Here is a 570022-nt window from a genome sequence, read left to right as displayed (position 1 = left end):
CTCCGATCCCTAGCATCATACTTGTGGTTTCTTTTTAATTAGCAGCTCTCAGGTCCCACTGACCGCTTGCGTCCCGCTTGCGTCCCGCTTGTGTTCTGCTTGTGTTCTGCCCGTGTCATGCTGAGAGAGCAGTGACACAAGGCAGATGCAAAAGGAGTTCAATCACAGGCCCCGGGCACTTTAGGAATACATCCACTCTCTTGGACTGGCGTGGTGTTCGCAGGAATTCAGTTGCATGGTCTGGGTTTGATTAGTTACAAGGTGACTGTGATTATCGCTCCTTAAGCCCCACAAAATGCTAAGTCACATTATCCCACCCACAGAGACTCAGGAAGTGCACTGTCATTTTGTGCTATAATGTGCACTGGGTATTGTAAGAGTCAGTGTGGCATGGAAGATGGGGGATGGCTTTGGAGTCAGGGAGGCCTAGGCTAAAGTCCCACCTTTGACATATGCTAGCTAGCTGACCGTAAGTAAGTCACAACTCAGCACCCTATGTGACTCTCTAAGACCATAGATTACAAGTCTTTAGATCACAAATTGCCAATCTGTGGGGGGGAGGTATTTTCCACACTGGAAGTTCCCTATTCTAATGAAATAACAAGTCTGGCAACTTCACTCCCCCCTCCAAAAAAGCTGTATCCACATATGCACCCACAGAGAGCTCTGTATAGTGGATAAACTGATGGATCTGGAGTCATAAAGACATGGGTTCCAGTCCTATCCTGGCTAGCCAGGTGACAGTGGACAAGTCATTTCACTTCTCAATACCCCTGGACGAACCTCTAAGACTATAAGTTACTGGTGAGCACAGGCAGATTTTGCACCAGGAATTCCCTATATCAATGAGATTACAAGCTTGCTCTGCCCTCCCCCAAAAAGTATATACACATTCATCGTTCTGTTTAAATACTCCTTCAGCCATATAAAGTTGACAACCATCTGGTCAAGTTTCAAGAACAAACCATTTGAAAGAGTGGCTGAAGCCCACCTTACTTAGGCACGTCCTCTGTGAAACAGAGCGGAGAGGGGGTTTTCTAGGCTTTTGCTGTTTTTCTTCTTTTTCCCATTTTTAATCCTTAGTCTGGTGTTTCGTTTTGTTTTCAGGGTGGGAGGAGAGGGCATGCAGAGAGAAAAGCAGGGAACCAGGAAAAATGATGAGAAGAAAAGATGAAGGTTGGCGCAGAAAAAGTGGGGAACCCAGGAGACAGAGCAGAGGATGAAGGGATGAGAGTTTGGGACAAAATGCTGGGTTGGAGAGAGAATGAAAGGGAAGAGGGGCAGAGGAAGAGTAAGGTGGGAACTGACAAGGGAACTGAAGCAGTGGTTGTCTCACTATCATCTTTGTGTCCCTAGCACCAAGCAGAGTGCCTAGCACATAGCAGGGCTTCCTAAAAGCTTGTTGGATTGGATTGGACTCAGTTCCAAAAATGTTTCAATTGAAAATGAATTGAATTGAAAAAGAAAAGTTTTATTTGTGTTTAATTGGGAATCATTTCCCTGAACCTGGTCTTGATTTTCAAAATGAGACCAAAGGCTGCCCCTATGCCCCTCTGGTGCCACCAATGCCTCTCCCCTGCCACCCCTCCCCTGCACCAGTATGCAGTGAGCCCTCTTCCTCCTCCCAATGGCTCCCTGCACAATGCACAGAGTGTGCAGCCCGGCTAGCAGGTGAGGCAAGAGTCCTCAGGTAAACACAGCTGCCTGTGCTTTAGAAACCCTTCCTTGGCGGCCCAGCTGACATACATTGCTTCCGACTGGCCAGTGCAGCCAGCAGCTGGAGGAGCCCCACGCCGGACAATCTCCCTAACAGAGAGCCATTCCTCATAAGTTAGAGGAAAGCTAATCTTTTTGTTTCCACCTCCCCCACCCCCCAGGGCCAAGATGTGCTGAACTGAGGTTAGGGGTGGGGAGGGAAGGGTGGGGCAGGGGAAACGTGGCACTTCTAAATACAGGATCATGGGATATGCCTCAATGCAGGGGGCTTTGTCATTTGAATCATAGCAGCACAGCTAGCCGTTGCTGTTCAAAACGGATTTTGGTCCTTTTTAAAAACTTACTGAGTTATCCACCACAATGAGGTTCTGTAAGACTAGGTGGGGACCTCACTTTTACCTTCACAACTGCATGGGGAGTGGCTGCTGCCCCCCCATAGCCCCAACTCCAGTTGCAACCCCTGAAAGACCCAATGCCCAAGAGCTAACAAATTCCAGCTGTGTTCCCAAATGTTCCTTTCTGCTGCTGTAGTCCCTTAAGAAGGCCACTTTTTGTTAATGACAATTGTGGCCAAAAGGGGGTGGGGAAGGGAGCAAGAAAGAAAAGCTGGGCTACCAACAATTCATCCATCTGCTCACAGGAGCACACAAAGCCTGGTAGAATGTGCCATGCTGCAGAAGGCCCAAAGGGCATCATTGAGACCTGACTGCAGCTTTAATGAGACCCATCAGTCAGCCCAGACTCCTGCCTGTCCCTGGTGGCTCCTAGAATGCTTTTCTTTAGATCACTGAACAGGCCTTGGTAAACCAAAACCAGAGGGTAGCTCAGAGCACACACAAATGTGGCAGTCCTATGTGAGTGCAGGAAAAGTTGAGAGTTGATCAAGAATCCAGTTCCAAGGATTCTCTGTCCCAGGGATGTGGCTCTGTGAAAAATGCTGCTCGAAGCTCACCTAGTGAGCTTTGTGAACAGGTGAAAGGGACACCGAGTCCTCCTCCCGCCAGTTCCTAAGGAACGGGGTACCTTATGCAGCCACGACTAAGGGCCATTGGCTCTCCATCTCTCTCCCTTTTCTAGAAACTAGATAATGAAGGCCCGTGCCTCCCATGCCACAAGGCACCCTCTCGTGTCCCTAGGGAATTTGGATGGAGCACTGAGAGCCAGGGTCTCATACATGTAGTCCAACCCTGCAGAAGCAGCCAGTGAAATCCAATTGCTGGGGTTCGTCCCATTCTATCGCCTTAATAAGCAGTGAAACTCATGAAGCCTCCTCTCTGGAGGCTGGGTAGGGAGACAGGAGTCCATGACAGATAGGACTGGACACCTGGGGCTTGGGGAAGGGGGCGTGATGCTGGGGGTGGGGGGTGGCACGAGAGCTTCCCCGTTATTACAGCAGCTACAGGCAGCTTGGAACTTGACGTGCCAGGCGCACAGATGGCTAGCTTGGTCTCCAGTGCCTAAGGTCACCCATGAGCTTTCCTTTCACACTGCCCTCATTGAGGTGTTTCCAGAGTTTACTCTGTCTTGGGGTGGCACATCTCTCGGATCAGATTCTGAGGAGGATTTCGGTAGGAAAAGTGGGTGGGGCTGAGGATAAAGGTGCAGGTAGCATGGCCAAATGAAGGAGAAGGTGCCCTTCAAATGCATGGCTTGTGGAAAATTCCAGTTCTGAGGGCAAAGCCAAGTTCTCCTGGCTGCCTTTAGAGCCTGTGGGGCTGCTGGCTAGAGAAAGCTGATGGTGCTGGGCCACTTATTGACAGAATGGACATTTCTGCTGTCCTAGGACCGCCTCCCAGTATTGGTGTTTGCTCCTTGTCCCCCCCAACACACACACACACACACACACACACACACACACACACACACACACCCCACCCCCACCTTATTTTGTTTTCATACATCTGTTTAAAATGAGCTGTATTTATTTAAAATCCCACATCTGGTGTTGACATTTTCATTCCAATAAGTCCTCTTCCTCCTAGCTGCTCCCCCCCACCTCCCACCTTGAATGGACAAAAGATTCAGATTTCATCTCCTAAAGGGAGTTCGAGGCCCACTTGAATCTCTTCCCTTTGACACTTTAAAACACACACACACACACACACACACACACACACACCACAAAGTTCGAGGAAATGGGGAGGACTGAACCCAGGGGAATACAGCTTGATAGGGCCTTGCTGATCCCTTTCACCTCTCAAGCACAGTGGTGTCTGGCCTTGTGCCTCTGGGGGCTGGCTGCACCTAATGGAGCACAGACCTGGGGTTCCCAGAAGTTACCCAGAGTCTTGGAGGACTCTCCCTAAAACTTCATAAGTAAGTTCTGGTGTTCCTTGGGCAATGCATTTTGAGCATTTTGCCCACCCAGAAGAAAGGAAAAGAGAAGTGAGCAGAGGAGCTCTCAGGGGCCAGGTAAAGAAACCTTTAGAGTAGACAAGAATAGAATTTTCTGTGGCAAGGTTGGGCATGTGTGTGTCTGTGATGAATTCTGTGCAGGTGAATCAGGAGGGCTGGGAGGCTTGGACCAGAGGGCCATATCAAGTTTCCCCTGACTGCAGTAACTAGAAGTTTAAGGTGGTCAGTAGACATTCCTCCAGGGCACACAAAAGTGTTACCTACAAAAGCTGGTAGCCACTGGTCCTTAGGTGCCCTAACAGCAAGTCACAAATTCCTAGAGGTAACTTCTCAGCTCCTCCTCCACACAATCCAGGAAGAAACTGCCATCCATTCAAACCTCCCCCAATCCTACCTGAGGAATCACCAGAGAAACCAAGGTCCCTGAAAGTTATGAGAGAACACAAGGAACAGAAGGAGGACCTGGGACCGCCAGTAAGGAGATCAGGGTGAGCCAACAGGGCTCTGCCTCAGTGCACCAAACCTGATAGGGTACAGTCACGAATCCTTCAGACCCTAGAAACACCTGAGCTTAGCACCTAGTTAGCAAGAATGTTTAATGAAAATAGGAAGCTATCAAACTGCAACCAGACCCCCAGGTGAGCTCCTCCCTAGTGTACCTGCCTTCCCCCACAAGCATGCTGCATGTCACTTGCTCCAGGTGCTGCACTGAACTGAGTCAGGAGGCCTGGGTTTGAATCCCACTCCATCAGTGACTCTGTGTGACCATGGACAAGTCTTCTTTCCCCTCTCCAAGCCATCAGCTTCTCCCTTTGTCTGGAAGAGGAGAGGGCTGGATTAGCTGATCTTGAAGGTCGCTTGCATCTTTAACATTCTATAAAACAAATATTCTAAGGTCGAAAGTCAGGCCCTTGGAGCAAGGGGTATTTGTGCTCCCCACCAGTGCATTGTAGCTGTTCTTTCAAACATGACCCACTTGCCTAGTCTGGGTGTGGTTTTTCTCTGTTTCATCTGGCTTAGCCAGAGACCTCTTTTCTTCACTCTTCTTCAGGGTACATAAGAGATATAGATTTCTTCCCCAAGCTCCCATTGGTCCCCCTCCCCTCCTTACTGCCCCAGCAACTGGGTGGGTGAAACTGATATCTGGAGAAGCATTTGCATTCACATCCTTAGCTGGAGAAATGGGCTTCATTTTCTTTTGCTGCCACGTCGACCCCATCAGCTCAATTAGAGTTCCCTCTTCCTCCTCCTGCATTCCAAGAATCAAATTCACACTTGGATAGCAACTCCCACTGGACCATCTCCTGCTTGAGCTACTCATGGGCAGTTCACACTGATTAAGTAGAAAGCAAGCATCAGAATGCTGCAAACATAGATGGGTTGTTGGCTGGCTCCTCCTAAGGGAGCATTTGGTTGTCAGCTTCTATGACACCAGTGACAAAGGAATAAGCCTTCAAAGCGAACTGCCCATGAGCGACTGGCAGTGGAATTGGGCCCATGGCGGAGAGTAGCTCAGGCGCCAGAGCAGCCACTTTGGACACCTTATTAGGCTCAGCAAAATGGTTGTTTCCAGTCATGTTGCGCTAGCCCATGTATGTGACAGCATTTTGAGATGCTGATGGACTAACAGAATCCTTGGGTGCCATAACTCACTGACTTGAAATCATCCTCAGGTCATCTCCCCAGTCCTGCCCCAGGGACCAAACCGGTCTCCCCAGTCAAATAACGCCATCCCCGAACCAAGCTTGCCCCAGTCCTAAGAGGGGGCACTATCCAGCCAACCAATGGTCTGACAGTAAAAGCAAAGAACTAGCCACGGAAACACAGCTGACCCAAAGGACAAAGAAGGGAAGGCAAAAGGGGGAAAGCTTCTCAAGCTCTGGATCTGCAGATGCAAAGAGCAGCTCCTCAGACCAACCTTGTTGAAAAGGAGGAATGTCTGCACTCCTTAGGCCAGATTTTTTCCATACTTTGAAAGGGGTAATTGAAGATCCAGGAGGCCAGGCTCCTCTAGGAAAAAAGTCTACTTCCACAGGTAACTCAGTACCCGGAGGCCTTTTCATAGCCATTGGGTCCCTCAGGTATGAAACAGCCTGACTGCACCCCCTCAAATGCCCCTACCCCCCACATATTAACACCTGCCAGCCGCTATTCTGAGCACAGATTTCAGCTTCGGGAACTGTACCCCATAAGGAGATACTGAAGGATGAGGGCTGGGAAAATGAGCAACTAAGATTAATCACAGATTTCAACAACAACAAAACCCCAAGCACCCTCAGACCAAACGGCCTAAACCCACTCACCCCAAAACAGCTTTATCACACCAAGGTCTGCAGTTTTACTTCCAAATCTCAGAGACTATCGCAAACAAAGGAGACAGAAAAAAATGAAACCCATGAAAAACGGATGATGAGGCTCATTTACCGCCTGAGTAGAAGGATTAAAAGAGATTGGGGAAGGAATTTCTGGGCAGGAGAAAGAGGAATGTGTCTGCATCGGAGCCATTTGTTGTTGTTGTTGTTTTCAATGTGGTCTTCTTATACTTTGTAATTCCTGTGACCTAACTGCTGGATTATCTCATTGCACTTGGAATGCAGGTCCTGCTGCTCTTAATTGGGTTTGCTGTCCCCTGATTAGCTCAAGCAGAGTAGGAAGGGAGCCAGAAAGCAAACGGGGCAGGGGTGGGGGACATCAAAGACAAATCCCCCCTTCACAATTTTGCCACTAGCTGGTCCTGGATCTGGGGCCAAAGTTGAATGCCTACTCTTATTTATGTCAGTGTAGGTAGCTTGATTCTTCCTTATTTGATATTGGGCAGGACAAAGCTAATCTAGTCCCCTACTCTTCAGAAAGCCCCTACCTGGACCACTTAGCACAGCAGATTAGAGTGTGATGCCAATGAGGCCAAGGTTATGAGCCTGGTCCTTAGAAAAGGCAGCCTGGAGATCTTCCAGATGCACCCATTTGCAGAGGCTACTAAATAACACCCATAAGCACTCAGAAAAGTTTAGTACAACTATCCACACAGGAAAAGCCAAGTGGGCGAAGAATACCTATTCTTCAACTATGAAATGCAGTAGGCGGGAGAACATAGAAACCAGGCTGTCAGTACATCCATCTTGGATAGACACTGCAAATGAATGATAAGCTGGGCCCAGAAAGGAGCAAAAGAGGAGAGTAGGCTGGCTGGCCTTGGAGAAACTGCACAGAGCTTACGATGATCCCAAGCTTCTACCGGAAACAAAGGCTCATCTTTTTAACACCTATATTCTTCCAGTGATAATGCACAGATGTACACCATGAATTAAAATTCCCAGTCGCCCAAAGGAGAGATATATAGTGAGCATACACAGATTGAGTGATATTACCAATTGTGAGTGATAAGGCACAAAGTGGTGTAAGACATGTCAAAGAGGTGCGTTCTGGGAAAAGGATATGTCTGATCATGTCCTGATTGCCAAGGATAATTGATGGACAGCCCAAGTGCTACACACATAACACACAAAGACCTAGCAGAAGGTCCCCACACACTGGAGATACTCCCTGTAGAGAACTTTGGGGAGTACATGGGTGACGGTTTCTTGGGAAGAGAAGGTATGGGTGGCTTGCAAACTGTGCCACTTGAGAGAGTTCCCCACTTGGGTAAGATCACAGATCCCCAGAAGCATATGAGCCAGACAGCCTAAGACGTTCTGCAGGTATGGATTGTGCTCCCCAAAGCTGGTCAGACATTTCCCAAAAGTGGGTGTGCTCCATGGGAAACCAGACAAGAGATGGAGCCCCTCAAACCCATCCTCACCCATTTCAAAGCACTGGAGGATGGCAGGTCGGGGGCACCATCCCAGACCCTGACCTTCAAAAGCACTACTTGTGCTTATGGAGTGCGGGCTACGTAGCTCGACAGAGGCCCTTCCCTTCAAGGATCGTAATAGTATTGAAAATAAGCTAGCTCTGGGGCAAATGGGGCCCTCTGTAGTTAGGACCATGGGAATCCAAATTTGAACGGGCCTTAGAAGTCACCTAGTCCTAGTCTCTCATTTTACAGAGGAGAAAACTAAAGCCAAGAAAGACATAGTGACTTTCCCAAGGTCACACAGATGGGTAGTAAGAAGCAGAGCTGGGAATTGAATCCAAGTCCTCAACCTCTAAATCAATCAGGTGGTTCACTGGATGCCCACACTGGACTTAGAGTAAGGAAGTCCTGGGTTCAACTCCTGCCTCAGACACTTACTAGCTGTGTGTCCTTGAAAGTCACTTCATGGGACTTTTCCTCTCAGCCTCAGTTTCCCCATCTGGAAAGTTAGAGGAATAAACTCGATGGCCTCTAAGATCTCTTTCAGCTCTAAATCTATGATCCTCCAAAACCCCAATCGCAGAGTCAGCAACTACCAGCACAGTAACAGAGTGACGGAGGGAGACAGTCACAAAGGTAGCTCCAACAAAGAATATTCCCCGAGAAACTTGGAAAATCATTGCGATCTGCTAAGCTTAGCACCGTTGCCACTTTCCAATAATATTTATCTGCAAGGTGTCCAAGCAGGGTACATTGCCAAACATGCAGGAAAACTCATTCTCCAGGAGAACGAAATTCGAAACGTCTCCAATCCAATTTCAGAGTCTTCCTCCGATGATTGAAAATGCAGCCTGTGCTTTCCTGGGGCCCAGGTAGGCAGCACTCCAACATCCATCCCCTGGTCTCTAACCTCATTTTTCCATGCACCAATCCATCAACAGTGGTACTGATGAAACCCCACTACAGCCAGTGGCAGGGAAGTTTATCTCAGGGACCGAGAGTATTCCTAACACAAATTCCGCCCTGTCGGGAGACCTGACAAGGCGGAATCTGAGCTGGATGCTTCTCCCACCTCCTCCCCCCAACCCCCCCATAGGTCCAGCTGACAGAGAGCTCGATTTGTTACTCTGGGTAGAGGTTTCTCTTTTCTCAAGCTGGCTGCGGAGCTGAAACCAAGGACATATTTATAGCTAGGAGCAAATACCAAGCCTAATGGAATCTGCTACCTGTCACCAACCAGCTCAGGCTTCTTTAGTTAACTCCATGCCTGCCATAGATCTTGTGGGTGCCTTTTCTCTTCCCTTTCTGCCTCCTAGTTGACCTTGCCCATTTGCTTGAAAAAAAAATCTCTTTCTGGCAAGACCAATCTCATCCCCCCCAAAAAGGAGTCATTCCATGAATGTTTGTGGGGCACCTACTGTGTGCACAGGAAAGCCCCCCGCTAGCATCAGAGGGAGGGGAGGGGGGAAGGAGAAAGCAAGCTGTTTCAGCCCCAGTCTCTTGTTTTTCAACTTTGTCAGCCTCTTTCCGGGCTCCAAATAATCCTTGTTACTGCAAACTCTTCCAACTTGTTTCTCTGCTTGAGTTGAGGACAAACTGACCGGGTTAAACCAATAGTATAATGCAGACATCTGCAGACACCAAAAATGCAAGCCAGATCTGGCTGTCACTGAGGAAGACGTTGTCCCTCCTGAGGCCATGCTTTCACAGGCTTGCAGCTTACCAAGGTGTCTTTCAGAAAAGAAAAGACGTTTGCTGAAACCGATGGCCAGAGGACTCCCAGCAGCATGGTTAAAATAGGCTTCAGGGTGTGCAGTCAGGCTGTATTAATATTCCTTAACTAGCTTATTCTCTGGGATTGGTCATTCCATTCCTGGGGACTGGAGGAGTTTAGGTGTCCCCCTATCAAAATACTCCAAGACTTGAAGGAGTAAACCATGCAGAAAACTATCAGGCAGACCTTTGTAGACATGTAGTAGAATAGTTGGTTCTGCATGGACTCAGTGTAGTAGACGAAGCATGGGATCTGGAGTCAGGGAACCTGCCACTTATTCGCTGTGAGACAGTAGAGAAGACCCTTTCCCACTCTAGAGCTCACTTTTCTAAACCATAAAAAGAGGGAGTTGGATAGGATGAGTTCTCAAGTTCCATGATCTGTGATCCTGTGAATGTGAGGGACTTGAGGAAGGCTCCCAGGACAAGAACCAAAATAAGGAATATCAAGCCCAGAAAAGAATTAGGATTATTCGGCCAGAAGAAAAGAAGGCCGAACAGGAATAATCAATGGTTTTCAGGGATTCAAATGGTACAGTAGGAATGGGGTGCCATTTGCTCTCCTTTCCCCCTGCTGGAGCCAAATGAGAGGAAACAAACTTAGTCTGTGACAAATAGGAAGTTCATTTATCTCTAAGGAAATTCTTTCAGGCACCAAAGGCTGAAATAAATTACCAAGGGACACTGTGAAATCTCCTTTTGCTGGAGAGTCTTAAGAGACTGCAGCGCCCCCTTCAGAAAGCTTTAGGTGATGCCTACCTGGAGAGAGTGATTAACTAAATGAACTTTGTGGGTCCACCGATCAAGAGAACGATAAATATTCCCTGCACTTAACACAAGGGGGCAACATTTTACAGCCTCATTGGTCTATTTCAAGGTGGTTTCATATTTAGTCAAGGTCTACAAACGGAGCTGCTAGAACTCAGCCCGCAATTTCTCAGTGGCAAGCTCCAGAGGCCCTGCTTCTAGAGAGCCTGCCATTCAGCTTTATGATCTCAAAGCCCCTCCCTTGGCTTTCAGAGCCACAGAATTAGCAGGAGTGAGCTACCCAGCTAACTCATCATCACCTGGGCCTTGGAGGAAGCCATGGAGAAAAGGTAAATGCGCCTTAGATGGTACCCAAAAAGAAACAAACAAACAAACAAACAAACAAACAAATAAATAGATAAGAGAATATTCTGAGTATCTCAGAGCTGGTTTTCCTCCTTGTTCCCCCAGATCTATGATGTAGAGCATACATTCTTCAGCAATGGGGAGAAGAAAAAGATCTTGATGGAAATTGACCCTATAACCAAAACAGAGATTTTTCGAAGTGGAAATGGCAGTGACGAGACATTGGAAATCCATGACTTTAAAAACGTAAGTTGAATATTTCCCTGCTCTGCTTTGTCTATCAGAAGTCAGAATGTTTGAGCTGAAGTCGAAGAGCTTTTGTGCTACTATTTAATTTTTAAGCCACAACTTTAGATTTAAACTGTTCTAACTAGAACCATAAGGGAAAAAGGTCACTTGGGTTGCCAAGTTCTGCCATTTCAGGGAGTGTGGTTTTGCTTCTTTTTAGGGCTACACCGGTATCTTCTTTGCTGAGCTCCAAAAATGCTTCCTGAAAACTCAGATTAAAGTAATCCCTGATTTTGATGAAACTGAGATGGAAGACGCTGAGGTAGGTGTGCCATTGTTTCTAAGCTTTGAGCCCTACATTCCAGATCTTGACACATGCTGCCATTCACATATATAGCCCTACGATTTCGGCTGAGCTTCTAGGAAGAAAGGGACAGGGCATCGCTGCTTCAGAACCTTGAAGATGTGTCACTTTCATCTATGGAGGTTCTCTCTCTGCTGACGTGGAGAGCAAGCCTGCCATTACATAGAGTGTGGCGCAGCAAATGGCACTGGTTCGGGAGTCAGAGAGATTCAATTTGAATCTCAACTCTTTTATGTGACCATGGGCAAGTCACAACTTCTCTGAGCCTCAGTTTCCACATCTGTAAAATAAGGGGCTTGGACTAGATGTTAGTAATACTTTCTCCATCACTTTCTTAGGTCTTGACAATCAACAACACAATAAATCAGGCACTTATTTGTAGCATTTGCTAAGGTGTAAGTGCTCACAGGGAAAATTTCACAATTGGCTCTTCCTTGGGAGCCGGTTCAACCCGGCTCCAACACACTCTTGTTTTACTGTCCTTATCAGCACTAGGTCTAGGGACCTGTGATCTTGGGTGGTCTGGGAGAACTGGTGTGGCCAAAAACACCATCCTGCTTATAGCCAAGCTAGTGATGACCCCCTCTTTGTGGGGCTGGCAAAGCAAATCCACACAGTCAAGCCATCCCCAGATCCATACTGAAAGTCTTTCAAGCTTGGCAGGCCCTGCCCAAGCTTGTGTTCTGCTGGAAGAGCACAGGATCCCCTCTATACCACCACGAAGTGTCAGAAGAAAATAAGAAATGACTTCAAGGAAAACCAAGTCAGCTCTGCCCAAAACAAGGTCGTAGAAAAGTTCACAAGGTCAAGGGCAATAATTCATTGGCCAGTGCCAACCTCTTGCCACATATTGCCACTCTGACCTTTATTTTATGCTCTCCGCTCATCTGTGACTTCCTTTCGATGGCATTTCTAATGTCATAGTCAGTCCTGCCTGGGCTTCACTGGAGAAGAAAAGGTCAAGACAAAGGAAGGGGAAGTCAGCTCTGCTGCAATAAGAGCCTTCAAAGGGCTGTTTGTTCCCTCCAGCTCCTTTGCTTGCAGCCAGGCCAGCACACCTAAGCAGAAATCAACAGCCTGTGATGCGAAAACCAGCAGATTGGAAAGGAAATGGGCACAGGGTCCCCCTCCCTCCACTGCCACCCCAACTCTGCCTTTCACTCCTCTCCTTCCCCAGCATCCCAGTCTTTTTCCTGACCATTTTTCCTCACCTCCTGCTTGACCTAAGGCCTACCAAGGGCCCCACTGGCCCCACTGGTCATGCTGGTAGCACACTCTGAGCTAAAGGTGACTGACCCCTGTTGTTAGAGGGTTTTTAAAAAGGACAATTACAGATAGATTTTAAAAATGTTACTATGACTTCAAGGTCTGTGGTCAGAACATTCTAGGAGTATTTTTAAAGACACAAATTAGTGCAATCAAAAAACAGGGTGGTAATTACTAGAGGAGGGACAACTATAACCCAAAGGGGGACAATGGAGAGAACTGAATCGGCAGGCACCAGTTTTAGCAGAAAAAGGACATGGTCATTTTGGAAGAGCTAGACAGCCAGGCTTGAGAGGTTTCTATTAATCCAGAAGCATTTCCAGGATTTATTTATGCATTCCACTAATGCACGGGCCCTCATGGGGCTCTCACCCTGATTTATTCTTCAGCTCATTTTGCCAAATCTTTATAAGGAACCAAAACCTGGGGTTTCATAGGTAGAGAGAACTCCTGGCATGGACAATTCTTTCACCCATGCAGATCTATGAGCTCTACAACTTCTAGTCTTAGAAAGGTAGCTATCTGTGGGCACTGAGAGGAAGTGACTTCTCAAGCTTACACAGCCAGTAGGTGGCAGAGAGGGGACTGGAACCCAGGTCCACCTGCCTCTGAGTCTGCTCCCTATCTACTAAGCTTTCCCATCTGTAAGAAATGATACCGTGCCCATATATATAGGCACAGGCAGGTTCCAAGTTATTTTCCTGGTAAATCAATGAGTCAAAAGGACACAAACCCTCTTGCTGTGATACTGCCTGCACAGAACCTGCAGGTGAAACGTACCAAGCATCAATGTGGAAACAGGCCTGGCCTTGCTAATGACTCTGCTCAGTGTGACAACTTCATCTTGTGCAGGCAGCTCCTTTCATGGCATCCCAAGGTCCTTACAGACTTTAAAGCACGAGACAGCATAGGGTTTAGTATTCTAAATTACTTGAAAAAAATATGCAAAGGCATTCTACAGAAAATAAATTAGAGCACTGAAATCATAAAGCTTGGAACAGAGAAAGAATGAAATTGAGAATCTCATCATTGCGGGGGTGAGGATTAGGGAATGTCTTAAGGTAAGAAGACAAGTCAATAAGGAGGCCTGGATGCAGGAATAACATCCTCACAGAGCCCAAGAAATAGCAATGGTGATCAGATGTCTCCAAAGGCCGCCACAGTGTGGCTATGGCCCTGGATGTAAGACAATTATTTCAAGACCATCCTTACAAATAATCACTGCCTCCATGACCTGGGAGTGATTGAGAGCAGAGGAGCCCCACCCATCAGGCGGTGACAGTGACCGCCAACATGGGGAAGGAGAGCCCTAGCCTCCACTCACCTGGGAGCCACACTGGGTGCAGAGTGAGCATGGTCAACAATGGCCTAAGGACAGCGGAGGCAAAGGACACTATTCTAAGATGTACAGTTGCCTCTAGGTCCCAGGGTAAGAAATGGAGGCATCAAAAGCTTGTTACTGACTTTGACATGGTATAAAAACCTCTCTCTTACCCTGTCTCAGTTTCCTTCTCTATAAAACGAAGGAGTTGAAAGAGAAAGGTTCCTTCCAGTTCTAAATCCGTGCCCCTACAACCTTACTTCCTTGGACAGAGCTTTAATATTCTTGTACCTCCCTAAGCACCTAGGTGACCCACTGCATAGAGAGGGCTAGTGGTGGAGGCAGGAAGACATGAGTTCAAATTAGATACTATGTGACCCCAGGCAAGTCATTTAATCTCATTCAGTCTGAATTCTCTCATATCTAAAAATATAATAATAATATGTAATAAAAATATAATAATGGCACTGATGAGGCTGAAATGAGATAACATATGAAGTGCTTTGCAAACTTTAAAATACATCTAGATGCATTATTGCTATTATTATTATTACTATTGTTGTTGTTGTCATTGTTGTTGGCTCAGCCCAGATCTTGCTTATACATCAAAGGTTATTGGGTTTTGGTTCCCCTCCCCACCCCCGACTCACCCCAACTACATTCCTCTTCCAGAACGATGAAATCACAACAACCTACTTTGAGCAATCTATGGTTTGGATTCCGGGAGAAAAGCCTATTGAAAACAAAGACTTCCTGAAAGGCTCCAAAATCTTTGAAGTCTGCCAGAATGTGAGCATACATTGGATCCATCCCACGCTACTAACAGGTATGAAGTTGTCCTCCCTCCAAAGACAACGCGGGTAATGACCTCAGAATCTGGAGGCAATCTTTCTTGTAAAGTGAATTCTATCTTCCTAGATGAGACAGCACACGCTAACTGCCAGCAAAGAGGGGATTTTCACAGCCAAGTTATAAATCAGACAAATTTATGCTGACAGGCTCTTAAACATACCAGCAAGGGTAACACCACCCTAATGTGGCTAGTGATAGCAAAGAGGCAATCTGTCTTTCATTACACATCTGTATTCATTCTACCCGACGTACCAGCTCATTGCTCAAACCTCTGCAGGTCCAATGCTAGAGCAAAGATCGGTCCAAAAATGGGCCTCCACAGTGAGGCATGAGCCCATGGCACTCTCCCTGGAGGATGGGACAAATGCTGTGTGTCTGCTTCTCCAGTAGAAGGCCAACGAGTTAGCTTGGCAAAGCTAAGGGCCCTGGGCACCTCCTATCACCTATGGTTAGCCCAGGTGAAGAGACCTTGGTGGCCCCATTTCTAGACACCCCAGAATACAGCTGTAACTAGGAATGTTTTTTCCTAGGGCAAAAATAATTTGGGGAAGAATATTTTCTAGTGACCATAAAGCTAACAACATCTATGCTCGGGTAGTTGGTAGACTATTAGCTTTGAAAATATCCCTTTTTAGTACATCAGCTAAAAGATGTGAGTAACTTACCCCTACCAAAGCTACTAGAGAGAAACTCTCCAAGCAGAAACCCTTCCACTGCTTAGGCCCACTGAGCCTGCATAGAGATGTTGGGAATGTAACTTTGACACAATACTAATATTTGTCGTCTTAGCTTCTGAATTTCAGGACTTTGAGGGAGGCAATGAAAATGTCCACTTTCTCACAAACCGAAAAAGTGGGATAGACCTCAATGAGCAGTGGATGGACCCAGAAGTAAAGCCTGGAAAGAAACGCCAGAGCCGACAGCTAGCTGAAGAGGAACTCCCAGTGAACGACTATGTAAATTTGGGGGTTAGGTAACGACCAGCTCTTTCATGATGTGCTCGGACCTTTAGATCAGGCGTTTCTAAAATGGTTCCAACAGCCCATGTGCTTTAGTTCATCCCACAGCTTTTCCACCACAGTTCTGATATGTGGTTCTTAACCACTTGACAGTTTGGGGTAACCTATTTATAGACCTCCCCCATTTAATCTGCTGTTAGAAGGAAAGAGAAGGGGATCATTACAAAGTGGTAGGAAACCTCCAAAAGCATCCTGATTTTTAACACCATTTCAAGTCACATTCATTAGAATAGCAATGACAACAAAATCGGTTGTTTTATAAACTTGGATGGTACCATAGGGGGAGGGAAACTAATTTTATAATAAGTTTATAGATCACCATTGGCTTACTTAAGAAATTTTGAAGGGCGACTGACATTGACCAGGAAACTTAATTACCTATCTGGTCTTCCTTCCAAGTAATGGCAGCTCTCTCATTTTGGGTGGGACTTCTGTGTAGTAGGCCTAACCTCTTCAAGTCAACTTCTTCATTTTTCTTACAGACCGAAAATGGAGTCGAATTTGACCCCATGCTGGATGAAAGAGGTTATTGTTGTATTTACTGTCGTCGGGGTAACCGCTATTGCCGCCGGGTGTGTGAGCCTTTACTGGGCTTCTACCCCTACCCGTACTGCTACCAAGGAGGGAGGGTCATCTGTCGGGTTATCATGCCTTGTAACTGGTGGGTGGCGCGCATGTTGGGGAGGGTCTAGTGCCAAACTTAGGCACCATGCAAGCAAGCCAATCCATGATATCCCTGTGTAACCCAGTGAATGTATGCCTGGGAGGCACTTGGCTACTTGCCCTCAATGGCTATTATGTAGTTGCCTTATTACTATGATAGAAATGCATGTGTCATCAATGGCCTGATTCTTGCCAAACATTCTCCACGCATCAGGGCAGAAAGTCCTCCCTGACCGCCTTCTCACCCCAAAATGGTGCAGATTTGTCTCAACATGGGCAAATTCAGCAGAACGTCTGCAGATATGTTAGAGTCTGCAACCAGCTGGGGAGAGGAGAGATGGCAGGCAGGATTCCCAAATATTGCCTTTTATGATGCTGTATAGAGAATGCGGAAATGAAAGGCTGATAATAAAATATTACCATAGCTGACTCATAAAAAAAAATTCCTTCTTCTTCATATTTAATTATCTGAAAGATAGATAGTCAATTTACTTGAGCATCTAATAAAGCCTAAGTCCGGCAATGAGAGTCTCAACCACTTTCCACTACCAGATTACCACTGCTCAGACTCAGCAAAGGAGAAAGCCAGACCAGCATAGAGAGGCCAAGTGTCATCCTGGCCCTGTAAGTGGGAATATGTCTCCTCTTGGCCAGATTTGTCTTTTCATAACTTTTAGGGCTGACCTTTGTTTAGCTGAGCTCCTAGTTAGGGATTGTTCCAAGGCTACTATCTGGGGAACTAGGATTCATAAGCATCTTCAGCCTGAACACAGGGGCTTTTATAAGTTCCAAAGCAGGGCAAGGAAAGGGAGTATCTTCCCCAAACTGCAGAGGACTAGCATTCTTCTTTACCTTCTGAAAGGGAGGCCCAAGCTAAGTTTCTAGTTACCTGGTACTTTGGCCAAGAATGACATGGAGAGGGAAAGTCTGCTTCTACGTCCACTTCTGATTTCAGTAATTAAGGTATACTGATCTAAATGACCCCTCTACTTCTCCCTCTGCTCCATAACCTCAAGGTTATTGTGCCATGAAAATAACTGGCATTTTCCATCTACAAAGCACTTACAAATACTAAACAGCTACCAAGATGTCTGGCGGACAGGAATCATTTTCTCTTTTTCATAAATGAAAATGAGGAAGCAAAGATAAGAGGATTTACAAAAAGCTGAATTGAAATCAACCAGCTAGTCCCTGTTTCTTGAGCACTGAGAGATAAAATAAGTGCAAAGATGCCCACCCCACCACCCATCCATCCACCCATCCATTCATTCATTCAAGCATGTTTCTAAAGCCCTTCCTCTGGGCCAGGAGTTCTACTAGGAGCTTTCGTTCTTATTGAGTTGTTTCAGTTGTGTCAGACTCTTCATGTCCCCATTTGGGGGTTTTCTTGGCAGAGATACTGGAATGGTTTGCCATTTCCTTCTCCAAACCATTTTGCCGATGAAGAAAGTGAAGCAAACAAGGTGAAGTGACTTGCCCAGGGTCACACAGTTAGTAAGTGTCTGAGATCAGATTTGAATTCATGAAGATGAGTCTTTCTAATTCCAAGCCCTGTGCTCTATCCACCATACCACCTAGCTGCCCCTACTAGGGGTGGGGAATACAGAAATAAACAGTCTCTGCCCTCAAGGAGCTTACATTTTAGTGGGGAAACAACATGTATGCATGTATGAAAATATAAAAAAAGGTGGGGCTGAGGAGATATCAAGAAAGGCCTCAAGTAAACAGTGGTACTGAAAGGAGCTTTGGAGGAAGTTAGGGGCAGGAATCTTATTAGCCTAAGTGAGGAATAAGACATAAGTACACATGTGACAAACCTCTGTTGTACAGCTGTGCTACATATACAGACATACACACCAACATACATGTACACACACATATAAACCTATATGCATGTGCATGTATGCTTGGCCATACATATGCATACATACATGTACATATACACATACATGAATGGTGATAAAGGTCATAAATGCCCAGGTGCTATTCAAGGTGGATTTTCTGCCCACATTTTTCCCATTCACAGCGCCCTCTTGGCTCTAATGAAATACTCCTGATTAATTCTTCAAATGGCTTTTACATTGGAAGACCGTGAATCCCTTCAATCCCTCTGAACTCAGAAGAAAAGACAAGTGCTTGTCCAGCAACCTCTGGTGCCTCTTGAAAAAAGAATTGTGATGCTCTTGGACATAGCAAAAACCCTAATGAAACCTTTCAGGACAGACACATCATTCATTGGCTCGCCTAAGATGAAATAAATCTAGACCAAGGGGAGAAAGTGAAAAGATGGCAGCTCCCACCATGTTTCTGCCCATTTAAGGAAGGAGAAAATTTGTCCCTCTGGCTTTTCCTGTACTGAGTCTTTACAAGATATCTATACCCGGATGTCCCTAGAAGCCAACCGGACCCAACCACATTGATGACCCATCATCCTTCCCCAGGTTGGCTGCCCCATCACAATAGAATTTCTGGTATACCATGCAAGAGAGTTCAAAGTGCCTCTAGCCCATCCCCATCCTGCATTCTAAACTATTGCCAAATACCACCACTTTTACAGTCACAAAAAACTCCCAAGGTTGTCATTAATTAATTCAACATTCATTAAGTGCCTACTGCCTGTAGAAGTCTTGGGGGAGATACAAAGCTTAACTATCCAGTTCCTACCTTCATATCTACTAGGAGGAAAAGACACAAACACAATCAATCTGTTATATATATGCCAGGCACTGTTGCATACACAGACAAAAATGAAGCAATGCCTGCCCTCAAGGAACATACCTTCTATAGAGGAAGACAGCCTGTACATATATGAGGATATATTTTTTAAACCACAAGGCAATTGGGGGAGGGAATGGTAGCTATTGATTGATTGATTGATTAATGGATTGGAAAAAGGCTTTATGTAGAATTGGTACTTGAACTAAGCTTTGGAGGAAACTAAGTATTCTAAAAGATAGAGGGGAGGAAGACATTCATTCTAGGCATGTGCCAAAGCCTCTGCAGAGGTATGGAGATAGAAAATGGAATATCATGTGTGAGGAATTAGCAAGAAGCCCAGTCTGACTGAACCAAAGAGTGCACGAAATAAGGTCAGAAAGGTAGGTTGGGGCCACGTTGTGAAAAGCTCTAAATGTCAAACAGAAGAATTTGTGTTTGGTCACAGAGGTAATAGGGAGCCATCAGAGTTTATTGAGCAGGGGAATGACATGATCAGACCTATGCTTTAGGAATATCACTTGGCAGCTGTGTGGAGAATAGGCTAGAGCCTTGAGACAGGAAGACAAATTAGGAGGCTATTGTTCAGGCAAGGAATGATAAGGCCCTGAACTATGTTGGTAACAATTTGAGTAAAGAGAGCAGGATTGCTGTGGAGGCAGAATCTACAAAACTTGGCAACTGCTAAATATGTGAAGTGAAGGAGTCAGGAGTTGAGAATGGAAAGATGATGCCTTCAACAGAAACAGGGAAGATAAGAAGGGAGGTGGATTTGGAGTGAAGAATTAATTCTGTTGGAGACATGTATTTGCGATGCATATGGGACATCTACTTGAACTGATACAACAGGCAGCTGGGGATGCATGACTGGCACTTAGGAGAAAGTCATCGACATCAAGAGTAGAGAATTTAACTCATGGCACTTGATGAGGTCACTGAGCGAGTATCAAGAGAGAAGAGAGCCCAGGACAGAATCTTGGGGTATGCTCACACTTAGAGGGCAGGATATGCATGAAGATCCAGCAAAGAAGCCTGACAAGGTATGGTCAGAATGGAAGGAAGAGAACCAAAAGAGAGCAATGTCATGAAGGCAAAGGGAAAAGCATTTATATAGCACCTACTATGCACCAGGCACTGTGCTATGCACTTTTTCACAAATATGCTCTCATTTGATCACAAAAACCCAGAGAGGAGAGTATCAAAGAAGGGGTGGTCAGCAGTTGCAAAAGCCGCAGATCGGACAAGAAGGATGAGGACTGAGGAAAGGCCCTCAGGTTTAGCAAATGAGAGCTCATTAGTAACTTTGGAGGAAGCAGTCGGCATTGAGTGAAGAGATCAGAAACCACATTGTAAAGGGTGGAGAAAAGAATGAGAAGAAAAGGCCTGGGGTTACCGAGTTTAGACCCGAGTTTAGCAGTGAAAGGAAAAGAGTTCTAGGATGATAGCTTGAGGGGATCTCCGGGTCAAGTGAGGGGTTTGGTTTTTTTTTTAAGGATTGAAGAGACCTGAATGTGTTTGCAGGCCTCAGGGAAGGGGGTAATAGGAAGAGATTAGAGAGAAAGGAGGTGATCAGAGAAGATAGATGACCAGAGAAGATGAGATCAAGGGTACGGTGCCAACAAGTATGACTTTTATATCAGAAGTGACAGAATGAAAATGTCTAACAGGCAGTTGGTGCCCAATTGATGCCCAGGAAATAGGAAGAGATACGTGAACTGCCCCCGATGGATTCCAGTCACTTGGCCCAAATGAACTACATCCTTGGGTCCTGCAGAACCAGGAGATGCAAAAGCTGAGCCACTGTCAGTGAGTGATATCTGAAAGATTGTGGAAAATGGGAGAGGCGTCACGAGATCAGAGAAGGATAAATGTCCCAATTTTCAAAAAAAAAAAAAGGGAAGAGAAAAAAGTAAATAATTGTCTTCTTCCTTGCCCTAAGTATGCAGCATCACTGAGTCCCCTCCTTAAAATAACAAGAGCTCAAATTTATATTCCCCTTTAAAGTTTCCAAAGGACTTTGCATGTTTTACTGCATTTGCTTGTCCCAACAACCTTGTGAGGTTGATGCTATTGCTAGCCCCATTTTACAGGTGAAGACATTAAAGGTTAGAGAAGTTCCATGACCTGCAGAATTTGGGCCTTTGCTTGCTGCCCCCAGATCCAAAACTTCCACCATGCTGTGTTGCCTCTTGCCCCTAATGTAAATATACTTCTTTGCTTCTACATAACATTAATACCTGACTTAATTCAGGTGTCTGTCCCTTGTCTGTGTGTCCTTCATATTCACTCATCAGTGCTATCCTAGCTTGGCAGGGATGACATCATTTGAACCCACTTTGTCCAGCCTCTGAAAAGAGCAGGGAAGGAAAAGGAAGAAGAGATTACAGCTAAGAAAGAGAAAATTCAAGACCTTTGACAGAACGGCCAGCAGAAGGCTGGGCTTGTGCTTTCTTTGAATCTGGGATAAAAAGTTTCTATTTTACCCAAGTCATTTAAGCTGCTGCCATCATATTTCTCCAGTCAATTTCTGAATATGTGTGCAGTTCTTCTGATCCCAGAAGGATCAAAAGCATTGATGATTGCCTGTAGGCTGATTTTCTATTTCCATTATACAAATGCAACCTTTTGACATTTTTTCATCTCAATCTCCAATAACTCTGGTTGGAGGAGTAGGGAAAGACCAACAATACATCTGCCATGAAATCGCAAGAAATATCCTATTACCTTTCAAAACTCATTTGTGACATGCCCATGTCACTTCCAGGCAAGAAAACCCAGGTGGGGCTGAGCCATCCCTTGTTCTCACTCTGCATTAGCCAGTTCAGCCCCTTCTGGCCACACCCCCCAAATGGCTCTTTGGCATTACCAGGGGCAAAGGAAATCTATTTTTGAATCTTTAGATAAAAGACACAGTGTCTGGCTACATCTGAAACTGTCACTTTGGCTCCTCCAGTCTCATGCTGAAAGCTTACCCAGATAAATATGGATCACTCATTGTCAGGGAAAAAATGGAAAGCTTATACCCTGAAAAATCATTTCATTTGGCCTTTCTTTAAAAAAAAAAATAGAATCACTGTGGGGCTCAGTTTTGCTACCAATAGCACCATCCCCTAGCAAGCAAGCAAGGTAGATCTGGATATACAAAAATCTGTCTCATGGTATCTTCCAAAGGCCAACTCCTACATCAGGGATGCGAGGGTCTGAAACCAGTTTGCCTGAAAGCTACTTCCCCACTGGTTGCATTGATCACTTATTTATATTGCTATTCAATTGTGGCACTCCCAGGAGACTTCACAGAGGGCCAGCAGGGTGACTGCCTGCCTGCCCCGTCCATTCAAGCTCACTGCATCAGGAGCCAGACTTTCTTTTCATGCCTCCCTCTAGTTCTCTTGACTCTTGGGAGTTCTTGTCCTTGCTAAGACAGCCCAGGAAGAGACAGACAGAACCAAGGGAAACAAACCCAAGCCACAACAAAACCCGAAATGGCAACAAGACGGTAACAGCCCCAGGATGTCGACATGAAGACTGTCAGACAGACAGGGATATTAATATATTCAGTATATATTTATCCTTCCTTGCTGATGTTATCATTTCCCATTTGGCACTTTCCACTGACAACAGCACTTATGTTTGCCATGTTTCCAGAAGTGAAGGCTTGTGTGACACCATTCACACTCATATCTACATCTCCCATAGGCAAGTTAACAGCAAGATGCCTGCCACAGAGTGGGGCGCATTCTCCAGAAACAGATCAGTTCTCAAAGCAGAGAGAAAACAGAAGCAGTGTGGTGCCTGGTATCGGGGTGATGATGAGGACAATTAAGGCGGTGTTGCTTTTTACAGGTGTCAAACCCATTCTCTCATTTGACCCTCACACCAAACCTGGGAAGGAAGAAGGTAGGCACAATACCCCCATTAAAGCCTCTGGCCAGGACTGTTCAATATTTAATTTCACATCTCCAGCACCTAACACAGTGCCTAGCACAGAGCAGGTGCGGAGTAAATGCATGTTGAAGCAAGAGGGGGATCTCGGGCTCACACACAGATTCAAATCTGCCTCTGGCACAGGCTACCTGGGAGACCTGGGGCAAGTCATTTCTGTCCCCTGGGCCTCCGTATTGTCCTCTGTAAAGAAGAGGGCTTGGACCAGGTAGTCTCTACCACGCTTCCAGCTCTAGAGCTCGGATCCCAATGATCTGGCATTCTGATGCTCTGGAATTGGACCCCTGCATTTACAAATGTTAGTTATGCTAAGCAATATGCTCTTGTCACTCTGGTCTATATATTAAGGGCACCATCACTACTGCCCTGCCAATCAGCCATATTCTCAGCTCTTCCCTCTCCGTTCATATTTGTTTCCTAGTTTTGTCACTTCTAGTCCCATAACAGCTCCCAGCTCTAGCCCTTTCTCTCTGTTTACATGGCCACCACCCTGGGACAGGGCCTTCTTACCTCTCACCTGAACTACTGCAATAGCCTCCTCATTTGCCTCCCTGCCTCCAGTCTTTCCCCTCTCTAATCCCACCTCCACACTGCTGCCAAAACAATCTTCCCAAAGCACAGATTTGACCATTTCACTCCCCTGCTCAGGAATCTTCAGTGGCTCCCTATGGCCACTAAAAGGGCATTTAGAGCCCTTCCCAGTCTAATTCCAAATCGCCTTTTCAGGCTTATTTTATGCCATTGGACTTTAGAGATTGTCTCAGCCCAGGCTAGATTCCAAGCCTTCTCCTCTCCACCTCTCAGAATCCTTAGCTTCCTTCAAGGCTCACACCTTTCCTAACCTCTGCCCCCTTCACATTATCATGTATTTCCCTATCTGTGTACTTCTCATTTGCCCTCAGGGAAAAAGCCACTCTTTCATTTTGCCTTTGCATCCTCAGACACCTAGCCCTGGGCCCTGCACAGTGGGCTCATTCTGCCCGGGGATTCAATGCTTGGTGTGAAGGGTTCCCTTCTACCAGAAGATGCTAATCTCTACATTTCGATAGTGCCAATTATACTATTACTGTCAAATCAACAAGTATTTGACTCCCTAAAAGCCTGAGGCACCCCAAAGTGAAATGGGCTACCACAGGATGTGGTTGGCTCGCCCTCAGTGGAGGTCTTCGAGCAGAGGCCGTTGACCATTTGTCAAGTGTGTTGTACTAGGGATTGTCTTCTTCAGCATGGATTGGACTAGATTTGAACTCTGTGATTCTGTGGCATCCCAAATAACAGCTTTTGGACTGATTGTTGCTTTTTCTTTCCCCTGCAAAGAATGAAATGGCAAGAAGCAATTTACAACTGGAAAAAACACTGGCAATCCCCCTTCCCCTAGACCAAGAGTGGCAGTAAAAGCAACCATTCCTGGGTGTTACCCCATTTCGATACCCTAACCTTGGAATAAAAACATCATGCACAGCAGACTAGCTACAGAGACCTAAGGCCAAAAAGGGGTTATTTATATCTTACTGTCATCCAGGGAAATTACCCTTTTCTTTCAAATAGCAAATAACACACATTCATTTTTCTAAATCTCCATTTTTGTAACAACAGTGGATACCATGAATCACATCAATGAATATAGCTTTAGAGACATATAGGTTGTAACCAATTTAAAACCAAATCCCAAGAGCATAAATCTTTACACTCAGAGAAACCAAGATGACGACTTAGACTATCAGAGGACAAATAAGGAAGAAATCTATTAGTTCCCAACTTGTTCACAGTCTTCAGGCCAACACAAATTTATTCCCTCCAGCACACTCATTGTGGGTACTCAATAAATATTAAATAACATTCCCCAGTGTTTTGGCCCAGGATTAGATTCAAGCATTTTAGGAATGAAGTCCACTGTGTGTTAGGCAACTATTGCACAGAAATCACACTTGTCCTGGAATCCTGTCCAATTTTTCATCCAAAATCTTATTTCCCAATATCAAGGCCACATGGTGTCATTGAAAGACCATGGAAACGGGAGTCAGAGGCTCTAAAAACACTGGATTTGGGGTCAGAGGGCAGAGACAGGAATCCTAGCCCTGCCACTTATTCCCTATGCTACCATGGCAAATCCTTCCCCAATATGGACCTGGTTTCCTCCTCCATAATGTGAGGGGGATAAACTACATGATGCTTAAGGTCTCTTATAGCATTAACTCTATGATTACATGAACCTGAGTTTAATTCCTGACTTGCTTAAGTACCTGCTATAGGCTTTATCACAAGGCTGGGTACACAGCGCTTAATTAATTAAGTGCTTAATAAAAATGCTTATTGATTGACAGATTGAACTTTGGTTTCCTCCTCTATAAAACGAACTATCAATATTTGCCCATCTCTCACAAAAAGGACCTATATGTACCTAAATATTTATGGCAGCTCTTTTCATAGCAGCCAAAGACTGGAAACCAAGAGAGAATGGCTGAACAAATTACAATAGAAAAATGGAATGGAATAGTATTAGGCTATAAGAAATGATTAAAAAGGATGCTTTCTGAGAAATCTGGGAAGACTTGTATGAACCGATGCAGAGTAATAGAAGCAGAACCAGGAGAACAATTTATACAACAACAACAACAACATTATAAAAGGAAACAACTTTGAAAGACTTAAGAATTTTAGTGAATCAAATAACCGACCAGGACTCCAGGGGCCCAGTGATGAAGCATGCTACCCATTTTCTGACAGGAAAGTGATAGACTTAAGATACAGAAATAGACATATTTTCAGACATGGCTAATGTAGGAATTTATTTTGCTTGAATGGCTGGAACTCTATTCACAGCTCCCCCAACATTGAATTAGTGTGACTGCTTTCTTGCAATCTCTCCAACATCTGACATTTTCTAATCTGCTGGGTGTGAGGTAGAACCTCACAAATGCTTATTTGTTAAAAAGGATTTTTTTTCTTTTTTCTTTTTCTTTTTTTGTGAGGGAGAGCAGGGCTAAGAATAGAGTAGCCAAAAGAAAGAAAAGAGGGTCACGAAAGTATTTTTTCTAAACAAATAGAAGGCCAGAAAGGATCACAGACAAGCAAGTCAGCTTTGAAAGTGACATGCTGACCTTATATATTTTAAAAGAAAAGTAAGCTGTACCTAATAGATTCACAGTTTCATATACAGCCCTCTTTTTCTGTTATGTTATATATATGGAAATGTCCGTTTTATTTTGTGTTTAAATTCAAAATAAAACAATTGATAACAAATAAAATAAAATGTTGGCCTTCGGCCTGGCCTGACAGAAACACAGCAAAGTCATTCGCTCCCCAACTTGGGAAGTCCTTAAAAGATGAGTATTTTAGGGCACTGCTATTGTGGTCTCCCTTAAACCAGCACTTGCTGAAAACACCCTCCTTTTCCTGTTCAAGAAAGGGCATGTAGGAGGAGCTAAGGTAAGAGGGAGGTAGTGGCATATAGATGAAAGATGACCAGCTCTGGAGTCTGACAAATCTCACCTGTGATGCTCACCACCTGTGTGACCATGGGCGGGTCACTTCTCACCTCTCTGAGCCTCAGTTTCCTCATCTGTAAAGAGAAGGGATTGAACTAGAGGATTTCTGAGGCTCCCTCCAGCTCTAAGACAATGACCTTTGAAAACTGTCTGTCAGAATTCAAACCCAGTTCTTCAGATTCTAAATCAAGATTCTTGTCCCACTACCTCATCCTTCCTTCCTCACAGAAAAGATCACACTATGAAGCATTTGATCGGTGCAGAGATGCCCTTCTCAAAGTGGCTTCATATTTACTTCCCAACCAGCCAAAGAGAAATGCTAGAGAAAATGAAAACTGCAATGAGCCACCCCATTGCTCTCCAGACGTCCCATCTCCCATAGCACAGCACAGTATTTCAGAAAGAATATGATCCAACCTTTCACAAGCTGTTTCCTCGTTTTCTCCCTACCACTTTTCTCTCCATTTCATGCTCAGCTTTTTTCAGATATCAAGGTTTCATTGTGCGTCGTCTTTGAAAAATGGCTATCTTACCCATGGGTTACATCCCCATCTCACACATGAGTGGCCCCTGTCTTTTATGATCAAGCCCCCAGGACGAGATTTCCATATTCAAAGACAGAAAGAACAGCCTGACAGTTTCTAGTGCTACAAGGTCTGGAATCCATAGGCTGTCTGCGCCCCCTGCTGGCAAGAAGTAGAACAGCAGCTGCTTCCCAAAAGAGGGACGTAGAGGCTGAAGCTGGGTGGGACTAGGCATCCAGATTGGGAAGTGGGGGCTGGAGGAGGGGGCAGGGCACCAGATACAGAAAAAAAAGAGCATTCTTAGCATACTGACTAGGACCAAGTGAAATTTGAGGGGCTGCCATCCCCAAATTGAGCAGGGATTCATGAGAGTAATAGTAACAATAATAATAATTTATTGACCACTTAAAGGTTTGTAAACTTTATGCATATTATCTTATTTGGTTCTCCCAACAGTCCCATGGGAAAGGTGACTTTATTACAGCCATTTAAAGATGATGATGATGAAAGCTAGCAGTTATACAGTGCTAAAAGTTTTACAAATACTATCTCATCTCACCCTCACAACAACACAGGGAGGTAGGTGCTGTTATTATTTCCATTTTATAGTCAAGGAAACTGAGGCACACAAAGACAAAGTGACTTGTCCAGGGTCATATAGCTAATAAGTCTCTGAGCATAATTTGAACCCAGCCTCTCAGGTCCAACCCAATGCCTCAGTAATCTGACATCATCACTAGTTCTTAACCAATGCCTTAGGATGACAAGATCTTAGATCTAGAGGTGAAAGGGCCCTAGGGCCCACAGAAGCCAGCTAACCCAACCCCCTCAGAAGCTGAGTCCAGGGCCGGTGCTCTATCCACTGCGCCACCTAGCTGCCCCGTAGACAGAATCAATCACAATAATTCACATTTATATATGGCTTCATTCTTGATTGGAGTTGGCCACTTACGGACTTCCCAAGTGTTTCGTGCCTGCCTTCCTTCATTTGGTCCACGTTTCTCAATCACTCCTCTTTATGCTTCTGATTGGAGGAGCACAATGCTCTCCATGGGCCTGGAAAGGACATTGCATTGAGCAAGCTGCCAGGGCTTAGAAAGAGCCCAAAGGACAAGCCAAAGAATGAAGTGCATCAGCTCAGTCAGGGGAGACACAATAAATCTCCCCCCAACCGTCACCTGGCATTTCTAACCAGTCAATAGCTGCCTTTGATTCCGGCAAAGTCTTTCTTAATCCCACTCTTCACATAACCACACATGTTGCAAGCAGACTGGACACTGTTGCATTCTTCTCCTGCACTTTGTAACCTGTCTGTGATCTCCAAAGCAAACGCAATTTATTTCTGGTCTGCAATGGTGCAAGAGAAAGGTCAGTGCCAGCTCACAGCTATTATACTTCATGCAGCCTCAGAGCACTTTCGGAGAAAGCGGATGCCCGTTCCTGAGGTGTCAAAACAAATCCAAAAAGGGCAGAAATCCATTCTCCCAACAATGCCACCCCCTCGCATACCACGATCCATGGGGATGTGGAACAATCAAGTTCATGAAACTGTGAGAAGTGCGAGGCACTCCACCTCACCCGCCTTTTGCAAGCATGTGAAGCTTCCAGCTTTTTGCAATTTTCTTTTTTTTAAATACAAATTTATTTATTTTTAGTTTTCAACATTCATTTCCACAAGTTTTTGAGTTCCAAATTTCTCACCCTCCCCCCACCCCAAGATGGCATGCATTCTGAATATCCCTTCCCCTAGTCTCCTCTCTTCTATCTCCCCTCCCTTCTCTTATCCCCTTCCCCTTCTATTTTCCTGTAGGGCAGGATAGACTTCTGTACCCCATTTCCTGTATTTCTTATTTCCCAGTAGCATGTGAAAACTTTTTTTTAAACATGTGTTTTTAAAACTTTAGGTTTCAAATTTTCTCCTTCCTCCCTCCCCACCCACCCTCATTGAAAAGGCAAGCAACTCAATATAGGTTGTACATGTGCAGTTATGCAAAACACTTCCATAGTAGACATGTTGTGAAAAACTAACTCTATTTCCCTTAATCCTATTCTGCCCTCCCATTTATTCTATTCTTTCTTTTGACCCTGTCCTCCTCAGAAGTATTTACTTCTGATTACACCCTTTTCCAATCTGCCCTCCTCTCTATCATCCCCTGCTCTCTTGTCCCCTTCTCCCCTATTTTCCTGTAGGGTAAGACAAATTTCCATACCCAATTGAATGTGTATGTTATTCCCTCCTTAAGCCAAATCCTATGAGAATAAGATTTACTCATTCCCTCTCACCTTCCCCTGCTTCCCCTCCACTGTAAGAGACTTTTTTTCTGTTTTTTCTTTGTGAGATAATTTACCCCATTCTACCTCTCCCTTTCTTCTTCTCCAGTATAATCCTCTCTCTCATCCCTTAATTTTATTCTCCAGATATGACCCCTTAATCTTCAACTCACCCTGTGCCTCTATCTATCTATCTATCTATCTATCTATCTATCTATATATATATATATATATATATATATATATATATTATATACATACAATAATTTTTTCCTCAACTACCCTAATACTGACAAAGGTCTCATGAGTTATAAATATCATCTTTCCATGCAGGAATGTAAACAGTTCAATCTTAATAAGTCTCTTATGATTTCTCTTTCCTGTTTACCTCTTCATGTTCCACTTGAGTCCTGTATTTGAAAGTCAAATTTTCTATTCAGCTCTGGTCTTTTCATCAGAATGCTTGAAAGTCCTCTATTTCACTGAATGACCATTTTTTCCCCTGAAGGATTATACTCAGTTTTGCTGGGTAGGTGATTCTTGGTTGTAATCCTATCTCCTTTGCCCTCTGGAATATTATATTCCATGCCCTGCGGTCCTTTAATGTAGAAGCTGCTAAATCTTGTGTTATCCTGATTGTGTTTCCACAGTACTTGAATTGTTTCCTTCTGGCAGCTTGTAATATTTTCTCCTTGACCTGGGAACTCTGGAATTTGGCTAATATTCCTAGGAGTTTTCCTTTGGGGATCTCTTTCAGGAGGAGATCTGTGGATTCTTTCAATTTCTATTTTGCCCTCTGGTTCTAAATATCAGGGCAGTTTTCCTTGATAATTTCTTGAAAGATGATGTCTAGGCTCTTTTTTGATCATGGCTTTCAGATAGTCCAATAATTTTTAAATTCTCTCTCCTGGATCTATTTTCCAGGTCAGTTGTTTTTCCAATGAGATATTTCACATTGTTTTCTAATTTTTCATTCTTTTGGATTTGTTTTACAGTGTCTTGATTTCTCATAAAGTCACTAGCTTCCAATTGCTCTATTCTAATTTTTAAGGAAGTATTTTCTTCAGTAATCTTTTGGACTTCCTTTTCCATTTGGCCAATTTTTCTTTTTAGGGCATTTTCTCCTCATTGGCTTTTTGGACCTCTTTTGCCATTTGGGTTAGGCTTTTTTAAGGTGTTATTTTCTTCAGTATTTTTTTGGGTCTCCTTTAGCAAGCTGTTGACTTGTTTTTCATGATTTTCTTGCATCACTCTCATTTCTCTTTCCAGTTTTTCCTCTACTTCCCTTACTTGCTTCTCAAAATCCCTTTTGAGCTCTTCCAAGGCCTGGGACTGATTCATATTTTTCTTGGAGGCTTTGGATGTAGGAGCTTTGACTTTGTTGTCTTCTTCTGGTTGTATATTTTGATCTTCTTTGTCACCAAAGTAAGATAATATAGTCTGACTCTTTTTGCGCTGCTTGCTCATGATCCCGGCCAATTACTTGAGTTTTAAACTCTTTGTTAAGGTAAGAGTCTGCTTCCAATGTGGAGAATGTACTGTCCCAAGCTTCAGGGGTTTGTACAGCTGTTTTCAGAGATACTTGTAGGGACCTGTAAATTTTCAGTTCTTCCAAGGTGGTATGATAAGGGGCGAGGTGTTTACTCCTTTCCTGGCCTGTGACCACAAGTATTCCTTTCTGTCCTGTAACTGTGAGGAGGGTTCCTTCCACAGCCACTACAAGCTCCACCCGCCAGCGTTCCTCCTCACCCCAGCACCACCACCCAGAACTGTGACCCAGATCCAAACAAGGGCAAAGCAAGAGATTCCTGCCTCAGCACTGGCAAAGAGATCCCTGCAATCCCTCTCTGATCAGCCACTGGATTCCCCCTCAGTCTGTAGGGAATGAAGCTGAGACCCTGCCTTCCTTTCTCAGCATCGACAGAAACAGACTTTTCCCACTGACCTTCTAAGTTGTCTTTGGCATGAGGAGTCTGGAAACCTCCACAGCTGCCCACAATTCAGTCCTCTGAGGCCTGCTCCAGGTTCGCTGTGGCCTGCACTCCTACGCTGCACTGCGCTCCCAGCCCGGTGCGATACACCTTTCTGATCAATCATCCAGGTTGTCTTGGGCTGGAAATTTATTTCACTCTGTCTTTTTGTGGGTTCTGCTGCTTCAGAATTTGTTTAGAGCCATTTTTTATGAGTATTTGGAGGGGTTTGGGGGAGAGCTCAGGCAAGTCACTGCTTTCACTCCACCATCTTGGCTCCGCCCTCCATGTCTTTGCAATTTTCAGTTAGCTCTTTATTTAACAAAGCTCCAGGCCAGTGGGTTTCCAGCAGTGTGCAAGGGGGCTAAATGCAGTCTGGTGATGGATGTACCATCATCCAATATTTTACCCAGATGTTTAGTTATAGCTAGATAATTCAAACTATTTTAAAAGCATCAATAAGACTTTAAGTTGTGATATATATGTAGCTAGCTAGCTAGCTACATATATATTTATAACATTCATTATGGCACTATTCATTATGGTAAAACAGGATATACCCTTTCATTAAAATTTCATCTTTAAAAGCATGGCAATGACTTAAGTGGACTGCTGCATATTTCCAAATAAAGTGGCTAAAATGTCCCCACCCTTTGACCTAGAGATTCCACTGCTAAGCATATACTTCAAGGAGGTCACTGAAATGCATGTGATCGGTTTCATTCTATAGACTGGCACACCCAGGGGAACACGTGCTATAATGACAAAAAGAAATAAGAATAGCTAACATTTATATAGCACTTTAAACCCTGCAGAGCACTTACCAAATATCTCATTTTATCCTTCCAATCCTGGGAGGCAGGTGCTATTATAATCCCCATTTTACAGATAAGGAAACTGAGGCAGAGAGAGAAGTGACTTGTCCAGGATCACATACCTAATGAGACTAGCTTTGTATTCAGGTATTCCTGACTCCAGGCCAAGTGCTCTAGCCACTGTACCACCTAGCTGCCCTTAAAATGGGCTACATATACACCAAAATATTTACAGCAGCACTTTTTGTGGTAGGGAAACAAAGTAGGATGGCCATGGACTAGAGAAGAGCCAAACAAACCACTCTGGTACATAAATGTCGTGTTGTAAGAAATGATGATTATGAAGAATCCAGAGAAGAACCCAGGCAAGACTAACATGAACTGATGCAGAGTTAAAGAAGCAGGTCTGGGGAAAACAAGATACATTAAAAGAATGGTATAAACAGACAGAACTACCACTACAAAACCACTGAAACTGAATGTTGCAAAATGGCTTAAAAAAGCAAGCTTGGCATCAACAAAGAGCTATGAGGAAATCTGCCCCTCCCATGCCCCACCTCCATTCCTTTGCAGAGGTCCACGGGAGTGGAACATTGCATATATTATTATGTGTGTGTTGGGGGGGGGGGGCGGAGACGGGGCTGGATGGACCAAATGGTGCCCAGGTTCTGTGTTAACTGGTTTACTTGTTAACTTGTTCCTGTTTGTAAAAAATTCCTTTGTTATAAAGAACAGCTCTCTGGAAGTGGGGAAAGGGAGCGATATAGGGAGGCATCTAGGTGATGTAAAAACAAAAGATACCAATCAAAATCTATTCCAAAAAAATCTCATGGATGCCAGTGAGGGCAGCATCTGAGCTGCCCATGGGATCTACCTCGCTCTCACCCCAGGTTTAGTCCACCTCTTTTTCCAATCATACATTTCCTGGACTATATCTTTTAGGCCTCTCATTGCATACAATAACATGTTGCAACTAGCTTCTACAACTCTCCACTGGCTGTTGAGTCACCTGCAATTCTGAGTCCTCAGAGATTGTGATGTTCTATGAGTCACAGCCAAATAGCATCGCCAGAATACTGATGTTAAAAAAAAGTTTTTATTTCAAGGAGCAAGTTGGGATCTTTGAAAATGTCGTGCAGTTTTCAAGCTGCAGACCAGCCCATTCCCTCCAACCAATTCAATTCCAAACCCAGCTTGTTCCCCATTGGCAGGGCCCGTCCAGGATACCTGTCTTGTGGGCTAACTCCAACTGCTTGGCCTAATGTGAGCAATATCTGTTCTTCAGTCAGTCCTTCCCCTGCATAAATATCAAATGCTCCCAATTTTAATTCTACATGTAATTTAGTCAAATAGTCTGTTTGTCAACTGGTCATGCAAACCAACATTAACCTCTTTGGATGTCAAACAGCAGGAAGACAAGGACCATGTCTGTTTAATGGGCTTTGTCCGGTACCATCTTTCCTGAGCATCATTTGCTAATGATAGCTACCAGCCTTGCAGCTTTTTAGAACAGGTGGTAAGAGATGTTAATGGGAAGAAAAAATACCCCCATTTCAGTAGCTCTTTAAAAGTAAAGACTTTCCAAAAGGCAGTTATGGGAACACTGCCATAGTGAGAGTCCACACATGTGAAAGAGCTCCTGCTCACCTAATAAATGTCCATAATGGCCAACAGCTTTCTAGAACTCTCCGAGGCCAACCGCTCTGCCCCAGGCTAGATGACCTCCCTTCCAAGGGAGACAGCCAACCAGGTATCTAGTCAACAATATTGACTGTTGATTCTGGACAGCACTGCACCAAGTGGCCTAGCATGGTGGATTGGATGCTACACTTGAAATCTGGAAGACCTGTGTTCAAACCCAACCTCTGATGCCTACTAACTATGACCCTGGGCAAGTCACTTCACCTCTGAGCCTCAGTTTCCTCCTCTGCAAAATGGGGATAATAAGACCTACAGCCTCTACTCAGAGTGTTGTTATGAAGCTCAAATGAAAGTAGAGACATAAGTGCTTCGCAAACTTAAAGATGCCATGGAAATGTCATTACTGTTATTAGAGGAATACAAAAGAACTTAGTGGTCCAGGTGTTCAGATGTTGTAAGACCATTCAAATACAGAAGTCCTTTCACAACTAGAGGTAATGATGACATCAATAACAAAAGTAGCCCAGCATTTCCGCAACTTTCCACACTATCACACTGGATCTTCACAACAACCCTGTGAAGTAGGTACTATGAGCATGCTTATCCCTATTTGATAAGTGAGGAAACTGAGACTCAGAGACAATGTGGATCCTGAGTCAAATCCAGTCTCTGTCACTACTTGCATGACCATGGAGAAGTTACTGAACCTCTGTGAGCCTCCACTGCCTCATCTGTAAAATGGGAGTTATTGTACAGATCAAATGAGATTACGCGTGTAAGGTACTTTCTAAACCTTAAAATGTTACCTAAAAGCTAGCTGCTACTGTTATCATTACCGCCTGGGTAGCCATGGCCCTCAAGCTCCACTCCTGTAAAATGGGGGGGGGGGTGGACCAGATGGCCTCTGAAGGTCCCTCCCAGATCCCAATTTTGGATCCTATATAGACAGAGCTGGTAGGGTTAGAACCCAGGTTTTCCTTGATTCCCAATCTGCTACACCAAAGCTTACCTCAAGGTCCACAGGCTTCTCCTGAATGGGCCCAAACCACATTGAAATGCAATGGGGAAATGTTGGAAAAAAAAAGAAAGAAAAATCCATCATAGCTGACGTGGGTCAATGAGGCCAGCACGCTGTTTCTATTTGATGTTGACACCACTGCAGATACTCCATCGTCAGGAGGAGTCAGGGTTCAGGCTAAGAGGAGATTTGGGAGTTGTCATTGTGATTGCTGTCCCCATCTGGATAGCAGATGAGCTCCCAGACGGTGAGAACAGGAGGCAGCTAAAACGACGGCAGAGCCAGCAGAAGAAGCAGCAGCACATGAGTCGGGTGCCACAAAGACAAGGTCAAGGGAGAAGATTCGGCACCAACAGGATAACACCGATACGACAGAGATCAAGGAGAAGATGCCAAGGAGATGGCACCAGGGGCACCACAGCTGAGGTGACTCCAGTAGGGCCGGAACAAAGGAGAGATATTTGGTCAGGAGGAGCCCTTTGGAGAAATTGCAGTATAGCCACGAGGACAAAAGTACGGGGGAAGGGGAGGTATATAAATGCTAGCTTCTGGGGCCAGAGAACTTTAGGCCCACGTCATTAAAGAGTCATAAAATTAGCCACTTGCTCACTCATTCATTCATTTCACTAGCATGTACTGAGCTCTCATGAGCCTCTTCAGCCATACTAAACCAAAGGGCCCCCGGGGGGCCCCCCTCTCTGAGAGTCTACAAGGGTAAAACGATTCTCATAACCATACTAAGGCATTCTAATGCCTAACGCAGTAAATATGAATAGATATAATCCACATAAACAAAAGCTCTTTGGGAGGCAGGTGTACCTCAATAATTTTTAAGAGTGTAAAGATGTGAGCAGCTAGGTGGCGCAGTAGGTAGAGCACTAGCCCTGGAATCAGGGGGACCTAAATTCAAATCCAGCCTCAGTCTAGCTGTATCACCCTGGGCAAGTCACTTAACCTGTCTGCCTCAAAAAAAAAAAGTGTAAAGGGAAACTGAGACCAAAAAGTTCAAGGACTGATGCCCTGAAGAATAGGAGTAACTAGGCGGCACGTTGAATAGAGCACCAAACCTGGAGTCAGGAAGTCCTGAGCTCAAATCTAGCCTTACATCCTTAATAGCGGTGTGACCCTGGTTGAGTCACTTAACCTCTGTCTGTCTGAGTTCCCTCATCTATAAAATGAGGATGGTAATAGCACCTACCTCCCAGGATTATGAGGATAAAATGAGATATTTGCAAATGCTATTGCTATTATCATAAGGGTAGATAGATAATAATGGCTTCCCCCCTCACTAACAATCAGGGCTGAGTTAAAACAGATGATAAAAGTGGTCCTCTTATTTGCCTACTGTGCATTATATATTATCTTCTGATACCTTAGCTACTTTATGTTTTCTAATTTCCAAAGCTAGGTGGAGAAGGCAAAGGATGTGTAACTTTGGTGCCCCATCTTGGCCACAGAGAAAGAGATGAGGCACCATACTGCCCTTCTTCTTTTGGAAATGAAGGCAAATATGGGCACAGAACTTATCAGCTGGTTTTGTTTAACTAACTGAAAGGCCTACTGATTTTATGGGATCTATCCAGAGATGACTGTGTTGTAAAAGCAAGAAGGCATGAGTAAAACAAATTTTAAAAATCATTATTTTGCCACGTCACCCAGAAAACTGAGATTTGAGATGGCCATAGGCAAAAAGATCAGCTCTCAGAGTTTTAGGTATGCTACTGGCAGGGACAGTGGAACATCCTGGTATTTGTAACACTGCTGAAAAGGACTTTCTTGTTTCAGGAAGATCGTTCAGCCTCTACAGAAAACCACAGAGACTGGAGATTGAGGTCTTCAAAAGCTCCACCTGCTCCAGCATCCTGGGCAAACTGGTTGTATTTAATGGACATGCACATTATCCCATCACTTTCTAATGAGGTCTTTTAGTTATAAATCGCAGAGAGAAACGAATAGCTTTTTCCTCCTTCCACTTTATAACTCTGTCTTATCCAACTAGGCCACTCTCTCCTTTGCAAACTGGCAAGGTTTCTGAATCAGCTTATATACAAATACGTTAACCTGTGCCTCCCAAGCAAAGGGCAAACCAGTGACTGGTTCCCAAAGGGCCTTCCACTGGAATGAACCAGGAAATGAAGGCACTGTAATCAGAGACTCCAAACACGAAGTAACGCAAGAATTCCAAGTGCAGCGAAGTTGTCTCGGCCTGCCCTGTGGTTGTCTTAGCCAAGAACAACACTCTATAGACCTTTCTGCAGTTACTTAGAAATCAGAGCTTAGCATGGAAATCATAGAAGGTCAGAGCTGACAGAAACACTAGAGATCGCCCAGTGCAACCCCTTTTCACAAAGGAGGAAACTGAGGCCCAGAGAGGGGAAGAATCTTTCCCAAGAGTCCAGATCTAGTGAGTAGCCAAGCTGAGCCTAGTACCCTGCTCTCTTGACTTCTAGCCAAGCCTAAAATCTGACCCTTATCTACAATTCAAAGGTAATACTAAAAAATCAGTAGTTCTCCACTCACTACATGAATGACTGGTTGCCTCAGCTTACACACATACAAAAAAAGGATGGCACTGAATCATTCCAAGGGTAGCCTGTCTCCCTAAGACTGGGTAGTATCTCCAACAGTGATGTACAAAGAAATCCCAGAATAAGAAATGAAGAAGCCCTCCCCTGTGCCCATTTCAGTTTGAAAACTACTGAATAATGGATTTCCATTTACTTCTAAGTTTATAAATTACTCCCTGAAGACATTCAGGCAGCTTGGGAGCATCGCAGATAGAGCACTGGGCCTGGAGTCAGGAAGACTAAAGTTCAAAGCCAGCCTCAGACACTTAGGAGCTGTGAGATCCTGGGCAAGGCACTTCACCTGTTTCTGCCTCAGTTTCCTCAATTGTAAAATGGGGATAATAAAAGCACCTACCTCCTTGGATTGTTGTGAGGATCAAATGAGGTCATATTTGTAGAGTGCTTAGCACAGTGCCTGGCACATAGTAGGGGCTTAATAAAGAATAATAGGTAGCATTCATATAGATTCACCCACCCAGGGGGTAAAGTGCTGGATCAGCTGACAGAAAACCATCTAAGGGGAGATCTTAACTTCTCTAAAAGAATTGTAATAAAAGTCACTATTTCACACTATTAAATCTGGTTACATTAAAAGGAAAGGTTGGGGGGGTTTTTGAAGATAATGAGTTATGAAGAGATGAAAAAATTTCTCTTCCTCCTCCTGGTCAAGAGATAGAGGACCATGGGTATGAAACAGCCCAAACACTGCCGAGCAGAACAGATAAGGGGATGAGGTGCTGCTCCAAACTTTCTTCTTTGTTACAAAGGAAGGATCATTATAGGACTGGAGGTGGGGGGGAGAAGATGTAGAAATCCTGAAATGACTGATATATAAACAAAAGGTAGAGACAGAGAGACAGAATCAGAGAGGAAGAGAGAGACAAAAGCGGAGAGAGAGGGAGAGACAGAGACAGAAAGGGAGAGGGAGAGACACAGAGACAGAGAGGGAAGAAGAGACAAACAGAGGGAGAGGAGGGGGGAGACAGAGGAGGGACAGAGACAGATAGGGAGGGACAGACAGAGAGAGGGAGAGACAGAGACAGACAGAGACAGAGGGGGAAGGAAGGAGAGACAGAGACAGAAGGGAGAGACAGGAGAGGGAAACACAGAGAGGGAGACAGAGACAAAGACAGAGAGGGAAAGAGAGACAGAGGGAGAGGGAGAAACAGGGAGGGAGAGGGTGAGACAGAGAGGGAGGGAGAGAGACAGAGAGAGAGAAAGGGAGGGATCAGAGACAGAGAGGAAGGGAGAGACAGAGGGAGAGGGAGAGACAGAGAGAGGGAGGGAGACAGAGATAAAGAGGTAGGGAGACAGAGACAGAGAGGGAGACACAGACAGAGAGAGAGAGGGAGAGACAGAGAGAGAAACACATATGGAGAGGAAGAGACAGAGACAAGAGAGGGAGAGAGAAACAGAGAAGGAGGAAGAGAGACAGAGAAAGAGAGAAAGGGAGGGATCAGAGACAGAGAGGAAGGGAGAGACAGAGGGAGAGGGAGAGACAGAGGTAGGGACAAAGACAAAGAGAGGGAGAGACACAGATAGAGAGGGTGGGACACAGAGAGGGAGACACAGACAGAGAGAGAGAGACAGAGACAGAGAGAAGGAGAGACAGAGACAAAGAGAGAAACAGAGAGAGGGGGAGGGAGCGAGAGACAGAGGGAGAAGGAGAGGAAGGGAAAAACAGAAACAGAAAGGGAGGGACAGAGAGAGAGGGAAAGAAGGAGAGAGGCAGAGAGAGGGAGGGAAAGGGAGAGACAGACAGAGACAGAGAAAGAGATAGAGACAAAAAGCACATGAGTGAAAAGCAACCAGCTCCCCTGGCAGATTTCCTAAAAGTTTCAATAAAAAACATATCCAACCACAGCTAATATTTTTGCGGACAAGAGTCAACCATTTATTGGATATTAAGACAGGAGAATTCCTATTTATTGGTCCAAAACACAAATCAACACACATATGAATACAAGGCAAAGGAGCACATAATACTGACAATTAAGTCATGCCAACCTGGTTGGGAAATACTAGCAGCTAAGGCTACTGGGAACAACCACTATCCCACAAGTCCCTCAGGGAAAAACAAATCACTAAAGCATAATTCAGAACGAAGAAAGGCCTTTCTAAGAACAAAAAGGGAGAGAAAACCTACAAAACAGATATAACCCCTGGATTTAGGAGAGAAAGCAAAGAGGATGGGCAGCCCGCCGTGCCCTGGTCAAGCACAGAACATGAGTGTCTTTAGTGTGAGTCAGCTGGGTCAGAGATCCGGAAGCACCACTTGGCAGCTAAGAGAAGGAGGTGTCCACGTGCAGACAGCCCTGGGCCATGCCCCGGGCTGCGCCCAGGAGCTCTGTGCCCAGCCAGCTGCCTGCTGCAAATCGCACAATCAAGAGAAGCTCTGCTGGGGACAGGGCTCACCTTCCCAAGCTACAGAAGACCATATGGCACCAAAGAGGAGGCTTATATATTCAGATGATCTTGAGGTCAGTCGCACCAAAGGACTACAGGACCGCAGAGCCCGGCCTATGGGAAAGAGACACACAGAAAGGCAGGCAACAGGCCCGAAGGCACACAGCCGCCACCCACAATACCCACTGTGTTAGCTTAACATGACTTTTAATGTTCCCCCAGCCTGGAAAAACTGAGTTAGGGGAGGCAAATGATGAAGAACTCATAACTGCCAGGTCTTGACCGGATCAGTCTGTTCATATAACTTTCAGCACTTTGCATATTGAAGGTCGTGAAGGATTTTCCAAGGAAGGGAGCTGAGAGTAATGTCCTAAAGCTAATGAAAAGAAAAGAACAAGAAATCAATGTTACTCACCTCCCACCTCCAGGTTTGCACATCACCACCCTTTATACCCTCTCCATTCCAGTCCAACTGGCCTCCCAGAGGGTCTCCAGGCTTGGTATTGCATCTCCAGCCTCTGTGCCTTTGAACACAATACATTCTCTCCCCATCTCTGACTTTTAGCCTCCTTGGCTTCCCCCCAGGCTCAGTCCTATGGGAAGCTTTTCCTGATCTCCTTCATTAGTTGTCAGTGGTCTCTCCCTCCTCCTGCTCCAATTAGCATATGTATCACCTATCTGTTTGCAGGCAGTATTCCCCTATGCCCCCTCACCCACCAAGTGTCTAGCACACAGTAGGAGCTTAATAAGTGCTGGATAGAATGAATTTGAAAGTGGTGGCTTTCTATACCTGGTCTGATTATCAAAAAGTTTTCTTAAGCACCTAATGAGTCATGCCACACCCAATGGGCTGCCCATCCACAGTCCCTGCCTCCTGGAGGCTTGCAATCTAAGACCACACTGGCGGATTTAACACATAAAGGACAAAGAAACAAAAATACAAGTAGTGAACCAATGCAAATCTAAACAGGAAAGTTCAGTAAAGGTCCATTACACACAGCCATTGGGGACAGCAGCAACATAAGCCATGATGGGTAGGAATAAAAGATACCCTTGGTGAGCAGAAAATGGAAAGAGCAAAATCAAACACCTCCCCAGCCCCCACCTCTTGTGCTCCCAACCACCAAGGCCGGCAGCAAGTGACTTACAATGGCTCCAAAGGCTGACAGACAACCAAAAAAGTCTTAGGGGATTTGGGGAAGTTCAAACCCTGCTGAGGCTTCTGGGACCCAGGCTTGCCCCGAAAGACCACTTAACAGCTAGGCTGGGGGGGGGGGGGGTGCCAGGATTCAGGAGGTATCTCTGACTATAGCAGCCAATAGCAACCATGCTTATTACTGGGCCTCTTTTCTCAGCCGTGGCGGTGACCCAGCTCCTCTGCTGCCCTCAGAGGCATCTTTGGGGGAAAGGCTGAGGGTGAGGAGCCTCACAAGTGCTTGTGAAGACTGTGACATGCCCCCCCCCCCCCGGCTCTACTGGCTTGGCAGTTTACCTTCCATATATTTGGGCACAAGGGGCTGCAGCAGGCATTTTTCTGGGCCCACACACCCAAGTGCTTGTAAGAAGAGAAATACAGACCCCAGTGGGTCCTCATAGGGGAAACCATCTTGGGCCATACCTAGAGAAAAATGAAGCTCGGACCAGTTACTACAAGGACGCTTTTGTTGGTACTCTGGAGCAGGCAGAGAGAAGGTTCTGGTTGGAAGGAAGAATCTCTGCCTTCCAAGCTCAGGAGGGCCAAGAGGTAGCATTTTCAGAGCTGGGATTGTAACCTCCATCAACCGCTTACAGAACCTCAGGCAGGACCAGTAGCCTCTCTGTGCCTAGGATTCCTCCTCTGGAAATGAGGAGCTTGGACAAGATGCCCTTGGACAAGACAGCCTTTTCAGTTCCAAAAATCTTACAGTGGAGGCAGTGGCTCTCCTCCTGGTCCAGAAAAAAGCCCCTCAATCATTTCCCCACCTAATTATCCAGTTTAGTACAATGGGCCTGGCTGTCTTCTAGAGAAGCCGATCAACAGAAAAAATGCACAGCACTGACTAGTATCCCAGCAAAGCCGCAGAGCTAGGCTGGGGTCAATGGGAATTAGCATAAGGCTTGGGGAGGACCAGTGCACTCAGAGCCCCCAGAGTCGGTTCCCTTCAGCCATGGATGTAACAGCAGAACCATTTTCTTCATTTAGTTAAAGGCTTTGTTTCTTTCAGTTCTCTACACCAAGACCATCAGGTATAAACAAAAGGCCGACTACATGAGTGCATGCATACATGGACGGATCTAACCATGCACAGCATGCACCCATAAGGCAAGACTCTAAAGAGGTAAGACTGTCTTTACAAACCACCCAGGAAATTCAAGTCACAACTTAGCTGGGCAGAGCTTCAACAAGCTCCACTGGCATGTTGGCTGGCAGGCCAACCCAAAGGCCCTATAATAGCCCAGGGGTGGGCCGGGCTTCCTGGCATAACACTTATGGCGATGAGTGCACACAAAGACACTAGAACAGCTACCAGGAATGAAGAGACATACCTTGGTCAGAGAGATACGGAACTGTCAGCCGCCAGTTTACACGATCTCATATTGGTTATTCGTGATGGAACGAGAGAGACAGCAGGCCAAAAATATACCAATCAACTGGAAAGAGAGCATGAAGGGAATCAGACAAAGGAAAACAAGGAGTTCCAGGAGTCCAAGAGGCATCTGAGGTGGCCACACATTCTTTTTACAATTCCTTGTTTCCTGTGGGTGGTTCTGACTTGTGGGTATTTAGTTCTGTTGAATAATCTGGGTACGGCCTCACTAATCTGTGAGAGATGAGACTGAATCACTAAAACCCAATCCTGCAGGGGGAAGTTTCTCAATTTCCCTGTCTCTGGCAACAATCAGTCAAAGAGAAACCCTCCCAAGTCAGAGAAAGTTCCAGAAAAGAGAGGTCAGTGGTGCCTCTTTTCTCACTCTGAGAAGTCAGAAAGACCCAGGACCCAAAGTCAAGAACTCAGAACAAATACACATCTCTAGAGACTGTGTTCCAGACCAAAGGACCAAAGACAAGAAAAGTCTAGATGACTTTCTGTGGAATCAAAGAACTGGAAACAAAGTGGGTACCCATTGATTAGGGAATGGCAGAATGTATCCGGGAATGTTATTGTGTGGTAAGAAATGATGAAGGTGGGGGCAGCTAGGTGGTACAGTGGATAGAGCACTGGCCCTGAAGTCAGGAGGACCTGAGCTCAAATCCAGTCTCAGACCAAACACTTGACACTTACTAGCTGTGTGACCCTGGGCAAGTCACTTAACCCCAACTACCTTAAAAAAAAAAAGAAAAAAAAGAAATGATGAAGGTGAGGAATTCAGAAAAACATGAGAAGATCTAAACAAATGAATGAAATAAGCATAATCAGGAGAACAATTTATGGAATAACAAAAAAGGTCAAATGAAAAATTAGTAAGAAGAGGCTGAATTCTGAGCAAATGTAACCATCAGTACAGGTCCTGGAGAAAAGAGAATGTCATTTATTTCCATCCTCTCAGCAGAATGTTGGGCCGGTTATTATAAACAGAGACAGATGAGGGCACTCACTCTATAGGGGGTGGGGGGGGGAGCTGCTTAACTGTTTTTCTTGTTGATAAAGCAAAGTTCAATTCCATGGGAGCTTTCCAGAAAAGATTTTGAGGTCAAAATACAAATCTGCTCAATACAACTGATTTTTCAGAAGGAAGAAGAGCTGAGAACAATTGTGTCAATGCAAGAGAAGGCATTAAAAATTTAAGTGGGGACAGAACCTAGACAGAGCCACACTATTGGGGATCTGTGAGGACAGTCAGGCACAGGAAGTCACAAGGAAACTTTGGATGACTTGAGAAGGGAGGACAGAGCAAAATGCAAAGCCGAGGAGTGGTGGCCGGCTGGCATACAGCTACCTTGGCTTTTATACTGTGGAAAAGAACACCTGTTATATTAAAAGAAAACTCTCTGAACCAACTATAGTATACAATACTAATGTATTATTATTAATACTGATTATGATGATAAGAGGTAGCATGTATCTAGTGCTTTAGGTTTACAAAGCACTTCACAAATATGATCTCATTTGATCCTCACAACAACCCTAGGAGATAGGTGCTACTATTATGCCTATTTTACAGATAAGGAAACTGAGCCAGTCAAAGGATAAGTGACTTGTCAACGGTCACATAGCTAATACACGTCTGAGGCTAGATTTGAACTCAGGTCTTTCTGTCTCCTGGCCCAGCCCTCTACCCACCACAGCACACCTGTATATGACTGCAATAGAATATTATTGCACTGCAAGAAATCATGGCTTAAAGAATCCAGAAGACCCTGGAAAGACTTGTAGGAACCGATGCCAAATAGACTATGCAGTGCCAGGAGCACAACGTGCACAATGATGTAAAAAACATCGGCATTCTGCTCAATGCAGGAGCTTGCATGACTCTAACTACCCGGAAAGCTGATTTCTGCAGACCTCCTATCTCTTGGTAGCGAGGTGGTGGACTCTGGGTGAGGAACAAACCTTATGTTGGCAGACGGGGCCAATGTGTAGGTTTGTTGTTCTTGAATTTCCTTCTTGATCACAAGGAAGTTGGCAGAGGCATGGGCAGGGAGGGGGAAGCATTGGCAAGGAAGAGCAATGGTTTGAGGAAAAAAAGAAAACAAGAAAGTGCTTTTATTTAGGAAAAAAGCAAAAGCAAAATCCTTAGATCAAAAACTTAAGAACCTAGCCCTGAGCAAACAATGAGAAAAGGGTAACACCACTTGAGTACTGGTTAGTGTAGACCAAAGATAACATATGCCCATGCACAACTCCCTGGGGAAGTTAGTGTCAAGGAACAAGGACAAGAGCCACATTCCATGTCCTCTTCACACGTCACCCCCCCAGGGCCATGACGGGAGCTGCAAGATGATCAACAGAGAGCAGTAGCACGAGCCAAAGAAGCCACAAGCCTTAGCTTCCAATCCTAGCTCGGAAACTTACTAGTTTGTAACCCTAGTACAAGTCACCCTACCAACAGGCACTTCTAGTGATTTGTATCAGTCGCTGAGACCTGAAAAGCTCTATCTACGTTGCCTGAAGGAGTTCCCACTCCAAGAATACCCTGGGCTGAGAAAATCATTCCTTCTTCATATCTCTATATAATCAAGTCCCTAGTGGGGTAACTGAGATAGCTCCGCCAACGAAGGAAGGCGTTTTAAGCATGTTTTGGGATAATTAGGATCTTAAGTCCTGGATTTGGACTTGTGGACGCACTGGTTCACGAAAGAGAATCCTAATTATGTTCAGGAATTGTGTCTGATTACAGGTAGAGACTAAAGCCAAGGTTCTCAGGCAACCCATGTTTTGTGTGATGCTGGAAGGCTGCCCCAAACAAGAGGCACCAGCTCTTTCCACCACAAACTGCTCTCAAAAGACGTGTGCAGGTAAAGGTGGCTCCGATCTAGGGGGGAGAAGAAAGGGCTGGTCTGTTGCTTTTTAAAGAATAACCATGGGAAAAGAATGAGTAAAAATGGAAGAGGAATTCAGAGAACAGCCAGCTATTTCCTCTAGGCTTTCAGCATGACACATATGCCGCCCAGATGAGAAAACAGAAAGATAAGACTCAAAGACATCTAAAGGCTGCAATGGGGGGAGGAGAGGAAATCTAGATTTGCTTTTTTTTTCTTTTCAAAACTCAGAAATCAGAACCCCAGACCAAATGGCTCCAGCTGCATTAAGCACTTAATCCACAAAACAAACCTGACCTGAAAAGCCGTGTCTGATCATCATGTGTGTCAAGAAGAGGGAAAGGAAGGCCTCCTTCTGCTCGTACCTTGAATCATAAACTATAGGCTTACCAGTGGAAGTATTCCAGCTTACTACAAATGCTATTAAGGCCTCAAGGAGGTCAAATCAAGAAGGGAAGATCCCAAATACACAACCAATCTTCATGGAGCAATCTAGAAATGGAAGGAAAGAGAGTGCCCATCGATCGGAGGATGGCTGAACAACTGTGGTATATAAGAAAGACAATTGTGAAGAATTACAAGAAACTTGGGAAGATATGCAACAGAATGAAGTCAGAAGAACCAGAAAGATAATTTATACAATAAAGGAAAACAACGTAAAAGACTTCAGAACTCGAATCAAAGTCATGACCAAACATTACTCCAAAAGACTGAGAGGAAGGGATTATGGGTAAGCACTATATGTGTGAGGCACTGTGCTAAGCTCTTTACAATTCTTATCCTATTTGATCCTCACAAACTCTGCGAGTCAGGTGCTATTATTACTCCCATTTTGACAAATGAGGAAACTGAGGCAAATCGAAGTGAAAGGACTTTCCCAGGGGCAACATGGCTAGTTAAGTGTCTGAGGCCAGATTTGAACTCAAGTCTTCCTGACTGCAGCCAGCACTCTGTGCACTGTGGCGCCCCCTAGCGCCTCTCAGCACTCCAAGCTCAAAATAAGGCATACATTATGGTGATGTGTTAATGTTTTTTTCTTTTTACATTACTGTACTTGTTATAAAAAAGAGTAGGGGAGGAGGAGGAGTCATAGAGAGGCGATAGCGACAAAAAAGAGCATGAATAAAACATCATTTTAAAAACTAAACTCCATTGTGGACACGAAGAAAAAAAGTAGGCAAAAGCCCCTTCAATCTAAGGACTCACCTGGAAACAAGCAACCCCAAAGGAAATGCCTGCTACAACACCCATTTCCGACTGAATAACAGTTGTCACTTTTACAAAACAGCCCTAGAAGGAAAAAAAGAAAACAGGTCTGGCACAGGCCTACAGGGAGATCAGATGCAAGGTTTTCTTTGCGGTAGAGAAATAAGGGGACTAGCCCACCTCCCACCTAGACAAGGGCACTCTGGCCCTTCAGTGCTGGTCATCTTCCCAGATGAGGGCCTCTCAAGGAAAAACCCCGTTGCCCACTTAGAGCATAGTTACCACTCCCCAGAAGTAAAACATGACACGTTATAACCACCCCCTATACTTCTTTCCCCATCCTCAACTTCCTAGATGGCCACCCACCTCCTGACTCTGCTTCTTCAGATCCTTCCTATCAGCCCAAGTACAGCTGTGAAACCTGCAGCAGCTCCGGGGAAAGCCTTTCTCCGCATAGTAGGCAGTGGTTTCCCAGTCTGTGGCGCTCTGGACACCACAGCAGTGCAACTGAAAAAGTCAATCAAGGGAGTTAGGGTTAACCCTATATGCATTTCAGGGCATGTCACATAATGCCTGGCATGAAAATGGACAATAATACTTGGCAAATGGGACCAAGAGACGCGTGGACTTCCAACACAGGCTCTAACTTATACTAGACCACACAATCACTGATGCCTTCAAAGTGGCCCTACCCCTTCCAAAGTACTCTCAGGACTATGTGGGCAGCACCTAGGCCTCAATGTGAGGCAGGTACCCAGGTGAGCTTGGCCTCAACCCCCAAGGATGAGAGGAAAATAAGCTCTAGGGAAATGAAACCTCAGTTTTACAAAACAGCTCCCAACACTTCTGCTAACAGTGTTTCCACATTCTTTGTTCTATGAATGTTCTGTGGTTCTAAATGGCTTGGAGTGTAAATGCAGGAGTATTGAACAGGAGTGGGCTAGATGGCCTCTGGGAAGCTGTACAATTCTTCTGATGACGCCCAAGCCCAAGCTTCTCTCTGAAAACAACTCATCTTTTTAACACCAATATCTTCCTGGTGATATTGTATGGCTGTGAGTCACAGGCTCTGAGTCTCTGAAGATTTCAAAATAAGGATGATTCACAGGGCAATGGAAAAATGTATGGTGGGCTGGAGAAGGCTGTGATACATCCCAAACAAGGAATTATAAAGGAGAAGTGGTATCTAGAATAATCTCTAAAGAAATGTACAAGTAAAAAAGATGTGCCAGTACAAAAAAACAACTGGCAAGAGCCCCACCAGAGGGTCCCTGGGCTCCACCAGTATCCTGGCAATGCTGAGGAAAGGGAGGAAAGCAGGAAGGTGAGGCCCATGTGCCTGACTCATGGCATATGGAGGAATCTGAATCACTGTGGCGGGGGTGCCCCCATCAAGGAGCTCATCAATCCCCTGAAGCATCTGAGGAGGAGTGGGCACTTGAGGAGCAAGGCTGGTTGAAGAAGAAAAGATAGACCTGCTGCTGGGAGGGTGTGCATGCATGGGAGAGGAGACTGCTAAGACAATTCTGGGCACAGCATTTCGATCCCCCTTGACTTGACTTGACAACTTCTTGAGGGTTTTTACAAACTTTGTCAGTGGTTCCTGCCCTCTCCCCTCCCCCCAAGATCGCAGCTTATTGTTATTTGTCCCTCATTCTCGAGGAGGACCAATGACATCACAGGGTGATGTCTTGACTGCGCCTCATTACCAGCTGCATATTTGACAGTGGTTGCCTCAGCACTCTGACTGCCTTGGCTAGAGAAATGGCAGCCCACTTCAACTCTTCCACTCCTCAGCTCCCCAAAGCCTTAACCCACCCCTTAGTGGCCAACTACAATCGAACCCCCCACACCAGAGGCCCGATTACAAAGAAGCCAGTTTGGCTCATGCTTCTAGCCTGCGGTATACTAGGCCCCCCTCCAACCCTCTGCTCCGAGAAGGAAGCCAGGACCTTCTTCCCAGTCACCACATCATGAAGGCCCTCTCATGGCAGAAAGGAAGAACACATCCTCCTGTCAGGGACATTTAAGATAAAGCACCAAGCATACACACTTACAGTTTTCTGGATGGTATCCACTGCCTCGCTTCTTTGAATGCCTGTATCATTGTACTGCTTCAAGGAAGCCTCATAATTCATTTTAAAGCTGTTCTTAATCTACAGGAAGGGAAAAGGAAAGCCAGTGAACAAAACCTCAGAGAAATTGTTTTCAACTGAGAGAGGAAGTGTCCACCTGGACACAACCAATAAATAGTTCAGTATTCTCTCTTTGACAGGGGCACCAAGAAGTGGCTTCTCAGACAGGAAGAGTCACCTTCCTCAGATCAACCTCCAAAGTTTAGGGATGCACCCCAACTTTCCCTAACCTACCCTTAATATTGTTTGTGATACCAAAGAGAAGGTAATACCCCATTAAAATAAACCTTATACCATGCATTGAGTCATGCTATAGATCAAAACACATGTCTGCCCTGTGAGTAAGCTAGAGAGGGCTCGTTTCTGATAGCAACATGGAAAGCCGATAAACGGACTAAATATAAGAAATATTTTCAAGAGAATCCTGTTTCAATGCTCCGGGCATGAACATTCGAACCAGGTTCTACTGTGTAAGAAAAGAACATGAGATCATAGATTGAGAGCTGGCAGAGAGCCCAGAAATTATACCTAATAATCATAGGACCATAAAGTTAGAACTGGAAGGGAGGCCAGAGGTCACCCGGCTCACAGGATCATAGTCTTAACTCATCTCCTTAGTGGCAGACTACAATCTAACCACCCACTCAGAAAACAAACCTCAAACCTTAGGCCAGATAACAATGGAGAGAGGTCCAGTTCCTTTTCTGTCTCATGGGGTGTGCTAGCTCCCCCCTTGACCCTCTGCTACGAGAAGGAATCAGGGACTTTCTGTCCCAAACACCACATCAAGAAGGCCCTCTCAGGGCAAAAAGGAAAAACCCTCCTTTCAGAGGCTTTCTATTCCCTGAGCATTAGGGCCAGAGGTTTGGAGCCAGAAAGGAGCTCAGAGATTATCTAGCTCATAGGAACTGATTTGGAGCTGGAATGGAGTCTTGTGGGCATCTTTCCACCAGGTTATCCCATTAGTGGATAGCCAATGTACTTCCAAAAAAACCTTTTATCATGTGACGTTAGCTCCCAGACCTGATGGATAGAAACTAACATCTTGCTTGAATTACCCAACCCACTAAAGACCTAGCATGAGCTCACCAGGGAGCTGGGAGCCAAAGCATACAAAAATATCTAAGTAGAAACATGCTGGGGCAGCTAGGTGGCACAGTGGATAGAGCACTGGCCCTGAAGTCAGGAGGACCTGAGTTCAAATCCAGCCTCAGACCAAACAGTTGACACTTACTAGCTGTGTGACCCTGGGCAAGTCACTTAACCCCAACTGACAAAAAAAAAAAAGGAGAATGTTTGAAAGTTATTTCAACAAGGTTCTAAAAAAAGAAAAAGAAAAAGAAAAAGAAACATGCCCTTGAGAAGCCTCCAATCTAGGCAGAAGAGATGAAAAAGAGCACTGACTCTGGAGTCCAATCCCACCTCCAAGGCTCACCATTTGTGTTACTTCACTTTCCTGGGCCTCAGCTTTCCCCTCTGTAAAATCAGGGGATTGAATTACATGGCCGCTGAAGTCCCTTCCAGCTCAAGATCTCAGATCTTATGCCCCTAGACAATTCCATGCCTGAGCAGCTCTTTCAAATTAAAAGCTCCCTTTTGGGACCCATGTTCTAATATTTCATGAGGAGAGTCATGACAACCAGGCCTATCCAGAAACTGAACATGTTTATGACTGGCCCTCATCTGAACACTACAGGGAACGGAAGGGAATAAGCATTTATATAATACCTACTATGTCCAATGCACTGTGCTAAGCACTTTTTACAAATATTAACTCATTATTATCCCCATTTTACAGTGGAGGAAACTGAGGCAGTTAAAAGTGAAGTGACTTGCCTATGGTCCCCTAGCTAGTAAGTGTCTCAGGCCCCATTTGAACTCAGGTCTTCTTGACTTCAAGCCCCAACCTCTGTGTACTGTGGCAACACTTAGCTGCTCCCTGGGATGGGACTCACAAGGCAAACACATTTGATTCAAGTCCTCAAGCGCTTATTAGGCACCTACTATGCTAGATGCTGGGGGTACAAAGACAAAAATGACAGTCCCTTCCCTCAGGAGCTTCCATTCTACTAGATTAAGCATCTATCACTCAAATGGATTCCCATTAAAAAGAAAAAAAAATCAATCTAAAATCTACCTACAGAAAAATCCAAAAAAGTATCACCCAGTAGAGAAGTGGCATACTTCATTTTTAAGCCTTCTTACATCAGCACACTTATAAACTGAGCTGTCCTCATTCAAAAATAAGGTCTATTAAACTCTCACCCAAGTGATGAAAAGCCAAGATTATCAGCTATTAAAATAAGTGGGAACTCTTTTATAAAATAAGGATCAGTTTAGCAGTATGGTACAGTGAAAAAGAAAGAAAAAAAGCTGGATTCCAAGGCAGAGGACCTAGGTTCAAATCAGGGCTGTGCTGAGGGCTATATCACTGTGAAGGGCAGTCAGGGAGCACCATGGTAGAAAGAGATCCAGGCCTAGAGTCGGGAAGACCTGAGTTCAAATCTGGCCTCATATACTTACTAGCTGTGCAACCGTGGGCAAGTCACTTAACCCTGTTCACTCAGTTTCCTCATCTATAAAATGAGCTGGAGAAGGAAATGGGAAACCATTCCAAGTATCTTTGCCAAGAAAATCCCAAATGGGATCCTAAAGAGTGGGACATGGCTGAAAAATGAGTGAACAACAATATATCACTTTAAGAACCTGAGCAAGTCTACTCTGGGCCTCAATTTCCTATTCTGTAAAGTGAGAGAGTTGGACCAGATGATCTTTAAAGTTATTCCTTCTGATTCTTGGTTTATACTTCTAGGATCCCTTAGCCATTTAAACTCTTAAGTTAAGACACAGTGACAGGGCCAATTATGTGCTTAGCCATTCTACCAACTGGGGTCTGACCCTCAATGTTGCCATTTAAAAGTCATCCTTCTCAAGGACAAACTAGCTCATCCCAGAGCCTAAAGTCAGCCTTACCTCATGCCTAAAAACAAATCCTACAATAGCAGCCACCAACTCCACCAAGAAAATAAGGGTCAGGAACATGGCATACTAGAGAAAGGAAAAAACAAAAAGTCAAGTCAATACAAACTGGGAACATCTTGTAGTCAACAGCCTGTCAAGGAAACAAAGCTATATCGATCCGTTTTCATCTTTGACAAACAAGGACAACAGGGGAAGGCAACAGGGAACATTGTGTTCATCTTGGAAGGTGAACTGGCTTCAGCTCATGAATTTGGAAGGTTGGCACACTGATAGGGTGAAGACATAAGGAACAGAAACTCATACTTGAATAGGAGATTAGAAAAGTTGTGACAAGATGCAAGGAAATTATCCTCCCCCACCCTCCAATACAGGAAAAGGGAAAATGGTGGCTCAGTCCTCTAGCCAGGAAGAATAAATCCCCTTGACTACAAAAAACAAGTACTCACCAGTTTCAGCATCCATGCTGAAGCCCGGCAGGTAGCAAAACAGCCAAAGGTGCCCAAGAGGATAATAACGGTTCCAGTACCAATAAGCACAAAAGGGACATTGGTGGCCTTCTCATTTAACAGGGAGAAATACACCTCCAGGCTTACCTTGCCCCATATGCCAACTGTAAGGAGGATCACACCTGTGAACTGATGAGAAATCAGAAAATTGAGAAACAGTTACCAGGGGGCTCTCCCAAAATTCATTTTTCCCAAAGATGAAGAAAAATCCGGGGCTCTGATGTGCCCCAGGCTAAGGAGGCAGCCAGGCTAGGCCAGCGACAGGCTGAGCTGTTCCTCATTAGGCTAGGGAAGACAAGGAGGGCTGGAGGGAGGTGGTGTAGAGAAGGTATCTTCCTTGCCCCTCCTTCCCCCAAAAGAAGCTTCCAACCTAGCAACTGCAAGGAAGGCCTGACGTCTCTACACCCGCTTACCCTGGCTGCGCAGGCGGGCCCAGGTAGGCAGGGCACGCACGGCCCAGGAAACACCTGGGCAAGAAGGCACCTCATCAGACCCTCCATCCTCAGGTTTTCCAGAAACCAGAGCCCGGATGATACGGCTGGCTGCCCCTCCCCCAAGAGATCCTCTCTCTGGGCAAGGGGGCCCTCCGTGGTCCGGCCCCCCAAAGGAGTTCAAAGCCTCGGGGGGCAGGCAGAGACGGCGGGGAGAAGAGAAGAGGCCTGCAGGGGTAAGGGAGGCATAGTGCCCTCCTTGCCTCCCCCCCCCCCAGTGTCTGACTTACCTGCGGGAGCCGCTCCCCGCTTAGGAAGCACAGAAAAAAGAAAAGGTGAGATTACCTGGGCCAGCCAGGCAGCCCCCCGCCCCCTTGGGGGAGGGGACGGCTCCGTGCTCGGGAAGCCCGCGCCCATGCCCCCCACCCCGGGCCCTCTCCCCCCTCACCCAAAAGATGAAGGTGTAGGTGAGCAACACGCTCTTCAGGCATGTGATGACCGGCTTGGTCTGCAACCTCCTGGACGGGGACGCCATGGCCCGAGGGATTGTCGCCGGCGCCGCCGCCGCAGTCGTCGTCACCGCTGTCGCCGCTGCCGCTGCCGCCGCCGCCGCCGCCCCGGCTCCGGCTCCGGCTCCGGCTCCGGCTGCGGCTCCGGGCGGCCCCCGAGCTCTCCGGAAAGGAGCCGGGAAATGACAGGAGAGGGCCCGCTGCAAGCAGCTCGGGCCAGCCCAGCCAGACCGGAAAGTCCCGCCTAGCCTCTGTACGCCCTCTACCGGTCACCATGGAAATCATAGGTCCCGCCCCCTGACGCGAGGCCCCGCCCCTCATTCAGCCGTATCCAGGAGAAGCAATGGGGACCTGGCCCACCAGAGGCAGGGGGCTGGGACTGAACCTGAACTTTCATTGGTGGAGGGAACTCTCCAAGGCAACTTGTCCAGAGTAACCCAGCCAGTATACCTAGAGTGTCCCAAAAGTTTTAGTGCGGTTTTAAACTAGTTAAAAAAAAAACCTGTCACGTTATTGATTGGAAATCTACTCAGAGTTAATACTGAGATTGACTAGCCCATCTTTCACTAGAATATTGGTGCTGATTTTATTCTCAGTATGAAAAGAGTTTTTGATCCAAACCTCAGTCATTTAATTTTGGTCAATAGGAATTAGTCTTTCACCTGCTTCTTTCAAATGGTTTGGACACACCAGAACACCCCCTCTGTTTCCCACCCTACCGGGGGCTCTCATCATTCTCTTTCTAAGCCACAACTTTTTTCACTAACATTACTACTTTTGAAATATTTTGGGGCAGCTAGGTGCCACAGTAGATAGAGCTCTGGCCTTGGAGTCAGGAGGACCTGAGTTCAAATTGAGCCTCAGACACTTGACACCGAGTAACTGTGTGACCCTGGGCAAGTCACCTATCCCCAATTGCCTCACCAAATATATATGTATGTATGTATGTATGTATGTATATAAACAAAATAATATGGTTATTTACCAAGTATTCCCATAACCCCTTGATAAACCTCTTGTACCCCCCAGAGATATCAGGATAATTCACACCCCAAGTTGGGGACCCCTAGCCTAGTCTAATGGAAATAGCTCAGAGTTGCCACTGGACATCCCAGATTCCCTTGTGACTCAAATGTCAGAGCTACATTTGACCTTAGAGATCATCCAGTCCAATCTACTTGACAAATAAGAAAACCAAGGTCCAAAGACACAAAGGGATAGCTTAAGGTCACACAGCTAGTGAGCAACAGAGCTGGACTTCACACTCAGGCCCTGTGCCAGGCCTTTGCTACTTATTCTAGTGCTTATGGCTTTGATGTAAGCATTTCATATAGCATCTCACTTAAGACTCATACCAAAGACTACAAGTATTTTGTACAAGTCACTATTTTACAGGTGAGGAAATTGAGGCTCAGAAATATCATATTCCCCTTATAGAATGTAAACTTTATTTTGTATTCCCTTTATATCGAACAGTAAGTGGCACAGCTAGGCATTTAACAAATGTTTATTTATTGATTAATTCATTAATTGTTCTCTTTGTCACTGATTTACCTGGGATATTTACTGGATTCCCTGGAGCTTGGCTTCTCTCTGAGCGAAGTGAGGGTAGCAAAGCCTTCCAGCCTCCACTTGCACTAGCAGGTAGGCTGCCCAGATGACAGCATATCTCCCCTCAGGGTTCTAAGAGCAGCTCTGAGTGGTCTGGCCTTGTCTTTCTAAGCCCTGACTAATGTGTTTCTCCCTATGCTTATCGATTGATGTTGATGAGCCAGCCAGACTTAATTAGCTTTTGGAAATGAGCATTTGCTATAGTAGAAAAGTTGGTACAAGATGTTTTCCGAAAAAGTCTGTGACACACTCTGCTATGAAGAAGTACAAAGTGCAAGGGAAAGTGGGCTCAAACTTAGGGCACATGTGGAAGAGGGCTTAACTCTCACATCCTGGAAGTCCTTTTGTTGGGGACCTCAAGACATTTCCCTTAAGTATAATGGAACTTTTCTGCTGTACTCTTTGTAGTGCCTTAAATCTCCATTTCCTTATCAATTCTAGTCTGTTCTTGACTCCCAGTGCGGACAATGAGGCTAGCTGCTAGGATGCCAATGGGAAGTCCCAAATCCTCCAAACCCTTTGAAACTCACAACGTCCTCTTCCACACAAGAGAGGCACTGGAGTGCAGCAGAAGAGGGGAGAAGACCAAGACTCAGGCCCAGGCAATTCCTTCTCAGGGGCTTAGCTAAAAGGCTTCTACTCAAATCTCCTGGGGTCCCAGTGGGTCTGTTACTTTGTACAAAACCCACAAGGCATGACCAGCCTCTTCAGTCCATCAGAACACACTTCCTCCATAGCAGCATTTCACCTCATCTAATGGCTTTCAAAGACTTCTCAATTGATCAAGGACTTTTCATACTTAGTCTAAAGCCCATAATTGATTTATTGATCATGATTCACAACTAGTTCATACCACTGATTGATTATTTTTCATCTGACAAAGGTATTAGGCTCAGCATTTTGTCACTTACTTTAAGTGGAGTGGGGTGATTGTTTGATTGACTAAATCAACCCCCATCTTTACACAAAGATAATGACCCATGGGATTACTGTGAGATGCAGGTTCATATGGGGTCTTAGGCTGCTACATAAAAGGTTCCTAAATGGCCTTGGTACAAATCATTTGGTGAAGAACAAGATACCTTTCCATGGGAGAGGGACCTCTTGAAGGACTGGTTTAATTTCTCATGGTTAGCTTTGAAAGCCTTTCCCTCAAATACAGAGAGTTAGGCTGAAGTGAGTTTGAAGGAAATGTCTCTGACCACATATGACCCTGGCTGCCCCTGCTTTCACTGGGGAGTCGTTAGTAGTTGTTGAAATAGTCCCAAGTTGGATTTAGAAGATAAGATTTTCTATTATTACAAGAACAGTGTGGCATAGTAGATATAGTATTGTTGAAAGAGCTGGGTTCAAATTCTGGGGTTGCTATTCAGTCATTTCAGTCGTGTCTGACTCTTTGTGACCCCAGCTGGGGTTTTCTTGGCAGAGATCCTGGAATGGTTTGCCATTTCCTTCTCCAGATCATTTCACAGATGAGAAACTGAGGCAAACAGGGTGAAGTGACTTGTCCAGGGTCACACAGCTAGGAAGTACCTGAGGCCAGATATGAACTCATGAAGATGAGTCTTCCTGATTCCAAGCCCAGTGTTCTATCTAGTGTACCCCTTAGCTATCTCTGACATTTACCAGCCATGGGTCCATGAGTCTCTGACTCTCAGTTTCCTCATCTGTAAAATAGGGATAATAATACCTACAGGACCTATCTTACAAAACGATTATGAGCCTCAAATTCCACAGTGTCTGAAAGGTTCTTTGCAAATTCCAGGTTTACCAGCTGCCCATCTGACCACTCCTCGATCTCCTTTTCGGAATAGGCACCTATCTCCCACATCCTAGGCTGTCTTCTTACCTTTCCCTATAACTTTTCCTTGCTGGTCTCCTCCACCCATGCAAGTTCAGTGACTCCCAAATCAATATCTCACCTGCCAATGTCTCTCCCAGATTCCAGTTCTGATTCTCTGACTACCCATTGAGCAGACATCTCCTCCTGGATGGTCCATTTGCATGTCAGACTCAGTGGGCACAGCAGAAAGAGCGTTAGGAGTAGGAGTTGGAGGATCGAAGTTCAAATCCTGCTTACTACTCCCACTTACTACTTAGGAGACCATTTGGGCAAGTCACTTAACCCTCCTTGGTCTGTGTCCATAACGGTGAAATGAGAGTCGGGCCTCGATGGCCTCCGAGGTCCCTTCCAGCCCTAAATCTATGACTCTATGTCCAGAATAGGACCTGCCGTCTGTCATCCCTGGCAACACCTTACCTCCTCCATATTTCCCTATTTCTGCAGGTCACCTAGGTTGGTAAGCTCTGAGTCATTTTTGACTTCTTCCTCTTCCCCACTTCCCCTATCAGTTGCCAACTCCTATCCATTCTACTTCCACGATATCTCTGAAATCCAACCCCTTCTCTCCGCTCACATGACCACAATTATAGTTCCAACCCTCAGCCTCTCCTCTCTGGACAATATTACATCTGTCTCCTGATAGGTACGTAATAAAGGTTTGTTGAATTAATATGAAAAAATGACATTTCTTTGTGTTGTTCTTATGTCATCCTGCATTTGTGACTTGCTTCCCTAGCTAAAACTACTGAAATGTAAACTCTTTGATGGCCAGGACCTGCCCTCAAGGAGTTTTCATTCTAGTGGAGTCAGAGAGAATCTCACTCCTGGATGGGCCTGCAACCCAGGGAGGTCCCATAAAAATATTCACTAATACTGCCACTTTTGACAATACTCTCTGTGATAGCAAAACCAAGAAACAAAACAGGAATATTAGTGCATTGTTAGTGACAATGAATATGAAAAATTCAGGGAAACTCAGGAAGATTGATATGAACTGATGTAGAGTGAAGCAAGCAGAACATAAGGACAACATACACAAAAGCAACAATAATGTAAAGGAAAACAATCCTAAAAACCACTAGAACTCAAATCATCAATACAAGGACCAAATCTGACTCTAGAAGACTGATGAGGAAACACATTTCACTCCACTGGCAGAGAGGTGGTAGGATACCGGGGCAGAATGAGGCATATGCTGTCAGACATGGTCAATGGTTCAGTTTGTTTTGTTTAACTATAATAGTAATAGTAGTAGTAGTAGTAGTAGTAGTAGTAGTAGTAGTAGTAGTAGTAGTAGTAGTAGTAGTAGTAGCAGCTAACATTTAAATAGCACCTTCTATGTGCCAGGCTCTGTACTAAGTGCTTTACAATTCTTATCTCCCTTGATCCTCGTAATAAGCCTTATTATCCCCATTTTACAGTTGAGGAAACTGAGACAGACAGAGATTAAATGACTTGCTCAGGATCCTACAGCTAGGAAGTGTCTGAGGCTAGACTGGAACTCAGATTTACCTGACTTCAGGGCCCAATCTTTATCCAAAGCAGCACCACCTAGCTGCCTATTTACATCTGGGTCCCAATTAATACAAATAATGAATCCCCTAAAATGGCTTCATTGTTTGAATTCACACGGCACATTTCCAGTAGGCTGGAACCAATTATCATGTTTTACATAATTATATGTGCAAATTTGAATACATGTGACCACTTCAGAGGATTTATTATTCACACTAATGGAGACCTGGCTGTACTTCTTTGTTCAAGGGAGAGTTCTACTGGGAACTGTATTGGAAAATAGCAGACATTTTTTAAAAAGACTTCAATAAAGCATTATTTAAAAAGAAAGCTCCCAGGTTCAGAAGTCTCATCTAGGTTGGCCATTTGTTTCAGGGGATGGGGCCAGGGGTCTCAAAGCTTCTTTCTCATTGGGATGTGAGAAACTTCTTGGAGGGGTCCTATAATAGAGGGCTCCCCAAAAAATGTACTGCCATTTGATGAAAAGATCTTCTCTAAAGCTTAGGTTTATTTTGGGAGTTTTGGAAGGCATTCTTGGGGTGTGCCCTAGAGCAAAGAAATATTTCATTGGTTCAAGAGAAAAAAATGTAATGAAATAGCTAAGGCAAACCCAAACTCTCATGCCCAAGAAGGCTTGTAATTTTCCTGTGCCCCTCACAGCCCTGCTCTGTTTGAACAGCTCTTCAGGCCAAATCCAACTCATTTCACATGGAAATGAATATTCTTCTAGGACACATCACCTCACACCACCACAAGCCCTCAGTCCCCTCCCCAACCCTGGGAGGCCTGTCTGGTTCACACCTAGACAGGGCTCTGGGTCCAGACAGAAGACTGACCTGGCAATGGGGTACCGAAGGAGCCTTTTGCTATCCAGGACAATGTCAGGAAGGCTTCCACAAGGAAATACGATCTTCAGAGTCCTGTACCAGGACAGATGAGAAGTTTGGCCCAAGGATGGCCCTGGGGACATGTGTCCAAGGAATCAGTCACCCACATCTATTCTCCTCCATAACAAACTTCCCAATCAAACCAAAAAAGTGTAACATCAGTCCATTAGACTGCGAACTACTTGATAACAGGGATTTTTTTCTCTTTCTTTGTATCCTCAATGCTTCTTCTAGTCACTGGTCTCCAGGTACACTTGGCTTACTCTCGACCAAAGCCATCATTAGGGTAGGACAGCTGAGGCTTTGTCCCAGAGCAGGAAATTTCCAGAGTGCTGACAGCACTGTTCCAGGGTGTACCTCCTAAGCCTTCAGCAGCCTTGGAAGCTTGTGGTATCCCAGAAGTGCCTTCTCAACCCCCAGTGAGCTTCCCTTCTTTCCCTACCCCCACCCCACCCATTGCCACTTGCCCCAGATGTAAAAGTTGCTCACTGTGACTCTGCTCTCAGTCCATTTGTATGTGACAGCTCCCAGCTGGGAGACTTTAGCAAATGGGCAGCTAGATGGCAGACTGGATACAGAGCTGGGCTTGGAGCCAGGATGGCCTAATTCACTTCTCACAGTCTCAGTATCCTCATCTGTAAAATGAGGATAATAATAGCACCTACTTCCCCTCAAATGTTTTCAGAATCATATGCAAAGTGCTTTGCAAACCACTGAAGGTTTCTGAGTCAGGACAGTGGTATGACAGATCTGTGTTTTTAGAGGATTAATATGGCATGCTAATATAGCAGCTGTGCGGAGGCTGGACTGGAGATGGGAGAGATTGAAAGCAGGAAGATCAGTTAGGCAATTTCAATAGTCTAGAGACAGGGGTGGGGAACCTGCAGCCTCAAGGCCACATGTGGCCTGCAGCTTTTTGACTGAGTCCAACTTTTACAGAACAAATGAAGGGGATTTGTTGTGTGAAGTTTGGATTCAGTCAAAGGGCCACACTTGAGGACCTAGAGGGCCACATGGGGCCTCGAGGCCACATGTTCCCCACCCCTGAGGGGGTGAAGGCCTGAATTAGGGTGGCGGCTAAGTGGACAGGTGTAGAATTGATAAGACTCAGCCATTGGATACAAGGTCAGTGAGGGACAGAGAACAATCACAGACGACTTTGAAGTGGTAAAGATGGTGGTACCCTTAACAGAAAGAGGAATGCTTTGAGGAGAGGTGTGTATAGGGAGAAAGACAATCCATTCCGTTTGGGGCACATTCAGGGGTGTGCTGGTAAATGTTTAACAACCAGCTCTCCCTCCCCTGAAAGGAAAAAGTACCCAGGATACCACATTTTTTTTTCAGTTGAATCTGTATTCTTAACATTTTTTCCATCACTTTCTTAAGTCTAGACAATAAGTGAAACAATAAATCAAGCCCTGGTTTGTGACATCTCCAGTCTCAGAGGCAAAAACGCTCTTCCGGAAATCACATCACTGGGCACATTGCATCTGAGGTGCCTCTAGGGCACCCGGGGAAGGTGACCAGCCACGTGGCGCTGGAGGCCTAGGAGGACTAGCTAACCTGCCAGTATGAAGCAAACGTTGGAATGTGATCTCTGTCTCCAAAGGTCTTTCAAAACAAGCTCCAGGCTTATCTTTCTGTGATAGCTTACCACTGTAGGTCTCTTTCCATCCCTTTCCTCCTATATTAGAGTGGCTATAGCCCCATGAGCCCCATATTTCTGTCCTGCCCTGGCCAGAAAATCACAGAGGCCTTTTTATAGATCTATCACCCTGCTATTCTACTCTGAAACCTATGGAACAATTTAAACTAGGGAAATTTGGCATGGTAAGACAGTAACCACTTTCTAAAGAGAGTTTAATTCTGTATAGATAATACGATTGCATTAAACAAAAGGAAAAAGTTATAACCCCTTTCCTCTCTCTGAATGTGCATATAGGAGCCTGACAGGATTTCACCAGTATGGGGGAGCTCCCACCACCCATGCAGATCCTCCGGAGTTCCCGGGAGCATTGAGAAATGAAATGATTTGCATATTGTCACTCAGCCAGTAAGGGTCAAAGGCAACACTTGAACTCAGGTCTTCCTGACTTCAAAGCTAACACTCCATGGAATACACTATGCTGCCACTTATGTATTCTTGAAGCCCTGCAGTGAGTGGGCAGTCCATTTCAGTGCTTCATTTTAACAAGGCTTTCAAGCCTAAGTCTGCCTTTCTGTGACTTCTACCCACTGCTCTTAATTTTGCCCTTGGGGCCAAACCAATAAAGAATGAAGAGGAAAAGGAGCAGGAGGAGGAGAAAGGATGCTATCCAGGAGCATGCTCCTATACAGGAACACATTGTCCAATTTGCAACCTGAGTATTTACACCACCGAAATCAAAGCAGGGCTTGATTTATGGTCTTGTCATTGGCAAGACTTAAGAAAGTGACAGAAAATGTTAACGCAGATGAAACCTAAAAAAGGGTCATGCTTAAACATTCCCCAGCATTCCCCCCCACCCCATGCTCCCATCCTGGTTCTAGGAAGTCACATGACAAAGCACAGCCCCTTCCCTTCACCAGATAAGGGGGAAGCTGCAGGTGCCAAAAGTTGCATACACTGATCTATGTGGCCTTTGTAGAAATTGGTTTTACTTTTTAAAAAAAGTCATTCACATACACAGAAGAACATAAAGAGAATTCTATATGAAACCATGAATCCCCATTTCATGCCACTTGCTTTTTAAAAACTACATAATAAAGTCTACAAATTGTGTTCAAAATTGTCCTGCTTACCTATGTTGCCTTCTGAACATTTTGTAAAATGTTGCAATGGCCCTATTTTTTAATGTTCATTACAGTGAGCATTTATACGGAGCTTTGAGGTTTGCAATGCAATGTACAATTATTTCATTTGACCCTCCCAGTAACCCTGGGAGGTAGGTGCTATTTCTAACCCCTAGTTTACAGACCAGAAACTGAGTATGACAGAGAGAAAGTGGTGAAGTGGAGTCATAAAGTTGCTGTTCAGTTGTTCAGCCGTGTGGACACCAATGCTATTCATGGGATTTTCTTGGCAAAGCCACTGGAGTAGTTTGCCATTCCCTTCTCCAGTAGATTAAGGCACACAGAGGTTAAGTGACTTGCCCAGGGTCACACAGCTAATAAGCATCTGAGACTAGATTTGAGCTCAGATCTTCCTGACTCCAGGCCCAGTTCTCTGCCCACCAAGCCACCTAGCTGCCTCTAGGAAGAGCTGAATCCAAATCTGACCTCAGACGCCTGCTAGCTAAGTGACCCTGGGCAAGTCACTGAGCCTCTGTTTGCTTCAGTTTCCTCAACTGTAAAATTGGGATAATAGCTGCACGTACTTCCCAGGGTTGTTGTGAGGATCAAATGAGGTGGTACTTGTAAAGCACTTAGCACAATGCATGGAGCATAGTAGGCTTCATATATAAGTACTTATTCCCTTCTCCCTTTCTCAGGGTTACCCAACTAGTCACTGTCTGAGGCTGGATTCGAATCCAAGTCGTCCCGACTTCAGACCCAGTACTCTCTCCACTGCAGCACCATATGGTAAATGATTGGAAGCAGGGTTTTTTTTCAAATTACTGTAATGGGATACCTCCTTTTGGGAGGGACACCCCTCTTCTTCCAGCTCTACTCCGCTACCCTACCCCCCAGCCAATTAAAAACCAAGGGAAAGAGAAAGAAAAAAACCAACCCTTGTTACAAGTAATCATAGTGAGGGAAAAATCACATCCCGGGCATATCTATACATTTTTTTCTTTCTGCATCATGTGTCCATGACCTCTGTGTCAGGAGCTGGGTAACATGCTTCATTGTAAATCCTCTGGAGACATTCATCAGGGTTCTTAAGTCTCTGAGAGTTGCTTTCTTCCAATGTTGCTGTCCTTACACAAATTGTTTTCCTGGTTCTGCTCACTTCACTCTGCATCAGTTCATGCTACCCAGAATTCTCAGAAATCTCCTATTTCTTATGGTGCAATAATATTCTCTGACATGCATACAGCACAATCTGTTTGACCAGTCCTCAGCTGTTGAAAAGGCAGTCTAAGGAGCCCCCTCAAATTCCAGTTTCCTGCTCTTCTTTTTTCCCTCATTTTAATCCACCCCTTCAGGGTCAGGAAGTTTGTTTAGTCTGTGACTGTTCTCTCCCCTGTATTAGCCCCCCTCTTTATTTTCCCACTCCTGATCCTCCCTTGAATTTGGAGTATTTCTATACCAAACTATTTGAAACTCTGTGTGTGTGTGTGTATGTGTGTGTGTGTGTGTGTGTGTGTGTGTGTGTGTGTGAGTGTGTGTGTGTATATGTTCAACACTGGCCCCTTGTGCAGTTCTGTGGTGGAAGAAATCATTCACTCTACTCTCTCCTTGGGTCTCCAGATCATTTTTCAGTCTGATGTGAATGTCAGGGTTTTGCCGAAGGAGAAAGGAGGGAGCTGGGTGGTCTACCTCTCCTTCAGGCAGCCATCTTGGCAGGAAGTCTGTTTTTCATTATCACAAAAGAGGGGATAGCAGTCAACGACTGGTATAAAAATCCTCTTTTTGAAAGTGGAATCTGCTTATGCCACAGCTGGCCCAGCAGCTGAGCCTGCCCCTGTGGCTTGTGGTTAGTTTGGAGGAAGGAAGCCCAGAATCTCAGAGCTGGAAGGGACCTCCGAGGCCTTCTAATCCTACTTGAACCTAAAAAAGCCACACGATAAGGGGTAATTCAGCCTTTGTCTGAAGGCTCCCAAGGAGAGGAGGGGTTCTGTCAGCTCTGCTCAAGAAATTCCAGTGGCCCCTACTGCTTCCAGGATAAAGCTGTCTGTCACTCAAAGCCCTTCACAACGTGACCCCTTTCTCTCTTCCCAGAAACAAGACATTCCACCTTTTGGCTTTTGGCATTCTCTCAAGCTCTCCTCCATGCCTGGAACACTCTCCCTCCTCCACTCTTACTACTGACCTCCCTGTCTTTCTTTAAATTCCAAGTGAAATCCTACCTTTTTTTTTTAAACATAAATTTATTTATTTTTAGTTTTCAACATTCACTTCCACAAGTTTTTGAGTTCCAAATTTCTCAACCCTCCCCCCACCCCAAGATGGCATGCATTCTGAATACCCCTTCCCCTGGTCTGCCTTCTCTTCTATCTCTCCCCCCTCCCTTCTCTTATCCCCTTCCCCTTCTATTTTCCTGTAGAGCAGGATAAACTTCTGTACCCCATTTCCTGTATTTCTTATTTCCCAGTTGCATGTGAAAACTTTTTTTTTAAACATGTGTTTTTAAAACTTTGAGTTCCAAATTTTCTCCCTTCCTCCCTCCCCACCCACCCTCATTGAAAAGGCAAGCAACTCAATATAGGTTGTACATGTGCAGTTATGCAAAACACTTCCATAGTAGACATGTTGTGAAAAACTAACTCTATTTCCCTTAATCCTATTGTGCCCTCCCATTTATTCTATTCTTTCTTTTGACCCTGTTCCTCCTCAGAAGTATTTACTTCTGATTACACCCTTTTCCAATCTGCCCTCCTCTCTATCATCCCCCTACTCTCTTGTCCCCTTCTCCTCCTATTTTCCTGTAGGGTAAGACAAACTTCCATACCCAATTGAATGTGTATGTTATTCCCTCCTCAAGCCTAATCCTATGAGAATAAGATTTACTCATTCCCTCTCACCTTCCCCTGCTTCCCCTCCACTGTAAGAGACTTTTCTTTTCTGTTTTTTCTTTGTGAGATAATTTACCCCATTCTACCTTTCCCTTTCTTCTTCTCCAAGTATCATCCTCTCTCATCCCTTAATTTTTTTCTCCAGATATGACCCCTTAATCTTCAACTCACCCTGTGCCCTCTCTCTCTCTCTCTCTCTCTCTCTCTCTCTCTCTCTCTCTCTATATATATATATATATATATATATATATATATATATATATATATATATATATATATATATATATATATACATATATATATATGTATATATATATATATATACATACACATAATTTTTTTCCTTCAAGTACCCTAATACTGACAAAGGTCTCATAAGTTACAAATATCATCTTTCCATGCAGGAATGTAAACAGGATTGCTCTTTCCTGTTTATCTCTTCATGTTCCGCTTGAGTCCTGTATTTGAAAGTCAAATTTTCTATTTAGCTCTGGTCTTTTCATCAGGAATGCTTGAAGGTCCTCTGTTTCACTGAATGACCATTTTTTCCCCTGAAGGATTATACTCAGTTTTGCTGGGTAAGTGATTCTTGGTTGTAATCCTATCTCTTTTGACCTCTGAAATATTATATTCCATGCCCTGCAGTCCTTTAATGTAGAAGCTGCTAAATCTTGTGTTATCCTGATTGTTTCCACAATACTTGAATTGTTTCCTTCTGGCAGCTTGTAATATTTTCTCCTTGACCTGGGAACTCTGGAATTTGGCTATTATATTCCTAGGAGTTTTCCTTTGGGGATCTCTTTCAGGAGGAGATCTGTGGATTCTTTCCATTTCTATTTTGCCCTCTGGTTCTAACATATCAGGGCAGTTTTCCTTGATAATTTCTTGAAAGATGATGTCTAGGCTCTTGTTTTGATCATGGCTTGCAGATAGTCCAATAATTTTTAAATTCTCTCTCCTGGATCTGTTTTCCAGGTCAGTTGTTTTTCCAATGAGATATTTCACATTGTTTTCTAATGTTTCATTCTTTTGGATTTGTTTTACAGGGTCTTGATTTCTCATAAAGTCACTAGCTTCCAATTGCTCTATTCTAATTTTTAAGGAAGTATTTTCTTCAGTAATCTTTTGGACTTCCTTTTCCATTTGGCCAATTTTTCTTTTTAGGGCGTTTTTCTCTTCATTGGCTTTTTGGGCCTCTTTTGCCATTTGGGTTAGGCTGGTTTTTAAGGTGTTATTTTCTTCAGTATTTTTTTGGGTCTCCTTTAGCAAGCTGTTGACTTGTTTTTCATGATTTTCTTGCATCACTCTCATTTCTCTTTCCAGTTTTTCCTCTACTTCCCTTACTTGCTTCTCAAAATCCCTTTTGAGCTGTTCCAAGGCCTGGGATGGATTCATATTTTTCTTGGAGGCTTTGGATGTAGGAGCTTTGATTTTGTTGTCTTCTTCTGGTTGTATATTTTGATCTTCTTTGTCACCAAAGTAAGATAATATAGTCTGACTCTTTTTGCGCTGCTTGCTCAAGATCCCGGCCGATTACTTGAGTTTTAAACTCTTTGTTAAGGCAAGAGTCTGCTTCCAATGTGGAGAATGTACTGTCCCAAGCTTCAGGGGTTTGTACAGCTGTTTTCAGAGATACTTGTAGGGACCTGTAAATTTTCAGTTCTTCCAAGGTGGTATGATAAGGGGCGAGGTGTTTACTCCTTTCCTGGCCTGTGACCACAAGTATTCCTTTCTGTCCTGTAACTGTGAGGAGGGGTTCCTGTCCACAGCCACTACAAGCTCCACCACGCCAGCGTTCCTCCTCACCCCAGCACCACCACCCAGAACTATGACCCAGATCCAAACAAGGGCAAAGCAAGAGATTCCTGCCTCAGCACTGCCAAAGAGATCCCTGCAATCCCTCTCTGATCAGCCACTGGATTCCCCCTCAGTCTGTAGGGAATGAAGCTGAGACCCTGCCTTCCTTTCTCAGCATCGACAGAAACAGACTTTTCCCACTGACCTTCTAAGTTGTCTTTGGCATGAGGAGTCTGGAAACCTCCACAGCTGCCCACAATTCAGTCCTCTGAGGCCTGCTCCAGGTTCGCTGTGGCCTGCACTCCTACGCTGCACTGCGCTCCCAGCCCGGTGCGATACACCTTTCTGATCAATCATCCAGGTTGTCTTGGGCTGGAAATTTATTTCACTCTGTCTTTTTGTGGGTTCTGCTGCTTCAGAATTTGTTTAGAGCCATTTTTTATGAGTATTTGGAGGGGTTTGGGGGAGAGTTCAGGCAAGTCACTGCTTTCACTCCACCATCTTGGCTCTGCCCCCGAAATCCTACCTTCTACATGAAACCTTCCTCAACCTCTCTTAATTCCAGTGCCTTCCCTCTATTAGCTATTTCGTATCCATCCTATCTATACCTTGCTTTGGATCTATTTGTTTACATGTTTTCTCCCCCATTAGATTGTAAGCTCTTTGAGGACAGGTATTATTTTTTTTTTGGCAAGGCAATTGGGGTTAAGTGACTTGCCCAGGGTCACACAGCTAGTAAGTGTCAAGTGTCTGGTCTGAGACCAATTTTGAACTCAGGTCCTCCTGACTCCAGGGCCAGTGCTCTATCCACTGCATCACCTAGCTGCCCCTATCTTGTACTTCTTTTGGTATCCACACCAATCACTACTATTTCAGGAACACTGATAGGCCTCTGATGAAAAAGTCCAAATCCTCTTGCCCTGAAAGTTCACAAGATTCTCCTCTGGTCAAGGGAGGGAAGTGAGTGGTAGATAAAAAGTCTCTACTCTTCCACAACTCCCCTCACCCAAGAAGTTCCACTCAGGAGATTGGCTGGACCCTCCCTCTCTTAGATCACCACTGGGATATCCCAGCTATTTCATATAAACCCACAAGCCATGATTGAGTTTCCTCAACCCATCTTAACACACTTCCTATGTAGTATCCTTTCACTTCATCCAATGGCCATTCCATCCATTCCATCCAAAATGATAAAGGACTTTTTTTGAACCTAGTTAAAAATGCCTTTGGTTGAGGAGGTGGAGCCAAGATGGTGGAGAAAAGCCAGGGAGTTGCTTGACCTCTCCCCAGGTTTCCTCAGAAACAACATTAAATCAAGCCTCTAAATGGATTCTGGAATGACAGAACCTGTGAAAAGACAGAGTGAAACACATTTTCCAGCTTAAGATAACTTAGGAGGATTTCAGGAAAGGTCTGTTTCACTTGTGTAAAAGGGGAGCACAGCCTATTGCAGAAGGTGGAGGCTTTTAGCCACAGCCCAAATTAGTAACTGAGACTCCTCAGTCCTAGTTCAGCAGGACAGTGGCACATCAGGCCAGCTGTGAAGTCTCCAACCCCAGCATAGAAGGCAAATTGCCAGCCCCAGAATCCAGGGCACAACACTGTGCACAGTAACAGCCACGTTGTTTGATGACTAATGTTGATAGACTTAGCCCTTCTCAGCAATGCAAGGATCTAAGACATCTCCAAAGGTCTCATGATGGAAAATGCTATCCACATTCAAAGAAAGAACTAAAGAGTTTGAATGCATATCGAAGCATACTATTTGCTATTTTTTTTCTTCTGGTTTGTTTTGTTTTCTCTTTCTTGTGGTTCCTCCTATTGGTTCTAATTCTTCCTTGCAACATGACTACTGTGAATATATGTTTGTTTAATAGGAATGTATATGTATAACCTATATCAGATTGCATGCTGTCTTGGGGAAGGGGGAGGAGAGGAAGGGGAAGAAAATTCAAAACTCAAAAGCTTATGGAAGTGATTGTTGATAAATTAAAATAAATTTTTAAAAAAGGAAAAAAAGATCCTGGACAGCATCTTTCAAGAAATTATCAAGGAAAACTGTCCTGATATTCTAGAACCAGAGGGTAAAAGAGTCATTGAAAGAATCTACCAATCACCTCCTAAAAGAGATCCCAAAATGAAAACTCCAAGGAATATTGTAGCCAAATTCCAGAATTATCAGATCAAGGAGAAAATACTGCAAGTGTCCAGAAAGAAGCAATTCAAATATCAAGGAGCCACAGTCAGGATTACACAGGACTTAGAAGCTTCTATATTAAAGGATTGGAGGGATTGGAATACAATATTCCAGAAGGTGAAGGAGCTTGGATTACAACCAAGAATCAACTACCCAGGAAAATTGAGCATAATCTCTCAGGGGAAAATATGGAAATTCAATGAAATAGGGGGCTTTAAAACTTTCCTGATGAAAAGACCAAAGCTGAACAGAAAATTCCATTTTCAGATACAAGACTCAAGAGAAACATAACAAGGTAAGCAGGAAAGAAAAAAAAAACATGTTATTCAATAAGGTTAAAAACTGTTTACATCTCTAAATGGGAAGATCATACTCATAACTCTTGAGAACTGTATCTCTATTAAGGCAGTTAGAAGGGGTATACATAGACAGAGGGTGTGAGTATGAGTTGACTTTGATGTGATGATATAAAAAAATTAAGGGGTGAAAAAAGGATTGTACTGGGAAAAGAAGAAAGTGGGAGGCAGAATGGGGTAAATTACATCACATGAAGAGGTGCAAAAGATCTATTAAAGTCAAGGGAAAGAAGGGAGGGGAGTGAGCATCGTTTGAACCTTACTCTCATCGGATTTGGCTCAAAGAGGGAACATACACACTCAGTTGGGTATAGAAATTTATCTTACCCTATAGGGAAGTAGGAGGGAAAAGGGGAAAGAAAAGGGGGGTTGCTGATAGCAGAGAGGGCAGATTAAGGTAGATGGTGGTCACAAGCAAAACACTGGTGAGGAGGGACAGAGTGAAAAGAGAGAAAAGTATAAACGGGAGGAAAATAGGATGGAGGGAAATACACAGTTAGTAATCATAACTGTGAATGTGAATGGGATGAACTCTCCCATAAAATGGAAGTGGATAGCAGAGTGGATTAAAAACCAGAATCCTACAATATGTTGTTTACAAGAAACACATTTGAAACAGAGAGATACACACAGAGTAAATGTAAAAGGCTGGAGCAGAATATATTATTCTTCATCTGAAGTAAAAAAAAAAAAGCAGGGGTAGCAATTCTGATCTCAGACAAAGCAAAAGCAAAAATAGATCTAATTAAAAGAGATAAGGAAGGAAACTACATCTTGCTAAAAGGTGCTATAGACAGTGGAGTAATATTGATACTAAATATATATGCACCAGGTGGTATAGTATCCAAATTCTTAGAGGAGAAGTTAAGTGAGTTACAGGAAGAAACAGACAACAAAACTATACTAGTAGCAGACCTCAACCAACCCCTCTCAGAACTAGATAGATCTAACCACAAAATAAACAAGAAAAAAGTTAAAGAGGTGAATAGAATTTTAGAAAAGTTAGATATAATATTAAGACCTCTGGAGAAAATCAAATGGGGATAAAAAGGAATATATCTATTTCTCAGCAGTATATGGCACCTACACAAAAACTGACCACGTATTAGGGCATAAAAACCTCACAATCCAAAGCAGAAAGGCAGACATATTAAATGCATCCTTTTCAGATCACAGATCAGAGATTAAAAATTAAATTAAAAAAAAACTAAATAATCTAATCCTAAAGAATGAGTGGGTCAAACAATAAATCATATAATCAATAATTTCATCAAAGAGAATGACAATAATGAGACAACATACCAAAATTTATAGGATACAGCCAAAGCAGTAATTTAGGGGATATTTTATGTCTCTAAATGCTTATATGAATAAAATAGAGAAAGAACAGATCACTGAACTGGGCATGCAACTAAAAAAAAACTAGAAAAAGAACAAATTAAAAATCCCCAATTAAATACCAAATCAGAAATTCTGAAAATCAAAGGGGAGATTAATAAAATTGAAAGTAAGAAAACTGTTGAACTAATAAATGAAACTAAGAGCTAGTTTTATGAAAAAAAAACAATAAAATAAATAAACCTTTGGTTAATTTGATTTAAAAAAAAAAGGAAGAAGAAAACCAAATTACCAGTATCAAAAATGAAAACGGTGGATTCACCACCAATGAAGAGGAAGTTAAAGCAATAATTTGGCTGTATGGCAATAAATCTTACAACCTAAGAGAAATGGATGAATATTTACAAAAATATAAATTGTCCAGATTAACATAAGAGGAAATAAAATACTTAAGTAACACCATTTTAGAAAAAGAAATTGAACAAACCACCAATGAACTCCTTAAGAAAAAATCTCCAGGGCCAGATGGATTTACAAGTGAATGCTACCAAACATTTAAAGAACAATTAATTCCAACACTATATAAACTATTTGGAAAAATAGGCCAAGAAGGAGTCTATCATATTCTTTTCATGACACAAATATGGTGCTGATACCTAAACCAGGAAGAGCCATAACAGAGAAAGAAAATTATAGACCAATTTCCCTAATGAGTATTGATGCAAAAATTTTAAATAAAATATTAGCAAAGAGATTACAGCAATTTATCATGAGGATAATACACTACAATAGGGTGGAATTTATGCCAGGAATGCAGAGCTTGTTCAATATTAGGAAAATCATCAGCATAATTGATCATATCAATAACAAAACTAACTGAAATCATATGATTATCTCAATAGATGTAGAAAAAAAGATTTTCAAAATACAGCACCCATTCTTATTCAAAACACTAGAGATTATAGGAATAAATGGAGTGTACCCTAAAATGACAAGTAATACATATCTAAAACCATCAGCAAGCATTATATGTAATGGGGATAAGCTAGAAGCTTTCCCAATGAGATCAGGGGCGAAACAAGGATGCCCATTATCACCACTGTTATTCAATATTGTACTAGATATGTTAATTCTAGCAATAATAGAAGAAAAAGAAATTGAAAGAATTAGAATAGACAATGAGAAAACAAAACTATCACTCCTTGCAGATGATATGATGGTACACTTAAAGAATCCTAGAGAATCAGAGATAGAAAAAGCAACTCCATTTAAAATAACTGTAGACAATATAAAATGTTTGGGAGTCTGCCTGCCAAGATGATCCCGGGAACTATATGAACACAATTACAAAATACTTTTCATGCAAATAAAGTCAGATCTAAACAATTGGAAAAATATCAATTGCTCATGGGTAGGCCAAGCTAATATAAATGACTACAGTAATCCATTGTTTGATAAACCCAAAGACCCCAGCTTCTGGGATAAGAAGTCACTATTTGACAAACACTGCTGGGAAAACTGGAAAATAGTATGGCAGAAACTAGGAATAGACCAACATCTCACACTGTATACTAAAATAAGGTCAAAATGGGTACATGATTTAGACATAAAAGGTGATATTATAAGCAAATTAGGAGAGCAAGGAATAATTTCCCTGTCAGATCTATGGAGAAGGGAAGAATATATGATGAAACAAGACATAGAGAACATTATGAAATGTAAAATGAATAATTTTGATTACATCAAATTTAAAAGTTTTTGTGCAAAGCCAATGCAATGAAATCAATGCAACCAAGATTAGAAGGAAAGCAGAAAGCTGGGAAACAAATTTTACAGCCAATGTTTCTGATAAAGGCCTCATTTTCAAATTATATGGAGAACTGAGTCAAATTTATAAGAATATAAGCCATTCCCCAATTGATAAATGGTCAAAGGATATGAATAGGCAGTTTTCAGATGAAGAAATTCAAGCTACCTATAATCATATGAAAACAATGCTCTAAATCACTATTGATTAGAGAAATGCAAATTAAGACAACTCTGAGGTATCACCTCACACCTATCAGATTGGCTAACATGACAAAACAGGAAAATGATAAATATTGGAGAAGATGTAGGAAAATTGGAACACTAATGCATTGTTGGTAGAGTTGTGAACTGATCCACCATTCTGGAGAGCAATTTGGAACTATGACCAAAGGGCTATAAAATTGTGCATGCTCTTTGATGCGATACCACTACTATAGAATCCCAAAGAGATCATAAAAAAGGGAAGAGGACCCACATGTATAAAAATATTTATAGCAGCTCTTTTTGTGGTGACAAAAAATTGGAAATCGAGAGGATGCCCATCAATTGGGGAATGGTTGAATAAGTTGTATGTAATGGAATACTATTGTTCCGTAAGAAATGACGAGCAGGTGAATTTCAGAAAAACCTGGAGAGACTTAAATGAACTGATGCTGAGTGAAGTGAGCAGAACCAGGAGAACATTGTGCAATGATCCAAGACAATTCCAAAAGAGTCATGATGGAAAATGCTATCTACATCCACACAAAAGAACCGTGGAACCTGAATGCAGGTCGAAGCATACTATTTCCACTTATTTTTTGTTTTTTATTTCTCATGGTTTTTCCCTTTTGTTCTTATTCTTCTTTCATAACATGACTAATGTGGAAATATGTTTAATATGATTGTACATGTATAACCTATGTCAGAATGCTTGCTGTCTTGGGGAGGGGGGAGGGAGGGAGAAAAATTTGGAACTCAAAATCTTATAAAAGTGAATGTTGAAAACTATCTTTACATGTAATTCGAAAAAATAAAATACTTTTAAGTGGAGAAAAAATGTCTTTGATTGATTCCATACAGGTGTTTGGGCCTTGTTCACACCCAGTTTTTACATCTGTCAGACAGACTAAATCAAGAAGTCTGGGGTCTCTATAATTATTGAAGTAGGGGTATGACACACCCCTCAAACACTGGTATTTACTCATCCAAATACACACTATTTCCCTCTTAGTAGTAAAGAGTCTCAGATTAGACACTTAGTAGCTGTGTGGCCCTGGGCAAGCCTCTTAATCTTGTTTGCCTCAGTTTCCTCATCTGTAAAATGAGCTGAACAGTATCTTTGCCAAGAAAACCCCAAAAGGGGTCACAAAGAGTCAAACACAACTGAAACAACTGAACAGTGTGGCATGGGCCAAGCACTTCACACCCTCCTTTGGTTGCTGAGGTCCCAACCTCTCAAGGATTTCTTCTCTCTTTTAAAAAGTGAAGTCTGGGGTTTTTTTTTATATTTTGACCACTCTATTTCACTATAATTGGTTTCTTCTGTAATCTGATGCATTTTACTTCATGTACTGAATAACTTCATTCTGAGAAGACTTCAGCACACTGCCCAAGGGGATGAGGGTCCTCTCTGGGCCTATTTCCTAATTTGCAGGATAGTGTTAATAATCCCTGAGGCACCTTCTTCCCAGCTCAAGCAAACTAATGGGTGTAAAGGGCTTTGCAAACTTAAAACCCCAAGGCAAATGTCAGGGGCAGCAGCTACTTCCTGTGTCTTAGGACTCCTGGCCTAGTGCATGGCATGGAGGAGGTACTTAATAAATACCATTGAATCAAATTGACTGATGAATGGGAATTACAATGAGCTAGGTTTCAGGTTAATATATAGAGAAATTTCTTTACAATTAGGGCCTTGTAAATGTTTAATAGGCTGAGTTACAAGATTGGGCCTGGCGTCTTGAGCCCACCATGACAGTCTTCCCCTAAGGGAGGCTATAGCATACAGAATCTATGCACAGAAACCACTGCTGTAAGAGTAGGTCTGACAGTCTCCCTGTAAGGGGGACTGTAAGCTTATAGAACATACTTATGGAAAAATATTGACAATAATATTTTTCAAAGTACAGCTGTGTCCCTCAAATGATATTTTGTCTACCACAAGCTTGTTTTTCTCCCTGACAACAAACCCCTAAAATAACATTTTGCTCTGACCCCTGATATGCAAATTGTCCAGCCCCAGGGAGACCATCCAAAATCAGAGTTTAAGAACCCCATTCTCAGAAGAGTACACTGGAGCACCCCCTCCCAACCAGCAAGAGCATTTCTTTCTTCTGGAGCACTCCCTCCAATGGGAACACATCTTCAAGCTGTAGCACCCCCTTCCTGCTGAATGGAACCAGGTCTCTGTGCTCCTCTAATGCAGTGCCCACCTTTCTCCAGTTATACTCTGACTTTGTGTGTCTACCTGAATTTCCTCTCTCCCCTTTCCCCTCTTCCCCATTGCTTGCAATAAAGCTTTGCATTGCACTGATTCTCATTGTTTTATAAGTTATTCTCAGCACCCCAAACCACTAAGAGGTTGCTTTCCCCAACATCTCTGCTGGCCCCCGGGCCTCTCCACATACATAAACTGGATACTGGGACAAGGACTTAATCTATTGACAGCAGCACATACACCGGGGAATAGGGCACTTTGAGTTCAGCTGTAGAAAGCAAAGGTCAACAGGGGAAGCCTGTGGCCTCCCAGGAAAGACTGTCTCAAACCAGAGGACTGTCACAAAACAGTCTGCCTCAGGAGATGCTGAGTTCCCTCTCCCTGGAGGCTGAATGGTCATTTGGGGACCCAAGCCCCTTTCTACTCCAGAATTCTCTTAGCTTGAGCACAACTGTCTATGCCCAAGGTTCCTGTCCTTGGTCCTGAGAAGAATACAAAGAAGAAAATGGCTTATTGCCCTTGAGGAATTACTATCTAGAACAGGGGGTCTTAATTTGGGGTCTGTGAACTTGTTTTGATAAGGATATTTCAGTAAATGCATTTCATTATAATTGCCTTCCGTTTTAATCCTATATGTTTTATTTTATGCATTTAAAAACATTATTCTACATTATTAAAAATATGAGAAAAGGTCCATAATTATCACCAGACTGCCAGGGGAGGTGAGCAGCAAATGTACACATGACCAGAAAACAAAACAAAACAAAACAAAACAGGTTAGGAAGCTCTGCATTCAAAGCTAAATATGTTCCCTGGATTCTCAGAATTGGAACATAAAGCACCATATGAGTTCAGGAAATAATAAGAGCCCTGGGCAATGCTTCCTGGGAACGAGCATTAAAAGGGCTGCTTCCTGATCATTAATTTGAGCCCATTACCCTAGCCATGTAGAGGCTATGTACCTGTGTCATAAAGGTAATTGGGACCTGCTTAAAAGGCAGGCAGTGGCTTTTTGAAACCAGCAAAGCAGTGAAAAGGTTGTTATGACAGTGATTTGGTAACAAGACAAACAGCAAACAGCCACCGACAGTTCCAGGATAAAAGCTTTTGTAAAAGCTGGCAGGAGACGGCAAAAAGGACAGAGCAGAGCAAACAACCACCCGTCGGAAATGGTCTAATTACTTCTGCATCTTGAGGTGGGAATGGGCTCAAACACTGCTTTGACTACCTAGGACTTGGGGAACAGTGGCAAGAAAGAGTGCTGGGGTGGGAAACAGAGCACCCAACTTCATATCGTAGCTCTTGACCTTGGGCGCGTTACTGATTTCCCTTCCCTCCCTTGTAAAGTCAGGGTAATGGACTTGATGACCTGGGTTGTCCCTTCCGGTTCTGACACCCCCAGCTGCACCTCATGCTCCCAGGTGACAACTAGTCATCTTATAAACTATCCAATTTCAGGTGATATCAGTTTAAATGTGTCACCTCTTCCTGGGACAGTTGTATTTAAAAGAGACCCAAAGAGTCAATGCCTTCAAGGACTGTCTAATGGTAAGCTTTTGTAGCCATGTAGAAAGCTGGTGGGAGAGAGGGACAGTCTTTTGAAATTCTGTAAATCTGGGGCCTTAAACTCAACTTTCCTGCTTGTCCTGCCCTTAGAGCACTGATTGCACTCCCACTCTTGCTATCATCTTTGTTTCTCTTTGAACAGCCCCGTTGACAAGATTAGATATTCATTTGTGCACAACGCATGCTTCAGGAAACCAGAAGCATGTCATGGGTCAATGCTCACATCATGATGGCCATCTATAAATGCTTATGGCAAAAACTTACTCAGGTTGGACCTTAACATGATGTCTCTTCAATACTCCTGACCCCCTCCACAGGCTACTGAGAAGTGCAACTCAACTTTCTTGTTTGACAAGTTTTCAGCCAAGTACTTGAAAGAAGTGAGTGTGGTTAGCCTATAAGAAAAAACTTTACAGCTGCCTTCAAGAAGGCAGCCTTCTTCAGGAAGAAACTCCAAGTCAAAGATGGGCTGGGCTTATTTTGCTTGGACCCAGAGGGGCAGATTTAGGCTGTGTGAGGAAAACCCTCCTAAGCAGGAGGTCTATCCCAAAGTGAAATGGGTTACCTCAGGACACAGGCTTCCCTCTCTTCTTGGAGATCACCAAGCACAGGCTGGACAACCCTTTGTTGGGTGTGTTAGAGCAGATATTCCTTTGGGGTATGGGCTAGATGAGATGACTACTGGCCAAGATCCGTTTCAGCTCTCAAACTCTATGATTCTGTAGGTATAGGGCGGGGAGAGGGAGAGGGAGAGGGAGAGAGAGGGAGAGGGAGAGATTAGTTAGATGGCTAAAGAAATGTATCTGAACTTTGTATACAAGAGCATTTTCTAGATTTGCTTTCTCCTCAGCAGCCAGATTTTTTTTGGTGGGGGAAAGAGAGAAGAACAAGAGGGGATAAAGGCCTTGGGAGATTGTGTGTTGATTTTGCCTCTTCTAATCTTCATGGAAAGTTTGGGGGGAAAGAAACTGAAAAGGCATCTCCCAAGTCATCTAAGGGAAGGCATCAACATAAGACACTAGCCATTCTTCCTAAAACTAAAATCAGGGCAGGTATCAAAACAATCTTCAAGCATAATCAACAAGCCATCCCAGATTCAGATATAAGAAAAGTGAACTGAGCAGGGTTTTGGTATATTTCTGAATGGTGTGTGTAGAACTTGTTTCCTCTCGCTCTCACTATATGAAGACAGCCTTGTATATTTTTGATGACTTCATAAATCTCACCACTTTAGTACTTTAAAAGGATCTTAGGAAGAAGCAAAGAAGAAGAAAGGTCTAAGCCTCAGCTACACCTTCTTCAAATATGAAGTCATTTGGGCTCTGTCTACATGAGTCATATCAAAAACAGCTCACACTTATAGAGAGCTTTAAGATTTGCAAAGCTATTTGCATACACTGGCTTACTTTATCCTCTCTACAACTCTGTGAGGTTGGTGTAATTATTATCCCCATTTGACAAATGTGAAAACAGGTTTAGCAAAGCAGTACAAATCTAGAGTTTAGAAATCGTCGGGAATTTCCCACCATCAAAAAGTCATTTCTCTGAATGAAGGCATCGGATATCCAAGGAACTCACCAGAACACAAAAAGCTCAAAGAGAGGTAACCCATTAAGCAGATATCACCCACCAAGCCTGATAGCCGGCTAGCGCCTAGATGAGCTGAAGGAAGAACCCGAACAAATAACAGGGAGCAGGGCAAACATTTTTTCCCCCAGAAGAGGGCAGCAAGCAAACACGGGAGCTTACAGGGCAACTTTCACCAAAGAAACTCTCCCATACTCAGATTGTAGGTGACTGGGGACGTATATATGAATGAATGAATGAATGAATGAGCACTTATTAAGCACTTACTGTATGCCAGGCACCATACTAAACTTTGAAGCTACAAAAGCAAGTAAGCAAGATAGTCCACACCATCAAGGAGCAACATTCTAATGGGAGAAGGCAACACAAAGGTGGAAAAGGTGCATTCAATCAATTAATAAATAAATGTTTATTGAGCACCTATGTGCAGAGCAGTGCACCAGTGGCAGCATGATCTAGAAATGGCTGGAAAGTGAAATGGAGCTCTGGTTCTGGTCAAGATAAGCCAAAATCTCACCTTTCCAAACCTAGGCTCCAGAAGTGGAGTACAGCTTCTGGTAAGAAGGGGATGAGAACAGCAGATCTGCAGACCGCATGGCTGAGAAATAGCCAGGAAATGATACGGCAGCCTGTTTAGGGACTAATGGCAGCTCATTTATAATTTCCTGCTTCATTTTAATCTTGTCAAAAATAAAAATCTTGTAACATTGTAAGCTATGACTTTCCAAATGCCCTAGAGGCTCTTACACCCATGTGCTTTCCTAAATTACCTGGGAGAAGCCTCCTCCAGTGCATACTTGAGCAGAATACAATATGTATATAAGCCGAGAGGTCTCTTTCAGAATTCTCCTCTCTATGTGATGACTGTGACAGACTTAGCTCTTCTCAGCAATGCAAGGATCTAAGACAACTCCAAAAAGCTCATGATGGAAAATGCTGTCCACAGCCAGAGAAAGAACTATGGAGTTAGAATGCAGAGCGAAGCATACTATTTGCTCTCTCTCTCTCTCTCTCTCTCTCTCTCTCTCTTTCTCTCTCTTTGCTCTCTCTCTTTGCTTCTTCTTTCTCATGGTTCCTCTCATTGGTTCTAATTCTTCTTTAGAACATGACTAATTGAAAAATTAAAAATAAAAAGAAGACTAAGGTCAAGTAAAAAAGAACTCTCCTCTCTGTCAGCACAGCTGGTCCCTTCCCTCTCCTCTCCACATTGCCCATTTCTTTCAGGGGCTGGGGTCACTGGCACCAAGAACAGCTAAGGAGGAGAATTCTCTTCAAAGAGTATGACTCTTTTTTAGATTTAGAGGAGTTCTAAAAAGAGATAACAAAAGCAACAACAAAATCGTGAAATAGGGAAGGAAGCTTATCTTGGGACAGAGAGGCTGGACCAACAATGGGAGACTCTCTTCTTCCTTGTCATACCCTAAGCAGATTCCTAAGGGAAGGTAGGGAAAGGAAATAATCCTAGACCTGAGCCAGTGGGTGGCCTGAAAGTAGAGGGGGAGGGGAGAAGGAGGACTGGAAAGTCACCTGGCCCAACCAACCTCAGCCTCCTCTGCATCTCAGTCCTGGTCTTGTGGGTGCCAAGGCTGTGTATCATACCTGCAGTTGAAGGACAGAAATTGGGCACCAAAGGAAATAGTTGGGAAGCATGTCACAGGAAATAATTAATTGGAAGCAGGTTTTATAAAAATCACTGCAACAGGAAGTGAATGGAATGTATATAGCAGTAAAATCCCTAGAAGTAGGTGTGCAAAGAATTACAGTAACACTGTAAGAAGGGGTGAGGCTATCACCAAAACATAACAAGTAGCTGAGACTTATGTAACAGTAAAAATCTCTACAAATTGGCATAAAAAAAAAGTAAGAGGAAGTAGGTGGGGAAAATATCACAGTAAAATCTCTGAAAATTGGTATAAAAACATCATAATAAAAGGAAGTAGATTGGAAATATATAGTATAGTATAATATAGTACAGTATAGTATAGGGTAGTGTTGTGTAGTATAGTATAGTATAGTATAGTATAGAATAGTATAGAATAGTATAGTATAGTATAGTATAGTATAGTATAGTATAGAATAGTATAGTATAGTATAGGGTAGTGTTGTGTAGTATAGTATAGTATAGTATAGAATAGTATAGTATAGTATAGTATAGTATAGTATAGTATAGTATAGAATAGTATAGTATAGTATAGTATAGTATAGAATAAAGCATACAAATTGAAGTAAAAAAAAAACCCAGCACTGAGACAATAAGTGGGAAGCTATCTGTAGTGGCACAGGAAGTAGGTAGGAATGACCACAGTACAGTGTCTAGAAGGAGATAAAGGAAAAAAAAATCATAGGAACAGGAAGTAGGTTGGAAATATTTTGCAGAATAAAGCCTGGAAGTGGGTGTGAAAAAAAAATCACAGCACTGAGAACAGAAGTGAGAAGACTATCATGTACCACTACAGGAAAAAAAGGTGGGAAATATCTCAAAGGACAGACTTTGAAAGGAGGTATAAAAAAAATCACAAGAACAGGAAGTAATTTGGAAATATTTCATGGTATAAAGTCTGTAGCTGGTGTGAAAAAATGAAAGCACAAGGAGAAGAAATGGGAAGATTATTATTGTAGCACTATAGGAAGTAGGTGAGAATGACATCAGAATACAGTCTCTTGAAGGAAGTGTGGGGGGAAAAAATCACAGGAATAGAAAATAGGTTGGAAACATTTAAGAATAAAAAGTTTAGAAATTGGTGTGAGAAAAAAATCACTGCACTCAGGAAGTGTGAACATAATCACAGTAGCACCAAAAGTAGTAGATGGGAATTGCATCACTATATAGTTTCTGGAAGAAGATGTGGGAGGACCTAGTGTTTGATAAACACAAAGATCTCAGCTTTTGGGACAGGAACTCACTATTTGCTGGGAAAACTGGAAAGCAGTTTGGCAGAAACTAGGTATAGACCAACATCTCAAACCATATAACAAGATAAGGTCAAAATGGATACATGATTTAGACATAAAAGGTGATACCATAAGCAAATTAAGGGAGCATGGAATAGTTTACCTGTCAGATCTATTGATAAGGGAAGAAATTATAACCAAACAAGAGATATAAAGCATTATGGAATGTAAAATGGATAATTTTGAGTCCATTAAATTAAAAGTTTTTGCACAAACAAAATCAATGCAGCCAAGATTAGAAGGAAAGCAGAAAATTAGGGAGAAATTTTTACAGCAAAGTTTCTCTGATAAAGGACTCATTTCTCAAATATATATATATATGTCTTTGCTGAGAAGGCCCTGGTTTCCTGGTAGATGGCTGAACTGGATGTAGAGAACAGTCTGGAACCAAAAAGATAGAGCAGGTTAGTCAGGTTAGTTAGTCATCACTTACTATGTGCCAGGCGCTGTGCTAAGAGGAAAAAAAAGAGGCAAAAACAATCTCTGCCCTCAAGGAGCTCACACTCTAGTTGAAGAGACAATATACAAAGAGCTATGTAGAAACAAGTTATATACAGGGTAGATAGAAAGCAGAAAGCAATCTCAGAGGGAAGGCAACAGCATTAAGGGAAATAGGGAAAGACTTCTTGTACAAGGCAGAATTTCATCTGAGACTTGAAGGAAGCCAGGAGGCCTAGGTAAGGAGGGAGAACATCTCAGTCACAGAGAACACCTAGTGGAAATGCCCCAGTTGGGAGATGAAGTGCCATCAGAGGCAGCTGTATCACAGTAAATAGAGTACTGGGGCTAAAATCAAGATGACCTGAGTTCAAATTTGGACTCAGACAGTTGTTGTCAATCAAGATCAAATGAGATAATAATTATAAAGTGTCTGGCACCTAGTAGGTGCTATGTAAAAGCCTATTCTTTTAACACAGTGCCTGGCACACAGTAAGTGTTACATAAATGCTAATTATGTTCCCCTCCCTTCCCCTTTTGTGAGAAGAACAGCAATGAGGCTAGTGGCATGAGATCACAGAGCTCGTGGAAGAGTGTACAAAGAAGACTGAAAATGTAGGAAAAGGCCAGGTTGTGAAACGCTTTAAAAGCCAACAGAAAATTTTATATTTGATCCTGGAGGGAGCCACTGAAGTTTATTGAATGGAGGGAGGTGACATGGTCAGGCCTATGCTTTAGGGAAATCACCTTGGCAGCTGAGTGGAAGATGGACGAGAGTGGGGAGAGTCTTGAGGCAGGCTGCCCCGCCCCAGCAGCTACTGCAATAATCTAGCTATAAGGTGATGAGGGCCTGCACCAGAGGAGAGAAGGGGACATATATGAGAGATGTTGTAAAGGCAGAATTGACAGGATTTGACAACTGACTGGATATAGGGGGTAATAGAGAGTGATGAGCAGAGGATGGCATCTAGTTTGAAAGCCTAAGTGACTGAGAGGATGGAGGTACACGTAACAGTAATAAGGGTAGCTGGTGGCACGCTGGATAGAGCACTTGACCCAGAATCAAGAAGGCAAGTTCAAAACCAGTCTCAGATATGTACTAGCTGTATGACCTTGGGCAAGTTACTTCATCTCTGTTTGACTCGGTTTCCTCAACTGTAAAATGGAGATAATAATAGCACCTACTTCCCCTTGTGAGGATCAAATGAGATAATAAAGCCCAGATCTAATCATGTCACTCTGTGTTCGAGAAGCTTCATTGGATCTCTTCTTGACTCTAGGAAAAAATACAAATTCTCCTCCTCCACATTTAAAACCTTCCACAACTTGACCCCAGCGTAGCTGTTCAGACTTACTCCACGTGGCCTTCTATATGCCAGCCAAGCTGGCCTGTTGCTGCTCCACACAAACCATCTACTGTCCCTTGCCTTCCCCCAATTCCATACATTTGCACCTGCTGGCCCCTGGGCCTGTAATCATCTCCATTCTCACCTCAACTTCTTGGAAGCCCCCAGTTCCCTTCAAGGTGCTCCCCACCCAAGAAGCCTCTTCTGCAGTTGTGACAAAGCTCCATGACTCTTCATTTTTGCCTTTGTATCCCCCATGCCTAGGACAGAGCCAGGCACATAGTAAGCACTGGATTGAATTAAATATATGCAAATTGAATTGAAAAGTGATTACATTTTGTGACTCATGTGATTAATATGAACTAAATCTGGAAATTCCAGGTCTTCATGCTAGACAAGTACTTCTTAGCTATGGTGAGACAGTGTGGGAAATGAATTCCTGTTCATGTAAGGATTAGACCAGATCAACAAGAGGCTCCTCCCAACAATGAGATTCCACGACTAACAGTACCTCTTAAGTGTATGCCATTGAGCATTTAAAAATGCACAGGCGACAGAAGCTGTGAGTGGTTAAAAATGGAATAAAAACAGCTCTAAAATATGCACCCACTAGAATGGGTCACCAGCCTCAAGGTCTGACCAAGTAATCTGCTTTCAACAGCAGGAAAGGGGACACCAGCAAGATGTGCCTAAAGCCTGCTAGACTTCTCCACCCGGACGTGCTATAGGTATCTCAAACTTAACGTGTCCAAAACAGAACTTTTCAACTTCCCCCCCACACACACACAACCTGCTCTTCCTCCTAACCTCTCTATTTCTCTTCAGGGTACCACCATCCTTTCAGTCTCCCCACTCACATCACAACCACCTTAGTTAAGGCCCTTACGACCTCTCACCCGGACTTTATACTGCCTAGATCAATGGAACATTAATGGGAATGAGTGATTAGCTATGATATAGAAGCACTCTCTGACTGAGAACTATAATAGTAAAAGGTATTGCTATAACGGTGCGTTAATTTGACCATTTTCATCAAATCTCCTCCCATCTGATGACTTGGCCATCTCCTTGCCATCTGTATTTCAGCTGCTCCCTCTGGATCACTGAACCTCCTAAAACTTGCCCTGTGGGACGTAATTCACTCAGCTTTGGAACAATCGCCCTGGGACCATACTGTCCTAAACCAGTACCACTACACATGGGCCACCATATCTAGCCTGCCCTAGACATCCTGTCTGACCATCCACCCACCCTGGCCCTATCAGTTGACTCTATCTGTCAGTTGACTGTCCTATGGTTCTATTCACCATCCCTGTGACTTCCCAGGCCAGAACAAGCTTCCCTGGTCACCATTACTTTATGTGTGTTGTCTTCCCCTATCAGAATGTAAGCTCCTTGAAGGCAAGGACTGCCTTGCTTTTATAACACAGTGCTTGGCACATAGTAAGTATGAATTTCGTTCATTCATCCATTTATTCATTCCTTGGGTAAACTCTTCCATCTCACTTCTTTCAAGATGGTTTTTCTAGGACATTATCCACCACACTTTAGCACTGAAAACTTCCAGCTTGTGGTGAGATGAAGCAACTGCATCATTTAAGGCGATGCCACTGACCAGATCAGCCAGAGCCAAATTGCCAACATCTCTGTTTACCTCATTACTGCAATGAGGTCTCTGCCCTGCTGAGTGGCCGCCCTTCACCAATCTCAGGACAGCTCAGAGCAAAAGGTAGGAAAGATTTCGGTGCCTACAGGAAAGGCAGCATGCATGACCAAACTGTTTTCCATGCCAGCTTGGCTACAGCCATCACCAACCCAAGATCCTCCCTTAAGAAATCTTTGTGAAAAGCTCGCTTTGGGTGGGGGTGGGGGGAATGTTATGTGTTCATGCTGACCTAGTGTGATATTTTTCAGAAAAGGAGATTTCCAAGTAAATCCATTTGGATATGCAAGCAGCAAACAGAAATCAGAGACATTACAGATTCAAAAATAGCAAAAAAAAAAAACCCACATAAGAGTGAATGAACTCTCCAGCTGGGAACAATATAGTTCAGTTCAAACCAAGAGACAAGCTCTGATCTCACTCAAGGGGAAAGTTCCCAAAGACTAGAGAGGCAGTTTGGAGCTCAGTGGCCATGGTGAGAAGCTCCATTCCCCTCCATGACTTAAGTGTGTCTTTCTGCAAACCTGAGTGTTCTCTTTCCCAAGAAGCTCTTGAACCAAGTCCAGGCCTCATGTAGGTGCTCAGGGCCATGTCACACCCAGCATTCCACCCATTAATTCAGTCACATCTCCTGCATACACAACAGTACTTGAGTGAAGATGTCTCCTGGGGGAAAATGCCAGTTCCTTTCTATGATACTGAAGAGGACTAGGACTTTTGGGGTGCTGGGACCCCAAGATCGCGGTACCGGGCCCTGCTGAATGAATTCAACTCAAATCTTCTTCAGCCAGAGGAAAAGTTTATTAGTGATAAATCACATTGACCAGGTGACACCCGTAAGGATGAGTGGGCATGAGAGGTTCTCAGCCTTGTGGGCCTGAGATTCTCAGCATCTGAATGAGGGCCAAGGTGGATCCTAAATACTAAAGCAACCCTGGGTAGCCAGAGAAGGGGGTTGGGAAATGGGTCTAGGTAAGAATTCTAATTGAGGAGGTCAGAGAGATTGAATAGACAATGGGAATAGATAATGGAGGGAACAGGAAGGCAGAAGTTTGAAAGGCATCTGCACAAAATCAAGGTGGGGCTAGGACTTTCAAAAGGAGATAAAGGAAGGCCTTTCTGGGGCCTATAGACAAGAGGGAGTCTAAGGCTTTCAAAGGGATATGAGGGGAGTCCATTAGGAAATTTGAAGGTTTAAGGGTTTTCTGGGTCCTGTAGACAAACAGGAGCCAGATTCTATTCAGGGCAAGGGTTGAAGGTGCATCTGAATAAGATCTAAAGGTAAGCTAGGGCTTTCAAAGGAGATGAGGGTCTGGGGCCGGTGAGTCAGATTCCCTTTGGGGCAAATGGCGAAGATCTTGGCTTGGGCCCTGCCCCCATCAATACTAGTCCAAAACTTCGATCCTTATCTTCTCTCTCTTTGCCCCTCCCCTCCTCAAACCCTGTAAGTACTTCCCTCAGTGTCTTTTCTTCTTCCTTCACCCTGCCTCCACCCTGGTAGAGGGTGCCTGGAATGCTACCATAGTCTGTGAGATGCTTTGCCTGTCCAGTCTCTCTCCTCCAATGGGTGCATTGGTCCTTTTCACTTGTGGTATCTCTCCCACTTCTTCCTCATTCTACCACTCCATTGAAATCCCAAATGAGAACCTATTTGTAAAGGGTTCATTCCAGTGCCTGGCACATAGTAGGTGCTTAACAAATGCTTGTTTCACTCCCTCTTCTTTGTCTCATTTTCCACTCTCCTCCACCTCTGTGATATCCTCAGTCTTCTTAATTTGTTCCCCTTTCCTGCCCCCACATTTCTCATCACTGCTTTGCTTTTTTTCATTTTTCTTCTTTCTGTGGCTTCCTCTCCATCAAAAAATGATGCTAGGTTAGGCCTCACCACCACACTGTCTGATGCAGCCGTCATTTCCTAGACCACAGACTGCACTAAATGGGAATGGAATGATTCATATGATTCCCAAAAAATAGACATTCCATTTGAATGTTGTGTCAATGAGAACATCTCTCCTCTTAGCACTCTAATTCAAATGGGATTGAGGTAGCAGAAAATGTTGGAGAAAACAGTGGTTTGGATGCCTGGGTCTGCCACCACTTGGCTCTCTTGGCACCTTCAAGCTCAGAGCCATTTTCAGCCTCAAGGTCCTTAACATTAAACCTCTCTGTGGTGACTAAGATGTTGGTGTTTGAAGGAATGTCAGAAAACATTCAAAAAATGGAAAATGATCTCCAAGAAGCTGAAAATGGCTAGATTGGAAATGTCTTAACTTAGAAAATAGACAAACAAAAATTGGCTCTGAATGGGGAGTTTCAACAGCACTGTGAAAAGAAAACTCTTCCGGTTCCAACATGTCCAATAGTGAGCTCATTTTCTCACATAAAGCAGTCCTCCCTTTTAAAGGCCTTGTCTCTGATGATGGCACCACCATTCGACCAATCACATTGAACCAACTTTAATTCATCTCTCTCCCTTCCCCCCAAGCCCAGCAGCCATTCAACAAGACCCATTCATTTTTCACCAGAAGTGTCACTTGTATAGCTCAGGCCTTCCTTACACCATTCCTATATTATTGCAACCATCTCTTAACTAGCCTCTCAAGACTCCAATCTCTCCTCACTCTGATCCTTGTGAATAATGCTACCAGATGATTCTTCCTGAAGCCCCAATTTTATCATGTCACTCCTTTGCTCATAAACTTGCAATGGCTCCCTATTCCTTTTCAAATACTCAAAGTGATCTATGTCACACTACTGGGGGCATTTTCTCCAATGATGCAAATTGGAACCCATCTGTAGCTGCCCATCCTGTGCAACTCTTCCCTACGGTCTCCCCTAAGTTCATCACAGGGGGTCCATTCATATGCAAGAGCCATTACTTCCCTTCTCTTGAAGTCACAAAGATGCATACAATGGAGCAATGGACTTTTGATGGGTTACCTGTCACTCTGGCCACAAGGCCAGTTCATCTTCTGGTAACATCCTTTTCTCTAACTCTGCCATACAAGTCCTCATTTTCTCCAGGTTGCAGCCCACTCACACTGGCCATTCACCCTTCCACTGGCTCACTACCATATGCCATCATTAGCAGGATGCCCCTACCACATTTCCTACCACATAAAATCTTACCTCCTTGGTCCAGTTTCCAAGGCCTTTTCTAGCACAGCCTCTCAGTACCTATCCTCAACTTGTATGTTCCACTTTAGTCAGGTCCATTTCCTCAATTGAAGAGGTCTAGGGGTTTTGGGGTGCTGGGACCCCAAGATCGCGGTAACAGGCCCTGCTGAATGAATTCAACTCAAATCTTCTTCAGCCAGAGGAAAAGTTTGTTAGTGGTAAAACATATAGGCCGGGTGACACCCGTAAGGACTAGCGGGCATGAGAGGTTCTCAGCCTTGTGGGCCTGAGATTCTCAGCATCTGAATGAGGGCCAAGGTGGATCTTAAATACTAAAGTAACTTTGGGTGGTCAGAGAAGGGGGTTGGGAAAAGGGTCTAGGTAAGAATTCTAATTGGGAAGGTCAGAGAGATTGAATAGACAGTGGAAATAGATAATGGAGGGAACAGGAAGGCAGAAGTTTGAAAGGCATCTGCACAAAATCAAGGTGGGGCTAGGACTTTCAAAAGGAGATAAAGGAAGGCCTTTCTGGGGCCCATACACAGAAGGGAGCCAGATTCTTTAAGGGGCATCTGAAGAAGATTAAAAGATAAGGCTAAGGCTTTCAAAGGGAGATGAGGGTCTGGGGCCTGTGAGTCAGATTCCCTTTGGGGCAAAGGGCAAGATCTTGGTTTGGGCCCTGCCCCCATCACAATGACCTACAAGTACTTTATGCTTTTTCTTGCCTCTGTGATTTCAGTCATAATATTACCCTCCCTTCTCTGCTCCAAATAGTATGTCCAAATAGTACCAACCATTCGAGGTCTATCTCAAATCTCACCTCCTCCGTGAAAACTTTCCTGTCTATGATAGTGGCCATCAATATCACTCTCTTCTGACTTCCTCTAGTACTTCTAATCTGTACCGTATGATTTGGCTCTGCATTGCAGAATGCCTAGTATTGTTATCGTTTCCTAGATCTGGCTTGTCTCTCCAACTAAACTAAAAGTTCCTTGAGGGCAGAAACCTTGCCTTAGTCACTTCCGCATCCCCCCCAAGTGCCTAGAACAGAGTCTTCTTCATAGTAAGGACTCCATAAATATTTGTTGAGCAACCTAAATATTAAAAGACACACAATGAAAAAAATTAGAAGAGAATAGGAAGAGGAATCTTTCAGATCTGTGGTAAGAGGGGAAATTATTTTTTAAGTATATTGATTTTTTTTTAAATATCACCTTTATTTCTGAAGGTACTTCTCCTTTCTGTCCACCCACCCAGGGTGTCATCTCTTGTAACAAAGAATAAAAATGAAAGAGGAAAAAAACAGTTCAGAAACACTAACCTCCACGTCATCATTATCTGACTCCCAATTTTTGCCTGCATGTCTGCCTAGAAACAGAGGGGCTGCTAGGCCATCAGCATAGCAACTGAGAAATGCGTGTAACAGCCTCATTTTTGAGGGCTTAGGTGGGAGGAGAGGGAAAGGGTTATGTGAGCAGCCAGTAAGCATTCAGCTAGTCAGTCTGACTCAGTATCCCAATTCCCTAATGCCCAAAAGCAGAAAGGCTGTTTCTCAGCTTGTCTCAGCCCAAATGAACATGTCAGTTGTAAACTCTTTCAAGCTGGCCATGAGCTTGCAGCAGAGAAGGTGCTAACTTGCTTTGGTAAAAGGAGCTCCCAGGTGAGCTAACTATGTGGTGCAATGGATAGAGTGCTAGGCCTGAAGTCAGGAAGACGTGAGTTCAAACCCAGCCTCAGACACTATGGAACCCTGGCTAAGTCACTTAACCTTGGTTTTCCTCAGTTTCCTCAACCATAAAATGGGGATAATAATAGCACCTACCTCTCACAGGGTTGTTGTAAGGAACAAATGAGATGCACTTAGTCCAGGGTCTAGAATATAGTAGGTTCTATAAATATGCTTATTCCCTTTCCCTTCCCATATACCAATGAAATCACAAGCCTAGTCCCCATCCCTATGTATGAAGAATGCAGAGAAATCTGGAAGATCTTTATAAGATAATGCAAAAGTGGAGAAAGTCAAAAAGCGGGGAGACATTTTAATTGTAACCGTAGAAGAGGAAAGTAAATGAGACAAAGAATTTCCATCAGGACCTATACAGAGTGACTAAAAAATCTTTGGGATACTCTATGCAATGAAATTAATTTAACTGTAAATTGCACTGTGCATATTTAGTTGATTGTATTGATGCTCAATGTTATATTTCTAATTAAACATTTAATTTTTAAAATTGAGCATGGTTTCATCCAGAACAAGTCATGCCCAACTAAATTAATTTCTTCTTCTTTATCTTCTTCTTCTTCTTCTTCTTCTTCTTCTTCTTCTTCTTCTTCTTCTCTTCTTCTTCTTCTTTATCTTCTTCATCTTCTTCTTCTTTGGACAGGAAGAAATCAGGGAAAGGTGTCCTTTTGGTTTTAGCAAATCTAGATTCTGACAACCTTCTTGACAAAATCTCATGCTATTCTGATAGAAGAAATGGAGTGAGGTGGGCTAGAATACATTTGGAGTCTCCAGACTGCGGTGCTACAGCTAAACCGTAAATAAGAGAATAATAAAAAAAATAATAATAATAAGGTGTGGATGCATCTGGCCCAATTGATTCATTTACAACTCATGTACCTGAGCTCTACTCTTGGATTTAACCTTTTAAAGGGAGAGCAAAGTGACAGAGGGAGCCAGAGAAGAAGAGTGTGAATTGTTTGTGGGCTCTGGTATGAGTTAGGACCTCAATGGAGGTCTTCAAGCCAAGGCCAGATGATCTATCATTTGCTGAGTATATTGTTGAAGGGACTCTTATTCAACTACCGGCTGGACCAGAGGCTTCTGGGGTCCCTTCCAAACCAGAGAAGCTATGAGTTTTATTATTCTCATTTTACAGGGTTCAGAGAAGCTGACTGACTGGCCAAGGTCATATAACTAGTAAACATTAGAATTATGATTTGAACCCAGGTCTCTCCATTTTCCCAAGTCTGGTGCACTTCCCACTATGCCACAATGCCTGGCATTGCTACTCTGCCTCACTTTACTTCCCTTCATGAGCCCTGTGCTACAACTCAATTCAATTCAACATTTGTTCAACACCTACCAAGAGCAAGACACCCTTTTAGGCAAAAGGAATGCAAGGATCACTTGCTATCCCCCTCCCATGTCCTAGGCTTTTTTCCCCAAGCCTGGGATACACTAACTTTTTCCCCTGCCCCCAGTCTCTGCTAATTGAAATCAGTCCCTATTCTTCTAGAACTCATTCAAATGCCACCTCTTCCATGAGCCTTCCTCTATTCCCCCAGGCTGAAGTGATGCCTCCCCACTGCCCCTGACTTTGTGCCTTCCTTTCGCCCTTCTCCCATTCTACCTTGGATTACAACAAGCCATCTCCTCATTAGTATGTGACTTTCTCATTCCTCCTGGTTTATTATGCCTAGCATGGTGCCTTGCTAATAGTAGAAGGGAAACAAAACTAGGAACCAGTTTAGAGATTACTACTAAATTGTCATGCATAGGTAAAGAGGACAGTGGTCTAGCTAGATAGAACCGGAAGAATGCATGAAAATGAATTAAAAAGTATTTACTAAGTGCTTCCTACATGCCAAGAACTGTGCTAAGCACTGGGAATATAAATACAAGTAAGCAAGACAGTATCTACCCTCAAGCATCTTACATTCTAATGGGAACTAGAGTTTGCAAAGGGGGAAAGGGGTCAAACTAGGGTCTGGATGGCTAAGAAGCTGTATGGTAGCATGGTTCAAGGCAAGACTGGGTGAGGGCCTAGGATCCCAGAGGAAGGAGTCCATGTTCCAGTGACGGCAGGAGGAGGAGGAGGGCCAGAGCACAGGGAGCATAGTTTGGAGGCCCCTAGGAAGAAAGGTTATCAGTTCCGCTCTACCTCTCCAATGGGGCTAAAGGAAGACTCTGGGTACTCTACAAGGCCCTGAAGCTAGCAAAACCATAGGAGACAAAAGGAATTCACTCACCCCAATTCAAATATTGAGTAAGTCTAGCAAAACTCCCACTTAGGGCAAACTAAAGTACAGACAGTTCTCGCTTTATGCAAATGGGCCATTCCACAGACCTCTAGGTAAAATGATTTTTACATAATGAGAATTTGCCAGAGGAGGTAGGGAAGGAAGAGAAGAAAGCAGGCAGGAAGGAGGCAGTGTGTGCTGCAGAGGGAGAGGGCTGGGACATGATGCAGACACTGAGAGGCTGGGGACAGAGAAGGGAGAGCAAGAAGAGGAACACACAGATGCCGGCTGGGCATCCTAAGCCAAGCCCCCTCCCCATCCAGCAGAGCTGCAGTGGTGGTGGTCTCTCCAGGAGCCTTTCTGCTTTCACTTGGAGGGTTGTTTTTGGTTTTGGGGGGACTTTTTAGGGTATTTTTTTGGTGGATGGATGGGAGGCTGAGGAAGCTCTGAGCTGAGGGGCAGGGGCAAAGAGACAGTGCACAGTACTGTACAGTACAGTAAAGTAAACATCTGGTGGGGTTTTTTTGGAAAGCAGATTTCTTTCAAAATTCTTTATGTAAAGTCCCATAATGAAAATTTACATAAAGTGAGAACCATCTGTAGTTTAGAGGGAAAAAAAAGGGAAAGTAGATGACCTGAGGGACTCTGATGGCTGGGTATGCCATGGGCCTTGCTCACAAAAGAACTGAAATAGCCCAAAGGCTATGGGTTAACTCACAAAAGAATCCTAAATTCCCACATGCAGGGAAGAAGTAACAATTCAGCAGAGAAGCAGCAGATTGTTCAAGGGCAGCGCAGTGGAGAAAGTGACCTAGCAGATGATGTCAGCAGCTCTGTGGAGGAAGTAAGGTGTTCTAGCTAGCAGTGTGAGTTGCATGAGCTTCTAGCGTCCCCTCTCCCACCAATGGAAAGGAATCTGTGGGAGAATGTGTCCCTGTGTGTTCAGAAGATTTTTTTTCTTTTGATTTATCTTGATCTTCTGGTTTAACTAAATGCCTTTGCTTTGAATTTTTTAAATGGCATTTATATAGCATTTTTACTTTACATGTTAGCACATCTGATCCTTACCACAACCCTGAGAGGTGTTATTATTGTCTCCATTTTACAGATGAGAAAACTGAGGCACAGAGATGTTAAATGACTTGCCTACTGTCATACAGTTAAGTAAATATCTGAGGCCAGATTTTGGAGTCAGGTCTTCCTGACTCCAGGTCTATCACTCTATGTATATACTATCTAGCTGCCAACCAGAATTAAGGTAGGAAACATTGGCTAGGGGCTTGTGAGCCATGGATTTGAATAAAGCTGACCCAAAGAGCACTTGAGAGCAGCTTTTAGGGGGTCTGGTTGGAGGAAGGAGGGTTGCAGGCTTCGCATATATTGTCCAGCTCAATAAATAACCAAATCCTCCTCAGCTGCCTTCTCTCCCCTCTTCCTGTTAAAGGAGATGTCACTGTTCTTCATTCAAGAAGCACATATGTTTACAAGGAAATCTCATCTGGTAAGCAGAGTCTAGAGGAGTTAAGTGGTCCGTGAGGTAGTTTGTACCAGTGTCTGCCCCTTGACCCCAAGGCTGGTGGTGTAGGACCCCTGTCGGGGGTGTCAGAAGTTGGCCAATCTGTTCCCTTTCTCAGAAGCATGTTTAGTTCCTGAGTCAGAAGAGCCTCACACCTTCAAGCTTGTCTCTCTGGGCTCCTTAACAAGCCACAGTCATTACTATCGTCATGGGCTGAAGGCCAGTGACCTTCATTCTTCCCCTTGGCCTTCAGCCCTCGTGTCTCTTTGTCTCCACCTCTCTGTTTGCCTCCTTTGTGGGGAAGAACAACTATAGCTTTGGGGACAGTATAGCTTTAAGGGAACTTCTGGCAGACGCAGCTAAGCTAACATCTGGACAGTGTTCACAGTCTAGGACCGGGAGCTGCTGCTCTTAGGAATGTTAAAAGTAAAGTAAAAGTTTCCTCTGAAGAAGGAGGCAAGAAAAGAAAGACCTCAGGCTCGGTAAGGTCTGCCCTGTCTTCTCCTGCACCCAATCCCCCTTGATTCACTGGCTGGAGGGAAAGAGGGAAGGAAGAGGCAGTTGGCCTGGATCTCGGTTTGCTGTAGGTTCTACGCCTCAACTCTCCGGGACGAGCAGCCTGCTCTCCCCACCTTCCAAGGGGCTGGGGGATGGAGACCCAGGGAGAACTTTGATCTTCGAAAGGCTGGGGCGGGGGAGGGAGGGGGCCGGGAGGGGAGGAGCCTTGAAAGAGAAAGCAACTGCCTTATAACAAAGAAAGTGGATCAGATCTGGGACTCAGGGCAGAGGATGCCGGAGTCTGACCTCACAAGCAATCTAACTAGGGGCTGTCCTGGGACCTCTCTATATATATCTGTCTCTCTTCTATCTCTCTGTCGCTGTCTTTCTCTTCTCTCTGTCTGTCTCTGTCTCTATCTGTCTTTATCTCTGTCTCTCTTTTTCTCTCTGTCTCTCTGCCTCTGTCTGTCTCTCTCCCTACTTTGATCTCTTCCTTTCTTACTGCTTTTCTAACTTCTATTTATTTCCTTCCATTCTCTATCCTCTCCTTTCCCCTCAATCCTTCCCATCTCTCTCCCCTTTTCTACTCTTCTCTCCTTGCTCTTCCTGTCCTACCCCTTTTCTGTCTGGTCTGATTCCTTCTCTCTCTCTCTCTCCCTCTCTCTCTCTCTCTCTCTCTCTCTCTCTCTCACTCTCGCTCTCGCTCTCGCTCTCTCTGTATAAAATGGAAGGAGACAGACAGACAAACAGACAAAGACACAGAGACAGGGAGACAGAGGCTTCAGGAACAGCTCCCACAGTAAGCATGGAGGGTCGATGGGTTTCCAGACCAAGAAGTGTGACACAATAGGAACCATGGGTTTAGAGTCAAAGTGACCATGTTCCAATCGATCTTTGCAATTTCTTACTTGTGTGCTCTGAGGTGAGATGCTTAAGCTCTCTAGGACTCAGTTTTCTAACCTGTAAAATGGGGAGGAGGGTGTTCTAGATGGCCCCTGAGGTCCCTTCCACCTCTAATCGGATGGCCTCATCATTTCTCTGGTGCCAGGGCTGTTTGCTTCCTTGAGGGGGTAGGGCCATTTGGGGGACCTTGTGGGGGGTAGCACTGTCAAGGCCACAGTCCTCTATTCTTTTGAATTTCCTCTGGGGTTCACAAAACACATCCCAGTAGCAGGAAGGCAGGGAGAAGAAGCAGCAGCTACAACCTGCTCATTTATTTATTCCTCGTACATTTGCACGGCTCTTCTCTGGGGCAACCTTGATTTGTGGCCTGGCCTGCCAGGACACCTGGGCCAGCAGAAAGCCCCAAAGCTGGGGCTACAGCCAGGACAGCAGCCACTCCAGGGATGGAGGAAGAAGCTTTAGAGCAGCCTCCCACCACACACTGCTTGTTAGGAAATACTGATCTCATAGGCAGAGCCTGGGACTGGGAGGGGCAGCTCATGCATGCCCCTTCTGTCTCTGGCTTTCATGTGGATGGGGACCTGGGCTTGGCCTTCTTCCAGGCTCTGGGACTCAGTTTACCCATCTAGAGCATACACCTAGTGATATTAGCACCCTCTCTCACCAGGGTGTCCTGAAGATCCATGAGTTGGAGAGAAGAAGGATGGTGACAATACCCCAGCACAAACCTGTCACCCACTCGGGCAAGGGACATTTCCTAAGTACAGGTCTCCCATTGTACTAGGTACTGGGAGCAAAGTGAGAAAGTGGAGTAAAGAGCAGCTAGTTGGTGCCATCCCTGAGCAGAAGGGGTCTCCCTCTTTTTTCTCACAGAGCTTCCACTGAAGCCTCTCCTGGCACTTTGAAGTTTGTCACTATTGGGCCTGAAAGTCCCCTGTGTCCCACCCTCTGGGCCACAGCCCAATAACTCCTGCCTCTCAAAGGTCCACACCAAGGATGCCCCTGCAGCTGGCCCGGACGGGAGCCTCCTTCCTACTGATATTCCTGAGCCAAGTCGTGACCCCCACATGGTATGGAGGTGAGTTGTAGCAGCTGGTGATCCCTTTGGCTATTATTGTGATGACACTAATGCTGATGATGTTAGGAAAGACAGAGAAGAGAAAAAGAGAAGAGAAGGTGGGTTTAAACCATGAGAGAAATATAGATTAAATGAAGATTATGAGGTTTGGTGCAGTGGAGAGAACACTAGATTTGAAGCCAGAGACTCAGAGTTCAAATCCAACCTCTGCCACTTATTAGCTATGTGACCCTGGGTAAGTCACCTTATGTCATTGGGCCTCAGTTCTCTCATCTGAAAAATGAGGGGATCAGATATCCTATGAAGAACTATTCTTTTTTCTTAAATAATTTATTTATTTTTAATTTTCAACATTCACTTCCATAAGATTTTGAGTTCCAAATTTTCTCCCCCTCCCTCTCCTCCCCCCTCCCCAAGACAGCATGTAATTTGCTATAGGTTCTACTTATATATTTGTATTAAGCATATTTTCACGTTAATCATGATGTACAGAAGAATTAGAACCAATGGGAGGAACCACAAGAAAGAAGAAATAAAACAAAACAACAACAACAACAAAAGGAGAGCAAATAGCATGCTCCATCTGCATTCAGACTCCATGGTTCTTTTTCTGGATGTGGAGAGCATTTTCTGTCATGAGTCTTTTGGAACTGTCTTAGATCCTTGCATTGCTGAGAAGAGCTAAGTCTATCAAAGTCAGTCATCACACAACATGGCTGCTCCTGTGTACAAAGTCCTCCTGGTTCTGCTCACTTCACTCAGCATCAGTCCATAAAAGTCTTTCCAGGTTTTTCTGAAGTCTGCCTGCTCACCATTTCTTATGGAACAATAGTATTCCATTACATTCATATACCACAACTTGTTCAGTCATTCCCCAATGGATGGGCATCCCCTCAATTTCTAATTCTTTTTCACCACAAAAAGAGCTGCTATAAAATTTTTTTTACATGTGGGTCCTTTTCACATTTTTATGATCTCTTTGGGATATAGATATAGAAGTGCTATTGCTGGGTCAAAAGGTATGTATAATTTTATAGCCCTTTGGGCATAGTTCCAAATTGCTTTCCAGAATGGTTAGATCAGTTCACAACTCCACCAACAATGCATTCGTGTTCCAATTTTCCCACATCTTCTCCAATATTTATCATTTTCCTGTTTTGTCATGTTAGCCAATCTGATAGGTGTGATGTGGTACCTCAGAGTCATTTTGATTTGCTATGAAGAATTATTCTTGACAGTAAGGGTAGTTCAACGGGAAACAGAAGACTGAGGCAAACTGTGGAATGTGTGTTTTCGAAAATAAAACAATTCTATATGGAGGATGAGGGTTGACCTAGGTGACCTCCAAGGCCCTTTGAACTTAAGAATTCCTTAGTCTCTCACCTCTCTCTATCCAGAAAGAGAGAAAAACCTTTTCTAAAATGAATTTTCTGCATTCTAGCCAAACTGGCCTGATCTCAGCTCTCTCCCTCCAGCCCCATGCTGCCTATACTTAGACTGTGCCCAAGGTTAAGATGCTCTCTGTAGACAGAGAAATTAGATAGATAGATAGATAGATAGATAGATAGATAGATAGATAGATAGATAGATAGAGTGACTGAGTGAGCAAGCATTTAGTTAGCATTCACTATGTGCCAGGCACTATGCTAAGCACATAAATACAAGCAAAAGGAAAGATAGTCTCTGCTCTCAAACAGCTTACATTCTGACAAGAGAAGATAAGACAGAACAGAGACCTGAAAGGTGCAGGGTGGGAAGGAGGAGAAGGTACTGGAGAGGTAGAGCTAGGGGTGGTGGAGTACACATGATTGTCCTGGGCATTTCCTCCAAAGGAAGGTTCTGGGTAGAAACTCTCCAATCAGAGGAAGGGGCCACAGGGGCAAAGATATCCTCCAGGGTGAGAAGGCTGCAGGGCCATGGGGGAGAAGGCGGGTGAGCCGCTCCTTGTCTGCCTCTTAGCATCTCTAGCTTCCTTGCAGACTCGCTCAGCTCAGGTGTCATCTCCTAGGGAAGGAAGGCCCCTATATTACTAATGCTTGCTTCTGCTTCCTCAGACTATCACATCTCTACTTCCATCTTCGCAACTCTGGAGGGCCGGGACTCTTTCTATTTGTGTCTGCCTTCCTATCCCTCACACCAAAGATAATTAAGTAAACACTTGTGGGACTGGACCACCCTGATGCCCTTCATGCTACCCAGTGTAGGCAACAGTATCACTGAGGCTACATCCCTCATTTGAAAGGAGTTGGAAAGCAGGTAGGGAGAGCTCTCCCAGGACAAACCAGAATCCCTCTTGCCCTGTTGCTCTCTATTTGTCTGTCCCTATGACCCTCTTAAAGACTTCTGTATTTCTCACATTAGGTTCAGAGGGAACAGTTGGATGGGGGGGCCCTAATTCCCTTTCCTCTGAAGACGTGACACCACCCTGACCACATAGCTCATTTCTCCACAGGAATGCCTCCACCTTTGTAATGAAAGATCCCCTCTGAACCCCATCAGAAGGGGATGGTGATGCCTGGGTTCCTGGAGGCTCCCCAACCTTCCTATCTGGAGGCTGAAGAAGAAGCTGCCTGTCAGACAGGAGAAGGGATGGAAGGAAGGAGGGGTCTGGGGGGAGAAGGCTAATGAGATGGGCAGACCAAGGCTTTGCATGGGGCCCAGCCAGCAAAGTACTCTGTGGCTTGCGATGTCTGCCCTTGTGAGGGCTGGGGCTAGGGGGCAGGGGAGGAGGGGGTACAGGAGAAGGAGCTGGGCCTAAGTGATGAACCCAGGAGAACAGCCAGAGAAGAGTCAATAACAAACTGCTCCCCTGTGGCGGCTCCAGCAGCCCTGCCACTGCCCAAGCCTGCACACATGCTAAACTTTTCCACATGTCCTTAGCTTCTGGTGGAGGTCTTTGGCAGGAGCCTCTATTTGTCTGGGACAGCTGCATCCAGCGCTCAAACAAATATGCAAACTGCTTCCCCTCCCTCACTTAACCTGGCTCTGGCGAGGGGGTGCCAGGGGAAGGTGGGCAGGCTAGCAGGATACAAGCACTGCCTTTAGCCTGGTTAACAGCCTATGCTCTGCTGTACTTAGGCCTGCCCCAGAGAAGATACCAAATCATAGAATTAGGGCGGGAAGGGCCCTTCAAAGTCATTAAGACCAATCCTCTCATTTTACAGAGGAGGAAACTGAGGCCCAGTGAGGGTGAAGTTATTTGTCCAAGGTCACCCAAGCAATCTGTGACAGAAGCAGGACTCAAACCAGCAGCCTCTGTCTACAAGTAGAGATCTCATTCCCTGAACCAAGCTACCCTCCCCTCGTTTCCCACCTGCTGGCCTAAGGAGGGCAGGGTGAGACAGTTAGGAGGTGAAAGGCCCAGCAGGATCCCCAAACTCAGTGAGGCCTTTTCCAAGAGGGGCAGCCTCAACGCCAGGCCTGAGGCCTAGAACTTGGTAAGGAACTCTTCCTTCCTCCTCTAGGCTGCTGGGGGCTAGTTCCTAATGCAATCCCTGAATTCACCCGGGGACATCATTGCAGGGACAACCCCCTCCTCCCATTCACTGAGGCCAAAGCTCCTGACCGGAAGCCTATGCTTGGGGCCCCCACCCTGCTCCTATCGCAGCCTCCTTCACTGCTTCTCCTCACCTAACAGCTAGTTTAGCTCCATAGGGTGAGTTTACTCCCTCCCCTCCAGTGACCTTGTTCTAGAAAGGGAGGAAGCAGAGAAGAGGAGGTAGGTGGGGGCTGGAGTGGGTGAGGGCATGGTCCTGGACTGAATGGAAGACTGCAAAAAAAACCTGTCCTTGTGTATATACCTACCCTAAGAAAACACTCAGCAGAGGGGGTAGGAACACAAGGAAGCCAGGAGACACTCTGGCTCTCCAGGGCAACTGCCTGTAACTTAGATTCTAATCCCTGGTCCCTTGCCCTGCCTCCTTTAACCTCTGATATACTTGGGCTAACAGTCAGGCCAACCTTGGGTTGGAATCCGAGCTCTGATGTGTACTAGCTGTGTGACCCTGAGCAAGTCACTTAACCACTGACTGCCTCAGTTTCCTCACCTGTAAAATGAAGATAATAATACCTAAACAAGCTACTTTACAGGGCTGCTGAGACAGTTACAGAGGTCCAGTGCTTTGCCAGCCTTATAGGCAGTGACACTGTGGAAAGAGTGGGCCCTGGGGTCACAGGAGCTAGATTCAAATCCCACGTCATACTCATCCACTCTCTACCTGTGGGACTTTGAGCAAGTGACTGCCCCTCTCTAGGTGGTTTTGGTCTCCTCAACTGTAAAAGAAAGCGGGATTGATGGCCTCTGGGGTCTCTTCCAGCTCTCCAGCTCCCCTCCCAAGCCTAGTATTTGCTTGGAGCTCCTAGAGAAGTCTGAGACTTCAAACAAATCATTCATGGTAGCTACACCCTTGGGTGGCCTGGGGTGGGGAGGGGGGGGAAGGCTACTTATCTGCTTGCTGAGTCCCAGGCCAGAGAAGAGCTGGGTGAAAGGAACCCAGCCCTCTAAGCCTCATCCGGATTTCATTTCAAATTCCTATCTACCTCCATTAACTGTAAAGTCTCAAAAGCTGTCTTCTTTCCCCAGGTTAGGCTTGTTGGAGGGAGGCTGGGAAAAGCAACAAGCCTGGGCCCCCACTCCACCCCCCAGCCCAGGGAAGCCTGTCATGATTTATTGTGATGTCCTCTCAGCCTCCCCACAGGCCCCAGTAATTCTGGAATGACCTTTGATCCCAGATAACAGACTACCAGGAGGCTGGGGATTCCGGCCCTCCTTGGCCATGTTCACAAGGCCGCCCACCCTCCCTCCCTCTTTCTTCCTTTTCCTTCCCTTTATATCACCTTCATTGCAGGGAGCCTGGACTGGGGGTCTAGGCCTCACCTTGGCCGGGTGAACCAGGGCTCTACCTCCCTGAGGGGAATTCCTTCACAATGCGATGGAGGAGGCGGGGCTTAGGGCCTCACCAACATCTGGCCTTTTGTTTGCCAGGAGCAGAGTGGAGAGTATTAAAAGCTAATCCCCAAACCGAACTGCAGGCTGGGCTCTTTGGGCCGAGGCCAACGGCATGTGCGGATGTGGGAAGGGGAAGAGCCAGGTAGAAGGGGGAAAGCGGGAAACAGGAGGATGAGCTAAAAGGGGGGAGGGAGAAGGAGAAAAAAAATGAGACAGTGGGCTGGGGGAGACTGAGAGATAGAGAGGACAAGGGAAATTAAGAGTGAGGATGGGATTTCACAATTCAGGCTTTCAATTTGGTTCATTTGCTTGTTTTCCAAGTTGGACTGGTTTCCCCCCCTCCTGCTTGGGACTTGGGGAACTGGAGCAGCTTCATGACTGGACCCTGAGCTCCACCCTGGAGCACAGGGGGGCCCAGCTGTCCCCTAGAGGGAAGCCAGAGTGAGGCACAGCCTTGTTTACACAGGCCTGCGGTTCTCCCTTAGAGAAGGCTCCATCCACTCCTTGAGGCCAGCCCCGGATCTGGAAAAATTGCCTCTCCTGGAAGCAGGGAATTCTTTTCTGACCCTTCACTGGCCAGCTGCCCAATTCCTAAGCCAGAAGGGGTGGGGTCTGGGGAGTAGGGGCTGAAAGGCAGGCTTCCTGGAACTCTGCTCAGGAAACAACCAAGTTGTTCCCCAATTAACACTAATTCAAGACCCATTTCCTGCAGCTAACCTAGCAGTCTAGAGAAACCTACTGTTTAGTCTGCTTGAAAGTTGCTGGGCTGGCTTCCATTGTGGCCTGTGCCACCCAAACGGATGGAGGGTAGCACAGCTCATCCTACCAGTCACCTACATTTGCCACCTAAGAACAATAGCTATGGGGCAGCTAGGTGGTGCAGTGGATAGAGCACTGGCCCTGGATTCAGGAAGATCTGAGTTCAAATCTGGTCTCAGATCAGACACTTGATACTTACTAGCTGTGTGACCCTAGGCAAGTCACTTAACCCCAACTGCCTCACAAAAAAAAAAAGAACAATAGCTAGCATTACATAGCACCCTAAGGTCTGCCAAGCACTTCCAGTAGTATCACATTTTATCTTTATAACACCCCTGGGACACAGATGCTATTCTTCCCCCAACTTTACAGAAGGAGAGAGAGAGAGAAGCAAGCAGAGGTAAAGTGACTTGCCCAGGGTCACACAGCTGGTGCCTGAGGCCAGGTTTGAAATCCAGGCTCTACCAGGCTCCCTAGGCTGGGGTGGGGAACGTGAGGCCTCGGGGCCACACATGGCCCTCTTTGACTGAATCCAAACTTCACAGTGAAGAAGGAAGAGCCTTCCTAGGATAGGGCCCCTCTGGCTTACTTCACCCCCGAGTCACACTCGAAGGTTGGGCCCCTTCAAGTGAGCCCTTATTAGTTCAGGATTGACACTGGACCATATGAGGTACTCATAGGTCATTAAACAGTTAACAAAAGGAGGCTTACTTATCCATAGTATAGAAAGGATGGTCAATAAGGATACAGCAGCTTTTGAGGCTACTTCTCCTCACTTCCTTATAGAGGTAGATATGGTCAACAGGGACCCAGACTCCTTGTGGGTAGGCCTTTTTATGCCTTTTGGTGACTAGGAAACCAAGTCGATATCAATACCAAAAAAAAAGGAGGTGGGGAGGAAGACACAGGAACCAATATGGTCCAGGATAGCTTTGTGACCTTTTAGGAAAAACTAGCCTAATTTATATTTGGGGGCAACCTGCCAGATACTGGTCCTATAACATTGTCCCCCAGGAGACAACTACACCAAGTTTAAGGTACCCCATGAATTCATACTCCTAAAACTATCATTATTATAGTACCCAAGCCCCCACTAGTATGTTTACCTTGGAATAGTCTGCCAGAGGATACAATCAGCTGGAAGCAAAGGCATTTGCTGAAATGGCATGGTAAGAAGTAAATAAATGCAAGGAGGGGCAATTCATACCTACAGGGCTGCAGGGTCAATAATGTGCTCACACTGTTCCTCCCAATCTTGGTCTCAAAGTCTCTGTTGAATATCACTTAGCTATACTGTACTCCACCAGGATAATGGGAATTGCAGATGTTGCTCTATTCCCAAGTCCTATTGACTCTACTGTCACAGCACCACCCTGGGGCCGGCCAAATCACGTCATACCTGGACTATTATAATAGCTGGGTGATGGTGGCCCTGCCTCAAACCTCTCCACACCCCAGCCAACCAAACTCCACTCCACTAAACTTTCAAAGTGATCTTCCTAAAGCAGAGCTTTGAACAGGACAGTAAACTCCAGTGGCTCCTGTTAAATAAAATTTTCTGGCTTTTAAAGCCCTTCATAACTGGACTCCTTCCTACCTTTCTAGTCTTCTTATATCTTATATCCTGACATGTTCTCTATGAGCCAATGATGCTGACCTCCTTACTGTTGCTCTGTCTCCCAACACTGCCTTTTTACTGGCTGTCCATCATGCCTGGAATATTCTGCCTCCTTACTTTTACCTCCTGGCTTCCCTGGCTTTCTTCAAGTCTCAGAACAATCCCACTTCCTACCAAAAAACAAAAAAGCTTTTCCCAATCTCCCTGAATGTTAATGCCTTCCTTTTGAGGTTCTTGTTTGTACATAGCTGTTTGCATGTTGTCTTAGACTGTGAGCTCCTTGAGGGCAAGGCCTGTTTTTGCCTCTCTTTGCATCCCTACATCTTAACACAGTGCCTGGCCCACAGCAGGCACTTAAATCCTCATTGACTTGACTTGAGGCAGGGATGCTACCTCACTGATGGCCACAGTCATTATCACTTCTAGCTTCAGGCTCAGCTCATGTCCTAGCCCACCTGGAAGCCACAGCCTAGGACTAGCAGCAATCCTGGCTTGAGGACCTGCCATCTTCCAAGCAGAATCCCACCTCTGAACTCTGCCATGTGCTTCTGCTGCGCTACGCCATTGCTTAGTGTGTGTTGGGGGTGAGGGGAGAGGAGGGGAAATCCCTTCCCACTCCATTTGCCCCACTTGCCCCAAAAGAACTCCTAAAAGCTGCTACCTGGTCTCTCTCTCTCCAGCTTATTCCTAGCAGGGCTGGCTCCTCCACTGTCTTGGCCTGTCCCTATTTTGTGGCCCTTAAATATGCAAACTGACAACAGGCTCCTTTTTTCTCTGAGACACTGCGCTAGTGTTCATGAAGCCCTTACCTCTCCTCCTCACTTTCTGAGCTCCTCCCCCCCCTGAGCTCCTCCCCCCTCCCAGCTGGCTACTGGTGCCAACTTGCAACAACCAGGAAATGATAGCAATGGCTGAACCCATGTCTACACAGCCACAGGCTGAGTTGCTCACTGCCCACAGCTGCCACTTGGCTGGGGACAATTGCAGGAACAAGCCCTTCACAGTGCCATCATGCTCCCTACCCCCCTCCTGCCCCAGGCCAGTTTTATTGCCAGGGAGGCAGCCCAAAGCTGATGCGTGTGTGTGTGTGCGCGCGCGCACGCTCGCCTGCACGGCCAGTGGTGGTGGTCTTACAACTTTCTAGGACTGAACTTTCCCCACAGAATACCCAGCCCACCCAGCTCCTCACCTGTGGGTGGTCATGTCCTAGAAAGAAACCATTTGGAAGGTGCAAAGGGTGGGGAGGGCCTGCCTGAGAAGTTCTGATCTCGTGCTGCTTTCTTCTCTTCCTTCCAGGCTCAGGTTACTATCCTGATGAAAGCTACAATGAAGTGTCGGTTGAAATGCCCCCCCAGGTCCCTGCTCTGGACTACCGAGGTAATTTCAGCTCAGGGCCAGCCTGGGCCCTCTGAGGGCAAGGACCATAGATCACGCTTCTTTGTATCCCCTGGCCCCCAATAGGATAAGCCAGACACATAATATACACATAATATACACACCTTGGATTATTGAATGAATGAATGAGCCAAAGTTAGGGAAGGAGAATGAGCAAAGAGTACGAGGGAGGAGATCAGGCTGGCTGTTGCTGAAGGATCAGACTCAGGGAGCAATGGGAGATAAGGTTGGAGAGAGAGGCTGGAGTCAGATCACAACAGGTCTGGTGAGGTTTTATAGGGGATATCTGTCCTAAGGGGAAAGTGGGACTGGGTTACTCCTAACCTCTCTTTAAACTTCAAGCTTCCCTCCCAGGGAGAAGAATTTGGACTTGACGTTGCAGGCAATTCTAGGTTCTTGAGCACGACTAACAGGAAAAGACTGGTGTGGTCTGGCAGCCAGTGGTGATATTGGGAAGAAAGAGTAATTGGGGCGAATCTGAGAAACAGCAAGACAGTAACAAATTCTGTGACCTCCCAAGGGCCAAATTCAAACAGTCTGTTCTTCATCATCATTCCCCTTGACTTCTTGGTAGCACGTTGACACCTTCCTCCTTCCAAGTGGGGCTCAAAGGAGATCATGTCTACAAAGTGCTTTGCCGCCGACCTTAGAGGACCATCTGCATCCATGTGAGCCACTCTGATGATAACAAATATTTATTAAGCAATGTGGCAGGAACCATGCCCTTGACACACCACATTGTCCTGGTTTTCCTAATCCCAGAACCATTTCTTTCTAGCTCCTTTAATCCTTCTTTTTCTTGTTCCCACCTGGTTCCTAACTTGAGAGTCCAAGCACTCCCCAGGGAGCAGGGCTCAGCCAGAGATCTCTTCCATTTCCTGCAGCTTCCACTATCATGTTCCTCTGTGGAAATGCTGCCCAGGTCTCTAGCTCCAGTCCCCCCCCCCACAACTGCCTCCATTTGGGGACCCCACTGACCCCTCCAAGGCAAGACATCCAAAATAAGAATCACTGTCCTCTTCGTTTCTCTCTTTCTGTTAACGGCTCCTCCTCTTACCCATCTTCAGTATATCCAATCAGTCACTAGGTCCTATTGTCTCTTCCTGCCTGGTGGCTCTAGCCTTCTTGCTTGGTTCCTGCCTTTCCAATCCCATCGTCACCATCCTAGTACAGTGTCATGAATACAGTAAGAGTCTTCTAGTTAGTCTCCCGGACCCGCCCTGATCCTTCCTACACACTTGATGAATCATCTCGAGCCATCACCTTCATCATCACATGGTTTCTTCCACTCAAAAATGCTTCCCACTCAAGCCCCTATCCCTAGCCCACAACTGGCCCCAATCTACTTTCCCAAACTTACCTCTCATCACCCAGCAGCAGCCAGGCTAGCTTCCTCACTGTGCTTTGCCTGAGTGGCCTACATGCCCCTTTCCACTCTGCTTAGCCATATGTTCCCATCCTTGGATTCAAGGCCCAAGTCTACCATGAAGCCTTGCTTGACTGGCAGAGGCCCCCTTGGCTGCTGCTGCTTCCTCCGAGCTCCTCCGGCACTTGCTGTCTATGCTCCTCACTGGGCATGTAGCAGTCCCTGCCTTCTTTTGCTAGCCAGTTTTTCCTGTGCCTCATTGTTCCCCAACTATATTATTAGGCAACACACAGTAACAGCTTCACAGGGCAATGGGATAACCATAGTCCTGAATTGGGAGTTGGGAGATCTGGGTTCAAATCTTAGGTTTGCCACCGGTGTGAGCAGGAATAAGTCACTTCCTCCCTCTGGACTTTCATTCTCTCTTCTGTTAAATGAGAGGGTTAGACTAGATGGCTTTGGAGCTCTCCTCAAGCTAAAATTCTCTTAGTACTGGACTTGAAGTCAGCAAAGCCTCGGTTTGGATCCTGCCTCTGACCCTTACTAACCATGTGACCCTGGGCAAGTCCCTTTACCTTGGAGCCTTCCAGATTTTCCATCTGCACCATGGGAATCACAACAGCCACAGCACCTGCTTCCTTCCCATGGCTGTTGGGAGGCCCAGATGATAGAATGTGTGTCAGTTATTCTCTTTATTATTTCTCTAAGAGCAGGGCCCAAGACTCATACTTCCCTGAGTTCCCTGAGGCACCTGGAACTCAGTAGGGAAGCCCTTTCAAGTTTGTGGCTTGACTGATTCGAGTGGTTGGGTAATAGGAGACATCCAATGATGTCCAGCACTTTTAAGGAGTTAGGAATGATGATCTCAACCTATCTAAGTGGCCCCCTGGACTGAACTTCCATCAGAAATGGGCAGCTGACTGTGGACCGGACTTTGTGGCCCAAAGAGAAGTCTTCACTACAGCCTGAAGCTAACGATGTACCTGGAACATGCCCTGAGGGCCTAACCCTATCTTAAGGCCTGGGGGTCTCAGAGTCTAGCCCTTTTCTCCCAGGCAGAAAGGGGTGAAGGCAGGGGTGTTCTGGTAAATGTTTAGTAATGGCTGGGGGTGGGGGTGGGGGTGGAGGTGGAGGGGGTGATGTACCCTAGACAGCTTTTAAGCTTAATCTTCATTATTTTCTCTACCACTTTTTAAAGTCAAAACAATTGATAAAACAATAAATCAAGCCCTGACTTGTAGCATTTACTGATTTCAGAGGGGTAAATGCACACACTGAAAATTTAACAATCAGCTCTGGCCAAGTCTAGTGGGCTCCAGCATACCCCTAGGTGGAGACATGTTACATAGGTGAGCTAATGTGTATGACCCGAAAGATACAGACAGACCTGTGCGTGAGTGAAGATGGTGATGGTGACATAGGTATTATAAGCATTCAGAGGACATAGATGAGAAAACTGAAGGCTGAAAAGGCAAAGTGATTTGCTCAAGGTCACACAGGTGGTAGGTAGGTGACTGAGCTGCCACTGGGACTCATTTATTATTAGGCAGCTAGGTAGGGCAGTGGAGAGGACCTTGCTCTTAGAGTCAGAAAGACCGAATTCAAATCAAACCTCGGATATTTAACTAGTTGTGTGTCCCTGGGCAAGTCACCCGCTGCCTCAGTTTCCTAATCTGTAAAATGGGGATAATAATAGCACCTACTCCGGAAGGTTGTGAGGATAATATGAGGTAATGTTTCTAAAGCACTTTGTAAACCTTAAAGTGCTAGTGATTATTGTTATTATCCCCACCTGGTTGATGGGAAAACTGGGACTCTCAGAGACTTGAGGACCTCCCCAGGACTTAAATCCAGCATCCTCTGGCATTTGGCCCTAACTATGACATAGAATCAACAACTGGGTTTCTGTGGGAGCTTGTGAAACTGACTTCTGGGGTAAGAGGAATATTTTTAAAATAGATTTTCATCCATTGTAGTGGACGATGATACTGTCCAGATGAAAAGTCATAGGGGATTTGCCCTCTCACCAACCCTTCATAGGTCCCTAATGGGACCTGGTTTTAACAGGCCTTGGTTTTAACCTTGTAATCTCTATCCCCGGTCACACTTATGGCGGTTCTTGCAATACAAGGATTCTGCCACTAGATGGGGTCAGTATGCCATGCTCAAGGGTAGAGGAACAACTTTGATTTAGTTGGCCAGAGGTTCTAGAAGGGTGGCTTAACTCACCCTAATTCATGCTCTAATCCTCTTGTATCCAGCAAAATGTGGAATATTTGAATTTGCAAAAAAAAAAAAATCCCCCAAACTGTGATTGGTGGGTTTTTTTTCCCCCAACACAGGGAACCCTGGACAAGTGTAATCTCCCTAAAGCACCTTCGATGACTTAGTAATTGAGTCCTGGGCAGTTGTCTGAGGCTCCAAAAAGTGCGATGACTTGCCCAGGGTCACACAGCGAGTGTCACAAGCAGAGTTTGAACCAAGGTCGCTCTTCACTGCTCCACATCGCCTCTCAATTCTGAATATCACTTTCAGAACTGACTTTACTATGGCAGAGATTTAATAAAAGGAAAAAAAAATTTCCAGAACATGCCCTGTGGGTCAGTCCATGCACAGATAGTCCAATCTCCCGTACTTTTTAATATGTTTGGTCAAAAGCTCCCTGAGGTTTCGTGCAGTCAAGTGAAGATCAGCATCAAAGCTTCCTGACCTAGCTGCTTATCTCTCAGGGCCAGCTGGATTTTCTCTTTCTAGTCACTGACCAGGCTGGTCGAGCTAATCACTCAAGAGGCCTTGCTTAGCCTTAGGGCAATATGGTGTGTCCCCTTCGCCTCCTCCCCTATCCTACCTGGGTGATAATGGACCTGTAATCTCATCTCTCCAAACTTCCCAATTCCTCATCTGTCAAATGGGGATAATTAGGCCTGGAGTATATATCTCACAGAGTTATTATGAAGCTCAAATGAAATCATGTCTGCAGTGAAGCACTTTGCACCCCTTAATATGCTACTGAAATGGCAGTAATTATGAATCTGCAGGCCCTCACTCTCAGAGACCTGGCTTCCCTCCCCTACAAAGCTGTTTTTCTCCAGTCAGAAGGTGGTTCTTTTGCACTTTGCTACTTTCAGTTTCCCATCAAATATTTAGTTTCCTCAGCTGGAACTAAGCAGATCTTGATATTCATGTAATACTTGTTTGCTTGAATGAATAAATAAAACATTTAATAAGCACCTACTATGTACAGAGCACTATGCTAAGTGCTGGGGTTTCAAAAAGAGAAGTCAGACAGTTGGTATTCTCAAAGAAGGAGCTCCCACTCTAATGGAAGAGATTTCAACTGCAAGTCCAATGGAAAGGTCCCACAGGCCTTGGTGTGCAGCAGCCAGGAAGGTGGCAATGACTTCATCAGTGTCACTTCCTCTGATAAAATCCTATTGGTTTCTGTTGTTGAGCCAAGGACTTTGGCGAAAGAACTTTCTTTTCTTTTCAAGGACTGCAAGAGGTTAGGCAGAGAATGGAGGGATAGGAGGGAGGTATAGGGAGAAAACATTGATCGCAAGGGCACTGTCTATTTAAACCCATCTAAATCCAGCTTGGCATCCTTGTTTTCTTTTGTAGTTTCCCTGGACAGTGTTTGGAAAATGGTCAAAACATGGCTGCTGCATTTATCCTCCATTTCCAAAAATCAAACCATTCTGCCTTCATTAGATTATTGCCACCAAGTACACACAGACAGTGATACATGCTGGTATACAGCCTTTATAGACACTGGCTATGCAGTCAGGTTGTGTGATTTATCTGGTGCCCTGCCTTAAAAGTGGCTCAAATTATTCCTAAAGTCCCCCCCCCATCTTATTTTTAAGATAGTAAGCTATTCTGGTAGAATTCTACTGATAGCAAAAACCTAAGCTATCCAGAACTGTTAGGAAAAAGAACCAAATAAAAAGTCTCTCAAATGCAGGTTTGGCCTTATAAACAGGAATTTTAAAAAATTTAAACACTTTAGACTAAAATTCATTACACAATAAGCAGGAAACTGTGGGAAATTTTCAATAAGTTTCTCTGATAAAGTCTCATTTCTCAAATATATAGGGAACTGAGTCAAATATAAACATGAGAGCCATTCCCCAGTTGATAAATGGTCAAAGAATATGAACAGGCAGTTTTCAGAGGAAGAAATCAAAGCTATCAATAATCACATAAAAATGCTCTAAACCATTAATAATTAATAATTAAGGAAATGAAATTTTCTTTGAGGTATCACCTCACACTCATCAGATTGGCTAATACGACAGAATAGGAAAATGATAAATGTTAGAGGGGATGGGGGAAAATTGGGACACAAATGCCCTCTTGGTGGAGTTGTGAACCGATCCAACCATTCTGGAGAACACAACTGCTAGAATGGTATCCCAACGAGATCAAAGAAAAAGGAAAAGGACTTACATGTACAAAAATATATAGAGCAGCTCTTTTTGTGGTGGCAAAGAATTGGAAATTGAGGGGATGCCCATCAACTGGGAAATGGCTGAACAAGTTGTAGCACAAGACTGTGGTGGAATACTGTTGTGGTATAAGAAATGAGGAGTAGGATACTTTCAAGAAAAATCTGGAAAGACTTATGTGAACTGATGCAGAGTGAAGTTAGCAGAACCAGAGAACATTGTACGCAGTAAGAGCAATACTGTACAATGACCAACTGTGAATGACTTAGCTATTCTCAGCAAGACAATGATCCACCATAGCGCCAAAGGAATTGTGACGAAAAACGCTATCCACTTCCAGAGAGAACTGATGGACTCTGAAGCATATTTTTTCCCTATCTTTATTTTTCTTGCTTTTTTCCGAAACACGGCTAATGCAGAAATAAGTTTTGCACGACTTCATATGTATAAGAGGTATTGTGTTTCTTGATTTCTCAATGCATAGGAGAGGGGAGAGAGGGAGCGAAAGAATTTGTAATAGAAAATAAAAATAAAATAAACAAATAAAATAAAATAAAATGCAGCACAGACACATGTGGTTCCAAGGGGGTTTGAGACAGCTGAGTCCAGAGTGTCTCTGTAGGGCAGCCTGGGGCACATGCCCGCCTGGCCCTGATCTGCTCTCCCTTCCCTCACCTGACTTTCTATTTCTCTAGTGCCCCGGTGGTGCTATACGTTGAACATCCAAGATGGAGAAGCCACGTGCTACTCCCCAAGGGGGGGTAACTATCACAGCAGCTTGGGCACCCGATGTGAGCTGTCCTGTGACCGGGGCTATCGCCTGATCGGCCAGAGGTCTGTGCACTGCCTGCCAAGCCGGCGCTGGTCTGGAACGGCCTACTGCAGACGTAAGTAAATGTGTATGCCCCGTGCCTTGTGCCCACCCTGAGTGTGAAAGAGATGCAGACTGAGACATGCAGCATGGGAGGGTCCAAGCCTGACTATGGATGCCTCAAATCCTCAATGGTAAAAGAGGGATAATAACTGTGCCTGCCTCCCAGGGTTTGTTGTGAGGATCAAATGAGATATAACTTGTAAAGCACTGAGCACAGTGCCTAGGACACAGTAGGTATTTAATCAAAGGCCAGGTCCTTCCTTCTGGTCTAGTTGCTCCCTCCAGATCCCTTTCCAGAATCCAGTCAGCCCTGCCTACTGAGCACCAGAATATTCATGACTATAATAAGCTCCCTGAGGGCAGGGACTGCTTTAGGGAGTGTTGGTTTAAGCTGGGAGACATGTTTGCAGCTGGGTCCCCAGTACTTCAAGGAGGTGTCAAAGGATTCGCCACATTTCCTGTGACTCCTCACTGCCTTGGGCAGATGATCTTTGACAGACTCCATGAGCCCACAGCCAGCCTGGGCACAAATGTCCCTTCCTTAGGCTGGCCCTTGGCAAACAGGCACACAGTCCACCTCCAGGCCTTGCCTTGGCTAGTGCTGCCAGAGCTTCTGCTCAGTTGGCACACCCTCAGAGAACCCAGAGGCACCTCCATGCCACAAAGAGGCATCAGGCGGAGGTAGGAGGATACATATCTCCCGAATGGTTCTCAAGGAACTTCCAGTGTGACAAGTGGCCTGCAAAAAAACCTCTCTGGAAGTACACATGAATACAGGTGCTCCTCCCACCTGTCTGCCTAATCCTGCTTAGTCTCCTTGGCTGGATCTTCCTCCAGGTCACATTGTCTAACCGTGGGTGCCTCTGAGGCTCTGTCCTGGGCTGTCTTTTCTTCTCCCTCTATAACACAGATTGGCAAACTTTTCTGTGCATAGGTACAGATAGTAAATATTTGAAGCTTTGTGAGTTGAGACAAAATCAAGGATACCATGTAGGTAAAAACAGAAAACAAATTTCCACAAATTTTCTTGCTGACAAAATTCAAAATATAATAATCATAATTGAGTATGATTTGGGGGTAACATAAGTCTACTAATGAGGAGAATGGAATCCTTTTTGGAGGGGATAACATTTTGCTTAATTGGGGTTCAAAGTTAGTGTTCTCTATCACCAAAATCAATTGCAAATGGCTATCCGCAAATGTGCGTCTCTAATGAGATTCATTGTATTTCGTGTTTGAAAATGTCTATCCACATAGACAGATACTGCCAAATACTGATATCAATCCACAAGCACATGATTTTAACTGAACATATTTATCACTTGGAAAGCATTTCTAGAATTCTATTTGATTCTTCTCTGAAGATTCGCCTTTCAGCATGTCATTACATTATAGATGAATCACTTCCAGGTGCAGATTAGGTGGAAGCTCTTTAATTGTGCAGTTAAATAGATTTTAAAGTACGGAAATTTCTTGCACACTTACATCGAGATCTGAAAAATGCTACTGGAATTGTGTCCTGCAAATATATCCCCTGCAAATTTGGATAGGGAAGGAGCTCTTGCTTTCTGATAACTTTATTCGTTGACATTATTCGTAATTCAAACAACGTTAGCTGTCGTTGGATTGACTTTACCATGGTATAAGTTTTGTATACAAGCGATATTTTGCCTTTTCATTTTAGGTTGAATTCATTAAGAAACATTATCAAGTTAACAGCAAAAGTTCATTTCCAAAACCATTCAGTGCTCAACAATAGACAGTAGAGGGTAGTTTTTCTCAATCCACAAAATTTTGGTCTTGACCTTGGGCTCAAAAAATCATGATAAAACTTTTGTTTCTTTCTCTTCCTGTTTTGACACGATGGGTATACGTCACAGTACGGCAATCCACATGGCACTCAAAAGCCTCAAGTGCTAACTGTGCCCCTTCAATTTGCAGCAAAGCTGTGACAGTGCCAGCCAGCCACACAGGGTCTCTGTTGCAACCATCCAGCTCTGCCACTGTCGTCCAAAGCAGCCACAGACAAAATGCAAACAAATGATCATGGCTGTGTTCCGATAAATCTTTCTTTATGACACTGAAATTTGAATTTTACATAATTTTCATGTGTCATAAAATAGTATTATTTTGATTTTTTTCAATCATTTTAAAATGTAAAAAGCATTCTTAGTTTGTGAGATGTACAAGGAGGAGCAGAAGGCCCCATTTGGCCCCTGGGGCCTCAGCTGAGCAGCCCCTGCTCAACTCCCGTTTCTCTGCAGAGCCAGCTCTCTTTTCCAAACCTAACCTCTCTGCCGAGGGCCAGTCTCACATCATTCTCACACTGTACGGCCCATGGATATATTGCCAAAACAAAGCTCATGATCTGGCCTCCTCGGTGTTCCTGAGCAAGAGCCTCCATCTCCCCAAATCCATGCCCTTTTCCTGGCTGTCCCCCCTGCCCGAAATGCTCTCCTTCCTTACCCCCACTTCTGGCTTCCCTAGCTTCCATCTGCCCGAGGCCTTTCTTGGCTCCTGGCCCCACTCCCCACTCCAGGGACCTCCTCAGTTATCTTCCATTTATGCCCTATTTATCTCGGATGTACACAGTTGTTTTCATGTCTCCTCTAACATAATGTGAATTCCTTAAAGGCAGGGACCGTATTTTTGCCTTGCTTTGTAATCCCCAACTTTAGCACTGTGCCTGGCACATAGTAAACACTTTGGGAATACTTCCCAACTGACTAACGGAAGATTCCATGAAGCAGGTGGCAAGGCTGCAGGTATCTGTTTCCTGATGTGTCTGACGGTGCCTCTGGTTTCCTCATTATCTCTCCCAGTGCTGGGCCCCTGAGCACTGCCATTCCTCACAGAAGCCCCCTTGGCTCTCTTGTAGAGGTGAGATGTCCTGTGCTGCCCTTGATCACCAGTGGTACCTACAGCTGCACAAATGGCATCCTGCTGGATTCCCGCTGTGACTACAGCTGTGCCAGTGGCTATCACTTGGAAGGTGACCGCAGCCGAATCTGCATGGAGGATGGACGGTGGAGTGGAGGCGAGCCTGTCTGTGTAGGTAAGGTCCAGTCTCCACACAGTTGTCCTGCCACCCGGTGCTACCTTGACTTGATCCATCCATCTATGAATGCCCACTCCAGTAGGAGTGGAGTGAGCACCGTAGTACTTACATAGCCTATTCAAGGGCTGCTATTGCTTCTCCCCACCCCCCTTCTCCCCACCCTGGGCTAGGCTTCTTCCTGAGATATCTTTGGGCTCCTTTCCCCTCATATCCACCCAAGGGAGTAGATTTGCCTCCAAGGAATGAGAGAGGACTCAGGAGTTGTCATCTGATCTCTCACCTTGGCAGACATAGATCCTCCCAAGATCCGCTGTCCCCACTCCCGTGAGAAGATGGCTGAACCAGAGAAGCTGACTGCCAGGGTGCACTGGGACCCACCTGTGGTGAAAGACTCCGCAGATGGCACCATCACCAGGTGGGTATCAAATAGTATCTTTCTTCCCACAGTAGCTACTTCTCCCAGGCTCCCTTTCACAAGGAATACACAGACCATGGCCACAAGGAAGCTGAGTTCCCTGACCCTAATCCCATAGTTCCTGCTCCCTAATGATTATTCTGCTCTGTTCGATCCAGGGTGACTCTACGGGGACCTGAGCCAGGCTCTCGGTTTCCTGAAGGAGAACATGTAATTCGGTACACTGCCTATGACCGGGCCTACAATCGGGCTAGCTGCAAGTTCATTGTCAAGGTGCAAGGTCAGAAAGGATGTACAAACTCCCCTGTCACTTCCCTTCTGTTTCTGTTTTGCTAGACCAGGCACACATGTACAAGGAGAGACAGTGTAGGCCAACAGAAAGGGCAGCTGAATTTGGAGTCAGAGGAACTAGGTTTGAATCCTGGCTGTTAATTACCACCTAGGTGAGGCTGAGCTAATCACTACCTCTCTGGGCCTCAGTTTTCTCATGTGAATTCTCTTCCTACTCTAAATCTATGACTGTACAATCTTACACCCTCATACATCTGTGTTGTGGAAGAGGACTACCCATCTGGGGATGCCCTCCAACAAAATCAGCTTGTTTCAGAGATTAAAAGGCCATTCACATGCACATGATTCAGCTACCCTGCCTTCCAAGTCTAGACCCCATGAGCCCCTGGCCACTGGCTGAATATGGTAACATAGTTACCGATCCAGTCCTCCATGATGGCTTTCAGAAAGGCCACACTGGGGCAGGCCCAGAGCTGTCCAGCCCTAGCCTCTGTAGAGACATGTTTTAGAAGTCCAAGAATCTTCTCAGAGATCAGGGATGCATGCCTGAGTTATCCCAGTCTGAAGACTATGGCATCACTCTGCTTACTGCCTACTGCTTCTCCCCGGTGTTTCCAACATGTCTGCCCTGGGGCTTTCTTGAGGGAACTCTCAGACACAGAGCTTGAAGGCTACACGTGTCTTTGGTTCATTTCTGGTCACACTGGGAAGTCACCCTGTCCTGAAGCTGGCTTTGCTGCTGGTCCCCTTTTCTGTTGCCCTCAGGCTTCTGGATGACTTTTCACGCAGTTTGGGGGTAAAAGTCACTGTGGTTTCTCACTGTATTTCTTGGTCATTATTAAGGCTAGTTGGTACTTTGGGGTTTAGCTGGAATAGGTACAGAGAAGGTACATACATATTCTGCCTCCATTCAGGCAGTCATCTTGACAGGAAGCTCTCTCCTTTCCTACCATCAAGGCCAACTCAAGCCCCACATTTTCGCAGAATGTTTCCCCAACTACTCCAGTCCTGTCCTCTGAATTCCTACAACCTGCCATTGATTTATATACAGTATTCGATTTTTTCCCCGTTTTATTTTTGCATTTACAGATTCCATCCTGGGTACACCATGGTCTTTCACCTTGGAAAACCCAGCATGGACACTGTCAGGGCCTTCCCTTGCTAGAGGAGATCCTACAGCCTGACTTGAGTTCTTCTTCCACAGTGAGACGCTGCCCTACTTTGAAGCCACCTCAGCATGGCTACCTCACCTGTACCTCGGCAGGGGATAACTATGGGGCCATATGTGAATATCAATGTGATGGGGGCTACGAGCGCCAGGGGACCTCCTCCCGAGTCTGCCAGTCTAGCCGACAGTGGTCAGGATCCCAGCCCATCTGTACCCGTGAGTGAGAAAGGAGGGAAAAGAGAATTGTCACGTGGATCCGAAGGTCATCCCCTGACCAGAGCTGTAACTAGTGATTTCTACAGCCCAGAGAAGTGGAAAAGGCAGTAGGAGCACCTGGGGTATGGTAATAGAGGGGAGAGAAATGTGTCTAAGAAATAGAGGAAAGACCCTCAGGAAAAGGCCTCTGCTGCCACAGCGGGGGGCAAGGCAAGTAAAGACAGAAGCAAGCCAGGAGAATACCATTGGTGCCTATTCAATTAAAATGTTCCACTTTGGTTAAAAGCCTCATCAGGGTAGTGGGAGGGCAAGATTTGAGATGTCTGTTAGAGGGGCCCTGGGCACCCAACAGAAGGAGAGAGTACCTTCAGGTACTCTTCCAGGGGGTAGGTTTGAAGGAAGGAGTCTAGAACCCAAGAATACATTCATTGAATCATTTGGGAGGAAAGGAAGAAGCCGTGTCCTGAATGGCCATCTTCTTCTACTCTAGCCATGAAGATTAATGTCAATGTCAACTCAGCTGCAGCCCTCCTGGATCAGTTCTATGAGAAACGGCGCCTTCTCATTGTCTCCTCTCCTGACCCGTCCAATCGCTACTACAAAATGCAGATCTCCATGTTACAGGTGAGCGCCTTCCCCGTTCTTCATCCTCCTTAAGTTACCCAGCAACCTGCATTCATTCCCTCATGTCTCATCTCTCCTCCTTACCAACAATCCATAATATCTGTGAGTTTCACTCATTTTTTTCATTCCTTTTTATTCTGTGCCTAAAGTCCTCAGCCTCCAATTCAGTTTACAGTCAATCACTTTTGCTAAAGACAAAACTGCAACATAGAAAATGTTGATAACGCAGATTAAACTGAGAAGTATATCGTGTACATTTTTTTCCTAGCAAGTTGTTAAACTTTTGCTGACATACTACTGCTTAAAATAATATGTAAATGGTAATTGTCCTTCTTGTTATTCTTCTAATGTGTATCAGGAGCCTATGTTAGTGACTAGAGAGCTGTCCTCATTCACAGTCAGGAAGCCCTGGGATCAAGTTCAACCTTGAATACAGACTGGCTGTGTGACTCTGGACAAGTCATTTATCTTCTCTGGGGTCTAGGCAACTCTCTAAGACTTGAAGTTGCTCAGCATGTACTGATCTGCATTATTAAAGTCACAGCTCTAATCCAAAACAAGGAAAAAAGATGCTTGTCCTGGTGAGATAATAAGGCTGCTAAGCTGCAGATGCCCCTTTCTAAAGAGGGCATAGAACAAAATACCTTCCCTCCCAAGCAATGGGAATTGGTACCAGAGTGGTCTGAGAGCATCAGAAATTGCATCATAGGATCTGGAAGCAACCTTAGGGATCACCAAGGTCAACCCCTTCATTTTACACTGAGGAAACGGAAGCAAACAGTGGTTAAGTTACTTGCCCAAGGACACACAGCAAGTAAGTACAGTATCAGAGCCAAGATTTCAATTCAGGCCTCTGACTTCAAATCAAGCATCTCTTCCACTGCTTTACATACTTATGTGAATATGGTCAGGGAAAACAAGAACAATGTGGAACGATCCCAGGGAAGGGTATGGCAGTTGGCTAGAGAGTTTTTAACACATACCACCAGTATGTATTTGGCCAATTTGAACTCACGTCAGCCAAGCAGGCTGCTAATGCTGGTGAAGGGATCTGGAATGGAGGTATTTAAGAAAAGGTCAGAAGGAGGGCTTTGGAGAGATAGCAGACCATGCTTGCCTAGCTCTGAAGTTCATTCAGGGCAGCTGAGTAGCGTGGGGGACAGAGGCCTAGACCAGAGATGAGACTGATTACAGAATATTTGTAGACAATGAAGATACAGGTAGCTGTGAGAAGAGCTCAGCCCTGAAGCTGTGAGGGTGACCCTAGGGCCAAGACGAAGGACTTTGTTCTTCTAGGGTACCCACGGAAAGAAAACAGAAATGGTTCATAGAATCTCAAGAGCAGGAAGGAAACTTAGAGACCATGTAGCCTAAACTCCTTATTTTTCAGAAGGAATGAACAAATAGAGATTCACAGCTGGTTTAGAGACTTGCCCATACAGGTGAAAGGCCTGCAACCAGAATCCACATCTTAGCTCAGCCTTGAACAAGAGAAATAAGGTGAACTGGCAAGACTGAGAGAAAGCTGCTGACTGGAAAGGCGGTGGGCCTATATTATGTCATGCTTCTCTAAAACTGGGCCCTGCTGAGTAGCATCAACCAATCGCTAAGAATTTATTAAGCACCTACTCTGTGTCAGGCAAAATCAGAAAGAAAAGTCAAATCAGTCCCTGAATGAGAACATATGAGAAATCCAGAGTCAACTTTAGCAGGGGTGGCACTAGAAGCTGGGGGACAAGCCTGGAAGGGCCTCCAGGAGGAGGTGGCACTTGAGCTGAGGCTCAGAGGAGGATCTGAAGGGATCCCAAGAATCCAAGGTTGGGAGGGAGAGAGTATAGGCTCAGCCAAGGCAAAGGCATGGCAGATAAGAGAACGTAAGAAGATTAGAAAGGGAGGCTTCCAACACCAAATGAAGGGCTTTGGATTTGCTCCTGGAGGTAAGATGGAGCCACTGGAATTCATTGAACAGGGGGTTACATGCTCAGATGTGTGCTTTAAGAAAATCACTTTGGGGGCAGCTAGGTGGCGCAATGTATACAGCACCGGCCCTGGAGTCAGGAGGACCTGAGTTCAAATTCATCCTCAGACACATAACATTTACTAGCTGTGTGACCCTGAGGAAGTCACTTAACCCCAATTGTCTCACCAAAAAAAAAAATCACTTTGGCGACTGAGTAGCATAGGGAGAGACTTGAGAAAGGAAAAGCAACTGAGAGGCTTTTGCAAACATCCAGGCTAGAAGTGCTAAGGGACTGAACTAGGGTAGGCCAGATGAGTGGAGAGAAGATGATGAGTATGGAGAGAAAGGAGAAGAGGGCCCAGGACAGAGCCTTGGGGGACACCTATACCCCAAGATTCCCATCAATGGTGGGCTTATCGACCACTATGTCTATACTCTGTTCTCATGCCCACTGGTGCAGTAAAAGGGAGAAAAGTCATGGATTCCAAGAATAAGCTTTGGAGGAAAAACTCGCCCTTCAGGGGCAGCTAGCTGGCGCAGTGGATAGAGCACCGGCCCTGGATTCAGGAGGACCTGAGTTCAAATCCAGCCTCAGACACATAACACTTACTAGGTGTGTGACCCTGGGCAAGTCACTTAACCCCACTGCCTAAAATAACAACAACAACAACAACAACAACAACAACAACAAAAACTCACCCTTTGGCCCACAGTGGTTACAGAGGGCAGCTTGAAGCAGAGGGTCAGTGTGGTGATACAGACAGCAAGGCACAGATATGGGCACCATATATGGAATGTACATGAAGCAAAAAAAGGCAGAGGAGAAAAAAGACAAAGGGTAGAGATGGCAGAAACAAGGGCAGCTGTGCTGAAGGGACAGAAAAGAGCATGTGCTGATCGCAATCAGGGATAGGGGAGAGTGAGAGGAAGCAGCCAGGAAAGCTTTTGAGCAAGGGAGGAGAAAGGTTTATAGTATAGCCACAAATGACTAAAAGTAAGAGCAACTCAGGGGTTAACCAAAGAGGCTGTGCCCAGGAAATGGGGATGACTGTGTTGGTGAGATCCAGGGCTTTATAGTTACACAGGATCTTAGAGATCAGCTAGGTCAATCCTCTTCAAAAAAGGGGGTTGGACTAGATGACCTCTAGATGACCTCCCATCCAGGTCTCAATCTCTAAATCTATGAAGCGTGTGATCAAAAAAAATGATGGGCTAGTAACAGGGGAGGAGTGAGAAACAACTCATGGACAACCCCTATTTTCCACTGGCACCTTATGACATGAAGAGAAATCAAGGAAGGTCCCCAGCACATTGAATGAACCCCCTGGGACACAGGATGGGCAGGCATGGAGACTTTGCAATCTGCATCACTGGAAGGTTACCACCGATCCACTGAAATGATGATGATGATGATAATAATAATAGTAATAATAATAATATAGAATTTGTACTTTAAATACATTATCTTATTTGAGCCTTAAAATGGCCTTGTTAGGTAGGATCTATTATGATGCCCATTTTACAAATGGGGAAACTAAGGCTCAGACTGTTTAAATGACTTGACCAAGGTGACAAAGTAATAATAACAATGACAACTAGCATCGCAAAGAGCTTTTCAAATATTATCTCATTTTATCCTCACCATAACCCTGGGAGGTATACAGTACTATCATACCCATTTTACACATCAGGAAACTGAAGCAGACAGATGACTTACCCAGGATCACACAGCAAGAAATTATCTGATGTTGGATTCAAACTCAGGTTTTCCTGACTACAGTGCCAGTGCTCTATCCATTGAGCCACCTGGCTGCAAAAAACTGAGGCAAGATTTAAATCCTGGTCTTCCTGGGCCCCAGTCCAACACTACACCAGGTTGCCTCTCCTAGTCTAAGAGTCAGACAATGATGTTCACCTGAGTGACACTGAATTGAATGAGACCATGTAGCTGTACTTTATCTGTTCCCTATATAGTTATAGCCTGACACTCTCCCACTCCAAAGTTGTTTTGTGTGCTTCAAACAGCTAACAGTGTGTATGCTATGCAGGGAAGGCATAGCACAGGCAGGCCAAAAGGCTCAATTCCAATCCCAAGGGTGTAGTCTTTGGCACAGAACCATGGCTTCCTTCACCTGAACCACAATGTGGCCCCAGGTGTGCTGAGATAAATGGATGTTCCCTGCAGCCTAGTACCCAAAGGATCCTCTTGTTTGGGGGCGGTTCCACGCCCTTTTCATCCTACCTGTCTCCTCTCCAGCAATCCACCTGTGGGCTGGATCTTCGCCATGTGACCATCATCGAGCTGGTGGGGCAGCCTCCTCAGGAGGTGGGACGAATCCGGGAGCAGCAGCTGTCAGCCAGCATCATAGAGGAGCTCAGGTACAGGCTGGGGAGACTGGGGATTGTGGGAGATGCCCTGGCCACCGCTCCCTTTGGGGGCCCCTTCGCTTTCTGAATGTTTACTGAGGCACTGGATGTTTTGCAAGACCCAGGGTTCAGGCCCCAATCCCATTGGCTCAGAGATACGTTGGTTTTGCTCTGTCTATAAAGAGTCATCATTCACTGAAGGCTCAGTCATACCCATCATCCTCTGAGGGAGGCAGGAGGTGAAGACAGGATCTTCTCTCATCAGCACCCTTATCATGACACTGGCTTCATGGAGAGCACTGGCCCCCTTTACAAATCTCTGGGTTAAGGACCACAGTACTTATCCCCAAGAGTTTGTTTGCAATGGGACAGAAAGCAAAAAGCCAACTGAAGCAGAAACTGGGAAATAATAATAATAACAACTAGCATTTGTGTAGTGTTTTAAGGCTTGCAAAGCACTTCACAAATATCTCCATTTATTCTCACAACAACCCTGGGACATAGGTGGTAACGTTACCTCCATTTTGTCAGATGGGGAAACTGAAGCAGACAAAGGTTAAGTGACTTGCCCAGGGTCACACTGCTAGGAAGTCTCTGAGGTTGGATTTGAATGCAGGTCTTACTGACTCCTGGTCTAGTGTTCTAACCACTGGGCCTCCTAGCTGCTCCACAGACAATAGTGTTTCAAAGGTAATGGCTCCCATCATTAAAGAAGGCTCCAGTGACCTAGGGTAGTAGGTCCTCTGAGGGGTTTGAGGGTAACTTGGTATTGATGGTAAAGGCTGACCTGGCTAATTGGGGGAGGAGAGGACAGTGCTTAGAAGCAGCAGGGCAGTGTCCAAACAGAACTTTAAGCCCACCTCTCCCTTGGACTTCCTCCTTTCTCTTGAGGGTATCTCTCAGCTGTCCAGTCACTTCCGAGAACTCCTTACTGTTCCCTTCTCCCTCACCCCTCCATATCCCAACTATTGACAGAGTCTGCCAGTTCTACTTCCTCTCAAATCTGCCCCCTTCTCCATTCACGCACCTACTACCGTGGTACAGGCCCTGGACTGACCACATCACTCCCCTGTCTGAGAAGCTCTTATGGTTCCCCATTGCGCCCCAGAATAAAACGTAAATTCCTTAGCTGAGCATTTCAAGCCCCTTCCTGCACAGCCTACTCTGCCTGACTTAGCTCCTTGCTCTTCCCTGAACTCATTCCCTCTTTGGCCTGGCCGCCTCTGTGTGAGCTGTCCTCGGTGCTTGGAATCGAATCCCTCCTCACTTATCTCTCTTAGAAGAGGCAGTGTGGTTTGGAGGGGACAAAGTACTGGATTTTCAATCAGGAGGACTTGGGTTCAAATCCTGACTTCGAAGCTTTATTATCTGGGTAACTTAACGTTTATGCTAAAATGAAGGCAGTAATAAAGAAAGGAGACACTTGTCGAGCCCTGCTCCTTACAAGTTGGCCAAGGACTTCCAAATGTCACAGCTGCTCGAGCGCTGGGGTGAGGGGGTTTGGGCAGGGGCTCCAATGTGCAAACTCAGTTCATCAATGCGGCTAAGTTACTCCTGTGTAACTTGTTGTGTGAAAGAGCTGAAGTAACAGTGCCTAGACACAGCCAAGTCCTCCTGCCCGTCAGGACCCGGGGGGTCGGGGATCGGGGACGACACTGTAGGCCAGAGTGGCCCCTGCCCACGCTACCCCGAGTTCTCCCCGTCCCCGTCACAATGGCTGCTGGAGGCAGGCAACTCCTCCCAGTGGGAGGGGGGCGCGGAGCCGCCTGGCCTCCGGCACTCTCCCGGAGAAGACTCCGGCACATCCTGCAGCGAGCTGCGGGGAGGCCCCGGCCCTGCTTCTCCCGGAAGGTCCCGCTGGCTGCCGGGGCGGTGTGGGCGGTGCCCGCCCCGAGGGCCTCTGGGTGGGGGGCCCGTCGAGCGCCCCCCCCCCGCCTTTGGTGCTGCCCTTTGTCATCCCACTGACGTTCCCCCCCGCCCCCCGCCTCTTTCGGCATATGCAAACGGGGCCTCGGCTCCGCAGCCTTCGGATCTTTCTGCAGGCGCCATCCGTCCCGGCAGCCCCGAGGCCAGTGTGGGACCTGCCGCTCCGCCCTCAGGCCGGGAGAGCGGGTGTGGAGGTGGCCACCATCTTGGCGCAAGGGCCAAGGCCGGCCTTCACCGAGATAACGGTCGCATGACGTCACAGCCGGCGAGCGCGGCCGGTCCGGCCCCGCCCCCTTCCCCCTCAGGCCCCCTCGGCGGCCCTGTCTCCTTCCCTAGTCGCCTCGCCTTTCTCGCCTTTCCTTTCCTCCGGATCCGCGCGCTCCTCCGGCGCCTCCCCGGCCCCCCACCTCCCGCCACTGCTCCTCTTCCTCCTCCTGCCCGGCCCCGCCCCTCAGCTCCAGCCCTAGCCCCGCCCCCGGCTGCCCGCGTGCCCCAGGGCGCTCGAGGCTCGCCTGACGAAAGGACTGCGGGCGGCGGCGACGCCAGCCAGCGAGCCGGGGGATGCCGACCAACTGCGCGGCGGCCGGCTGCCCGTCGGTCTACAACAAACACGTCAACATCAGCTTCCACCGCTTCCCTCAGGAGCCCAAGCGGCGCCGCGAGTGGATCCGCCTCCTGCAGCGCGACAACTACGTGCCGGGCAAGCACGCTTTCCTATGCTCCCGCCACTTCGAGGCCTCCTGCTTCGACCTGACAGGCCAGACGCGCCGCCTCAGGGGAGACGCCGTGCCCACCCTCTTCGACTCCTGCGCCCCCCGCCTCAAAGGGTCGGCCAAGGGCAAGGGCAAGGGCAAAGGTAGGGGTAAAGGCCGCGCGGCGGCCGGCGGCCAGCACGAGCACGAGCACGAGCACGAGCACGAGCACGAGCGCCAGAACGAGCCTGAGGTGGACGAGGAGCCTGAGGTGGACGAGGAGCCCCAGCTGGAAGCCGAGAGGGAGGTCGAGGCCGAGAGGGAGGTCGAAGCCCAGAGGGAGGTCGAAGCCGAGAGGGAGTTCGAAGCCGAGAGGGAGGTCGAGGTCGAGGCCGAGGCTGATGCCGACGCTGACGCCGACACTGCGGACAACAACAGGGGCGATGAGGCTGCCATTCAGCTGGAGATCGAGGACGAGGTCGAGGTAGAAGCCGAGCAGGAGGCCCAGGAGCAGGCCGGCCCCCCCCCCTCCTCCTCCCTCACGGCCCCCTCCACGGCCCCCTCCGATCCCCAGTGTGCCCATCCTCGGGTGGCAGCAGGTTCTCCGGGACCACAGCTACGCCTTTCGCAGCCCTGCAGAGGCCAAGAGGCGCATCTTCCGGCTGGAGAAGGAGATCGCCTGCCTGCGGCGGCGGATTCGGCAGAGCCTGCCCAAGGCCAAGGCGGCCCTGCACCCCAGGGGTCGGCCCAGGCCCTAGGCCTGCCGACAGAGGAGAGAGAGGGCCGGGGGCAGCCAGTAGGCCAGAGTCCGAGTTGCCATCCTCAGACCCCCAGAGCCGCCTGCCCCCCTGCTGACGTTGCCAACTCCTCTTCACCCTCTCTCCAGCCTCTCTCTATCACCCTGCATCCTCCATCCGCCATCCTCCCCTCTTCACTGGACAGTTCCTGTTTTCAACCACATTCTACTTCAAGTTGCATTCTGTTCTCTGCATTGTTTACCAAAGACTTTTCCAGCCACCCGCTTGGCTTGGACATCCCAGCCAGCTGCCTTACATGCCATATGCCCAAGTTCTGTGTCTTCGCTGAAAATGTTGACCTCCCTAGAAAGACTGACAGGTTTATTTATGGATGGGTTTGGTTTGGTTTGGGTTTTTTCGTAAAGAATCTACTTTGAAAGAGACAGCCTGTGTCAGGTAATATGCTTTAAAACGTTTTTGCTTTTATTTCTACTAAGGCAGGAGGGTCTAGAGGAGAGTGCACTTGGACCTAGAGTGGGGAATTCAATCTGGGTTCAAATTCTGCCTCTGAGCTAGTCACTTAGTCTGGCTGAGCCTCATTCTCCTCAGCTGGAAAATGAGGCTAAGGATTTCTAGAAGGTGTGATCCTCATAATTACTTAGATTGATGTCATGCATTATGAAACAGCATGGTATCATAAGCCGAACTTAGAGTCAGGAAAGCCTGGTTAGTTCCAGTCCTGCCTCTGATGCATACCAGCTGTGTGGCCCCACAGTGTGTCACTTTAACCCTTCAGTCATCCCCTTTCACCTCGGGCAACTTTGTAATTTAATTAAAATGAAATTATGAAACAGTTTTCCCAAGTACCTAGGTAAAAGTGGAGGGAGTTTACACAGTGAGATTTTATAACAGCAAAGAAATCAAATGTCTGGTCCCTTCTCACCAATTCTATCATAAAAAGAATGGTTTTTTTCTTATTTGTTTCTTGACAGTGCTAGTGTCTGGTTAAGTGTTTGCAATAGGACACAGAGGAGTATGATTATTAATCTGAGGGATTCTCAAGGCCTTACTTCACATTCAAATAATCACTAACATTTTAAAATAGTTTACAGTCATTACAAATCTAACACACTGCCTTCTTTATAGTAGATGATTCATAAATGTTGTATTGCATTGAAATGTGATTGGATGGGTTAAGATCAAGGGACTTGAGGTAGGAATGCCAGGTGGTTATAGTAGTGGGATGGAGATGAAGGGTGACGAAGGTAAAGAGGCTGGCTGGTGAGAGGCCGAGGTCTCTGGACATTCAGAACTCTTTTTTTCTTCCAGGCAATTTCAGCACCTCACCAGGTCCTACTTCAACATGGTGCTAATTGACAAGCTGGGTGTGGACCGGGAGCGTTACATGGAACCAGTTACCCCAGAGGAAATCTTCACCTTTATTGATGACTACCTTCTGAGCAACCAGGAATTGGACCAGCGAAGGAAGCAGCGAGATGTATGTGAATGAACCTGAGCCAGGGCACAGGTTGTGAGTGAGGCACCCTGGCTGTAGAACTCTGGACCCCAGAAAATAAAGAGATAGGGAGTTTATTCTATTTGAGTGAAATGGGGGCCATTATAAAAGAAGCCCTAAGAACAGGGCGGGGGGGGGGGGCTGGTCACCAGCACATCTAAAACCATGCAACACCCCAGGGAGGTTTTCAGGGATCTGGGGGTGGGTGGAATTATTTAGTCCCAACAGGCTTAGCAGTGGCAATCTTCTGGGCAGCACCAGAGCATGGGGAACTAAGGGATTCCATAAGAATATAAGATCCATTGGCAATGGCCAAGGCAGCCTTCTTTCCTCTGCTACCCCTCCTCTCAACCTCCAGGCTCCCAGAAGTTCATAAACCCCTATGTTCATTCATCAATAGAATGTGTGTTTTAAATGGTTCCCTTTCCCAGATACTACAACTGAAGTCAACACCATTGACAAAATCAACCCTGCTTCCCCTTCAAATGGTCTAGGGGAGGGGAGGGAGGGGAGGAGAGGGAAGGGGAGGGAAAAAAAGGGAGGGGAGGGGAGGGCATGGCATGTATAGCATTGATTTTGCCAGTCCTTAATGTTTCCTTCTCAGTGCTTCCCTCTTTGCCTTATCCTAAGAATATCACCGTCCTCTCGGTTCATCTTATCCAGTCTGTCCTAGCAGCTTGCTAGTTAGTCACAGAGCTAGTTTCCCTGCCCTTCTAGCCCCCCACCAAAGTTGATGTACAACCAACTGCAGCTTCTCTTCCTGCTGCTCCCTCCGAGGGCCCCATGAAACTATTACACTCAGACAGAGGTTCACTTTTCCAAGCCAGACCCAGGGCGGGTCAGGGCTAACAACAGTGCAAACTGTGAGATCCAGAAATGAGAGAGGGCTGTTGGATGAAGGCCTTTTTCTCTCACCCTTTTATGTAGTGCCATTGCTTAGACTTCACTCCCATTCACTGAGGCTTTGTGGGGAGTTCCTCCCCTGTTGCTACTCAGACCCTTTACTTCATTTCTATCCCGGGTCAAAGCCCAGTAATACACCAGGTAATCAGGAGCCTTCTCCTTCAGTGCCCTTGTCTGATTGGAAGGGGCATCTGAAGGCAAGGTGGCACGACTTATTGGCCAAGCCAAGACCCTGCTTGTCAAACAAAGCTGAAAGCACCGATAGCCTGGCTTTCAACACAGATACAAGTCCCAAGGTGGTCCCAGGGAGCAGTGGGAAGTTAAACATGAGTTTAACTTAGGATATTTATTGCTCAAAGCAGGGCTCTGGAGTATGACTCGAGGACCCAAAAAGTGTACAGATGAGGTGGGAAAAAAGTCAAAGTCTGGTCTTTGCCTAATGGGCAGGGAACACAGGCTCCTTGCCCTAAGCCAGAAAAGCAGAAAGTATTGTTTACACAAGAGTTTTAGGAGAAACCTTATTTTAAAATTCAGCAAAGCTGGGGAAAAAAATCTTAGCAAAGCTAAGTAGTTGCTGGGTGGAATGTGACAACAGGCCGGACAAGAAAGCTTAGAAGGTCAGAGCAGAAGCACCAGCTCAGTGAGAGGAAGTGAGCAGGTTCTGTCTCAGAATGCAAAGTGCAAGTGAGCTCCATGGGGAAACCATCCAGAAAGACTGGACCTTCCAGTTCTGAAGGTCAGGGTCAAACAGTGAGTAAGAGCACCACCCTTGCCTATAGCAGAGCTGTGCTGCAGTTGGCAGACCAGAGCTGCCCAGCATGTCTTAAGTCCCCGAAGCTAAATAGCGTAACAGGATGGAGAGACCTGCTGTCAAGTCCCACCCAGTAGCTGATTGAAGCCATTTTCAGGGGGTGGTTCCCTAATCATAATTCACAGGCCTAAGCCTTACTCTTCCCCAAGGAGGAAAAGGTGTTACAAAGCAATACTGCTTGTTTGCAGGCAATGCTTTGATTACCCCAAGAAGATCAGCTCAGTCCTGCTGTAGCCTTTGGGTAAGAGTTAATCAAATTCTCTCTTGAAATGCCATCCGAATGCATTAAAAAAAATCCCCAGTCCTCTCTGGTGGGGAGCCATAGGGTCCAACCCAGCTCTCTTTCCAAAGATGCCACTATTATCATAGCTACTTCACACACAACCATTGGCTTTAAGGTTCACTGAGTGCTTCCTCCTACAAACCTATGAAGTGGGAAATGCATGATCCCAGTGTGACAGAAGAGCAGAAGCAGGTGCCAAGGAGTTAAGTTATTTGCCCATGCCTACAATAAGACCAAATTGGGGGAGCTAGAATTTGAACCTAGGTCTCCTGACTCCCATGCTTTCTGCTACCCCGGCTGGCTCTCCAAGACAGCAACACACAGCCAGGCCTAGGACCAAGCCATGAACCTAGCCCTATCTTCGTGCACACTCAATACCAATTTATGTCATACACAGATCTATAAGTTAAGAAACTGACTGGATAGTATTGGAAACTGTTGGCTTGTTCGACTTTGTATATTAAATAGTCCTTTGAGATGTTTGAATTGATTCATCCCCTTCCTTTGAATGTTATCAAATCGTGTCATCCCTGATCCCAAACCACAGAAGCTTTGTTTGGGGCTTAATGGGTCATTCATTGCATGTGCTATGTGGAGCTGTGTTCTATTCCTCTCAAAGCTGAGCTAGCCCTGATGAACTTGTAGGCTGAGAGAGAAAGAAACCCAGCCCTGGTCTCAGAGAGCTCAGGTAGAATGGTCTGCAGGACGTGATCCCCACACCTAGCAGACTCTCACTTCCCATCCCCCTTTAAAGCCCTGGCTGTCCTGAAGAGGACAGTGAAAGAGATGTCATTGCTACTTTGGAGAGGAGAGACAGTGGCTATGTTTAAGGAAGGATGGGAATGCTTGGTACCTGACGATGGGAATCAGTATTGGTCGGTAAGGTGAGGAGAGGATTCTTACTTGGGTATGCTTTGGCCTAGAGTTTCAAGTCTCTTCTAGCTCTGAGACTATAATTTAGTGAAACCCTGCAGAGTGGTAGTGAGGGAGGTACTGTTTCTTAAAGGAAGGACTGGGTGGTCTGCATGTGCCATCCTCCCAGCCAAACAGAAGAGGTAGCAAGGATGTCAAGGCACCCCAGTCAGGGTCAAGAGAATGAACAAAGGCAAAGGGTAGGCAAGTAAGAAAGCTTTATTAAAACAAAAGAACATTTTAAAAGGTGGCAAACAGCAACACAACAAATTGTAGCCAGGACTGTCCCCCTTACACTATGAAACCAAGCCCATCAATCCAGATATAACCTCCATCCAATTCCTCCCTACAACAGAGATTTCTTCAGCTAGCTAGGCAAGAGCAAGCTGGTGGACCTTGCTCCAGAGAAAATTGTTTTCCTCTCCAGTGTAGCTCCTTTTGCAAACAACTTTATGTAGGTAAGTGCATTTGTAATTGGGGGGTGGGGGTGGGTAAGAAATCTTGTCAGCATGGAACAGTCTGAGCAAGCATTAGAGAATTCATTCCTAGCCACTAGACCTAAACTCAGAGAACCCATACCCAGGCTCCGCACAAGGTCTAGGCTCACTTTAAGAATCAACGCATCCACTGCTGGTCAGTGGAAACATTAAGGGCTCTATAATACCTAATATCCTTGTATGAAAGTTCAGAATGAGTGTGTGTGTGTGTGTGTGTGTGTGTGTGTGTGACACACACACACTTTGGGGGGGGGGCACATCCTGAGTCAGAAAACTCTGGGACAATGTTTAAGCTCCTACTTAGGAGAACAAAATATGCTGGCTTAAAGGCTTTAGATCCTAAAAGCCCAGCTCTGAAAACCAGAGCCTCTTGGGATGATGAGGATCACACAGAACCTGGTCTTGTCCTGTCTTTGTCTGTCTCCGTATCTAAGCTTATCCCATCCTCCATACCTCAAACAGACTATCCCTCCCACCCCCACTTGTTGGCAGGGGGATCAGCTTTCCCTGGAGACCCAGCTTGGGTGCCAGCTCATTCTCAAAGCCTTCCCTAACCCCCAGGCTCAGACCAGTTTGCCTGGGTCTCTTGTTTTTAAGCTGTTCTCCCAGATATTGGTCATTCAGCCCATGCCATCTCTCCCCCATTAGATGGCTAGCTTCTTGAGCCAGGGTCTCTGACATAAATTTATATCCCAGGTCCCTAGCAGTGCTGTACACACTAAGGACACAAACAATTTGACCACCATTGATGAAGGTTTCCAGGATACCCAGAGGGGAAACTGGACACTTAACTAGAGTTTGGGGGGCAGAATCAAATTTGGGGGAACCTCTTTAAAGGGAATAAAAGCAATGAGCGCCCCCCAAAAAAACCCTCCTGTCTGACTAGAAGAGGAACTGAAAACAGGCTGAAATGCAAAGGAGCCTAGCTGCCTTACTGAGTACTAGGGAGGGAGTCCCTTCATCTCCCAAGGAGATGAGCTTGTTCTTGCTTCTTCCACCTTTTCCTGCCCCTGGAAGCCTTGGGCAAGAACCCACACAAACAGGGGGCAAAGCTAAGGCCCGAGAGGCCATGAACTCTCTGGGAACAGGGAGAGAGTAGAAGAGGTTGAAAAACTTGGTGGTTTCAAGCTCTCAAACACTACATTTAACCCTGACCCAAAATGGATGGGTCAGGATGGAATCTGTAAGAAGTAAAACAAACAAGGTCAGACTAAACACATGCACAAACACTGACCAAGAAAACACCCATGGTGCTGGGATTGCTCTAAAAGGTGACCACGCTCCCCCTTCACTACAGGATGGCAAGCTACACAGAGCGCACAGCAGTATACACACATGCCCAGGAACGTACACAGACACATGAACATGCATCTGTATATGTAACGAGGCAGTATGAATCCTGGCTCTACTTCCTCTAACTTGGCCCAGCTGGTGGTCCTGCAGCTCCAGGGAAAGCCAAGGCTCAGGATCCCAGCTTCTGCCTGGCCATGGTGGGACGGAGCTGCAGGGTCCCTTCTGCCCAGGAGCCTGGGTACTGACGCATCTTCTGCCACAGACTCACTTCTTCCCCAGCAGAGTCCATCCAGTCAACCATCTCCCCATTACTGATGCCTGCAAAGAGAGACCCACCAACTGAGACTCCACAGGGGTATACTGGAGAGATGGCATATGCCTCATAGAAGAGGGACTGATGTGAACAATTACCTAGAGTGGGCAAAGAGACCCATCCATGTGCCTTCAGCTCAGGAGAAAGGGATTCCCAAATTGACATTAGGACTCTGATGCCCATTGAATAATGGGAGAATATTTAGCTTGGAGACTGTTGTTCCAGATAACCAGCCATGATGAGAGGCTGTGTAGGGCAGTGGATAGAGGGCCAGCTTGGGAAGCCAGGAAGACTCAGGTTCAAGCCCTGTTTCTGACACATACTAGCTATGTGACCATGGGCAAATCACAACGTCTGAGTGCACCAGGCTCTAAGACTATATAAAGAAGCTGCCAATATGCCTCGGTGGACAGAGTTTCTGTGGCAGGGAATTCTCCACTCCAGTGAAATTGTAGGCAGGTGTAGACCCAAAAATCTAAACAAAACTGGCCACTGAAACTTCATGGCCAAACTATAGCCTTCCTCCAAGAGTCAACTTGGCTCAAGGGAAAGCAGCATTCCCCCTCGGCTCTAAGCTGAGGACTCTGGGGCCAGGTAGAAAGAAGCTGGGGAGGTGCAGTTATTACTGCTAGAGTGCAGCAGAGACTCAACTTACTCTTCCCATAAGCCTTCCCTGACCCCCTGATCCTTGGAAAAAAAAAATAGATCTTATATGAAAGGGAGAGAGCAGGCACCCAAGCTAAGGAAAGGAGAGTTCCCATCACACATATAGATGTCAGTCTAAAGCAGCTGCAAGGGGTTGGGGGCAGGGAGGCACGGGGAGCACAGTAATCTTACCAGTACCAACCCCCAGCCTGATTCCTCCCAGGAAATCATTGCTGGCCAAGGGCTCCCGGTCCCACACGGTCAGCTCCAGGCACACGTGCTGCAGGTCCTCCAGCTTTACTCCAGCGTAAACAAATGTGTGATTGTAGTGGGGGTTCAAGCTCTTCTTCACCACTGGAGTCTTGCGTTTGCTGGTCCTGTTCCTCATAGGAAGGAGGTATCTGAACAATGGGAAGGGGAGTGAGGGAGGGAAACAGCCACCCTCTCCAAGCTGGCCACATTTCATCGCCAAGCTCCTCCCCACTGGTCTGGCCTGAAAAGTGGAGCCCCAATAGGCTCCTTCCCCCTCCTTTGTTTTCTGTTCAAGTAGAATCCCTCCACCTTCTCCTACTACTTCTTATTATTACTACTACTACTACTCCTCATAATAATAACCATTTACATCTTAATAGCATTTTAAAGTTTGGCCAAGTGTTATTCACACAATAGCCTAGAAGGCTAGAAAGGGGTTAAATTACCAGCCCATGCTGGGATTTAAACCCAAGTCTTCCTGACTCTAAGGTCCTGTCTGTATCCGATATGTCATGCTGCCTCTCAGGCTAATTAATGAATGTGTCATGGAAAATGAATGGAGGGAGGGGGCAGAGATGGGTCAAGTCTAGTGAAAGCCCTATGTCTAATCAGACATGATTTATAAAAGAACTTCACAGGTACCCGTCAACATCAGAGCTGGGTCAGAAGGGAGATGCAGGACTTGGACAATGCTGGCAGTGTGTTACTCCATTAAGTGGGACTACCTTATTGGTAACATCCAAATGCTTGAGAAGCCATGTGTTGGAGGAAGGTGAAGGAGAGGGGGCATTGTTATTTCATAAGATTAAATGGAGGCTTATCTGAGCATGAGTGCCCCTTTCACCCAGACCTCACCCCTCTAGGATTCAGGAGATAGTCTTTGAGAGCTGTTTGTCACCACAACCAACCTGGTCATAAGCCTCCCTCTGCACACCTGGTATCTTCACATTCCTCCTTGAAACCTTTTCCCCTTGGTAAGACCCACTAGGGTCTTGAAGACACCTTCGAGAATCCCACCACTATGCCATGAGGAAGCAGCAGCAGAGGGCACAAGCCCCCCCCCCGGCCCTCTCAAAGGAAGGTGACTATAGCCCCTCCCTCTCCTAAGACTGTTGTATGAGGCTCACAGTATGTCTATAAAGCATTCTGCCAACCTGAAAGTGCTGGATGAATGACAGCTAGTAGGGTGCTTAGTCAGAGGCCAGTGTAGGGTAGCAAGAGAAGACTGCCCATGAAGTCAGAGACCTGGGTCCAAATTCCCCCTCTAACACCCACTGGGGGCAGCAATACAGATGGCCCACTGAGACAGGGGGTGAGACCTTTTTGGTCTCAGGGACCTGACCCCTTTGGACCTATGGACCCCTTCTTTCTCAGAAGAATGGTTTTAAATGCACAGAATTACAAAGGAAACTAATTACATTGAAATGCAGTTATCTAAATATTTTTTACAAGTTCATGGACCCCAGGTTAGAATCCTTGCTAAAAGGAGTTTCCTTTCTGAGGGTTCTGAGGTTTTCTGAGAGTTCCCTACCCCAGTGAAATCATAGGGCTGAGTCAAAAAATAACGGTGATGATGATGATGATAACGGTGTCGATTATTAAATGTCCCACTCAACTCTGTGCCAGTTCTGTCACCCAAATCCAAGCTGGGCAGAGTCTCAAGGGAGGGGTTCAGTGCAGTGAAATGCTGCCTCCATCTTTCAGGACAAAGGCCAGGGAGAAGCTAAGGATGGAATTCCAGGGAACATCATCTCTCTTGGCCTTGTCATCCTTCCACTAGTTAGGGCCAACTTGGCTAAAGACTCACCCTTTGACAAAGCTGTCCGAGGTGCCTCCAGATTTGGCAGCGGGCAGATTCTTGGCTTCTTTAATCCACACCTGGAGTTCTCCTCCATCTCCAACTTTGCCTGGAAAGGAGACAACCCACAGTGAGTATGTTCTCTAGCATCCAGAAGTGGTCACAACCGAATCAAAATCAAATTCTGTTCAGAGTAACAGATATCTCCACAGACAGAACAAGGACTCCCTCCTAGGAATGAGATCCAGGAAAATCTGCCTGAGGCTGGGAGAGCATGGGGGGGAGCGTGTAAGGCCAGGAGCCTGCTTAGATGGCCAAAGGCACACATCAGCCTAGTCTCTCTCAGGAAGCCTAGCAGCTAGGACCACCCCTCAACCTCCTCTCCCAGATGCTGGGCAAACCCTCACAACCAAGGCCCAAACTGAAGTAATTATAGCCAATTGCTTCAGAGGATACTTACTTTTTTTGTGGTCTCCAGCAACAGGCAGTTTGGAGGCCGGGATGTATTTCAATGAAACTACCAACTCGCCCTTCTGTGGCAGGATGCTAGCCAGGGCCTCAGCACTGATCTGAAACACAAGCCCCCCAAGTCACTCGGGGCTCAGGGGCTGGTGTTTGGGTGCAGCTGGGAGCTGCTTGTCCCAGCACATCCCACAATGCACAACCTGCTCTAGGCAGTAGTCACAAGTGCTGGGGTGGTGGGTCTTTAGAGAAAGCAGCATCACAGCAACAAAGGGCCCTTCTGCTTGGCCCACTATCCATGCTGCCTTGGGAATACACATACCAAATTCTGAACACTTCATTTTGGTTTAATCCAACAAACATTTATTAAGGGAGACAGCATGGTGTGGTGGAAAGAATGCTAGATTTGAAATCAGATGAATGGAGATCATATACCAGCTATGTTACTTGTCACCCATGCAACCTTCTTGGGCAAGTCCCTTCCCTCCTCTAGGCCTCAGTTTCCTCATCTATGAAGAGAGAAGGTTGGCCTACATGACCTCTAAGATCCTCTTCAGCTCTTAATCTGCAGCCATATGATCCTAAGTGCCTACTATGTGCTCCAATATCCCCAAGCAGAGAGGCCTGATATCTAAGCCCCCAAGAGCTGAGGCTCCTGTTGGCACCCAAGGAGTTGACTGCCACAGAAGCTACTTGCTTAAGAAGCTCTTTGGAGTCCAAAAGAGGGAGCTTGTTAAAAGCCAGAAAAGACTTAACAAAAACCCTTTCAACCATTTTCCTCTGTGTCCCTCCCTGCCTCATCAGCCACCAGTGTAGAATTCCATAACTCAGTTTGGGGCTGGGGTCAGAGCTAGAGAGAAAACTCCAGCAGGAAGTCTCAGTCAAATCTGCTTCCTACCCACCAACGAGACTTCAACAGGCAAAGGGACGTATAGGATGGAGCCCCTTAGATGGCACGTGATTAGCAGTCAATTCATTTCCTTTTTGTTTCTTTGTTCTGAATATAGCTAAGACCAAGTAAAATGGTCATTTCCACCTACACGGGAGAACAGAAAAAGAGGCTTATATGTGAAACTCAAAATTTCGTACAGCTTGCCTTTCTTTTAAGAAACTCAACATATGACTTTCAAACTGTCCTACTTGTCTGTGATTTCTTTTGGCATTCCTTTTGTCCTCTACTGTGTATTTCAAAGTGATTCAATGGTTCTCTTTCCTTCCTTCCTTTTTTTTTGCAGCCAATCTATAGTTCCCTTCGCCTTCCCCCCCACTCCCCCAATCCCTATGGAAAAGGAAAACAAAACCCTTGAGAGAGAGAGAGATGGAGAGGGAGAGGAGGGAGAGAGAGAGAGAACAAATTTCCATATTGACAATGTTCAAAAAATGTCTGTCTCATCCTGCCTTTTGGTTCTATTACCTCTCTGTCAGGAGAGGGTAGCTTGCTCTATCATTGGTTCTCAGGCATCAAGCTTGGTCATTGCATTATTCTTAAGTCTCTCTTATGGTCCTCCCATCATCCTTATGGCACATCAGCACCATCATCATCACTACAAGGGTCCACACAGTATTTAAAGGTTTGTAAAGTGTTTTATGTATCTTCTCTCATTTGATCCTCACAATATACCTGTGTGGTAGGTGCTATTAGTATCACCATTATACAGCTGAGGAAACTGAGGCTGAGAGAGGTTAAATGACTTGCCCAGGGTCACATAGCTAGTGTCTAAGGCATTCAATATACTGTAATTTATTCACCATTCCCCAGGGGACGATACCCATTTAATTTCCAGTTCTTTGCTCCACCAAAATCAGCTGTTATACATATTTATGTATATATGAATCTTCTTTCTTTGATCTCTTTGGGGTAGAGCTCTAATAGAGGTGTTTCTGGGTAAAAGCATAGGCGCTGTTCAGGGATATGGGAGGCATAATTCCCAATTGACTGGACCAATTAACATCACTACCAACAGAACATTCATGTGCCTTTCTTTCTGAAGTCCCTTCAACATCTACCATTTTCCTTATGTGTCATCTTTGCCAGTCTGGTGGGCATGAGCTGGAACTTCAGAACTGCTTTAGTTTAATTTCTCTAATAGTGACTTGGAGTATTTTTTAATACAGTCATTCATACTTTATATTTCTCCCTTTCATAATTTCCTGTTCATATCCTTTGACCACTGATCTACAGGGGAATAGTAGCCAATTCAATTCAACAAACAGTTATTAAGTGGTGACTCTGTTCCAGATTCTGGGCTAGACACTGGGAATACAAAGACAAACCAAACAGTCCCTGACTCCAAGAGGAAACAGAACACCCAATTTGGATCTTTAGAAAATCACTTAGTAGGACACCGCCTAGGTGTGCATCCTACAAGGCAATGGAAGAATCTGGTAGCCTCCCTAGGAATGAAAGTTCTACATAATTTTCAGTTGTTAGAAGACCCTGAAGAAGGCCAAAGAGGAGCAGGCAATGGTACAGTTAGCGAGAGACTTAAAGATGATGAAATGACCCTTAAAAGGTAGATAGGCATGATTAGTGGGCCTAGGACAAACTACAAAAATATGGCATCTGAAAGTGGAGTGTGAATGTAAATGCCCAAAAGAACCTCCAACAGCTAGATCTGAAACAGCAATTAATATGAATGAGATACATGATTCCTTCCAATGGAACAGTGGGTGCAGAGAGCATACTTGTGTGAGGAACAAACTGGGCAAAATTCTACTAGTATTGAAGTTGAACTCCAAGGCCTAAAACATCCAATGATGTCCACAGAAGCTTTCCCAACCTCCACAGGAACAAAATATAGCAATTCATTTTTAAGAGATCTCAGTCTTGGGGCAGCTAGGTGGCGCAGTGGATAAAGCTCTGACCTTGGAGTCAGGAGGACCTGAGTTAAATCCTGTCTCAGACACATGACACTTACTAGCTGTGTGACCGTGGGCAAGTCACTTAACCCCAATTGCCTCACCAAACAAAAAAAAAAAAAAGAGAGAGAGAGACATCTCAGTTTTATCTTAAACTAATAACCTTCTACTCAGGTTAATGTCTTGAATAAATCTCCCAATGCAAAACCCATATATTAAAAGAATCCCAGCTGGTGTGCGTGACCTGGACATTGGTAAGAATAGATTTGTTTTGATTTATGAACATATTATTTTAAAGGTAGTCATTTCTTGCTCTTCTCAAGGCAAAGCACAAACCTGGACTACCCCAAGCAGAATTCAGGCTCTACAAGATTGAAACATGACAAGAAGCATTCTGTTGCTATATTTCTCAAAATGGAAAAGGCACACTCTAGCCACCTTGCCTAGGGAAAGAGCTAGAATTTCCATTATTTAAAGCAGCAGCTACAATAAACACTGTTGCTAATTTTGTTTAAGTTTTGAAGAGGTATGGGTACCAACTGTTAATAGTATGAAAAAATGTTCAGGATTGTTTTGATACTTACATTTATAAAAAAGAGAGAAGAGGGAGGGAGGCAGATGGAGTTCTGTTTAAAGTAGCACCTTCAGGTTACATGTAACAGATATGGATAAATATGCTTACAATTTTATTATTATTGTTCAGTCATGTCTGACTCTTTGTGACACTGTTTCTGGGGTTTTCTTGACAAACATACTGGAGTGGTTTGCCATTTCTTTCTCCAGCTCATGTTATGGATGAAGAAACTGAAGCAAACAGGGTGAAGTGACTTGCCCAGGGTCACACAGATAATAAGCGTTAGAGGTTGGATTAGAACTCAGCTGTTCCTGACTCCAGGCCTACCACTCTAACCACTGTGCCTCCCAGCTGCCTATATCTGTTTATAGACTATTCTGATAAACCATGACTTTTAGTTTAAGTGAAAAATAAAAAGGAAGGATGTTATAGAGCTAGAAAAAAATAATAGTGAAATTTATCTAGAGGAGAAAAAATCAAGAATCTCAAGAGAAGTAATGAAAGCAATACATCAAAAAAAAAAAGCCATAATCATCAAAATAAATTGGCATTGGTTAAAAGAGAGAGTTAAATCAGTGGAACAGATTAGGTATGCAACATACAGAAGCAAACAAATGTAGCAGTCAAAGACCCTACCTACTAGGGTAAAGATTCAGTTTAACAAAAACTGCTGGGAAAACTAGGAAGCTAGGGAAACTGGCAGAAATTAGGGACAGACCTACATCTCATATCACATACCAAGATAAGCTCCAAATTAACAAAAGACCTGGATATGAGAGGAGCTAGGATAAAAAGTACCTTTGAGATCTATGGAAAGAGGAAGAGTTATGAGCAATCAAGAGTTAAAGAGGATCATAGAAGAAAAACTGGACAATTTTGATAATACAAAATTAAAAAAGGTTTTGCACAAACAAATCCAGTGTGGCCAAGGATAGTTACCTGGGCAGAGGAGAGGGGAGATGCCATCAAATTTCTCTCCAAAAGGTCTCATCTCCATGGAAAACATAAGAAATTGATTCAAACTTCAAAAGAACAAAAGCATTCCCCAATTGACAAATGGTCAAAGGATATGAACAGGTAGATCACCAGGGAAAAAAAATCCAAGCTATTTATAGCCATATGAAAAAATATTCCGAATCATTAATAATTAGAAAAATGTAAATTAAAGCAACTCTGAGACTCCATCCCATACCCATCAGACTGGCGAAGCTGACAAAGAAGAAAGTGACAAGTGTTGGAGGGGATGGGGGTAAACAGGTACACTGTTTACTGGGAATTATTGTTTCAATCATTCTAGAAAGCAATTGGGAACCATGCCCCAAAAGTGATTACTAAGCTGTGCATACCCTTTGGCCCAGTGATGGGTCAAAGATCCATCACTAAATCTATGCCCCAAAAGGATCAAAGAAAGAAGAAAAGGTAGCTGTGTGACCGTAGGCAAGTCACTTAACCCCAATTGCCTCACAAAAAAAAAAAAGAAGAAAAGGTCTCATATATACATATATATATAAAATATTTATAAAGGTTCTTTTTGAAGAAGCAAAACCTGAAAACTAACAGGTAACCCACCTACTGGGAAATAGCTAAGCAAACTATGTTTCATTAATATAATGGAATATATACAATAATACAATAAGAAATGACAAAATGGACAGTTTCAGAGGAAAACTGGGAAGACTCAGAACACAGAGTGAAGTGAGTAGAACCAGGGGAACAATTTATACAACAATATGAAGAAAAATAACTTTGAAAGAATTTAAAACTCTGAGCAACACAATGATAAACCACAATTCTGGAGGACTGAAGATGAAGTAGGCAGAACGAGCTGTAACATTTTTTTGATATGACCAGAGCTTGTTAGGCTAGATAATGCATATTTGTATATAAGGCTTCTTTTTCCTTTTTTTATTGTTCAATGGTAGGGGGAGAGTGAGAGGGAGAGATAACAAATTCTTTGGGAAAAATTTTATTCCAAAAGTCAAAAAAAACCACTTTAGGTAATATAGACACATATAAGTAAAACTGGGTTTACTAGGGGCAGCTAGGTGGTGCAGTGGATAGAGCACTGGCTCTGAAGTCAGGAGGACCTGAGTTCAAATTTGGCCTCAGACCAAACACTTGACACTTACTAGCTGTGTGACCCTGGGCAACTCACTTAACCCCAATTGCCTAAAAGCAAAAAACCCCCAAAAAACTGGGTTTACCAGAACAGGAAGGAAGGAAGGAAGGGAGGGAGGGAGGGAGGAAGGGAGGGAGGGAGGAAGGAAGGAAGGAAGGAAGGAAGTGTTCTGTATCCTATAAAGCTCCTCATTTGTTATTTCCTTGTCTGTAAAATGCCAGGGTGGGACAAGATGATATGGAAGGGCTCTTCCAGCTCTGCAGTTATATTACAGTCTGTAGTAACAGACAGTGAAGCTAATGAAGTAAGAGAAAATGCGAATGCCCTGAATCCTATGATAATTGACAGATGACTCTGAATTGCTACACACAATTAAAACAAACAAACTTGTCTTGCATGTGAATCTTTTTTTAAAAAAATAGTACTTAAAGAAACTAAAAAGAGATAGGTATATGGGTATATGATTCTGAAATTAAAGTTATTTTTAACATGTGAAAAGTTTTTTTAAAAAGTTGTCTGGACCTGGGTCTTAGCTGCTGATATAACCCTAAGCAGCCAATTCTCTTCCCCCCTCTTCATCCCAAACTCATCATTTTATAGTAGAAAACGAAAAGGGGAGTGTTGTACCAGTGAATGTAATCCTTCCACCCAAGAAAAACTTTTTTTTAAAAAATGAGGTAAATTACACCACCAGGGAAAACTGAATTCAAGGTAAAGTTGGCAAAGCTTCTTTGGACAAGATACATATAGTCAACAGAATCATGAATCCAAATTTGGATTTCCAAAGCATCATCAATCAGTTAGATATTTATATACTTATTATTAAATTAAGAAGCAGCATGATATAGTAAAGTCTTCGAGTCGGGAAAACCTGGGATCAAGTGCTGCCTTTGAAACGTACTGGCTGTGTGTCTCTGAGCAAGTCACATAAGCTCTCTGAGCCCTAGGCAGCTCTCTTAAGACTCTAAGCTACTTTAGGACCAAAGAAAATATAGAGAGCATTATAAAATATAAAACAGATAATTTTGATTATGTAAAATTAAAAGGTTTTTGTATAAACAAAACCAATGCAACCAAAATTATAAGGAAAGCAAAAAACTGGGACAAAAATTTTACAACAAGTATCTCTGATAAAAACCTCATTTCTCAAGTACATAGTAAAAATACAAGTCATTCCCCAACTGATAAATGGTCAAAGCATATGAACAGGCAGTTTTCGGACACAGAAATCAAAGCTATCTATAGTCATATTTTAAAATGCTCTAAATCATTATTGATTAGAGAAATGCAAATTAAAACAACTCTGAGGTACCACCTCATGCCAATCAGATTGGCTAATGTGACAAAAAAAGGAAAATGTTGGATGTTGGAGGGGATGTGGGAAAACTGGGACACTAATGTACTGTTGGTAGAGTTGTGAACTGATCCAGCCATTCTGGAGAGCAATTTGGAACTACGCCCAAAGGGCTATAAAGCTAACCCTAACCCTAACCTTTAGATCCAGCAATACCACTGCTAGGTCTATATCTCAAAAACATCCAAAAAAAAAAGGGAAAAGGACTTATTTGTACAAAAATATTTACAGCAGCTCTATGTGGTGGCTAAGAAATGGAAATCAAAGGGATGCCCATCAATTAGGGAATGACTAAACAAGTTGTGATATATAATTGTAATGGAATATTATTATGCTGTAAGAAATGACAAGCAGGATGAGTTCAGAAAAACTTGGAAAGATTTACATGAACTGATACATAGTGAAGTGAACAGAACTAGGAGAATGTTGTACACAGTAACAGCAATATTGTTTGATGAAGAACTGTGAATGACTTAGCTATTCTCAACAATATAATGATCCAAGACAACCCCAAAGGACCAATGATGAAGCATACTATCTGCCTCCAGAGAAATAACTGATATTGTTTGAATACAGATTGAGGCATTCTATTTTTAATTTTCTTTCTTTCATTTTTTTCTTTTGTTTGAGTCTTCTTATACTACATGACTAATATGGAAATGTTTTGCACAATTACACATGTATAACCTATATCTGATTGCTTACTGTCCTGAGGAGGGATAGAATTTGGATCTCAAAACTTTAAATAAAATTATTTTTAAAAATTGAAAAAAAAGACTGTAAGTTACAACCAATCTGCATCAGTAGAAGGCATTTCCCCACACAGAGGAAATCACAGGTCTGGGCCAAAAAAAAAGAATTAAAAAAAATTTTTTTTTACAATTTCTGCCACCATAGTCTAACAGAAAACCCAATTTGTATCATATAAACCTGAGGGGGAAAAAATGTCAATAGGGATGAGGTCATTGCTGCCAAATATTTTAGGTCAAGTGCAAAGTCTTCCAAAGCTTAACTCTGGCCTCAAGAGGTAACTATACGCATGCGTGCATGCACGCGCGCGCGCACACACACACACACACACACACACACACACACACACACACATATACACACACACACACACACACACACACACGAAATCATAAGTACATATAGAAACCAGAAGGGGGCAGTAGAATGCTGCCAACTGCATTCAAAAGAATCAGCAATATCTGGTAGAGGCTCCTGGAAGTTCCAAAACAAGACCTAGCTGATTTGAGACACAAGCAGTCTCTATTGAGTTGCTTCTCACAAAGCTGCAAATCAAGTGGGCATTGTTTGGGGAAAAGCTGAATGAACTGTGAGATAGGAATGTCATGGAATATTAACTGTGTGGTAAGAAATGACAAATACGAGGAAATCAGACAACCATGAGAAGACCCATATGAACTGATACAGAGTGAAGGAAAGTGAGAGGAAAAGATGACTACAATAATTACACAGCATGACTACAATAATGCAGATGGAAAGAATACTATGATAAAACTGGATGCCATGAAATTGTAATGCTCCATCCTGGCCCTGAAGAAGAGATGAAGAAATGTAGCTCTCTTCACCTTATAGTGGAGGGGAGTGGGGTGGGTGGGGAGAGGAACTAGGGGTGAGGAATGTGAACTCTCTCAGACATGGCCACTGTGTCAGCTGGTTTTGCCGGTTTCTCTTGGTTCTGAGGAAAGGATAAAGGATGGATGGATGGATGGATGGATGGATGGATGGATGGTTGGGGTGTGGGGTGGGAGGAGTATATGAATATAATATAGAAAGAAAAAGTTTCAATAAAATTTTCATTTAAAAAACAAACAAACAAGATGCTACTGAGAGTGGGAAGTAGCCATACCTTTCCATGTAGGGGGAGCCACTGATCAAGAGGCTTGTCAAGCTTCCAGGAATTCATGTTGACCTCAGCCTCTCCCAGGAAAGTGTTGCGGCCCAAACGGCCATGGTGCCAGACCGAGAACTGTAAAACCCTCTGAGACAGCAGGGATTTGGCGATCTCATACTGCGGAAAACAGCACAGATGCCCAGGGTGAAGGGAGGCAGAGATATGGAGCCCTAGCCACCCAGGGCAAGGATTCCAGAACTAGTCACCCCAGGGGAGCCTCAGCTTCAGCCAATCCAAAAAGGCAATGAATGGCCTCTCCTTTCTGCCCAGATCTGGGTTACTAACTACAAGTGCATGCCCACTCTTTCAGTTTCTTTGTGCTAAGACCTAATTCCTCCCCCCTTCCCTCTATCACACAGCTACCACACCCCCAAGGGAAAACCCAGAACAGAAATGATTTGGGAGGGAGGCCTCCAGACCTTGAACAGTGAAGGAGCCCATTACCCCAAGTGACTGATCTGGGTCTCTACTTCCCAACAGCCCCAGGCATCTGGGAAGTGTTCTCTCCTCCCTCTCAGGCAAAGGTCTGGGCAAGTATGTGCCCTCCCTCAGTGTTTGTGCAGGCACTGAGGTGACCCATTCAGGTACAAGTGAAATGCCATCTGCCCCAGGAGTGAGGGGTACTCACTCGGAAAATCTCATCAAACATTGGATTGATGGTGCCTTGTTTGACGCTGGTTTTACGCTTCCCCTGTCGGGATTTGTCAGGCAGGAGGTAAGTCTTCACATACCTGGAGAACATTGCAAATGCCCATTGCTTCACTGGGGTCTCCTCCAAACCCTTTACCTACTGCTCTTACACACACATGCACATACATACACACACATGCTCAAAGCACGAAATGTCCCCTTGCTGTTGCTCCAGCACTTCCATACCCTTACTCCTTGACCCCAGTATCCTTTAGCTCTCCCTCCTCAGCCCCTGGCTCTGCGGGGGGGCTCCCCCTCACCCTAGGCCCTCAGAGGGTCAGGTTTTGGCAGCACTCACGGGTTGGAACGCTTCTTGATGTCATCAGCAAACGCCAGCTGGCGGCACTCCTTCACATGGACCAGCAGGGTCTGGGAGGACTGCTCATACTTCAGGGAGATGGCAATCTCCCCCGTTATCAAGATGTTACTGACTTCACCAGCCTCACTGTAGATGCTCACCATGCTGCCCAGGGTGCTCTGGAGAGAATAAAGCCCAACTATGCCATGGAGGTCCTGCCTGGGGAGCCTCAATGCTATCCCACAGGTCCCTCTAGACCTAACCCCACAGGAAGTGCTTAGAAAGCTTGGCAGTAAACCTTGCCATTAGCTCTGAGAGCCAGGAGCTAGGAACAGTGCATGGATACTAGGCAACTCAATCTGAAACAGGGGTTCTTGGCCTGAAGGTCACAGAAAGACTTTCAGGGTCAGGTGGGTCAGTGAACTCAGATGGGGGAAAAAAATTTTTATCTTGATTTTCACTGTCTTCTAGCTAAAATTGAGCATTTCCTTCAATCACTCTAAAACATTTAAAAATGTCAATTAGGTACTTTGCAGATGACCTAAGCTCTTTGCTTTTTAGAGAATACTAGATTTAGAGATGAAAGAGACCTCAGAGGTCATATTATCCAATCCCCTCCTTTTAAAGATGAAGAAACTGATGCCCAGAGAGGTTCAGTGACTTGTCCAAGGTCTCACAGAGAGAAAATTGTAAAATCCAAATCTGACCCAAGAGCCCTCCATCCCTGCCCATCCTTGCACCTGTTGTGCATGTCCTCCTCGTAGATCCTCACAAAGTGAGGGGTTAAGAGGGGTCCATTCAACATACGGAAGGCCTCTCTATACATCTCTTAACATCACATAGAAACTATGGAGCACATGACATGGGCTACTATCCATTGCTTTCCTTTCCCTGGTAGGCTTTTATGCGTTTCTTTACTTACCTCCACCTTGGTTATAGGGACAGAGAGAAGAAATGAAGCTCAAGCTACTCAGGCCTTTTGTTCCTGAGTCGCCACAGCCAAAGTGGTGGCCTGTTGCCACTAAGCCTCTGTGCCTGGATGAGCCAGTTATTAGAAAGCAGACACAGCCTGCCATCTAGACTGCACATTCTCGCCTGGTAGAACCTGCCAGAGCTTGTCGTCCTTGGCACAACCCGTGAGAACTCACAGTGCCCTCCACGCTACAAGTTCCCAAAGGCCAGGCCAGAGGAGTTTGAGCTCTGGGGATTCTACTATGTCAAACAGAAGGCCATCTTTTTAACCTCAATATTCTTCTGGCAAGGCTCTGTGGCTGGGAATCACAAAATACCACTTTCTTCAAGGACTCAAACTTGTAGGACACCCAAGGGGTACCGGAAAGACCCACGAAAGGTAGAAAGAGGATTTAGCATACTTCGAGCAAAGAGCTGGATACCCAAAGCAACACATGAGATTTCTTTAAAAATATGTGAGCTCCCAAAATGAGGCCAGCTGGTCCTGCAGAGAGCATGAGGGATGATTGAAACACTTGCCCAGGGTCACATGGTTAGCAGAAGACAAATCTGAACCTAGGTCTTCCTAACTCCAAGAGCAGCACTCTATCCACTATACCACACTGCCTCTCAAAAAGCAAATGGGCCCATTCAAAATAAAAAGACACATGAAAGACTCATGGTAAATAAAATTACAAAATACCGTTTCAGGGTTGCCAAAATAAAAATGATGATACTACCAAAATAATGCTATACCAAACTACCAAGAAGGTTACATTATAGAACTAGATAAAAGAACAACAGAACTCATTTGGAGAAACAAAAGATCTAGAATCACAGGAGAAATGGGGGGGGGAGTAGGAATGAAGGGATGAATACCCCTTCCAGACTTCAAAGTATATGAAAATCATTTGCTACTGGTTAAAAAAAAAAATAGAATAGGACAGCTAGGTGGCACTGCAGTGGATAGAGAGCCAGGCCTGGAGTCAGAAAAACTCAACTTCATGAGCTCAAATCTGGTCTCAAACACTTACTAGCTGTGTGACCCTAGGCAAGTCACTTAACCCTGTTTGCCTTAGTTTCTTTATCTGTAAAACAAGCTGGAGAAGAAAATGGCAAATCACTTCATTATCTTTGCCAAGAAAACCCCAAACAAGGTCATGAAGAGTCAGACACGACTGAAAAAGGACTCAACCAAAACATAGAAAAGGTTATCACTAATACAGACAAGATCGGCAAGAATCAGAAACAAACAAACAAAAAAGAATCAGAAACATAGTCTAAAGCAAGCCCAGAGGTCAAAAAAAAAAACAAGAAGAGAAATTACTGGAGCAAGCACTCCCTACTCCACAAGAACCACTAGAAAGCAAATAATGAATCAAAAAACCACAACCAAACACTAAAAAAGGCCATTTAGCATTTCATGAAGCATTTAGAAAAACCTATGGAAGAAAGTTCTGAGAGATTCACAAACCAGCTGGGCAGCTTTGAAACTAATATGGTAAATTGTAAATGTTTTGTCTTTAACCCAGATTGTGTGTGCTCACATACAATCTTTCCCCTCTCCCCTCATTCTTTTTTGTACATAGAAGTGTTCAAATTTGTTGGGTTTTTGTCTTCCCCATCAGAACATTAAGCTCCCTGCCTGTAGGAATTGTTTCATTCTTTGCACTTGTAACCTCAGTGCCTAGCACAGTGCTTGCCTGACACATAGTAGGCACATAACAAGTAGGCTTGTTGATTAAGTGATTGTTGAAGATCGAAAAGCACCTTGGCAGAAATTAGTTTTAGACCAGTATGTTATACCATATACCACAGTAAGTCCCAAATGGACACATGGCCTATACATAAAAGGTCACATTATGGTAAAGTTAGATAATGGAAGGAGGCATCTTGCACAACTATGGCTAGGGGGAAAATTCTTAACCAAACAAGGAATGGAGATGATCATAAAGGGGAAAACAAAAAAAAAATACAACTCCATAAAACTAAAAATCTTTTGCACAAATAAAATCAATGCAGTTGCCCATGGGGTGAAAACATTTTCATCAAATACTTCTGATAAAAGTCTGCTTTTGATGATATGTTGGGAACTCACAGAAATACATACAATTTTCCACAACAGACAAGAGGGCAAAAAATATGAACAAATAGTTTTCAAAAGAAGAACTTCAAACTACCAACAAACACAAGAAAGATTGTTCCAAATCACCAATAAGAAAAGTAAACGTTAAAAAATAACCCTGAGGTTTCCCTGCACACCTGTAAACACAGCAAACATCACAAAAGATTGAACTAGTCAGTGCTGGTGGAGATTCAGAAAGACAAGCAGCACTGCATGAATTGATTGATCGAACTATTCTTTAACATTTTGGCACTATGCTTTTAAAAAGGCACCAAACCATTCATGCCCTTTGTTGCAGAGATCCCACACTGGCCATACGTTCCCAAGGAAATCAAAGACAGAATGAAAGATCCCATATACACCAAAATATTCAAACAAACACAAAATGAATGTAGAAGTGAATGTCTACTGATTAGGGAATGGCTGAACAAACCACATGATACGTGAATTTAATTTAGATTTAATTTCTTATGCTGTAAGAAACAACTATGAGGAAGTCAAAGAATCATGAGATTTGATGGAAAATGCTATCCACATCCAAAGAAAGAACTGGAGTTGGAATGCAGATCGAAGCATATTATTTGCTATTTTTTTTTCTTCTGTTTTGTTTTGTTTCCTCTTTCTGGTGGCTCCTCCTATTGGTTCTAATTCTTCTTTACAACATGACTAATGTGAAAATATATTTAATAGGAATATATATGTAAAGCCTATATCAGATTGCATGCTGTCTTGGGGATGGAGGGGGAGAAAAATTTTAAGCTCAAAAGCTTATGGAAGTGATTGTTGATAAATCAAAATAAATTAATAAAAAAATTTTTTAAAAAGAATCATGGGACTTGTTTAAACTGCTACAAAGTGAAGTAGGCAAAACCAGGAAAATAATTTACACCAAGATAAGGCTACCCCATAAATGGAAAGAGCTTTAAAAACAAAGCTGAACACTGGGTAACTACAATGCCCAGCTTGGCCTTGGAGGAAAGCTGAAGAAATGTACCTCCCTCCTTTTGTTGGAGAGTAGGGGGACCAGGGGTACAAAACGGTGCATGTCTAGTCACACATAAAATAGAGGATCCCACGGTGGGGGATCAGCGGTAAAGACAAAATGAGTCAGGCAAGATTATGATTACAAACCTGACACATAGTAGGTGCACAATAATCTCATCACCACACCACAGGGTGTGTGTGAACTTTGATATATTCATAACGTATATGAGTTACGGTTAAGAAATAAAAAATGAGGGGCAGATAGGTGGTGTAGTGGATAGAGCGCCGGCCCTGGATTCAGAAGGACCTGAGTTCAAATGTGGCCTCAGACACATAACACTTACTAGCTGTGTGACTCTGGGCAAGTCACTTATTCCCATTGCCTAACCAAAAAAAAAAGGAAAAAAAAGAAAAGAAAAGAAAAGAAAAGAAAAGAAAAGAAAAGAAAAGAAAAGAAAAGAAAAGAAAAGAAAAGAAAAGAAAAGAAAAAAAAAGAAAAGAAAAGAAAAGAAAAAAAAAAAAGAAAAGAAAAGAAAAGGAAAGAAAAGAAAAGGAAAGGAAAGAAAGAAAAAATGAGAAAGATTATAAGAAAGAAATTGAGAGAAGGGACATATAGGGGAGGGTCAGTATTCTGGGCCCAGAGCAAGTAGCTGAGGGCCACCTAGGCTGTCAGTACTATCTTCAGTCTTGCCTCTCCTGGTGGTACCCTCTGCTCTTCCCCATGAACTCTACTCCTTAATCTTAGAAGAGAAAATTAGTATGGTATTGCCTTGGATTTGGCCTCCCCATTCCAGGACATCTTCCACACAGCTGCCAAAACGATTTTTCCTAAAGCCCAGGTCTGACCATGTCACCCTTCTACTCAATAAACTTCAGTGGCTCTCTATTGACCCTGAGATCACATATCTTATCTTTATTCTGTGCTTTTTAATGTCTATTTTTGTTAAGTTTTATAATGTATACAATTAGGAGCACAACAGTATATGTATAATTTATAAAGAAGTAATTACACACACATTAGGAAGACAGGCTCAAATTTTTTTTTCTAATGGAGTACACAGTCATAAAAGTCCAGTGCTTCCTGGTCTAATAATAATAATAGCATTTATCTAGTAGTTTAAGGTTTGCAGAACATTGTCTTGACATAGTATCTTGTTATATCCTTACTATCTCTCTGTGAGGCAGATGCTATTATTATCTCCATTTTACAGATGAGGAAACTGAGGCTGAGAGAGATTAAGTGCTAGTAGGTGTCTGAGGCAAAATTTGAGCTCAGGTTTGGACTCCAAGTCCAGAGCTCTACCCACTGAGCCACCTAGTTGCCCACAGAATAGCATGGGAAACTTTATTAAAATGCCTTGCTGAAATCTAGGCAAACTCCAACCTGTTCTTGATGAAGTCTTGCTGGCTCTCGGCAGTCACTGCTTCTCTTTCTAGATGTTCTCCAGCTAACTCTTTCATGATCTGCTCTGGAATTTGGCCAGGAATCACAGTCAGGCTCCTTAGCATATAGTTTGCAAGACTCTTCTCTTCTCTTTTTTGAAGACCAGGACATTTACTATTATTGCTATTATCATTATTATTAATAGCTAGCATTCGCCGAGTGCTTTCAGGTTGGCAGTGGTTTCTTCTCCAATCCTGTGGTCCCTCTCCCACTGTCTATGACAGAGGCTCCGTGATAACACCTGCCAGTCCTTCTGATCCCCAAAGATACAGTTAGCTGAGCCAGATGGCTTGAATCTCCCAAGGGCAAGCTCAGGATTTTCTTATCACCCTCCTGATCTTGGGGATCAAGTCCTTGCTTAAGTCATTTTTCCTCTGTCCTTTCTAGGCCAACTGACCTTACCAGAATGGTTCTGAGGGAACAGCTCGAGCCCCTTCCCAAAACATGGGGGATGGCGAACTGGCTGTAATGAATTGTGATCTCACTCATTTGGGGTTTTTTGTTGTGGTTGTTTTGCCTTGTGCCAGAAGGGAGAATTTGGTTAATGCTTTCAAGACTGTGATACAAAATTGTCCCAGCCCCAATAACTTAAGGTAAGAGGCTCCCTTCTACCCTCACCCAGGGGCACAGTAGGATGAAGCTTAGGAACCTCCGTAGGCCTGTCCCAAGCAGCTAAAGAAATCCCTCAAGCAATGGCTTCAGGGGCCATATTATCCAATCCAAAATTGACCAGGAAAGTCCCTTCACAAGATTGAAGAAAAGTAGGCCTTAGGATGTCCCAAGAGGAAGAAGCTCCTCCATTCCCTGAAGCAGAACATACCACTATTGCACAGCTCTGCTTAGGAAGGAAAAGCTTCCTGGTATCAAGCCTGCCTTTGCCTCTCTGCAGCCTACATCTTTTGTTCCTAGCTCTGTCCTTTGGGGCCAAGTAGACATGTCTAATCCCTCTTCCAAGTGACAGCCCTTCAATCCTTGACCACAGCTCTCATTACCTATGTTCCCCTGACCCAAAGCCATCCCTTCTCCAGGCTAAACACCCCACTATCTCCAACCCATTCTCCTCTGCATGACCTTGAGACCCTTCGCCAACCTGGTCACCCTCCTCTGGAACCTCTCCATCTCCTCCTTCCTAAAATGTGGCCCCACGTATCAGTGAACCTGTGCATTTGCCTTTCCTTCCACAGAACAGTATTGGTTCCCCCTGCTGATCTCTCCTCAGTCCTAGAAAGGAGATCTCTCCCTCCCTGGAGTGCAGTTAGAAAACTAAGCTGACTCACCCAGGAAGAGCCACTGCGCAGACTGCTTCTTGCTGTTTTCTGCCGATGGATCTCTACCAGGCTATCAATGTCTTCTTCCTCCTCCTCCTCCTCCTCTTCCTCCTGGAAGAATAAAGAGGTCTGTCAGACTCAGGAACAGCGGCAACACTCTGGAATAGCAGTGGTCAAGTTTCTTCTCTAAAGAAACCTCAGTCATCGCAAAGCTGTGACATTCATGTTATACCCACTTCACCTACATCACAGGTTGCTAAAGAGGTCACCTCTTCAGAGTTGCCCTCCAGGCTTCTGAGCAGAAGGACATAAGGGCAATAAACCAGATGTGCCCATGAGCTGGAAATCTCTTCCTCTTAACTACAACTCTCTGTTTTCCTTGAAGACACAGGAAACTAGGGGCACAGAATGTTGCTCTCAGACATGGTCACCATGCCAGTTGGCTTTGCTTAACTCTTTTTCTTTGTATACAAGGATGCCATAGCCCAAATGACCATGATTGTAAAAACAAGAAAGCTTGGGAGGGGAGGGAATCTCTTCCCCTGACTGGTGATATTTCAATCAACCAACATGCATTTGAGGTAAGTATTAGAGAGACAAGACCACACACACATACAGTGTAATAGAGTTCACATCATCATAGACTTGAAGCAGGAAGGGAATCCAAAGATCATTTTACAGATGAGGAAGCTAAGGCCCAGAAAGGTGAAATGTCTCATGAAAGAGACAGGACTGGAACCCAGTGTTCTTTCCCCTGGATTATGACGTAGAATCGAGCTTGAGATTGAGTACTCAAGATCATGCTGTCCCCAAGCTCAGACAAGGTGAAGATTACTGTTGCCTAGGAAGTCAGGAAAGGTCAGGGAGCTGGAGGTGGGTGAACAGGTGGTTGGTTCCAAAGGAGCCCCAAAAACAGGTGATACTAAGCAAGAGACAAGATGTTCGAATTCAAAATGAGAATAATATTTGAGAAGATGTATGATTCATTGTGAGATTAGTACATCTGTGGCAATAGGAATTAGGAGCTGCTTTTGCCTCCGCTGTCTCGCACATGTGAATTGGCAACTGGACTTTGGAGATTTGCAAGAACAGAGAGCTGGGTTTTGCCTTTCATCGAGGATGAATAAGTCTGGGAAATCTGAGAACTGTGAGCTTACACAGTACTAATTGCTAAAGGTCAACTCCACATACAAAACAAAAGTCCAAATGTCACCCAGCAGGAGTCAAAAACTGGAAACCAAGTGGGTGCCCATCGATTGGGGAATGGCTGAATGAACTGTGGTACCTTAACATAATGGAAGATTATTGTGTTGTGAGACATAACAATTACAAATATCATGAGAAACATAGCAGTTGAAGTTTAAAGACTTAGTGGGTTGAAGAGCACAGATCTGGAAATGACTGATTTGATGATCAGAGGCTTCAATAAAACCTGAAGTTGGGTTTTTGTTTTTACATCCCTAGCATCCACCACCAAGATTTGAACATAGTATACTATAGGAATTTAATAAATGCTTGTTGAATTGTATCTGTGTGCCTGCTTTTCCACAGCTCATCCAATGATATTTTGTCTTAGTAATTTTTGCTAATTTTCTGTGTATGAGTCGCAACCTAAAAGTTGCTTTAATTTACATTTTTATTGGTGATCTATATCATTTTTACAAGGTTGTAGACATTTTGTAATTCTTCTGGAAACCTTCATCATAATCTGTCTATTATTATTATCACGAAAATGCCTCAGGTCAGATATGTTCCTAAACTCCCTAGATACTTAAATCTGAAACTTTTAACAATGTTTCAGGCAAATTTTTCCCTCCCCGTTATGATTTCTCTTTACATTTTACCTGGATTGATTTTATTCATGCAAAAGCTTTTAAAACTTTATTCAACTGAACTTGTCAATTTTGTCTGTCATGACAAGCTTATTTTGTTAACAATTCTCTCCGCAAAATGTATTTAGTACGATTGCATATGTATAGCCTGTATCCAATTGCTTGCCATCTTGAGGAGGTGAGAAAAAAATTTGGAACTCAAAATCTTATAAAAGTGAATGTTGAAAACTATCTTTATATGTAATTGGAAAAAATAAAAATAAACAATTCTCTCCACAGCCATGGTACTTCCTCTATTCTCTCCAATTTTTTCAGATGCGCTGTGACCCTTTATGCTCACATGTGCATATACGATTGATGTTTACTGTGCTGTATATAGTGAGACTCTGATGTAAACTTAATCTCTACCAAATGTTTTCCTAGTTTTTCCAACAATTAATTAACATCTTCTTAGGTTCATTGAATACTGGGCCACTATGTTCTATGGCTTCCAGGTCTGTTTTAGTTGAACGAATTCCATTTTTAAAACAGCACCAAAGAGTTTTGATGATGACTATTTTTATAGTCATAGGCAGTGAGGTGGCACAGTGGAAATGCAGAGCCATACTTGTAGTCAGGAAGACTCATCTTCCTGAGTTCAAATCTGGTGTCAGACACACTTACTAGCTGTGTGACCCTGGTCAAGTCACTTAATTCTGTTTACCTCAGTTTCCTCATCTGTAAAATAAGCTGGAGAAGGAAATGGCAAACCACTCCAGTGTCTTTGCCAAGAAAACCCCAAATGGGGTCACAAAGAGTCAGACACGACTGAAATGTCTGAAGAACAAGAACAAGAAGAAAAATGTCACACAGTGGTCAGACATAGTGCAGAAGGGCCCTTACCATGTCTGCAATGAGGCCTGGGACCGACCTGCTTCTATCGCCCAAGGAGCCATTGCCAGGGCTTAAGTCCCCTGGGCGAAGATCCATGACAGACTTAGTATACTCTGAAGAAGAGATCAAAAGTCTAAATTTAAAAAGAGCTGCTCCAGGCCCACCCCACCCTTACCCTTGTGGCCCCAAAGGAGGAGGACATGTAAGAGAGCTACCTGAAGGCCTCAGGGCTCTCCTGGGATTCTTCTTAAATATCATTTCCGTCTCATCTGCAGATCCCAAACTCTGCCCCAAAGGCTGTACTTCCTAGGAAGGATGGGGAGTAGGCACTGAGTTTGTGGAAGAAGGATGCAGCTACATGGCCAGTATGGAAACATGTTTTGTATAACTTCACATGTATAATCACTAGCATATTGCTTAATTTCTCAAGGAGGGGGGAGGGTGGGAGGGAAGAAGAGAATTTGGAACTCAAAATTTTAAAAAATCAATGTAAAATTTTTTAAGTGGAATTAGGACATAGTTAACAAAACAAATAAAAATATCTTTTTTTAGAAGGAGGGCTGTAGCTTGGGAGGGAGGCAAGATGTTCAAAGCCAGCACATGAACGTCCCACTTGAATGAACTCTCCTTGTTGGCTCACCCCTATGACATAGACACAAATTCTATAGGTTTATTCAAGTTGATTCAAATCCTTATTAAGACAAATAGAAATTGCATACTGTTCTGACACCAGTTCTCACATATAGCACTTCAGAAGTGGAGATCAACAATACAGAGGTATCGTTATTTCCACCAAACAGCTTTGGACTGAACCATGAACCAAAGTATGAACACACTCCAGGAAACACACACACACACACACACACACACACACACACACACACACACACACACAACTTTAAACTAGAATAAAAACCTGAGTATTTTCTAGACCCACTGAACTGGATTGTCAGCTGGATTTCCATCCCTCAGTGGAACTGCATAGGTTCCCCCAGGTTTATCAGAGTCAAACCCTGACTTACATCATCTGCTTCGGCCTTGTTGGTCGTGGCCAGAGAAGCGCTGCACTCTGGACCCTCAGAGCTCCTCTTACTTTCTCGCAAGGTTCCAACTTTCTCCAGAGGGTTTCTCCAGGAGACAGAGGGACAGATACACATGTTAGAAGAAAAGGCTGGCCAATCCCAAGAGGAAACACAGTGCTGGAAAATCTATAATCACTGGTCTAGAGTCATGGGTATAATCAGACCCAGACCCTGAGCTTCAAACTATGTTTGAGGTAAGGGAATGCAGAAGGCTAATGTCTAACCAAGCACACACCCATATGCACATATCATTCCTGAGGGGCGGCTGGGCTGCTCGATGTTTGGCTCGGCCCAAACTCTTTGAGCAGTCCCGCCTCAGAAAGCTAACCCACTCCAGGTGTCCTGGGTTCTGAGCCCGCTTAGTGAGAAGAAACACTACCAGAAGGGTCAAAGCAAACGATCCAGCAGTCAGAGATTTCAGGACAGGTCTCACAAGGGAGGTTGGCACACTAAAGGAACAGTAAGCCTGCATCCTAATGCTAGGATGCAGAGGAGGCTCGCTGAGAATTCAGAGGACGTGTGTGTGCGTGCGCTTGTGCGTGCGTGAACGTGTCTATGCGCATGCGTGGACGTGCATGTGCTCACTCAGAGGAGGGAGGCAGCGCTCTCACCTCCAAGTGTCACCTACAGCATCCACTTGGCTATTGTCCATGCTTGTGCTCTCGGGCTCCAGAGAATCCTTTCCATCTCTGGGCTCTGAAGCATCAAATGACAAGCTACAGGGGGAAAAACCCAAGACAAATGAGTACTCGGCAGGAATCCAGCTACCCCAGGTGAGGTCTCCCCTTTCATGGTGGTGACTGGCACAGGCAAGTCACTTACCATCTCCCCTGACTCCTTACCCACACTCCTTTGGGCCCCTCACCTGGGGGGGAAAGGACAGATGATGCCAGAACAAACTCTCATGGGAGGAAGAGGCTTCATAACCATCACTAAACAAGGACTTTTTAATGGCATGTTTCAGGGGTGGGAAAATTCTCCAGTCCCAGATGAGATGCAACTGAATTACCAGATACAAGGAGCAGCAGCAGCCAGCAGGAGAGGGGGATTTGCTTTCTAGCCAATAATGGGCAAAGACCTTCATCTTGGGGCTAGTGTGCTACCGCCAAGCCATTCATGTTTCCCTCTCCTATGAAAGGAAAAAGGTCCAACTGTCTGCATGGTGCACTGGAAACTGTACTGAACTAAGAATAGAGAGACCTGGGTGCTGAAGCCAGCTTTACCCTGAGCTACCTGGATAAACTCCAGCAAATCGCTTAACTTCCAAGGACCTCAGTCTGTTCTGCAAAATTAGGGAGTCAGCCTTGTTGTTGTTCAGTCACATCTAACTCTTCACAATCCCATGGGCCATACCAAGCCAATACTGTCCATGAGGTTTTCCTGGCAAAGATACTGGAGCAGTTTGCCATTTCCTTCTCTAATGGATTAAGGTAAATAGGGGTTAAGTGACTTGCTCAGGGTCAAACAGCTAGTAAGTGTCTGAGGCCAGATTTGAACTCAGGTCTTCCTGACTCCAGGCCCAGTGCTCTAACCACTGACCCATCTAACTGCCCCTAGATCAAAGTTCCTTTCCAGATAATTAACATTCTATGATTCTATAATTCTATGGATTCTCAGAGAGGTAGTATATGGCTAGTGTGTTAGACCTGGAATCAAATAGACCTGGGTTCAAATGCTGACTCTACTGCTTAGTCTTGTGTGACCTTGAGTAAGTCACTATCTCTCTGGGCCACACTTTCCTCATAAGGTTAAATGAGGAGATGGAACTAGGTAGAGAAGGGGTTCAATGACTTCCTAGCTCCAAGTCTATGATCTGATTTTGTTTCCAAGCTGAAGAGGAAAGGGCCATCTGTGTGTGTTCTACAGCTGTGTTCGAAGGCTTTTCCTGAGTGTTACTGTAACTGCTAAGAACAGCCCGTGTCAGACGTATTCCTCAGGCTCAGATCAAAAGAAGCCATGCTGGTCCTTGTTCTCAGGTCACCCAAAACCAGGGAGAACCCCAGTGAAGCCCACCCTCTTTATCCCTCTAAGCATGCCAGGAAGGGGCACGAGAGGGAGGGCTGCACCAAGCACAGCATGGCAGCCATGAAGCAACCAGGGTCATCAGAAACTGTCTAGTCCAGCGCTTCCTAACCTGGGCTCTGTGAACACGGTTTTGGTTGGGGTTTTATACTTTGATCACTGTATTTTGATACAGCGGGTTTCCTTTGTAATCCCGCGTCTTTTATTTTTTGCATTGAAAAATATGATTCTGAGAAAGGGTCCCTTAACTTCCCCAGATGATGACTAAAGGGGCCCAGGATAAGAAAAAGGGCCAGAACTCCTGGACTTAGTGCTATCCCCTCTCTACTCCCTCTCCTTAAAATGATGAAGGCCAAGCTTAGCCACAACCCTTTACTGAGGCATCCTGCCAGAGGGCCTCCCGCATCCATTCTCCTTCTATGCTTTTCAGGAGCAGACAAAACCCCAGGCCCACCCGCCCCCACCACTCCACACACACCCTCTTGTAGAAATATTAAGAAAGCATTTGGAGGTTATCCTAGCCTGCAGCCTCTGAAACAGTCTAAAAGAGAAACCTTATCAGTCTTTGACTATCAGTCCCCAAACCACGTCCTGCCCCCTCTCTCCAATCAGTCCAGGAAGGACCCCTCCCTTGAAGTAATTAGGGTGGTGGCTGGGCAAGGGCAAGGGCAAGGGCAAGGGGCCTTTTATGGATCCACCTAAGCCAAGAGTTCTTTCTTAGACCCCTTGGGGCAGCATAAAATAAAATACACCAGATTACAGTGGAAACCGATTATATTAAAAGACCCCAGGCCAAGAACCTCGGCTCTATGAATAGCAGCCTTTTTCCCAGTGGTGGGAAGGAATTGGAACATTGGCTCATTAGAGAGCCGCCCCCCTTTTCCCCATTTTCTGGAGGTATTAAGATATTGATCAGAGGGAGGAGGTCCTTTTGATTACTTCTGGTCACCGATGATCAGATTGGGGGAGGGAAGGAGAGGAGAGCCCTTGAGGGGAGAGGTCATAGAAAGAATGAGAGGTTTTAGGGAAATGATTATCCAAGGGGATGGCCAACAGATTAAATGGCAACTGGTCTGTTTGATGAAGCAAGATGGTAACTGTCACATTCTCCAACTAATTGTAGAACTATGTTTTATCACAGTATATCACCATGGTTTCCTTGTTCAAGATTCCTATAAATGTGACTTTAAAAGTATTTTGTGGGGGAGACATGCCTGAGGGTATGAGGGGATTCTGCCAGTCAGACATTTCTCTTTCAAGGAGAACAACGCCTGGATTTGGAATAATCACAGTAAACAACTGGCTCTGTGAAGCTTGGGCCTACAACACTGAACACAGCATCAATACATTTTCTGTGACACCTCATTGCTTCTTTCCTTGAACTCATTTCCCCTCCCTCCAGCAGCCCGCTCTCTCGAGATCAGCAGGGTGAGGGAAGTTAAGTCCTGCCCAGGGAGACAACATGACATGGTGGACAGGGCACTGGACTTGGAGTTGGGAAGACCCAGGTTCCAATCCCATCTCAGCTGTTTACTAGCTGTGTGACACTTCTGCGCCTCAGTTTCCTCCTCTGTAAAATGAGTGGGTTGACCCTTAATGGCAATTTCCTCAACTATAAAACGTAGGGGTTGGATTTGAAGGCCTCTCAGGGCCCTCTGCTTCGGAATCTATGATCCCATGAAATGACAAACAACCACGCCAATCAGATGGAGCACAGCGTGGAACTCAGAGCACAGGCCTGGCAGGCTCAGGCAACAAGTCAGTAGGACTGGTCACAGAGCTAAGAGCCTGCAATGGGAACTTGGGGGGATTTTTTGGGTAGAATTCCTTTGTGGGGGAGTCAGATCGCTTCTTCTCCATTCTGTTCTCATTACTTTACTGGGCACATTTCTTATCAATTTGAGGGATTGGGGGGAAAAGGAAAGGTAAGACACAAACTCACCAACTATCAATCACTTTGCCCGAACTAAAGGATCATGAGATACAGGTTCTAGACCCATTTCTCCATTAGCTAGCTGTGTAACCCTAGGCAAATAACCACACTTCTCTCATTTTTTGTGGATGAAAGCCACAAGGTCACTTGTATCTACTGCACAAGGTTGCTGAGAGGCTCAAGTGATAAATAAGAAGCTGTCCTAAAAAATCAAAAACACTCTGCAAAACACTCTGCAAAAACATGCTGGAAATGATCTGGGTGTTTATTACCTGAACTCCTTTGGGGGCTCCTGGGGGCTCTTCAGCCCAGTCCGGGCCTCACTTAGTTGGGACTGCTGGAGAAGAGACTGGCCCACTGTATCTCTTTTACCAGCTTCAAAGGTCATTCCAAAATGGGAAGGGTCAAGGGGGAAAAGAGAAGAGGAAGAATTAATCTTAAAAAGCGAGGAGGCAGCATGGTGCAGTGGGACAAACACTGGTGTCGAGACAGAGAATCAAGGGTCGAACCTTGGCCCTGTCATTTACTAGAAATGTGGATTTGGGAGAGACAGCCTTCTTGGGCTTCAGTTTCCCCCTCTAGAGCCAGATTATTGAGGGCAGCTAGGTGGTACAATGGATAGAGCTCTGGCCTTGGAGTCAGGAGACCTGAGTTCAAATCCAGTCTCTTACTAGCTGTGTGACCCTGGGTAAGTCATTTAACTCCGACTGCCTCACCAAAAAGAAAGAGGGATTGGGAAGGGCTTCTTGTAGAAGGTGGTATGTTAGCAAGGACTTGGAGGAAGCCAGGAGGCAGAGATGAAAGGAGAGAACATTCCAGACATGGGGAAGAGCCACTGAAAAGGCATAAAGTCAGGAGACAAAGTGACTTATTCAAGGAACAGCAAGGAAACCAGTGTCACTGGATTGAAGAGTACATGGCAAGGGCCAGGGGGAAGAAGAATGAAACTGTGGGAGGCTGGGCCGGGTTGTTAAGGGTTTGAATAGCAAGCAGAGCATTTCATATTTAATCCTGGAGGTCTATTGAGTAGGAGGGTGATCTTTGCTTTAAGATCCCTTTGATAGCTGAGTGGAGGATGGACTGGCATGGAGAGAGACTTCAGGCAGAAGTACCCACCAGCAGGTTACTGCAATGGTCCAGGCACAAAATGATGAGGGCCTCCACCAGGGTGGTGGTAATGTCAGAGGAAAGAAAGAGGGTATATGTGAAAGACATGATGAAGGCAAAATCAATAATTGATCAATAAGCATTTATTAAGTTCCTACTATGTGCCAGGCTCTGTGCTAAGTGACACAAAAAGAGGCAAAAGACAATTCTTGCCCTCAAGGAGCTAACAATCTAATGCATCAACAAGCCATGGCAACAGATTGGATATAAGGGGTAAGAGGAAGTCAAGCAGGGAAGATGACACCTGGATTGTGATCCTGAGTGGCTGGGATGACAGTGATGCCCTCAACAGTTAGGAGAAGGGGAGAGATGATAATGAGTTCAGTTTGGGACATGTTGAGTTTAAGATGTCTATGGGACATCCAGTTCAAGATATTCAATAGACAGTTGGAGATGTCAGTCTGGAGGTCAGCAGGGAGGTTCGGGTTGGGTAGGTAGGTTTGAGAATCATCAGCATAGAGATGGCCATTGAATCCACAGGAGCTGATGCGATCGCCGAGTGAAATAGTATAGAGGAAGTAGAGAAGAGAAGAGGGCCCAGGACAGAGTCCTGAGGGACACTCAAAGTTAACAGGGTGACTTGGATGAAGATCCAGCAAAGGAGACTGAGAAGGAGCAGATAAATAAGTAGGAAGAGAACCAGGAGAGAGGGGTGTCATGAAAACCTAGAGAGAAGAAAGTATTAAGGAGAAGAGGGAGATCACCAGTGTCAAAGGCTGCAGAAAGGTCAAGAAGGATGAGGACTGAGACAAGGCCATTGGATTTGGCCATTAAGAGAGCATCGGTAACTTTGGAGAGAAAAGTTTAGCTTGAACGATGAGGTCAGAAGCCAGACTTCAGAGAGTTAAGAAGAAAGTGAGAGGAAAGGAAGGGGAAGGACTGATTGTCTTCTGGTGGAGTTTAGCCTGGGGATATGGGATGACAGCTAACAGGGATGGATGGATCAAATGAGAGTTTTTAGGATGGAAGAGATATGGATATGCTTGTAGGCCATAGGGAAGCAGCCAGTAGACAAGGAGAGATGGAAGATAAGTAAGAGAGTGGGGATGATGGAGGATTCCATTTCCTGGAGAAGACAGGATGGAATGAGCTTATGTGCACATTTAGACCGTGTTCGTTTTAGCAAGAAGAGCCACATCATCATGTGAGAAAGAGGTGAAGGAGGAGATAGAGGCAGAAGGCATCTGAGTGATATAGGATGAGGAGGAAGAGAGAAGAGGGAGCTCTTGGTGAATGGTCTCAATGTTTTCAGTAAAATCAGAGGTGAGGGTCTTAGCTGACACTGCTGCAGTGAGGGGGAGCCATGGAGAGATTTGGAAGAATTGTTGCAGTGAGGGAGATGGTGCATTAAAGAGGTATAAAAGGACTGCCTTGCAGGAGTGAGGGCCCAGCTGAGATTATGCAACATAAATTTGTAGTGGACGCGGTCACCATTATTTTGTGATTTTCTCCATTTTTTGTTCAACAGCATGTGTTGAGAAGAGAAGGCAGAAGATGGTGGGAGTGATCCAAGGCTGAGTCTTGGCAGGGCAAGAGTAGAGACAGTCTAAGAGGGCAATGTGGAGTTGAACTGGTTCACCAAAAGGTCAAGATGGGGAAGGGAGGAGAGTGTAATTAGTGCAGGGATGATTACCTGGGAAAGTACTGAGAGGTTGAGGGACCGAAGGTCATCGTAGGGATAAAAAACAGGCTTTGGGGTTGCAAGACAGAGGAAGAGGTGGAATGACAATAGATTGTGATCAGATAAGGGAATGTGAGAGTTCTTGAACCTGGAGGTGGTACCTTGGTGGGTGGTGGCAAGATCAAGGGTGCAATCATCTCCGTTAGTAGCTCAGGTGGCTGGAGGAATAGGTCATGGGAAATGAATAAGTTGAGGAACTGTGAGGTTTTGAGGTGTTTGAGTATTGATATGTCTGTTGAAGTCCCCTAGTATAAATGCTCAAGAAACATTTGTGGAAGAAAGGAAGGAAGGAAGGAAGGAAGGAAGGAAGGAAGGAAGGAAGGAAGGAAGGAAGGAAGGAAGGAAGGAAGGTAGCTGGCAGTAGAAGAAAGCCCTCTATTTCCTAAAAATAGGGCAAAACCCAAAGTGAACCTGGATGCCCCAGGGCCCACTTGGCCAGGATGCAGTCTCCCTAGAAATGCCATACCTGTTGGCTTCTTCCGCAGTGACATCCTCACCAAGTCGCTGGCCAGATGGTTCGCAAAGCGATTCACTTTCTGGTCATAAAACCAGTCACCAGTTGTCTTCTTCAGCTCTCTAGAAGGTAAGGAGAAGAATTGACATTTGTCTAAAGGCACTTTTTCAGGCAGGCGTGCAGGCTGACATTTTCGCCACATGCAAGGCCTCACTTCCCTCTCTGCTCACTCCTCCCCCTGTTTCTCGAACAACACTCACGCTTCCTTGACGCACACCTTGCACCTCCAGGTGCCATGGGCGCCAGGGGTGCGGCAGTCCCGACACACCAGGTGATTACAGCCTCGGCAAGTGTTGGTTTTGGGGTATATTCGCCCCAGGCTCTGCTGGCACCGGGCACAAGTCCGCTCACCATACCGCTGGCTGCCCCGCTTGGCCCCTTTCCTCCGGATCTCCAGCAGCTCATTCTTTAGTCTCCTGCTCAGACCAGAGAGAGTTGTTCACCTGGAGTCAGGATCTCAGTGGGTTGAGCAGGATTTTTGACTGGTGCTGATTTTTTTTTTCGGGGTAGTGATGTGAAAAGAGAGTGAGGCCCTTTGCTTTTTACGAAGTTCACCACAACACAGAGCCAACTTGAAGCCCTGGGGAAGACACACGTGGCAAACATGCAGTAGACACGTAGCAGACATGCAGCTATGACAAGATCTCTAAAGTTTCAAGCAAGAACCTTGCCAGGCCAGACCTAAGGATTCCCCGAGGCCTCTCCTGATACTCTCACCTGATCCGCTTCTCTTCGGCTTTCCGGAGCTCCTCGTCTCGCTGAAGAACTTTCAAGATCAAGTCCCTCTCTGTCTCAGAGAGAAAGGAGAGATCAACCGCCTCCGACATGACTCACTTCACTTTAGCCTCAGCTCTTTTTTTGCTTAAAAAGTATCCAAACAAGCAGAGCTGCCTGAAGGAGGACAAGGACTCATATCAAACAGCAGGCCAACAGCACTAGACCCTTACAACAGGCTGCTTCCCCAAGTTGAGTGGATGACTCCCTAGGAAGGCCAGAGAGGTATCTTTTCTGCTTACCACTAAAACCATAACCATCTGAATTCTGTCCTCAGAGCAGAGGGGACAGTCCTTCTAAGATCACTCTACTAGCTGGCTTATGACTCAAGTGACAGTGAAAACTCTAAACCTTTCCTAGAGTAGTCCCTCCTTTATACCTGACAAATCCATCTCAGGGCCTCACACTCGTTAAACAATCTAACATTTCAAGAACTGTTTGCTTAGCTCTTAGCTACAAATTCAAATCACTAAGCCATATGGTTTTTAATTGATCTCTATGATGCCTTGTCACTTACCAGGCCTGCGTTCATAAGACTACCATGTTAGATGAGTTGATTTCATCTAAAGGCATTGAGCCTACAATTTATGCGCTTGGCCCAAGGTGAGCCAAGGGTCTGGCCTGTGGTTGTGTTGGCCAAGGGGCTTGGCTTTTCCCAGGCACAAATAATAATCAAAGAACAATAATTTTATTCGATGAGGCTTCCTCTACCAGAAATAAAATGTTATTAAAACAGCAATCATAAACATTAACTAATCATCAATTGCTAATATTTATGTATTTTTAAAGGATACAGACATTAAGTACAGAAGTCATTATGTTCACCCCCAAATGTGAGTGTCATCCTTGCCTCCTCACTCTCTCACCCTACACATATGTTCCATTGCCCAAGCTTGTTGTTTCCACCTTCTCACCAGCCACACAGTCTGCCCTAACTCACAGTTCAGTCTTCATCCCTTCTTGTCTACACTGTTGCGATAGCAGCCATGTAATTGGTCTCTTCCAGTCTCTCCTCTCTCCAATTCAGTCTCCACACAGTTGCCAACCTGACAATCCTAAAACACAGATCTGCCAATGTCACTCTATTGCCTCTAAAATAAAATAGAATAAAGTCCTAAGGCTGGCTCAGAAAGCCCTCCTCGACGTGACTCCTCTCTACTTTTCCAGTCTGATTGCATGCTTCTGTCCTTCCAGTCACACTGGCCTATTCATTGTTCCCTGCACACAGCAGTCTATCCTCCACCTCCGTGTCTTTGCACAAGCGATCTCCCAGATCTACAATATGTTCCCTCCTCACTTCCAGCTCACAGAATCCCTTCCTTCCTCCCAAGCCCAGTTCCGGGACTGCCTCCTACACAACGTACTTGGTACAGAGGTGAGTAATGAATGTTATGTATAAGGAACAGCAAGTAACCTGTGTGTGTGGAACACAGAGCAAATTAGGAGGAATAATGGGAAATCTGTCTAGAAAAATAGGTGGGAACCAGACTGGGAAGGCTTCTAAATGTCACACAGAGGATTTTCTACAGTTACAACAGGAAAACACCAAAGATTTTTGAGCAAGGGAGCGACATGGTCAAACATGTGCTTTAGGAATATCGATCTGGCCAGGCCTGGTGGCACATGCCTCTAAATCCTGCTACTGGGAGACTGAGGCTAGTGGATCACTTGAGCTTGGGAGTCCTAAGCTGCAATCAGGCCAAAGGTGATCAGGTGTCACTGAGTCTGACACCAACAGGTGAGTCCCTGGCAGCAGAGAGTCATCAGTCTGCTTAAGGAAAGATAAACCAGCCCAGGTTGGAAATGGAGCAAACTGAAGCTTCCACGTTAATCAGTAATGGGATGAGACCCAGAAATGGCCACTGCACTTCCAGCCTGCTCTCCTCCTCTTCATCAGTTTAGTTAGGGCTCTGCCCTGGATCTTCTCTAGCTCCAATATAGCTTTTGAAGGCACAATAGCTAGAACTACACACTGCATTGCAAGGACACTGCCTTTGTACCAGGGTGTGATGGCATTTCCCATTTGGTTTCCAATGTTTTCCCAGTAGCCCTCCTGGAGGGCAGTAATGGCTTCTCCTTCTTGTTTTTGTAGCCCCAGTACCTAGAGCAGTGCCTGACACATAGCAGGTATTTAATAAACGCTTGTTGGATTGAATCTCTTTCTCCATGTTCCAGTATTTTTGTTGGGCTTCTTAGTTAATGGTAGTACAGCCAGCTGATGCCTTCAGGATACGAGACTTCCAAGCCCCTGGCCTTGGTCAGAACTCTTGGCTAGAAGTCCACCATCCTGTATATATAGTTGAGATTTTTTTTTGTTCTCAAGCCCAGCTCATATCACTGTTGGCTCATTCACATTGCCTAGAGCTTTGGCATTTCATCATTCCAAAGCTCTTAGAATCATCTGAGGTCAACAACTCCATCCCAGTGTGACACAGACCACCACTTTTAGATCTGACTTTGGGGAAGGCTAGCCCTAGGCAAGGTGCTTATTTCCTCTTAGGCACTAGGTCCTAGGCCTCATTCAAGGAAACCAGTGTTCTGTTCCAAGTCAAAGAGAGACATGGGTCATTAGAGGAGCATTCCAAGAATAGGTGCAGGTACAGTGGGCCTGCAATGGGGCTGGCTGAACATTCAGGAAAAGCCAAGACACCCTGTCTCTCCACTCTCATTTGCTAGCCCTAGCAATAAAACAAGAGAATGAAAGTAAAGGCATCAGCGTCAGCAGAGAGGAGACAAAACTATCCCTGTTTGCAGATGGCATGATGGTTTGCTCAGAAAATCCTAGACACTCAACAAAGAAACTGATGAAGGGCTTCATTTAAGTATCAGAATGCAAAATAAATACACACACACACACACACACACACACACACACACACACACAAAGCCAGCACTTCCACATAGCAATAATGAGGATCAGGAGGAAATGATTTTAGAAAGAAATTCAATTCAAAATAACTCCAAAACGAATGAAATATCTGGGAGTCAGCCCACCAGGCAACACTCAAAACTTAAGGAAATACAATTACAAACACTCCAAATAGATATAAGGGAAGCCTTGGAAGAACTGGAAGACTGCTCTCACTGCTCCTCGTTGGGCCACACCCAAACACTAAAAAGAACAAGACTATCTACATTAATTTACAGATTTAGTGCTATGTAAATCAATTGACCAAGTGATGACTTTACTGAATGGGCAAATGAATAAGAAAATTCATCTGAAGGAACCAAGGGTCTAGAATCTCAAAGAAAACAATGAGGAAAAAAAGGAATAAAGGGGAAATAGTGTTTCCAGTCCTCAGACTCTTGTTATAAAGTAGAAATCATCAAAAAAATGTTGATACTGGGTCAAAAATAGAAACATCAGTGAGTGGAACCATCTACATAAGCAGGAATGAAAAACACTCTGCACTTGGTTCATCTGAACTCAGGGTCTGATAAACCCAAGAGCAATAACCACTGAGGTGAAGGACATGACATGCAACAAGAACTAATGGGAAAATTGGAAAGTGATTCGACAGAATATCAGCTTAGACTAACAACTCAAACTACTTAAAACAGCAAGTTCCAAATGGCTATGTAAGTGAAATATAAAAAACTGACATGAAAAAATTAGAGCAGAATGGAAGGAGGTAATTTTCACAATGTTGTTGGAGGGAGGGGGCAGACCCTTATCTGGGTCCCCTCAAACAAGGGTCAGAGGACATTTAAAAAGAAAAAAACAGACAACTTCAAATATACAAAGCTTAATGTTTTTGCAGGAACAAAATCAACCTAACTAAGATAAGAGGGGAAACTGTCAACTGGGAAAAAATATCTCTGACAAAAGTCTGAAATATGTAGTAAATTTACACAAATATGTGACACTCCAAGAGACATTCCCCAATAGCTAAGTGGTCAAAGGCCACAAACTGCTTTCAAACAAAGAACTGCAGACAATCAACAGCCATGTGAAAGGTTGCTCCAAATCACTAATAAAAGAGAAGCAAATCAAAACTACCTTCACCCCAATAAAATCAAGTTAGAATAAGAGAAGCCAGAGAGTAGGAAAAAAAGAATCTCTGTGTTAAACCCAGCTGAGCAAAGTCTAGTTTCAAAATATAGAGAGAACTGGCACAAATATATAAGAGCACAAGCTATCTCACATATCCCAGGATATGAACAATTTTCAAAAGAAGAACATCAAGCTATCAACAACCATGTTGAAAATGCTCCAAAGCCCTACTAATGAGAGAAATACAAGGTCAAACAATTCAAAGGTTACTCATTGTACTCAGCAAGTTAGCAAAGACAAAAGATAAAAAAACAGCCTATAAAAGAACTGTGAAGTCAGGTCCACTAATACACTGTTGGAGGATCTGACTAGTCCAGTCATTCTAATAAAATAATTTGGAATTAATGACTTTTTAAATGCTACTAAACTATTCAAATCCTTGCACCCAGAGGTCCCACTCCTGGGCATGTATCTCAAGGAGGTCAAAAGTAGAAAAGAAAAAAAGAGCCCATATTAACCAAAATATTCATAGTCACATTTTTTGTGGTAGTAAAAAAAAAATGGAAACAAAGCAGGCATGTATTCATTGGGAAATGGCTAAACAAATTGCAGTAAATGAATGTAATCAAATATTAATGTGTCATAAAAAGTGATGACTATAAAAAACTTGGAAAACCATGTATAAACTGCTGCAGAGTTAAAATAAGCAAAACCAGGAGGACAATGTGTACAATAAGATAAATAAAAACAACTTTTTAAAGAGCTGCTTTCCATGTTCTGTAGTCCATAGGGAATCCAGAGGTTAGATGACTATGGTCGCTAAATATGGCAGTCACAAACAAACAGTTGTTGTGCTGATCAGTTTTACTTGGACCCCCCCCTTTTTTTTTGGTTACAATATAAGTTCAGATGGGGAGGATATATAGAGGGAAATGATTGTTATGTAAAAAAAGTCACTAATAAAAATATAACTTTAAAAACTCAGGTTTTGTCTCATATGCAGCAAATTGTCAAAGAAAAAGTGAAAATAGTGTTGGAGGAAAGACAAGTACACTAATACATTGTTGGTGGAGCTGTGACTTAGTCCAATCATTCTGGAAAGCAATTTGGAATTATGTGATTAAACTGTTTCTACCTTTTGACCAAAAGATCCCACTACTGAGCCTACCCAGAGGAGGCCAAAGGAAGAAAAATAAGAAGGCCCCATTTCAAACAAAATATTCACAAAGGTGTTTGTGTGTGTGTGTGTGTGTGTGTGGTAGCAACAATTAGAGAATGGCTGAACAAACTGTGGTATATGAACATCATGAGAAATGACCAATATGAGGAAACTGAAGAAACAAAGGAAGACTTGTATGAACTGCTGCAGAGAAAAACAGGCAGAACCAAGGTTACAAAATGAACGCACAAATGAAATCTCATCAAAACGATAGGAAGCACCTCCCTCTTTCAGCAGAAGGGGAGAGGGAATGGATGGATGGGGCTTTTGCATACACTGCTAGACATGGGATGTTTTCTATACAAGGGAGAGCTGAGGGAGAGGCAGTCTACCTGGCAATAACTGACATAAAATACAAGACAACAATAACACTTATGTTTTAAATTAAGCTAGTTGCCATGTACCACTAAGGGTTTCCTGCAGTGAGGATAACAGAGAGCAGAGATTAGCAATTCAGACCAACATGTAAAAACCAACCAACCAGCCAGAGACTCCCAGGCAATAGCAGCTGCCCCTGGGGGCGTGAGAGCTCGCTAAATATGGGATCTCACTGGATCCTCTCAACCGTCTTCTGGTTTCACCAAAGGAAAGCTGGAGGAACTTTCGAAGCCATCTGGGCCAATCCCTTTGTTCCCCAGCGAGCTATTTGGTTCAGAGGGGTTCCCAAACCTGCCCCAGGTTTCAAAGCCAACACAGGGCAGAGCCAGGGCTGGAAGCTAGCCCTTCTGCTTCCTACCTCACTAACCTTCTGCCTCTTCTCTCAGCTGCCCTCTTTTCCCCATCAGCTTTCGCAAACAAGGCTGCAAACCTCATTCAATTCAACAGGCACCTAGATGCACAAGGCAGGGCCAAGGGAAGCTCTTTTGTTTTTAAAGGGTGGAGAAACCTGGGCATGTTTATAGGCAGCAAGGAATGAGCCAGCAACTGAGAGAGAGAGAGAGAGAGAGAGAGAGAGAGAGAGAGAGAGAGAGAGAGAGAGAGAGAGAGAGAGAGAGAGAGAGAGAAACTAAGGCAGAGAAAAAATGATCAAAAGGGACAAGTCACTGGGAGAGAGTGGAGGGAGTGGAGTGGAATGGATCAAAGGTCCAAGCAGCATCTAAAAAGAGAAAAGACCACCTCTTCATCAGAGATGAGCTAGGGAGAAGATGGCGGGGAGACAAGGGGAGATAGAAAGATTTTAAGGAGAGGGGAGAAGAGGGAAGCCTTGAGAGATGGCTTGGGTTTTTTTCAGAAAAGTTGGAAGTGAGGACCTCTGGTGAAAGAGCGAGAGGATGAGAGGAGAAAAAGATTAGAAAAGATGCAGTGAGGAAGGCAAAAGAAAAGAAGACTGGCATGCAGCACTGGGGGCTCACCTGGGATCAGAGAAGCAAAACTGTAGTGAGTCTCTTGCTCAATTCTCTGTGTGTATGTGTGTGTGTGTGTGTGTCTGTCTCTTCTCTTCTCTTCTATCTCTCTCCTCCCTGTCTCTGTCTGTCTCTCTGTCTCTCTCAAACCCTTCAAAAAGCTTCCAGTTTGAAGCACTGGACTCTGGAGGAGCTCTGTAGCCACTGCTGCCCTCCCCCACTCCCATCCCTCCCCTGGCCTATGGTGCCAGGGCAGAGACAGTTGCTGCAACAGCTCCCTCTCCCCTTCCCCCATACATGACTTGAAGCAGGCTCCTGTACCTCATCAAGCCATTAAATCACCTTTAACTTTACCAAACTACCATTTTATAAAAGTATTTCTATGAGAAAAAAAATGGATTCTTAATTCCATTCAGGACTTGGAAGATAGTGCAAAGAGCGCTGGATTCAGAGTCAGAAGACTTGGGTTCAAATCCCATCTCTATCACTTACCACCTCTGTGACCTTGGCCAAGTTGAGGCTCAGTTTGCCTATCTGTAAAATGAGGGCAGGGGGTTGGCCTAGATGGCCTCTGAGGACCTCCCTACCAGCTTGGCATTGGCGAAGCTTCAAACCTGTGAAAGTTGAGTCTGCTTACAGCCACAGGTGTTTCTTTCTGATCAGAAAAGGAGTGTCCCATGTTTTCAGATTTTTTCAATGTCTTCATCAGTTATGCATCTTTTTTTTTCTTTCCTCTCCAAAAAAAAATGCTAGTTGGCATATGGGATGGCTCTCTGGGAGATGGAGAAAGAGAGATATATGGGATACCATAGTGGTGATGTTAGAAATAGAAGATATTAAAAAAAAAAAAACACCTTATTTTTAAAAAAGGAGGGGATGTCCTTGCAAACCTCCTTCTGAGTACTCAGCCCCCTTTCATCCTTCCTAGCCTTGCAAATTCAAGCTTGCTCCCAAACTGCACCAAATGACCAAGATTATACATTACCCATCCTAGCAAGCTCCTTAGGTCTATATCTTAATGAGGCCTAACTTTGTTTTCCTCTGACCATTTTCTTTTTTTTTTTGTCTTTGATATTTTTATTTATTTCATTATATATTTCCCAATTACATTTAATAATTTTTTAACATTCATTTTTTAAAAATTTTGAGTTCCAAATTCTCTCCTTCCCTTCCCTCTCCCTCCACCCTTTGAAAAGACAAAGAATAGGATATCGATTACATATGTGAAGTCACACAAAACATATTTCCATATTAGCCATGTTGCAAAAGAAAAAAACACATATTTAAAAAAACAAGAAAAATAAAGAAAGTGAATAAAGTGTGCTTCAGTTCTCCCTCTCTGGAGGTGAACAACATTTTTTTTTTATCATGGGCCCTTTGAAATACTGACCATTTTCTTAATAGACTTTAATTCCCCCAAACTCAGAAATATAGCTCATAGCCAAATACTTGCCTGAAGCCTAAATAGTCAGAAGCAAATGGCTTGGGTGGCCAGAAGCCTGATTCACTGTCTTTAGGCTTTACTGTCTCTGGATTTGCTCAGCATACTATCTGGTACCCAGTAGGTGCTTAACAAATGCTTGTTGATGGTTCAAGGGTTTTGTTATTTGGTTGGGTTTTTCTAAATATAGTCAAAAAATCTGGTTGGAAAGAAAAGACACAACACAAGGTCTTTCTCCAGGTTTCTACCTAGCTTTCCAAATGCTCAGTGTAGACAGAGACCAAGCCTTGGGAGATCCCCCATCTCCTAGCTGGCCCTTTCCTATCACTAAGCACGGAAGGCTCCTAAAGGCTCATAGAGTTCCAAATAAAAGGAATGTTAGAAAACAGCTAATCTCACTCCCCTCCCTTATTTAGCAGATGGTCCCAAGAGGTTGAACAAGAAGGCCTCAGGTCCCCCAGATCAGGAATTCAAACTCAAGCCCTCTGCCTCCAAATTCTGGCCCTTCTCCACTGCCTCTCAATTTGCAGACTTACTTGAAGGTGCTCCAATCCCTTTTCATACATTATCATCATCTCCCATCCCATGACAGAAGTCTTCGGGATGTTCTAAAGCAAACTGCCAGGCCCCTGAGTACTGAAGTCCTGGCTTGGGTGTGCCCTGGGAATACACCCGATCTTTAATTACACAGAAGAGTTTCTAGTAAGAGACTCTAACTTTCCAAGGGGGAAAAAAAAACAAAAAAACCCACAACAACAAAAGTGTGTTCAAAGTTATCAGCAAGAGTGCAGAGAACTTAAATGAGCACCAGCCAAGAGAAGGCTTAGCAGCAAACAGAGCCCGCCAAGGCTACTTTAAGAGAAGGGTGGGACAGCCTGGGTATCAAGCCCAGAGCTGTCACCAGGGGCAAGCCAAGGCTTGGAAATGAATGGGGAGTGGGCAGTAGGCAGGTGATATTTCAGGAGCCATGAGATACTTGCCCTGAAAGGCTTCAGATGTTTCGGGCAGCCATCCCCCAAAATATATCTTCTCATACTATTTTACAGAACCCCAAAACCCTGACACAGGTGACAAAGCCATGTCACAACCAGAGAGATTAGGCGCAAAGTACCAATGGCCCTGGGAGGGGAAAGATGTTGACTTTTTTCTTTCCATCCGTCACTGAGAGCAGTTTTAGAATCATGGGAGCTCAGATCCTGAGCTATGCATTTGCTTTTCTTTGTGTGCCTAGCTGTCAGTGCCTGAACATAGTAAGCGCTTAATAAATGCTTAACAGAAGGACTGATTGGGTCATGTGTTTTTGGCCTTTCTTAGGATGCCCAGTGCTTAGCCAAATAAAATGCTTGTTGACTGAGTGACTACAATGCATTTCAAAGCTGCCCCGCCTCTGGTCTTAACAAGTGTGCTTTGAAAACACAGAGCTCTTTTTGGAGTGTCTGCCTAGCTCCCCTCCACCCCCAAACACTCCCAGGAAAAGAGAGGGCATGAATAATTCAAGGAACATTTAGAAACCTCGGTCAGGTAGTGACCTGAGTGACCTGGGGCGAAACACTTCATCTCCCCAGAACTCACTTTCCTCATCTATAAAATGAGCCTCTAGGGTCCCTCCCTGTCAGTTCTAATCTATGATCTTGAAGAGTCTCCAAAGTCAATCCAATTCATTTCCCACTAGACCAGGAATACTCATCCATAGCCTGGGGTAACCGTCAGTCCCTCAGCCAGGTTCTCTACGCTCCCAACACTTCGAAATTGTCCTAGGACTTTCACTGCCAAGAGCTGCCAGATGCACTTAATGACCCCAGGGAGGAAGCCTGGGCACAGTCAGTGTCCTGCTCACTAACATATCACAAGATTTGCTAGCTAGGCTGCTCAGCAGTCAGTGTCTGTCCTACTACTATCTCCTTTATTCCCAGAAAACTGAGGGAGGGCCAATCAGAGAGCTCGTCATATAGTGGTAAAGATTTAGAGTTGGAAGGAACCATCTCATCCAACTCCCTCATTTTACAAATGGGAAAACTGAGGCACAGATGATAGGTGTCAAAGGCAAGATTTGAATATCGCTCTTCCTGACCCTATGTCCACCACTCCATTCACTTATGTCCCAACACTCAAATCACTAACATCGTCATGTACATGAACTTAACCTTTCTGCCTTCCTGGAAGGGAGGGTCCAGAAAGAGAAAGAGGAGGCTGGGGGAGAAGGGACACAGGGTAGCGGAGGACATAAAGACAAACTTCCTAATTTTGCCTACGGCCACTTGACCCAAAGAAGCACTTTTGAAACTGGGTTCACATGATTCCAAAAGGACCCATGATGAAACATGCTGCCTTCTCCTGCCAGAGGTGATGAGCTCACTGTACAGAACAAGATGTATTCTGGGATATGACCAACAGGCAGCCACATGCCTAGAGCTCTGGACCTGGAGTCAACAGCACCTGAGCTCAAATCCAGCCTCAGACACTAGCTGTGTAGCGACCCTGGGTAAGTCACTTAACATATGTTGGCATCAGTTTCCTCATCTGTAAAATGGAGCTAATAATAGCCCCTATCTCCCAGGGTTGTTGTAAGGATCACATGAGAGAATATTTCTAGAGCACTTTGCAAACTTCAAGGTGCTATATTAATTCTGGCTATTATTTGTTACAAGGGTTTTGTTTTTCTTTTGTGGGAAAGTCAGAAGGAGAGAAAAAAGACTTTTGTTAATTGGGAAACATAAAATGTAATACAAATTAAAAAAAAAACACACCTGGGATCATTAGAATTGTTAGGTCCCCATGTCCTAGGAGAACTCTTTAAGGGTTGATAATAGTAGCTAGACTGAGTCAAATCCAAGCCCCAAATTCTACCCAAATACCTTCTATGGCATTCTTACAGGTACTCTGCATGAACACATCCAATGATGGGAAATTCGCTATTTCCAGAAGTGGCCCAAAAAGAATGCCTCTCCCCAGTGGTGCAGTAGGAAAGGCTCTGGACTTGAGGTCAGAGACAATACCTTCAGGTCCTAGTTCAGCCATTTACTTGCTATAGGGCCTTGGGTGAGAAAGGAGGGGGTTGGATACCCTCTAAAATCCTGCCTCCTGACTCAAAATCTAAGATCTTGGGATCCTAAGCAAAACCAAATCTGCCTTCCTTTCAATGGCACTCACTGGTCCCAGATCTGCCCTATGGAGCCACAGGAAACATAACTAACCTCTTTTCCATACGACGGCTCTCCAGCTGTCCGGTGTTGGGAGGCATGGATTCCTTTCCCAGACACACCCCGACATAAATTTCTTCTAATCCCTGTCTCCTTCACATGCTCCCCACCTGCTTAGCTTTTGAGTCCTCACCAACCCTAGCCCCCGGATTCTCTGAATATGCTCTAGTCTGTGGTGCTCAGAACTAAACCCAGCACTCTAAATGTGCTCTGACCAGGTCAGAGGATGGGGAAAGCATTTCCTCCTTTTGCCTGGACACTACTGCTGTTAATACAACCCAAGACCACATCGTACTTTTGCCTTGTGCTAAAATGCCCGTCTGTTCCACAAAAACTGTTCTGGCTATATCTCCTCAAATCACCCTGGGTAGTTGTTATGGTACCCAGGTCCAGGGCTTTCTATTACCTCTCTGGGGCCTGTTTCCTCATGTGTAAAATGATGCTTCAATGAGATGACCTCTAAGGTACATTCCAGCCCTCAGCCTAGAAATGTGATGAGGATATTGATTTATTCCTATTCAATTTTTCATTTTGAGAGGTAGCTTGGGAAGACATGGCTCTACACCAGCTCTGTAGAAGCCACAACCTCCTGGCACCCAAGGCTACAGTTCAAGACTCTTAAATAGTAGACCAATTGCCATTATGTATCAGTGACAGGAGTGTCCCCTCTACAGATAACAGTAAAAAAAAAATTCATCTTAGGATCATAGAACTGAAAGGGACTTTGGAGGTCATCCAGGCCACCTCCCTCCCCACCCCTACCCTCACTTTGCAGATGAGGAAACTAAGGCCAGTAGACATTAAATAACTTGTTCAAGGTCATGCAGGTAGTAAGTGGCAGAACTGAGATTGGAACCCAGGGCCTCTGACTCCAGAGACAAGGCTCCTTCCACTACTCCCCACTCATGGAATGATGGCTAAGCCAAATGGCAGGATCACTTAGAGCATCCTGATTCTGCCATCCCAACTCCTAGCGTCTCAGTCCTTCAGAGGCTCACAACATAGTCAACAAGTGCCCATCCACCAACCTCTTGGGGTAGCCCATGTCATTTGTGGACAGGTGTAAACTTAATCTTATGAGAAAACGTAATTATCATGCTCTCTTGATTTTCGGAAGGCTGGACTTAGGGGGCGAGAAGACAACAGTTCAAATCCCACCTTAGCTATGCAACTCTGGGCAAGTCATCTCACCTCTCTGAGCACTAATATCCATATCTGTAAAATGGGGAGAATAATGACAGCACTTTTTAGAAGGCAGCTGGGTGACATGGTGGATAGAGCCTGGAGTCAGGAGGACTTGAGCTCAAATCCAGCTCCAGACACTTACTAGCTATGGGACCCTGCACAAATCATTTCACCTCTGTCTGCCTCAGTTTCCTTAACTGTGACTTGGGGATATGCTAGCACCTAGCTCCCACGACTGTTGTGAAGATTAAATGAGATAATATTTGTACAGCATAGGTATTTACTCAATGTTTGTTTCCTTCCTTACTTCACTGGGTTGTGAGGAGCAAATGAGATAACATACAAGTGATTACTATTCCTCATCCAAGCCATTAATAAAATGAAGCATAAGTGGCCAAAGGGCAGAGCCCTGTGGCATGCCACTACAGACTTCTCTCCAAGTTTCCATCCATCTATCAACAGAGTACCAAATAATTATAGATCCCACCTACTGTTCCTCTATCTTGTTCGCCAAGATATCATAAAAGGACCGTCAAATGTCCTGCTGAAATTTTGCTGATGTTAATCTAATAGGAATCACCCTGTTCAAGAGTGTAATAAGGCCCTCAAAAAAAGGAGGCGGCTTACATCCGGTTTGGATCCTTCTTGGGGTTTTTGTCATTGATTGATGCTTTCCACATACAATGAAGTCATTCTAGGATATAAACCCCACTTCCATCCCCAATTCCCATAAACACTCACTTGAAACAAAAGAAAAACAGTTAAGCAAAATTAAAGAGACACACTGATGGAGGAGGACAGAGCACAGGACCTTGTCCCCCTCCTCTTTACTGACAGGGAGGAAGCAGAGCATGAATTGTTCTTAATCACTCTGTGATGGTTCTGAGAGTTCCCCACCTCCAGTCTTGAGTCTGAAAGACCTGGCTCCAAGTACTGACACACACTAGCTGTATGACCCTGGGCAAATCACTTGCCCTCTCAGTGCCCTAGGCAGCTAGCTCTCTAAGGTTATGGGTTGCAGAGCAGGGGGATTTTGCTTTTTCCCCCAACTCTCTTTCCAGGGTTCCCTGGTTCAGCTCATCTTTTCCTCTTCTTCCTTCAGGGTTCCCTTGGGTGCTCTAAGCCCCACCACCCCTCAGGTTTTATCTACCTGCATTAGTAGAGTTTCCTGTCATGGAGGGTTCAGTATAGTCATTAAATCACAGGTGTGGTCCCTCTCTCCCCAAATCTGCAGGCTCCCAAATCCACATTTATTACACTGGGGCTAATGCCATCTTTTGTTCTTCTGATACCTCAGAGATTATTTAAAAATAAATAAATAAAAGCTATTCAAGTCACTGTAATTGGTTTTTGCAGAGCCCATATATTTATTCAACTAGGGCTAGATGCTAAGAAAGGCAATCATCTCATTAAATAGCAGAAGCCTGAGAACTTTTTCTATCGGAAAATATTTCTTCTTCCCCAAGAATCTCCCAATGCATCTCGTGGTGCTTGAGTTAGGCTGGGTAGGATGGGGTTCTGTGGATCTAGCCCTTGGCGGGAAGGAATCCCTGAGTGGCTAAAAAATGCTCCCAGTTAGGGCTGGACGGCTCTGTGCCTCCTTTCCCCGGAGTGATCTGTTCCAGGCATATATCATCTGATCTGGAGGGCCAAGGAAAATGACCTCAGCCTTCCAAGCCAGCCTGCAGACCCCTTCCTAAGTATTTTTCAGCAGCGGACCCTCAGCCTCAAGAGGAACACACACTGCCTTGGACCATCCTACTTCACAAAAAGCCTCCAAACTTTACCTTGGCAGGGGTAAGGGAAGGAGGAGGAGATGCCGTCAGCTTCTAAGGTCCTCTTGATGGTACAATGATCCAGAGGGATAAGCGAGGCAGAGCCCCAGGCCAATCTGTGCTGAAGAGAAGGGAAAGGCCACTGTCAGCCAAGGTGGGATGCTGGCTAACTCTTCCTCTCCCCTCAATTCGAACACAGAGACACTGCATTGTTACAGGAGAGCTGAGGGGTGGGGCTCGGAGCACCCAAGAGAGCCCGGAAGGGGGAAGAGGGAAAGATGAGCTGAACTAGGGAACCCTGGAAAGGGACGGGGGGGGGGGGGGAAGTAAAATGCTCCAGGGGAAGTCTAGGAACCTAGCTTGGGAAGTCTAGGCGGGAAGGCATCAGGTGAGAAGAGGCAAGGGGGTACTCCCTCCCGGCGGAGTGACCATCACAGGATTCTAGCTCTAGACTTTCAAGGGACCTTGAAAAGAAACTGAGGCCCGGGGAGAAGGAGTGATTTATCTAACGTCTCAGAGCCAGTTAAATGGCACAGCTGGCTTTCCAACTAACCCCGACGGTCGAGGCGGGTTTGGGTGGGGAGATCAAGGACTCAAAAGTTCAGGGGAGAGAGGAGAGGGAAGGACAGAGAGTGGAGAAAGAGGGAGCAAGAGGGAAGAAGCCCGAGGGCGAGCTGAGGAAAGGGCGGAGAGAGCGGAGCTGAGCCGGGAGCAGCGGGAGCGGAAGGGGAGGGCAGGCCAGCCTGGGCAGGGGCCCGGGGCCAAGCAGGGATGCAGCCGCTGGGGCGGAGGAGCCGCCGGATCGGGACTGGCTGGTCGGGTCACCTGGCTGGAGATGAGGGGGGCGGTGGCGACGACGGAGGGGGCTGGGGATCAGCGGGCTGGACTTCTTTCTCTCTGTCTCTCTCGGTTTCTGTGTATGTATGTGTGTCCCGTCTCTTCCAGGTCCTGGCTGCCTCTACCCGCCTGTGGCTCGCGCAACAGGCTCCCTCTCTCAGCAGGCGGAAAGAGACACGACTTTCCAGGGAGTGGGGCGGCACCGCTCATTTAAAGGAAACCGGTGACTCCGCCCCTTGACGCGCGAGCAGGCTCCTCCCCCGCCCTGCCCTCCCGACGGCTCGGGAAGGCTGGATTTCAAATGCCCGCGTGTCCGTGTGTGTGTACGTGTGCGCGCGCCGGTGTGGTCCGTGTGTGTGTGTGTGTGTGTGTGTGTGTGTGTGTGTGTGTGTATGTGTCTGTGTGTCTGTGTGTACCCGCTCCGGTGTGGCCCGTGTGTGTGCTGGCAGATGTGGGTGGTGGGACGGCCGGCCTAGCTGGCGGGCTTCGATGGGGAATCAGATATATCCTTTGGGGATACGTGCCCTCTGGGTGTGCTGGGACAAACAAATGGCGGTGGAAAATGCAGCTGCTTACCAAGGCACAAGACTCCCACTAAAGCGTGGGCTCCCAGCTCTTAGCTTTCCTGGGATCTCTGTCCAGGGCTGTGGCCCTGGTCCTTTCTCCCAGCCCCCAATCCAGGGAACAGTCACTGCCACTACAGGTCCTAGGGCTCCCCCAGAGCGTGCTAGTGAGCCCCCTCTGCCCCCCGCCCAGCCCTGCTCCTCCAAGACTGTCCCAGCCAGGAGAGGGGACCTATCCCTGCTCTACTTCTGTATGGGTGGATTTGTGGTACCACCTGCCCAGGCAGAATTTTGCTTGGCCATGTTCTCCCAAGGCCTGGGCCAGTACTGCTCCACAGACTATCCCCCCTCTGCCCCCTACACAAACACACCAGGTGGCAGGGGCCAAAGCCAAGCAGAACCTGTCAATGTGAAATAGCAAAGGCCTTGTAGAACCCAGCCTACACTCAAAGAGCATCCTAGGCCTAGGGAGGCCTAGCCTTTGGAAGAACACCGGGCAGCCAGTACCCGGGCCTTCCTAAGGACTCAGAAGCAATTCTTTCTTCAATCTTGACAACCTGCTGCAGAGGGTCCTGAGGGCTGTGCCTTCTAAGTGCAGAACTGGGATATCTGGTGAACAAAAAAGACACACCTCCATACACAGGAACAACCAAAGCAAGGCCACAGCTCTTCTGAGTCAGCAAAGCTCTGTGCTACCCTTAGCTCTTAGGGTTCCCACAACAAACTCTGGGGAGGAGGGTACTACAGAAGTATTACTATCCCCCTGACAGTAAAGAAATGAGGTTTGGAAAGGTGATGGGGACTTGCCCAAGTCCACACAGCCAGTGAGTGTCCAAGGTGGGATTCACACTCAGGTTTTCCTGACAATCCACTCCACTAAAGCTTCCTCTCTGCCCAGCATATGCAGAGTGCTACCTCCTAGTTAGAGAGGGCACAGAATTCTAGATTTCTCCAGTCTTTTTTTTAAGACAATTGGGGTTAAGTGACTTGCCCAGGGTCACTCAGCTAGTAAGTGTCAAGTGTGTAGTCTGAGGCTGGATTTCAACTCAGGTCCTCCTGACTTCAGGGCCAGTGCTCTATTCACAGCGCCACCTAGCTGCCCCCAGTCCTCTTTTTAACACTGGAATTTAACTACAGTGAGAAGCTAGATAGATGGCTTTCAGTGTTCTAGGAATGAAGGGCCTGAAAGTCTATGCTGAAACTCACTAAGAGCAGGCTGGGCTTGCTTCATTAAATTAACCTTTTCCTGAACTGGGGAACCACTGGTACTGTTGGGCAACCATTGGTACCATTAACACTGAGTGGTCTAAGCACCATTTGCCAGTCTTGCAGCCTTGCACCCTGAAGCAGGGTTAGCCTGTGTAACTCCCTCCTGAGTTACAAGGGCCTCTGCTAAGATAATGGGGAATAAAGGAGAACAGGCAAAGAAATATCTGAATACAGTCAGCGGTTAAGGGCTACAAAACTTAGAATCATTTTTAAGTTAAAAAATGCATGATAGTATGGATTTGATGGTATACCCATTTACAGAGAGTTATGTTGAGCTACAAAGGGCCAAATGGACCTTCCTGAGATGTGCGAACAAAACAACAGCAGAAACCATCAGCATGGACTGAAGTCCAATGGATAAAACCCTTTCTTGAGCAGGAACAAGTTTTTCCCATCAGAATCTGTCCAAACAAAGCCCTCAGAATCCAATGCTTCACAATTACCTACAAAATAAGTCTGTGTTCATATTCTTATTCATATTGTGGGGTAAGGACATCAGAAGAGCCATCAGCCCTCACTCTAGGAAGACCTGGTTTTGAATAGACGTGAGCAAGAGGGTAACTCAAAGGGAAGAGCATCCTGCGCTGTGGCTGACACACACGGGGTCCCCTCTCTGTGGCCCATCTTAATTAACACTCCGTTCCAGACACTGGGCTGGTCTTCACAAAGAGAGGGAGCTTCCTACACAGAAGCAATCACAAGTCTGGAGAAACAAAAAAGGAATCTCCTTCTCCCTCCACGTAGGGTCCTTCTGGCCCTTTCCTATACCTACAAATGGGCAAGTTTCCACACGTGCATCTTAACAAGAAAGAAAACAGTAAATCAGGCTGGGAAAACAATTGGCTTCCTTAAAGAAAAAGAGATGCCAAACTGTGGGTGCCCAGCCCAGCCCTCTCTGGGAATCCACTCTTTCCTTTCCCCTATCAAGCAAACAGATACAAGGATTCCGGTCTTCTGATGTATTTAGGAAATTGGGGTTTTCAAACCAACTTAGGTCTCTCCCTTTCGTGGCAGACTAGGATGCTGACCCTGAGTCTGCCCACCTACTAGCACCTACCTACAAAAGATTCAGCTTTGCCTCCTTCCATCTAGATGGAGGCCTACAAAGAGAAGACGCCTCCTTCTGCTATTACTCTGCCCTTTTTCCCTTTACCAAAGGTGTGCCCAGACCTAGAAGCTCACTTAGCCTCACAGAAACCCTGGTGATTGGTGTACCCATTGAAGAGGTGAGGAAATTGAAAAGTAAAACCTGCATCTACTTGCCTAAGGTCACCCAACCAGTTAGTAACCCAGCTGAGATCTGAACTGAGAGCTTCTGATCCCTGACCCAGAGCCCAATACTCATGCTCATTCCCTGTCCCCCCACTTCTGATTCAGAGTGTCTCATGGTCGAGCAGAAACCGAAAATGTTCTCCAATTCCAAATGGTTGTTTCTTAGGAGACTAAAAATTCAGCAACAAGAGAAAGGTGCCTGGGCATGCAGGATGTTTGGGAAAGAGTTCAGAAAGACCAAAGGCAGAAATGGGGAGCAAAAATTGATCTTCTTAAAAATATTTCCCCTTTCTTTTCAAATTTCATGGAAATTTTTTTTTTCAAAAATGGAAATGGAAATGTTTTTGCATGACTTCACATGTATAATGTATAATATTGCTTGCCTTCTCATTGGGGGGGGGAGGGAGAAAATTCAGAACTGAAAGTTTAAAAAAAGAATGTTAAAAATAAAATAAAATGGATGGAGGGTTTTCTGCCCGGCCACTTTCCAGTGAGTCCTAGTTCCACCCCTCAGCCCTGAAAACAATCTTCCTTTGTACCAAAGAATGACAGTTAAGCAAAACAAATCAACGTATTGGTCATGTCTCATAATATAAGCCATATTCTGCACATATAGTCTACCACCTCTCTACTGAGAAGGAAACATGTTTCATTTTCAGTCCTCTGTTACAATTAGTTACTACAATGATGGGTTCCAATGTCTAGAAACTGATATTTAGAGCCAGCCAGTGGAGATAACTGCCAAACTCTTCTCATTCTGAAATTTCACCTAAATTTGTTATGTGCTTGATTCCCTAGTTTAATTGTGTATATGTGCATGCACATATGTATGGGGAGGTGTTGTTTTGTTTTGTTTGGGTTTTTTTTTCCATCATAGAACTTTTTCCTTTTTACTATTCCAGAACTAACCTCTACTTACAAACATGCCTCAGTCTTATTATCTAAAAAAAATAAAGTCTAGGAATTTCACCTATTTGGTCAGAAACACACAGATTCCCAATCTTTGTTTTCCCTCATATTCTTGTTAAATACGACAGTCATTAATGACAATTGCTGAAAAGCTATCTACTTCATTTACATAGCTATAATCTAGGCTTGTCTTCCCCTTCTGCCCACAACCTCCCAAAGGATTCTGAGCCCAAAGACATAGGGCCACTGAAGCTGTTAGAGGGTTGGGCCTGGAGCCAGGAAGACTTATCTTCCTGAGTTCAAATCTGGTCTCAGACATTTACTAGCTGTGTAAGTCACTTAACCCTGTTTGCCTCAGTTTCTTCATCTGTAAAATGAGCTGGAAAAGGAAATGGCAAAACACTCCAGTATCTTTGCCAAGAAAACCCCAAATGGGGTCACAAAGAGTCAGAAACAACAACAGAATAGTTTCTACTCACCCTAGGAATATTCTTGGGGGGGAAAAAACATGAAAAGGGAATAGGCAAGCTTTCACAAAAGCTGTCCTAGAGTAGGTCACATGTCTCCAGTAAGACAAATGCTTGAAACACAAGGAGAATATAAAATGTCTATTATTGATCATAAGAAAATATTTGATTCAGTAGAGTAAAATGCAACCTTAAAGGCTCCATTTGAAACACCAGCATTCTCTCAGTGAAGAATCCAAATGGCAGACAACTTAAAGGGCAATGGAGAGAGCCATAAGTAGATTGTGGCATATTATGTGCTTTTTAAAAAAATCAATTGTTATATAAGAGAATAAATCAAAATAGAAATAAAATTTAAAACAGTCCCTTTACATTTTCAAAATTAGAATATATATTTATTATGGTAGAATTCATTTATTCTCTCTCCCTCCCATCTCCTTCTCTACCCCACCACCCGCCCCACTGGAAAAAAGAAAAACTAAACCCTTGTAGCAAATATACATTGTCACACAAAACAAATTCCCATACTGGCAAAATGCATATCTCTTTCTGCATCATGGGCACCAAGCTTGATCATCAGTCTTCTGGAATCATGGTAGGTCACTGAATTGATCAGAGTTCTTAAGTCTTTCAAAGTTATTTCTCTTTACAATGTTATTGTTATTGTGTATTGTTCTCCTGGAGCCACTGCCAGTTTTCTTGACTTATGTGCTGCTACTGGACCCTGATGACTGTGGAGGAGTGAGACTGATAACTTTGCAGATTTCTGTCTCACTTAAAAACAATGTGTGAGGAGTAGTAGCTGCCCCCAGGGACCCAAGCTGGGAGTTGGCCAATGTTGCTGTTATTATTCTTTCTTCTCCTTCTCCTTCTCCTTCTCCTTCTCCTTCTCCTTCTCCTTCTCCTTCTCCTTCTCCTCCTCCTTCTCCTTCTCCTCCTCCTCCTTCTTCTTCCTTCTCCTCCTTCTCCTCTTCCTTCTCCTCTTCCTTCTGTCCCTCTGTCCATGTGGGTAGTCAGACCCTTACATGTGGGTGCTCTGTCTGAAGGAATATTGATCACTTATACTTTGCAATGTAGCTTGGGATTTGGGGGCTAGATTTTTTTTTCTTCCCTATTTTTTTTTTCAAAAATCTGAGTCAGTGAACTCTTGTCTCATACACTTTCATTTATGATTTCTTGAAATATAGCTCTGAAACAACAGGCTTTGAAAAAACCCATTGTACAAATGGAGCTACTTGACTATGCCTTTAAACACAAATCACTCTGGCTTTTACTGAATGACCAATAATAGGTCCCAGCCCAAGCCTCACTTGCTCATTGTTGGGATTTTGATGACTCAGAGTGAGTGCAAATAGCAATTGTTTTCTGTCCCGGCCAGAAACTCTGAGGGTCTTCCCCTCCCAGATCACTTCTTTTGAGAAAGCAAAGTAGGCTATCTTTTGTCTCAATTCTAACCAATGAATGAGTGTTGCCACAGACCTACTGAGACCTGGGAAAGACCTTAGCTTAAAAGGGCCAAGGTTTCCCACTGCATTCCGGGCCATCACCAGTCATCTTGACTTATGTCTTGCCCCTGGACTCTGATGACTCTGGAGGAAAGAGTGAGGCTGATGAGTTTGCACAGCTCTGCCTCACTTAAATCCAATTCACTTGCAAGTTAAGACCTCACCCTCCTGATGTCATCGGTCTTCTTAGAGAAGGCAGGACAACCAACAACAATAACAACAATATTGTTCTCCTGGTTCTGTTTAATTCACTCTGCATCATTTCATAAAATCTTCCTAAGTTTCTCTGAATGAAAGTATTTCATTACATTCATATACCCTAATTTGTTCAGTCATTCTATAATTGATGGGTACACCCTAGTTTCCAGTTTTTTGTTTCTACAAAAAGAGATGCTATAAATATTTTGGAACAGATAGGTCTTCGCTTTTATCTGATCTCTTTGGAGTATAGGCCTAGCAGTGTTATCAGTGGGTCAAAAACTAGGCACAGTTTAGTAACTTTGGGGGATAGTTCCAAATTGTCTTCCAGAATGACTGGGGCCAGGGCAGCTAGGTGGCACAGTGGATAAGCACCGGCCCTGAAGTCAGAAGGACCTGAGTTCAAATCCAGCCTCAGACCAAACACTTGACACTTACTAGCTGTGTGATCCTGGGCAAGTCACTTAACCCTAATTGCCTAAAAAAAAACAAAAACAAAAAAACCAGAATGACTGGGCCAAATCACAGTTTCACCAATATTTTTAATGTGCCAGTCTTCCCATGGCCTGTACAACATTTTCCTTTTTCCTTTTTTCAAATAATTTTTCACATACACAGCAGATGATAGGAAAGGATTCAATATAAAACAATAAATTTCCATTTCAAGAAAACCTACATAATAAATACTACACATTGTTTTCAAAGCTGTCCAGCTTTTCTTTTCTTCCTTTTTGGTTTTCTTTTGTTCTCTGCTGTGCACTTTTTACTTTACTTTTTCCCCTCCTTCCCCTTCCCCAACCTTAAAGAAGGCTACAATTAAGCAAGGATATATACCTATATAGCTATCTATAAACATATATATATACATATACACTCATACACATACATGTAAGACCACACTATGTTTATTTCTACTTGTCATGTGTTTCTCTGAAGGTGGACAGCATCTTCCTTCATAGATCCAAGTCTTTCCACGTTTTTCTAAATCAACCAGCTCATCATTTCCTACAGCACATCAATATTCCAACCTAATCACATCCTATCTGAGAGATTGTCTATGAAAGTTTTACCCCAATTTTCTGCATTCCTTCTATTCTTGGCTACATAAGTTTTATTTATACAAGAAAATCTTAATTTAAAATAATCAAAATCATGTTTTTTACACTTCAACAATGCTCTCCCTTAGATCAGTTAAGGTCTGATACTGCTGAATCTACTTCCTTGACATCTTTGACGTTCCTGACCTTTTGCTCTTCCAAATAAACTTTGTTATTGTTTTTTCTAACTCAGTAAAATAATTTTTTTAGCAATTTAATTAGGATGACATTGAATAGATTAGTTAGGTAAAACTGTCATTTAAAAAATTATATTGGCTTTACCTACCCATGAATAATGAATATTACTTCCATTATTTAGATCTGAGTTTATTTGTATAAAAAGTGTTTTATATTTATGTTCATATAGTTCTGTGTCTGTTTTGGCAGGTATATGCTCAGGTATTTTATATTGTCTAGGTATTTTAAATGGTCTAAAGTTATATTGAATAATATTGCAGACACAGTATACTTTCTCTATTTTTCACTTTTAAAATTTTTTTTGTTTTTAGTTTTCAATATTCACTTCCACAAGATTTTAAGTTCCGTGGGGCAGCTAGGTGGCACAGTGGATAGAGCACCAGCCTAAAGTCAGGAGGACCTGAGTTCAAATCTGGCTTCAGACCAAACACTTGACACTTACTAGTTGTGTGACCCTGGGCAAGTCATTTAACCCCAATTGCTTAAAAAAAAAAAGATTTTAAGTTCCAAATGTTCTGCCCATCTCATCCCTCCCCCCACCCCAAGATGGCATGCATTCTGAATACCCCTTCCCCTAATCTGCCCTCCCTTCTATCTTCCCCCCTTCTTTTATCCCCTTCCCTTTCTATTTTCCTATAGGACAGGATAGATTTCTATACCCCATTGTCTGTATATCTTATTTCCCAGTTGCATGTATCAACAATTTTTAACATGTTTTTAAAACTTTGGGTTCAAAATTTTCTCCCTTCCTCCCTCCCCACCTACCCTCATTGAGAAGGCAAGCAACTTGACACAGATTATACAAGTGCAGTTATGCAAAACACTTCCATAGTAGACATGTTGAGAAAAACTATATTTCCCTTAATCCTATTCTGCCCCCCCCATTTATTCTATTCTCTCTTTTGACCCTGGCCCTCCTCAGCAGTATTTGCTTCTGATTACCCCCTTTCCCAATCTGCCCTCCTCTCTATCATCCCCCTGCTTTCTTGTCCCCTTCTCCCCCTATTTTCCTGTAGGGTAAGACAGATTTCCATACCCAATTGAGTGTGTATGTTATTCCCTCCTTAAGCCAAATCCTATGAGAATAAGATTCACTCATTCCCTCTCACCCTCCTCCACTTCCCCTCCACTGTAAAAGCCTTTTCTTGTCTGTTTTATTTTGTGAGATTATTTACCCCATTCTACCTCTCCCTTTCTCCTCTCAGAATAATCCTCTCTCACCCCTTAATTTTATTCTCCAGATATTACCCCTTCCTCTTCAACTCACCTGTGCTGCCCTCTATCTATCTATCTATCTATCTACACATATAATTTTCTCCCTCCAACTACCCTAATACTGACAAAGGTCTCATGAGTTTCAAATATCATCTTTCCATGCAGGAATGTAAACAGTTCAATCTCAATAAGTCTCTTATGATTTCTCTTTCCTGTTTACCTCTTCATGTTCCACTTGAGTCCTGTATTTGAAAGTCAAATTTTCTTCAGCTCTGGTCTTTTCATCAAGAATGCTTGAAAGTCCTCTATTTCACTGAATGACCATTTTTTCCCCTGAAGGATTATACTCAGTTTTGCTGGGTAGGTGATTCTTGGTTGTAATCCTATCTCCTTTGCCCTCCGAATATTATATTCCAAGCCCTCTGGTCCCTTAATGTAGAAGCTGCTAAATCTTGTATTATCCTGATTGTGTTTCCACAGTACTTGAATTGTTTCCTTCTGACAGTTTGTAATATTTTCTCCTTGACCTGGGAACTCTAGAATTTGGCTACAATATTCCAAGGAGTTTTCCCTTGGGGATCTCTTTCAGGAGGTGATCAGTGGGTTCTATTTTATCCTCTGGTTCTAGAATATCAGGGCAGTTTTCCTTGATAATTTCTTGAAAGATGATGTCTAGGCTCTTGTTTTGATCATGGCTTGCAGATAGTCCAATAATTTTTAAATTCTCTCTCCTGGATCTGTTTTCCAGGTCAGTTGTTTTTCCAATGAGATATTTCACATTGTTTTCTAATGTTTCATTCTTTTGGATTTGTTTTACAGGGTCTTGATTTCTCATAAAGTCACTAGCTTCCAATTGCTCTATCCTAATTTTTAAGGAAGTATTTTCTTCAGTAATCTTTTGGACTTCCTTTTCCATTTGGCCAATTTTTCTTTTTAGGGCGTTTTTCTCCTCATTGGCTTTTTGGGCCTCTTTTGCCATTTGGGTTAGACTGGTTTTTAAGGTGTTAATTTCTTCAGTATTTTTTTGGGTCTCCTTTAGCAAGCTGTTGACTTGTTTTTCATGATTTTCTTGCATCACTCTCATTTCTCTTTCCAGTTTTTCCTCTACTTCCCTTACTTGCTTGTCAAAATCCCTTTTGAGCTCTTCCAAGGCCTGGGACGGATTCATATTTTTCTTGGAGGCTTTGGATGTCGGAGCTCTGACTTTGTTGTCTTCTTCTGGTTGAATGTTTTGATCTTCTTTGTCACCAAAGAAAGATTCTATGGTCTGACTTTTTTGCGCAGTTTGCTCACATTCCCAGCCAATGACTTGAGTTTTAAACTCTTTGTTAAGGCAAGAGTCTGCTTCCAATGTGGAGAATGTACTATCCCAAGCTTTGGGGATTTTGTGTAGCTGTTTTCAGAGATACTTGTAGGGACCTGTAAATTTTTACTTCTTCCAAGGTGATATGATCAAGGGCGAAGTGTTTACTCCTTTCCTGGCCTGTGCTCTGGTTTATGAGTGACCACAAGCACTCTTTTCTATCTTGGAACTGTGTGGAGGATTTTTTCTGTACCACCACTACAAGCTCCACCACACCAGCACTCCTCCTTGCCCCAGGACCACCCACTCAGAACTGTGACCCAGATCCAAGCATGGGCAAAGCAAGAGATTCTTACCTCAGCACCAGCAAAGAGATCCCTGCAATCCCCCCCTCTGACCAGCTACCCTATCCCCCCTTAGTCTGTGGGCCAAGAGCTCTGAAGGCAGCTGCCACCCCAGGGCTGCACCAAGACTGGGGCTAGGACCAAACTTCTCTCTCACCTTGGTCACAGACCTTTCCTACTGCCCGTCTAAGTTGTTTTTGGTGCTTGTGGGTTGAGAAGTCTGGAAACTGCCACAGCTGCCCATGATTCAGTCCCTTGAGGCATGCTCCAGGATCACTGAGGCCTGGTCTTTGCTGGCAAGGCTCATGCTGAACTGTGCTCCTCTCCCAGCCTGGTGCAAGAGACCTTTCCAATCAACCATCCAGGTTGTCCTGGGCTGAAAATTTGTTTCACTCTGTCTTTTTATGGGTTCTACTGCTCTAGAATTTGTTTAGAGCCATTTTTACAGGTATTTGGAGGGGTTTGGGGGAGAGTTCAAGCAAGTCACTGCTTTTACTCCGCCATCTTGGCTCTGCCCCCCTCTATTTTTCCACTTTTGATTAAATCTATTTTAACTTTAACTTTGTCTGAGATTATGTTTACTATCCCTGCTTTTTTTACATAATAAAGTCTGTTCCTGACCTTTATTTTATCTTTGTGTGTTTCTCTCATTTTTATAATGTTTCCTGAAAGCAACATATTGTCAAATAAAAATTTTTAATCTGCTATCCATTTCCATTTTATGGGTAAATTCATCACATTTACATTCTAAGCTACAATGACTTGTTGTGTATTTTCCTCCTTCCTATTTTTCCCTCACTATCCTTCTCACCCTATATACCCTTCTCTCCTTATTCCCCTGCTTTACTTCTACCCACTACCTTGCCCTCCTATTCCTTTATCTTACCCACCCCTCTAAAAGTTCCTCCCTTATCTTCTCCCCCCACCCTATCCCCTTGCCCTCTCATTTCTTTCTGAATTTAGAAGATTTTTATACATACATACATATCCATATATATATCCTTCTTTAACCCATTCCTGATGAGAGTAAGGTTCCAGCACTACCTGCCCTCCCCCCTACAAGCATCTTCTGTATCAATTTTTCCTTCTATGCCTCATTTGTATGAGATATCTCTCCCTACACAGTTTTTTTTAGAATCACCCCATCATACTTAGTTCAGCCCAAGCCTTTCTTTCAAACTACTGAAATAATGATGACAATCATAAGAGTACTGCTAATATTTTTACATATATGAAGTAAAAAATTTGACCTTACTGAGTCCCTTATAATTGGTCTTTAACATTTATCTTACATTTGTCCTGGATGTTATATATGTCAAATTTTCCCTTAAGTTCTAAAGTTCTTGTCACAAAAACCTGAACGTCTTCCAGTTAGCTAAATGTCCGAGAGCCAAGATGGCGGAGTGAAAGCAGTGACTTGCTTGAGCTCTCCCCCAAACCCCTCCAAATACTCATTTAAAAAAATGGTTCTAAACAAATTCTGAAGCAGCAGAACCCACAAAAAGACAGAGTGAAGCAAATTTCCAGCCCAAGACAACCTGGATGATTGATCAGAAAGGTATATCGCGCCGGGCTGGGAGCGCAGTGCAGCATAGGAGTGCAGGCTGCAGTGAACCTGGAGCAGGCCTCAGAGGACTGAATTGTGGGCAGCTGTGGAGGTTTCCAGACTCCTCAACCCACGAATGCCAAAGACAACTTAGAAGGTCAGTGGGAAAAGTCTGTTTCTGTAGTGCTGAGAGAGGAAGGTGGGGTCTCAGCTCCATTTCCCAAGAGCATGGCGGGGGGGGGGGAGCAGCTGCTTCCCGAGCTTCTGGCCCACAGACTGAGGGGGAATCCAGTGGCTGATCAGAGAGGGATTGCAGGGATCTCTTTGCAAGTGCTGAGGCAGGAATCTCTTGCTTTGCCCTTCTTTGGATCTGAGTCACAGTTCTGGGCAGTGATGCTGGGGTGAGGAGGAGCGCTGGCGTGGTCGAGCTTGGAGCGGCTGTGCAGAGGAACCCCTCCTCACAGTTACAGGACAGAAAGGAATACTTGTGGTCACAGGCCAGGAAAGGAGTAAACACCTCGCCCCTTATCATACCACCTTGCAAGAACTGAAAATTTACAGGTCCTTACAAGTATCTCTGAAAACAGCTACACAAACCCCTGAAGCTTGGGACAGTACATTCTCCACATTGGAAGCAGACTCTTGCCTTAACAAAGAGTTTAAAACTCAAGTAATCGGCCGGGATCATGAGCAAGCAGCGCAAAAAGAGTCAGATTATATTATCTTACTTTGGTGACAAAGAAGATCAAAACATTCAACCAGAAGAAGACAACAAAGTCAGAGCTCCGACATCCAAAGCCTCCAAGAAAAATATGAATCAGTCCCAGGCCTTGGAAGAGCTCAAAAGGGATTTTGAGAAGCAAGTAAGGGAAGTAGAGGAAAAACTGGAAGAGAAATGAGAGTGATGCAAGAAAATCATGAAAAACAAGTCAACAGCTTGCTAAAGGAGACCCAAAAAAATACTGAAGAAAATAACACCTTAAAAAGCCTAACCCAAATGGCAAAAGAGGTCCAAAAAGCCAATGAGGAGAAAAATGCCCTAAAAAGAAAAATTGGCCAAATGGAAAAGGAAGTCCAAAAGATTACTGAAGAAAATACTTTCTTAAAAATTAGAATAGAGCAATTGGAAGCTAGTGACTTTATGAGAAATCAAGACACTGTAAAACAAATCCAAAAGAATGAAAAATTAGAAAACAATGTGAAATATCTCATTGGAAAAACAACTGACCTGGAAAATAGATCCAGGAGAGAGAATTTAAAAATTATTGGACTATCTGAAAGCCATGATCAAAAAAAGAGCCTAGACATCATCTTTCAAGAAATTATCAAGGAAAACTGCCCTGATATTTAGAACCAGAGGGCAAAATAGAAAATTGAAACAATCCACAGATCTCCTCCTGAAAGAGATCCCCAAAGGAAAACTCCTAGGAATATATAGCCAAATTCCAGAGTTCCCAGGTCAAGGAGAAAATATTACAAGCTGCCAGAAGGAAACAATTCAAGTACTGTGGAAACACAATCAGGATAACACAAGATTTAGCAGCTTCTACATTAAAGGACCGCAGGGCATGGAATATAATATTCAGAGGGCAAAGGAGATAGGATTACAACCAAGAATCACCTACCCAGCAAAACTGAGTATAATCCTTCAGGGGAAAAATGGTCATTCAGTGAAATAGAGGACTTTCAAGCATTCCTGATGAAAAGACCAGAGCTGAATAAAATTTGACTTTCAAATACAGGACTCAAGTGGAACATGAAGAGGTAAACAGGAAAGAGAAATCATAAGAGACTTATTAAGATTGAACTGTTTACATTCCTGCATGGAAAGATGATATTTATAACTCATGAGACCTTTGTCAGTATTAGGGTAGTTGGAGGAAAAAAATTATATATATGATAGATAGTAGATAGATAGATAGATAGAGGCACAGGGTGAGTTGAAGATTAAGGGGTCATATCTGGAGAATAAAATTAAGGGATGAGGAGGATTATACTCGGAGAAGAAGAAAGGGAGAGGTAGAATGGGGTAAATTATCTCACAAAAAAAAACAAAAGAAAAGTCTCTTACAGTGGAGGGGAAATGGGGGAAGGTGAGAGGGAATGAGTGAATCTTATTCTCATAGGATTTGGCTTAAGGAGGGAATAACATACACATTCAATTGGGTATGGAAATCTGTCTTACCCTACAGGAAAATAGGGGGAGAAGGGGACAAGAGAACAGGGGATGATAGAGAGGAGGGCAGATTGGGAAAGGGTAATCAGAAGAAATACTTCTGAGGAGGGACAGAGTCAAAAGAAAGAATAGAATAAATGGGAGGGCAGGATAGGATTAAGGGAAATAGAGTTAGTTTTTCACAACATGTCTACTATGGAAGTGTTTTGCATAACTGCACATGTACAACCTATATTGAGTTGCTTGCCTTTTCAATGAGGGTGGGTGGGGAGGGAGGAAGAGAGAAAATTTGAAACCTAAAGTTTTAAAAACATATGTTTCAAAAAAATGTTTTCACATGCTACTGGGAAATAAGAAATACAGGAAATGGGGTACAGAAGTCTATCCTGCCCTACGTGAAAATAGAAGGGAAAGGGAATAAGAGAAGGGGGGAGAGATAGAAGAGAGGACAGACTAGGGGAAGGGATATTCAGAATGCATGCCATCTTGGGTTGGGGGGAGGGGGGAGATGGGACGAAAATTTGGAATTCAAAAATTTGTGGAAGTGAATGTTGAAAACTAAAAATAAATAAATTTATATTTAAAAATAAATAAATAAAAAATAAATAAATAAAAATTTTTAAATGTCCATTTTTTTTTCCCATTCAGGATTATATTTAACTTTGCCGGGTAAGTTACTCTTGTTCGCAACCCCAGCTCTTTTCCTCTATGGAATATAGTCTTCCAAGACCTCCAGTCTTTCAACATAGTAGCTGCTAGAACCATGAGAACATTGTACAAAGTAACAGCCACACTGTGTGATGACCAATTTTGATAGATTTAGCTCTTCTCAGCAATAGAAAAAACTAAGACAATTCCAAAAGACTCAAGATGGAAAATGCTGTCCACATCCAGAGAAAGAACTAGGGAGTCTGAATGCAGATCAAAGCTTACTATTTTCTCTTTTTTTCCTTTCTTGTGGTTTTCCCTTTTTGTTCTGATTCTTCTTTCACAACATGACTAATGTGGAAATATGTTTAATATGATTGTAAATGTATAGCCTATATCAGATTGCATGCCGTCTTGGGGAGGGAGGGAGAAAAAAATTTGGAACTCAAAATCTTATAAAAGTGAATGTTGAAAACTATCGTTACATGTAATTGGAAAAAAATAAAATACTTCTAAGTGGGGGAAAAATGTCTTTGATTGATTCTATACAGGTGTTTGGGCCTTGTTCACACCCAGTTTTTATATCTGCCAGACTGACTAAATCAAGAAGTCTGGGGTCTCTATAATTATTGGAGTAGGGGTATGACACACCCCTCAGACACTGGTATTTACTCATCCAGATACACACCATTCCCCTCTTTGTAGTAAAGAGTCTCAGATTAGACACTTAGTAGCTGTGTAACTAAAAACTAAAAAAAAGAAAAAAACCATAGTAGCTGCTAGGTCTTATGTAATCTTTATTGTAGCTCCATGATATTTAAATTGTTTTTTTTTTCTCTTATTGCTTCCAATATTTTCTCCTTAACCTGGGAGCTTTGAAACTTGGCTATGGTATTCCTGTTAGTTTTCCTCCCCAGGATCTCTTTCAGGTGGTGATTGGTGGATTTTTTCTATTTCTACTTTGCCTTCTTGTTCCAGAACTTCAGGGCAATTTTCCTTGACATTTTCTTGTATATTGTATCAAGATTCTTTTTTTTTAATCGTATTTTTCAGGTAGTCTGACTATTCTTATATTATTTCTCCTTGATCTCTTCTCCAGATCAGTTGTTTCTCTGATGAGATGTTTCACTTTATCTTCTATTTTTTTTTCATCCTTTTGGCTTTGTTTTATGATTTCTTGGTGTCTTAGAATGTCATTAGCTTCCCCTTGCCCAATTCTAGTTTTCAATGAATTATTTTCTTCCTTAAGTTTTTGATTCTCCATTTCAAGTTGGTTGACTTTCTTTTCATAATTCTTGATCTTCTAAAGTCCTTTCTGAGTTCTTCCAAAACTTTTTTTGTGCTGGAGACCATTTGACATTTCTCATAGAAAAAGGAATGGCTGTTTTTAGGTCCATTATTTTCCTCTGAATATGAACCCAGATCTTCTCTGTCCCTATAGTAACTATGGTTAGGTTCTTTCTCCTTTGCTTACTCACTTTTATTTATTTATTTTGTTTTATTTTGTTTTTAGTAGATATTACTGTAAGTTGTAGTCTCGAGGTATGGGGTACGATGCCCCAAGTGTCAGGTACTTCTTACTGTTATTTTCTGAGGTCTGTCTCAGGGCCCAACCTTGGACTCTCCTTTCCACTCCAAAGCTCCCAGCCATACTATCCCACAAATGATCTTACTTCCTGCAGTCCCTCTAGTGGCTGCAAACTACAACTGTCCTCTCTACCCAGGAACTGAAACCAGGCACTCTGCTCTCTTGCAAGTGCCCACAGCCAACAGGGTCCTTGCCCCTCACTACTGCACTCACCAGATATGTGGCAGATCCTTCCCGCAGCCACAACCTAGGATGCATCTGATGAACACAGCTTTGTTTGGCATCCATCAACAGGAAGGTCTTTCAATCTTCTGTTCAGTCTGCAAAATCAAAGTTTCTAAGGCTGAGGCTGCCCATCCACTCAGCTGCCCTTCAGGGCTGGTTGTTTGTTGATTCTGCACAGCATGCCTGGGAGTGTTTGCACTTCACTTCCACCCTTAGAGGTTAGGTCTTTCCTGGAATCTTCTCAAATTGTCTTAGGAGGACAATTTATCCTATCGTTATTTCTGCTGTTCTGAGGTGATGTTCTGTCTTATTTGTGGAGGAAATCTGGAGAGCCAAAAGTTTTCTGACCTACTCCACCATCTTCCCAGAATCCTCTCCCTTTTTCTTTTTTCCAAACTTTACCAATTGCAGGGTTGCTTTAATTTGCATTTCTCTGATCAGAAGTGATTGGAGGCATTATTTTCATATGGCTGTTGATAGATTGAGTGCCTTCCTTTGAAAACTGCCTCTTCATTTTCTTTAACCAATTATCAATTAGAAAATGAGTTTCATTCTTATAAATTTGAACCAGTTCCTTACATCCTTATAAAGACCTTTATCAGAGAAACTCCTGCAAAGATGTTTCCCGCATTTAAATTATTTCCTTTCTAACTTTAGCTGTGCTTGCTTGCATTGTGCAAAAACTTTTTAATTTTATGTAATTGAAATTGTCCATTTTATCTTCTGTGATCCTCTTTATTCCTTGTTTGCTCATGAACTCTCCCCACATCCATATATACAAAAGGTAATTTCTTCCTTGCTTCTCTGATTTATTATGTGACTTCTTATATCTAAGGCATTTGAAACTTATCTTGATATATGGTGAAAGGAATTGGTCTGAATTTAATTTCTGCCATACAGCTTTCCAGTTTTCCCAGCAGTTTTTGTTGAAACAAAAATCCTTCTCCCAATACCTGAGTCTTTTGGGTTTGTCAAACCCTAAGCTACCAGGTCATTTGCTCTCTGTATGTGGTATAAACTAATCTGTTCCACTGATTGGCCTGTCTTTTAACTAGCCCCATGTTCTTTTGCTAACTGATGTTCAGTCATTTTCAGCCATATATGACTCTTCATGACCCCATTTGGAGTTTTCTTGGTAAAGATAGTGGAGTGGTTTGCCATTTCCTTCTCCAACTTGTTTTACACATGAGGAAACTGAGGCAAACAGGGTTAAGCGACTTACCCAGGGTCCAGATTTGAACTCAGGAAGATGCCTTCATGACCGCAGGCCCAGCACTCTATCCACTCTATCTTGGGGCATCTAGGTGGGTGAGCCAACTAGCTGCTCATTTTGATGATTACTGCTTTGTAGTCTAGTTTGAGAGTTGGTATTGGGTTAGGTCTTTTCCATTCCCACTTTTTCTTTCATTATTTCCCATGAGATTCTTGACCTTATGTTTCTCTAGGTGAATTTTATTATAACTTTTCTCATTGTAAAAATAATCCTTTGGTAATTTTGATTGGTATGACACCGAATAAGTAAATTAATTTAGGTAGTAGTCATTTTTATTATATTGGCCTGGCCTATGAGCAATGAATACTTCTCCAATTATTTAGGTCTGTCTTTATTTCTTTTGAGTGTTTTATAGTTGTATTCATATAGTCCCTGTGTGTGTTTGGAAGGTTGACTCCCAAGTACTTTATAAATCCTGTAGTTATTCTAAACTTAATTTCTCTTTCTATTCCTTACTGCTGGGTTTTGCTAGTAATAAAAAAAAATACTAGCGATTTATGCAGGTTCTTTTTATATCCTGAAACTTTGCTGAAGTTATTTTTTCAACCAATTTTTAAGTTGACTCTCTAAGAGTAAATAACCACATAATCTACAAAAAGTGATCATTTTATTTCCTCTTTACCTCAATTTCTTTTTCTTTTCTTATTGCTATTGCTAGCATTTCAAGCACTATATCAAAGAGAAATAAGGATAATCAACATCCTTGCTTTACTCCTGTTCTTACTAAGCTTCTAGTTTATCCCCATTACTTATACTGCCCGCTCTTTAAATAGATACTATTTACCATATTATGGGAAGGCCCATTTATTCCTGTTTTCTGGTTGGGGGGGCGCCTAGGGAGGGGTGGGAGAGGAGAAAATGGCTGTTGTATTTTATCAAAAGCCACATTACTCACTTATGCAGAAGTGGCATAAATGAGACCATCCAGAGTATGAATGGTGGGAAAAGGAAGCGGTTGTGCTTATGTACTGAGAGCAGGGGATAACAGATGAAGAGCCTAGGACTTACCCAATGTTAACAACCTTAACAAAAGACTTCCAGGATGTTAGGGGACCTTTTTATGGAGGATTTCCCCATCCACAAGGAGTTCCTTTGCCCCTGGAAAGTTTTGTTGGTGCCACATAGATGGCTGCTCAAATAATGCTTTCAACCCAAATATCAATGATTTGGTGTCCCTATATAGAAACCGCCATTGCATACATAAACATCTCCTCACTTATCCATACAACAACCTTACTGTGAAGTTCTGAAGTCAAAATGAGATTAAGGGTTTTTGGTTTTTGGTTTTGTTTTTCGTGAGGCAATTGGGGTTAAGTGACTCACCCAGGGTCACACAGCTAGTAAGTGTCAAGTATCTGGTCTGAGGCCGGATTTGAACTCAGGTCCTCCTGACTCCAAGGCTGAAGCTCTATCCACCGCACCACCTAGGTGTCCCAAGATTAAGTTCTAAATGAGTAGGGACCTTCATGTCTGAGTTTATTCACACAGTCTCTAGCCAAGTGTCATACACAAGTCCATAAGTGACAACTGATGTGAACAAGAACAAAATTCTAGGGTTCTAAGGCCTAGTTCTGAGGTCTGTCTCAAGGGCCAACCTTGGGCTTTCCTGTCCACTCCTAAGCAATGGCTAGGGCCCCCAGCCATACTGTCCCGCCAATGATCTTGAAATGAGTTCTGTGCACTCCTCGGTTATGCCGTACAGAAACAGCAACAACTTAACTTCAAATACCTTGTTTACAAAAGGAAATCTGAGTTGTACCTGTTGTCTTCACCAAATTATTTTGTATAATCAGAAATGTGCTAGGATTCAATTCCCTAAGCATCTATTAAGCTTACTGTGCCTGAGTTCTGAGGGATCCAAAGACAAAAATAAGATGACTTGCCCTCAAGGGAGAGAGAGCAGATACATAGATAAGTAAATATAAGGTCATTGGCGGGAATCAAGGAAGGCTTCCTTGAGCTAAGCCTTGAAGGAAGAATTCAGAGGTTAGAAATGAGGAAAGAGCACATCATGCATAGAGGATAGTCTATGCAAATGTATGGAGATGGGAGATGGAATGTGGAGTTTGGAAAACAGCTGGAATGCATGAAGTGTAAAATACTATGAAATAAGACTAGTAAGAATGGGGTTGGAGCCAGGTTGTGGCCAGTTGGAGGACTTTTTGTTTGATTTTTGAATCCTAGAGGCAATAGGGATCTATGGAAGGTTTACAGGTTTTTGAGCCAGAGTGAGCAGACCATATAGCTCAGCTTTAGAAAGATGATTTTGGCCTCTGTGATGGACTGGAGAGGGGAGCCACTGGAGGCAATATTCCAAGGGAGGCATAAAGGTCTGAACTAAAGGTCTGAACTAAAGTAGGGGCTTTGTGAGTGGAAAGAAGGAACGTCAGAGATGGCATTGACAAGATGTGGGCTGAGTGCAGACAAGAGAGAGATTGGGAACTTGGGTGGTTGGAAGGATGATAGTGCCCCCGAGAGACCCTTACAAGTTGGAGTTGAGGAGGGGAGATGAGTTCTGTTTGGAATCCGATCCTCAATAACACGAGCTTTCATGGGGCCATTTTGGCCTCCTCCATCTAGCACTGGGCTAGTCACTTTAGGGGTGCCAATACCCTGAGACTTATACTTAGAGAGGTAGTCGGTGTGATGAAGTGAAGGGTGGAAGGGCTGAAAGAAGTCTGTCAACCACTCTAAACAGCTAAGCTGTCCAATTCAAATGTCCTTTTATACTGTGATAAGGAAAGAGCCCGTTTTCAATGTTCAATGACCTCTATGACTAAATCTTTTTTTTTTTAAGGCAGTTGGGGTTAAGTGACTTGCCCAGGGTCACACAGCTAATAAGTATCAAGTGTTTGGTCTGAGACTGCATTCGAACTCAGGTACTCCTGACTTCAGGGCCGGTGCTCTATCCACTGCGCCGCCTAGCTGCCCCCTCTACGGCTAAATCTTTGTGGAAGACATGAATTCATTGCTGAACATCACATTGCCTCACTGGGCAGAGAATTAGGATGAGGAGGTGCTTTGGGCCCAGCAGGGAAACAAAGCAGTTGTCCCCCAACCCTTTCCTCCTCTAAGATCTTGGGTCTTTTTGTGAATTATGCTTAGGTGAGTTTGGGACGGAGAATGGTTAGGGAGGACAACTAAAGTGGGCACAAATAAGGAAGCTGGATGCAGATGATCCTCTCTCTCCTTTCGTATCAGGCAAAAGAAGTCTTTGCTTATAGTGATTATTACATGGGAAGGGATCAGAAGAAAACACCTGGGGGCAGCTAGGTGGTACGGTGGATAGAGCACCGGCCCTGAAGTCAAGAGGACTTGAGATCAAATCTAGCCTCAGACCAAACACTTGACATTTACTAGCTGTGTGACCCTGGGCAAGTCATTTAACCTCAATTGCCTAAAAACATTTTTTTTAAATTAAAAAAGAAAACACACAGTCTTTATCTCATAAGAATTTATTGTGAAGCAGAGCAACATGACTCTATTACAATGCAGACTCTTAGGGTTCAGAAAAACAGCTTTTTCCATGTGAACCAGTACATGATACAGTCCCCGTTCCCCCCACCCACCCTAGCTCCTCACTGGAAATGCCATGTGTTCTCATGTTGTGACACATCATCTGACCATCTCACACTAGGATCTACACAGGGATCCTTTGCCCTTGTATACCACCACCAGCACCATCAAGGCCCTGAGGCCTGAGCTCCACCCCCAGACGTCCCCACTCCAGAGTGGGCTAGATTCCTTGAAACCCTGTCCATGGAGGGGCAAATGGAGCGGCCTCACCATGTAGGCTTTCTCTGGACTTTGTCACTGCTTCTGACCAGGATGACCATTGCCTTGGGGTCACTCCTTGCTTTCCTCTAACTCTAGAACGATCTTTGACTTCCTCCCTCATTCTGTGCTAGAGTCTGGCTCCATGGTGCAAAGAATGAATGTCAGAAGACATGACCAGTGTCTTAGTACACCATTGCTTCCTCCCTTTTCCCCGGTCTCTTCTTGTCCTTTGGGGCCCTTAACCTCCCCTGTGCTCTTAGCCAGTATCCCTCTGAGAATCTCTTCGAGTCACTGCTCCCTCCCTCACTCGCTAGACTGATTTCCCTTCTAGACAAGCAAAAATGATGCCTTCTTATTGCTTTGCTTGAGTAGAAGACCCAACTGCCCAGAATGGGCCAATGATTGGCTTACTACCGATGAAATGTGCTGGGGTATGGGGGGGTGGGAAGGAGAAGAGTGAAAGGCTTCAATAGGAAACCTGGCCTACCTCCTCCCCTAAGCAGTCTCAATTCCATTCCACAAGCATCTGTTAAACATTTGTTACGTGCTGGGCATAGAGGTGGGTCCAAACACAAAAATAAAACAGCTCTTGTCCTCAAAGGGCTTCCATTCTATTACAACCACAGTTCTTATTTTCCTAGTACAATGTTTTCCAAACTGTGCCTGGGAGACTGAGGGATTACAGAAGGTTTTCTGGCCTTCCCAGCCTTTCCATTCTTTTCTGGCCAACAAGTATCTCTTTACCCACCCCTCACCGGCCCACCCTCCATTTTTTTCAGGTAATTTAAAGAAATTGGATTAGCAAAGAAAAAAGCTAAAGGGACAGCTAAGGGGTGCCACAGTGCACAGAGTGCCGGGCCTGGAATCAGGAAGACCCGAGTTCAAATCCAGCCACAGACACTAGCTGTATAACCCTGGGCAAGTCACTTTTACCCTGTTTGCCTCCGTTTCCTCATCTGTAAAATGGGGATAATAATAATAATAATAATACCTCCCTCTCAGGGTTGTTGTGAGGATCAAATGAGATAATAATTGGAAAAAAGCACAACACAGTTCCTGGCACATAGTAGACGCTACGTAAATGTTGGCTATCATTATTATTAAAGAAAAAAAATAGCATAAAATAAATATAAACTGAAAAACTGCCCATGAATATACTATATAATCTCACATTGGTATGAAAACACAACTGTACACACCTAAAAATAGTATTGTCTAAAGGGAAGTGATGTGGTTCAGTGAAAAGAGTCCAAGCATCTGGGTTCAGATCCCAGCTTTGCTACATGCTGTCTATGTGTCACCTCTGACAGCCTCAGATTCCTCCTCTATAAAATGGCGTGGCTGGACTACATGGTCTCTGAGGCTCCTTCCTATGATCCTATGAAGAGACCAAGGAAATCGGAAAGGAGACAGTGAAGGCAGTAGGACAAAAAGAGATGGCGCTAGAAAGTTATCTTGTACAAATGATCATGACAGCTAACATTTTGATAGTGCTGGCTATGGCAAGTACTATGCTAAGGAATTTATAAATATTCTCTCATTTTATTTTCCTTCACTGAGCAGTCTTGGCCTGGTCAAATATGTTACTCTGTAACTTACTTGAATTTACTGGAAATTACTTGAATAATTTATCTTACAAGTAGAGATTCTATTCATTTCCAGCAGTCTTAAGGAACTGAGAGAGATGCAGGCTACCAGAGGCCTAATTTCTTTGGTCTATTTGGTGATAAAGAGTTAACTGGGTGCAGGAGCTATTTGGACAGCTGTTAATTCAACTTGGCATCATTCAATAGTTTGAGCTCCCTCAATTTTGCTCCATTTCATCCTGGGAGCATGGGCATTTTCTTTACGACTCATTTGCATGCCCATGAGTCGAGGTATTCATAGCCTATAGGGCAGGAGAAAGGTGGTGATCATTCAGATCATTTGGAACTTGTTCACACTGATTGTGTCCATTAAATACTCACTGCATCTTCCCTTCACCTCCCACTAAGTGGGCAAAATGAGGCTAAGGGTAGATAACTTTTGACAATTATTACTTTTGAGGGTCACAATTAAAACACTGATAGGTAACCATACAGTGGAAAGAGGGCTGGATTTGGAGTCAGGGGACCTACGTTCAAGTCCTGGCCCTACTGTGGGTAGGTGCCTTCCCCTCCCTGGGCCCTTAATGACTCCCCTGTAAAATAAGGTGTCAGCGTAGCTGCAGCCAATTCACTGAGCCTTGGCATTCATTTAAAATAAACAAGCAGTTTTATTGAGTCCACCCTGCCCATATGGCTTTCTATTTGAAACTAAGTAAACTTGGGCCAGTCCTGTCTCAGCACGAACTGAGATGACGTTTCCCTTTTTTACCCCCCATTTTGCTATTGCTTCCCAATAACTACCCCATACTACCAAATCCCACCCCCACCCCAACCCCTTGAACCTTCTGCTGTGACAAAGAAGCTTAAACCAAACCAGCACATACCAGTCTACCACTCCTCCAGGGAGAGGTAAGAGCGAGATGAGATTTCCAAAGGGGAAGCCCATGTCAGGGCTATAACTAGCAAGAGGGCGAAGTAGATACTTAAAAAAGGAAGAAGGGGATTGGATCACTGTGTACACACACACACACGTGTGTATGAATGCACGTGCACATACACACATGTATGCATGCGCACACACACAGAGACACAGAGATACACACACACATACACATACACACACACACACACACACACACACACACAGATCAAAATCAGAGCTAGCCTTCAAGAGCTTTTCTGGGGAGTGAATTAGAAAGTGAGGCATGCTCTGAGCACTAGGGGGAAATGAAGAAGTCTACCATTCCTTCCCTCCCCTAAGATCTGGATCTCAGGAGGTACAGCTTATGGAGAAGTTCTTCGAGTATTGCTTTCCTTAGTGGTCTCCAAGTCCCCAAACAGAAAGAGGGTATTTTCAAGGTAAAGCACACAGTTAATAAAAGCACCACCCTCCCCACGCCCCACAAGGTAGAGAGCATACACAGCATCATCCCACTAACTGCATTTCTCTCGGCACTTGAAGGTTTCTGAAGACCTCTATAGGTATGTTCCCGTCTGCTCGTCACAACAGGCTGTGAGTTAGGTAACAATTCTGGTCCCATGTCACAGATAAGGAAAACAAGCCTCTGAGCGGGCAACTGGCTCAGTGCTCCAAGGCAGTATTTGTACCTGGGGCTCCTGACTCTCCCCAGACACTGGCGGTTCCCAAACTTCAGATTTTCCTAACATTAAACCATAGTCTGTGGAAGGCCAGAGTTATTGCAAAGGTTCATCTCACTACATGGTCCAATATAATAAACAAGCATTCTTCCTACAGAATGAATAAATAACATCTTGCACAAATATATCACTATTTTTCAAAGGTCATTAGGTGCCACTGTGATGAATAAAATACAAAATCCATTTGAGGGCATTACTAAATCCATTTGTCATTACCTATCTTTTGGAGGGGATCCTCAAAATTGTCCTGTATACAAAAGAGATTCTCTCTGGAAAAGGCTGGTAGCCATTATTCTACGGTATACAGTCTCTCCGAGATTAAAGAGAATAAAGAGAGAGAAATTAAGAAACCTCCCAAAGGGTGATCTCCCTTCTCCTGCTTTCCCCCTGCTAACTGTCCCAAGGGCAGCTGAGAGAAAGCAGGTGGGCAGCAGCGGGGCCATGTGCAATGGCCCAGCTCAGTGGGCGGCTGGAGATCTTGAGGAAGCTGCCTTGGAGCTGGAGCAGCCGAATCAGAAGAGCTTCTGCTCCATCTGCAATGGCTCAGCTCTGGTCCAGCAGGGTCTGCTTTCTCCCAATCTAATCTCTCTCTCAGATGCCAGAAAGGCCAATTATTTCAGGTTAGCAAAACACTGGGCAGTGGGGCTGCAGAGACGAGGACGGGGACAAGGACAGGATGTTCTCAACAGAAACAATGAGCCTGTTTTTTTCAAAGGGACAGAGAGAGAAGTCAAATAGCAGGCATGTCTGGCTCTTCAGATTCTGAGGGAAGACAGAGCAACCTTGGCATCCAGGAAATGAGATCTAGCTCAGGAGATGATCGTTGTTACGGGTGATACAATCAGAGAACACACCTGCAGCACCATGGTGCTGAAGGGCTGTTTGGGAAGCCAAGGCCCTGGGGCCCAGTAGGGCCTTTGGGGTTTATTTCCAAGGAGTTCTGGGTAAGGAGGTGGGCTTAGCCAGTGGGGCTTTATCTTCCCAGGCTTAAGGCTTAGAACTTCCTGAGCACGCATGAAAACCAGGGAAGACAGCCCTCCCTGGGAGCTAGAGGACTGAAGGTGAGCAAGCAGGATTCTGCCAGGCTTAGGAGGAGGGTCACAAAGAACTACCTGCCCCCTCCCTTTGCCCCTGAGCTGACTCACTCCCTTCTCCAAATGTGTGGTCCTTATGGCCACATGTACCTGTCTACACTCCATAGGGAGATGAGGATGATTACGATACTTTGCGGCCTATGCAGAGTCTAAGCTGGCACCAGCCTAAGAAGTGAATCACTTCTCATTTCCCTGGTGCTCTAGCTCCTATCCACCCAAGACAGTCCAGAAAGTGTACTGGAAACAACCCGGGTTCTCCACTTCCAACACTGCTATTCTTCAGAAGCATGGAGATAAGATAAGGCAAAGGAGGAAGATAAGAGCAGATCCAGAGCTGGCCACACTGCCCTCCCAAGTCTCTTTTTCATCCAAATCCTGCTACGTAGTATTTCGGACTCATGACAAGGCGCAACAGATGGCTAGTGTACTGTGGGTGCCCATGTGCAAAGCTGACAATGGCTGGCAAGTGACCTTCTACATACCAAATCCTATTTCTCCACCGATTCCTATAAACAAACTAAAGCTGTATTCCTATGAAAATATTTTGGGCATGATGCTGGCCAGGAATAGGAGAAAGCGGAGCATGCATACACAGGGTTCCCACTGCCACATGTACCAGGGATGTTTTCACAAGGTGCAGAAAATGTTGGGGAAGGGGAACACGCAACATGAAAAATATGATTCAGGAACGAGGCGTTCAAAAGGCCAAAGGCTGAGGAAGTACAGAGAAGCAGCCCACTCAGACACACAGCAGAAATACTTTGAGAAAAGTAGTCTCAAAAGGAGCTGAACATGGCATTCATTGAATGGGGAGAAGGACTAGCCTGGGCTTTCACTGTTGTAGAGAAGCCCAGGTAAGGAAACTCCCTGTACCGATGCACTTTCTCTGCAACTCACAGTCTGAGAGAGTCGCCTAGAGCACAGGTGTCTAATTTATGGGTCACAAGCATCCTGGAGCCTGCAAAACTCCCAGTGGGGCCTGAACCAGATTACAATGTCATAGAGAAATGGTTTTTTAAAAATATAATACAACAGATAATAATGTTAATTTATGGTTTTCTAAGTCAATATGCAGCCTAAAGGACTCACTTTCTATTTGAGTTTGACACTAGCAGTCTAGAGAACTGAGGAGTTTGAGTGACTTGTCCAGGGTCACACCATCAGTATGTTTCAGAGGCAGGGTGCAGTGAATAACATGACATCAAATGATAACAGGACAGGCAACATGAGTCGTCCTTGAATCAATTGTCTGTGCACAGTCAGACCACAGATTTGTCAGAGCCAAGACCAAAATTAGTACAAAGGTAGAAGGTGAGAAAAAGATATGCTATGCAATAAAAACAGCTCTAACCTGAACTATTTAACCAAGTTGCTGATGCCAAAAAATGGGAAATGGATGGAGGGAAGGACATTGCTGGCAAATGGAACTTTACACAGAAGTATAACTCATATAAATCAATGGCCATAACAAATACAAGCTGCGAAGCTGCCTTAGTCCACAGACACTTGATTTCATTTCCAAGAGGGGAAATATGGCACCCTGGGACAACAGAAGGTGAGGATAGAAAGCCATTTATAAAATCCTACAGAAGTTTATGAAGAATATTGCCTCACTAGGCAGCAAGAAACACTAGAAGGAAAAAAGTCTAAAGAAAGCTTGGCAAGAGACCCAACTAAGCCAAGTCCTCTGAGACTCAGGTAAGCTAATGCTTGTTGACTTTCTTGGAGGAAATTTCATGATGCAAACAGGAAGACAGCAACACGCAGATGAAAGACACACATATTTACAGAGCTTTTCCAATAAATTCTTTTCCCCATCACGGACAGTGGAACCATGTCTGGATTTCATTCATCACAGTCAGGGGCGGGGATTAGGGGGAGAAAAGCAGAAATGACACCAAAGAAACAGTAGACCTGGAGAAGGCAATATGACCAGGAGGACATCAAGGGACAGATTTTTTTTTTGGCTAAGCAGTGGGGTTAAGTGACTTGCCCAGGGTCACAAGCTAGTAAGTGTTATGTGTCTGAGGCCGGATTTGTACTCAGGTCCTCCTGAATCCAGGGCTGGTGCTGTATCCACTGTGCCACCTAGCTGCCCCTCAAGGGATAGATTCTTAAACTATTTGAAGGAGAGGAAGATACCCAAAGTGAGGGCCATCGTGATTATGAGACAATGTGCTTAATTTCCTATCAGTTAAGTTCTTCTTATAGGAACAAACTACCCAAACATTAGGGGCATCCTAGTGAGACAGGGCAGGCAGGAGGCCAAAGGTCTGAAGGCAATCTAAGAGGGAGCAGGACAGGGGGTGCACTCTGAGAGCATTGCTAAGGAGTGCACAGATGGGCTGACCAGCAGCCCACACCTGGGCCATTTGTAAATCGCACAGAGACACTGCCTTCTTGGCTGTTCGGGGAGCTAGAGCCAAGGTGAGGGCTGACCTGGGAAAGTGGCATTTATCAGAGCAAGGAAACATGCAAAGCATACTAGGAATAAGCTCCTACTGGGGACAAGATTCTGCTTGGTCTAGTTTCCAGCCAAAGAACAGCAAAAGTGTGATAATGTGGGGTGTCCTGAGGCAACAGTGCTGGAGGACAGCAAAACGCAATTGGGAAGGTCCTTAACCTGGGCAGGGAAGACTTATGCTGCTAATACGGGCACAGGCACTACCCAGTTGTGGACATGCCCCCCACACAGTGGGATTATAGCTCGCAGGCTCCAGCCAAAGGAGAGAGGCTAGGAGTCCACCCCAATTAGCTCGAGGCAGAGCAGAAACAGACGTTAATTAAAAAGCCAAGTCAGAGCAACCTTTCTCTCCAGTAAATCCCATAATCCTGATGCCCCATTATGTTCCCAAAGGACCTCTGTCTAGCTCTGTGATATCAGTCAGAAAAAGAGAAACGGGACTATAAAGGACTGTTAAGAGATCCAAGCTTCTAAGAAAGTCTTTGGCTCAAGTTGAAGCTAAAAATTGGGAGTCCCTATGTTACAGAAAGGCAGCATGCCACAGTGACTAGAAGACTACACCTAAAATCTGAAAGATGTGAGTTCAAATCCTGCCTCAGGCACTTACTAGCTGTGTGACCCTGGGCAAGCCACTTCTCTGAATGTGAATTTCCCAATAGGTAAAATGAGGCTCACAAGGGCCTCTTCCTTCCAAGGGTGTCATTGAGACTCAATGAGATATCTGTAAAGTACATGACAAACCTAAAAAGGAAATGTTATTATTGCTTCATCTTTCTCATTTCTGATGGGGTTCAGATAGAAATGATCCTGGGACAAGACACTGTCCTATTAGCCCACCTGTAGTCCATGGGAGCAAGTGGGAAAATGAATCCAAGGCCTGAGACGAAGGCTCACCTTCCACAGAATCACTGAGAGCAGCTGGGCTGACCAGGACCCGGGCTCTGAGACAATGGGGCCAAACTTCAACTGTTCTAGTCACGAGAGTATGGTAGGCCCAGTGGATGGTCTGATGGTGTGGAAAGCAAAGCTAAGTAGAAAACTCCAAGTGACCCCTGTGAACCTGGCCAACACTTATGGTGAGCCCTCTGGCTACCAAACCACATTGAATGTCTTGGGAGCCAGACTCCTGGGGTGAGTGCTTCTAACCTCTGGTTGTGTTCTGGGCCTGTTTGTTACTCGCCACACCCCTGCCTGGGCACTGTGACCTGGCCTCCTGGCCTTGGTCCTCTCATCCTGGCTCTCATCTCCCATGTTTCTGTTCTCATTCCTTCTCCTTTTCAGTGTGCCCCAGCTAGGTGCCAACACCACCTGTCAGCTCCAGTAGCTGTTGCTGCTTTAATCAAGCTTGAAAAGATCTCTGAGAAATAGTCTACCTTGGATGAAAAATGCTAAAGGTTGGCATCTTTTTCTCCACAGAAGCTTGTTTGAGGCCAAGATGCAATTCTGTCTTTAAGACTAATATATTTTTGTAGAACTGATGCTCTAGGCTTAGTTCATGGGGATTCTGAGGAAGATCAAGCCTTTGCCACCCCAATGGGAAATAAAATACAAAGATAAGCACTACTCCCTTGGAATTTTCATGAAAGAATAAGGATGGACATTTTGCTAGTGCACTTTACAGACACTATCTTAATTGGGCCTTATGACAACCCATACTACAGACCAGGACTACAAGCATTATCTCCATTTTACAGATGAGGAAAGTGAGGCTTAGAGATGAAGTAACTTGCCCAGGGTCATACAGCTAGGAAGTATCAAAGATAGGATTTGAACCCAGATCTTCACGACGCTGACTCTAGCACTCTATGCTTGGGTTCAGCAGGGCTACTGGCCTAGCAGGTGAGGAAAAGCAGGTTCTCAGGTGGCTTCTAGGGTCACACATGCTTGGATTCCTATGTTACAAGCTCACTATCTCCATTACCATCTTGCTTGCTTGTATTTACATCCCCAGAGCTTATAGCACAATGCGTACTGCATAGCAAGTGTCTAATAAAAGCTTTTCCATCATGCTCCATTAGGTAGGTGGCCCTCAGTCTCCTGCTCCTTCCTTTGACTCGGCCACCTGCACCCATTCCCTACAATACCAGTTTCAGTTGGCTAAGGTATATGTCGTTAGGGGGACAGAAAGGCCCAGAGCTGGAGCCAGAGCCTTCTGATGCAGGGGCCTGCGTGCCTCCAGGGCCCACAGTGACCCTTTTCCCACAACAAAAACCAAGTTTCTTCACACACACCATATCTGGTTTTGTGTTAACAGACACAAGAACCGAACGAACATTTCCTGGACTGACTCTCAATCATACTTTTTCTTTCTTTTTTTTTAAACCAACACATTAATTGAGGCACTTGCGGTTACAGAGGCTGAATGTACATCAGATCCTATTTATTTCCTATCTTCCTATGCTTCAGGTCTCATGAAAATGTTTACTTTCAATCAAGACAGAAGGAAAGCCTGCCACTGCCAACTGGACTGTCCCAGGTCCCCAGAAGAAAAGCTTGAGGCGATTTTTCCCCAAACACTGCCCTAATCAATATGACTGCTTCTCTAATGTAAGCCACCCCAGTTCTGCCTGCCTGCCCTGGGCCTGAGCCCTTACTGTGGCCAGGGCATTCCAATCTCTCTGGACATCCAATTCATCTGGTCATTAAGCATTTATTAAGCACCTACTATGTGCACATAGAGCTATGATACCAAGACAAAGGGCTTTGCCACTGACACTTTGTTCTCTTTAAACCCATCCAGCACAGACCTTCAAAGCGCCTGGATGAAGAGAAAAGGTGAAAGAGCTGGAGCCTCTTGTGGGACATTTACAAAAAAGTTACAAGCAGATGACCTTGTGGCCCAGTCACACTTAACCAGGGCCGTGGTCTGTTCCTCAAAAGGAGGTTGTGTAAAGCATTTCCATAACCAAAAAAACGTTCTTTTGCCCATGGCCTGCCATGATCATTTGAGTTCACGAACGAGGATCTCTGCCTAGAGCCAAGGGCAGCCTAAGGAGGTGGGAGAGTACAAGGTCCTCTGAGAGAGAGGGAGCAATTGGTAGGATGGACAGCCGGCTGCTCAACATTCCCAAACTGCTCCCCTCTTCTCTCTTGGCAAGGACTGCAGGAATGGTGGGCGAGAGGTCAGTAGGAGGGGTAGGAATGGCACCTTGAACAAAATGGAGCTTCAATTCTCTGACTTAGAAATTCCATGAGCCTCCGTGAGTGGGAAAGTACAACTCTGGGGACTCCCTAACTTCTCACCACCCCTGCATCTTGACTCTGTTTCTAGCCCTTTTCTTGGTGCAGGTCCTGATACCGAGACTTAAGACAAGCAGAGGAGAAGGGAGATCATAATACATTGCTTCAAAATCCAGCTGGCCCACGCTGGCTGGAAAGCACTTTGGGCATCACAAGGGGAGAACACGGTAAACCTGGGCCCTTAAGAGCAGGGAGTCCAGCCGAAAAGCCCTAAGAAATACAAACCTGTCCTGAAAACTCAACATTCACTCTCGAGAAACCAAGCACAATTAGCAAGCTTCTAGCAGCACTCTTATACCTTGGTCAGTCAAAATAAGAAGCTATTCAGAAGGTCAAAGTTATGAGACATCAGGACAAGCATTGACAAGGCCGCTCGAGACCTGGCATCACTTTGGTCCACTCTGGCTCACGTTCACCAGAGCCACCATATGCCAGCAACCAGAAGCAGTGCCATGGACTTCGTCCCCAAAGCTCTCCAAGAGGCTGCCAGCACTGCATCTCCAATTCTAAGAAACTCATGAAAAACCCACACTCCATAGACAAAAGCTACATGAGGTAGTTCAGAGAGAACCCCATCTCTGAGATGAGGAGACTCAAAGCCAACAGTCCAAGAGAGCAGCAGCTTGTCTACGGCCACACAGACGGAGCTAAGGCCAAACTGCAGAACCCAGGGCTCTGCAGAGTGCACTCAGTTCAACAAGCTTTTCTGCCTTTGCTAGGTTTATAAATAAGACAACTTGTCATGATTAGTGGAAGAGAAGAGCGGAAGACAAGACTTTGGCGACTACAGTGCTCAGTCTCAGATTTACACCAAGCCCTTGGAAGAGAGAGTCTAATAACCAGTCACTCTAAAAATTCCTTATAAAAATGTAAAAGATTCATTTCTAGGGGCTAAGGGAGCTAGAAGTGGAAGTAAGCTGCTGACCTCAGAACTCCCAGCCACCTGGACCCCAGGCCTCAGACCTTAGGCCCCTGGCCACAGCTCCTCTCAGCTTTACCAACACCCTCACCCGAGCAGGAGAAGGGGCGACAGTCCAGATCCAAGACCACATGATCCACATGAGGAGCATAAGATTTCACTGGCTGAACATGCAGGATTCGGGTCTCCCATGGCTTCCCATGCAGCTGTAGCAGCAAGGCTCCAATGCGGGCAGCCACAGCCTCAGCCCACTTTTGCCATTCTAGCTTGGCGATCTTTGCTGGTGTCTGCCTTCCTGAATTTCTGGCAGCTCTCTGCTCCTTCTGCCCTGCCTCACTGCTGCTGGGGAGCTGAAGCTCCTTCCCTGGGAAGGACTCCACATTGTGGTGGATATGCAGGATGCCCCCTGTGTCCTGGCGCAGCACCCGGCAGGCAGTGGGCCAGCCCTCCTCAGAGCTGGGGATAAGCCCCAAGTTCACCCTGTCAGCAATGCTCCATAACTTCAGCTAAAAGAGGTGGGGGGAGAGAGAGAGAGAGAGGGTGGTGAGTGGAACAGCAGGACCTCACATTAAAGGCCCGAAGGGAGGAAGGGAGGAAGGGAGGAAGGGAGGAAGGGAGGAAAGGAGGGAGGGAGGGAGGGAGAGAGGGAGGAAGGGAGGAAGGGAAGAAGGAAGGGAGGGAGGGAGAGAGGGAGAAGGGGAGGAAGGAAGGAAGGGAAGGAAGGAAACAAGCATTTATTAAGTACCTACTATGCAGCAGGCACTATGCTAAGCACCTACTGGATGCTCAGCTGGCTCCTCCAAATTCTCTTTGACAAAAGTACGCTCTGAAACATGCTGTCAGACAAGTAGTTCACAGAGCAGATAATGACCTCTTTCCTTTGGGCTTCCCTATCCCTAGGTATCCCAGCTCCTTTTAGGGCCCCTAACTTCATATTTAAGCCCCCACGCTGGAAGGAGCTGAGGCTTTATGACAACCACTCCATTATCTTCCTGACCTAGCTCCAACCCTCTGAGGGAACCAGCAGGCAGCGCTCTTCTTCTCAGGATGGCCTTCCACATCAAGAGCATATGAGTCCCAGGAGGTGAGATGATCATAGCAAACAACTCAGGACCTCATTTTCTCCAGGTACAAAATGAAGGGGTTCAACTCAACGATCTCTAAGGTACCTTCCAGCTCCAAAGCTGCCTGAGTTTTCCTGAGGAAGGGTGGGGGCCTAGGCAAGTCCTGGGACTGGCTTTTGGAGAGGAGGGCAGGAGAAGAGGCAACGGTCCAGATCCAAGCTCCTGCTTGCTCAGCTCCGCTCACTCACCTGCCTGTTATCGCCGAGGTGGATACAGCACCGATCCACAACACCGTTGAGCTCCAAGTTCTTTCTCAAGGCTGCCGCGGCATGAGGATCCCATTCACAGGCATGGACAAAAGCAGCATTTGCATGAATCAGGAATGGCAAGGTGAAGTAACCAATCCCTGGAGAGAGAGGAGACAAGGATGAAGGCCTTGAGTGGCTAAGCCTTCTCAGACCAATGCGGGCTCCACGCTCTTATGTGCGTTGTGACCCACGAACAGTAGTCTCCCGTGGGAAGAGAAACCGTCTAGGCCATCAGGAACAAGGGACGAGGTTACAAAGGGAAGAGGTTCAGCCACACGGATGCTACTGGCAGGTGAAAGCCTGAGGAGTGACATGCAGAAAGGCAACATCTGGCTCACAGCACAGCACACAGCTTACTCTGCCTGTCAAAGCTACACAGCAGCTCCCTACAATCATAGCCCAGCACCTGGCACAGAGTAGGCACTTAATACTTGCCAGCTGATTGATAGCCAAAGGATAGGGTTAGAAAGGACAGAAGAAACCAACTCCCTCAATCTATTTCAGAACAAGACAACTGAACATTCTTCCTCAAGCTACTTAAGAACCATATTCGGAACTTCCTGTCCCAAAAGGAATCAGAATCATACAAACATACATCAAAAAGCATCTAGTTGGCACCATTTAGACCATGGTGCTGGAGAGGCACTGGACAGATACATGTTCCCTGCCTTCTAGGGCCCTAGGATCTGACACAGACAACATTGATGCAGACAAAAATACAGAAGACAGAAAGAAAACAGAATTCAAGTATTTACATCATATCCATGCCAAGGGTTAAGTGCGTTTCTGGTGTGGAAAGTCAGGCTACTTCCTAGCCAGGCAGAGAGTGGGGGGGGGAAGGGGTGGAGGGAAGAAGGCATTCTCCCTTCTCTAGTCACCCTCAGAAGGACACATGGAGAAGTCAGGATCTCAAAAGTCATTTAAATGGAAGCAAGAGAGCTTGGTAATCCAGCTGGAGATCCCAGGGAGGGGAAGAGAAGGTTCCAGAATTAGGTATGGTTTGAGAGAAGGCTTATGGGCAGGCCATGATAGAGGAAGAGAAGAAAAGTAGTGAAACAGTCTGAAGCAGGGACTCTGGTGAAAACTGCTGAGGGAAACCACGTTGGACCTGGTACAGAGAAGAACAAATGAATGGATGGATGGATGGATGGAAAAAAGGAAGGAAGGGAGGAGATATAAGTGGTGAAGGGGTATGGTCAAAGTAAGGGGCGGGGGACACTCCAAAAGAGGAGACTAAATTAACAGAGGACCTGGATTCCAATCACACCTTTGCCACTTAATGCCTTCTACACGCTTGCTTAGCCTGCCTGAGTGTCCTCCTGTGCAGATGACCTCCAAGGTCCCTTCCGACTCTGTCTGAAGCTAGGCCTCTATCCAGGCCCCTCTGGCATCAGCACAGAGCAAGCCTACCAAAAAGCTTCTCACGGTCTAGCACTGACAGCATTGCTCCTGACCAGAGCAGCGCCCCTAACTCAAGAGACTGCTCCCAAAGGTTGTCACCTGCATAGAGATCCACCAGCACTTCTCCAGCACAGGCCATTGATGCTACCCGCAGCTTCTCAGTGATGTTTCCAAAGGAGAACATGCTTTGGGTCACATCAAACGTGTACCTAGGGAAATCAATATACCGAGGGGCCGAGTGAACAACATGGCTAGCATCCTCAAACTTCTGAGTGCCCCCCAAGAAGTGGGGGCACTCCATTAGGTAGTGCAGAGAAGAGTGCATGAAGGAATGAGAGGTTCTCTCAGCCCCAAGCTCTACGGCTCAGCCCAAGTGCCACCAACAAGAAATAGTGCCTGGTGCTCCAGAGCCCTGAGGCGATGCCCTCACCAGCCCTTCTGCTCCCTTCTGCCCGTACCCTCAAACGAGTTTCCCTTGGGTCACCATCCCTTCCTGAACCTACCTGATGCCATTATCCACATGCTCCACCCAGCCATGGGCACCCAGCAGCAGGATTACTTTGGGAGCTCGCGTCCCACCTGGTGACACACGCCCTCGCTTTGCCAAACGCTGGCCTCCCAGGGCAGAGGCAACAGTCTTCCAGAGTCCTGGTTCTGCAACAAAGCACAGCCCCCAAAGGGGATGTGGGGATGAGGCTGCCTCAGAGACACCCACAAGGAAGCCTGGGATACTTCTTTCACTTACCCAGTTTTTTCCAATGGGCAGCTCTGAAGCTATCTTCATTGAGGAGAAGGAGGTCACCATGACGTTGCCAGGAGTGGGGAAGATCTTTCTCTAGCTCAGCTGACCATGTGTGCCCCTGGCCTTCCACCAGACACCGCAGTTCTTGACATAGCTTCTGGGCAGGAGAACAGTTCTGAGATTTCTTAGAGGGGACAGGATTCTGGGAAAGGAACACAGAAGAGATGTACACAGGGGACATATACATGGGGAATTCGAATGCCAAAACCTGCGTGCTAGAATGAAGAACTGGATCTGGTAGACTGGACAATGGTTACCCTGGACAAAGGGTTACCTACCCTTCGAAAGGTAGCCTCAGGGCTACACCCTCAATGAAAAGCTCCCCAGGACCCAGAGAACCAGTCTGAGGGTGGCAGTGTTAAACTCAGGGTCTCATGCTCAGGGATCATCAGTGCCAAATTCTATTCTTGCCAAGGAGGGCCTTCACCCAGATACTGACCAGGATCTGTGCCAGCCTGCAGGTGCTGTCAGGGGCCCCTCGCTGCTTCAGTGCCTGGAGGTGCTGCTCACTGAGGGTCTCTCCCAGAATAGGTAGTGCCATGGTACCATCGGGCAGCTGCTTCACACGGTGACGCCTATCTAGGAGTCGGTGCTTCTCAAGATATTCCCTGTAGGACCAACAAGGGATTTGGCTCCAGGGCGAAGGAGCTTCAAGGTGGGCAAGCCACAAGGTAGCATTAATCCCAAGCCTTGAAGGTTTGACCTTCTCTGGGTCTCCACAATGTCCCCACAGTCCTAGATGCCTCAGCTGGCCTCATATCTATCCTGTCACAACAGCTTCTCAGGTTGTGGGCATAAGGGCTGAGGCCTTCACAAAACCAGTGCTACCACTGTGCCCCCTAATTCAGGATCTATCACCCTACAGTCCTTCACTAAGTCTTGATTCTCCTCTGCTCCAAGTGCCAAATGCATTTTATCCCATTTCTGCAAGCAACAATCTCCCTGAGATGCCCCCATAACCTTCTCATACCTGCAGTGCTGTGTAAACTGAGGCTCTGTCACAACAGCCACAATAACCTCAGACTTTCCACCTTCGCCCTCCATTGTGCTAGAGCCTGGAGGAAAGAAAATGTAGAGGCTCAGTTGGAGAGGAAGCCCAGAAGTGTCCACCTTTCCAGGCCAGGGATGCACCTGGTCTGTCCCATGCCCCATATCTGTATTCAGCCTTCATGCCTGGAGCCCCACAGCAGGAAAAGATTGCCCAGGACAGGTATAGGAAAAGGCCCCCAGCATATGGACTGCAAAGGAAACTCTGAAACAAAGCCAGGGCTTTGAATGGAGCTCGGTACTTTGCTTCTCCAGGGCCTTGGAAAAGCTGCTGAAAAGGCAGAACCACTCATCCACCATGCACACTGGGAGACAGCAAGCAGCCAGATGAGCTCCTGGCCCACACTTCCATGTCAGTAAATAGCCTAGCTCTCCCGGAACCATGGCACTAGCATACCTGCGTGACAACGTAGGCAGAGGCTATGAGGGGCTGTGAGCAGAGTCTCACTGTTAGGAAATAACACACTGGCAGCAGCAGATATACACGTTCACAGATGGCCAATGTGGGAATCTGTTTTGCTTGACTATGTATATTTGTTTCGGGGTACTGTTTTCCTTTTCTTTTCTTTTTCCAATTTGGAAAGACAGAGGGGCTAGCAATAGGGTTTGCCAAAAAAAAAAAAGGAAAAGGAAGAAAATATCATTGAAGCATTTTTTTAAAAATACACAGAAGGAAAGCCAGAAGAAACAAATGAGCCAGACAGCTTTGAAAGCTACAGGCTGAATTTATTATGTACTTTAAAAAGAAAAGCAAGCTATATGTAATAATAGTCACAGTTCCATGTACAATCTTCTTTTTCTCTTCCACCTTGCACCTGAACTCATTTTATTTGGTGTTTTTAAAGTTCAGAATAATTTTTAAAAAATGTTTTTGTAAGAAATGATGAACAGGCAGACTTCAGATAAACATGGAAAGACTTGTATGGTTTGACGCTGAGTGAAGTGAGCAGAACCAGGAGACTGTCATACACAGTAACAACCACACTGAGTGATGTCTGAGTTTGATAGACTTAACCCCTCTCAGCAATACAAAGATCTAAGACATCTCCAAAAGCCTCATGATGGAAAATGCTCTCCACATCCAGAGAAAGCACTATGGAGTTTGAATGCAGATCGAAGCAGACTATTTGCTGGGTTTTTTTCTTCTGTTGTGTTTTGTTTCCTCTTTCTGGTGGTTCCTCCCATTGGTTCTAATTCATACTTACAACATCACTAATGTGGAAATGTGTTTAATAAGAATGTATATGTACAGCCTATATTAGACTGTGGGGAGGGAAGGAGGGGGAGAAAAATTTAAAACTCAAAAGCTTACGGAAGTGATTGTTGATAAATCAAAAGAAATTAATTTTTAAAAAGGGGGGGAAAAGTTTTTAAAAAAGAAATGCCACACTGGGTTTCAGAGCCTTGTTCCATCAAGGATAACCTTCTACCTCTGATACAGACACTGACTGACTGTGTGGGAGAGTGTGGTCACTTGTCACAACAGGGCCTCAGAGATTAGGGTTCTAAACCCCAAACACCCCTGATTACCTTTTATAAAAACATCCGGACATAACAATTTCTTTTCAGAAAAGTGATATAGAGCCAACTCTTCTTACCTGCAATCTGTGGCTCTCCAAAGACCCCAAAGTATTTAAGTGCTCAAGGGTGGCTCTATGACCTACTGGGCACATGGCATTCACCCAGCTCTTTGGGCAACGGGGACTGTAAATGTGACTCAAGTGTCACATAACTGTCTTCAGAACGACAAGGGTGACAAAGGGCTTCTGGCCTGTATTCTCTAAGGGTCAGCTAAAGGAAGGGCTAAAGCTCAGTTTGGAAGAGAAAAGATGCTAGGTGACACGATGGCTAACACTAGGAAAAGGGGTGAGATATACTTGCCCTCTTTGGCCCTAGGGGCCAGGGTTGCTGTTCTTGCTGTTCCTGTGTTCTTGAAGAGGACCAGGACATGTGGGAGGTGATGCTATGACATGCAAGTGAGCTGGATTTAAGTGGGGGAGGGCTCTCACTCTCTCCTCTGGAGCCATCTGGGTCCAGTGGCCAGATATAGATCAGGACAACTGGAGACGGCCCAGAATGCAGTAGGGGACCTTGGCCTTTTCCAGCTAAGATCTTTAAGGGGGCCGAAGCTAAAAGAAGTATAAAGAAGCCACTTTAAGTCTGATGGAGAGGACAAACTGCCCAACAAGCAAAACAGTCTGCAATGGGGAGTAGAGTATCCACTGGGCTACAGCTAAATGACTACTAAGGGCACAGGGAGTACGGGGAAGTCCTGCTGAAGCAGGTGGAATAGGTGGTAGCTGAAGTCACTTGGTAATGCCTAGACCTAGATATCCACACTCTCTCCCTTGCTCAGTTCCTGTACCTCCAACTGCATTTTGGGCATCCTGAATTGGATGTCCTGTCCAGATCTCAAACTCAGCATGTCTAAAGGACAAATCACCTTTCCTCCAAAGCCTCCCCTTTTCCCAACTTTCCTGTTCCTGACCCAGGTAGCATCCTCAGCTTCTCATTCTCATAGGTCACATCTATCCAATCTGTTGTCAGATCTGATACTTCTGCCTTCCTCCTCGCTCACAGCCATCACCCTAGTTCCTGCCACCCACACTCTCCCCTGGACTACTGCAATGCCTATTCGGTCTTCCTGTCTCAAGTCTTTCCCCTCTAGAATCAGTCCTCTACTTGCCAAAATGATCTGCCTAAAGTACTGGTCTGACCATGTTACCCCACCTCATAAGCTGCAGTGGCTCTCTATTATTTCCAGGATCAAAGAGAAAATCCTGTTTGGCCTTTAAAGCCCTTTATGACCTGACCCTTACCTGCCTTTCCAGTGTTTTACACCTTACTTCCCTCTCCTGCCCTCTACAATCCAGCTCCTTCCCCACTGTCACACAAGATGCTGCAACACCCTTTTCAGTGCCTTGGGGGTTGGGGTGACTCTCCCTCTTCACCTTTGTCCCTGAAGGCTTACCTTGCACCCATCTTTTATGTGCCCAGTTGTTTGCATACTGTCTCCCTCATTAGACTGGGAGCTCCCTGAGTTCAGGAACTGGGATTTTGCCTCTCTCTGTATCCTCAGTGTTCAGCACAGTGGCTGGCACGTAGGGAGCACTTAATAAATGCTTGTGACTGCATGCCTGCCTGGTTCTGTGCCTGAAGCCTCCCTGAGCCTGGCCATTCGGAGGCCCAGCTAGCTCCTGGGCTGCTGCTGCTCAAGAGACAGGGGAGGCAAGCAGCAAAGTGGAGAGAAGCCTCGGGAACTAGGGAGAGCGCCCGGCGGAGAGCCGCTGCCTCGGCAGCCTTTCATTCATTCGTTCGCCCGCCAGGCAGTCCTCCGGGTCAAGCGCCTCCTCGGGGCACGGCTGGCGGGGAGACAAAGGCGCTCGCCCAGGTGCCAGGCTCCAGAGAGGGGGGAGGCCGGGAGATGGCCAGGCCCGAGGCTGAGGCCTCCTCCTCCTCCCGCCTGGGCCGCCGCCGCTCTACTCCTCCAGCTGTGCCCGGGCCCGGCTGCGCCGCCTTCTGGCCGGGTGGCCTGAGGGCCCTGACGAGAGAGGCTCCCCAAAGGGGCGCGGAGGAGCAAGCTCGTCAGCTTCTCCGATCTGCCAGGCAGGGCCCGGCCCTCGGGGCCCGCCCCGCGCCGCCGCCGCCACGCCGAGCACATGGAGCTTGCGCCCCCACCCCACCCCACCTCGCTCCCGGATAAGCCCCTCCCCTGTCCCCTCGGACTCTGTGCACCCTCCTAAGCGTACCCTCGGGCGCTCCAGCTCCCGGGCCCTGGGGGCCGAGGGCCTCGGCGGCGCTCGTCCCGGCAGCTGCATCCCGCTCCATGCACTCGGCGTCAGCCGGAGCAAGGGCGGGCGCCGGGGCGGGGCCGCGCGTTTCCCGCTCCCGGGAGGAACCGAAGTGAAGCGGTCCCGGAGGCCGACGGAGGGCTTCAGCGTAGCGCCGCTGACGCTAGGCACGCCATCTTTAGTGAGGCACCGCCCTCAGTCTGGGCGGGGCGGGGGAACTAGACGGGGAGAGGGAGGGGGGCTAGCTCGATGGAGGGAAGGCGGGAGGAAGGCGGGGCCGGGAGAGAGCGCGGAGCGCTCAGGGGTTCTAACCCCGAGCGCTGGCCCGCCCGCTGGGGGCAGGTTTCCTGGAAACTGGGAAGGCCTCTTTGTTGCGAAAAGTAGAGCCGGCTGAAAGCGCACTGGGATTTCTCCCGTCCCGCTCCAGGCCGCCGCGGGCAGGAGGCAGGGCTGTAGGCCACTGTCCCCGCTGCTGCTTTTTACGGAAGAATGCCTGCGAGAAGCCGAGGGCCGCCCCTATGAAGGGGGCCGCCCCTCGCGTACTGCGGAAGTGTGGGTAGGCGCAAGAAGCACTTGTGCTCGCACCGGAAGCGAGCACGGAGGACGATGGCGGGTTTGGCGGTCCGGGACCCTGCGGTAGATCGATCACTGCGCTCCGTGTTCGGTGAGCGGCCCTCGCCACAAGGGTGGCCTGCGGGCTGCACGGCTTGTTAGGCCGAGCTGCGCAGCAGGGGGGAAATTGGGCTGGGACGCCGGCAGGAAGGAAGGAGGAAAGGAAGGAAGGAAGGAAGGAAGGGCAGGACGGCGGGCCGCCGGGAGAAGACGGGGGAGGGGGGGAGGGGTGGCAGAGGGGAGGTTGGGTGTCGCGCGCTCGACCCTGGGAGCTTGCGTACCGGGCGCGTTCGGCCGGGGGGGCTGGGGGGGAGAAAGGGGGGAGGGCAGCGGGCGCTTCGAACCCGGTCAGCCGGCACAGCGTGCTGCGTATGCTTGAGTCAGTGCGCGTGCTCCCGGCACCCGGCAACCGCGGCTCTTCGAGCTCGCGCCTGGGTGTCTCGCGCCTCTTGGGCTTCCCTCCCTTTTCCTCGCGGCTGCCTCCGACCCTCTCCCAGCCCTTCGGGCCCAGATCCCGGGCTCTCCCCTTCGGATCAGGGAAGAGGGTTGGCTCCTTATGAGAGCCCGGCCGCTGGCTGGCGGCCGGACTTGCAGGCGGCGGAGCGCTGGCCCGGCCCCTCTGAACTGGGCATGAGTAGCGCTCCGCAAAGCTTCTGCAGAAACGTGCGCCGCCGGAAAAGATCGTCTCGCTCCCGGTGGATGCGAAACAAAACCAGGGCCAGGGCCTCCGTAGCCCCCTACCCTGAATGGGACAACCTGAACCTGAGGAACAACTTGGCGCAGGGGGCAGGGGCCGGGGCACTTTGTTATTCCGTTTACGGTGGTGGCCAGGCAGCCTTTGAATGTAGCCCACAGCCTCATCCCCACCAAGGTGGGGGTGGGTGGAAAAGGGAAGGGTCGCACCGCCCCTCCTCCCCCTTGGGAAACTCATAGCCAGGGCGACTGTGGGGTGGGGACCGAGGTGGGATAGAGGTACCCCGAGAAGGGCTCTTCCAGCTTTTTAAGACTGCCTGAAGAATCCAGTCCCTGGATTTTCACGGGCACTTTTCGATTGGGGGGGGGCGTCATTCTCGAGCATCAGGTGAAGCTTAGGCTGGGGGTGGGCCGAGAAAGAGGAATAAATGGAGAGGAATCCGCCGAATAGCTCTGATGTTTGAAATCAAGGCCTACTTGTTATAAAAGTAGTTCAGGCGAGAAATCAGTTGCTCCCTCTACCGTCTAACTTTATTTGATTGTTCGCCCTGAGTTGGTAGGAAGACATAGAACATCACGGACCTAGGAACAGGTGTTTTCTCCCTGATTTCTAGAAATGCCATGGCATATGGAGGCCTCTGGGTTCTAGTCACTTAATTTTTCCCTGAAATTGTCTACTGGGAAGCTGGAATTTCATATTTATTTCCTACCTTTTTCTCCTTAGTGGGCAACATTCCTTATGAAGCTACAGAAGAACAGTTAAAGGATATCTTCTCTGAAGTTGGACCAGTTGTCAGTTTCAGGTAAGAGGCCCTTCTTTCCTAATGCTTCTCAAAGTTTCTTCTTAGGAACCTCCTACAAATAGATTTTTACTAGTAATTCTTTAACTGGATTCTAAGCAAAAAGTTAATCCTTCCTGATCCCTTGATAAGATTTTAGTGGAGAAGACTTCAGGGGCTAGAATTAGAAAGTTCCATCCTAATGAAGACATGCGGACAAGACACCTGTGTTCCATATGTAAAAGTTGTGCTCCATTCTTCGTTTTTCCCATTCAGGTTGGTATATGATCGAGAAACAGGGAAACCAAAGGGTTATGGCTTCTGTGAATATCAGGACCAAGAAACAGCCCTCAGTGCTATGAGGAACCTGAATGGCCGTGAGTTCAGTGGGAGAGCACTTCGAGTAGACAACGCTGCTAGTGAGAAGAACAAGGAGGAACTAAAGAGTGAGTCCAGTCACAGAACCCACATTGTGGGTATCATGAGGCAGTGGGCTTAAGGATACAAAGGATTCCCATTTTTGGAACATGGTGAAATACTCAGTTCCACGAGATTCCCCAAGATAAAATACTGGTTTTGTCAACAGAGATGATGAAAATATTACATATTAAGGAAATGTCAATAAATGACAACCTGAAGATTAGTTTGCCTTGAGATCCTCAGTTACTAGAAGGCAAGGCTTGTACTTGAGCTAAGGGAGTCATTGATGCTTGCTACCCACTGTGGAAATAATTGGACATTTAGAATATTGTGGTATTTCTGTGGTATCCACCCAGGAATGTCCATCCTCTAGAAATCTGTGACCTCAGTCCTGTTAAAAAATAGCTGAGAAAGCCTACATACTAATGTGAAGTTATAGCTTTTTACTGATTTGTAAAATTGGCTAGCTAACCTAACCAAGATCAACAGATGGGAGGGAGAAAAATGCAAAGGTATTTGTTTTTATACTGCCCATCAGCAACTTCTGTTTACTATTTTATAAAATCCACTGACAAAAGTTACTGTCACTTAAGAGTTCACAAACTTCAGTCTCACCTAATTTTTAATCACTACATACATAATCTCAAGGGGAAAAAAACTACAGTACTAGAAATACTAACCGTGGCTATGAGACAAGAAAAATAAGTTGAGGAAATAAGCATAGGCAAAAAGAAAACAATCATGACTTTTTGTAGTTGATATGATGATATACTTAACCCTAGAGAGTCGACTAAAAATTCATTGAAACAATGAATTGAACAAAAGTGCAGGATATCAAATCCACCTAAGTCATTAACATTCCTGTATATTACCAGTGAAGCCCAGCAAGAAGAGATAAAGTTTACTTAAAATAACTGCAGAATATATAAAAATACTTGGCAGTCTCCCTATCAAAATACACACAAGAACTGTATGAATCCAACTATAAAGCACGTGATGGAAAAAGATATAAATAATTGGAGAAATAGTAATTTCTCATGGTCAGGCCAAGCCAATCAGATAAAAGTGACAATAACATTTAAATGAGCTCGCTCAGTGCTATACCACTCAATCTGCCAAATGATTACTTTATAGAGCTACAGAAAAGTAAAAAACAAGAACAAATTTATCTAGAGGAACAAAGGTCAAAGAAAGTAATGAATAAAAGGAGGAAAGAAGAAAGCCTACCAGTTATCAGATCTGAAAGCAGTAATCATCAAAACTAGTTAGTACCGATTAAATAACGAGAGGTTGATGGAACAGGTTAACTATACAGTGTAGCAAAGAAAATGAACACAGTAGCCTCGTGCTCCATAAACCCAAAGCTCCCAGCTACTGGAGTAATGGCTTGCTGCATGACAAAAATTGCTAGGAAAACTGGACTGCCGTCTGGCAGAAATTAGAACTAGACTAATACCTCATACCACATACCAAGATAAACTCCAAATGGATATATGAACCTAGATATCAAAGATCATATCATAAATACATTAGCAGAACAAGGAAGAAATTACCTTTCAAATCTGAATAGGAAAAGACTTTATAACTAAACAAGGGATAGGAAGGATCATGGAAGATAAAAGTAGACAATTTTGATTATGCAAAATAAAAAAGGGTTTGTAAAAACAAATCCAGTGCAGCCAGGATTAAAAAAGAAACAAGCAAGAAAATCTTTGCAACAAGTTTCACTGATAAAGGCTTGATTATGAGGAACTTACTCAGTTTTGTAAGCATCAGCCATTCTGCAGTTGACAAATGGTCGAAAGCTGTGAACAGGCAGTTCTCCAGGGAAGAATTCCAAGTTATCTGTAACCATATGAAAAAAAAAATGTTCCAAATCACCAGTAAGTTAGAGAAATTCAAATTAAAGAACTCTGAAATTCCATTTTACATCCCATCAGGTTGGCAAAATTGACAAAAAGGGAAAATGACAAACATCAAAGGGGCTACAGCAAGAAATAGTCATATTGACACACTAGTCACACACTAGTGAACTAGTTCAGCCATTCTGGAAGGCAGTTTGGAAATATGGCCCAGAAGTTACTAACTGCGTTTGTTTGAGCCAATGATGCCACTACTATGCATATGCCTCAGAGAGATCAAAGAAAGAGGAAAAGGGCCCATGCTCGCACAAATATTTATAGCAGCTCTTTATTTATTTATAATATTTACTTATGTTTAATAGTTTTTATAACAAATATATTATAAATAAATCTAATAAAATATATTGTAATTATTTGTAATATTTATAATGGTGACAAAGAACTAGAATTGAGGGGTGGAGGCTTGAGGGGGAGAGCTCATCAATTGGGAATAGCTAAGAAAATTATATATGAATGTATTTGAATGCTGTTGTGTCCGAAGAAAGTTTCAGAGCCACCTAGGAAGATCTCTGAACCAGGAGAACAATTTATACATTGTGAAAAAATGAAGGATTTTTACGACTTAAGAACTCTGGTCAATGCAATAACCAATGAATCTGCTAGAGCAGAGAAGTCAGACTCAGGGGGAATTAAATTCAAATATAATTGTCAGACATTTAACAAAATAAAAGTACAGTACAACATAGGTAATGTTAATTTGTGATTTTCTGAGCCCCTGATGTCACCTTGCTATTTGAGTTTGACAGCACGGTTCCAGACGACCAACACTGAAGAGTGCTGCTACCTACCTCCTCAGTCACAGCGCATGTTCTGGGACGTGGCCAGTGTGGGAATTTGTTTTGCTTGACTGTGCTTATTTGTTACAGAGGATTTGCTTTGCTTTTTTCTTTTTCTGGTGGAGGGAGAGAAGGGGGAAAAAATACTTGACTATTGGGGAAATAAGAAAGAAAAGAAATTTAGTTAAAGAAAAAAGAAAACCATCTCTTCTTCACAGCAAAATCGTTTCTCTTGACTTACATTGAGAACCACAAAGCTGGAATGGAAATGGCTTTTTATTTAATACAGGATGCATGTCTTCATTTAACCCCCTACTAAAGAGAGTACACTTCCAACTGAGTGGATTGAATGGCTTCTTGGTCATGTTTCGAGCCTGTCCCCTGTGAGTTCCATTAAGTCTTTCTGTTTCCTGGAGCTTTGGCCTCGGATCAGCCTTTTTGGCTTCCACTCAAAGGATTGTCATTTTCCTTTTGTAATTCTTTGCGGGAGGGTCATTGTACAGCTAATGGGGGATCCACCTGGTGTTAAATAGGGCACTTGAAGTACCATTCCCAATGCTCAGGTCCATAAGCTTCTGGAATTTCTGCTAATTTCACTTCACCGTTAGATGGATGTGTTCACTGATGTTATGCGATACCAATTGCTACTGGAATCCTATCAATGTAGTAGAGAATTTCAACATCTTTAAAAATCTCTCATCATCAAAATTCAGAAGCTTTGTTGGTAAACATTTGCTTTCCATAGTTTCCACTGTGTCAGATAAAGAGGAGGGAGTGCCTGTGCCCTAAATGCTCAGGCTGGGAAAGCTGTTGCCTTCATATGGTATCTGGACATGGTGTCCAGATATAGCCTGTGCAGGGTTTATGAAACAGTTTAAAGATGCCAATGTTAACAAGCAGCTCTGCATTTTGCAATGTTTTGAATTTTGTTGTATCCGTCCTGATTAGGCCTTGGCACTGGTGCCCCCATCATTGAATCTCCCTATGGAGATCCCATCAGCCCTGAAGATGCTCCGGAATCCATTAGCAGAGCAGTTGCCAGTTTGCCACCAGAACAGATGTTTGAGCTGATGAAACAAATGAAGGTAGGGAATTTAAAACAGATAGAAGCTGTCACATTGAAAGAGCAATCCCAAATGTTAATAGAAGCTGCTTCCCCTGGTGGACAGTGTGGCCACAGACAAGAGTGTCTGTGCTCTTTGCTTGGTTCCTTCAGAGTTTAGTGTCACTGGTGTTCATCATTGGCATTCTCTTGCACCAGAGACCAAGAGGAGCTAGTACTTGAGCTGTGGGGATCCCATAGAAAATCTGATCCAGCTGTTAGAAGGGGGTAATGAAACAAGCCCTTGAACACCCCAAGTTGAGTGGGGTGCTTGCTGATGGCAGCACGGAAGGCCCCAAGGTTTCATGGGCCCCTCAGGTGTGTAGGCCAAGGCTCTTACTGCATAATTTCATTCAGAGGAACCAGGGGACCTGATCAGCTGTGTCTTTTTGCCCAGCTTTGTGTCCAGAATAGTCCCCAAGAAGCACGGAACATGCTACTCCAAAACCCCCAGCTGGCTTATGCTTTGCTACAGGCCCAAGTAGTGATGAGAATCGTGGATCCAGAGATTGCACTGGTAAGTTCTTCTGGTTGCCTATGGAAGTGGCCTTCTTTGTGGTGGGAGGCAGGGCTTGACAGATAATCTTGTTACATGCACGGCCAGTTCCAGCGCATGTGTTTATCTCTTTCCTGTAGAAAATTTTGCATCGTCAAGCAAATATCCCGTCTCTGATTCAAGGTAACCCGCAGCCTGGCCAAGGACCTAGTGCACCAATGAACCAGCCGAATACTCCAGCATCTCAACCACAGCCTTTGGTAGGGATTCACACATGAGCACTTCTGTCTGTCTTTAATTGGCTCCAGTCTTCTGTGACGGCCTCACACTTGTCAGGAGGCCTCTCACTGAGGTTACAGTTGGAAGGCTAGGGTGCAAGAGAAAAGGAAGTTAGACAAAAAAGTGAAAACTCTTTTCGGGTTGTGGCATGTACATCTTCTGTGATGGCCTTACACTTGGCAGGTGGGGAGCAGTGTAGAGCCCTTCAGGTTTGGGGTAATTGAGTAGTGGAAATGAAATTGGGTACCTCAAAAAAGGGCAGGCCCACTCTCCTCACTTACTGCTCTTAACCTGTCTTCCCTGGCTTGTGTACAGCAGTAGTGAGGGCCTTCAGATGAGATCAGATTTTTTTTTTTAAGGCAATTGGGGTTAAGTGTCTTGCCCAGGGTCACACAGCTAGTAAGTGTCAAGTGTTTCGTTTGAGGCTGGATTTGAACTGAGGTCCTCCTGACTTCAGGGCCAGTGCTCTATCCACTGTGCCACCTAGCTGCCCCAAGATAAGATTTTTAAAGCACTTAGCATAGTCCCTGGCACATAGTAGGCATTTCACAGATGCTTATTCCCTTCCCCTCTATATAAAGAACTTGGATATGCAACTCCAGAGTGTGAGAAGTGGTCTTTTGGGGCAGCTAGGTGATGCAGTGGATAGAGCATCGGCTGTGGAGTCAAGAGGACCTGAGTTCAAATCCGGCCTCAGACACTTAACACTTACTAGCTGTGTGACCCTGGGCAAGTCACTTAACCCCATTGCCTAGCCAAAAAAAACCCAAACAAACCAACGAGAAGTGGTCTTTCAAACCTGAACTCCACCACATCCACCCCAAATTCTCTCGGTAGACAGGAGTGAGAAGCTTTGCCTTCGTAAAGGCGTCACTGCTTTGGGGCTTCTCTAAGTAGAGCCCCAGGAGCCTGCCTTTATTTCCCTTTGGTTGCATCAAGTAGAACAATGTGAAGATACCACAACGCCCTGTGATTGAGCAGGATGTCTAAACAAATGTATCCCAACATTGAAGGGGTGTACAAAGCCCCTATGCACCCCCCTCCCTTTCCCTGAGGAGCCCAGAGGGCTGTAGCTATGGCTTTTCTGTTTGTGCCCTGTGGGAGGGCATGCCATCTGGACAGGAATGGGGGGGTGGGATGGTTAGAATAAGCGGTTTGAAGGGAATTTAGGGTGGTCATCAACTAGTGTATTTATTAAATCCCCACAGGGACATGGGACAGGCTCTGATTTCTTCTCTTGTTCAGGGTGGGATGCATGTGAATGGAGCTCCTCCTCTGATGCAGCCACCTCTGCCAGGTGGCGTTCCCACGCCAGGAGCAATGCCCACTGCAGGACCTGGCCCTGGCCCCTTGGCTCCTGGAGGTGAGCTGTGCTTCACATTCTGACACTTGCAAGATGTTGCAACATAGTCCCGTGGCAATTTATTCATTGCACAGGAGAGCTCAGACTCAATGAGATCATCCGTGAAAGGTGCTTGGCGCATCTGAGGGTGCTGTGGAGATGTGACCTGTTGTGAATGTTGTTGTTCAGTCGCTTTGTGGCCCCGTTTGGGGTAACTAGATAAAGTACACATTGCTTGATTCTCTTTCTGAAGAAGATGGGGTGAAATAGTCCAAGTGAATGCTTTGAACGTAGTAGGGAAAGGAGCGAGGTCTTGAGCACATACTTAGTCCTGGTCTCTGATCTCTTTTGCCTGTGGTTTAATGGAGTGCTTTGGGGCATCGAGATGTCAAAGGCAGAGAGAAGTGAAAGCCACTGCCCTGTAATTTGCTGTTCATGATACGGCCAAGACTTTAGAAGGCCTTGGCCGCAGTTCACCTTCCCAGCCCCAATGCGTAAAGCCTGAGGCCCACTTCTCCCATTTGTCTAGCAATGGAGCAGCAGGCACATGGCACTGGGCAGAAGCCCCTTGTGAAGAGGTGGTAGATCTTGGCAGATTTCAGTTGAGGTGTTTCCTGAGTCTCAGAAGGCACTCATTCTTTGTGCAGGGACTAGGTGCAGTGGCTTTTTTGAGGGGAAGGGGGCAGGAATGGTGGTTGGGAACTTCCTTTGTGGGATTATGATGCTATGGAAGGAGGGAGCGATTTGTGGATTTCTTTGTTGTCCTAAGTTACAGTTCCCTTGGCTTTATCTTCCAGGTGGAATGCAGTCCAAGGTTGGAATGCCAGGTGGTGGGCCAGTGTCCCTAGACCGGGGGCAAGGTAAGTACATTGTATTGTCGGGCTAACACAGGTTACTTGCAGCGCTTGACTTCTCCAGACTCTTCACCTAGTGAGGTAAAGCCCAGTGGCAGGGGTGGCAGGGATGAAGCCAAGCGATGCTGTATTGCACTTTTTTCTGATGGGTTTGTAGTCATGTTAGCACGTACTCTTTCTGTCTCTCCCTGTGTTACTAGTGCTGGCTGTTGAGTGGGCACAGGGAGGAATGGGCACATAGCACGGAGCCAGGGTGCATAAAATGACGGTGGCTTAAAAGCCTGGTCAGGGCTGTTGTGGGGAGCACAGGCCAGTGAAGCCTACTCGTCTTGGGTCTGTCGTACCATGATGTGGGCAGCGGCGGCAGCGTTGTCATTGTGCACAGAATCTTGGTCACAATAGCAACAGCAAACCCAGACTTTCTGCCTTCTGTCTCCATGTGGCCAAATCCTAAAAGCAAAGAAAATGTGGTTCGTTTGCAGTGAGAGCCAGGAAAAACAGTGATTCGGTAGCTTCGACTGCTGTTTTCCCCCAAATAGCCCTCAGAATTCTCTAGCATTTTCTGAGTCTGAGGGACCAAGCCCCTCTCCTTGAGGGTGCAAAGCAAAAGTGACCAGCAAGGAAGACCTGCAGACAAGGCAAGGCCTTGGGCCAGACTACTCTACCCTCCTTGTCATTTTGAGCTGGTGCACTGGGGAAGGTTCCAGAAACGACAGAACCAATGATTCGCTCCACAGATGACTGACAGCAATCAAACAAGGTCCTACACCTTCATCCCGCCCTTTCTCTCAGGGTCCATGTGCTTTGAGTGTAGGTGGGTAGGGACTCGGTGTGCCACCTAGCTAGCCCCAGAAGAGATAGGTGAGGGGCTTTCCCTCTTTTCACCCATAGGTTATGGCACCTTTGTGTTTGAAAATTGCTCTATAGGGAGAGTGGAGAAATAGGGTTCTGAACCTGATGCTCTTGGGGCTCCTTGGTAGCAGTTCTCACAAGCCTATAGACTAGGGCGCAGGAGTCAGGCTCCCCTTTGCCTTGCCTAGTGTTGTCTGTCCTAGGATTCTTGCTGCTTGTGCGTACGTGCATGCAGTGGTGGTAGGAGACAAGGGGACATCCTGAGAGCTTGGCATCTCCCTGCCTTCTGCCACCCTGTGTCTTTACTGCTTTTGCAGTTGGACCATTGGTGTCCGTGTGCGTGTATGCAGAAGCCCCTCCTCCTCGGGCTTTGCTCATCATCTCCAAAGGGCTTTTTTCTTCCTCTGAGACTCGGTCACTGTGGCTCCATGGGATACTTGCTTTGGTGTTGGCCGCTCTTGTGTTTCAGATGTAGCTTTGTTTGTGCTACCCCATGTGCTTTGGGGCCTTTCCTCAGTCAGTCCAGCCTTCCAGACTCGGTCTTCTCTAGCTGCCATGTTTTGCTTGTGAACATGCAGCCATATTATTGGATAACAACACAGGAGTGTTTTTAGGAAGAAAGTAGATTATAGCAGAAGTAATGTTTGAAGGAGGCTAGAATTGCTTCCTTAGTCAGATTTGGGCAGCAGGCTCGATTCGTTTCATTTTGATACCCTGGTACACAACTTCTGGGAATCCACCTTCCCAAAGTCGAACTGTGGTTCAGGCATACACGCAAAGAAACTAACATAGGCCAAGGAGATTTGGCAACTCTGGGGCAAACTACCAACCTAGGAATGGTTTTGAGCTTTGGTGAGCATAGTACAAAAATCTCCAGACGTGGGTATGTGTGTAAGGGTGTGTGGGGGGTGTGCAAGCCATTCATGTCTCTGCTCTTTTTCCTTCTCTTTAACTTGCTGCTCACCCAGGGACCCTACAGCACTCACCCGTGGGACCCGCCGGGCCTGCACCAATTGAGCGAGTTCAAGGTACCCACGGTAACTGCAGGTTTCCTGTGCTTGTGGTGTTCAGGGTGGGGTGTGAGAGGAGGAGAGCTGTCTAGCAGTGAGCTTCATGTTGAGAGCCCCAAAAGGGGATATTTTGGCTTTGCTTTTCCTTGGGGGGGAGCCACAAGCCTGAGATTGCCCTTTGTTGGAGGCTTGGTGTCAGGAGGCTTGGATGGAATAACAGCGGTCTGTAGGATGGCAAGCGGTCTTTCCCTAGCTAAGAGGTCCTTGTAGGCACAGCATTGTTCATGTGTGCCAAGGCAGGAGCTGCCTTTTGTGACTGGTTATTGGGCTAAGATAGGAATTCTAAGCAAAACAGAGAAGGATCACTTTCTACAACTAGTTGGCATTTCCCTGTACGCTGCTGCTGCAGCATAGGCCCTGCTTGCTCCCTGCTTTCTGTTCTTGAATTTCAGGAGCATTCTTTTGGGATGAGGAGTTTTCCTGAGCTCTCGCGTGTTAGTTACGTTGACTGTGGTGCATAGAGTCATTGCTCTGAGTTTCCTTGCTTGGTTTTTTTCACTTCGGTAATTCCCCGTTTGTTTCCCTGGCAGTGCCAATGCCAGACCCCAGAGCCCCTATGCAACGTGGACCTATGCCTGCTGGCGGCCCACCTCCCCGAGGTCTTTTAGGGGATGCTCCAAATGACCCACGTGGAGGGACTTTGCTCTCAGTCACTGGAGAAGTAGAACCCAGGTAAGCAAGCACCAACTAAGAAGGACAAGCGCTAACTAACTCATGCCCCCTCTCTTGGGGCCAAGGGCTTTCCCTGCCAAAACAAAGGGAACTCTTCTTGGGGGCTCTCTAGGCCTGAGTGCACCATGGAACAGAACTGCAGATTGCCTAGCCTGACTGTGGCTATTGTTTCCTTGGCAGTCTTCCATAAAGCGCCCAACACTAGAAGGTCAAGCATCTGGACAGGGAGATAGACAATATCAGGTGATCTATACAACGTATATATGTAACACAAAGTCACAGTATGTTGTGGTATGACGCAGCTCCCTGTCACAGAAATGTGCTGCCATTTGAAGAACGTGCCTCTTCTTGTACCGTGGCTGCCGGGTAGGACAGCATTACTCGGATGGCTGTATGTGGCTGTGCCCAGGTTGGCTGTGTAGCACTGCTGAGGGGTAATTTAGTTGTCCAATAACAATTATCTTTCTCCTGCCAGTATATAGAGTTGAGCCTTGGTGTCAGCTTTGTGTCTAATCTCTGCTTCTTGACCCTTTCCTGGCTGACTCCTTTCTTTTGCTCTTCTCTCTTTCTGTCTGCAGGGGTTACCTGGGGCCACCCCATCAGGGTCCTCCGATGCATCACGTCCCTGGCCATGACAGTCGTGGCCCTCCCCACGAGATGCGGGGAGGGCCATTGGGAGAGCCTCGGCCGCTAATGGGAGAGCCCAGAGGACCCATGCTGGATCAGAGGGGTCCACCCATGGATGGCAGAGGTAAGGGGAGATCCATTACATGGAGTCGGCCATGGTAGCTTTTGTCACTTGTGAGCCAGGGGTCAGGGGTTTTGTTTTTAGAAGAAAATAGGGGGGAAAAAAGCCTCGCATGGTAGGAAAGAAAAGAGTATGCAGCCATCTTGACTCTCAGTAAAACACCTTCCACCTCTCAGAGGAGAGATGGATGCTTAGCGCAGAATGTAGCAAGGCAAACACTGGTTGGCAGGCATGGCCCGTGTGTCAGGTTCTTTTATTGTGGGGAATGGGGTATTGGTAAGTGACGATAATGGGCGGGGGGGGGGCAGGCACCAATCAGACAATTATTAAAAAGAAATGAAGCCGAAAGAATAGAGAATAATCAGGTAGGAGTGTGTGACATATACAACAGATGGTACAACTTGAAGCTGAGTTATTTTGGGATTTCATTCATTCCCTGGATGTTCACTTGTCCAAGCAGCTGTCTGTCTTCGAATGGCTGGCTATGGCTCTGCTTAACTCTTCCCACAGGTGGAAGAGATCCCCGAGGGATGGATGCCCGAGCCATGGAGGCCAGAGCCATGGAGGCCAGAGGCATGGATGCAAGAGCAATGGAAGCCAGGGGGATGGAGGCCCGAAGCTTAGAATCAAGGGCCCTGGAGGCCAGGGGCATGGATGCAAGAGGAATGGAAACCCGAGGCCCTGGCCCCAGAGGCCCAATGCCTGGGGGCCTCCAGGGACCTGGGCCAATCAACATGGGAGCAGGTGGTCCGCAGGGTCCCCGGCAGGTATGCATATCCCCTCTTCCTCTCCTAGTAATTCTTGATTATTCTAATCGGGCTAATTGACCGCTTCTTCTTGCTGTCTCAGGTTCTTAGGAATGGGAGGCTCCGTGCAGAGATTCTAATTCAGGTGTGTCTTATGCTGGTGCTTTTTGGCCACTGCCACTGTATCCTAAAAACTAAGGGTCTCCTGCTGGGCCACTATGGCTGTTGTGTTCCCGAGACAAGACTGGGATTTTAGGATTCGAGGAGGAGGAAGGTAGTGGGAGAAATGTGACTGGTGAGCAAGCAGCTGATAGGTTCCTGTGTATATATAACCTGTGTCAAGCCATAGCCCAAATAAATGAGCAGGGTGTTGGGTCACAGGATTGGTTCCTTAACGTACCCATATCAGAACCTCCTGATCGTGGCTCCCTATCCTCCCTCCTCTCTTTTCTTCCTTAAATGTGCTTTTAGAAACTAAATACAAACAATTCTCCTTGCTTGGGAGTGTCTTCCTGCTCAGTCAGCTCTCCCCTCCGAGCCCACAGTAGGAGTTTTTGGCCATTCCTTTACTTTGCCTCCTTTGATCATCATAGCATGCACCCCATTTTTCTGGTTCTTGTTTCACTTTGCATTATCTCAGAAAGGTCTTTTCGGTCCATCTTGATCACTTTATAGTATTCCATTGCACATTTACCAAGCGCTATTTAACTATTCTCCATTTCTCAGGAATCACCCTCTTTGTTTCTGTCCTCATGTACAGAGGAGGAGACCTGGGTTCTAGACTCTGTCACCCCAAACAAGGCAGTAAACCTCTCTGGACTCTAGGTAATTCTCGGGGGCACAGCTAGGTGGCACAGTGGGTAAAGTTCCAGACTTGGAATCAGGAGGACCTGAGTTCAAATGTGGCCTCAGCCACTTGACACTAGCTGTGTGATCCTGGGCAAGTCACTTAACGTCAATTGCCTCACCAAAAAAGAAAAAAAAGAAAAGAAGGCTGTTACAGGGAAGGTGAAACCTGCCCACTTTCCCCTCATCTTTGTTTATTCTGCCTTTCCCCTTCTGCCCTCTCCCCTCTACCTTTCCCCCTTCACATCTCTTTCTCCCTTTCTGAGGAAGGTATCTGTATTTTTCCCCCTTGGGGTTAGAGAGAGCTGTCTTTTCTTCCCTCCCTCCCAGCTCCATCCCCTCTCCTCATCCTTGCCTGCTTCTGCCCTTTCCTTTCCCCTCTGTTCATGGGCCAGAACCTGCGGCAGAATTAATGCTTTTATAATATATTGCATACAGTTTGGGAGTCCCTGTTTTTTAGCAGGACAATGAGATGAGCTGAACATTTCTTTTCCTGTAAATTAGAGTTTGCCTTCAACCTCTGTAGCCCTCTGCCCTTGATTTTTTTTCCCCCAACTATGGGTAAGTAACCCTCAGTAGAAAAAAAAAAGTTCCCCACCCAAGCTCTGTGGATTTTTTAGCGGCTTTGTTAATGGGTTTCCTGAGGAAAGAAGTTTAAGCTAGCAGCAAAAGTAGCACAGTGTTCAGAAATCTATTTCTGCCCTTCTTTTGCTTTTATGCTGTGAATAATTAAAAGTGATTTCTTGGTTTCTCTTCACCAATGAATGCTAAAGTTAATAATCATAAAAGTAGATGAAAAAAATTCAAAATTAGCAAAAGTTTAAATCATCAAATTAACAAAAGCTTAGATCAGAATTTAAATTTGAGGGGGCTCAGTGAAATCTACTTTGACTAGAGAGCCCAAGTCTAGACGAAGGGCTGGCCAAATGAAGACTGACCTCTGCCATCAAGCTCTCGGGCCTCCCTAAAGTGCCAGTGGTGCATCAGCTGCAAAGGGGGAGCTCTCTGTGCTCATCCAAGAGACCCTGGCAAGGTGAGGGTGGGGCAAGAGTCATGCCCTCCCACTGAGTGCCCAGAGGGATTCCACCTTGGGTTGGGGGGCTAGATGCAAAGGAGTGACCCAGTAGTAGTAGTCATGTGGTATCTGGCAGCAAGCAGTTTTGACTCTCCATCTGAACAGACTGCCCTGCGTGGGAGCTCACTTTCACAGCCCTCCTCTCCCTAGGGAGCCAGGAGCAGGAGCTTAAAAGCAGTGGCTTACTTTAGGTTCCTGAAGGTAGAGGTGACCAGAACTTTGACCTTCAGAATAATGGGTGGTTACTGGACTTTGTTCTGGTCTTTTTGCAGGATACTGGTACTGTTTGGCTTTGCCAACAAAAATGTATATGAGGCTGTCATTTCTAGGAAGGGTGGGGTAAGGGTGGGTGTATAGGGCCTTTGATAAAAAGCTGCCTATTTCTGACTCGGCAGGGATCCCAGCCCTAGGGGGAGCCATGGAGGTTTTTTCTCTTTATTTAAAGCTTCCTTGGCAGGTATTACAACTTAGCCTCCAGAACACACACTACCTGCCTGTCATTGGTTCTAGCTTCCATCACAAGGGTTGCTATGTTTCCTAAAGAGTAGGCACTGTCTGGCTTTCTGTCTGTCATCTGCCCTTAACTTCTGTGGCACATTTTACTACTTTTCCTTCAGAACACACCCTGAGTTCATATATCATCCTCCGTAGAATGGGCGACTTTTGCTTCCTTGTCGCCTATGCTCAGTCCTTCCGTTGCTTTTTCTGGTTTCATTACTATAGCTAGCATTTCTAGTACAGTATTGGAGAGTAATGGTCATCACAGACATCCTTGCTTCACCCCTAGATCTTATTCAGAAGCGTTCATGTCCATTTTTGTGCCCATGACAGAGAATGCTCGTGCTCCTTAAAGAAAGCCTCTCTTGATTCCCCGTGCTTTCCAGTGGTTTTAACTGGAATGGATGTTGGGTTTTGTCAAAAGCTTTCGTGTTGTTTTTGTTCTTGACGTGGCCAGCTGTGCTTATAGTTTTCCTAATGTTGAGCCAGCCCTGCATTACTGGTATAAATTGAACCTAGTCAGTATATTTGATCTTTGTGATATATTGCTGTAATGTCTTCGCTCATATTTTATTTAGCATTTTTGCTTCAATATTCATTAGGGAAATTGGTCTAGAGTTTTCTTTCACTGGTTTTGTTCTGCCTGGTTTAGATAGCGAAAGGATATTTGTGTCAGACAGAATTTGGTGGGACTCCTTTTATCTATTTTTCCAAGCCGTTTCTGTAATAGTGAAATTAATTGTTCTTTAAATGTTTGGTAGAATTTACTTGTAAATCCATCTGGTCCCAAGTTTCTTTTCCTAGGGAGCTCATTTATGGGTTATTAAATTTCTTTTTTCCAAAATAGGGTTATTTAAGGATTCTGTTGTTTCCTCTTCTGTTAATCTGTTCCCATAGAAGGTGGTACTATTTATCCTATAGAACACACACAGTCTCTCTGTCTGTTGTCAGTTCTGGTTTCCAGGGTTAGTGTTACTCTCTTTCCTAGAGAACCCACCCTGTCTGTGTGTATATGTCAATCATGAGTTCTAGCTTCCATACTAGGTGTTACTGCTTACCTACAGAACCCACCCTGGGTCTGCCATCGCATCGGCCACAGAAGGCACATTTTGTTTCTTCATTCGTTGCCTATGCTTATTCCTTTGGTTCTTTTTTCTGGTCTTACAGCTGTTGCTCACAGTTCTAGTACAATACTGAATAGTAATGATGACCGAGGACATCCTTGCTTCCCCCTTCCTCCCCCCGTGTCCCCCATCTTATTCAAAAGGGTTGTAGTTCATCCCCATTACATAGAATGCTCCTTCTTGGTTTTAGATACACACCAATTTCTATTTTAAGAAAAGCTCCATTTATTATGGTTTCTAGTGCTTTCACTAGGAATGGGTGTGGAACTTTGTCAAAATCTTTTTCTGGATCTAGTGAGATAATCATATGCTTTTTGTTGTTTTTGTTATTGAGATGGTCAGTTATGCTGATAAGTTTTCTAACATTGAACCAGCCCCACATTTCCGGTATGAATTGAACCTGATCATCGCCTATGATCTTTGTGATATATTGTTGTAATCTCTTTGCTAGTATTTCATTTAAAATTTTTGCATCAATATTCATTAGGGAAATTGGTCTAGAGGTTTCTTTCCCTGGTTTTGGTATCAAAACCATATTTGTGTCACGGGAGGAATTTGGTAGGACTCCTTTATCTTTTTTTTCACCTTCTATAATGTTGGAATTAATTGTTTTTAAAATGTTTGATAGGATTCTTTTGTAAATTCATCTGGGTCTGGGGTTCTTTTTCTTTTTTCTTTTTTTTAATTAATTTATTTAGATTTATCAACAATCACTTCCATATACATTGGAGTTTAAAATTTTTCTCCCCCTTCCTCCCCAAGACGGCGCACAATCTGATATAGGCTATATATATACCTTCCTATTAAACATATTTTCACATTAGTGATGTTGTAAGAATTAGAACCAGTAGGAGGAACCACCAGAAAGAGGAAACAAAACTCAACAGAAGGAAAAAAAAATAGCAAATACTGTGCTTCAGTCTGCATTCAAACTCCATAGTTCTTTCTTGGGATGTGGCTAGCATTTTCCATCATGAGGCCTTTGGAGATGTCTTAGATCCTTGTATTGCTGGGAAAGGTTAAGTTTATCAATATTAGTCATAGCACAATGTGGCTGTTATTGTGTACAAAGTCCTCTTGGTTCTGCTTACTTCACTCAGCATCAGGCCATATAAGTCTTTCCAGGTTTTTCTGAAGTCAGCCTGTTCATCATTTCTTATAGCACAATAGTATTCCATTACATTCATATACCACAACTTGCTCAGCCATTCCCCAATTGATGGGCATCCTCTCAATTTCCAATTCTTTGCCACCACAAAAAGAGCTGCTATGAATATTTTTGTACATGTGGGTCCTTTTCCCATTTGTATGATCTCTTTGGGATATAGCCCTAGAAGTGCTATTGCTGGTCAAAGGGTATGCACATTTTTATAGCCCTTTGGGCATAGTTCCAAATTGTCTCCAAAATGGTTGGATCATTTCACAACTCCACCAACAATGTATCAGTGTTCCAATTTTCCCATATTTCTCCAACATTTATCATTTTCCTGTTTTGTCATGTTGGCCAATCTGATAGGTGTGATGTGGTACCTCAGAGTTGTTTTGATTTGCATTTCTCTAATCAATAGTGATTTAGAGCATTTTTTCATATGACTATAGATGGCTTTAATTTCTTCATCTGAGAACTGCTGTTCATATCCTTTGACCATTTATCAATTGGGAATGGCTTGTATTCTTATAAATTTCTTAATTCTCTATTCTCTAATATTTTAGAAATGAGGCCTTTAGCAGAGGTTTAAAAATTCTTTCCCAATTTTCTACCTTCCTTCTAATCTTAGTTGCATTGGCTTTGTTTGTGCAAAAACTTTTCAATTTAATGTAATCAAAATTATCCATTTTGCTTTCATAATGTTCTCTATCTTCTGTTTGGTCATGAATTCTTCTGTTCTCCATAGATCTGATAGGTAAACTATTCCTTGTTCTCAGTTTGTTTAGTATCAGCCTTTATATCTAAATCATGAACCCATTTTGACTTTATTTTGGTATATGGTGTGAGATTTGGGTCTATGCCTAGTTTCTGCCATACTCTTTTCCAGTTTTCCCAGCAGTTTTTTCAAAGAGTGGGTTCTTATCCCAGAAGCTGGGGTCTTTGGGTTTATCAAATAATAGATTACTATAGTCATTGACTACTGTGTCTTGCATATTTAACCTATTCCACTGATCCACCACTCTATTTCTTAGCCAGTACCAAGCAGTTTTGATGATTGCTGCTTTATAATACAATTTAAGATCTGGAATTGCTAGGCCACCTTCCCCTGCATTTCTTTTCATTAGTTCCTTGATATTCTGGACCTTTTGTTCTTCCAAATGAATCTTGTTATTATTTTTTCTAACTCTATAAAATAATTTTTGGTAGTTTGATTGGTATGGCACTGAATAAGTAAATTAGCTTAGGTAGGATTGTCATTTTTATTTATTAGCTTGGCCTACCCATGAGCAACTGATGTTTTTCCAATTATTTAGATCTGATTTTATTTGTGTGAAAAGTGTTTTGTAATTGTGTTCATAGAGTTCCTGGGTTTGTTTCGGGAGGTAGACTCCTAAATATTTTATAATGTCTACAGTAAGTTTAAATGGAATTTCTCTTTCTATCTCTTGCTGTTGGGCTTTGTTGGTAATATATAGAAATGCTGATGATTTATGTGGGTTTATTTTATAGCCTGCAACTTTGCTAAAGTTGTTTATTATTTCAAGTAGTTTTTTACTTGATTCTCTAGGATTCTCTGAGTATGTCATTGTACCATCTGCAAAGAGTGATAGCTTTGTTTCTTCTTTGCCTATTCTAATACCTTCAATTTCTTTTTCTTCTCTTATTGCTAAAGCTAAGTTTCCAGTACAATATTGAATAACAGTGGTGATAATGGACATCCTTGTTTCACCCCTGATCTTATTGGAAATGCTTCTAGCTTGTCCCCATTACATATAATGCTTGCTGAAGGTTTTAGATAGATGCTATTTATTATTTTAAGGAAGACTCCATTTATTCAATACTATGCTCTCTAGTGTTTTTAATAGGAATGGGGGTTGTATTTTGTCAAAGGCTTTCTCTTTTTCTTAAGGAGATCATTAATGCTTGTTCAGTTTCTTTTTTCAAATGGGCTTAAGTATTCTATTTCTTCTTCTGTTAATCTGGGCAGTTTTCTAGCCTCTCATTTCCTGCAAAACATTCCCTGTCTCTCTGTCAGTCATGAGTTCTAGCTTCCATGGCAGGTGTTATTACTTTTACTACAAATCACTGTGTCCGTGTCTGTCTCAATGCTCCTAGCTTCCTGACAGGTGTTAACTACTTTTCCTACAGAATACCGCCACTCCCATGCTCAGGAAGGTGTATTTTCTCATCTCTTCTCTAGGGCCAATTGTAGTCATTATAATTAGGCAACTTTCTTTTTGGATTTATTGTTCTTTCTTTTTAGATTTTTATAGTCATTTTATACATTCCTTTCCTAGTTCTACTTTCTTACCTCTGCAGCAGAGCTCCTCTCGGTTCCTCATGTTTATAATTCCTTGCAGAGCTCTTCTGTTATATTCATATAGTACAGTTTGTTGAGCCATTCTCTTATTGGATGGATACTCACTTTGTTTACAATTTTTGGTTACTCCAGAAGGTTTTGCTATGACTATTGTGGTATATATATATGAGACCTTTCTTTCTTCCTTTGGCCTTGAGATTAAGGCAGATCCTTCTTGGGGTATATGACTAGCAGTGGGGTAGATCTCAAAGTCAAGAAGTATGGGCGTTTAGTCATTTTGACGTTCAGGATTCTATGTTCTGAGTGATTGAACCAGTTCACACAGCTCCACCAACAGCATATAAATGGGTGCCACACTTACTTCTTGACACTGCTAATTTTAATTGCCTGTTATCTGTGTCTCAGAAACTCATCAGGTCCTCTCCTGTCTTTGGACACACAGGTCCCAGGTATGCAGGGATCTGGTCTGCAAGGCGGAGGTCAGCCTGGGGGATTTAGTCCTGGACAGAACCAAGTTACTCCACAGGATCACGAAAAGGCAAGTTTTAACTCTCTCCATTGATCCAGAGGCCTCCTCTCCATCTGCACGTGCGCATGTGCAGAATGCGGCTGCTATGTAACAGTGCCCTTGCATACAGGATTTTCTGTGTCCATTCAGTAGTGGTGTTTTGACTCAGGGGTCCATGGGCCTGGGCCTGGAAACTGAATAAGGGTTATGTAGTAGGCTCTTAGGGTGATCTGTGTAAGGTGGAAATAGCTGAAAAGACCTTAGCCTACCTTCTCTTCCATCCCTTACCCCATTAAAAATAGTAGTTGAGTTCCTGCTGTTGAGGCACCTGGGTGGTACTATGGATAAAGTGTTGGCCTTGGATTGGGGAAATTCCATCCTTTTCTCAGACCTCTCTGGGCAAGTGACTTAATTGACTCAACTGTGAAATGGGGATCATCATAGCACCTCTCTCCGAGGGTGGTTGTAAGGACCAAATGAAGTCTTATTTGTAAAGTCGTTTACAAACCACAAAGCACCATATAGATGCTAGCTATTATTATTAGCTCTTTGCTTTTGTATTAGATCTTTGTGGGAAACTCATGCGGGACAGGAAATATAGTGAACATTTCTATGGCCTGGGGTTGACATGTAATCTTTCTTTTGATGCCCTGCTTATTATTATCCTCCTTGTACAGATAAGGTAATGTCTGTTCAGGGAGGGGAAGTGACCCTCATTTACCTAAGGGGCCTTTGGGGCTCCTCTAGGCCTTGGTCTGGGTGTGGTTTTATTTGCATGCAGGCTTCTCTGTTTACCTTTGCCTCACCACCTTGTTGTTGCCTGTTTCCTTGGTATAAAATGGACTTTCTTTTCCCGTTTGATTTCCTCTTCCCCCCACAACACAATTCGGTGCACTTGGTAGGGAGATGATGGCCATGGGGAACTGCGGAGCTGTCTTTATTACAGTTCCATAATCGTCTTCCTTTCTTTCCAAAGGCTGCTCTGATTATGCAAGTGCTCCAGCTGACCGCAGACCAAATTGCTATGCTCCCTCCTGAGCAACGGCAGAGTATCCTGATTTTAAAGGAACAGATACAAAAATCTACTGGCGCCCCTTAAATGGTGAGCAAACAGATGCCCAGCTGGGGAGGGCAGAGGGCTGGAGTACCCTGCTTGGGTTGCTTCCATCCTCACCCAGAATGCTCAGCATAAGGACCTTTGTTTGTTCCTCTGATCTCTATTCTGCTTCTGCAAGGCCAATCTGTGCGGTGGGATGGTACTGTAGGGCATTGGTCCATTGTGGAGAGTTCTCTGTTCTGCATAGTTAATCACCTCGGATGTGCTAATATATGGAGCATTTCAGTAAATGTCTATGTATCTTAGTAACCAGTATATTTACTTCTGAAGCAGATTCTGATGTAAGAAGAATAGAGCATGTAGCCAAGGAAGCGAATGGTCAACAAAATCCACCATAAACTCTGACAGGTTTTAGCATGAGTTCTTACGGGCTGACACATAGCTCCCCACACTCATCATCACCCTTCCTCCTTGTCATACTCATCTTCCAAATAAACTCATCATGACACACCTTGAAAGTGTTCTGTGTGTTATTGGCTCAGTTTTAAATTCTGATCTCTCCAACATCTTTAAGGTTGAGTAACTTAGTGGAAAGTAAGTCATCTTCTTTGTTCCAGGGCTGGGTTGACTCTACCCTGCCAAGTTTCTCTACTCTCTTGCCTCTTTCTTCCACTGTGAAAGGTGACGTTGGGCTCTCAAAGGTTGGCCAGCCAAACACAAACTGTGCCAAGCCTAGATCACAAGCACAGGCCTGGTCACCCCCACAGAGTTTTGCTACCATTTAGAACTTCTTTGGGTCCCATCTCCCAGTTGGTACATCCTGGTGATAACTTCCCTGGTATCAGCCAGTGATCTTACTGCACAGTGGGCTAGATCCCCACAGCAGTCAGTCTGTAAACATTTAGTAAGCGCCTGCTGTGTGCCAGGCACTGTGCTGAGTGCTGGGAATACAAAGAAAGGCAAAGAGACAGTTCCCACCCATCGAGTAGCCCACAAGCTAATGGGGGACACAGCAAGCAAACAACTGTGTACAAACAAGTTGTATAAATGGGCAAGTAATTGAGAGAGGGAAGGAACTCAAATTAAGAGGGCTTGGGGAGGGCTTTCTAGAGAGGGTGAGATTTTGGTTGAGACTTAAGGGAAGTCAAGGAGGGCAGTAGGCGAGCTGAAGAGGCACAGGGGATGGCCAAAGAGAATGCCAGGAGCCAAGACACAGGTGTCTTGTTCAAGGAACAACTAGGAGGTCACTGTTGCCGGGTGGGGGAGGATGTTAGGAGTGGGGGAGGGACCTGGTTATGAAGGGCTTTGATTGGGTATTCAGTCCTGGAGGTCACAGAGCCACTGGAGTTTAGTGAGTTGGCAATGTGGTTGGCCCTGTGCTTTTGGAAAATCAGATCTAGAATTACAGAATTTCAGATTGGGGACAGGGCAGTCTAATTCTAGTTTTATAGGTAAGGAAATGTGCCCAAAATGATGACAAAACTTCTGTATGTCATGTACTAGGCAATAGTTGGACCTGCTCCTAAATTCCTGCCACACCACTCTACCTCTGGACATTCATTATTGTTTTATTAACATGCAAGTATCTTATCAAAATGCCCTAAATTTCAAATTTCTGTTTTTCACTAAAGTGTGAATTCAGAGCAGTCCATTCTCTCCCAGCAGCTGCTGTTGCTAGGTGACCTCCCATTTTCTTTTGCTGTGCCCGTTCCAGTAGCACCTTAGCTTTAAAAACAACAAAAACCTAGCTTTTTTGCTCCATCAGTAAAGGCACAAACTATGAACTTAGGAGATTGGAATTGTTGTTCCCTAAGAGGAAATCTTGGAGATTTCATCTCTTCTATTTTATTCGTTTCCTTTTGCTAGAGACAACATGTCTACAGTGTGAAGAAAGATGGTGGATGGAGGTTTGGGGAGGAGGATTCCTTCAGCACCTCCTGGTTTTTTTTTTTAACAAAATTCCCTTCAGAGCCTGGCTTGGTTGGGCAGGGTTTTGCAGTTGATTTGTTGGTGGTTTTGCACAGAGGGAATCTGTGACCAAAGGCAGGGCTCTGCTGCCAAGCTTTGACCCAGCCAGTTGTGACCCGTCACAATCACTGGGAAAAGTGAAGCGATGGCTGCTGTGGCTGCTTCTGACCTGTGGCCCGTCTTCCTTACTACTACAGGGGCTGTCGTGCACATTTGAAATCCTACGAGAGTTCAAGTGCTGCTCCAGATTCTGGCCACTTAGAAGGCACTGTAGAAAAATGGCTCTGGCTCTGGAATCAGAAGATCTGCCTTTGCCCCTTACTATTTCCTTTGTAATAAATGACCTTGGGCAAGTCACTTCACTTTGGCCTCCATTTACCTCATCTGTAACATGAGGGAATTGAATCTCTGAATTTCTTTCCACTTCAACAGCCATAACCCTACATGCAAGCATATTGAGGATCTTTGGAGACTGGGTTTGGATACCTCTGGGAGGCACCATGTGAGCATGGACTTAGCAGACTTCTTCCAAAAAGTTTTCAGGCCTCTGGCCACCCTTCGAAGCATTACAGTCAAGATTTGATATAAATCTTAGTTCATCGTAGGCCACAAATGTGTTTACACTGTTTTCCTGCCCCAGGAAATGGATAATACTAAGTCTGGTTTGGGCCCAGGAGTAGGAGAGCCTCACAAGCTGGCCTTTGATGAATGGTTGCTCTCGGGAATGGGATGGACCTGGTTGTGTGTGTAGCTCTGCCTAACTCAGGATTCCAAAGATTGGGTGGGCCTGCATTTTCTGACACCAGCAGATCTTTCTTTGAAGATTTAAGTTATTAGGTAGCTTCTACTGTAGTTAGATGAGGTACTTACTGGGGGAAACCATCACAACTCTCTTTGTAACTGAAAAACCACGGGAAAAAAACTGGTTGGGGCCGAAGCAGATAGGTCCTGTATTCAGTGCTCCAGATGAATTGGCCTGGAGCTAGCTCCCATAAGCTTCTGTAGGCGTTTCCTGTATGTGTGAGAGTATGCCTCCATCCTTGCAAATATCAGTTGGAAATTGGCAGGGAGGCAGCGGACTGAGCTCCTTGTGATCTGGTGTGGTCCCAAGGCCCTTTCCTCACTAATGGATTCTCTCCAACTTGTTATTGTAGGTTTACAGAATGCTTGACAGAAATCCTGCATGTCTAATTTCATAGTATGGAGAAGGATCCAGGATCATAAGTTTCTGTGTCCCAACACTTAAATGACCTGAAATGGTGGGCAAAACATATCTGATGCCTCTACCAGAAGTAAAATCTACTTATCCTCATTGTTGGGTTTTGGGGGGTGGGGGGTGGGGAGGGAGGTGGGGGGTAGGGGGTGGGTGTATGTATGTGTGTGTATGTTTGTGTGTAGCTTGTATATTTTATGTGAATTAAAAATAAATTTTCCCCAGGACTTGAGTGTGCCCCAAATCAAGATGTGTGATGTCCTTTTTGCTGGGGAAGTTAGTAGTTGCTTTTGCTTCAGTTGCAAGCTATGGGACAAGTTGTTAGACTATGGCTTCTTCTATTGTCCATGAGCTATGTTCCCCAGCTGTGTCTTCTTTTGTATGTCAGTAATTGATTGAACATTATTAAGTGCTACTGTATGCAAGGCATTGTGCATTGTGTCTTTTACTCTTCTTGATGGTCAGTTATCAGCTGTATGGTTTTCCAAAACCAGCTTTTTGTGTTCACTTTGTGTCTAGCCAAAATAACAAGGCTGTGTCTTTTTGAAAACTGAGAATTTACCACTCTGTATCTAATAAGAGAAAATAATAAATTAATTGAGCTGTAGGCAATTGGTTGGAGCAAGAAAACATCCAGAAAGGCAACAAAGCATCGACATTGGCACAACAGTCTGTTGCTTCTAGAACAGTCCAAATAACCATGATGCATTTTTATGTCAATAGCAGATGGATTCTTTTATGTCGTTCGGAGCTAAAGCAAAGATGCTGTGTTTGGTGGTGATTACGGTATGTGTCATCAGCATCATAGAAACAGATGGCACTTGCCTGTTCTCTCATAAAGCTCTCAGGTCTTTGGAAAGACAATTAAAGACTTTTTGAGGTATTTGTGATGCCTTTTGTACATCAGTTATTTGCAGATATGGTATAAAACTGTTTAGGCATTGATATAAACCATTCTCGAACCTATTTCTATTTTCAGCCTTTGCTGCCTCTTGAGATTACTTGCAATCAGCTGCATTAAGAGGCTCATAGCATGTGATGAGCACATACCAAGCCTGAGATTTAGGAGCCCAAGGCCATGAGAACCCAAAGAGAAGCAAAGATAAATTGGACGATAAGAAACCAAAGGAGGGTTTTGACTGATGTGCAAAGAAATTGCAAAATTCTCATAAGACAGCCTGCCTCCCTTCTAGTACGTTACCATTCTGGAAGGGGGGAAATGCAATGGAACCATCATTCCCTATTTTTTCCTTATCTCTGCCTTCCCCCCCCCCAAAAAAAAGGGAGCATCAGGGCTGAACCAAAATTCTGAAGAATGAATTATGTAAACATCATCTAACAGCCCAGATGGGATGTCAGTAATTTGGGCCGTGTTTGTATAATCTCATCATGCCAAAATCACATATCAAGACTGAGAAGCCCTGGTTCCCAGGAGCCCCAGGAAGGGCCCCAGAAGTGCCTAGATTGCTCAGGAAGGTTGTACGATGACATTTGACCCAGAGTTACCTCACGTCAAGCCAACCACTTCATTTTTCAGTTGAGTTACCCTAGTAGCAATGGCAACAAATGAGAGTGAGCCAATAGTTTTTGTCGTTACCCCCAGTTGGGGTTTTCTCAGCAAAGACACTAGAGAGGTTGGCCATTTCTTTCTCCATCTCATTTTACAGATGAGGAAACTGAGCCAACAGATAGTAGCAGTCAACTCCAGCTACCCTTCCAGAAAATCTACCAGCATTTCCATTTTCTTTTTTCTAGTCATTTTGTACAATTGTTTTTAAAAAGCTTTATTTATAATGCAAATCCTTTTTTTTTTTTAATGCCTGCTGTCCAACTGTAATCAGTACTTAAGATCACAAGCAGCTACTGTGAGTCCCAACCTATCCTATCACTAGTAGTGGTACCAGACTGAGAAGCAACCTTCCTGATCCTAGTCATACAGCCCTACAGGGAAGTTTCAACAATCAACTGACTGTTTACCCTTTCTACCTATTTGAAGTAGAGAAGGGAAAAGAAATCTGTTCTGTTGGAGGTCCATGTTGGATGAGTAAATTAGTTAAAGCCAACTGTCATGCAGTGTATGTGCCACACTCTGTGCCCATAGCCTACCACCTCTCTGCTGAGAGGGTTGGTGCAGCTGTTCACAACTATACTAAGGTAGCCTGATGCCATTACAATTATGCCATAACCAAAGCCCTTCCTGGAGGCCCCTGGAGAGCAGAGACCTTGCCTTTGCCTATCTGTGTACCCCAGTGTACTAAGTGTCTGACACTTCCTAAGCGTGTGTTGACCCCACTGGTTAGGCCTGGCTGGCTGGCTTTGTTTTAGTGAAGGAGACTAAGGTCCAAAAAACTCCCTGTTTAAGAGCATAAATCCTCTGACTCACTGGCTGGTCATTGCTAAAAATGCAGTAACTAGTTATTCTGTTTCATTCAACTAAGGTTTATCAGGTACTAATTATGTACAAAGATAGGAACTAAGAAAGACAAAGGTAAATTAAGGCAAGTTCCCTTAAAAGTTTCTAGTGTAATTAAGGAGATGCAATATAGTACACTGGAAAGGGCATGAGAGGTAGAGACAGAGGACGTAGATTCAGATCTGCCATTTATTGCCTTGTGACCTTGGGCAGTTCATTTCACCCCTCAGCCTCAGTTTCTCCCTCTGTAAAATGACAGAATTGGATTTGATGACCTCTAAGGCTCTAGTTCTCCATCTCTGAACAGCAATAACGTAAAGTCGATTTTAAGTATACAAGAGAGGTAGAAGCCAAGCGTCATGAGTGTTCTGAGGAGGAAGACATCACTTCTGAGAGTGATGGTGTAGTGGATGGGGCACTGGACACAGAGTCCGGAAGACCTGTGCTCAAATCCTGATTCAGATACTGCCTTGGGATCATGGGGAAAATCACTTCAGCTCTCTGTGCCTCAGTTTTCTGTAACATGAGGGGGCTGGACTCAATGACCTCTAAGAGCTCACCTAGCTCTAAATCCATGAGCCTATGATCTGGGAACCAGGAGAAAGGGACATCCAAGCAGGGACTTGAAGAACCAGTAGGATTTCAGCAGCAGGGATAGAAGATGGGAGATGTGTTGAGGGAGTTGGGAGAGTCTAGTTGTCTGGAGCAGCGGCCTCAAACTTGCCAAAGTGTAACTGGGAAATAGTTAACAAAATAAAAATACAATAAAACATAGATAATGTTTATATGTGGTTTTCCAAGTCAATATACTACCTGCAGGGATTCTTATCTAAGTGGCCTCCCCTTTCTATTTGACTTTGACACCACTTGTCTAAAGAATAGCCTGTGGAAGAGGAGGATATTGAGAGAGAAAGCTGCCAAGTGCATTGGAGCCAGAACATGGAGGTCCAAGGTGCCAAGCAGTGGAGTGAGGGGATTGGATCTGTGCATGGGAAGATCAATATGGCCATGTGTTGGTTGGATTGGGAAGGGGACAAGACTGAAGCCTATGGGCAGCAGCTATGGGAATGGTAAGAAAGGAACAGTCAGAGAAACTGACTGTACCATCAATAAGACTTGTCAGCTAATTGGATGTGTAAGGTACAGGGGAACAAGAGGAAGGGGTCAAAGGTAATACCAAGTCTGGTATTTCAAGTCTGGATATCTGAAAGAATAGGACTGCTTTTGACGGAAATAAGTAACGAGCATGTAGAATTTAAGTTCTTGTATCCCCAGTGCCTAGTACAATGCCAGACACATAGTAGGCACTTAGTCAATGCTTTTTCGTTGACTAAAAAGGAAATAGTGGATTAGGTCTTAGCCATGTATAGTTTAAGGTTCTGGCAGGACAAAAGAATGTGACCTTGCGGGCAAAGCAAAAACTGCGTTTTGCCTAACACGATGCTTGGCACATAGAAGGCACTTGATAGGGGCTTATTGGGTTAGCTTGGATGGTAAAGATGTCCATTTAGGCTGCTGGAAATGCTGGTCTGGGATGTGGGAGAGAATTCGGGGCTAGAGCTAGATTTGGAAGGAGGAATCCCTGGGAGTGATGGAAGCAACCAAGGGACAGAAGAAGGCTAAGTCCAAAGGATTATGGGATATTTCCATTTCAAGGGGAGGGGTAGGAAGAGGAGTCAGCGATGAAACTAGAAGAGAAAGAGAGACAGAGAAGAGAGATCTGGGCAATTAAGATATCCAGAATGTTGGGATGAGATTCCTCACACCTCACTTCCTAAGCCCCCAACAAATAGAAACACAAAAGAAAACAAGTGGCAAAAACACATTCCAGAAAACTGTTGATCAAACAAACTTAAAAAAAAAACCATCATAAAGTAACTAAATCAGCTAAAGCAACGGGAAGCAATAGAAATGGGAGGAGGAGGGGAACAGGCGAGAGACACTATGAGAGAGATCTTCAAATGGAGGCAGCAAGGGGGTACTAGGGTGCGTGCATAGAGCACCAGGCCTGAAATCAGGAGGACTTGAGTTCAAATCCAGCCTCTGACACTTCCTAGCTGTATGACCCTGGGCAAGTCACTTCACCCTGCTTGCCTCAGTTTCCTCATCTGTAAAATGAGCTGGAGAAGGAAATGGCAAACCACTGCAGTAACTTTGCCAAGAACACCCCAAAAGGGGGTCATGGAGAGTTAGATGTGACTGAAACGACTGAGTAACAGCATCTTCAAAGAGGAGAATGGTACATTCAAATAACTTAAGCAAGAATTGGCATTGGGGAAAATCATTTGATAAAATAAATAACATCTCGAGAAACACAAACAAAATCACAGGAGAATAATCAAGCTAGAATTTTTTTAAAAAGCTAAAAGAAAATTGGAAATGAAAAAGAAAATAGCCAATATGGAGACTACAAAGGAGCATGTGAACAAAGAATCCCACAGCCTTACTACATTAGGAATGGAGTTCCACACAAAGGCCAAGAGTTTGAAATACTGTCCAGGATGTGGCCTGGAAGTCAGCAGTGGCCTTCAGAAGAGCAGCTTAAATATGGGAGTGGGGGGAGGAGGGCAAACACAAGGAAGATCCATGGCTTTGAGATGAACAATTTTTGTTGAAATCATTCGACTAAAGGCCAGTACATACAATACTTAGTCCTTTCTTCTCTTCCACCTCTGAGGGCCAAAGGACACATGCAAACTTGAGCTGTTACACCATTGCTGCTCTCGTGGACCCAGTCAACAAGCATTTTATTAAATACTTTCTAGGTGCCAGTCATTGGGCAAAGTTATAGGGACATGAATGCAACCCCCTCCAAAAAAACTCAACCAACCAAACCATGGTGCCTGCCCTCAGGAAGCTCACATTCTAATAAGGGAAACTACATGCAAATCATTATGAAAAATATAGCTATATACAGAGTAGATGGAAGGGAATCTCCGAGGGAAGGCACTAGCTTGGTGGGGGAGGGAGGGAAGGACTTCTGCAGAAAGTGGGATTTGAGCTAAACCTTGGAGGAAGTGAGGAAACTAGGAGGTGACGGTGAGGAAGGTGAGAGTATTCCAAGCCTGGAATACTTGATACGAGAGAGTGCCTTCTGTGAGTAACAGCCACAAGGCTGGCCAGGCTTGCGGGATGCTAGAGTCTTTGGAGAGGAATCCAAGTGTGAGAAGACTAGACAGGCAGGAAGGGGTCAAGTTCACCAAATGGAGGAGCCACTGGTGTTTTGGGGGGTGGGGATGGAAAATGCCATGGCCAGACCTGTGCTTGGGGAAAATCACTTTGGTAGCTGAATGGAAGAGAAGTTGGAGTGGGGATAGGTGTGAAGCAAGGACACCAATTGGAAAGCTTTTGCTATAGTCCAAGTGAGAGGTTTTGAGGGCCTGACCATGGTGGATCATGTGCACAGAAGGGAACTCATGTGAGAGGTTGTGAAGGAAGAAACCAGATTGGATATGTGTGGAGTGAGAGTGAGGAATGTGAGGAGGACACTTAGGTTGTAATCATGGATGACTGGGAGAATGGTGGGGTCCTCAACAGTAATAGGGAAGTTGGAAAGAGGGACGGGTTTAGGGGAGAAGATCAGGAGTTCCATTTTGGATCTGCCTATGGATTGTCCAATTAGAGATGTTGCATGGAGCTCCCAGACAAGCAGAGGGCTGTGCTACAGAGGGTTAAAATACAAAGTAATGTTTGCCTAGCGCATAGAAGTAAAAACCAAATGCCAGGTGAGGTCCAACAGAGAGCTAGTTGTCATTAACCTGGGCAGGCTTTATTGGAAGTTCCATCTGAGCCAAACTTTCAAGAGTGACTAGGAGGCCATCCAGCAAAGGGGGATGGAGGTGGAGAGGAAAGGATGGAGGGCACCGCCCCCCCCCCCATAGTCAGGCATAGAAGCAGAGGCATGGCAGAAGGCCCACCCAGCACATATTCTGGAGGCCAGCCTGCTGTCCCCATATTGATGAGGTGTGGGTCCAATGGAAAGACCAGACTATTAGAACCTGGTCGAAGAGCCCTGTCATTTGCCCAGGTATAACATCTCCATGTGGGGGCACAGAAGGAGAGCTGAAAGAAGCCAAGAGTTCATGACCAGCCACTCTCCTTTTGCCTCTTCCACTTAGAAGTTTTCCTTGTTGAAATAGAACCGGACCTTCCTGGGATCCAAGCTGGAGTAGTGGTTACAACACTTGCGTAGGCTCTTCGCCAGGGACTGGGGGCCACACAGGAAAACCCCCACCACTGACCTACAGAAGCAAAGGGAGAATGGACAGAGATGCAGCAGGTCCTGTAGGCGTGGTACTGTTCCAGCACCTTCACCTACCTCCATTTCTTGGTACTTTCCTAATACAGAATCAAGCAGGTATCTGCTCCTCTGTACCAGGGTTGGCTGACCCAGCTTCCGAGGCATAGGCTGCCCCCCAGGTCCACCGGCTTAGAGGTCCCAGTGACTTTGCGGTTCCCCAGCACAATATCCTGCCTCCTGCCCCCTTCCTCTAGAAGAAGCGGTAGAACGACCCTAGCACTGAGATGGGCCAATTGAGGCAGCTATCCAGATGATTCAATCCCTGGCATTTTTACATTAAAAACAGAAGTAATTGAGATCAAAGTGTCTCTGTTGTCCACTTCATTTACTAGCTTAAGTCAAGTGCCCAACTGCGCTTTCTTGCCATAGAGCATGACAAGTTCTCACTGCTTCCAAAGCATGAACTCTTCATTCAAAGCATTCCCGGTAACATTTTCTCAGTCTTAGTGATCAGGAATTTCAGACTGTCCCAGAGAGATTCCCACAGGAGAGCTCAAGCACACGGGATCATCTCCTTTCATTCTGATGCTACAATTTGGAGTCTAAGGGCCCAGGTTCAAATTCTGCTCCGCCATTTACTCCCAGTGAGACCATTCACTTCCCTTCCCTTCTCTGGGCCTCAGTTTCCTCATCTTCAAAATGAAGGGGTTGGATTTGGTAGCCTCTGAGGTCCTTTTCTTCTCCAAATCTCTGATCCTGTAACACCACAAGCCTACCAACACTTACCTGGGATGGACAGCAGCTACAGCAGAAAATTCATTGTCCCACTGAGGTCTCCCAAAGGAGGTTTTCTGTTTCAAACCCGTCACAACATCAGTGGATTTGTCAAAGTGCAATGCTGCATGACCAACCTGGGGCCAGAGAGGGACAGTGTTAGACTGCAGAAGCACATTCACTCCTGAGGCTGGGGTGCGCTCTGCTCTTCACCCCACCTAACTTGAATGGATCGAGGGGCTGTGGCTCAGTCCTCAGCCCAGGACATCACAAGGGGTAGGCACTGAATCAATCTGTTCTCTCAATGAATTCAGCCCCCTGCCTGCATGCTCTGTGGATGAAACCTTTCATGAAGACTCTATTTCCAATCAGTGTGCCTCTCTCTAAGATGAGAGGGAATACATCTACTATTCAAAATAGATGCTGGCAACATACTCCTCGCTGCAACAATGCAAATAAAAATAATTACTGAAGAGAACTGAATGCTGGGTAATTGTCAGGCCCAGCCTGGGCCCTGAGCAAAGATGAGGATATGCATCTAGCTCCTTTTGTTAGAGAGGTGGGGGACTACAGGGCTGGAATGTTGATGTCACATGCAATAATTGGTTGGTTTTGCTTCCTTTTTTGCCACAAGCGAAGGCTCACAGGGCTGGGGGTCGGGGAAGGGGAGGATACCTAATGTAAAACCAAAAGGCATCGATAAAAATTCAATTAAAAAGAATGTTGGGAACTCACAATGTTGCTGTCCCACCCGGTGAGGAAGAGCCTATAGTTTAAGAAACCCACTTTTCCACACTCTTCCATCTCTCGTTCCAGGGAAGCCAGCAGGTCATTGAACCAGGCAAAAGCACCAGTTTCCCTGCAGATCCAGTAGAAATAAATCTGGAACCCACAAGAGAGAACACCTTATCCTATGTGTGCCTTGGTGAACATGTTAGATATATCATCAAGAGGGCTTCTAAGGGCCACCTGGGCAAAGTCCAGCTTTCACTGCTGACTGCTTGACTTTCTAAGGAGTCCTGAAACAGCTTCCCATGGTGTTCAGAGAAGCCTTCAGTGATGTCTGGTTTAGAGATGAAGACCATCATGGCAATGACGCAGTTGACTCTGGTTCTCTGGTGGCTAGATGCCCACTTGCCAGGCTGCTGTGTATTTGCCCATTTTCTTGGGTCTCAGCTGCTTTCCAGACCATACTTGGGCACTGGGGATTTCTGTTGTTCAAATGCCCTTATAAGAGTCTGTCTGCTCCCCTGTTATCCTCACTTCCAATTACTTCCAAGGAAGCAGTCACTCTCCCAGCCATTGACACAGTGCCTCACACACACAGTGCTTGGTAATGCTTGTTAACCCTGAAGTGACTAACTGTTTGCCCACAAGTCAGGCCCAGGGGACTGACCCTCACAGAAGGTCCATGTTGGGAGCAGCTCATACCCTTGAGGGGTGTTCAAAAAGTATGATTACCGTTTTGGTTTTGAGGGTGTGGTCCGCATGTCGAAACTTGTACCAAATGGATTTCAGGATGGAGGCAAAGGGGGTGACCCCAATTCCTGCTCCCACCAACATAGCCACTTCATACTGAAAAACATCCTCACTGGCTGTGCCAAAGGGACCATCTACTTCCAGCCTGGCAAGAGTAAAAAGAAAATGGCTCAGAGGAAGTTCTAGTCTGAGGGCTCCCTTACTTGCTTCCTGCAGCTTTGTTTGTAGTAGAGCAGATGGCCTGGAATTTTAGAGACCCCTAGGAGTTTTCTGGACTTGTTTGCCAAGCTACCCTTATCTTTGCCCATTTCTTGGATCTCGGCTGCTTTCTTTTTTTAATTTGTTTGTTTTATTTTGTTTTGGGGGGCTTTTTTTTTAGGCAATTGGGGTTAAGTGACTTGCCCAGGGTCACACAACTAGTAAGTGTCAAGTGTTTGGTCTGAGGCCGGATTTGAACTCGGGTCCTCCTGACTTCAGGGCCAGTGCTCTATCCACTGTGCCATCTAGCTGCCCCTTCGGCTGCTTTCTAGACCATACCTGGGCAATGGGGAATTCTGTTGTTCACATGCCTTTATAAGACTCTCTGTCCAGTCCCCTGCTGCCCGAATATGGATAGAGAAAAAAGGTTCCTCAGGTGCTGAGGTCAAGGTGAAAGGGTGCCACTCCAAGGGAGACACTGAGGGGCAATTGACGAAGATATACTGTCCCACTTCCATTCGGAAACCACACTTGTTCATCTGAAGCTCCAGTACTTTGGAAGGGTGCAGGATGGCCTGGGAGAGAAGTACATGGACACCATGAGTGTATTCACCCCACTACTCTTTCCCTGATTCTGTGCAGGACTAGAAGCACTGAGGCATGCCTAGTGCCCAGAATCTAGCTCCCTTCAAGACTGCATCTCTCAGGGACAAAACACAAGGTAATTTCTTTAGGTAGGCAGGGAGGCCAGCCAGCCCTTAGTGTCAAAGGAGGAGCCAACCTCCCATCCCTTACCTTGGTAATCACCACTTTCTGCTGTGAGCGGTAAAACCGGATGAGCCGTTCAAAGATGTATAGGATGGCTGGGGCTAGAACCCATTTCCAGGACTATATGGAGACAGGGGCAGAAGGCAGATTGTTACATACCGACTGGCAACTTGGTATTAATTCTCCAGCAGCCCGATGCTCCCCCTATGAACCCCAACATCTAAGCAGAGCCCTAGTCCCTCCATTAAAGGAAAAGAGAAGGAAAGAAATGCCAGCCATTTTCCTCACTCATCTGTTACACATAAAGCAGATAATTTCCTGCAGGTTTAACAGTCTGGCTAAGTAGCAAAACACAACTATAGGCCTAGCATGTCACAGCTACACACTGCATATTGAATTTTCTGTGTTTCAGACTGCTGGTTAGTACAGTTAGCCTAATGCAAAAACCCAACAGCTGTGAGATGGGGAGCAGAACAACATGACCTCGTGTAAAATGACAATGACATCTACTCCAGCATTGACCGAGATGTTCTCTCAAAGCCATCCATGCCTGCCCCTCCTGTGTAGCTCTTGTTTCTGTCCTTCCAGAAGTCTCCTGTGGCCGGGGAGGGGGGAGGGGGGGGCAACATGCCAGGCACCTTGCATTGGTTCTCTTGGCTTTTCAAGGATCCCAGTGGAACATACAGGCGAGCCCACAGTGCTTCATTACTCTGGCTAAGTGATGGCCCCTCTCTTTTTCCAGTCTCTGACAGCATTTTATGGAAGATCATGGTCAATGGCAGAACAGGCATTTGAACCCAGGTCCTCTGACTGCTAGTTGACCACTCCAAGCTCAGTACTCCATACTGTCACCATCAATCCTCCTATTCTTTGGAGACTGAGGGATTATCTCCCCAAAACACCAATGTCAAATACCCCACCTTTTCCTGCCCTCCCCATGCAATCTCATTGAGCTTTCTCTTTTTTGTGTGTGCTTTTTTTGGTAATGCAATCAGGGTTAAGTGACTTGCCCAGAGTCACACAGCTAGTAAGTATCAAGTGTCTGTGGCCAGATGTGAGCTCAGGTCCCCCTGACTCCAAGGCTGGAGCTCCATCCACTGCTCCACCTAGCTGCCCCCTGAGCTTTCTCTTAAAGAAGTCTTTAGAAGTGCCTCTACAGAGCACAGCTCAGACGGGCCGTGTGAATCCCACGCCATAGACGGTACACAGGAACTGCCAAGCATTCATCACCACCATCCCACTTGCTGGCATCATTAGCTCAGACCTTTGCCTATAAGACCCCAGGCACCGGGTTTTTCAACAACAATGACACGGTTTCATGGATGCCTTTTATTTTTACACTGGTTACTTCTAGATATCCCGCCATTTATTTTCATCCCTACCCCAGTAAGTCATAGAACCAGGGATCTACAGCTAAAAGAGATTTGAGTTACCCAGTACAGAGGAGGAAACTGAGGCCCAGAAAGGTTAAGGGCCCTTGTAACAAAGAAAAACAGTAACTGACAAGGTAAGTCACATTCTGCACCCATGGTATCCTGCCTCTTCCTTTCTCCAAAGAAAGGAGGGGAACCCATTTGCTCATCTCTTCTCTGGGGCCAAGGCTGGGCATTCCAGTTATGATCAGAAGTTGACTCTTTTTTTTCCTTTTTAGGTAATCAGTGTTAAGTGACTTGCCCAGGGTCACACGACTAGTAAGTGTCAAGTGTCTGGTCTGAGGCCAGATTGGAACTCAGGTCCTCCTGACTCCAGGGCCAGTGCTCTATCCACTGCACCACCTGGCTGCCCCTCAGAGGTTGACTCTTGAGGATGGTGTCAGAGGAAGTTTGTTTTGACACCAGAGGGACTGAGCTTTCTCTTCTGACATGGAGTCAAGGAGTGGGGTTCACAAATTCCTGCTACTCAAATAGTATATCCCCCAACTCTTGAGTCAGATGGATGATGGAAAACACAATGCAGAAATGTGTGAGTCAGTCAACTACCCTTTAGTAAGTGCCTACCACGTGCTGGGCACTGTGCTAAGTGCTAGGGATGCAAAGAAAGGCAAAAGACAGTCCCTGCTTTCAAAGAGCTCACTGTCTAATGGGGAGACAATATTTGAGCAATTACATTCAAATGAGCTATAGACGAGATAAACTAGGGAAGTGTCAGAGGGGAGGCATTAAGATTAATGGGCAGAATAGGTGCATTTTGCTTTTGCTTTCTTAGTAATCCATGCCAGAGGTATTCCTTTAATTCTGCTTCTTCTTCCACCTTTGTAGGGGAGGACTACGACATTGCTCTCCAGAGAGATTTCTTTTGATCTTTTATTTTCTGTGTTTTTGATTCAAAGCAGTCATTCATTCTCAGGCCACTTTGTGGGGCCACTCTTTGCTTTTCATCCTTCAATCTTTAATCTTTATGAGCTAATAAAGATAAAGCCCAGGACCTGGGATACCATTAGCTTGGTAGCCTATCTGATCTCATAGATTACTGCTCCTGTTCTATACTGTAGCTGTTCTAATGTTGGAGTCACCAGGATGGAATTTGGAAGCTCACTCCCCACCCCGCCATTGAACTCCTACTCCTTGCCCTTGAGAACAAAGCACAATTCAAGGGGTTCTGGGCGCTTCCTGCTAGCCTTAGTTATTACTGTCCCCACTGCAATTAGTCCAATCTAGTGTGTGAACAGTTGCAATTGATATAGAGTTCCCAAAGAATGTTCCTATACATGATGCTTAAAGAAAATCTCACCTCCAGTTGCTAATTCTGGAAATTTGAATGGGATTCTGCTATGGAAGAGATGTCACCCTCTCTACCTTCAGAGGGTAGTCCCAGAAGCTGTTGCTACGATGAGTTGAAGATTCCTATTTTCTGCCTCCTTAGGACCCTTCCTTGTGAGAATCTCCTAGAATCTAGGACTTAGATTGCTCCTCCTTTGAGAGAAGGGATCATGTACCATAGTTCTTGGGGTATCCCCCCTCCCCAGCCAAGGCCTGGCAATGTTATATTTGCTCAAAGCACTCAGTAAATATTTGCCAAGACTATGAATGTGTCCTTGATTCAGGGAACCAGAGGATCTGCAAACCCGATTCCTTTGTTTTAAAGGTGAGGCGAATGAGACCTAACTAAGGGTCATGACCTGTCCAGCTAGGAAGTGGCCGAGCTGGGGCTGGAATCCAGGATTCAGCCTCCCTTCTCCCAGAGTGCAACACTCTTCTTAAGTCAGCAGCTTCCCCTGATAGGAGCTTTGGAGGTTTGCCACCTGGCTGTGCTAGCCACATGGAGCTTCTGTATCCTGTCCGGTTCTGAAGCATCCTCACTTCTTCCGCAGTCAGGCTGGCCAGTCAGGCTGTTCAGCTGTGTGTTGCGGAAATTTACAACAGCCAGTATGGAGGCTCTGCTCTGGACTACCTTTGTGATCTGGGCCAAACTGCCTAACCCAGGGGTGGGGAATAGGGGCCTCGAGGCCACATGTGGCCTTCTGCATCTTCGGGTGTGGCCTTTTGACTGAGTCTAAGTTTTATAAAACGAATCCTTTTATGAAGGGGATTTGTTCTGTGAAGTTTGGATTCACTCAAAGGGCCACACTTGAGGACCTAGAGGGCCACATGTGGCCTTGAGACCACAGGTTCCCCACCCCTGGCCTAACCTCTCTGGGCCTCAGTTTCTTCCTCTGTCAGATAAGGGAGTTGGACTACATAGGAGCTGACACGTGGAGAACATTTTAAATTTCACAAAGTACATTATATTATTTGACCCCCCCACCCAAACCCAATCCTACCCAGGCAGGCAACATGAGTATTATTATTCCTATCTTATAGATGAGGAAACCAAGGCTCAGAGGGCCACTTAAGCTCAAGTTCATAGGGTCAGAGATTTAGAGCCAAAGGGGACCTTAAAACCACCAAAGCCAATTTCCTTTTTTTTTTAAAGGGAAACCAAGGCCCAGAGTAGTTAAGTGACTTGCGCATGGTCAAACAAGTAGTAAGTGATAGAACTGATATTTGAACCCAGGTTTTCCTGGCTCCCAGCCCAGGGCTCTATCCACTATGCCACCCCTTCCAACTCTCTGATGTCATGAGGTCCTTACCTCAGCAGGCAGCCCTTCAAACTGGGGACGTTTACAGTGTAAGGGCTCACCCCACTTGTCATACTCCTCTGCACACTTGCTGTGGGGGTGTTCTTTCATGCTGTCTTCTGTTTGACCTCGGACAATCCCCCTGAGACACACAAAGAGAAATGGTTTAGCCAGAGGATGAGATAAGGCAGGGAGTGGGGAGGTGGGGAGGGCAGGCATCCAGGGACTTACCCAATTCCATGAATTACCAGACCAATGAAGTAGAAGACAAAGAGGTGGTGAGTGTACCAAAACACCTCGAAGTAGCACCGGCGGACAAGCTCTGTGGCTGAGGTCACCATGAGGATCAGGGCTAAGGTGATGATCACTCCAGTGAGGCCAGCGATGCTGGTGAAGGTCAAGCGCTCTGCTGTCTACCGTCAGAAGGAAAAAGAAACAGTCTGTGGCAATGGCTATGTGGACACCCCCAGCCCGTACCACCCATCCCAGGAGCCTGGATGCTTGGCCACTGGAGCTACTTACCATGTTTGGGGAGGGGAAGGGATTTAGCCACGGGCTGCCCTTCTCATGGGGGTACAGGGTAGAGAGGGTGAAGGCCAGAGACTTGTTATCAGCCTTGCAGCTCCTGCTGTACCGTTCAAAATTGAACAGGTGAGCACCAATGTGGATGACTAAACAGAAAAAGGAGAGACAGATGGGGCAGGGAAGGCTCTGGGAAGCCATTGCAGGCCCTGGAAAGGTCCAGTGCCAGCACAATGCCGGGCACATAGGAGGCACTCAGTAGGTGCTTGTTAAGTAATTGTTGATTGGGGTCATGGGATCATAGATTTAGAGCAGTTAAAGGATTTGCCCAGGGTCACCCTTGCCCAAGAGTAGTATCTGCAGTCACATTCTAACAGGTATAGTGTCCTAGAGAAATGCAGGCTCTTCTTGGCCAACCCTTGGGGTCCTGAAGTTCTGGGTAAGCAGATGCTCCGGTGTGGGGCAATGTAATCAGAGGACCTGGGTTTGAATCTCAGCCTTGGAACTCAGGCTTTAAGCACAAGTCCAGTGTCCTAGCCAGGATCCCAGGCTAATGAGTGCCTATTACAAAACACAGAGAAATTCTTGTGGCCTTTCCCACTGCTGAATTTTCTAGTATCAGGAGGGGAATTCAGTGGCTCTTAAATCTATTTCCATATAACATGACTTGGGACTTTCTCGGTGGTAGAAAATGTGGACTGTGGAATTGTAATTGCTGTGTGCCACAGGCCCATGGCCTGACCGAGTCACTCCATCATGCTAGGCCTCAGTTTACTCACTGCTAAAGTGAAGGAGCTGGACTACGTGGCCTCCAAGGGGAAGCCTTCCAGTTCCTTTCTGTCTGCCTGAGTTACCTGTGTGCAGGCAGATCATGTAGGCCACCAGCTTATGGAAGGTGAGGTTGTGATCCAATTGCTTCCTCAATGTACGCCTGCAGCACTGGGGAGAGGGAAGGGGGGGGCCATCATATCAGCCTCCTGCAGCTCCATGGGGCCCCCCACCACCCCAAGTCTCCCTGAGCTCCTTCCAGGATCATGAGCCCACCCCCGCACAGGGCCTCTGTGAAGGTGAGGAGCCAGCTCTGAGCTGAGGTTTGGGCCCCAAAAGGTTCATGGCTCACCAAGCAGCTGCCCCTTAGGAATGAGAGCAGATTCCGGCACACAGGGAGCAGTATCAAGAGACTGTTAAAGTTCAGGCAGCGAGCAGAGGCCCGAGCCCATGCTAGTGAAGACTGGGGAGGAAGAGAAGGGGGGAGGAGGAGGAGGAGGTGGAGAAGCAGGAGAAAGAAAGAAGAAAAATTACTTTCTTTCAGGGCCCTGGCCTGGGTAGACACTATTAATAAGCAGGAGGTTACATTCTGATGGGTAGACAACATATTTGAATGAATGAATGAAAGGAAGAAACCCATCTCTTTGCTAAGCCCTTTTGGGCCAAGCACTGTAAACACAAGGGATTATTCCGTGTGTCAGTGGGGGTGGGAGAAATCAATGCAGTCCCTGAAGGTCATTCATCCAATAGTGAGGGCAAACTGCAGAGTGCTGTCTATAGGAAAAAAGCCTTAAAACCCTGCAGGAAAATCAAAATATAATCGGTAGGAATCTAGGAAAGAGCCCAATAATCTGGCATGCACTCGAGCTACAATCTGTCTTACTTCAATTTCTTTGATATTGATATCAATGAATAAGATGGTGCTATTGAATTCAAAGGCAATGAAACCTGGCGGGGCGGGGGGGGCAGATCCTGGGCCCCTCCTACCTGGACGTGCTTGAATCTCAACGAACCTGTTCTACCAGATACTAGGTACAATCAATGATTTCATTGCTAACCCTAAATGCTCGAGGGAGAAGGGGGGGCCCAGTGAACGCAAACCCTAGGGAAGGGCTGGCTACCTAGTGCAGACATCGTCATCTGTCCCTGCCAGCTGCAGCTGCTGCCTCCATTCAGCTCAACCTTCTCATCTCCCACGACCTCTTCCTCCACTCTGTCTCAGCTACACACACAGATGGCCATACCCTTGATCTACCATGGTCATGAATGTTGAAATTCTCTTATTTGATCGTAATCTTTTATCTTTCCAACTTTCTCTCTGGCCCTCCTCTTGGTCCTCACCAAGATCTGTAGTTGCTCCACTCCTCAGTTCTTTCCTGGACCATCAGCTCTGCGTTGACTTCACCCTCCTCCCTTCTCTACCTTGACCCTTTGGTGAATCAGGCCAACCCTACCCTTAAATCCCTAGTCCCTTTTCTTACTGCCTGTCACTCCTTGGATTACTTGGATTACTCCCACCACCCACCATCTTCACTCCTATTTGTGTGCCACCCAAAGGCGCAGCAGAAAATCACAAAATTCTGCTGTTCCATATTTTCAGCTGGGTCCTGACTGCAGCAAGACCATACTTTGACACCTTCCCAATTAATTAACTCCTATTCACCACAGCTGCTAGACTTCCTTGCCTTTGAACTCAACAGAGATATCCCACTTATTAATATCAGTACCAAAGAAATTGGACTCAAGCGGATTGTAGAGCGTGCAATACAAACTTTTTTATGCCATCCTCAAGACTCCCAAGGCACTCCCCCTCCCACCCCAAGCTGAGGACTTTGCCTCATACTTCACTGAAAAAATTGAAGCCATTCACTGAGACGTCCCTCTTCTCCCCGTCTCCTCATCTCACATCAATCATGTCTTCCCCCACAATTTCCTCCTTCACTCCAGTCTCACAAGAAGAGGTGGCCCTTCTTGCCAAGCCAAACCCCTCTATATACTCACTTGACCCCATTCTACCTTGTCTTGTTCTCCAGCAGATTGCCCCCTCTCTCCCTCCCTCTCTGTCTCTGTCTCTCTCTTCCTCTCTGTCTCTCTGACTCTCTTCCTGTCTCTCTCCCCCCTCCCATCTCTCCATCTCTCTCTTTTCCTCTGTCTCTCTGTCTCTGTCTCTCCTTTGATTTCTCCCTCTGCACCGGCTCTTTCCCTGCTACCTACAAACATGTCTATGTTTCCTGTATCCCGCTGGCTGTTATCCTGTATTTCTCCTGCCCTTCTCAGCTGAACTTCAGAAAGCCATCTACACCCAAGGCTTTCAATTCCTTTCCTCCCACTCTCTTTGAAACCCTTCACAATCTAGTTTCTGACCCCCCTCGTTCAACTGAAACGGCTTTTTCCAAAGTTATGATCTCTCTCTTTTGATTTTTACTTTCATTTCCCAATTCTCTCCCTCCCTCTACCGCCTCCACACCCCACTGAGAAGGCGAGAAATACGATACCCATTATACATATGAAGCCACACAAACATATTTCCACATTACCCACACTGTGAAAAAATGAAAGAAAAATAAAAGTGGAAAAACAATCTGCTTCACTCTGCACTCAGGGCTCATTGGCTCTCTCTCTGGAAGTGGACAGCTTTTTTCAGCATGAGTTCTTTGGAACTGTTGTGGATCCAGTGATCTTTTAACGGCCAAATCGAATGGCCTTTTCCCAGTCCTTAACCTTCAGACCTCTCTGCAACTTCTGACACTGTGGTTCACCTTCTTCTCTCTAGATTTTCATGACACCGATGTCCCCTGGTTCTCCCACCTGTCTGACCGTGCCTCAGTTTCCTTTGCTGGCTCTTCATCCAGTTCATACCCACTATCCCGCTCCCCACTGCATTTGTTTCAGAACTTCCCATCCTCTCAGCCAAAGCTCAGTCCTGGGTCCTCTTCTCTTCTTTCCATTGTATAGATAGTCTAGCCATTGGCATCAAACTCAAATAGAAAAGGGGTTGTAAGTAAGGATACCTAAATTGACTTAGAAAACTACATATTTATGTTATCTATGTTCTGTTGTATTTTTATTTGTTTTGCTAAATATTTCCCAATTACATTTGAATTTGGTTTCACCTGTGGAGCATTGTGAGCTGTGAGTTTAACACTTCTGGTCTAGAGCAGGGGTGGGGAACCTGTGGCCCTCTAGGTCCTCAAGTGCGGCCCTGTGACTGACTCCAAATTCAAGGAACAAATCCCCTTAATAAAAAGATTTGTTCTGTAAAACTTGGACTCACTCAAAAGGCCGCACTTGAGGACCTAGAGGGCCACAGGTTCCCCACCCCTGGTCTAGACTATCTCATTTGGTGATCTAATCAGCTCCCAAGGGTTCAATTATCATGTCTATGCAGGTGACTTCTAGATCTATAAATACAGCCCTAATCTCTCTCCTGGGGCCACTGTAGTAGATAGAACTCTGGGCCTAGAGTCTGGAAGACCTGAGTTCAAATCCAGTCTCAGACTCTGCCTAGCTGTGTGACCCTGGCCAAGTTACTTCACCCTGTTGGCCTCAGTTTCCTCATCTGTAAAATGAGCTGGAGCAGGAAATGGCAAATCACTCCAGTATCTCTGCCAAGAAAACTCTAGCTGGGGTCACGGAGAGTCAGACACGACTGAACAACAGTCTCCTAGCCACTCCACTCCCATATCACCAAGTGCCTCTTGGACATCTCGGAACTGGATCTCCCGTAGACTTCTCAAACTTAACATGACCAAAACAGGACTCATCATCTTTGCTCTGAAACGTTGAGGACACCACCATCCTTTCTAGTTACCCAGGCTCCCAACCTAGGGAACACCCCGGATTCCTTGCTCTCTCTAACCCTCTATGTCCAATCTATTGCCAAGTTCTGTTCTACCTTCACAACGTCTCTCAAACACACTCCCTTCTCACCTCTGGCACAACCACAAGCTTCTAACTCGGGTCCTCATCAGCAATAGCCTTCAAGTTGGTCCCCTTGTTTCAAATCTCTCCCCACTTCAGTCCATTCTCCACTCACCTACCAAGATATTTTTCCAAAGGTGTCGATCTGACCATATTGGACGCCCCTCCCTGTTCAATGAGTTCCACTGGCTCCCTATTATCTCCTGTCCTTGGTTTGGAATTGAAGTCTTCGTAAAAACTTGGCTACCCTGAGCAGTACAGTGATCCATGGGAATCCAAAGTCCTCCAGAGAGGGAACTGAGGGACTCTGAGTGCACACTCAAGTGGATTTTTCTTTCTTTCTTTCTTTTTCTTGCTTTTTTTCTCACAACACAGCTGATGGGGAAATGTTTTCCATGACTTCATATGTGTAATTGGTATCCTACATACTTACCATCTCAATGGGTTGGGGAGAGGATGGAGGGAGAGAGATCGGAACTGAAAATTTAAAAACTATTTAAAAATAAATTACAGTCTTCCTAACCAGCCCCCCTTCTACCTTTCCCGTCTTCCAGCACCTTACTCCTCACCATGTACCACATGAGCTAGTGCCATTGGACTACTTGTCAAATGTCCTCACATGACACTCCATCTCTTAATATCTTTGTATCATTATACAAACTATCCCCCAGGCCCCAAATGTCCTGCCCCCTCACCTCTGCCTCCATCCCCCAGATGCTAGAGCCTTCCCCTCTAAGATTACCTTTGGTCTACTTTAAATATCTTATATGTGGCTAATTATTTGCTTGTTGTCTCTCCATTAGAATATAAGCTCCTCGAGGGCAGGAACCTTGTTTTTGGTCTTTTTTCTGTATCCCTCTAACTTAGCACAGTGCCTAGCACATAGTAAGTGCTTAATAAATGCTGGTTCATTGACTGAATGAGTGACAGTAGAGGCTCAGTAACAGCCTAGTGTCTGTTATCCGAGGACCAGACCAGCGAAGAGCAGAGAAGTTCATCTGTAGGTGGAAGAATTTTTCATCCACAGGAATTGATGATGGGGTTTAGCACTGTTCCTGACACATAGCAGGCACTTAATAAATGCTTATTGACTGACTGACTGGTAGAAAGAGCTCCACATTGAGAGTCAGAGGATCTGGGTTCAAATCCTGGCCCTGCCACTTACTACCTGTGAGAGCTTGGGCAATGTGTTCCCCTCTCTGGGCCTCACTTTCCTCATCTATAAAAGGCGGGGGGTGGGTTAAATAATTGCTAAGGTTCCTTCTAGGGCAAAATATATGATACATACCAAGCCAGAAAGGGGTTGCGTATAGGGTGTTTCATCAGTGCTTACTGATTAATTGACAGACAAAATATCAGATCCTTGAAATACGGAAAGATACATGAGGGACTGTTCCTGGTGCTGGAATTGCCCCTGTCCTCAAAGTGCTTACATTCCACGTAGTCATGGAGGAGTTACCTATGAGGTCCAGGGGGATTGTGCCACAATTAGAGCAGGGGGAACACAGGAGTTGGCCCAGCCAAAGAACCCCTCACTGAATGGGTCGCCTGGGTTTTGGGGGAGGTATCTAGATGCCTGTGAGTAGTGAGGCTCCTCAGCCTTGGTGGCCACAGCCCTTGGGCCCTCTCCTGGGATCTTGCCATTTACCCCAATGATTTCTCTGGTGTAGTAGTATTTGTCCGACTTCTCAAACGTCAGGAAAGCATACACAAACAGGAAAACGTTTAGCCCCAGCCAAACAACCTGGAGAAGGGAGAAAAAACAAAGAAGCAAAGCAGGCAGAGGCTGAAATGGGAATCCAGGGCTAAAAAGGAGAAGGAACGGTGTATCCATTCCAAGTGCTTTACATGTGCCTGCCTTCATTTTCAAAGGGTGAAATTGTACAGAGCAGGTCATTAGGTAGAGGCTTAGAGTCAGGCAGACTTGGGTTCGAATCCTGCCTCTGACACCCTTTCCATCTATGTGACCTTGGACAAGTCTCTTAACATTCCAGCTTTGGTTTCCTCATCTGTAAAATGGGGATAATAACGCCTGGAGGTGTTACCTATCTCAGAGGGTTACCATAAGACTCAGAAAGCATAACAAAGAATTTAAAAAATAAAAAATAAAAATGTCATGATTTTTAAAAGAGGGGCTTTAAGTAATCCTTCAAAAACGAGCAGCTTAGGGTAACACATTAACTCTTTCCAATATCTGTAATAAATAGTTGGATTTCTACAGAAACAAAGACTTCATTCACCACCTGAACACTAAAGTATTGCTGATGGATCCGCCCACCACATTCTGATGCACATTCTCCTCTGTGTGTGTGTGTGTGTGTGTGTGTGTGTGTATACTTTTTTTTTTAACAAGTCTATTATTACTCGATTTATTTTCTTTAGTGACCGTGAGCTCCAGGCCTTGCTAATCAGCCAGTACCTACATTGGCAAAGGGAACTATGCATGACTGGTATCCGTGAAGATCACTGGGCTCTGGCTTGCCTATGTAGTTGTGGGCCTGCAATGCAGTGGGCCCTGCCTTGCCCCTCAGCTCATTCCCTGGATTTTGGGCAGGGCCACGTTAATTTCAAATCTCCAGGCAATATGAGAGTGATCCCAGAGGTGCTTGGCCTAGGAATATTGGAGAGCGTGTCCAGGAGGACACCCAGGAGGCTAGCAGGTAGAACACTCAGGAAGATCTGAGTTCAAATGAGGCCTCATGAGTCATTTCCCTTCTGTCTGCCTCAGTTTCCTCATCTGTCAAATGAGAGTGATAACACTGCTTATCTTACAGGTTGGTTGTAAAGTGCTTAGTACAGTGCAGGGCACACTGGAAAGTGCCCATTTCCTTCTTCTTTCCAGACCTAACCTCCACTCTCCAACAGATTCCCACCACATTCCCCAGAGCCAAGTTAGATTTGTACTGACCACTGGAAGTAAGGACACAGGCCATACCAATCAACCTCTCCTATGCCACTGGCCTCGCAGGGGCTCTAATTCCTCCTCAGTCCCATGCCTCCATCTCCCCCCACAAGGACTACCAACCAAACCAAGAGGGGAAATGGAGGGGTACTGATAGTGGTGACCTCTCCCCAGCAAAAAAATAGAGCATCAGTGAGATATTGTAAAAATACACAGACAAGTGGCAGCTAGGTGGTGCAGTGGACAGAGCACCGGCCGTGAAGTCAGGAGGACCCGAGTTCAAATGCGGCCTCAGACCAAACACTTAATACTTACTAGCTGTGTGACCCTGGGCAAGTCACTTAACCCCAATTGCCTCACACACAAAAAAAAAAAACCAACCCACAGACAAATCAGAGTTAGTCATTGCAATGATAAATGGGCTTAGTTTTTCCAATTGTTTATCTTTGCAATGATGTAATTATATAAATTGCTTTCCCTGCTACCCACTTCCTGACCAAGAGGTGAAGGACTTAAGCTCCAGAGTGAGCCACACATTTGGAGGGATTTTTTTTGCCTGATTACAAGGATTTCATTTTCTGTCTTCCTTTTTGTCAGTGAGGGCATGGGAGGGAGAGGCAAGAAAATTTTATGAATTGAAAAAATAAAAATTCAACCTTAAAATCTACACAAAAGAGAGCAGAAGAGAGTTCAGAAAGATGCAAGCAGGACGACTGTGTTAAATTCAACATATGCTTAAATAAAACACCAAGCTGGAGGTACTGGTTGGTGATTCCCCTTTTCATAGACACTGCTTTTTTTCTATCTTTCTTTGCATACAGGAATGCTTGTGTTTACGGATGTTTGTCAACGTCCTGATGATAAAAAAAACTGCTTTATTATTATTGGTATTATTATGAGGCAGCTAGGTGGCACAGAGGATAGAGCTCCGGGCCTACGGGCAGCTTACCACTAATATCTGTGGATTGTGCCTGTGGACAAGGAAATCTCTTAACCTCTTGGCATTCCAAGCAATTCTCCAAGACTTTAAGTCGTACAGAGTCCTGTATTGGGAGAGAGAGTTTCCTCATCTGGGAGGTCCCTATGCCAATGAAATCACAGGTGTTCAATCACTCTCACCATCTTTTTTATTATTAGGAATTTGCCAAACACCAACAATGTATACCAACCACCAAAGAAGGTCAGGCTTTGTAGAGGTCCCCAAGTAAATTAGTCATGTGCTCCAGGACTCGGTCTCTAGTCAAGAAGGAAGAAAGGGAGAGAAGGAGACTGGAGAGTCACCTTTGACCTTTACAGAGGTGGAAGGGATGATACTGTCAAGGGTGTCCAATTTTTTGCCTGAAGAGTAGTATGGATGCACATTGCCAGAGGTATTAGATTGATACGAGTTGAAGAGCAGGATAGAAAGGAGAGTCAGAGAATGTCAGAGGTGGACTGGCCCTCAGTGTAACTACCCCATTTTACAGATGGCAACAGTGAGGGGATAAACGAGGAGTAACAGAAAGGGGAAATGATTTATCCAAGGTCCCACAGTCAGCCAGTGCAGGAACTGGAATAAGCCTCCTGACTCCTAGGTCAGGGATCTTTCTTTGGCTTTAGAAAAGAAATAAGTTTTTATTGATGCGTTTTGTTTTTCCATCACCGGCATTTTGGGAAACATCTCCCCCTCCTCATCTCTCACCCTGAGAATTAAGACCTCCCTTTTAACAAACAAACAAACCAAAAAAAAAAAAACCAAACCCAGTCAAGTGAGCTCATGTGACTGTGAGCACCAACATATTTCATTGTCTGCTCTCCCATACCATTACTTTCAATTATTCAGAGTTTGGCTTGCTCAGTGAGGTTTTTCCCTGAAATTGTGACGGGCCGCCTTTGGTTCTGCTCATTTCATCCAGATCTGCTCAAGGCCCTTTCCACACTAGGCACACATAGGCCCAAAGGCCGTAAGTCTAAATTCAGGGTACTCCAGGAGAAATAGAGTCACAGTGTTCATGCAGGTAAAGACATCATGTATGTAGGGCCTTCTGTTCTCCAAATCATCAGCTTTCCAACAAGGAGTCCCCTCCTTGCAGCAGTAGTCCTAAGGGACCCTGAGGGAAAGTGAGAAGCTAAGCAGGCCCCATAAGGAGTGGTGAAATTGGAGGGAAAGCCCTTAGAAGCCTGTGAGAGGAGACAGCAAGTCTTGGTGGCTGGGAAATGTGGATGAAAAGGAGAAGGAATGAGTGGTAGAGTTGCTTTGGAAGTTCTAGATCCTGCCCTGTCACTGACTGTGACTATGTGACCTTAGATCACCTTCTTGCTCTATGCCTCACGCTCCCCATGCACTGAAGGGATTGAAAATGTCAAAGATAGGTCCATGATTTGGACATAAAGGGTGATATCATAAGCAAGCTAGGGGAGCATGAAATGGTTTATGGAAAAGGAAAGAATTTATGACAAAACAAGAGACAGAGAACATTGTGGGATGTAAAATGGATAGTTTTGATTACATTGCACAAACAAAATGCAGCCAAGACTAGAAGGAAAGCGGGAAACCAAGGGGAAAAAATTACACCAAGTTTCTCTGATAAAGGTCTCATTTCTCAGAGATACATAGGGAACTGAGTCAAATTTATAAGAACATGAGTCATTCCCCAATCGATAAATGGTCAAAAGATATTAACAGGAAGTTTTTAGAAGAAGAAATCAAAGCTATCTATAGTCACAAGGGAAAAAAAATGCTCTAAATCATTATTGATTAGAGAAAGGCAAATTAAAACAACTCTGAGATACTAACCTCATACCTATCAGATTGGCTAACATGACAGAAAAGGAGAGTGACAAATGTTGGGGGCAATGTGGAAAAACTGGGACACTAATGCACTGTTGGCGGAACTGTGAACTGATTCAACCATTCTCAAAAACACTTTGGAATTATGCCCAAAGGGCTGTAAAACTGTGCATAGCCTTTGACCCAGAAATACCAACACAATACTCTATACCCCAAAGAGATAAAATTAAAAGGAAAAGGACCCACATGTACAAAAATATTGATAGCAGCTCTTTTTGTGGTGGCAAAGAATTGGAAATTGAGAGGATGCCCATCCATTGGGGAATGGCTGAGCAAGTTGCGGTATATGAATGTAATGGAATACTATTGTGCTATAAGAAATGTCGACCAGGATGCTCTCAGAAAAACCTGGGAAGGCTTACCTGAATTTATGTGAAGTGAAGTGAGCAGAACCAGGAGAACATTGAACACAGTAACAGCAACATTGTGTGATGATCATATGAATGACTTAGCTCTTCTCAGCAATACAATGATCCAAGACAATTCCAAAGGACTCATGATGAAAAATGCTATCCATCTCCAAAGAAAGAACTGATGGAGTCTGAGTGCAGACTGAAGCATACTATTTTCCCGCTTTCTTTATGATTCTTGGTGGGGTTTTTTTTTGCGTGTATTTTCTTTTGCAACATGGCTACTATGGAAAATGTTTTATATTATTGCACATGTTTAATCTATATCAAATTGCTTGCCTTCTCACGGTGGAGAAAGGGGGGGAGGAAGAGAATTTAGAACTCAAAATTTTAAAAAATGAATGTTAAAAATTTTTACTCACAAGTAACTGAGAAAAAAGATAAAAAAGGAAAAAGAAATTGTCTAAGATCCTTTTTTTGGTGACACTTTGGTGAGAGAAGTATGAGTAGGACCAAAAGCAGATACTCTATTGGAGGTGGTTAAGAAGAAAGGGGGGGGGGGAGGGAATGATATGAGAAGAGACAGATCTGAAACCCAAGTATTCAGGATTTGGCTCCACTGATGTTTGTCTGGTATTTGCCTCTGCCCCTCTGGCCACCCCCAGATTTGCCCATACTAATGCACATCTTTCTCTTTACAAAGAACACCAAGAAAGTCCAGGAATGGGCCACAAATCTTCCCCCACCAAGAGTGTATCAAACACTTTCAAGTACATGGCCCCCTCTACCCTGTTAGTGTTTCTAATGAAATGACAACAGTGCCACTTACCAGAGCCACAGCTGAGAACCCGTGGTTAACCACCCAGTTCCCCATTGGATATGGATGGTCTGCAGTTTCTCTCTGGGCAGAGGAGCAAGGGAGGCCACTTGGTTTCTGTGAAGGGACTTCAGGATCTAGTGCCTGGCCAAAATACTGATGCTGCTTCTGGGTTGGGGATCTGGGTTTAAAAATGCAAGTCTTCCCAACAGTCTTCTAGGAATGAATAAGTGAATCATATATGAATCACGTGAATGAGTGAATCAGTGTTCTTCCTTGGAACAAAACTTTATCAGCTCAGGTGGAATAGCCAGCCATCTTTACAAGAACCACAGGGGTTTTCCCTGATGGGTTTTTTTTTCTACCCTTGAGGAAATAAATTTCCATTGTCTTGGCAGGTTGACTCAGTATAAGGTATCTAGGGGACGCTTCTATTTCTTTTATGGATAGATTTCCTAGGGTTCATTTCAAGAAAGGTAAATACTTGCAAAAAATTTATTTTTTAAACATTTTTTAAGAGAAAGAGGCCAGGCCTGCCGTGACATCTTCAGGGGGAGAGAACACCCCCTCCCCACAAAAAGATCTATAACAATGCAGCTCAAAGAGTTGGCTTCAACTTGGGCTCTGGGCTTGTCCTATTACTACTACTACCTTGGGTCAGCAAATTAAAAACAACAGTTTTCATCAGTTTGTCTTGGAGTGATGAGTCTGGGTGGGACCATCTTAAGATTCTAGAGCTAGAGCTGGTAGGGAGTTCAGAGGTCACTAGCTTAACCTTATCATTTTACAGAAGAGGAAATAGAAGTGAATTGTTCAAGGTCACAAAGGTAGTAAGTATCAGAGGTGAGTTCAAACTCACATCCTCTGGCAGAGGATTCCCCACTGCCCTGCCCTGTCCCGCTTTCACAAGAGACTGACTCAGAGGCTAGAATGCTGACAGTTTTATTTTACCAAGAAGAGAATACCTCAAGCTGAGTGAGTACTCCTGGCAATTCAAGCCCCTTTGAAAGCCAAATCAATGATCACATTGGACATTCTCGTGAAAAGAGAACCAAGTCAGAAAGATCTGGCTAGTTTGAAGAGCAGCATGGCTGAGTGGACCCCATCTTTTTCACTCCCAACTGTGCGATTTTAGCTTTCCTGCACTTAACAGATCTTTTTGCGTTTGGTTGGCTTTCCCTTTAAGAAACCAGGCTCCACGCCATTGGCTGTGTATATTTGTTTTGTTTTGGGTGAGGCAATTGAGGTTAAGTGACTTGCCCACAGTCACCCAGCTAGTGAGTGTGATGTGTCTGAGGTCACATTTGAACTCAGGTCTTCCTGACTCCAGGGCCAGTGCTCCATCTACTGTGGCATCACCTAGCTGCCCCAGCTGTGTATATTTGATCAAGATGGTATTACATGATCTACCATACCTCTCAGCACAATGGCATTTGTCTGGGTTATCTCACTTGACGTTACTGGTTTTGCCTCTTGTCCTCTCTGAAATCATGATTGCAACTCGTGCTTTTCTGGAATTGTCTAAGGCATGGTACATTTTCTTCCAGCACTATCTCCCCCATTTTCACTCTGTGTATGTCTTTATGTTTTAGCTCTGTTTATCACATGTAGCAAAGGGTTAGATTTTGTTTTCTCATCTATTCTCAAGAGACAGTAGAGTAAAACAGTGTGGCCTTGGGGCAGCTAGGTGGCACAGTGGATAGAGCACCGGCCCTGGAGTCAGAAGAACCTGAGTTCAAATCTGGCCTCAGACACTTGTTACCTACTAGCTGTGTGACCAAGTCACCTAACCCCATTGCCTTGAAAAAACAAAAACCCAACCCCCCCAAAAAAAACCCAAAACTAGTATGGCCTTAGGAGTCAGAGAAGTTAGTTTTGAGAGTCCTCTTTGCCCTTGATGACCTATATGACCTTGGGCAAATCACTTCCTCTCTCCCAGCTCCAAATTCCTCTTCTGTGAAATGAAGGGGTTGGCCTAGATCAGAGACATCAAGCACTGGGCAGACCCCATGTAGCCCACGAATGCTTCTCAGTGGGCCCAAACCAGATAATTAGGCAATATTTAATGAAATAAATAAAAATATAAAAATATATAGATAATACAAAATAAAACCTAGATAATATTACATTTTAAAGCTAAGTCAATATGGCCTGCAAAGATCCTTATATTATATAGATTACTGGCCCTTTTCCTATTTGAGTTTGACACCACTGGCCTAGATGAACCCTATGGTCCCTGCCAGGCCAATCCTAAAATTTGGGCTGTCAGACACCTCAGAGGCCATCTAGGTCAATCCATGCATGAACAAGAATCCTCTTATCTACAACATCCCATCAGTAGTGGTCATTGGACCTTTGCCGTAATGCTGCCCTTTCAAAGTAACTAAGGGGAACACAGTAAGGAAGTACTCAAAGCCCACAGCTTTGAAAAAGAATTTATTAACCCTCCCAAATCTCAGAATGATAGACTGTCAGAGTTGGAAGGACCATTAGAGATCTATTTCAATCATCTTCCACTATAGAGATAGAAAGAGGCCCAGAGAAGGGAAAAGATTTCCCCAAAGTGCCATTTATACAATATTTTGAAAAATAGGTCCAATTTGAAAAATATTTACAATGTATAGATTTCAAGGAGGGACAGCTAAAGAATCTAACTGTCCTACCAAAACAATCTCTCTTTGTCCAACAGGGTGTTTGTCTTAATGTTTTGGCTTGCCATTTTCTTTCATTTCATTGGGGAGTTTAATCCAGTCACATTTGATGTTAATGGTGCACTTTGTGATTTTCCCCCCACCCAATTCTATCATGTGAATTTTGTTGTGTGGCTTTGGGCAAGTCATTCAGCCTCTCTGGGAATCAGTTTCCCCATCTGTACATGGGAAAGGGGTGGGCTTGGCCTAGAATATCTCTAAAGGCCTTCCTCTAAACTTCATGTGCTTTGATTTTGTAACCAAGCTGCTAGAGCAATTGCCTCTGCACACACTCAAAGCAAATGATACAATGTATGGAAAAGGAAAACCCTTTGAAATCTTGAAGGGGTAGGCAAATGTCAGTTATTATGGGCAATGGACATAGGATTATTTACTCTGGGCAGTGCTGAGGTTACCAGCAAACACTGACTCTCCCCTTACCGTGTTTCTAGACTTCCAGGGACCCCAAAACCAAAGACCGCCCAAGTCTGCAAGCATTCCTTCTCTCTGCTTCCCCTGGCCCTTGAGGCGTGCCTCCTCTCCCCACCAACTGCCTGGTGATGTGGGGGACGCAGTGAGTGATGACACAAAGCTCGTGCACCTGTTCTTCGGTCGGCTGGGTTACTGAGAGTTCAGAGAGGCTGAGGGAGCCAGCCAAGGCGATCGCCTTTATCCGCACTCCCACCGGCCATAGGCTTAGGCCCAGATCTACTCTGATTCTCTCAGTCTCCCTGCCAACTACCAAAGGCAGAGCCACTATGGATCAGGCCCCCAGTGGGGGACCTGATTGCTTTGGGGGGTGCCCTCACTTGTTCCCTTGGCGGAACAATCACAATTTCACCTTCGTAGTAAGGTGGTACGAGGTCGAGGGTAAATTCGCCGTTACTTGCCATGACCTGTCTGTGCAGAGAAGTAGCCACAGCAGTGAAGAAAGGGAGGCGTTGTCATCTTCTGCCTCGTCGGCTTTGGCTGCTATCGGAGGTGTGGAGGCCATTACTGAAGCCATCGTGGAAGCCGTGTCCAGCAGCAGATGCTGTCGTAGCCAATCCAAGAAACAGTCACGATGCCCACGGACATCTGGCTATGGTGCCCCCAGGTGCAGAGCCTTCGGGGCCCACCCACAGCGCCCACCCTCAGGGAGACTCTCCGTTGGTGCTGCCGAAGGGTGCGGCGGTGGGGTCCCAGGCCCTGCCATCAGCCGGTAAGATTGCCGAGGTGAGGGGTGGCTGCGGTGCCACTGCTGCCCCTGCTGCCCCTTCTAACATCTCCATGTTGGATGACGATGACTGTGACAATGACTGGGAAGATGACCTAGAGGTGAGCGAGATGGAGCTCCAGGAGATAGTGAACGAGGATGGCGATGCGATCAGCGCCATCACCGAGTTGTCGAAGCCCATCAAGCAGGAGGAAGAGGAGGAGGAAGAGGAAGAAGACTCAGAATCCTCTGTAAATGCAGAGCTAGAGTTGAAGCTAGAATTTGAGCTTGACTCGGAGACAGAGGCCATGGAAGAAGAAGCCCTGCCGATGGTGCTGGCTCTACCCTGGGATAACGAAGAGGCGGTTCCTGCTGAAGCTCGAAGATCAAGCAGCTGGACCCGCCACTTATCTCTCCCAGATCTTCGAGCCGCCCACCAGATCTTGAGTGCCGTGAGCTCCGACCTGGAATCATGTTTTCCCGTGTTCCCTGACGAACCCACTGCGTTCAGTGCCAATTCAGCAAGATCTCGAATAAACCTAGATCGCCTTTGTTCCCAGCTTCAGATCTACCTTAATTACGCCCTGGAGATGTGTGGCTGGCAGATTCTTTCCCAGGTGTTATTCGGGGAGGAAGCACTCCCAGATAGCCTGCAGCACCTGCCTGTGAGAAACGTGCCCGGATCAATCGTCTACCTGAGAAGACCTATCCAGGGCCCCTGGTGCGATGGCAGCCCTGACTCCAAGAAAGATCCTGACAGCGGAGGAGGCAGTGGGGAAGGCCGCGGGGGAGGCCCCAGCCCAGGTTGTGCTGGGCCAGGTTTTTGAACTTTTAACTCAGCCATTATCAGGGTTCCCCTGAACCTGTAATGCAGAACATTATTTTACCATTTAGGTAGTAGAACCCTTTAGGCCATGGAAAACTCCAAATTCCTTAGCAAGACCCTTATCTGGCTTCTCAGGCTCCAGCCCTCAGATCATATCTCTGGAAACCTCCATTGTGAGAAAGTTTGCAGAGCATTATCATATCTACACAGAGGGAGAAGGGTGTCCTTGACCAGCCCCCCCCCAAAAAACCTCTTCCTCTTGCCAGACTTCAAAGATCCATCCCCCTCCCTGTCCTGTATACTCCCTATATAAACCCTAGCTCAACCCCTGATGGGGGCTGCTTGATTTGGATGTGAATATCCCTGGCAGCCGCGGGCTGATAAAGTCCACAATTTAAAATTAGCTTGGGTGGTCAACTCGTTAATTTCTCGGTATAACAAACCCAGCGACTTCATGTAACTGCAGAATTCATTCTCAAGGCCTCGAAACTTAACAGTTTAAACCCCATTTTTTTTTACTGGGTTCCATTTTTTCTTTCCATCTTTTCCAACTTTTAAAAATTGTACTGAATTCTACTAAAAGCTTTTAAAAATCTCATTGAAATAAAACAAATTTGGTTCATTGGAAAAAAAACTAATTTTCTTGTGTTTTTTTGTTTGTTTGTTTGTTTTATGTGAGGCAATTGGGGTTAAGTAGTGACTTGGCCAGAGTCACACAGCTAGGAAGTGTAAAATGCTAATTTTCTTAAGCACTTCCTATTTCACAAACACTAGGCATCCAAGACAAAGAGAACAGGCCTTGTACTCCAGGGAGTTACCTTTCACTGAATGGGGGTGGGGGATGGAAACTCACAGCGCGCGCGCGCGCACACACACACACACACACACACACACACAGACACACACACACACACACACACAGACACACACACACACGAAAGGTAATGGGGGAAAGAAACAATACAGGTGTATAGTAAAGACACACATATATACACAGATACTTAGAGGAAAGGTAATGGGAGGGATGGGAACGGGGGGGGGGGGGGGGGGGGGGGAGGGCAGTTTGTGATGCCTGTGCTAAGAATTCTAAAAGGCAGAGGTGAAAGGGGAGGGCATTCCAGGCCAGGGAACAGCCTGTGTTAAATGCCTGAACATGGAAGATTCAGGGTGGGGGGTGCTGGTCCTGTCTGGTTGTACTGTGAGAAGCTTAAAAGCGATAAGGATAGAGAAAATGCCGTCAGGTTAAGCACTTTAAAATACACTTCGAAGAGCATTACCTGCTTATTCTGTGCTAAGTGATGGGAAAACAGAGACAAAATAATAAACAGTCCCTGACCTCAATGAAGGGGCAGAGGGGGCTGGGGCAAGGGGAGGTGATCCAGAGGGGAAGGAATAAGCTTTTACATACAGTGTTCTACATGTCAAGTCCTTTTTTTTTTTAATTTGATCTCATTTGATCCTTGAAACAACCCCAAAAGGTATTAGGTGCTATTATTATCCCCATTTTACAAATGAGGAAACTGAGGCAAGCAGAGGTTAAAATGATTTGCCCAGGGCCACACAGCTAGTAAGTGTCTGAAGCTAGATTTCAACTCAGGTCTTGTCACCAGGCCTGTTGCTCTATATACTATGGTACCACCAGCTGCCTCAATGAGCTTATATTTCGTTGATGGGGAAGACAATTTGTACATATAAAATTAAATCCCAAACATCCAAAGTTCTGAGTGGGGGACACAGGGATTATATAAGTTAATGGGAGAAGGGTAGAATGAGACAGGGATGTGAGTAAGAGAGAGAGGGGAATGGGGGCTAGGGAAGGCAGCTTTCCTCAGCCCAAGTGTGAGTAACCTCTGAGATTGTCCTTTCTATCACATAACTGTGCCTTGGAAGCCAGACCACAAGGGGCTGAGAGGTGAATTAGTGATGAGAAAGGGGAGGCAGCCAGTGTAGACAGCTCTTTCAAGGAGGTGGCCAGTCAAAGCTGCTCTGGAATGGAAGGGCTCAAGTGAAGGCTTTTTGATGATGGGGGAAACTGAGGCCCTTTTGTAGGCAGCTGGGCAGAGGCCAGTGGATAGGAAGGAGAAATGAAATGACAAATGAGGCCCAACTCTGAAAGGAGACCCTGGGGAAGGGCTCAAGGGCCCAAATCCAGGGGCCAGCTCTTGTTGACATGGAAAAGGAACACTTCCTCAGAGGAGAGAGCTGAGGAGGAGAGGAAAAAGAAGAGGTCTCAGAGAAGTGCAAAGGTGTCAGTCAGCATTTACCTCATCATCTCTTCTACCTTTTGTTGCGTCATGGACACCTTTAACAGTCTGCTAAAGCCTATGGACCCCTTCATGTAAGAATGCTTATAAAATACGTAGGATTACAAAGTAAACTAATCTTATTGAAATCGTTATCAAAAGAGAGATTTCAAGAAACCAGGTTCACAGACTGCAGGCTAAGAAGCCCTGCCCTCCATCTTGGGGCCCACATCACTCAGGGCTAATACCCCTTTTCTTCTCCAAGATGTTAGTGGGTCACAATGTCTACAAATAATAATAACCGACATTTTAATGGCACCCTAAAGTTGACAAAGTGCTTTCCAGACCATCTCATAGGATTTTACAACCAAGGCCTTCTGCCTCCAAATCCAGAACTCCATAATGATGAGGCAGCTGTGAATGAGGAATCATTAACACTCAGTCTTCTCCATGGCTTAGGTCCAACTCCTCATGTTATTTTCATATGCTTGTGTCCTCGTCCAGCCCTTGGCAGGCCTTGGCCTGCCCACTAGAGGTGAACCCAGGTTTGCAAAGGATGTTGGCATGAGTCCTCCATTTCTAGAGGCTCAGCATCTGTTGATGGGATCGATAATGAATACAAAAGCAGCAGGCCAGAGCAGTTGCAACCATCATGTGGGTAAGCACCAATCGGAGCTTTTTCTGGGGGAGCGCTTGTGGTCTGCAAACAGTATTGCCCATGCTAATCACCCTTTAAAGCCCCAAGTCCTCTGCCAAAGCCTTCCCTGACTGAATACTTACTGTCCCTAAGGAACCTTTCCATCTTACAGCGTGCAGCCTCAGACACATAACACTCACTTAGCCGAGTGACTCTGGGCAAGTCATTTAACCTCAATTGCCTCACCAAAAAAAAAAAAAGTCCATCTTACAGGGTAGTAACCTGAGGCTCTGACTCCCCGTGACCACATAGTCAGGTCACATTTGAGCTCGCCTCTGGAACTGGGCCTCCTGCCTCTAAACCTTTCAGAGAAAACAGGAATTGGGAAAACTGCCACTCCTTGAAATGGGCTTGCCTGAACTATGGTCCCTTTCATTTAAAGAGGACTCTGTTCCTCAAGGGAAAGAGTCAAATACAATCACAGCAGGAAGAAACCCCCCAAATTCCCAAAGCCTTATGCTGAGCCAAGATGAAAGGCAAAGCTTCTATTTCATTGTGTAAACATGAAAGATTCTTCAAGAAGTATGAGAATCAACATTCATCTCCCATCTTGGGCTGGTAGCTCTAAAGAGGCTTCTTTCACATTTCTAGCGTTGAAATTGGTGCCTGCAGATGTTGTCTTGACCATCTCCATGCCCCAAACCCATTACAGACCATCAATGATGCTGATGCTAACGATGCAGTTAGATTTTGCTTTAATCACAATCACTCAGTTGTATAGCGCTTTAATCACTACAATAACACATTTGTGTAGCATTTGACCAATAAAGACTCATATTTACATAGCTCTTTAGGGTTTACAAGTATCTTCCATAAAGCATTTGCCTTGATTCTCACCTCTGAGTGAAATCCTACAGAGATCAAAGATTATTGCCTCCCTTTTTTAGAGGAGGAAACTGAGGTATTATGACTCCTCTGTGGTCCTATAGCTACTAGGTGTCAGAGAGGGGATTGGGAACCAAGATCCACAGGTCAGCCTCAGCTGCCTCCAGCTTTGAGCCTTGCAAAGCTCTTAGTGAACATTATCACATCTTTCTTGCTTGCTTTTTTTTTTCCAGACAGCTCTAAGGTGAAGATTTGACCACCTCCCTCACTGTAATACAGAACATTATTTTGCCATTTAGGTAGTAGGGCCCTTCAAGCCATGGAAAGCAAAAGTTGGTGCTTAATCTTGCCCCAGACCTCTTTCCTCCTAAATCTAAACAACAGTGAAATGTACTCTGGCATAGCTCAGCATAGCCGTACCTCCAACGCAAATGGATAAGAAAGCTTGCAACATAATTGCTTTAGATAATTATGTTTACACCAGAGACCAGGACACCTGGTCTGGTTTGTGTGATCTCTGACCTGTAATGATGGGGTGCTCGGGTGCTTGTGCTTGTACTTGTGCCCCAATTTCTCCCTAGTCTCAGAAATACTGTCTCTGACAACCACTCCCCAGCCCAAGGACACTGTGCCTAGCAGTATTCATGCATGGGCCTCGGCATGACCTTTATCTGTCTGCCTGGTACAGCTACACAGAGCTGGGCTGGAAGCCTCCCAATTCCTCAGTAAGTTCCTGTGTTGTGATAAAGCTTTCCCTTGTTGCAGAGCATTCTCTCATCAAGACAGAGGGAGAGGGGTGTCCTTGGCCAGCCCAAGGACTCTTCCTCCTGCCAGACTCCAAAGATCCATCCCCCTCCCTGTCCGGTATACTCCCTGTACTTTCCCATCCATAGCCCCCAAAGACACCTGCACCTTTGGATTACCTCATCAGTGTTCCTGGCATTTCTTTCTCATGCTCTTTTCCATATAAACCCTAGCTCGACCCCTGAGGGGGGCTGCTTGATTTGGATGTGCATACCCCTTGCAGCTGCACGCTAATAAAATCCACATCTTAAATTACATCTGGGTCTTGCTTCCTGATTTCTCAGTACAACAACTTACCCAGCTAAGTCTTGCAGGCTGGGGCTCAGCTTAGCATTTTGGCCTTTCCTTAACTGGTTGGTTCACTCTGGAAGGGAGCTCCTCTTCCCACATGGGAGCAATCTAGCTCTGCACCTGAGGGTAGGTGGAGGCTCACTCAGCAGAAGTCTTTCAGAAGAGATAGCAGGTGTGAGGTAGGTAAGGAATTTAGGAAGCCTCTCCTGGGGCTGTGCTTCCTCAGGCTCTAACCTTCCACTGTCCCCAGTTACAATCCCAGCCAGAGTGGGAAGGGTTGGAGAACACTTGGGTGGAATGATAGATGACATTTTATATTTTATTTTGAAAAATGATCTACAATAAAACGTCAGACATGATGGATGCCCTGGTTGGTTTTATCAAGTGGCTATTTTTCCTCTTGCTTTTCTATTCTCTGTTCCAAGGGAGGGTTCACTGGACTACATGGCAAGGGGAGAGGCATCAGAGATCACCATAAAATATATGTTTAAAATACTTTTAAATAACTTTCTAAAAATGAATTGGCTCTACAAAAATGGAAAATTACAGGATCATAAGAAATTCCAAATATGAGAAAGTCAGAGAAAGATGGGAAGCCTTGTACAAAACTACATAAAAGGAAGTGAGCAGAAGCAGGAGGAGGATATGCAAATAACCATGGTGTAAAAGAAAAGAACAATAAAGTGCAGGTTAATGCTGTGTAATTGCTCTTGGCTCCAGAAAAGAAATAAGGAAATGGAATATCTTTCTTTCTTTCCTTAGAGACAAGGCTGTGGATCCACAAATGATAGATTCACTTAGCTATTTTTCTTTTTATAAGAAGAGACTCCCTGGATGGCTGGCCAGGGAGCAAGAGTTGGGGGCGGGGAGGGCAATAATATCCAGAAATTATTATGATATAAAAATAAAAGGTATCAATAAGGCTGAAAAAAAAATCATCTGCAAGCTTGGTGCAATGGCTAGAGTACTAGACTAGAAGTCAAGACAAACTGAGTTTTCCTTGCCTCAGATACTAGCTGTGTGACTCTAGGCAAGTCACTTAACCTCTCTGTGCCTCAGTTTTTGCATCTGTAAAATGGGGCAATAGCACCTAACTCACAGGGTTGTTATGTGCTTTGTAAAGTTCTACGTTCAATATAGATGTTAGTTATTGCTGTTCTTATTACTAGCTCACTTCAAGGAAAGGAGGTGGAAGCTCACAATAGCCATATGAAAAAATGCACCAAATCACTAATAATTACATAAATGGAAATCAGAACAACTCTAAGATTCTACCTCACACCCATCAGATTAACAAAGTGGACCGAAAAAAAGGAAAATGATAAATGTTGGAGGGGATTCAGGAAGACAGGCACATTAATGCGTTATAGGTAGAGTTGGGAATTGGTCCTGTCATTCTGGAATGATTTCCCCAAAGGTCCTCAAACTGTGATACCACTATTAGGCCTATGCCCTCAAGAGATCAAAGGATGAAAAAAAGGCCCATATATACATACCCGATGTATACAAATATACTTGTAGCAGCTCTTTTTGAATGTGGCATAAAAAAAGAAAAGAAAAGAAAACTAAGGGGGTGCCCATCTATTCAGGAATGGCTGAGCAAATTATGGAATATGAATGAAGTAATCGAGTACTATTGCATTGTAAGAAATGATGAAAGGGATGATTTCAGATAGAGTTGGGCTCTAGAGAATCAACTAAAGATTAATTGAAACAGTTAATAACTTCAATAAATTTGTAGGCTACAAAATACAGCTATATAAACCATCAGCAGGAAGAGGCAGAAAGAGAAATTCCATTCAAAATGACTACAAGAGGTATAAAACACTGGGGAGTCTACCTACCACAGAACACAGAGGAACTAGACGAATGCAATTATGACTCCTTTTTGCAGAAATAAAGACAGACTTAATTAAAGAAAAACGAGTAGTTCATGGGTAGGCTAAGTCAATGTTGTTGTTGTTTAAAACAAGAAGTCAATATGATGAAAATGACAATACTACCTACATTAATATACTCAGTGTCATACCAATCAAATAAAAAATATTATTTTATAGAGCTGTTAACATAATAATGAAATTTATCTGGAGGCACAAAATGTCAAAAACCTCAAGGGAAACAATGAAAAAAAAGGTAGGAAGGAGGGGGGCCTGGCAATTCCACATCTCCAACTATACAACAAAGCAGTGATCTTTAAAATGATCTGTACTAATTAAAAAGTAGAGAAGTCAATCAGTGGAACAAATTAGGGATACAATATACAGAAGCAGATGAACCCACAACAACTGTAGCAGAAACAAAGGAAATTATTGGAAACTTTTGCCCAATTATATACTAAAAATCACCTGATAATTTAGAGGCAATGGTGAATACTTACAAAATATAAAATACTCATGGGGCAGCTAGGTGGCGCAGTGAATAGAGCTCTGGCCTTGGAGTCAGGAAGACCTGAGTTCAAATCCAACATCAGACACTTAACACTTACTAGCTGTGTGACCCTGGGCAAGTCACTTAACCCCAATTGCCTCACCAAAAATAAAAAAAAATACTCAGATTAATCAAAAATAATAGAGAATTTAATATCAGAAAAAGAAACTGGATAAGCTATAAATGAACTCTCAAAGGAAATATTCTAGAACCAGATGGATTTATAAGTGAATTTTATCAAACATTCAAAAACCAATTAATTCCAACATGACAGAAACGGTTTGCAATAATAGAGGGGGAAAGCGCCCTTCAGATCTCTTTCTATGATACAAATATGCTCTTGATATCTATATAAGGGAAAGGTGAAGGAGAAAAGGACAATTATAAATATATATCTCTAATGAACATTGATGCAAAAGGTTTTTTTGTAAATAGTATTTCAGTTTTTTCAATTACACATAAAGATAGTTTTCAACATTCATTTTTTATAAGATTTTGAATTCCAAATTTTTTCTCCCTCCCTTCCTCCCATCCCCCCTCCCCAAGAGGGCAAGCAATCTGATATAGGTATACATGTTCAATCATGTTAAACATTATTTCCACATTAGTCATACTGTGAAAAGAAGAAATAGAACAATAGGGAAAAACCACACAAAATTTTAAAAAGCATAAACAGGATGCTTTGATCTACATTTGGACTCCATAGTTCTTTCTCTGGATGTGGATAGCATTTTCCACCATGAGTCTTTTGGAATTGTCTTAGATCATTGTATTGCTGAAAAGAGCTAAGTCAGTCATAGTTGATCATCACACAATGTTGCTGTTACGGTATACAGTGTTCTTCTGGTTTCGCTCACTTTACTCCGCATCAGTTCATGTAAGTCTTCCCAGTTTTTTTCTGAGACCATCCTGTTCATCATTTCTTACAGCACAGTAGTATTCTATCACTATCACATGCCACACCTTGTTCAGCCATTCCCCAATTGATGGGCATTCCTTCAATTTCCAATTCTTTGCTACCACAAAAAGAGCAATACAAAAATTTTAAATGAAATAGTAGCAAATAGGCTATAATCACATCTTAGAGAGATTCTACCCTATGCATAGGTTGGATTTATACCAGGAATGCAGGGTTGGTTCAACATAAAGAAGTCTATAAACAGGATAAATAATAAAACCACAGGATTAAATTAATAGATGCTGAAAAGGCTTTTGGTAAAATCCTCCACCCATTTCTGTTAACACACACAAACACACACACTAAAAACCACAGGAATAAACAAACCTTTCTTTGCTATAGTAAATAAGCTCTATCTAACACCAAGAGCAAATATGTGCAATGAAGAATATAATAAAATAAGAGTTGAAGCAAGGATGCCAACTATCACCACTATTGCTTAATATAGTGCTAGAAATGCTAGCTGTGTCAATAAGACATGAAAAAGAAGTTGAAAGGATAGTATAAGCAAAGAAGAAATAAAATGATCACTTTTTTAGTAGATGATGATCAAGATTTACTTAGAAACCCTAGAGTCAACCAAAAATTAATTGAAATAGTTAACAACTTTAGCAAAGCTGAGGATAAATAAAATAAATCCACACAACTCATCAGTGTTTCTGTATATTACCAACAAAACCCAGTGGGAAGAGATGGAAAGAGATGGAAAAGATGGAAAGAGAAATTTCTTTCAAAATAATTAGAGAAGGTATAAAATACTTGTGAGTCTACCTACCAAGACTCATACACGCACTGTGTGGCTCCAACTATGAAACATTTCTGGCAGAAATAAAGGCCGACCTGAATAGTTGGAGAAGTATCAATTACTCATGGGTAGATCAAACCAATATAATAAAAATGTTGCTACCTAAATTAATTTATTCAGTGCCATGCCAAACTAATGAAGGATCACTTTAGAGAAGTAGAAAAAAATAACAACAAAATTAATCTGAAGGCAAATAAGGTCAAGTCTCGAAGGGAAATAATGAAAAAAAAAAGAAGAAGGAAGGAGGCTTGGCAATTTCATACGTTCAACTATACTACAAAGCAATAATCATCAAAATAATTTAATACTGATCACAAAATAAAGAGGTCAATCAGTGGAACATACAGAGGCAATGAATACTAAGAACTATAATGTTTGGTAAATTCAAAGGCTCCAGTAAAAGGAGAATGACTCAGAATTTGACAAAAACTGGAAATACTGGCTGGCAGTTTGGCAGAAATTAGGCATAGACCAATATCCTACGCGATTTTACCAAGATAAACTCTAAATAGATGTACAACTTAATCATAAAAGTTGACATCATAAGCAAATTAGAGGAACCAGGAAATAATAAACCTTTCCAACCTATGAACAGGGTAAGAGTTCATAAATACACAAGTGACAGAGGATCACAAAACGTGAAATGGACAATTTTGATAACATAAAGTTAAAAAACATTATTTTACACCAGCCAAATCTAATACAATTAAAATTAGAGAGGAAACTAGTTGGGTGTGGAATTTTGCTGTGCGGTTCTCTGATAAAGGTCTCATTTCTAAGATATATGAGGAATGGATTCAAACTTATATGAAGGTGAGCCATTTCCCAATGGATAAATGGTCAAAGGATATAAGCAGGTAGTTTTTAAAGGAAGAAATCCAAGCTTTCAATAGTTATATGAAAAAATGCTCTGTCACTAGTTATTAGAGAAATACAAATAAAAGTAACTGACTTTTCTACCTCACACGCATCAGATTGACAAATTTGACAAGAAAGGAAAAGAAGAAATGTTGGAGGAACTGTGGGAAAACAGGTACATTGATACAATGTTGGTGGAGGTGTCATTCTGGAAAGCAGTTTGGAACTATGCCCCCAAAGGCACTAAATTGTGCATACCCTTTGCCTCAGCTATACTGCTAGTAGTCCTATACCCTACAGAGATCCAAGAAAGAGGAAAAGTTCCCAAAAGTACCAAAAAACACTCTAACAGCTCTTTTTGTAGTGACAAATAACTGGAAAGTAAGAAGGTGCTTTCTCATCAATTGAGGATTGTCTGAACAAATTCTGGTATATAAATGTAATGGAATGCTATAGTGCTCTAAGAAATGACAAAAGTAAAATCTGAGAAGGCTTGTATGAAATGACATACAATGAAATGAGCAAAACCCGGAAAATAATTTATGCTCTAACAACATCATAAAGAAAAACAGCTTTGATAGGCTTAAAAACTCTGATCAATAAAAGAATGAGGCTGATGATGAAACATGCCACCCGCCTCCTGAAAAGAGAGATCAGGGTGCAGAATGAGACATGCATTTTTTTTAACATGGCCAATGTGGGAATTTGTTTTGCTTGAATATACAGATTGATTACAGGGGTTTTGTTTTTCTTTTTCCAATGGAGGAAGATGGGGAGATGGGAGGAAGAAAAAATATATGTTTGTTAATTTAAAAAATTAATTTTTTTTTAAGAAGAAAAGGAATGGAATTGTAGGGAGGTCAGTATTCCTCCCCCCCTCCCCTGCCCCACAACTGGATTTCCAGGCAAAGACCTCGAAAAGAACAGGCCAAAGAGCACTTGCTCTCTGGGCAGAGGAAACTAGACAAGTCCACAATGTTTGTGATTTACCCACATTGGTACAAAGCAAGTCAGGCAAATTCTATGAACCAATGCAGCCTCAGGCAGGCCCAGGTGTCCCTTTCACATCAACATCCCTGATGTTCACGGGAGTACTGGGTCCCTAAAACTTGGACTCAGTCAAAGGGCCGCACTTGAGGACCTAGAGGGCCACATGTAGCCTCGAGGCCGCGGGTTCCCCACTCCTGGCTCTGGACCCTCCGGGAGCCCAGCCTCCCCAGGCTAGAGCTCACGGCTCTGTGGACTCTCTCAGCCGCCTGCTCCCACTGGGGCAGATTCTTTTCTCTTCAAGACAGGAAGCAGCAAACACCTCCTCTCAGGCTTGGCTGGTTAGGAACCAGCCTGCAATCACATCACAGGGAAGCGAAGACAAGAGGGCTCCAGGCTGGGGGAAAGGGGGGGTTAGTGAAACAGTTCCAGGCAAGGGGTGCAGACCAGATCTGGGAAAGCGTACCTTTTGTCCCAGCCTCCCCAGACAGTTTGTCTTGTACTTCCTTCCAGAGCTCGCCTCTTTCTCTTCATGGGGTCCCCTCCACCCCCACAGGCAGCCTTGATGGGCTGACGTTCAGCCTTCTCCCGGGATGACAGAAGGAAGCTGGACAAGATGGCCCCTCCACGGGCCCGCCTTTTACAAGCAAGGCCAATGACTCTCAGAGGGGTGAACAGATGGATCTGAGTGGCAGGCAGCACCAGGATCCCAAGGCAGGTCCTCTGACCTCAGGTCAGTGCAGCTGGCAACATTCCTTTGCTCCAAAATTAGGCTCATCTTCCTTCCTTTCTCCTCCTTGTCCTCTTCCTCCTCCTCCCTCTGCACTCAGACAAATAAGGCAGTTCATGTGAACCCACTGCAAAACTCAAGGCAATATTGGGAATTAGGAGACCTGTATATGTCATGAACTGGCTGTGGGACCTTGGCTTTATTTAATTTTTTGGAATCTCACTTGCTCATCTGTAAAATGGGCATCATGTATGCATGCACGCATCTGGAGGGTTGAGGTGCGGTATGTGCTGTGTTATCACTAAGATTGGCCACGGGAGGGTGCCAGTACCAAAGAAGGAGAGAGAAAGTATGCAGAGGAAAGGTTTCTCTGGGGCAATCACTTCAGCGTGGAGGGAGTTGGGGCCTCCTGGAGGATTGGTTTCAAAGTTAGAAGTGACGAACAGGAAACAAATGCTTTGGGGAAGTGTAAACGATTTGTTGAACATCTGGTCTCTGCCTCAGTGTGGGGGAAAATCTGGCCCTTGTAGCACAAGTGCAAAAGAGATCATGTGAACAGCAGAGGCAGCTGGGGGTGTCGCCTTTCTCGGCTAGGAAGGAGTCAGAGCTGCCCATGCTCAGGCAGCTGGCCAGGTCCACACAGAGGTTTGCATTCCAGCCACCCCGGTTGGAAACAGAATGTCAGAGTCTCTATTGGAAGGGACCTAAGCAGCGATGCAGTTCAACCCATAGCCTCAGGAGAATGCGCTCATGTTCCCCCTGTCTCCTCTCCCACAGGCTAATCACACCCATGTCTTTCATCTACTCGTAAGGACTTAGGCCCTTCCTCAGCCTGGTCCTACTCCTCCCTCTGTTCTCCAGCTTTTCAATGTCTTTCACAAACCCTGGAACCCACAACAGCACAGCGATGCACATGTGGTCTAACACTGGGAGCATCACGTCCACTGCCCAGGATCCTATTAGCCTGGGCTAGGGGTCGAGGTGGGGGTAGCTGTCAGGTTGCACTGTGGATTCATATTTAGCTCACTCGCACTCTGATCTTTTGCAGACGAACTGCTCTGTAAGCCTCTCTCAGGCCTCCCCCTCCCCCCTATATCCTGCATGTCTAAAGTTGAGTTTTGGAACCCAAGTGGGAGATTTTTTTCTTTTATCCCTTTATCCTTTCCTCTTACTCCAGTCAGCTCAATGCTCCCCACCTCCTTACTGTGGCAACACTTGAGATGCAGAACCAGACATGCAATTTTGGAAATGACCAACGTGGGGATTTCTTTCGTTGTGCTATGCATATTCGTTATGGGGAATTTCTTTTCTTTTTTTATTGTTCAGTGAGGAAGTAGGAGAGATAGTAAATGCTTGCTAAATTAATTGATTGATTGATTAATCATTAAAAAAGACTTTAGGCTAATGTTCTAGCCTCTTGGATCCTGACTGTCATTCAGTGGGTTTCTAACCCACTGGCTTTGTGTCACACGTAAACTGGATGAGCAAACAATCTGTGCTTTTGTCAATAAAAAATATGAAACGATACAAAGTCAAACATGGGACTCGCTATGGGAAACTATGGAAAACTCCAGTCAAGTTGACATTGAACCTGGCCAGCATCAGGATGCTGAAGGACCTTGACACCATGCCATCGGGACCGACTGTGAAACTAGTGATGTTCGCTCCTGGAGAAGATAAGGTTTGGGACGGCGTGAGAGCCGGCTTTTATTTCTGAAAATTTCTAACCTTAACACCAAATGAAACGTATATTTTCCTATGCATTGTAGTATTTGAAACTGCAAATCTCTTATGTAGAGCTGACATATATTTATATTTGTATATATAAATTGAGCCTTTAGCTTTCAAAAACTGTTCTGCTTGTCTGTGATTTAAAAAAATGCTTTGATGATCTTCCTTCCTTGTATAATCCTGACTGTGGCTCCTTGATATCTGAACTGTTTGTTTTTGGCTGCTTGCAGTCTTTTCTCCTTGATCTGGGAGGTCTGGAATTTGGCTATAATATTCCTGGGAGTTTTCATTTTAGGATTTCTTTCAGGAGGTGATCAGTGGATTCTTTAAATTTCTATAACTCTTCCCAATTTTTCCTCTACCTCTTACTGGATTTTTTTTTTTTAATTTGGTTAGGCAATGGGGTTAAGTGACTTGCCCAGGGTCACACAGCTAATAAATGTTATGTGTCTGAGGCTGGATTTGAACTCAGGTCCTCTTGAATCCAGGGCTGGTGCTCTATCCACTGCGCCACCTAGCTGCCCCCTTTTACTTGATTTTTAAAATCCTTTCTGAGCTCTTCCATGGCCTGAGACCAATTCATAATTTTTTTTGAGGCTTTGGATGCAGGAATTTTGACTTTGTTGTCTTTTTCTGAGTGTGTGTTTTGATCTTCCTTGTCACCATAGTAACTTTCTATGGTCAGAATTTTTTCTGTTGTTTGCTCATTTCCTAGCCTATTTCTTGACTTTTAACTCTGTGCTAAAGTGGGGCTCTGCTTCCCAAGTGGAGGGGGCACTGTCCCAAGCTTCAGGTTTTTTGTGCAGCTGTTTTCAGCGGTAATTCTGGGGACCTGTCCAAGGTGGCATGATCTAGGGCAGAGGTGGGGAACATGTGGCCTCAAGGCCACATGTGACCTTCTAGGTCCTTGGGTGCAGCCTTTTGACTGAGTTCAAGTTTTACAAAACAAATCCTTTCATATGAAGGGGATTTGTTCTGTGAAGTTTGGATTGAACCAAAGGGTTGAGGCTGAAGGTTCCCCACCTCTGTTCTAGAGAAGTGTGTTTATTGCTCTCCTGTACCATGCACTGGCTTGTGAGCAACCACAAGCAGTCTTTTCAGCCCTGGAACTGTGACCAGGGTCCCTGCTCCCCTGCAGCCATGAGCTCTGCTGTTCTAGTGCTCCTCCTCACGCTGGGACTAAAACCCAGGACTTTGACCCAGATCCAAGTATGGGCAATGCAACAGAGTCCTGCCCCTGGTGCCAGCAAAGGGACCCTTGTAAACGTCCTTCTGATCCATTGTCCGAGCCCCTTACCATCTGTGGGCTGAGAGCTCCAGAAGCAGCCGCTGCTCATTCAGTTGCCCGAGGCCTGCTCCTGGTTTGCTGGGGCCTGGTCTGTCTCAGCCTGTGCTCCTCTCTTACCCAGGTGCGACAGACTTTTCCTGCTGACCTTCTAAGTTGTCTTAGGCTGGAAATTTGTTTCAGTGCATCTTTTTGTGGGTTCTGCCGCTCCAGAATTGGTTTAGAGTCATTGTTTAAAGGTCTTTGGAGGAGTTTGGGGGAGAGCTCAGGTGAGTCCCTGCCTTTACTCCACCATCTTGGTTCTGCCTCCTCTCTCTCTCTCTCTCTCTCTCTCTCTCTCTCTCTCCTGTCTTATCCCCCTTCCAACCCTCCATTCCCACCTTTATTTAACAAAAAGAAAAGAAAATTAAAACGAAGCCTTTCTAACAAACCAGCAGAGTCAAGCAAAACAAACTTCCCCAATGGCCACGTGACAGTGACACCATTCTGCATATGGAGTCCAGTACCTCTCCCTCAGGAAGGAATCATGGCTGGTCGTTGAAGTGATGATAGCTAGCTTTCAATATTTAAAGGGCCATCCAATGGGATGGCCTCAGAGGGCAGAAGGAGGGGAAAGGCAGACTGAGGCTGAAGGTCAGGAAATACTTCTTAACACTTAGAGCTATCTAAAAGTGAAAATGCTTCTTGCCCAAGAGAAGTCATTAAGCAGGGGCTGGGCATTGGTGGGGGATGGTGTACATGGAGGGATTCTTGGTCATGCAGGGATCAGATTGGATGCCTCCTACCTCCCTTCAGATTGCTATTCAAGGATGCTCTCCTAAAGCTCTCCTCACTTGCGCATTTCCTTTTCACCTTCAATCATATAACACCTTGCTCAATTACTTCTCAGTTTCCTTGCTCTACAACCAGACTGTAAACCCCCTGAGGGAAAAAATCTGTGGTTTCCATTCCCAATTCAACAAACATTTAAATTGCTAGTCCCCAGGGAATAGCCTGGTGGGAGTGGAGAGAATGCTGGCCAGACTCAGGAAGATCTGGGTGTGATTCCTGCCTTAGACATTTAATCGCTGTGTAACTTTGGGCAAGTGATTTAAAGCTCCCTGAGCCTCAGTTTCCCATCAGTAAAATGGGGATAGTATAACGACCTTTCTATTCTCATAAGATTGCTTGGAGGTTCAAACTGGGTATGTGAAGGAAGCCTTTTACAAGCTTCTAGGGCACATGTTAATGAAGCACCTACTTTGTTGCCAGGCGTGTTACAGATATTATTTCTTTTGATCCTCAACAACTCTGGGAGGAAGGTGCTATTATTGTCCCCATCTCAAAAGTGGAGGAAACTGAGCTTAAGTGACTTGCCCAGGGTCACACAGCAGGGCAAAAGAGAGCTCCAGACCAAAGGCTCTGGGGATATTTGGAGACAGAGTGATCACTTGAATTCAGCTTGGGGGCAGGAAGTCACACTGAGTGGGTGGTACTTGAGCTGAGCACATGCCAGGCACTGGGTGAGGGCTCATGCCAATGATCTACTGTGGGATGTGGCCTAAACAATGTAGGACAGTTTGGCTGGATCAAAGAGGGCATGATGGGGTGCTGTGGGGTTCTGGCTAGATTTTATGTTTGTGGCACCTGATTTGTCGAATTGAGACTTTTTGTCCCTCCCCCCCACCACACTTGTGCCTCCCTACCTCCAGTGCTCAATGAATAACTTGCTGAATGAATGATAGGCAGCCCATTATTTTATTATATGCTGCCCCCGTGGTGTGTTAACTTGGACAGCCTTAGCACAGCTGAATTTGCATGCTCTTAGCTGAACTCTATTAGCTCAGCATTTTTCCCAAACTCTTGGGGTCCTTCCTTCCCTCCTTGGTTCCAGGCCCAGTCACTGGCCCACACCTTTGTACTAGCTCCATTCCACTTACTGGCCTCTTACCTCATCCAGGAAAATGCTTCCCCCTGGTCCAGCATGCTACATTGGGGAGCTCATAGTGACTTCAGGCAGTGTTGGGAGATGAGGAGGTGAAGCAAAATGGGCAGAGCCTTCCTCCAAACCTCCTTCCTGCCCCACAAAACCCTGTAGCTAAACAGCTGGTTTTTCTATAGTGCTTGAAGCTGATCAAAGCACTTAACATACTATCTCTCATTTGACCCTCACAGCGACCCTGGGAGGTGATGTGTTACCTCGGAAAATTCTGGATTCAGAGTCAGAGGACGTGGATTTGAATTCTGCTGCTGCCATTTATTGCCTTATATGGCAGGCAAGCTGCTCCTGGGAGGCCCTAGATCTATGAATGGAAATCACTTCCTCTCTCTGGGCCTCAGTCTATCAAACAAGGGGCTTTGGCCAGGCCTCTGATGTCCCTTCCAGCTTCGAATCTGGTATCCGATGAGGTATCGCTGCAGGTAGAATTTTTATCCCCATTTTACAGCTAAGAAAGCTGAGGCTCAAAAAGACTAAGTGACTTGACTGGCCAGTGTCACCAAGACATGATGCGGTTTCATTGGTATCAAAGCTTACTCTGGTCTCAACCTCCTCATCTCTACAGGTTTTTCAGGTTAGAGGCTTCTCCCCACCCTCCTGTCTTCAGTCTTCACATTCCCAACATGTTGGGCCACTGAGATTGGGAAGGAAATGGGGTAGAATCTATCTACCAAGTCAAGTATCCTCCCCTGAAGGGCAAGCAACCTGTCAATCCAGTCCAGGAGTGGCCTTCTCCAATACAGATGTTTCCATTTTAGCTCTACTGGGCTTCCTGCCCAGCTATGTGGGCCTGGCTCTATACTTCCATGGTGTGTGGCACTCGAGTCACTGGATCACATCATGCCTGGGACAGATGGCATCAAGTTCCACTTGTGCTCACAGCTGGTAGAAGTTAATAGGTCAGATGGTTATCTCCCAAGGCCTAGCTCCATTATTTACTGGGAAGCAGACCTAGGACAGCCAGTCAGACAAATATCCCAGTGGCAGAAGAGCAGGATTTGAAGCCAAAAGGCCTAGGCTTAAATCCTGGCTCTGCCATCTTGACAAGTCACTAAGCCTCTCTGGACCTCAGTTTCCTCTCCCTGTAAAATGGAAATAATAATAACACCTACTTCACAGGGTTATGGTGAGCATCAAATTGAGATAATGTATGGAAAGTCCTTTGCAAGCATTAAATGAATGTTAAATCCCATCCCAAAGCCACTGCAATTTAAAGTAATTCAGTAGACATTGATTAAGCTTCTACTGTATACAATGCGCCATGCTAGGTACTGGAGATACAAAGATGGGCCTTGTTCTTAAGAAGCTTAAATATATAGCTAATACTAAATAGAAAACATAGAAAAGGAAATAAATACCTGTATCCATCCACGTAGGCACAAGAAGATTGGCGAACGTGAACTACTCACTGTAAAGTGAACTCCTTATGAACAAAGTGTGTGTGGGGGAGTATAGAGAGCAGCTCATCTGAAAAAAAAAAATCTGAGGGTCTTAGATTTAAAGAGGCAACAACACGGTAAGACAGCCAAGAGGGTGAATGGGATCTTGGGCTACACTGAGGGGTCCAGCTCTAAGGAAAAGGGAAATTGACAGGCAATTCCATCGTATTCTGCCCTGATTAGATCTTAGTTAAGGTGGGTCATTGGGAAGCTGAAAAGCATCACCGGGATAGTGAAAGACCTTGAGTATATGCCAGAGGAGGATCAGTTGAAGGAACTGGACATGGTTAGCCTGGAAAAGACAGGTCTTGGAGGGAGAGGTGGTGGGCAGAATATGACAGCTGTCTTCAAGTACCTCCAAGGTGATTCTAGGGAGGAGGGTAGAGCTAGGAGCAATGGAATGGGAGGGTAGGGAGGGGGCATTGCAAAGAGGCAAATTTGGAGTCTCCCAAAGTGAAAGGGCCTGCCTCAGAGACTGAACAAGCATGTAGTAGTGATAGCTTCTTTACAAGTATGGGTTGGACTAGATGGTTTGCAGTCCCTTCAGACTCTCTGATTCTGTACATTTGGGATGAGGCTCATCTCTTTTCTGTCTACTCAGATGGGATTTAGTCATTGAGATTGACTTGATTAATATCTAGCCCCCTTGGAGTGGCAACTCCTCCCCTTCCCCAACTGCCAGGAAGAAGTTGTCCCAAGCATATCCCCCTCTACCCCTGAAATAAATAAGTTAAGTGACAGTATCTAGAAACAAAGTTGGGGGGTCACAGTAAAAACATTTTCAGTCACAGGTCAGCATTGTTGAAACATAATTTATAATCAGACACTAAGAAAACAGCTGGGTTGTGAGAGTAAAAGCTGGCTTGGAGGGATTTATGATGATTGGGGTGGGGGGGGGCAATAGGTGGCCCATGAAGGAAAGTCCTGTGGAGGATATGCTGAGAGGATAGCTTAGGCCTGAAGGGCCACAAGTCAAACTGGGTGTGGCAGAGGACAGACTCTCCTGGACTGCTCAGGAAAAATCTGCGGGTCCTGGGACCCTTCTCCTGAAGCTTGTCAGCTCTAGGGTAGGTGGTTCCTTATGGGCTTTTGCTAATGATGGGCCTTCACTGGTCACTAAAATATAGTGTAGCAGCTCAGCCCTGGAAGCATAGTCATCCCATCTGTGCTGGGAGGTTCCAGATGGCTCCCAGTGGTATGTGTGCGGGTGTGGGTATATGTATGTACACTCTCGAGGGGACATGTGTGTGGGTATATGGGGGGGGAGATGAGAGCTAGGTATAGCCCTTCTTCTGTGGTCTGGACCCTGTGAACTGGGAGCTTCTCACAGCTTGAGGGCCCAGACTCCTACCCCAATGGTCAGGTGACTGCTTTTCTAGGTGGATCATCCTCATACTTTGAGTTGTAGATTTCCTCTTGGCAATCCCCCCCCCTCCCCAAAGACCCAGTTGGGGAAGCATCAGACGATGCTGTGCCTCAACTGACTGGTTGACTCTAGATTCCGTGACCTGGCCCGGGAGGCCCAGGGGCAACAGACACAGTGCAGGTAATCGACTACATTGTAGGAAAAGAGTGAGCGAAGCGGGTGCAGGTACTGATAGAAGAGCAGCATGAAGGCAATGGAGATCAGGTAGGCCACAATGAGCTGCACGGCGACGAAGGTGTGGCAGTAATTGATCAAGATCTTGGTCCCCAGAAAGCGGAACACCAGCACCATGCTGATGTTCTCCAGCAGCCTCACAGTATAGTGCACAGCCATGTGACTCCAGTTCTGAGTTTTTTCCACCAGGTCCCGCTCGGCCAACCTCAACTGCATCGCTGGCCAGCAGGAGAAGTTGATGGCCGAGTAGAGCACGGTGATCGAGATGAGCACCACCAAGGTGCCCACGCGGCTAAAGTTCTTCTCAATATTGTTGGGCATCTGGGCACCACTCTTCCAGAACCTGACCCATGGCTCAAAGAGGATGATTATGAAATTAATCAGAAAGAAGGGCAACGCCTTAATTTTCAAGGTGGCCACAAAAAGCACCAGAATAATCAGGCGGGAGGTGATCTCCAAGCTCCTCCAGATGGTGACACAGATGACCTCCGTGACATGTACATCGACCTTGTAGTCATCATACTTGATCTGGATGGCCAGCATGTTGCAGAGGGTAGCCCCATAGGTGACAGAGATCAGGGCAAAGATTATCAGGATCACTGCAGGAAGATATACAGGAAGGGGGAGGTGTCAGATCATGCACAAGAGGTAGCTTGGTGTAGTGGAAATGATCCTAGATGTGGAGTCAAAGAACCTGGGTTTAAACCCCAGCTGTGCTACTTACTAGCTGTATGATCTTAGGCAAATAATTTCCCATCTCTGGGCCTCAGTTTTCTCTTCTATAAAATGAAGAGATTGCATTAGATAACCTCTAAAGTCCCCTTCAGGTCTGGATCCAAGATCTTATGATCCTATAATCAATCCCTATGACTCAGTGGTCCAAAAACTTAAACGAGGCTCAAATGTTAAGAGTCGGGAACATTTTCGCCCTTGAAGCAACCCATTCCGTGTGCCCAGTTCCATTTGCTACCAACTGCCTACACTCGGTCCCTTAATTGTCCCTCACCTAAATTCACTTCCTGGTGCTCCCAAGTCTCCTTTTTTGTGGATTCAACTTCGGGTCCCTTCTAGCTAGAGAAATGGTAAGTCAAAATAGCTCTAGGGCTTCATTTCACACCCAACCAATTCATAAAGATGCTAAAGAACAGAAATGGTCAATGTTGGAAGGGCTGACAAAAGACAGGTACCCTGATACACTGCTCATGGAGTGGCAAACTGATCCAAACAAGCTGGAAAGCAATTTGGAATTATTCTGAAAAGGATGTCTAAAAAAGCATATGGATTCAAAATGTCCATACACTTCGACCAAGAGATCACATTGCTAAGTATATTAGAGCAGCTTGGTGGTACGGTGGATAGAGTATGGGGTTTGGGATCAGAAGCCCCAGGGTTCTGAGCCTGCCTCATACACTCATCTGGTAGATGAGTGAACCTGTTCTCTCAGTGCTCAGTTTCCTCATTTATAAAATGGGGCTAATTAGGCCTCCTACATCACAGGACCAATGTGAGGATCAAATGACTTAACATATTCAAAGTGTTTCATAAATCTTAAAGCACTACATAAATGCTAGCTATTATTACATACCCCAAGGAGGTCAATCACAGAAAGAAAGATCCCATATACATCAAACAATAAATGAAAACACTTTTTGTAATAGCAAAGACATGGAAACAGAGTAGCTGCCCATCACTTGGGGAATGGCTGAACAAATTTTCGTACACACATGTAATTGAACATTATTGAGTCATATTAAATGATGGATCTGAAGAATTCAAAGAAGCATGGGAAGACTTATATGAAGTGATACAAAGTGAGTAGAGCCAAGAAAATAATATGCATGTGTGCTGACTACAACAATGTAAATGCAAAGAACAAGAAACTGAATGCTATTTAATTACAATGACTAAGTCTGAAGAAGAGCTGAGAAAATGCACTTTGATCTCTTTTTGTAAAAGTGGGAAACTATGAGTACGGAATATTGCATGTATTACACACAGTGACAGAACAAGAACCTTGTCAGAACAAAGTAGTTCTCTTGAACTGCCTCTTTTCCCCCTTTCTTAATTTTTCTTTGTTACAAAGGCTGGCTGTCTGGGTAGGGAAGAGCAGGGTGATATTTCAAAGTGTGATATTTGGAAATAAAGGTGATGTAAAAACAAAATATATCAATACAAATAGTTTTAAATAATAAAAAAAGTGATTGTGTCCTGAAACTAACACAAAGAAGGCAACTAATATAAGACAAGGGTAAATGAGGGGGCAAGAGGAAGGCAGCTATGGCACAGTGAAATGGAAGAGACATTCACAGCTCAACTGGGGAGAGAACCAAAAACCAGCTCATATTAGGAGGAGAAGCTCAGATAATACCTTTGCAAAAAAGCAGTTCTGCCATTTGTATACAATAGCCAAGAAAAACTGCTGGGTCTCTAGTCAGAAGGTCTGTGTTCAAATCTAGCCTCTGTCACTTAGTAGTTATATGACCTTGGACAAGTTACTTACCCTCTGAGCCTCAGTTTTCTCATCTAAAAAATGAGATTAACCTAGATCAGAAGTGTTAAACACATGGCTTGTGGCCGAGTGTAGCTCCAAGCCAATTAAAACAAACTTCCTATCTGATTTGAGTGTAATTAATATTAATAAAAAGAGAAATATAAACATGTCTGGTTTTTTAAGTCAATATACAGCCTGCAGGGATCCTTACATATGGGTTAATGGCCTCTTTTTCTATTTGAGTTTGACAGCACTGTTCCTCAAAGCTAGTCCTTCCCAGTTTGAAATCTGTGATTCCATCATGCTTGGTTATACTTATATAAGAATCTCATTTAATCTTAGGAAAACATATCACAAAGAGAGTACAGTGAGAGGGCAAGTGTAGTAAGGGAAGTTGGATTCAAATCCTGGTGTTGCTGCTTGCTACCTGGGTAATCTGAGGCAAGACATTTCCCCATTCTGGGCGCTACCCAGATCTGATCGCAAGTGATCTCAAAGGTCTCTTCCAGCTCTTATCCTAAAATGTGAAGAAGAGCTCAAAGTTTTGAGAAGAACAGCAGAAGCCATGTGGGGCTTTCAGGCAGGGTGCCTGGGCTTAATTCTGCCCTTTTGGCCAAGTCACTTATCTCTGCTCTCACAATGACAATTAGCCAACGTGGAAGGAGCAGTGCTGGGGAGTAGTGAAGATGCCTAATGGGACTCATGCAGGGCCTGGATGGTTGTTTCTCAGGGATTCCTGCTTGAGATGGGGGTTGGACTAGCTGATGGAGCTCTGGGCTCCCTTCTCACTCTGAGACTTTCTGTTAACTGCTGCTGCTGCTACTATTCAGCTCAAGGATGGAATTCTAAAGACACAAATGAAAACAATCCCGAAGAGGCAGAAAAATGGGATCTTATCTGAAGAGACTGGTGTGGATGCACAGAGAACTTACCAGCCAAGCAAGTTCAATATACCAAAGTATAGAAAATGGGCAGAAGGAAGGCCAAGTAACACAGGACGAATATGGGTGTTGCCCAATCTTGTAAAAATGAGGTCAGGAAAGCTAAAGCCCAAGATGGACTGTGGCAGGTGAGGGAAATGTAAAAACATCCAAAAAGGATGGGGATTTTTGGGGTTATAATTATAACAGTAATAATAAACAAGCAATAACTAACATTTACATAGCACTTTAAAGTTTTACAAAGCACTTTACAAAGATCTCATTTAATCCTCACAACAACCCTAGGAGGTAGGTGTTGTTATTACCTCCATTTTACAGATGGGGAAACTGAGACAGAAGTGAAGTGACTGGCTCAGTGTCACCCAGCTAGGAAGTGTTTGAAGGGCAGAATTTGAACTCAGGTCTTCCTGAATCCAGGTCCAGTGCTCTGTTTAGTCCCAAGAGCAGTGGGGGCAAGGTGTAAAGAGACAAATATGGGTCACAGAGCTGTCTCAAGGTGGGATGAGCAGAGGCTAGAGCTAGACAATTTCTTGCTGGGCATGTCACTGTGGTGACTCCTTTTCATAGACAGATTGGACTGGCTGGCTCCCTTCCAATCCTCCAGTTCTGTGACTGAGCATCCCCTTGACCTCCTTTCAGGGTCAATGTGTTCTAGTGGTAAGCACCTAGAGCCAGAAGTTTGAGATGGACATTCCAGTCCCACCTCTGCCACTAACATGATGTGTGACTCAAAGCAAGTCATTTCCCACATGTAAAATAAGGGGGGGGAGTATAGACTATCTGAGGTCTGAGAGTCGTTACATTTTTAACATTCTATGACTTGTTTCTGATCTGAGAGAGAGGAAGCTAGGGGCAGTGAGTATCCAAGAGAAAATGAGAGGGGACCCCAGAGATCAGCTGCAGAAGAAGTAGCTACAAGTCCCAGCAATGGCCTGAGGGAAGCCCTGCCCAGGGCCAACAGCGCCTTTGAGTGGTAGCGTAAGAGATCAGACACAAGATGACACCTGGCACTTGGGGAACGTCTGTGACCTGAGGCCACCTGGGGGGCCCTGCAGGGATCCATGGGAAGAACTTGCCTGCTTACTTGGGCTGGATTGGTGGCTGGGAAGAAACAGAGGCAGCATCAACTCACAGCATAAATGAAGCGGGGGCCGGTTACTTGAAGGAGTTTGCTACTTGCTCTGAGGTGTAGACAAGCTGTGATCCATATCGATGGCAGGAGCACCCACACTGATGAGGTCCTGAACTTGATATCAGGAAGCCCTAGCCTCGAATCCCGCCTCAAAAACGTACTAGCTGGGTGACCCCGGGCAAGTCTCTTTGTCTCTCTGAGCCTCAGTTTCCTCATCCGTAAAAAGACGATGATCCTAACAGCAGCTACCCCTGACAGTGTTGTGAGGCTCAGGGGAGATACCAGATGTCTCTACAGCAATATCAGTAGCTGATGCTGGAGGTGAGGACTGAGTCAGGACTTTTCTTCTTACTCTAAGCAGCCTTAAAGAGCTTGAGGTAAGAAGGAAATGTATCTTTCCTTAAGGTTCTAGCTTCATTGGCTGTCTTAACTAAGCATCCTCTCCAGGCCTTAGGCATCAGCCCCTCAGCAAGCTTTAGCACCAATGCCCATTTGCAGGTGGGCTTTGGCTTTGCCTCCCAGTCTTTTTCAGATATTTCAGCTTCCTGAAGAACCAAGGCCTTACATGAGAATGTGAACTTTCTGCCCTGCTTAGGGAGAGAACCCCCACCCCCAATAGTGATTAAGCAAGTATAGGAGGAAGTTTGTGTGAAGGTCTAACACTCTAGGAAGACGCCAATGGAGCTCTTTGGGATGCAGGATGTACAGTGGCCACTCACCGGAGCCGTGCAAACTCAAAAGAGTCAGATTTTCTTTCTGAACGTCCCAGGAGGACAAGGAAAGTCCCAGCACCTCCCAGGTTATCTAGCCCACCCCCCTCTGTTTTAGAGATAGGAACGTGAGGCCCCTAGTGGTGAAGGGCTCTGCACAAGGCCAGACCAAGAACCAAAACCAAAACCAAAGAGCAGAGCCTAGATTTGAACTCAGCTCCTTTGAATCCAGATAATTGCTTTTTCCTATTGCCCCCAAGCTGCTGCCTGTAGTTGTACTGAGGATTAGCCCAACCTTGTGCTAAATGACACTGTGCTTGGCAAGCAGACATTCATATTATCACAGCTTCTGCTGGGGGTTATTAATCATCTTATGCTCCCCATTTTCCAGGTGGGAAAATGAGCCAGTGACTGGTTAGGACACATTCCCAGATCACAGAGTTGGGACTGGGATGTAGGCCTTCTTTTTCTTGGCTTCTTGCCCTGGGCCACCTACCTCCCACCCCCACATTCCCCCCCGCCTTTGCTTTTTACCTTCTGGAGGACGGAAGAACTGGTTTTCAAATACCAAAGCCAGCCCGGCCTGATTCCCCAATGAAAATTCAGACAAGACCTAGGACAGGGGGAAAGCATCCCAAACCTGTCCTCCTAGTTGCTGCCTGACTGCTTCCGGAAGCAGAGAGGGCTCGTTGCTGGGCAAACAAGACCCAGAGTGACCAGGGAAGAAGCCTTGCTCACACTAGCTGGAGAAGATGGGCAGACCCTTGTGGGGCAGATGCCTGAGCAGGGCCCCACATGCTAGCTGAGTCCATGGGTGACCTCCCCCTGTTCCCACTCACCTCTCCCTAAGGGCATCTCGGTGGAGACCAAGGTAACATAGAGCTGGTAGGTCAGCTGGGGCACTGAGCCCAAGAAAGCCTGGATCTGGGACATGCGTTTGTAGGCGTTCCGGTGCATGGCCAAGACTCGGATGGAGTGGCCCACCTCCCATTCGAGCAGCACTTCCTGGCCATTTAGAAACATCTTTTTTCGAGTAAGGCTGACATAGGGCTCCTCCTCATCGGCCTTCTGCCATACTTCAAAATACTTAACCAAAGCCTCCAGACATCTGCAGGAACAAAGCATGATGGGAACAGAACCAAAGCTGTCTTTGGGGGTGGGGACTGCCAAAAGTGAAAGTGGGGGAGGTACCATCACCAATGCTGTGTTGCCTGTCCCTTCCTTTCTCCACTCTGCTTGTTTCTTCTCAATATTAAAGGGCCAGTACATCTCTTGCAGTAGTCACAGATTCTTGGAGGTGGAAGGGACCCCAGAAGGTAGCTACTCCAGCCCTTTCCCCCAATACTATCCCTGATCAGTGGTCCCTTGGCTTCTGCTTGGATTCCCCCAGTGACCCCTTCTGCTTTGGGATAGCTCCCATTGCCAGGAAGGTCTTTCCTGATGTCAAGGAGAATCCTCTGATTATATAAAAGCCCTCGCTCCTTCCCCCACACATAGACCAACCTTAGAAGGCTCTTCATTACCTAGCAAATAAAATTCGTTCCCCTTAATGTGGCATTTGGGGTCCTCCACAATTTGGCCCCAACTGATGTTTTTGGCCATTGTATCTCCCACGGACACTCTATGTTATGGCCCACATACTCTCCCACCTCTGAACCTTTACTCACTTATCCTGTTCCCTTCCCCTGGCACACCCTCTCTCAACTGCTCTTCCCCCCTCAGCTCGGTCTGTCTAATACAAGGCTTCTTAATCTGGGATCCACGGACCTCAGGCTTCCCGAGAGAGCTGTCAGGGGCTCCAGGAATTTGGATGAGAAAATGACTTCTTTATTTTCACTCATCTCTGAGAGTTCACGTTTCCTTCAATTATTGAAAAACTGTATTCTGAAAAGGAATCCCTAGGCTTCACGAGTGAGCCAGCCTGCCTGCATGAGAGCCTTAAGGCCCAGCCAAAGTGAAGAAGCCTGGGCTAACTCCTTCCAGGGTGCCCTCCAAAATGAGAGGGTTTGATGGGCTGACTTGGGAGCCTGTCTCTGAGCTCGGAATCTTCCCCAAGCTGTGCACAGTGAATTGTACACTTACCAGACCAGGCCACACGGGCTAGTTGTGCCTGACCTGTGGTCGAACATTCCGAGCTCATATTGGTCTGATCAGCCACAGTCAGACACACTGAATCTTGACTCTAGTGCTGTCATTGTGGCCCTCTTCAAGAACGAAGGACAATCACCGACCACGGCAGAGATAAGCTCTGTGAAGGCAGCAGGCCTGGCTTATTCTTTGGCTCCTACACAGCGCCTAGCCCACAGTTTTCTCTCCAAAAATACTTCCCTTGGGACTCAAGGGATCTGTCAGCTCGCACTGAGGTGGTTCTCCAAGGCTGAGCCATGTTGCCTGCATAACTGCGCCACACCTCCTTCTGACCCACATTCCTTATCTCTCTTCAGCTTTCTGTCTGGCATTCAAGCCATACCCGTTGGCATGCGGAGTCCCGAGCTGATGCATTCCACTCTCCTGGTCTCAGGCACTGTGTTACTTTGTCTCCCTACTCTGATGCCTTTAACAATGAGACTAGGGGTGCTCTGGCTCCTTCCAAACCTGCCTGTCTAGAAAAAGGCCTCCCTGCCAGGGATGGGACACGGGGGCAGAGGGGCTGAGTTCAGATCAAACTGACTGCTTTTTATTGCTTATGTGATCTGGAAAAAGTTACCCCTCCTTCCTCTTTAGGAGGCTGGACTAGGGTTCTGAGGTTCCTCCCAGCTTTAAATCCACCTGAATAAAGGCTTTCTTGATATCATGAAATCACCCTGTTATAACATGCCCTGGGAGAGGTGCGGAAGGAGGAAGGAGACAGGTAGCAGTCACTGCCCGCTTCTAACTGGCAGGAAGGTTCCTGGGGGTCCCTCCAACATCTGGGGGCTGGGGAGGGACCAGCCATGAAAGAGCAGAGTGGTGCTCACTGCTAGCTGTCCGGCTTCAGACAAAGTGGCCCATCTGGGAGATGGGAGTGGAAGCAGGTGGGGGTGGGAGCTGGGGGAATGTTCATCAATTGGATGGGAATTCTGGATATCAAACAGAAAAGACACAAGGCCTTGTAGCCCTGGACCAAAGGATATATGCATGCAGAGGCATGTGATGGTTCCCATGTCGGCTTTCTCGGTCACATGATCATATAACAGACAGCATCCAGTGATAATAAAACAATCCCAAACCCAGTGGGGTTTAGGGGTAGCACAGTAGCTCATCCTGGTGACATTTCAGTGGTGTGGAAGGTCTGTGAGGGCCGCCCCTGGCATAGCACCTGACAGAATGTACATGCTTTAGAAATGCCAGAGGGACTGGATTTAAGGTCCCACATGTGTCTCTACAGCCTCAGATACTTCCTAGATGTGTGACACTGGAAAATAATTTCATCTCTTGTGGCTTCCATTTCCTCATTTTGAAAATAGGAATACTCATAGCTCCTATCCCAGTGGATCACTTGCTAGAGATAACACATATGTGGAAAGCACACTTCAGGTGCCAGCTATTATTATTAGATGGGGGAGGGAGCGAAAATGGTGCCAGTCTGGAACAAATGCTATTCCTTCTCAGCACCAGTGCGTGAGAAGTCTGATACCTACTTTGAGGCACACAAGGCAGGCACTGTGCTAGGTTCAAGGAAGATGTCAAGATGAAAATGCAAGAAGCCCTCCCTGCCCTCCAGGAGTTTACAGTCTATGGGAAGGTCACTACAATGAGTCAGTTGGACAGAGGGTTGGTTACTCACCTGACAACTGGTCCCATGAGGATGAGATGCATAAACAGCAAGAAAGGCTTATCTTTGGCCAGATCCCTGTGGACGAAAATGAGGGTCAACTGGTCCATGATGGAGGCAACCAGGAAGAAGACAACAGTGTATGTCATCCAGTAAGTGTCATTGCTCTTTTGATAGACATTAGCCATGTACAAAGCAGACACTGCCTCGCCACAGTAGAGGAATGTGGAGAAGAGAATGCTAAATGGAAATTTGCATTGAGAATTGGGCCCTCGGATAATGGACTCTTGTGGGTTTGGGTGGTGGACAACCACATGGTCTCTGCTTTCATAAATCCTGTCGATGCCCAAGCTACTGGCTGGCCTCAGGTGGTCCTCTGAGGGCTTCATGGGTTCAGCTGCTTGCCGAGATGAAACAGAGAAGGAGACATTCTTGGACCTTGAGGGCGACCCGAGAACACTGATTAGCTGGAAGAGGGACTTCCTCTCCTTGCTGGTTTTGGGGAAGGAGGGGATGGGGACATGGCTTTTGTTTGGGTCTGCCGTGGTGGTGGGTGCTGCACTTGCCGCTGGTGTGTGGGCTGTCCAGAGAACCAGTGGTCACCCAAGTCAGGGTGCTCAGAGGACTGGAAAAGACCTGCCCCCACTCCCCAGGGACTTCCCTCCTTCTGGGACCGTGTAGAATGAGCCAGCTTCCTAAGGCTGGTCCTCTTGCAGGTGGCCCAGAGAGAGCACAGAGACCCCCAGGGGAGTTCAAGTTCAAGGCTTTTGCCTCCACCCTAGTGACCCTTGAGCGGTGACCAAGGGTAGGAGAAGAGGACTGGGCTTTGACAGGTGAGTGACCGGCAGATGCCTGAGTATCCTGGGCCTTGCTAGACCGTGCTCATCTCTTCCATTGCTGGCTTGCTCCACAGTGACCTGGGACTGCTCCCTGGGTTCTCCTGTCCCTGGACAAACCTTGACTGTCCTGTGCAGAGTTCTGGCTGAGTACAGGGATGCCGGAAAGAGGGGCTTCAAGATCTTGAGCTCTGGGATGGGGCAGGTAAACAGGAACGGTGGTCCCAGGATCAGCTCTCTGGGGAGAGAGACAAAAAGAGCAAGACAGGAGTGAGTGAGATAGGGGAGGGACACAAAGCCACGGGGACAGAGAGATAGACAGACACAGGGACAGGAAGAGATGCAGGGAGGTGGAGGTGGGGCTAGGCAGGGGGGAAGAGAAGAGATAGAGAAGACAGACAGACACAGAGAGGTGGGGTATGGGAAGGAAGGAGGGAGGGAGGGGGAGAGAGAGAGAAAGAGAGAGAGAGAGAGAGAGAGAGAGAGAGAGAGAGAGAGAGATGGAAGCACACACACACACACAACAGGCAAAGAGACACGGAAAGGAGCAAACAAAAGAACAGTGTGCTCCTAACCTCCACCCAAGGGTAGAAGCAAAGCACCACCTCCGTGTCCGTGCCTGGGCTGTGCCTTGCCTGTTGCTCCGATAAGCTCAAGGGAGCTGGTCCTCCAGCACAGGTGTTGGGTGGCTGACCCCAGCAGTGACCACAAGGCAAAGGCTGGGAGTAAGGGTGCTAGGGGAAGGAGGACAGGAGAGAAATGGGTGGGACTAGCCAGGGACAAATCAAAGCAGCCTGCCTGCCTGTTACAGGATAGGAAGGCACTTCGACAGGGGGATGCTCCGAGGCAAGGGAGGAAAGAGAGGCCAGCGGGTGGCTTCTGCCACTCCCCCGAAGCAGCTGTGCCCACACTGGCCCTGACGCCCCAGCCCTGGAGGAAGCATCGCTCTAGACGGGCTGACTCGCTGGTAAAGGCAGAGCGTCCTCCAGCCTCACCGGCTTCCCACGCATGGGCTCACACCCTAGGGACTCACTTACTCACCCTATGGTGCTTAAGTAGGTGGCTCCGCCTTAGCTTGGGTGGGAGCTCCCTAGGTCCTACTGCCCATCAGGTTTTCAACTCTACAGCTTCCACTTGGCTGCCAACGTGATTTTCCTAAAGCCCACTGGTCTGGCCGAGTCACTCCCCTACTCAGTAACCTCCAGGGGCTCCATCTTTCCAGCAGGATCAAATACCTGGTGTCCTCGGCTGCTAGTGCCTTCCTCTCCAAGTCTGCCTTCTATTTACATGGTCTGTTTCTTGCACGTCCCCAGTTCTTTACATGTTATCTCCCCCATCAGAAGAATGGGGGTTCCTTGAGGGGTACCCATAGCAATTAGCACAGTGCCTGGCACAGAGTAGGTGCTTTAAAAATGCTGACTGGGAAAGCAGACCCCAAGTTTGCCTTTCCAGGCTGGAGAGGTAATGCTAAAATCACTGAGTTAGAACTGGAAAGAAGCTTAAAGGCCATCTAATCTATTCCTCGCCAAACATGCCTGTGTTTACCTCAGTAAGGTACAGTGGCTTGCCCAATGTGACAGAGGCAGGATTTGAATCCAGGTCTCCTGACTGCTAAATTGGGTCTTTTGTCTCAGCACCACACACGCACACGCACACACACACACACACACACACACCCCAGGCTCATCCTCCATAGACTGTGTCTTGGTTGCTCCAGCAGCAAATTGGTAAGAAAAAATAAAGACTATAATACACCAGAAGCTAATTCCACAGCAGTAATGCTCGGTCAGCTTTTGTTTCACAGATCTCATCAGAATTAGGATTCCTGTGGGGCAGGGTCTGGTCCTGTATCCCTCACTTTGGCTTGGCATGGGGCTGTATGGGGGAGGGGTGGCAGGCACCTTACCAGCCTTTCCTCCCAGGCCCCCCTCCTTGCTCTTTCCCCTTCCCTGGCCTTCGAATTCCCCAGCACTTCTGCTCCCTAGTCTTTTTGGGCTCATTTCCGGGTTCCTAGTTCCCAGGCCCTAACAGACACAGCTGGCCTCTGCTTCACACTCTTCCTTTCTTCAGTATGGCTGGAAATGTTGAACTGCCAGGGCCTCGATAGGGTCAGTAGGATCTCCTGTGCACACATCAGCTTCCAGGCCCTCCCCAGCCACTGGCCACTGGCTTCCCACGCTTCCTTGACGGCAGTCAGTACCGACCTGCAGAACAAAGAATGGCTGACCCATGGGCTCCCTGCACCTCCACCCAGATCCCCAGATCTAACTCGCACTGAGTGCAAATCCCTGAAGTGGGCCCCAAACCTCTCACTTCTCCCCAGAGCCCCTCAGCAGCAAAGGACCCTGGGGAAGGGGGATGCAAAATTGCCATACAACACCCCTTACTTACTCACTGCCAGCCCCTGAACCAGCTCTGGTCTACAATGCTCCCTGCATCCTGCTCCTCTGGCCCTAAACCGCTCCTTTTCCCTGGTGCCAGGCCAGAGGCTCACAGGCCTGGAAGGTACCCCAGAGGCTGCCTCGTCTAACCTGTACACACCTGAACGAGAATTACTCCGCCAAAGTTGCCCTTTGGGGTCCCTGAGAGCTATCCTGCTGAGGCTGCAGAAGGCAGAGTGGGGCACGGTCAAGCATCAAGCTATGCTAGTGGTTGGTATTCTAGTTTGGCCTAGGGAAAGCTCCACCTACCCTTGGTGCCTAGACCGGTGCCATCCACCAAGACAGAAAGCTCGAAGTAAATATTTGCTGCTGCTATTGGCGGCTGAGCCAGAAGCCCCAAGGTAGAAATGAATGTCATTTCAAGTTGCCAGCCCTTGCTGGCTCAGCCTCGTCACCCGTGGGAGGTAGGTTACAAATCCTGACGCCCTGTGTCCTAGGCATGCCAAGAGAAGGAAGAGGCACGCCCACGGATTGCCAGCTCACTCAGTTGGAGAGCTAGGAATAGAAGGCAGCCTCTGAACTGCCATCAGGAGACCTTTTCCTGAGTTTTTCCTTTTTCTCTATCTCAGGAGCTCCCAGTTGATGCTGTCAGCCCATGGACAACGAAGGCACATTGGTGCTTGTTTCCTAAAGGGCCGGTCATGCTCCAGTAGTGGACTAAGGAGGGAGAAGGGTGTGGAGCAGGTAGTTGGAGAGACTGGGGAGACTGCAAGGAAGGCTCTTGCTCCTCAGCCCCACCTTTTAGTGTAGTAGAAAGAAGCAGGTCAGAAGACCTGTCAGTTTGAATCCATCCTCTGCCCCTTAAAAGCTGTGTGACCTAAAGCAAGTCCCTTTCCCTCTCTTGGCTTCAGTTTTCATCTGTAAAAGGAGGCGGCTGAATTCGGAGTCCGTAAGGTCCCTTCCCAGCAGGATCGATGTGTCAGGTTCAAACACTGGCAAAGGGTCCTGCAAGAGAAGCCAGGTGGCAACAAAGGTGAGGGGAAATGATCGATCAGCAGTCCTGGAATGCCCCGGGCAAACTGGAAATTAGACATTGGGCTCCTTGTGAATCCCAGCCAGTCACCAGCCTGAGCCTGTGGGGAAGGGAGTAATTGGATGCCTATGGCACATAGCCAAGCTTGCTGGGAGAGTCGAAGCCCCCTGAGGGCAGATAAGGGCCATTTCGGTTTTGGTTTTCTATCCCACTGCCTAACACATAGTAGTAGGTGCTGAGGAACTGATTTTGAACTGACTACCTCCTGAAAATCTACTGTTACTCCCTATTGCTATTGCAGGATGAAATCCAAATGGTCCCTGAAATTCCCTTCAACTCTTAAAATGGATGCTGCTGTGATTTCCGGTTTTCTACAACCTGCCTCCCACCTACCTTTCTAATCTTATTTCCTATTACTCTGCATCATGGCCTTCTTGTTCTAGGTCAGACTCACTATTCTATCTCCAGCTCTGGCACCTTGGCACACCAGCTGGCCGCCATACCTGGAAGGCTCTTGCTCCTCAGCCCCACCTCTTAGAATGCCAAGCATCCAGACCTCCAAGCCCCATTCAACTACCACCTGCCACACACCTGAGAGGTGACCTCCTCCAACCTCCAACGGTCTCTCTCCTCCTGGAAGATGACGCTCAGGCACTAGCTTCTGCATAAAACTTTTCCTGATCCCCCTAACAGCTTCTTCACCTCATTTATGTCATATGGACCCCTCAGGCAGGAAGGAAGCCCAGGGAAGCCTAGGAAGCCTTGCTCAGAATCAGGTTTTCAAAGAACTGAAAGAAATGCTAGATTTCAGTTAGAAGTTAGTGAAAAGAAAGGCGTCATTTTTCCCCCATCTGAGTTAATGGACTCCCTAAAGTCTATGTAAGGTTACTAAGAATATAAGCTTAAAACTACACTGAGACTTTTGGGACACCCTGTACACATACATATGTGTACACATGCACATGTGTCTATATATGTATGTATATACACATGTATATGTGTGCAGGTATATATGTGTGTATGCACACATATATTAATATTGACACATATACATTATGTATCTATGCATGTCTTTGTATACCTACATCTATACATATGTGCATATATACACACATCGATATTGATATTGACATCTATATCTATATACCTCTAGTCTAGAATCTGACCCGAGTTGCATTGTACTTGCTCCACACAGCAGGAATTGTCTATGAAAAAGTGTTTACTGGACGTTTATTTCCAAAGTGTATGTGTGTTTGTGTGTATGTGCACATCATTGTAATTCTATTGTTTTGTTTTCTCCACATTCTGGCCTTCAAGCAACATATTTTCTTTCTTTCTTTCTTTTTCTTTCTTCCTTTCTTTCTTTCTTTCTTTCTTTCTTTCTTTCTTTCTTTCTTTCTTTCTTTCTTTCTTTCTTTCTTTCTTTCTTTTTTTGTGAGGCAATTAGGGTTAAGTGACTTGCCTCGAGTCACACAGCTAGTAAGTGTTATGTGTCTGAGGCCAGATTTGAACTCAGGTCCTCCTGACTCCAGGGCCAGTGCTCTATCCACTGCATCACCTAGCTGCCCCCAAGCAACATATTTTCTATTACATTTTGACATGAGCCTTCTGCTCCAGTCAGACCAATCTCCTCACTATCTCCTTCATAGGTCATGCACATCTCCACCACCAGGCCTTTGCTCATGACATTCCCTCTGCCTGGAATGCCTCTCTTTCCCCTGCCCCCTCTAAATCTTCTCCTGTCTTTAAGACTCTGCTCAAGTCATTCTTCCTCCATTTTCTTCCACCACCCCAGCCCGCAGTGATTTCTGCATCCTCCGAACTCTTACAACATGGACAGAATGTACCAGTCTTTGGACACTTGTTGCTTTAGTCCAGACCTGTGATATTAGTGTGGGCAACTTTAGTGTGGCAACTCATCTGTGACTTCTAGTCTTAGAGATTCCTCTAGGGGCACTGGGAGATTGTGATAACATGGTAATTACCACAGCTAATGTCAGTATCTAGAGGTTTTCCTGACTCGAAGATCCAGTATGCAATACTGCCTTTCCTCTGATTAAGTTCAGCCCATGAGAAAGGTCCCCAGCCCCTTGGGTATACCTTCTTTGGAGGGCTTCTGGGAAGACCTTGGCAAAGATCTCCCAGAAGGACAAGGCCAGAGTGGTTAGATCCTAGACCCATTTATACAGGGGGATACTGAAGGATCTGTCCAAGCTCATGTTTGTTGTTTCCACAACACTCTCTATCCATCTCATCCTCTGCCTTCCCCTTATCCTTTTACCTTCAATCTTTCCCAGCATCCAAGTCTTTTCCAATGAGTCCCATTTTCTCATTACATGACCAAAATATTTAAGCTTCAGCTTCAGCATCTGTCCTTCCAATCAATGGTCAAAGTTAATTTCTTTAAGCATTGACTGATTTGATCTCCTGGCTGTCCAAGGGACTCTCAGAAGTCTTCTCCAGCAGTGCAATTCAAAAGCATTGATTCCGTGGCTCTCAGCTTTCCTTTTCCTGGACTATAGTCCAGCTCTCACAGGCTGCATTGCTACTGGGAAGGCCACAGCTTTGACTCTACAGACCTTTGTTGGCAAGGTGATGTCTCTGCTTTGTAGTCTGCTGCCCAGATTTGCCATAGCTTTCCTTCCAAGGAGCAAGCAAACGTCTTTTAATTTCATGGCTGCAGTCCATGTCTACAATGATCTTTGAGTCCAAGAATGTAAAATCAGACACTGCTTCCATTTCTTCTCCATCTGTTTGCCAGGAAGCAAAGGGTCCAGTTGCCAAGATCATAGTTTTGGGTTTTTTTGATGTTAAGCTTCAAACCAGCTTTTCCACTCTCCTCTTTCACCCTCATCAAGAGACTTCTTAATTTTTCTTCACTTTCTGCCATCAGAATGCTATTATGCCCTTTTCACAGATAAGGAGGATAAGGCTCAGGGAGTTCAGGTGACTTGCCCAGGGTCACCCAGCTAATAAATCTCACAGGTCGGAGTTAAACCCAGGCATTCTGGGCTGTGGGTGCAGCATGGTACCTACTATAGCCACTGCCTTACTGAGATAACCCAGGTGAAAGCAGGGTTTCCTGGAATCCTATTTTCTGCTCAATACCCCATACCATAACACCATCGATATTAAATGAGGAAGTCCCATAACATCACTGTATTCAAACTGGAAATTTTCATGATTGAGTGATCTCCTGGGATTTGCTTAGATCAGGGGTGAGGAAGCTGTGGCCTTGAGGCCACATGTGGCCCTCTAGGTCCTCAAGTGCTGCCCTGTGACTCACTCCAAACTTCCCATAACAAATCCCCTTAATAAAAGGATTTGCTCTGCAAAACTTGGACTCAGTCAAAAGGCTGCACCCGAGGACTTGAAAGGCCACATGTGACCTTGAGAGCCACGTTCCCCACCCCTGGCTTAGATGCCACTACTTGTACTTGATTGCTCTCTGGCTGCTCCAGTGTGACAGAGAAGGGGTGAAGCCTCCATTCCATTGTGGGCCATTCTATGATCCAACAAGCATCTCTTAAACCCCTACGATGTGCAAGGACGTTGTTACTTCTGTTATTACAAGTTGACACAGACAGAGGCCTGCTCAGGTTGCGCTGTAACCTGTTTTCTGATCCCCTAATCAGACTTCGGCCCAACCCAAGTGTTCCTGGCCAGTAGACAGAAGGTGAGGACATGGAAAAAAGGCTTCTGGCTCCCCCACTACCTTGTGCTGCCATAACATAAATGAGACGGGGATACAGGAAGTCAGAGAGAGGAAGAACGTGAAACACACTGCTTCCATTTCATTTGTTTCCCCCTACCAGAAGTCTTAAACTGCAGCTAAATGTGGAACTTGATTACTAGAAGTAATTAAGGGCACTCTCACTTATCTTAAAATGCAAAGTAATGTGGCTTAGTAGAAAGAGGATGAGGATAGGAGCGCAGACATGCAAGTTTTATTCCCATTTCTTCTATAGGTTAACTATGGGACCTTGGATAAGTAACTTCTCCCCTCTGTGCCTCAGTTTCCCCCTCCATAATATGGAGATGAGGGCAGAGTGGAGTAGTGGATAGCCTCTGAGTCAGGATGACCTGGGATGACAAGATGACCACTCTGACACATACTGGCTTAACCTCAAGCTTTCTAAACTCAACTCTCTAAAACAGCATGTTGCTAAACGGTGACTGATCTGCATTGAGAAGAGCAAGTTTCCACACCTCAAATTCTCTATGCTGGTGAAATCACAGACCCAGATCCTGAAAAAGATAGAAGTAATAATTTCTACCTAGCTGGAATGTCAGCAACTACTGGGGTGACAGCATTGTGTTAGAGGAAGAATGATGGAATGAGCTGGGCGTGCAATTCAAAAAATGAGAAAGCCAACAAATAAACCACCCCAAAAAGCACAAATGAGAGACCCTTGAAGATTAGAAGAGAGATAGATAAATTGGAAACTAAAAATACTATAGGATGGATTAAACAAAACGAAAAGCTGGTTGTTTGGAAAAAAACTACCAAAATTGATAAGCTTTTGTCCAAGTTGATTAAAAGGAAGAAGGAAACTCAAATTAACAAAATTAAAAAACAAACAAGGTCACAACTAAGAAATAAAAAGAATTCTCAAAACCCACCCTACAATTATGTGCCAACACAACTGAGGATTCAAAAGTAATAGAGGATTATCTGCCCCCCCCAAAAAAATCCCAAATGAGCAGAATACCAAATAGTGATCTTAAATAATCCAATTTCAGGAAAGAAAACTGAACTAGGTATAAAAGAACTACCAAAACAAATAATGAAACCAAAAAACCCTGCTCCAGATGGATTTTCAGTGTAATTCTGTCAAACTTGTAAAGCATAATTTATATCGATAATACTTAAATTATTCTCAAAAGTTGAGAAAGAAAAACCAGTCTGCCAAACTTCTTTCATAGGCCAAATAGAGTACAGGCAGTTGATCAAGGAAAGAGAAAGCGAAGACATATAATTGTCCACCAATACCCGTAACGAATATCAGTTCAAAATCTAAGTCAAATCCTGGCAAATGTAATCTCCCCAAATCATTCACTATGATGAAGTTAGGAAAACAGTAAACACAATTAACTGTATTAACAACAAAGGCACCCAATTCTCTCAGTTGATGCAAAAAGACCTTTGACAAAGTATGACAATCTTGCTTTAGAAAAAGCAACCAAAGCATAGGCGTAGTGACATGTATTTTTTTTTAATATGAAACAAAGTGTCTGTATAAAACCAAAGGCAAACATCTTATACAACGGAGGTATACTACAAGCTTTCCCACTAACACAAGAGTAATGCACTGTTGGTGGAGGTGGGAATGAGTCCAACCACTCTGGAAAGCAGTTTGGAATTACTCCAAGAAAGTGACTAAGATGTTCAATCCCTTTGGCCCAGAGATCCCACTAGTAGGCATCATACTCCAAAGAGGTCAATGACAAAAAAGAAAGGCCCCATATACACCAACATATTTGTAGCAGCATTTTCTGAAATAGTAAAGAACTGGAAATAAAGTAGATGCCCATTGATTGAGGACTGGCTAAGCAAGTGGTGGCAAATGAATGGGATGGAATATGATTGTGCTAGAAGAAACAATGAATACAATGCAGTGAATACAGAATGAAATAGGCAGAACCAGAAAAACAACGCCTGCAACAATTACAAGAATGTAAATGGAAAGAGTAACAACAAAACCATGTTGTTCAGTCCTGTCTGACTCTTCATGGCCCCATTTGGGCTTTTCTTGGTAGAGATCCTGGAGTGGTTTGCCATTTCCTTCTCCAGCTCCTTTTACAGATGAAGAAACTGAGGCCAAAAGGGTGAAGTGACTTGCCCAGGGTCACACAGCTAGTAAGTATCTAAGCTCAAATTTGAACTCAGCTCCTCCTGACTCCAGGCCTAGCACTCTATCTACTGGGCCACCTAGCTGCCCAACAAAACTATACAAACCGTGTAATTATGATGACCTATGGCCCCAAAGACAACATCTGAGGTGGTCTTTCTCCCTCACTTCTTTGCAGAGGTGGGGGATCATGGGTGTGGTCAACAAATATAGCATCAACCTTTAGGAATAGATTGGTGCATTCTACAAATGCGAGCTAGTGTGATTCTTAAGCTGGTTTTCCCTGCAGGACCCTTGAACTAGAACAGCAGTGCATTGACGTTCTAGGTAAGTTTCCTTGCATACAGTCCCACCAGCTATTAGAAGGGCTTACCATTAACTACCCCAGTCTTGTCCTGGCCCCATCTGGACAGCTGCCCCACTACCTGCGCACCTCAGGGATTAACTGTGTTAACAACTGACAGTTTATACCGATATCATAGCTGATATTTCAATGGCACTTTAAGGTTTACAAGGCCTTTATCATACATTCATTATGTCATTTTTTCCTTACAACAACCTGTGAGGTAGCTACCATTATTATCCCCATTTTACAGGTGAGGAAACAGAGGCTGAGGGAAATTAAGTAATGTGCTCAAGATCACGCACATAGTAAAAGCCAGAGGTGGAATTCCAACCCAGGTCCTCCTGACTCTGAATCCAGCCCTCTAGCCATTATAATATGCTGCCCCGGTTGCTTCTTCAGCAATTCTATCTCTGCTAGTTCTCCATCAAACTAACTATGCTAACTTACTAGAAGCCTTTCTCATTTGTCCTAGATAAACCCCACTCTTCCCCAATCCGATGTTCCTCAATTTCATCCTAATCAACAGAGAGCAAGCCTAATTCATATTGGCACGTTGCAACCCACCATGTCCTTTGCCTAATCCCTTGACTTCATTGTGTCCATCCTGGCCTAATCCAGACCCCCACTGTCTTTTCCAATCAAACCTTTTCCTCCCCTCATCTCAGTACAAGGTGAGAACACAAAAGGAGGCTCATTTCAGAGGCATACATGCCAAGATTGACAGAATGAAACCCCAGTGGAAGAGAAGTGGGCAGAAATCCTCCCTGGGTGAGCACCGACAGGCCAGTAACCGCTTTCTTCCAGGCAGTGCTCAGGATGTTAGCTTACCAGGGGTGGGGAACCTGCAGTCTTGATTTTCCCCACACCTGGCTTAGACCTAATTTCCTTCAGTTAGTGGGTTTGGGGAGAAATAGGGACTATGAAGGCCTTTAGCCAAAGGGCCCCCACTCATATAGGAATGCCTTCTGCTGCCTCTCAATCACCATAAAAGGTTTTAGCCACACGGCCTCAGTGACTGTCCAGTGGCCTGTCCCCAAGACTGAGAAGGCCTAGTGTCACACTAGGTTCCTAGGGAACACTGACATGAGGAATGAGGCTATACCAATTTGGCCAGAGCCCCCGGAGGGAGTCCCTTAAGATTAAGGCCTTTCTGTACTGTCAGTGAGATCTGGAGCTAATGGAATGTCTTGGTTTATATCCCAGTGCAGTGCAATAAGCTAGGGCCTTTAGGACTCAAGTGGCTTGATCTCCTACTCAGAACCAGGACTACATTCAATGTTCCTGCCCTGTCCATCTACTCACTGGCCGGGAGAGTGGCCTGGAAGCTGCTTGGGTAACCAAGGAGCCAAGTTCTCAAACAGAACTTAGACTGAAAACAAAAGTGATCCCCTGACCTCGAGCCCTGTGAAGTTAGTGGTCTGCAGCTGGGGTGTTGCACAAATCACATGTCTGTGTAAATTCCAGAGCAGTGCTCTTACAAAGTTCAGCCAGGGCCTTTCAAGGCTCTCCTATCATCTGGCATCACGTACGCTCAACTGCCGGGCTCTGGATTCTCTCCTCTTAAAGGCAGCTAGGTGGCGCTGCAGTGGACAGAGCTCTGGGCCTAGTGTCAGGGAGACCCGAGTTCAAATTCTGCTTCAGGCACCTACTAGCTGTGTGACCTTGGGCAAATCACTGAACCCTGTTTGCCTCTGTTTCCTCACCTGTAAAATGGGGATAATGATAGCACTTCTCTCCCAGAATTGTAAAGTTCAATTCAGATAAAAATTGTAAAATGCCTGGCACACAGTTAAGTACTTAATAAACGCTCCTTGCCTTCTTCAGCTTCCTAGCTGATCCCTACACTGAGGGGTTGCTTACCCACTTCATTCACCTAGTCTGTCCCTGGTCCCATTTTGTTTCTCTTTCTATGGCTCCAGTTCTTCTGAGCAAAGAAATCGGGTCCATGGTGAAGGGGTAGAGTCGGAGGGCAATAAAGCAGACGCTGTACTTGCGTTGATGAGATGGAAGGTTAAGAAGCCCCAAAGCCAGAAGCTTTTGTTGAACCCAGAAGCCACATTTCTTCCTAAAGAAGTGGGATTTGGTCTGGCCATGTTACTTCTCCACTCAAGAAGGTTCAGTGGCTCCCTATTGACTCTAGGATAAGACACAGACTCCTGTTTTACACTGAAAGCCTGTCCCAGTCCAGTTGCAACATCGCTGTCCTTCATGCACACATTCTAAGTTCTAGTTCAACTGACTTTCCTACTGCCTGCTGTTCCATAGAATCCCTACTTCCAGTCAAGGTTCAGCTTACATGTGGCCTCCTGATTTTCCAGCAGCAAGTTCTCTCCCTCCACCCCAGATGACTTGGAAGTTTCTTTGTCCAGATTTATTACTGTTGTTGTTGTTCAGTCAAGTGGGCTCCCCGTGACCCTATTTTGGGGTTTTCTTAGCAAAGGTACCGGAGTGGTTTGCCATTTCCTTCTCCAGCCCATGTTACAGATGAGGAAACTGAGGCAAACAGAGCAAAGTGACTTGCCCAGGGTCACATAGCTCGGAAGTGTCTTAGGTAAGATTTGAACTCAGGTCTTCCTGACTCCAGGCCCGGCACTCTATCCATTGTGTCGCCTCTCTGAAGGCTGGAACTGTTCCAAGTGCTATGATATTTTTCTCTTTGTATCCCCAGTACCTATTGTGATTCTTGCCATGTAGTTAAGTACTGTACTTAATAAATGTTGGTTTCATTGAGTTGAATTGGCATGCCTACTATGTTGCCTTCTCTCCTGTTTTTTGCCCCTGGCACATGCTTTTAACATGTGACCATGTTGTAGTGATTAGAGTGTCCTGGACTTGGAGTCAGGAAGTCCTGGATTCAAATCCTGCCTCAGACACTTCCTAGCTGTGTGACAAGTCACTTCATTTCTGTCTGCCTCAGTTTCCTCATCTGTCAAATGGGGATAATAATAGCACTGACCTCACAGGGTTGTTGCGAAGCTTAGAAGAGGCAACATTTGTAACCCAGGCCTGTGCTGTTTGTCTTTGCTTTTCTGAATTATTTTTTACCTCACGGCCTGGGTTGATGATAATTTGAGGACAGAACAAAGACTGGTAGAAATTTTCTGAGACTCACCATGTCCTTTCTATTTCTGAGCTTGACATGGTCAGAAAAATGAAGACACTTGTACACAGGTATACAAGAGTGAATGCTTTTTTCCCTTCCCTTTTCCTGTTCCCTATGGGGGTTCATGACAGTGGACTTTAGGGGTCCAACATACGTCAGACTGGTGAGCAGCTGCAAGTAGCCATGGCTCTTTTTTTTAAAGGCAATTGGGATTAAGTGACTCACTCAAAGTCATACAGCTACTAAGTGTCAAGTGTTTGGTCTGAGGTCAGATTTGAACTCAGGTCCTCCTGACTTCAGGGCTGGTGCTCTATCCACTGTACCACCCTAGCTGCCCCAAAGATGGCTCTTTTCACCAGGCTTCTTTCTCTTGATACAGTGTGAGTCCTGGACACATCCACTGCTGTCCTTTCTATGGCCTGCAGGCCCAAATATCTGGGAAGGTAAGTAGGAGGAGTTGGAATGGCTGGAAGCAAAGAACCTCCAGTAAGCATGCTTAACAACTTTCATTTTTTTCATTATGTTTTACAAACTCTGTGGCTGCCATAAGTCAATTTCCCTTGCCCTGAAAATGTGAGAGAGAAGAAGAGCCTTAGAAGTCCTATTCTTGTAGAATATTTTTGAGCAATATTCCATGTCCTCTTCTAGAGCATGGCTTCTTAAATTTTTTTTGGCTCATGGACCCCTCTGGGAGTCAGGTAAAGCCTAGAGACCCCTGCTCAGAATAACATTTGTTGCCTACATTCATAATTGAAGGAAATGCTAAATTTCAGTTAGAGGTTTGTGAAAATAAAGACACAATTTTTTCCCATCCAAGGTTGCAGATCCCCAGAAATATACCCCCCCATTAAGAATCTGTGCCTTAGATCAATTTTGAATAAATGAATTAATAAATGAAGCATTTATTAAGTACTTACTATGTGCAAAGCACTGTGCTAAGCCCTGAAGACACACAGCAAAAAGTCAGACAATCCCTGCTCTCAAACGGCTTCCATTCTAATGGGGGAGAACACCCACATCTGGGGGACAAGTAGCCAGGCTGCACCTCCACAGGGGCTGCTTCCCAGGTAGCAGGCCCAGGACTAGAAGCATGGTTATTCCCAGAGTTCAGGATCCTGTGCTGATCCCATCAGTGTAAGAGGGGATATGGTGGCCAAGGTAATGGTGATGGTCTGACTTGCCTGGCACATGCTGCCTTCTGCCTTTCCCTAAGGGTGCCTGGTTGCTGTCACTAGGCTGGCCTGCCTGCTCTGTTGGGGAGGGAAGGATTCTAAGTGTATTTGCATCTTGAGCACACTCTGTTAGCTAGTGCAGATACTGCAGGCTTTTAGGAGGTTCCTCCATGCCTATCCCAGACAGACTCTGAAGGGACCACTTAGTTGGAGACTTGAACAGATCTGCAGCTGGTGGGGTACTCAGAAATTCCACTCCCTGCCTGGAATTGATGCCATGATGCATCCCCATTCTGTGGAACACAGGCCAGTGTGGACTGCTACTGCTGCTCCAATGCCCCAAGTAACACAGGTCATCCCCACAGGTGTCACATATGTAAAATGTTTTGTGAACCTTAAAATACAACATAAATGTGAGCTGTTGTGCATTTAAAGCTAGGTTCTGTGACTTCATGACAGGGATTGAGAACTATGGGCAGCCCCATTTTCTGTGGGCCATTCCTGTCTTCCCTTCACCTTCTCTTAGCCCCGGTCCCCTCCCAGTCAATCAATTAATAAACACTTATTAGGCACCTAGTATGTACCAGGCACAGTGCCAAGAGCTGAAGATACAAAGAGGCAAAAGACAGTCCTTGCTCTCAAGGAGCTCACGATCTAATGGAGGAACAACAAGAAAACAAATACGTAGAAACAAGGGGCAGCTAGATGGTGCAGTGGCTAGAGCACCGGCCCTGGAGTCAGGAGGACCTGAGCTCAAATCTGGCCTCAGACACTTGACACTTACTAGCTGTGTGACCCTGGGCAAGTCACTTAACCCCAATCGCCTCACACACATATACACACAAAAAAGAAAAAAAAATGTAGAAACAAACTATTTGCAGGATAAATAGGAAATAATCGATAGAAGGAAGGCACTAGAATTAAGAGGGGTTGGGAAAGGCTTCCTATAAAAAATGGGTTTTTAGTTGGGACTTGAAGGAACCCAGGGAAGCCAATAGGTAGAGATGAGGAAGTAGAGCATTCAAGGCTTGAGGAACAGCTGGAGTCTGTAGTTAGTGGAACAGCCAGGAGGCCAGCGTCATTGGTTGGAAAAGTACAGGGCTGGGAGTGAGGTATGTGAAGACTGGGCAGATCGTGAAGGGCTTTGAACACCAAACAGAGCATTTTGTATCTGATCATGAAGGTGATAGGGAGCCACTGGGGTTTCTTGAGTAGGAGAGTGACATGGCTAAACAGATGGATTAGAATGGGGAGAGACTTGAGTTAATCAGTCAGCTGCCCCAGCTCCAAGCCCTCCATTCAGCCCGACTCCGATCCTTGTCTCTCTGTCCAGTTGAGAGAAGGCTCTTGTGTCTGGGCAGCACAGGGCAGAGTTATGATGCTCTGAGGGAGCAATCTGCCTGGGATCTCTTAGGAAGAAAAGAATGTCGTCTATCAGCTGATGCAATCTTGAAGTCTAATGTGCAACTCTGTCTTTGCAGCCAGACTCGTTCTCCAGGCCCCCAGCCTACACTTAACCTACTTCCAAGGCACTTGCTAAAGATTTTTCCTCCTTTGAGTATGCACCAGAGCAGCTCTGAGTACTTTCAAACTGTTGTGGTCAGAGAGAAACTTTGCTTCTTTCTGGCCTAGTCAGTATCTGTCCAACAGATTTTTTATTCCCTAACTACACCCCCTCCTCCTACCTGATACTCTCCCAACCCTTTACTCCTGCCCTGATCCTTTTATGGATTTCTCCCCACCCATCACATTTAGATGTTTTATGTCTGGAAAATCCCAGTATCCAAGCTGACTACTGTGTGCCTGCCTGTAACCTCAAGGATGGGAAAGGAAACCTACCCTCCCCTTCCTATAAAAAACAGAGCTATCTCCTCCAGCAAAACGCCTTCATTATCTCCTCTCTCTCTCTCTCTCTCTCTCTCTCTCTCTCTCTCTCTCTCTCTCTCTCTCTCTCTCTCTCTCTCTCTCTCCCTCTTTTCCTCTCTCTCCTCCCCCTCTCCATCTGTCTGTCTGTCTCTCTTTTTCTGTCTCTCTCTCTCTCTTACTCTGTCTCTCTTTTCCTTTCTCTGTCTCTGTCTATCTCTTTTCCTCTCTCTCTCTCTCTCTCTCTCTCTCTCTCTCTCTCTCTCTCCCCTCCCCCTCTCCATCTGTCTGTCTCTCTTTTCCTCTCTCTCTCTCTTACTCTCTGTCTCTCTTTTCCTTTCTCTCTGTCTCCGTCTATCTCTTTTCCTCTTTCTCTCTCCCTCTGTCTCTCTTTTCCTCTCTCTCTCTCTCCCTCTGTCTCTGTCTCTCTTTTCCTCTCTCTCTCTCCCCCTCTTCATCTGTCTGTCTGTCTTTTCTCTCTCTCTCTCTCTCTCTCTCTCTCTCTCTCTCTCTCTCTCTCTCTCTCTCTCTCCTCCCCCTCCATCTGTCTCTCTTTTTCTCTCTCTTACTCTCTCTCTGTTTCTCTTTTCCTTTCTGTCTCCGTCTGTCTGTCTATCTCTTTTCCTCTCTCTTTCCCTCTCTCTGTCTCTCTTTTCCACTCTCTCTCTCTCTCCCTCTGTCTCTGTCTCTCTTTTCCTCTCTCTCTCTCTCTCTTTCTCTCTCTCCCCCTCTGTCTCTCTTTTCCTCTCTCTCTCTCTCTCTCTCTCTCTCTCTCTCTCTCTCTCTCTCTCTCTCTCTCTCTCTTCTCTCTCTCTCATCTCTCCTTATCTGGCTCCCTCCATGCTGCCTACACACATGTCTATGTCTTCCTGGTCCTTAAAGGAGCCTCACTTGATCTGACCATCCCCACTATCTCTCCTGCGCTTCTTTGCTCAACTTCCTTAGAAAGCTGTCTACACTGTGCTTGGCACTTCCACTTCTTCCAATCCCATCTTTCAACCACAACTGCTCTAGTGATCCTCAATTGCTAAAATGAGTGGCCTTTTCTCAGTCTTTATCCTCCTTGACTTCTCCATAGCCTTTGGCATTGTTGATCACTCTCTTCTAGATACTCTCTTCTCTCTAGGCTTTTGGACCACTTCACTCTCCTGGTTCTCTTAGTTGTCTGACTGCTCCTTCTCAATCTCCTCTGCAAGTCATTCCTATTCCCTCACAGCAGGGGCTGGCAGCCAAGGCCAAACTAGGCATAGCAAGGAAAGGCAGCTTCAGGACTCTATGAGGCACCTAGAAGAAAAATACAACATACCAAAGGGGAACCATATGAATACTCCACAAAGAGGAAGAAAGGACTTCCAACAACCAGATGCTGTGAGCTTCCCGTTTGCTGCATGTACTCTTGAAGTCTGAGTTCACTTGCCTCTGGGCTGTCTATGTACTGCTGGAAGAGTGTGTCACATACTTTTGGGGAGATATTTTTTACTATACCACTTTAGTAAATATCCCTTTCTAAAAGCTAAGTCTAGCTGACTGATTGATGTCACCTGATAATCACAAGGAAACACACACTGGTTGGGGCTCATGAGTTATAGCATTAGCAAACCTCCTCCCACCTCTTGAGTCTACCAACAGAACCTTGAGGGGAGATAGAGTAGTCACCCTCTAGATACCCCACCTGCCAGTGCAAATGGGGGTTGGGAGAATAGCTATAGAACATTGTGGCACTTCATTATACAACTCATCACTTGTTTGAACTGGCATAATAGGTTAATAGATTTAGAGTTGGAAGTGACTCAAGTTCAGTCCTCGTTTTATAGGTGAAGTAACTGAGACTCAGAACAGTTAGGTGACTTGATTAAGGTCACACAGATAAATAAGCATGAGAAATGAGATTAGGAGGCAGGTCCTTTGACTGGAAATCCAGGCTGATCACAGGATCACAGACTTAGAAGTAGAAGGCACCTCAGAGACCATCCCCCCAGATGACCCTGAATCCTTCCAGATGATACTACATCCCTGGCTATCCTTCTAATACTGATTACATCTTCTCTAACATCCCTGACTTACTGCTTCTGTAGGAAGAGGCAGAATATTCCTTGCTCCCCACTGCCACTTCCTGATTCTCTTCTATTGCCCTCACTCAGCTATCTCTCCTCCTTTGAGATTTACTCTATCAAAATTGATCACCCAATCCAGATCCTGATGGCTGTTCAGTGCCTGGCTCATGAACTTTCCCTCTGCCCCAACTCCTGCCCTCATACAAGGGGACTTCAACTTGGATGCCTGAGGTTCTACCCATTCATCTCCTCAATCTACTCAACTCCCATAACCTCCTTCTCCACCCCACCTCAGCTACACACAGAGGTAGCCATAGCTGTATTTCATTTCCATGAACATATTCTCTGAAATTCATTGATTGAATCCCAGTCCCTTACCATTCCATGTGACTTGCCCAGGGTCACACAGCTAGTGTCAAAAGCAAGATTTGAAACCAGGTCTTCCTGAAACCAAGTTGGTCATTTTATCTCCAGTGTAAGCCACACTGCCTGAGATCAAACCTACCTAGGAAGGGCACTAAACTGGCAGAAAAGGAATGGGTCCTACTCTCTGGGGTAGCTTGCTGTGCAGCTGAGGTGAAGGTGCCACCCAGTGGTGAGAGGAGACAGGAAACTAGTCTTGTGGGTAGGCAGGGATGCTTGGATCCTAGATTTTGAGCTGCAAGGGCCCTCAGAGGTCACCAAGTCGAACCTCCTCATTTTACAGATGAGGAAAACAAGGCCTAGACGTATGAAGTGACGCAGGGAGTAAACAGCAGACTCTTGGGGGGTTTCATGGTTCCCCGATACTCCAAAAGAAGAAGATGGAAATGAAGAGGCCATTCCCGGTCGGTATAGGGAGTAAGGAAAGCACAGACCCAATGAGGAGAGAGGATGGCTCATGGCACGGACAGGCAATAGAACTCTCTGGCAGAACTTTGCACCCCTGAAAGGGAATGGGGTGACACAAGGCACCTGACTGTGGAGGACTTTGAATCACAGGTTAAGGAGGCCAAGTTTTCTTTAGGAGCCAATAGACAACCACTGAAAGGTTTTGAGATTATGAGTGACCTGACCAGATACAGTCTCTTGCTTTTCTTTTTTTCTTTCCACTCCAGGTGAAATTTGATTGTCTGTAGAAAATTTTACAGTGCCAAAAAATGTTTTTGCAAGCTTGGCACCGACAGCATCGGGGTCACTGTGTAAAAGTAACAGAGACTGGACTATCTTCTCTATACTTTAACCCCTTTTGTAAGGTCCCACCTTCCCTTCGTGTGTCTTTGTTATGTTACTCTGAGGACTCCTGCACTGAGGCCCAAAGAATCTTGGACCCCACTAAACCTCCCTCCCCTCCTGGCCAGCACACTCAGACCTCAGTCCAAGTCCAAATCCTGTTCCAGTGCAGAACTGGGCCATAGGCCTGTTCATCCAATGGCTTCACCCATACCCTAATCCTAGTCATCATTCAGCCACATTTGAATGGGGACCACTTCTTTCTTTTGTTATTTTTGAAACTTGGCTTCACTTGACCTCCTTTCCTCTACCTGTTTTTTCTGTCTTCACCAGCCTGTCATCAGAGGTTACAGAAATAAATCCAACTGCTCTGTAAACCAAGGCCTAGATTGGGGAAGTGAGTCTGGCAATGACGGAGCAAGGAACCTATAGGGCAAGAGAGAGGCTGTGAGGTTTGAGAACCAGGGCCATGGTAAGAGTGATAGCTAGGGGGCTTGTACTCTCTGAAGGGGAACATAAGTTCAAGGTCTTGGAGGTGATACACGCTGACAAGGTCAAGGGGACGTTCATAGCCTTTGGTGAGTGACTGATATAGAACAAAGTTAGAGGGCATGGGAACATGCCCTTACCATCTTAGGACCGTCCTTGTCTCTTTCTGCCTTCTGTTTCTCACCCAAAGACAACCGCGTCCCTTATTCTGAAAACCAGCTATCTTTGTCAAACCTTTCCATGGTATCCCAGGAGACCCCTGCCCTGAACTAATCCAAGTCAAGACAAGACACATTTATTAGGAACCTACAATGTGGAAGGCCCTGTGCCAGATGCTGAGGATATAAAGACAAGATAGTCTCTGCCCTCAAGGGGTTTAAATTCACTGCGGGTGTGTGTATGTGTGAGGGAATGATGTGCAGCTATAGTGTGCCAACAGATAGGTATATACGTGATCCTACATTCATGTAGGAATCACAGAATTTGAGAGTTGGGCAAGACCTCAGATGCATCTAGGCTCACTCAAACCCTGAGAGAATCTCTCCTATACCATACTTGACAAATAGTCTCTGGCCTCTGTTTGAAGACTTTCAATGAGGGCCTCCCACTCCCTCCTGAGACAGCCCATTCTAGTCTTGGCCAGCTCTAAACATGAGGCACTTTGCCTGAAATCAAGCCTTAACTTTGCCTCCTTGCAACTCCCACTCATTGCTCCTGACTCTGCCCTCTGGGGCCAAGCAGAACAAATTGACATAAGTTGCCCTGGGGTCTGGGGGCTCAAGCACACACCCATAAAAGCTACAAACACTTCCTTCCTAGGCTCTAGACAACAATGACAGGCCTGGGGGATGTTCTTGGGGCCTTTCTTCTCTATAGGAATCACCTGATGGCTACTCCATCCTGAGGATGTGGAGAAGATGGGACACACCTATTAGAGTCATGAGATGCTGGTCAGACACTTAGAGCTGTGGAGGAGCTACCCCTACCCCACAGCCCAGGCTAGATTGTGACTGTGTAAGGATGAAGGGAGTCTCTGTAGAAGAATATTTTACCCCTCTTCCATCTCAACTTGTTCCTTATCCCTCAATGCCCCACCAGGATGTGTGTTCTCAGCAACAGATTTTCTTACCTAGCCTTAATCAGTGAATGGGTGTTGCCTCAATCAAACTGAGACCTGTTAAAGACCTTAGCTTAAAAAGGCCAACGTCTCCCAGTACATCCAGGGCCATCTCCAGTCCACCTGATCTATATCTTGCCATTGGACCCAGATGGCTCCTGAGGAGAAAGTGAGACTGGTGACTGTGCACAGCCCTCCCTCCCTTAAATCCAATTCGCTCGCATGTCAAGGTCCTCTTCGAGAATGGAGGACCAACAATAACAACAATCTCAGCAGCAGCATTCCCTATGGGCTGGGGGTGCAAAGAAAGGCATAGTAGTCCCCACTCTCAAAGAGCTCATAGTCTAATGGGGGAGACACCATACAAACAACTATGGACAAATAATACATATATAGATGATAAATCAGAGAAAATCAATAGACGGAAGGCTCTAGTATTAAGGGGGATGAGGAAAGGCATCTTGCAGAAGGTGGGACTCAGCACTGTTTGTGTCTGATTTCCCTGAGAATTAAACCTCTTCCCCTAAGCCCTACTCCCCTTCTCCCCGTAGGAGAATAATAGAAAGCAATAGGATGAAGGGCAGAAAGTGGGGAAGAGCTCAGCCTAGCACCAGGCTCAGATTCCCCAAGTATTCCATTGGCTGTTGTATGCAAGAGATTGTAGGGAATGACAAGGATCGGAAGACTTGGAACCTGCCTTCTAGAGGGTGATGATCTTAACAGAGAGGGCAAATAAGCATGTGACACTCAGACAGCAGTGGAGGAGTAAGGCTTTCTTAGGCCTAAGGCCTTCTTTTGCTCACATGTCATGATGTCTATCTAGGCAACTCTGGTTCTCCAAAGCTATGCCAGCAGCTTTGGAGAACTAGCTCCACTGAAATATTGGAAGCATCTTTTTGTATTTAGAAACTCTCACTGGAACTCTGCTACTTTGGTAACCTCTGCTGTCCCCTACACTCTGGAAAGAACCTCCTGAGGGAGTATAGGGTGTGTTCCGACTGACCGTGTTCCGACTGACCCGGACTCCCCTGCCGCCTTTAGCCTAAGGGAGTGCACGTAGTCGCCTGAGGACCTCTGGTATCATGTAAAAGACATGAGGTGAAGGAGGCGATCCTGGGTAAGTGATTGGTCAGCACTACTCTTGATACGCGCTCCTCACAAGGCCAAGATCTTCGGGGCGGCGTACAGTGGCTTGCCTGGGTGGAGGTAAGAAAGGGTGACCAATGGGAGCTTATTTGGAGCTTATGAGAAGAAAATAGATAAGTAAAGAGCAACGGAGGGAGAGGGAGGAGTAGAGGTAGAAGAAAGAGGAGCTACTGAAAGTTGTTTTGTCCTGTGTGTTCTGTGGGGGGTGTTCTCCAGCTTAAAGAAGCTGGTGCGGAGACGTCCGAAGCCTGTTGAGGTAAGTATAGGAGGTGAGTATTAAAATATTGCCCAAGTTCTTTGACCTATTAAGAGATACAGGAACCTTACAAGGGAGCTTTTGTTCTGAGACAAGCCGGGCCAGCAGACGTATTCCCCCACACTCTGTGCTCTCCCGTTTGAAGGCTCAGCAATGACAGTCTCTACCACATTGTGAGCCAGGAAGACTGCCGGGCTACCCATTGAGGACTGAAGATCACGATATGGGACCATCTAATCTACAACCCAAAGGAATGGATCTCCCTGGGAGGCAGCATGTCCAGGGATAGACCACATGCTTAGAGGCCACTTATTGATTGGTTACTGCTTCAAGGAGAAATCGACTGAGTGAATTCCAGGCTTGAGGTCCTCAGTAATCATTTTTGTTCTTCTCCCAGGGCTTACCTAGTACAGTGATTTTTATATCTAATACCCCTAATAAATGACTGTCGTGAATAAATTGGGTCTCCTGCTTATCTTGATGTGACTAGTAATAATAATAGGTGGTGTCTGGGTAATAAGTTGCCTCTTACAAAGCGTTTTGAATGGAATAATGTTGGTGACCAAACCTCACCTATGACATACAACAGTCCCTATAGCTTAGGAACTATGGGTATTAAACCCAACTTACAAAGAAGAAAACAGGTTTAGAGGAGCAAGTTTGGAACCAGATTCTTCCACAATCCAAACTCAACATGAAGGCTTGGGAGCTTCCAGCAACTCAGTTCAATTGCAAGTATTCCTGAGAAATTAGACATTGGCTATACGGGGAAGGAAGTTACCAAAGAGCAATGAGAGGCCTGGAATAGTAAAAAAGAATATGGTACCAGAGTCTCAGGACCAGGCTTTTGTCACTTTCTAGCAACAGTAGTACCTACCTTCCCTATCCCACAGGGATTTTGTCAAGATTTGATGAGGGAAGAAAACTTTCAATGGACCCTACAAATGTAAGTTTATGTTACTATCATAAAGATGCAATTTTGTCCAGAGCCATACATGTACCACAGAACGATGGGGGAACAGAAGGTCCTCAAAATTTTGGCAAAGGTCCAAGGTTGTAATGATTGCTTCTACCAAGTTATCTAGTCCCTGAGATGCTCTTGCAAAACCAATCTCTAACACTGGGATTATTTTCTGAGTTTCCCTATGGCTCCTTTGGTGATAGAAGGGTTACAGTCTGTAACTGAGAACAAGCAAGCTTTGTCTGAATTGTGAGATTGGTTTCAGGTTGACCTGTTCCTGTCATTCAATCCTGTGCCCTGGTTGGCAAGAGTACATGCCCAGCTGTTAGATGTCCAGGTAAGGGCTGAATTTCTATAGGAAAGAGACTCAGCAGCTTCCTTTTCCCATTTTCCTTGTTCTTCTTTTCTTTAAAACCACTTTGATTAATGACCAGGAAGGGAAGGTTAAAAAAGAAATTAATTTTTTAAACTTTAAGAAAATTTTCGAAAAAGCAGGTTGAACTTTTAAAAGAATACTATAAATTAAACACTGAGCAATTTGGTGCTGACTTTTCGGTTTTTTTTTTTCTTTTTAAGCCCAAAATTCAGCTTGTCACCTGATTTAAAAGAGTATTGTCTGCCGATGTGCAATGCAATGGGCCAGTCTGGTTTCTTTGGATGGATGGTAACATACCACAACATGGATGGTCTGTAGTGAGCAAGGTGTCCATTTCACCTGGCAGATAACAGATTAGCCATCCTCACATACTTTTTCTGAATTTAAGAAGTCAGTCTTAGGATCCTACTAGCCTTCCAGAAAGACTAGTTACTTTGCTAGCTATATTTATTTGGTAGAAGGGTGGGGAATTATTTCCACATCAGCAGGTGTCCTGGACATTTGGAAAGATTGGGCTATGGTCAGGAAGATGAAGCTAAACAATGTTAAGAAGGAGAGGCAGCCTTCTGGAAAGCTAGCAGGATTACAGAGATGTCCATGTAGTGACTGCACATGAATAATCTATAGCAAATTGCTTGCTGTCTCAAGGAAGGGGGAGGAGAGTAAGAGAATTCGGAATTCAAAATTCAGAAAAACAAATGTGAAAATTTGTTTTTACATGTAATTGAGAAAAAAAGAAAATAAAAAAAAAGAAAATTGAAGTGATAATCACACACACAAAAGAAATGTCCATGTCAGGAGATTGTAGACATCTAAGTGTCAAGGCATGGGGGTGGGGGTGGGGTGGAGACTGGGGAGAAACATGGGAAGGAGGCTGAAGGCTCGATAAGATTGACAAGGAGAGCAAAGGCCAAATATCTCAGCTACCAAAGAACAACTGATTAGATTCACATCTTCCACCACTTCCTTCCCCTTCAACATCTGCTAAGGCAGCTTTCAGGCCCACAAACTCCTCAGATATGAAGCCTTCGCTGATATGAATAGGCTCCTCCTACCACATTTCCCTATCCCTTCTGAACTCCCCTGCTATCTGCCATTTAATACAGATGCAGCCAGACAGACATCCATTCCCTACCTTTAGCAGAGAGCTGTTGAACTGCGGGGCAGCCCCTCATTTTACAGTAAAACCTGCCATCGTAAGATGATGACACCCCCTTAAAATGACAGGGATCCTCCTCCTGGTCCCCTCACCTAGTTAATACACACTGCAATGTCCTATCACCCACAGCTGGCCTTTGCGTCTTCTCACCTGTGCCACTTATGGGGTTTTTCTGGGTTGTTTCTGATGTAAGCACAGCAAGCTTGCAAACCTAAGGAAAGACAAGGATTTATTGCTGTCATCTGATTCTACAGTAACATTTTCAGAAACTTTGCCCAGCAGCTTCAATCCCCTATTTCAACAAGCATAGACAGATAGCTAGACATGAAATGCACAACCCAGAGAGATCTTGGCAGAAAAGATTACAATGGGATGGAATCTTCAGTTTAATGCCTTAGACCTTAACAGTTGGATTTTTGACAAAAAGTTGTTTGCCGCATTTTGAGTTTCAAGTTGTCTCCCTTCCTCCCTCCCAACCCCGAATTAGAGAAGGCCAACATTTGATATGGACATAGCTGTGGAACCATACAGTACATCCTTCCATACATCAGTTCTTTCTATGAAGGTGGATGGCATCTTCCTTCAAAAGTCCAACGTAGTTGATATGAAAGATCATATTACTCAGAACAGCTTAGTCATTCACAGTTACTCTTCAGACGAGGTTGCTTTTACCGTATACAACATTCTCGTTTCTGCTTTTTCACTTTGCATCAGTTTAAGTAAGCTTTTCTGTGTTTGTCTAAAATCGACCTGCTTGTCAATTCTCATGACACAGTGGTATTCCATCACAATCGTATACCACAACTTATTCAGCCATTCCCCAATCTATGGGCATCTCCACAATTTTCCAGTTCTTTGCCATGACAAAGAGAATGGCTATAAATATTTTAGAACATACAGATTCTTTCTCTTTTTTCCCTGACCGCCTTGGAAAACGGACCTAAGGTGGTACTGCTGGGTCAAAGGGTATACACAGTTTTATGACTCTTTGGGTATGGTTCCAAATTGCTCTCCAAAGGACTTTCTTAATATGAACATCCCATGGTGCCGTTCTCTGCCCTGCTCAGGCCACAGAGGGAGTGCTATTGCTGTTCAGTCGTTTCAGTCATACCCAATGCTTTGTGACCCCATCGGGGGTTTTCTTGGCAGAGATACTGGAGTAGTTTGCCATTTCATTCTATAGCTCATTTTAGAGATGAGGAAACTGAGGCAAAAAGGCTGAAGTGACTTGTCCAGGGCCACAAAGCTATTAAGTGTCTGAGGCCAGATCTGAATTCTGAACTGAGGTCTTTCTGACTCCAGGCCTGGTGCTCTATCCATATATGGAGTTCTGTGTTCAGTTCTGGGAGACAGAGTTTAAAAAGGACACGGAGAAGCTGGAGAGTGACCAGAGGATGGCAACTAGGATGGAGAAGAGCCTTGTGTCCGTGCCATTGGAGGGCTTCTTAAAGGAATGGGGAGGTTTAGCCTGGGGAAGAGTCAAGTGAAGACAATAAGCATTTATTAAGCACCTGATGTGCTTAATAGCCAGGCGCTGTGCTAAGTGCTGGGGATACAGAGAAAGGCAAAAAACATTTCCTACTATTCAAGGAGCTCACAGTCTAACAAGGGTGACAATATGCAAACAGTTGTGTAAATACAAGATAAACAATGGAGAAACTAGAGACAAACCCGGAGGGAAGGCACTTAGATTAAGGAGGACTGGGAAAGGCTTTGGTGGGACTTTCGCTGAGACCTGAAGGAAGCCACAAGAAGTCAGGAGGCAGAGATGAGGAAGTAGCGAATTCCAGGCATGGGGGCAGCCAGTGAAAATGCCTGGAGTGGCGAGATACAGCGTGTTAAGGAAGGAAGAGCAGGCAGGCCAGAGTCACTGACTCACAGAGTACATAGGAGAGAGCAAGGTGTAAGAAAACTGAAAAGGCAAGACAGGGCCATATTGGAAGGGCTTTAAGAGCCTAACAGATCATTTCATATTTGATTCTGGGATAATACCAAATGACTGGGGTTTGTTAAATACGAAGGTGACATAATCAGACTTGTGCTTTATGAAGACCAATTTGATAGTTGTGTAGAGGATGGACTGGAGTAGGGAGAGACCTGAGGCAGGAAGAACAAGGGGAAATATCTGGAGCACTGAAAACTTGCAAGCCACCGGCCTGTCCCTAAGATCCTGGAATAGCATAACACTCAGTACTCCAAGAAAGCAGAAAAAGGCCCAGACCAGACCTTCCCTCCAGAAATGTGGCAGAGCCCAGTCCTGACATCAAGTATGAAGTCCAGAAGAAAGCTGGGAGAACGTGCAAACATAAAGCAAATCCTGCCATAATGAGCTATTCTGGTGACAGGAATGCTCAAGATAAAAACGTAGAAGAAAATGACTCCAGAACATCTACAAGCAATGCCTCAGAGAAAAACAGTTTGGGCATAAACTCAACTAGAATTCCTGGAAGAGATGAAACAAGAGTTAAAAAAAGAATTAAAAGATCTTTTTATAAATGGAATTAGAAACTCGAGGAAAAAAGTTGGAAAGGAAATGAGAACTATGGAAGAAAGAATTGAAAAGGGAATCAACGGTTTGGCACAAGAAGTACAAAACCTTGCCCAGGCAACAGACTGCCTGAAAATATGAATGGACCAAATAGAAGCCAATGACCTCATGAGACAACCAGAAATATTAACACAAAGTCAAGAGGCTTAAAAATGAAAGAAAACACAAAGTATGTCAGAGCAAAAACAACTGACTTAGAAAACAGATCAAAGAGGAAAAAATTATGACTTACTGGATTGTCTGAATGAACACCATGACAAAAAAAAAAGAGCCTAGCCATCCTATTTCAAGAAATCATAAAAGAAAACTGCCCATATCTCTTAGAACCTGACAGCAAAGTGGAAATAGAAACCTCAAATTCCTGAAAGAAACCTTAAAGTGAAAACTCCCAGGAACATCATAGCCAAAATCCAGAACTTCTAGGCCAAAGAAAAAATACTGCAAGCAGCCAGAAAGAAAGAATTCAAGTGCTTGAGGAGCCGTAGTCAGGATCACATGTGATTTAGCAGTCACCAATAAAAAGCAGCAGAGAATTTGGAATATGATATTCCAGAAGACAAAGAATATGGGCTCATAGCCAAGAATAACTTACTCAGCAAAGCTGAGTATAATGTTACTGGGGGGAAAGGGAGGTTTAATGAAATAGAGGACTGCCTTTCAAGCATTACTGATAAAAAGGCCAGAGCTGCAGAGATACTTTGAAGTTCAAACACAGGAGTGAAGAGAAACATAAAAAGGTAAACATCAGGGGTCATAGAGTCCAACTAGACAAGGCCTGGTTCTGTTTTGCCTTGATGATCTTAAGAATGGGAAAAGAGGGGAAGAAGAATATACTCATGTTGAGGGGGAAGGAGGAAGGTTAGGGGGAAATTACCTCACATCATTAGGGCACATGTGTAGACAAACAAGAAAGAGAGGGTAGAGGGCTGTCACTGACACTTGAACATCGCTCTTATCTGAACTGGTCAAAAAAAGGAAGAATATACCCACATAGAGTTGAGTACAGAAATATATCTTCACCCAACAGGAAAGTAGAAGGGAAAGGGGAATAAAAGGAAAAGGGGGATTAGGGAGAGGGCAGATTAAGGGAAGGATTAGTCCTAAACAAAACAAACATTAAGGATGTACAAAAACATATATTGCTCTTTTTGAGGTGGAAAAGGATGGGGATCTGAGGTGGGGTGGCCAGAAACTGGGGAATGCATGAACAAGTTATTGTACATAAATGTGATAGAATATCATTGTGCTGAACTCTTAGTGGCATAATAAATAACCAGGATTCCAAAACACGCTACCTACCTCCTCACACAGAGATGCAGGATTTGCAAGGAAGAATGAGACCCATTTTTTCTGACATAGCCAAGGTGGAAAGTTGTTTTGATTAACTATATATGTTTGTAATGGGTTTTGTTCTTCTCAAGATCCCACTGAGGGGACAGGTGGAAGGATGAGAAGATGGATTTTGGCCGATTAAAACAAATAATTTTTTAAAAGAAGAAATATAAGAATTCACTTTCCTCCCTCCTTTGCAGATGTAGAATATTCTGGTTGTAGAACACTGAATATACTGTTGGACTCGGCTGACCTGTTGCTTAGTTTTGCTAAACAGCTTTTTTTACTCTTTGTCAGAAAGGCTGGCTCTCTGGGAAGGGAAATATACTGGGGAATGAAGGCGATAGATATAAAACTGAAAGATCATCAATAAAAATACCTTTAAAATAACAGAGATTCCTGGTTTCCTTTTTCTCTTTCTTTCCATGTATATGGAAATGCTCACATGTGATGTTTGTCAGCTGTAAAATAACAAAAACATTTAAATAATTTTTAAATTAATGCAAAAAAGAAAGGGAATAAGCGTTTATATAGCACCTACTATGTGTCAGGCACTCTGCTAAGCACACTACAAATACTGTCTCATTTGATCCTCACACCTGTGGGAGACAGTTGTCGTAATCCCCACTTGACAATTGAGGGAACTGAGGCAAACAGAGGTTAAGTGACTTGACTATGGTCACATAGCTAGTAAGGGTGGATCTGAATGCAAGTCTTCCTGACTCCATGCCATCGACTTGCCTCAAAGAATAAGAGTAGAAGGGTCAGCCATAGAAAGGAGAAGGGACTCATCTCTCCTAGGATAGGACTGTCATTGTCTTCCATGATTTCTTCCCATCCTCCTGTCCCCACTGTGTAAGCATTTCCTTTTTTCTAAATTAAATTTTATTCTATTTTCAGATCTCCATCCTCTCCCTCCTACTTTCCTCCTCCTCTCCCCTTCCAAAACCTAACAAAGTAAGAAAAACAAAACCCCTGCTACAAACAGTTTTAATCAAACAAAGCAAATCCCTTCATTGGCCACGTCCAGTTAAAAAAACCAGTCCATCACTTTTCTAGCAGAAGCTGGGTATTTACTTCTAAGGCGCTCTAGACTCTTGCTGTCCTGTTGTAAGCTCCCAGCTGAAAAATGCTATTGTCCATTGCCCTCTGGGCATCCCTGACCCGTTGGCTTACACTGTGTCCCAATACCTCCTTAGGTCACAAAGATATCACTTTATCACTTTGGAAATCCAATGCACACAATGGATGTGTGTGTGTGTGTGGGGGGGTGTAACCAAGAGCTTTCTATGGCTCCCTCTGAAGTAAAAATTGGGGACTGCATGGAGAGTTTGTTAATTCGACATATGGCTGTACATGCTGTCCAGGGTAATGCGAAAAGGAGCAACTATGCAACCCAAATCCTGTAACTGCTGTTTTTAAATAAATATAAATAGATCATACTCAGCACTTGACTACGGGACTCACATCATCCAGGCATTTTCATGCTCCTCTCTAATTATTAGCCCAATCCATTTAGGAAGAGTCATAGCTTAATGAAGGATTCCTGTGCACCATTCATTCTTTCTTGGGCTCTGAAATTTGGGGCTTGAGAAGCCCCTTGTCATCTTGTACCTCAATATTTCCTGTTTGTGGCATCAGTGGCAGAACATGAAGGAGTCTACAAGATTTCTTTCTGATACTGAGAACAGACTGTAATTGTGCTCCAAGGCCCAGGATGCCTAATTACACTTGAGGACAAACTTCTCGGCTGTGGTGACCCAGGAAACAAACAATGTGGGCAGTTTACAAGCGAACTGGCTTTAACCCTTATGAACATGTGTCTGTTGGGAGGAAAATAACTAACTGTATTAAAAATATTCATAGCAGCAACATTTCTTTCTTTTTTTATTTCCGCATTAGTCATCTTTTGAAAGAAGAATCACAACAAAAGGGGAAAACCATGAGAAAGAAAAAACAAAAAAAAAAAGAGAGAGAAAATAGCGTGCTTTGCTCTGCATTTAGACGCCATGGTTCTTTCTCTGGATGTGGATAGCATTTTCCATCATGAGGCTTTTGAAGCTGTCTTAGATCACTGCCATTGCTGAGAAGAGCTAAGTCAATCAAAGTTGACCATTACACAATGTTGCTGTTAAGCAGCAACATTTCTAACAGCAAGAAGTAAGAAACAGGGGGCAGCCAGGTGGTGCAGTGGATAGACCCTGAAGTCAGGAGGACCTGAGTTGAAATGCAGCCTCAAACACTTACTAGCTGAATGACCCTGGGCAAGTCATTTAATCCTGGTCACCTAAAAAAAAAGTGAGAAACGAACAAAATGAATAACCAAAGGGTATTATGTGGCCATAATGGATTGTCATGTGGCACAAGAGATGTCATCATTGTGAATCCTCTCACCATCAAAGCAGATTGCAACCTATCTACCTATCTATGTCTGCTAATTCTGAGAAGCTCTTAATCCTGAGAAGTCCTATCTGAAATCATAAGTTCTTAACCTGGGGTCCTATGGGTCTATGGATAGATTTCAGAAGGTCTGCGAACTTAGATGGGGAAAAATACAACTTTACTTTTGCTAGCCTCTAACTGAAATTTAACATTTTCAATTATGAATTTAAAGAAGATATTCTAAGAAAGGGTCTATCGGTTTCACCAGACTTCCAAAGATGTCTATGGCCAAAAACAAGGTTAGTAATCCCCACCTTAAGTCCTCCCCAGGGGGTACTGGAACTTTGGGAATTGTGAATATAGAAAAATTCAAGATGGGAAGAATTGCATGAAATGAGGCAGTGAAGAAAGCAGATCCTAAAGAACAGGAATGACACTGATGGTGCCCATGTGGGTGGCAGGGAGCCACAGGGGACAGGTTTCTGCATTAGGAATCAAGCAGCCTGGCTTCCAGGCCAATAGAATATATGCTCTGTGCTAATAGGGATGGCCTTCATAGCATTTGTAGCTGCAGTGCCCGGCACAGAAAAGAAAGGGTTAAGAAACGAATGATTGATTGATTGATTAAATCCCACCTCCAGCACTTCCCGGCTCTGTGATTCTAGGCAATGCCTTCATTTCTCTGGGCCTCAGTTTCCACCTCTAGAAAATGGAGATAATGATGCCACTAGTGGCTACCCTGCAGAGTTGTTGGGAAGATCAGATGAGATAATGTATGAGCCCTAGTTTCTATGTTGGGAATTCCGATCCAAAGTGTAAGTTATCGGCAAAAACAAGTTTCAGTGGCAAAGATTTATTGCCTGAAGGCCAAGCATCCAACTTGATCTCACAGATACAGGAAGAGGCTGGCTGTGAACAGTCTCAGAGAGGGATTGTCAGCAAGTCCAGAAGCTAGAGTACTCAACCATGAAGCCTTCTGTCTATATTGGCTCAGCAGGCAGGCTGTCAGTCAACCAAGCAGCAAGCATTTTTCTTAACTGCTTACTATGAGCCAAGCCCTGTGCTAAGTGCTAGGGATGCAAAGAAAGGCAAAAGCAGTCCCTTCAAGGAGCTCCCATTCCAGTGGAGGAGCCCACACGCAAGCAACAATGTATACACTAAATAACCACAGGGTACCTTGGAGGTAATAGCAGGGGAAAGGCATTGGGAGCAGGGAGGACTGGGAAAAGATTCTTGCAGAAGGTAGGACTTTAGCTGGGACTCATAGGAAGCCCAGGAAGAGGCAAAGGTGAGGAGGGAGAGCACCCGAGGCCCCCATTGGGGGCCAGTCAGCAAAAAGGCAAAGAGTATCTTATGGGAGATGGAGAGTCATATTCAAGGAATGGCAAGGCCAGTGTTGTGCAATCATAAAGTCAGTGGAAGAGAATTAGGTGTAGGAAGACTGGAAAAAAAAAAAGGAAGGGACCAGGTTTGAAGGGCTTTTCTATTTCATCCTGGAGGTAACAGGGAGCTACTGGAGATTACTGAGTTGAGGGTGATGGGGTCAGACCTCTCAGGCTTTAGGAAGATCACCTGGTTGCTGAGTGGAGGATGTGCTCAAGTGTATAGCAGCTTGAGGTGGGCAGCCTACCCCGAAGGCTCTTGCCATAGTCTAGGTGTAGGGTGACGAGGACCTACCTCAGGGTGATGGCCCTGTGAGCAGAGAGAAGGCGATGAATATGAGCGATGTTGTGAAGGCTGAAATGATCTTGAAAATGACCTTGACAAATAGCCTGGATCTGTTGGGAGGGTGGAGAGTTAGGAGTTGAGGCTGTGAGACCAGCGACTGGGAGAATGGTGATGCTGTAATTGTAACAGAGAATTCGTTCTGTTTTGGATACGTTGAGCCTGAGATGTCTACTGTAACGGAGGAGAGTGACTAGGGCTAGCTATGGAAATCTGAGAATGAGGAACAAAGAGATAATCCTTGAACCCACAGGAGCTGATCAGCTCACCAACCAAGAAAAGAAAGTCCAGAAGAGAGCCCTGGGGGATAGCCATGGCTAGTGGACAATGTGACCTGGGTGATGAACTAACAAAGGAGACTGAGAAGGAATGGTCTGATAGGTAGGAGGAGAACCAGGAGACCACCCAGAGAGGAGAAACTATCCAGGGGGAGAGGGCATCAGAGGCTGCAGAGAAGCCAAGGATGGGGGGGTTTCTGCACTATTAGGTAGGATGTGTTGGAATAGCTGGCTTCTCAGGTCTTTATACTGCTTTCTAAGTTACATAATGGTATTTGAATGAAGGAAAAAGCATCTATTAAGAGCTTACCATGTGACAAGCAATGGGGATAGAGGTAGAAAAGTGAGATAACACCTGCCCTCCAGGCACTCACATTCTTTGAAATGTTTTTTTTTTATTCTGAACTTACCCAAAAAAGGCCATATCCACACACCCAATCCAAAAAAAGATTCTATATGGAGCTATGTACATTCATACAGCTTCTTCTTTTTTTTTTAAAGGCAATTGGGGTTAAGTGACTTGCCCAGGGTCATACAGCTAGTGTCAAGTGTTTGGTCTGAGGTCTGATTTGAACTCCGGTCCTACTGCACCACCTAGCTGCACCTGCAGCTTGAAGAAAGATCAGTGCACCTTTTTTCCAAATACACTTTACCTGAGTGACATGCTTTGTCTCACCTTTTAAAAGGTGATATCTTTTGGTTTCAATCACTTTCATTTCTCAATAAATCTATCCATTGCGCCACCTAGCTGCCCCCTGCTTCTTTTTTTTTAAGTATATAACAAATTCTACGTGCGACTTCCTGCTTGACTGGGCTTCTTTCTTTTCTCTTTGACGCATTTTAGTTACTTATTAAGTTTAATGTTATGTTTTTTCAATGAACAAAAATCTATTTTTTCTCCCTCCTACCTCTACCCCCATTGGCAAAAAAGAAAACCAAAATCTTTGTAACAAATACGCACAAATGAGCAAAATCAATTTCTGCATTAGCCAAGTCTGAAAACGTCCATCCCCTGTCTCGCAGGAGATGAGTACCAGACTGCCTGGGAGAAGCGGTTAGTCATGGCATGGATCAGAATTCTTCCAAGTCTTTCAATCAGCCTTTCAAAGTTGTTTGTCTTTTCTACATTTTTTTTTCTCATTGCATAAATTGTTCAAGGAATTCCTGTTCTAAAGGGGAAGCCACCCATAAAGGTGTTAGCTGCAAGTAATAATAATAGCTAACATTTGTAACGGCCTTAAAGGTTTGCAAATATCTCTGCTATCTCAGTTGATTCTCACAACAGCCCTCTGGATTTTTTTTAACAGACGAGGAAACTGAGGTACAGAGGCTAAGTAATTGCCTGGGGTCACACAGCTAAGTGTCTCAGGCAGGATTTGAACTCAGGTCTTCCCGACTCCAAGGTAAGCACGTCCCTGTGCCACCTAGATGTTGGGGCAAATCTAAGTAAAAAGAACAGTGATAGTTAGCATTTCGATAGGGTCTTTAAAGCTAGTGCTGCAGATGTTATATCACTTTATGCGCACAACACCCCCGGAGGTAGGTGCTGTTCCCATTCTCATTTTACAGATGAGGTAACAGAAGCTGAGAGAGCTCGAGTCCCCAACCAGGGTTACACAGTTAGTATGTGCCTGGGGCCGAATTTGAACGCCCACCTTCCCAACTCCAAGACTAGTATTCTATCTGCTACATTGCTCAAGTGGTTTACTCAAGTCAGATGGAAAGATGATGCCACTTCTCTTGATAATCATATGCCTTTGAGGTGCTGAGCCATCTGATAGCACTAAGGACTTAGGTGGGCATTTTTGGAGTCTTCAGAAGCAGCAGCCACTGAAGAGGCACAGGCCAGGTCACATCTGCACAGGCAGTGCCTCCAGGGATGACAGCTGCAGAGGCTGAATGGGAAGCAGGATTGGGGCTCTGGGAGTACTGCCCCTCCCAGGGTTCTAGAGCTTAGCTAGCTGGTGGTAGCAATTGGTCAACAGTTGGTACTGATGGTGGCCAAGGAAACACACTCTTTCTCCACAGTGATTGCTGCAGTCAGTGAAGGCTGTGGAGCTTGGGCTGGAAACAGGGCCCACCAGTGGTCTTAGGGGCGCAAGAAGCAACCACACTGTTGTCTGCTACAAAGATTAAAAACATGTCCTTTTTTACGTACACACTTGGACTGGATCAAAACACATTTGCTAGATGCTAGATAGGTGTTCATTAGAAGTACTGAGGTTAGATGGTGTTTACATCGATGATGGCATTAGAGGCACATCTGAAAGTATCATGAAAGTAATAGGTGCCTTTGCTTTTGACCATAGCTTGTGGTAAGCAAATGATGTGGATACAAACAGTGCCCTAAGGGTTAAAAAGAATATTAAGAGTTGCTTTTCCAGTACTTTATGAAGTCCCATAGCTTATTCCATAACTTGAAGGCATCCTAAAGTCCTTTCCCCCTTATCTTGAACCCGTATCAAAATAATTGCTTGTGAGTCCCTCATCCTGCGTTCCCCATGTCCTTTAATTTTTATCCTGTGTCCTCATGCCCTGTCCTTAAATCCTAAAACCATAAAGAATTCCCTTTGTCTCTTTCATCCTATGTCATAAAATTCTTTCTTGTCTTGTCTTTAATCTTTACCCCCCAAGACTACATCATCATTCTGAAACCTCTATATAAGCATAACTCCCCCAAATATTGTGGTCTCAATTAGCTTTCTGGCTAAGGAGGTCCGTGACACTTTCTCACATAATAAAGCTCCCAATGACATCAGAGAAGGTCTAAGTGAATTCTTTCATACCTGAACCTCTCTCCCAAAATCTGACTTCAACAAGAGGGCAGTGGCACTCACTCCTTTGAGGTACTGAGCTTAAGCACCTTCAGGGATCATACTTTGTTTCTGCTGGTTTTGTTCAAACAAGATATATGCATTAAAATCATTTTGTTAAACTAGCCTCTCTTTGGAGACTGAAAAGTTAGCCAAGATCAGCAGGGAGCAGGGAAGAAGATCCCAGAGCAGGAGCACTGCTCCCAGGCCTGCCCTGCATCCATCCAAGGTCCAGCTCCTTAGCCTTGGGGCTCAGGTAGCCTTGAAGAGTTTGGAGAAGGTCAGCCCCACATGCTTCTACCTGTGAAGAAGACTGAACTTAGGAATTCTAATCAGCATAATGGCCAACTGTGATGCCAGAGGACAATTTTCTGAGAGAAGGGAAATTCAGAGAACAGCATGAGACATGAATATGTCCCACATACATATTTTTTTTTCTTTTCGACATGACCAATGTGGAAATTCATTTTGTTTTGTTTTTCTTTCATTCTCAATTAAGGAAGGGGAAAGAGAAATGGCAGATTTTTGCTGACTGAAAAATAATAAAATTTATTTTTAAAAAAGAGTCTGAGTACAAATAGAAGTATATTTTTTTCACTTTATTTTTCTTGCTTTTTTGCACCATGGCTAATATGGAAATGTTTTGCATGACTTCACATGTATAATGGGTATCATGTTGTTAACCTTCTCAAATAGCTAGGGGAGGGACAAGAGGGAGGGAGAGAATGTGGAGCTCTCAGCGTTAGGAGTGATCTCTCAGGATCTTTCCTGGATCTTCTTTTTTTTTTTAAGTAGAAGAATTAGTAGTCATTTAACTTAAAGGACTCAATAACAAAAAACAAACCAAACCAGATCTTACGGCCAAGTTAAGATTTTGCCTATGCCAACAATCCGATCTCTATTATATGCAAATATGACAGGACAACTCATTTAGGTTTAAGGTTTTTATTGTTTTTCCAATAGTAGGGATGGATGTGGATCTCATTTTTGTCCAATGTCCGTCAAACCAAAAGCAAGCACATATGGGATAGGCAGGATAGCAAGATTCCTTCCTTCCTTCCCACTTCCAGCTCCCTGAGAGCAAGACTGGGGGCTTTCGGTTTTGTTTTTGGCCTTTCTCTGTATCCCTAGTGCTTAGCACAGTGCCTGACACGCAACAAATACGTGTTTCCTTCCTTCTCTTCCCTCCTCCTCCCTTCTTTTCCATCTTTCCTTCCTTTCCTGTTCCTGGCCTTCTCTCCCCTCCCTCCCAATTCTTTCCCTTCCTTCCCTCTCCATCCATTCTTTTCCTCTCTTTCCTTCCTTCTCCATCCATTCTTTTCCTCTCTTCCCTTCCCTTCCCTCTCCACCTCATTTCTTCCCTCCTCTCCCCTTCCCTTTCTCTCCTTCCTCCCCTTCCCATCCCACCCCTTCCTAGCCCTCCCACCCGGGCAGGCCCGCCACCTGCCGCAGCAGCCTCGCGCTCCGCCTCCACCTGCCCCACCCCACCCCGCCCCGCCCCATCCAGCTGTCAGCCCTCGCTGGCCCACGTGGCTCTCGGGACTTGCCGCAGCCGCGCCCGCCGCAGAAGCCACAGTGGCAGCCACCACCACCGCACGCCGGAGGGAAAGGCCCCCAGGCGGCAGGGAGGCGGGGGGGGGGGAGAGGGCGGTTCCCAGGGGAGCCGGGCAGGCTGGCGGACATCCTGGCGGCCTATTCCCAGCCTGCCCGTCGGCCCAGCACCTGGCCACTGGCCAGCCCTGGAGTGGCCTGGGATCTCTGCCCTCGGCACAGGGCCCGGGGCACGCGGGAACCTGGCACTTCCGGGCAGAACTGGCTCCCAAACTCGCATCCCGGGCCTTGCCGGGAGGCCCGCTGTGGGTGGGGCCCGGAGCCGCCAATCAGAGCAGGAGGCAGAGGCTTGAGGGGGCGGGGCGGATTCGCGCTCTCCTCCACAGCCAGCCGGCTTTGGAGCGTCCCTTCTCCTGCGCGCCCAGGCCCTCCCGCTGCTATGCCAGCGTCTGTCCCGTGCGGATCCAGGCCCGCCCAACCCAGCCCTTCCAGATCCCTGGACCTAGACCCACCTAGCCCCGAACTCTTTAAATTGGAAGGGACCTCAGAGATCGCCATGGAAAGCCAGTACCTCATTTTACCCGAGAGGAAAAAAAGTACGGGGTGAGGACCCTTGCCCAGGGCCACACAGGATCCAAACCTTGCCCCTTTCCCACTACATCAAGCTGCTTGTCTCTAAAAATGTGCTCTCAGTGAGCTGCGTGTTCCATTGGAAGTGATGTGATCACTTCTCTCTGTGGAAGTCACATTCCATTGCTGTCCAAGGGATCCGTGAATAAATGAATTAAAAAAAACCAAACAAACTAGTATTAAGGCCTTACTAAGTACCAAACACTGGCTAAGCAGTAGGTAGAAAACTCCTGTGCTCGAGGAGCTTCCATTCTAATAAAGGTAACACATATGGGGGAGGAGTGGCCAGGGAACGTAGTTTGGGCCTGGGGGGGCGGAGATGGTGAGTTGATGGTACAGAACAAGAAGAAGATGGGCCTCAGTTGTGGCAGGTAGATAGCAACATAGCCTGGGTGCCCGGCTGGCTGGCATATGGAGGCAAAGCTGCTCTGGTGCCTGAGGCCAGCTAGGAAAGGGAGTGGGCTAAGTGGGCTAGTTTGGACTCACCCAGGCACCCCTCATCTATAGCTGTGGGGTCCAAATACCATTTGCAGGAATGCAATGGGATGAAAAGTAACAGAGGTTCCTGTCCAGGGAACCTGCTAGTTGGGACGCTGATAGATGGCACTTCAGGGTTGGTTGGAAGGATCTGGATAAGCATTTACTGAGCACTCACTGAGATGGCTCCGTGGCACAGTAGATCAGGACTAGAGTCAGGGAGACCTGAGTTCAAATCTTGCTCAGACATTACTAGATGTGTGACCCAGGGTAGGTCACTTAACCCTGTTTGCCTCAGTTTCTTCATCTGTAAAATGAACTGGAGAAGGAAATGGCAAACTGTTCCAATATCTTTGCAAAGAAAATCCCAAATGGGATCATGAAAAGTCAGACATAACTGAAACAACTGAACCACTGGGCAGCTAGATGGCTAAGTGGATAGGGCACTGGGCCTGGAGTCAGAAAGACCCGAGTTCAAATCCAGCCTTAGATACTTATTATCTGTGTGGCCCTGGGTAAATTGCTTAATCTCAGTTTGCCTTAATCCACTGCAGAAGGAAACAGCAAACCACTTGAGTATCTTTGCCAAGAAAACCTCACGGACAGTATTGGCGTGCTCAGGAGTCACAAAGAATTGGAAGTGACTGAATAACAACAGCAAGTACCTACTAAGTGCCAGGCACTGTGCTAAAAGCTTTATAAATATCATCTCATTTGATAAGCAGTAGAGGAAAGGGCCCATAGAGGAGTCTCTGGTCAGAGCTTGTAGACCACTGGTACCTTAGGAAAGGGATCTCTTGTCTATGGGAAGCAGGGCACAGACACAAGCTGAGCATGGCTCCCACTCACTCATGTGGCTTCCTTTGGAAGAACTCTGACTTACAACTCGGGCCACTGGCTGTTAAGGCATCTCCCTAGCCTGAGGAGGAGCGAGGCTTCGGCCCAGCTCTGACAGTTCTGTTCTTTCTTTCTACGTGGTCACAGAGAAGAACTCTCCAGCTCTTCCCTGCTCAATAGTGAGCCTGCCTCCCTTCTTTGTAGCCACTGAACAATTTAATAAATGCACCTACTTGGATACTTCAAGCATTCTTGATTTCAGCCATGTAAAAAGTTTGCTTCCAATGACACAAATACAAATTCCTCCATCACTTAGTATATAGTTTAGTGAATTACTATAAGATAAAACAAATCATCACTGGGTAGCTAACCCTGCTCAAAAGAAACTCATTCATGATAGATAGATAGATAGATAGATAGATAGATAGATAGATAGATAGATAGATAGATAGATATAGATATTGTCAAGTCATTTCAGTTGTGTCTGACACTTCATGACCCCACTTGGGGTTTTCTTGGCAAAGATGGAATGGTCTGGCATTTCCTTCTCCAGCTCATTTTACAGATGAGGAAACTGAAGCAAACAGGGTTAAATGACTTGCCCAGGATCATTCAGCTAGCAAGTATCTGAGGCTGGATTGGAAGTCAGAAAGATGAGTCTTCCTGACTTCAGGCCCAGCACTCTATCCACTGTGCCACCTGTAAGAACATTTTACCAAATGTTCACTATGTGCTAACTTTAAACAGGTAGGATGTAACGTCTAACTTTCAGACCCATTTGCATTTTACCTTTCATTCATTTCAGAAAATCTTTTTTCGAGCACCTAATATGGGTAAAGTATTATGCTAGGCACTAGCATAGTGATAAGATGTAGACAAAGGACATAAGTGTAAGAATCAGCTCCTGCCCTCAAGCAACTTAGGGTTTAGGAGGATTGTGAAGACAAAAAAGCAAAAAGCCACAAGACAAGGCAGTATATTTGTTGTATCAGTAACTGAAACAGCTCCAACAAAAGATAGGGGGGAAGGAAATCCCTTCAGCTAGGGTGCTCATACTAGTTTGGAAAGATGGTATTTGAGTTGAGCCTGGAAAGAGGCAGGATTTCAATAAGCAGAGGTATTATAGGATGTAGGCACATTGTGATCAAATGGCGTGGAAGCTAGAAGGCATAAGGCACAAGGAGGGGCAGACGTGGGTAAACTTGTCTAGCTACAGCAGAGGATTCTCAGGAGTGAAGGGAAATAAGGTTAGTAAGGCAAATGACACCAGATTATGGAGAGCCTGGAATTGGAGGCTAAAGGGTTTAGACTTTATCCTGCAGATAATGAGAAGGCCCAGAAGGATTTTGAACTGGAAAATAACAAGGAATAAAGCTTTGTCTGGCAGAAGTCGTCAGTGATCTCTTTAGCCCTGAGTGTCACCATTAAGCTAAGCAATATTTGTCAGGCCTAATGTAAAAGAAATAAAGGGCAGATAAAGGAGAAATGAAGGAAAAGACAAAGAATTGAAGTGAGACAGACACAGGAGAGGAAGCTGAGGATGGGGACAAGCTAGGCAGCAATTTGTCTGAAAAAGGCCGGGGGGGGGGGGGGCCGTTAGGCTCAATATGAGTCAGCAGGTTGCCTTGGAAGCCCCCAAAAGCCAGTTGGATCATGGGAGTCTGGTGGCCAGTCTACCTGGCCCTCATCCAGACTCCAGCAGCCCGGATCATGAAGACACTAGATGATGACAGCTCGAAGGGACTGGGAAGGTTAAGTCTGGAGTAAAGAAGGTGTGTGTTTGGGGGTGGGGTGGGGAGGGGAGGAAGGGGGCAGGTGAAAGCTGTCTCCAAATAATGGAAAATCCGTGATGCTCCTGTGAGAAAGGCCCAAACTAAGGGCAGTTCCTGGCAGGCCCCGGGAGGTAGAAGAATTGTCTACCTATGCAAACTGTCTGAAAAGGATCTTGGCTGTGTCATGAGGTAGTGAACTTAAAAGTCCTCTGAGCTCGGAGGTCAGGAGGGTGGCAGATCTCTGAAGTGCTGTCCATCTCTGATTCCTATGCTCCAACCATCCTAAGTGCATCCTTTGAAAATGGCAGGGAAGGGGATCTCAGCAATGGCCTCGGGTGCACTCAGCAGTCCTCCCCCATCCCCCTTCCCCTTGCCCACCCAGACTCAGGGCTGGCGTTGTGTCCAGGCTCCCACGGTGGGTGGGGCATTAGGACCCAGCACTGGAGGTAGTGGAATCTCCAGCTCCCGTGTTTCTCCCTGGCTCCCTCCTCTCTTTGTCATCCTCCCTAGCAGCCTAGCAGACTGCTGCCACTGCTCCTGCTGTCTGGGCAGCTTTCCTCCTGCCTCCACCCCTTCGGTGGTTACTGCCTGGCTCGGGCCAGCCAGGGAGCCCACAGAGAAAGGAGCCAGGAGGATCTGCCCCTCCTGTCCCAATGGCCTCCCCCAGGACGGTCACCATCGTGGCCCTCTCTGTGGCCCTGGGGCTCTTCTTTGTCTTCATGGGGACCATCAAGTTGACCCCCAGGCTCAGCAAGGATGCCTACAGCGAGATGGTAAATGCAGGCGTTGGGGGCTAATGAGGGGCGCTGGGGGTACCGTGTTCCTCTGCTGTTATCCCCATCCCTTAAATGTCACCTTCTTCCCTTCTCCCCAACAACTTTGCAGCAGGAATAGCCATGCAAGGGAAATTGCATCTGGGAGCTCCTCCGGAGGGCTTGAATGCTGCAGGGGGGAGGGGCCACCAAACCCTGGTCCTGGCCCGATGCTCTGACCTGTGAAGTAGCTGGCTCCGCTAGGGAGTCCCGGCTGGGGCCCACGAGCCTGGGGAACCAGTGAGGAAAGCTGGTCCTTGAGGGATGGAGCCGAGAGTTCCTCTAGGAGGAAGGAGGCCAGCCGTCCGGAGCTCTGCTACTTCAGGGTTAGGATGGGGCCGGTCCCCGGTCCCCGGAGCACCGGAGCAAGTGGAGTCAATGGCCTTTGGTGGCCGGCCGGAGAAAGGCCCCAGCCGCTGGCTCTGGGGCTGCCTTGGCCTGTCCGAGCCCACTTAGCTGCTTGGGATGCTGGCGGCTAATCTGCAAAGCCTGCTTCTCTCCTCTTTGCTCTGACAGCCAGGCATTGCCTTTCTTCTCGGGGCTGCGCAGGGCCAGGTCTTTCTCGGGGTTTGCCTGCTCTGTACATCTGGGATGAGCAGAGGGGCCAGACTGGCCGGTGTCTGTCACCCCTCAGCCCCCACCTTGGCCGTTGGCTTGCTCTTCCTGGAAAGGAGTGAGGAGGACCTGCGTGGATTCCTCAGTGCACCAGGAAACGCCGGTGGAAGTTTCTAGTATTTTCTGGTTCTTTCCCACAGCACCTGCCAATTAGCCCCTTGCTCGTCCCACTCGGGCTGACTGTACCCTGCATCTGACAGCCCTGGCTTGACTGTTACAACCAGAGCCCCACCTCCTGGGGGGGGCGGGGGGAAATGCTGCTTAGTCTAAGAGCTGGAGAAAGGGAGAAAAAAAGTGGAAGCAGGGACTGAACTGGAGATTTTTTTCACCTGGGGCAAAAATAATGGGGGGGAGGACATAAAAGATGGCCAAGTATGGTTACAGGGCATCCCCCCCTCCACTGTCCCCTGGCTCACAGCCCCCATTCCCTTCCCCTCTCCTGGAGCCTGGCTTCCCCAGCCAATGGGGAAGGGACAGCAGTCTCCAGACTGCCAGAAGTAGGAAGTGTACCCCACCCCCAATATTGGTGCCTCAGCAAAGCCCTGGTTGCTGCCCTGCCCTAGTTACAGCTCTGGGTAGGGGGGTTTCACTACTGACACTAGGGCTGAGAATTTCTCCACATACACAGGGGGAAAACAGCTTTTTGGGAGACTAGTGCACATCCTTTGGGGCTACCTGAAAAGCCCCTGGGAATGAATGCCACTAAGGGATTTGGGGGCATTTGATAACAGTTTTGCATTTTTGTAATAAAACTAAATCAAACCTGAGCCCATCCTGTTCCAGGGTTTGGCCTGAGGTTTGCCTCTCTTGGGGGGGTGGGGGTGGAGGGGGGGGCAGGGATCAGGCTCATGGCTATCTCTAGTGGTGTCTGGGGTTGGAGACCATGTCTAGCAGGCAAAGAACTGCGTAAATCACAGGGAATCTCCTCTCTCCCAACTCAATCTTTATACAAGTGAAATGACCATTAGCAAGAAGCCAAGGAGCTCATTTATATGAGTGATTGCTACAATCCTATGGTTGAAGATTTACAAAGCACCTGCCTCCTCACAACCTCTGAAGTAGGGAATACAGGTATTACCATCCCCATTTTGGAGACGAAACTGAGGCCCACAGAGATCCCCAGACTTGACCATAGTCAAATTATATAACTAGTAAGTGCCAGTCAGCAATGGGCATCATGATTTCATCAGACTGACCCATGCCCTTGGATCTGAGCAGTGGCACCTGGCCTTGCTACCATCTTCAGGGCATTTCTTTTTTAAATTGAAATTGCCTGGTTGGTGAGTGCCTTCCGCATTCACACTGGTCTCTTCAGACACATCCCAATTTCCCTCCTCAATGGAACTGCTTCTTTTATGTCTTTAGAATTCCTTCTTGAGCATCTCCCAGCCCTCCAGGGCTGACTGCCAGGGGATCCCACCCATCTTTCCTCCAAACCCTTTGAAGCTGGCCTTCCCCAAATCTAGGGTGTTGCATGTCAGACTGTGTCTGGATTTTCTTCCTTTCCTGATCCCTAAAGAGAGCCCTTGGCTATATACCCAGCACGGTGGCAGCGTACTAGTTGTATGCCTAGGCCAACCTCGGGGCCTCAGTCTCCTCCCTCCTGCCTACCTCACAAGGCTGCTGTACGGATCAACTTAGAGAGGGGATGTGAAAGTGCTTTGCAAACTGTCAAGCACCAAACACCTGGAAGGTGTTGTTGGAAAAGTGGCCAGAAAGCCCCTTTTGCTGGCTTTCATAGGCAGGGCCCTCAGGGCACTCCAAAGAGCCTCTCCCTGAGACATCCAGACCAGCAGAGCTGGAAGGGGGTTCAGAGGGCCACCTAAGGCAACAAGCCTTTCATTAGACGACCTAACTGGAGACCAGGACAGTCTGAAGGAGTGAAAAATGGAAATGATCCACTACTGGAAAAGCCCTGCAAGTTTATTATTTTCAAATACCAACTAACTAGAAATAGGCTAACCAAAGTGTTGCCTAGTAGAGGTTTTTAGGCATTTACTTAAAAGAATACAGGCATGCTTTGCAGCTGGCATTTTTTTGTGACATAAACTAAATTTATAAAGGATTGAATGAGATAAGATATAGCATGCTTTGTAACCCTTAAAGCACTATATGAATGCTAGCTATTAACAACAACAACAATGATGTGTTTGTAGATGCTTGGAAAGCTTATTGTCTGGAGTTTAAACATTTCCCAGACAATCTCATTTACACCATTTGTTTAGCAAACACTTTCTGTCTTTAAGGATACTACAAAGGTATATTTCAACAAAGTCCTCATCTGAATTATTACAAGTTCCAAGTCAGGGAATTCCTAACAATAATGATAATAATAATAATAATAATTACATACTACAATTCCTTTATTGTTTTCTTTCATTTTAATTTTCAGGAGAATCAGTGTTGTGAGGAATTTCAATGGAGTTTGAATTTGGCAGTTGGCAGGGTAACACATTTTGCAGACTAAGTAGGACTTTTAGGGGTCACAGGAAGATAGATTTCAAGATGGAAGGGACCTCAGAAGCCACCAGATCCAACCCCCTTGTTTTGCAGTTGAGGAAACTGAGGCCCAGAAAGGTGAAATTACTTGCCTAAAAGTCACACAGGTTGTAAGTGGCAGAGTCAGGATTTTAACTCAGAACTTCGGACTAACTTGCTGCCTCCCTGAAAATTGTTTACAGGGATCAGTTTAATGAATAGTAATCAGGTATCCTGTACCATAGTACCAGACTCTCTGCTTTGCCCACTCCTGTGTCAAAAAGGATTTCAGTACACACACACACACCCACACCCACGCGCAAATGCATGCCCTCCTATACATACCTATACATACCAGACCTGTGATTTCATCAGTATAAGAGGCTCCTGCAATGAAAATTCCCTCTATTGATTTGGAAGTTGGTTTGCACCTTATATTCTAAGGGACCTGTCTAGGGCACTGCCTTCTTCACCATGGTCACACAGTTTGTGTGTGTCAAAAGCAGGACTCTGACACCAGGTATTCCTGACTCCAAGGCTAATCTTCTATCCACTCTGCTACACTCTCTTCTAGCCAGTCTATTAGCAAAGTAATTTTAGTTACAGAGTTCTTATTTGGAGGGCACGGTGGGGAGATGGGAAATATGTCCTAGGCTTGTATGGAAGGGGATCAATGGGGAAGAAGGCATTTATTTCTATGGCAGTTTTTTCCATTCCCATGTCATGGGCCAGGTTTGATACAATGGCTGCCTTCTGATATTCCCATTCCAGAAACGTGCCTACAAGAGTTATGTCCGGGCCCTGCCACTGCTGAAGAAAATGGGTGTGACTTCCATTGCTCTTCGAAAAAGCATCGGGACCCTCGAAGTGATCTGTGGGATCATCATGACCGTGGTCCCCGGCCGGCCCAAAGATGTTGCCAATTTCTTCTTGCTCTTACTGGTCTTGGTTGTCCTCTTCTTCCACCAACTGGTTGGTGACCCCCTCAAGCGCTATGCCCATGCCCTGGTCTTTGGGATCTTGCTCACCTGCCGCCTGCTGATTGCCCGCCAGCCTGAGGAACAGTTTACTGAGAGGAAGGCCTTCTCCCAGGGTGGTGAGGGGCAGGCCGCTCCCCACAAGAAGGTCAAGGTCAAAGTGTCATAAGGAAGCAGCCTTACATGGTGGACCTTCCAGGCAGCTTCCTCTGAGTAGCCCAGGAAGATCTCAGTGCATTCTGTTCCTTTTTATTTCTTAACTGATTGCTTTTCTGGGAAAGGGGGACCTAATATGCCACATAACGGTCCTGATGTTTGTGTTCCCCTATGCCCTAAAATTAGCTCCTGACCCAGCCATAGACCTACCTTTTATCACTCCTACATCTGGCTGCATGTACATGCGTGTAAGATCACTTCTCAGGTGTTTGTGTGTGTACAGATGTGAGTGCAGGAGGAGGCGGCTTTGGTCTCAGAGAATCCTCACTTTATGTACATTCTAGGTGGAGACAGATGGAGATGGCTGACCGTGTACAGCTTGGAGGCCCATGCAGCAATTGCTCAATTTGGCTGACTCTGGGTTCTTTCTTCTGCCACCTGTTCCCTAGCTCCCTGGCTGACTTCTGTAGCTGGAAATCCCCTGATATTACAATTGGACCTCAGAGGGTTTGATCCTTCCCTTTGGGTGCTAATACCACTTTTTCCCAGCAGGTGTTTCTAACTAATCTTGCCCCATACATCATTCCGTAAATCTGGGGTGTCAGATGATGCAGAATTAACCAACCTCCTCCCTCATCCATTGTGTAAACTGGAAAGCCCAGATGCTGAGTTAATTTAGATCAAGAGGTACCTGCAATCAACGGAAAGTTGAATCCTGTTGTAATGGAGAAATTAGAGTTTCCTAAATTTAGAGCTGGGAGGAATGTTAGTGATCCCTTATGGGCCAGATGAGGAAAGCACGAGGAGAATCAAATGACTTGCCCAAGGTTCCGCAGCTAGTAGGTTCTTTGGATACAAGTTCCATTCCTGTCGCTGTACCCCTCTGCCCCAGCTCGAGCCCCCCAGGCCTGAATGGCCACAGAGTCGCCAACCTGAGCAGCCAACTTTTCTGCAGACACCGGGGTCTGCCTCTGCTAATCTCAAGCCTGCTCAGCCACCAATCAGGATTCCGCTTCTGCTCTGCCTGGCCCTTCTTGCTGAGGGAGCAGGACGGGGGCCTGTTCAGTGTCTACGCACCTCCCCGACTCATCCCCAAAGCGCCCAAGCGAAGCTATAACTTCTCGCCGAACAGAAGCTCCCTCCTTACTGACTTTGCACTGAGGTTGAACTGGGTCCAGGTTTGCTACTAGGAGCAGTGCCCTGACCCATCCCTACATCTGTATCTCTCTTCATTAGAGGGGGACTGTGTGAAAAGATGAGACTCAAGCTGAGCAGGCTGTGGAATGGCTGCCTTGGATAGAAACTGCTGGTTTGCTGGCTGTCGGTCAACCAGTTCTGGGGGTTGTTGTGCCAGGGAAGGGGAAGAATGGGATTGTCATTTTGGAAAAAAAGTGTCACCATTCTTGGTAAATGGCTTCCTCCCCTCTCCCTTTTTTGTCTCATTCTTTCCAAATAAACTTTTAGAAATTTGAAGGATACTGTCTGGGCTAATATTCAATATCTGGAAGAAATGGCCTTCTCAAAGGCTTCCAGGTCCTTCATGACACTCCTCTAAGGAGGAAGGAGCATCATTTCATACCATGATGAGGTTATATCATTTCCCCTCTGTTAGGTCCTCTTGCCAACTGAAAATTTCAGCCTGCCACCTTGGGGAAGAATGTCCAACCATGACAAAACTATTCAGACATTCCAGAGATAATGTGTCAAAGCAGCTGAGGAGGCAGAAGAACAACATTTGGGGGAGGAGGGGGTCCAGTCAATCAGAAGGCAAAAAAAAAAAAGGCCCTGCTCTTAAGGAACTCCCACTCTAGCATGAGGGATGATATATATGTAACTAGATATGTATATGGGAAAGACTGTGAGCCAGGAGGGCCGCTTTTCCCCCTCAGGGTTCCATGGGTATCCTGAGGGGCTCTGGGTTACCTCTTCTCTACGTCCACCCTGGATGAGCTCATGGGTCACTAAGTGAGACAATATAGACTCGGGGTTCTTAACTTGGGGTTCATGAGGGTCTGTATATAGACTTAAGGAAACAAGCAACATGCATTTTCTAAGTGCTTCCTATGTGCCTGGTACTGTGCTAAGCACCAGAGATCCAAATATGAGCAAAAGGAAAGCTGGTCCCTTGCCCTGACGTAGTTTACATTCTAGTGGGGGAAGATAATGCCTAAAAGCAGGTGGGGGAGGGAGGGAGGCACCCATGTGGGGCCCTGGTGGCCAAGTCTGGAGCTAGAAGCACAGCTGAAAAAGAATATAGCATGTCCAGCCTGGGCCTCTCCCCAAAATGTAGGCCTCTGGAAGGAACTCACTTTGGAGAATGAGTGCCACCATGGTGGAAGGAATGTTCCAGGGCAAGAAGGTCCCAGGTGTTGAGGGAAGTTCCAGGGTAAGAAAGGAAGTGAATTACTATGACAAAGTCCAGAGAGTTAGAAGCACAGGTAGGAGGGAAAAATGATTGGAGGAGCTAATGATCTAGCTACCTGATGGACCCAAGAAGCCTGCTCATGGAAAGACTAAATCCAACTCTTTCCTCCCAGATTCCCGATAAAATTAAAGGTTAAATTGGAGCCCAAGGTTCAAACTGCACTTGATCAGAGTCAGAAATCCCTGCTGAAGAAGCCAATGCCCATCCTGGTGCACCACCTCCTCCAGGGCTGCTTCCACAACTCTCACTCACATTAGCAGGCTGGGTCCCCTACTTCTCTGTTCCTCACAAGGCCCCACTGGTGTGTTTCCCATTTATTATCAGCCAGTAGCCATAATTAGCTTTTAGGAAAAGGATTTACTGAGCTGAGACAGCAAGAGCAGCTGGTACAAAGAACAGTTCCCTAAAAGTCTGGGGCCCACTCTCCCATCAATGTACACAGGACCCATGGGAGAGTTGTGGACAGGTTTAGAAATCCAGTGGTGGTGAGGTGCACACTGAGAGAACACATGTGGCCATGGGGTAATTGGAGTTCCTCAGATTTCCCCCTCTATGAAGTTCCCTTTAGTTGTAGCTCTTAGCCCCCGGAGGTTCTCTTGTGGAGTTCTCGGGCCAGTTTTCCTCAGTGTGTCTGCTTTGCTCTTCGCACATCCTGCAGTTCCTGATATGGCCGTTGCCATCAGCCAAAGCTGCTCTGGAACACTGCTCTAGTAGACACTGTTGCTGAGGCCACTTGGTCACTTCTAGGCTCCTCCCCCTCCTCCTCATACAGGTATGAGGGTCAGCCTCCTTAAGGCACTCCTGAAGCTTGACTGGTTTAAAGGCTCTAGTATACAGAAGCCCTGAGTTCTGTCTAATTCTTTCAGCTAGTCACAAAATGTTTCCTGTGTGGCATCATCTGAAATGCTCCACACTTCTCAGACTGATCAAAGACCCTCGATTCCAAGCTGTGAGAGACCTACCCGCAAAGGAGGAAACTGACTCCACAGAGGAGAAGTGACTTATTCAAGGTCACAGAGGTAAAGCGAAGCACCGCCAGCATTCAAAACCAGGACACTTTTCCTCTGTCTCCCAACAGCTAGTCTGGATCCCAGCTCACTTTTTGGTCCCTATACATCACCTTCCTATCCCCTCCACCCATGTCACAAAGCTGGATTTACTGAGAGCCAGTTACTTGCAAGGTGCTATAGAACTGATGTTCCCAGGTCTTAGCCCTGCTTAGTGGGAGGGCTGAACCCCCTCCCCAGCGAAGAGGCAGACCCAGCCTCCAGTCCCTTTGATTTGGTTCAGTGATTATTCACACAGGTAGGTGCTGTGATGGGCTCTGGGAATAAAAAGGCAAATGCCAAATAGCCCTTGACCTAAAGGGGCTTATACTGGAATGGAGGCAAACAATATATACAAAATATAGAAAATAAATACAGCACAATCAGAGGGCAGAGGATGCAGTAAGAGCGGGGGTGGGGGGGAATCAAGAAAAGCTTCACATAAATGTGATATATGTGGCCACGTAGATTGTCTAAATATAAAGACATGGGGGCCTCAGAGGCATCGTATGTGAGCTCTGTCACATCTCTTAGGAGAGAAGGAGTCCCAAGAGCCATGCCTGCACAGCTACACACCGGATGCTACCTAGAGGTTGGGGGGCAGTCCCCTGGAGCATCTCTGCTGGGCGCTCTTTCCTTCAGTTTCTGAGAGGATTGGCCTAGAATCATATCCATCTTCCTCTTTCAAATATTGGAAATGTAGGGGATAATAGATTCATAATAAAATGGCTCATATTCACCAGCAGAGTTTCTCCCACCAAACAATGGCTCCACAACAGACCATCACAAACAGTGAATATGAGTAAACTAGCTTATCCAAGCAAAACAGCAAACAGAAATCAGAGAAATTCTACAGATGAGAATATATGCTTAAGACTGAATGAGTCCTTCAGCTGGGAATAAGATAAGATCTCAGCTCAAATCAAGAGAAACCATCAAGTCCCAGAAAAGGGCCACGCTCAGCAGGCTCTGGAATTTCAAGCAAGTGGAAGGACATGATGAGGCCAGCTTCCCCTGTATGTGTACCACTCTAAAGTTGGATTGTCTCTCCACCATACTCTGCGTAGAATATCCCTAGAGGGGGCAGCTAGGTGACAAAATGGATAAAGCACCTGCCCAGGAAGTCAGGAAGACCTGAATTCAAATCTGGCCTCAGACCAAACACTTGACACTTACTAGCTGTGTGACCCTGGGCAAGTCACTTAACTCCAATTGCCTAAAAAAAAGAATATCCCTAGAGTCAGCTCACTAAGTCCCTCAAACAGGTGTGAAGCATGGCAGTATGCTTGGAGCTTTAGCCAAAGCCAGATTACATAAAGATGACATTTTTAAAATTCAATTTTATTTTATTTTCATTTCCAGATTCTCTCTCTTCACTGATCGGGAAGTTAAGAAATACAAAACCCATTACAAATATGTAGTCAGATAAAACAAATGTCCAAGTTACCATATTTTAAAAAGAAAAAATGCACTTCAATCTGCACTTGGAGTCCATTAATACTCTACGTGGCAGTGGATAACATGTTTCATCACGAGTCCTTTGGAATTGGGGAGAGTCATTGTGTTGATCAGAGTAACTAAGTCTCTCACCATTGATTATCTTTAGAATATTGCTGTCCCTGTGTAGTGGTTCTGCCCACTTCCCAACAAAGGTGACATCTGAACTGAATTAAGCATAGATTGGAGGGGGCACAGTGAGAAAGGAGCACATTCCAGGCCAGGGAGACAATCAGTGAAAAGGCTGGGAGAGATGAGGAACAGAGAAAAGGTAGGTTGTAAAGTGTGAGAAGGGGATTAATGGCTAAGAAGCCTGGAAAAGCAGGAAGGGGCCAGGGCCTCGAAGGCTTTCAAAGCCAAATAGAGGAACTTAGATTTGCTCCAGAAAGTAAGAGACCCACTGGAGTTTATTGAGGAGGACCGTGATTTGGTCAGGCCTACATTTAAGGAAAATCATTTTGGCTCCCATGTAGAGAGGATGGATTAGAAACAGAAGAAATGTCAGGCAGGGAGACCTACTAGAGAGTGGTGGCCATAGGTGGAGGATAAAAATGATGCTAACTAGCATTTATATCTCACTTTAAGGTGTGCAAAATGCTTCACGCATTAACTCCTTTGATTTTCACAAAGATTCTGGGAGTTAGGTGCTAATATTCTTCTCTTTTACAGATAGGGAAACAGGTATAAAGAGGTTAAGTGACTTGCCTAGGGCCACAAAACTGAGGTAGGCCTGAGGTAGGATCTGAACTCAGGCATTCCTGACTCCAAGCTCAACAATCTATCCATTACTGTGTCACCTATATGGTACAAACATTGTTACAGAAGACTTTGAATTTCAGTCAATCAAAAAGGGTTTTTTAAAATTTTTTTTTCCTGAGACAGTTGGAGTTAAGTGACTTGCCTAGGGTCACACAGCTAGTAAAGAGTCAAGTATCTGGTGTGAGACTGGATTTGAACTCAGGTCTTCCTGAATCCAGGGCTGGTGCTCTATCCACTGCGCCACCTAGCTGCCCCTATCAAAAAGTTTTTAAGTGACTACTCTCCAAATGAGCACTGTGCTTTGCACAATTACAAAGACTGAATCAATTTCTACCTGCAATATTTTTAAAATTTTATTTTTATTTTCTGTTCCAAATTCTCCCCCCCGCCATTTTCCTCTATCCATTGGGAAGGCAAGGATTATGATACACATTTGAAGTAATAAAAAACATATTTTTGCATTAGTCATATTCCAAAAGGAAAAAAAAAACAAGAAAGAGAAAAAAAAAACCATACCTCAATCTGCACTAAGTCCATCAGTTCTCTATGTGGAGGTGGATAGCATTTTTTTTTATCAAGAGTCCTTTAGAACTGTGGTGGATCATTGTATTGATCAGAATTACCAAGTCTTTCACTGCTGATTTTTGTTGCTGTTCAGTTGTTTTTCAGTCCTGTCCGACTCTTTGTGACCCCATTTTGGGTTTTCTTGGCAAAGATACTGAAGCAGTTTGCCATTTTTTTCTCCAGCTCATTTTGCAGATGAGGAAACTGAGGCAAAGAGGGTTAAGTGACTTGCCCAGGGTCACACAGCTAGTAAGTGTCTGAGGCCAGATTTGAACTCAGGAAGATGAGTCTTTCTGATTCCTAGCCCAGAATTTTATCCACTGTGGTCACTTAGCTGGCTGAGCCAGGCTGTGAAGGAGATTAAAAGCTATACAGAGGTGTTTCTATTTTATCTTAGAGAGAATAGGAAGTCACTGGAGTTGAATGAGCAGGTAACAAGGTCACCTGTGCTTAGGGAAGATTACAGAAGTGTGTAAGACTCACTGGTATGTTAAGAGACTTGAGCCAGGAGACCAATTAGGAGGCTGTTGCAATCATCTGGGGAAGAGCTAAAGGGGGTCTGAACTAAGGTAGTGGCTGTGTGTGTGGAGAGAAGAGACTGGATGATAGGTATGTCATGAAGTTAGAAACAGCAAGATTTGGCAATTTATTTGATATGGGGTGACAGAGAGAGAAGAGTGCAGGAGAGTGCTCAGATTATGAACCTGGAAAACTGGCAGGATAGTGATGCCTTCAACAGAAATACAGCATCTTGGGGGCAGCTACATGGCGAAGTGAATAGAGCACTGGCCCTGAAATCAGGAGGACCTGAGTTCAGATTCGGCCTCAGACCAAACACTTGACACTTACTAGCTGTGTGACCCTGGGCAAGTCACTTGACCCCAACTGCCAAAAAAAAAAGAAAGAAAAAAGAAATACAGCATTTTGGAAGATGAATGGGGGGGGTGCTGCCTTAGACATTTTAAGATCTGGTAGTCAACTACATAGAAATGATTGAACGAATATGAACTAAACAGGTTACCAAGAGAAAGGGTATAGAGTGAGAAGAGAAGAATGCTCAAGGCAGAACGTCAGGGGAATACCCACAGTTAGGGAGCATGATGAGCCAGCAAAGGAAACTGAGAAGGGGGCAGACAGGTAGGAGAACCAAGAGAGAATAGTGTCATGAAGATCTGGAAAAGGTGATAAACAATGTCAAAGGCTGCAGAGGGGTCCAGAAGGATGAGGACTGAAAAACCCCCATTAGACTTGGCAATTAAGAGATCACTGATCACTTGAAAAGAGCAGTTTCAGTTGAATCATGAGGTCAGAAGCCATACTGCAGAGGGATTAGAAAAGAGGTAAGCCGAGTATAGTTTTTTGAAGGGAGGAAAAATATAGCTTGAAGGGATGGCAGAGTCTACCGAAGAGGAGTATTATAATTATTATTGTTGTTGTTGTTCTTAAAGAATGGAGACATGGGTTTGTTTGCAGGTAACAGGGAAGGAGCCCGTAGGTAGGGACGACTGGGGATGAGAGAGACGGAGAATCTACTAGAAGATAAACCGAGAAAGGAGTCATTGGCAAGTCCCGCTATTAGACTCCCAAACGAACTAGCTTGTCCCATATTTTGAGAACATTCGAAAAACCACAGTCTGTTGAGCCTCAACCAATCAAAGTCAAATCAGCTGAGCCCCAACCAATCAGAGATCAGCAACCGATCAATTAGGCGCTTTCCACGCAATGGTCTACAGCTTTGGATCGACTTTTGCGCCTGCGCGTGCGTCTACGTTACCTAGGGAGCGCGTTCTCCCGCTCGCCCGCTCGCTCCGCCCCTCGGGGGGCCTCAGTTTGGGCGCCCGAGCTTGCGCAGGGCGGGGCTCTCACTTTCGAATAGGAGAGTCAGCGCGGGAACCGTGCTTGGGGCGGTCGGGGCTAGCACTTGCTGTCAGATGAGCAAGCCCTGGCTTCCCTTACCTGCAGCAGGAGAAAGGTGGTCTTACTGAAGAAGGCTGTTCCCAAGGTAGGAGGAAGGCCTTGGGGGCGCGGGGGCGGCGAGGAGTGGGCTGGGATTAGGACTCCACTCCTCGCACCCCCACCCCGTGCTTTGGGCGGCTGGACGTGCCCAGGGGTCATGTGACCACGCTTGCTCCTCCCCCGCGTTTGCCCCCCCTTTGCGCTCGCCCTTTCCCCCGCGTTTTCCCCTCCCTTTGCGCTCGCCCCTCCCCCGCGTTTGCCCCCTCCCTTGCGCTCGCCCCTCCCCCGCGTTTGCCCCCTCCCTTGCGCTCGCTCCTCCCCCGCGTTTGCCGCTCTCTAGTGTGGCGCGCTTGAGCCGCGTCTCCCAGCACCCTCTGCTTCACAGGCTGCGGCAGGTCAGCCGGGCAAAGGGTCACGAGACTTCCAGTTGCACCTTAGCCCTGCGCCGGGTTTAGAGACAGGGAGCTCTGTCTGTCACCGAACTGCTGGCCATCCAGCTGCTCCTCACACATGACTTTCTCTTTTGTGTGTTTGCATGGTTGTATCTTTCCTTCGTGGGCAGCCAGGTGTTGCAGTAGATGGAGCACCAGGCCTGGATTCAGGAAGATTCATCTTTTTAAGTTCAAAACCAGCCTCAGACACTTGCTAGCTGTGTGACCCTGGACAAGTCACTTAACCCTGTTTGCCTCAGTTTTCTCATCTATAAAATGAGCTGGAGAAGGAAATGGCAAACCGCTCCAGTATCTTTACCAAGAAAACCCCAGTGGAGTGATGGAGAGTCAGACACAACTGAAAACGACAGAAGAACAACAGTAATAGGGAGTTGGGGCAGCTAGATGGATCAGTGGATAGAGTGCCGGGCCTGGAGTCAGGAAGGCTTATCTTTGTAAGTCCAAATCCAGCCTCAGACACTTGCTAGCTGTGTGACCCTGGGCAAGTCACTTCCCTCTGTTTGCCTCAGTCTCTTCATCTGTAAAATGAGCTAGAGAAGGAAATGGCAAACCACTCCAGTATCTTTGTCAAGAAAGTCTCAAATGGAGTCACTGAGAGTCAGATGATATAAAAACAACTGCATAACAAATCTAACCCGTGTGCCTCCAGTATGCTCTGTCTCTGTGCCTTGTACTTTGTTGATCTCAGGTTTAGGCAGGTGCCAGGTCCTGCTTTTCCTGATGCCCTCCTACCTCCAGAAAATTTTTGACAGAGAATTGGCCTTGGTGTTAAAAAGACCAGCCTTTCACACACACACACACACACACACACACACACACACACACACACAACACACACACGCACACACGCACACACACACACAACCTCCAATCCTCACATGATATTCTGGTTGTCACTACCTCAGACAACCCTCTATTGAGAGTCCTTTACCAATTAAGTCATACTTCTTGTGAGATTAAAAAAAATTGTGTTTACTCATCTGTATTTCTATTATTCCCCTCTAGTAGAACGTAGGCTACTTGAGGGAAGGGATTGTTTCCTTGTTTTGTCTTTGTGTCTCCAGGACCTAGTACAGAGTAGGTGCTTTTTAACAAAAGCTTGTTGAGTTGAAGTGAATCAAATCGCTCACTTTGCCCATCTCTGAAAGGGATGACCCAAGGTCCTTTCCGACTCTGAGAATAGCCAGCATTTATACAGCTGTTTGAAGTGTTTTAGGTGTGTTATCTCAGTCCTCACAACAACCCTGTAAGGTAGGAAGTGCTGTTGTCTCCACTTTACAGATGACGAAACTGAGGCTGGGGAGGGTAAGTGGCTTTCCCAGGGTTGAACAGCTAAGGAAGTATCTGAGGCAGTATTTGAACACAGGTCTTCAGACAGCAAGTCCCACTCTCTCTGCTGAACCACCTAACTGCCTCTAAAACCATTATCCTAAATTCCTTATACCCTGAGCCTACCTTTACCTTATCAATAAAATGGAGATCCTAATCCTTAATATTGCCTGTCTCATCCTTAAAAGAGAATTTAAACTTGAGTTGTTGCCTGTTCAAAGGTCATGCAGTTGCACCTTTGGCAGTCTAGTTGTCTGTTGAGAAAACAAAGGCTATGACTGTTTGAGTCTACTTGGCCTTCTCCTTTGGCTTTTTAACCAGGAAAGTTTTGCCTAAGTACATTGGGGGGGGGGTGCTAGATCAAAGAAGACAGAGAGGAAGTTCAGTTCAGGAAGGGTGTCATGGCACTTGTGCACGGCCTTCAGAGGTGGCCTGTACTGTTACCTGTAACCCTCAGAAGGGCCCTTCAGCCCTTGAATAGAAGCTCAGTATACTGACTTCTTTCCAGAAGCTTTTTGATAGAGTTACCTGTAGTCTTTGTCGGTCGGGGCTATCTTGTGATAATGAAAAGAACATTCCACTTTAACAGGTTGCTGCCCACTTGTTCCCCTCTAGAACTTCTGTGGTGATGTCTACTCCGGAGGCTGATTTATCACTGTTTATTCCTATTATACAAACCAATCCCTTAGCATGGAAAATGAGACAAAATGCGAGTGGCTTTGCACCCTTAAACCAGAAATATGGACAGAATGATAAGGAAGAATACAATGAGGGTGATGCTCTTCATCGAGCGTTAGGTAAGTACCTATGAGCTATGTATCCTGCCCTGTATTCCTCCGCAATAATGTCTTTATTGTCTTTCTTTTGATGGTGTTAAGTCACTGTATGGAAAACACTTAAATGAAGTTGTTTCTGGTCCTCTTAAGTCATCGTTGTTTCTTTCAATACAGTATATAGTGAAATGAACACTGGATTTGGAATTGGAGGCCCAGGGCCATAACTCTGCTTCTGCTAGTTTTATCTGTGTGAGCTTCTCTTTTGGGGGCCTTGGTTTCCTCATCAGCAAAAAGAGTTAGACTGGATAATTTCTAAGGACCTTGTCAGCACAATGATGTAACTACCTCTTTCCATGTTGGTTTTAAATCAGAATTAAGTTATTCTTATCATGATTGAAGACTACAGACTTCTAGAGATTTGTGGGAGGTTTTTGTGGTCAACTATTGTTGTCCTAGAGGTCAGTGCTGCCCTTGTTCCAAATAGGATAAATCAGATAGCTCCTTTTGTTATCTTTTAACATACTTTACCACACATGTTCCTGATTCCTTTGTAGTGAGAGTTAGATGCAGAATTCCTGAGGTTACAGATAGGACAAAGTCATAGTTTGTGAGAATAGAATTTATGGAAGTCAAGAGGTCAAATGGATAAGGCTAAAGTCGTCAACATTCTTAACTTTTCAGGGACAGAATATTTTCCCAGTTTAAAAGTGTGGTTGCTATAAAATATACTAGAAATGTAAGGAACAAAAAGAAGTTGTCATCATTCTGAGGCTAGCCTTATGAAGAGTTCAAGATTGTAACTTTGTTAGAAATGACCATGCACAATAATCTATGGTCTTCAGAGTTTCCCTTTCAATTTTCTAGAGCACATCAGGACTGTGAAGGAAAAAGGAGCAGTGGAGGAGAGACACTTGCAAACTGTGGAAGACATTGCTTGGAAGTCTGGGTTAGCACCCGAAGACATTGACACACTGTTAGACGTGGCACTGAGTGGTCCGTTTGGTATGTAGGGGCGAAGCTGACTTTGTGAGCAGTTTCCTAGTGTTTGTGCTCTCTCAACTTTGTAAGATTGTCATCCTTAGATTTCAATGTTTTCTAATTGGTGATAAAATAGGCATGTCTAATGTTGAAACTCTAAGGTGAGCATTTGTATACCTATGTATCCCACCTCTGCCACACACAAAGATAGTTATACCCCTGATCTTGCCATCACCCACAAATATGCTACTTTCCTATTCTGGAATTCTGAAATCACTTTATCTGACCATAATCTATTGACTTTTTACCTCTCCCTCTGCCTTCTCTTACAAAGCTTCACTCTTCATCTGTACCATGGCCTCTAGTCCCTTTCTCCCTCAGTTTCTCTCCCAGGCCATCTCCCCTGCACTAGCTGCTCTCTTTCCCTATCTTGGTTCCCCTTGGTGAACCAACTCAAATCTCTGCTGTCCTTTTCTTCTGAATCCCTAGTCCTCTTATATCACTCATTACACTCTGTCAGGCCTCAGCCTTGCATCATGCCTGCCATTCACTGGCTCCACTCTAACCTACGTGCTGCTGTGTGAAGGTGGGAAAAAACCACGCAGCCATTTTAACTTGATTCACTACACATTTATGATACACAAGTTCAACTGGGCCCTCGTTGCTACTAGGCAATCCTGCTCTCCACAGTAGCTCTTTCACACCTCTTCATCTCTTCTCAAGCCTCCCATGACTCCTCTTCCCTTGGCTTCTCCTTTAGCTGAGAACCTTGCTTTTTTTTACCCAAAAATGGAGGCTATTTGCAATGATCTCCCTCTCCTCCCCTCATTCTCATCCCTTGTCACTTAGGTGCCTTCTGCCACTCTCTGCTCTTTCACCCCTGTCTCATATGATGGGGTGGCCTTCCTTCTTACCAAGGCTAACCCCTCTACTTGTTCAAGTGATCGCATTCCTTCCTGGCTCCAACAGATTTCTTCCTCTGTCATCCCCACTCTCATTTATTTTCAATCTTTCCCTGTCTACTGGCTCATTTCCTACTTCCTACAAATATGTCCATGTCTCCTCCAGCCTAAAAAAACCCTCACTTGATCCTTCCATCCCTGCTAACTATTGCCTTATATTTCTTCTACCTTTTGTGGCTACACTCCTTGAAAAGGCCATCTACAATACATGCTTCCACTTTCTCTGCTCTCACTCTCTTAACCCCTTACAGTCTGGCTTCCTACCTTATTATTCCACTGAAACTGCTTTCTCCAAACTTAACCACTCTCTTAGTTGCCAAATCTAGTGGCCTTTTCTCGATCCTCACTCTCCTTGACCTTTCTGCAGCCTTTGACACTGTTGGTCGCTCTTTCCTCCCTGATATTCTTGAATGTCTAGGTTTTGGGGACACCACTCTTTCCTAGTTCTATCTGTCAGACCACTCCTCAGTCTCCTTTGGTGGACTTCTTCCAGATCACACCCTCATAATTGCAGGTGCCCAAAGAGGTCTGCCCTGGGCCCTCTTCTCTTCTCCCTCTATACTACTCTGCTTGGTGATCTCCTCAGCTCCCATGGATTTAATGACCATTTCTGTGCTGATGGTTCTCAGACCTACCCATCCTGCTCCAATATCTCATCCCAACTGCCTTTGGCCTTGTTCAGCATCCAGCCGATGGACCAACTCAGTGGGTTCCCAATCCCACCGCAGATCACTGCTGGGCAACAGGTATTCTGTCTCCAGTTGACTGTTTTTCTGTGTGGATTTCTAGGAGTTTTAATTTTTTTTGAGTGGTTGTGGATTTGACTGAGGTGTTCCTGTAACAGCCTGGAGCTCAGTTCGATCAGTGTCACATGATTTGAGAACCAAAGCATCTAAAGTACGTTAGTGTCTTGTGGATGTCACTCTCTTGCATTTGAACAGCTTCTGTAGTAGTAGCCAAGACCTTTTCTCAGCACTTTGCTGCCTTAGCAATGCCTTGCTTCTGACTGGCTTTCAGTCAGGGGTCCTTGAATAAAATTATCTCTGTGGCTGCATCTGTCAAGGACTCTGGGATGATCTTTCCATGTACATGGGAAACACCTTGTTTGAAGTAAAGTGTGAAGACTACATTTTGCTTTGCAAGGTCAAGTGCTTTTCTGTGATCAATAAGCATTTACATGTATGAACAAGAACATCAGAGGGTAAAAGCAAGAATAAAAAAGCCCCAGAACATTTGATTGAGACGCCACAAAGTGATTGTAAATGATTATACCTGCAGCTGTAACTTTTGTCATTTACCATTTTGTATGTATTGTTATTTTGTTGTTGTTCGGTTGTTTTCAGTCATGTCTGACTCATCGTCACCCCATTTGGGCTTTTCTGGTTTGCCGTTTCCTTTTCCAGCTTGTTTTACAGATGAGGAAACTGAGGCAAACAGGGTGAAGTGACTTGCCCAAGGTCACCCAGCTAGGAAGTGGCAGAGGCTGGATTTGAGTTCGTGAGGCTTGAAGCCACCTAGCTGGCCCAACTCCCTGTTGTTCAGTTGTTTTTCAGTCATGTCCAACTTCCAGTAGATCTTTAAATACATAAAGATGAACAGATGAAAAAGCGTTTAAGTGCTTACTATGTGCCAAGCACTGTGCTAAGATCTGGGGAGACAGTGAGCAAAGTCAGGTAGTGCCTGCTCTCTTGAAGCTCCCATTCTCATGGGAAGATAACAGCTGCAAATCGGGTGGAAAGCCTCCAGTGGTTCTTCAGGTGCGTCAGCAAAGTAGATGGGAATGCAAGGTTTTCAGTGTCATTGCCACTGATAAACTCTGATGCATTGATAGTGCCAAGGACTTGCTTTTCTGGGTCTCCAGTAGCTTTGATGGCTGAAGAGGCAGGGCTGCAGCATCTGCAGGTGCAGTTGCCAGGTTGAATCTCCTCAAAAGTGTCTGCCCTGGATAGTGACTGGAGTAGGCAGGCTGTGGATGCAGGATCTTTGGTTGGGGGTGATGGGAGCAGGATTATGTTGCTGTCCAGGGCTATAGCATTGGGTTTACTGGCCTGTAGGTGGCGGTTACCTAGATAGCAGGCCAGTTCTCCACAGATTTTTTTTCTCTGGTATGTGTCTTTGATTCTCTACGTGACACCTTTCCGTTGTTTGTGTATCCGAAGGTGTGGTCTGTTCTAGAAGCTAAAGCCTGCCTGTTCCTTTCTCATTTTTTCATCGAGAATACCCTTGTCACACATGCACATCATTGTCATCGAAAGTCACTTTGTGTGTCAGTGCTGATGTCCTCTTGATCATTCAGTATCCTCCCCTTTTTCCGATCCCTTGGAAATCGGTGCCTCAGTGCTTTGGAAACTGTGTCACCTCCAGATTTCCATTCTGTATGCTTGGTCTGGTTCAGCTGCTCTTACTCACTTCATCTTCTTAAGTGGCAATTCATCACAGCACTTTGGGATCCAAGTTGTTAAGAGACCAAAGGAGGTGATTCCGTTGTCACCCAGTGATGAAAATAGATGATTAGAGAAATATTGGCACAGCCAGTAGGCTTTTTCCATCTGTCATCCTTCCAGTTTTCCTTTAGAAGTATTCTTCAGATGATCTAGCTTAGTTGGGTCACATTCAATGCTTTATGCAAACTCATTTTTGTCTCTACCTTTCTTTTGATGTTCATAATCTTATACACACCCCCCACAGACCCCCTAATGAGACTTTGCAAATCTGTTAATATTCTGAAGCAGCAGCTTAAATAGATTGGTTGAGCTGTTCCATTTGCACACAGTATCTTCTCATCTTTATGTTGTAGTTTTGTATTAACTTGGCCTTTTGTCCTGCCTGGTTGATTTGACTGGTGCACAGATGATTGTAAAATGACTCTCATGTGGATCCTGTATCCTGCCAGGTTATGGTCAGTTTCATAGTTTTGTAGTGATGATTGTTACCTCTCTCCAAGCCTTTCTGATTCTCATGAATGAACGAAAAAGCATTTACTAAGCACAGGAATACGAAAACGAAAGGCAAGACAGTCCTTGCCCTCAAGGAGCTCACATTCTAGGAGGCAGTGACACCACATTTAGTGGTGTGCTGGCCGGGGAAGGGTAGAACCACAGGGGGCAAGATTGACACAGTAGCTGTGGCGGTATTTTTTAATTATGGTTGCTAAATAATCATGAGGTTCCTGAGTGATCCCCAAGCCTTCTGACCTGATGAACTCTTTTCTTCACCATGTTTTTGGCTATCCTTCATGCCCCCCTTTGATTGGTTTGTTTGTTTCTTTTTGGCTGGGCAGTGGGGTTAAGTGACTTGCCCAGAGTCACACAGCTAGTGAGTGTTATGTGTCTGAGGCCGGATTTGAACTCAGGTCCTCCTGCCTCCAGGGCCAGTGCTCTCTCCACTGCGCCCCCTCGCTGCCCCACCCACTTTTGATTTGAAGTCATTAAGCATCAGATGGATTTATTAATTTAGATGGTCTTGCCAAGTTCATCCAAGAAATGGTGAAGCTCCTTCTTCCCAGCAGATGTTGGTATAAAACCTAGAGTTATCTTTATGGTAACCACTTTCCTTATTCTGACAAGTGTGCCATGAAATTATCTCTCGTTGCCTTTGGGCTTGTGATCAAACCATCTCCTTCATTTGCTTCTTGAGCCTTCCTTCCATTTAACTGCATCTTCATTTACATATTTTGGTTTCATTTATAGTGAGAACATCAGTATTTCAAAAATTATTCTTTTTTTATTCTGAACTTAAGTATCAAATAAAACGAACATTTCCATATACATAGTAGAATAGAAAAAGATTGTACATGAAGCTGTTTATCTGTTTTAAGAATGTCAATATTGATACTGTTGCTGTGGCCAAAGAATTCTTCCCTTTCTTAGCTAGGCTGCCGCTCAGACAACAGACAAGGTCTGTCACTGGGAATGTGTTCCAAGCCTTTCTATCTTGCTCTTCTGGAGGCGGTCCAACTTGTATCAAGGTCATTCTTAAAATGTGATGCCCAGAATTGTACAGGACACTTCAGATTTGGCCTGCCTAGGGCTGAGCACAGCAGGATTATCACCTCCTCTTCCCTCTTCTAATGCAGCCTAAGATCATGGTAGCTTTTGGCACCTTGGACCCCTTTGGTGGTCAATCTGGTAAAGTCTATGTATAGACCTCTGCTCAGAAGAAAGTGTGGTTGCCTACATTTATAATAGAAGGAAATGCTACATTCCAGCTGCGAATTAGTTAAAATAAAGATGTCACTTTTTTCCCGTCCAAGTTCAAGGATTCCCCCTGAAATCTATTCATGGACCTTTTGTGGGTCTGCACCCTAGGTTAAGAACCCCTAAATTCACCTTTGGCTGTCATATCAACCCCTGGACTCGTTGGACTTGCCATCTGCTAAAAGACCTGAAACTTTTTCAGATCACTTGTTTAGACATCTTGTGTTTGGGAAGTTGATTTTTTTTAAACCCAAGTATAAGACTTTATATTTATCCCTAGTAAATTTCCATTTTCTTAGATTCAACACATCATTCTAACCTGTTAATTTTGGGGATCCAGATTTTGTCATCGGACCCTTTTAGCTTTGTGTGATCTGTTTTGATAACTGTCCGCCTTGCAGTTTTCTTTATGTGACATTCCATTTCCTGTCTCTGTACCTTTCTGTAGGCTCACCCCTAGGCCTGGAATTCTCTCCCTCCTCACATTTTGACTCTTGGGATTCCTGGCTTCCTTCAAGTCTCAGTTCAAGTGCCACCCCCTACAAAAAGCCTTTTTTAATTTCCTTCCATTCCAGTTGATAATGCTCTTGCCTGGCACCTTAAAATTACTTTGTATTTACTTTCTGTATATTTTGTATTTACTTAACTGTGCATGTAATAAATCATCCCAGTAGAATGTCAGCTCTTTGAGGGTAAAGACTATTGGGTTTTATCTCTGCTTTCCTAGCACATGGAAAGTAGGTAGTGAGTGCTTTTTGAATAAATCTGCCTTCATCTGGCCGTGGGCCAACTACAAATGCCTGAAGCGTTCCACTAGCGAAGGCCTTCCCGTTGACTTTTTATTTTTTGTTTGTGGTAAGGCAATTGGGGTTAAGTGACTTGCCCAGAGTCACACAGCTAGTAAGTGTCAAGTATCTGAGGCTGGATTTGAACTCAGGTCCTCCTGATTCCAGGGCCAGTGCTCTATCCACTGCTCCATCTAGCTGCCCCTGCCTGTTGACTTTCAACCATTAACAACTACTCTTTGACTCTGACCATTTTGTGAGTTCCAAATTTATATAACTGTTATGGTCTAACTCACATCTTTCCATCTCTTCTACAGTAGTAATGAGATTTTTGCCAAATGCTTCTTTGAAGTCTACGTCATTATTCCTTAGAGGGCAAGTGATTGCTTTGTCTTCAGAGGGTCTGGCTCCTTTCTCTGCTGAAGACCTTCCCAGCTCATCTCTTATTTGGCTCCAGGAGTTCAGTGGCCCTCCAGTCCTTTCCCCTCTTTCATGATCTTCTGCTTGCTGGTCTCTTGACACAGTGATCAGGTACCCCTGCCTTGTCACATCCTTTCTTTGTTTTATATTGTATCCCTTCTCTTTGTTGGGGGCAGGGTGGGGAGCTGGCAGAATGGGGAAGGCAGAAGAAAGAGGAAGGGGTATAACTTAATTCTTTCGGATAACTTGGCTCAGAATGACCAGATCCATCCTTTATTCTAGGCTTAAAAATGGGCACATCGTTTGTCCCCCTTTTTTTTTTTAATCCTTAGAGGGCATCTTGCCTCTATAGTTTCTTTAAAATAAAGCCTATTGAAATTGACTTTTCAGCAATATCTGCCAATTCGTTAAGTATCTTGCAGTTCCTGTTATCCCATTAACCCTAGCCTCTAAAGCTAATTAATACAGCCAGTGGTTTTTGTTGTTGTTGTTGGTTGGTTGTTTTTTGGTGAGGCAGTCAGGGTTAAGTGATTTGCCCAAGGTCACACAGCTAGGAATTGTGAAGTGTCTGAGGCCAGATCCTCCTGATTCCAGGGCTGGTGCTCCATCCACTTTGCCATCTAGCTGCCCCAGCAGCCAGTGTATTTAGCTTACCTTTTACTGTTTCTCTCTCTGACCTAGTCTGTCAGATTTGGAGCCCAGGCTAGTTAGCTGTTCTTGAAAAAGACATAGTGTCCAACTCTTGTACTCTTCAGTTATGAGTGTTCCCCTTTCTCTGGTTCTCTTATGCCTAAATAAAAAAATAGTGCATTGAGTCAGGGATATATCCAAAGGAGGTCCATGACAAAAAGAAAAGGATCCATATATACCAAAATAATTGGAACCCTTTTTGTCACAGCAGATACCCATCCGTTGGGGAACAGCAGCACAAATCGTGAGAAACAACTATGAATTTAGAGAAGATTGAGAAGACTTATATGAACTGATGCAAAGTGAAATGAGCAGAATCTAGAAAACAGTATATACAATGTAAATGGAAAGAACAAAATTAAGTGCTTTGAAATTATAATGACCCCGCTTAATCCCAAAGAAAAGATAGGCCAAGTCATCTCCCACCATTGCAGAAGTGGGGGACCATGAGTGCAACACCGCAAATATTGTCAGAATTTTTACATTGATTAGTTTTATTGGATTTTTGTTTTTGCCTCTTTTGTATTCTTTGTCATGAGAGATTGCTCCTTAAAGCATGTACATGTGGGAAAATACAGGTGATATAAAAAGAAAAGTATCAATAAAAACTCATTTAAAAAAAATTATTCAGTGGATAATAGTCTAGATCTCATAAATTCTCCCAAAACACTGTTGAAATTAAAGCTAAAATTCAGATCGTAACACAAACTGTAGTTTACCCAGCTGTATAAGAAATCAAGGGGGAAACAAAGTCTGGCTGTCCTCGGAGGCATATTCCAGTGAATTTACGGGAGCCACACTTTCCATTGGGATTCTTGGCTGTTATGGCTTTCTAGACAATCAAGCTGTGGCACTAGAGAGGGGTCTTCCTTGGCCACCAAATGATGACCTCTTTGGCCATGGGAACTTTTGCGTAATATAATATTAAAAAAATCCCTCATTTTGTTTTTACTTTGTCTCATGCTAGTTAAATCTTTTGATGATATTTTTAATCTTGCTTCTTATAATCATACTGTTGCTTTATATTTCCTCCTTAGAAATTTAATTTCGTTTCGTTTTTAGAGAAAGAAATTTTCGGGTTTCTTATAGGTCTTTTGTAGTTTTGAGGGCTTAGCCAACCTGTCAAAAGCTCCAGTAAACTGCGCTTTGTGTTAAGACCTAACTGGATTCAAGGGATAGAGACTATTATGTATTGTGTTATTTTTTAAATTTGGGCACGAGAGAGAACTGAATATGATTGGTTCTAAGTACACGAGATTATCCCCTACCTTATACTTGTAGAGTTTTTGAATGCAAGTATCATTGGAAATTTAATAGGGAGAAACATAACCTTCTTAGCTTCAGCCTAGTGATTTAGGCTTTTATGATCTTTTTGCATCCTGTCATGTAGTATGTTAGCAATCCCTCCCAGTTTTGGGTCATCTGTAAACTTCATGTGCATGCCATCTGTGCATCTTCATTGATCAGAGTGTTGACCCATGCTAAGCCCAGCCCAGCAAGACCCCTGGGACATTCTGTTGGAAACTTCATTCCAAATTGACATTGAACCATGAACTGTTCATGACTTTTTTTTTGTCTGACCATTCATCCATTTCCAAGTATGTGTAATTTTACTGTCATCTGGCCTACATCTTTCCAGCAAGAATAGCAGGAGAGACTTTCAAATGCTTTGCTACAAGTACTAAGTAGTGCCGTACTACTGTGTTGTAAGAAATGGTGAGCAGGTTGGTTTTAGAAAAACATGGAAAGACTTGCATGAGATAATGCGGAGTGAAACCAGCAGAATGAAGAGAATGTTGTATACAGTAAGAGCAATATTGTTCAAAGGGTAACTGACAGTGGGGCAGCTAGGTGGCACAGTGAATAGAGCTCCGGCCTTGGAGTCAGGAGGACCTGAGTTCAAAAATCCGGCCTCAGACACATAACACTCACTAGCTGTGTGACTGTGGGCAAGTCACTTAACCCCAATTGCCAAAAAAAAAAAAGTAACTGACTGACTAAGCTATTCTGAGTAATGTGATCGTTTAAATCAGGCCTGCACAACCTGTGGCTTGCCAAAGGATTTCAGGGGGCCTGGAAGTTTTTCTCTACATTTTTTATGGGCTGCCCAGAATCCTTTGGCAGGCTACAGGTTATGCAAGTCTGATTTAAATGAACTGTGAAGGACTTATGAAGGAAGATGCTGTCCACCCCCAGAGAAAGAACTGGTGTGTGGCAGTATGTATTGCGTGGTTCCACATGTCCGTCTGTGTCATCCCTAACGTGGGGTTAGGAAGGAGGAAGGGAGATGACTCGGAACTCAAAATGTAACACAGAAATAAATAAAATAAAAATGCTAGGTAGCCCGTATTGACACCATTTTCCTGACACTACTAGATTAGTAACCGTTTCAAAAAGAAAAAAAAAGGAGGAAAAAAAGACATTAGTTTTCAGTCTGGCAAGACTTGTTGAGAAGGTACTTTGTGATCACTGCTCCCTTTCCAGATATAAATGTTCACTAAAAATACCTCTTTAATGATCTATTCCCAAATTTGCTAGGGTTCCAAGTTAAGTTTATTGGCCTGTGGTTTTCAGATTCCATTCTCTCCTTTTTGAAAAATTGGAACATTTGCCCTTTCCCAATGGCTCAGCAGTCGTTTCCATCAGTTCTTTCAGTCCTTTTTGCTGGAGCTGAACAGGTCCAGAAGGTCAGTGAATTGCTTCCCTACGGGCCCTTTACTTATCTCAGGCATCCCATCTCTACTAGCCATATTTGTTTGGTCCTTTCCAGGCTAGAGATCATTCTGCTTTGCAGAAAAAAAGGAAATAACAATCCAGCCCTTCTGCCTTCTTCCTGCCATATGGATGCCTTCATTGAGCCTCTTTTCCCTTTTGGTTCTTTGTAGATCTCCTTGCTAGCCACAGCTCATTTTGAACATCAAGATGGCTAATACACCTTCTGTTGAGTTTGTTGAGTGCTGGGTTGGAATAGATAAGAAGTGTGATTAAGACCACATGCTTACCTTCATGGAGTTTACAGGCAAGCACACACACAAACACACAACTATAATACAGGATGAATGCATTTGAGAATAGGAAACAAAGTGCTTTTCAATTGGATGGGTTGTCATCACCTGGGGGTGGAGGACAAGGGAGGTGGCATCAGAGTTGGCCTTTAAAGGAACTGAACAACTGAATGGGTAAAGTACAGGCAAGAGGACATTCCTGGTATAGGAAACATCATGAAACCTCAGAGAGTCAGGAATCCTTGGAATATGTTCCAGAAACAGAAAATAGTTCAAGTTATTTAAAGTGTATGTTATACATGTAGAGAAGCAGCATGAGATAAGACAGGAAAGGTAGGTTGGTGCCAGATTGTGGCAAAGGAGATTGAAACTTAGTACGTAAGTAATAAGGAGCTTCTCATTTTCTGAACAGACCTCTGATCTCGTCAAAGTGCGACTTTCCTCCATCAGCATAGATCACAATCTATGTGACTCTTGTCCACATTATTTCCAAGAGCCTCCCCAGAGGTTAGGCCCAACACTGTAGATCTTTCTTTAATGGTAGTGAGTTTTTTGGTCGTGGCAAACCATGAAAATTAAAAGGTGATTGAGAAGTCAGGAGGGAGTGACACTAAGGACAATCCCTCAGCATTTCTGGAGGAGCTTCTGTATGTCTAGGTTTACAAAGATACTTAAATTTGTCACCATTGATATCTCTAGTCACTCTCTCTTCCTTTTTCAATTCTGTTGCAAGGTAACTGTCCTTACAGCTTTCTTTCATCCAGGCGGAGGAGGTGAGGTGCAATGGTAGAATGGAAATTGTTGTGAATGGTATATTGGAATTCTTGGAATGTTGGTGTCCAGAAGTAGAAGCTCACTGCATATAAAAGCCGTGTTCCAGGCCACATCACTCCTACCACCAGCTGGCAATGTTCAGATACTGATGTGCGTTGTGGGGTGTGCGTGCCTTGCTACCTGCTGCTTCCAAGGATGGCTGTATTTTGGTTTTTTCCCCATTCTTTATAAAAGAACTAGGAGCTGGGCAAATTGCTGTTTGTGTTAAGACCTTACTTTCAACTTGAATTTTTTTTTTTAATTCCTTTGCATGAGGGGTCTTTTGTGGGGATTTTTTGGTCGAGATGAGAGGGATAGGTTCTAGAAAAGAGTGGTTGGGGAAAAGACAAGAATCAGAGATATGCTTTCATCTGAGACTATTCTGTTTTCTAGCTGAAGCGGTAAAAACTCGGATGTTGAAGTGCCTCATTCCAGCAACTCTGATACCTGAAAGTGCTGTGGTTAGAGCTTTCTCCAGGCTCTGTGCTAGCAATTGTTCCAATAACACAAAGGTAATTGCCTAAATATTTTCAATGATGTGTTTGTGAGAGACATTTTCAGGATGGCAGTGGCTGCTTCTGCAAAAGGCCTTGGTCTGGGCACAATTCAACCTGACACAAGAACTTGGCTGAAAGAATTTGGACTGAGAGATGCAATTATTTCTTTGCATGTTAGAATGTTAGAGAAGGTCAGGTGATTAAACAGTCTCTAGGAAGGCAGCTAAGCTTCTGTGCTTTAGTCATGTTTACCTAAAGGCCAATGTTCTGTCTCTTGGTGTAGGTACTCTTTTTTCGATGGTTGATTGCAATGTTTGACTTCATTGATGGTAAGGAGGAAATGAACTCTCTCTATGGCTTCTTTTTTTCCTTTCTGCAAGAGGAAACTATGGTAAGTAAAAATGAGATAAGGGAATTGGTATTCCATACTCGTTGCATTCTTATATACTGCCCAGTAACACGTTGGGGGCGGGGTGTCTTTTTTTCTTCTATTTTTAAAAATTCTGAACTTTACAAATATCACATAACATGGGTATTTCCATATACCTGGAACATGAAGAGAGAATTATACATGCAAGTACAACTTTATTATCTTTAGCTTATTTTCTTTTTATGTATAGAATAAGTTCTACTTGTAGCTTTCAGAGATGGCTTGCTTGTCAGCTTTTTTCTGGCCTTCTATTCTCTAGTCTGCATTTTTTTTTGCCTGCATTTTTTTTAAATGCCTTAGTAACATTCTTGTCTTTATTGTCTTTTTATTTCTCTCAATTTTTTTTGACTATCTCAATTTTTCACCATCCCACCGCCCCATTGGAAAAAAAGAAAAGGAAAAGCTTCTGTAAACAAATATACGTAGTCAAGGGAAACAAATTCTCACATTGTATGTGTCTGAAACTTTTATATCTTACTCTGCATATTGAGTTGCTAACCCCTTTGTGAAGAGGTGGGTAGCCTACTTCATCATTAGTCTTCTGGAATTGCAGTTGGTCATTGCATTAATCAGAGTTACTGAGTTTTTCAAAGTTATTTCTGTTATTGTATAAATTATTCTTCTGGTTCGGCTCACTTCACTCTACATCAGTTCATATGGATCTTCTACATTTCTTAGGCATAATAATATTCTATTACATTCATATCCCAGAATTTGTTCTAGCCATTTCCAGTAGGTGCCCACCCTCTGAGTTTGTAGTGCTTTTGGCAGTAGAAAAACAGCTGCTATAAATAATTTGGTCAGATGGATCCCTTCCTTCTTGGATGTTTTCTCTCTTTTGCGTAGAGGCCTAGTATTGAGGTAGCCGGGTCAAAGCGTATGCAAAGCGTAGGGATTTGTGGGGCATAGTTCTATATTGCTTTCCAGAATGACTGAACCAGTTCACAGCTCCACCCACAATGCTTTGGTGTGCCTGATTTCCTAAAGCCATGACAGCATTTGTCATTTTCCTTTTTTTGGTCATTGTTGGCAATCAGATGGGTGTGAGGTAGAACCTCAGCATTGCTTTAATTTGCATTTCTCTAATTATTAATGATTGGAGCATTTTTTCACATTGCTGTAGATTGCTTGGATTTACTCCCTTGAGAACTGCCTATTCCTATGATTTCACCTTTTATCAACTAGGGAATAGTGAGTTTTTATAAATTTGAGTCTATTCCTTATATATCTTGGAAATTAAACTTTGATCACAGGAATTCGTTGGAAGGATTTTCCCCAGTTACCTGTTTTCCTTCTGATTTGAACTGCATTGGCTTTGTGTGAAAACTTTTTAATTTTATGTAATCAAAATTGTCCATTTTGTCTTCTGTGATCTTTTTAACCTTTGAGCATAAATTCTTCCCCTATCCACATACCCCAAAGATAATTCCTTCTTTGTTCCTCTAAATTGTTTTTGATGTGAACTTTTGTTCCCATGTATACATTCGTGTAGCCATTTGGAGTTTATATATGGTGTGAGGCGTTGGCTAACGCTAATGCCTTCCCAATTATTTTATAGTTTTCCCAGCAGCTTTTGTCAGCTTTAAATCTTTACCCTAGTATCTGGGATTTTGGGGTTTATCAAACATTGTGCTATTATGCTAGTTTGCTTCTGTATGTTGTATAACTGCTCTGTTCCACTGATTGACCTCTCAGTTTTAGTACTAAATTGTTTTGATGGTTACTGCTTTGTAGCATGCTTTGAGATCTGGTACCCATCTTTCCCTCCTTTTTTTTTCCCTTTTTTTTCTTCTTCTTTTTTTTTTTTGTGAGGCAGTTGGGGTTAAGTGACTTGCCCAGAGTCACACAGCTAGTGAGTGTCTGAGGCCAGATTTGATTTAAGGAAGATAAGTCTTCCCAACTCCAGGCCTGGTACTCTGTGCACTATGGCACCACCTAGCTGCCCTTGGTAGATAGATCCTCCAACTATTTTATGCCTTAATCTATATTTAATTATAATTGAAATAATCCTATTATTTTCAATGGAATTTCGCTTTATTCTCTTCTGGGTTTTGTTGGTAATATACAGAAATGCCAATAATTTACATGGATTTACTTTGTATTCTCCAACTTTGCTGAATTTATTGTTTCAGTTAAATTTTTAGTTGACTCTTTAAGGTTCTCAGGATAGACCATCATATCATCTGCAGAAAGTGATACTCTTGTTTCCTGTTTGCCTGTGTTTATTCCGCCTTCTGGCTATTTTAAATCGTACTGATGATAATGACCAGTGTGGATGAGAATAAGTATATTTACTTGACTACTCATCTGATTGGAAAGGCCTCCAACATCTGTTCCACGTGATGATAATCTGTTTCTGCCCAGTTGCTCCTCTTCCCAACTGCAAGTTTTTACTTTCTTTTTTCTTTTCATTCTTCTCTTCCCATTCTGCCCTCCACTGTCAAAGACACTTGAAGTTTTGAGCTGAGTATATGATGGAGACTGATGATCCTGTTGACAAAAATGTGGAAGCCAGGAGAGAGAAGTCCTTTTGGAAGTTTGATGAGGAGATTCCATTTGAGGTGACTGGGGTACAGCCATATTGCATTGAGATCTTCTAGGGCTTTTGCTGTCTACCTATTCCTGCATATCAGCTCTTTTGACCAGAGCATTGATTCTATGTGTAGGCCCCTCAGCTTGGATTATGGAGCATGTCCTTTGACCATTTATCAGTTGAGGAATGACTGGCAGTCTTTTTCTGCAGCCCTGGACTGGCTGGAGGAATTTACAGCTGATTCTCTTTGGTTTTCTTTCTTGTCACTTTTTCTAGTGAATTTTGAGAGCTTTACCCAGCGTGTCTGCTAGGAATTTGGGCTCCATTGGGCTCCTCTAGGACCTAATGTGCTGCTGGTGCTATCATACGATCTCTGTATGTGACCAGGCCAGCAGTTCTAAAAGTGTGGTCCAGGCCCTCCGGGGGGTCCCTAGCACCCTTTCAGGAGGTCAAAACTACTTTGTAATTAGTACTAAGACGTTTTAAATACAGATAAATCCCACATAAACAAAAGCTCTTTAAGGGAATCCTCAGTAGTTTTTAAGAGTGTAAAGAAGGCCTGAGGCCAGAAAGTTAGAGAACTACTGGTCCTGGCCAGTTCTCCACATTACTAGCCCTCATTGAGCAGCTAGACGACTCGGTGCATAGAGCACTGGACCTGGAATGAGGAAGGCCTGAGCTCCAAGACAACCTCAGACACTTACTAGCTTTGTGACCCTGATCAAGTCACTTCACCGCTGTCTGCCTCAGTTTCTTCAACTGTAAAGTAGAGATAATTATAGCACCTGCCTCCCAGGGTTGTTGTGAAAATCAAATGAGATCCTATTTGTAAAGCACTCAGCACAGTGTCTGGCATGCAGTGGGCATTAATAAATGCTGCTTCTTTCTTTCTCTCCTTCCTCCTCGTGGTAGACTCACTGTCACCGTATTGAGCTCCCCCAAGGCCCAGTCTCCCCTCCCAAGGCAGACCACACAGATCGCCTTTGTTCTCTGGACCGGTGCTGTTCTAGTACAGCCAGTGCACAGCTTCTCCAGGAGCATTTGACTCGTACTTTCTTGGCAAAGATCCAGGAGTGGTTTGCCATTTCTTTCTCCAGCTCATTTTACAGGTGAGGAACTGAAGCAAACAGGGTGAAGGGACTTGCCCAGGGTCACACAGCTAGGAAGTATCCAAGGCCAGATTTGAACTCAGGAAGATGAGTTCCTGACTCCAGACCCAGCATTCTATCCACTGCAGCACCACCTAGCTGCCCTCTGTAATATGAGATAATGTGAAAAATAACTATTCTGTAAAGGAAAGACATTTGTAGGGGCCCAGAGTTAGTGGTTTTGAGTAGACATTGACCCTTGCCTGCTTTGAATCTAGAGTTTGCTTTAAGGGGATTCAGTGAGGGGGACCTAGATATTGCATGTAAACAAAAATGGGATCTGCCTCTTTTCTTCTTCTATGCATTCTTTGTTCCTAGTTTTGTCCTCTAGGGCCAAGCAGAAAACATCTCAGCCTTTCACTTCCTTGAAGGTAGCTTTCCTGTCCCTCCCTAAGGCTTCTTTTCTCTAGGATAGATATCTTCATTTCTTGCCAACAATTCTCGTGTGGCATGGATTCCAGGCTCTTCAGCATCCAGGTAGCCTGTCAGTGTGCTCTGGCTTATCGCCATCCTTCTGAAATTCTGGGGGTGTTCTGGTCAGTAGAGAGGACAGCGGAGCTGACACTTGGACCTCTTTGGTAGATTAGCTATGCTGTCACCCTGTTGGTGCACATTGAATTCGCAGCCGACTGAAAGTCCAGCCAGATTTTGTGCTTCTCCCCCCCACCCCCAACATCATGCCTACTCATGGTTCCCCTACCCTGAACTTGATATTGTCTATTTTTAAACCCAAGTATAGGATACTCCATTGGTACCTATTCAATTTTCTGTCATTACTCTGTTGAAATCTTGTTGATTACTGATTGGTGAGTGTTACCTTTGCTTTGTGTCCTCTTCAGGTCTCGTAAGCAGGCCTGTTTCTTTCTCTGCATCCCAAAGTGTAATTTCTTTCTTATGGTAAGTGGTTAGAGCTGCCTTCTCAGTGTCATGTAAGAATGAGGTTGTCTTGGACTGGGAGCTCTTACATATGGAGGGGGGGCTGTGGGGGACCTATGGCCATGCTCCAGCTTTCAGGATAACAACCTTACTTAAAAAGCAGGTTTATGTCAGCCCCACACAGCTACATACAGAGCACCCTTCTGCCTTAAAAGGATCTACATATCTGTAAAAAGAGGGAGAAGAAAAGAAGAAAGATTCTGGTGGTTTAGGATCCGGTGTTAGCTCTGAAATGCATACTGCTAGTATGAGATTCATGGTGCCTGGGGAGACTTCGAAACCAAGGGGTCCTCAAAGGAGACACCCCCCCCCCACACACACACACCATAGAGGAGTTTATGATATGGAACCTTGAACTGACCTCTCACGTAGTTAAATGTGATTTACCCTCTTACCTTACCCTCTACCATTCCAATCATCCATCTTTTTCTGCTTTTTGGCTGGCTATATGCTTTGTCCATAGCCATTTAAAATGGATTTCAAATGAATAGGACCAAATTGTACCCACTTAAGAGGTATTTGTGAACACAGGATGGAATGGGATAGAAAATTACCCCTAATGCTTTTTCCTCATCATTTACTAGGACAGATATTAGGTTTTTTTTTTTTAAACAAGTACTCATGTACCAATTCTCAGAAAATCATTTTCTATAATTTCTCATATGTCTCCATTTACGCAGAGAAAGTGCCCTGCCTCCTCACAGCTTGCCCTGCCAGCAGGCATTGTCTAGCAATGTCTCCTGCTGTGTTTCAGATCCAGGCTTCTTATGTACTAGGTTAGACCTAGGCTACTTGGGAGAATGGTGGACCAATCTTCTGTCGATGGGCCCCAGGGCCCCTTGGTGCTCTGACCCCATCTCCCTCCACCAGTGCATATCACAACTCTTCTATAAATTTAGTTAGTCTTTGGAAATTGTTGAGACCAGAAAATTGATCACTGGCTGACCTTAGTGATCACTTTGTCTGTACTTAGCCAGCCTGGACCTCGGGTAGTAGTCTGACTTATAGTCCTTCACTAGGCCCCTCCTTTAAGCCTTTCGTATCTGGTAGGCCTGCCATAAATATGCTTCACTGGTAGAGGCCTTAAGAGCCTAGAGTTGCTTTCTATACCATTGAAGCTCTGTAGGCCTTGTATAGAGGAAGTATACTCTAAACAGTGAGGCCTGGCTGCTGACCACTGGGAAGAGCCTCAAGAGACCTGGCCACTGAGAAAAATAGGAAAGCCAGGGGAGAGAAGAGCTTTGCTGGGAAGGTAGTGAGTTTGAAGTGCCTGGACCTCTCCCCCTGAAATCCTCTCTCTTTGGTGCTTTTATGATTTATTGTTAATGTGTCACCTTCTGACCGTTCATGCCTGACTTCTGCTTTGACCTGAGCACAGGTTCTCTGTGTAGGCCATGCAACTCAGAATTAAAGCCCAAACATGTTTGGGTTTTTATGTCCTTCTTATGAGTAAAAGTATTCATGAAACTGTGTTGGACTTTTCTAGGAATCTGAGGAGAGTGACAAGTTTTTTACTCCTGGTTGTACAGCTTGACATGAAAACCTTAAGGGGTTCTTCTCAGTTGCTTTGCAATTGCTTGGGCTGTTTGGGTGGGGTGATGACCACTTTAAAAAAATTATTTTTAATTGATTTGGCAGGAAAATTAGTTTCAGGTAAAATAGAAGTTCATAGGATACCTGTTCTCCCCACCTCTTTCTCCATGTTTTTGTATCCTTTTCATCTCAGGCACCCCTATCATGGAAGAGTGAGTTTCCTTCTCCTTTCCTCTCCAGTATAGCCCTCTATTCTTCTTGTTTCTCCTTCTAAGAATAAAAAACAAACACAAAAACCACTCCCAGGCTCTCTGCCTATCTTATTTTTTAAAATTAAATTACATTTTAGTTTCTTTTACAATTAACAAAAATTTTTTTTTCCTACCTCCCTCCTTTTCAGCTACCTTTTATGTGTTATCTTCCTCCACTAAAATGTAAGCTTCTTGAAGGTGGGGACTTTTGTTTTGCTTATATTTGTATTCCCAGCGCTTAGCACAGAGCCTGGCATATAATAAGTACTTAATAAATGCTCTCACTCTCTGTCTTTCTCTTGTATAAGTTGTACTCTTTTCCATTTCAGAGTATCTGCTCAGTTCTGGCCTTTTCATAACAAATTCTTGGACATCTTAAAGATTGATTTTCCCCCTGTAGTATTATACCATATTATATAGACTTATACTCAATTTGGCCAGATAGGTTATTCTTGGTTACAAACCTTTATCCTTTGCCTTTTGGAATATCATATTCCAAAATTTCTTTTTTATGGTGGCAGCTTCCGAGTCTTGTGGGACCCTGACTGGTACTCCTTGGTGCTTGAATTCTTCCTTTTTGGCTGTTTAGAGCATTTGTTCTTTGACCTGCATTTTAAGTATGGTTTGATATTCCTGAGAGTTTTCATTCTGAAGTTTCTTTCTCTTTTTACTTTTCCATTTGTGGTTCTAAGAGATCCAGGCCATTTTCATTTCTAATTTTTTCAAATGTGGAATCCATGTGTGTGTGTGTGTGTGTGTGTGTGTGTGTTTGTGGTCATGATTTTTTCAGGTAGTCTAATGATTCTTAGATTATCTCTTCTTGACTTATTTTCCAGGTCTGTGGAAAATACATTTTCTTTTGTTTGTTCAGTCTTTTGATTTTAGCATTTTTTGTTGCCTCATGTATTTGTTTCTTTATGGCCTGTTTTCCTTTTCAGGGGAGTTCTGTTCTAAAATAATAATTCTCCTTGCCATTTTTTTCCTCCCTAGCTGTATCTCTTGTTTCTTTTTTTTAGTTAGGTAACGGGGTTAAGTGACTTGCCCAGGGTCACACAGCTATTACGTGTCAAGTGTCTGAGGCCGCATTTGAACTCAGGTCCTCCTGACTCCAGGGCTGGTGCTCTATCCACTGCACCACCTAGCTGCCCCTCTTGTTTCATTTCTTACAGGTACTCTTGCAATGGTCGGGATATTCTTTTCACTGAAGTCCTACTTGGAGTTTTTATAAAGTTGTTGCTCTCTTCTTGTGGGCATATCTCTTGAGCTTCTCTCAGTCCAAGCTATTGGTTCATGGTGTTTGCTGATTTCTTCTGTTTACTTGTATCTCCAGCCTCAGTTTCTGGATTAGAGGTTGGTGCTTGAGTCTAACTGGAACTCCCCTGTTCAGGGATGGTGATCGTGAGTTCAGAGGCCCTGCTGTACCATACGTAGGAATGCTGTGGTCTCATTTCCTGGTGTGATTCAGGCTGAACTGTTTGACATGAAAACTATAAGGGCTTCTTTTCAGCTTGTTTGCAGTTGGTCATAAGTTTCATGGGCTAGTTTGCCACTTTTTTTTTTAATTTATTTTTTTGGCTAGGCAGTGGGGTTAAATGACTTGCCCAGGGTCACAAAGCTAGTAAGTGTTATGTGTCTGAGGCTGGATTTGAACTCAGGTCCTCCTGAATCCAGGGCCAGTGCTGTATCCACTGCGCCACCTTGCTGCCCCTCTTTTTCTTTCTTTCTTTCTTTCTTTCTTTCTTTCTTTCTTTCTTTCTTTCTTTCTTTCTTTCTTTCTTTCTTTCTTTCTTTGTCACTTTTTTTTTAAACAATGCTTTTTTTTTCCTCCCTGGAAAATTGGTTGCACCTAATTTGGATTGCAGTCCAGCTTTTCAGTGTTTCAGCTGTGATAGCTAACATTTCCACACTTGGGCAAATATTTAGTTCCTAAATTTGTATCCTGTTAGGAAAAGCATTTCAGTCCTTCACAGATGAGATGCTGAGATACTGTTTGGCAATTCTTCCTGAAGCCCTGTACATATATTTTTAAGTGAGAGCTTAATTACATACTTTCACTCATGTCAGAAGTATATAATGGCTAGAAGCTGTTTAGGGAGCGGCAAGCTTTCACAGAAATAACTATTATATTTCATATAAAATTTGTTTGGCCTGGTTAAAAATGAACGATTATGAAGGAGATAACAGAAGTGAAACATATGTCTAAATTCAGGCCGTTTAAAATTATGTCTGAAGTCTCAGGCTTGATTTACAAGTTCAAGAAATAACTAAGTATTTGCTAACTCAGTTACTGATCAAGCATTTAATCAAAATCTGCTGTGTGCTGGACACTATGCTTGGTCCTGAGGATGCAAAGAAAAGAGTCCCTGCCCTCAGGGAGCTTACATTCTAACTGAGGGGACAAGCTACAGATCCAGGTTAGCCTTGGAGAGGAAGGCCGCAGGGCAGAACTAGGCAAGCTTTCATCCAAAAGGTGGAAATGAGGGGAATGCCAGGAGGTGGAGTATTATAGTGTGTGAAGGAAGAAAGCAAGGAAGCATTTATTAATCACCCACTACATACGTTCTAGGCCCTGTGCTAAGTGCTGTACAAACATTCTTTCATTTGGTCCTCACAACAGTGCTATGATGTAGGGGCTATTATTATCCCCATTTTACAATTGAGGTAACTGAGACAAAGAGATGCTAAGTGACTTGTCCGTGATCACATTGTCTCAAATGTAGAGTTCTTGTGGAGAAGTAGTGTGGAAGAAGGCTGGGAAAGTAAGATGAAGCCGGGTTATAAAGAATCTCAAATGCCAAACAGGAGTTTATAGCTGATCTTTATGTAATAGGGAACCTCTTTGAAGAGGATTGTAACATGGTCAGCAGTGGGGAGGATGGATTGGAGAGAGGATAGCGCCAAGTCATGGAGTCTAATGAGAGGCTACTTCAGCAGCGCAGGTGAGAGGTGATCAGGACCTGTGGGGGGAGCTGTGTGAGAGGAAAGAAGGGGTTGCATGTGAGAGATGTGGTAGACGTGCAAATGATAAGATGCAGCAGCAGATGGGAGGTATGGGATCATGCAAGTGAGGGGTTGAGGACGACAGCATGGTCGAGAGCCTTGGTGGCTGGGAGGAAGGATGGTGGTGTTCTCAACAGTAATAGGAAAAGGCTTAGGGAGAAGATGGGTTCCGTTTTGGGCATGTTGAGTTTGAGATGCCTGTGGGGCAGCCAGTTCACATCATCCAATATGCAGTTGGCATTGTGGGATCCAAGCTCAGGAGAGAGACGAGGGTGGGTTGTATGGGTCTGGGAGTCATCTGCACAGATGTGATTTGAGGCCACATGAGCTGATGAGGTAAGTCATGGTAGAATGTAGAGAGAGAAGAGGGCCCAGGCAGGTACTTTGGGGGACATCCACAGTTAGTGGTGGTGTGCCCTGGCAGGTAGGAGGAGAATTGGGAGAGAGCAGTGGCATGGTAACCCAAGGAAGAGAGAGAGTCCAGGAAGAGAGTGCTCAACAGTGTTAAATGCTATGAGGAGATCAAAAAAGATTAGGCCACTGTGTTTGGCAATTAAGTGCTTGTTAGTAACTTTAGAGAAAGCAGTCTCAGCTGAGTGGTGACCTCACTGTAAGACACTGAGAAGAGAGTGAGAAGAAGAGGAGTTTGGCAGAGAAGAGAACCATAAGGCAGGAGCTACCAGGGCTTGGGAGGGGTTATGGAGGGGATTTGCAGGATGGCAGAGACTTGGTGTGCTTGGAGGCAGCAGGCAAGAACCAGTAGCTAGGCTGAGCTGGAAGATTAGGAAGCCAGCAGCAATGACTGTGGGGCCATCTGCTGGACAAGATAGGATGGAAGGGACCAAGGGGCCAGGCAGTGGGCTTGGCCTTGGAGGGAAGGGTGCTCTGGTCAGCACAGGTGGGAGGTAGTAGTGAGATGGGAAGAAGAGGGACCTTCTGGGGAGTGGCCTAGATTTTCTCAGTCAGGTATGAGCTGAGAGGATAGGAGGAGACTCGATGGAAAGGGTTGATAAACTTTGTAACAGTGATGTTGCTGAACTGCACAGTTGAATTGTTTGTTGATGCTATGCTCATTTGTTGGCCTCCCCCACCCCCACCGCTGCCCATTTATGGCCTCCAGTGAGTCCTCATCATGTGAACATTGTAGTTGAGGTGGAATAAGGTCATCACCAATGTGGCAGAGATGGAGGTCTTTTGCCCGTTGGATTGTATAGTGGGTTATGATGCAGCCCTTGGCTTGGCCAGCTGCCATCCCTTATCCTTGTTTTGTGACTGCCCATGGAAAACTTGGTCCCCAGCCGTCTCCACTTTGGGTGTGCACATCATCGTTGGTGATGTGCTGCTGCCTTCCTGCACTCACCATGCATGTCTCCCTTCTCCTTGTGGAAATGACCTCCGTCAGGGAATTTAAAAGCTCAGGTAGAAGATGTGACTGTGGCGTTCCATCGCGTTTTGTTCTTGTTCTTTCTTCACAGAGTTGTTACATCTGTAACTTCTTGTATCTGCTGACCAAGAGGGAGAATGGTGAGCTTTCTTACTCCATGCGCTACTTCTTTGCTGTTGATGCTGCAGACTTTGAGAATTATATGGTGCTAATAGTCCTGCTTCATTGTGAGAGCTTCTGGTGGCAATTTCTCAGTGCTTTTTTGTCTGGGAGCAGGGTCTTGGGGGCATAACTGACCATCATAGTCCTCTACCCATGGCCTGATTTGTAGGATGAGGTGGAAGGAACTGAGTCTCATAGAGATTTGGTTGAACACTTGCTTATATTTTGATTTTATTCTCATCCCACAATGTCTGACACTTTTGCTTGCTTTGCTTTTTCTAGTCAAACCCTTTCGTGTGAGGAAATTGCTTGAATTCCAGTCCAAGGTGGTGAGTAAATTCAAGGATGACTAGTGAAACATTAGGTAAAGACAAGGGCAACCTTAGTCATTGTGTGGTAGCGTATTTTTAAAAATATTAAGTGAGCAGAAGGTTCCTGGGCACCAACTCTAGACAGTAAGTATCACTGGTCCCTGCACTGCTAAATTCTTACTCCATTAAAACTGCTTTAGCCCAAGAGACAATGCCATTTGCATATACACGTTTGCATTTATTAATGACAGTGCTTGCATTATCAAGGTACTGTGGCAGAGGGCATAAGCTATTCTCAAGTCTGCCCAGGAGGACTTCAGCAGCAAATATATGGTGTTCCAAAAGTCTTAGTGTAATAGCTTCAAACTAAACTTAGCAACTACCATGTGCCAGGCATGGTGGCTGTTTCCCCCACACCACTCCCTACTTTTGTTTCTCCTTTGGCCTCTAAGTCAGGAGTGGATAAGGTGTCTACCATGAGTGTGCTGCTAGTGAGATTGTGGCAAAGAGGCATTGGGAGGTAGTAGAGAGATGGCTGACCATGGCATCAGGAAGACCTGCTGAGGAGCTGTGCATGTCACCTACCATCTTAGTGTCTCAAAGAATCTTAGTGCACACGTGTTGCTGCTGCATGTTGGCACAGAGCATTGCCATACTAAGAGTTCCCACAGCGATGGAATCACAAATCTGGACCAAAATGGGTACAAGGTAGTTTGGTCGGGTGGAAAGAGCCCTGCAATTAGGAACAGGACATCTGGGTCAGAGCCCAGGTTTGGCTACTTAGCAGCTCTGGCACTTGGAGCAAATCATGCTGCCTTCCTGAGCCTCCATGCCTTCCTCTGTGACATGGAGATTCTTGCACAGCCCATCTACAGTGTTATTGGAAGGGCAGGTCTTTGTAAATTGGTAAGTACTTTATCAGTCCACTTCTGCCTGGGCCTCTATCCTACTTCATTTGGTGATCTCCTCAGCTCCCAAGGATTTAATGACCATCTCTATGCTGAGAATTCACCAGTCTGCCCGTCCTGCCCTAACATCCCAGCTTGACCTCTAATCTTGCATCTCCAGCTGCCTTTCAGACATCCTGAACTGGATGTCTAGTAGACAATTTAAACTCAGTATGTCCAAAACCACATTCACTATCTTTTCTCCCTAACGTATGCCCCCCCCCCTTACCTTCCCTATTACTGTGGAGGATACCACCATCCTCCCAGTCCCTCAGGCTTGAAATCTTTGTTATCATCCCGGACTCTTCACTGGTTGTCAAAGCCTGTCAATTATACCTTTGCGGCATTTCTCGAATATGCCCCTTTTCTCTCTTCTGAGGCTGCTCCCACCCTGGAGCAGGCCTTATCACCTCACTCCTGGACCATTGCAATATTATGCTAATTATTACTAATCTGCCTGCCTCAAGTGTTTCCCCACTCCAGTTCATCCTCCATTCAGCCACCAAAGTGATTTTCCTAAAGTATAGGTCCAGCCATATCACACGCACACACACACACACACACACACACACACCCCCTCCCTCAATAAACTCCAATGGCTTCCTATTGCCTCCAGGATCAAATACAGAATCCTCTGCTTGGCCTTCAAAGCCCTTCATAACCTTCTCCCCCTCCTCTCCCACCAGCCTTTAGTCTTCTTACTCCCTGCCAGGTTACTTTTTCATGCAGTGACACTGACCTCCCTACTGTTCCACAAACAAGACGTTCTGTCTCCAAGCCCCGGGCATTTTCTCTGGCCATCCTCATGTCCATTACCTCACTTCCTTGGCTTCCTTTAAGTCCCAACTAAAATCCCATATTCTAAGAGAAGCCTTTCCCAGCCCTCTTAATTCTAGTGCCTTCCCTCTGTTACTTGCCTTCTGTTTGATCCCATAAGTGGCTTCTTTGTATATATCTGCTGGTTGTCTTCCCCATTAGACCGTGAGCTCCTTGAGAGCAGGGACTGTCTTTTGCCTCTTTTTGTATCCTCAGCACTTGGCACAGTGCCTGGCACATAGTAGATACTTAATAAATGTTTATTGACTGGCTAACTGGTGGTGGTGATGGTGCAAGTCGTAAAGATGGCTCCTAATTGTTGGGCCAAAAGCATAGGCAGTTAGAATGGGCAGAAAAAGGAGGCAGACAAGGAGGAAAGGATGTAGTAAAGAAGTCTATGCACTAGGCATAGTTGAAATACCATTACCAGTCGCCTCCGTGCCACAAGTTGTGTGCTCTGGGCTTAGCTGGGAGGGGTTTATCTAAACGTCATGTTGGTCATTCTTTGCTTTCTTGTGTCACCTTCAGCTGGGTAGCAGTGTTAGCACCTGCTTGGCTGTGTCATCTCTCTTCCTGGGCACCAGACTAAAAGGTCTTATTGCATTGCAGGGGATGCAGCCTTACCTCCAGGCTTTGTTGTCATTGTACAGATCCTTTTGCCCCGACTTGATTACCATTTCTTTACCTCCAAAAAGGAAGGTAAGGGATGAAGGGAATGCTGTGTCTGTACTGAGGTTGAGATCTGCGTTCTTTGGATTCAAGAATGGTCAAAATGTACTTTAATAGTATTGTAATTCTGGATATTTTAGAAAGTGTTTGGAGATTTACCAATTTGTAAGATTCAGTTGAGAAGAGTCTTAATTACTTAGTGAGGAAAATACATATGTTATAGAAAATAGGGGCAGCGAAAAATGGCTCTTCTGGTAGATTTCTGGGAGCTTAGGAAGTGTCAAAATTATTAAATTTCAGTTTGGGCAGGATCTGTGTTGCTCTGCCTCCGAGCTTTGTTGGCCACAAACCTAACAGACTTCTTCCTTTACCAGTTCTACTTTAAGACAACAGATAGCATTTGGCAGGCAGCCGTCTGTATTGTGAAGGAAAGAAATCAGAAATCCCCATTACCATCTGTGAAACTAACTATTGGCACAGCTTATAGCCACCCTCAAAAAAAGGTAAGCATCTATAACCCAAGAGATATGGAGCCTTCTTTTGAAGCCAGTCTTAACCCAACCCTTCAGATGATGAGGCTTATTTAAATGGTTTTTCTAATATTGTGTATCTGATATTTCATCAAAGCCACCTATGAGACCATGAACTGAGCCACTTTCATCCTGGTTTTTGTGTTTAAAGTTTGGGGCTGATCAGACTCAGTACAAGGATTATGGGTTGTTGTCTTTCTGCTCAGAAATGGAATTCTGGCTGTGTTATCCCAATGCCCACCAGCAGTCACGTCAGCAAGGAAGAGCAGGACGAGGAAGGTGACTCATCCAGCCTGGAAGTGATGCTTAGTGGTCAGAAATCCTTTCCTTTAGAGCAGCTCCACACGTTCTCCCAGCTCTTGGACAACATCCAGGACGTTGAGGTGAGTGACTAGGCCCTGCCTGGCCCAGCACTTTGGCTGTCCTCTTGGCCCTGGGACTCCTTCCTGGTTACTTCACTGGACTTTCCTTACAGCTTCCATCCCAGATGTGCTCAGTGCTCAAGAGTGCTCCGTTACTACACTATCTGAACTGTATCCAAGATGAGACCGTCTGGCTGCGGCTTTCTTACTGGATGAGTCAAGAGTTAAAAGAAGGTAAGAAAGAAAAACTCTAGAGTCCTGGAAGAGAGAGAACTAGGCAGGACGTGCTTCCCAGCTGGCTTGTCTTTGCTGACAAGCGCTTGCCCATCCCCTGGAGTTTCTGCTCTGAAGAGAAGCCCTAAGCCTGGTGCCAGCTGAGCTGCGCCAGACAGGAGTCCATGATGCTCTGTATTCCCGCCACCCCAGACTTTGCGTGTTGGGGCATTGAGTATTTGCGGTTGAGCTTTTCCTTTGGGGAGCTTTCCTTCTGTAACCAGATGCCTCATTTGTGATCTCCTGCTCTAGGATGTACTTGGTGCAAGGTCAGTAATTACACATCTGAAGAAGAGTTCAGGAAGTTTCTGGACATTATCATCAGCGCACAGTGTTTCTTACAGGTGAGAACTGACTTCTTTCTGGAATCCTGCAGCTTTTCTAGGTGTTCGTTGGGTTTCCGGGCCACCCTTTGAGTTCTCTGTCACCTTTTTATACACAGTAAATGTTGTATTTGTGTGTAATTTGTTTCTATAGAGTTTTCTTATGTCAGATGACCGTATTCTAGACAATAATCTAATGCTGTGTGCGTATGCACACATGTCTAATGTGTGTGGGTATTTTCATTTCCTACTTTCAGATACTTTGGATTAAAATAATAATCAATGCTATGGGAATAAACACTAAAAATTCTCTGTGTAACTAACACAGACTTGTTTGTCAGTAGAGGAATCATATATGTCGTTAGCATCAGCACAGTACTTTCTTTTTTTAAAGGGCTGAAGCTTTTTAATAATAAAAAAGGAGCTATGTACTCAACCTCAAAAATGTAATTTGTTGTAATTGCACCTGGACTGGGTCTAATTAGAAGATTTTTTCGAAGAGTTGGCCTTTTTTACTATACTATGAAGTAGGAATTTGGTAGGGCAGCTAGCTGGCACTGTAGTGAACAGAGTGCCAGGATTGGAGTTGGGAAGACTCACTTTCCTGAGTTCAAATCCTGTTTCAGACACTTATTGGCTGTGTGACCCTGGGCAAGTCACTTTACCCTGTTAGCCTCAGTTTCCTCATCTGTAAAATGAGCTGGAGAAGAAAATGGCAAACCACTCCAGTATGTTTGCCATGAAAACCCCAGATGGGGTCATGAAGAGTTAGACATGACTGAAAACAACTAAATAACAGCAAAAAGAGTTTGATAAGGGAATTGTAAAAGCAAAATCAACCATTCAGTCAGCAAACACTTAAGTGGTTTTTTGGGGTGTTTTTTTTTTAAATGTTTGTGAGCCAAGTGGCATTGTGCCCTAGGACACAGAGACCTATCCTTGAAGCCAGAAAGACGAAGGTTTGAGGCCTGCCTCTGGCACATAGTGGCCACGTGAACTTGGGCAAGTCACTTAACTTCTCCACTCTCCAGGAAATTCTGTAGGGCTTGACATTGCAGAGAAAGTGGGTATTTGCACTGGCAAGAGGGAGTTTCTTCACCAGGGAGTTCTCTAGATCCAGGAAAGCCTAGTTACAGTCCTGATCTTTTTCTTCCTCGGGCTTTGGGGACGCAAATAGAAAGAATGAAACAAGCCTGCTCTATCCCTGGGCAGCTGGGCATGCCACAGTACATTAGACCTGAAGTCAGGAAGACCTGAATTCAAATGTGGCCTGAGATACTTACTAGCTGTGTGACCCTGGGCAAGTCACTTCACAGCTTTCTGTCTCAGTTTCCTCAGCTGTAAAATAGGGATCATAAAAGCATGTACCTCCCAGGGTGGTTGTGAGGATGAAACAAGATCATACTTGTAAAGTGCTTAGCACAGTGCCCTACCCTCAAGGAGCTTCCATTCTCTTGGAAGGGGAAGCAGCAATGGCCATATCTAAATATCAAGCAAATACAAGGTGGAGGGGCACCAGAAGTTGGGCTGGAGACTTTTGACTTGGCTCAGAGGATGCTTGGGAACATTTCATTTGCTGGTGAAGTTACTATACAGGAAGCTTGAAAGTACTAAATTACATTTATTTTGAAAATCTTCTCTAGTTGAGGCTTTTCCCTGGAGGTAACCCAGACTAGCCTCTTCCACTTCTAGTTGATTTGAATTAGGGAAATGTGATGTGCTATGGCTTTTTAGGCTTTCCTAGGGGCTACTCCAAACAAAGCCCATGGGCCAGTAGAGCTGAACACAGGAGGTCTTTTATTAGAGGATCACAGAGTGTCAGAGTTGCAAGGGACCTTAGCAGCCATCTGGTCCTAGCCGTCCAGGAGAGGTTAGACACCATGGGTGCAGAGGATGATGGTGGGCTGTCAGGAGGCATCGAAGTAGGAGGGGAGCAAGCTGGTCTTTAGGCGTGTAATGATAGGGCCAAGCTCACCACAAAGGCAAGGCAGGATTTCTTTGCCAAAAAAGTTTTCTCATAAAGTTAACCATAAACAAAGAGGAGTCAAATCCTGAGTAAAACTTGTAGTGTTAACCAAATATGACTAAACAAATGAGTGAAACCGTCCTTCCTGGCCCTGGCCAAGTCCAGCTGGCATTTTCTTTTTCTCATAAAGCACAGCTGTCTCCTTCAAGGAAAGTGCTTCTGGCTGTGCCGATCCTGCTTTTGCCTTGCTCCCTCCAGCTCTTTCCAGGTTTTCCTTTTTAAACTGTTGGCTAGTTAGCTTTTATGGTCAAAGAGGTTCTGACCTTCGGTTGTGTTGCATGCAGGAGGGCTTTCCTTCCAGTGAGGTGTTCCTGTATAAGAGCCTGCCTTTGTGGGATGGCATCTCTTGTCGAACAGAATACCTGCAGCTTCTCAGCTGGATTCCCCTGGGGAATTTCTCTGGTATGTAACAAGAAAACAGGGAACCCCCTTTGAGGAAATGCCCAGTGGTATTTACAGAAAGGTGACTAACCCTTTGGATGCTTTTTCTTTAGAAATCAAGCCGCTTCTCTGTGACTCCCTGACGCAGCTCTTCTTTACATCCTCCATTTATCATAAGGTAAAATAAGGAACTTTTCTATGTCGGGTTATTGCCAGTCACATGGGGTTCCAAGCTGAGGCTGCTTTGCAATAGAGATGATGCCTGTTTCCAAAGCATTGCAGATGTGTGTCTACTCAGCTCCTTCCTCTTTTATCTGCAGTCACTTTTTATTAGAAACACAGAGGAGAAAACAAAAGTGCTGGCTTAGTATCATACAGGAAATGAGATTCTTTTTTTTTTTATTAATTAGGCAGTTGAGGTTAAGTGACTTGCCCAGGATCACACAGCTAGTAAGTGTCAAGTGTTTGGTCTGAGGCCGGATTTGAACTCAGGTCCTCCTGACTTCAGAGCCGGTGCTCTATCCACTGTGCCATCTAGCTGCCCCTGGAAATGAGATTCTGTTTGTACTTGTCACTTCAACTTGGATTTGGGCTTTACTCATATGCCTGTTATTCTATACCTGTTATTTTCGTTGCCTGGTCAGTGACCTTCATCACATTTCCATATTCACTCATTTGTAATCTGAATTTTGTATTTCTCTGTAATTCTGGTCTAATCCATATGGTCTCTTCTTTATTCCTTAACTGACTCCCTTTGTGTTTTCTCTAATTGCCTCAGTTTCCCTGTAGTATTCTTTGTCCTCTTAAGGCTTCATTCTTAAGATTGTACTTTTTCACATCACAGCTTTAGCTCTGAATATTCTTCTCACTGACCTATGCAGTGACATGCAGTAAACCTTTCGGAAAACATTCACATGCTAAATTTTGTAGAGCCATTCTCATGTAGAGTGCATACGTTGCTTGGATTTCTGGCACTCCATGCGCCCCAAGACTAGACAGTCTTTGAGGTGGTGACATGAAGGACCAAGGCTAGCTACTCATGAATGTGTGTGTGTGTGTGTGTGTGTGTGTGTGTGTGTAGCAAGTAAAACTGCCTAGCTGTCAGCCAGCAATACTTGAGCACCTCCTCTGGGCTGGCCCTGGGCTGGGCACTGGGGACCCACAGCGAGAAAGGAAACCTTCCTCAGCTAATCCCAAATGCTTGTGGTAAGTACAAAAGCAGGCCAGCAGGAGATGTGACACTGCAACAAAGACCAATGGTGAAATCAATATACCCAGTAAAGAATGTAATCTGAAATTAAAAACCACTGAACGTACCAGAGCTAAAGAAATTCACAGAAAAGAAACAAAAAATACTTTGCTCGTTGTCCTTTCCCAAGTCTCTTTGAGGTTATGTCACTCATGGCTTTTTCTTTTACAAAATAACTCCTCCTGCACAACCATATCCCCACCCCACCCCCCACAAAAAAAAAATCCCTACCAACAACCTTTATTGGCAACTCACTGGCTCTTACTTTTCTAGGCATCGTTAAACAACATCTGGGAAAGCTTTCCCAAAGCAGTTATAATCTGATTGTACCTGAGAGGGACCTATGCCATCTATGTATCCCCTGTCCTGCCTAATGCTGTACTAGCCATACAGATATAGCATTAATGTGGCATTCATTGAAATGCTAGCTGTTATTATATTTTTATTAGGTAGGCCCCCTCCAGAGGTTGTATAACCTTGGAAAACCCAGGGTCACCTCCATGCTATAAAGAAGCTTTAGAGGTTTCCAGTGGAGTCATGAAAATTGTCTTCCCCATCTGATCAAGAAGGAAACTGAGGTTCTGAGGTAAAGTGATTGACCAGTAGTCACAGCTGACTGTCAGAGTGGTATTCAAACCCAGGTCCTCCGACTCCCAAGTCAGTGTCCTTTGGACAGCCCTATATTGCCTTCTCGTGACTCAGAAAGCAGCCAAGGAGTCAGAATTTCAAGGTTGGATTTCCCCATTATAATCCAAATCGTAGCAATGAGAGAAAAATACCTATTTAGAAATTTCTAGATTGTTAAATAACCACTTCACATGGGAGTCCATGCTATTTTCTCAACTAAAAAATAAACTTAGGAGTGAAGTGAAACTTGGCAACTCTCAGGTACAACTACATCCATACCGTTTCTTTACACGTGGCTATTTTGCAAGAGCCCAGACCTTAATTTATACTCTCAAAAGGTCTCTGCGAGAGGCAGCTGGCTTAGCGTAACACCAGGCTTGGAGTCAGGAAAACCGTGGAAATTTATATGTGGATTATGTGGAAATGTCATCTCGCCATTAAAAGTCCTGGTGATAATAGCATTCTAAAAGTAGGGTCCATCCCTATGATAAGTTTAAATTTTAGATGATGATGGTAAAATTTTGGCAACAGGAAATGTATAAAGTGGTTACAATTCTTAGGAATGACATTTCTCCATGGTATATAGATATTGGATATGAGAAGGACCAGTGGTGGGGTTTGTTGTTGTTTTTGACATTGTGGGAATCTCCTCCCCCAAAGCAGATCACAGCCCCACTCTGCCTTTAATAGGTAGGTTCCGGGGAGTTGTCAGAGGACCAGCGGTTAAATGATTTGTCCCTGGTCACACAGCTTGTAAGTTTCAGAGGCAGGATCTGACCCAAGGTTTTCCTGACTCCAAGCCTGGTGTTACTCTATGCCGGCTGCCTCTCCCAGAGACCCTTTGTGAGTATAAATTAAGGTCTGGGCACTTGCAAAATAGCCACGTGAAAAGAAACGGTATGGATGTAATTGTACCTAAGAGTTGCCAAGTTTCACTTCACTCCTAAGGTTTATTTTCTAGGTGAGAAAATAGCATGGACTCCAAGTGAAGTGATTATTTAACAATCTAGAAATTTCTGAATAGGTATTTTTCTCTCATTGCTATGGTTTGGATTATAATGGGGAACTCCAACCCTAAAATTCTGACTCCTTGACTGCTTTCTGGGTTCATGAGAAGGCAGTATAGGGCTATCCAAAGGATACTGACTTGGGAGTTGGAGGATCTGGGTTTGAATGCCAGCTATGTGGCCGTTGGTCAATGGCTTTACCTCAGAACCTCAGTTTCCTTCTTGGTCAGATGGGGAAGACAATTTCATGCCTCCACTGGCATCCTCTAAAACCTCTTTATAGTGTGGAGGTGATCCTGGGTCCCAAGGTTGTGCAGGCTGTGGCAGGGCCCAACTAAAGTGGCCAAACCTGGAGTAGGTGCCCAATGATGTAGGGGATGTGTGCGGTTCAGTGGCCAGCCCAGCTCTGTGCAGAGGCTTCTCACCAGGCCGGCTACAGAGTTAGAAAGAGTTTCGCCCCAGCAGACTGTATCCTCAAGTGGCTGTACTCTGGGAATATTGACTTGAAATCCCTTGTACAGTCTCCTTCATGGAATGGTTATGGGATGGTACCTTGTAAACCATAAAGGGCTGTTCGAGTGGTCATGAGTAGCCCAGCACCATTCCAGGCACTGTGGATGTATATACAAGCATAAGACTGCCGTCAAGGAGCAGAGAAACAATTTGTTCAAGTTGGAGAGAAAAACTACCCCCATGGGACGAGTGAAGAGAAAAGAAGTGTTCCCTGGGGTGGTGTTGCCCATCATTACAGTGAGAGCGCAGAAGGCTAGATCAGAGTGAACCTCATGGAAGAAGTAGTAGATGCCCTCTTCAGAGCTTTGTGGCAGCAAAGGGAAAAGGGAGTGGCCATTATTAATCTGTGGAAGGGAGAGCTAGGACCAGTGGGGCAGGGTTACAAAGAGACAGATTTCTGACAACCAGAGCTCTTGAATGAACAGGGTTCTCCTTCGAAGTTGGGAGCTTCCCTCCATCACTAGAAGTATTTGGGCAGCAGCTGATGGCGTCTTCTCGGGATGGTGTTGCCTTAGGAGAGAGGTTGCCTTTTACGTTCAAGTCCTTGATGGTTGTGCTTGGCCTGTCCAGGCAAGGTGGCACAGTAGAGCAGAGCAGTGTGGGTAATGGGTTCTTTCCTTTGCCTCCTTCAGTGCAGTGTTCTTTATAGCCTGAAACAGTTGCTGGAGAACTGGCTGTTGTGGCATGCTATGAAGGTCAGCATGAAGTCCACGCTGAGCATTTCTGCGTAAGTCTTTCCCCAACCCACCAGAAGGGATGCTGGGGACCAAGGGAGGGAGGGGGGCCTGCCTATCCCGACCCAGGACTGGGGCCTGAGACTTCCAGCTATTTAGAGATTTGCAACAAATAAAATGTTTCCTCAGCGGTTTCCTGTCTGGCCCTACAATCCTTTGGTGTAAATTACTTTTTTTGTTCTTATTACATAAAGGAACAGTGCATCTTTTTAGTCTTCAATGATTAAGTTCTGTGACAAGCAAATTGAAAGACTAGGATCACACTGACTTGTAACAGCTCTTCATTGCAATCGGGTTAGGCCAGTGTGAATAAAGACAATTCCGGTTATGGCCAGAGAAGATCCTCTAAGCTATTTTGGCTGTTCTTCTGCCATATTTTGATAATACCCTCTTTAATTTGCTCACTTGGAATAGAAAGTACTGCCAGTGATATGCTTTATTCTTCAGGTAATAGAAGAGCCTAAATTTTCAAGGTTTTCCCTGTTTCAACCCCAAAAAGCTTTTACCTGAAGTCATTTTGTCCTTTTAGCCGTATTTCTTACTTAGTTCATACTCAGCACAAACCAGATTCAAAGGTCTCTTTTAGTTAAAAGTAGATGGTGTAGTGGTCTTGGCTAGGGGAGTGCAGTGGGTTATGAAGATGGCCTGGACTATTCTCTTAAACTTTTTTTTAAGTCATTATTTTATTCCACATTGCTCTTCTTCTCTGCTTCCAAGTGGGAACATGAAGAGTTAATAGATGGCCGTGCCTTTTATAAAGGAATGATATTTAAATACTTAAGTTCCCTTTAAAAATGTCATCCAGAGTTCCTCTTTGCATCTGTTGTCTTCCTTTTGCTTTGCTTTGGAGCTGAGGAGCTCCAAAAGCGGAGGAATCGTTTTTTGTATTTTCTTTCAGAAGAAAAATTTGGAAACTGAAAAAAAAATGTATCACTGTTTATATATGCTTTTAAACATTAAGAAAACGAATTCTTCCTAAAGCTCTTCAGTCACTAAGGTCAAAGTCCAAGCCACTTTTCCAATATTTCCTATTAATTCTTGGCATGTATATGCTGCCAGTTTTATAAACACTCCTGTCATCTCCATTTTAGAGATGAGGGAGGCAGCTTGGCATAGTGGATAGAATACTGGGCTTGGAGTGAGGAAGACCAGGGTTCTCATCATGCTTCTGATATTTACTAGTTAGCTATATGATCCTGGGCAAATGACTTGATCTCTGTGTGCCTTGGGCAACTCTTTGGGACATACGTATTAATTCACAGACAGTTTGGAAACTGAATTGGCAGAGGGAATTTCCACACAGGGAGTCCCCCATGCTGAGGAAAACAAAAAGTCTTTTGCTCATCCTTTGATGCATCCTTTGAGCATCCTTCCCATTCCCTGCAGAGGGACTGTCCTGGGTAAGTCATCATTTAAGTACCCCTTGCTACTTAGGGACTCAAGGCCATATGGCCTTGGAATTGGGCTTTTTTGAGGTCTCTCTTCTGTCAGGTAAGTGGCACTAGGCCAGAACCTACAGAAGAGGCTTGGTGGATAAATACCCACTCTGTTGTCTGGCTTTTTGCAAAAAAGCCTTCTATCTGGAACTCATTTGGCAGTGCTTAGCACCTGCATGGAAGCCTTTGAGACTGTGGTGTTTTGCAAAGGCTCACTTTCTGATAACTCCACTTGCCTTTACCATGCTGTTTCCAACTTCAAATTTAATCTCAGCCAATTGAATGTAAATGGAAGAATAGCCATGATTGGTCTTAAAAGCTGAGAAGAATGTAGAACATTCTTGTGTCTGATCCTCAGTAGGAAGAGAGAGGCCAAAGACCAGACTAAATCACTATTGAAGTGCCTGCTCAAACCAGGTCAGTTTGAGTGAAGGTTTTAACAGCTTCATAACTTAGGAAGTCAAGCTGAGATTACAGTGACATTCCTTTTGTTGTTGTCGTGGAAATTTATGTACTTTGGAGCTGCCAGTCAGTGTGTTGTAATGTTCACATCTTGCGGGAGGTGGGGGCCTGGTGGCCATGGTGGCCATCTGGATCTGCCTATGATTTCCTTGGTGTTAGGAAGTTTGCCAATGTAAATCAGCAACTAGTCCCCAACTTTGAGTCTTTGAGGATCACTCGGGGGCACTGTAATGAGAAGTTAGGTGACTTGTCCAGCGTCATATAGGCAGTATGTATCAAAGATGGGAGAGACTCAAGCCTAAGCCTCTGTGGCTCTGAGACCAGTTCTCTGTCTATCACAGCATACCGCCTGTCGTTGTAGAGAAAAGAAATTCTCAATGATTTTAAACTTTTCTTTTGGATTAAACAGTTCATATTTGAACTGGTTTATTTTAATCACTTTCTCTATTCTCAGATTCCATTCCGTGTTTTAGTGCCATCATACTACATACTTATGTTTTCTTTTTCTCACATTTCCTGGTTTGGGGTCCAGAGCTACCTTCTTGGACATTTTGTATCCACTCTGTCACTTCCATGGTCTACTTAATTGATGAATGTTGGTAATTAGTGCTTAGCACATAGCAAGTACCAACTGTGGGCTCAGGGCTACACAGATAGAAGGAGGATTCCACACAATTGCTAACCCAGGATGATGGGAGCTCCTGTCCATCTAGAGCCTGGTGCCATCTTTCTTTGCCATCCAGCCTGGAAGCTGAATGTGGTCTAGGAACTGATTGTCAGGTATTTCATGGAGTGTTCTCCTTAGGTTTGCCCTACATAGGAGTACCAAGCTCTGAAGTACCAACAGGAAAGGTTTGCAAACATGCCCATACTGACTTTTGCCCCATTCTAGACAGAACAGCTTGAAAGTTAAAGAGTTTTGGGAATGCCTGTGTGTGAATTGCTTGCTTTCTGATTGTAGGGACACTCCCATGATTGCCCTGAACTCTGTGAGTGAGCTGATCTACTACGTGGGATGGCTGTCCACGATTGCTCTGCGATTGGAGAAAAACAGTAGTTTCTTACTTCACTTTATTTTGGATTTCTTTGAGATGGTAAGCATCCCATTCTGCGTGATCATTTCTCGTGATGTCCACTCATTTTGATGGTTTGTTATTTAAATGCTTCTCTGCAGTCAGTTGTCCCACGTGGTGGTGGCTCATATGAACATAATTTAAAACCAGTTGAAGTTTTTGATGGCATATACTTCTGAAGAATTACTTAATATCATGGAAATAAAAAAGAAAATGAAAATCTTTTCTCGCTACAGGATTGGCCCTAGGCAAATCTGGGATATACTTGGTGATGACCCTTGTTTCCTTATGCAAATTCTAACTTCTCCACATTTTAGCTGTTCTTGCTTTAGAGCCCTCCCACCCAATGGGATCTCTCCCCACCTTGCTGTCATAACAGCATTTGTCTTCCCCCAGGCAGCACTGACATGATTCCAACCTTTTCTGGACTCCCTTTCTTCATCAGAAGTAATTTTTGTCTTGTGTCTCATTTGCTTTTCAATGTATCAGATTGGCTAGCTGTTAACATGTGCTAGAGTGGGTTATTATGTGTTAATGGAAAAGCATTGCCCTCACTCACCTGTCCTCACTCGCCTCTCAGGTAATTTTATGTAGTCTTCTGGGAACAGCTCCTTAGCCCAGCTCTTGATCAGTTAGGTAGAAATTTAGGTCACTAGGTGAGAGAGAAGGTTTATAATTTCCTGTTTTGCCTATGAAGATGGTTGACTTCTGATCTAATGGAATAATTGCTTGTAATATTGTAATGAATAATGAGTAAACATTTTATTTTGTGCAGATGCTATTTTTGTCACACTTGATTGAGAACTAGAGAGGAATATCTGATGGTATCTTTGTTCCCTAAAGGTGTCTGACATGTATCTCAATTATAACCTTCCATTAGTGGTGATATTTCCCCGTGGGGTCTTCTATCCAGCACTGCTCACCTCAGACAGCATCGCCCTCAACCGTCTCTGTTATATTATGTACAGGTACGTGGCCTTTTCCAAATTGTAAGGACAGTTCCATCTTAATGTTGATAATCCATTCACGATTTCTGTTTGCTTTGTGGGTGGGTCTTTGTAACCAGGAAAGAGAAGGGCATTCTCTAGGGCCTGGTTGTCCAGTCTGGGATGCTGCTGCTACTGCCGCTGGCATATTATAGTGTCAGTGCTGGCTTTGGGATGGATAAATGCACTCAGAAGAACTTGACGAGTTGGGTCCTTTTTAGCTGAGCAGTCCTCATGTACTCAGTTAGTCTTTTTAATCATATTTTTCTTGATATTTTTCATTTTTACATCCCCTGCATTCCTGAATAGAAGTTTCTCCCCGCCCTACCTAGTGAGCCATCCCTTGCAACAAATATTAAAAAAGAAAAAGGGAAAATGCAGTTTAGAAAACCCCTCCCATTCCAACCCCCAGTTCCTCACTTCAGCCAAGAAGAGGTGGGGGGATACATTTCCTCAAGTCTTTGAAGACAAGCTCGCTCATTAGAATTCTAGCATTGCTTGCTTACTTTGTTCCCATTTGCATTACTTCATGGTGTGTGGTGTTTTCTTGGTTCTGACTTACTTCACTCTGCATCAGAACTTAAAAGTATTCCCATGCTGCTCTGAGTTCTTTGGGTTTTTTTCTTTTCCTGACGGCACACTACTGTTCCATTACCACATGTAATACTCATATATCACCTTTGGTTTAGCTGTTCCCCAATCAGTAGGCATCTGCTTTGTTTCCAATTCTTTGCTACCACAAATAATACTGTTTGGAATATTTGGGGATATATGGGGAAGGGAGAGGTCAGCATTAGTTATAGTAGCTTTCTGTTTCTTCATTTAAGCTTAAATTTTTCTTTTAAAAAAATCAGACACTGGATAACTCGATATTTGAAACTGAGCTTTGGCCATGCCCATTCAGCTCCCCGGGAGTCACGGTGCCCCCAGCTGACAGCACCATTTTTCCTTTGTGTGTCCCCTTCTCTACTGAAGGCCACACTTTTCCTCTCATAACAAAGGAGAGAGTGGCTCTGTAGCATCCATCACATTGCCTTTGACCTTATGTTAATGTTTATTCCTTCAGAAGAGTGTAGTAATCTCATAGCAGGAAGGTAAAAATGTTCACCATTCATCCATGTCACCGCTCAGCATTTGGTTTTTCCAATTTTGTTGCCTTCTGTTTTTCCTGTTAGGTATCGTGTCAACCTGACTGCCTCCAAGGAAAATGCACTGATATACCAGGTACTGAGGGTAGACTGGTGCCATCAGATAACAAATGGTGTCAGTAACTGAGCAAGACCTTAGTAGGTGTCCTGGCTGGGGAGGGTGACAAAGAGACGGGTGGGAAGGGAGGCAAAAGCTTATTATCACAATCTGGTTGATGAGAGCTTTTCCCTGCCCCCTTAGGAGAGGCTGAAGTTCAACAAAACCTACCAAGAATTTAATGAATATGTGACCGCCTTGGTGGACTGCCTGTGGACATCCACATCCTTTGAGAAAGACCACTATCTCTACATAGATCCTCAGATCCTAGAAAAGACTAAAATACGGGAATATAAGAAAAGTTTAAATCTAATTAATCATCCAGCCTTACTGCCCTATTCCATCAACTTTCTGCTTCAGGTAAAAGTACGTAGGGATTCCTGGATTACTTGCTTTGTGATGTCTTGAAAACATTTTCATGCTCCTCACTACCTCATAATTTATTGCTTCATCCATGGTACCCTGTATGAAAAAGGGGTCATTGTCAAAGGTGTTGTGTGAGACCTGTATTGGAGGGGCACTGAAGTGGCTGCTGGGATATTGCGCTCTTATGTTCATCTTCCCATTTCCTTCTCACAAGTCTGCCTCCATACGGTTTTCCTTGATCGTTCCCAATGATGTGCTGTTGCTTGTTAGGTCCTATTGTCCTTCAAGGCAAATCACTGGATCCTAAGTCTTGAGCTACCAAGGCCCAAAGAGGTCCAACCCTCTGTCTTCCATTTCTCTTGGATCTCCCACAGTATTGTCAGGACAATACCAAGGGTGTTTTGTCTAATGCAATCAATATGATCCTGAAAATTCAGGAATGCTTTAACTTGATTTCTGATTGACCTTCAACTGAAAACCAAAAGTCGAAAGGTTCTTTGGCCCCACCCCCACCCCCACATGCCTTTTCTCTTCTGCTTTCCCCTCCCTGGTCTTGCTTGACAATAACCACTGCATTAGTTGTTTCAGGCTTCCTTGAGCAGCCTCTTGATGCATGAGATCCCAAATACCGGAAGTTGAGTGGCATTCCTTTAGGACATTGTTGTTGTGGTGTTTTCAGTCGTGTCTGCTTCTTCGTGACCCTACTTGGGGTTTTCTGGGCAGGGATGCTGGAGTGGTTTCAACCATTTCCTTCTCTAGATCATTTTGCAGATGAGAAAACTAAGGCAAACAGGGTGAAGTGACTTGCTCAGGGTCACATAGCTAGGAAGTATCTTAGGCTGGATAGTCTGGCTTGGTCTAGTTCTGCTGTCTGATTCCTTATGGCTTAAATTCTTTTTGGTTTGGTATTTTCCATAGTTCTTTGTCATTGAATTAGGCAATGAATTAAATGTAAAAAAGGCAGGAGTTTTCAAGAGCCAGCACAGCAGAGTGGAAAGAGCCCGAGACCAGGGACCAGAGGGCCTGGGTTCTAGTAATGGCCCTGCACCTGGTGGTTGACCTTGGGCAAGTCAGGTCATTAGCCTGACACTGTGAAATGCAGGATTTTTAAGAGTTGGAAGAGGCTGAGAGATCATTTAGCCCAGCACTCTAACTTAACAAATGAGACAGCAGCCCCAGATTGTAGAGAGCCTCTTTCCAGGCTATGAAGGAAAGAGCTGTGGTTTGGCTGTCAGAGAACCTGCTCTGGGTCCTGACTCTGCTCCTTCCTTTGTGATTTTAAGCAAGTCCTTTGACCTCTTTGGGCCTCACTTTCTTCCTCAGTAAAATGGGAGGTTTAAATTAGATGATCCCTACAGCCCCCTCTGGTTGCAAATCCTGTGATCCTAAGTGCCTTCTCCAGGCCCACCCAGCCAGTTAGTCTAGAACCCAGTTCTCTGAAATACCAGACTAGTGCTCTTTCTGCTATTCCAGTGATGCCTCACCCTCTTCTGCTTTCCTCCCGGGGCCATTAGAAGGAGGTCAGGGTAGGTGAGTGAGAGTACTTACGTAGTTTCATATAGTGAAGCCCTTCCGTGATTTCCCCAGAGCAATGGCAGTCTAGCCAATTTTGTATGCTTTTCCTTTTGGTTCTCTCCAGATCAGTTTCAGATATTACCTGTAAGGCACTGTCTAAAATAGCAGGACTATGGTTTGTACTTGCAAAACACTGATGATAAATGGTATATACCAAGCAACTTATGAATGGCCAAACATTCTGGAAATGAATGGAATGAAATGCTTTTGCATCATAAGGCCTGACAGTCATGAAGAGTTCGGATAAATATGGCAAAACTTGGATTGCATGATACAGAGTGAAGAAATGCAAATCAAAGAACGGCATATGTAGTGATGAAAACAGTCACTGTAAAGCAAACACCACAGTAAAAAGCAGCAGGTTTGAGGGCAGGTACAGGTCAGTGCTGGAGGAGCTGTAGCCAAGCTGAAAGAAGCAGCCTTTCCTTTCTGTTTACAGTGGTAGAGAGGAACATGTATGCCAGGGGTGGGGAACCTGTGGCCTCGAGGCCTCATGTGGCCCTCTAGGTCCTCAACTGTGGCCCTTTGACTGAATCCAAGTTGTACAGAACAAATCCTTTTATTAAGGGGGTTTGTTCTGTGAAGTTTGGACTCAGTCAAAGGGCCGCACTTGAGGACCTAGAAGGCCACATGGGGCCTTGAGGCCGCAAGTTGCCCACCCCTGAATATGTACCTGCCACAATCATGCCCCTGGGTTTTAAGGAGTTGTAATTGGGAATATACTTGGGGAGAGGGGAAAGCATTGTTTGAATGTTTAGGAACTGTCTGTCAAAATAAAATATATCAAGAAGAAAGCACCATTTTGAGTGCAGGCAAACAGACTTTTGGCTGTAGGATCAAAAGTTCACCTTTTTCAGAAAATCAGATGTTGAATTTTAATATGCTTAAGGAAATAGTGTTGGGTGGTTAAAATGCTTAATCGAGGACTGTTTCTTTTTCCAGCACTAGAGGGCACTGTTCTTTAACAAATGGAAACCTCCTTTTTGTAGTTAACAGGTGGTTCCATATGGGCTAAGAAAATATTAGGCCTTAATGCTAATCAGTCTTCTAAGAGGGCTGCCTTTGAACTTCAGTCACCAAGAACTTAGCATCTATATGCCTTAGTTCTAGGGGCTGTGTAAAAGGTATGTAGCTATATTAATAGGGGCTCTTGTTGATTTAATTTCGGTACTTTTTAATCAGCCTTGAATAATCCCTGGAGATGTACCAAGTTAACTAGCTTCTCTGTACAAGACTTAGTGGAGCAACAACTTAAAAGCTTGGCTAATTCGTTTTTCAAGGCTTCAAAAACTAGTCACGTCCCCAGCCATCAGTGGGAGTTGTTCAGATCTGTGAGGGGTCTGTGTTTCTGAATATTTTGCTGCTCCAGGCCCCCCAATTAAATGATCTACAACCATTTCATAACCTCCTACGTTGTGCTAGGGACACAGCGACAAGAGTGCTAGCAGGCTCTACCCTTAAGGTGCTGAAAGTTTATCAAGGAAGACTCTGTGTGTCTGTGTGTGAGAGAGAAAACAAAATATATACCAAATACATACAAAATGATTCAGGTGGAAATGGGAAGCATTAGCAACTGGGGTAGGGCAGGGTAGGGCAGGGCAGGGACGGGACCAGGAAAGGCTTCATGCTACAGGGAACCAGGAAGTTGAAGACAAGATGGCTGTGAGGATGGAGGACCTCCCAGGCTTGGAGGGACAGCCGGTACAAAGGCTCCAAGGTAGGAGATTTCTGTGTGATTGAAGAGCAAAGCAGCCCACTTTGGCTAGACTGCCAAGTGCAGAAAGGCAAGTGATGGCTAATGGAGCTGGAAAGGTGGGTTGGCAAGTATTTTACATGCCAAACCAGAACTTGTATTTGTGGTGGTAGCTGGGAACTGTTGAAATGTGAGTTTGGCAGACTGACATGGGTTAGAGCTTTGCTTTAGGAAAACAACTTTGACAGTGATGTAGAGAATGGATTGAAGAGGTGGCTTAGCAGGGTGGCCAATTAGGAGGCTCTTGTAATAGCCCTAAGTGAGAGATGGGAAGGGCCTGAATCAAAGCAGTGGCCATGTTAGCAGAGAAAAGGAGACAGATGTGAGAGATTCTGTACTGCTCAAGTGCATGAGACTTGGCCATTGATTGGCTATGTGTGTGGAGAGAGGGGGGAGTCAAGGATGGTTCTGAAGTTGTAAACCTGGATGACTACGAGAAGCTTGGTAGTCTTTATAAAGGCAGGGAAGCTTAGAGATGGAGCCAATTTTTGTGAAAATCTGAGAGTTCTCTTCTGAGCATGGTGAATTTGAAATGCTTCTATGACATCCAGTCGAAATATTGAAGAATCATTTGGGGAAATGGGACGAGAAATGTTGACACAGACTAGAGCTACGTCTGGGAAGCATCTGTGGAGAGATAATATGTGCCCACAGGCGCTGATGAGTTCACCAAGAGAGAGCATTCCCAGGACAGAGCCCTGGGGTGCACCCAGAGTTAAGAAGTGGGGTATAAATAATGATACAGCAAAGGAGACTGAAAAGGAGCAGTCATAGAGACAGAAGGAGAATCTGGAGAGAGCTAAGGCCCTGGGAGAGAGAGAGACAGAGAGAGAAGAGAAGAGAAGAGAAGAGAAGAGAAGAGAAGAGAAGAGAAGAAGAGAGAGAGAGAGGAAGAGTGAGACAGAGAGGAAAAGACGGCGAGGAAAAGAGGAGAGAGAGTGAGACAGACAGGGAGAGGAAGAGAGAGAGAAAGGAAAAGACAGAAGAGGAAGAGGGAGAGAGAGAGAGAGGAGAGGGAAAAGGAAGAGAGATAGAATGAGACAGACAAAGAGAGAGGAAGAAGGAGATAGAGTGAGACAGAGGAAGAGAGGAAAAGACGGAGACGAAAAGAAGAAGAGAGAGACAGAGAGAGAGAGGAAAGAGAGGGAAGAAGAGAAAGAGGAAGAGAGGAAAAGAGGAAGAGAAAGAGAGAGAGAAAGGGAGAAGAAGAGGGAGAGAGAGAGAGAGGAAAAGACAGAGGAGAGGAAGAGAGAGATAGAGTGAGACAGAGACACAGAGAGAGGAAAAGACAGAAAGGGGAAGAGAAAGAGTGAGAGAGAGAGAGAGAGAGAGAGAGAGGAAGAAGAAAAGAAGAGAGAGAAAGAGAGAGAGGAAAAGAGGAAGAGAAAGAGAGAGAGAAAGGGAGAGGAAGAGGGAGAGAGAGAGTGAGACAGAGAGAGAGGAAAAGACAGAGGAGAGGAAGAGAGAGATAGAGTGAGACAGAGAGAGAGGAAAAAGAGAAGAAGAGAGAGGAAAAGACAGAGAGAAAGAGGAAGAGAGAGAAGAGAGAGAGAGAGAGAGAGAGAGAGAGAGAGAGAGAGAGAGAGGAAAAAGAGAAGAGAGAGAAAGAGAGAGAGAGGAAAAGAGGAAGAGAGAAAGACAGAGAGAGAGAGGAAAAGAGGAAGAAAGAGTGAGACAGAGAGAGGAAGAGAGAGTGAGAGAGAGAGTGAGACAGACAGAGTGAGACAAAGAGAGAGAGAGGAAAAAGAAGAGAGAGGGAGGAAGACAGTGAGACAGGGAGGAAGAAAGAGAGGAAAAGAGAGAGGGGGAAAGAGATAGAGTGAGACAGAGGGAGAGAGAGAGGAAAAGAAGAAGAGAGAGTGAGACAGAGACAGAGAGAGAGAAGAAAAAAGAGGAAAGAGGAAAAGACAGGAGAGAGAGGAAAAGAGGAGGATAGAGAGTGAGACAGAAAGAGGAAAAGACAGAGGGAAGAAAAGAGAGGGAGAGAGAGATAGAGAGAGACAGAGGGAGAGAGAGAGGAAAAGAGGAAGAGAGAGAGAGTGAGACAGAGACAAGGAGAGAGGAAAGGGGAAAAGACAGGAAAGAGAGGAAAAGAGGAGAGAGTGAGACAGAGAGAGAGGAAGAGGGAGGGGAAAGAGAGGAGAGGAAGAGAGAGAGTAAGACAGAGAGAGAGAGAGAGAGAGAGAGAGAGAGAGAGAGAGAGAGAGAGAGAGAGAGAAAGGGAGAGACAGGGAAGAAGAGGAAGAGAGAGAAAGGGAGAGACAGGGAAGAAGAGGGAGAGAGAGATATAGAGTGAGACAGACAGAGAGGAAAAGAGGAAGAGAGAGACAGAGTGAGACAGACAGAGAGGAAAAGAGGAAGAGAGAGTGAGACAGAGAGGAAGAGAGAGATAGAGTGAGACAGAGACACAGAGAGGAAAAAGAAGAGAGAAAGAGAGGAAAAGACAGGGAGAGAGAGAGGGAGACAGAGGAAGAGAGAGAGGAAAAGAGAGAGGGAGAGAGATAGAGTGAGACAGAGACAGAGGGGGAGAGAGAGAGGAAAAGACAGGAGAGGAAGAAGAGAGAGAGTGAGACAGAGAGAGAAGAAAAAAGAGAGGAAAGAGGAAAAGAGAGAGAGGAAGAGGAAAAGACAGAGGAAAAGAGGAGGAGAGAGAGTGAGAGAGAGAGGAAGAGAGAAGAAAGGAGAGAGGAAAAGAGAGAGAGTGAGACAGAGACAGAGAGAGAGAAGAGAGAGAGGAAAAGAGGAGAGAGTAAGGCAGAGGGAGGGAGAGGGAGAGGAAAGACAGGAGAGGAAGAGAGAGTGAGACAGAGAGAGAAAGGAAGAGACAGGGAGGAAGAGGAGAGAGTGAGACAGAGGGAGAGAGGAAGAGAGAGATAGAGAGTGAGATAGAGAGAGGAAAAGACAGAGAAAAAGGAAGAGGGAGGGGAAAGACAGAGAAGAGGAAAAGAGGAAGAGAGAGAGACAGACAGGGAGGAAGAGGAAGAGAGAGAGTGAGACAGAGGGAGAGAGAGAGAGGAAAGAGATATAGAGTGAGAGAGAGGAAAGAGAGAGGAAAACACAGAGAAAGAGGAAGAGAGAGATAGAGTGAGACAGAGAGAGGAAGAAAGGAAAAGAGGAAGAGAGAGAGAGAGGAAAAAGAAGAGAGAGGAAGAGAGAGATAGAGTGAGACAGAGACAGAGAGGAAAAGAGAAAGGGGAAGAGACAGAGTGAGACAGAGACAGGAAGAGAGAGAGAATGTGTTCAATCAAGAAGGATGAGAGTTGAGAAGCAGCTGTTCGATTTGGCAGTTGGAGGTTTATTGATGACTTTGGAGAGAGCAGTTTCAAGTCGTGATGCAAATAGAAGCCAAATTGCAAAGGATTGAGGAGTAAGGAAAGGAAGTGGGGGCAGAGTGTAGATATTTTTTTCTAAGACTTTGGTTCGAAAAGAGAGGAGAGTAGATTGAGGGGATAAAAAAAAAGTGAAGGTTTTTTAAAGATTAGAGACATCTAGGCATTTTTTTATGGATCAGGGAATAAACCAGTAGATAGGAAAGATAGCAAATTAAGGAGAGGGGATGATTGTGACAGCAGACCTGGAGAGGTAACTGGATCAAGCAAGCGGGTCAAAGGGTTCGCCTTGGCAACAAATGCTGCCTTTTCATCAGACTGAAGGAGGAGAAAATAGGGGATGGTGTTAAGGGGAGGAAGATATAGAAAAGTGGCCATTGCTAGTGAATGGCCTCTTCTCAGTGAAGTGTGGGTGAAGGAGAGCAGGAAAGGGTGGCATGGAAGGCTTGAGGAAAGAAGGAGTTTGAAAAGGCTGTTCTAGAGAGTTCAATAGAAAAATCGATCAGGAAGGAGTAAAAGGACTCCCTTGCTGCTGTGAGGGTTCAGTTAGATGACAGAAATGTGTGCTTGGACCCAAACAGGATGCTCAGTGACTTCTGTATCCCAATGTTGCCTTCAAACCTTTGTCACCAAATATTCATCTGGTCCATGCTTAGCTCCAGCCCAGCTTTCACAGAATCACGGCAAGGCTGGTAGCCTCCATTCTTTTCTCCGTCGTCTCTCTTGTTTAGCTTGTCTTCAGGACTTAAAAGGGATGTGAAACTAGGAAAACTGGAGTTAATGTCCAAGAGGAACCCAAGAAAGAGTGCACGGTACAACCTTTGCCAGCAGCAAGAAGGAACAGTAGCTTAAGAAGGCTCGATTTCCTTTTTTTACATGCTATATTGATGCCTTTTATATTTATCTTGTAATTTTGATGCCACATTGGATTCTCCTTTGTATTAAAGGAAGTTTTTTAAGGATAAGCACCTGATACTGTACCAGAATCTGAAAAGAGCTTTTTTTTTCAGACCTCATGGATACCCTCCCTCTTCACCTTGTTCATTATCTATTCTTTGAGATCTTCGATGATTTTTAAGTTATTCAAAATTGGGAGAAGCCTGAATTAATTTTCCTGTGATTTAGCTAACAGACTATTTTCTCCTCTTTAAGGGATGGCCAAACGAAAAGGAACTTTCTTTGTCTTCCATTCAGGTAAATGCTAAAGGAAATTTCAAATTTTAAACAAATGCATTACCTTTTTTCAGAGGTATCTTATTGTTTATTTTTTTAAATGTTTCTATCACTTCCCAGTTATTCTCCTAGTATGTTTCCGCCTCACCTCTCCCACCCTGCTTCTTCACCCAAGAAAAGATTGTCTTGTAGTAATGAATTGAGTTATAAGTACGGTTAAGTAAAACACACACACACACACACCCCTCTACACCTATGTGTGACACCGTACAGTTCTTTCCATACATCTAACCCCCGACCTTTCTGCCAACAATTGAAGGGCATGCTTCAGCATCAGTCCACTAAAGTAAACATTATCCACTGAATCGGTCAGTTTAAAGGTCTTTGAAAAGCCTGCTTTTTGTGGTCAGTGGCCACATTTTGGGGTACAGGATTTGCACGTAGAAATTTTGCAGCTATCCAGTAGCTTGACTTTTGCTATTGGCAGCTCCCATCTCTCACTTTGCACGTGTTTGTGTAAGATGTGTCTAGACAGTAATACACCTGATTACAAAAACTGCACGGGTCATGGTGCTTTACAGTCATCTCCTGTGAATGTACAAATGCCTGCATCTGCATGAGCTGCTGTAACCGTTAAGTTCCTAGTGCTTGGGGAAAATGTCTAACTCGCATCTCACAGTGCTGTGTTTGGCTGGGCACTTAATAAATGCTGTTGGAGTGACAAGCGCCAGTTGGCTTGGCGAGCATTTCTGGGTTCAGTTTAACTTAGTAACTTTGTTCCTGTGAATCCAGCCCATCTGTGGTTCGATTTTAATATGCATACATGTCTTAAGGACTGGTAAAAATACTTAGCACCAAGTGGGGAGGAAATGGAGAATAATTTATACGATACCAACGGCATCATAAAAAAAGAGTTGAGAGCCAATCGGTGCAGTAAAGACCCCTGCTTCAAGAGCAGCAGTAATGTGGCAGGCTGCCTACCTCCTGGCGGAGGGCAAGAGGCTCAAGGTGTAGAATGAGGCAGGCGCTCTGGGATGTGGGCACTAAGGGCATTTCTTTTGCTTGACTCTGCAGGTTTTGTTTTTCTTGTGATCTCTTGAGGTGGTGGAGGGGGTGAGGCTAGCGATAGGGTCACTGAAAGGTGGGTGGGAGTGGAGGAAGGCAAAGAAAAAGAGCAGTGAATCATTTAAAAATTCCCTGAAGAAAACAGAAGGAAGGTGAATAGACAGCTGTAACAAAGCAAGCCAGCTTGGAAAATAGCACATGGAGTTTAGTCTGTATCCGGAGGGAGAAGGACACCCCTCTGCAAGCTCCTGATTGGCAGCTTAGTATATGAACATGTTCATCTTATTTGGTGTTAGGTTCAGAATATTTTAAAATGACAGCATTCCAAGATATAAAAGAGGGAAAAGAGAAAGTTTACACACCTTTTTTTTTTTAAATAATCTGTTACTGTGCTTTTTCTCTGCCTGCAGAAAAAGAAATGGAACTGGTACTTGGACTATCTCCTTTTGGAGGAGCTGCATGGCCTTCACCTTTTCATGGAGAGCAGCCTCGACATTGCTGACAGTGCCTCATCAGCCCACACACACCCTGCTCACAAGACGCCAAAGACTTGCATGTCAGAGCCCGTTTGAGCTTAGCACAAATGCAGCTCACCACACGGCCTTCCTTGGGTTTCCAACAGACTGTCATCAGCAAGAGTAGGAAAGGAACACTCAAAGGAGCCTTTAGTGACCAGGGAGGGATTTGATGTAGATGGCTTGATTTTTAAATCAGGAGTTGATTTCTTCACTTCCTTAGTGAAAATATTTTAATGAATAGTGGGCACTTAATTCAGTTCATCTCTCTTTCCTCCCCACCCCCTTCCTTCTCTCTCTCCTCTCTCTCTCCCTCTCTCTCTCTTTCCCTCTCCCTCCATCCCTCCTCTCTCCCTTTTTACTGCCAGGGTTTAGTATGGTCAAAGTGATTTTTTTCCATTTGCCTCCCACCAAATCATGTGTAGTGAAATTTCTATTATGTGGTGGACTTTTAGAGATATTTTTGTATGGTGCATTGTAAGATGCGTTTCTGAAGGAGAGCTTTGTACAGATAATGGGAAGCATCATTGGATCAGCTAATATTGACACACAATACTCAGCCACTGCAGTGAGCCATGGATGACAGCAGACCTCATCCCTAATACGAGGCTCCAGCATGCCACTGAGCCCAGAAGGCGGCAGCGGCTGCTGCCTGGACCGTCGATATGGAACAGTGGGGAGGCCATGTGGATAATCCTTTCAAGATTATCCATTAAGAGCTTTCTGATTCAAGCAGTCTGATTTCCTAGAGGTCACAGATCCAGCATGCTGTGTGCTGTGCCAAGATTTAAGTGCAGAGGAAGTTAGACTAACCATTTGACTTTTCAGAATGATTGTCTTGAAGGTTTTCTTTTTTTCCACACTGATCTGTTCAAAACAGCCACAGTGTTATGCAAAAAGTACACGGTCTATCCAATTTTGCTTCAGTGCTCCTCTTTTACTGCCATTCAAGTCTTGGAAAAAGATGCCTTGAGTTGGAGGTACGTGGTCCCTTGGTACGTTAAAAAAGAAAACCGTTTTCCCAGTCATATTCAAAGATTTTGTGTATATGAGAGGTATGATAGCTCTGGCTCCGATACAGAATCTTTCTCACTTGTTTTCTACTATTAAGCCCCACTTTTTAAAGAGAACTTACTGGCTTTATAGAGCCTGGCCCCTCCGTCCACATGGATTTGATTGTCCCTCAAATGGGAACAACTTCAAATGGAGGTGATACAACATTTATCAGTGGTTGATTCCAATGGAGATTACGTCCAAGCTTAGCTGCCTGCAGGCCATTGAAGAAACCTTTCCTTCTCCAAAATTAGTACTTGAGGATCACTTTTCTTCTGGGGCTCAGCTTTGTGTTGACTAGACCATTCTCTGGGCACTGAGTTCTCTGATTTGGAGAGCTTATGTGGAAGTCTGGGTGAAGACTGACACCTTGATATAACAGATTGGACTATGCAGACAAGCCAGATCTGGTCACTTAAAGATGCCTGTATTGAAAAGCTTTCTACCAAAGAAGCAAGGTTCAAGTAAGAGTGATGTTTGTGGAATTAGACCAAGATTGAGTAGTGCTTAGGTGAGCGGCATGCCCTGTGCTCCTCACACTAGCATATCATACAACAGGAGCATCACAGAAAGTGATCCACAGATCGAAGGCCTAGAGGTTTGCTTCTGAGTGTTTTTGCCCTGATGTGCCATGAAGAACAGAAGGTGAATGTGCAGATAGGTGCCTGACACCTTTGCAGAGTGCTTGAAGAAGTGCTGTTAGAACTGTGCCGAGGGAATAGCAATCAGATTTGGATGAAATGGTAATGGCTGACAAGATAAAGAATGATAGAAAAAGGAAGCACTAGATACCATCTCCCAAAGTAGTAAAAGGCCACATTTTGCTTCTAAACAGAACAAGAATTTTCTCCCAGCTTAACAACGTAGAAACCTTGACAAATTCATTGATGCTGTGACTAAAACAACCTTGCCCTCGGTGGAATGTGGGGATATCCAAGGGACAAAGTAACTGTACAGCAGCAAGATAGCGAGGCAAAGAGGGGTGACAGCTTTAGCTGCCCAGAAAGTGGTAGAGGGAAGATGGAGAGCAGGTGAAACTGCTATGTGATGTTCATGTAGAGACAGAGTAGGGGTCGCACTGCAAATGAAGCACTTCCTCTTTGAGGTAATGTCCAGATGCCTTTAGTATTAAGTATAAAATTGGATTATTAGTCACATAGAATGTTTTAAAGTGTTTTTAAAATTATAGGGGCAGCTGGGTGGTGCAGTGGATAGAGCTCTGGCCTTGGAGTCAGGAGGACCTGAGTTCAAATCTGGCCTCAGACACTTGACACTTACTAGCTGTGTGACCCTGGGCAAGTCACTTAACCCCAATTGCCTCACCAAGAAGCAAAAAAAAAAATTATAACCAGTTCCTATGAAGAAAGTGTCCAGAGACTGCCTAACTTTATTTATTTCTAAACCTTTTTAAAGTGAAAAGACATTCTTATATTCTCACTTTGTGCACTTTGTTTTTTGACATAAACAAAAAATGTTATCATGTTTGAGGCATTTGGGGAATTTGTAAGATTGTATAAACTCTATGATTCTTGGTTAGAAATTCTGGGTTATATGTGATGCTCTTCTTTATGAACTCAGTATTCAAATGGATCAGTGATTGCATCATTCTGCATCGAGTAATGTAGATGGAAGACCATCCTGGGCGATTCTTGTCCATATCTTCCCCTAAATGTGCTGCGTGGGATCTGCCTGCCTCCCTTCCATTGGCATCGAATAGGTGGGTACCAGTGGAGCACTCTATTCTGGCCATCTACCTTATACACATCTCTGCTTTGTGTAAAACAAATTCCTATGGTATATGGCTCACTGGGCTAAGAATCAGAAAGACTCATCTTCCTGAGTTCAAGTCCAGCCTCAGATACTTACTAGCTTTGTGACCCTGAGCAAGTCACTTGGTTGCCTCAGTTTCTTCATCTGTAAAATGAGCTGGAGATGGGAATGGTAAAGCACGCCAGTATTTTTGCCAAGAAAACCCCAAAGGAGGTCATGAAGAGTCAGATATGACTGAAATGACTCACCATGCTTAGAGCAGGCAGAGCCTTTCTTCAGTGAAGCCACGTGGAATACTATCCCTTTCAGGTATGATTTGGACTGGACAGCCCCTGGGGTTTCTTCCAGTTTTGACATTCTGTCAGTCTATGATTTTCATAGGCTGCCGCATTCCAAAGAACACATTCCAAAGGGAGGTGTTTGGGGAAAGCAATGGGCAATCATTTGGCTGAAAATGGACTTGTTGAATATAATGAAAATTGCATTTTCCTGCTGTTCTTAGGGTTGAAAAGGCGGTCAGCCAGCATAAATACAGATCTTGAAAGTTTGTAGTAATTTTTTAAATGACGTTACAGATATGGGCCAACCTAAGAGCCATCGTATCAATGAAAGCTCAAACACAGTTTGCATTATGGCATTCATCTGTGTGTATTTTAGAGAACACTGACGTGTTTTTGTATGTTAACCTAATTATGCAAAAGGTTACTTTTTTCAAATTTTTTTATATTTCTTATATGTAAAGTTGTGTGGGAGGTAGCACGGAATAGTTTACAAAATTTATATGTAAATGCAAAAGGCAAATAGATTTGTAAACGTTCAATAATGAATAGGAGATTTTGTACTGAACTCTGAGTCAAATCTAGCTTCTGATCCAGGGCAAATCATTTAATCTCTTTGTCCTTTGCTTCCTTTTTTTTTTTTTTGGTTAATATATGGATAATAACACATCCATCCTTCAAAGTGTTAGGAAACTAAAATGAAACAGTAGATGAAAATAGTCATTGAAAAAAAAAAGAACCATATTTTTCTTGCCCTTTATAAATGTTTTTCCCCCTTGAAATATTAAGGTACATATCTCATAATCTACAGATAGAATTATGGACTATTCTAGAAGGCAGTAGCTTATGCAATAACATGTTTTTACATTTTCTTTTGGGTGCGAGTTAGTGAGAAATTGTTTGAGCCCCTGGAATCATCTTCTGGGGATTTGTACATTGTGCAACTCTGAATATAGTGACATGAGGAAATCCCTTGTTTTATATGTATGACCTGCTTTTGGGGGTTATTTATGTCTTATATTCTCCACTGGTTTTCATTTGTTGGCAACTTTGAATTATTTGAGCAGATCCTTCGATCTCATTGATGAACTCATTGTTGTGGGAGTATTCCTTCTAACTGGGCACAGTGCAGCCCATACAGCTCTCATCGTGTGATTCTTATCTGTGGCCTCTCAGAAAGCCTTCAGAGAGGACCTATTCCTGGGCTGGAGGCCTTCCTCTAGGACTTTTAAGATTTTCTGGGTCCCAGTGTAGCAGCTAGCCTCACTTTCCCTTCCTCTCATGCATGACTTGTCCATTTTCTAGTCTCATTTTTCTAGTCATACATTTCCTGGATGATAGCCTTTATTCCATTTCTTTTGTGCAAACCATACATTGATAATAGGCCTTTCCCTCTCTACCATGCATCTATCCATTGCCCTTTGGTTCCCCTGCAATTTTGATTCTTTGAAAATTGTGGTTATTTCATCATTTGCTGCCACGATGGCATCATCAGGAGAATGTTGGTATTGGGGGAAAAAAAATGGGTTTCTCTGTCAGAGAGCAGCTTGGGATTGGGGAAAGCATTCTGCAGGTTACCAAATGCCGTCTGGCCTGCTCTCTTTCTCCTGTTCAGTTGTTGGTTCAGTTCATTTCCTCTCTCCAGTATCCATCTAAGATGTACATACTGATATGTCTCTCCGACTGTGTGTTATGTCAGCTGAACAATAGGCACTCTTTCATTTGATTTTTCCAACACCTGTGGTTTTGCTAATCTCTTTTGCATGGTCATGGATCTTAGTGAGGAGGCCCTTGTGTGTTCTGGAGCTTGACGCAATCAGCACAATGTCATCTTCCAACAGGAGCATCTGGAAGACCTTGCCACCTCTAGGGAATTCTTCTACAGTTTGGATTTTACACAGGACATCCTCCATGACAGTGGCAACCACCTTTGACAAATGATACGGATTATCAGGGATCATAGAACAAAGTCATCTTCATGGTGGGATTTATCAGGGAATCTCATGTAACCTGCAAACATGCATGTGAGGCACCTGGTTGGAAAAGGGCCTTTTAGGGCTTGTTTTCCTCTGAGTCCAGTGCTTTTTTATTGTAACAAAAAAAACCCCCCAAAACAACTATATATGTATGTGTCAGTAAACACAGTTGGCCTCTTGATTTTTTTCGTAATAAAAATACTGCAGAATTAATCTAATTCATATGTCTGACCATGTCATTCCCTTCTTAAAAAAAAAAATCAGTGGCTCTCTGTTGCCCAGAGCCATAACTAGTGTGTAATGAACAAAGCTTAACCCTGTGGTACTAAGTGGGAAAGGGGGACGACCTTGTTTCTTCCCTTCAATGCTTTATTTCTAAATGGGATACAAGTAAATACTTTGTCTTAGGCACAGACTTAGGAGGATACAATATGTATGGAGAGACAAAGTATATATGAAGGGATAGAGTAATTTTAAGAGGGATGATCAGGAAAAGGCCTCGTGGAGCACTTGAGCCGTGGTTTGAATGAAACAAGGGAGGGATTCTAAGATGCAGAGGCAAGGAGTGTATCTAGACATTGGGAGCTGACCTCAGACACTCCCTAGCCGTGTGACCCTAGGCAAGGAACACCTTCTGTTTGCCTCAGCATCCTCAACTATAAAATGAGGGTAATAGTGTGTACTTCAAAAGATTGCTGTGAGGCAAAGAAAAAACAGACAAGAAAAGGCTCTTACAGTGGAGGGGAAGCAGGGGAAGGTTAGAGGGAATGAGGGAATCTTATTCTCATAGGATTTGGCTTAAGGAGGGAATAGCATACACATTCAATCGGGTATGGAAGTTTGTCTTACCCTACAAGAAAATAGGGGGAGAAGGGGACAAGAGAGCAGGGGGATGATAGAGAGGAGGGCAGATTGAAAAAGGGTGTAATCAGAAGCAAATACTTCTGAGGAGGAACAGGGTCAAAAGAAAGAATAGAATAAATGGGAGGGCAGAATAGGATTAAGGGAAATAGAGTTAGTTTTTAACAGCATGTCTACTATGGACGTGTTTTGCATGACTGCACATGTACAACCTATATTGAGTTGCTTGCCTTTTCAATGAGGGTGGGTGGGGAGGGAGGAAGAGAGAAAATTTGAAACCTAAAGTTTTAAAAACATGTTAAAAAAAAAGTTTTCACATGCTATCGGGAAATAAGAAATACAGGAAATGGGGTACAGAAATCTATCCTGCCCTACAGGAAAATAGAAGGGGAAGGGGATAAGAGAAGGGGGAAGAGATAGAAGAGAGGACAGACTAGGGGAAGGGATATTCAGAATGCATGCCATCTTGGGGTGGGGGAGGGTGACACGGGGTGAAAATTTGAAACTCAAAAACTTGTGGAAGTGAATGTTGAAAACTAAAAATAAATTTATATTAAAAAAAAGGACTGCTGTGAGGATCAAATGAGATCATGTTTGTAAAGCATGTAGCTCAATACCTGGCACATAGGTGCTACTTAAATGCTTATAACCCTTTACTTCCCCTTATCCCTTTCTCTAATTTGGTGTTAATTTTTTTGTTGTTGAGTCATTTCAGACCCTTCATGGTCCCATTTGGGGTTTTCTTGGCAAAGATCCTGGAATGATTTGCGATTTCCTTCTCCAGCTTGTTTTACAAATGAGAAACCGAGGCAAACAGTTTGGTTAAATGACTTGTCCAAGGTCAAATGTCTGAGGCTGGATTTGAAGTGAGGAAGATGAGTCTTCCTGATTCCAAATTTAGTGCTCTATCCACTGTGCCACCTCACTCTCTCTGGTGTGGATTGTCAGTCAGCTAATTATATAATAAGGGAAAGAAATCATAGTAAAAGGAAATTCACAATTATCAAAAACACTAATTTTAGCCAATAATTTAACCTTTACAGTAATGAAAAGTGAGTTGATTTTGATTTTGTTTTTAAGTAAGTCACTCTCAGTGGCACAGATAGGTAGAAATAAAGGCCTGCTATCAATTCAGAAATCAGTGGCTATTGAATAATCTATTCAGTATAAGAGCACTTCTCATCCTGCTTCAGAAATTTACAAGGGGAGTTATCACCTTTAGGACATTTTGGTGCAAATCTGTTGCCTAGCAATGATCATCATGCTGGATAACGGCTAGAATGGCGTGTAAACCCAGAACATTAGATTGTGCAGTTGCAGAAATGTCATTTGCCTCCCACCACCTTCACCTCATCCTTTCCAGGCTGTCTTGGGAAATTAGAAATGTGAAAGCAATATTTTACGCTATAATTGTAGAGTTAGAGAACGTTTATGGAAGGTCAGAAATGCTAACCTGCTTTTCTCAGTTGGTAAATAGCAGGCTTGAATATTATCCAAAGGCTTTTAGTGCCACCAAGAAAAGCAGGTGCACTGCAAGGGATTTCTAAATTACGGGGTGGATTAGTAGAGATTCCAATGCCAAATATATGTAGAGGTAAAGCCAGTATTCTCAATGCGTGTGCTCTTAAATGTTTTTTCATTAATTTTAGACTTCTGTTCACATACGTGCTCTTTAAGTAGTGAAATAAGTGATAAAAGAATAATAATCACCCATTGCTTGATATACAGTGAATTCAGCCAAAAAAAAAATAAATAAACAAAACCCCAACCCAAACCACACATATGCTGCAGACCCGCTTTTTATGAAACACACAGATAAAGCTAAACCAGTTTCTGCCTTTTCTTTAGCAGTATTGCCTCATTTTTCTACTTTAGTGTATGTGTGTGTATGTGTACAACAATCTAGTACAAACTGTTCAAGAATCCTTTCTAGAAATGATATGTACCTGTCATGTTTGCAATTCAAAGAACATTAAATGCCACTCTGCATTTTTGTGGGGAAGTGACAGGCCTTGTTTTAATTGTCAGGGTTCTTTTTTTGTGTGGGGGGGTGAAGATTACAAGAGTTATGTCCATTTTAAAACCTTAATTCCAAGCATGTATTTCAGTAAGAAATCTCATCGCACTCACTAAATGATGTTGGCCTTGAACAATTTGAAAAAAAATGTTCTTGGTAGAAAATCAAGTTAATATCCAATATTCCTTGTTATCACTTCTAGGGTGTCAGAAAGTACCATTTCTTGGCTGAATGCTCCTGGTCCACAAGGAAGAAAGGAAGGATTCAGAGACTAAAAGACAGCTTCTCCTTATGTGGAGATGATAAAAGAGAGTGAGAGAGAGAAAGAAAGAAAATAGGAGCATGCTACTTCCATGCCAATGTCCTGTTCTGCCTAGATACCACAAGCAGTGCTCTTATGTCACAGGTAAGAGCTTAAGAGCTCAGTGCCTGAGAAGATCAGGAAGAGAAACCCTCAGTCTAAATTCCTGACATCTCCCCACCCCCAAAGTGAAACTCAGGAGCACCAGTGCCAGTTCTCCAAGGTACCTCAGAAACTAGCTACGTTGGCAGCTGATCATTTTAAGCTTTTCACTGGCTCTTGTCATTTATTTATTATCTTTTGTACCTTGAGGAATTTTATCCTATTGCTATGCTTTTGGTGTTTTTAGATTGCTTTTTAGGACTATTAAATCATATTGGTTTTAGTATGTTTCCTTCTTGTGTTGTATTTTTGTTCATAGTATTTTGAGATTCTCTTCTAGTGGGGATCTAGAGTTCCTAGTCAGTAAATACATTGGAAATTGTATTGAATTTGGAGTCAGAGAATGTGGTTTCAAATCTTACCCTGTACTTAATGTCAGTGTGACCTTTGACAAGTCATGTCACCTCTCTGTCCAGTTTCCTCATTTGTAAAGGGAGGGAATTGGACTAGATGACTTATAAGATTCCTTCTAGCTCTAAATCTGGTATCCTGTGATCTTGTATTTTTGTTCAGTTGTTTCAGTCGTGTCCAACACTTCATGACCCCATTGGGGGTTGTCTTGGCAAAGATACTGGAGTGGTTTGCCATTTCTGTCTCCAACTCATTTTACAGATAAGGAAACTGAGGCAAACAGGGTGAAGTGGCTTGCTCAGGGTCACACAGCTACGAAATATCTGAGGCTGGATTTGAACTCAGGAAGAGAAGTCTTCCTGACTTCAGGCCTGGTGTTCTATTTACTGTGCCACCTAGCTGCCTCTGTGATCTTGTGATCTACCAGTATATCATCACCCCAGCATGCTGCCTGCTTTCTCTTTAGCCAGCCACTCTCCTGTATCTTGCCCCACCTCTACCCATAGATTCCCACCATCCTTTTAAGCTAGGCATGCTGAAAGCTGTTGAGCTGGCACGTTAGCTTCTGGGGGATGTAGTTCCAAAAGTCAATGTGGAATCTGCCATACACTTAAAATACTAGTTGTTTCTGTTTTTTGTTTTTTGTTTTTTGTTTAGGCAATGGGGTTAAGTGACTTGCCCAGGGTCACACAGCTAGTAAGTGTCAAGTGTCCGAGGCTGGATTTGAACTCAGGTCCTCCTGACTGCAGGACCAGTGCCCTAGCCACTGTGACACCTAGCTGCCCCCACTTAAAGGACTAGTGGTGAACAGTCTTTAGAGGTTGCTTTTAGTAGAGTCAGAGCTGACTAAGAGGTGCAGAGAATACACGATCTCATTGTGTCTACTATTTTGGGACCGAACTTATCATTTCATTGATATAGGGAACTCTGAGGGAGTAAACTCCCATTCATGTCTGCAGCTTTGGGGCATATCACACATGTCCAGTATGTGTCAGAGGCAAGACTTGAGCCTATGTCTTCCTAATTCTTATTTAGTATTTTATTTTTCTCCAGATACATGTAAAAAACAATTTTTAACATTCATTTTTAAAACTTTTGAGTTCCAAATTCTTTCCCTTCCCTTCCCTGTCCCCCCATTGTCTTCCTAATTCTGAGGGCAGTTCTCTATTCACTATACCAGGTTACCTTTCTAACTAATTTTTTTAAATGACATCTATGATACATAGAAAACTAACGGATATGTGTAAGACCAAAAGCCATTCCCCAATAGCTAAGTGGTCAAAGGGTATGAACTAACAGTTCTCAAAAGAGTTACAGGCTATCCATAGCTATATGAAAGGATGCACCAAATCACACTCAGTAAATTGGCAAAGATGACCAAAAAATGGCTATAGTCAAATGTTATAGAGGTTGGGGGGAAGATGGGCCCACTGGTACATTTTTGGTGGATGTGTGAATCAGTACAACCATTTTGAAAAGCAGTTTGGAATTATGCAAATAAAGCCACCTAAATATCCATACCCTTTGACAACAGATTTCACTACTGGGCATATACCCCAAGGAGATCATTGATAGGAGGAAAGCTTCCATATATGCCAAAATTTTTATAGCAGTATTTTTTGTGGTAGAACAAAATTAGATGCCCATTGATTGAGGAATAACTAAACAAACTGTGTTAAATAAAGGCAAAGGGATGTTATTGTGTTGTGAGAAGCAGCAAATGGGAGGAATACAGAGCAGCATGGAAAGACATGAACCGGTGCGTAGTAAGGCAAGCGGAGCTAAGAAAACAACCTACACAATGATAACTACAACTACGTACACACGTGGGAAGAACAACCACAAAACGGTCAAAAGTGAATGTCGCCAAATTACAAATAACAAGCAGAGGACTAGAAGATGCCGAGGTAGGAGGTCCACAGGTGTAGAACATTGCATACATTTTCAGACTTTTTAAATAGTGATCGGTTTTGCTAATTTATTTTCTCTTTTTCTTGAAAATTATTCTTCATGACATGAAGTGGTTTTCTGGGGAGGGATGCTAGGAGAAATTTTCACTATGTAAAACCAAAATATTTCAATAAAAATTTATTTTTTAAAAAAAGGCATTCACTTCTGTAGAGAAGCTCTAAAGGCTCTCCCACACATATGTTAAGATCCTGCAACAGAGATAATACATGACCTTCTATTAGAAAGTGAAATGTTTACTCATCAGAGGCTTTTGCTACTGTCATAGAGGATTTAGATGGTATCATCCTCCAGGTTCTTGGGTTTTCAGGTGACATTGTGCTGATCCCATCAAGCCCTGGAACAGTCATATCACCTATTGAGACTGGTAATCACTCAAGACTTTGGCCGAACTGTGCAAAAAAGTAAAGCCACTTGGCTAAAGAATGCCTTTTGTTCAAATTGCTGTACGTTTGGATAGATAGCCCCTACAGCTGCTCTTCAGTGCTTCTATCAGACATATTCGAAATGAAAGACGATCAGGGCATACAAGTGAATAGGAAGAGAGTGGACTGGATTATATTTGGGAAATGGTGACCAACTTCTCCTTGCCAGATAAATCCAGGATGTTAACAGCAACATCCAATGTCGACGCAGTGTTGCACAGTAGTTAGAGGGTCAGCTTTGGTGGCAGGAAGCCCTGAGTTCAAGTGTGACATGTCCCGACTCTGTGACTGGACAAGTCATAACATAACATAACCATGGACAAGTCTAACCTCTCAGTGCCTCTGGCAACTCTCAAAAACCATAAATCAGATGAGTTATTGATTTGTAGCTGTGGGTGGACTTCTCTCACCAAGAATTCCTACACATAGATGAAAGCACTGAGATACCCCCCCAAAAAAAAATTACAGTGATTCTATATGGCTGTGAATTATAGAACATTACAATCTGAGAAATCACAAATATAGGTTACCCAAAGTGCAATGAAAAGATATATGGTGTGTGTAGAAAAAGGTAGATTGTGTTAACCCAATAATGAATTGTCCATAAAAGTATGAGAAACATCATAAAGATTCCTTCAAAGAGATAGAGGAACTGATCAGAAGTAGTGAGAACTGGGAGAACAGATGGAAAGATTTCAGACTAATACTTAAAATGCCTTATCTGCACAGCCTTATTGTATAAACTTGTCCCAGACTCTTCTGCTCAGGGCCAAGTCCCAGGATTCTGAAAACTTGTCCCTGAATGTGTCCCTGAAACCTTTTTCCTTCTCCATGCTTCTGGCCCTCACTAAAGCCCACTCAACTTCTTGTTGCTGATGGGCTCCCATGTTTTTGACTAAAAAGAAACCATGATATTCACTGACCCTTTGGGATCCATTGCTCCAAAAAGAGAATAAATTCCCCCCAGCTGCAGCTGTTCATACATTTTGAACAATTCACCTACTAACCAGAGTGTAATCTTTTATGTTGCCATGACAAAAGGAAGGTCTCCAGCATGTTGGACACAAACAATGGTCGTTTAGGGTGAGAACAGGTAGGTGGGTCATCTGCATCACTGGAGGGAGCACCTGTATTGATCATGAGTTTTGGAGAACTAGGAGATGGAAAGGTGGTTTGTAGTGAAATTTGTATTGACCTGGCTAATAATGTGCTGAGTCCAGAAGTATGCTTGTAAATGTTTAGCAACCACCCCTCTGGAAAACACACACACACACACACACACACACACACACACACACACACACAACACAATAAGTTTAATCTGAATTATTAACATTTTCTTCATCACTTTCTTAAGTCTAGACAACAAAACAAATCAAACCCCAATTTGTAACATCTGCTTATTTCTGAGATGTGAGTGCTCACACTGATTTAATAAATAATTATTCAAATTTTGTAATTGCCTCTTGTGCGTCAATCAAGCTGGCTCTGGCACTGCTGACTGAATACAAATTAAAGAGTTGCTGAACCTAGAGATTAAAAATAGTTGTTGAACCTCAGAAGCTAAAACTGTGTTGAATTTTAGGTTGTCCTATACTATGCAGGAAAAAGGTGTCTTTCCCAATTGGGAAACTGAGTCACTCCAGCATCTGTACAAAATAGGGACCTGAGGGAAAAAGGCTACTCAATAGACAAGAAACCTGGATTCCTGAAGGAGCAAGCAGGCCTTGATATGACCACCCAAGTGCCTTGGCAGCAACAAGAAGAAATTAGATGACCATTCGTGCTGAGGGTGAACCTGGGTAGAGATGTTCCGGTGCACTGGAGCCATCACCTTGTCAAAAGAAAACAATTAAGAACTGAGCCTGGACATGGTCATATGAATCGTGATAACCCATATTTCCTGGACATCTTCATTTCACCACCCCGCCCCCAAGAATGGAACTCTGCCTCTGGAGCCACCCCATTTCCTGGACACTTCTAGCCATGTCACCATATGTACCTTGCTCCCCTTTTATGTATTGTCTTCTCCCATTAGAGTAAGCTCCTTTGGGGCAGAGACTATCTTCCTTGCTTTTCTTTTTCTTTTCTTCCATCCATTCATCCATCCATCACAACAGAGGTAAGATCTCCAGGAGAGTAGTATGAATGACATTTGGGGAGAGATGAGAAAAGAGTGATTGATGCCTATGAACTTCACAGAAGTAGGGAAGAAGAAAAGGTTTGAAAGTGTATAGAAAGGATTTATGCAGGGCCATGGGGACTCAGCTGGGCAGTATATGTGTTTCTGCAAAAGCTTAGGTTATAATAACTATGTATTTTTCATAAAGTTCTGGAACAAAATGCAGGTGATTCTCAAGCCATGAAGAGGGGAGAGTCAGAATGGTATCACAGATTCATCAATGTATTCTTGGGTTACCATGACCAAAATAATCTTTACCTAGTAGCTAGCCTGCTGTGATGAATGTTCTCTGTTGCTAGGATTATTCTCAAAACTATTTTTGATTGGAAGAACTTGCTATAATTGGTGCCCTATAGGTTAGAATCACCTCCACACCACAATGAGGCACCTACAAGCATTTGAAAAATAGACATGTCAGACATACTATTATTCAGGCTCTGTGCAAATAGATTCCCGGTGTCCCTTTGCAAAGCCCACAGATTGGAAAGCAGTGCTAACACTGATGAAAGTCCTACATATTGGGGCAGTTTTGACAAAACAGTCCCACCAGGTAGGTATGCTATCTAAACATAGCCCTACTATCTAATATACTAATAATTAGATTGCCTCCTCTCATTATTTCATGTAGGCCCCAACTAAAGTAAGCCTGTTACAAGAAGATGACTCACTTGGAAGACAAGAATAATGGAAATTGATAGCCCTCCCTAATGCATATATGTTACAACCTATAATAAGAAAATTGTCTCCCATTTGATGTCTTATCCCTAGCAAATTGGTCTGATTTTCTTCTCATTTAATGACCATTTCTCCTCTGGTAAATGCTATATGTTCTTTAACCACTAAAAACATTTATATCACTATATATTATTTAACTGAACTATGGCCTTGGACAGGTGAACCTGAAAACAGGGTTCCCTTCAAAAATATGTTGGATAATTCTTGCCAAAACCACTGATCCACGTTAGGCAGGAGGGACTGAAAACCTAATTATCTCAGTGGAGAAAGTAATAAAAGGTTTATAAAAATAACTGCTTCTTTCAACTAATATGTCTCGGGCAAAAATGAGGCAGAAAACAAATAATAAGAAAGGAAGAAAACAATGGTTAGGAACTTATATAATGATTTAATTAATTAGCAGAAAAGTTTCGTTGGTTACTCTAGAGGAAAAAAGAGCAAGTGGGTGATTTGAGATGATTAACTCCATCAATACAATTACTTAGTATTCAGGGGGCTTTTCTTTCCATTTACCTTGTTATTTTATGTATATATCAGTTTCACATTTCTTCTGATGCTTCTCTGAATTCATATTCACGATCTCTAGAGAACCGTAATATTCCATTATCTTTGTAACATGGGAACTTTTACAAAGGAATATTGACTTCTAAAAGTATTCCAAATATATAGATTTACTGCCCCAACATGTGGGAGGCATAATCCTCCATCCCACCTCAGGCCCTGAGAAGGGGATTAGGTTCATAGTTCTCTTTGGTTCCTATAGTGTATAGTCTAGTCCCAGTTCCAAGCCCAAATCTCACCTTTGTCTCAAATACCAGGCACCCTGACTTCTCAGGGCTTCCTTTCTAGGGTAGCTGGCTCACTATACCATCCTACCTACATATCCTAACTCCAAGGTGCCATGGCTCAAACTGGTCCTTTGAATGTTTTAGTTTATATGGGACCTTTCTTTTTGACTTTGACTTCTTTGGAGATAAATAACAACAACTAGCATTTATAAAGTGCTTTAAAGTTTGCAAAGTACTTAACAAATATCTCATTTGATCCTTATAACAACCCTGGGAGGTAGGTTGCTGTTATTATTTCCATTTCACAGATGAGAAAACAGGAAGGCAGAGGCTAAGTGACTTGCCTCTGGTCACATAGTTTCTGAGGCTAGATTTGAACTTCCTGACTTTAGGTCCAGGACTCTATTCACTGTGTCACCTAACTGCTTCCGTATACTTAGCAATGGGTTCTCTGAGTTGAAGGATAAGGACATTTTAGTCTTTTTTTTTTTTAGCATAATTCCAAATTGCTTTCCAGAATAGCTGGACAAATTTCCAGCTCCACCATCAATTGTGCCTATATTTCTGCAGTCTCGCCAACATTCACTATTTCCATCTTTCGTCATCTTTGCCAATTTGCTGGGTATAAAATGAAACCTCAGAGTTGTTTTGATTTGCATTTCTATTATTATTTGTATATCTTTTATTAATTCAACAGTACTTAATATGGGTAATAATCTGCAGTTCTTCTTTTTGAGAATTGTTAACTACTTCTTCAGTAGGGTATGGTTCTTCCTCTTAAATATTTGTGTTAATTCCCCATGTATCTTAGCCATCAGACCCTTAGAGATAACTTGATGCAAAGATTTTTTTCCCAGTGATGTCTTCCCTTCTTATTCTATCTGCACTGATTTTGTTCACACAAAAGCTTTTCAATTTCATGTAATTTAAATTATCTGTTTTATCTTTTGTGATCTCAAATTTTCCCCTTAGGGAGTAAAATGAGGGAAAAAAAGAAAATCAAAGAACTAGAATCTGATGAGATGCCTTAGATTTCCTGTTAGACAATTGGGGAATGGCTGAACAAATTGTGGTATGAAAATGTCACAGAATAAGAATATGACAGCTTTCAGAGAATCATGGATAATATAAACTGATGCAGAGAGAAGTGAGCAAAACCAAAACAATTTGGGCAAGGACAGCAACACTGTAAGAAAAACAACTTTGAAAAACTCAAGAACTCTGATCAATGCAGTGACCACCCATATCTCCAGAGCACCCAGGATGAAGCATGCTACCTTCTTCCTGACAGAGAAAGACAGAAGAAAACAAGCATTTATTAAGTGTTTACTAAGCGTCAGGCATGAGGCTAAGTGCTTTTTACAGATATCTCATTTGATCTTTAAAATAATCTTGGGAGATAGGTACTATTATTATCATCCCTATTTTACAGTTGAGGAAACTGAGGCAAACAAGGACTAAATGATTTGCCCAGGGTTACATGGCTAGTAAGTGTCTAAGGTAGGATTTGAACTCATCTTCCTGACTCCAGGTCTAGCACTCTGCTGCACCAACTAGTGGCCAGAGAAGTGATAGACATGAGGCACAGAAAGACATAGTTGTTAATTGGCCGTGGGGGAGGGCCCCCCCCCCGCAGGGTCCATAGTTGAGGGGAAGGGGGGTAGCCGTAGTTATGCTCAAAATAAAAGAGCTACTAAATCTTTTTTTAATGCACAGAGCAAAAGGAAGTTCAGAAGGAAGCACAGATAAGCAAGACAATTTTGAAAGTGACAAGTAAAACTTATCATGTGCTTTTGTTTTTTAAATAAAAGATTCATGGTTTTATGGTTCTATAAAGAATCTTTTTTTGGTGTTCTGTTGTGTGTATAGAAATGTTCTTTTTTTCAATGTTTAAGTTCAGAATTTAAAAAAAATTTTCCTCCCTAGCCATAGCTGTGAAAAGTACCTAATATTCTTTTCTAATTTTAAAAAATTTTACTTTTTTAAATTAATAAGAATTTATTTATATTTTCTCTTTCCCATCACCTTCCCCATTGTAAAAAGAAAACCTTTGTAACAAACAATATGCATTGTCAAACAAAAAAAAAGTCCCATATTGGTCATATCTAGAAATGTATGTCTCTTGAGTCTACCACCTTTCTGGTGAGGAGCATGCTCTGTCATGGGTCCTCTGGAATTGTGGCTAGTCATTATATTGATCAGAGTTCTGAAAATCTTCCAAAATTGTTTGTCTTTACAATGTTATTGTATACATTTTCTCTGTTTACTCTACTCTGCATCAGTTTACATAAGTCTTTCCAGTATAGCTGGAGGCTGGTGCAACTTCCTTGGCAAAGGCTTTGTTCTTTGTTCTTTTATGTTCTAGGTGAAGGGAATGAGGAGTCTGACCTTGTGAATTTTGAAAGGTCTAGAGGGCACCTCAGTATCCCAGTGTTCTAGAGTCTGGGTTCCAGAGTCAGTGCAACAGGAGAATATAGGAGAATAGTGTCTCATTGCATCCATATACCGTAATTTGTTCAGCCATTCTTCAGTTTATGAGCATCCCCTTAGTTTCTAGTTCTTTGCCATTACCAGATGTGCTACTAAAATACTTTTTGTACATATAGGACCTTTTCCTCTTTTTATTTCTTTGAGCTATAGGCCTAGTAGCAGTATCACTGAGTCAAACTGAGTATGTGCAGTTTAATAACTTTTTGGGGCATAGTTGCAAATTATTTCCCAGAATTACTAGACTAGTTCACAGATCCACTAATAGTGCATTACTATTGTTGTTGTCCCTTAGCCCCTCTAATATTTGTCATTTTTTTGTTACTTTGCTAATCAAATGGGTAAGAGGTAGAACCTGAGAGTTGCTTTAATTTACATTTGTCTAATTATTAGTGATTTGGAGCATTTTTTGGAATGGGGATCTATAGCTTAAATTCTTTTAGAAACTGCTTATTCATGGCCCTACATAGTTGGGGAATGGCTCTTACTCTTTGAAATTTAAATCATTTCCTCTTATATATTGGAAATGAGATCTTTATCAAAGAAATTTATTGCGAAGATTTTACCCCCAGTTAACTGTTTCCCTTCTAATCTTAGCTGCATTAGTTTCGTTTGTGCAAAACCTCTTAGTTTTATAGAATCAAAATTGTTCATTTTTACTTCTGTGATCCTCTCTATCCCTTTTTTGGTCATGAACTCTTTCCCCTATTCATAGGTCCATAAGATAATTTCTTCCTTACTTTTCTAATTTGTTTATGATGTGATTTATTTAAAAATATCTAAATCATGTATCTATTTGGCGCTTTTCTGGGTATGTGTTCTGTGATATATCTGGTATCTGCTATGTGGTCTGTACTGATTTCTGCCAGTCTGCTTTCCAGTTTTCTCAGTAGTTTTTGTTGAATAGTGAGCTCTTAGCCCAATAGTTGGGATCTTTGGATTCATCAAACACTACTGTGCTTTTTACTTCTGTATATTGTGTGCCTAATCTGTTCCACTAATAGATCTCTCTTTCTCTCTTTTCTTTTAACTAGTAACAAATATCTAGTCTGAGATATGGTATTTTTAGGCCCTCTTCCTTGCCATTTTTTTTTATTATTTCCTTTGAGATTGTTGATCTTTTATTCCTCAGATGAATTTCATTATTATTTTTTTCTGGCTCTATAAAGTAATCCTTTGGTAGTTTGATATGGAACTAAGTAAATTAATTTAGGAGTATTGTCCTTAGTATTACATTGGATTATTCTACCCCTGAACAATTAATTTTCTACAAGTTATTCAGATCTATCTTAATTTGCCCAGGGTGTTTTGTTGATGTATTCATACAATTCCTGCGTGGATCTTGGTTGGTAGACTTCCAAATATTGTATACATTCTGTAGTTACTTTAAAAGGAATTTTCTTCTATCTTTTCCTGCTGGTTTTTTTTTAGTAGTATACAGAAATGCTGATGATTTATATGGATTTATTTTATGTCCTGCTACTTTGTTGACTCTAAATTTTTTTTATGGTGTGACCTTTTATATGCCTCGGAGGGAATTGGTGATTTTCGTATCAACTGATCTAGAGATTGCTGTCCAAATTCTACAAACTACCTCTTGAGCAATTTATCCTATTTTCCTTCGTGGCAGACAGGCAATTGAAGCTGACCTAAAATGTGGGAGGCCCTATCTGCCACACTTTGGGTTCTGGAAAATCCACTGTCCACAGCTCATTCTTTAAAGTCAGAATTGGAATTGGCTCATTAGGACCCACAAAGGAGGCTTGAAGGGAAGTGGCAAGGTCTTCCATTTTAGATAGAGGAAAGAAGATAGGTCATTCAGATGTTGACTTCTTTTTTCTCTCTGAGCTGTGGTTGTTGTGAAATTGAAAAAAAAAAAAAAGATAGTGAACTGAGTAGTTTGTTGGCCCAAAGGCAGCATCCAGCATTTTGTTGGAGCAGTCCAACCTTGGAGGCTATATCATAGATGGATGACAAAATAATGAGAGTGGGGAGTGAAAGTCTTGCCTCTTATCTGTCAGCCTCCCCATACCACTTTGACTAAGGGAACCAAAGCAAAGGAGCCTATGAATGAGGAAAAGAAAGGGATAATGATCTGTTTAGGGAAGGATTTAATGGACAATAAAAATCTCTCCTGTAATGATCAATCTCAGGGAGAAAAGTAATTATTTCACTTATTAAATTCTATTGTACTGACAGAAAAAAAGATAAAAGAATATGCTGTCTTTCCATTTTAACTAGCCTAAGAGAATATATCATATCAACCTGATTTTTTTATTAACAGCTGAGAATTTTTCTTAACTGGTGCCCATGCATTTCTCCCATCTCAAATCTTTCCACAGATAAGTAAACTGAAGCATGATACTTAGATTACACAGAAAAATTGAGGGTGAAGGGGCCTTAATTAACCCATTACACTCATGCTAATACAAATGGTAGACACTGGAAGAGGTCTCTTATCTCCCTGTGATTAATATTAGGTTCTTCTCCCCTCTCCTCTTTTCACTCAATTCAGAATTATAGGATTTAGAGCCAGAAGGGACCTTAGAGATTATCTAGTCCAAGAAGAACCAGCTTGAGTTGGCTTCACAGGAACAACTGCCCGCTAAGCATTTCTGGCATTATTTGCAGACCTCCCCACACTCCCATTTTGTTTTTTCTAAAGCTCAGTAGCTCTTCTCTCTGTTTTTGTTTACTATCCCTTTTCAGCATTCTTTGCATGCAAGGAGTGGCCAAGTGCCTTAGGACTTCTTGTCTTTGGGTGTTACAGAGCTGTACTCTCAATGTCTCCTACCCTGACAAATTTCAAAGTGCTGAGATTACTGGCCACTCAGAGAAGTTTCATTTGGCTACACTGTACCTGGCTTCCAGCATTCCTTTGCTGGAGACTAGGCTTTTCAACTACTCTTTATTTTCAAGTCAGGGCCAGCCAGCGGGGAAGAAGGGAGATTTCCTGAGCAGTGTCTGTCTTGGTTTGAGAGTTTCGTCGGTCTTCTCAGCAAGGTTCCATTGGCCAAGAATGCCTGCACTCCATAGGGAAATAGGCCTCAGCTGCCTCCCCAAACAGGCTGGTGGCCTGTAATCTCGGACTGTTTTAGCATGAGCAGAGTTTTTCTCATGTTGTTGCTGTTGTGCGGTCGTTTAGTCCTGTCCAACCCTTCATGACCCCGTTTGGGGTTTTCTTGGCAAAGAAACTGTAGTGGTTTGCCGTTGCCTTCTCCAGTGGGTCCTTTTTGTCAGGACTTGCCCAGGGTTACACAGCCAGAAAGTGTCTGCAGCTAGATCTGAACTCAAGTCTTCCTGACTCCAGGTTCAGTGCTCTGTCCACTAAGCTACCAGCTGCCTCTGCTTTTCTCATTGGCATCATCAAATGGGATTTCATTGGCACACGAGAGAGTAACTTGGACTCGAGTCTTTCCTCCAGACCTATACTTTAACTCATTTATGTTCTGTGATGAGCCAGGAAACAGCCTTTCGAAGGGAAAGGGGGAAGTGCCATCCTGTTTCCCAGGTGGCCTGCCTTGTCCCATCGTGGCTTTCCATCCCCTCTGAGAAAGGATGGTGTGGGATGCCGAGAGGGAGAGCAGCGTTCCATCTCCTTTTCTCTGCTTTGTGTTTTTATAGCTGCCATTCTCTCTGAGTCACTGTTTTTCACTCTGGCTGTCGCACTTAACTGCCAGTTTCTCTGACTGTCCTGTGGGCACAATCATCATTTCTTGCTTGCAAAGAGCTTTGTTATTTGAGGCCTTCCAGTTCATCTTCCACCAGTGCAAACTAATGAGTTCTCTGCGCCTTACTATTAGAAGTAATTTAATTGCGATAAATGTAAAGGCTGGAGTTTGGGGGGACCAGACTGTGATATCTTTGGTAGAGAGAATGCCTGATGCAGAAACTTCCACCAGTGCATATCAGTGCCTGCTCTGCAACTTAGACATGGTTTTAGAGAATTGCCTGTAAAATCTAATGGGTTTGAAAAGGCAACTCCAAAAATAGAAGCTAGGAGAGGCATGGCTGAACAGCAGTTTGTCTGAAAAAGATCTGTAGGCCTTGGTAGACCACACACCTTGAGGGCGATGTGATGTGGCATTCAGAAAAACTAATGGAATTGTCCTGGCTTTTTCCTTTCCAATCCATCCTCAAAAATCTGTTCTACAGTTGCATTCATATAGTTCCTATGTGTGTCACCATAGAGTCCCTACATTTTATACATTCTACAGTTGCTTTAAGTGGAATTTCTCTTTCTATCTCTTCCTGCTGGGCTTTGTTGGTAATATACAGAAATGCTAATGATTTATGTGGATTTATTTTATATCCTGCAATGCTTTATTAATTATTTCAATTGTTTTTAGTTGTCTTTAGGATTCTTTAGATAGGCCATCATATCATCTTCAGAAAGTGATCGTTTTGTTCCTTTTTTGCATATGCTTATTCCTCTGATTTCTTTTTCTTGTCTTATTGCTATATCTAACATTTCTAGAACAATGTATTGGTGATAATGAGTATCCGTGCTTTACCACTGATCTCACTGGAAGGGCCTCTAACCTTTTAGTATAATGTTTGTTCCTGATTTTAGATGGATTCTACTTTCTATTAAGGAAAAGTTCATTTATTCCTTTGCTTTCTAGTGGTGTTTTTTTTTAAACAGAAACCAGTGTTATATTTTGACAGAAGCCTTTTTAGCGTCTATTGATATGATCGTATGCTCTTTATTATTTGTCATTGATAGGGCCTATTAAGTTTGTTATTAATATAGCCTATCTCCTTATATTGAACAAACCCTGCATTCCTTGTCTAAATCTAATCTTTTCATTCTGTATGATCTTTTAAATATGTTGTAGTCTATTTGCTAATATCTTATCTATTATTTTTGTTGCAATATTCATCAGGTATAATTGTCTATAATTTTCTTTCTCTACCTTATCTCTGTCTGGTTTAGCTATCAAGACCATATTTACATCATGGATAGAGTATTGAAGGGTCCCTTCTTTTCCTATTTTTGTAAGCCATTTATATAATATTGGAATTAGTTGTTTTTTGGTTGATAACATTCTCTTGCAAATCAGTAACATCCTAGATCCGTTGGGAGTTTGTTTATGACTAGTTCAAATTTATTTTTATTTAAATAATCTATGTCTTTTTTGTTAATCTGAGCATTTTGTATTTTTTAAAGTAGTCATTATTTAATCCAATTTATCAGTTTTATTGTCAGATAATAGTGCAAAATCGTTTCTTGGGGTTCCCTTCATTTCTTTTTCAACTGTTATGAATATTCCTTTTTCATTTTTGATATGAAAGAAGTTGGTTTTCTTCTCTAGAGATTGTTTATTTTTTTCCCCAAAAAAACCCAAAATAAACTTCTAGTTTTATTTATCAATTCAGTTTTTTTGCTTTTAATTTTGTTAATTTCTTCTTTCATTTTTAGAACTTCTACTTTGGTGTTTAGTTGGAAGTTTTTGATTTGTTGCTTTCCTAGGTTTTTTTTTAAGTTGTATACCTAATTTATTCATTTACTCTATTGTTGATGAAAGCATTTAGAGATATAAAATTTCCCCTAAAAACTTCTTAACCTTCTACCATAAATTTTGATATATTGTCTCATTGTTGTGATTTTCTTGGATGAAATTTTATTTTGTTTCTATGATTTGTTCTTTGACCCACCAATTTTTTAGGATTTATTTGACTCATTAGTAACCCCAAATACTTTCCCCCTGTTGTGGCCTCAAGCCTGGGTTAATACTATACATTGGGAGGGGAGGACTGTGTAAGTCACCAGGGGAGGTGAGGCGCACCAGAGAGGGAAGGAAAAGAGTTTTGATTTTTTGCATTCTCTGCTGGGTGAAATAAATTATTTTCTACATTTATCTTGTTAGCCTGAGTGCTTCCTTGGAAACGGAGGGCTGTCTACCTTTTGTAGGGACATAGGCATAATTCCAAAAATCTCTTATTCTTGAGGGAAACCTTAGATAGGGACACAAGCCAAAATGAGATTTTAATAAAATGTCCCCCAAACTAGACCTGGTTAGTGGTAACCCAGAGCTATAGTTCTGGGAAGGAGCTTCTTATTTCAAAATGAAGGGAGAGAGGAGAGAATTGTTCCTGTAGGCCAAGTGGAGAGTTTGCAGCTTTGGAGGGCCTGGAATAAACAAGAGAAATGCTTTAGGGCAGAGACTCTAGGGAAGTGGTAAACTACCCAGCCTCCCTCAAATATTTTGACATTCATCTTATCCCCAGCCCAGCAGGACTGAACTGTCAGCAGGAGTATTCCTAAAATCAACATGCTAAGAGAATGACTTAAACCTCCAAAGAAAGACTCAGAGCAAAGGCCTGCTTCCTAACTAGAGACAGTTAAGAATGCTTGAGTTTTCTCTTTAGGAAATGGATTCCCAGGGCCCTGAATCAGCAACATTTATGAATGTGCACCTGGGAAAAGGCACTGACAGCAGGCTGGAGGACGGTGAAATTAATCAGCCCCATTCAGTCCCTTCATGAGAGCTAGCCACTGGAGCCCCCCAGGCTTCTTCAGAATCCACTGGCCTGTAGGAGAGGGACAAGGCAGCCCAGAAAGCCAAAGGAAATAATGATAGCAAAAGAGGTACCAGGGAATGGGCAAGGGGCTGACGAGTGGACACTGGATAAGGGCAAAAATAAACCTCTAGTTAAAGCCTGAGGAGCCAAGTGATAATGAGGACACAGCTGGCTGAGATGCCAAACTTCCTCTTTCACCAGTTGGAGACCATTTGCATCGAACCCAACTTCATCTATCAATCAGCGAATCATTCAGCATCTGTTTATTAAAGGCCTGCTCTGTGCCAGACGTTGTGGATACAAGTACAAAGAAGGAAACGGTTTCTTCCTCCAAGAAGTCTGCGTTCTGTTGGGAGAGACAACGTGTCCGTATACAAGTTTATACAGAATATGTGCCGAGTAATACAAGGTAATTTGTGGGGCAGGGGATTCAAAAAGGCTTTATGTAGGAAGCAGCATTTGGGGTGAGCTTTGAAAGAAGCCAGGGATTCTAAGAGGTGGAGGTGTGTATCAAATCAGCATATTGTCATTTTGTCCAGATCAGTTAAGGACTGAGCCCCGTGGAATGCCACTGGCTAAGTCTCCCCAGATGAATGTCTCAAATGTCTTTATTCCATAGAGAGAGGCTTCAGGGTATGGGAGATGGAGAGTTGAGGTCTTGGAGCCAGGAAGACTTGGTTTCGGGTCTCAGCCCTGACACATACTAGCTGTGTGATCCTGAGCAAATCCCTTGATCTCAGTGCTCTGAACAACTCTGAGACTGAAGCTGCCGAGAAAGTGCTATCTACATTGGTAGAAGTTTCCTGATCTGGAAATTATCTCTGCCAGTGAAATCACAGATGCATTCCCTGTCCATGAAGGTATCTGTCTGTACTAATTTGTCCCTCTATCACCTGCCTCATCTGCCCCAATCCTAAAATTCCTAGCGCCTAGGGTCCATGTTGAGAACTTCCAGTAGAAAGTAAACTCCTGGAGAGATTCTGTCTTTTGTCTCCCTAGTACCTGGAATGGCACGTGGCACCTGGTAGTGGTGACCAAATCTTTGTTGAGTTGAATGAAAGAAAATGAAGCCACTTGTGATCTTTTCCCAACAATGTCAAGACTGGTGTGTCTTTCCTGACTGCCTTCTCCTTTGACCTACTTCTCCCTGTTTGCATTCCTAACATCAGAAATAAAGCAGGAGCTAGAGATGTAGCTAGGGCTTGTGGGAAGGCTTGGCTAGTGTGGAAGAGTTCTGAACCCTGCCATGAAGTGGGGTCAGGCTGTCCATCGTTGACCCTAAAGGGGAAAGCTTCCCCAAAACCCAAAGACTTTACTTCCTTGGGCTCCTCTGGCTCCTGTTTCCCAGTGGCCTAGCCATCTCACAGGCTCCACTCTGTGTACCAAATGGAGGGAGAGCTCCTACCCTACCTGACCCTCAGCTACTTTGCCCAAGCCAGTCTGGGTGGGTGAAGCCCAGGACCTAGAGCCCAAGAGCCTTGGGAATAGTACTGCTTCCAGCCATTCTCCTGGGAAGCAGCCGCTGTGGAGATGCAGCCTGGCCACAGCCCCCGAAGACCCAGAAAGGCCAAGGCACTTCAATTCGGAGCCTTGGGTGTTTTTATCTATAAAATGAGGGGATCGGACTAGATAACCTTGAAGTTGTTTGTCCTGAGTGATAGCTTCAGATTTGCAGTGAGGTACATGTGGTGCTCCATTTGCTTTCTGGCCTCCTGGAGGCTGAGGGAGTGAAAGAAGGAACAGTCTGTTCAAGAATGTTGTGAGGGGCTAAGTCCTAAGCCTCAGCTGAGCTCTCCAAGTGAAAGGAAAGTGCTAGGTAGAGCAAAGCCTGCTTCCAATAGAACAGGAATCTCCCAGGGCACAGTGAAAAGGATTATTATTGGGGGGAGGGGCAGACTAGGATAGAGCAGGGTGTGGGGAACGTGAGAGCAGAGCAGGCTTAGGAAGAGCCCACAGGAGGCCGGAGCAAAGGGAGAGGTTTCTGCCTGGGACAGCAATTGGACCAGCTGGCTTCTGAGTCCTTTCCAACTCAGGACACTGAGATTTGGAAATATCAGGGCCTAAAAGCAAAGGCCAAAGATTTCCTGGGGGATGGTTCGAGACCCTATCAGGTGAGGAGGGCTGTGTTGCAGCAGCCTTGACTGGCCTGACTCTTTCTTCATCTTCCACAGTTGGTTACCTCCCACCCACTTCTGTGATTCCCAAGCTTTGGGTAAATTGGGCCCAGCAGCAGGGGTGTTATGTAACCAAATGAGGTGCTCTATTTAGACCAACGCTAGGCTGCAGTCAAAGTGGGAGAGGCTAGGCAGCAGAAGTTGAAGATTCTGGTTGGCTCTGTGACCTTGAGCAGATCACTTAACCTTTTGAAGTGTAATTTGGAAAAAAGAGGTAATGCATTGCATTTCTCTGTGTCCCCTCCTCTCTGTCAGGGCTATCGTGAGGATGAGCTCAAATAGGGCCACAAGCCTAGAGCTAAAAGGGCCCTCCAAAGGACCCAAAGGGGTCTAACCCTTTTGCACCTAACAAAATTCTACAGATGAGGAGCTTAAGTGACTTGCCCAAGGTCCAACAGGTGAGCAAGTAGCAGAGACAGAATTTGAACCTAGATCTAATCCAAAGTATAACAAAAACTCAAGGTCACCTGACAACTTAGTCCGAGGAATAGAGTCAGCACCCCCCTCCTAAGGACAGACCCTTCTGCAACCAAGATATGCAAGCTTTGTCTCCCCAGTCTGTGCTTTGTGTCACCACTCTGGGATGGCCTAGTGGAAAGAATGCCAGATTTGGAGTCAGAAAATTTGGGTTCAAATCCCAGCTCTGCTGCTTATGAGCTCTGTGACCCTGTTAAAGTCACTTCCCCATGAGACATAACTAGGAACTCTATAGCCTAGGAAGGTGCCTGTATCCCAGAGGACTAGGTCCTGCCAGGAGAATGAAGCAAAATGTCTCCGAAGGTTTAGCCCTTGGCCTTGCAGAAGCTGAGGAAAGGGGGAGGGGCAAAGAGTAGAGGCAATTCGCTGTCAATAATGGAATACTCAGGTGGCAGCTCTGGACTGGTTGTGCCTCATGATGATGAGAGAGACAGGAAATAGCCACCCCCACCCCACCATGCTAATTAGAATGTGGACTTCCCTTCTCTAGACCTCAGTTTCCTCTTCTGTCAAATGAGGAGGTTGGACTAAATATTTTCCCAGGTCACTTCTGGTTCACTCTCTGATGTTCGAGCATTGTCCATAGCACATGGTCCTCCATGAGAACTGGGGATGATCTTTGGCTCAAGAAAAAGTGGCTCTCCTTTCTAGGGCAAGCACCCCCAAGTCCTCTGTTACCACCACTGTCATGAGTCTATTTTTGCTTGGAATGTATCTGGCTCAGAACTTGGCCTAAAAGCTTGGAGATATTAAGAGAGATGTAGATGCCAAGAAGAAATCCCCTAGCTCCTAATGCCAGTCTCAGGAACATCTGCTGGGTGTGCTAATCAAAACCTTCAAGATCCTCTTTCCTATTCATCCATAGTGCCAGGGCAACTTTCTTCACCCTTAAAGCTACTGAGCTGCCTTGAAGGGCAAAGGCCAACATGACACCTACATTGTCCCTTTGTTCTACCCTTTGCTACTTCCCCTGGATTCCTGCAACCCCTCTGCCTGCCAGGGAGAGTCTGACGCCTGAATCAGGGTGTTTAAGCAGGAAGTACTAGCTTGGAAGAGGGTTCTCTCCCCTTCCCTCTTTAACCGTGGATTCCTCATATGTGGAGTGATCAAATGCTTTGCTCCCCAGGCAGGACAGGGTCCCAAGGTTAATGGTGGAACAAAGCCCAAAGCTTGCCCATTCCAAACACAGCCAGTACTGGGGAACATGGTGATAAAAGGACACTGGCTCTTATTCTGACAAGTGACCAAACATTGGTCTCCCAGAGCAAGGACTTGGAAGGCAGCACAGAGGGCTAATACGTCTAAACCCACAGTGAATTTTGTACAGTTTAGACCTTGAAAAAACAGATCCCACCTTGTCACACACCGTACCTCCCCCCCAACAAGAAAAACTATTAATACTCCGTGTCCTCTGTGTTTTAGGCACAACTCTTCCAGAAACCATTTAGGTGGTTAATTTATCATTATTTGGACCCAAGCATTGTTAAACTTGTGGGGGGGGGGGGAGAAAGTCCTCTCATGCCTTCACATTGTGTCTCTTCAACTCAAGCCATTTGGAAGTCATATTTATAGGATTTTTGAACAAGGAAAATTTCATAATATGATAGAACATAGTTGTAACAACTCTGGGTGAAGTACAGGTTAATAATTTGCTTCATCAATCCAGAAGTCATTTAATCTTGAAACTTTCCTGAAACCACTCAATCCTTTTTTTTTTTGGCTAGGCAGTGGGGTTAAGTGACTTGCCCAAGGTCACACAGCTAGTAAGTGTTATGTGTCTGAGGCCAGATATGAACTCGGGTCCTCCTGAATCCAGGGCTGGTGCTCTATCCACTGCGTCAACTTATCTGCCCCTACTTAGTCCTTCTATGAAGCTCCCCCAGGACCCCTCAACAAACCCCAGCTAGTGTCTGAAGTAACCAAGAGACAGCTTTCCTCTGTTCTGATCCCTTCAGGGATGGGGGAAGGCAAAGAACCTTGTTCTAAGTCTGATTGCCACTCTTAATCCATTTTCCAAGGCCTTAGCTTGCTTTCTTGTTGACTTTTTATACTCTTTCTTAAAAGAAAGGCACTAGGCCTAAGAGAAAAAGAGAGAAAAAGATTTTAGTGGAAGCCATAGCTCCCTAAGAAGTTCAGTTAAGCACTAATAAAGTTTCCTTCCTTCAGGTAGAAAGTCCGAGTCTAGAAAGGACTTAAGAAGGAATATTTCTTTTTTTCCATGGAACTAAAAGGAGGCTTTAATATGCTTCCACCAACCCAAGCCAAGAGCACATAGCAGCCCCCCACCCCCACACCCCCAGCAACCACTTAGTCCAAACCCCAGCCAAGACTGAGTCAGTCCTAGGAAGAGGCTCCAACAGGAGACCAGGAGCCTCACTCCAGTTACTCCTTGCAGCCACCCCCCCCAAGATCTTGCTAGGGCCTGGCCTCATTCCTTTGAGGCTGGTGGCCTCATTTGTAGGATGGTCCCAAGAATGGCAAGGAAGGAACTTAGTGGTTTTACGGGAAATCAAAAGAATCATCTCTCCTTCCTGCCTTCTTTGTAGCAGCAGCTGAAGGCACAGTCCTACTCCCTTTCCTTGCATTCTCTATCTTCCTTCTCCCACCCCCAACCATTATACTGGCCATTGAAACCTCTTTGCATTAGTCTACCACAATCTCAAGCATAATATGCCTGTCATTAACTGAGCTTTTCAGAGAGCACTCCAGAGACCCACAATCACTCAGCTTCAATTATTGCTGGAGAAACCACAAGCTAACCAAATTATCTGGCACTACTACTCCTACTTGATAAGTGGGAGAAACTGAGGTACAAAGGACCAATGAAATGATTTTACAATTTTTTTTAGAAGTCATCAGACCGTTTTCTGTTTGTTTCCTGTTTCTATCCATAACAGAAAAACCAAGTGTACTGCTGGGCATGAAAAGCTGACTTTCTGGGCACTGGTCTGTTTCCCTTACAGGCAGTCAGGACAGTAGGCTACATGGGCATAGCTAGTTCACAGTCAGAAGATATAGAGGGCAATTTCACCTTTCAGTTTCTCTTGACTTCTCTGAAGTGAGACTCAGTTGTCCATCAAATTGCTCACCACAACTTAACTGTCTCAAGCTAACTTCGTTGGCCTCCATTTAACTGTCCTTGTTGACTGGTCTGAGACTCACTCATTGGTGGAATGGGATAGGTCAACCCTAAAGGAATCCTGAAAAAGGAAAGCTCATGTACTTGCACCAGAAGAGTCTTCTAGAAATTAAAGACACATAGGCCTGTGGGGCTCCAGGTTGAACCACTGCAGACCCATCAGAGACAAACAAAAAATGGGAAAAGATCATACCCCTATATGGCTTGCTTGTATTAATATGCCCAGAACTTAGCAAAGTACCTGGCACATAGGAGTTGCTTAGGAAATGCTCTATCAATCAAATCCTAGCTCATTTGGGTCAGGAAATAGTGGCAGATGTGAAACCCAGTTCACAGAGCCAAGTCAGTTAGGGTCATCCATCAGGGTAGAGAATTGCCCTTTGCTTGTCTGGGAGACCTTGGCTTTCTTAAGTGCTTACCGTGGGCCAAGTACCATGCTAGGTGCTAAAGATAGAAAAACAAAACCGAGACAATGCCTGCCCTCACTGAGCTTAGGCTCTACAAAAGGCTAAGGCCAAGGGTCCCAATGTCTCCAGTGGAGATGGGATAGAGGAGTCCATTCTCCTCTCCCCCTTCCTGGGTGCCCAAGTTCTCCGTGCCACTTTTGAATGCCTCCCAAACATTCTTAGTCAGTATTTGTATCCCTTGGTGCCCCCAGTGCTGGCATTGAGGGGGTGGGGAGAGGGAAGGTAGTCTGGGGCAGGGAGGTAGGTTGCCCAAGCCCTTTGGGGTCCATTTTGCTTCCTATACAGGTTAAGAGCCTTTGGATATACCCGTGTAAGGGAAGGTGAATTGAGAAAGGACTGAGCCTTTTCTCCTTCACTGGGAAGGATCCTCCCCCTCCCAACATTTTCCTGCCCCCAAGAGAACCCAAAGTCCCACCTGGCTGCTGAACTGGCATGTGTCTGTGGTAAGTGGGGCTCGGGTCCCTCCTCAGCATGCTCTTTCATCTCCCTCCTTTCTGGGCTCCTCTCTCCCACCCCCTCCCAAGCACCCCAGCCTCCAAGGGTGCCTCCTCCTCCTCCTCCTCTTGTTTCCTCCCCAGAGCCCCCCCAGGCCCGCCAGCTTTTCAGGATTGTCCTTTCTCCTCCTGCGTTCACCCAGTCAAGGGTATCTTTGCCTGAGGTCGGAGTGATGCTGTTAGACCTGGCGATATGATTGCATAGCAACACAGAGAACCAGGGGGAGGGGGAGGGGGAAGAGAGAGAGGGGAGGGGGGAGGGAGGAGAGGGGAAGGAGGGTGGAAGAGACAGAGGAGGAGAGTGTGCACACAGCAGCTGTGGGCATCCCTGTCACAGCGACTTCTTTGCTGATTCACAGAGGCAGCCAGTCCAGCGCCTTGCCTCCTTCCTTGTCTTCAGCTGCTGCCTGCTTCTGCGACCTGACGGGATTGCAAGGTAGGCCGTGGAGAAACTGCTCTCCAGCCTCTGCCCCAGCTCAGGTGGCTGGGGGAAACTGCTGGGAAGGGGGGGTCCATGTGTGTGGGCGGGCGCTGGGTGTTTGCATCCGGTTTTCCAGTTCATGTATGTGCTTCAGGAGAAACTTGCCGATGCATAAGGGAGAAACCCCAGGGCTGGCATGGGGAAACAAAGAGGAAGGGGCCAGTTTTGCTGCTTTAGTTCTTTTTTTTTTAGGGGAGGGGGAGGGTGCGCTTTTCCCTTGTCAGTTCCAGGCTTTGTTCCAAGAGCTAATTTGCTGATGGGAAGATGTGTGGCTTGGAGGGGAGGAGAGGGGTGGGGCCTGGGAGCTTTCCCCCTTACCTATAAGTAGCCAGTCCAGCACACGGGACGCAGGAGCTGGTCCCAAGAGTAACCTGGGAATCCAGGAGGCCAAGCTGATTATCCCAAGTTCCATACTCCTTGCCTTCATTTCTTGCCTGTGGTATTTCCCCCCTACTTTCCTCCCTGGCCACCTGGAAAGTGTTGGGCTACTCCTTAGAACTACCCTGGAATGAGTGAGTGAGAGCTTGCCAGCTGGGAGTTAAATACCCCTTTACCTCTGCCCTCCCCCCACTCCTCAAGCTGGCAAGTGGGATTCCAAGAGAGGCCAGGGGCCTCAATTGTCTCCCCTCTCTGTGAATAGGCAGGCAGCATAGGGAGGGTGGGAGGTCCCTAGCCACTGGCCTGCCCTACCTTGCCTGTCTCCATCAGGAGCTTGGTGTTTGCTGCCCATAGAAGAAGGTGTATTTCTTTTTCTTTTTCTCCCCCTCCTTAGTTGATCAAAGTAGCAAATGCCTTTTCCAAAAACCCTGTGTCCAATTCACCTTAGCTCCTGACTTTTCTTTTCTTAAGCCATCCTCTGTCTTAGGTGTAGAGACCCTCAGGTAAGCCATCTTGGAACCCCTCAGAGAAAGCTACAGCCCAGTGGGATGTAGAATGGGGCAAGATGAAAGAGGCTTGCTTACTGCATCCAGAGTAGTCACCCCCCAGAGACTGGGGTTCTGGAAGTGTAAATGTCAACCATATGTGAGGTATTAAGGGGAGAGCCCTGCTGGTTAGTACCCCTGCAGAGGTATGCAGGTCGGTGCTGTGCTGCCCCCAGGATGCTCCAGCACTTAGAGCTATTCAAGGCATTCTGCCCTGCCCTGCCCTGGCTGAAGCCTTTCGAGGGCCCTGACAGAGGACCCTTAAGGCCTCTGAGCCCATGCTATCTGGTACTTGGAGTATGGGCCTGCACTTAGCTCAAGGAGGGGAGGGCCGTGGCTAGAGCTGGTCAGTTCAGCTAAGCTGGCTAGTGTATTGGATGAAGTACCCCCTCCCCCAAGGAGAGGCACTGAAGGTCTCAGGGGAGCCCTAAGAAACCCCAAGAGGAGAACCACCTAAACCTATATGGGTGCGCCTGTTTGAAAACACTCCTCCTGGTGTCAGGGTGTTTGTCATGATGTGATGATTCATGAATGGCAGAACTGGACTTTGCTGGTCCCCTTCCTAACAAAGGATACTAACCAGACACATCGCTGACTGAGATGGTAGCTGAGTTATAGCCCTTTAGGAGAAACAGCTAAGAGCTAAGAGTTTCTAAAAGCAAATCTTTGTCTCACTTAGCAATAAGGACCAAGACTGCTTGAATTGGCCAGGCCAAGGAGAACATGGTTTCTTCTCCCATGGCTCTGCCTCCCAAGGGACACGGGGTGTGTTAAGGTTTGATGCAGTCAGATTTCTGCTTTGGCTTATTTCAAGCATATTGTTAGAGAATGACCTTTTGCCTTAAAGGAGAAGATCTGTTGCACTTTTCAGTGTAATTTTTATTCTGTCTTGGGACTAATCTTTTCCCCTCCATATGGGAATTCCAAGTTTCTAATGGAAATTAGTGGAAAATAGGATTTGACTTCTGGGAATTGCCTGACAACCAGCTGAACTCAGGGTTGGATTGGCTGATCCCTAAGGTCCTTTGCAGATGTAAAATTCTGTAGTTCTGATTCTTCTGGTTAAATGAAGCATTCCTAGAGTAGGCCTCGAGTTCTTTGCCATTCTGTTTTTGCAAGCAGTTTTCAAAAGTAGTTCATGGAGTAGAGCCCTATTGGCTTTCAGATGCTCATATCCTTTCATAAAGCCTCATTGCCACTTTCCCTGCCTAGCCAGGCTGAGGGAGAGAGGTCATTCTATGACTGAGCAAGCGCTTTCAGGAAGGGTTTGTTCTTTAGGACTCTCACTGGTGCTTCAGGCCACCCCTACCCCCTTCCACCTTGTCACTCTCACTGGCTTTAAATTCTTCTCTGATTCTAAGGTGGAATGTTAGGAATTTGGTATGTTACATGCTCTTGGCAAGAGGTAACCTGAGTTTCCCTTCTCCCACAAAACAAAGCCTCTTAATGCTGTATTGGTCTTTCTGGCCCTCACCCCTGCTAGATTTTGCCCCTCCTAAGAAGTTTTACCCCAGGAACCTTCTGGTGACTCAACCATAGCTTTGGCATGGGTGCTACCTGGAAAGGGCAGAACACTGTCAATTCCTGTAGATTTAGAGCCAACAGTTGTGTTCTTCCCTCTCCTTCCCTCCCCTCCCCCCACTTTATTCTTTTCCTATGCCAGCTAAGGGTGTCCCACATCTTATCACAGAACCTTAGAAGGGACCTCAGTGGTCCTTGCATACAGTCCCTTAAGCAACATACCTTCAAGTGGCCAGCCTTTGCTTCAAGACCTGAGTGCCAAGATGGGCCAGATCTCATTATTGGGAAGTTTTTCCTGACATCAAGCCAAATCTAGCTCTTTGTAAGCTCCACCCATTATATCCAGTTCTGCCCTCTGTAAGCAACATTCTGTACCTGTCGTCCTTTGCTGCTGTTTCAGCATCTGTTCTTTGCCTATCCAGGGGATATATCTTTGTCTCAGGCCCTTTTCTCTTTCTACATGTGCTTCGTGATCTCCTATGGGCCCCCATGGCTTTAATTTTAATATCCAAGATGATGACTCCCAGATGAACATATCTAGGCCTGATCTCTCATGCTATATCTCCAACTCCTTTGTCTTCCTAAGTTCCTGTCTCTACAGAAGGCACAGCCACCTTCCCAGTCTTTCAGGTTCCCCTTCTTTCATCTTACCATCCTATCAGTAGCCAAGTTTTGTCAGTTCTGCCCCATATCATCTCTCATCTATTGTCTTCTCTGTACTCACATGGCCACTACCCTGGTTCAGACCTTCATCACCTCAGCTGGGCCATAGTAATAGGTTCCTCATTAGTCTCTCTGTTTCCGGTCTCTCCCCTCTCCAAACCATCTTGGATATAGCTGACAGACTGGTATCTCTAAAGCACAGGTATCTGAGCACATCACTCCCCTGCTCAGGAAGCTCTGATGACTTCCTGTTACCTCTAGGATAAAATATAAACTGCTCTGTTTGACCCTCCTGGGCTTATTACACATTCTTCTCCTTCAGATCCAATATTCCAGCTAAGCTGGCCTATTTGACATTCCCTAATCAAAGCTTTCCATTGGCCACCTCTGGGCCTTTGCATGCCCCCCATGTCTACAGTGCTCTTCTTCCTCTCCTCCAGTTCCCTTAAGCACCAGATTGTACATGTGGCTTTTCCTGATTCCCCACACCGACAGTTGTTAGTATTTCCTGCCAAATTACTTGGTGTTTACTTTATATGTTTTCAAGCAACAAGCATTTATTGAGTGCCAGCCACTGTCCTAGGTGCTGAGGGGAACCAACTCTAAAGGGAAATAGCCTTTGACCTTGAGGAGTTTACAATCCAGCCCAGGAGAAACAACACATAACTATACAGGTTATGTACAAAATAGATAGAGCAGGACTTCCTGCCCAGATGGCTGCCTGAACAAGAAAAAGGCAGGCTGCCCAGCTTCTCCCATACCTACTCCAGCCAAGCCCTGAAATTCATATCAGACCAAATAATGATCAATAAATCCAATGAGAAACTATAGTAATTATGTCTTCTACCCCAGAATGGCACAGAAAATTAGCCAGAAGCCCAAGACAATAGGAAAGCAAGTGCCAACCAGCCAGAGGCAGGACATGTGTGGCCTGCAAGCTTCAGTGTCCTGAGGCAGCAAGAGTAGAGGGAGGGCTCCATTGAGGAAGCTCCAGACTCCAGACTTCGGATGTCCTGGGCAGTAGCCGTGGGAAGCGACCCGCTTGGTGCTGATCAGAGCTGTGGTGCAGTGCTCAGACCTGGATAGTCTAGGCCCGAGGGCTCCTGAGATGCCAGAGAGGGTGCTGAAGACCTAGTGCTCGCAACCTCCAAGATCCAGAGGGACCTAATTTCAGTAAGTGGGGGTCATCTCAAGAACCCAGAGGACCCAGAGCAAGTTCAAGCAAGCTGAACCACCCCATCCCAAAGTACAGTAAGAGGCAAAGGCCTGCCCTGGCACAAAGGCCCAATTCAGAAACTAAAGCTAGAGAGATGAGGAAATCACAGAAAACGCCAACCAATCTAAAAATGATTGCAGATCTAAAGAGAGAGGCTATAACAACTGCAAGCAAAGCCTGAAAGGCACAAATAGCCTTTCCACAAGGACCACATGAATGCCTAAAAGAAATGAAGCAAGAGATAAAAAATGAAAAACATTGGGAGAGTACTCAGAGAAAGTGGCAAACTGAGAAATGAATTCCCTCCCAAACTAGAAAAGACCGAGCATAAGTTAATGACTCCACAAGACAGTAAGACATATTAGAATAAAATCCCGAGTTTGGGGAAAAAAAATGGAAAATATGGTATTAAAAAACTGATCTGGAAAACAGGAAAAATTTAAAAATCATTGCACTCCCTGAAAACCATATATTTTTTTTAAAGCCTAGACACTGTATTTCAAAAAAATCTTAAATGACAACTACCCAGATCTATTAGAACCAGAGGGAAAATTGAAGAAGGAGGAAAGGAAACAGGCATCTATTAAGTGCCTACTGTGTGCTAAGCACTGTGCAAATATTATCTCATTTGATCCTCACAACAATCCTGGGAGGTAGTGCAATTTACTGAGGCTGACAGAGGTTTAAGTGAATTGCCCAGGGTCACACAGCTAGTAAGTGTCTGAGACTGGATTTGAATTCATGTTATCCCAATTTCAGGCTCAGTGCTCTATCCACTGTGCCACCTAGCTGCCACTAAGAATCCCAAGATCACCTCCTGAAAGGAACCCCGAATGGAAAAGTTCTGGGAATATCATAGCCAAAATCCAGACTTCCTGTGTCAAAGAAAAAATATTACAAGCATCCATAAAGAAGCAGTTCAAATATCAATCAGTAATTTGTGTAATATTGGTACTAATTGTTCTATAACAGTTTGATAGAATCCTCCTATGAATTCATCAGGACTAGGAGTTGTTCTGCCCCTTCCAAACCTTTGGTAGTTCCTTTACAGCTAGTTTTATTTCCATGTCTGAGACTGGATTACTTAAAATATCTGGTCTTCAATTAGTTTGAATAATTTGTATTTGTGAAGATATTCCCCTGTTTCTTTAGTGTTCTCAATCTTGTTAGCATATAGCTGGGCATAGTGGGTTCTCATTATTCTTTTGATTTTTTCTGGGTTTGTTGTCATTTCATTCTGCTTTTTTGCTGTTTTGTTAATTTGATTTTCTGTCCTTTTCTTTTTAATAAAATTGGCTAAAGGTTCATCAATTTCATTAGTCTTTTCAAGGAACCAGCTTTTAATTTTATTTGTCATTTCCATAATTTTTTTATTTGTTTCTTGTTTATTTCTCTTCTTTGTTGTTTACTTTGGATTTGTATATTTGTTGGCTTTCTAATTTTTAATGTATATTTGTTCATTAATCCTCTCTTTTTCTATTTTGTAAATGTGTGTTTGTAGGGATATGATTTTCCCCCTGAGGACTGCTTTAGCTGCATCCCAGAAATTTTGGTATGTTGTTTAATCGTTATCATTTTCTTTCACATAATTATTTCTGTGGTTTCATTATTTTGGATTGCATTAGAAGTCTCCATTTGGTCTGTGTTTTTTTGTTTGTGCTCACTGAACTGATTAGTATCTTATTGTGTATATAGTCTATAAGAGATATGTCTACTATTTCTATCTTTTTACATTTGTTTGCAATTTCTCTGTGCCCTAATACGTGGTTGATTTTGTAAAAAGTTTCATTTTTAGTTTTAGCATTTCTATAGTACTTCAAAGTTTGCACAGTGCCATATATGTTATCTCATTTGATCCTCACAACCCTGTGAGGTAGGTGCCATTATTATCCTTATTTTACAGATGAGGAAATTGAGGCTTGCCCAGGGACACACAGTAAGTATGTGAGGCAAGATTTGAACTCAGATATTCCTGACTTATACACTGTCCCACTGTGCCACCATTTAGAAGATGCCATAAGTCTTTAAGCTCTAGTATCTCCATCACTTTGTTTAATTCTTTTTTTCTTTTGTTTTTCTTTCTGTTAAATTTATCTAAAATTGAGAGAGACGTTGAAATCTCCTGCCACTGTTATATTACTTATATCTTCTTGTAATTCATTTACTTTTTCCTTTATGAATTTAAATGCTAAGGTATTTGAAACATATAAGTTCAATATTGATAATTAGTTCATTGTCTATGGTTCCTTTAAACATAATGGAATTTCCTTGTTTGTCCTTTTTTATGTTATTTTTGCTTTGTCTGATAGCATGATTACAATTCCTGCTTTTTTGGATTCACACAATATATGACAAAATTTTTCCAGCCTCTCATTTTTATTCTGTGTATGTCTTTTTTTTTTTTAATGTTTCTTGTAGGCAACAGAGTTTTATTTTTATATCCAGTCTGTCACTCTTTTCCATTTTATTGGATTGTTTAATCTATTCACATTTAAAGTGATAAGAGTTAGGCTCATATTTTCTACCAGTCATCTCTAATATTGTTTTTTTTATTAGCATTTTCCCCATCTTCCTCTGTAAACACAGTCTCTTCCATTATTTTAGCTTAATCTACTCTAAGGCAACCCTATTCCCACTGGCTCTCTTGACTATCTCCCACATACTTTTAAGCATCCCCCTACCCCTCATCATTTATTTCCTCTGTCCTTATTTTTACAATTGTTTAACTTATTAGTTTTTTTCTTTCTTCCTTTTATTTTTTATTTACTTATTTAATTCTTCCTCTTTTTTTCTGCCTCTTAAGTAGTCAAGTAGTATCCCCTGTCCTCTCCTGTTCTGAGGGTTTTAAGAGAGGAAAGAAAAGAAATAATTAAAAAAAAAACCATTAGTATGGAAAGGAGGAGGAACGAGTGGAAATTGCTATTTCTTATAACTGAGGTTCATGAGAAGGGTATGTAAATATGGAAGAAGAGATGGGGGAAGCAAGTATCAGGTGAACCTCACTCTTGTCTGAAATGGACAAAGAAGGGCTGAACACACACACACACACACACACACACACACACACACACACCTGAGTTTGGAGCAGAAATAGATTTAACAGGGAAATAAATGGTAATAGGCAAGGGGTTGGTGGTTAAGAAGGAGACTTACACCCGGATGGAAATAGTCAGAAGCAAAACAAGCTTCCTAATCCCGAAGAAGGGATTAAAAAGAGAAAAGAAAAAGAAAAGAAAGGAAAAGTATTAGAATCTAAAGGGATGCCTTAGATTGACTCTTAGACCACAGGAGAGTGGTTAAACAAATAGTGGTGCATGAATATAATGGGATATTATTGCACAGTAGAAATGATTAAAGAGATGATGTTGGAGAATCCTGGGTGACGTGAATTGACACAGGAAAGTAAGCAGAACCAGGAGAACAATTTGTGCGAGGACAGCAACATGGCAAAGAAAACAAATATGAAAGACTTAAGAACCCTAAATCAATGCAACGACCAACCCTGTCTCTAAAGGACCTCTGATGAAGCATATTCCCCATTTCCTCACATAGAGGTGACAGACTCAGGGCCATGGCCACCTGTGGATTCATTGTGCTTGACTATGTTATTTGTTACAAGGAGTTTTTTTTCCCGTCTTGCTTAATTTGTCTGGGAGGAGTTGCAGGGAAGGAATTTAGCAATAGTGATGCCCCCTCCCCCAAAAAAGGCCATTGAAACTTTTTAAAAAATGCACAGAAGAAAACAGAAAGAGGTTCAGAAGGGAGTGCAGATGAGCAAGAAAGTTTTGAAAGTAATATGTAGAACTGACTTGCTTTTTTTAAAAAAAAAAAGCAAATGGCATGAAATGGAAATTCATGGTTTCATATCGAATCTACTTTTTGTGTTTTGCTGTGTGTGTGAAAATGCTCTTTTTGGTGCTTCAGAATAAAAAATAAAATTGAAAAACTATAGGCAGAATAATTGTCAAGGAACGGCAGTAGCAGCTGAAGGGAGTAGGAAAGGCTTCGTGTGGGATGGGGTGCATGAGCTGAGGCTGGAAGCCAGAGGGTGGAGGGGAGAAGGGAAGTGTACCCAAGCTAGACTTGGGGGCTAAAGGCCAGAGGAACAGGAAGAGGGCCAGTGTGACTGGTCCAAAGGAGGCATGAAGTGAGTCTGGTAAGGTAGGTTGGGGCCAGGTCATAAAGCACATGCTAAGCAGAGGGGCTCGTATTTGTACTTAGAGGTAATAGGGAGTAGGTTAGTAACATGGTCAGACCTATCTATGCTTTAGGAAAAGCATTTTCAAAGCTGTGTGAAGAATGGATAGGAATGAGGAGAGATGGGAGGCAATTGTTAAATTTTCAGTATGAGCTTGTACAGCTTAGAAATTGGCAAAGGCTACAAATCAGGGCTTGATTTATTGTTTTCTTGGTTGTATAGATTTAATAAAGTGATAGAGACAATACTGATAATGCAGATTAAACTTAAAAGTGTCATGAGTACATTTTTTTGAGAGCCGGTTGTTAAACACTTACTAGCAAACCCCTGCTACAAACTCTTTGAGGTCAGAGACTGTTTCAGTTTGTTTGTTTTTCCTTTGTCTCTCTGCCCCCTAGAGTAGTACCTGGCATTGAGTTTGCTTTGAATAAATGCTTGTTGAGTTGAATTCAATTCTCCAGGATCGAGACTGATGATTGTCATTACTCAGCATTCAGCCTTCTTTTAGAGGTCATTTTTATTAATGTTACTCTAGTTATCATGGACGTCATTTGGGGTTTTACTGACTTTACTGAAGCAGAACAAGTTCCCTCACTATTCCAGGAGACATCCCTTCAAGTCGCCTCAGAGGCCTCTCTTTTCAGAACTAAACAGCCCGGAGTCATGTGACATGGACTCAAGGCCCTTCCCCGTCCTGTTCTCCCTGCTCTGGATGTCCCCCAGCTTCTCGATGTCCTTTATAAAAGGCGCTCTCTAGAATGAACATAGAGAATTCTAGACGTGATTTGCCCAATGTAGGATCCAGTGGGATTATCACCTCCCAATCCTGGATACTGTGCTTCACCAGGACCCTAAACTTGTATTTATTTCTGTTGGGAAGGGGGAGGGGAAGACAAGGGAACAAGCATTTCTATAGCCCCTACTATGTGCCAGACACTGGGCTAAGTGCTTTTTACAAATATCTTATTTGGTCCTCACAACAACCCTGCAAGGTAAGTTAACTCCATTTTATAGTTAAGGAAACTGAGGCAAACAGAGTGACTTGCCTAAGGTCACACAGCTAGGAAGTGTCTGAGGCCAGATCTGAACTCAGGTCCTCCTGGTTCTAGGCTCAGTGCTCTAGCCACTGTACCACCAGCTGCCTCTAAGTCAACATTGGTAACTCATATCAAGGACATCGGTGTGCTGGAGAGTTTCCAGAGGAGGGCAGCCAGCATGGGGAAGAGCCTCCAAAAAGGGATCTCCACCCCACCCCCAGGTCTTGAAGCACAGGTCACATGTCCCTTCGTTGGGTGTCTTCTAATGGGGATTCCCTTGTGTATGGACCACTTCAGCTCTCCAGTTCTGTGGTTTTGTGATATGAGCCTTAGGATCCACCATACCTCTCAAATCTTCTTCAAAATGCCATCTGGCCACTCCTTCCCCATCTTGTACTTGTGAAGTGGACTTCTTGAACCCAAGTTCATTTTGCATTTATCCCTATTAAATTGAATCTAATTAGATTCAGCCCAATGTTCTGGCCTGTCATGATCTTGACTCTTATTTACCCTTCCCAGCTTTCTGTCATTTGTGAATCTGATAAGCATGCCATTTATAACTTTGTCCAAGTCGTTGAAAAAAGCATTCAATAGGACAGGGCTACCCGTAGATTCCTGGGACACTCTACTTGAACTCTCTTTCCAAGTCGACCATTGAACCTTTAATAACTCTCGTTTGGGCCATCCAACCAGTTTCAAAGCTATCTGATTGTACATGTCTCTATCAGATGTTTTACTAAAACCAACATTCTCTTGATTTACCATTTTTGTAACCATGTCAAAAAAGGCAGCGAAGTTACTCTAGTATGTCCTGTACTTGATGAGGTCAGCCTGGCCAGCCAAGTACTAATGGTCAGGAGTGGAATTGAAATTACAGATGGGAATCCAATAACCCCCACCCCCTGCCTTGTCCCTAGAGGTCTTTAAGCAAAAGCTGGATGGCCACTTGGAGGGCGTGTTGAGGGGATGTGAGTTCAGACTTAATGGCCTCGAAGGCCCCATCTAGCTGCTTCTCATGCTTTCCTCTGTTCTCTATTTGGAACAACTCTGCTCTTAGAATACAAGGTCGTTAGCTTTGGGAGAACATCACTTGTCCATCCAAGCATGCAGTTTGTAAAACAGTGCAGCCAGCACATTCATAGGCTCATAGGATCTTTGACTTAGAGATGTAAGAAACTTTAGAGATCACTAGGCCCAAGGCCCTCATTTAATAGATGAGGAAACTGAGGCCAAGAGATGGAAATTATTTGCCCAAGGTCACAGACAAGTAGGCAGAGCCAGGCCTTGCACTCAGGACCTCTGACTCCAAATCCAGCACTCATGCCTCACTACCTAGACAAGACCACTTCTGCCCACCCCTCTTTGGGGTATTAAACATCGTAAGAGAACAATTAATACAGCCTTAGGCCTCATGAGAATGGAAAGAACACCCCCACCACATCTTTAAAGACCAATCCTAAAAGTTCCCTGGCACCCTTCCCCCTCACCTCAGTCATTCCCTCCCCTCGACCATCAGTCACTCCACCCATTCCCTGGGAACAGAGTGACAACTACTGCAGAAAAGTCATCCGGCCATTGCAGTAACAGTCGATGGAAGGAGGACAGTGACCCACTCAGTTCTTACAGTGGAAAGAGTTCATTGCTTTCTGTTGTCTAGGTTGGGTTTCAGGAAGATAACCTGGGCTTGGTTATTTTATGGGTCATTGACCTGGGATCAGGATCAACAGAAGGACAGGAAGAAGTTATCCTCTAGGGCTCTTCTATCACCCCAGGCTTGGAATGCATGGCCATGCCTGTGCTTTGGTCTCCAGCGGTCACTCTTGCAAACATCTTGCGTCCAGAGGATGCTGTTCTTTACTGTTCATTCTAGGGAGTTTTTTGTAGAGCTGAGAAGAATGGGGCTGTCTTGAGAATTCATGTATGTTTCATGTGTGATATGAAATACTGTAGTCTCTGAAGAACTGAAAACAAACACCCCCTCCCTCTAGAATGCAGTGGAGAGGAGAGCAGACTGTGACATGTTCTGAATGAAGGATGACATCATCAAAGAAAAGATCAAAAATGTAGGTTAGCTCCATGATGACAGTGAGGGTTCACCCATTCCCTCCACTGGTAACCCCTCACTGGACCCTACTATTCCCCGTCTACCCTCATTGCTTCCATTTCCTTTCCTCTCACTGTCTTCTGAACCTTCTGCAGTCTTTTTTCTGACCTCATCACTCTACTGCAGCTGCCCTCTCCAAAGTCTTATTCACCAAATCTGATTGTGTCTTTTCAGTTCTCCTCCTTCTTGACTTCTCTGCAGCATTGAACACTCTCTCCTTGGTCTTTGTGACACTGCTTTCTTGGCTAGCTTCCTTCCTGTCTGACCACTCACTGGTCTCCTTTGCCTTTTTACATCTCAGTCTCCTCCATGTACTCTATAGTCTAGTCAAACTGCCCTTGCTATTCCTCTGCATCATTGTTCTGGCTGTCCCGAATGCACAGCATGCTCTCTCTCCTTCCTCCTCCTGTTTTCTTCAGAGCTCACCTTCTCCAGGAGGCTTTTCCTGGTCTCCCTCGATGTTAGTGCTTTCCTCTCCAAGTTGTCTCTTTCATTTGAGTGTAAGTTCCTTGAGGGCAGAAACTCTTCTTGCTTTTGTCTGCTTTGGGCTGCTAGATGGCACACTGGATAGACTGCTAGACTTGGAGTCAGCAAGAGCTGAGTTCAAGTATCGCCTCAACCACTTTGGACAAGTCGTTTAAGCCCCCTCACCCTCAGTTTCCTCATCTGTAACGTGGGGATAATAATGACACCTGCCTTCAAGGAGTGTTGTGAGGATCAAATAAGTACCAAAATGCAATGTAAATGCTCACTATGATTGTTATTTGGGGTTTATATCCCCAGCACAGTGCCTGCCGCTTAGCAGGTGTGTAATCAATTCTGATTGATCAACTGGTACCCTTGAGCTGGTAAGAGAAAGAGAGTCTGCAGCATGTTGGATGGAGTCACCATCTCAGCCTCCTGGGGGCCATCTCCATCACTGAAGGGAGATCCAGATCCATTGGAGTGGAATGAGGTTGGGGGGTGGGGAGGTAAGACCACCAGTGGGTGGTCTGTAGTGTCCTTTGCCTCATGGACCCCTCAGTCTTGGCCTTGGCTAGACCCGTGATTTAATCATACAGAAGCTCGGCCCCTACCCTTTGGAGCCTTCATTTTGCTCTGTTTACTCCTTGTGCCACTTCCACAAGGGAGGCCAGGCTGGGAAGAGAGTCAGCATTGGCTGGTGGGGCTTCTCCAGGGCTACTGGCCTTTGCCAGGTCCTAATGCAGGCTCTCTCTGTTGCTCTCACAGGTGCTTTTGTCCCCCTGCCCTGCCCTGCCCCTCCATGAGCTGCTGTTCTGATGCAGCCCATGGTCATGCAGGGATGTCCCTACACGTTCCCACGATGTCATGAGTGGCGGGCAGCTGACCAATCCCAGCACAACAGTGGCCTCAACGCCACCCGCCCCCAGCCTCAGGTAAGAGCCAAAAGAGATAGAAGGGAGCATCCAGTCCAGCCCCTTCATTTACCGAGGAGGAAGTGGAGTCTCGAGGAGAGGAAGTGACTTGCCTAAGACTACCCAGGGAGTAAGGAACAGAGGTGGGATTTGAACCCAGGCCATCTGGACTTGAAATACAACTTCCTTACCACTGTCAGGCTGTCTCCAGTCCTCAGGAACATAGCAGAGATTTAGAAGTAGAAGGGACAGCAGAGGTCAGCCAGGTCAATAGAGGAGGCACAGAAGGCCACACAGTAGCAGAGGTAACATTTCACCCTAGGCCTTTGGCCTCCAAATATAGTGATTGATTTTGTCTTTCAAATGGTACCACTTGGCTTGGGCTTGTGGAAGGAGTAGACTTCAGGTGTATAGACTCCAGCCGGGGGCAGCCAGGACATGCTGCTAGTCTAGGAAAGGACGCCTGTATGTGTGTGGTAAGGGCCCAACTGTGTATACAGGCCTCCTCTGCTCCCACCCTTGGCCTTTTTGAAGTTAGCCTAGAGGATCTGTCCAAATGAGGCCTTCCTCTAGTTGTACTCAGGTAGGTTTTCTCCTTTCCTTGCTACCTTGGGGGAGGAGTTCAGAGGGCTAGGTAAGCAGAGCAGCCCACCCTCAGAACTTTAGTTGGGAAGGGTCAGGTTAGGTAGTCCTCTGGCCTGGGACTGCCCCAGTGCCAGGCCCAACTCATAAGGGCAGACCACATGCCCTCTGCCGTCCAAGGCTTAAGGAGTGAGCACCACTGAGTTCATGAGTTTGAAGCCTGGCTGGATTTCAACTCTTTCCCACATTCCCCTTAGCCCTTCTCCCAACCTCTAAGGCCTTATTTCCATTGTTCTCTTTCATCCCCTTTTTACCCTCTTTCAGCCCAATCTAACTGTAGCCATCCTGTGGGGAGCTTCATCTGTCTCAAGGTCTCTGTCTCTAGTGAAAAGATACCCACCAGAGGCTTGTCTAGGGAAGGCTGTACCTATCTTCTCTCCATTCCTTAGGGCCCACAAGCCTGGAGAAACCTGCTGGTTCTCAGCCCAGCCCTAGGGCCCACTTCTTGGCCCAGGACAATAGAATACAGGGCCCTGGGAGAATTTGGGTGATTGGCCTCTTCCTAAGGGTGGAGGATGAAATAGTGTCCAGAGGCGGCTTGGGAAAAGTGGCCCCACCTCCCCACCCCAACACTGAGAGAGCTCATCAGAGGAGCTGCCAACCCCAAGAAGGAGAGAATTGATTTAGTATCATTAGGCTGGGGTGGGGTGGGGGATGGTGGGGACAAAGTGGTATCCTCCCAGTCTAGAGGCCAGGGGCTCACAGCTGGGCCCGCAGTGCTGACTCACCAAGGAGGGCCGCAAGGGTGGTGACTAAATATATGGTAGAGAGGGAGGGAGCCAGTGCAGTACATGGGGCCTGAGGAACAGGGAGAAGAAGGGGGGATGGTCAGGAGGCCTGTGAGAGAGGTTTCTCCTGGCTTGTCTCCCAAGGATCAAGATGGAGAACTTTGAGTTCCCAAGAGTTTCAGCAGAGCTAGTGATACCCGGGGCAGGAGATGGGATTGGCCCAGGGCACCGGCATTTGGGAGCACAAGACCAGGCCTGCAGAGATCCCCAGTGGGCCATACTTAAGGCCAACTGAAGGCTTGCCTTTTCTCGCCCAGCTACCTCCTTAGACAGGCCCAATCTCAGTCTGAGGACCTGGGCTCAGGGGACCTGACCATTTCCCAAAGGTTAGCAGTATGAGATTAAAAGTCCAATACGGTAAATGATGGTAACATCACTCAGTTCCCTGCCCTGGGCGCTTTCTCCCTTGCTGCTTCCCTCCATTGTGCCCAGCCCCTTGTGCCCAAGGCAGACCTAGCCTGATAGCATGCCAGAGCTGGAAAGGACCTTGGAAGAAAGAATTGGATCCCCTCACTTGGCAGAGCCGAAAACTAAGGAAACCCAGAGAGTTGGGGTGGGGAGATGGGGACTTGCTCATGGTCACATTGCAAGGTAGTGGCAGAACCCAGTCTCCAATCCAGCCTGGCTTTTCCAGACAAGCTCCAGGGTGAGGCTGTGAGGTGGGAGCAGGGAGCGGAGGCCCAGCTCTAGAATGATGGGGGGAGGGACTTGGGCACCAGACAGAAGGCAGAAAGAAGGGCAGGAGTCCCCCAGAGAAGGGAGCTTGTAAGTGAGCAGGGCTGGCAGGCCAGAGGAGGCCCAGCCCTATTCCAGGGCAAAGTAGGGGCAGGAGGGGGTGCTGGAGGGATGGTGTCCACCATAGGAGGGCCAGGCAGCTGAGCCAGCTATTCCTGTAGGTGGGCCTGAGCATGGGAACAATGTGCAGAGGGTTCTGTGGGAGCAGCTGAGGACGGGAATGGAAACCAAGCCTTTTGGCAAAAACAAAATGTTTTCCATCGGGAGGTGGCAGGGAGGGGGAGCCTCGAGGCTTGGAATGTTAACCTTTCCCCAGGCAGGTCTGCTGGGAGGAGGAGGGAAGGTGGCACTAGAAGGCCAGGCCAGGCCAGGCAGAGACCCAGCAGAGGCCTCCTGGTCCCCAGATCCCTGGAAGCACGCTGGCTGGGTCTACTGAGTCCAGTGTTGCCTCTTGCCTCTTGCTCTGATACTCTGTGTATACTCCCAGAAGCTACCTCCCTGCTGTCCAGGCTGGGGTCTTCTTCATCTGTAATCTCCGCCCCCCCCCCCAAGAACACACACCTCATTTTGGAGAGGCAGACTCAGGAGCCCAATTGACCCCAAGGTTCTGTCCCTTAGGTTCTGTGGGGGAGGCCAGAGGCAGGCTTATAGCTGTGACTCAGTCCAACTATGCCATCTCCACCCTTCATTGTCTCCGTGAGTTGGAGTCCTAGAGGCCTCAGTTCACATCCCACCTTTGACATTGCCTGGGGGACCCTGGGCAAAGGCTCTCTGAGCCTCTGTTTCCCTGTAAAACAGGATAGTATAGTACCGCCCTCATAGGGCCGTTGGGGGGCTGTAATGAGAATGTATGTAAAGCATGCTGTTATTAGTATGATGGCTTCAGGATTAAGGTGCTGGAGTCAGGAAGACCTGAGTGCAGATCCAGCCTCAGACACTGATTAACTGTGTGGCCATGAACAAGTTTCCTCGACTGTAAAATGGGGAAAGTAACAGCATCTGCCTCTCAAGGTGTGAGGACAAAATGAGATGTTTGTGAAGCACTTAGCACAGCGCCTGCCACGTAGTAGGTGCAGTATACATGTTTATTCCCTCCCCTTCCCTCTGCTCCGCCTCTGGGATATTTCTTGGTGGGTGCCAGCAGCTCTCCCCATTCAGTACCGGGGGCACCTTCTAGCCTTCACTCCCGGCCTGTGAAGAGAGAAGATGTAGCTCTGGGCATGGAAGTCTATACTAATCACCCCCTACTTGGGCACAGTAAACCTTGATGTCCCACTCCTCCCCTCATCCCTCCAAGCAGAATGAGCAGACTGCCCAGGATGGCTGAGCCAGGAGAGAAAGAGAGAGAGAGAGAGAGAGAGAGAGAGAGAGAGAGAGAGAGAGAGAGAGTGAGTGCAGAAATTCCACATGGACAAAGCTATGATTCACCGGGAAAGCCCTGCTATAGCCGCCCCCCTCTGGATTCCTGGGGGGTCAGTAAACAGGGTGACAGGGGCTGCCTGCTCCCGCCTCCCAGCCCACCAGCCCACCCGCCTGCTGAGAGCAAATCCACCTCCCTTGGTTGAAGCCAGTGCACCCAGGCAGCAAGTGAGGTGAGGACATTAATGCCAGGGCCCATGGAGCTGCTGCCGCCTGAGCCGGCTGAGAAGCCCCTACCCAACACAGGTAGGGTCCCTCCATCGGGGAGGGGGGAGGGAAGAAAATGGTGGGGGGGAGTTTCCCAGGCTCCCCCTGAGTTCTCTCTCCTTCCCTCGTCCTGTCTGGGCCACCCTTGAGGTCCTGCTGGAGCCCTAGCCCCCTCTGCCCCAGTTGAGTCCATGTTCAGGCCTGCTTGGTTGCCACCCTGTGGCTTGGAGATGAGGACAAAGATGTTGCCCAGAAGGATATGTGCTCATCCCAGGGCCAGGGGCTGACAGGGGTCATGACATCAGGTGTAACATCTGGACCTCAGTTTCCCAAACTGCTATCCTACCATTCTTAAACTGCTTAGGGCGAGAAGAAAGAGAGATGTTCCAGAGCTCCCTAGGTTAGCCCAAGTTTGCAGAGAGGCAGCATGTTTGCCTGCCCAAGCAGGGTGACCCGGGTTCAAGTCCTGCTTTTGGTGTAGACTGGCTCTGTGGCCCTGGTTGTATGACTCTCAGTGCCCTGGGCACCTTTCTAAGACTTGAAGTTCCTTCTACCAATGAAATGCCAAGGTCAGGCGTCTTCCCTGCAGTGGGTCTTGGCACAGTCCTGGGCTTTTTTGTTCTCCCCTTTTGGGGGCCTCTGCTGCCCACTCAGGTGGAGGGTGATGATCTTGCCTCAGGCAAGGCAAGATCCTGGCAGAGAACAGAGCTCCCTCATGCCACAAGTGAGGGGTTAGACTAGAAGATGAATCTTGGGACCCAGACTGAGGCCAAGCTTCTCCCTTCCTCTGGCCATGGCGGTGTGTCCTCAGCTGCTTGTGTGGATTGGTGTCTGTGCCTTTGTCCAGGTTAGAGCCACAGCTGCGGCTTCTCAGGATGGCACAGGGCCGACCTGTGTGAGGCAACCAGTTCTGAACAGTGCCATCGGGCCCCTGGATGCTCCAGCCATGAATCTGTGTTGGAATGAAATAAAAAAGAAATCCCACAACCTCCGGTAAGCCCCCCGGCTCCTGGCACCCCCAACTTGTGCCCTCCCCTTAGCTCAGGGCCAGCTTTCTTCCATTCCTCTGAGTCCCAGGGGCCCTCAGCAATTCCCCTTTCTTCTTCCTCTCTTCATTCCCTCTGCCAGCTTTCCTGCCATCTATGGTCTGCTGGAAAGATGACAGGACTGGGAAATAAAGGACTTAGGTTTAGTCCCAAAACGGGCTTACTTCCTATATCACCTCAGGAAATTCGTTTCACCTCTTGAAGCTGCCTCATTTGTCGAAAAATAAAGAAAAATGGGTGGTCACTGTGCTGCCTCCTCACCGGGCTGGCGGATCTGAAAGAGAAGACAGCCCTCTGCCTCCCCTTCCCTCTGCTGGGCTCCCCTGGCTCTCTTTCTGCCTGGCCCAGGCCAGTGCCTTTCTTCATCCCCTTCCCTGTCCTAGGGCTGTTCCCCACTGGCCAGATCCTAAGTGGCAGGTCTCTGAGGCCTCAAACCCTGGGCTAGCCTCTAGCTTTCTACAGTGTGCCTAGAGGCAGGCTGAGGTCCCTCCCAGCAGCTACAGCTAGCTAGGCTACAGTCTCCCTCCCCCAGCACCAGAGCTGCTCTATCCCCGTCCCTCTCCAGCTTGCTTGGCCTGGCCTGCTTGAAGCCCTATGGTGATGGAGAACTTCTAACCCATTTTGGGCGGCTCTGATCATTTAGAAAGGATAAGGACAAGATTAGACTTGTTATGTCATTGGTATAGGGCACCCCCCCCACCATTAGGTGATCGTCTGCTCTGCAACTTCTAATCCTGGAGAGGTATGTGGGGCACTAAGAGGTCCCACAGCCTATATACATTGAAGCCAAGTCTACCAGGCCATTTCCCTCTCTGCCAGGCCATGCTGCTAATTGAGGTGGACTTGCTGTAACTGTGACCTAGTTGCGGTTCCACCCCTATTTCCCTACTCAGAGGCAGGGTGCCCTGGTAGAGCTCAAGCCAAGGTCATCCAAGTGAATCGGTGGAACCTTGATGAGCCAGGTAAGTGAATTATGGGCTATTCATGGTCCTTCTGGCCTACTGCCTGCAGGGCTCGACTTGAGGCCTTCTCAGATCCCAGTGGGAAGCTGCAGCCCCCTCTTCAAGAGATCATTGACTGGCTCAGCCAGAAGGATGAGGAACTGTCTGCTCAGCTACCACTGCAGGGGGCCGTGGCCCTGGTACAGAAGGAAAAGGAGACTCACTCGGTAGGTCAGCGTTCCAGAGCCTGCCATAGGACATCCAGTCTCTGGTCAGAGACCTCCCCTCACAGGGAACTCACTCCTTACATTTCTGGGTGGCTCTGATGGCTTTATATTCAACTGAAATATACATTCCTACATTTAGGACCTGATGGTCCTACTTTGGCCCTCCAAGGCCAAGCAAAACAAGTCCAGTCTCTTTTCCCCAAGACAATCCTTCAGATGTTTGAAGACAGTGCCAGAGACCTGCTAAATCTGCCTGTGTCTAGTTTAAAGAGCCCCACATCCTTCAGCCTTTCCTAACTATCTTTGATTTGAGTTCAGAAAATTCCCCGTGGGACCCACTCATTCAGGAGGAAGGTCCCAAGGCCAGCTAGGCCATGTTGCTCACTGGTATAGGGCCTGATGATGCTACCATGCCACCACTCATCAGAGGCTCCAGGGAGGATGGCTGCTCAGGGTTCCTGGGAAGAATAGGAGGCAATGCTAGGCCCAGGGGAGCAGGCCTTGGGGAGGTCTGGGGACTCTCATTCTTCCTGTCCTTCACAGGCTTTTATGGAAGAGGTCAAGTCCCGAGGCCCCTATATCTACTCGGTACTCGAGTCAGCTCAGGCCTTCCTCTCCCAGCACCCCTTTGAGGAACTGGAAGAACCCCACTGTGAGAACAAAGGTGGGTGGCCTTCCTTTCTTCCACCTTCTACTTGGCATTTCTCATTCCCCCCCCCACCTTCTCAATACGGATGCCAATCCCAGCTGTCCTGAGGGAAAAAAATCACAGTAGGGGAGATTCAGGCCTGGGGAGTACAAGAACAGGCAGGGAAGAGCACTCTGTGGCCCTAGGGTCACATGTGGAAACACTGTCTGCCATCTGGAAGTGATTGCCCTCTCACTGGATCTCAAAGCACTCTGGCTGGGGAGGGTTCCCAGTGTGGAAATACCTCTGTCCAGTACAGATAAAGAGCTGGGCTATAATCTATAGCCCCAGACCCCCTCATTATGCATGTGTCCTTTCTGGATTTTGGTGATATTTCTTTGTGTACATGTTTTCCCCCTGCCACCCTCAGCTTAGATTCTAAGCTTCTGGGGCCAGAGATGGTGGCCTCTTAGTGTTTGTAACTTCCAGGCTTCCAACATTGCCTTAGGAAGCACAGGGAATGGGACCAGCCTTGTGATTTGCTTGGTGTGGCAAACTCCCTGGTGAGGAAACCCCTTCTAGTGGTACAGTTTGGCACCTCCACAACAGTCTTCTCCAGTTGTCTGGGAGGGCTTTGCCCAGAATCCCACAGCCAGTGTGTATCCAAGGCAGAACTTGAACTTGGGGCTTCGTGGTTATGAGGCCAACTCTCTAGCTCATGTCCGGTGCTGCCTTGATGCTGTGATGAGAACTATGATGTCCTTGACAAGCCTGTGATGTCACATGTCAAGGGGCACTCAAGGGCCTAAGGAATACAATTTTTTCAAAAACTGCACAGAATGACAGCTTGTCTGTGGCCCTTTGGGATGATCCTGATGACTTCTGATCTCCCCCCTGCTCAGGCTGGTCATTCTTGGTCTGGGTCTCCAGAGGCCTGGCACCCATTGGCCTGGTCTGACTCAGGAAGGGCCCTGACAGACGTTCTGGCCTGAGAGAGGCTTTGCTCCTACGCCCCCTGGAATGGAGGCACACAAGTGATATCCAGCCCTTAGTGGCCAGCAAGTGGCACTGGAGCACACACCCAGAGTAACTTGTTCCTTCAATATAACGAGAGAGAAAGAAAGAGAGAGGAGGGAGGGAGAGAGAGGCAGGCCTTGGCCGTAGCCTCCCAGGCGTTGCTTCCAGGCCCTGCTCAGGAGCAAATGCAGGAGGCTGGAGGCTTTGGAGAGGATCTCCCGAGCCAGGGAGCTCCATTCTTTGGATATACAGCACAAAATCACATTTCGAAGCCCGTCCCCCAGCTCAGTAGCTTTGAATGATCTGTATCCTGCCAGTAGGAGAGGCGGCTACCCTCCTTGGCCCCTCCCTGTCACCATGCCGTCTTTGGTGCTCTGGCTGTCACCCCTGATCTTCCTTGGCAGATGCTTCCCCCAGACAGAAGATCCAGAACCTCAGCCGCTTTGTGTGGAAGCAGGCGACTGTGGCCAGCGAGCTGTGGGAGAAGCTGACTGCCCGCTGTGTGGATCAACATCGCCACATTGAGCGTACCTTGGAGCAGCTTCTAGAGATCCATGGAGCCATGGGGGAGCTGGGGAATGCCCTGACCCAGGCGGAGGGCATCCGGGCTACCTGGGAGCCCATCGGGGACCTCTTCATCGACTCCTTGCCAGAGCACATCCAGGCTATTAAGGTACAAGGGACCTGTACCCATTGGGTGTTTGCCATGTACCATTGCTAGCCTGGACTCCACCAGGAGCTTGAGGGCATCCCTGGGCACAGGGGGCTGGCTTTGGGTTCCTACAGTGTTTCCAGAGGTGTCGAAGTGGAGAGGGGGTGAGGGCACTCATCAATGGGGCTTGTTTGTTTATATTGGCTGGCCTCAGAGAGGGGTCGAGATGGATCCTAGCCCTGGATGAGGAAGGAGGAGTGTAGGGGAGTGACCAATGTCCCCTGTCCCTGCTGGGCTCGGGGCCTGTTTTTCCCCATAGCTGTTCACAGAGGAACTGTCCCCAGTGAAGGAGGGAGTGAAGCTGGTGAATGAGCTAGCTCACCAGCTGGCCATCTCTGATGTGCACCTCTCCATGGAGAACTCCCGGGCCCTGGAGCAAATCAATACTCGCTGGAAACAGCTGCAGGTAGGAGCAATGCCTGGCAGTGAGCTGGAGGGAGCTAGAGGAAGGTAGAAGAAAGTCCAAGAGCTCCAAAGTCTCCAAGAAGGCTAAGATCAGGGTGCCCCACCTCAGACAAGTGGGGAGTGACTGGGGCCCAGTTTTAGGAGCTCAGGAGACGCCTCGAGTTCTGGAGCCAACTTCATTCTTGTTTACTTTTCCCACAGGCTTCAGTTAATGAACGGCTCAAGCAGCTCCAGGATGCCCACCGGGACTTTGGGCCAGGATCCCAGCACTTCCTGTCCAGTGCGTGAGCCAAGAGGAGCGTGGCTTAACAGAGCATCCCTAAGCCTCAGTCTAGCCGGTGTGGAGAGTCTTCCCCTTAGGCGCTCTGGAGCCTTCAGGGAGCCCAGAAACCCAGTGGAGGATTGGGGGGTGGGGAGAGAAGCCCCAGTCACTGAGACCTATCTCTGAATTGGCCACTTGGGCTTGAGCCAGCCTCAGGCCCTGAGACCTAATCAGGAGAGAGCTTTGTCCCCTTAAAGAGGTTTGTAGGGAGAGGGACTTTCAAAAGTCCCCAAGGCTCCATGTTCTAATAGCTTAGTGTCTCACTGGAGCAATGCAGACGACTTGGCGTCTATGCTGCTATTCACATAGACGCTCTGTTACCCCTGAGGTTCTGGGATTGTGAGACTGACCAAGACTAGAGGTGGAGCAGCATGCAAGATCCTTAAAGGCTGCTGACAGAGCTGGTAGTCATGGGGTACAGAGAGCGCGCCCATTCCACCAGCCCTCCCCAGGGAAGGCTGCCAGGGGCTCTCCAGTGGCCAAAGACTGTTTTCTATCCTTGGCACCTCTGTGGCATATGAGGGGCAGAGGTGTGGATGCAATGCCTTTGCCTCTAAGCCGAATTTTCTTGTCTCTGCCAAGGACCCCCAGGCTGGCTGCTTGCGCCCCATGGATGGGGGTGGGGTGGGGGGCACACAGAGCCAGTCTGCATTGTCTTTCTCTCTTCCCTCACCAGCCTCTGTGCAGGTCCCCTGGGAAAGAGCAATTTCACCCAATAAAGTGCCCTACTACATCAAGTGAGTGTGTGTGTGTGTGTGTGTGTGTCTGTCTGTCTGTCTGTCTGTGTGTATGTGTAGGCCGCAGGCAGAAGCAGTAGCCAGACACCCACCTAGCCCATGTCTCCCTGTGCTGGCTGCTTTCACCCCCTCCATTTTCTGCTCACATTCATCCTCAGGGCCCTGGGCCCTGTTGTAGATGTTTCTGAATCTCCCCTTTTATGTCCATGTGCGTACATGTGTGCATGATGAAATGTGTTTATGGGGGGGGAGCATGTGGGCAAGGCCTGGTGTGAATGATGCTCAGGCCCTTATATTTTGTAGCCATCAGGCTCAGACCACATGCTGGGACCACCCCAAGATGACCGAGTTGTACCAAACACTGGGTAAGAATGTGAATGTGTAGGTGGGAAGCCCCACAGCAGCCTCAGCCCTCAAGGATACCAGGCTTTGGGGAGATCCTTGCCCTCTCCCTCCTCAATTTCCTACCCAAGCCAAGGGTCATCATTTGTGTTACTGTATGCCATGCTCCCCCATTCACAATGGCCTTGTCCCCATCTAAGCCATGATGATTTCAACTCCCTCTGTCCTGCCTCTGGAGAAGTCTCTTTTTTTCTCTTGGCAGCTGACCTGAACAACATCAAATTCTCAGCTTACCGGACAGCTATGAAACTCCGTCGAGTCCAGAAGGCCCTACGCTGTATGTCTCCAGCTCCAGCTCCCTTACAACCTTCGAGCCCCTCCCACTAACTTTCAGTCCAGGGTTCACTGGCTTATGGGGGAAAAATTGGTGGGAGGGGCCAGGTTCATGAGCTCTGTTCAGAGGCTGGGAAGGGTTTGGAATATGAACTTGAGCCAATGTCTTCTTGGCCCTGCCCGGGGTGGCCCCCCAAAACTCCTGTTTTTTGGCGGGGTTCCATAGCAGGAGAGTAGAGGGAAATGATAGGGCTACATGGCCGTAGGTCTGCCAGGCCTGAGGGGAGTAAAGCTGTCTCCTAAGGCAGAGCAGTATGAGGTCCTCCCAGCTGGGCTTCTGGGACCAATATCCATGGACTCAGGAGAAGATACCAAGAGGGGTGGGACTGAGGAGGGGCCTTCTTCACCCAGGAGCTTATGAAAGAGTTAGTTGTGACCCAGTAGGAGTAGAAACATTATGGACGTGGCATGCTGGAAGTAGGCAAGGCTTGCATCAACTTGCCAGGCTTATGCTTGGGTTCTTATCTCCTTGTCTTGTCCCGGGGGGTCTGATATTGACTCAACCTCCCCACAGTGGACCTGGTAACCCTGAACACGGCTCTGGAGATCTTCAATGAACATGACCTGCAGCCCAGTGAGCACGTGATGGATGTGGTTGAGGTCATCCACTGCCTGACAGCCCTATATGAGCGGCTGGAGGAGGAGAGGGGCATCCTGGTGAATGTGCCACTCTGTGTGGACATGAGCCTGAATTGGCTCCTTAATGTGTTCGATAGGTAAGCTGGACCTGGACTGGGACCTCACTGGTACCCAGGGCACTGCCCACTCCAGCACTCAATCTGTTTCCCTTTCATCTCCCAGTGGGCGCAGCGGAAAGATGCGAGCCCTGTCTTTTAAGACTGGCATTGCCTGCTTGTGTGGAACAGAAGTAAAAGAGAAATTTCAGTGTGAGTTCCATTCTGAAGGCCGGGAAGGGGGCACGGCAGACATGGGCGGACGCAGAGGGTCAGTTCCCCTGGCTGGTTTTGAGAGCTGTCCTGCAAGGCTGCCTGGGCCTACAGATTGGCTGCAACCTATCAGGAGGGCACCAGAGACTGGGGCCACTCTTGAGGTGCTTCCAGTGGGACCTAGCCTGGAGCCCGGTTTGCTTCCCAGGGCCAGGCTGGCTTAACGCAGATTGAAGCACATGGGGAGAATGGGCAGGGGGTGGGGGAGACTTCAGCTCTTCCTCTACTGGCCCTATGTAGTTGATGATGCAGGAAGCTCCCAGTGAGCCCATTATCTTGGAGTTCAACAGCAGCTTTTTGCCTTTCTCCTTCATTGGTTGAGTGGCTAGAGCATTTACCTTGAGGTCAGGAAGACCTCAGTTTCAATCCTGCTTCCCCTACTATCAGCTGTATGACCCTGAGCAAGTCATTCACCTTGTCTGAGCTTCAGTTTCCTCATCTGTAAAATGGGGATAAGAATAGGCTCCAGGAATTTATGTTTGATTTGTTAGACAGTGGGGAGCCAGAGAAGGGTTTTGAGTAGAGGGAGGGACACTGTCCAAGTGGATTGCAGAGAGGAGAGGATAGTGGCAAGGGGACCGGTGAGGAGGCTTCTGTCCCAGTGCAGGGGAGAAAACCCCAGAATTGCCAAGTTTCAGAGTTGGAAGGGAGCTCAGCCACCATTAGCCCCTACCTGAAGGGAATCTGTCCATGTCCCATGCCCCCCGAGTGGCTACGTGGAGAGGGAAGTGCCTGTCCCACTCTGGAACATCTCTCATTGTTGGGAAGGCTGAGCCTCAGCTGGCCTCTTGGCTGCTTCCTCTCTAGTGCTCCTGGTAATGGCCTCTAATCCCTTCTCCACCTGCCAGCCTTTCAGATACTTGAAGACTCAACCTTCCTGGCTCCCTGACTCTTCTCTTCTCCAGGCAAAACACTCCCAATTCCTTGAACCAGTCCTCATATGACATGGACCCAAGACCCTTCCCCACCATTGTTGCCGTCTTCTGGGTTCTCCTTAGCTTTTCAGTGTCCTTAAAGCACGGCACTCAGAGCTGAACCCAGTGCTCCAGAGGAAGCCTGACCAGGGGAGAGGCCAGCGAGCTTGTCATCTGTCTGCTGGGGCTTCTGACGCCACCCGAGATGGGGCTGGCATTCTTGGCACCCACCTCTCATTGCTTGCAGTTCACTGAACCTCCCCTCCCATAAGACTTCCCATTTATGTCTATTAAATTCCATGTTATTAGATTCAGCCCAGCACTGTGGTCTCTCAGGATGTTTTAGGGTCCTGATGCTATTAGCCATTGTGCTGACTCCCTCTCCTAGTTTTGTGTCAACCACAAATCTGCTGAGCATGCCATCTGTGTCTTTATCTGAGTCTTTGGTGAACACATTAAGCAGCACAGGGCCAAGCACAGATCCCTGGGGCACTCCACTGGAGACCTGCTGCCACATTGAAATTGAGAGTCTGACCCTAGGGCGGCTGCAATGGAAATGGACGCTCACTGAGTGAACAGTGCAGATCTCCCCTCCCGTGGAAAGAGCAGGTCTCATTCCTCTATTCAACATATTCCCACTCGCCCCTCCTCTCAGCTTTTGATCACCCAGGGTCGTGACCTCAGGTAGTCTGGCCTCTTCCCTCTGCCCCTTCCTGCTAGAAGACGGTCATTCTTATGGGTCCTATCTTGGCAATCTCTTGCCATTTCCATGACAGCTACCCTAGGTCAGACTCTCTGGGGTGGGTAGCGATTCAATGTCAAGATGCGTGAGGCATCGCTCCCCGCTTTGAGCCCAGGCTCAGACCACAAGGCCAAAGAGATTCCAGGGCCATTTAGAAAGGATCCGGGGATTATTTGCTCTTTCAGGACTATTTATGTGGACAATTGGGAGGAAGCAGGGATGAACCAGTCAGCGCTCCATTTAGCAGATAGCGGAGTGTGTGTCTGCCTGGCTGGCTGCTAGTACTCCCCTCCCCCAAGTCTCTGCCCCTGTCACTCAGGAACAATATGCTCTCAGTGCTTTTGGTCATAACTAGGCCAAGTTGAACAGGGTTTTGCACCAGGGTGCCAACATTTAGAGGGTGAAACAACTGAGCTTAGTTTCTTGTTAGCAAGACTATTCCAGATGAAGTAAGCCCAGCCTTGCCCAGCTCCCTGCCCTGGCAGCGGCCTCCCCAGCAGGCCCCGTTTGGATTGGTGTTGTCTTCCCTCCATCACACAAGAGCCCAGGCTCCAAGGTCTCTCCCTGAGGTACCTCCTCCTACCATGTGACCCCCAGCTGAACCCATCTCAAAAAGTGGATCTTTGGGCTCTTTTTGTGCTGCCCGAGCTTAGGGCCCAGCTTTCATGGGGTGCAAAGCTCCCCAGGGTCTCCAGCTAACTGTGTGCCTGTTTTGCTCTTTCCTCCTCGGTGGCTGTCCTGCAGACCTCTTCAGCCAGGTGGCTACCTCGGGCAGCCAGTGTGACCAGCGCCACCTGGGTGTCCTGCTACATGAGGCCATCCAGGTGCCTCGCCAGCTGGGGGAAGTGGCAGCCTTTGGGGGGAGCAATGTGGAGCCCAGTGTCCGCAGCTGCTTCCGCTTCGTGAGTATGGGGCAAGAGGAACACTTGCTTAGGGTGGGCTCCTGGGGGTCACTCCTGTTCTGCCAGGGAGTTGGGGAGGGGACTGGCCAGCAGTGTGGGAGCTTCTGAGAGAAGGATTCCCCAGGCTTACCTTGGGCCTCAGCTCTTCCTGTCGTGTTTGAAAAACATTTCCCCAGAGCACCGGAAAGCCAGTCATTGAAGCTGCTCAGTTTCTGGAGTGGGCCAACCTGGAGCCACAGTCCATGGTGTGGCTGGCCGTGCTGCACCGCGTGACCATTGCCGAGCAGGTGAAGCATCAGACCAAGTGCTCTGTCTGCCGGCAGTGCCCCATCAAAGGCTTCAGGTACAACCATGCAGTGGCATCAGTAGGTTTAGCAGGGGGTGGTATCCCCACGTACACATGAGGAAACTGATTTGCCCTGAATCAGACAGCCAGTAAGCATCTGAGGCAGAATTGGAAGCCAAGCATCCTGAGGCCTAGTCCAAGGTTATTTCTCAGAGCCAGACAGAGGTTGCACCTGGGCCCAGGATGTGACAGGTGCCTTGGTTGGCACAGCCTATCCCCTATGTGCTAAGCACTCCCAAGAAGCCCAAGGGGGTGTTGTGTGACTCAGTGTAACCATCAAGGCTACATTTATGTGCTGTTCAGGTGGTAGGCTAAAAATGGCATCATCTCGCCAGCCTTGGGAAATAATGACTTGCTGACTTGCTCCACTCAGTTAAACCAGCATATGTGCCAGGCAAATAGATACCTTTCCTGTGCCTTTGAGAGAGAACAGTCACTTTGGGCCCCTTCATTGTAAGTAGGATGGACCAAAGGCCATCTTGACCATCCCTCGTTTCATCTGGTACACGTTGGGAGGAGGCCCTTTTCCACGTGGCCTCACTATCTCTACCTTTGGCTTGGCAAGACAGACCCTAAGCTCCTTCAGGCCAGCCACTTTCATTTTTATCTATGTCCCCAACACGTAGGCCCATGGCTGGCACATAAAAGGCATTTAGTAAACCCTTGTTGAATTGAAGACTTTGGAAGCAGGCCAGGTGGCTCTCAATGTACTTCTCCTGGCACCCCTCCCAAAGGAGCAGGCCTGGGTTCATTAGACCCTTCTTGTCACCCCAGGTACCGGAGTCTTAAGCAGTTCAATGTGGACATCTGCCAGACCTGCTTCCTAACGGGCAGGGCCAGTAAAGGAAACAAGCTGCATTACCCCATCATGGAATACTACACGCCGGTAAGGGGACAGGTCCTGCTGCTGCTGGGTAGCTAACTCTGCCACTGCAGGGCGCCCAGCACAGTAAGCCGTGGTAGAACTAGCCTTGAGGGCACGAAGGGTATTCAACGCTAGTTTGAGAGATACTTGGGCGCCAGCTACATCCAGGTCCACTTTCAGGTCTGCTTCAGCTTGGCTGGGCCTCAGGCGTTGCTCAGTCCCTTTTAGGCTCACCCTCTTTGACCGTCCTTTCTAGCCACACTGGCTACGTGGGCCCCAGGGCCCATTTGGTTTCAGGCTGAAACTCTTCATACCCCAAACTTGGCACTGCCTCTGGTCCCTGGCTACAGAATTTCAATGAGCTTCTCTCTCTATTCTGGGCATACAGTTGCTTCTCCCCACACTCTGACTCATGCTCATGTACACGCGGGCGGGCACACATGCATAAACACACACATACACACACAGAGCTTACCTTTTTCTTCAGGTTTCTTCGTGCCTTTCTTCTCCTATGGATTCTCTGAATTGCAGAATTTCTGAGTTCAAAGGAGGACCTCAGTCCCCTTACCTGAAAAAGAATTGCCCCTCCCCCCAACACCCTGAACAAGTGGTTTTCCCAGCTCTACTTGAAGACTCCTCCTCCTTCCCGAGGCAGCCCACTGTACCCTGGGACAGCTCTTATTGCTAAGAAATTGCTCCTGACATTGAATCAAAATCTGTCTCTTTGCCACTTCCCCCTGTGGCTTTCCCTCATTCTGCCCTTTGGGGCCAAGCAGAAAGAGTGAGGCTGATGGTCCCTCCCTCATCTGTTGAACCCATCGAGCCCCTTCCCCATCCTCTGGCCCCCCAGTGTGCTTGGGCAGGGCCAGAGTTTGGGGTGCCTTGCTCCTGGCAGCTTCGAACCTTCAGATCCTTTTCACACAAGCTGCTATCTAGCCCTGCCACTTCCATCCTGAACTTGGGGATCTTTTTTGAGCTCAAGTGCAAGAATTTCCATTTATCCTTATTGACTTTTATTTTTACATTCAGCCCACACTCTCTATAGGGCAGCCAGGTGGTGCCATAGTGCATAGAGTACCAGGCGAGGAAGACTCATCTTTGTGAGTTCAAATCTGACTTCAGATACTTACTAGCTGTGTGACTCTGGGTAAGTCACTTTGCCCTGTTTGCCTCAGTTTTCCTCATCTGTGAAATGATCTGGAGAAGAAAATGGCAAACCACTCCAGTGTCTTTGCCAAGAAAAGCCCAAGTGGGGTCAGGAAGAGTCAGACAGGACTGAAAAATTACTGAACAACAACAAAAAGGCTCTCTAGGAGTCTGACTGTCATCCTTTCTTTCTTTTCTTTCTTTCTCTTTTTGGGGGGGCTAAGCAATGGGGTTAAGTGACTTGCCCAGGGTCACACAGCTAGTAAGTGTCAAGTGTCTGGTCTGAGGCCAGATTTGAACTCAGGTCCTCCTGACTCCAGGGCTGGTGCTCTATCCACCGCGCCACCTGGCTGCCCCAAGACTGTGATCCAAATGTGTTCGCTATCCTACCTCACTCAGTGCCGCCTGTGAGTCTGATTGAGCATACAATCTATGCTTTTATCCAAGTCATTGACAGAAAATGTTAAACATCATAGGCCCAAACACAGATCCCTGGGGTCCTCCACTGGAGACCTCCTGCCAAGATGACATTGAACCATTTATGATTATGCTTTGAGTGCAGCCATCCAACCAGTTCTGAACCCAACCTACTGTATTGTCATCTAGTCCAAATCTTTCCCTCTTCTCTATGGGAATAGCATGGGATACTTTATCAAAAGCCCTCCAGAAATCTACCTAAACTCTATCTATAACATTCCCAACATGCCCTGTCAAGGAAGGCTGTAAGGCCAGTGCACTTGGCAATCACTACTTCCTTTTCCAGATGGTCACTAACCATCTCTGCCATGGTCCACTCTAGAAGTTTCCTAGCAAGCTCCCTGGTCTAAAGTTTGCAGATTCCATTCTCTCCCCTTTTGGAAAAATCAAGACAACCTGTGCCCTCCTTCTTCAGGCTTGTGGTATGTCTGTCTCTCTCCCCTTTGCCATGATCCTTCAAAAAGAGCTGCTGCTGCTGTTGCCGGCAGCCTCAGCCATCTCCTCTTCTAACAGTTCTTTCAGGAGCCAGTGACGGAGCTCACTTGGGCAGGTGGTTTGAAATCATTGAGGGAAGCCAGGCTCTCTCTCTCTCTCTCTCTCTCTCTCTCTCTCTCTCTCTCTCTCTCTCTCACTCTCTCACTCTTCTCCTTCCTTACCTTGGGGAGGAACTCCTTGTTAGCCATTTTGGTTCTGCCCTTTCCATTCCAAAGAGCATTCTTCTTGACACTGAAAACAGAGGCATTCTAAGAGTTGGGAGTTGTGTCTTCTCTGCAGGGTCAGTCTCTGTCTCCTAAAGTATTCAGTTTCTTCAACCCCTCCTCAGAGTATTAGCATCGTGGAGCTACCTGTTTCCTAGCCTGGAACTCCCATGGTCATTAGACCTTCCTCTCTTTTCCTTGCCCTCCTCCCAGTCACCCCAACATGGAGCCTAGGTAAATGCACAGTTAAATTCTATTTTGATTACCCAGCCCCAGAGAGACATGTTGGAGTTTTGGAAAACTTGGCTTGATCTCTACACATATATGTGGCTTTGGGCTCCTGAATGCTCTCCATAAGCCCGGGACCAAGGGGTCCCTTACTGGCTGCTCCAAGGCACTGGCAGTGGCAGTAGATGAGCCTTCAGCTCTGTCTCTCTCCAGACTACTTCGAGTGAGAACGTGAGGGATTTTGCTACAACACTGAAAAACAAATTCCGGTCCAAGCAGTATTTCAGCAAACACCCTCAAAGAGGATACCTGCCCGTGCAGTCTGTATTGGAGGCTGACTACAGTGAGCCGTGAGTCCCTGTTTCCTGAGCCCTGGGGGCCATTGGATCTAAGGCAGGATGGCTTTCCTGGCCCCCAGGGACAGTGGACCCCACTGTGCTAAATCAGGGAGCATTCTGGGAGGGTACTAGCACTGTGCCTTGGCTATGGGAAGGAGGTGGTTTGGGGACAGGGGGCTGGGATAAAGTGAGAAGCATCCAGGTGCTAACCTCTGGCTGCTTTCTCCCAGGCCTGCCTCCTCCCCGATGTTACCACACTCCGATACACATTCCCGCATTGAACACTTTGCCAGCAGGTACCAGAGTGGGCACCACCAGCCCAGGTGGGGGAGGGCAACGAGGGGAAACTCAGAAGGAAACTAGGAAGGGTGATCTAGCCAGACAAGGCCTCATATAGGCCCATACCCTGGCTCATCCCAAAACTTAGGAGAGTTTTGTCCAGAACAGTGGAGTAAGGCCTAGTGAGAAAATGCTAGGCCTCATCCCCAGGTGAAGTAAGACCAACTGGCCAGGGGAAGCATGGAATCCTAGCTCCAGGAAGCATGAAAGCTGGGCTCTTGGGAGAAGACAGACCCCCTCACATGCCTTACTTCTGTTTCTGCTTCTTTGTCCCTAGGCTCGCTGAGATGGAAAGTCAGAACTGCTCCTTCTTTAATGATAGCCTGTCTCCTGATGACAGCATGTAAGTCCCCATGGAACCCTCACAGCATTTCCTAGGGACTTCCTGCCTTCCCATTGGGAAAAGCAGGCCTTGGCCCAGGGAATTTGGGTGGGTGGTGTGGGCAAGGCCCCCCTTTTAAGTATGATGTCAAGTGAGGAAAGTAGGTGTCATTAAGCATGGCAAGATGGAGGCCTACCTCTAGCTGAGTTCAGGAGTATGTCCCTGTTATTCTCCCTTCTTGCCTACTTCCCCCCACACCACTTTCTGCTTTCAGTCCCAGTGGCCTCCTGCTCTAGGCTTCTGTTCTTCCAGGCCCATTTCTGGAGGAGGGAAGGAGTATTCTCATGCAGTGGATTCCTCTACCCACCCATGCCCTCTTCTCCTGGCAAAGTCTGGATACGTGACCCCCCTCCATGTGACTATAGTAATGGTTCCCATGAGCCCCTTAGGAGAGCTGAAAGCCCAGAGGCCTCTGCCGGGGGTTTCCCTGCTTAGTAGATGATGCCCGCCTCTTCCCTCTCCTCTGTCCCATGGTAGAGATGAAGATCAGTACCTGCTGAGACACTCAAGCCCCATCACAGACCGGGAGCCTACCTTTGGGCAGCAAGCCCAGAATACCATGGTGGCCGATGACAAAGGGGAGCTAGAGAAGATCCTCGCTCACCTGGAGGATGAGAACCGGTGGGTGTCTGCTGGGGGTAGAGACAGGCTGCCAAGAGGGCCTGGATATGGACTGAGGAGCAGCAGTGAGGCCTACACTGCTTCCCCTGGAGACTAGGCTTTAGGAGAAGATGTCAGCATGGGTGATCTGGAAAGAGAATTGGGAAGAAGATAGGAATCAGGCTGTATATGCCAATACATAGATTATTGGAACTGGGGCGGGGACGGGAGCAGGCCCAAAGCCAGGCCCTCCACTGCAACTAACAGATAATGCGTGTGCCAGCTGGACAGCTCTGCCAATGGGAGTCTCCCTTTCCCTGCTGACCAAGCACTGAGGTTCAGGCTTATGGAGGATAGATGAGGGTGGGTAGAAGGGCTAAAATGGGGGAAGGGTGAGGATTGTTGTATGTTCTAGATGTGCAAATATGGTTGGCAAGAAGCAGGGGGTGGGGGGCCTGCACCTTGGACAAGCCTGACCCAAGCTCCTCTCCATGGCAGGCCTCCCAGCCTGGCACAGGGCCCAGGTGCCACCTGGCGCCTTGGCCAAGGCCCCTGCTTGGGCCTTGGGCCTTGGACCTTAGGCCCCATGTCTCTGGCAGGATTCTCCAAGGGGAGCTACGACGCCTGAAGTGGCAACACGAAGAAGCCGTTGAGGGCCCCCCTGCTGCGGCCCAGGACTCCCGCAACGAGGAGCTCTTGGCTGAAGCCAGGCTCCTTCGGCAGCACAAGAGCCGCCTGGAAACCCGCATGCAGATTCTGGAGGACCACAACAGGCAACTGGAGTCCCAGCTGCTGCGCCTAAGGGAGCTGCTGCTGCAGGTGAGAGTGCTTGGGCACACAGCCCTGGGCTCAGGCCCAGTGGCACAGAACTGCTTCGAAGCAGCAGCCTCCAGGGCCATTTTAGCTGGAGTGGCCTCAGCCTGAACAGGGCCCCTGTGACCCGACTGCTACTCCTAACGTTCCATATGATCTGATCTGGCATGCAGGCCCCTTTGCTTAGGACATCCCGTGAATACATGTGTTGTCAGTTAAAAATTGGGCCACAAATTGCCCAAAAGCCATGGGCCACGGGCTAGGGCTTAGAAATGTTGGTGCCCTCCAAAGGCTTTTGGTCAAACCTACATCTTCTGTACCCTGCCCTGTGTGACTTAACAACTTTGGGTCTTCTCCAGGAATTGGCTGGCACAGAGGTGCCGAACAAAGGCCCAAAATAATGCAGTAGATTGTAAGCTCCTCGAGGGCAGGGACTGTTTTTCTCTTGTCTTTGCATTTCCAGCATCAGGCCCAGTGTCTGGTACATAGTGGTGCTTCGTTAGTGCTGGTCGAATGAATGATGGCCACTGAAATTGGGAGAGTGTGTAGGTACAACATTCACGGCATAATGTATACTAAGATGTTAAAAAAAGGTGAAATTGCCAGCTAGTGACAGTACCCGTAAACCAAGCCCTGGGGGGTCCTGGGATCCCCAGCAAAAAGGGACAAGAGCTCACTGCTTCCTTCCTCTCTGCAGCCACCCCCTGAATCTGAAGGCAATGGCTCTGGGGGCTCCTCCCTGGCCTCCTCCCCACAGCAGTCAGAGGGCAGCCATGCCCGGGAGAAGGAACACACCACCCCGGACACTGAGGCTGCAGGTGAGCTTCCCCTTCCTCACCAGGCGACATTTCTCAGGGGCTCGGGCCTAGCCTGGCTGGTACCTGGTGAGTGAGCTGGCTGAAGGGCACCCTTCATGGCTTCCCCTCTCCACCCTAGATGACGTGGGGCAGAAAAGCCAGGATGTCAGCCTGTGCTTAGAGGACATCATGGAGAAGCTACGCCATGCTTTCCCCAATGCCCGAAGCCCGGACGTGCCCGCCAACACTCTACTGGCTTCCTGACGCGTCCAAACGTTCACCCCCTCCTCTGGATCCCTATCCTGGCTCTGGCCAGAGCCAGGCCCATCCTGTCACCACTGGCCCTTCTCATTCCCTCATCCCCCACTGGCTTAGTAGGCTTCGGGCAGCAGCAGGGACTTGAGGTGGGAGAAGCCAGATGGGGGGAGGGGAAAGACCTTCTGATCCTCAAGCCAGCAGCCTGCTTCCTCTCCACACTGCTGCCACATCCCGGTAAAGTGGTGATTGGGGGCAGCTAGGTACTTTAGGGATATGAGCAGGGCCTGTTCTGTCCCTACCTTCTCTTTAGACCACAGGAGATGGGCGGCCCGGCACCTGCCCAGGGATCTTGCCCTCTGGCCCAGCTCCGGGTCCGTGTGGGCACAACCCCACCCCCTCCCCAGAGAGTCTGGCACAGAGTGCATTGATGGTTTGCTGCCTGGAATGCCTTCCTCCCTGTGCTCCACCCCTCCTGCCCCCTAACTCAGCCTCTCCTCACTTGGCAGGATGGTGCCCTAGTCAGGCTTTCAGACTAGTCTTCCTTGTTCCACTAACCCTCAGTGCCACACTGGTGGCCACATGCTCCTTCTGGGCACTCTCTAAAACCAGGGGCTCCTTCCGCCTTTGGAAAGCAGCCTTGATTTTTGCTGGCTCCTAACACCACCTAACATTTGGGCCACATTTGGGAAAATGGAAGCAACACTAACGTAGGTTCCCTCCCCCTTTCTGTTTCCTCAAGGCCTCAGCCTCCTGGGCAATTGGCCAGCAGTGCCCTGGGAAACCTAGCTGAGGGGTGGCTGCTTGCTTTCCTCTGGCCCCTACAGGTCCTGGAGATTTGCCCAGTGGTTTCTCCTGTGGGATCAGAGGTGGCAGCAGCAGGCCAGGTCTCTGAAAAGGCTTTGTCCCTGCCACCTCCTAAGGGCAATGGTTGTAAAGGTGCCCCCCATGCCGGCCTGACAGCCTGGCCTCTAAAGGCTTTTGGAGGAAGAAGCAGTTTCGGGGATGCCATAGCAACGTTCTCAGGGCTGTGACTGGGCCCAGTGCCTCCCTGGGGCTCCTTCCCTCTCCCCTCCCAGGTGAGGTAGGCAGCCACCCAGATGCATGGACCCTGGCCCCAGAGGCAGGTCTGAGTAGGCAGGGGCTCTGGGCCTCTGACCCAAGCCAGAGCTCCCTTCAATAGCCTTATACTGGAAGGAGCTTTATGACAGAGCCCTGGAATCCACTCCATCTGGCTAGGTCTCTCTCTAGCATAGTTAGATCCATATTTCGCTGTTTTGTGCATCAGTATTCTCATGGCCTCACTTGCACATTAAATTCTAATACCTCGTGAAGTACTCCTGTTCTGCCTTGCTCTTTGGCTGGATGGGGAGAAGTGCCCACATGACTACATCCTGGGCCGTCCCCTCGGGGGACTTTCTCCAGGCTTGCTGTAGGCCACTCTGGGGCCCAGGCCCCTGGGCCTGTGGCTAGAGTCCCTTGGTCACCCCCAGGGGCTGGTTTCAGGGCCTAGGTTAGACCAAATTCGAGCTCTCGCCTGTCCCGGATCCACCAGTGTATCAGAGAGGGGACCACGGATTCTGTTCCTGTTCTTCCCTGCCCCCTCCCAATTCCGAGGCAAGGCAACATAGCTTATCCTTCAGCCCCTTCTCTTTGCAAGGCCTTGCTTGGCCTCCCACTTCTCCTTTGGGTGGCTGTTAAGACAGGTTGGTGGCTAAGAGAGGAAGAGAATCTCTCTGCATCTGCTGCAGTGAAGATGGGATAGCAAGCTGGGTGTGGGAGGCCCAGTGGCCACCATCAGAGTTGTTTGGTGCCATCAAATGCCCGGGCCTTGGGCCTCCTGGCACCAGGTGACACCACAAAGCCAGGGAGGCTTGGCACTGGCCACAAATAGGGCGAGAACGGTAGAAAGGTGCCAGAGCACAGAGGGAGACCAGACGGGGTGAGCGGAGGGTCTTCCTACGGGACTGAGGAGGAGCTCTTGGATGGAAATGGAGAACTGGCTTGTCGCTGTTAGGATGGCTATGCTTTCCCGAGCAGATGTCGCAGAGTAGTTTTTCAGCAGGAACACCCTGGAAGAATACCCCAGGCCCACGATCTCAGCCACTCGCCTCCAGGCTGGCAGGCGGGGATGGGGACCTGGCTATGGCAGGTGTGTGGGCTACAGTGGGAGGTGAGGGTGAAGCTCAGAGTGGAACTTTCCTTAATGGGGATCACTAAGCCTGAGACAGGTGTGCTGGGGGTAAACGAGCCCTGGGAATCCTTGAAATGTGCGTCTATCGTGTATTGGGTTTGATGCTGTTGAATTTCTTGTCACGTATACAAGTGGTTGGGAGGGGGTGTTGCTAGCAGCCTAGAGAAGGTCTTCTCATTTGTGGGCTTCGTGTAGCTGTAGGGGGCACGAGGGGCCTGAGTTGGCCGGTGATAAGTTAGGACTGATGGAGGGTTTGCTGCGATGGGTTTGGGGATGACCAGTGGAGGCAGGGAGCTGACAGGCTCTGCCCACCTCTATTCTTACCTGACTCAGACGAAGAGCTGGCATCACATCCCCCTTCCCCTGAAGGGGTACTAGTCAGGCAGAGGGCAGAGCTCAGAGGACCAGGGCAGTGTGAAACAGGCAGAGCCAGCACCTTTCACAAATGGCAGAGCTCTGGAGCTCTTCAGGCTGGGATCCTACCCGGGTTCAAGTGAAGAAGGGGCCAAACAAGAACCTTAAGATTTCAGAATCTTAAAAAAGGGCACGTGGGGTCCTGACCTGAGATCAAGGAGCCTGCCTTCCTCAGGCTCGCTGCTGTGCCTGGGCCAACCGCCATGCCCGACCCTAACCCTATAACAACACAAAGTGACCGTGACAGGGCCAGGAGCCATTCCCCGGAGGAGGGGATTGGCCAAGTCCCTCGGCCCTCCCATCCCTAGCTCAGGCTGCCAGGAGGGCAAGGGCCGATAAAATGGGGGGCGGGGGGCGGGGGGCGGCGGCGGCATGAAGTGTTCCTGAAGGGTTGGAGCTGGGGATAAATTGGCTTTCTTTGGTTACCACTCACCGTGGTGCTGTTTCGTCTTCTAATTCTGCTTTGGAAAGAATAAATTTGTATTTGTATGCTTTGGCTCTTAATTCATGACTCTCCTTTATGCCCACAGCCTCCTTCCCACATACTCCTCCTTTCTAAGGGGGCAGAGAAGCACCACCAGGTTCTTTCAAGGCTCCTCCTCTGACCCCACTGCACTGAGGGGCCCAGGCCCAAGGTGGTTAGCAAAACCTCCCCTATCAAACCAAAGTGAGCCTTGCGACCCAGGATTTCTTCTGCCTCTGAGCAATAATTCCCTTCTCTCCAGTATCCCCACTCCTCTATCAAATTGCCAATTTTTGTGTTCCTTTTCTCCAACTTTCCATAAATCCCTTTCTTATTTATCTTCACTAACATTTTCATTTCTATTGCTTCTAGCTTTCAAACCTCAAGCTTAAGACATTCTTCTCAACTTAAGGTATTTGAGGGGGCGGAAGACAGAACTTGGATCTCAACATATAAGGCCTTTGTGGGGCAGAGCCGCAGGACACTGGGAAGCTGTTTCTGTGGTAGTCAATGCCAGAAGGGGGGTGGGACTCACCTATGGTGCTGGGGGGAGAGCCACCATCTGGAAATTTCCTATTTTAAAAGAATCCTTCTTGCTAAACTCAGATATTTTTATCTTCTTAAGGACTGTGAGGGCTGTTAGTACCCCCTTAATTTCAGCACCCTAGGACAGAGCTCTGGTCCCACCCCAGTTACAGCCTTATCCTACTGATCTTGATTTGGGGGAAGGGATCAAAGAGGTGCTGGTAACAATCCTGTAGCTTTCACTTCAGCTCAGGGCCCTCTGCTGATCTAGGCCCAAAAGTGCTCCTCCAGTGTCAGCCCTACTCAGCTTGGCCTAGAGCAAAGGGTTTTTACCTTAATCTGGAAGTGGCAATCTAGTGAGGCCTATGGACCCCTTCTTAGAATCATATTTTTTAAATGTATAAAATAAAATACTATGTGTTACCAAGGAAATGAGTTAAACTGAAATAGTTTTGGAAATATTCAAAATGCACACACAAATCCATGGACTCTCTGGCCTGGAGAGTAGCCCCCAAATGGCTCTTCAAGCAACTTCTGTGGCAGCAGGTGCTCATTTTCTTCATGGCCGGTTTACAGCATGCTTGGAACCCACTCCCTCCTCCCCTCAGCCTCAGAGCATCCCTCCTGTCCTCAAGAGCCTAGCTCAAGTGGTATCTTCTACATGAAGCCTTTCTGGATCCCCAGCTGCTAGGGCCCTCCTTCCCTACCCTGTGTTCAGTCTGAATTTATTCTGTGTATACATATTCACACAGACCCACACCCATGTGTACCTACATGTTACACAACACAGCGTGTTTCAAAAGTCTCAGTGCAGAACTAAAGCTTATATATGCAGCCAACTGGTGTGCACACACTCTCCTCCATTAGAACACAAACTCCTTGGGATGGACTGTCCCGTTTGCCTTTCTATCCCTGTGCCTGGCACACAGGTGCTTCATATATGTTTGCTGACTGATAGCCATTCACAGCCCACACAGACTGCTCATGGGAACACAGATCTTTGGCCTAGGCAGATGAGGAGGAAGGTCACCCAAAGCTGCTACCTGCCTCTAGGGCCAGGGGAGGTCAGGAGCCAGCTCTGACTGGCCCTCAAGAGCCAATCGTTAAAATTTCAATGTGAGTATTTACACCTTGGAAATTGGCAAAGGCTACAAAACAGGGTTCAATCTATTGTTTTGTTGATTATCTAGACTTAAGAAAGTGACTGAGAAAATGTTCAGAACGCAGATTTCACCTAAGTATGTCATGCACACGTCTTTTTTTTCTGGAGAAGGGAGGCTCCTGCTATTTGTATGACCTGAGGCCCGAGCCTTGGCCCCTTCAGCCCCTCCCTTCCTCCACAATCCTCACCCAATCAATACTTTAAGGATTACCAGCAGAGGGCGGTGCCTCTGGGCCCAGCGTCCTCAGGCAGGCCCAGCAGGCAGACAACAGGTGAGCTGGAGTAGCATAACAACTCCAATTTACTTAGCACTTTTCATGGGAGGCATCCTATTTGAAAACATTTCAGTCCCACATTTATTAAATGCCCACCTATGGTGGGCAAGGCACTGTGCTGGAGCTATCCAAACCAAAACAGTCCTGCCCACAGAAAGCTTACATGGCACTGGAAGAGAGGGAGGACAATTTGGACACTGTGACTAGCAGCTTATTTGAAGAAAGAGAAAGAAAGAATAGCTTCGTGGGGGGAGGGAGGGGGGAGAATGTTGGGAAAAGTGAGAATCAGGAATGGCTTCCTGTAGGAGACAGCACTGAGCCAAGTCTGCAAGAAAGCTACTGGGAAATGGGAGATGGGAGGATGGGGAGCATTCCAGGCCTGGGCACAGAGAGGGAAGAAGGAATCCCAGCATCAGAGATGACAGATTTACAGCTGGAAGGGATCTTAAAAGGCCACTGAATCCAACCCTCCTCACTTGAGGTGCCCAGAGATATTAAGTGTCACACTTACACAGGCAATAAGTATATGAGATGGGATTTGAACCCAGGTCTTCCTAAGTCTAAGACCAATACCCTGTCTGCTATAGCATGCTGCCTGTCAAAAGCAAGTGAAGATGATGGGCAATTAAGTCATTGCTGAGTTGGAAAACAGTGCCTAGTCCAGTTTGGCTTAAATGCAGAGGGCAAGGAGAGTGATGTGAGGTAAGGCTGTTAGAAAGCCAGCCCATGGAGGGGATTGGGGGTGAGGGCTGAGAAGTCATTTATAAAGCACCTGCTGTGTGCCAGGGACTGTGGAAGCTTACAAATGTGATCTCACCTGCAGGTTTTCTTTTCCCTTGTTCTATGGGAGTTTTTATTTCTCACCCCAGCGCCTTCCAGAGGGACCTACCCTAGCCACCCCAGAAGCAGAAACCAAACCTGCCACTAGCATCCCTTCCTTCCTGCCGATGCAGCCTCTAAGCTCTGTCTCATCCGCGCCCCGCCCCACAGGAGCATGCCACCTTCCACCTATGTCCAATAGGCCAGGGCCCCAGAATATCCTGCAGAAGCCCCACCTCTTTCCCTCTCAACCTGGAGCCAAAAACTCATTTAGCCTCCCCTCACACAGTTCACCTCGAACACTTTCAAAATGGTTTTTAGAAATCATATAGAACACTGAGGCAGGCAAATTAAGCTGAAAAATTGAGGCCACTGGCCCCCTCCTCATCTCACATCACCCAGATGCCTTCTGCCACTATCTCCTCCTTCACCCCATCTCACAAGAAGAGATGGGGAACAAACATTTATTAAGGACTTACTATATGCCACACTTTGTGCTAAGTGCATTTTACAAATATTAGTTCATTTAATTCTCACAACAGCCCTTGGTGGTAGATGCTATTATCCCCACTTTACAGTTGAGTGTAAGTTAAGTGACATGCCGGGGGCCACATGGCTGGATTTGAACTCAGATCACCCTGGCCCTAGGCCCAGTGCTCTATCTGCTGGGCCCTTCTCCTTGCCAAAGCAAGCCCCTCTGCATGCACAAGCGATCCCACTGCATCTTCTCTTCTCCAGCAGACTGGCCTGCTGTCGTCCCACTCTCTTCCTCCTCTTCCTTCTCTGTCACCTACAAACATGCTCGAGTCTCCTCCTGCCAGGCCCGACAGGTGCCTCCCCTTCTCTTCCCATGCTCTTCTGAACGCTTGCCAGTGTGGTCGCTGACCTCATCATTCAACTGCAGCTACTCTCTCCAGTCTAACGGCCTTTTCCAGCCTCTGCTATTGCTGCCATTCTCTTCTCCTTGATATCATCTGCCCTCATGGTTTCCGTGATATTCCATGCTGGTTCTCCTGACTGCTGCTTCTCAGCCTCCTTTGCTGGACCTTTATCCACATCACACCTTGCTAACTGGCAGGGCCCCCCAGGGCTCTGTCCTGGGCCCTCTCCCCTCGTATTTCACTTGGTGATCTCATAAGCTCTGAGGATTCAATTATCATCTCTGTAGTGATGACTCTCAGATCTGCTTACCCCTCCCTAACCTCCAGACCTGCATCGAACTGGCCATTAGACATCTCAAACTGGATGTCCTGTAGGCGTCTTAAACTCAATGTGTCCAAAATGGAACTCATTATCTTTCCCTCCAAATTCTCCCCCTTCCTAACTTTCCCATTATTCTCATGGGCACCACCATCTTCCCAGTTACACAGTGACAACCTCAGTGTCATTCTTCTTCACTCCTTATAGGCAATCTGTTGCCAAGTTCTGTCAATTCTACTCTCCTAGCATCTCATCTACGCCCCCTTCTCTCCTCTGACTCTGCTCCTATCCTGGAACAGGCCTCATCACTCACTCCTGGATCACTACAATAGCTGCTGGGGGCAGGGGGAGGTCCTGCCTACTTCTAGTCTCTCCCCACTCCAGTCCATCTTCCACTCAGCTGTCAAAACGATCTTCCTAAAGTACACATCTGACTGTGTCCCTCTGTGCAATCAACAAGCTTCAATGGCTCCCTATAACCTCTAAATTACACAACATGAGATTAAGAGGAGAGGGTACGGAGACGTCACTAGCTGGATCTTTCTGCACACTGTGTGTCACGTCCTTGTTCACGTGCTAAAAACGTTGGGACCGACTTGGTGGGCGGCAGGGGAGTGTTCCGACGTATTCAGTCATGCCAGGAAACTCTCAATACATAGCAGACCATGCTGTCACTGGGTAAATATCATTATTGTTTCTGCTCCTTTTTTCCCAAACATTTTATACTTAGCGCATCACCCAAATGCTTAGTTTGCCTTTTCTGAAAAAATCATATGGCAAGCCAACAATTTGAAGAAGGAAAGTTTTCTTACCACCGCTGCACATTATAAACTTGGTTTAATGAAAAATTTTGTGAAGACGATGGACTGAAAAAAATGCAGGTTTTCTTTATCTGAAAAATAAATTTCCAAGAATCAGTGAACCGGAAATCAAAGAAGGGATATTTGCAGGTTCTCAAATAAGGGAAATGGCCAAATACAACCATTTTGAAAAACAGTTAAATGAACTTGAAGGGGCTGCATGGAGATAACTAATGACCAAACACTTTTGGGGGAAACTACAAGCAGAAAATAACCCCAAAAAGTCAATGATCTCCAAGCCTAGAAAGTAGAGATTTACATGGCTGTAGCATACTAGTCAAGGCCCATTTCTTAAGTTAACGTTTGGAATCTTTCCCAAAAAACTAAGTGCTATCAGTGATGAACACAGGGAATGCTTCCAGAATGGAAAATCAAGGGGAGGGCAGGTGAGGACCAATCACGGGGGCTGCCTGAGCTGGAGCTGAAGCTCATGAGGGATGTTGCACAGATGAAACAGAATAGGAAATCATCAGCAGTTACATTTTTAGGTGAGTTGAATAGCCCCAGTTTTATTTAGAAAAAAAAATTAAATTCATAAAATGATTCCTGTGAAAATAGTAGCTGACAGATAAAACTTGAACCCATATTTGCAATCAGCATAAAAAACCCCATTAGGCTCACCTGCCTTTAGGGTATAACAGGGAAAAAAGCTGTTTTTTATCGTTTAGTGTTATTTTTGCCAATAGCTGGCATTTATATAGTGCTTTGGGGCTTGCAAAGAGCTTTACACCTATCACCTCTTCTGATGGATATGAGGTGGTATCCTCAATGCTGTTTTAATTTGTAGTGCTTTGATTTGAAAGAATGAATTTTTCTTCAAGCCAATTATTAACAATGTATATTTCTTCTTTTGAAAATTATCTATTTGTATCTCTTTTTTGGGGGGGGGGCAAGGCAACTGGGGCTACGTGACTTGCCCAGGGTCACACAGCTAGTAAGTATTATATGTCTGAGGGCAGATTTGAACTCTGGTCCTCCTGACTCCAGGGCCAGTCCTCTATCCACTGCGCTACCTACCTGCCCCTATATAAATGGTGACTATCATCAGTATTACTATTACTAATTATTATTAGCTTCTATTTGGTTCATTCTAAATTTTTTTTTGAGGGTGAGGCAATTAGGTTGAGTGACTTGCCCAGGGTCACACAGCTAGTAAGTGTCTGAGGCCACATTTGAACTCAGGTCCTCCTGATTCCAGGGTCATTACTCTATCCACTGTACCACCTAGCTGCCCCCATTTGTATCCTTTGACAATTTCTCCACTGTAGACTACATAACTACTTTTATGAATTTCTAATAATTCTTCCTATACTCTGGATATCCGTCAAGTTTTTATCATTTATATCTACAATAAATATTTCTTTCAATCTCCTTCCCTTTTTCTTTTATAGTTTTCCCCTGTAAAGGAATGTTGAATTTGAATATATTCAAGCATAACTTACTGCATATGTCTCTAATAATTCCTTTTATTTGTTGAATATAAATACACAGAACACATCTGTGGAAAACCTGATAAGACATGGCGACTGATTGAAAATGGAAAGCAGTGAGGGGAGTGTCAAGGATGACAAATAAGCTTGGAATCTGAGTGACAAGAACGGTAAAGAAGGGGTAAAATTAGGGGAGAAACTAATGAATTGAATTTTGGCCCTGATGAATCTAGGCTACCCAATGGGACATTCAGTTGGAGCTCACCAGCAGGGAGGTGGTGCTGTGGGACTGCTATTCTGGATCATGTCTGGGGATGCAGACACAGATTTGGGGGACAACCTCAGAGAGATAACTGGACCCATATAACTGATGAGACTACTAAGGGGAGTAAGAGACAGTAGAGAGAAGAGGACCCAGGACAGGGCCCCAAGGGACATTAGGCTAGGTGGACAGAACACAGAAGATGCAAAGGGGACACATCTTCTGAGTAGTGTTATAGAAGCCAAGGGAGAAAAAGAGAATTCAGGTGGAAGGGGTGGTTGGCCAAAAGCAATTCTGCAGAGAGGTCAAGGAGAATGAGGAAGGAGAGAAAGCTGATGGACTTAACAGCTACAGTGATCACTGAAACCACAGTGAAAGTAATTTCAGCTGGATACCAGATTACAAAAGGGCAAAGTGAAAGGTGAAAGTGGAAAACAACAAGGGAGACAATGAGTTTAGGTGACTCCTTTTAGACATTTGTCAGTGAAAGGGAGGAAAGATATTAGATGGAAGATTGTGGGGATGGCAGGGGTGAGTGAAAGTTTTTGAAGTGGTAAAGACCTAGAAACGTTTATAGGCAGTAGGGAAGGCGCCAATAGATGAGCAGAGAATTAAGATAAGAAGTGGAAGAGAATAATCAAAAGGGAAAGTTCTGGGAAGGTGATGAAGACAAGAACACAAGGGTTGGCACCGATAAAAGAAACCAAAGCAGATATGGGGAGCTGACACAGGGAGGTTGTGAGGTACAGAGGAGAAGATGAAGGTCTTGATGAATGGCATTTATTTTCAAGTGACATGTTCTGCTGAGAGAGAACTGTGGTGTAAAGGGACTGGAGGAGAGTTTAGAAGAGGTTTAGAATAGCCACTGAGGGCACTGACTGCTATGCGGCAGCACAGTAATCATTTTCTTCACATCATGGTTACCTCCTAGTGACTACCCTCCTCCAAAATAGAACCCCCAAAAGCCAACCCACATATAAGTAAACTGTCGTGTGGTTTTCCTGAGTAGAGTTCAGAATTCTGTGAGTAGGAGCAGAGGAGGACGGTAAAAGGGATCCTGGGGGTAAGGGAGGGATGGTGAGGTGGTTGTTGGTAAAACACGAGCCACCACAGAATAAGAGGAACAGGGATTCAAAGGCAGATGGCAGCATACTGTTGAACTGGTTAAGACTGTGACAAGAGAGAGATGAATAAGGACAAGGTTAGGAATGAAGCAGCAGAGTAGGAAGGCTAAAATTAAAGAATTTCAGGGGGCACCTAGGCAGTACAGTAGATAGAACTCAGGCCTTGGAGTCGGGAGGACCCAAGTTCAAATCTGGCCTCACACACTTGATACTTACTAGCTGTATGACCCTGGGCAAGTCACTTAACCCTCACTGCCTCACCAAAAAGCAAAAAAATAAAAAATGAAAAATAAAAAAAGAATTTCAGAAGGAATGGGGGGGGTGGTGGTAAGATCTAGAATCTAAATCAGGGGGGTGATCTGAAGAAGCAGGTTATGGGGCTTGAGGAAACTGATGAACTGAGAAGCCAAGGTTTTTGAGGGTTATCACCTCAAGCATTAGAGTAGGGATTGGGATGGAGAGAAAGACTGTGAACCAAGTACTTAACTCCTCAGAAGAGGGAGAAAGATGTCCCAGAGGCCAACAGAGGATCTAAACCAGGTGATAGAGAGGGATGAAGTAATATTTGATGAAGGAGAAAGAAGTTCCTGAGTAACAGCAGCAAAGAGACAGTTGGGGGATAGCAGTGTGGAACAAGAAATACACTGTCTCCTCCTCCTGCTCCTCCTGGTCCTGTGCAAGAGGGTATAGCAAGGGTAACAACCACTTCCAGAGAAGCCGTGTTTCCATCAGTGGCAGAAGATGGAAAATGTGAAATGGAGAGATCGAGAATGAAGTGTAGTTCTCTTTTTACAAAAAAGGGGGCTCCAGAAGGAATAAGAAGGCCAAGAAGGGCTAGGGCTCAGGTTGATAAGGCTGAGAGCATGGGGAGACCTAGCAAAGGGATGAGATTTTCATGGCAGTCGACAGCAACTTGGAAACACAGGAATAAAAAAAGTAGGACTTGGGAGTTTGTCTGATACAGAACCAGTTGAATGAAGTGCTCAAACTCCAAGGTCTTGTGATGGCTGACCAGAGCATCAGTTTGGGGTCAGGAACAGCAGCTTCCCCAGCTGGTCACACCAAATGCTAGGGAATGAGGGCTGTAGGCCTCAGGTTCTGTCTAGCCATCTGGGTCAAGAAATATAGAACTTTTAGGCCTCCCAGGCTATAGTTAACTCATGGTGGTCTTGGCCCCACAGCTTCATTATCCTAAAATGGTGGAAGATAAATCCACCCAACACTTAGTACCAATGTGAGTGCCTGCAAGCATAGATTCTCTAAGTACCTTTGAGGCTCAGGATAGCTGCTGGTGAAACTGCTCAGGATTTCAAAAAGAAGTAGAGTTGCCTCTATTGCTTCTTGTCTCCTGAGCCTTGGCATTTTGGATGGTCTTGGCTCTCCTCCTCCAAAGGCATTTACTGCCTTGGGCTTCCTGAAGATCACAGGATTATAGATTTAGAGCTGGAAGGAACTTTAGAGATCATCTAATTCAATCCCTTCATTTAACAGATAAGGAGATCAAGTGACTTGTCCAAGGTAGTAAGTGGCAAAGCAGGGATTTAATTCAGGCCCTTCCTTGTGACTCCAAATCCAGCCCTTTGTCCACTGTACCACCTTGCTTCTCAATTCATACAATGTTTTAAATTATTCAAAGTACTTTACATACAATATCTTACTGGATCACTATTTCACATCCTATGATTGATCTCTTTTTGGCCCTCGAGATCAAATTGTCTGAATCCCATAGATTACAAATCCAGGCTACAATGGACTCAAGAAATACGTTACCTTTTACATCTTTGCTGTTACAGAAAAGTCGCCACTAAGAAACTTAACTTTCTTAAAAAAAAAAGTCAGCACGCAATTCTAATGATGAGTCATAATCAGGAATGCAACCTGGAAGTCAGGCTCTACAGAAGTGAAGGCTGGAGAGAACTGAAGGCTGTCAGGAGATGAATTGGGAGTGGGGGGAGGGGGGCTTTAGGCCTAGAGGTTGTTTTGTAAATGTATTTATATAGTGTTTGCTCTATGCCAAGCGCTTCTCAGCTCACTGATCCTCATGACCACCCTGGGAGGTAGGTGCCATTATCACCCCCATTTTAAAGACGAGAAATTCAGGTAAAAAGCTGCCTCTGAGGACAACATCAGACTCTGGCTGGACTGCATATTCATTTCTGAGACTCCGGGGGCAGTAAACAATGGCAGACGGCAAATGGTTTGCTGGACTGAAGTTACTTGGTGCCAGATCCTTAGCTGCATCCCTTGATCCCACGGAATGAGACGTCCCCATAAAACACAGCACCCTTCTCTCCATTTCACAGTCCTTTCCAGTACAGGCCTTGTAGCATTTTAATTGCTCAGAACCTCCAATAGACCTAGTTGGGATCTTAAAGGAGTACTTCCAGCTCCCTAAGGCCCTGCATCTTTTAAGGAGGCAAGTCCCACTGGGCAAAGGCCACTGAAGTCACCTACTACTTATTAATTCTCAGTTGAGTGTAACTGTGATTCCCTGTTTACTTTCTTTGTCCCGTTGGCTGGCAAATCTCCAAGAGTGGGGAAAGCAGCACACATTTCATCGACCCTAAAGAGAGTCCAGCACAAAATCAAGGGCAGGCGGACAGCTCGTGTCTTTTGTCACAATATGTGTACATGGCCCCTTTCTGGCTTCCAGATGGGTAGCTAGTACTTGTTCTCACAGAATGAAGTGAACTACTTTGAGGCCAATACTCATGTACTCTCTTCTCTAGAGCTGAACTGAGACCTGGAGCAGAGGGAAGATGGATGCTGGAGGAGGAAATAGAAAGCAAAGCTTTGGGCTGCGTTTTTTTTTTTAACGTTTTATTGATGCCTTTTATTTTTACACCACTCATTTCACAGTAAGCCACCCCCCCCCACCCCCGGCAATGACACAAAAGAACAATTATGCAACTCTAATACAAGCACTACATCTGAGAGTGTATACCGCATGCCACATCAGTAGTCCTCAGCTTCTTTATGGATGTTTCATCATCTGTGCTTTGGAAACAAACTTAGTCTTTTCAATTCCTCAGAGTTCAGTTGGTTTTTAGTGTTTTGTTTTGTTTTTCAAATTGTATTATTGTTGTTCTGGTTTGCCTCAGTTCATGAGTCTTCCCGAGTTCTCTGAATTCCTCAGGCAATAGCATTCCATTCCTATACCAGTTTGATAGGCCACTCCCTAATCTCTGGGCACCCACTTTGCTTATGGGGCTTTTCTGCTACTATAAACGCTATTAATATTTTGGTATATATGGGGGCTTTGTCATTGACTTCCTTGGGGCACACACCCAACAGTGGGATTGCTGATTGAGAGCAGTTTTCACACGATTCCAAATTGTTTTTGAGGCTCGCTGAACCAACGTACACCTCCACCAGCGCTGTGGTATGCGTCTGGCTTCTAGCAGCCCTTGCAGTATTGACTATTCCACTCTTTTAACATCTTTGCCACTTGGACAGATATGAGGTGAAACCTTAGAATTATTTCTCTTATTAGTAACTTCGAACATTTTTTTCATGTAGTTACTGATAATCTGCAATTTTTCTTTTGAAAGCTCTCTGTACGTATCCTTTGAGCACTTGTCAATGGAATGGCTTCAGGTTCCGGACTGCCAGAAAGGGCTTTGCCTTGCTTACGGTGATTTCAGCATTACTTTCTCTTCCCTTAGAGAAGACCGGACATGACCCTAGCTGAACTCTCCAAGTCGATGGTATGCAGTAAGGCAGGCCCTGGGTCACAGCACACTCTGACCTCAAGGAGCTTCTCTAGGATCAGCTCTCCACAGGGATGTGAGTCTTTGGTTGGCATCAGTCAGTCACTATCTACCCCAAACTCGCCATGAAGGCCTACAGACTGAAGGAGATGTGCCAAGAGGCAGCAGCAGCAGACCCTAGAACCTCCACTTTTAGCTCTCTAAAGAGGATCCCAGAGTGCCCATACCACAAAAGTATATGAGGAAGAAGAACGCTACCAGGGGATTTAATCAGGACTTCCTAATTTTTCCTGGCTTTGAAGAGATGGTATTCTCAGTAACCAAAGTAAGACACTGTTCAGTTCTTATATTTGCAACAGGTATCCGCAACAAATATTCTAGCTTTATTCTTAGGAGCAAAAGGCTAAGCTACCTAACTCTGTATTGCACATAAATTCCTCCATTCCAGAAAACCAGAGAATATTCTTCACAGGGGAGCTCTCTAGGACCTTTGGAAAGCAAAGGCAGCCCATGAGTCTTCAGATGCTGTCTCTCATTGGTACCTCAGCCACGTTAACAGTGGGCATTGTGTGGAGGCTAAAAAGACATCTGACCATGCTTACAACGAATATATAATCTGAAGTTACAGACAAAAAAGAAACACACATGGCAGCACACATACCACTTATGTACAAATGAATTCTTCTCCTTCTTAAACTTTACGAGATTTCTACTTCTGGCCAAGACAAGGCAGGAACTATGATGAGTACAGAGCTATATTACCAAGGAGGGCTGTAGGACAGTGTGATAGCAGAACAAATGAGGAACCGTCCTTGGGGAGGTGAGACTGGTTGACAAGAACAATAGATGGCCTCCGTGTACAATCTGCTTCCTCTCATGGCAAGCAGCCAGGAACCTCCATGAAGGCTGTTCACCAAGGCCTCATCATGGTGCAGAGAAGTTCCTGGGTTCCTGACAGCTGTGCTGGTAGGTCCCACGCCAAGCTGGAAAAGCTTTTGGTAACAGTGGGTTCTGGTCTGCATGTTCAAGGTCCAAGGACCAGCTTCTCTGCCGCCCTACATAGGGAAGCCTGAGAAACACAGCTTATCCTCCTCTCTTTCTAAGGCTTAAGATTCAGGCCCAATCCCTCTCAAGATGTCTTGTGACAATAGCAGAACTAGAACTGCCTTTTCAAATCCCTTTTCTACCTGCTCCCCTTTCCCTGCTCACCAAATCCCCAATCTCCTCTGATTAATTTGAGAATTGCCTGGTCCATTAGGAAGTGATCAGAAGAGCTCTTTCCTTTTTCCACTGAGGCTCCAAACTAATTGGAAGGTTTGCTGTTTTGGGGTCTCAAAAACTTCCATTAGGAAACACTCTTTCCTTCGTGGGATAGCCCCTATTAAGAGGAATGAGGACCCATTTTTCAGCACAAAATTTCCAAAACTATTTGAAAAAGCACTAGTTGAGATTTTCAACAAAGCACAACAGATACAGGCAGACCTTCAAATCAAAGTATATGACAAACCAGGGGGGATGGGGAGGAATCACAGAAGTCACGATTTTCCTCTAATGGAGGTGGTTTTGTTCTGTAGGCTCAATCTAAGGACAACAGCTCCTTATTGGCCTTCTGACCCACCAAAGCCAAGAAAAACCTACTATTCCTTAGGTGCCGTGCCTCGATGACACTAAGTTACAGGCTTTCTAAAACCTGCCAGGTCAGAGGTGTCAGCAGGCACGAATTGCTGCAAATTCATCACTGCTCTTTCCTGAGCTGGCACCTAGCACAACGTACATGACTTGCCCTCCTTTGCATAGGAGAGGATAAAAACAGATGCAGAACATCTGCAGAGCCTCCAGGCTTAAATCTCTTTGGACAATATGGCTGAGTCCTCTGATGATCCCACAGAACCACAGAAAGCTTAAAGTAACAGGTCAAAGCCAGTGACAGAGGTGGACCTGAATGACCAGGCTAACGTGACTAGCCCACTAATGGCGGGACTTCACTGTAAGCTGGCCCCTGGCACCAGCATCTTCTACTTATCAGTAGTGATGTTTCTAGGAAAGCAAAAGGGAGATGCAAAGACAGAAACAGGATGAATTCAATAGGCAACAGAACAGTGAGATGTGAATGCAATCACATTTCCACCTTCAAGTTGTCCTCAGCCCAGAGGATGCACCCAAAGTTTGCATGCGTGATGCTTGCCAGCATGAAGATTACAGGCAACTAACAGTCAAGCTGCCCTTACTTCTCCAGGAGTGAGTCCAGCTGTTCCTGCAAGGAGCTGAGCTGCAAGGGGAGAGGGGAAGAAACATTTCATCTGTAAATCTAGGTGCACTTACATGATGCCGAACTCAGGCTTGCAGGAAACAAAAAGAACAAGTATCATTTGGCATTTATATGATATCTTATATTTCTCACCAGGGATAAAAATGGTGGCCCAATGAAGAGTGCAGCTACAAAATACTGCAATAACCCTAGGGAGAATGTTGCCCTTGATTACAGAAAGCACACAAAAGCAAGTTTTCAAAGGTGGCAGTGAAGCTGCTAGGAGGGAGTGCACAGGAAGACCAAACTCTCTGCAGAGGAACAGGAGATGGGACAGTGGCAGCCATGGGGCCAAACAAGAGCCAATCAGGGTGCCTACGCTGGGTCTCACTGCTCCTTGCAATGCTGAGGGGAGCACGGAGAATAGGTTAAGGTCCTGCCTGCTATATTTGACCCGCCACTAACTCAGAATGTAGTGCCTTCCTTCTCTGTGTTGGTTATTTGATTTAAATTTATTTTATGTTTTGACTTTATTATATAAACTTATCAACACTGTTAATAATAGCTCACATTTATATGGTACTTTAAGGTTTGCCAAATGCTTTACATACAATAGCTTGTTTGAGCCTCACAACATCCCTGTGAGGTAGGTGCTATTATTATGCCCATTTTATAGATGAAGAAACTGAGGCTAAGTGACTTGGCCAGAGTCACACAGCTAGTAAATGTCTGAGGTGGAAATCAAACCCAGCTCATCCTGAATCCCAGTCCGCTGCTCTAGCTACTGTGCCATGCTAACACAGGAACCAAAAGTATTGCCTGTGAGACAAGGATTTCTGAAAACACCATTTAATATCCCTATACCCAATAGTGATTTTTACCCTATGACACTCATGTAGGGGAAACACTGCCTTACAAAACTGTGGACATGTGTGCCAACTACTGGGGAGGTACCCACAGAGGATTTCTAGTCATCTGTATCCTCAGTGACACTCAGTGGCCATAATGCCAAGCTGTGGCTCTCCTCCACTCTGGCTCCCCAAATGGGGAAAGTTCCTCCACATTCTGTCCTTGATCACTTTCTCATTCCCACGTACTCACCTTCCACCACTTCTACGTGACAACTCTCCTGAACACCAGCTCCTAATTACAAAGCTGGCTGACCAGCTTGACCTGGCACGACAGAACCCTCTCTCCTCTCAAGATGTCCAAAACAAATGCTGTCTCCCCTCCCCAAAGCAGCTATTTCCCCTTTCTTCTTTCTGCCAATGGTGCACGCGGGCTTGAGACGTGGGTGTACACCTCCAGGACTATCCCTACGTACTTCACCACAACCTCGAGCTTCTTCCCATTCCCTACTAGTTCAGATCCTTCCCTTCTACTCTGATCTAAACACTTTGGCTTATTTCAATGTGTCAGTGCCCTCCCTGCTCAGAAGCTTCCAATGTCTCCTAATGAATTCAGTCCAAACTCCTCAATCTGAGATTCAAAGCTATGTGCATTCTGACTCTGACCTATCCATACAGCCTTGTCTCCCACCACTCCCCAACACATATACTAGATACACGCCAAAATGGCTGAGCCTCTGCTCATTCTGCCTGACCCTTGAATGATTTCCCCTCCAAATACTCCAGCTACTTCCGCCAACACCTCCCACCCACCCGTCCTCCTACAATAAAACCCTAATCCGAGCCGCTGGCCTTCCAGATCCATTTCAAATGCCATTCCCTCCAAGAAGCTGGTGTGTTTACTTACTTGCTTTTTTGGTTAGAAACAATTTTCCTGAAGTGAAAGTGCTACCAAAAAAAGGCTGAATTGCTGCAAGGCCACTAAAAAGCTCTCGCTTAATCTCTTTCCCTCTCTGGAGACCCCGTTGCACTTGGCTTCTTTAATCCAATCCAACAAACATTTATTAAGCACTTACTATGTGCAGGACACTGCAAAGTGCTTTGGATATGGACAGAAACACAACAGACCCTGCCCTGGAGGAGCTTACATTCTATGGGGGGGGGAAGGAGAAGAATATATTTAAACAGATCCATATATACAGTATAAGGGAGAGAATACTAAAAACTTAAAGGGTTCAAGAAAGGTTTCCTATAGGTCAGGGATTCTTCACCTGGGATAGATGTTGGGGGTCCATCAACTTGGACGGGAAAAAAGTTACATATTTATTTCAACATAATTGGTCTCCTTTGCAATCTGAGGTACTTTATTTTATGAGTCATTTAAAATCATGATCGTGAGAAGAGGCCCACAGGCTTCCCCAGACTGCCGAAGCTGAAGACTCCCTGCTCTAGGTCATGGCACTTGAGCTGAATCTTGAATGAACCTCAAGATGCCAAGAGGCAGAGAGGAGGGGGAGAGCACCCTAAGAATGGGGCACAGACTACAGAGGGAAAGAGGTGGGGGAGAGAATGCTCACTTTGGCCAGTTTGGCTAAACCAAGGACTGTGTGAAGGAGAACATTATGAAATCAATCCGGAGAAGTATTCTGAAGGCAAACTCCGAAGGGCTTTATAACTGCCAAAGAGAGGAGTCTGTATTTTATTCTAGAGGCAATGGTGAACCACTACATTGGTGAACTCTTGAGTAGGGGAATATCATGGTCAGATTGGTCCTTGAGGAAGATTATTTTGGCAGCTGTGGGGAGGGTAGCTTGAAGGGGGAAGTGAGGCAGGGAGACAAATTAAGAGGTCACTGAAATAGTCCAGGAAAATTGTGATAAGGGCCTAAATTAGACCAGTGCTCTTGTGAGAGGAAAGGGGAGAGATACAAGGTATCGTGGAGGGAGAAATGGCAAGATTTAGCACCTGACGAGGGGATACTGAAACCTGGACAGAGAGGTATGAGACTTCACGAAAGAAGGGGTGGATAAGTCCTTCAAGACGCACCCCACACTGGGGAGCAAAAACCAGTCTAATGCAAGGATTCACCCTTGCCAGGTCTACACAGGGCTCTTTCAAACTGCCACAACAGTGCGAGGACACAGTTCCATGGGAAAATAGCCAGCAGACCCTTTTCCCATGGTGACTTGTTCCACACCGCCCACCACTGACATTCCTCCCTTTCTACCATCTCACTCAGGGAGGATTTAGCCCCTGTTGTTCCTGCCCATTCCAATGGGATGGGGAGCAAGAGCAGTTCTGCTGGAGGCTTCCCTTCTTGGTCTGCAGAGCACCTCCTTACCTGCTGCTTTTCTTGTTCCTCCTGCTGTTTGAGCTCATCCAGCACAGCCTGAAGACGGTTCTGGAAAATAAAGCATAGAAGCAATGAATGCTAGGCTTCATCAATGAAGAGACAATAACCAAGTGAGACAAAGGGCTCTTCAAGCAGAAACCCCGGGGCATAACAAAAGCTCTCTCTTTCCATCCATTTAACGTTTTTAAACCATACTCCCCACTGTAGCTCTGCACCACTTTACTCAGAACACCCTACAAAACATTCCTTTTTCTCTCTAAATGAATGGTTACAGAATGCCTTCAGATAAACCATTAACCCTTTTCTGATTGGGCATCAGAACCACTGTGATCCTTTGGCTACCTTGAACCTTGAAACAAAATGGTCACTTCAACTGGAATCCCTATGCTGCCTCATCCTGGACCTTCCTCATGGCCAAATACTATCATTCTTAAGTAACATTCTTAAGCAGTGCTTTTCAAAGTGTGGTCTGGGAAGCCCTGCAGGATCTCAAGAGCTTTTAGGGGACCTGTGAGGTCAAAATCAATAGACAGAACTCACATAAACAAAAGCTCTTTTGGGCAGAGGGACCTCAATAATTTTTAAGAGTGTAAAGCAGTTAGGAAACCAAAAAGTTTCAGAACCACTGTTACAAAGCCACAGCAATAATAAAAATGACTTAATCTGCACAACATTTTCTACATTAATATAGTAGAGTGGCTAGAAAGCCCTGCTTCTCGTCTATATACTGGATGCATGACCCCACTGGAGTCACTTAATCTCCTCGTGATCTAGGCAGCTCGCTGGTCTGCAGAGAAGGTGCCATTCAATACTGGTAGAGGAAGATCCTCATTCAGGAGCTCCCTATACTAATGAAATCACAAATTCATTCTGTCTCTATCTCTGTCCTTTCACATATATGATCTCAAAACAATAGATTTCTCCTTCTAAGGGCAGTATCCCAAATCTGTCACATTCTGTAAGCAGTTGCCCTTTTGAACAACCAAAGGATATGGCCTCACCAAGGATGAAGTCAGCATGGACCTCTCCAGCCTGTCCCCATTTCAGTAGGAGCTGGCCTGGAAGCCTCCTCCAACTCAGAGAAAAGGTATTTCAATTACAAATTTTCCTTTCATTGAAACTGGCCAAACATGTCCAAATAAAAAGCAAATTACTCACCTTTGCTCAAGCACGCAACAGAAGATAGTTAAAAAAAATAAAATTCAATTCTTGGCTCTCTTGTTTATGCAATGGATGCCAAGAGAGGAAAATGGCACATAGAGGCATTTTTAAAAAAGACAACAGTCCTCTTCTGTGCAAACGGTAAATGGAAAGTGACCGGCAATGAGAATTCTTCAATTAAAGCTAAATCATTCTAACCCCTGCCTTTTAGATTCACATATGCTGTTTAACACAAACACATTTTAAGCCAGTTGGCTCCTGCTCCCCAAATGGTCATATTAGATGCTCAAAATGGTTTTTTAGATTTTAGGTGTGTCCCCATTATAAAGAAAAAGATGGAAGGTGGATAGGGGCCTCAAGGGCAGACTTCAGAGTGAAATGGAGCTAATGCTGGCTAGAAGTGATGTGGAAGGAAACACAGAGATGAGACTCAAAGATGGGAACTAAGCTGAGGAGAACATAATTACTAGGGGAAGAAATCCCTATTCAACATATATACAGTATATATCAATGACTTGAAAATAATCGGTCACAAAAAAATAGGAGATACCTTTCACAATCATGGCTGGGAGAGAATTCTTAACCATACAAGGAATAGGGGTAATTAGTAAAGACAAAAGAGACCTTTTCAACCACATAAAATTAAAAAGCTTTTGTACAGAATGAAAATAGAACAAGAGAAGCAGCTATCAAGTGGGGAAAAATAAAGAACTAGAAACAAAGCAAATGCCCTAAGTTGGGGAATGAGTGAACAAATTGTGGTTTCTGAAATGTAAAGGAATATTACTGTTTAGTAAGGAATGACAAATTTCTGACATCCTGTGAATTCGAGGATTTCAGAGAAATCCAAAAAACGTACCCAAACGAACTCAAAGAACACACACAATGACAACAATGTAAATAAAATGATCACTAAAAGTAAGCTAAGCTGAGCAAATGAAAAATGACCAAGAAGAACGAGCCTGAGATACATATTTGAGGGGTGGTGGGTGGGGACGACAGGGCAGGGAGGAGAGGGAAGGGAGAGAAGAAAGCACCATTATTGAAGAGGGGTTTCCTTCCAGAAACGACTTGTGACGTGTTTAATTTTTCTAAAGCAGAGAGCATGGCTTTGATTCAATTCAACAATTATTACGAGCTACTCTGTGAAAAAAGTGCTGTGTAAACAGACGCTAAAAAGTAAGAGCTCCTGCCTTCACAAGGAGCTTCACTTCTAGGGGAGGAGAGGGCAGTACATGGGGACAGATGAGCAAATACTGGATAAGATGGGAGGGGGCGATCACACAAGTCACCTTGAGGGCCAGATTTTCCACTTTGAAGATGAGGTCCTCCTGGCGTTTTGCTCTCTCCAGAGTCTCTTGGTACTTTCCCTTCATCACATCAATCTGCTTCTGGAGTCCTACAACTAAGAGAAAGTAGTTTCTCCTCAGTCTCTCTGACACCAGTGACAGACAGTGATCACGACCAGCTGGTTTTCCCACAATCTGATCATCACCTGTTCAAAGTTGCCCCGCACTCATGTGGGCACTGGGGCTCAGCCTTCAAGACTGGCCCCTGACTCTGGGGACTCACCCAGGTGATTTGCTTTCTCATCTTCTTGGCGCCGTTGGTCAGATTCATCAAGTGTGCTCTGTGGTGGCCTCTCCAGGTCTTCCTCGGTGTCAAGGATGTTTATATCTTCATCATCATGGTGATCTTGATCATCGTCATCATCACTGCTGCTGCTAATGTCATTAAATATCTCTCGGAGCTCATCGTGTTCTGTTGGTTTCAAACAAGAGGAAACAGCAAATAAATGCAGTATTTCAAATACCTCCCATTACTATGCTGGGTGGATGAGTGTGCTCCTCACAAACAACTTAGGACCAGGAAACACTGAAAAGTCCTCTCCATACGTTATGTAATTAAGAATGGGAGAGAAATGAGAATACTAATCCCAAACCAAAGAGCCAGTCACCAAGAAAGGTTGAAGGGAGGCCTAGGAATCCTTTGCAAATGAGAGCCTGCAGGTTTATGAAAGCTGCTTATTCAACAAATAGTCAGAAACCTCTCTCCAGCAAAAGTTCTGCCTAAGGGAATGCAATACCTGAGGAGCTACGGCCCTGCTTATGGCTACTCATTCCTGGAGAAATGTCCAGGCTGGTCAGGGAACCATGGTTATCTGTGTCCTTTGTTTCATCTTCAGCAATGACCTCCCACCCTGAGAACAGGTGCAATTAAGGAAAAGGCAAGAGAAGCACAAGGTCTCCAAAGAGTCTCTTTAACTGAAGCACTACTTAATTAGGTCTGACCAAAGCCCAATTGTGCCTAGATTCTTAGTATAGCCAAGTGCCCCGATAGTGGTTAATGGAGGCTTTATATTAACATAAGCACCAAACAAAGCTGATCATCTGGGTTTCTGCTAGCTAAATGAAGAAAACATGGCCACTATGTGTGTTTCTGGGAGAGTGTGCCCCAGTCTGAACCAACAGTTCTTACCATACCAGCTTAGTAAGTGCCTTTACTAAAGGTAAATGAAGAAAACAAGTTCACAGGCCCAGAGGATCTCCCAGGCGTCAAGATTTTAGATATAAAAGGATACGGGTACTGACAGCTTCAGCATCTGTACTCAGCAGTCTCTTGACTTCCTTTTCCACATCTGGAGATTCGATGTACTGGGCCAGAGGAGACAAAAGAACAGTGACAGCATTAAATGCCCTGTGGCTGGCAGGGATGAGCCTGCTCTTGAGGGCAAAGTCACCAGAACGACCAGCATTCTTCAGCTGCAAGAAAGAAAGCCTTTTCCCAGCACCTGGCTTGCACAGGATATGGGAGCTTTCTTTGTTTTTTTCCATCTTAAGACTTTATGGCAGAGTTTTCACTCTAAGGAACCTCCCTTTAAATTCTAGCTATTCTTAACTATTTGCGCTGACTTGGCAATAACAGCCTGCATCCCTTATTAGCTACTGAGAAATGGACTGGCTTCAAAGTTCACATTTCCAGATTTCTTTTCCTTGCGTCTTTGTTACTTTTTGTCGTCATCTTAGTCATGTCCAACTCTGTGACCCCATTTGGAGTCTTCCTGGCAAAGATCCTAGAGTGGTTGACCATTTCCTTCTCCAGCTCATTTTACAGAGGAGGAACCGAGGCAAACAGGGTGAAGTGACTTGCCCAGGGTCATACATCTACGAAGTGTCTATGATAGGATTTGAACTCAGGATAAGGAGTCTTCCTAACTGCAGGACTGGCACTCTATCCACTGTGTCCCTTAGCTGCCCATCTCGGTTATTAGAAACACTTATAAAAAGCAAGTCTTATCTGCACGGTCCCACTTGAATCTTATCTCAAGCAATTATCTCCAGAATAACCAAGGTGTCAAGCCACAAATTGAAATCAGGACCTCAAAAGGAAGACTCAGTAATAGCAAGCAATCCAGAGACCTGATTTCCTGATATTGCCTTTACATACTTGTAACAATCCAATATTGCCTTTGCAATAAATAGCTAAGAGACAGGGAGAAACAGATTACAAAGATCACTGACAAATAGAACACGTTCCCTTAGGAGTTATCTGAAAGACCTAAAATGGTGAAGTCATTTTTCAATGAGATAAATTGGGAGGAACACTTATAGAAGCAGTTCTCCTATTCCCAGCTTATTCAATTCAAATGAACTACGAACTCATGCTAAAACAATGAACACACAATATTATATAGCTTCTGACTCCGATTTGGTGAAGCCAGTACAATTACTTTTTTTTTTGGGGGGGGAAAGGATTAACAAATTATCCTTTCATTCTTCAACAGCTTATCAGTGGCCTCCTTAAGAATTTACAAGGATGATGGGGCAGTTAGGTGGCGCAGTGGATAGAGCTCTGGCCTTGAAGTCAGGAGGACATGAGTTCAAATCCAGTCTCAGATACATGACACTTACTAGCTGTGTGACCCTGGGCAAGTCACTTAACCCCGACTGCCTCACCAAAAAGCAAAAAAAAAAAAAAATTACAAGGATGAGGCAGTTGGGAACAGGATACAAATCTGTGTACGGATGACATGCTCAGTCCAGGGCTGACTGTGAGACCAGGCTGTGATGCCTTCCATTTACAAATCTCACAGTCCAAAGTGTTACCTAAACCTCCAAGTAAGTACTCTAGCCAGACCTCTTCTTGACACCTTTTCCCATCTTCACCCACCCCCACCCCCACCCCCAGGCCAGCTGGCAGAGAAATGAATAGTGTGTATCAAGTGAGAACTTACCTTCTTCTTGGCTGTTTTCCGGAACCTTCTCTTTCTGACATTCTTCAGTGGCAGAGTGACTAAAACAAAACAAAGTGACATTTATCAGCCTAATTGTTGGTTAAACAACAGTCCAAAAAGATTGGATGAAAAGAAAATTCATCCTATAGAACCTAAGAAGTTACACAAGCTGATTAGGAAATCACAGCACTTGGCAGAAGACTACCATATACAAGAGACAGATGCTGGGATTCAAAGTCTTAAGTCCAAGCTCAGGCCCTTTTTAAACTCTGGCTAGGAACCTAAATGGATTTAGGCTTGGGGCAGATGGCTGAGTCATCCCTAAGTAGGATTCAGTAGGTGTAACAAGGAGGCTAGGGCAAGAAAAAGCTTTCTCACTTACTGCCATGGTTCCAGATGAATTTCTTCTCTCTGTCCTTATCTTTTTTCTTATTTACTTTTGGATCATTAGTGGCAGCTGGTTCTTCCAGAGGTGGATAAAGATCACCATCCACAGTACTGACAAGCATCTATAAACAGCACCCCCCCAAAAAATCAGAAAAGCTGTTTTGGGGCTCTATGACTTAGATGTTAGGTGTTGATTTCAATAATGCACCACCACCCTTAACACCAAAAAGACAATGTAAAAGGTTACATAAAAAAAAACTTAAGAGGAAAATGAAAAGAGGTACCTTTCACAACTGCAGCTAGGGGAAGAATTCTTAAACAAGCAAGGTAGAGGTGATCATAAAAGATGAAATAGAAAATTTCTATTATATTGAATTCTGAAAGCTTTTTCATGAACAAAATCAATACAACTAGCATAAGAAGAGAAATGGTCAATTAGGAAAAACCAATGGAATCAAATATCACTGATAAAAATCTGATGTCCAAGTTATGGAATTAACATAGACAAAGAGTGATCAAAGTGATCGCTCAAATAGTGATCAAAGGATATAAACAAACATTTACCAAAAAAATGGCAAAATATTAACAACCATATGGAAGATTGCTCCAAATCATTAATAATTCAATTCAATGAACATTTATTAAGTGACTACTACGGTGCTAGGAACGGTGCTAAACAACAGACACAAAAGACAAAAACTAAACCATCCCTGACCTAAAGGAACTTATATTCTTTTGGAAGGAAGCAACATGTAAAAAGAAAACTAAATACAAAATATATTCAAAACAATTTCTAAGCGGAGGACATTAACAACTGGCAGAGGACAGACAGATTTCCTACAGCAGATGGCACTTGAGTTCTGCTTTTGCTGGGGGGGGGGCCCCTTCAACTATAACCACAGTGATTCATTTCTTAGTGTCTCGTGAGTGCTTCCTATGACCTTTTCATGACGTGCATTAGAACACGTTTTTCAACATTTTCTAACTCTGCCCTCTTGCCTCTGAGGAAGGTAAATGAATTGCTATTGCTTGCCATAAAACAAACATACCGGTATGCACACATTTTTACGTAGCTCTATTAATAACTGGGGTCTTTTTCCCCCCATGGTACGACCTTCGTGTATTAGAAGCTTATTTTTCCCCCCATGGTACAACCTTTGTGTATTAGAAGCTTATTTGCCACTCCTCTACAGAATATGGGTTAACATTCACCAGCAGAATCCCAAGGGAGAAAATGACAAGCATTCCCAGCAGAGGTCTTTGGCTCTCCCTTGAGGGAAAGACCCAAAGCCATCCTCCCAACACTGGCCAGAACCCCTTGGGAACACTCACACCCAAATTAATTGGCTATTTTCCAGTATCCCAATGTAGCTTTAGTTGCTTTCTGATCTCTCTTCTTTCACCGACAAAACCTGCAGAGAAGATCTCCCAGTCTTCCCTTATGGCTTCAGAGGTAAATATCCACCCGGATCCATAGAGACCCACAGTACTTAGGATCACAGATAAAACTCTCCACCTCTCTTATTAGCTGAACTCAAGTAAACAAGGGAACATTCGGATTCTACATTGTTACTTCATCAAACAAAGATGCCAAACACAGACCTGGAAACGGAGATAGTAGGTAACACCTCACTCCCTGTCAATCACCATCCTAGAACCCCCCCAAAAGGAGGAAGCAACTCTAATACGTGTCCAAAGAGAGATCTTCTCCTATACAAAAAAGGAAAACTAGAAAGCCATCGTGGGAGTTGCCTTCCTCCTCCTCCAAACTGGATGAAGAGTTGATGGATAACACCCCACCCCAATCTCTAGTAAACAGAAGCAGGACATCTAAGTCTAGTGTGTGGGGTTTCTCCTTTCCTTTCCCCAGCTTGGATGTTGAGTTGTCACAAAATCATCCATTTGGAATAAGCCTTTGAGGCCCATGTAGGAATTGAAATGAATGGGAGAAACTAATTAAGCCCCCTCATTTTAAAACTTCTTCAATTCACACAAGGCTGCCATTTTTCAAATGGCTGCAGTGAGTGGTTCTAATTGAGTTTTGAAGGGAGCTATGGATTCTGTATGGTAGAAGTGGGAAGGGAGCACATTCTATCTGGGATGCAAAGCATGTGAAGGAAAAGAAAATTAAATAAGCTTGGAAGGGTAGCCTGGAGGCAGACTGTGAAGGGTTTCAAAAGCCAGCTTTATACTTTATCCTAGAAGCAAGAGGGAGCCACTAAAATTTCTTGAGGAATAACAACGTGCTTTAGGAATCTCAATTTGTGAAACAACGCTATAAACCTGAAATGTCCAAGCTTGGTCCGAAAGAGATATGAGAAAGCACATCTCCCTCTCTCTCTTCTTTGCAGAGAGGAGAAGGGGACTACGGGTGTGGACTAACAATAATAGTCTAATAATAGCTAGTATTTAAGGTCTGCAAAGCACTTTCCAGATATCATCTGGAACACTCCAGCTAATGTCAGGAGCCGACAGAGTCAGAGAAAGGGTATTGTACAGAGAGAAGAAGGTCCAGGAGAAAGCCCCTAGGACTACCACCCACATAAGGGGTGAGACAAGGACACGGCTCAAAACAAAGGAAACTGAGAAGGAATGGACAGGAGAAGAGCCAGGAGAAAGCAGTGTCATGAAAACTGAGGGAGGAAAGTGTGTGTGGGAAGACAGCGTGTCCCAATAACATCAAATGCTGCAGGGAGGTCAAAAAGGAGAAAAAGCAATCAGCTTTGGCAATTAACAGAGCACGGTAACCTTGGAGAGAAGTTTCAGTTGACTGATGAGATTAGAAGCCAGGTTTGCAAGGAGATGAGATGGCAGTAAGAAAGTGGAGGCAATAAGTGCAAATGGCTTTTTCTACGAATCTGAAAAAGATGAAAGCTTGAGGGAACAGTAGGTCAAGTGACAGTTTTTAAGATATGGGGAGATCCAGGAATGTTTGCAAGCAATAAGGAAGGAATCAGCAGACAGCAGACATTGCATCTCCCTCCAAGACTAGAGCAAAGGAGGAGTGAGTGGAGGATGTTGCTGAGATGATTTGGAGCAAGGGAATAAGAGAAATGAAAATGAAACAACTCTGAAGTTTTACTTTGTACCTAATGAAATGAAAAGATGCCAAAAGACCTAAATAATCAATGCTAGAGAGACTGCAGTAAGAAAGGCACACTAATAAACACCCTTGGTGGATCTGTGAATTGGTTCAACCATTGTAGATATCAACTGAGAATTATAGAAGAACAATGATGATATACCCTTTGACCTAGAAACCCTCTAGTGGTCACAACCCCAAGGGTGTAAAAAAAACAAGAAACAAAGGTGTAATAGATGCCAAAATAATTCATAGCAGAATTTTCTGAAATAGCAAAGAATGGTATAACAAGCATTTATTAAACATCTATGTGCCAGGTGTGGTGCTAAGTGCTAGAAACAAAGTGAGTGCCCACTGGCTGGGGAATAGCTGGACAAACTGCGGTATCTGAATGTAAAGAAATATTACTGTACTATAAGAAATGATAAAGATTTCAGAGAGACTTATGAACTGAAGCAGAATGAAATAAGCAGAACCAGGAAAACAATAAACACTAACACTACAATAATGTAAACAAAGAAAACCAACAAAACGAAGCTAACCTTGTGTGGTTATAATGACAAATTCTGGCCCCCAAGAAGAGATGAAACGTCAAGTCCCCCTTCCAACAGGGTGGGGGACCCGGGGACAGCTGGAGTGGAACGTTGTACATGCTGGCAGATGTGGCCATGGCAATTGAGCTTAACTGTTTTTCTGTTCCAAGGAAAAGCTCACCAGAGGGTGTGGGGGTTGGGAGCATGTATCCAGAAATGACTTGGATATAAACAAAAGGCATCAGTGAAACTTCATAAAAGGTCAGAGGGCAATGCACTTGGCATTTTACTGGAGTCACTTTGCCCACGAAGCAGTACTACAAATGTAGAATCTAACCAAAGGCTTTTTGGAGCTAGAGTACTTACCACTGCAGAGGAGGAAGTATGTTGGAAAACAGATCCCAGCATTTTGATTTACAAAGAAAACAAGAAATCAACAGCAGAGATGATGAATGAGAACCAGTCTATACCTCTATGGTCAACTGCAGGTTGCTTCAGCAGAAGGAGCCAGAGAAGATCCCAGCTGCTATTTTTCAATTAATGAATCACTACAAATGACAAACAGGAGGTTCAACACTCCACATGCTGGTTACATGACAAGAGGTAATGGTAAGGAACAGTTAAGTCTCAAAACACTAAAATGAAGCATGAAATTTCATCCTTGTGTCTTTAGCCTAGAAGTCAGGGATAGTAAGTAGTCATCCCCCAAACACAATGGAATACCTGGAAGATGTGAAAACTACTGGATATTAGGAAAAGACCAGTCTACCCATACCTGGCAAATATCTGCAGTCTTGTAAAAGGTTTTCTTATCAATGGTTTTCAAGCTTCCAATAATGCAGGGCAGGTCAACCAGCTTAGAGGCTAATGGGACACGATCCACACGGACAATGCCATGACGTCCATCAGCTAAGGAATAATACACAAAAGCTTAATTCTGATCTCTTTTCAATGAACGGCAAGCCTCCTAGGGCCACAATAACGAGGACCTGCATATTAACAAGGTACATGCATTGTATTTTATCGGGAAATCTACCATCTCTTTTAACAGTAAAGCTGAACAGCTGTGTTATATGTAACGTCCAGAGGGAAAATGCCAGGTGGCAAGGTGTTCACAAGTCCCAACTCTTCTAGGACTTGTGAATTTCCTCATTAATGTTTGAGGACTGAACAGCTTGGTGAAGCTGTGGTTTTCTGCAGGAAATTTCATATTAATGTAAATGCTGTGCTATTGTGTTATTCTAAGCAGGCTATTCCACTTCAGAAACATTCATGTTCTAGATACAGACTATCAGAGAGTTTTTTGAAATTAGAATATTTACCACTGCAGGGGAGGCCACTGCAGATGTGTACTTTGTAGGAAGGAAAAAAAGATGTGCTTCCAGAATGGTGTTAGAGCCCACAGTTGTGGGTTTGATCTCCAGTTCTGTCATGGAGAAAACTCACCCATAGTCCAGAACCGTTATTTCACAAAAGCATGCAAATCGTAAGGGAAACTTTTGTCCAGACTGTGTGAACAGCTCAGTGAAACATCACACATTATGGAAAGCATGCTTCCTCCCAATGGGGAGACTGAAATGTTATCTTTATAAACAAAAGCCAGCATTTGTTATCCCCTTGGATGGTGACGAACCAGTAAGGCTGAGTATATCAAAGAGGAGCCAGTGAGCACTATGTCTGATCTCTGGAAGCCAATCTCCAGGCGCTTACATAGGTACAGTGTACATAGGTACATGCCCATAGTTTCTAACTGTGTTGCTCTTTGGATGGTTTCAGAGAAACCTGGGAAAACTTATATGAGTGAAATGAGTGGATCCAGGAGAACAATGAAGGAACATAGCAAGAGCAATACTATAAACACAACAACTTTGAAGGACTTAAGAATTCTGATCAACACAATGACCAAGTGCAGTTCCAACATACTGCCCAACTCCAGAGACAGAGAGATAGATGATGATAAACTTAAGAGTACAGAGTGAAGTTCTATCCAAGGCCAATGTCGGAATTTGCTTTGTCTGACTTAAATGTTTGTAACATTTTGTTTTTTCTTGCTTTCCCAATGGTGGTGTAGGAGGAGAAGGGAAAAATGCTAACCTGAAAATAAAATAGAGTTTAAAAAAATAAGAAAGACATTGCCCATTCACTTATAACAGGGAGAGAAGGGACCATAAAGAAGATATGGACTACTTACGATGCAATTCGATGGTTAATTTGTCTTTCAGGCTGACACTTCCAGACTGTATTGCCCTTCTCACAGTAGAAGCATATTCCTGAAAAGAAGAAAAATTTATAAGACTGGTCACATGCATAATACCAGATGGCAGAAGAGATGGGCCAGGGAAACTTTGTTCTTAAATCCACCCTTCAACCAGTTTCTGGATAGACACACAGAGACAGCAACTACTTGGCATTCCATGGAGCCATTTTTACCATTTATCAGGATATCTAAGTCAACCCAGCACACAGGTTGACTCTTATTCCTGGAGCTCCAAATAAGGGAATCCTCCCTCCCCTAGGTTCTAGGCCTTCCCAACAGACTCTCAATTAACTGCTAAAAGTTAGGCGAGGGTCTGATCTGCAAATATTCTAGGTATACAAATTGACCCCTATCTGGGAGAAGACTTTGTTTATTCCACTGAAGGGCAATTCACACCCAAAGGTTGTAATATGTGCCATTTCCCATTAAATGCCCTTTTTTGGTCCATTTCAAAGTTCAAATCCAGATATCAAGGGGTAAAGAGGCTCTAAAACAGTATTTAAAAGGCCTGTTCTTTCCAATCCCAGAGGACATCCAGGCTTCAACAGCACAACATACTTTAATGTTCATGGAGGAGCATAATTCAACTCTCAACCTCTTCATAGCCATATGAGCATTCTAAAACAAAACAAGCTTGGTGTCTAACTAAAACAGGGACTACCAATATAGCATGACAGGGTGACACAGAAAGAATGCAGGATTTAGAGTCAGAGGACCTGGGTTTGAATCATAGTACCAACCATTTAATAATTGTGTAATCTTGAGCAACTCACTTTGATTCTCTGGACCTCAGTTCACTCATCTGTAAAATGGTAGAGTTGAACTAGAAGGTCTTTAGTACTAGAGAATACTTTTAGCTCTAAACTTATGATTCAATTCAATCGAGATTTATTTCCTATAATGTACCAGGTACCATGATAGGCAGTGAAGACACAAAGACCTTATGGAGTTGATGAAGGTTAATATTATTTGAAAAAATAACTCTCAAAAGTAAATTGTCATAAAAAAAAGTAAATAGTCATGAACAAAGGAAAAGACAACCTCAATGAAGTGGACACACAGTGAAATATGACTATATTTCGGTCCTTAATGACCAATATCCTCTTAAATAATGGTTTTATACTTATCAACTGACAACCAAACAGAATCCTTATGTGTGAGAGTTTGTCTAAATTGACACAGTGTGAGTAAAAGCCGCTCAAACTCAGCCTCCAGTCATTTGTTCTAATCTCCTGGGCTTCCTTACCAGGGGTAGACGTAATATAAATTGGTTCTCCAGCTCATGGGGAGGATCCTCTTTATTCTTGCTCATTTTTTGTTCTTGAGTTCAGAGAGGGGAAAAACAAAATCACAAATAGTCAGTGAAAACCCTTTTCATTTCCTTCAATTGTTCACTAAAGATGGTATGTTCAAATATAAGTTGTTTTATAAGCACTCTAACGAGTACCAATGCCAGCATGAAATGTATACAGCTCAGAACCACTTCACTTCATCTCCACCTCTCCTCTCTAAGCAGAGCAGCTAGGTGACGTAGTGGAGAGAGTGCCGGGCCTGGAGTCAGGAAGACTCATCTTCCCTAGTTCAAATCTGGCCTCAGACACTTCTTAGCTGTGTGACCCTGGCAAGCTACTGAACCCCGTTTGTCTCAGTTTCCGCATCTGTCAAATGAGCTGGAGAATGAAATGGCAAACCACTCTAGTACCTTTGCCAAGAAAACCTCAAATGGGGTCAAAGAGTTGGATACAATTGAAACAAGTGAACAACTCCTCTCTAATTGAAAACTATTTACACTTTCAAGGACAATTTAAGTTACACAATTTCTCTTGAAAGCAACCATATATATTTCATTAAGTAAAAGCTATGAACAATGACATTCTGTATTCTAGTGCAAAGAACAGTCCAACAACACAAGAGATGACTCTATCTCTCTAAGAAAACTACATGTCTTCTGCAAGAATCACAAGCAAAAAGGGAAATAAACTGAGGACTGAAGTCCTCCAAAACCCTTTGGAGTAGTTAGTGGTCTATGATGTTTTGAGGAAAATATAGCTAAATTTCCCATTATCTGTTCACTTCTTTGGGTTAAAACGAGGTAAGCATTTATTTGGAGGAGGGGTAGTTTCTTGTGCCTGTAACTCTACAACTAGTCTATGTCTACCAAGTCTATTTCATCTTGTAGAGATGAAGATTGTGAGTCAGTTCTTGTGACGAAGTAACATCAGTCTCTCTGCCTTCTAAGCTGATAATAACTTATTACACATCGATACTCCTTAAAAGAAGAAAGATGGGTTGAGCTTCCTGTGATATGCTTATAATAATTTCAACTTCAGCAAATCAAAGCACATCTGAAATGAATTTGAGAAACTTTCTACAAGGAATTCTATAGCAAATCCTTTCGATAGCAAAAACTCTTTCTGTAAGGTGAATAATCACCTTCCTACTCTTTTTTGTTATTTCTAACATTTACTTATTGGATTTAAGTAGGGGTATTATTTATACCTGGAGCAGCTTAGCTTTCATAAACAGCTTCCTGGATGCCGGCGTCCCCAAGTTCTTCAGTTGAGAGAGAGAGAGAGAGAGAGAGAGAGAGAGGTGGTGAGAATGCAATGGATATATTTTTGACCTGACAATTAGGTTCATAGTTAGATGTCATCAAGATAAAAGTAAAAAGATTTTGTGCTGTGCCATAAAACAAGCCAAAAAACCCTTCACCTTAGATTACAGAACAAGATGATGAGGTAAGAAAGGCAGTGCACCACAGTGGATAAAGTACTGGCCCTGGCATCAAAGAAATCTAGATCTGATGCTTACCAGCCCTATAAACAGGGTCAAGTCCTTCAATCCATTCCCTAGTTTCATCATCTGTAAAAAGGGGCTAACACTTGTAGTATCAACCTCCCAAGGCTTGGGGCTGTGGGGTTCAAATGACAAACTACATATCAGCATATTACAAAACTTTAAAGCTGGCACATGTGTGTATATGTAAACAAACACACACACACGTGAGAATAGCATTATTATTAACTCACAAACCCCAGATATCTCTAGGTCTCTTAACACATATGGAGCTAAAGAAGCCATATGTATGTAGGTCTGTGGTTATAGTGGTATGTAACTGAAAGTTATGATAATAATTGCAGGTAGCATTTATACAGTATTTAAGGTTTGCAGAACAATCACCATATTATCTCATTTGATCCTCACAACAACTCTGTGATGTAGATGCTGTTATTATTCCCATTTTACAATGATTAAGCTGAGGATGAGAGAGGTTACTGTGACTTAACCCAGGGTAGTTAGGTCTTCCTAACTACCAAGTCTGGCACTGGCACTTTATCCACTCTGCCACCCAGCTATTATTCCATGTTCAACTCTAAAGGTGACTTAAGAAATTTTTGGAAAGGCACAGAATGCAAAGAGAATTTAGCATTTCATAGTATCCTTTTTCACCACAGAACCCCAGAGACACCCAGCATGAGAGAGACGGGGGAAAAAACCACAAATGTATTACGTGTGATAGCCATTTCTTCTCTTCTTGCTTCATACAAATATTTATACATGCTCGTATCATTCAAAAACTAAATATAAATGTAAGGGGGAAGGTCCATTAAAATAAAGCAAATAAAATAAAAGCCAGAGTCTGAGGATTATATCAACCATCCCTTAATACCACCCCAACCTTCTACTGCTATACAAACTTCAGCCACAGCAATTTAAACTGAAGACTTCCCAGTAGAGCTACTTTTAAATACTTTGGGACCAGGTAACTCAGATTTATTTCTGGTTCTCCTCCGGGGGCAAAATGGTTTAGCAGGGGTTTTCCAACAGAAGGATACCCATACCTGCAGGGGAGTGGGCAAGAGAAGCTTGTCAAAGGATCATGGGGAATATTTTGATTGGATTTTTTAAAAAAACTGCCTTCCAATCACTGAAGCTACAAACTTTTTGGAGTACCCTTGGAAAAGTATATCCCATTCTTACTGAACATACCCATAAGGTTTTAAATGTATAAATGATATAAATCTATGAATATTTTAATAAATTATATTTCTAAATTAATCTGTTTTTTTAAGTGCATATGCATGGTAAAGTCTACAATTTAGTGCCTTCATATTAAATAGTACGGTAAGGTTTCCTGAAAGCCAAAGGGCACCGGACTGCAAAAGATTAGGAACTCCTTGTGTGATGGAAAGAGGTGTAGTTTGTCAGGCCCAGCAGCCCTGTGTTTTATTCCTAGCTCTGCCACTACTTGTGTGAGCTGGGGAAGTTACTTTAACCTCTCTAAGTCTTAGTTTACTAATTTGTAAAATAAGGCACTAGACCTCTAAATTCCCTAAGGACGGTGGTAAAAGGTGAGGAACCAGATGATGAAAGGTGGTTACAGAATTCTCTGGGGAGCTTTATTTCTCACCATCTTTTCCTGTCCGGACTAAAAAAGGGTTGGTTCTAGTAATACTGAACCTTAAGCAACAGGCTCTCACCCATGACTTCCCCCAATCCTCACCTCGATGTGATTCAGCGGCAACAGCGCTAGCTCCAGAGCCAGAGGTTCACATCCTGGCTCTGCCCTTTACTGCTTTTATTATTCTTAGAGTCCATCTAGTCCGGGGTCTGGGAATTCGTCTTAAAATTATTTTAATATCGGTATTTTCACATAATTGGTTTCCTACTGTAATTTTGGCACTCAATGACATGATTCTGAGAAGGGATCCATTCGCTTCACCAGACAGCCCAAGGGGGTCAATGGTGCAAAAAAAAAAAAAAGGCTTAGCAGCTCTGGGTTACTTCCTACCTCCTCATTTTTCAGAGGAAGGTACTGAGGCCCCACCCCAGACAGTTAAGTGACCAGCCTACGGTGACGCAAGTTATTAAGGGGCTGAGGCGGAAATCGAACCCAGGTCCTGAAACGCCAAGTTCAACGCTTTCCACTGAACCACACTGCCTCCCTATTTGGGGGCAGTCCCTTCCCTTTCGCCTCAGTTTCTCCAAGTGTAAAGAGAGGGGATTGCAGAGGACGGCCTCCGGGGGCTCCTCCTGCTCCTGGGGGCTCTGATTTTCTTCACAGCTCCCAGCCCCGCCCCCCCTCCCGCCCCCTCCCCCGTTTCTCCCCACAGAAGAGTCACGGCTCCAACTCCCGCAGCCGACGGGTCGGAGCCCGCCCTCTCCTCAAGGGCCCTGGCCCACTCACCGACCCCAAATCGACTAAGACGACCGCCGCCGCCCCGTCCGACGACAACGACCTCCAGACGACGACGACTTGACGACGGCGGGAGGCGCAGCGCCTGAGGATCTGGGCGGGCACCGGAAGCGCTTGGAGGCCCCGCCCCCTTGCGTCGCGCACTCTGGGCGGGGTTCCGGGTTCAGGGCCGCCAGAGCGAGGCAGCGGAAGTGGGGTGGGGGCGGGGAGGCCGCGGGAAGGCGGGATTTTCGCAGGTGCTGCGGGAGGGCGGTTCGCGGGCCTGCCTCCCTCCCTCCTTCCTTCCTGCCTCTCTCCCTTCCCTCCCTCCCTCCCTCCTCGTGTGGGCGAGGCGAGGTCGGGGCCTGGGGAGCACGCGCTCGGCTTTGGGAGAAAGGTAGGGGTGGCGGCGGGGGTGGGGGGCGGCGGTGGGGGGAGATAGGGGGATGCCAGATGTGGACAGCACAGCGAGGCCGGAAGTGAGCTGTTCACTTTAAGCATCCCCAACAGTTTTCCCCCTCTTCATTAAAATTTTTTAAATTTTGTATCCTCCCCGTCATGCTTGAAAATTCTGTTACCAGGGGTGATTTTGGGGAAGGGATGTCTTAGAAAATAAAGATTAAAAGCATTTTTTTTCCAAGAAAAGAAAAATCATGCACTGCCCCTCCTCCCACTGGGTCCTGCCTTAATGCTCCAGCAGCCTCACCTGAGAGGGTCAGAATTGGGCGGGGTGGAAGCACAATCCTTCATCTCCCCCAAAGAAGACCCTCAGCCTCAAAGGATTTCCCCTCTGATCACGTGGCCTAAAAAAAAAAGTGGGAAGATGCTAGCAGGAGTGGGGAACCTGCAGCCTCGAGGCTACGGGTGGCCCTCTAGGTCCTCAAGTGTGGGCCTGTGACTCAATCCAAACTTCACAGAACAAATCCCCTTCATAAAAGACTCTACGAGTCTTCTCCCAGGACTCAGTTTCACACCTCTCAGAGCAGGCACCCTCCCATCCTCAAAACAGAATGTTTTCCCTGACTTCTTACCAAACGGGCTGTGGGTTGGATTTGATGTTCTAAGCGCTGGTTTTGGGGTGCAGAGATGAGAGCAATCCCCGCAGTCTAGTTGGGAAACTAAAACATGACGGCGGGAAATAACGGAACTGTGCTAAATACAGGAGTGGATAATATGGCTAAAGAAAATGTCGGGGGTTTTTTGTGTTTCATTTTTTAAATTTGTATTTTTAGAGTAAAGTTTTATCAGTGGAATGTTTTTTGTTTTAATTAAGTTTTTATTGCGGTCTTTTGTTTTTTATATCACCATAACTTACCTCAGTATCCTTCCCCCTCCCAGAGAACCATCCCGTATAATAAATAGTATTTTTAAGACAAAAACAAAGAAAAAGAGGAAATAATCAGCATAACTGATCAATACATCAAAAAAAGCTTGAAAATATAGGCTATGTATAACATTTGTGGACTTCCCACCTCTGCAAAGGAGTAGGGTATCTTCTCATATTTTTTTCTTTGGAGTCATGCCTATTCTTTATAATTTTGCAACTAAAATTTAGTTTTTCAGTTTTAAAAATTAACAATAGTTATATTTGGGATATTTTTAGTCTGGTGGGAAAAAGTCTATGATTTTGTATTCAATAAATGTGTACCTTTTTTCAAAAATTGCCTGTATTTTCACCAACAAAATGTGTTGTACAAGCCTGTGGTATTAAGTGGATGATAAAGAGGCTTCATGCAGTAGAAAATCAGTGAAATAAATTATTTACAGCTAAATTGGAGCTTGAGGAATGGGCTGAATTAATATAGGTGAGAAAATGGGTGAAAGAATCTATAAATCTGAACGTAGGGGTGAGACTAAGAGTAAAGAAATTGAGAGAAGAAGGGGATTAGGGATTAGGACAGATTGAATTGGATTGGCAATAGAGATCAGAAGCAATAATTTGAAATTGGAAGATTGGAACCATTGCAAGACAGCCATTTTTAGGAACACTGAATGCTGGATTTGTCCTGTAAACTGGGGAATTATAGAGTATTGAACCATATCACTGGAGAGTTACTCTAAATGACTAGAAGCTGAGTCCAAAAGCAGGACTAATATATAGATTGCTATCTATGTACATGCACAGACATACATGCACATCAGACACGAGTAGCATCTCTTCAGTATTCTTTGATTCAGTACTCCTGCTGTCCCTTAAACAGGGTCCTTTGGCCTTTTTTTTTCCCCTCCAAAATCTCAGTCTGTTTCATGGTAGCAAGCAGACAGCACACGTATGGCACCATTTCTATATTTAAATTGCCTAGTCAGTGCCTTACTTGACAAATGTTCATGGATGAGGAGGAGGAAGGCGATGTGATAGTTTGCCTGCCTTTTAAAAATCAACTTCGGTGCAGCTAGGTGGCACAGTGCTGGCCCTGGAGTCAGGAGGACCTGAGTTCAAATGCAGCCTCAGATACATAACACTTCACTAGCTGTGTGACTCTGGGCAGGTCACTTAACCCCAACTGCCTCATTTAAAAAAAAATCAACTTCAAAAACACATCTAAACCTAAAACATTTAAGCAGCTTCAAGGAAAAAGCCAACCCCCTGTCCATTTGCTGGGGATGAACTAATGAGGTGATATGCACAAGAGCTAGGATTAAAGTTGAAGCAGTTTAATTGTCTTTGTAAAAAGTCAATGGTCTCAGTGAAAAATAAAATTCCTCAAAATACTGAAAAATAAAATTATTCACTTTGATCAATTGTCTCAATAAGTCGCCAAGACCTTCTCTAGCCAGCCGGTTTGCCCACTTAGTGCTGTCCTCAAAAGGAATCTTTGCCATCTGATCTTCATGAATCCACATTGAATCCATTGAACTTTGTCAAAGGGCAAGTGTCCTCAAATCTGCTTTTTCAAAATCCCAACAGGACCAGTGCTGGCCAGAGATGATGGCTGGCCAAAATAACTTCTATATTGGTCTGAGCTTGGCTCTCAGCTCCAGCATTTTCATTGGTGCAAGCTTCATCCTGAAGAAGAAGGGACTTCTTAAGATTGCCAGCAGAGGCTCTGTGAGAGCAGGTATAGCCAACTCTTTATTCCTGGGTTGATTTGTCAGAATGTTTCTTTCCTCTTGCTTTTCGCCTTTGAGCTGAAAAGATAGGTGGTGTTAAGATGGAAAGGAGGCTAAATGGGAATATGTAGGTATTGTTATTAGCATACTTGTTAATTGGCTCTTAGAAAAGGTTGAAATGAGTTCAAGGGTAGTTTTTAGGGTTGTCTCTGAATTTGATTTCTCATTATCCATGATAACAGAGGGGAGGGATAACAGTTGAAAATTGAATGTACTTTCTGGGTGGAAGAAGACCCAGGATTTTGAAGGCGCTGTGCTGAAGACAGCAGTTATTCAATAAATCTGTAAGGGTAAGTGATTTAAGGAGTATAGTTGTCAGGTTCAGATTTTTAAAAGCTTGTTGCATTCAAATTCTTTTATTCTTAGTTTGCAGTCAGAAGTTACACAGTATAGACCAGCATTAGGATTTATTTACCTCAGCTCTTGCCCTTTGGTATGCGCTGTGCCCAAACCCAAAGGCCCGCTGCCTGGAGCAGAGTTTCCCTTCCCTGGATGTATTGAAAGGGACTGCCATGGGTACTAGATGCTGTGATGAATCTTCTGCATTGAACATTCACAAGTTCTGGTCAAAATGCTCTGTCTTTTGGCAAAAAAGGGGAATGAAAAAGAACAATCTTTAGGAAGTTGGCAGGAGGAATCCAAAGACCCTCCAAGTTATAGCAGGTCAGGAGGAATGAGAAAATTGTCCTTTCATGTACAGGAAAACATCCCAGTTGTACTATTGCTCTTCTTGATTGCAGTCCTTAAGGCCTGGTAGGTATGTAACTTCTCTTCCTTCTTTTAGGTCATGGTGGCCATGCATACCTAAAGGAGTGGCTCTGGTGGGCTGGACTACTATCCAGTAAGTTTTTTTTGGTTTGTTCATGAAATTGCAGTCTGAAAGAGAAATATCAAAATAAGGCAACCAGTTACTTTAGAATCAGCTGGAGAGATGAACATTCTGCATTAAGCGTGCACAATGGTTTTTTCTATTGCAGTTTTTTTTTTAAGGCAATTGGGGTTAAGTGACTTGCCCAGGGTCACACAGCTAGTAAGTGTCAAGTGTTTGGTCTGAGGCCGGATTTGAACTCAGGTCCTCCTGACTTCAGGGCCTGAGCTCTATCCACTGTGCCACCTAGCTGCCCCCTCTATTGCAGTTCTATTTAACCAATTGTATTCTGGCAAAGATTCTCCTAAATATGTATAACAGGTTTTTAATCACATTGATTATAGCCTGCTGTGCTGCAGACTGACAAGCGCTCGTGCTTTCTCTTGCTCCCAAACGAATGGTTTTTGTCCTGTATTGTGAACATGAAAATGTGTAAGTACACTCACGTGTGGTCACGTAGGTAGAGACCCATATTCACTCCCTGTTCCCTTATGAAAAACCTCTTTAATATCTTTCTAGCTCCTAGTCCACTTTCCAAGTAGGCAAATGAATAGCAGTAACAACACAGCTTCTGGGGTGTTGGCTTAAAGTCACAAAACTTGGGCCTGTCACTGCTCACAGATGTCTTCCTAGGAGTTCTGTACAAATCAGGGTAATGTTCAGGGGACAAGTGCTAGCATGAGACAGGGATTACCTTAGTGTCTAACACAGGGGCCTTGAATGCAAATCCTGACTACTCGGGCTTTTGCTCAAGTAGAATGGTCTCCTGTTAGCTTTCTAAACTTATTTAACATTTCATCACACAATCCACATTTATTGACGCATTGTAATAAGTAACCCTTACTTACTGGGGTTAAACTCTCAATCTGCCAGGGCAGCAATCAGTTTCTAGTAGAGGATCCTAATTTCACTCCTGCTCAAGGATTTTTGTCATCAAGGAAGAAGTTGCATAGAAGAACTAGGTAAAGAAGAGTTTATTAAGCAAATACATATAAGAACCCAAGACTTTGCATTAGGTAGGCTTGACTTTAAAAACTGTGTGGATGAATGAATAAATGAAGTATTTATCATGTACAAAACACTAAACCAAGCCCTGGGGGGTACAGATAGAAAAGTCAGACAATCCATGCTCTTAGGGAGCTCACATTCTAACAGGGGGAAGGGGGAACACCCCATTTGGAAGGTTTCTTCTACAAGTGGGATGGAAAGGTCCCAGGGTACAGTGGCAAAGCAGATGGTCAGGCCTTCTCTTTAGTAGTATTTCCACTGTTCAAATCATATCAGTTTCTGATGTTGAACCATTGGACAGGGCCAAGGACTTTGGTGCAAGAACTTTCTTTTCTAGGTGTTCAGTAACTATGGAGCAATGGCCAGGGTGCCCCTGCACAGGAGTTGATAGCCAAGAGCACTGGGCTGGAAGAAATGCTATTCCCAAGGCCCTCAGGTCCAGGGTCCTGGGCTCTGACCATTGGGATCGGAGGGGAGATGCTGGTCAAGGTGGTGATGTTGGTGGTTTCACTTGTCTGGCACATGCTGCCTCCTGTTTTTCCCTCAGGGTGCCTGACTGCTTCATCTAGGCTGGCTTGCCTGCCCTGTGTGTGACAGTTGGTGGGGCTGGCCGGCCCCTTCTCCACGGGAGTTGCTTCCCCAGATGATGGCAGGACCGGTGGTCTGGGAGGTGCTGCTACTCCCAGGGCCCTGTGCCTATCCACCTGTTGGTGGCCGTTGGTCAGCATTTGTTGCTGGTGGTGATGAGGAAGGCGGGCCCCTTCTCCACAATGATGGCTGTGGGGGCTGGGCTGGAAGCAGATCTGGTGGTTTGGGGGGGGCATTGCTATTCCCAAAGCTCTTGGGTTCAGGGTCCTGGACTGTCTCCATCAAGATCTGATGAGAGATGATAGTGAACCTGTAGTTGCTATAGATAACATTGTACTCATGCCAAGTTTTGCTTGTAATGCAGATCACTTCCCTAATCAAGAAAGTTGTTTCTCCTTTGCAGTGGGGGTCGGAGAAGCTGCCAATTTTGCTGCCTATGCTTTTGCCCCCAGCCACACTAGTAACACCCCTGGGTGCACTGAGTGTGTTAGTGAGGTAAGCAGTGTTCAGGTGCTTTATTTGAGTCTGTGTCCTAGCAACCTGAAATGATGATGAATTATTGGTGAAGATATTTTCTTCCATTTCCCCAATATCCTTGTTTTCTTGCATTCTTTTCCTAAGTTTACTTACTGGAAGTATGTTACTTCCTAGGAGAAAAAAGCTTTTCTTTCCCTTAACTCTGTCTGTTTTGGGGAGAAAGTTTCCTTTTGGAACTTCATGAGTCTCCTATTGCGATGAATTCTTTTTCATGAATAGAGCAAATTGTTTTCTTCCCGCCCACCAACCCTGGCCCAACTTAAATGACTATTTATACATTCACTTTTTTTTTGGTTTTTTTTATCTTCCTGTGTCTACTACCAGTTCTCCCCCCCCCCTTTTTGTCCCCCAGGATCAGCTTGGTCCAATTAAATGCTTAGCTATCTCACTCCTGTTGCAGTCTTATGTAATATAGTGAATATAGTTCACTCTTGTGAACCTGGTTGTTTTCCCTGGCACTCAGAATCCTCCCTGTGCTGAGCCAGTATGGTATTGATTTACAGCTGAGTGTTATTGATGAAAGAATCTCTGCCTGAGTTTATTGACATGTTTTATGTTTACCCTCAGTTCCATTTTGTCCTCTTACTTCTTGAATGAAAAGTTGAACATTCATGGGAAGATTGGTTGTGTGCTAAGTATTCTGGGCTCAACGATGATGGTGATCCATGCCCCCCAGGAGGACATGATCTTCACCTTGGCAGAGATGTCTGAGAAGCTGAGAAGTCCAGGTACCATAAGGGAAATTCTAACATGATTTTGATTTGAAATACCTTAGTATGACAAAAGCCTTGGTTGGAATTTTAGTTGGGAGAAGGTAGATGGTTTTGGTAGTTCCTGCTTTCAACACTCTTCCAGTCCTACTCTGGTGTCTCATTGTGACATGGAGGTGGCTGTAGTTTCTCTAGACTTGTGCAACCTCTGGTATGTATAAGTTCTCAGCTGAAAAGGCTTCGAATATGGTTCTGCTGACGGTGTCTGCCTTCCTAAATGTAGAGCAGCGACTCATCAGTTGGTTGGCCACTAGCCAATAAAGACTTTGGTCAAAGCAACTAATTTGTTCCATCTTCTACTTCTGATTCTTTGTTTTTCTAATTCGCCAAACTCCAGACTCTCAGTACCTGCCTCTGCTTCTGATTACGCTAATCTGAGGACATCTGGCAGAAAATCAAGTTGCATGGCAACTTCTTAGAAAATACTGCCTTGGAAGACAGGAGATGAGAGGAAATCGCCATCTCTCTCTAGGATACTGTATTTTGTTTACTCTGGACTTTATTAATCACATTTGTGAGTTCTTTTTAATTCTATATAATTGATCAGATCAGTAGTTTTTAACATTTTTGTGACCACCTCCCCCTCTATGATCCACTTTACCTTCCATGAGAACAAACAGAAGGTTTGATTTCATCCCTAGAGAAAGAGAGAAGCTCTATTTTTCCCCATAAAGTTCAGAAGTCAACTTTCCCATCTATTGAGTGGAATAGACGTGGTACCCAGATTACTTGGGACAGGAATGAGAGACAGTGCTAGTCAGCTAGTAGTGAGGAAGAAATGCAGGTTGTGGAGACCATGTGAATGACCTCCAGCTGGGACCTTTAATGCCCTCATGGAATTCCTTCGATTTTCATCTTCCAAACTGCTGATGTAGCACAGTAGGCCAGACAAATACATCAAGGCCTTAAATTTCAGAAGCGGAGCCAAATCTACTCTAGGCTTTCTGTTTCCCTTTGACTTTCACTTGGCCCTCCTAAGATCTGAGCCGGAGGGGGTGGATCTCAGAGGCCATTGAGTCCAACCTGAAAAAGAATACCCAGGCAGATGGCAGGGCAGCCCTTCCTTGAATCCTTTCAGGCAGAGAACTCACTATGTTTTTTGGGTTTTTTGGTTTTTTGCAAATAGTATACTTTGACCTGCATTCAAACTCCATAGTTCTTTCTTTGGATGTGGATAGCATTTTCCATCATGAGGTCTTTGGAGATGTCTTAGATCCTTGTATTGCTGAGAAGGGCTAACTCTATCAATATTAGTCATTGCACAACGTGACTGTTACTGTGTACGACGTTCTCCTGGTTCTGCTCACTTCACTCAGCATCAGACCATACAAGTCTTTCCAGGTTTTTGTGAAGTCTGCCTGTTCATCATTTCTTATAGCACAATAGTATTCCATTACATTCATATACCACAACTTGTTCAGCTATTCCCCAATGGATGGACATCCCCTCAACTTCCAATTCTTTGCCACCACAGAAAGAGCTGCTATAAATATTTTTGTACATGTGGGTCCTTTTCCCATTTCTATGGTCTCTTTGAGATATAGCCCTAGAAGTGCTATTGCTGAGTCAAAGGGTATGCACATTTTTATAGCCCTTTGGGCATAGTTCCAAATTGCTCTCCAGAATGGCTAGATCAGTTCACAACTCCACCAACAATGCATTAGTGTTCAAATTTTACCACGTCTTCTCCAACATTTATCATTTTCCTGTTTTGTCATGTTGGCCAGTCTGATAGGTGAAACTCACTATGTTCTGAGGCAGGCCTTTACCCTCATGGCTAAAGTTAGTTGGTAGGAAGTTTTTCCTATCATCAAGCTGAAATTTGCCCCTTTGCAGCTTCTCCCCACTGCTCCTAGCTGTGTCTGGGGCCTGAACCAGTGGCATTCCTCTTCTGTATAATCATCTTGACACGGTTATGCTATCTGCCTCCCCCCCCCCCCCCCGTTCTTTCAGCTAATCTTTCTAGGACTATCCTGGTTAGCCTCCTCTGAATGTTCTCAGGCTTATCACCGTCCTTCCTGAAATGTAGTATCCACAGGTAAATGAACACAGTGTCCACAGTGTCCACAGTGAAGGTGACCAGGGCAAAGTGAGGCTGAAATGCTTACTTCCCTATTCTTGGACACAGTGTCTCTCTTAATGTGCCTCAATGTTGCTTTAGCTTTTTTGGTTGCCATTTCATAGTTGTTCACTGGGCTTGTTGTAATCCTCGACACCCTAGGGTCTTTCAGAGGAACTGCTGACTAGCCGTCTTGTACTTGCAAAGTTGATTTCTCTTAATCCAAGTGTGAGATCACATGAATTGATACTTTATGGAAACACGAAATGGGGTAGGCATGCCTGGTTCTTTAGGTACTTGATGGGCAAGACCATGATGACAGTGGGAAGTAAGGCTGCAATTAAACCTCACTTCCCACTGCCATCATGGTATTGTGGAGGGAGGAACAGGCACAGAAAGTACAGACAGTCAGGGAAGAGGGATACAAAGACAGACAATGGGGGATAGGGTGGCAGAGGAAGGTGGGCATCAGAGGAGGAGGGGGAGGGAGACAGGTATGGAGAATCACTTGAGTAACTGTGGATTAGAGTTGGGAACCCTTGGCGGCATGGACCCAGATGGAGGGGAAAGAATTCAAGGTCTTGTTTTTATAGCTTTTTGAGGAGAACAGACTTACTCTTATCTGTGCCACTTTGGAATTAGTTCGTTAACATATTCACATCCTCTCAAAGTTATCAGCACCATTTGGTGTTCTGCTGGACTTACTACAGATGTCAGGAACTTCTCTGAGATTTCTGTATCATAGGAGCCAAAGGTCTGACAAAGAAAGCCCAGATGACTTCCCCTGAGTCAGCACATATTACCAGGATGTGATTTTTGGTTAAGATACAATACAGTTTGTAAATTATGCTCCTTTTATCTTTGGAACAGCTTGTTCACAACTTCTAGGTTCCCCTTTGCAATCTTATTTCCTGCTATTGCTACTTTAAACTGGCTCCTTGTAAATATACTTATCATGCTAAGTAGAAAGGAGGGGGAGGTGGCCAGAGGCACCAAAATAAGGTACAGTTTTAACCCAACACATCTTTCCCGATTCAATACAGTTTACCCCAGTGGTCTAGCCTGGTGAGGCCCTTTAGAATCCTAATTCTGTCATCATCAGCGAGTTGATAAGCCTTTATCCAAGTCATTGGTTAAATAACGTTCAATAGCACTGAGATAGGGCTTATGGACATCTCATTCTGGATGTTCCAAACCAAACTCACGGGGGCAGCTAGGTGGTGAAGTGGATAGAGCACCGGCCCTGGAATCAGGAGGATCAGAGTTCAAATCCAGCCTCAGACATATAAGACTCACTTAGCTTTGTGACCCTGGGCCAGTCACTTAACCCCATTGCCCAGCCAAAAAGAACCCCCCAAAACCAAAACAAACCAAACTCATTAGCCATTTAACTTTGCCCTCCATCCTAACCTCCTGGTTTCTGTTGGTAGAACCACTTTCTTGTCACTGGAGACTGAAACCTTCAGTTCCTTTTTGCTTACTGGTTCTCAACAAAGCACCTACTATGTAGGATTATAGCGCCACCAAGGACAACACTCCCCTCCCCCTTTGTTTACCTTTTGTTTTGCATTTGTTGTCTAGGTTCCTAAATGTTCTGAAGTAATTTTTAGGTGTGAAATTATTTTCACACTTTGTCTACCAACTAGAGAGGAAGTTTGAATGTAGGGAAGAGTCCAATTTCCCCCCCCTCCCCTCCAAAAAAAGTAGCAATGCCTCCAAACTTGGAAGGGGACCTTTAAGAGCATTCATTGACTTGTTTTCTCTTTTCTGTGGAGGATGAAGCAAATTAAACAAGTATCTCCTAGCTCTGTTTCTCCATTATTTTATCACATTTCTCAGAGTTCAAGGTACATTTCATATAATTACCCAGATTTAATAATTCATATAATTTCTAACCTTTTTGTAATGTTTTAGACACCCTAATGTAACCCTTAGCAGAAGCACTACTTCCAGTTGGAGAATCTATTAATTTGATAGCTCAAAATCCTGTTGGCCATTTTCTCCATAATGAATTTTCTACTAATGTGCCTAAACCCTGATCTGTTGTGTGTGTCCCCATCCCTGTTCCCCCCACCCCCCCCACCCCCCTGTTTCCTAGTAGGTACCTCTGAGGCAGAAACGATCCCTCTCTTTAAACCTTTTTGATGGGGACAGGTAGAAGGGGAAAATTTAGAACTAAAACCTTACTGGTGAATATGATTAAAGGACAGACAAATTGATTCACTGTTACTCTCGCTGAGATGTATATGTTTTAATGATTTGGCATTTCTTATGCCTGTCAGACACGACTGAGATGACTGAATGTCAAAATAAAAATGTGTGTGTAATAATAGATTTCAAATTTTTATTGATTGAATTCTCTTTTTTCTCAGGATTCATTGGATTTGCCATATGTGTGCTGGCAAGTTCCACTGCCCTTATCTTTGTGGTAGGACCTCGATATGGCCATAGTAATGTCCTGGTGTACGTTCTGATCTGCTCCTCAATTGGTTCCCTTTCTGTGTCCTGCGTCAAGGGTTTGGGCATCTCCCTGAAGGAGCTTTTTTCAGGGAAGTCTGTCCTGAAGGAACCCCTTGGTTGGGTGCTGCTGTTTTGTCTGGTGGTTTGTATAAGCATTCAGATCAACTATCTGAACCGGGCTTTGGACATTTTCAATACCTCGATAGTCACTCCCATCTATTATGTCCTTTTCACCACAGCTGTCATGACTTGCTCTGCCATTCTCTTTAAGGAATGGCAATATATGGTCCTAGACAGTATCATTGGCACAATCAGCGGTTTCTTAACCATAGTTTTTGGCATTTTCCTTCTTCATGCCTTTCGAGATATCCCTTTTTCTCCTGACCTGATATATTTTTCTCTGAGGTCAAATTCAGGTAATTCCCGTGCTCCTCCCTGGAGGGAAAACAAAAGGCAAAATCAGCCTCTTCTAGATGGAGATGATCCCAACAAAGAGTTCCAGAACATTGTGGTTGAATATCTGTGAATAATCTTAGGCAGAACACTCCCTGTTTCTGTTGGGTAAGGTGGCCTTTGTACTTTTACTTAAGATCTGCCCAGGCCTCTGACATCCAGCCAGACCAGATCAAATTATATTGTGGAGAGGAGCAAATTAATACCTAACTAGTAAGCAGTGGAACAGCAGAACCTTCCCAACTGCCATGTTGTTTCTAAAGTCTCATTTGCTTCACTTGCCTAATATGCTGAGTTATTGTAAGACATGCTGCTAGATGTATATGTGGTTGTATATGTATACTGGTGAAGTATTTGTGAAAAGAACCATCTATCTCTCATCACTAGTTCATACAGAAACCTAAAAGCACTGATGTTAGTCTGATTTACTTGTTACAGTTTGAGAATTCGAATGTTTTAAGTGTTTAGTGAAGGCTAGGTTTTTAAAAAATGTTTTTAAAGGTGTTTTTATGTCACTTTCAGTGCTAACTGAATCCTGACCATCCTGAAGTTTATATCAAGGACTTGAGTATAATTACTAATAACTGCTGGCTGCTACCACCTGCCTGGTAAGAGGATTTAATTCTAAAAACCACATTCCAGAGATTATTAACCTCCACTCCCACCCCAATCCCATCCCCAAGCTGAAGGGCAAAGATTATTTAGCTACCCAGTCCTAGCTGGCCCAGTTTTATACTTAGAGAGCTGGTTCTGCCCAGTTCCTGTAAATTATACTGTTAAAGTACATTCAGAGTCGCTTGTAAATGTAAAATGTTCGAGACCAAGGAGAGAAGCAGCTTAAATGGCCCCAGATGTGAGTTTTTGGCTTGGCTTAGAGCAAAGAGTTCTCTGGTCCTTCACCATTTCCCTGAAGACTTCCAGATTTAGTGGCAGCCTCCACACCAGCATGAACAGCAGTTATAGGGATTATGCTTCCTGTCTGCAAACCACCTTGGAGTTTGGAGTGTTCTTGCCTGGAATAGTAGTGATGTATGGAGTCTATAGGAGGCTCGTGGTGTGTTTGAAAGAGATAAGTAATCACTAGAATGTAAGCTCCTTGAGGGCAGGGGACACTCTGGTTTTTATTTGATGCTTAATAAATGTGGATTCTTGATGAGCAATATAGGCATTTCTGTTCCTGTTCTTCATTCTAGGGATAGCTTCAGTCTGGGGAAAAGTGAAACCGCAGTGTGCCTGCAACTTTGAGCTCAGTTTCCTCTAGCTAGTTATAGATTCCTTAAATAGCCTTACAGAAAAGGTCCATGAATCATCTCTTTGTCACCCATTAAGGACAAAGGATTTCATTTCACAGGTCATCGGTACCTTAGTTTTGGAGAGTTGCCTGGGGGAGACCAAAATGAACTGGCCTGGCCAGGGTCACACAGCCAGTTTAACAGATAACAGCCAAGGCCAGCCCTCTCTGCTAAGCTAGCTGCTTCATCATCTGTGTTAGACAACTATTGGTTAATCCATGGTCCGTGCAAAGGATATGACTTATTATATATGGCTGAAAGAATCTAGAATTGTTCTATTTGTAAAGCATCATAGGAGTGAGAAGCTGGTCCACTTCCTTCATTTTACAGGTGAGGAAGCTGAGACTGAGATTAATGAGTCCAGGGTCACACAGACACTAAGGGGCAGAGCTGATGCAGCCTTTGATGATTCTGTTTCTCAAGAAGGGCAGCTAGGTGGCACTGAAGTGGATAGAGTGAATGAGGCTGGAGTCTGGAATACTCATTTTCCTGAATTCAAATCCAGCCTCAAGACACTTCCTAGCTGTGTGACCCTGGGCAAGTCACTTCACACTGTTTGCTTCAGTTTCCTCATCTGTAAAATGAGCCGGAGAAGGAAATGGCAAACCTCCAGTATCTCTACCAAGAAAATCCTAAATGAGGTTTGCAGAGTCAAACATGACTGAAAATGACTGAACAAAAACTATTCTCTAGGGGAAAGAATCCAGTGGGTTTTGGTGACTGAACTGAGTAATAAACTAATTTCAAATTTACATACTGAGGTTGCCTTAATTTTGTTGTTATTGGTAAGCAGCAACTATGAAGTGGCTGCAATATGTAAGGCATGGTGCTGGCATACAAAGATAAGGAATTATTTGGCCCCCTCACTATGTTCATAAATCATTGTATATAGAACAAGAAAAACTAAAGCTGGTAGCAGCTTCAGAGGGGAAGGTCAGATTCAAAGCCGAGTTGGGAGCAGAGGCTGCCTTAGTGCCATGTCAAATCATCACACTTGGAATGACTTGAGCGGCCTAGCTATTCCAGGATTTAAGAACAGGACCAGGCTAGTAAGGCCGCTTACTAAAATTAAGTCCTTAAAAATAAAATAAAATCCTTTGTCACCCAATGCCCCTCCCTCCAGCTCAGGATGGTTCAGCTTACCTTTCTAAAACCTTTATTAATACAGTCTGGTTTTAATCGCTCCCTTACTGGAGTGCCCCCAGCATCTGCATACTTAAGTTTGCCCTTTTTTGGTATTTGTTGTCTAGGTTTCTATATATTCTGAAGTAATTTTCGTGGGTTAAATTATTTTCATATTTTGTCTACCAGCTAGAAGTTTGAATGAAGAAAGAAGTCCAATTTCCCGACACCTCCCCCCCACCAGCAGCAATACCTCCAAACTTGGAAGGGACCTTTAAAATTGAGTCTAATCTCAACTCCATGGCTGAGAAACCTGAGGCCCAGAGAGACTGACTTGCCCAAAGTCTCCCAGGTTCTCTGGTAGAGCTAGAACTCTTCTTAGCTTGGACCCTGATTCCAAATCCTGCTCTTCCACTATACTACTACCTCCCCTCTAGTAAGTAGTTGGGGATACACAGCCAAGATGTGTAACAACTTGAGCATTTCTAAGCCAGTGGCCTCTTGCTTTGAGATCTGTCTAGGGAGGAGTGTAGCTGGCAGTCATTACTTTGTTCTGCTAAGAAACTTGATTATCTTGGGGAAATGTAGAGCAAAGTTCATGTCCCCACGGTTTGGAGGTTCTTCCTAGACTTGTGCCTCACAACAGTCCCTCAGCAAATCCTTATTGAGTGACAATGTGAAGTCCTGGCACTAGCCCATGTCCAAGTTTTAACTAGCTAGTAGAGGTGGTGACGTACTTAAAATAGACCTGGCACTGGAGGTAAAGGACGAGGCCTCGAAGCCCCAGCTCTGTCAATTGGGATCTTCGGCCAGCTCAGGATTACTCCGAGTTGTCTGATCAGTGAAATGGGAGTATGGTACCTACAACTACCCTGTAAGTTATGATGTATGAGGAAAGTATTTTGTAGACCTTGAAGTACTACAAAAATGGGTACACAGGTGTTGAGTGGTGAGAACCAGGGAAAGAAAAGTTTTCCCAAAACCAGGTCAACCTGAGGCAAAGGGTTTTATTTCAGTAATCAGAAGATTTGCAATAAAGGGAACAATGAGTCAATACATGAAGTGTGCCCCTCTACCTGAAACTATGGCACATCTTTCCGTCACTCAATGCCCTGAAACTCAGGGCAAATTATTCTCATTTTGAGACTGCCAAGAGGGAGGCAAAAGTTATGTTCACTAGATAATTCAGCTACATTTCTCTGTATCCAAAGGCCTCTTAGCCTCTCAGCATTGTCTACTGACATGTACCGTATATAGGTATTTAAAATAAGTCATAGTAAAGGAGGAAGATGGATACCATTGAAGTGAGGTGTCTAGTCTGGACACTGTATTACAGATCTGCCCAGCCCTGATTAAGTCACAAAATGGATAAGGAGGCCTGAAACTGCAGTACCAAATGGTTTCTCTCCTTTGCTAGATGTGAGGAATTATTATCTCAACCCCACCCTCCCACAGGTTTGAAATTAACATGTACAGATGAGGGAGTCTACCTATATGGTCCCAGTTTGAATACCTACAAAGAAGCCAATGGAACATTAAGAACACAGCCCTGTGTATAGTTTAAATGTATCTAGTAGTCTTCCACTCGACCATCTGAAATTTTCATAAAACTGGCATTTCAAAATAAAACACAACCCCCAGACTCACAAAACTGTTCTTTGCTCATTCAGATGACAGAACATCCCAAAGGGCTGGGATAAAAAATGGAAGCCAATCTCCCCACAGCCTTTCCTTTTACCATCCCGTCATAGTTCTTTTCTTGAACTCTAAAGTTCTTTTGGAAAAACAGAACAGAGAGTTATGCTGAGATCAGTCAGACAGGCTTTCTGAGAAGGCTGGCCTGGACTTCTGTGTCTGCTCCAATCGGTTCAGGATGAACTGGCTTGTGTCAATAAATCGCTCCACGCAGTTCACAAAACACGTCTCAGCTCGACTGTCCAATTTGGGCCCAGGCTTGTCCATGCATTTTTCCTGCACGAGAAAAGAAAGAAAAGATTTGGTTTTACAGATACCAAATTCCAGAGAAGAAAAAGCATTGTATAAAAACAATCTACGAGGGGGCAGCTAGGTGGTGCAGTGGATATAGTACTGGCCCTGGTGTTAGGAAGACCTGAGTTCAAATCCAGTCTCAGACCAAGACACTTGACATTTACTAGCTGTGTGACCCTGGGCATGTCACTTAACCCCAATTGCCTCGACAAAAAATACACACACACACACACACACACATACATTTATGACAGGGAACAAGAAACCCAATTCTGAATACACAAGAATACAACAACTGTGAAAAATGCAAAGTGGCCCAGTTTCGCCTTTTTGCTGTTGAACTCAGGTCTAGCCCAAAACTGCTTCTGAATTAAGTGAACATTGCAAAGGGTAAAGGAGGATAAGGCAACGTTTCCAAAACTTGCAAATTCTCTTTGTTCTGAATTTAATCAGATCAAAGATCTCAAGAGGCATTTTACTTGGCCACAGCCTGGAAATGCTTTGGAAACAAATTACTACCTGTAGTTCAATGCATGGGGCTCAAGTCCCATACTTGATAAAAGTCTATACTTTCAGTTTCCCAGACCTACATACAAATACACTTGCCTCCCAGCCATTATCCCAAAACAAAACCTATCCCAGCACCACCTCTTAGTTCTATGGAATTTTTTGCATAGGGAAACAATGGACACCAAAGGTAGTGACACAAGCTGGCCAAGTTTCACCTAACCTTTGGGCTGGCACACTTTGTTCCCCAAACGACTCATCAGTGATGGGAGAGATGGAGGATTCCACCTCCTCGGTTGGTGGGTTACCTTCACTCTTTTCCCAGAGAAATAAAGTTAAGTATGATCAGGAGACACCTTGAAGTGGAGGTCCAGAAGTGTAAAAGTTCTCCCACTCCATGGGATTTGGGCTTCCAAAAAAGAAGATCCCAGTGCAGAGATGGGCTCCAATTACACTCTTTACCCAGCTGAGTACTACCACTAAAGGGGGGGGGGAGGCGAGGCGTCTCGGGGAGATCGGGTTTCTGTCTGCACCACCAATCTAGCCCCCTTAGAACCGAGTGAGGATCCCCGTTTCCCAGAGAAAGGAGGGGCCACTCTAGTGTTCGAAGTAGGTGACCACCCTCCCTCCCTCCCTCCCCGTGTCTCTGCGACCAGGCAGAAAGCAGAGCGGGGCAGGACGCGGAATGGGTGGAGGGTCCCAGGCTCCCAGCTTCTCACCCAGCACAGTTCAGTCATTTGATGCACCAACTGCTGAAATCGCTGCTTTTGAGTTTCCACCTCGATGAAATGCTGCAGCTGCGGGTCCACGGAGCCCAGCCCCGCAACGGACGATGAGGAATCCATGCCGACCTGGCCCCGCGAACAACCGCGAACAACCGCAAGCCCGCCAGCCGCAAGAACCCACCGACCTTCACGTGTCTTCAGAGCGGAAACGGAAGCAGAACCCACCGGCTCCGGGACCGCCCCGCCTCCTCCGAGTTCCCTCACTAACTCCTCCCTTTCTCCGCCTCTCCCCTTGCCCCTGCCTCGTGCGTATGGCGCACGGTCTTGGGCCAATGGCTGGGCGGTAAAACTGTAGCGCGCACACAAGCGCCCTGCGCCTGCGCATGATCTGGGCCAATGGCTGGGGGTAAACTGTAGCGAGTGCACAAGCGCGCTGCGCCTGCGCGTAGCGTGAGCCAATGGCTGGGTGGTAAACCGTAGCGAGCCCGGCCCGCACCGCCCAACCTGCGAACTTCCCGCGTTAGGACTGGCTGCTTGGGCGGGGCGGAGTCGGCCTAAGGGGCGGTCCCCGAACGTGTTAGCAGCTTCTCGGTCTTTTCGCTGCCACCTAGGGCCTCCGTTTTTTCTTATGTAAGATTGGGTTGTGCTGAGCATGAGGGTCTGTAAGACTCCAGCTTATGCTATGTGAAACCCAAGAAACCTCCTTGAAGCGCTCCCTGTGGGCCAGGGTTGCAGAGACCGCAGGCCAACATTAAGTAGGCCTTCCCCTCACTCGGCCTCAGTTTCTTGTGAAATGAGGGGCTTGCACTAAGATGCCTTTCAAGAGCCCTTCCAGCTTTAATTGTATTATAGCAAATCACATAATTTGACGTTGGAAGGCCCGCTAGCCACCCATTATCCTACTTTAGGATAACTTCAATGGTTAGAAAGTCTTTTCCTGACATCAAGCCTAAATTTACTCCCTGGGGCCAAGCAGAACAAATCTAATCCCTCCTCCCTTGTGACAACCCTTCAAATACTTGCAGACAGCTCTCAAGTTCAGCACTCCCCTCTAAGTTCCTTCAAACAATCTTCAGATGGTGTGAATTTGAGGCTCATCATTCTCTGAACTATCCAGCTTAAAACTCCTTAAAAGGTGGTACCTAGAACTGAACACAGTACTGAGAATGTGGTCTGACCAAGGCAAAGGACCTAGGAACTGTTAGTCAACAAGCATTTAAGTGCTTCCTATATATCAGGCACCGTGCTGACTGCTGGGGATAGAAAGAAAGAAGAAAATAGCCCCTGCCCCTAGGGAGCTCACATTGTATTGGGGGTGACAACATGCAGAAAACCAAGCACAAATACTCTTTATGTCATTATGTATAATAAATACACATATATAATATGTAACACAGGTGGCCAAGCCCGTTGGTATGGGCCATGGGTGGGGATCAATGCCCTGCACCTGTGTAAAGGGCAGGGAAGAATTGGTGAAAGAGAGGCTCTTTGCCAGACTCTTCAAGTCTTTTCAGTCTCTTCACTTTCTAAAAGTCTTTTCAAGCCTCTTCAGATTCTGCAGTAGCTTCTGGCACTTCTGACTTTCAGCTTCAAGGGAGAAGACAGAAGGTGCCAATCCCACTTCAGGTTGCTGAAGGAAAACTGAGACTCGGGGAAGATAAGGTAAGAGGAGCCAGCAGTCTCCATGCCATCTCTATCCCCAACTTGCTGCTCTAGAGACTTCAGGGACCTTCGGACTGGGTGAGATCTGGTGTTTGTCTGTGTGTCTCTCACCACGAGTTACCTGGCTCTCAATGGAAGAGCTCCTTCACTCTGCATTGTTTGATATATATTCTGCTATGCATACTTTATCTGATTTCTGGTTGGCTATCATTGGATAAATGGGTTTCTTTGCTATTTCTGATGCATGTGTATTGTAGAAGTGGTGGGAAAAGGGTGAAGCCTTTCATGTAAAGCTGGGGTTCTCTTTTCCCTGTTAATGGAGAGCAATCAAAACTTCAGCTTGAACCTGAAAGCCACATCCCTAGAATGACACTATTTAAGGAGGCAGGTAGATCTAATTCTAGACCCGTTGTCCCTCTCCCTCTGAGGAGAGCAGAGTGGTCAAGCTTCTAGCTCCAGCCTCCTGCTTCCTCTTCTGGTAGGAATTCAAGTCTTCCTTGGAGAAGGGTAGGGGGAGCAAAGATCAGAGAGATCTCTTCAGCTTTCCTTTGAATCCCACACTGGCACCTTTCTGCTACCTGTAGGGGACAGCCTTCACTACAAATCTATGTGATGTAAATGGGAGGTGATCTCATAGGGAAGGCATATCAGTGGGCTGGACTGGAAAAGGCCTCTCAAAGAAGAGGACATTTGAGCAGAGACTTGGAGGGAGCCAGGAGGCAGATGAGAAGGGAGGACATTCCTGGCATAGGGAACAGCCAGTGTAAACTCACAGAGATGGGAGTTCCTGTGCCAGGACTTACAAATAGGATAGTGTGGTTGCATTGTAGAGTATGGGGAAAGGAGCAAAGTATAGAAAGACTAGAAAGGTAGGAAGGGGCCAGGTTGTGAAGGGCTTTCCAAGACAATCGGAGGATTTTACTTTTAATTTTGGAGGTAATAAGGAACCACTGGAGTATTTATTGAGTATGTGGAGGAGAGGGTGGGGAGGTGACACGGTTGGACCTGGGCTTTAGGAAGGTCACTTTGCTGACTGAGCAGAGGATGGATTGGAGTGGGGAGAGCCTGAAGGTGGGCAGGCCTCCCCAGTAGCTACTGCAGTAACCCAGCCATGAGGTGATGAGGGCTTGTACCAGGGTGGGGACAGTGTCAGGGGAAAGAAAGACAGGCATACAAGAGATGAACAAAGATGTTGTGAAGTTAGAAAGTACAAGATTTAGCAGCCCACTGGATGGAGATTGTGGGGATGGGAAGGAAGGGAGTCATGTAGTGGGGAATGTCAATGGATGATGACAGTGAAGTTGCAAGCCTGATTAGTGGGACAGTGGTGGTACCCTTGACAGTAATAGGGATGCTGGGAAGAGAGGAGGATGAGTTTTGTTTTGGACATTTTGAGTGTGAGACGGCCAAAAGGCAGTTGGTGATACATGACTGCAGGAGGCTGGGAGACAGGTTAGGGCTGGATACATAGATCTGAGCATCATTTTTATAGTGACACTCATGTTTTCCCCTGGGAACTGGCAAGACCACAAGTGAAAAAGTATACAGACAAGAGAAGACGGACCAGGACAGAACCTTGGGAGACCCCCTAGGTTAGTGTGCAGGAATTGGCATTAGAGGAAGATTCAACAAAGGAGACTGAAAAGAGAGTGGTTCCATAGCTAGACCCAGGAATGAGCAAGGTCCCGAAAACCTAGAGGGGAGAGAGTCTCCAAGAGAGGAGAGTGATCCACTGTCAGGGGCTACAGAGGAAGTGAAGAAGGATCACTGAGAAGAAGCCGCAATTATGTTTGGCATGAAGAGATCATTGGTCATTTTGGAGAGAGCCAGATTGTAAAGGGTTTAGAAGAAAGTGAGAGGAAAGGACACAGAGGCACAGGTTGAATATGGTTTTCTCAAGGCACCCCATTCCTGGCAATTATGTCTCTCAGTACAGCCCAGGATCACATTACCAGGTCGCCAACCCCAATGCCAATGATTCATATTGTGTGCATCCTGGCCTACACTGAGAAATATTCTCTGGTTTCCAGGAGGCTTTGGCTGAAAATCAGATGGATTAGGGGTCAGATGGAAAAAAAGAGATGGCTAAGAGGCTTCATGGTTTAGTGCAGGAGTGGGGAACCTGTAGCCTCGAGGCCTTGTTACCTTCTATTTCTCCAGCTATTGAAATGTTGCATCCTCCATTACAATGGGATCTCCTTGAAGGTAGAGGGGAACATGTTTTTGCCTCTCTGCGTTCCCATTGCTTAGCACGGTGCCCCCATCTGTACATGCTGGAATGCTGACTGATTGAGCCTGGGCAATTTACGTAGTCTCTCTGTGTCTCAGTTTCCTCATTTGTATGATGAGAAGATTAGATTCATTGGCCTCTCGGGTCCTGTCCATTCAGTTCATCTGAATTGATGATCCAGTGGAAGTTATTCATTTCCCTCCTCCCTATTCCCTGTAACCTCTGAGGACCCACACCCTGGGAATCTTAAGTCTTAACTCCCTGGTCACAGGCATTCATATTAAGGCTGAAAAAACAGCTTGCTCACAGTAATCCTGGGAGGCAGGCACATGTGCCTCTCTTGGATTGCTCAGTGCTGTGGGAATCCAAACCTCTGGGGATGATTTGACTCTCAATCAGCCTTCACATCCCGCTTGTTGAATGAATCGGGTCAGCCTTGGGCTCTTCAAGGCAGCAGGAAGGAGGCTGATGCCATAGTTTTATTAGCATAGCAGAACTTTTCTGCCGTTCTGAACTCAGTAGAATGTAAGCTACTCGAGGGCAGGGCCTTTTTTTTTCTTAAATTTTGTCTCTGTTGCCAGCATTTAGCAAAGTGCTCAGCAAAGAGTAGGGACTTAATGAATATTTGTTGGATTAGAACGAAACTAGGAATGATAGCTTTCAGTTGTGCAGAGGCAGATTTAACCATTACGGCTGTCACATAGTAGTTGGGGCTGCTTAGTGTTTGCTGTGTATCTGTTTTGCATATAGGAGGCAGTGGGGTATGTCTGCTAGAGGGCTGGCCTTGGTGTGAGGAAGACCTGGGTTCAAACCTTGCAGTTTACGCTTTCTTGCAGCAGGACCACGGAAGAGTCATTACTTAGTCACTTTTAAGGCCCCAGGCCTCTCTCTAAGCCAAAAGTTAGAAACACTGAGCACGCTCTATCAGTGGAGGGAGCTGACAAACCAGCTCCCTCCACCAGTGGAAATCACAGGTCCTGACCAAAATACTTTGTATGGACTCACTTTTCTCCCAGGTAGGCCCATTTTGTTTTTCTTCCATTGTTGTTTTTCAGTCGTGTCATGGCAGAGAGTGGTTTGCCGTTTCCTTCTCCAGCTCATTTGACAGAGGAGGAAACTGAGGCAAACAGGCTGAAGTGACTTGCCCAGGGTCACACAGCTAGGAAGTGTCTGAGGACAGATTTGAACTCAGGAAGATGTGCCTTCAACTCCAGGCCTGGACTCCGTGCACTGTGGCACCACCTAGTTGCCCTGTTTTTCTGTTAGCCCAGTGCTTTGCACACCCAGTAGTGTGAACTTGTTGGATTAAGTGAAACGAGCCTGATGCAAAGAAAGCCCTGCTTTTGCGAAGACAGTGACAGCTCTAGCGGGGCTGTGTGATGACAAAAGATGACGGAGACCTGGCCGATTTTTTCTGAAGCAGTTTTGTCAGAAACAGTCCCTTACCCATGCTGTCATTATGACCACCTCTTATCACAACCAGCTTAAGGCCACCCAAAGGGTTTATTTGCGCATATGCACACACATCCACACACACACATTCATTACAGATTTGGTGTTATTGCTAGTGGGGATTTTTCTCTCCTGGAGCAACAGCATATTCTGAAGAATGGAGCTACTATTCCTCAGCTTTTGCCCAGGCCAGAGAAAGTCTCTGCGGATCAAAGGCGTGAGCCATTCTCAGGTGTACAGTGCCGCTGGTGGAGCATAAAGGCTTTCCTCCCTACCCCCCCCCTTCCCTTCCCACCCAGGCCCTGGAAGCCTGGAATTTCTTCAGAGAACAGTGAGTGAGCAAACGGAGCGGGGAGGGAAGATGAAAGGAACAGCTCAGGAGTCTTCATCCATCACATCCAGAATGTTGCTCAGAAGAAGTTTGAAAGTGGGGCGCTCGTCTGCTTTCTGGACTCAAACAGAAAGAATATTGTTGGACCTCCTGGCCAGGAAGGGCATTAGAGCAGCGTGAAAGCCACAAGTCCCTGGCAATTGGGGTGACTCCTCCTTTGCCTTCATTGTGCCCAGTGCCAAGGGGAAAGAGAACAGCATGGAATCTCTGTTCTGACACCAGCTCCCCGCCCCATCCCCCACAATCAGACACTTCTGTGCCCACATTCTACTGGGGAAAGGTGAAGTGGCAAGGGCAGGAAGGCCGAAGGCCTAAGCCCAGCCCAAGACCTCAGTTTGGGTTGCCAAGGGAGTAGGGGAGGACTTAACGGGAAGTGGGAAGGTTCCCTGCTTGAACTAAACACTGTTTTGTTTTGTTTTTTAAGAATTAGGCCATTTGAAAATAGTTTGCTTTTAGGCCTTAGGGTCCCATAGCCTTCATTTAGGATCACAGAAAAGAAAGGTTGGGAAAGGCCCAATGGCACACCCAGGAGTGGGCACTGAACTTTCCACCGCTTTCTACAAATGAGCTGAGACGTGGCATAGGCCTGCTTGTATGCATTTGGCTGCCTGGCAGTAACTTGTGGTAGGGCATTTCAATCCACTCCACAAATGGTGAGGTAGTCCTAGGTTCTCTAGGAATTACTAAGGGGAGCAAGGGATCTGTGTAGCTGGGTCTGATGTGTCCTGGAAAGTGTGCAATGGGCACCTTGGCAGTGGCCTGGGAAGACTATTTGTGCTAGTGAGAAGGCGGCTCACCTCGTGCCAGCAGCTGTACATGATGGTATACACTCGTTCTGAAGCCAGCTGAGGCCGATAGAGCCGGAGGCCTTTGGCAATGTGTTCCGCTGTTTCGCTGTTACTAAATCTCTCATACGGCATCTTCCCCAGAGAGTAAATTTCCCACATCAAAACCCCTATGAGGCAAAAAAAAACCCAAAACAAAACCAGAATTAATTATGTGTGTGCATGCATACACACACATACATGTATGTATATATACATATGGGCAGCTAGGAGGAGAAATAGAGTGCCACAATTGGAGTCAGAAAGACTCATCTTCCTGAGTTCAAATCTGGCCCCAGACACTTCCTAGCTGTGTGACCCTGGGCAAGTCACTTCCCCCAGTTTGCCTCAGTTTTCTCATCTGTAAAATGAGCTGGGGGAGGATGTGGCAAACGACTCCTGGATCTTTGCCAAGAAAACCCCAATGGGGTCACGAAGAGCTGGACACGACTGAACAAATGGGGTCATGGAGAAAATGCCTGAGCAGCACGTATACTCACACTTAGTCTCTAGTCTTTAAGGATGATACCATACTTGATGCTTCACAAACCCCTTAATGTAACTCCAGATACTATAGACAACAGTCCCTTGGAGTGATGTGACTTACTGAAGGAGAGACCTGGCTTTGAATCTGTCATCTGGCACTTACTGGCTGTGTGTTCATGGAAAAAATCACTTAGGCTCTCTGAGCCTCAGTTTCCTCATTTGTAAAATGGAGCTCACAGTACCTACAATACTCACCTTACTCACAGGGCTATTGGGAAAGTCGTAGAGTGTGAATGTAGGGAAACAATTTAGAAATGGCAGCTGGGATGATCATTTGAGCTTTTCCCACTTCTTCCTCTAAAGTGTTTCTTCTCTGTACTACCTTATCTACTCACCGAAGGCCCAGATGTCGGACTTGCTACTGAACTTGCTGTACATGAGGACTTCTGGCGGAGACCAGCGGACTGGGAATTTGGACCCTGCTGAGCTGGTGTACTCATCGTCCAGGACATACCTGCAAGAGATTTAGGCCAGACTGTCGATGCCCATCTTGGGACGCGTCCAGACCTCTGGACACACGCAGGATCAGCCACATGTCTCATGTTGTCCAGCCGATCTCTTCTGGAAGAAACTGGGCAAAAGATATTCAGCTTCTCTTCACAGCAGGACAGAAACTGAGGCCCAACGTCACCGGGCAACGCTGTGCACAACCGTCTGCTTTCTTCTTTCTTTCCGCAGCTGATGAAGCTTTCTGAGTTGGCGTAATTGCCGCGCTGCGTTGGGATCCCCAGGGCTGTCTTCTCCAGTTGGTGGTGAGAACCACCAGAGTGACTAGGAAGAAGTCTGGCAGTAAAGACAGCAAGGGTATGAAAGAAGAGAAGGTGAATGAAAGAACTGAGGTAGGAAGGAGGCAGTGCCAGAGACAGACATGGGTAAGGAGGGGAAAAGGTAGAAAGAGAGGCTGGAGAGAGTGCTTGAAGTACTGCAAAGGGAAAAGCCTTTGTGAGAAATAGAAATAGAAAAGCTAGTGAGAAATACCAGACTGAGCAGCAAGCAGAGAAGATGAAAAAGCCGTAGAACATTTCCATTTTTCAAGGAGAACAAAGGGATGAGGATGCAGAGGTACACTGACCTGGAGAGACCGAAGTCAGATACTTTGACAACCCCTCGGTCATTGACCAAACAGTTTCGAGCAGCCTGAAGAGGAAGAGATGCCAGTGAGACCACATTTCCCTGAAAATGCACTGGAATGCCACCAGTGGCATCCCACCAGTGGCATCCTTGGGGGCACTTCAGAAGTGTTCGTTAAGTTATTGTTGACATCAGTAAGACAGGTTTTGTTTCTTCCGTGTGATTGTCTTTGGACTTTTTCTACATCCCCGGCACTTAGCACAGTGTTTGGCACACAGTAGGTATTTCAAAAATGCTTGTTGACTGACTATGAGCCTAGCTCTGATTCTACTTCACAGAAACACCTGAATACATAGATAATGAATGAAATCAGTAGGCATACAAATGCAGCTGGATTTCCTTCACACACACACACACACACACACACACACACACACACGGTTATGGAATCCATTCTTCTAGGGAGATGTTAAACTAGAACTAAACAGGGACCAGTTTGGGGGCTCAAGGCAATTTGGGAGTTGGTCTGGGCAGGGCCAAGCAGCTGCACCATTTGGAGGTACTCCTGAGTCTTCATGCTTTCCTGGACACTGGGAACATGAAAATACTGCTGACCTCAAAGGTTCCACCCCTCCAGCCCCCACTGCCGCCCCCACTGCCACTAGCACTGGTGGAAGGAAGGGAGAAGGCACAAATATGGACAACTGATGCCAAACCCATGAATCTTTGCCGCTGAGGCCAATGCAAATGAGCAGTTTTCCCACTCAGAGTGAAACTGGGAAAATGACACAGCTCATTCCCATCTCCTAACTCCCTGCCTGGGGTATCTTCTGCCACCCATGTTCTGTCCCCCTTTGATATCAGCCATCTCCTCTTAGCATAGGCCCCACTGTTTTTTCTGGCTCTCTCCATGCTCTATAGAACTTCTCACCTGTCCCGTCCCATCTGTACTACACTGGGGGCTTACCCTAAGGTTCTTCCCCAGTTGTAATGCTAGGCAGAAGGACGTGTAGTTTGCCATGAATCTGTGCTGCTCCATGTAGGCTTCAGTGGAAGGCTCAAGTGAAAGGAGAGATCTCCCCCCTGCCTCTCCTCAAACCCAGTCGTGACTCATCTGCCTTAAGCACAGCTCTCCCCACACTCTTCCCCACCCTGCCTCCTTTGCAGTCACAGAGTACCCCAAGGTCCTACTAGATCTCGGTGAAGGAACTGCTTAGACTCCAGGTAGTCCATGGCCTCACAGACGTCCCTGCACATCTCCAGCAACTGTTGGGTCTGGAAGCGGTGTCGCATTTCCCTCAGGTAGTTCAGGAGGCAGCCATTGGCCATGTATTCAGTGATGATGAAGATGGGCCGCTGCTTGGTGCAGACCCCATATAACTGGACCAGTTTCTCATGTGACAGGTTCCTACAGGATAGTTAATAGATCCAGCCTCCCCTGTTGCTCCACAGAGCAGTCAAGGAAAGGCTGGGGAAGACAGGGTCTGACGAAGGAGCCAAGAAGTAGCACCACCCCCTCTTCCCTCCAGCCCCTGGCTGTGCCCCAACACTTTGAGACTGGCACCAAGTGGAGACTTGGAATTCCTTAATAGAGCAGAGGAGTAAATCCAACATAGGACTTGGGAGAACTGGCTTTAGTGCATTGCAGTCAGGCTATGGAAGGGACAAGACTGGCTGTGGCAGCATCATTTTCCACTCCCACCCTCTTAATGCTGCTGGAGGTAGGACACCCCCAGGACCAACACTGTTCTCAAGGGATATCTAACCAGAGACAGAGCCTCCCCCTTGTCACAGTGTGACCCCAGGTCCTGGTCCCAGACCTCTGAAGTTTCACGCAATGTACGGCACCCTCACATCACAGTGTAGCGTGCCTGCTGATATAGACACCAAAGGTTGGATGGAGAGCTTGGGCAGTAACTCACATCATGACTTTGGCCTCCTCAATGAACTCATCCTCTGACATGGAGCCTTCTCTGATCATCTTGATGGCCACGTCATATTGGCCTCTCCATTTCCCATACTTCACCACCCCAAACTGGCCAGTCCCCAGCTCCTTCAAGAATGTCAGGTCCCTTGGATCAATCTCCCATGACCCTATAACAAATAGCAGCCTCTGTGTAATTCTATGGCATAGGAATGACACTGTAGGGGAGGGTCTCTGCTCAGGGGAAGAATGGGATATGGGCTCCAGGGAAAGTCTCAGGAGCAGCAGCACATCTTTCCTCATAGGGCCACTCTGGGGTTCCTCGCCTGGGGTTCTGGGATCTTGGAACTTTGGAAATAAGATAAAGAGATAGTAGAGATGAGCTGATTTCAAGGGCTTTTTGAGCGCTGACAGCCTACAGTTCTGCAGCCCCTGTTTCTCCTGGTAGGGACCAAAGCCCCAGGGAATCATGCAGAGAACAGAAAGAAACAACTGCTTGGAGCCAGCTCAGTTCTCCTGGAAGAGGCATTGCATGACAGTGCTGCAAAAAGGCTCACTATGGGAAAAGTCAGGATCAGCCCGCTTCCAGCTTGATCCTGCAGTCACTGAGAGGTGGGAGGTGAGGGTGGGGGGTGAAAGGTACTGGATTCAGGTCGAGGAAGAAGCAGTTACCATAGCCCAGCCCCGCCGTGGAGGGAGCATTCTTGTTTTGTTGAGACACTGGATACTTGAGTCTGGAGATGAGTCCTGAAATACACAACAGTGGGTTACACCTGCCTAGCTCAGCATCTCATTGTGCCAGTGCCCAGGTGGCCACAATTGGGCAGGAGAAGCTAAGGCCTTATACACAGAACTGCTTTGTTCCAGTTGACTTCCATAATCCCCGATTTCCTGCAACATCATGGGATTGATGTCTGTTCTCCCCCCCAGCTTCTACCTCCTCCTCCTCTCAAAAGATATTTTCATGGAAGAGAGAAAATATAGTCTTCATTATTAATATACTCCTAGAATACAAACCCAGCTCAAGTCTGGAGTCAGGAAGATCTGAGTTCACATCCAGCCCCAGACATTTACTAGCTGTGTGAACATGGGCAAGTCATTTAGCCTTTGTTTGCCTTAGTTTACTTATCTGTAAAATGGAGATAATAACAGCACCTACCTCCCAGACTTGTGAGAATCAAAGGAGATACTATTTTTTTCTTGCTCTAATAAAGTTCATTTTATTAATTTATTTTTCATTTTCAACATTCACTTCCATAAGCTTTTGACTTTTAAAATTTCTCCACCTCCCTCCCCAAGATGGCTTGCAATCTGATATAGGCTCTACATATACATTCCTATTAAATATATTTTCACATCAGTCATCAAATGAGATACTATTTATAAAGTACTTAGCACAGTACATGGCACATAGTAGTGCTATATAAATGTTAACCATTATTATAACTATTACTCAAGGCTATTTTTCTACCTGCTCCAACTCCAAATGATTGATTTCCCCCTTCTGCAAACATTCCCTGCACTTAGAGTCCTGGCCACACAAGCTAGTGCTTCATTACGTACTGTTTTCTTTTTTTTCCTTTTGGACCACAAGCTTCATGTAGGGAGAAGTGATGGCTCACATTGAGTAGCAACATTGGTATTGCGGGTAAAGGGTCTGAGCTGGAGCCAGGCAGACCTGGTTTGCTGAAATCTCTTTCTGATGCTTACTAGCTGTGTGACTGTGGGCAAATCACAGTTAAATGCTCTGAGCCTCAGTTTTCTCTTCTGTAAACTGAGGATAATTATACTTCTTCTAGTACTTCTTTCACAAAGACAATCTATGACAGGGGAGCTCTTAAGACTTCTCTGTGTCATGCCTTCCCCTCTGGTAGGCTGGTGAAGCTTGGGACCCCTGCTCATAATCATGCTTGTTGCCAACATCCATATTGAGAGATATGTTAAATCTCAGGCAGAAGCTAGTGAAAATCAAGATTTTGTTTCTTTCTCCATCCAAGTTCACAGACTTCTATTCCACAGACCCCCAGTTTTGTTACTGCTGTTAAATTTAAAATATACTTACATTTTTTAAAATTCATTTTAAACTTAAATACAAAATGAGAAAAGAAAAAACATTTTCATATACACAGCAGAACATAAAGAGAGGATTCAATACAAAACAATAAATTTCCATTTCAAACTGTTTACGTTTGTTTGAAAACCTATGTAATAAATACTACACATCATTTTCAAAGCTACCCTGCTTTTCTGTGTTCCCTTCTAAGTTTTCTTTTGTTCTCTGCTGTGCACTTTTTTTTCTCCCTCCTTCCCCACCTCACCCTAGAGAAGACTACAGTGAAACAAGACTATATACATATATATATATATATGTATACACACGCGCGCACACACACACACACACACACACACACACACATATACATGTCTATAAAACCATACTATACATATTTCTATTTGGCAGTTCTTTCTCTGGAGATAGATAGCATCTTCCTTCGCAGGTCCAAGTCTTTCCATGTTTTTCTAAAATCAACCAGCTCATTATTTTTTATATCACAGTGGTATTCCATCACAATCACATACTTTAACTTGTTTAACCATTCCCCAATTGAAGGGCATCTATCATTTTAGCCAATTTAATAGATGCAAGATGATATCTCAAAGTTGTTTTCATTTGCATTTCTCTAATCAATAAGGATTAAGATCATTTTTAGATGCCTATGTAAAGTTTTGATTTTTTCATCAAAAACTGCCTATTCATATCCTTTTATCATTTATCAGTTGGGAAATGACTCATATTCTTATAAATTTGACAAAGTTCTTTATATATTGAGAAATGAGGCCTTTATCTGAGAGATTATCTATGAAAATTTTTTCCCAATTTTCTGCTTTCCTTCTAATCTTGGCTACATTGGTTTTATCTGTACAAGAACTTTTTAATTTAATATAATTGAAACCATTTTATACTTCAAATGCTATCTTTTGTTTCTTCATATATTATTCTCCTATCCATGAGTCTGATAGGTGATATGTTCCATGTTCTAATTTTCTTGTGGTGTCTCCCTTTCTATCTAGGTCATGTATCCATTTTGACTTTATCTTGATACATGGCTTAAAATATTGGTCTAAATCCAATTTCTGCCAGACTGCTTTCCAGCTTTCCCAACAATTTTTACCAGATAATGAATTCTTATCCCCAAAACTTAAATCGCTGCGTTTGTCAAACATAAGGTTACTATAGTCCTTACTACTGTGAAATGTATGTCTACACTGTTCCACTGATCTACCTTTCTGTTTCTTAGCCAGTACCAGATAGTTTTGATATTTACTGCTTTATAATATAGTTTGAGGTCTGGTAGTGCTGATTCTCCTTCGTTTATGTATTTTTTATTAGTTTCTTTGAAATTCTTGACTTTTCATTCTTCCAAATGAATTCTGTTGTTTTTTCTCAGTAAAATAATTTTTTAGTAATTTAATTGGGATGGCATTGAATAAATAGATCAGTTAAATTTAACATATGTTTTTTAATGAAAAGGCCAATATTATGATAGCTCCATCATTTAATATATAATCTTTTAAAATTTTTCTTTGCATATGGAAACATTCACATTTGTTAAGTTCATAATAAAAAAGTGCTTTATCAATGTCACCAGCTATAAGTATAATTATTTTTGTATATTACCTCTCCTCCAGGCAGCTAGTATTCTAATAACTGGAAGAAGAAATGGACATTGATATCGTGTTTTGAAGAGACTAAAGCCTTTTAAATTCATCATCTCATTTGCTCTCCTGGGGCCATAGTAGGTAATTCAGGGACCTTCATTGCTTGCCAACCTCATGGATACACTTCCTCAGCATTATGCTTTGAAATGAATCAGGCCTATTGTAACCTTGTGTTTGACAAATGTAAAGATTTAAGTTTTGGGGATAAGAATTCATTATTTGGTAAAAATTGCTGGGAAAGGTAGAAAGCAGTCTGGCAGAAACTGGGTATAGACTAGTATCTTACACATTTTACCAAGGTATGGTCAAAATGGATACATGACCTAGATAGAAAGGGAGATATCACAAGAAAATTAGAAGAACATGGAACATATTACCTATCAGACTTATGGATACGAAAACAAGAGATAGAGAGCATTGTGAAGTACAAAATGGATAATTTAGTTACATTAAATTAAAAAGGGTTTGTACAAATAAAACCAATGTAGCCAAGATTAGAAGGAGAACAGAAAATTGCAAGAAAATTTTTATAGTCAGTTTTTCAGATAAAGGTCTCATATCTCATAAGATTATGAGTCATTCCCCAATTGATAAATGGCCAAAGGATATGAAGAGACAGTTTTCAGATGAAGAAATCAAAACCATATATAGTCACATGAAAAAATGCTGTAAATCACTATTGATTAGAAAAATGCAGATTAAAACAACTTTGAGATATCATCTTACATCTATCAGATTGGCTAAAATGATGGAAGGGGAAAGCAACAAATGGGGGGATGTGGAGAAACTGGGACACTAATTCACACTGTTGGTGGAATTGTGAACTGATCCAGCCATTTTGGAGAGCAATCTGGAAATTGCGGGGATGCCCATCCATTGGGGAATGACTGAACAAGTTGTGGTATATGATCATGATAGAATACTACTGTGCTATAGGAAATGATGAACTGCTTGATGTTAGAAAAACATGGGAAGACTTGCATGAAATAATGAAAGGTGAAATGAATAGAACCAGGAGAACACTGTATACAGTAATAGCAACATTGCTCTAAGAACAACTTTGAACGACGAAGTCATTTTGAGTATTAAAAATACTCAAATCAATTACAAAGCACCTATGAAGGAAGATGCTATCCACATCCAGAGAAAGAACTGATAAATAGATGTATAGTATGGTGTTTATATATATATATATATATATATATATATATATATATATATATATATTATATATATATATATATATATATATATATACACACATACATACACACACATATTTGTATCTAATGGTAGCCTTCTCTAGGGCAGGGTGGAGAGGAAGGGAGAAAAAAAATTTTAAAGTGCATAGCAAAGAACGAAAAAAAACTTAGAAGAAAGCATAGAAAAGCAGGGTATCTTTGAAAATTATGTGTAGTATATAGTTTTTCAAAAAAAAGCAAACAGTGTGAAATGGAAATTCATGGTTTTCTATTGAATCCTTTTTTTTTTTTTGGCTAGGCAATGGGGTTAAGTGACTTGCCCAGGGTCACACAGCTAGTAAGTGTTATCGAATCCTCTTTTTATGTTGTGCTGTGTACATGGAAAGGTTATCTTTTTTTTGTCTTCCTGTCTTTAAGTTCAAAATGAATAAAAAAATTTAAAAAAAAATTAATCAGGCCACAAATCTTCCTTGAGGATCAATTCTGTGCAAGCTGCTGCTGTATGCCTCCCTCAGCCTCCATGATAGAACTCTGCTCAGAATGATGGGCATTTCAGCTCCCCATGTGTCCCCTTGCTGCTTGTAGCCCCTTCCTGTGCAGACTCTGGTACTCACCGGCAGAGTTGTGCTGGTGGTAGTTGATGAGTTCAGGAATGGTGCTGAAGAGGTGCCTCTCAGCCAGATAATATTGGCTCTGAGGGGTGGAACACACAACGTAATGGCGGATCACCCCTTGAGGGTCCCTGGGGAAGCGAACACATAGTCAGGAGCTTGGGAAACAGTGAGGAGCTACAGACTCCAAATCAATGAGGTGGGGAAGCTCAAAGATCAAAGAGAAAAAGTGGCCTGATGGGACAATCAGACTGCAAATGTTGGGAGGAATCCACCCCCTCACATGACGAAGTGGCCCTTCTTCTTGCCAAGGCAAACGTCCTTGATCCCATTCCAGCCCATCTTCTCCAGCAGATTGCCCTCTCCATCACCCCCACCTTCCCACATATCTTCACTGTCTCCCTGTCTACAGGCATCTTCCCTGCAGCCTACAAACAGGCCCACATCTCCCTGATCCTCACAAAACCCTCACTTGATCCTTCTATCTCTGCTAGCTGTCATCCTATATTTCACTCCCCTTCCCAGCTAACCTCCTTCAGAAAGTTGTCTCATTCCACCAAAACCGCTCTCCAAAGTTACCAGTGAGCTCTTTGTTGCCAAATCGAATGGCCCTTTCTCAATCTTCATCCTTCTTGACCTCTCTGTCGCCTTTGATACTGGTGATCACTCTCTTCTCCTTGATATCCTTCTCTCTAGGTTTTCTGGTGGTGGCCACTCTCTCCTGGTTCTCCTCCTTCCTCTCTGACCATTCCTTCTCTGTCTCCTTTACTGGATTTCCCTCTAGGTAGGCTTACTAACTATGGGTGTCCCCCAAGGCTTTGTCCTCGGCCCCCTGATCTTTTTCACTATATACTATCTCACTTGGTGATCTCATCAGCTCCCATGGGCTCAATTATCATTCTTATGCTGATGATTCTTAGATCTTTGTATCCCCAGAGCCTAGCACAGTGCTTGGCACATTGGAAGTCCATAATAAATGCTTGTTGACTGACTGATTCTCAGGACTTATCACTTACCCAGCTGATTTGGTAAACACAGACACAGTATATTTTCCTGCTTTGCTGGAATCTCTGACAATGAAACCACCTTCTTTACCCTAGAATGAAGAGAAGGAAGCCAAGATGACTGAGGAACAAGTAGAGCTCCCACCTACATCCATCCTGACCTTCAGTTCCCTGTTGCTAGTTGCCATAGCAACTGCTGAGCTTAAGTATAGTCAAGCATTGCATGCTGGCAACCTCATCTCCTTCAGCTTGGAGGTGACTGCGGTCCACGGCTTAGGAGCCTGCTTGGAGTTCCGAGCTTCAGACATCACAGTGTACTCACCTCTTGCTTCAGCAGTTGCTCTGCTTGGCTCCGGGTCATATGCTTGGAATACCACCTGAAACAGGAAACAGCCCAAGTGTCCACGTCTGAACCCCGAAAGAAGTATCACAACCACCACAAGCCCACCTGTGTTCCTCTGGCTGGCACTTGCTCACATACGCAGCATAGAAGTTGCTGCTTGAGTGCTTATGATGTGCACAGAAGGCATCATCCACTCCTTTCTCAAACCTAGGCTAGGATCAAAGGGACATTGAGGGAAAGAGATCAGGAAAGGAAGGACTCGGGAACAACCCACTCCTGTGGCTAGGAAGGAAAGCAGAAAGAATTCAGTCTGGGCGTGGCAGCCTTTCAAAAGTTTCATGTCCCATGGGGCAGCTAGGTGGTGCAGTGGATAGAACACCAGCCCTGGAGTCAGGAGGACCTGAGTTCAAATGTGGCCTCAGACCAAACACTTGACACTAGCTGTGTGACCCTGGGCAAGTCACTTAACCCCATTGCCTAGCCAAAAAGACAAAACAAACAAACAAAAGTTTCATGTCCCATGGTGGCCCCCTGTTCTTGTGGCAGTGAGCTATGGTTGCCAACTCCTTTGAAATTTTAAAATGCATATTGAGAAAGGAAGAGAAAAAGCCTCTTCCTTATGAAATACTATAGCCAAAGGCCTTGTGCATACTTACTCATACATCTCAATGGAGTCTTCTGCCTCAGTGACGTAGTTGTTAGGGATGTAACCTTCCTGTCTGCAAAGTAGACAGAGACATGAGTCACCCTGGGCGGGAGTTGGCCAAATGTGTGGCCCTGGCCTCAGAAGCTGAGAATCCCAATGGCGATGGGCTGGACTCTCTGTGTTTGAGATTGTGTTGGAGGCTTGTGTGTTCGGCTCTGTATAAGAGCATCAAAAGAGGGAACGAGAGCATCTCTCCCTCTACAGAGTAGAGGGATTTGGAGTCTGTAGCTCCTTGCCCAATGGCGCCTTCTTTGGAAGAGAGCTGACAACTTTGGATTGTTGCTGACAACATGATTGCTTGGCTGGGGGTTAAGGGGAGACTCTTGCTCATAAGAGCTACCCCTCTGTGCAGGCCATAAAAGGGTAGTACAACGCTCTCATCTTTTAGGCCTTTTCCCAGATTAGAGAACAGGTCTGAATACTGCTTCATCAAATGGGTGTTCTGAAGGGGAGCAGGAAGCTTGTGTATGTGATCTCCTCTACCTCTAGGAACTAATTGCTACCTTGGGGCATGAGCACATGGGAGTTACGTGACGTTGCCAATGAAAAATCCTGAGAAAGAACTTTCCCAATCCAAGAGATAACAGCAACTGAGATCATGACAGAGTTCCTTCAGAAGCACATGGCAGAGGTAGGCATGTCCTTGTCCACATGGCCTGAGATGGTATGTCATGGACGACGTTCCCGAAATCCAACCTCTGTCTAGAGGGCGAATTTCAGTTTCCTAGGTGGCATGATCCCAGGATTTAGCCTTCTGGCTGGAGGGGAGATTTCTTAGGCAGCACCAGCCCTGGAAGTTCTCTCATGAGCAACCCTGAGTTCAAGAGTTTGAGGATCAGACCTTCTAGAGAGAGGAGAGTTTCTAAACATGCATACTTCTATGCCTCTTGGAGAAAGAGAAGACTCACCCACATGATCCCCAAGACTGGAGGAGAGCTGAAAGTGACTATGTCACCTCTACTACCCCATCCCCCACCCCCAATACTTTAGTGAGTGATTCAGACAGTGTAGATTTGATAGGAAAGGGTCTGCTCGTGTGACTACAGTCTCAAAATGATGTTGCCTTCCAAGGAGAGCTTCTGAATGATTAGAGGCTCTTTGTGTTGGTAAGTTTAGGGGCTACTTGAGGGCCTTATGTGTTTTCTGTATCTGTTCCTGGACTCCTCTAAGTCCTTCTGGATCTTCTGCATTTTCTGTGAAGTAAAATAAAGCCAAACCTATAAACATTTATTACTGTGAGTACTCTGCAACCCATGTTTAGGAAAACCTAGAAATGAGCTCTATGGAAGCTACATTTGGAAAACGGTACCATGTACCTGGCTATTGTCTCATATCTCTTTTCCCTTTTGTGGGTGCCTCTGTTTCCTTTCCCCTCACTCTCTTCTAAACCTTCTATAGTCTGGCTTCTGACCTCATTATTCCACTGAAACTGCTCTCTCCAAAGTTACCAATCATCTCTTCATTGCCAAAACTAATGGCCTTTTCTCAGTCCTCATCCTTCTGACCTTCCTGCAGCACTGGTGATCACCCTCTTCTCCTTAATATCTTATCCTGCCTAGTTTTTTTTATGACATATCTCTCTCTTAGTTCTCCTCCTGCTCATTTTCTCCTTTGCTAGATCTAGACTTAGGTGATGTTGTTACTGTTGTCCAGTCGTTTTAGTCACGTCTGACTCTTGGTGACCCCATCTGGGGTTTTCTCAGCAAAGATACGGGAGTGGTTTGCCATTTCCTTCTTCAGCTCATTTTACAAAAGACGAAACTGAGGCAAACAGAGTTAAGTGACTTGCCCAGGGTCACACAGCTAGTAAGTGTCTGAGGCCGGATTTGAACTCAGGTCCTCCTGACTGAAGGCCCAGTGCTCCATCCACTCTATGCACTGAGCCACCTAGCTGTCCTATTCACTAACCATGAAGCATTCCGCAAGGCTCTCTTCTAAATACACTTCTCCCTCTATACTGTCTCACTTGGTGGTCTTTTCAGTTCCCATGGATTCAATTATCATCTCTCTGCGGATGATTCTCAGAACTACTTCTCCAGCCCTAAACTCTCTGCTAGCATCTTCAACTGCCTATTGGGCATTTCAAACTTGATCTACTACAGACATCTTAAACTCATCCTGTCTAAACTGAACCCATTATCTTTTCCCACAAGCCATCCCTGCTTCTTAACTTCCCCATTCCTATTCAGGGTTCCACTATCATCCTCAACTCCTCACTCTCTCACTCTACCATCCCCCCCCAAGTTCATCCAATCAGCTTCCAAGTCCTATCGATTCTATCTTTACAACATCTCTCTCATATGCCCCCTTCTTTCCACTGACACTGCCCCCACCCTAGTGCAGGCCCTTATCACCTCATGCCTAGACTATTGCAATAGGCTTCTGTTATTGCTACAGGTCTGACCATGTCACTCCCTTATTTAATAAGCCTGAGGGGCTCCCTATCACCTCAGGATCAGAAAGAAAATCCTCTGTTTGGCTTTTAAAGCCCTTTCCAGCCTGGCCCCTTCCTGCCTTTCCGGGCTTCTTACTCCTTACTTCATTACTCCTCTCTGCATGCTATATGATCCTGCTCTTTCCATGCTGGTGGAATGCTCAATGCTAATGCTTCCCCCTGAGATCACCTCCACTTCACCCTGTCTAGATCTTGTGTGAACATAGTTGTTTGCATGTTGTCTCTTTCATTAGAATGTGAGCTTCTTGAGGGCAGGGGCTCTTTTTGCCTGTCTTTGTATCCCCAGAGCTTAGCACAGTGCCTGGCACATAGTAGGCACTTTTAAGAAATGTTTGTTGTCTTATCTTGACTTGATTCAACTGTCAAAGATCACAAATTGCAGAACAGTTGCAGATCTGCATTGGTAGGGGGCACAGGGAACTCACTGGTATTTCCCTATGCCAGTGAAATTGCAGGGCCAGACCAAAAATCAAAACAAACAAAAAACACCCCAAACTTCCAGGTAGGGCCCAGATTCTGACCACCCAGCTGATGCCTGGTGGGGGCCTGGGCCAGGGGCTATAGGATTCTTTGTGTGTATTCAGTGTCGAGTGGGTAAAAACCCTTTCTATCCAGGTGGGAGTAGACTATCAGATTATGCGACTCTGCATGTGCCAGGATGTAGGTATGTACGGTTCTAGAATGGCTGGAATGGCCTCTCACCCATTTTTGTCCCGAGCTCTCCACCAGGGCAAGGTGCTCTCCTCCAGGATAAAATACTCTTCACCCTTCTGCAGCTGCAGGTCATTTGCATTCATCGGAGTATAGTCATAAAGGGCAACAACCCTCTTGAGCTCATTTGTGGGGTTGGGACTTCCTATTGGCTCAGGGGGGAGTGGTTTGTTTAGAATCTATAGGGTAGGAAGTCAAAATAGGCAACGTAAATACAAGTGGACCACCTTCCTCTCCTTCCCATCTGGAGTGTTTTCCCAAGACTGTTAGCCCAAGCACTAGCCCAGGGGTGGGGAACCTGCACCTCAAGGTTACATGTGGCCCTCTAGGTCCTCAAGGGTGGCCCTTTGATGGAGGAACAAATCAGATTTGTTCCTGTAAAACTTGCACTCAGTCAAAGGGCCACCCTTGAGGACCTAAAGGGCCACAAGTGGCCTTGAGGCGCAGGTTCCCCACCCCTGGCCTAGCCCAGATCAGATACTCAACTAGAAGTCCAGGAAGCCTAGCTTTTAGTCCCAGCTCTGCAACTTGGGTTGACTTTGGCTAATTTGCTTAGCATTTCTGGGACTCAGCTTTTTTCATCTATAAAACAGAGATAACTGCCTATGTGCCTCAGTATTATTTTTGTTATTGTTGTTTGGTCGCTTTTCAGTTATTTCCAATTCTTTGTGACCCTATTTAGGGTTTTCTTGGCAGAGACACTAGAGTGGTTTGCTATTTCCTTCTCCAGCTCATTTTACAGATGAGGAAACTGAGGCAAACAGGGTGAAGTGACTTGTCCAGGGTCACACAGCTAGTCAGTATCTGAGGCTGGATTTGAACTCAGAAAGTTGAGTCTTTCTGCCTCTAGGGCCGGTGCTCTACCCACTGTACCACCTAACTGCCCCTCAAAGTATTACTGGGAGTATCAAATGAGACAAGGCATGTATGTGCTTGGTTAACCACAAAGAGCTGTATAAATAGTAGGAGTTACTCAGATTTTAAGTGTGTGGCGTCACCCAATGGCAGCTGGAGTGCTTTATAGCTCTCTACCTTTTTCCTGCACTGGAAATGATGCCCCTAATTGTTTGGCTTCAAAGTGCCCAGCACATCTCTGGAATGTTCTCTGGTCCTCAACCTTTAGGATTCTGACTCAGCTCCAAAGTCAAACTGTTATTTCATTATTCAGCCAGCACCCAAATCCAGGGTTCCCCTATACCTGGTCCTCCTCGGGGGTTGGAGGGAGAGGCTTTTTGGTCTTCCTGTGAGAGCTTCCTGGTTTCAAGCCTGAAAAATAAGAAACCAATGATAAGAAAGCAAGCATTCTGGGGAAGAGCTTGGGGCAGCCACAGAAATAGGGGAGCTAGGACACAGCAAAGCAAGCAATGATGACAGGTCACTCACTTCCATTGCGATTCTCCAGGATTTGACAGCCCATGGCATTTTTGGCTGTCTGAGAGCAGCAGAGGTACTGCCCATCAATCCAGAAGCAAGGGTGGTATTTCTGTACAAGGTCACTGTTGTACCGGATCACTGGGGAGGTGAGAAGAGAGTAAGAGGTCATTTGGCAGCCTGGGGCCCCCCAGCAGTACTTCAATAGGAGGACCCCTGGCTTACATTTTTTCCCCTTTGATTAGACTTAGCTTAGCTTCAACCAAGTCTCCCCTTACTCTCTCCACTGGCCTGATGATTAGTATACTTTGGTACCTAGTAGGCCTTCGTGTTGGAAGACATCCCAATGAACATCTGAATGCTATTGGATAGTGTCCACAGAACAGCATTTGACCTGGGTTTTCTCAATCATCCTGTGAAGCAGGTGTGAATTGGCTTGGCTTCCACTTTCCAGAAAAGAAACCCAAATTTCTCACTCTCCTTCCTACTCCAGCCTTTCATTAAATGCAATGTAAGAAGCATTTGTTAAGTACCTACCATGGGACAGCTATTGTGCTAGGTGCTGGAGAGACAAAGACGAAAAGGAAAGCCTCATTCAGTCTGTAAAGGATATTTGCCTAGGTGAGGACAGTGGGAGCTGGTCTGTGTATTGGGCTTAACTACTGCTAGTTCAGTAGAAGGGGGGGGGGAGTAGAGCCCAGACTGTAGGTGTGAACAAGAATGACCATGCTGGCTACAACAATGGAAACAGAAAAGACAAAAACCAGAAACTGAGCCCTGGGTAATTATAATGAGCATTAATAAAAGGATTTGTTCTGTAAAACTTGGGCTCAGTCAAAGGGCTGCACTTGAGGACCTAGAGGGCCTTTCAAAGGAGACACTGCTGAGTGGGGAGAGCACAGGGAGCACCTGAACGTGACCCACCACGGTGTGCAAGAAATGGCCCAGCATGTTGGGGGCAGTGGGAGAAGGAAGGGCCCACACTGGAGAGGACAGCCAGGGATGGGCTGTCTGCAGGACAAAGCCAGGTTGCTTTTATCTCCAGAAGACAGGAAGAATGTAATAGAACGAAAATGGAGGAAAATCTGGCACAAATATAGTGGGTATTCCAGAGGGCACCACACAGAAGTGCAGCCGCTGGACAGGGGGCGAGTGTAGGAAGAGAAATGTTTGTCTCCCGGCAGTCGGTGGTTCCAGATCACAGGAATCAGGGAACAGGAGGTAGGAATAAGGCAGGGGAGTGCCAGCTACAGAGAAGCTTGTTAGATTAAATCAGGCCGGAGGTTCTAAGTGACATGTTGTGAACACTACTCCCAACAAACTGGCAAAGATAATAGCAGATGGAAATGGTGTTGGAGGGGGCTGCAGGAAGACAGACACAGTACCACAGACGTGGAGCTATCAGTTAGTCCAACCATACCGTAATTCAGTTTGCAATTATGTGATAAAAGTCACTTAACTGTTCATCCCCTTTGACCAAGCGATCCCCTAAGGAGGTCAAAGTCAGAGGGTGCCCATTGACTAGGGAAGGGCTGAACAAATTGCAGTATAGAAAGGTAATGGAATAACATTACATCTTAAGAAATTATGGACATGGGGTATCCAGAAAAACATGGGAAGATGTCCATAAATAGAGTGATATCAGTAATCAGGAAAATGTTAGAAAACATGATGACAACAATATAAATGAAAGAGAAAAAACAAACAGAAGCTGAGCCTTGGGTAATGATGATGACCAGTTTGGGCTTGGAGAAGAGAAGAGGAATCCCCCTCTGAGGCAGAGGACTACAGTGACAGAATAGCACATATACCACCAGACCAGGTGGATGTGTTGGTTTTTTTCTTTGTAACAAAAGGAAGGTTTATGGGGGTGGGGGCATGAGATCCAAAAATGAAAAGAGATCAGTAAAATTAAAAAAAGAAGACTGTTGTGATGGGGTATGTTTCTCCCAGGTGGAGCCCCTGCCCTCTAGACCATTGGCACCAACTATACTTGGCGGCAGCTAGACGGCTCAGTGGATAGAGCTCAGGCTGCCAGTCAGGAAGACTGGAGTTCAACTCCAGCCTCAGACACTTACTAATTTTGCAACCCTGGGCAAAACACTTAAAGCCACTCCATGGACTATAGGGTCCACAGGTCAAGAAGAGTTGGACATGAACAACAACACAGAGTTGTCGGGTTGGGCAAATGAGTCCCCAGAAGGGAGCAAAGTGGGTGTGGTTCAAGAAGTCTCCGCATGAGAATCGTTATGTTTATGAGGACAAGTGACTGTCATGCAATAACCCAACCGTACATTATCAGCCTGCCATCCTTCCTGTTTCTCTAGGCAACCTTTCCTGATGGTAATTCAGCCCTTTAATCTCTCAGTCCCTAACAGCCATGTAGCTATATATATACAAGTATACGTGCATGCATGCATCCTGTGGAAGTTTCATCCAAGCTGTACACAGGGTCAAATTGGGGCAAAAGGCAGAAACTCTGATCAAATTTAGACCCTTGGAAGGTCCAGAATGGCACAAGCAGCTCCTGAGATGAAGAACTGTCCCCAAACCATAGTGCTTAGATCCATCATGGTGTGGGCTCACAGCCTCACTTTATACTATTTGTGTGTTCTTGGGTGAGTCCCTTCCCCTCTCTGGGCCTCAGTTTTCCCCCCTCTGTAAAATGAGAAGACCTTGAAGGGCTCTTCTAGTTCCATAGCCTATGATCTTGCTGTGATAGAATAACCATGTGGAGTAGTCCTTCCTTAAGGGAAAGAAACCAAAAACATCACTCTGACAGTTGCTGGCAAGAAAGGGGGAAGGCCCAGTCTTTATTAGGTGTCCAGGAGTGAAGTGTCAATGGAGGGACAGAATGGAGCGGGGACCCAAGAGCACAAGTTCAGCCTTGACTATTAGCCCATTCTTGTGTGACCATCTTTCATGTGACCAGTTTGAACCTCATGATTTTGGCCACTGTGGAGGATTTCATAAGGACATTTCCAAATGGCCTAAGTTGTTTTGTTTTAAAAGGAAAACATTATTTGTTGGTTTTCCAAACAAGGCTCACCATTTTTGAGCTGGTGAATCCAGCGCTTCCTCAGTTCTTCTGTTGGGGAGAAGACGTAGAGAGGACCTTCATCATACACCACCTGGGGAATGAACAGAGCCACAACAGTTAGACCTCAGGGCAAAGAAGGAAGATCTGCAGTTCCCACTCCATCTAGGCATGGAGACAATCAGAGGGGTGCAGGGTTTCCAGTCAATGGAATGGGCTCAAGTCACCAAGAAATGGTTAGAACTCTCTAACCATTATTCTAGGCATGCAAGTTCTATACTTATCAATAACAACAACACATGTATGCATGTGTATGTGTGTGTGTATCTCAGTTGATCTTCACAATAACCCTGAGAGGTGCTATTATTATCCTCATTTTACAGATGAGGAAACTGAGGCTAGGAGAGGCCAGGTGACTTGCCCAGGGTCACATAGCTGGTAAGTGCCCATCAATCAACAAGCATTTATTAAGAACCTACTGCATGCCAGCCCTGGGGATATAAATGGAAGTAATCTGTACTCTCTAGAAGCTTCCATTCTAGATTTCTGTACTAGATTTCCAAATGATCTCAGGGCCTCCAGATAAGTGGTTTAGTTTTAGGGTAGTTTAGGGTCATAATGTTTATCCTTGTCAGGGTAGGAGCCGGCGCCCCCCCCCCCACCCTGGGCCAATGTTCTATAATCATGGCTCATGGATTTTCAGGCTGAAAGGGATCTTCTACCTCCCTCAATTTAGAGATAAGATAATTCTCTCTAACACAGACCCCTAGAGGTTAAGTGTCTGGCCCAAGTTCACCAAGTGGTGGTGCCAGAATTAAAACCCAGGACCCCCTCCTTCCCAGCATATACTGTTTCTCACTGCCAACACTGCCCCTTTCTTTTCATCTGATTTTTAAACTTTGAGCTCAGGAGAGAGGGGTGGAGGTCGTGATTAGTAGGAACTTGACTCTTGACTAGCCACAGAAAATGTTTACTCCTAAATGGATTCTTTCTTATTGCTGTCTAAGTGGCATGAGTGTACTCAGGACAAGAAATATATTGTAACTTAAATGCAAATAAAGGGGCAGATAGATGAGACAAGTGGATAGAGCGCTGGGCCTGGAGTCAGGAAGACCTAAATGAAAATCAGGCCTCAGATACTTCCTAGCTGTGTGATCCTGGGCAAGTCACTTAACCCTGCTTGCCTCAGTTTCCTCATCTGTAAAATGAGCTGGAGAAGGAAATAGCAAACCACAGAAATATCTTTGCCAAATGGGGTCACGAGAGCAAATCATAATTGGGAAGATCACAATTGTCAAATAGATCTGCACACACTTATTAAGGCTCTGCCACATATAAGGTCCCGATGCCAGGTGCTGTGGGAGAAAGAGCCCGAGATAAGACCTGCTTTCTGTCCATGGGGAGCTGGGGAGCATCACATGGTGAATTGGGAAGTCAGAAATGATTTGGGGGTTACTGCTGCTTTATATCCCTGAAACTGCCTGTCTCCATTAGCACTCTGAGGGGAGAAGACAGCAGTAGGATAAACCCTATCTAAAAAGGCCCCTGCTTCCTCGGCTCCTTTCTCCTCCAAGAAAGGGAACAAGGGGCCCTCATTCACCCTGGCTTTGTTACTAGACCTTTGCTGTGCTCCTGCAACCCTGACTGAGAGGCCCCCCTTCCCCTTTGCCTTCCCCCTGCCTGCCTTCCCCCGCCCCCTTCCCCCCCTCAACTTCCCCCACCCCTCTTTGCCCCTCCTTCCCCCTCCCTTTCCCTATGCCTTCCCCGCCCCCTTCCCCACTCCTCCTGGGGGGCACTTCCGGTTTCTTCTCTGCCTCTCAGGGACTTAGAGACTGCTGTGTTTCTGCTTGCAGAACAAAGGAAAGCCAAGTCCACAGAAACAAATCAGCTTAGTCTGTGCTCCCTGCGCTTGCCAGGTCAAAGCTGAAAACGAATCAGGGTTCAGTGGTAAACCCACTAGCACCCCCTCATTGAATGGGAAGCCCCCAGCCCTAGTCCACTTGCTGATTTTTCCAATTCACAGGACCAGGGAGCACTGGAATGGAGGTGGTCAAAGCTGTCTTCCTCACTGCCACGCAGAAATTGAAGGTGCTCCCATCAGTGAGGGTAAAATCATGCAGATAATAATCCTTAGCCTGTGCCCATTCCATTTCTCACCTGGACTTCTTGGCCCACCCGCAATCTCTGCTCCCTGGGGATCTGTAAAATGATGAGATTGGCCGAGCTGCCCACTAAGGTCCCTTCCAGGCCGACCATAGTGTGGACCGGGAGGAGGACTTACCTGAAAGGGATAAGGGAATCTCTCAATGATAGAAATCTGCTCCATCTCACCGGCCTCTTCCCCTTTTCTCTGCAAGAAAAAGAGATTGAGGGCATGTGCCCTCACCTGTTAGACCAAGCAGGTTCTGACTCGAAGGTAAAATTATGCCTTAGTGGCCCTGCCCACAACCTTAGGGCTCCACAGAGCCAGTTTCTTAGGTCCTTTGGTCTGTCCAGGCTCAGAAACATGAAAGGGGGATGTATAAGGCTGTCATCAAAGCCACAGGGTGAACTGCATCCAGGCTAGCTGAGGATGGCAATGAGGACACATGACCTCCCCCAGGGATTCAAAGACTAGGCCCTCTAATTCAGTTCTGCAAGGCACCTGGGGGAATGATGAAGATCTCCTGCCACACACTGAAGAAGGGGACCTCACCAGCTGACAGTGAGCTGGAGCTCCTTAGTTCTGGGAGACAGGGAGGGAGGTAGGGCGGAATTCCCAGGGTCCCAGTGTCAGTCCCCTCCAGCTGCACAACATGCTAGAGCTTAGCACTCACCTGCTATCCTATTCTATACATCATAAGCTACTGTAAGAGGCAATGTGACATAGTGGACAGAGAACTGACCTCAGAATCAAGAAGGCCACATACTGGCTGTGTGACAACCCCCTCCCCCAGTCACTTCACCCCTCAGTGCCCTAGGGCAGTGTTCTCAAAATGGAAATTTCAGAGCAGACATCAATCTGTTGGTAGAGAGAGTTTCCTTACCAGGAATTTCCTACACTGATGAAGTCACAGGTGTGGTTCAAATAATATACTACCTTCCCCCACCCCATAATATATTCTATTCTCTTCTCCTCTCCTCTCCTCTCCCTAGTTCTCCAGAGGTGTCAAACATGCTCACAGGCCCAATAATCCCCACTAGGAGGGGAAGCAGATTAAAGTGTCATTGGGAAATGTACAACAAAATAAACATACAATAGGACATAGATAATGTTAATTCGTGGTTTTCTAAGTCAGGGTGTGCCCACAGAGATCCTGACTTATTGTTTAGTGGCCCCTATTTGAGTCTGACACCACTGGGCTAAACCATCTAAAAATTATGACATTGGTGTTGGGGAACAAAGATAACCATGTTATAAAACTTTATATCCCTTAGTGAAAGAGATACTGTGTATCCTAAAAATGCTTGTTGAATTGAACTCATCTCTATATTTTTAGAGGACATTATGCCACTCAAATGGGGTGGTATCACAAAGTAACTTATTTTTACTGTCACATATGGAGGTGAAGATGAGTTTTGCTTATCGATTGGATTATACTGGAATACTTTGGGTCCTTTGAGCAGAACAGAGTGGGTGGACAGCAAAGGTGGCCAGTTCTCACCGGGATCTGCCGCTCAGGGGGAGGATTTTTTTCAGGAACCACTGTTTCAACACAGGTGATCTTCTCAATGTCTACTGAACCCTTTTTACTTCCTCGTCTCTGAGAAAGAAAACAAAGAAGTGAGCAAGGTGGGATTGCTGAAAGTCATGAAGAGACAGGAATGACCAGATTTTGTCATCTGAATTCCATCACCAATATCAGAGAGTCTGACAACTTGCACAAAGTCCAGGGGATCCTGTGAATGAACGCACTTGCTCACATCCTGGGAATGGATGAATAGAAAAGCATTCATTAAGTACCAGCTGTGTACAAAATCATCTGCAAAATGCCGGAGGTCCCGAGTAATAATAACACTGTAACGGGAGCAGCCGACAGATCCAGCTTCTGGCCATTGGGATCGTCAATAACACTTAGGAAACACCCACTAAGAGGCAGTTGGGAGTAGTGGTTAGATTGCTGAAGCTGCAGTTAGAAGACACAGTATGTGACTATGGGCAAGTCACATGTTTGTGAGCCTTGGTTTCCTCCTCTATAAAATGAGGCAATAATACTTGCAGCCTCTTCCTCACCAGGTGGCAGGGAGGCTCAAGCGAGCTAAATGGATGGAAAGTGTTTTACAAACTTGAACAGACCTGCCTTGGCTGTCCTATAGCAGCTAGACTCACCCCACGCTCAAAGTCATACTCGTAATACGAGAGTTTCTGAACGGTCAAGAGAAAGAGTCGTTTCTTGAAGTTCAGAGGGGAGGTCTTCTTTTTCTGCTGTGATCGCTTCAGGAAGATGCTTTCCAGGATTACTGCAGCCATGTCTTCTCCTCTCCTCTCCTTTCCCCAGTACTCCTCACCTGTGGGCACTAGAAACAGAGAACTGGTGAAGCACCCAGCCAACTACCAACTGGCCTCCCTTCAGCCTCGACCCACTTCAAGGGGCCCCATTTGACCTCCATGGGTGGCTATCCAGGAGCTATTTGCTTTCACTGATTGTCCTCCTGCTATAGCACCTACTGGGGTAACTCCTGGGCAAATGAAGTTTCTGGGTAAACTCCCCCACCATTGGGAGGCTTTGTTAGACTGGGTCATTGTAGAAGTCGATTGATTATCCTGGATACTGAATCCACTTGTCTGCTCTCCAGATACCAGAGAAGCAGACCTATATCGACACCAACAAGACTTGTTTTATATATAGCCTGTGAACAAAGATAACTGTGTGTAGCTATTGATCCTAATGGTTGCCTCTCTCACCAACCCCCAACCCCCCACCAAGAGATCAGGGGCTGATTTGGGACTTTAAGTTCCCAGTTTCCTGGATAGTGTATTTAATTGTTTTCATGTGGTGGCATCCCATTGGAGTCTGTAGCCCAGTAGGATCTGGGGAGGGTGAGGGAACACACCTATGATTAGGAGGTACAATTAACTGCCTCCACACTGAGCCTGGGCAGTGAGGTGGCACTACAGTGGATAGAATGCCAGCCTGGAGTCAAGAAGACCTGAGTTCAAATTCAACCTCAGCTACGTAGTAGCTGTGTGACCCTGGGCAAGTCACTTCACCCTGTTTGCCTCAGTTCCTCATCTGTGCAATGAGCTGGAGAAGGAAATGGCAAAGCACTCCAGTATCTTTGCCAAGAAAACCCCAAATGGGATCACAGAGAGTTGGACATGACTGAAACAACTGAACAACAACACTGCACTGATCCTGCCTAAGCTGAAGGAAAGAAAATGTGCGCTCTTGGGTTTTACTGGGGATCAGGATGGGACGTCCTTATTCTTGGAGCTAGACATAGTGACCAATTTTAGCAGTAACAACAGCAGTAATAGCATGCTGATTCCAAAATATAAAGATCACGTGACTACCCCAATGTGATGGTAACTCTGCTCTGATCCTAGCCTCCACCTAAGATGTCTGAGCCATGTATGACCAGGAAGTAACTTAGTGATTGTCAAGATACCCTAGAAAGGGAGGCATGACCTCCCTCTTACTGACTACTCTTTTGGAGAAATTAACTGAGACAGAGAAAGGTGACAAAGTTGAAAAGTACATTGGCCTCAGGTCCAGGAACAAAACAATGCTTTTTCAAAAGGTATTATTATTTTAAGATTTATGGATGGATGCCTTTTGTTTTTACATTGCAGTCATTTCTAGATGACTTTCCATCTCTCATAGTAAGCCTTCCCATGTACCAAAGGAAAACCTTTAAGCAGAACCAGCACAGTAACTGTGCATATAACCTTATGTATCCATAGGCTCCAACCTCGCCACAAAAGGAAGGAGGTATTTTGATTCGTTCTTCTCAGGGGCCAAGACTAGACATTATATCTTTAGTTTTTTTCACAAAGCAATACTTTTTGTCTGTCACTCACATTGGCACTTACAAGAAATGCTCTATTATTGACTCTAAAGTACTGAAGTTTCCGTTAGAAAAGTGAAGGAGAAAAGCATCATGGGAATAGTAAATAAGTGCTAGAAATTGGCTGGCTTTTTTAATCACTCTTCTCCCTGTAGCAAGATCATAGATTTAGAACTAGGAAGGACCTCAGGGACCTTCTAGTCCAATCCTCTCAGTTTACAGAGGAGGAAACAGGCCCTGGGACTGGAAGTGACTTGCCCAAGACGGCATCTAAAATATGGGGTAGAGCTGAGATTTCAACTCAGCTCCTCCCACTGGGCCACACTGCCTCCAACATCTGGTCTCCAGCCTGTGGAGATCTGCTGAGATCCCGATTCAGCTACCTAATTAATTTAGCTATCCTTCCAACTTCATGTCCCTGCAAATTACATATGCAGGCCACTTGGATCTTTAATCAAGTTGTTGATTTAAAAAATAGCAAATATATTACTTGCCTTCTCAAAGGGTATGGGGGGGATGGCAGAGAGGGAGAGAATTCAGAAATCAAAATGTTTACAAATGAATGTTAAAAATTTTTTAATGTAATTGGGAAATATTAATGAAATAATTAAAATATTTTTAAAAGAAAAAAAACATATCAAACAGAACAGAGCTAACCAGAACATAGTCCTATGGCACATTGCTAGAGACTTTTTTCTAGGTTGACATCCATCCAATAATCAGCACTCTTGAGATACAGTTGTTCAGGAACAAATCTTACTGCTTTTCCCCCTTCTTTCTGCTGATTATCTCGATTTTTCCTATGGCCTCATAAGTAGGCAGAACCTGCCAGAACTAGACCTGGAAGACAAAGGGGAATAGCTGCTGGGTGAGGCCTTGAGATGCTCACATAGTAACCTACGGGCTCCATGGCAACCTATGATTTACCTAAGGGAACAAAGACGAGGAGACCGTTCAAAACAGCAGGCTCTAATACAGCAGTGAGATTGTGTGGGTGGTGGAAAGAACACTGAATTTGGAGTCCAAGGACATAAATTCTGGTTCTGCCACTTTTTATCCAGGTGACCTTGGGCAAGGCACTTCATTCTCTGGGCTCCAGCTTCCTCATCTGTAAGATCCTATCTAGCCCCAAATCTATGACCCTATGGTCTGTTCCTTTTGAGCTTTACTATGATATATCCCAATGCCTCATGGCACTGATGTGACCTTAATGGCGTGGTCCTCAAAAGCAATGTCAGTGGAGCATAAGCTCTGGCAGGTTCTACCATGTTGGAGAAGTCTCTGAGTCTGGGCCTGGCCACAGGTGATGTTTGTTTTCTGACGACCAACCAAGCTAAGTCCAATGAGGCCCATCACAAATGGAGAGGGACCATTTGGAAATAAATTCTCTGACCATGGCAACCCATGAAAGGTGGGCAATCCAACCATGTTCAACAAAAGAAACCCAGGATCTCAGGGTTGGATGGGACCTCAGAGATTTAGTCCAACCTTTACCCAAAGCATGAATTCCGTCGTCAAGGTCCCTTACAATTGGCCCCTTCGGCCAGAGCTCCAGTGATTGGGAATTCAGTACGTCAAAAAGGAGTCAATTCCTTCTGGGGCTGGCTCTAATTGTTAAGTTTTTCTTTATGCTGAGTCAAAACATGAGAATTGTTATGATGACTTCTAGATGACCTACATAACCTTTTAACTGGTCTCCCTACCTCTGGTCTCTCTTCCAAACAATCCTTCATGCCACTGTGAGAAGCGTCTCCTTTAAAACAGCACTTTTACGACATCAGTCCCCAGCTTGACAATATGCATGCTAACTTCCAGCTGCTTCTCAGATCAAGGTGAAGCTTGCCCTGGGTTTTCCAACCTGAAGATTGTTCCCAGCCCTCACAGGCCATCATTGTGAATGGAGAGGCTTTGAAAGGGACATCCACTCTGCTCCAGCCTGTGTCTTTTGTGCCTTCCTAATGTGGCTCTTTGCTTGAATGCATTTCCACAGTCCCAGAATAAATGCTCAGTTGGCAGACAAAATGTTGCACACTAGCTGTGCTCGCAGGTTGCAGCAAGGGAAACCTTGTTCTTTTTTGTTCTCTTCCAGGGTCGTGCCTTTCCTCATGCTCCATTGTGAAGATTAATAGATTTCTAGAACTACCTGGTCAGGGGTAGAGAAGGTAGCTGATGGGCTAAGGTGAATCTGAAATAATTTCCAATCAGCTCCCAGGAGAAACTCCTGAGATCAAGTTCGGGGATTCCCTGACCTTATAACCTGGAGAACAGGCAGGGGGCTCTGCAGGGACTCTGTGGCAACTACTCAATTCACCTAGGCTTGGTGGGCTTGCAAGAAGGCCAGATACAGCTCCACTAAAGCCGAGCCAGGATGAAGAGTTAAGGACAAAGCCAGTGATGGAAGGAAGGCCTCAGTGCTGTCCCTGAAGCTTCCTCAAATTTGGGGTCTGACTCTGACCAAGAGCAGTTCTCTGGCATTCGAGAGGCCACATTAGGGCTCATGTGATGCAGTGCCAATTCTTGAAGGTCTTGGGGTTAGCAATGTTTCACAGGTTTCTTCTGTGGCTTTGGTAGCTTCTCGACCACTGGGTGGATGGGCTCCTACAGTGTGGTGAGGGCACTGCCCAGTAGCTAATTGGTCAGTTTTGCATATGGAAGCAGAGGGGTTTAGGTACCCTTGAACCTAAAACTGTATGCCCCTCTCTGCCCTGGTGTGGCACTCTGGCTCTAAGTTTTTCTGGCTCCATTTTGGTGGGACCATGTGGCTCTTCATTCTACTTTAGTCTGCCTGGCTTCCTCCTGGGCCTCTTGTACCTGCCTATCTTTTGCATCACGTCTTGGTGTTTCTCTACTGTTTTCACTCTCATTCTGTCTCTTCAGTCTCTCCTTCTCCACTGGCTCCTTCCCATTTGCTTATAAACATGTTCAGGTCGGCCAGGTCCTAAAAAATGTGTTCCCTTTATCCTTCTGCCACTTCTCCACCCAATCCCCACACCCCCACCCCCGGCCCCATGTCTGTCTCTCTGTAGCTTTCCTTTTCTGGCTTCAGAGAGATCACATTTTTCTGGTTTTCTTCTTATCTCTGTAACCATTCCATCTCGGCCTCCTTCCCTGATTCTTCATCCTTTTTTCCAACACCTTGACTTGGATGTTCTCAAAGATTTTGTCTTTGACTCTCTTTCTTCTCTTTTCTTTCCCTTTCCTCTTCTTCACAAACTCATTTACTCCTGTGGCTTCAACTGCCACCTGTAAATAGATGACTTCTAACCTGGGATGTGCCAATAAATATTTAACAACCAGCTCTCTGAAAAAAGCACCCATGACACATTTTAAAATTGAATCTGCATCATATATATTTTAAGTCCAGACAATCAATAGAACAATAAACCAAGCCCTGATTTATGGCATTTGCTCTCACAAGCCAGTTCAAGCTGGCTCAAGCACAGCCCTGCTCCCACCCTCTCTCTTCGGAGTTCCAGAGTCCCAATTCTCGCTGCCTCCAGGAGATCTCTAGCAGGATGTCCTGCCAGCATGGCCAACACTAAGTTTAGTGGACACATCAGGGAACCAGAGGAACGTGTGCCACAGCAGCAGCGATGGTGGCAGAAGAACTGAAGGACTCCTCTGACTTTTGCCCATGAGCTGAGGCCCCTTCCCTTTTGGAGGATTCTAAGCCCTGAGCCAAATTCAAATATGCTGGGGAAACACGGCGGGGTGGGGGTGGGTGAGCGGGGACACAAGAGGGATTCTTCCTGAGAAGCCTCCAGTGTTGAACTTGGTCGATTCCCATTGGTGCCTTCTTTGACCCTTCTCTGTCCCTCACCTTTCATATATAATCCCTGTAGATCCGATTTCCACAGTGTTTTTGGTCCAGTCTTCTTTCGTTTCCACTGTCTGCATCTTAGTACAGGCCCTCATTACCACTCACCTAAACAACTGTAATAGGCTTCTTACATCTAGGTCTTCTACTTTTTCCCTGCTCCAATCCATCCTTCATACCACAGCCTGAATAAGCCTCCTAAAGCACAGATCCTCTGTTCAAGACCTCCAAGTGGCCAGCAGTTCCATGGGGCCTATGAATAAAACTCAAAGTCTTCTGCTCATCATTCAAGGCCCTTGACCAGCTGGTACCAAGGATCTTTCTCATGTTACTACCTACTCTACTATCTACTCTACCATCATGCTCTACCTACTCTACACTCCAGCTGAACTGGACTCTTCTTTATCCAGGAGGGAATTTTTTTTGTCTTTATACCCTGGTGTGTCTTGCATGCTGTTCGACATAGAGTAAGAGCTTGATCAGAGCTTGATTTGTTGGATTAAATTCTATTTGGAATTCTTCCTGTATTTTCTTGCCCCACTGGCTTTGTTTATGCTCTTCTTTGGAATGTCTTCCATCCTGTTCTTCACCTGTTGAATTGCCTTCCCATCCTCAATAGGTCAACTCCACTCAGCTCAAATGCCATTTCCCCCATGAAGCCTTTCTCCCCCTCCTGCCTCATAGCACTTTGTTCCACCTCTTGAAAAGTATTTCTAGGCTCAGGATTTAAAGTGAGAAGGAACTGCAGAAATCTAAGAGATTCTCTCAGAAGAGGAAATGGAATCTCCAAGAGCTTAAGCGACCTTCTCAAAGGCACATGGTCAGTAAGCAGTAGATAGGATCTTCGGAATGGAGAGCTCATTGATCTTTCCCTCTCATCATGTATTACTTTGCACTGTGGAGTACAAGGCAGCATAAAATGTAGGCTATTCTTCTTAGCCTTTGGGTTGTATCCTCCCACTGAACCGGTAGCTCTAAGAAGTTGGGGATCTTGTCTTATCTAACCGTTGTGTTGCTGCCAGCTCCCACCTGGATGCTTTGCACACAGCTGGAACTTAATCCTTGCTTGTTTTTGTGAGTTGACTTCCATGCCTGGCACATCTCTCTCTCTCTCTACCATTCCACTGGGCCATTTGTCTGGGTTTGCAAACATTCTAACCTCCAACTTGCCTGATACTCAAACTCTTTTTAGCTAGAATTTTAGGCATTTGGGGCTGGGAGTGACCTAATGCATTATAGTTCATTTTGTTTCTGGGGGTATGCAGTGTGACTAAGCTGAGCCATCACTGACTACCGTCAGGGTACTGGGCATCTGGGAGAGCATATGCCAGGAGGAAGGCGTAGGTCTGAGGGGTCCAAGCCCTACTCTTTGAATGCCTTCCTTCCTTCTTTCCCCCTTCACTGCATTTTCAGCCTCACTGAAACTGAAAGCCCCATGGGGCCCAATGGTATCTTGCTTCTGGCTGAATCCCTCAGCAACTGCATTTGCATAACTGAGAGGCCTCCCCAGGACATGTGTCAGGTTGGTTAGCTATGTGTCTCCTGAAGCCTCTCCCTCAGGGCGGCCTTCTCCTTCCCAGCTTAGAGCCAGGAAGCAGCTTGGAGCCGTATTCTCTGGCTTGCGTGAGCAACGTTGTCCCTTCCACCTAAGTCTCTTCCTGGTAGGGAGACTTCATTTAAAAAAAAAAACTTGCTTGAAGAAATACACTGTTACAGATCTCCCAAATGAGGCCCATTATTCTTTTAAGGGACTTTGATACCCCTAGAGAAGGACAGAACCACCAAGAATTTATAAAGAATAACAAAGGAGCAGCATGGACAGTCTCCAAGGCCCAGAAATAGGACTTTTACATATAATAAACCAAGAGCTTGGAGGATCCACAAAAGGGAAATAGAGGCAAAGCTATATATACAGAGTACTTTCAGGAGGCAGACAGAACTAGTAACTAATGTAATCAGGAAGACTCGAGTGTAGAAGTTGGCATCTGGACTGAGTTTCAGGGGAAACAAGGGATAGTACAAGGCAAAAGGGAAGAGAGAATGGATTGTAGTGAGGAAAGGGGAAAGGGAGGACAATTTGTGCAGTTACCTCCATATTGTGGAAGTAAAGCTATACATTTAGTGGAAAGAATCAGGCAACACCAAGCAGATTTCCCTCTCTCGTGGGGGGGGTTGCGCCTCCAAATAAAGCAGTTTCAGACACAATATTTTCCTTATTTGGTAGTCCAGCAACTCACCTATAACTTACAGTCTGAAGAGAGTTGTTTGGGGAACTGAGAGGTGAAATGACTTGGACACAGTCACACAGCCAGTCTATGCATGATACCCCATATCTCCATCTCACCAGGTTACATGTGAATCACATAGTCAATATTACTTTGCCAAACCTTCTAACTGGTGCCCTAGCCTCTTTCTCCCCTGTTCTTTCCTCCCTTCATATCTACAGTACAGAGAACAGGAATAATTAAATCATTTTCCAAGTTTCGCTTTGTAATAATGCTCAGTCTTGATACTATGGCACGGCAGGAAACCATTTCCCACCTCCTCTGACCCCCTTAAGCTTCTTTGACATGACTTTAACTATCTAGCTATCTAGTGGACATTGTTTTCCTTTGATTTTCCCAACAACTCAGTGAATGGAGGCAGGATTATTCTTATTTTACAGATGAGGAAACTGAGGCTCAGAGTGGCCCAGGGATTTGGCCAGGGCTACATAGCTCATGGGTGGCAGCAGTGGGATCCTCACCTACAGGCATAGTGTCAAAGCCAAAGCAAGGCCTAGGAGACAGGAGAGTCCTAGGGGGCCTGGTGTGTGGTCACTTCCTCCTCCCTCCCCTGCCCCTTGTTTCCTGCTTCCTTTTGGTCAAAGAAAAGCAGGAGCCCAGAAGAGTGAAGGAACATAGGGAAACAAAGCCCTGGGCCCCAGGCCTGGCATTTCTCTTGCTGCTTTTCTAGTCGCAGCCCCTCTGAGTCCTGAAGACAGGCAGTGCGGTATAGTAGGTCACCTTCAATGATCCAGATTCAAGTACCACCTCTGCTGTGTCCTGGCTGTGTGAGTCTGGTCAAGTCACTTTCCCTCTTAGTGCCCCAGGCCACAGAGAAGGTGCTGACAGGATTGACTGAAGGAGTTCCCTGTACCAATGAAATCACAGGGGCAGCCTCCTCCCCCTCTCCCTCTCCCCTCTGAGTTCCAAAGGGATCTAGAGAGTGGCCACCTGCTTTTGCTTGAGTGGCCTGGTAGGTGAGAACAAGGCATCCGGGACAACCTGCCTTGCCCTGCAGGGCCCAAGTCTCAGGATACAGCAGCTGCAGCCCTGCCAGGAGGGGAGCCAGCACTGGCTGGAGACCTTCAGTGAGATCCTAGCATATTCTGTCAGCCCTCAGAGGGGCTGGAGGGAGCTGGCTCCTCTCCTAATGACAGACCCCCCACCTCACAGCCACACGTGTACATACATGCAGAAACATACACAGGCACACAATGCATGTGCATACACACTGAAATACACATAGCTACACGTGTATGCATGTACACACACAGAAATACACAGCCACACATGTACAGAGAAATACACATAGCCACACATGTTTGCATGTACATATACACAGAAACATACACACAGCCACAATGCATGCAGATACGTATATATACACAGAGCCACATGAACATACATGTACATATATGCAGAAATATACACACACACACACACCCGGGTTTACAGAAGGGAGGGATCTTGGCAGTCATCAAGTCCAGCTCTCTCAAGTACATGGCACCAGGCCAGGAAGATGGCAGGCAGTCATGGGTGAAGGAGAGGCAGGCTATGGCCCAAAGAGACAGCTGCATATGTAGGCAGGTCACCTCAGAGGTGAGGCCACAGTGAGTCAAGTAGTGAGTGGCAGAGCCACCATTTGATCCCAGGCCTCAGGCCTCAGACTTCAAAGTTCATGTTCCCCCCTAGATCGAGGGGCCCTGATTAGGATCGACAACAGTGATAAGTGGTGCTAGCTGAGGGGAGGAGAAAAGGAAGCGGGAACCGGAGAGAGAGCATGAAAAAGAGGAAGAAAGAGAAGTAGAACATGAGGAAAGGAGGGGGAGAATGAAGAGGAATGGGAGAGAAAAGGTTTCCAGTGACGCCCAGAGGGCCCACCTAACAACTCTACTAGTGACACTGGCTGCCTTTCCTTGACCTAAAGAATTGGATTTTTCTAATTTATTTTTTATTTTGGCTAGGCAATGGGGTTAAGTGACTTGCCCAGGGTCACACAGCTAGTAAGTGTTATGTGCCTAAGGACGAAGAATTGGATTTTTTAAAAAAATCAAATATGAACATTAGGTTGGCTCTGACTCTGTGTACTTATGCCTTATACGAGATTGTAATGGACCCTAATGTTTGGCATCATGGGATGCTCAGTAGGTATCCCACATCTTCTAACTTTACTCAGCTACTTGTGGTCCCCTGATCATCCTCAGGTGGGACTTTCAGCTCATTCACAGAGGACTTCAAGACCACAGGATTGAATGCTACAAAGATCCAAAGGTCCTCTAATGAAATCCTCTCATTTTACACAGAGGGAAACTGAGATCCAGAAGGATGAACTAGCTTACCCAATATCTGGGCCAGATGACTTCCCCAGTACCTTTCAGCTCGAAACCTTGGATTCCATAATGGTGGATTTAGAGCTGGAAGTTGAAGTGGCTGCCTTGAGAGGTGGTGGGCTGCCCCTTTCTGGAGGCCATGAAACAAAGGCTGGATAGCTAATTGTAGGGAATGTGGTAGGGGGATTCTGACATTCAATGATTCCATGATCTCACAGCTTCAATTCAGGCCTCTGCTTTTTGCCCCCAAATCACCCCACCACGCTGCTGCCTTCTAAGGCCCAGCTGAATATGAAAGTAAAATTTGTAAAGGGGTCTCACCACAGCCAGAAGGGCCCTTGTAGTGCACTCTACAAACATGCAAAGGCTACGAAGAAGGAAAGCTTTGATTTGGGCCAGTGCTCATGCTTCTCAGTTACCTGTGACTAATTCTGGGGCTCCTCTCTAGTCCTTCCTTCCATTGTCCTTATTCCCTTAGGCCACAAGATTGGCCCCTCTTGGTCATCTAGCGCTACCTGTCAGAATGTGGTGCTTTTGAGGCCCCCCCCCCACCATCATCTACCTCCTGTGGCCATCTCTGACACAGCCATGTTTTCTCCCTGCCCTCCCATATAGCCCTGAGTGGGGAAGGTACTCACTGTCGCTACCCAGTCATTGTTGCTCCAATTCATTGATCACCCACCTCAGTCCTGACTCAATGCTGGCTCCTTCCCAGATGCATTAAACTGCCCAGACGTGGAAGGTGGGATTTGATCAGCATAGACACCGGCTCTGGAGACATATTCTTACAGTCCAGAGAGGAAGGACAGTGTGAGCAAAACCCCACCCTTTCACAGCCACTCAGTTCCCCTTTTTTTGTTTCCTGACTTAAACCAATGTCTTTTTTTTTTCTTCTCCCTTCTCAGAGGCATGATAGCTTATTTCCCCTTCCATCTGCTTGGAACCCCCAACACTGCCACCATGAGTTGGGCTCAGAAAAAGCCTTCTCCACCTACTTTGGTGGCGCTGAGACTCAGGCCATAGAGCCTAGCCCA

General features: G+C 45.1%; 15 protein-coding genes and 1 non-coding gene across 50 annotated transcripts in view; 7 read left to right on the top strand and 9 right to left on the bottom strand.

Moving 5' to 3' along the window:
• The window catches only part of TNMD (tenomodulin), a 17885-nt gene extending 993 nt beyond the window's left edge, over positions 1-16892 (top strand). The window contains exons 1-6 of one of the 3 annotated variants that reach the window (XM_020963442.2): positions 10546-10734; positions 10856-10996; positions 11199-11300; positions 14602-14755; positions 15571-15754; positions 16283-16892. In XM_020963442.2, the coding sequence (XP_020819101.1) occupies positions 10910-10996; positions 11199-11300; positions 14602-14755; positions 15571-15754; positions 16283-16544 (789 nt within the window). In that variant the 5' untranslated portion in view covers positions 10546-10734; positions 10856-10909 and the 3' untranslated portion in view covers positions 16545-16892. Of the gene's footprint in view, positions 1-10545; positions 10735-10855; positions 10997-11198; positions 11301-14601; positions 14756-15570; positions 15755-16282 lie in introns of those variants that run through there. The other 2 variants (XM_020963441.2, XM_020963440.2) reach the window with 2 other exon arrangements.
• A 22390-nt stretch (positions 16893-39282) lies between these two features.
• TSPAN6 (tetraspanin 6) lies at positions 39283-53282 on the bottom strand. The gene is made up of 8 exons (XM_020963475.2): positions 52990-53282; positions 52051-52239; positions 51596-51670; positions 48545-48643; positions 46854-46994; positions 46488-46571; positions 42347-42451; positions 39283-40196 (listed from the first exon to the last, which is right to left on the bottom strand). Exons 1-7 carry the CDS (start codon positions 53074-53076, stop codon positions 42383-42385), a joined length of 744 nt encoding a protein of 247 aa, XP_020819134.1. The 5' UTR covers positions 53077-53282; the 3' UTR covers positions 39283-40196; positions 42347-42382.
• A 39615-nt stretch (positions 53283-92897) lies between these two features.
• Positions 92898-125560, top strand: SRPX2 (sushi repeat containing protein X-linked 2). 3 transcript variants are annotated; one of them, XM_020963446.2, is made up of 11 exons: positions 92898-93106; positions 95009-95103; positions 103725-103805; positions 110330-110521; positions 113387-113563; positions 113855-113981; positions 114140-114261; positions 115477-115656; positions 116147-116280; positions 120498-120619; positions 125292-125560. In XM_020963446.2, exons 2-11 carry the CDS (start codon positions 95022-95024, stop codon positions 125470-125472), a joined length of 1398 nt encoding a protein of 465 aa, XP_020819105.1. In that variant the 5' UTR covers positions 92898-93106; positions 95009-95021; the 3' UTR covers positions 125473-125560. The 3 variants fall into 3 exon arrangements, with proteins under 3 accessions (XP_020819105.1, XP_020819103.1, XP_020819106.1); XM_020963444.2 differs by having other exon boundaries at positions 94899-95103; XM_020963447.2 differs by lacking the exons at positions 92898-93106; positions 95009-95103; positions 103725-103805; ... (5 more) ...; positions 116147-116280; positions 120498-120619 and adding an exon at positions 123014-124418 and having other exon boundaries at positions 125292-125377.
• A 3028-nt stretch (positions 125561-128588) lies between these two features.
• SYTL4 (synaptotagmin like 4) lies at positions 128589-177276 on the bottom strand. Of its 5 annotated transcripts, none has more exons than XM_020963459.1 (18): positions 177095-177276; positions 176282-176390; positions 162056-162229; positions 161539-161754; positions 161291-161400; positions 158249-158351; positions 154633-154737; positions 153962-154067; positions 153155-153245; positions 152949-153052; positions 150244-150345; positions 143463-143641; positions 143103-143205; positions 142430-142591; positions 133646-133754; positions 133195-133294; positions 131328-131536; positions 128589-130495 (listed from the first exon to the last, which is right to left on the bottom strand). In XM_020963459.1, exons 3-18 carry the CDS (start codon positions 162163-162165, stop codon positions 130347-130349), a joined length of 2058 nt encoding a protein of 685 aa, XP_020819118.1. In that variant the 5' UTR covers positions 162166-162229; positions 176282-176390; positions 177095-177276; the 3' UTR covers positions 128589-130346. The 5 variants fall into 5 exon arrangements, with proteins under 5 accessions (XP_020819118.1, XP_020819119.1, XP_020819122.1 ...); XM_020963460.1 differs by having other exon boundaries at positions 176282-176385; XM_020963463.1 differs by lacking the exon at positions 154633-154737.
• Positions 177277-198341: 21065 nt separating this feature from the next.
• TYW2 (tRNA wybutosine-synthesizing protein 2) lies at positions 198342-218320 on the bottom strand. Of its 2 annotated transcripts, none has more exons than XM_020963389.2 (8): positions 218013-218320; positions 214187-214271; positions 213656-213824; positions 213160-213358; positions 212918-213068; positions 212514-212623; positions 210954-211111; positions 198342-210147 (listed from the first exon to the last, which is right to left on the bottom strand). In XM_020963389.2, exons 1-8 carry the CDS (start codon positions 218089-218091, stop codon positions 209680-209682), a joined length of 1419 nt encoding a protein of 472 aa, XP_020819048.1. In that variant the 5' UTR covers positions 218092-218320; the 3' UTR covers positions 198342-209679. The 2 variants fall into 2 exon arrangements, with proteins under 2 accessions (XP_020819048.1, XP_020819049.1); XM_020963390.2 differs by lacking the exon at positions 218013-218320 and adding an exon at positions 217235-217913.
• Positions 218321-218446: 126 nt separating this feature from the next.
• On the top strand, positions 218447-243291 carry CSTF2 (cleavage stimulation factor subunit 2). Of its 10 annotated transcripts, none has more exons than XM_020963381.2 (16): positions 218447-218718; positions 220084-220162; positions 220415-220584; positions 224205-224341; positions 224756-224875; positions 224995-225114; positions 226379-226496; positions 227273-227335; positions 229150-229218; positions 229782-229923; positions 230502-230674; positions 231182-231438; positions 231521-231562; positions 238873-238968; positions 239915-240040; positions 243118-243291. In XM_020963381.2, the coding sequence occupies exons 1-15, from the start codon at positions 218661-218663 to the stop codon at positions 240035-240037; spliced, it is 1767 nt and encodes a 588-aa protein (XP_020819040.1). In that variant the 5' UTR covers positions 218447-218660; the 3' UTR covers positions 240038-240040; positions 243118-243291. The 10 variants fall into 10 exon arrangements, with proteins under 10 accessions (XP_020819040.1, XP_078003941.1, XP_020819041.1 ...); XM_078147815.1 differs by lacking the exon at positions 243118-243291 and adding an exon at positions 242161-242325; XM_020963382.2 differs by lacking the exon at positions 243118-243291 and adding an exon at positions 240329-240506.
• A 6042-nt stretch (positions 243292-249333) lies between these two features.
• Positions 249334-285392, bottom strand: NOX1 (NADPH oxidase 1). Of its 3 annotated transcripts, none has more exons than XM_078147739.1 (13): positions 285288-285392; positions 263965-264060; positions 258748-258858; positions 258482-258566; positions 257628-257776; positions 257337-257518; positions 257118-257247; positions 253076-253168; positions 252620-252855; positions 252065-252227; positions 251339-251485; positions 250616-250740; positions 249334-249830 (listed from the first exon to the last, which is right to left on the bottom strand). In XM_078147739.1, the coding sequence occupies exons 4-13, from the start codon at positions 258498-258500 to the stop codon at positions 249704-249706; spliced, it is 1371 nt and encodes a 456-aa protein (XP_078003865.1). In that variant the 5' UTR covers positions 258501-258566; positions 258748-258858; positions 263965-264060; positions 285288-285392; the 3' UTR covers positions 249334-249703. The 3 variants fall into 3 exon arrangements, with proteins under 3 accessions (XP_078003865.1, XP_020819148.1, XP_078003864.1); XM_020963489.2 differs by lacking the exon at positions 285288-285392 and adding an exon at positions 269228-269427; XM_078147738.1 differs by lacking the exons at positions 258482-258566; positions 258748-258858; positions 263965-264060; positions 285288-285392 and having other exon boundaries at positions 257628-258155.
• A 7384-nt stretch (positions 285393-292776) lies between these two features.
• XKRX (XK related X-linked) lies at positions 292777-303094 on the bottom strand. The gene is made up of 3 exons (XM_078147923.1): positions 302625-303094; positions 299698-299966; positions 292777-294183 (listed from the first exon to the last, which is right to left on the bottom strand). The coding sequence occupies exons 1-3, from the start codon at positions 302999-303001 to the stop codon at positions 293444-293446; spliced, it is 1386 nt and encodes a 461-aa protein (XP_078004049.1). The 5' UTR covers positions 303002-303094; the 3' UTR covers positions 292777-293443.
• A 994-nt stretch (positions 303095-304088) lies between these two features.
• On the bottom strand, positions 304089-357752 carry LOC110192329 (XK related X-linked). Its single transcript, XR_013483664.1, has 5 exons — positions 357599-357752; positions 332228-332309; positions 328119-328179; positions 306628-306834; positions 304089-305652 (listed from the first exon to the last, which is right to left on the bottom strand). It is a non-coding gene; the product is annotated as an XK related X-linked (transcript).
• TMEM35A (transmembrane protein 35A) lies at positions 344819-350824 on the top strand. The gene is made up of 2 exons (XM_020963429.2): positions 344819-345086; positions 348990-350824. Exons 1-2 carry the CDS (start codon positions 344967-344969, stop codon positions 349362-349364), a joined length of 495 nt encoding a protein of 164 aa, XP_020819088.1. The 5' UTR covers positions 344819-344966; the 3' UTR covers positions 349365-350824.
• On the top strand, positions 357506-414919 carry CENPI (centromere protein I). Of its 6 annotated transcripts, none has more exons than XR_013483663.1 (23): positions 357506-357644; positions 359995-360176; positions 361020-361157; positions 362725-362841; positions 372398-372516; positions 372785-372892; positions 383808-383856; positions 384161-384207; positions 386562-386651; positions 386996-387124; positions 387358-387534; positions 387627-387747; positions 388039-388130; positions 390420-390537; positions 390630-390694; positions 394545-394639; positions 397506-397638; positions 398461-398585; positions 399779-399827; positions 399993-400214; positions 408024-408065; positions 409520-412394; positions 414567-414919. XR_013483663.1 is itself a non-coding variant. In XM_020963424.2 (22 exons), the coding sequence occupies exons 2-22, from the start codon at positions 360008-360010 to the stop codon at positions 409679-409681; spliced, it is 2361 nt and encodes a 786-aa protein (XP_020819083.1). In that variant the 5' UTR covers positions 357506-357644; positions 359995-360007; the 3' UTR covers positions 409682-414919. The 6 variants fall into 6 exon arrangements, 4 of the variants coding, with proteins under 4 accessions (XP_020819083.1, XP_020819081.1, XP_020819085.1 ...); XR_013483662.1 differs by having other exon boundaries at positions 414506-414919; XM_020963424.2 differs by having other exon boundaries at positions 399993-400208; positions 409520-414919.
• A 25646-nt stretch (positions 414920-440565) lies between these two features.
• Positions 440566-478281, top strand: DRP2 (dystrophin related protein 2). 2 transcript variants are annotated; one of them, XM_020963449.2, is made up of 24 exons: positions 440566-440690; positions 446560-446610; positions 453628-453794; positions 458412-458557; positions 459622-459778; positions 460322-460442; positions 461828-462096; positions 462395-462541; positions 462742-462820; positions 463539-463599; positions 463903-463964; positions 464204-464278; positions 464849-465050; positions 465136-465221; positions 467682-467839; positions 468016-468182; positions 468960-469071; positions 471813-471949; positions 472168-472233; positions 472554-472619; positions 473136-473279; positions 473858-474077; positions 474769-474889; positions 475008-478281. In XM_020963449.2, exons 3-24 carry the CDS (start codon positions 453678-453680, stop codon positions 475130-475132), a joined length of 2838 nt encoding a protein of 945 aa, XP_020819108.1. In that variant the 5' UTR covers positions 440566-440690; positions 446560-446610; positions 453628-453677; the 3' UTR covers positions 475133-478281. The 2 variants fall into 2 exon arrangements, with proteins under 2 accessions (XP_020819108.1, XP_020819107.1); XM_020963448.2 differs by lacking the exon at positions 446560-446610.
• Positions 478282-482993: 4712 nt separating this feature from the next.
• TAF7L (TATA-box binding protein associated factor 7 like) lies at positions 482994-511983 on the bottom strand. 8 transcript variants are annotated; one of them, XM_078147821.1, is made up of 15 exons: positions 511853-511982; positions 510176-510242; positions 509164-509217; positions 507911-507984; positions 506599-506677; positions 505183-505316; positions 500788-500914; positions 500407-500464; positions 498753-498832; positions 498258-498371; positions 497744-497932; positions 497464-497576; positions 494999-495058; positions 487119-487265; positions 482994-483067 (listed from the first exon to the last, which is right to left on the bottom strand). In XM_078147821.1, the coding sequence occupies exons 4-14, from the start codon at positions 507974-507976 to the stop codon at positions 487161-487163; spliced, it is 1125 nt and encodes a 374-aa protein (XP_078003947.1). In that variant the 5' UTR covers positions 507977-507984; positions 509164-509217; positions 510176-510242; positions 511853-511982; the 3' UTR covers positions 482994-483067; positions 487119-487160. The 8 variants fall into 8 exon arrangements, with proteins under 8 accessions (XP_078003947.1, XP_078003943.1, XP_078003944.1 ...); XM_078147817.1 differs by lacking the exon at positions 507911-507984 and having other exon boundaries at positions 511853-511983; XM_078147818.1 differs by lacking the exon at positions 507911-507984 and having other exon boundaries at positions 511857-511983.
• Positions 511984-512089: 106 nt separating this feature from the next.
• On the top strand, positions 512090-524862 carry LOC110192374 (magnesium transporter NIPA2-like). Its single transcript, XM_020963488.2, is given in 7 exon segments — positions 512090-512237; positions 514749-514899; positions 515736-515792; positions 517819-517862; positions 517864-517910; positions 518520-518680; positions 523154-524862. Coding segments are annotated over 6 exon segments (1056 nt in total). The 5' UTR covers positions 512090-512237; positions 514749-514766; the 3' UTR covers positions 523768-524862.
• Positions 524863-527095: 2233 nt separating this feature from the next.
• On the bottom strand, positions 527096-529564 carry TIMM8A (translocase of inner mitochondrial membrane 8A). Its single transcript, XM_020963396.2, has 2 exons — positions 529324-529564; positions 527096-528079 (listed from the first exon to the last, which is right to left on the bottom strand). Exons 1-2 carry the CDS (start codon positions 529447-529449, stop codon positions 527918-527920), a joined length of 288 nt encoding a protein of 95 aa, XP_020819055.1. The 5' UTR covers positions 529450-529564; the 3' UTR covers positions 527096-527917.
• A 5141-nt stretch (positions 529565-534705) lies between these two features.
• Positions 534706-569818, bottom strand: BTK (Bruton tyrosine kinase). Of its 2 annotated transcripts, none has more exons than XM_020963392.2 (19): positions 569627-569818; positions 558899-559086; positions 558234-558332; positions 556871-556939; positions 554602-554683; positions 551565-551693; positions 551380-551447; positions 550173-550360; positions 546966-547028; positions 546289-546343; positions 545979-546058; positions 544966-545093; positions 540102-540176; positions 539428-539599; positions 538697-538913; positions 537507-537571; positions 536770-536888; positions 535862-536019; positions 534706-535120 (listed from the first exon to the last, which is right to left on the bottom strand). In XM_020963392.2, coding segments are annotated over exons 1-19 (2028 nt in total). In that variant the 5' UTR covers positions 569628-569818; the 3' UTR covers positions 534706-535048. The 2 variants fall into 2 exon arrangements, with proteins under 2 accessions (XP_020819051.1, XP_020819052.1); XM_020963393.2 differs by having other exon boundaries at positions 569671-569818.
• Positions 569819-570022: the final 204 nt, after the last annotated feature.

This window comes from Phascolarctos cinereus, unplaced genomic scaffold (genome assembly GCF_003287225.1).
Source record: "Phascolarctos cinereus isolate Bilbo 61053 unplaced genomic scaffold, phaCin_HiC Scaffold_8;HRSCAF=390, whole genome shotgun sequence".
Lineage (NCBI taxonomy): Eukaryota > Metazoa > Chordata > Mammalia > Diprotodontia > Phascolarctidae > Phascolarctos > Phascolarctos cinereus.
The sequence above is the reverse complement of the archived record's forward strand: the minus strand, read 5'-3'. Positions and strand labels throughout refer to the sequence as shown.

Bases quoted from the DNA above. Each gene is read 5' to 3' on its own strand.
- TSPAN6 (XM_020963475.2), bottom strand. From the start codon at position 53,076: ATGGCGTCCCCGTCCAGGAGGTTGCAGACCAAGCCGGTCATCACATGC. The intron at 51,671-52,050 runs GTGAGTACTTGT...TCCTTTCTCTAG, and splicing joins CAGCATGGATGCTGAAACTG to TATGCCATGTTCCTGACCCT. The intron at 42,452-46,487 runs GTGAGTCCTTAG...CTCTCTTTCCAG, and splicing joins TTGGGGTTGCTTGTTTCCAG to TTGATTGGTATATTTTTGGC.
- SRPX2 (XM_020963446.2), top strand. From the start codon at position 95,022: ATGCCCCTGCAGCTGGCCCGGACGGGAGCCTCCTTCCTACTGATATTC. The intron at 95,104-103,724 runs GTGAGTTGTAGC...TCTTCCTTCCAG, and splicing joins GACCCCCACATGGTATGGAG to GCTCAGGTTACTATCCTGAT. The intron at 110,522-113,386 runs GTAAGTAAATGT...GCTCTCTTGTAG, and splicing joins TGGAACGGCCTACTGCAGAC to AGGTGAGATGTCCTGTGCTG.
- SYTL4 (XM_020963459.1), bottom strand. From the start codon at position 162,165: ATGTCGGAGGCGGTTGATCTCTCCTTTCTCTCTGAGACAGAGAGGGAC. The intron at 158,352-161,290 runs GTATGGCATTTC...TGACCTTTGAAG, and splicing joins ACTGCGGAAGAAGCCAACAG to CTGGTAAAAGAGATACAGTG. The intron at 154,738-158,248 runs GTAATAAACACC...TTCCCCCTGTAG, and splicing joins GAGCCCCCAAAGGAGTTCAG to CTTGTCATTTGATGCTTCAG.
- TYW2 (XM_020963389.2), bottom strand. From the start codon at position 218,091: ATGGAGCGGGATGCAGCTGCCGGGACGAGCGCCGCCGAGGCCCTCGGC. The intron at 213,359-213,655 runs GTCAGTATCTGG...TTCCTTTCCCAG, and splicing joins GCAGGCTGGCACAGATCCTG to AATCCTGTCCCCTCTAAGAA. The intron at 210,148-210,953 runs GTGAGTGAGCGG...CACCTCTTTTAG, and splicing joins ACCTCGGCGATAACAGGCAG to CTGAAGTTATGGAGCATTGC.
- CSTF2 (XM_020963381.2), top strand. From the start codon at position 218,661: ATGGCGGGTTTGGCGGTCCGGGACCCTGCGGTAGATCGATCACTGCGC. The intron at 224,876-224,994 runs GTAAGTTCTTCT...TCTTTCCTGTAG, and splicing joins TGGATCCAGAGATTGCACTG to AAAATTTTGCATCGTCAAGC. The intron at 231,439-231,520 runs GTATGCATATCC...TTGCTGTCTCAG, and splicing joins GTCCGCAGGGTCCCCGGCAG to GTTCTTAGGAATGGGAGGCT.
- NOX1 (XM_020963489.2), bottom strand. From the start codon at position 269,272: ATGGGGAACTGGGTGGTTAACCACGGGTTCTCAGCTGTGGCTCTG. The intron at 264,061-269,227 runs GTAAGTGGCACT...TCCCTTCTCCAG, and splicing joins GGTTCTCAGCTGTGGCTCTG to GTTGTTTGGCTGGGGCTAAA. The intron at 252,228-252,619 runs GTATGGTCTAGA...TACTCTTGCCAG, and splicing joins CAGAATTCCCCATTGCCCAG to GCTGGAAGTAGATGGTCCCT.
- XKRX (XM_078147923.1), bottom strand. From the start codon at position 303,001: ATGAAGCCCTCAGAGGACCACCTGAGGCCAGCCAGTAGCTTGGGCATC. The intron at 299,967-302,624 runs GTGAGTAACCAA...TTGTTCCTGCAG, and splicing joins CTCATGGGACCAGTTGTCAG to ATGTCTGGAGGCTTTGGTTA. The intron at 294,184-299,697 runs GTGAGTGGGAAC...ATCTTCCTGCAG, and splicing joins CGAGATGCCCTTAGGGAGAG to TGATCCTGATAATCTTTGCC.
- TMEM35A (XM_020963429.2), top strand. From the start codon at position 344,967: ATGGCCTCCCCCAGGACGGTCACCATCGTGGCCCTCTCTGTGGCCCTG. The intron at 345,087-348,989 runs GTAAATGCAGGC...TTCCCATTCCAG, and splicing joins AGGATGCCTACAGCGAGATG to AAACGTGCCTACAAGAGTTA.
- CENPI (XM_020963422.2), top strand. From the start codon at position 360,008: ATGTCTACTCCGGAGGCTGATTTATCACTGTTTATTCCTATTATACAA. The intron at 362,842-372,397 runs GTATTCTGTCTC...TCTGTTTTCTAG, and splicing joins AGATCACTGCTGGGCAACAG to CTGAAGCGGTAAAAACTCGG. The intron at 387,748-388,038 runs GTAAGAAAGAAA...CTCCTGCTCTAG, and splicing joins GAGTCAAGAGTTAAAAGAAG to GATGTACTTGGTGCAAGGTC.
- DRP2 (XM_020963448.2), top strand. From the start codon at position 453,678: ATGCAGCCCATGGTCATGCAGGGATGTCCCTACACGTTCCCACGATGT. The intron at 453,795-458,411 runs GTAAGAGCCAAA...GCCTTTGTCCAG, and splicing joins CCACCCGCCCCCAGCCTCAG to GTTAGAGCCACAGCTGCGGC. The intron at 462,097-462,394 runs GTACAAGGGACC...TTTTCCCCATAG, and splicing joins AGCACATCCAGGCTATTAAG to CTGTTCACAGAGGAACTGTC.
- TAF7L (XM_078147817.1), bottom strand. From the start codon at position 510,235: ATGATACGAGCATGTATAAATATTTGTATGAAGCAAGAAGAGAAGAAA. The intron at 506,678-509,163 runs GTATAAATAATA...TCTTCTTTTCAG, and splicing joins TGAAAGCTAAGCTGCTCCAG to GAATATGCTTCTACTGTGAG. The intron at 500,915-505,182 runs GTATGGGTAGAC...TGCTGTTTATAG, and splicing joins AGACTGCAGATATTTGCCAG to ATGCTTGTCAGTACTGTGGA.
- TIMM8A (XM_020963396.2), bottom strand. From the start codon at position 529,449: ATGGATTCCTCATCGTCCGTTGCGGGGCTGGGCTCCGTGGACCCGCAG. The intron at 528,080-529,323 runs GTGAGAAGCTGG...TTTCTCGTGCAG, and splicing joins AAATGACTGAACTGTGCTGG to GAAAAATGCATGGACAAGCC.
- BTK (XM_020963392.2), bottom strand. The intron at 551,694-554,601 runs GTGAGCCTTGTT...TCACCTCCCCAG, and splicing joins GATTCACCAGCTCAAAAATG to TGATCCGGTACAACAGTGAC. The intron at 547,029-550,172 runs GTGAGAGGCCAT...TCTACTTTGCAG, and splicing joins AGAGCTCGGGACAAAAATGG to ACAGGAAGGTTACATCCCTA.